At 44.1% G+C, this 475426-nt stretch overlaps 10 protein-coding genes across 14 annotated transcripts; 3 read left to right on the forward strand and 7 right to left on the reverse strand.

Annotated features, from left to right (window-relative positions):
- Positions 1-9190: 9190 nt before the first annotated feature.
- zgc:153981 (dual specificity protein phosphatase family protein) lies at positions 9191-11480 on the reverse strand. Its single transcript, XM_041866512.2, has 3 exons — positions 11286-11480; positions 10587-10804; positions 9191-9798 (listed from the first exon to the last, which is right to left on the reverse strand). Exons 1-3 carry the CDS (start codon positions 11405-11407, stop codon positions 9587-9589), a joined length of 552 nt encoding a protein of 183 aa, XP_041722446.1. The 5' UTR covers positions 11408-11480; the 3' UTR covers positions 9191-9586.
- Positions 11481-22019: 10539 nt separating this feature from the next.
- LOC121553409 (DNA-directed RNA polymerases I and III subunit RPAC1-like) lies at positions 22020-25691 on the forward strand. 3 transcript variants are annotated; one of them, XM_041866487.2, is made up of 9 exons: positions 22020-22136; positions 22351-22422; positions 22520-22627; positions 22743-22875; positions 23012-23131; positions 24026-24178; positions 24526-24675; positions 25077-25193; positions 25414-25691. In XM_041866487.2, exons 1-9 carry the CDS (start codon positions 22065-22067, stop codon positions 25530-25532), a joined length of 1044 nt encoding a protein of 347 aa, XP_041722421.1. In that variant the 5' UTR covers positions 22020-22064; the 3' UTR covers positions 25533-25691. The 3 variants fall into 3 exon arrangements, with proteins under 3 accessions (XP_041722421.1, XP_041722423.1, XP_041722422.1); XM_041866489.1 differs by having other exon boundaries at positions 22076-22116; XM_041866488.1 differs by having other exon boundaries at positions 22124-22214.
- Positions 25692-28214: 2523 nt separating this feature from the next.
- Positions 28215-34327, forward strand: LOC121553343 (F-box only protein 28-like). Its single transcript, XM_041866382.2, has 5 exons — positions 28215-28408; positions 29321-29430; positions 30403-30541; positions 32972-33167; positions 33346-34327. The coding sequence occupies exons 1-5, from the start codon at positions 28220-28222 to the stop codon at positions 33813-33815; spliced, it is 1104 nt and encodes a 367-aa protein (XP_041722316.1). The 5' UTR covers positions 28215-28219; the 3' UTR covers positions 33816-34327.
- A 34329-nt stretch (positions 34328-68656) lies between these two features.
- On the forward strand, positions 68657-77314 carry LOC121553176 (sphingolipid delta(4)-desaturase DES1). The gene is made up of 3 exons (XM_041866115.2): positions 68657-68887; positions 73647-74389; positions 75369-77314. Exons 1-3 carry the CDS (start codon positions 68806-68808, stop codon positions 75513-75515), a joined length of 972 nt encoding a protein of 323 aa, XP_041722049.1. The 5' UTR covers positions 68657-68805; the 3' UTR covers positions 75516-77314.
- Positions 77315-81633: 4319 nt separating this feature from the next.
- nvl (nuclear VCP like) lies at positions 81634-91993 on the reverse strand. The gene is made up of 24 exons (XM_041866528.2): positions 91854-91993; positions 91462-91530; positions 91257-91327; positions 91099-91151; positions 90842-90932; positions 90685-90745; positions 90270-90515; positions 90025-90160; positions 89596-89672; positions 89200-89334; positions 88924-89025; positions 88672-88789; positions 88307-88451; positions 87847-88198; positions 87467-87685; positions 86654-86758; positions 86486-86548; positions 85661-85780; positions 85448-85547; positions 85151-85257; positions 84950-85026; positions 83404-83492; positions 83078-83175; positions 81634-82276 (listed from the first exon to the last, which is right to left on the reverse strand). Exons 2-24 carry the CDS (start codon positions 91516-91518, stop codon positions 82232-82234), a joined length of 2667 nt encoding a protein of 888 aa, XP_041722462.1. The 5' UTR covers positions 91519-91530; positions 91854-91993; the 3' UTR covers positions 81634-82231.
- Positions 91994-95995: 4002 nt separating this feature from the next.
- si:ch211-195b21.5 (serine/arginine repetitive matrix protein 2) lies at positions 95996-101161 on the reverse strand. The gene is made up of 8 exons (XM_041866536.2): positions 100799-101161; positions 100468-100610; positions 99697-100351; positions 98711-99506; positions 97743-97816; positions 97475-97577; positions 97219-97337; positions 95996-96952 (listed from the first exon to the last, which is right to left on the reverse strand). Exons 1-8 carry the CDS (start codon positions 101021-101023, stop codon positions 96401-96403), a joined length of 2667 nt encoding a protein of 888 aa, XP_041722470.2. The 5' UTR covers positions 101024-101161; the 3' UTR covers positions 95996-96400.
- Positions 101162-101463: 302 nt separating this feature from the next.
- On the reverse strand, positions 101464-109649 carry fam98a (family with sequence similarity 98 member A). Its single transcript, XM_041866246.2, is given in 9 exon segments — positions 101464-102556; positions 102558-102899; positions 103124-103291; positions 103423-103539; positions 103735-103815; positions 103951-104135; positions 104253-104387; positions 104498-104646; positions 109277-109649. Coding segments are annotated over 9 exon segments (1575 nt in total). The 5' UTR covers positions 109315-109649; the 3' UTR covers positions 101464-102196.
- A 3770-nt stretch (positions 109650-113419) lies between these two features.
- rasgrp3 (RAS guanyl releasing protein 3 (calcium and DAG-regulated)) lies at positions 113420-163268 on the reverse strand. Of its 2 annotated transcripts, XM_041866643.1 has the most exons (18): positions 163168-163268; positions 161892-162070; positions 130856-131036; positions 130636-130738; positions 128970-129032; positions 127917-128048; positions 127637-127784; positions 127059-127232; positions 124987-125103; positions 123407-123682; positions 123150-123230; positions 122899-123012; positions 122494-122609; positions 121347-121494; positions 120574-120610; positions 120287-120436; positions 119825-120189; positions 113420-116507 (listed from the first exon to the last, which is right to left on the reverse strand). In XM_041866643.1, the coding sequence occupies exons 3-18, from the start codon at positions 130923-130925 to the stop codon at positions 116499-116501; spliced, it is 2103 nt and encodes a 700-aa protein (XP_041722577.1). In that variant the 5' UTR covers positions 130926-131036; positions 161892-162070; positions 163168-163268; the 3' UTR covers positions 113420-116498. The 2 variants fall into 2 exon arrangements, with proteins under 2 accessions (XP_041722577.1, XP_041722579.1); XM_041866645.2 differs by lacking the exons at positions 161892-162070; positions 163168-163268 and adding an exon at positions 151099-151377.
- Positions 163269-168139: 4871 nt separating this feature from the next.
- On the reverse strand, positions 168140-331595 carry LOC121553785 (latent-transforming growth factor beta-binding protein 1). The gene is made up of 35 exons (XM_045211486.1): positions 330871-331595; positions 329993-330063; positions 323097-323403; positions 291920-292053; positions 280393-280560; positions 269661-269864; positions 269143-269447; positions 265149-265248; positions 259612-259695; positions 256204-256326; positions 246536-246703; positions 239043-239252; positions 237461-237483; positions 236422-236533; positions 235569-235655; positions 233022-233147; positions 232496-232621; positions 231240-231365; positions 230864-230983; positions 226303-226425; positions 222481-222603; positions 219519-219644; positions 218906-219034; positions 215114-215236; positions 214816-214947; positions 210660-210788; positions 198469-198609; positions 197223-197405; positions 197030-197119; positions 195785-195913; positions 189936-190076; positions 189575-189757; positions 186077-186217; positions 185253-185402; positions 168140-169321 (listed from the first exon to the last, which is right to left on the reverse strand). Exons 1-35 carry the CDS (start codon positions 331221-331223, stop codon positions 169143-169145), a joined length of 5169 nt encoding a protein of 1722 aa, XP_045067421.1. The 5' UTR covers positions 331224-331595; the 3' UTR covers positions 168140-169142.
- Positions 331596-335133: 3538 nt separating this feature from the next.
- On the reverse strand, positions 335134-447728 carry ttc27 (tetratricopeptide repeat domain 27). Of its 2 annotated transcripts, XM_041866363.2 has the most exons (21): positions 447661-447728; positions 446987-447077; positions 439356-439536; positions 437646-437775; positions 430599-430739; positions 428766-428868; positions 415852-416016; positions 415582-415724; positions 403444-403556; positions 394472-394538; positions 362527-362640; positions 356042-356137; positions 353321-353443; positions 348944-349171; positions 347532-347630; positions 347022-347074; positions 345361-345526; positions 339744-339941; positions 339047-339158; positions 336291-336391; positions 335134-336124 (listed from the first exon to the last, which is right to left on the reverse strand). In XM_041866363.2, the coding sequence occupies exons 2-21, from the start codon at positions 447075-447077 to the stop codon at positions 335999-336001; spliced, it is 2550 nt and encodes an 849-aa protein (XP_041722297.1). In that variant the 5' UTR covers positions 447661-447728; the 3' UTR covers positions 335134-335998. The 2 variants fall into 2 exon arrangements, with proteins under 2 accessions (XP_041722297.1, XP_041722296.1); XM_041866362.2 differs by lacking the exon at positions 447661-447728 and having other exon boundaries at positions 446987-447295.
- Between the last annotated feature and the right edge of the window lie 27698 nt (positions 447729-475426).

Raw genomic sequence — 475426 nt, forward strand, 5'->3', positions numbered from 1 at the left:
GTCCAATACGAGGTGAGTAATCGCTGTCCAGATATCCAGAAGCTCTTTTTGGTCATAAGAGACGGTGGCAGAAACATTATGTACAGAATAAATTACAAATAACGCAAAAAAACACACATAATAGCACAATTGGTTAGAGGGCCATAAAACGGCAACCATCTCCTCCGGCGCCATCATAAATCTAATCTAAATCTGCAATTGAGAGTTTGATAAATGCAACCATTGACCATGCATCAAAATTATAGTTTTAACCATGTTCTGAGGCTATACAGTGTTTGTTTAGTATCAAGGGAGTAAAACAAGCTTATATTTTAGGTTCTGATGGCGCGCAATAGTTGAACTAAGCTCATGAGGCATTTATTAGTTATTTTCCTTAAGAATCAATGGGTATACAGTTGAAGTCGGAAGTTTACATACACCTTAGCCAAATACATTTAAACTCAGTTTTTCACAATTCCTGACATTTAATCCTAGTAAAAATCTGTTAGGATCACCACTTTATTTTAAGAATGTGAAATGTCAGAATAATAGTAGAGAGAATGATTTATTTCAGCTTTTATTTCTTTCATCACATTCCCAGTGGTCAGAAGTTTACATTCACTCAATTAGTATTTGGTAGCATTGTCTTTAAATTCTTTAACTTGGGTCAAACGTTTCGGGTAGCCTTCCACAAGCTTCCCAAAATAAGTTGGGTGAATTTTGGCCCATTCCTCCTGACATAGCTGGTGTAACTGAGTCAGGTTTGTAGGCCTCCTTGCTCGCACACGCTTTTTCAGTTCTGCCCACACATTTTCTACAGGATTGAGGTCAGGGCTTTGTGATGGCCACTCCAATACCTTGACTTTGTTGTCCTTAAGCCATTTTGCCACAACTTTGGAAGTATGCTTGGAGTCATTGTCCATTTGGAAGACCCATTTGATTAAATGTCAGGAATTGTGAAAAACTGAGTTGAAATGTATTTGGCTAAGGTGTATGTAAACTTCCGACTTCAACTGTATCAGTAATTTTAAAAAAGAAAAAAATTACGTACCAATCGAAGATTGCCCCTTTAAATGAAACTGCATGGTGTGTGTGTGTTTGTGCGCGTGTGTGTGCGCGTGTGTGTCCTCTGCTCTCTGAGGAGGAGGTCCAGTTGAATGAGTTGGTCCAGGAAGCTTGGTCCGATGGATCTGTTCAGATGGACGGCCATTATGGCACCCACCAGAGAAAAGCTCTCGTATATCATCAGATACGCCAGAATGCCACGGCGGCTGATGCCCATAGCACAGTGGACAAACACCTTGACTGCAGGACATACAAAGTATTATACCTTAATAACCATCTTGTTTCAGAGCGGTTTGCCCACTGACAAAGAAATTATCAGTCTATAATTTTAATGGTAGGTTTATTTGAACAGTGAGAGACAGAATAACAACAACAAAATCCAGAAAAACGCATGGCAAAAATGTTACAAATTGATTTGCATTTTAATGAGGGAAATAAGTATTTGACCCCCTCTCAATCAGAAAGATTTCTGGCTCCCAGGTGTCTTTTATACAGGTAACGAGCTGAGATTAGGAGCATACTCTTAATGGGAGTGCTCCTAATCTCAGTTTGTTACCTGTATAAAAGACACCTGTCCACAGAAGCAATCAATCAATCAGATTCCAAACTCTCCACCATGGCCAAGATCAAAGAGCTCTCCAAGGATGTCAGGGACAAGATTGTAGACCTACACAAGGCTGGAATGGGCTACAAGACCATTGCCAAGCAGCTTGGTGAGAAGGTGACAACAGTTGGTGCGATTATTCGCAAATGGAAGAAACACAAAATAACTGTCAATCTCCCTCGGCCTGGGGCTCCATGCAAGATCTCACCTCGTGGAGTTGCAATGATCATGAGAACGGTGAGGAATCAGCCCAGAACTACATGGGAGGATCTTGTCAATGATCTCAAGGCAGCTGGGACCATAGTCACCAAGAAAACAATTGGTAACACACTACCACAGGACTGAAATCCTGCAGCGCCCGCAAGGTCCCCCTGCTCAAGAAAGCACATATACAGGGCCGTCTGAAGTTTGCCAATGAACATCTGAATGAGTCAGAGGAGAACTGGGTGAAAGTGTTGTGGTCAGATGAGACCAAAATCGAGCTCTTTGGCATCAACTCAACTCGCCGTGTTTGGAGGAGGAGGAATGCTGCCTATGACCCCAAGAACACCATCCCCACCGTCAAACATGGAGGTGGAAATATTATGCTTTGGGGGTGTTTTTCTGCTAAGGGGACAGGACAACTTCACCACATCAAAGGGACGATGGACGGGGCCATGTACCGTCAAATCTTGGGTAAGAACCTCCTTCCCTCAGCCAGGGCATTGAAAATGGGTCGTGGATGGGTATTCCAGCATGACAATGACCCAAAACACACAGCCAAGGCAACAAAGGAGTGGCTCAAGAAGAAGCACATTGAGGTCCTGGAGTGGCCTAGCCAGTCTCCAGACCTTAATCCCATAGAAAATCTGTGGAGGGAGCTGAAGGTTCGAGTTGCCAAACGTCAGCCTCGAAACCTTAATGACTTGGAGAAGATCTGCAAAGAGGAGTGGAACAAAATCCCTCCTGAGATGTGTGCAAACCTGGTGGCCAACTACAAGAAACGTCTGACCTCGGAGATTGCCAACAAGGGTTTTGCCACCAAGTACTAAGTCATGTTTTGCAGAGGGGTCAAATACTTATTTCCCTCATTAAAATGCAAATCAATTTATAAAATTTTTGACATGCGTCTTTCTGTATTTTTTGTTGTTATTCTGTCTCTCACTGTTCAAATAAACCTACCATTAAAATTATAGACTGATCATGTCTTTGTCAGTGGGCAAACGTACAAAATCAGCAGGGGATCAAATACTTTTTTCCCTCACTGTATTTGTGTGTTTGTGACTACACTCACCGTCTTGCTTCAGGGTGGTATAAATGAAATCTGCGGTGGGGTTGAAGTGAGGATAAAGGTTAAACTCTGTATCATCTGGAGCCTCCACCACACCATAGTACTCCACCGGCAGGTCGCTATAGTAACCTGAGCCAGTGCTGATCCGGTGACAGCCGTCCGTTGTATTTACGATGTGGGTGATACACAGAGATGACAGTAGGGCTTTATCACGAGCCACATCCCTGCATATTACATACTGTTCTATAAACTATCTGTCAGCTTCCTGCCTCCTGTTTGTCTCCGGGCCTCTAGAGGTCATCTGTGTTCCCCTCTGCCTTAGTTCTTCCTCATGTGTCCTAATTAGCTTGATCCAGGTCACCTGTGCCTTGTTTCCCCTTGTGTATTTTAGCTGTGTGTTTTCCCCTTGTTTCTCACTTGGTTATTGCGTCCTGACTATGTGTCTCCTGCTTTGTCCCACCGTGTCTGTCCTAGTAAGTTGTTCAAAGTTATCTTTAGTTTGTTTTTCTCCCCTCGTGGAGTTGTTTTGTTTTGCCTCCTGTTTTGGAACATTAAATCTACTTGCCTGGAGTATTGCCTTGGGTGTTTCATTTGGGTCCTACAACACCTCCTCTGTGGCTAAGGGGTAGTACCCCCAGCTCTCCACATCTGAGACCGGAGTTTCTAGCCCGGCTTGTGACAGAATAACCAAGACAATCATGGACCCAGAAACACTCAGTTCCCCGGACCTGTTGGCGGTGATCACTCGACATGAGGCTTCTTCCCAGCGCCATGAAGCCGTTCTCAGCCGACAAGAGGAGCTGATGGCTAGTCATTCTCAACTCCTGGCCGAAATGATGAGTTCCCTCCGCCAGCTCTTTGAACGCCTCCCTGGTCCTCTCCCTTCCCCCAGGTCACCCCCAGTGACGACAGGTCGTCTCGGTTGGCGGAGCCCCGACTACCACCTCCCAAGCCCTTTTCTGGGGATCCAAGCTCTTGCCAGGGTTTCCTCACCCAATGCTCCCTCACCTTCGAGCTCCAACCCTCAAGTTTTCCCACAGACCGTTCCAAGATTGCCTACATCATTACCCTTCTTTCAGACAAGGCGCTCGCCTGGGCTTCTGCGGTGTGGCAGTCCCAGGAGGCCTGTTGTGACTCCCACGCTGCATTTGTAGAAGAGTTCAAGCGGGTGTTCGATCATCCTGTCAGTGGGCGGGAGGCTTCCAAGCGCCTACTGTCTCTCCGTCAGGGGCCCCAAGCACGGCAGATTTTGCCATTGATTTCCGGACCATAGCAGCAAGGAGCGGATGGAATGATGAAGCGCTGAGGGTCTGCTTTCAGGGAGGGTTATCTGAGCCCCTTCAAGATGAGTTAGCCACCCGAGAACCAGCTGGTGATCTCGAGTCCCTCATAGCCTTGGCCATCCGCCTGGACAATCGTCTAAGAGAGCGGAGAACGGCTCGCCGTCAGGTGTCTCATTCCCAAGTTCCTCTGAGCAGCTCTGTTTCTCCTGTTTGGACTCCGTCATTCAGAGCTTCCCGGCTCCTGAACTGCTCCAGGATTCCCCGGAGAGCATGCAGTTAGGCCGTTCCAGGCTTTCTCCCAACGAAAGGGAACGTCGCATGAGGGAACGTCGGTGCCTCTACTGCGGGGTTGCCGGCCACTTCCGCTCCACTTGCCCCGAGCTTTCGGGGAAACGCCTGTCCCGCCCAGCTACAGGAGGGCTGTGATGGGGAGAGTTAGAGCGCCTCCTACTAACGCTGTCCTGGCTATTCCAGCCACTCTGTCCTGGGGGGCCACCAGCATCGGGTCCAGGCTATGATCGATTCCGGTGCCGCAGGTGATTTCCTGGATGTAACCTTGGCTAAGGAACTTAAGATCCCTACCCAACTACTTCCTCAACCCCAGGCAGTTACAGCCTTAGATGGCAGACCTCTGGAACCAGGAAAGGTTACCGAGGCGACTCAGTCCCTGCGACTTACCATCTCTCAACACCAGCAGGGAGGAGACCTTCTATCTCATTGACTCTCCCGAGTATCCTATTATCCTGGGTCACCCTTGGCTATGCAGACATAATCCCCAGATCGACTGGCCTACGGGCACCATTCTAAGCTGGGGTCCCGCCTGCCAACTCACCTGCATGCTTCAGAGTCCCTCAGCCCCTAGTACCCAGTTTCAAGAGTCTGTTGACGTCTCCCGAGTCCCCAGTGTTTACCATCGGTTCAAGGCAGTGTTCAGCAAGGCCCGGGCTACTTCCTTACCGCCTCATCGCACGTATGACTGTGCCATTGATCTACTCCCTGGGTGCTGCCCTCCTAGAGGTCGGATCTTTTCCTTGTCCTCCCCCGAGCACGCAGCTATGGACACCTACATTAAGGAGTCCTTGGCAGCCCGGCCTCATCTATGCCTCTACTTCCCGGCTGGGGCGGGCTTCTTTTTGTTGAAAAGAAAGACGGGGGTCTTAGGCCTTGTATTGATTACCGGGACTCAACAAGATCACGGTTCGGAATCGATACCCCCTTCCTCTCATGGCCACTGCTTTTGAGCTGCTTCAAGGGGCTTCCATTTTTACTAAGCTGGATCTCCGCAATGCTTACCATCTCGTGCGGATCCGGCAAGGAGACGAATGGAAGACGGCGTTCAACACGCCCACGGGGCACTATGAATATCGGGTGATGCCGTTCGGGCTCACCAATGCCCCCCGCAGTATTCCAAGCCCTGATTAATGATGTTCTCCGGGATATGCTTAATCTGTTCGTCTTCGTGTACCTGGACGATATCCTCATCTTCTCGAGGTCACTGAAGGAGCATGAGGGGCATGTTAGCAGGGTTCTCCAGAGGCTCCTTGACAATCACCTCTACGTTAAGCCTGAGAAGTGTGAATTTCATGTTTCTCAGACTCAGTTTCTCGGGTTTATTGTCACTCCCGGGCACCTAGAGATGGATCCCAAGAAGGTCAAGGCGGTCCACGATTGGCCCACACCTGCCACGGTCAAGGAGGTTCAACGGTTCATTGGCTTTTCTAACTTCTATCGGAAGTTCATTAAGAATTTCAGCTCGGTGGTAGCCCCCTTGACGACGCTTACCAAGGGAGGAGGGACCAAGATTCACTGGGGTCCCGAAGCAGCAGGGGCCTTCGAGGATCTCAAGCGCCGCTTCACGTCTGCTCCGATTCTGGTGACCCCTGACCCAGAGAGACCTTTCGTGGTGGAGGTGGACGCCTCAGAGGTGGGGGTGGGAGCCGTCCTGTCACAGAGGGGTGCGGATGGGAGATTACACCCTTGTGCCTTCATGTCTCGCCGCCTGTCTGAGGCCGAGCGCAACTACCACGTGGGGGATCTAGAGTTGCTTGCGGTAAAACTGGCATTGGAAGAGTGGCGCCATTGGCTTGAGGGGCTCAGCACCCTTTCCAGGTTCTCACAGACCACAAGAACCTGGAATATCTCCAACAGGCTAAGCGGATGAACCCTCGGCAAGCACGATGGTCCCTTTTCTTTAATCGATTCCAGTTCCTCCTGACTTACCGACCTGGCACCAAGAACGTCAAGCCGGATGCTCTGTCTCGAGTCTATTCTCCCGAGTTACAAGAGAAGCCCTTGGCATCGATTATTCCGAGGTCTAGGATCGTCGCACCTCTTCAGTGGGAACTAGAAAGAGGGGTACGAGAAGCTCTTGTCCAGGAGCCCGATCCAGGCGGTGGTCCTGCCGGTCGCCTGTACGTTCCTCTTTCTGTTCGGGGCCGCGTCTTGCAGTGGGGTCATGAGTCGCCCTTGACATGCCATCCAGGCAGTGCTCGCACACTGGAGTTCCCTCCGACGGCGGTTTTGGTGGCCGGTCCATCAAGAAGGACGTGCAGGTCTATGTTGAGGCCTGCCCTGTGTGCAACCAGGGAAAGTCGACACGCCAGCGACCCCAGGGACTGCTCCATCCCTTACCTGTTCCTCGAAGGCCATGGTCACACCTTTCTCTGGACTTTGTTACGGGACTTCCTCTATCCCAGGGCAACACCGTCATCCTAGTGGTGGTAGACCGGTTCTCTAAGGCTGCCCGGTTTATTCCCCTGCCCAAGCTGCCCTCGGCTAAGGAGACTGCTGAGCTCCTCATGAACCATGTCTTCCGGATATTTGGTATTCCCCCTGGACGTGGTCTCTGACCGAGGTCCCCAATTCTCGTCCCGGTTTTGGGGGCCTTCTGCAGGCTTGTTGGGGCCACAGCCAGCCTATCGTCGGGGGTTCCATCTAGAGTCTAATGGCCAAACGGAACGGATTAATCAGGATCTGGAGACCACCCTGCGGTGTATGGCGGCCAGTAATCCCACGTCTTGGGCCACCTATATCATTTGGGCTGAATATGCCCACAACACCCTCCAGTCCTCAGCCACCGGATTGTCCCCCTTCGAATGCCAGTTCGGTTACAACCCTCCATTGTTTCCAGAGGAGGAGGCGCAAGTTGGTGTTCCCTCGGCCCAGCGCTTTGTCCAACGCTGTAGGCGGACCTGGAAGAAGGCCAGGCGTGCCCTCCTTCGGACCTCCCAGAGATACCAAAGTCAGGCTAATCGCCACCGCCGGACGGTCCCTAGTTTCCGAGCTGGTCAGAGAGTTTGGTTGGCCACTAAGAACCTGCCCCTCCGGGTCGAATCCAGGAAGCTTTCCCAGAGATACATCGGGCCTTTCCGCATTGCTAGAAAGGTTAACCCTGTGTCGTATCGTTTGGTTCTCCCTCGCTCCCTTAGAGTTAACCCCACTTTCCATGTTTCACTCCTTAAACCTGTCTTGTCTTCTCCCTTTGCCCCCCACGCAGACCCCCGCCACCTCCCAGGATCATTGACGGCCAGCCAGCCTACACAGTCCGCCGGATACTGGACTCCCGGAGGGTCCAGAACTCTCTGCAGTATCTGGTGGACTGGGAGGGCTACGGGCCAGAGGAGCGCTCCTGGGTTCCAGCCAGGGACATCCTGGACCCAGGTTTGATCCGAGATTTTTCGCACCCTGGGGCCAGGGTGTTCTGGAAGGAACGTCAGGAGTCGTTCCTAGAGGAGGGGGTCCTGTCAGCTTCCTGCCTCCTGTTTGTCTCCGGGCCTCTAGAGGTCATCTGTGTTCCCCTCTGCCTTAGTTCTTCCTCATGTGTCCTAATTAGCTTGATCCAGGTCACCTGTGCCTTGTTTCCCCTTGTGTATTTTAGCTGTGTGTTTTCCCCTTGTTTCTCACTTGGTTATTGCGTCCTGACTATGTGTCTCCTGCTTTGTCCCACCGTGTCGGTCCTAGTAAGTTGTTCAAAGTTATCTTTAGTTTGTTTTTCTCCCCTCGTGGAGTTGTTTTGTTTTGCCTCCTGTTTTGGAACATTAAATCTACTTGCCTGGAGTATTGCCTTGGGTGTTTCATTTGGGTCCTACAACACCTCCTCTGTGGCTAAGGGGTAGTACCCCCAGCTCTCCACATCTGAGACCGGAGTTTCTAGCCCGGCTTGTGACACTATCATTCTACACACACACACACACACACACACACACACACACACACACACACACACAACATACTGACTCCGATGTAGAGGTTGGGCCAGACTAGGTCCTACAGGCTGCCTATTGGTCCACAAGATCTGACACAGCTCTGACAGATGGAGTGTGTCCTCTTGGTTGGCTGACAGACCGCTGCAGGGGCAGTGACCAGTGTGTGCGTGCGTGTGCTTGTGTGTATGTGTGTGTGTGTGTGTGTGTGTGTGTGTGTGTGTGTGTGTGTGTGTGTGTGTGTGTGTGTGTGTGTGTGTGTGTGTGTGTGTGTGTGTGTGTAACTACTGGATGTCGATGTAGAGGTTGGGCCCGACTTGGTTGAGGTGGCCGGTGGGCCGTTGGTCGGCTAGCAGGAACTCCAGCAGCTCAGACAGACAGAGGCTTACATCACCGCTCCCTCAGAGACATGCTGACAGTCTGAGGAGGAGGTGTGTTACAGTGACAGCTAAACCAAAGCAGAGCAGAAAACAGTCTGGTCAGGTCAACAATCTCAAATAAAACGTCTTTCCCCTCAAATCCAAGTCAACTTACTTTTAACAGGCAGCACAGTTCCTCCTCTCACTGTGTCTGCTCGTCTTCCCACACACACACACACACACACACACACCTGCAGTTATTTTCCATTTTTAACCCTCTGTAATTCTAAACCTCCTCACCAGTGACGAAAACATCCTCCAGAATTTACTGGACAGCTGACACTATTCATAATGTAGAGGAGTTATAGTTCATAATATAGTAGTAGTAGACTGAAAGTAATACAACAGACACCAAACTGGAACAAAAATACCTTTTTAATTTTGTAATCTCATTATTAGTGTTTCAATGTATAGATTCCCAGGAGACAATGCTCAGCTGCACAACTCACAGCAGGCTCAACTATCACCACTGGCTAGCACAGGAATGTTGAAAAGTTCAAATTCTTTTGATATTTTAGATTTTAAAAGACACTGAGCATTGACATTCTCTCCAGGGAATCCTGCTACCGCATGATATGGTAATTTACAGTATATACAACATGCTGTGATTTAATACCAGTTTGTACCTATTGTAAAAGTCCTACAACTACATATTTTCAACCAGTATAAAGGATTGTGTGTGAGATGGATAGATGGATAAGAGGAGAGACGGATGAGGTGAGAGGAGAGCGGGATGGGAGGAGATGGGGATGAGAGAAGGACTGTCAGAGAAGGGGACATAGTCTCCTCTTGCGTGTGAGCTGTGTGTCGAGGGTGAGCAGTAGTGACAGGAAGTGTCTGTTGGGGTAGATGGCGCGTCGCTGGGTCACATGTTTGAGCGCGGTGCGAAGTGGCAGACGACAGTGCATCATCAGGAACGCCAGCACCAGCGTGGCGGAACGACTTATACCCATGATGCAATGCACCAACACCTTCCCTGGAGAGGATAGAGAGAGTGTGGGAATAGAGGGAATGAAGGGAGAGGCAGAGTTTGATGAAGGAACTCAACTGTCCCTAGAGAGTCTTAAATAAACTGTAAAGAAGTAAGCACATTCAGTAATGTAAACACATACAGTACATAAACACAGTAAACACATTCAGTAATGTAAACACATACAGTACATAAACACAGTAAACACATTCAGTAATGTAAACACATACAGTACATAAACACATTAAACACATTCAGTAATGTAAACACATACAGTACATAAACACAGTAAACACATTCAGTAATGTAAACACATACAGTACACTGCTCCTGAGTGGCGCAGTGGTCTAAGGCACTGCATCGCAGTGCTAACTGTGCCACTAGAGATCCTGGTTCGAATCCAGGCTCTGTCGCAGCCGGCCGCGACCGGGAGACTCATGGGCGGCGCACAATTGGCCCAGCGTTGTCCAGGGTAGGGGAGGGAATGGCCGGCAGGGATGTAGCTCAGTTGATAGAGCATGGCGTTTGCAACGCCAGGGTTGTGGGTTCGCTTCCCACGGGGGGCCAGTATAAAAAAAATATGTATTCACTAACTGTAAGTCGCTCTGGATAAGAGCGTCTGCTAAATGACTAAAATGTAAAAAAAATAAACACATTCAGTAATGTAAACACATACAGTACATTAACACAGTAAACACATTCAGTAATGTAAACACATACAATACATAGACACAGTAAACACATACAGTAAACACAAACACATACAGTAAACACATGCATTAAAGTGCCCCTACCATCTTTAGTCTTCAGGGCGTTATGTATGAAGTCAGCTGCAGGTTTAAAGTACTGGCTGAGGTCAAAATGGGATGAGTCTTCTGTAGGGAAGCCACAGTACACACAGGCGTTTCCATAGTAATCCTGGTCACCAATGCTACCCTGCTTAAAGTGAGCTGCGTTCAGGATGTGTGTGATACCAAGCTTCTTCAATGCACCTCTGTTCTGAGCTATGGCCCTAAGGGAAAGGTATGGGGGGGGGGGGTGAATGTGAAACGTGAGATTGCATAACTGTTTGACCAGAAATAACCTGCAGAGAACGGATTAATCAGTGAACAGCCTGGAATAATATAGACAAGATTTAGGCGATAAATGAATGCAGTAGTTTAAAAATAAACAATGTTCAGTGATTCCATGTTCAGTATGTGTTTAACAGTGTTCAGTAAGGTTTAGTAGTGTTCAGCAGTGTTCAATAGGGAAATAGAGTCCACTATAGGAACCTGAGATGCTGAATTCTAGCCCCTGACCCCCAGCCTCTACCTTTTAGCTCTTACTCATACTTCTATAGAACCGAAAGGATTGTATAGGGGGTTCCAACATATTTCATCTAGTATTATCACTATTACCGTATTTCTAAAACCCATCTAAAACCCATCCAACCCAAGGGCAGGGGTAAGGGAATTTAAAAAAAGAACTAAAAAGAAGAAACACAAACTTACACGTTTCCGATGTAGAGATTAGGCCAGACCTCATCTAGTGGTGTCAGTTCAAGCTTGCAGGACTCCAGGATCGACTCTAGTTCTTTAATAGCCACCAGGTCTTGCTGCTCTCCCTTTGACATTCTCCCTACACAGTGGCACCACTTTGACTGACTCAACTACTGTAGCCCTCTGGCCCTGTGTGACCATCTCCAGCAGGCGAGGGTGTGTGTGTGTGGGGGGCGTGAGGGACATAAGCAGGTGGCTACTGGTTGTCCCCCGATTTAGCTCTGGGTTCAGCCTGTTCTTTCTTTCGCTCTGTTTCTTTCTCTCTCTCTCTGTCTGTCTGCCTCACTCTCTCTCTCTCTCTCTATATATATATATATTCATCAGAGAGAGAGGATACAATACGGGGTAGAAAAATTAAGGATGGAAATGGAGATAGGAGAAAGATGGATTAACAAAGAAAGGGAAAGAAAGAGTCATGTAACAGGCATTATGTCACAGGTCATCAGATGAATGGAGGGAGGGAGGAATGGAGGGGAAAGGAGGTGTGTGTGTGTGTACTGTGTATGCGTGTTTATAATTTGTGTGTGTGTGTATTCCATCCCTTCTCTCTTTCTGAAGAGTGTAGTCCAGGTTAATGAGCTGCTTTAGGAATCCTCTGTTGGGGATGACCCATCGTTTCTGCTGCACCAGACGGACGGCTGCCATGAGAGAATGATGATGATGGGTCATGAGGAAGGCTAGGACCAACGCAGCCGACCTTGCCTAGGGAACACAATAACATATACACAGTCACACATCAGTCACACACACGCATACACACACACATACACACATATACACAGTCCATTCCTATCATGTAGCTAGGCAATACCCAAAGATATTTTTTGGGTCTAAAAGGGCCTAGAATTGCCATTTCATAATGGTTTTCTCAAAAATAGGTTTGTGATACAAATTAGAAAATCCTGTCAAACATCCTTCCTTCCAATGAAGTTTCTATGTGAGAATTGCCAGAACAATCTGAGATACCAGAAATCTGTTCTACTCCGTCTGGCGAGGAATCGCCCAGCTGAGACAAACAACACACCATCACACACACCACATCCAAACATACGTGGTCAAATTAAATCAAAGTTTATTGGTCGAGTACACAGATTTGCAGGTGTTATAGCAGGTGCAGCAAAATGCTTGGGTTACTAGCTCCAACAGTGCAGTAGAATGTTTCGCAAATACAATACAATTACTCAAATAATGAAAAATCGAAACAAGAAATCAAGAAATTAGTGAACGAGTCCAATTATCAATCCAGAGTAGATATATTAGAGTGAGCATGGGACATAATCATGGTGTGTGTATAGACAGTATATAGTTTGGAAGAAAATGGTATGTACAGTAGTAGGTATATTAGAATGAGCTATGTTGAGAATACAGAGTCATACCAAAGAATGTAAAAATGGGACCTGATTAAGAATTAAGGAGATAGATTGTGGGTAAGGCCCTGTGATAGACTAGCGTCCTGTCCAGGGGGTGTACTTGTACATCAAGCTGCCTCACTCTACAGAAACATTAGATAGGCTCCTGCCCTATGAGCTGTTCCGGCTCGCTCAAGCCAAAGCTCATGCAAGGCTACTTATGTCGAGAATACAGTATATACATACACAGTGAGTAAACAACAGTATATAAACAGAATGTGAGGTGACCAGTGTTCTATGAGTATATACACTACCGGTCAAAAGTTTTAGAAAACCTACTCATTCAATGGTTTTTCTTCATTATTACTATTTTCTACATTGTAGAATAATAGTGAAGACATCAAAACTATGAAATAGCACATATGGAATCATGTAGTAACCAAAAAAGTGTTAAACAAATAACCACCCTTTGCCTTGATAATATCTTTGCACACTCTTGGCATTCTCTCAACCAGCTTCATGAGGTAGTCAACTGGAATGCATTTCAATTAACAGCTGTGCCTTCTTAAAAACTAATTTGTGGAATTTGTTTCCTTCTTAATGCGTTTGAGCCAAACAGTTGTGTTGTGACAAGGTAGGGGGGGTAAACAGAAGATAGCGCTACTTGGTAAAAGACCAAGTCCATATTATGGCAAGAACAGCTCAAATAAGCAAAGAGAAACGACAGTCCATCATTACTTTAAGACATGAAGGTCAGTCAATATGGAAAATTTCAAGAACTTTTAATGTTTCTTCAAGTGCTATGATGAAACTGGCTCTCATGAGGACCGCCACAGGAATGGAAGACCCAGAGTTACCTCTGCTGCACAGGATACGTTCATTAGAGTTACCAGCCTCAGAAATTGCAGCCCAAATAAATGCTTCACAGAGTTCAAGTAACAGACACATCTCAACATCAACTGTTCAGAGGAGACTGTATGAATCAGGCTTTCATGGTCGAATTGCTGCAAAGAAACCACTACTAAAGGACACCAATAAGAAGAAGAGACTTGCTTGGGCCAAGAAACACGAGCAATGGACATTAGACCGGTGGAAATGTGTCCTTTGGTCTGGAGTCCAAATTTGAGATTTTTGGTTCTGACCGCCGTGGCTTTGTGAGACGGGGTGTGGGTGAACGGATGATCTCCGCTTGTGTATTTCCCACCGTAAAGCATGGAGGAGGAGGTGTTATGGTGTGGGGGTGATTTTCTGGTGACACTGTCTGGGATATATTTAGAATTCAAGGCACACTTAACCAGCATGGCTACCACAGCATTCTGCAGCGATACGCCATCCCATCTGGTTTGGACTTAGTGGGATTATCATTTGGAACAGGAGACAAAGGGCTGTGAGACATGGGTTTGATCCGAGACACAAGAAAAGTGGGACGTTTATGGAGGGTACGGGGCAACAGAAGACGAACAGCAGAGGGGCTAATGATCTTGGAGATGGGGAAAGGGCCGACAAACTGGGGTGAAAGTTTGCGGGACTCCACCCGGAGGGGCAGATCTCGGGTGGACAGTCATACCTTTTGCCCGAGACGATACCGGGGTGCCGAGGTCCGGTGGCGCTTGTCGACCACCTGGAGGTGGTCTTGAGAAGAGCCGACCGGGCTCTCCTTCAGGTACGACGACAGCGGCGTACAAACATCTGGGCCGAGGGTATGCCGACTTCTTCCTCTTGCTCCGGGAAGAGTGGAGACTGATAACCCAGGGAACACTCAAAGGGCGAAAGACACGTGGCAGAGCAGGGAATGGTGTTGTGGGCGTATTCGACCCACACTAGTTGCTGGCTCCAGGTGGTGGGGTTGGCGGAGACCAGGCAGCTCAGAGTTGTCTCCCGATCTTGGTTGGCTCGCTCCAACTGGCCGTTGGACTGAGGGTGGAAACCAGAGGACAGGCTGGCCGACGACCCAATGAGTGTGCAGAACGCCTTCCAGAACCGAGACGAGAACTGAGGACCCCGGTCGGAGACCATGTCCACTAGGAGTCCATGGATCCGGAAGACGTGCTGCACCATGAGCTGGGCCGTCTCTTTGGTGGAGGGTAGCTTGGGGAGAGGAGTCTTGTTCTGCGCATAGATCGTGCACTCGGCGACGAACGCGGAGACGTCAGGAACCATGGTAGGCCACCAAAAGCGTTGTCGCACAAAGTCCAGGGTCCGACGGGAGCAGGGCGGCAGGCAAGCCTGGAGGAGTGGGCCCACTCCAGATCAAGAGTGGACAGCGTCAGGAACAAACCTCCCGGACCTTCTTTCCTATTCCCCAACTGAGTGCCGTCGCCAAGTACGAGGTGGGAAGGATGGTCTCGGATTCCGGGGGTGTAGCCGTAGGGCTATAGCGTTGTGACAGCACATCTGGCTTGACATTCTTGGATCCCGGTCGGTATGAGAGGGAGAAGTTGAATGGGGTGAAAAGCAGGGCCCACTTAGCTTGCCTGGAATTGAGACGCTTGGCGGTGCGGAGATATTGCAAGTTCTTGTGGTCTGTCCACACAATGAATGGATGTTCCTCCCCCTCCAGCCACTGCCTCCACTCCTCCAATGCCATCTTCACCACGAGAAGCTCACGATTCCCCACATCGTAATTCCTCTCCGTGGTGTTGAGGTGATGGGAGAAGAAGGCGCAGGGATGTAACTTGAGGTCCAGGGCCGAACACTGGGACAGGACCGCCCCCACTCCGACATCCGAAGCATTGGCCTCCACCATATACTGGCGGGACGGGTCAGGATGAACCAAGATGGGAGCAGTGGTGAAACGGTGTTTGAAGTCCTGGAACGCTTGGTCAGCAGCTGGGGACCAAGTGAACAGAACCTTAGGAGAGGTGAGTGCAGACAGGGGGGAAGCCATGGTGCTGTAACCCCGGATAAAGGGGTGATAAAAGTTGGCGAATCCCAGGAAACGTTGCAGCTGCACTCTGGACGTAGGCTGGGGCCAATCCACCACCGCTCTCACCTTCCCGGGATTCATCTGTACACTCCCTGCAGTGATGATGTAGCCCAGGAAGGGGATGGTGGAGCGATGTAATTTGCATTTCTACGCTTTCACAAAAAGCTGGTTCTCCAGGAGGCGTTGGAGAACCTGTTGGACGTGGAGCAAGTGTTCTTGGGCAGAGCGGGAGAAGACGAGGATGTCGTCGAGGTAGACGAAGATGAACCGGTTCAACATGTCGCAGAGAACATAATTAACCAGGTCCAGGAACATAGCTGGAGCATTGGTAAGGCCAAATGGCATAACCAGATACTCGTAGTGACCGCTGGCCGTGTTGAAGGCAGTCTGCCACTCGTCCCCCTCCCGAATCCGGTGGTAGCCGTTCCGTAGGTCCAGATTGGAGAATACATTGGCCCCCTGGAGCGGCTCGAAGGCCGAGGAGATGAGTGGTAGCGGGTAGCGGTTCTTCAGCGTGATGTCGTTGAGGCCCCGGTAGTCGATGCACGGGCGCAGGGTTTTGTCCTTCTTCTCCACAAAGAAGAACCCTGCACCGGTGGGGGATGCAGAAGGACGGATGAACCCAGCAGCTAGGGAGTCCTCAATGTAGGTCTCCATAGCCTTGGTCTCCGGCCCCGACAGCGAGTACGGTCGTCCCCAGGGTGGAGTGGTGCCTGGGAGAAGGTTGATTCTGCAATCGTAGAGTCAATGCGGCGGAAGCGAAGAGGCCTGGGCCTTACTGAACACCTCCTGGAGGTCCTGGTACTCCGCGGGAATGGCAGAGAGGTCCGAGGCAACTTCCGAGCCCCCAGGAAGACGTCCCGGGGCAGGCTGTGCTGACTTCAGGCAATGAGCGTGGCAGAACGGGCTCCAGCCCATGATGGCACCAGTAGACCAGTCAATAAAGGGGTTTTGTCGCTGGAGCCAAGAGAAATCCAATACCACGGGAACCTGAGGAGACTTAATTAGCAGGAATTGGATCGTCTCGCTGTGGTTCCCTGATACTCGTAGGTTGATGGGGGTGGTATTGTGTGTGACCTGGCGCCCGTCCAGCGCTCTAACGTCCATGGGAATGGAGAGGGGCTGAGTGGGGATGCCTAGCTCGGATGCCAGGGTGGTGTCCATAAAGCTCTCATCGGTCCCAGAGCCGATGAGTACCCGGAGAGATTTTGAACGGTTCCACCACAGCAAGATGGCATGAAAAGGGGTGCGAGTAAGGGGAGAGGAAAAGTTATCCATATGGTCTTTTAGTGGACAGGTGGACACAAAATGACCAGTATTCCTGTAATACAGGCAACTCTTTGTGTGAAGCCTGTATTGCCATTCGGCTGGAGACAGCTTAGCTCTGCCTAATTGCATCGGCTCGGGAAGAGGTGAATCTGCAGACTTCGGAGACTATCGAGGGAACTCGGGTAGCCTCGGGTTCTCTCTGCAACAGAGCCGTCGGGGACTTCCAGGATGCCTCGGAGGTGAGGTGGAATCCTTGGGCGGGCGATTGGAATCGGACTTCCTCTCCTTCCTTCGTTCCCGTAGTCGCCCATCGATCCGAATGGTCAAGACGATGAGCTAGCCGATATCCGTCAGTAGTTCCTGGGCTGCAAGCTTGTCCTTTACTTCCTCCGATACTCCGTGCAGTAACGTGTCGAACAGCGCTTCCGGGTTCCAGGCACACTCAGCTGCCAACGTGCGGAAATCCACTGCATAGTCTGCCACACTGCGGGATTCTTGCCGAAGTCTGAGTAACTTCCGGGCAGCCTCTCTCCCGAACAATGGAGCATCGAAAACCTTCTTTACCTCCTGCATGAACTCCTCCAGACTGAAGCATACGGCCAACTGTTGTTCCCACAATGCCTTAGCCCAGGCGATAGCCCTCCCGGACATCAGCGTGATGTGGTACGCTATCTTAGAGCGGTCCGAGGTGAAGGAGGAGGGCTACAGCTCGATGATGAGCGAACACTGAGCGAGAAATGGCCTACAGGTTCCCGACTCTCCAGCGAAGCGTTCCGGGGGAGGTAAGCAGGGTTCTCAGGAAATCAGGGTGGCTGGGGAGACCGCGCTGCTAACAGCCAGGTTACTGAGGGACTGGGAGGTTACCGTCATGGTAGGCTGCCTAACAGACAGCCTGCAGAATTGCTCCAGCAATGTGTTAAACGCTCGGTCATGGCGTTCGGCCAAGGTCTGGAACCCTTCCATGAGACTACAAAGCAACTCCTCGTGCCTTCCAATGGTTGCTCCTTGGGAGGAGATGGCGTTGCGGAGCTGGTCCGAGTCTGCTGGGTCAGTCATGGCCAGTTCATACTGTCATGTTTCAGGAGAAGAACCAGATGCAGACAGTGTCGAAGTAACAAAAGTTGTTCATGTGTCAAAAGTTTATTACAAAAACAGGGGGGCAGGCAAACGACAGGTCAAGGGAAGGCAGAGGTCAGTAATCCAGATCGGAGTCCAAAAGGTACAGAACGGCAGGCAGCCTCAGGGTCAGGGCAGGCAGAGGTCAATAATCCAGGATGGTGTGACAAGGAACAGAACGGCAGGCAGGCTCAGGATCAGGGCAGGCAGAATGGTCAAAACCGGGAAAACTAGAAAACAAGAACTTGAGAAAGAAGAGCAAGGGGAAAAACGCTAGTAGGCTTGACGAAACAAAACGTACTGGCAATAGACAAACAGAGAACACAGGTATAAATACACTGGGGATAATGGGGAAGATGGGCGACACCTGGAGGGGGGTGGAGATAATCACAAAGACAGGTGAAACAGATCAGGGTGTGACATGACCTCAACCAAATTGAGATGGTTTGGGAAGAGTCGGAGCGCAGAGTGAAGGAAAAGCAGCCAACAAGTGCTCATTATATGTGGGATCTCCTTCAAGACTGTTGGAAAAGCATTCCAGGTGAAGCTGGTTGAGAGAATGCCAAGAGTGTGCAAAGCTGTCATCAAGGCAAAGAGTGGCTATTTGAAATATCTGAAATATAAAATATATATTTTTTGGTTACTACATGATTCCATATGTGTTATTTCATAGCTTTGATGTCTTCACTATTATTCTACAATGTAGAAAATATTAAAAATAAAGAAAAACCCTTGAGTGAGTAGGTGTTCTAAAACTTTTGACAGGTAGTGTACATGGTGCATTAGTCTCAAGGTGTGTATGTATAAATGTGTGCACGTGCATGCACATGTTTGTGCGCCTGTGTAGTCTGTGTAATTACGACTGGAAAAGCAGGTGTACTCGCTTGTCCCCCAGGTATAGGTTGGGCCACACCTCATTTCCGTGCCTACATGAGCTCTGGGCTGAATGTAACACCTCCTCCAGGTCCTCCAGAGATGAAGGCTCACTCACATTTGGCTCACATACACACCTCTGCCTAGAGTCACATGACCCTGACACACCTGACACACAACCCACTAGCTCACCTGTCTTGCAGGACACAGCACCTGAAACGGCCTCATTATAAAGCCTAAACATAAACAGTGATAACGTTAGTCCTCACCTCATACATGCCTCGAAGATAAACAGACATAGACCGTTACCTCCTCAATGCAAACTCTCACCAGGCACACTTGTTTTTGCTTGCCTGGTGTGCAGAGATTTCAAACATGCCTTTGACAGCAAGTGACTGACATCAACTGTTGGAACAGATGGAACAGTTGGAAGTTGGAACAGTTGGTACAGATGCTACTAAAGGCTACTAGAACCCTACTAAATCCCTGGCTGTATAGAGCAGGATTCACAATTCACAAATCCACAAATTTCGGGGTACTTGAATGAAGAGAGACAGTCTAAAACAAATTTAGGCTTGGGATAGGGAGGTCCCAAGGATCCCGGATAGCCCGGACACTGACATTTGAGAGCACCAGAAAAGGTAGAGAGGCGTAGCTGGAGAGGGGAGGATCTTGGCGGAAGTGGATGTCGAGAGTGAAACGAGAAGCGAGTCGAGTTGGAGAAGAGGAATAGAGAACAGTAGTATCAAAGAATGGAATGGAAAAAAATTAAGTGTTGAAAAATGAAGGGGATGATAAATCTATGTCGGACAAGGATTTGCTTTTAGTTGGGATGCAAACATTTTTATAAGGATGATAGTGTATACCTCCATTACTGTAAAGCTAGGATATATGAGATACTGAGTAAGAACTTTTGTCCCAAAACCACTGCAATGCAAAGACAGTAAAGGATTTGGTAATGTTTCAAATGTGTGCAGATGGAAGGAGTATACGGATGATCGGAGTGAAGAATGGCCATGTTGCAATTGTGGTGGGGATCATGACCCAGAGTTTGTGGAGCGGAGGAGGCTGGTGGGAGGAGCTATAGGAGGATGGGCTCATTGTAATGCATGGAATATTATGCATGGAATGGAGTCAAACATTTGGTTTCCATATGTTTGATACGTGCCGTTACATTTATTCCATTCCAATGAGCCTGTTCTCCTATAACTCCTCCCACCAACCTCCACTGTTGTGGAGTGCACTGTGAGGGTGAAGGAGGTTGAGGTGGCTAAAGTTAGGGTGGTCCATCGGATCTCCTATGCAGAGGCAATCAAAAGAATTGAGAGAGAAAGTGACACTAGTGTTGAAGAGATGGTTGTGGATACATGCTGCATGTAAAGAAAGTGGATTTTGTGGCGTTCATTGCAATTGTGATAAACTGCACGGCTCAAGTAGCCATCAAAGAAATTGGACATCATTGTAGCTGTGGCAGGAAAGTATCTGGGGCTTCAGGAATTCACAGCAGAAGAGTTGTAAGGGTTATTGACAACTGAAGATATGCTGCCCTCCCAGGCTCCTGAGCCTGTGTAGGGATCTGACACGGATTATTTATGTTAACAGTAGAGGCAAGGAGCATCTTTATCCACATTATACTACTACTTCCCAAGTTCTCTCACGTCACCCCGCTCCTCCGCACACTCCACTGGCTTCCAGTTGAAGCTCGCATCTGTTACAAGACCATGGTGCTTGCCTATGGAGCTGTGAGGGGAACGGCACCTCCGTACCTTCAGGCTCTGATCAGTCCCTACACCCAAACGAGGGCATTGCGTTCATCCACCTCTGGCCTGCTGGCTCCCTTCCTCTGCGGGAAGCATAGTTCCCGCTCAGCCCAGTCAAAACTGTTCGCTGCTCTGGCACCCCAATGGTGGAACAAGCTCCCTCACGACGCCAGGACAGCGGAGTCACTCACCACCTTCCGGAGACATTTGAAACCCCACCTCTTTAAGGAATACCTGGGATAGGATAAAGTAATCCTTCTACCCCCCCCAAAAAAAAAAATTCTGGCACCCCAATGGTGGAACAAGCTCCCCTCACGACGCCAGGACAGCGGAGTCACTCACCACCTTCCGGAGACATTTGAAACCCCACCTCTTTAAGGAATACCTGGGATAGGATAAAGTAATCCTTCTACCCCCCCAAAAAAAAATTCTGGCACCCCAATGGTGGAACAAGCTCCCTCACGACGCCAGGACAGCGGAGTCACTCACCACCTTCCGGAGACATTTGAAACCCCACCTCTTTAAGGAATACCTGGGATAGGATAAAGTAATCCTTCTACCCCCCCCCAAAAAAAAATTCTGGCACCCCAATGGTGGAACAAGCTCCCTCACGACGCCAGGACAGCGGAGTCACTCACCACCTTCCGGAGACATTTGAAACCCCACCTCTTTAAGGAATACCTGGGATAGGATAAAGTAATCCTTCTACCCCCCCCCAAAAAAAAATTCTGGCACCCCAATGGTGGAACAAGCTCCCTCACGACGCCAGGACAGCGGAGTCACTCACCACCTTCCGGAGACATTTGAAACCCCACCTCTTTAAGGAATACCTGGGATAGGATAAAGTAATCCTTCTACCCCCCAAAAAAAAAAATTCTGGCACCCCAATGGTGGAACAAGCTCCCTCACGACGCCAGGACAGCGGAGTCACTCACCACCTTCCGGAGACATTTGAAACCCCACCTCTTTAAGGAATACCTGGGATAGGATAAAGTAATCCTTCTACCCCCCCCAAAAAAAAAATTCTGGCACCCCAATGGTGGAACAAGCTCCCTCACGACGCCAGGACAGCGGAGTCACTCACCACCTTCCGGAGACATTTGAAACCCCACCTCTTTAAGGAATACCTGGGATAGGATAAAGTAATCCTTCTACCCCCCCCCCAAATTACAATAAAATAAAAAATAAAAAATGTATAAAGTGGTTATCCCACTGGCTATAGGGTGAATGCACCAATTTGTAAGTCGCTCTGGATAAGAGCGTCTGCTAAATGACGTAAATGTAAATGTAAATGTAATCATTTTTGTCTTTTAGGATATTTTATTTTCATCCCGCACAATAGGTGGCGGCAATACAACTTTTGGATGTAATCCGCCGTAAAACCCCAACAAAGAAGAAGAAAGCCGGAGCTTGTGACGTCTATGAAAACATTGGCAAAATGGCAGCGACCATGAGCAACGTGGATGAAATTCGGGATAGAGTGATATTAGGTGAATTTGATGTAAAAAATGTAAGTGATTGAAGAACAAATAAGTGGAGGTGCTGTCTATGCCCAGAATTTGTGGGCAGGTATTCTTGGAATAAACGGGTGGGCATGTTTGCTAGCTAATAACATCATTATGTGCAGCTAACGCGTTAGTTAGTTAACGTTAGCTAGTACAGTAGAAAATACAACGCTGTTCTCACACAACATTGTCATGAAAAATATTTACTGTATTTGATAGGTTCATACAACCGATTACCCTGGCAATTATCCAGGCTACGATGACACATGGAGCTTGCAGAAATTCCAAAAGGTAAACTAACTATTATCATGTTGGCCTGATTTTACATTCAAATCTGTTGCGTGGAATGCCCATATATACACATTACAATATAATATATATATTGCAGAATTTCAGAATCGACGTGGTGCAAATGGATGAGACTTCTCTGGAGTTCGACATGGTGGGCATAGATGCAGCTATCGCCAATGCCTTTCGACGGATATTACTCGCAGAGGTAGCTACTACTCAGATAGCATCCAGCCAATGAAAACAGCATACGAGGTGTTCTCCGTGTTTGATGTTTTTAGATGGCAGAGAACAAAATAACATCTATTAATCCGCCCTTCTAGGTCCCCACTATGGCTGTCGAGAAGGTGTTTATTTACAACAACACATCCATAATTCAGGATGAGATCCTTGCCCACAGGCTGGGCTTGATCCCTATCAAGGCTGACCCACGATTGTTTGAGTACAGAAACGCAGGTACGTTTATGCTGCTTACCTTGCCTGTCCCCACTGACAATGGCCATACAAAGTTCCAAGACTTGTCATGTAGAGGGTCACCACCAGCTACATCAGTTTTGTTTGTACAAGTTTAAGGAATTTGTGCTTTTCTCAGGGGACGAGGAAGGCACAGAAATCGACACAATTCAACTTCAACTGAAGATCAAATGCACCAGGAACCCCAGAGCCACCAAAGACTCTGCTGACCCCCGGGAACTTTACCTGAACCACATGGGTAGGTAAGGCCGTGGACATTCTTGTGTCCAAGAATTTTGGAATGGGAGTCATCCGTTGCCGGATTAATGACAATGGAGATGTATGTCCGACAAAAAAAACACAAATGGTATATATTTTCACATATGCAACTAGCATGAAAAAGTATAGTAGAGATGAGTTGTACTTTTGACAGGAAAAAATTGTCAATCATGTACGTCATATACGATTTGATATGTGTTCATGTGTCTAAGTGTGGCCACGGCCTTAAGAGAAGCTGAGCATAATTTCCTCATAACTTCAGATTCAGTGTTTAATAGTCACATGTGCAGGGTTGCAGGTGTGTTTGCAGGGTACAGTGAAAATCTTAGGCTCCGAGCTCCAGTATGCAGGACTAAGTGAAATAAATTATTGAAAATGGTAATAAACGTTACATGAACTTGTACATTAAACAGTCCCTCCAGGATTCCGCAATCCTGCAACTGCAACATATTTCCGCATTAAACAGTCAAATCAATGCAATATTATAGCATAAAACTGACCATTCAATGCAGAACAAAAAGAGGGCTCGCAATTTCAAACAATCACCTCACATTTACCGCATAATATGTTCAATCAAGCCAAACGTCAACAAACTTTTTCCCTCGTCACTGCATTTTCGTGACAAATTGGACAATATCATTGCATATTGCCATGCAAAATGTCAGAATTGCCTCAGCAAAGTCAATAATTTTTGCCTGCAAATATCACAAAAAATCCCTGCCAAATCCTGGAGGAACTGATTAAAAATGTCTGCCATCCTAACAAAGTCTGCAGTTTTATACATATTCTCATTTAAAGTAAGTGAATAATTGAACTTTTTCTAGTCTGTGCAGAGGTGCCCCTTTAACCTGTAATGTCTTTGATTTTTCCTCAGTGTACTCCAAGGACATGAAGTGGGTCCCTATTGGGAACCAAGCTGATGTGTTTGCAGATATCAACATCGGTCCAGTACATGGGGACATCCTTCTGGCACAGCTCCGGCCTGGACAGGAGCTGGATATAGTCATGCACTGTGTGAAAGGCATTGGTGAGAGGACTTTCTCTGCAAAATGTGATAATGTCTGCACAATGGCAATCTCAGACTACAGTTTAACCTAAAGCTTTCTCAAGCCCTGTAACCAGTGAAGTAGTGGTAAAAATAAATAACAGGTGGGTGATTGCTGTCCGTGGTGAATAAAGTTATGCTCCCTATATTTTAAATGCATTTCTTCGCAAGAGATGGGTAAATGCTCGTGCAAAATAAAAAAGCGTTTACGTTAATATACCCTCGCTACACCGTTGCCTGTAACTACAGCTCTCTGTCATATCTTGTTGAAATGAGTGATAGCTCTCTTTCCTGTTCTGATGGCGCAATCCTATGCTCTATCTTTCCAGGTCAAGACCACGCCAAGTTTTCACCTGTGGCTACAGCCAGTTACAGACTCCTTCCTGAGATCACACTAATGGAAACAGTGGAGGGGGAGAAAGCGGAGAGACTAAAACGCTGCTTCTCCCCTGGAGTTATTGAGGTGGAGAACAATGGGGGTAAAACAGTAGCTATAACATTTTGAAGCATTATGTCAGGATGGCGGAGGGGTTTATGGTACTGAGTTCAGGTCGCAGTCTTCAGACAACAACCTTTATGGGTGGCAGGTAGCCTAGCGGTTAGAGCGTTGGGCCAGGGACTGAAAGGTCGCTAGTTCGAATCCTAGAGCCAACAACGTGAAAAATCTGTCTATATGCCCTTGAGCAAACCCTGATTGCTCTAGGGTTGCCGGTTGCCGTGACCCAACACTGAGGTTGTCTCAGGGGGAGTTGGGATATGCTAAAAAAAAAATATATATATATTTCACACGAGTATAGTACACACTTGTACATGTGTGAAACAGTACTTCTACTGTAGCTATTTATGATCCATGTAGCTTATAATTTTCCTTCTGTCCCAGGAAAGGTTGTTGCCAAGTTGGTGAACAGTCGCTTAGATACCTGCAGTAGGGAGGTTCTCCGACATGACGACCTCAAGAACACTGTGAAGCTTGCAAGAGTGCGGGACCATTTCATCTGTATGTACCCAGTGAATTTAGAAATCACTGTTTGCAGCTTGGCAAATTTGTGAAATGTACAGTAAACATGTCTTGTATTACATAGCCCATAACTATTGTTGCACTGTAGAAGCGAATTGTTTGTTTTTCCTCAGGGATTCTTTTACTTTGTTTGTGTAGTATAGTTTGGCATTCTGTGCATGAGCACCCATCAATCCTGTGTTTCCTCTTTCCCATAAAGTTTCTGTAGAATCCACTGGCATCCTGGCACCTGATGTCCTGGTCACAGAGGCCATCAAAGTTCTCATGACCAAGTGTCGAAGATTCCTCACTGAGCTCGACTCCACGGAGATGGAATAAGAGCAATTAAGTTGGACCAAATGTAAATACTCAATACAGGGGTTAGACATGTCTTGAGCCTGTGTGCAACATGCTTTGGACCAGGAATGGGCAACTCCAGTCCTTTGGGCCTGATTGGTGTCACTTTTGTCCCAGCCCCAGCTAACACCTGACTCCAATAATCAACTAATTTACATTTACATCATTTAGCAGACGCTCTTATCCAGAGCGACTTACAAATTGGTGCATTCAATTTATGATAGCAAGTGGGACAACCACTTTTTTTCTTCTTCTTTTTTTTGTGGGGGGGGGGGGGTAGAAGGATTGCTTTATACTATTCCAGGTATTCCTTAAAGAGGTAGGGTTTCAAGTGTGTCCGGAAGGTGGTCAGTGACTCCGCTGTCCTGGTGTCGTGGGGGAGCTTGTTCCACCATTGGGGTGCCAGAGCAGCAAATAGCTTTGACTGGGCTGATCGGGAACTGTGCTTCTGTAGAGGTAAGGGAGCTAGCAGGCCAGAGGTGGATGAACATAGTGCCCTCGTTTGGGTGTAGGGTCTGATCAGAGCCTGAAGGTAAGGAGGTGCCGTTCCCCTCACAGCTCCGTAGGCAAGCACCATGGTCTTGTAGTAGATGCGAGCCTCAACTGGAAGCCAGTGGAGTGTGCGGAGGAGCGGGGTGACATGAGAGAACTTGGGAAGGTCGAACACCAGACGGGCTGCGGCATTCTGGATAAGTTGTAATGATATTCAGTTCAGAATGCAATTCGTTTAATCAGCTGTGTTTGCTAGGGATGGGGGGGAAAGTGTGACACCATTCCGCCCCCAGGACTGGAGTTGCCCGTCCCTGCTTTGGACAATAGAATACAACACCAGTTGGAATTAAAGCACACCGTGGTAATGCTGAGGATGCTTTATTTTTATTACCATCCTAGATTAACTTGAGTTTGGATTCCTTTGTCAAAATATGTACCCAGCATGAGATGGTTTGTCTTCCCCAAAAAGGGTTGTGCCACTTATGTAGTATATTTTGTATTCTAATTAATGCTTATGTCTCTTGCAAATCCTTATGGCTCATTCATGTCATTAGCCCATTTTGTAGAGTTGTGCCTGAATTCCATCCTTTTAGGTAAAACCATTACAATAAAACATGTTTTTAGTATTTACTGAATGAAGAGGGTTTTTATAACTCAATGGCAGTTCTCACTTGCAAGTGGCAACTGTCAAACATATAGTACACAGCAAGGTGCAGTTATGTTTTGTGTACTGTATAGACTTGTGAGACAAAAGTAAAGCATATTACATTTTACTCTAGATACTGATGATGTTGCAAAGTCTGTGTGTACTTTCTATCCCACCTCAGTCCTATTCCACAGTGCGTACATTATTTGAAGGTATCAAGAAATGGTATGCATGGGGCCCGGTTTCCCAAAACACCACCCAGAGAGAACGTTCGCTAAGTGCGTTGTTTCTGATAGAATCGAAAGAAATGAATCGCTGCTCTCGGATTAGCGTTCTCCCTTTCCAATCTTACCTTAACATTAGAATTATTCTAATACGGACGACGGATCAGCTCCTAGAGAGATGTCACCTGTGGCTACAAGTATTGAGGCGGCTTATTCTAATGCGTACCCTATAATAATGCACTAAAGATTTGGCACATTGCGCGCACATGAAATATATTGAGGCAAATTAGACAGCGTACAGATAGATAAAACAATTGAATTAACATGACATTTAGTTCACTATCATTCAAATATATAGCTATATGTAGTATATACTGTATTTATCTTTCAACAGTCATCTCGGTTTTCATTTGAAGCGTCTATCATTCGCTTGTTATGCAAAGAAATTGGCATCTTTGTATTTGGAAGGGCCAACGATGTTAGGCTACATATTAAATATGTGGTCCTCTGTAGCTCAATTGGTAGAGCATGGCGCTTGTAACGCCAGGGTAGTGGTTTCGATACCCGGGACCACCCATACGTAAAAATGTATGCACACATGACTGTAAGTCGCTTTGGATAAAAACGTCTGCTAAATGGCATATTATTATTATTATTATTATTATTATTATTATTATAAATATGTTGAGACAAATTAACCTACTGACAGTAGCCTACAAGTATAAACATAACTTAATTGATTGAACATGAAATGTATTTCAATATGATTAAAATAGGCATATAGACTACTGTATTTATATTTTAATGCAGTCATCTTGGTTTTAATTTGAAGCATTTTTTATACGTCGCCGGTTTGTATAAATTGAAAGACACTGGCATCTTTTTATTTAGTACTCAACTTTGTTCTGAAGTTATCAGCGTTCACAGAGAGGCGGATAAACCATGTGATTCTATGTTTAGCGGAGATCTGTATTAAGTGGTGCGGGAGGGCAAAAAAGCATCGAACGACGTGGTTCTATGATCGTGGTCTTGAGGCAGGCGTAATTACGAGCGTTTTCAAGTGCAACGTTAATAACAGCTCGGAGATTTAACGATGAATTTAGCCTTAAAATGCTTTTGGGAAACCAGGCCCAGGGCTGGATACAGCTCTTTGTACGGACGAATACAGCGACATAGTCTGCTCTTGCTTTCTTTGCTCAAGTTAATTGAAATGGTTGTGTACACTCTTGCAATACTTTCTTCGACCACAGTTCAGAGATAGAACGTTCCCTATAAAACGTCATTTCCCCTATCCGTAGCAAATGAAGATGGCGGCCGTTGTAGAAGGAGTAGAGCGAGGTTTTGAAGCCGTGGATTGCGACTCGGCGTTACCGAGATTGTCTACACCACCTCCCGATCAACCACACCAGAACAACCCGCTATTAGGACTTCCCATTGTGGCGATTGAGACGATTTTCAATTTCCTGGCTTACGACGAAATCAGCCTTATACGCTTGGTGAGAGTGAACAAAAACAAACCACGAAGCAAATGGCAATGCGGCGTCTGGCTAATCTAGTTGTTGCTAGCTAAATTATCTATGTCAGAGACGGTATTGGCTATGTAGCTAGTGTGAGTAGCAAGTGAGGTCATTAACTAGCTAATAAGTTCCTTCCCTAGTTAAGTCGTAACATGCATTGATTCACTGCTTATATGTTTTGAAAAAAGTTGAATCTTTCCACACTCTGAATGGTAATATGGTGCCGAACTATATCACGTGCTAAGATAAGTTTATTTGCATCAGCTTTGTCAACAACCCACCTGTTCCATTCCATTTCAAGGTTGCTATAGCGAGCTAGTAGGGGCCTGTCCTGGGTGGAACTCGTGGAAAACGAGTCAAATTTATACTGTTTTATGGGTATAATATTGTTTGTCTAATAAACGGTATTGGTATTTATTTTCTAGCTATCTAAATATGTTAACGTTACCTTGCTAGCACTAGTATGTTTTCTTTAGATTTAGCAAAAACTGGGAAAGTGTATTCTGTATGACCACAGTAACTTTAGTTAACTACACATTTAGAAATTGGCATATTCCCGCTATCCCGAATGAATCAAGTATGTCCTTTCATTTACTTGCATCATCTGAAAGTGGTGCAAGAGACCAATTGAACGTTTTGAATTCACGTTCAAGGAATTCAATGTGATATCGAAATAGTATATTTTCCAGGGATACCAGAGAACTCGAGGGAGGTTTTGTAGTTATATCTGTGTGGGGGAGTAGGCTCTTTTTCAGCTCCACACTTTTGATCTGGCCACTTTGTTTGCGCATCACAGGCTGTAAGTGTCATGCAGGGTTATGGAGGTGTTGTAAAATACATTAATCCCAATAGAAGCTCAACCATACCTTCCCACCCCTGTTCTTTTCCCAGGTATGCAAGCGCATGGACATGATCTGTCAGCGCATACTGAACCAAGGCTTCCTCAAGGTGGAGCGCTACCACAGCCTTTGCCAGAGGCAGGTCAAAGCCCAGCTGCCAAGGTCAGTATCAACACCCTTGGAGGGAGGCAATTCTATAGTATATGACATGTGACTGGTATGCTATTTGAATACAGGTGTTTTTTGCTAGGCCTAGGTCCTGACGCAAATCAATGAGTTAAAATAGGCCTACTGCATCCAGGCAATGAAGCCAGAAGTGCTGACTGGTTTGAGCTTTGTAGGAACCACAGATTGGTATAAAGCACATTTGTGAAATCTGTAATTTTTATCCAGGCCTGTGTTTTCCTCTCCTGGTAACAAGTGTGGATTCATTGTGGGTAATAAAATAAAATACACTGAACAAATATATAAACTCAACATGTTTCATGAGCTGAAATAAAACATTCCAGAAATGTTCCATATGCACAAAAAACATATTTCTCAAATTTTGTGCACAAATTTGTTTACATCCATGTTAGTAAACATTTCTCCTTAGCCAAAATAATCCATCCACCTGACAGGTGTGGGGGGGTGTACTGATGAGTATTTCTGTCTGTAATAAAGTCATGCTGTGTTTATATTTTTGTTCAGTATAGTTTGAGATGTCAACCTATGAATGATTAGCCTACTCACCCCATTGTCGTCAGCAGCACCAGTGTATTACAGAAGTGACTATCTCAGGCCTCGACGCTATGAAACACATTCACTATACTTTTTTTGTATTGCTTCACCTCGTTATTTTATTCCAAATCACTCCATCTTCACTGTTTTGATGATCCATGGAAAGTGATCATTGACTCATAAATGTTACTTGGAATATAAATGTGGTCCTCTGTAGCTCAGCTGGTAGAGCACGGCGCTTGTAACGCCAAGGTAGTGGGTTCGAACCCTGGGACCACCCATACACAAATGTATGCACGCATGACTGTAAGTCGCTTTGGATAAAAGCGTCTGCTAAATGGCATATTATTATTTATAAAGATATCAGTGTCTTGTCCAGTGTATATTTAGTGAGTTTTTGTTTTGTTTTGGCAGGCGGGAGTCCGAGCGGAGGAACCACTCACTGGCCCGTCATGCTGACATCCTGGCTGCTGTAGAAACGCGCCTCTCCTTACTCAACATGACCTTCATGAAATATGTGGACTCAAATCTCTGCTGCTTCATCCCTGGCAAGGTACCTAGCTACATCCTCTGTAACCTACTAGTCACTACCTACCTGGCACACATCTGTACAATATATGCCAACTAGTAGAAGGAAATGTCAGGTTCAATTTAAGTTATTTTGTGTTTTTTTTTATCGTCAACTAATTTTAGAGCTCCTATTTGGCAACAAGATGGCACTCTTGCTCTTAGATCAAATCAAACTTTATTTGCCACATGTGCCGAATACAACAGGTGTAGACATTACCGTGAAATGCTTACTTACAGCCCTTAATCAACAATGCATTTATTTTTTAATAAAAGTAAAATAAAACAACAACAAAAAAGAGCAGAAATAAAATAACAGTAGGGAGGCTATATACAGGGGGGTACCGGTGCAGAGTCAATGTGCGGGGGCACCAGGTAGTTGAGGTAATATGTACATGTGGGTAGAGTTAAAGTGACTATGCATAAATAATTAAGAGTAGCAGCAGCGTAAAAAGATGGGGTGGGGGGGGCAGTGCAAGTAGTCCGAGTAGCCATGATTAGCTGTTCAGGAGTCTTATGGCTTGGGGGTAGAAGCTGTTGAGAAGCGTTTTGGACCTAGACTTGGCGCTCCGGTACCGCTTGCCGTGCGGTAGCAGAAAGACCAGTCTATGACTAGGGTGGCTGGAGAAATTGACAATTTTGAGGGCCTTCCTCTGACATCGCCTGGTATAGAGGTCCTGGATGGCAGGAAGCTTGGCCCCAGTGATGTACTGGGCCGTACGCACTACCTTCTGTAGTGCCTTGCAGTCGGAGGCCGAGCAGTTGCCATACCAGGCGGTGATGCAACCAGTCAGGATGCTCTCGATGGTGCAGCTGTAGAATTTTTTTGAGAATCTGAGGACCCATGCCAAATCTTTTCAGTCTCCTGACGGGGAATAGGCTTTGTCGTGCCCTCTTCACGACTGTCTTTGTGTGTTTGGACCATGATAGTTCGTTGGTGATGTGGACACCAAGGAACTTGAAGCTCTCAACCTGTTCCACTACAGCCCTGTCGATGAGAATGGGGGCGTGCTCAGTCCTCTTTTTTTTTTCCTGTAGTCCACAATCATCTCCTTTGTCTTGGTCACGTTGAGGGAGAGGTTGTTATCCTGGCACCACACGGCCAGGTCTCTGACCTCCTCCCTATAGGCTGTCTCATCGTTGTCGGTGATCAGGCCTACCACTGTTGTGTCGTCGGCGAACTTAATGATGGTGTTGGAGTCGTGCCTGGCCATGCAGTCATGGGTGAACAGGGAGTACAGGAGGGGACTGAGCACGCACCCCTGAGGGGCCCTCGTGTTGAGGATCAGCGTGGCAGATGTGTTGTTACCTACCCTTACCACCTGGGGGCGGCCCGTCAGGAAGTCCAGGATCCAGTTGCAGAAAAAGGTGTTTAGTCCCATGATCCTTAGCTTAGTGATGAGCTTTGAGGGCACTATGGTGTTGAACGCTGAGCTGTAGTCAATGAATAGCATTCTCACGTAGGTGTTCCTCTTGTCCAGGTGGGAAAGGGCAGTGTGGAGTGCAATAGAGATTGCATCATCTGTGGATCTGTTGGAGCGGTATGCAAATTGGAGTGGGTCTAGGGTTTCTGGGATAATGGTGTTGATGTGAGCCATGACCAGCCTTTCAAAGCACTTCATGGCTATAGATGTCAGTGCTACAGCTTGGTAGTCATTTAGACAGGTTATCTTAGTGTCCTTGGGCACGGGGACTATGGTGGTCTGCGTGAAACATGTTGGTATTACAGACTCAGTCAGGGACATGTTGAAAATGTCAGTGAAGTTGGTCAGCACATGCTCGGAGTACACGTCCTGGTATTCCGTCTGGCCCTGCTGCCTTGTGAATGTTGACCTGCTTAAAAGTCTTACTCACATCGGCTACGGAGAGCGTGATCACACAGTCATCTGGAACAGCTGGTGCTCTCATGCATGCTTCAGTGTTGCTTGCCTCGAAGGGAGCATAGAAGTGGTTTAGCTCGTCTGGTAGGCTTGTGTCACTGGGCAGCTCGCGGCTGTGCTTCCCTTTGTAGTCTGTAATAGTTTTCAAGCCCTGCCACATCCGACGAGCGTCGGAGCCAGTGTAGTACGATTCAATCTTAGTCCTGTATTGACTCTTTGCCTGTTTGATGGTTCTTCGAACAGGCAAAGAGTCAATACAGGACTAAGATTGAATCAGACTACACCGGCTATGACGGATTGACGATAGTTTAGGAAAATAATCTAGTCTTGATAAATGATGAAAGCAGAATCACAATTTTAAGTATTCTAATTAAGTGGAAGACCAGTTCATCCCAATATGATGATACTAGCTACTTCTTCAAACTTGCAAAGTCTTGGCTTTAACAACATAACGCACACATTCTTAACATTCTCAGCCAAAGGATACAATTTATCCTAAGCCTAAGGTTCCCAGCATGTGACTGTCTTTCCCTAAGGTGATTGATGAGATCTACCGTGTGCTGCGATATGTGAACTCTACACGCGCTCCCCAGCGGGCTCACGAGGTGCTGCAGGAGCTGCGGGACATCTCTTCCATGGCCATGGAGTACTTTGATGAAAAGATTGTCCCCATCCTGAAGAAGAGGCTTCCCGGGGCCGACCTGTCAGGGCGCCTCATCGGATCTGCCCCAGGTAATGGACAACTACACTGACCTTTTATGGCCAATAAAGGTCCTGTAATGTACAAACGCCCATGTAACTTATTATGAATAAAATTAACATGACTATCTTCTTTATTGTTCAACTTGGCTACCCATTTAAAGATTGTACCTAAGATCATCACCCTCCCCATTCTCTCTGCCTACCCCAGTGGCCGGCCCCTCCACCTCCCTGACCACCATGTCCCTGCTGGCCAAGAACACGCCGTCGCGCTCTGAGATGACCAAGGTACAGCAGCAGATGAAGGTGAACGGGGTGTCCATGACTGCACTGCGGCGGGAGATGCAGGAGGTGCGCGTCAAGCAGCTGGAGCAGCAGAAGCAGCTGCAGGACCAGGAGCAGAAGCTGCTGGAGCAGACGCAGGTTATCGGGGAGCAGAATGCCCGGCTGGCTGAGCTGGAGCACAAGCTCAGGGAACTGATGGACAGTGCGGTGGGGGGAGGGGCCAGGCCAGCCGTAGCCTCCACCTCCTCGGCTTCTTCCTCAACAGGCTCAGCTGCTGTCGCCACGTCACCCAGCAACATGGCCACAGCGGTGGAGTCACAGGGCAGCCCGCCCCTGAAACGCACCAGGAAGAGCTCAGACCTGCGTCAGTCCAAACGCCTGCGCAGCAAGAAATAGGACACTCAATGTTTTTAGTTTTTGGGGGTTCAGTCTGATTGGACCTCCCATGTCCTGTGACATAATTTCAATTCTTATTGTTTGGAATGTATTTAAGAGAGGGGGGGGGGGGGTCATGGTAAGGAGTCACTGTTTCCCTGGCATTGTATCCCCCTTGTCATTGCCCTCTCAAATTCACACAAACTACACCATGGACATGTTTATGCTGATTAGACCAGCATATTTGGGCAAGAGTGCTGGTAGTCTCCACAGTTTAACCACTGACTCTAAAGCCACTAAGAATTTGCACATTAGTTGAAGAGGCGAGGGTTATGTTAAAGTCTAAAACACTCTATTTGTGTTCACTCTTGCTTGTCTATCAACAAAAGTCAATCCACATTAGGGTTTCGGCTCCTAGTCGGGAGAGAGTCCTTGCGGTGAAGACGAGAAGTACGGAGTATACACATACACACAGACTTTTATCTATGTAAAGTCCTGTGTAGCTCAGTTGGTAGAGCATGGCGTTTGCAACGCCAGGGTTTTGGGTTCGATTCCCACGGGGGGCCAGTATGAAAATGTATGCACTCACTAACTGTAAGTCGCTCTGGAAAAGAGCGTCTGCTAAATGACTAAAATGTAATGTAAAATGTAAGTAATGAGAGCTTTCTAATGTGCGTTGCATAACCACTGAAGAGGTGGACTTTGGGTGGGGAAAAATGCATTGGAAATATTGGCTAGATGAGATCACTCAGGAAAAAGGATGTTTAAATTCTGCCTCTGAACCAATTTTGCCCTTATTGACTCAAATAACCTTTTTTAGTTTAAGAGAAGATTCTAATTGTTTAGTTCTGTCTGTTTCCAGATTGGATTGCTTGAAAATATCCTTGCTCAATGTAGGCCCTTTATTATCCCCTGATAGGAATACAGTCTTATTTCTTTATTTTCTGACACCGGCTAAATTAGTAGATGGTGTGAGATTTTGGCAATTACCATTTTGTATGTCTCTGTGTGCAGTTTAAGGTAGTTTGCATGCTAGCTGTTCTGGTAGACTTCCAGTCATTACGCTAACGCTACTTTGCAATGGCTCGCAAAACTATCTTTAACTTCAAACTTCACGCAGAGACATAGAAATGGTTAATTGCCAAAATCGTACACTATCCCTTTGATTCCTGCATTGGGGGGATGTTATCTTACTTGCCCTTCCCATCGAACATTTGGTGCAATAAAATGAAGTTATTCTCTCTTTTTATTGCTTAAGTTAACCCTCCCCTCTCCAAAAAATACTATCTTGCACAGAACTAATTGTTTATTTTAGTCAGGTCTTGTAAGATTTCACATAATGCAAAGGAGAGGTTTTTGAGGGGTTCCTGTTGTAATAGTGTTCAGTTAGCATTAGTGAAAGGACACTCCGTTGATTTGAAATGCATTACTGTGTTCCACATGAACATGCTGTCTTTGGCACTCCCTGTTGAAGACAGGCAAGCTAATGTGTAGATTGATCATGTAGCCGAGGGAGCGTCTCTAAAGCCATGGTGCCTGGGAAATAGAGGAAAGGGACTCTTTACATTAGGCAATGGATGGACTGCTATAGGAGCCCACAAGACTTATCGTTTTCAGAGATCAATCATTTCCAATAAGTTCTGACCCCATTCATTTTTCCTTCAGGGCTACAGTAATTTTGCTCCACCGTTGTCTATACGTTTTGGAAGTGACTTTCATCAATCAAATCTCAAATGGCTGAAATTATGCTAGCTGAAATGCGAACCCCATTTTTATACTAGTCTGTGTAAAAGGGGTTTTGTATGCAGTCAAGTATCTGCTGTCTTTGGGGAAGATTAATCAAAGCTTTATGTAAGAGGTAGAAATTGCCACCTCTGAATCGATTGACAAGACTGGTGATTCTGTCTTAGCGGTCAAAGGTACATTTGCTGCTTTATTTGCTACAAAATGTCTCCACTCCAGTGTGTCATTGCAGTTGTCATCTAGGCCAGCTTCTGTCTATTAAACGTATTGTTATGCTTTCTTTGTACACCAAAAAAGTTTAGTCCTATGTATTCAGATTTGCCAAAAAACTAGGTTTACTGATGTTAGCCCTAATAAAGATACTGTGAAAGGAGTTCAACTAAAAGTGACAAGGTTTTGAAGTCTTAGGTTTCTCCATAATTGCCATAAAAAACAAATGTATCTTGCACAACAGCACCCTTCCCATTTTAAGATCTCGTGGCACTCACGGTTCTCTTTTACCTTGTGAGGTTGGGGGACACTCTTTTCACGCCACTTTGATACTGCTACAACCTGAAGTGTTCTTCGTAGCCGGTTAGGAGAGCATTTTTGCTAACTTTAATTATCCTAACCTGCTATGAAAAAGTCACTTCTGGTCGTAGCTGTATCGAAGTGGTGTAAAAGGGGTTTTTCCTTACTATGGTTCTGTGAGGTTAGCTTGTGAGCCCATATTGCGGCTGGAAATTAGTTAAGAATGACCAACTACTTGTGGCATGAAACCTTTGAGGCATTCTGGGTAACACAGTTCACAACACAGTGGACTCAAGCGTGTATTATAAATGCACTGGGCAGGAAACACTTATCTAGTGGCTTAATTTGAGACTGCGTCTCAGTTTAGAAATGAGTGTACTGTAAACTTCATGTACTTAAAGTGTAGATTGGATTATTTCATGTATGTATTAAGAAAACAAATCTTGTAAATTGGCCTATTTGGGGTTAACTGTATAGGTTGTTACACACCATTACCGTTACAAATGTACAAATGAAGCATTAAAAGAAGTTAACATATCCAGATAGTGTGATTTAGATTAGTTCTGCATTACTTTTTATTTATTTACTGTAATTAAATGTGCTAATTCCTGACCGCATTATGTGACAAAGCGTGATCCTTATGAGAAACATATGACCTGTTCCTCAGGTATGGTTCTTCCTATCCATAACATTTTCATAAAAGGTAGCTGTAGTATGAGAACTAGTATCAGGCTTTTTATCTGATGCAGATGTGCCTTGTTTTCATTCCCCTTTCTCTTAACTACAGGTACCAACCTCTTGCCTGGGTAGTCCTGTCCTGCACCAGGTAGCCCATGCTCTATATGTGTAGTACACCTTGATCAATCCAGATCCCTTGGTTGGAAAAATTCTCTATTTTTACTGTGACGGATCTAATGGATTGGCTCAAAACGACATTGTCTTCAGCACTTCAGCTATTTCCAACTCTGCAACTACTACATAGAGGGCAAAGTAAAGCCTGTTGTAGAAGTCACAGGATGACTGCCTTATGTAACGGTGACTTATTTAATTTACATGCCTGAGCAGGTTACATTGAGATAAGAAATAATGCTGTATGTTGGTTTAGCAACCCTGTAGCCATTTGGTTACCTTAATTCTATTTGGTCACATATCCTGAGTTTCCTTTTGGACAAACAGGAATTATTGCTTCCACACTGCAAAGTGAGTCCTTCAATGGCAGACTGGATTACCTCTGAAAGAAAAAAGACTTTAGATGTTTACTAATGTGATGCATCCTGTGAGAATTGAGTGAATTCAGCATTCTGTATTTACTTGCGCTTGGTTTAAACATTAGGATAGACCACTATTCATTCAATTGTTGTAATTTAAAAAAATATGCTTTTGGCATACTTTGAAATATTGTATCTAAAATTCCAGTTGAATCACCTGCAAAGCTTTGCCTTAGTCAAATTATTAGTAGCCTATGGCAGAGCACAGTATTTTGATGTCACTGAATAATTGTTACAGTTACCATTTATATTATTATGCTGTGTTCATAACCAAGTGGGAAGGTGGTAATTACCAGTTGTGAAGTTGTAAATACCAGTTGGATGCATTCACATGCTTTGAACTTGTTGACAAATGCTAATGGACAACAACCTGCATAAACCATAAACTAAAAGTACAGCTATCATGCTTGTAAACAAATTAGTGTTAAAAAAACATTAATAGATCATGTTTTTATAAATAATGTTTTGGTACATTTACAGTGCATTTGGAAAGTATTCAGACCCCTTCACTTTTTCCACATTTTATTACATTACAGCCTTATTCTAAAATTGATTAAATCATTTTTTCCTCTCATCAATCTACACACAATACCCCATAATGTCAAAGCGAAAACAGGTTTTTAGACATTTTTGCGAATGTATTAAAAATAAAAAACATACCTTATTTACATAAGTATTCAGACCCTTTGTTATGAACTCTGGTGCATCCTGTTTCCATTCATCATCCTTGAGATGTTTCTACAACTTGATTGGAGTCCACCTGTAGTAAATTCAATTGATTGGACATGATTTGGAAAGGCACACACCTGTCTAGATAATGTCCCACAGTTGACATTGCATGTCAGAGCAATAACCAAGCCATGAGGTCGAAGGAATTGTCTGTAGAGCTCCGAGACAGGATTGTGTTGAGGCACAGATCTGGGGAAGGGTACCAAAAAATGTCTTCAGCATTGAAGGTCCCCAAGAACACAGTGGCCTCCATCATTCTTAAATGGAAGAAGTTTGGAACCACCGAGACTCTTACAAGAGCTGGCCGCCTGGCCAAACTGAGCAATCGGGGGAGAAGGGCCTTTGTCAGGGAGGTGACCAAGAACCCGATGGTCACTCTGTCAGAGCTCCAATGTTCCTCTGTGGAGATGGGAGAACCTTCCAGAAGGACAACCATCTCAGCAGCACTCCACCAATCAGGCCTTTATGGTAGAGTGGCCAGACGGAAGCCACTCCTCAGTAAAAGGCACATGTCAGCCCGCTTGGAGTTTCAGACCATGAGAAACAAGATTCTTTGGTATGATAAAACCAAGATTGGCTGACAACTCTTTGGCCTGATGAAATCCTGCTCCAGAACGCTCAGCACCTCAGCCTGGGGCGAAGGTCCACCTTCCAACAGGACAATGACCCTAAGCACACAGCCAAGACAATGCAGGAGTGGCTTCGGGACAAGTCTCTGAATGTCCTTGAGAAGCCCAGCCAGAGCCCGGACTTGAGCCCGATCTAACATCTCTGGAGAGACCTGAAAATAGCTGTGTAGCGACGCTCCCCATCCAACTTGACAGAGCTTGAGAGGATCTGCAGAAAATAATGGGAGATACTCCCCAAATATAGGTGTGCCAAGCTTGTAGCGTCATACCCAAGAAGACTCGAGGCTGTCATCGCTGCCAAAGGTGCTTCAGCAAAGTACTGAGAAAGGGTCTGAATACTTACGTAAACGTATTTATAATTTTCTGAACCTGTTTTTGCTTTGTCATTATGGGCTATTGTGTGTAGATAGATGAGGGGGGGGACTATTGAATCCATGTGGAAAAAGTCAACGGGTCTGAAAACTTTCTGAATGCACTGTAACTGCCCTTAGTAGGTGGTGTCAGGATTTGGGAGCATTCGGAGCTCAGGATGATAGACCAGTTTCCCACTAGTAGCAGCATTATTTCTCAAGGCTATGGTTGTGTTCCTTTGCTTAGATGTTTCTGACACATCCCAGATCTTACATATTTGCTAACCACATCACGTTATAGCAATCTGGTGCCTGGCGGCATAGTCAATGATTTGGCACACAAACATTGCTTGATGCATGCAACGTCTGAGCAGAGGAACACTACCTAATATGTCACAGGTGTGACAAGCCTTAATTGCTTGTGCGTGCTACCTTTTCTTTAAAAATTTTAAATTTTTTAGTCATTTAGCAGACGCTCTTATCCAGAGCAACTTACAGTTAGTGAGTGCATACATTATTTTATTTTTTCATACTGGCCCCCCGTGGGAATCAAACCCACAACCCTGGCGTTGCAAACGCCATGCTCTACCAACTGAGCTACATCCCTGAGCGACAAACCTTGGTTTGAGAGAGACCTTGTTATTTGAATGGTTCTGTAATTTTATAGTCTGACTGTTTTCCTTTAAATTCAATCTCTTTTTGTTTGAGGTGTGGCTGCCTGGGGGGAAGGTGCTGACTAAGTTGAGATCATTGTTTGATGTTTTGTTGATTTAAATGAAGGCGTAATTTTTTTATTTAACTAGGCAAGTCAGTTAAGACAATAAGAACAAGAGCAAGTCAGTTAAGACAATAAAAACTAATTCTTATTTACAATGACGGCCTACACCGGCCAAACCCAAACGACGCTGGGCCAATTGTGCGCTGCCCTATGGGACTCCCAATCACGGCCGGTTGTGATACAGCCTGGAATCGAACCAGGGGGTCTGTAGTGATGCCTCAAGCACTGAGATGCAGTGCCTTAGACCGCTGCGCCACTCGGGAGCCCAATTAGTGCTCCCCATGCGCTTATTTCAATCTGGAGTGGTGTAGTATTTGGCAGTTTGACATAGTCAAAACTTCTGCAGAGGTATTTAGCACCTCTCATAATCAGTTGACAATAACGCCTTCATTTCTTGGAGTGTCCATGTGTAATTGAGAGGACCACTATCCCAATGGTGCCAATTACAGAGACATAATGAAATCATTTGAGGGGACAATGAATCATTAATGGACAGTCTTTTTGTGTTATGAGGAACAAACATTACTCATAAGAAATTGCATCACCATACTCTCGAGGCTAGCAACTGTACATCAAGGCATTGGCTAGTTGTTCAGCACTTATGGCTCATCCTGCAAATTTGAAGCTGAACTGGTATTAATTTGTGTTCAAGTTCAGTATGTATCATACTGTATGAATGACATGTTTTGGGGGGTAACTGTAGCCAGTAGCACCTAGATGAGTTGAGCAATTTACATAGCCCATACGTCAGCGGAAAGCTTAGGTGAAAGTGTTGGTTGGCCCCGGAGGACAGGGAACGGTGTACAGCCGCTGTGTTTGAGGTTTAGATCTCATTGGGATCCCCGTTAGCCGACGCCAATATTGGCAGCTAGTCTTCCTAGGGTCCGACACATAACGAAAAAGACAGACAAACTTTAAAAGTTGCATACATTTAAAAACATTAACCTAGACATTAAACTACACGCATACATACATTACTACATATACATTAACTAGGTTGACTAGGTCAGATTGGGGAGAGGCGTGAGGTGTTTTACTTGTTTTTTAAAGCTAATTTTGCTGTTTGCTTGAGTAATTTGAGATGGGAGTTCCATGTGATTATGGCTCTATATAATACTGGCATGGGCCCTCAGATCCTCAGTTCTACAGCTAACTGGACCATTGAGAGTATCTTGACTGGCTGTATTTCTGCTTGGTACGGCAACTGCTTGGCATCCGACCGCAAGGCGCTACAGAGGGTTGTGTGTATGGCCCAGAACATCACTGGGGCCGAGCTCCCTGCCATCCAGGACCTCTATACCAGGTGGTGTCAGAGGAAGGACCTAAAAATTGTCCGACTACATCCACCCAAGTCATACACTATTCTCTCTGTTACCACACAGCAAGCGGTACCGATGCACCAAGTCTGGAACCAACAGGACCTGGAACAGCTTCTACCCCCAAGCCATAAGACTGCTAAATAGTTAACCAAATAACTAACCAGTCTATCTGCATTGACCCTTTAGCACTAACATTTTTGACTCCTCACATACGCTGCTGCTACTGTTAATCTATCCTGTTGCCTAGTCACTTTATTCCTAGTTATAGGTACATATCAACCTCTAACTACATCTACATATCAACCTCTAATCTACACAAAAATGTATGCACGCATGACTGTAAGTCGCATTGGATAAAAGCGTCTGCTAAATGGCATATTATATATTATTATATTATATTAACTTCGTACCCCTGCACATCGACTCGGTACTGGTACCCCGTGTATGTAGTCAAGTTATTGTTACTCATTATTTATTACTTTTATTATTAAATTATCACTTTTCTATTTCTCTTTTCTTTCTCTCTGCATTGTTGAGAAGGGCCTGTAAGTAAGCATTTCGATGTTAGTCCACCTGTTTACGAAGCATGTGCCGAATAAAATTTGGGGACTGTGAAGAGATGTCTGGTGGGGTAAGTCTAATATAGAGGCAAAAGAAACGCAAACCTATTTAGGCGAGGTGCTGGCTAACGGAGTAGAACACTTGAAAAAGAAAAGGAGAGCCGCAATAATTTAATAACCTAATAACCAACGTTTCGACAGACAAGCTGTCTTCATCAGGGTATAATGAAAGGGACTGCTGGTCACTAGTTTATATACAGTGGGGAGAACAAGTATTTGATACACTGCCGATTTTGCAGGTTTTCCTACTTACAAAGCATGTAGAGGTCTGTAATTTTTATCATAGGTACACTTCAACTGTGAGAGACGGAACGGAATCTAAAACAAAAATCCAGAAAATCACATTGTATGATTTTTAAGTAATTAATTTGCATTTTATTGCATGACATAAGTATTTGATCACCTACCAACCAGTAAGAATTCCGGCTCTCACAGACCTGTTAGTTTTTCTTTAAGAAGCCCTCCTGTTCTCCACTCATTACCTGTATTAACTGCACCTGTTTGAACTCGTTACCTGTATAAAAAGACACCTGTCCACACACTCAATCAAACAGACTCCAACCTCTCCACAATGGCCAATACCAGAGAGCTGTGTAAGGACATCAGGGATAAAATTGTAGACCTGCACAAGGCTGGGATGGGCTACAGGACAATAGGCAAGCAGCTTGGTGAGAAGGCAACAACTGTTGGCGCAATTATTAGAAAATGGAAGAAGTTCAAGATGACGCTCAATCACCCTCGGTCTGGGGCTCCATGCAAGATCTCACCTCGTGGGGCATCAATGATCATGAGGAAGGTGAGGGATCAGCCCAGAACTACACGGTAGAACCTGGTCAATGACCTAAAGAGAGCTGGGACCACAGTCTCAAAGAAAACCATTAGTAACACACCACGCCGTCATGGATTAAAATCCTGCAGCGCACGCAAGGTCCCCCTGCTCAAGCCAGCGCATGTCCAGGCCCATCTGAAGTTTACCAATGACCATCTGGATGATCCAGAGGAGGAATGGAAGAAGGTCATGTGGTCTGATGAGACAAAAATATAGCTTTTTGGTCTAAACTCCACTTGCCGTGTTTGGAGGAAGAAGAAGGATGAGTACAACCCCAAGAACACCATCCCAACCGTGAAGCATGGAGGTGGAAACATCACTCTTTGGAGATGCTTTTCTACAAAGGGGACAGGACGACTACACCGTATTGAGGGGAGGATGGATGGGGCCATGTATCGCGAGATCTTGGCCAGCAACCTCCTTCCCTCAGTAAGAGCATTGAAGATGGGTCGTGGCTGGGTCTTCCAGCAAACACACAGCCAGGGCACCTAAGGAGTGGCTCCGTAAGAAGCATCTCAAGGTCCTGGAGTGGCCTAGCCAGTCTCCAAACCTGAACCCAATAGAAAATCTTTGGAGGGAGCTGAAAGTCCGTATTGCCCAGCGACAGCCCCGAAACCTGAAGGATCTGGAAAAGGTCTGTATGGAGGAGTGGGCCAAAATCCCTGCTGCAGTGTGTGCAAACCTGGTCAAGATCTACAGGAAACGTATGATCTCTGTAATTGCAAATAAAAGGTTTCTGTACCAAATATTAAAGTTCTGCTTTTCTGATGTATCAAATACTTATGTCATGCAATAAAATGCAAATTAATTACTTAAAAATCATACAATGTGATTTTCTGGATTTTTGTCTCTAACAGTTGAAGTGTACCTATGATAAAAATGACAGACCTCTACATGCTTTGTAAGTAGGAAAACCTGCAAAATCGGCAGTGTATCAAATATTTGTTCTCCCCACTGTATGTCAAAGGACACACGCAGGTGTCTGTAATCATGGCCGGGTGTGTCCTGATAGCATTAGTTAATTTACAGATAAACAGAACATACAAAAAACATGGATAGCATACGATCATAGATACAACTTGGCTACATAGGCCCACAAACATTTACAATGAATAGCAAAATCACAATAATCACAAGAATGGCTTCAAATCAAAGTCTACGTTGAGACGGAAGGGAGCAAGGGTCTTTAAATTAAAGATCCAGGCAGCCTCTCGTTTTAACAATAAGTTGTCGAGGTCACCCCGTCTCCTAGGGAGGGTGACATGTTCGATGCCGATATAAAGGACGAAATCGAGAGGTTTGCTTCCAAAAAGTGGGCAGCGACTGGGTATGTCGAGTTTATGCACCTAATGCACCTAACGATGCTCGGAGATTCGTACTTTTAATTCGCACTTTGTTTTACCCACATCATTTTTACCACAAGGACAAGTTATAAGATAAATAACTGCCTTAGTGGAGCACGTGATAACACCTTTGATTGGGATCTGTTTCCCTGTTTGGGGGTGTTTGAAGGATCTACATTTGTAAGTGCCATTGCATTGAGCACACCCATTACACTTGTAGTTTCCATCAGGTAGAGGCGCAAATAGACGTTGTGCAGGGATATTTAGAGGTGGTAAATCCGAGTTTACCAATTGATCTCTGAGATTTATGCCCGGGCAGAATACAACCTAGGGAGGGTCCGAAAACACATTACCAATGCTGTCATCGGATCTTAGAATGTGCCAATGTTTGTGAACGATTCCCTTAATTTGTTCAGAGCAATTTGAATAGCGTGTAGTTAGAACGCAAGAATGCTTCTTTTTGCGAGACTGTCCCTGAAAGAGATCAGGTCTTGATTTGTTTTGAATTTTCTCAATGGCAGTATTAATCTGACAATTTTTGTACCTCCTCTCCTTGAATTGTCTTTGCGTCTGAGCCATATTTCGGTCAAAATCGGATTGTTTTTTACAAATTCTTTTGATTCGACCGAATGGGGTAAGTCTGTCAGAGTGTTGATAAAACAAGTTTACTGGAGAACGGAGACCAAGTAGAGACTTTCGGACAAGGTGGATAATTGTATAATATGAGGCAGTTTATTCAGAGGTAAAGATATCTGTAAATAGCGTGCACGGACCCGTTCGTCAACCTCGTAGGGAGATATCTGAGAGAGCGAGCCCCTAAACATTGTGTGCTGACATTTTATACAATAAAATAAAGTAGGTTGATTCTAGTAGTTCTGATCTTCTGATTGGTCCTGATGAGTTGGTCGAGGTCACTTCCATTGCATTGGCTCTGAGTCGGGTTCTCTGTCTTCAGATGTTCAGCCTAAGAGAAGGGGGTTTTTGTGTGTGTGTGCTTAACAATGATGATGTGTGTGTGTGTGTGTGTGCGTGTGTGTATGTGTGTGTGTGTGTGTGTGTGTGTGTGTGTGTATGTGTGTGTGTGTGTATGTGTGTGTATGTGTGTGTGTGTGTATGTGTGTATGTTTAACAATGATGATGTGTGTGTGTGTGTGTGTGTGTGTGTGTGTGTGGGGGTGTGTGTGTGTATGTCCTCAGAGCAATAACTTGTGAGTTGGGAGAACTGAGAGACCTATGGCGTGGGTGTTGTCCATAGCCACCTGCTGATAAGGCCGACAAGATAGAAGTCTTTGTGCATTGTATTAAATCCAAAGGCCCAACACAAGATGGGTCATGCACAAGATTTTAGTCAGACCAAGCTATAACATTATATATATTTACTACGACACAGAGCTATATGTTGATTATACAGACAATTTGGAATTTTCAACACTATTTCGCACAAAAACAAGAATTGATGCAGTCAATCTCTCCTCTACCTTGAGCCAAGAGGGACTGATGGCACCGTACTGGATGGCTACTGTTTTGCATGCTCCAACCAACTTTGCTATTTTGCGATTATTTTGTTTAATTTTCTCGACATGTATCCACTATCATTTCTTACAACCAAGAAGAACTTTTGAAATTCAGATCAGCAGTTACTTACCTCAATTCTGGCTTCAATTTTGACTAATCTGCCCTGGGCTCTTTCTGTAATTTCGGGCTACCCAAGAGGAAACGCCGATGTTAGAGGCAAGAGAGGGGGATCTCTCCTTGTATGTCTGTAATCCCCACGTTTTAAGATGACCACCATTATTCCTGTTCCCAAGAACTCTATGGCTTCATGCCACAATGACTACCGCCCTGTAGCACTCACATCTGTAATCATGCCTAAATGACTACCGACCTGTAGCACTGACGTCTGTAGCCATGAAGTGCTTTGAAAGGCTGGTCATGGCTCACATCAACACCATTATTCCAGAAACCCTAGACCCACTCCAATTTGCATACCGCCCCAACAGATCCACAGATGATGCAATCTCTATTGCACTCCACACTGCCCTTTCCCACCTGGACAAGAGGAACACCTACGTGAGAATGCTATTCATTGACTACAGCTCAGCGTTCAACACCATGGTGCCCTCAAAGCTCATCACTAAGCTAAGGATCCTGGGACTAAACACCTCCCTCTGCAACTGGATCCTAGACTTCCTGACGGGCCGCCCCCAGATGGTAAGGGTAGGTAACAACATATCTGCCACACTGATCCTCAACACGGGGGCCCCTCAGGGGTGCATGCTCAGTCCCCTCCTGTACTCCTTGTTCACCCATGACTGCATGGCCAGGCACGACTCAAACACCATCATTAAGTTTGCCGACGACACAACAGTGGTAGGCCTGATCACCGACAACGATGAGACAGCCTATAGGGAGGAGGTCAGAGACCTGGCCGTGTGGTGCCAGGATAACAACCTCTCCCTCAACGTGACCAAGACAAAGGAGATGATTGTGGACTACAGGAAAAAAAAGAGGACTGAGCACGCCCCCATTCTCATCGACAGGGCTGTAGTGGAACAGGTTGAGAGCTTCAAGTTCCTTGGTGTCCACATCACCAACGAACTATCATGGTCCAAACACACCAAGACAGTCGTGAAGAGGGCACGACAAAGCCTATTCCCCCTCAGGAGACTGAAAAGATTTGGCATGGGTCCTCAGATCCTCAAAAAGTTCTACAGCTGCACCATCGAGAGTATCCTGACTGGTTGCATCACCGCCTAGTATGGCAACTGCTCGGCCTCCGACCGCAAGGCACTACAGAGGGTAGTGCATACGGCCCAGTACATCACTGGGGCCAAGCTTCCTGCCATCCAGGACCTCTATACCAGGCGATGTCAGAGGAAGGCCCTCAAAATTGTCAAAGACTCCAGCCACCCTAGTCATAGACTATTCTCTCTGCTACCGCACGGCAAGCGGTACTGGAGTGCCAAGTCTAGGTCCAAAAGGCTTCTCAACAGCTTCTACCCCCAAGCCATAAGACTCCTGAACAGCTAATCATGGCTACCCAGACTATTTGCACACTCCCCCACCCCCACCCCCACCCCATCTTTTTACGCTGCTGCTACTCTGTTAATTATTTATGCATAGTCACTTTAACTCTACCCACATGTACATATTACCTCAACTACCTCAACTAGCCGGTGCCCCCGCACATTGACTCTGCACCGGTACCCCCCTATATAGCCTCCCTACTGTTATTTTTATTTATTTTTTACACTTTTTTGTTGTTGTTGTTTTATTTTACTTATTTATTAAAAAATAAATGCATTGTTCGTTAAGGGCTGTAAGTAAGCATTTCACAGTAATGTTTACACCTGTTGTATTCGGCGCATGTGGCAAATACAATTTGATTTGAAGTGCTTTGAGAGGCTGGTTATGGCAAACAACTCCATCATCCCAGACACCTTAGACCCACTCCATTTTGAATACCGCCCCAACAGATCCATAGACGACTCAATCTCAACTGCACTCCACACTGCCCTCACCCACCTAGATAAGAGGAATACCTATGTGAGAATGCTGTTCATTGACTACAGCCTAGCATTCAACACCATTTTCCCCTCCAAGCTCGTCGCCAAGCTTAGGACCCTGGGACTGAACACCTCCCTGGATCCTGGACTTACTGACAGCCTGACCCCAGGTGGTGAGGGTAGGCAACACGCTGATCCTCAACACTAGGGCCCCACAGGGGTGTGTGCTTAGTCCCCTTCTGTACTCCCTGTTCACTCACGACTGCATGGCCATGCATGACTCCAACACCAAGTTTGCTGACGACACAACGGTGGTAGGCCTGATCACTGGCGACCGATGAAACGGCCTTCAGGGAGGAGGTCAGTGACCTGGCAGTGTGGGGCCGGAACAACAACAACCTCTCCATCAGTAAGACCAAGGAGCTGATCGTGGACTACAGGAAACGGGGGCGAGCATGCCCCCCACATTGATGGGGCTGCAGTGGAGCAGGTTGAGAGCTTCAAGTTCCTCGGTATCCAAATCACTAAGAACTTAAAATGGTCCACATGAAGTCACGACAGCGCCTCTTCCCCCTCAGGAGATTGAAAAGGTTTGGCATTGGCCCTCAAATCCTCAAAGTTCTACAGCTGTACCATTTGAGAGCATCTAGCTTGGCTCCATCACTGCTAATATGGCAATAGCACCGCCATCAATCGCATGGCGCTACAGACAGTGGTGCGGACAGCCCAGTCCATCACTGGACCTCTATATCCAGGACCTCTATATCAGGCGGTGTGAAAGGAAGGCCCGGAAAGTTGTTAAAGACTCCAACCACCCAAGCCATAGACTGTTCTCTCTGCTTCCGCATGGCAAGTGGTACCGGTGTATCAAGTCTGGCACCAACAGGCTCCTGAACAACTTCTATGCCCATGCCATAAGACCGCGAAATAACTACCTATACTGAACAAAAATATAAACTCAACATGTAAAGTGTTGGTCCCATGTTTCCTGAGCTGAAATAAAAGATCCCAGAAATGTTCCATACGCACAAAAAGCGTATTTCTCTCATTTTGTGCACAAATTTGTTTAAATCCTTGTTAGTGAGCATTTCTCCTTTGCCAAGATAATCCATCCACCTGACAGGTGTGGCATATCAAGAAGCTGCTTAAACAGCATGATCATTACACAGGTGCACCTTGTGCTAGGGACAAAAGGCCACTCTAAAATGTGCAGTTTTGTCACCCAACACAATGCCACAGATGTCTCAAGTTTTGAGGGAGCGTGCAGTTGGCATGCTGACTCCAGGAATGTCCACCAGAGCTGTTACCAGAAAATGTAATGTTCATTTCTCTACCATAAGCCGCCTCCAACTTTGTTTTAGAGAATTTGGCAGTACGTCCAACCGGCCTCCCAACCGCAGGCCACGTGTGGACGAGCGGTTTGCTGATGTCAACTTTGTGAACAGAGTGCCCCATGGTGGCGGTGTGGTTATGGTATGGGCAGGCATAAGCTACGGACAATGAACACAATTTCATTTGATCGATTGCAATTTGAATGCACAGAAATACCGTGACGAGATCCTGAGGCCCATTGTCGTGCCATTCATCCACCGCCATCACCTCATGTTTCAACACGATAATGCACGGCCCCATGTCGCAAGGATCTGTACACAATTCCTGGAAGCTGAAAATGTCCATTCTTCCATGGCCTGCATACTCACCAGACGTCACCCATTGAGCATGTTTTATGGATGCTCTGAATCGACGTGTACAACAGTGTGTTCCAGTTCCTGCAAATATCCAGCTACTTCGCACAGCCATTGAAGAAGAGTGGGACAACATTCCACAGGCCACAATCAACAGCCTGATCAACTCAGGCCACAGTCAACAGCCTGATCAACTCTATGTGAAGGAGATGTGTCGCGCTGCATAAGGCAGATGGTGGTCACATCTCTTATAAACAGATGCATATCTGTATTCCCAGTCATGTGAAATCCATAGATTAGGGCCTAATGAATGTATTTAAATTGACTGATTTCCTTATAGGAACTGTAACTCAGTAAAATCTTTTAAATTGTTGCATGTTGCGTTTATATTTTTGTTCAGTATACTTAATAGCTAACAAAATGGCTACACGGACTATCTGAGTTGACCATTTGTAATGTATTCTTATTTTTGCACTGTCTCTATGCACACTCACAGGGCCCTACACACTACACACACTGATACTCCAACACACATACTAACACTCCATCATTGGCTCACATGCACATACATTAATACTGACTCTACACACACCCACTCACACAATCATATGCACTTCTGCTACTCTGTTTATTATATATCCTGATGCCTAGTCACCTTACCCCTATACTTACAGTATCTACTTCTATCGATACAGTATCCCTGCACATTGTAAATATGGTACATGAACTGACCCTGTATATAGTATGCTTACTTTCTCATGTTCTTATTTTTATATCTCGTGTGTTTTTGTTCTACCTTGTTATTTTTAGTATTACATTGTTATTGATTCCTGCGTTGTTGGGGTTAGTGCTTGCAAGAAAGGCTGTACTGTACTAGTGCATGTGACATAAAACTTCAAACATGCATATTGAAAGGCAAGACGTGCTGCCCTATTCTGGGACAGCTACAGGTTTTCTAGGTCCTTCTTTGCAGCACTTGACCATATCACCGGGCAATAGTCAAGATTAGATCAAACTAAAGCCTGCAGGAAGTGTTTGGTCGACTGTGGTGTTTTAAAAATGCTGAGCATCACTTTATCACAGACAAACCTCTCCCCATCTTTACAACAACTGAATAACTATGCCTTGACCATGACTATTTACAGTCTAAGGTGACACACCAAGAAGTTTAGTCTCCTCGACTTGCTCAACAGCAATCAATCATTCATTCCCAGTTTGCTAAGCGTCGGCAGCCAGCTGATTGGCGGCCATTAGAACCAATAAAGGGCGCTTTACCGTTCTTGGGTAGTGGAATGAGCTTCCCTCCAGGTCTGAGGACAAACACTTTTCTCCAGGCTCAGATTAAAGAAATGACAAACAGGATGGCAATATAGTCCACTACATTGCTCCGTAGCTTTCCATCAAGTCGTCAATACCTGGTGGTTTCTCATTATTGATGGACAACAATACTTTTCCCACACTAACTTTACAGAATTCTAAATGACAATGCTTTTCTTTCATTATTAGGTATTTGAGGAATTTTTTTTGTTGTCATTTAGCAGACACTCTTATCCAGAGCGACTTACAGTTAGTGAGTGCATACATTTTCATACTGGCCCCCCGTGGGAAACGAACCCACAACCCTGGCGTTGCAAGCGCCATGCTCTACCAACTGAGCTACAGGAGGCTAATATGAATATGATGACTCATAGTTTGTTGGCATTTCATGTCTGAGATTGCCCACTTTGCCAATGAAATAGACAAAATAACTGGCCGTATCAAAAGATGTTGTGATGAATGAGCCTTCTGATTCAATGAAAGATGGAGTTTAATTAGTCTTCCTGCCCATAAATTCATTTAAAGTACTTCAAAGCTTTTTCCCAACATACTTTATATAATTTATCTTAGTTTCATAATACAGTTTCTTCTTTTTGTTCAGTTTTAGCCCTTTGTCCCACATCCCGCAACCAAACAATTATGTCCCACATTTTATCAACAAATTAAAAGACTACTAATTTAGATTTTTTTTTTTTTGTTCTGTATTTGTTAGATTTCCTATTCATTTGATGAGATTTGACATTCCAACCTCTCTTTTGCAATCACGTTGCGCTTATGACAATATATATCATAAGGATGTGGTGCTGGTGATGTTAAACACTTCTCCAATCGTTGTTGAAAGCTGATTAAATGCGCAGAGCAAGAAGACACATAGGCCAATGTAAATCGTCAAACAATCACATTTGTCAAATACTTTTAGGCTAAACTTGGAGAGGACAGTTACAGCTGATATAGATTTCTATGCTTCCCGCGCTTACAGTGAGGGAAAAAAGTATTTGATCCCCTGCTGATTTTGTACGTTTGCCCACTGACAAAGAAATTATTAGTCTATAATTTTAATTGTAGGTTTATTTGAACAGTGAGAGACAGAATAAGAACAAAAAAATCCAGAAAAACACATCTTAAATGTTATAAATTGATTTGCATTTTAATGAGGGAAATAAGTATTTGACCCCCTCTCAATCAGAAAGATTTCTGGCTCCCAGGTGTCTTTTATACAGGTAACGAGCTGAGATTAGGAGCATACTCTTAAAGGGAGTGCTCCTAATCTCAGTTTGTTACCTGTATAAAAGACACCTGTCCACAGAAGCAATCAATCAATCAGATTCCAAACTCTCCACCATGGCCAAGACCAACGAGCTCTCCAAGGATGTCAGGGACAAGATTGTAGACCTACACAAGGCTGGAGTGGGCTACAAGACCATCGCCAAGCAGCTTGGTGAGAAGTTGACAACAGTTGGTGCGATTATTCGCAAACGGAAGAAACTCAAAAGAACTGTCAATCTCCCTCGGCCTGGGGCTCCATGCAAGATCTCACCTCGTGGAGTTGCAATGATCATGAGAACGTTGAGGAATCAGCCCAGAACTACACGGGAGGATCTTGTCAATGATCTCAAGGCAGCTGGGACCATAGTCACCAAGAAAACAATTGGTAACACACTACGCCGTGAAGGACTGTAATCCTGCAGCGCCCGCAAGGTCCCCCTGCTCAAGAAAGCACATATACAGGGCCGTCTGAAGTTTGCCAATGAACATCTAAATGATTCAGAGGAGAACTGGGTGAAAGTGTTGTGGTCAGATGAGACCAAAATCGAGCTCTTTGGCATCAACTCAACTCGCCGTGTTTGGAGGAGGAGGAATGCTGCCTATGACCCCAAGAACACCATCCCCACCTTCAAACATGGAGGTGGAAACATTATGCTTTGGGGGTGTTTTTCTGCTAAGGGGACAGGACAACTTCACCGCATCAAAGGGACGATGGACGGGGCCATGTACCGTCAAATCTTGGGTGAGAACCTCCTTCCCTCAGCCAGGGCATTGAAAATGGGTCGTGAATGGGTATTCTAGCATGACAATGACCCAAAACACACGGTCAAGGCAACAAAGGAGTGGCTCAAGAAGAAGCACATTAAGGTCCTGGAGTGGCCTAGCCAGTCTCCAGACCTTAATCCCATAGAAAATCTGTGGAGGGAGCTGAAGGTTCGAGTTGCCAAACGTCAGCCTCAAAATCTTAATGACTTGGAGAAGATCTGCAAAGAGGAGTGGAACAAAATCCCTCCTGAGATGTGTGCAAACCTGGTGGCCAACTACAAGAAACGTCTGACCTCTGTGATTGCCAACAAGGGTTTTGCCACCAAGTACTAAATCATGTTTTGCAGAGGGGTCAAATACTTATTTCCCTCATTAAAATGCAAATCAATTTATAACATTTTTGACATGCGTTTTTCTGGATTTTGTTGTTGTTATTCTGTCTCTCACTGTTCAAATAAACCTACCATTAAAATTATAGACTGATCATGTCTTTGTCAGTGGGGAAACGTACAAAATCAGCAGGGGATCAAATACTTTTTTCCCTCACTAGTTTTGTTTTTGCGTCTTATTCTTTCAGTTTTGTACACCAGCTTCAAACAGTTGAAAATACAATATTTCTGGTTATGTAATATATATTTCACAGCGGTTTAGATGGTACAATGATTCTCTACAGTATACTTTTTTCACATAAACTGAAATTAGGTGAACCATTAGAATATTAGCAACCAGTAGATGGCTGAGCGATTTCTGAATAGTACATGTCTAACAGTTAGACTCTAACTACCGGTACTTACAAAAAGTGTGCGTCCTAATGAAGAGCTACAAAAGTAAGTAAATAGTTGTATTAGACTGAAAGATAAGGTAATTTCGATTATCTCGCTCAGTGCAGCGGGAGGAAGACTTTGGTGTGTGTGAAAATAAATATTAATGTGTAGGTAATGTGTAAGTTGAATGCACCAATTTGTAAGTCGCTCTGGATAAGAGCGTCTGCTAAATGACTTAAATGTAAAATGTAAATGTAGGCTACACAATCCCGCGAATGATCCCGTTGTCCCGCATTTGGGTATTTTAAATGTGGCCACCCTAGACTTTTTAGCCACTCCTTTTGCTTCATCTCTCTCAACCATAGTTTTTCGATCCTCACCATCCACGGAACCTTAAAGGGACATTTCACAGTTGCTCTTTCACTGTATATGCATAACCGTGGGAAGTAGGGGTGCTGAGCGTGCTGCAGCGCCCCCTGAAAAATCGGAATACAAAAATATATTAATAAACAGAAAATATATATAATAAGTAGTCCACTGGGCCTTTACTAGTCTTGTATTAGCGGACCGATATACAGTTGAGGTCGGAAGTTGACATACACTTAGGTTGGAGTCATTAAAACTGGTTTTTCAACCACTCCACAAATGTCTTGTTAACAAACTATAATTTTGGCAAGTCGGTTAGGACATTTTTCCAACAACTGTTTACAGACAGATTATTTCACTTATAATTCACTGTATCACAATACAGTGGGTCAGAAGTTTACATACACTAAGTTGACTGTGCCATTAAACAGCTTGGAAAATTCCAGAAAATTATGTCATGGATGATAGGCTAATTGACATCATTTGAGTCAATTGGAGGTGTACCTGTGGATGTATTTCAAGGCCTAACTTCAAACTCAGTGCCTCTTTGCTTGACATCATGGGAAAATCAAAAGAAATCAGCCAAGACCTAAGAAAAAAATGGTAGACCTCCACAAGTCTGGTTCATCCTTGGGAGCAATTTCCAAACGCCTGAAGGTACCACGTTCATCTATACAAACAATAGTACGCAAGTATAAACACCATGGGACCACGCAGCCGTCATACGGCTCAGGAAGGAGACGCATTCTGTTTCCTAGAGATGAACGTACTTTGGTGCGAAAAGTGCAAATCAATCCCAGAACAACAGCAAAGGACCTTGTGAAGATGCTGGAGGAAACAGGTACAAAATTATCTATATCCACAGTAAAACGAGTCCTATATCGACATAACCTGAAAGGCCGCTCAGCAAGGAAGAAGCCACTGCTCCAAAATGCCATAAAAAAGCCAGACTACGGTTTGCAACTGCACATGGGGACAAAGATCGTACTTTTTGGAGAAATGTCCTCTGATCTGATGAAACAAAAATAGAACAGTTTGGCCATAATGACCATTGTTATGTTTGGAGGAAAAAGGGGGTTGCTTGCAAGCCGAAGAACACCATCCCAACCGTGAAGCATGGGGGTGGCAGCATCATGCTGTGGGGGTGCTTTGCTGCAGGAGGGACTGGTGCACTTCACAAAATAGATGGCATCATGAGGAAGGAAAATTATGTGGATATATTGAAGCAACATCTCAAGACATCAGTCAGGAAGTTAAAGCTTGGTTGCAAATGGGTCTTCCAAATGGACAATGACCCCAAGCATACTTCCAAAGTTGTGGCAAAATGGCTTAAGGACAACAAAATCAAGGTATTGGAGTGGCCATCACAAAGCCCTGACCTCAATCCTGTAGAAAATGTGTGGGCAGAACTGAAAAAGCGTGTGTGAGCAAGGAGGCCTACAAACCTGACTCAGTTACACCAGCTCTGTCAGGAGGAATGGGCCAAAATTCACCCAACTTTTGTGGGAAGCTTGTGGAAGGCTACCCGAAACGTTTGACCCAAGTTAAAGAATTTGAAGGCAATGCTACCAAATACTAATTGAGTGTATGTAAACTTCTGACCTACTGGGAATGTGATGAAAGAAATAAAAGCTGAAATAAATCATTCGCTCTACTATTATTCTGACATTAAAATAAAGTGGTGATCCTAACTGACCTAAAACAGGGAATCTTTACTAGGATTAAATGTCAGGTGTATGTAAACTTCCGACTTCAACTGTAGCTGTCTGTAGCGTCAGCGAAGAAATCGCAGCACCCCCACCCACAAACATCTTCCCGCGGGCATGTGTATATGTCCATTAATATGTCATTAACATATGCACTGAGTGTACAAAACACCTTCCTAATATTGAGTTGCACCCCTTTTTGCCCTCAGAACAGCATCAATTTGAAGACGCAGTGACGCCACAAGGTGTCAAGCATTCCACAGGGATGCTGGCCCACAGTTGTGTCAAGTTGGCTGGATGTCCTTTTGGTTGTGGACTAATTTTGATACATACGGGAAACTGTTGCGCATGAAAAACCGAGCCATGTACTTCCTTTCCTCATGAGAGCCAGTTTCATCATAGCGCTTGATGGTTTTTGCGACTGCATTTGAAGAAACTTTCAAAGTTCTTGACATTTTCCGGATTGACTGACCTTCATGTCTTAAAGTAATAATGGACTGTCATTTCTCTTAGTTTATTTGAGCTGTTCTTGCCATAATATGGACTTGGTCTTTTACCAAATAGGGCTATTTTCTGTATACCACCCCTACCTTTTCACAACACAACTGATTGGCTCAAACGCATTAAGAAGGAAAGAAATTCCACAAATTAACTTTTAACAAGGCACACCTGTTAATTGAAATGCATTCCAGGTGACTACCTCATGAAGCTGGTTGAGAGAATGCCAAGAGTATGCAAAGCTGTCATCAAGGCAAAGCGTGGCTACTTTGAAGAATCTCAAATATAAAATATATTTTGATTTGTTGACTTTTTTGGTTACTACTTGATTACATATGTGTTATTTCATAGTTTTGATGTCTTCACTATTATTCTACAATGTAAAAATTAAGAAAAACCCTGGAATGAGTAGGTCCACTGCAGGCCCCCCATCCGACGCCTCGAATCCAAGACGGAACGGACTGAGTACGCCGGAGCCCCCTCGATGTCCAGCGGGGGCGGAGGAGCCTCTCGTACCTCACTCTCCTGGAGTGGACCAGCTACTACCGGCCTGAGGGGAGACACATGGAACGAGGGGTTAATGCGGTAATTAATGGGCAGTTGTAACCTATAACATACCTTGTTTAATCTCCTCAGGACTTTAAATGGCCCCACAAACCGCCGACCCAGCTTCCGGCAGGGCAGGCGAAGGGGCAGGTTTCGGGTCGAGAGCCAGACCCGATCTCCCGGTGCGTACACCGGAGCCTCACTGCGGTGGTGATCGGCGCTCGCTTTTTGCCACCTGATCGCTCGCTGTAGACGGCCATGCGCAGCGTTCCAGGTTTCCTCCGAGCGCCGAAACCACTCGTCCACCGCAGGGGCCTCGATCTGGCTCTGATGCCAAGGTGCCAGGACCGGCTGATAGGCCTTTTCAGTGTGTGCTAGGTTAAGGTTAGTTGAGGAGTGGCGAAGTGAGTTTTGGGCTATTTCTGCCCAGGGGACATATTCTGACCACCCCCTGCCGGTCCTGGCAATAGGACCTCAGAAACCTACCCACATCCTGGTTCACTCTCTCCACCTGCCCGTTACTCTCGGGGTGAAACCCTGAGGTAAAGCTAATCGAGACCCCCAGACGTTCCATAAACGCCCTCCAGACTCTAGAGGTGAACTGGGGACCCCGATCAGACACTATATCCTCAGGTACCCCGTAGTGCCGGAAGACGTGAGTAAACAGGGCGTCAGCAGTTTGTAGGGCTGTAGGGAGACCTGGCATTGGAATGAGACGGCAGGCCTTTGAAAACCGATCCACAACGACTAAGATCGTCGTATTCCCCTGGGAGGGGGGAAGGTCCGTGACGAAATCCACCAAGAGGTGAGACCACGGTCGTTGTGGAACGGGTAGGGGTTGTAATTTCCCTCTGGGTAGGTGTCTAGGCGCCTTACACTGAGCGCACACCGAGCAGGAGGAAACATAAACCCTCACGTCCTTAGCCAAAGTGGGCCACCAGTACTTTCCACTAAGGCAGTGCACTGTCCGTCCAATACCAGGATGGCCAGAAGGTGACATGTGAGCCCAATATATTAATCGATCACGAACCTCGAGCGGCACGTACTTCCGACCCTCTGGACACTGTGGGGGAGTAGGATCGGTACGTAACGCCCGCTCGATGTCCGCATCAACCTCCCATACCACCGGTGCCACCAGACAAGACTCCGGAAGTATGGGAGTAGGCTCAATGGACCTCTCCTCTGTGTCATATAGTCGGGACAGGGCGTCTGCCTTAGCGTTCTGTGACCCTGGTCTATAGGTGAGCGTAAACACAAATCAGGTGAAAAACATAGCCCACCTAGCCTGGCGAGGGTTCAGCCTCCTCGCCGCCTGTATGTACTCCAGGTTACGATGGTCAGTCAAAATGAGAAAAGGGTGTTTAGCCCTCTCAAGCCAATGCCTCCACACCTTCAGGGCTTGCACCACAGCCAACTGCTCCCTGTCCCCCACATCATAATTGCGCTCCGCCGGACTGAGCTTCTTAGAAAAGCAAGCACAGGGGCGGAGTTTAGGTGGCGTACCCGAGCGCTGAGACAGTACAGCACCGATCCCAGCCTCGGACGCATCCACCTCAACTTGGAACGCCAAAGAGGGATCCGGATGCGCCAGCACTGGAGCCGAGGTAAACAGGTCCTTCAGATGCCCAAAAGCCCTGTCCGCCTCAGCCGACCACTGCAGACGCACCGGACCCCCCTTTAGCAGAGAGGTAATGGGAGCTGCTACCTGCCCAAAGCCCAGGATAAACCTCCGGTAGTATTTGGCAAAACCCAAGAACCGCTGCACCTCCTTCACCGTGGAGGGAGTCGGCCAATTGCGCACGGCTGAAACACGGTCAATCTCCATCTCCACCCCTGATGCGGACAACCGGTGTCCCAGGAAGGAGATGGACTCCTGAAAGAACAGACATTTCTCCGCCTTTGCATACAGGTCATGCTCCAACAGTCTACCAAGCACCCGACGAACCAGGAACACATGCTCTGCGCGGGTAGCGGAGTATATTAGAATGTCATCAATATACACCACTACACCCTGTCCATGTAAGTCCCGGAAAATCTCATCCACAAACGATTGGAAGACTGAAGGAGCATTCATTAACCTGTATGGCATGACGAGGTACTCATAGTGACCCGAGGTGGTACTGAATGCTGTCTTCCACTCATCTCCCTCCCTAATGCGCACCAGGTTGTACGCGCTCCTGAGATCCAATTTTGTGAAGAATCGCGCCCCGTGTAATGACTCCGTCATACTAGCAATCAGAGGGCGAGGATAGCTATATTTGATGGTGATCTGATTGAGACCACGGTAGTCAATACACGGGCGTAAACCCCCATCTTTCTTCTTCACAAAAAAGAAACTTGAGGACGCAGGGGAAGTGGACGGCCGTATGTATCCCTGTCTCAGCGATTCGGCGACATATGTTTCCATAGCCGCTGTCTCCTCCTGAGACAGAGGATACACATGGCTACGTGGAAGCGCAGCGCCTACTTGGAGGTTTATCGCACAATCCCCCTGTCGATGGGGTGGTAATTGAGTCGCCTTCTTTTTACAGAAGGCGAGAGCCAAATCGGCATATTCAGGTGGAATGTGCATGGTGGGAACCTGGTTCGGACTTTCCACCGTCGTGGCCCCTACGGAAACACCCACACACCTCCAGACACACTGATCAGACCATCCCTTGAGAGCCCTCTGTTGCCATGAAATGTTGGGGTCATGAGATGTCAACCAGGGAAGCCCCAACACCACGGGAAACGCAGGAGAGTCAATCAAATACAACCGAATTATCTCCTCATGGCCCTCCTGCGTTTTCATCCTGAGCGGCGCCGTGACCTCCCTAATCAACCCAGACCCCAAAGGGCGACTATCTAGGGCATGGATAGGGAAGGGCACATCCACTGGAACTATAGGAATCCCTAACTTATGAGTGAAATGGCGGTCGATAAAATTCTCAGCTGCGCCTGAATCGGCTAGCGCCTTATGCTGGGAATGAGGAGAAACCTCGGGAAACACAACTTTAATACACATATGCGCAACAGGGAGCTCTGGGTGAGTTGGGCGCCTACTCACCTAGAATGACTCATCAGTGCGCGGCCTACTGCCTCGATTCCGAGGAGACCCTCCCCAGCACCGACCAGCAGTGTGTCCTCTGCGGCCACAGTTGGTGCAGGGGACGGCCTATCTCCTGGTCTCTCTCCTAGTACCAGCACCTCCGAGCTCCATCGGGGTCGGCTCGGAAGTGCTGGGGGATGGAATGGACGGCCCCGAGTCCGGACGTCCGCGGATATCCAACAGGGTGTCCAGGCGAATCGACATGTCCACCAGTTGATCGAAGGTTAGGTTGGTGTCCCTGCAGGCCAATTCCCGACGCACGTCCTCCGTCAGGCTACATCTGTAGTGGTCGATGAGGGCCCTCTCATTCCATCCCGCGTTGGCAGCCAGTGTCCGGAAGTCCAGTGCAAACTCCTGCGCGCTCCTCCTCCCCTGTCGAAGGTGGAATAGACGTTCACCCGCCGCCTTACCCTCTGGTGGATGATCAAATACTGCCCTGAAGCGGCGGGTGAACTCTGCATAGTTGACTGTGTCTGCGTCTATTCCCCCCCACTCGGCGTTGGCCCACTCCAGCGCCTTGCCGGACAGACAGGAGATGAGGGCGGACACGCTCTCGTATCCCGAGGGCGCCGGGTGGATGGTTGCAAGGTAGAGTTCCACCTGGAGCAGGAAACCCTGACACCCGGCAGCTGTGCCATCATAAGCCCTCGGGAGCGAGAGCCGAATCCCACTGGACCCCGGAGATGAAGCGATGGGCATAGCTGATGGTGGTGGTATCGTCGGAGGAGGTGTAGACCAGGGGTGTCAAACGTACGGCCCGCGGGCCGGATCAGGCCCGCAAACGGGTTTAATCCGGCCCGCGAGATGATTTTGAGAAAAAGAAAAAAAGAAAAAAAAAATGTTTCTTTTTTTTTGTATAGTATAAAAATGCGCTGCAATTTTTCTATAAAATAAACTGCTGTTCCAATTGCGTCCACTGGATGGCGCAATAGCAATTGTGTTAAGCAAGCAAACTGTTTATACCGGGGCAGAGCAAGTAGGTCAAGCACGTGCAGCCAATGAGCTACTTTGTTTTGCCCGCGATTTATTACGGCTTCTACTTTTAACATGATGTGCTTTGGCACCCTCATTGCCCCAACATGTCTCTGTCAAAAAAGAGAAAAGTGGACGCAGAGTGCAGAGTGTTCCAAGAAAAATGGTCATCCTATTTATTCACGGAATTGAATGGGAAAGCTGTATGTTTGGTGTGTTCAGAGCATGTTGCAGTGCTGAAAGAATATAACCTTCGTCGCCACTATGTGAGTCTTCATGCCGACAAATATGACAACTTTCAAGGACAGCGGAGATGAGAGAAGGTGAATGAACTGTTGGCGGGTCTGAAGAAACAGCAGTCTGTGTTTACTCACAGCCGAGACATCAGTGACGCTGCAGTGAAAGCTAGCTACCTCATTGCTAATGAAATCGCAGTGGCTTCAAAACCATTTAGTGAGGGTGAATTTGTAAAAACATGCATGATGAAGGCAGCGGAGATTGTGTGCCCTGAAAAGCGGCAGGCTTTTGCAAATATCAGCCTGACAAGAAACACAGTTGCAGACAGGATTTCCGATCTTTCAGTGGATTTGGACAGCCAGTTGAAGCAAAGTCATTTATTGCGTTTTCGGTTGCAATTGATGAAAGCACGGACATTACAGATGTTGCACAACTGGCCATTTTCATCCGCGGAGTTGATGACACATTGACCGTCACCGAGGAGTTCGTGGAGTTGGTGCCGATGACAGATACAACGACAGCAGCTGATATTTTTACCGCACTCGCCGGCGCGCTGGACAGGGTCTGAGTGGACTGGTCCCGCGCTGTCAGCCTGGCTACAGATGGTGCGCCCTCAATGATCGGGAAAAAAGCAGGCGTTGTGACAAAGTTCAGAGAGAAAGTGCAATCTGCAAATGGAGGACGTGATTTTTGACTTTTCACTGTATTTTGCACCAGGAGGCTTTGTGTTGCAAGTCATTAAAGATGGATAACGTCATGAAGGTGGTCATCCAAACTGTTAATTTCATCCGATCCAGAAGCCCGAATCACCGTCAGTTTGACAGCCTTCTCAGAGAGAAAGACCACATCTATGGCCTGCCATACCACACTGAGGTAAGATGGTTAAGCCGAGGTGCTGTGCTGAGGCGTTTCTTTGATTTACGAGAAGAAATTGAACAGTTCATGGAAGAAAAGGGCAAACCAGTGTTAGAATTTCATTCCGCAGAATGGATGCAGGACCTTGCATTTATGGTGGATGTTACAGAGCACCTGAATAACTTGAACAAACAGCTGCAAGGGCGCAACAAAGTTGTCACGCAGTATTATGACAGCATACGTTCTTTCAAGTTGAAGCTGTCATTGTGGGAGACGCAACTTGCCGGTGGTGATGCAGCTCACTTCCCCTGTCTGAAAAATGTGTGCGCGACCCAACATGTGGCAGACATGAAGCGGTTCAAAGATAAAATAACGGGACTGTTACGGGAGTTTGAGCAACGCTTTCAGATTTATGTTGATGTTTTTATGTTGATGTGCTATTGTTTTTAATTGATTTTATTTGTATATTTAACCTATTCTTGACTCTGTGGTTCTTGCACTTGTTTGGGGAACAGGATTTCATTATTTGTATCTACATTTCTGCCTGAGAAATGACACCCTGATATAGTTCTGTGATCTGTGAAACAGTTCTGTTAATCACTGAGGCATTGTGTGTTTGTGTGTTCTTTTTCTTTAGAATTTTCAAATAAACTTGATGTGTTTTATGATTAATAGTGATGTTGTGCTTGTACTATTTTGGACACACTGTCCTCAGGCTCCAGCTTTATGTTGTATGTTGATCGTATTAAAACAAAGAAAACAATCTGAAGTTGTTGTTTTTAAGTTATATATACCATGATTTTTCCGGTCCGGCCCACTTGGGAATAGATTTTCCTCCATGTGGCCCCTGAGCTAAAATGAGTTTGACACCCCTGGTGTAGACCAACTTCTTCTTTCCCATCGCTCCACGGTTTTCACCACCTGTTCCATGGCGGTGCCGAGAGCCTGGATCATAGCCGCTTGTTGTTCTACGCGCTCTTCTATTGATCCAGCTGGCACCGCCGCTCCTGCTGACTCCATGTCTAATTGGTGCGTTATTCTGTCAAGGCGACGTGTATGCGGTAGGCGAAGTCAAGAGCAGGACACCGAGCTACTGGCAGACACTTTAATAGATTCAGCAACAAAACAAAGTACACTGGCAACCTCGAACAGCGAGGGAAATAGCAAGACCCGCACACATGGGCAACTGCCGCAAAGACCAAAAACAATAACGCACAATACACAATGAGAAACAGAGGGTATTAAAGGGAACACAATCAAACATAATGGGAAACAGATGTAAACAATAAAGACCAAACAAGACAAACACCGAAACATCGATCGGCAGCAGCTATTACTCCGGGGACAACGAACGCCGAAGCCTGCCCGAGCAAGGAGGAGGAGCAGCCTCGGCTGAATCCGTGACACAGCAGTCTGTTTTTTTCCACTCCTAACCTAATGTAGCAGGTGTAAAATAAACGGTTGTGCTTACTGAACGTACAGTTTTAAATTACATGTATTGGATTTGTTGGCATGAACTCATTTACAGAAAGATTAAACATATAAAGTTAAAACAAGATTTAGAGTAGAGTGTATTACCGGCAACCCAGGCTAGGAGAGGGCTTACCAACCTTGGGTTGCCTTACATTTATATGTTTTATGTTTGTATGTTTGTCTTGCTCTTAATCCGTCACCACTTTCCCAAAGACCTCCAGGGCTGCCTGTCCTATTTTGGTTAGAGAGCTGAGTGTAAATCACGTTTGCTTTTGCATGCTAATTATCACGTGTGCTAGCTGTCATCTTACAAATAGTATTTCACCACGAGTGTGCTATCTTACAAAGTGTGTATATGCCTTATCTAAAGTCTGCATGATATTATCCTAGAAGTGTTTTACATGCAAAGATTGAGTCTTGGATACTTGCTATATCGTGCCCTGCTGCTAATTCATTGTGTGTGCTTTCTAAACCATAGTCCCAGCCAGTGTGTGTTAATCTGTGGGATACCAGTGACTCCTAATTGTGTGAATTGTATTTGTTACTCTTGAATGTTAATTAACCTTGGCACTTTGGTTAACTCTGTCATTTATTTTACAGACCTGTTTAACTTGTCCCAAAGACCTCCCCTCGTGTATAAAAAAAGGTGGTGTAGGACAGTTTACATAATGATGCCAGAGATTTTATATAATGTTGTCCCATCCCTCAATCAAATACTTGACCAGAAATCACGAGAAGGGTGTAATTGCAGCCCGCAATTTGGGGTGTTCCTGCGTGTGGGTATTCCTGCACCTGTTGGAACCCCTCTTTATACTTCCATTGGTCCATTTTAAAGCTAGGTAGCTTTACACAGGCAGGCACGCTCCAGTACAGTAGGTGGGGGTAATGCACCATAACGTTGGATGCCAACCACCGATAAACCCCACAGAAGAAGAGGCGAAGGCTAGCTAGCTAGGACACCGTAGACAGTGTCCTTCGCCCCCCCGAAAAAGTCAGATAATACTTTTATTTCCCTTTTGACCCACATTTTAATCGCATAGACAATCAGAGGAAATCTAGAATATCAAGTGTCTCACACGCATGAAGATGGCGTGCTCGAGGGGGGAACGCCCTGAATTGCGGGCTGCAATCACACGCTATTGGAAACCACCAGAAACGGCACAGTTCCACAGGGCCGGTGTCAAACAACACAGGTCCTGCAGGATTCTGTCCCAACTAGGCACCACACTGTGCTACAGTTCAGCGATTGCCTAAATTCAACACACCTGATCTTCCAGGTTGGTTAAATCAAAAACATTAAGTGCCTGCAGCACTCCAGGACCAGGGTTGCCTACCCCTGCACTGAGGTATAGCTATATCAGAGAGGAATAGAAGCGATAGGATTTACTTTGCCCAAAATCTGTCCGTGTGAGAATGTCACAAATGATGCCCGCATCGATGAGGCAGAAGGCCGTGTGGTGTTATGATTCTGACAGGTCAGATAGCTAGCAACAATGACAAGAAGCTGCCATGGGAGAATCGTAGGTGGCTCGTTTCAGCTCATTTTATCTTGTTATTGATACCATGTCTTGACTCATGTCATGTCTATGCTATTATTGTTCAAATTCGCTAGCTAGCTAACCAACAACTGTAACAAGTGCTCATTATGCTACTGTATTTGTTTTCAATAAACATTGAGACAAAACATATACTGAACAAAAGTATAAACGCAACATGAAAGAAATTTGAAAGAAAATGTCTGGGATCTTTTATTTCAGCTCATGAAACATGGGACCAACACTTTACAGGTTGCGTTTCTATTTTTGTTCAGTATAGTTTGTTGAAAACATGTAATCTAAGCCCGTCGTTTTTGTTGCTAAACGTTTAGCAACAAAACCCACCCATCTGAGAGTTTCGAATTATGTGAGGCTTATTTGTCATGTTTAGGCTTTTAAAGCGACAATATGGGCGACCTGACCAAATTCACATAGAATGTGAGTAATAGATATTTCATTCCCGTTGAAAGCAAGTCTAAGAAGCGGTAGATCTGTTATATGTGTACTATTTCTATGCTTCCCGTTCTGAAGTTTAGTTTTTGCATCTTTTACTTTCGATTTTGTACACCAGCTTCAAACAGCTGAATACGCTATATTTTTGGTTATGTACTGATATAAGTGGATGCATGTGTCATTCCGGGACCTTTGAGAAAAATGACTTAGTAGTTATTCTTATTCTTCTATGGTATATTGGCGATTGCTAAATGTAATGTGCATCCCGCCAGCTACTGTGCAGGATGGAAACAGGATCCCCCCCCCCCCAAAACGGAACAAACTACCAAAACAACTACCAAAAATAAAATAAACCAAATCAAACAACTTTACTGTAAAAAATAAAATAAATAAATAAAATAAATAAACAGATCTTATCCCTACACAGGCTCAAGGGGAGCCTGGGAGGGCGGGACGTCGTCCAGTGCCAGTACCCCTTGCAAGTCTTCAGATGTAAAATCCTTAAGTCCCAAAAACCTTTGTGCCGCAGCCACAATAATGTCCAGTCTTCTTTGAGACTTCAGCCGTACAGTTTATAACTGTGGCAATGAACGCCACAAAATCCACCTTTTTAACACAAAGGGTATATTTTGACTGGCAGCAAACATTTACTACAGGCTGTGGTGCATCCACTACCATATCTTCACTAGCATCACTTGTTTTCTCAATTATTTTAATTGCCTCCGTATAGGAGATTCGATTGGTCACTAACTTGTTCCACCTCAATCTCCTTCACCCTTACAGGGCACTCCAGGAACTCGGGATCATGATCCCCACCACAATTGCAACACTGTTGTCCTTTTACACACCGTTCTTCATTATACTCTGTCCATCTGCACATACTTGAAACATGGCCAAATCCTTAACAGTTCTTACACTGCAGTGGTTTGGGAAAGAAAGCACTTACAGCTTATCTTACATAACCAAGCTTCACATGCATAGCTAGATGCTCTTTATCAAAAAACAACAGGACCGACAGACTTTCTTATTTTTCTCCATTCACCCAGCGGGTCAGACGCCTGGCACCAACCACACCAGGAATTATCTTCAGGTATTCAAACTGAACATCTGAGATGACCCCTTTGAAGGGTGCTCTACTCGAAAGTTCAAAGCACGAAACATCTGTTGTTCGGATTCTTTTGAGGCCCACTGCAATCTTCCTCTGTTCTTCAGAAATACAATGAATCAAAATAACACCACTCCTGGTCACTCTGACAGACTATACTTTTCCTAGCTCATACTTCACCATTTTCAGCACCTCAAACAGGTTTCTCACATATGCATCCCAAAAAGAAGCAAATCATTATCATTTATAGATGTATTCTCCACTTTCCTTATTGTTCCAGTTTTTGACACTACTGATGTCCATTCAGGACCTTCAGCTTCACCAACTTTACGCGACACGCCGCTTGATTCAAACTCTTCTTCTTCTATGATATAATGGCGGTCCGCAAACCAACGTTAAAGGTGCATGCCGCCATCTACTGTGCTGGAGTGTGTGGTCAATCACAGTTTACAACATTTCTAAATCTAAATCCCTTCCAAACCAGCCCAACCCCCTCCTACCTAAATGACCCTACACTTCAATCTTTCCCTCTCTTCAACATACTTACAACAATTTAACAACACATGTTCCACCGTTTCATCGACCATACGCTCCAGACACAAACCATTCACATGCTTGCCAACCAGACGTAATGACGAGTTCAATGTCCTAAGCGCAATCGAGCAAACACCACCTCTTCCTTCCTAATCTGACCTTTGATTGATTCAAACTCTTCTGTGGCTTTTATGGGAGACTACAACCCAAAAAGGTGTATTACTGCCATCAACTGGACCAGGTTGAAAAAATAAAATCCATACGTGATAGGAAAACCTAACTTCATCCACCCAAAATTAAACAATAAAAATCACATTGACAAAACCAAAACTCCCACTTCTTCCTTAACATCTCCATGTCTCCCTTCTCAGGCTCTATGACCTGAGAGGGTGGTAGGGCTTGTGACAATACTCCATGCAACTCCTCCACAGAGAAGTCTTTCAGTCCCAGGAACCGTTCCGCTGCATCCCCAATGATATCTACTTTCCTGGAATTCTAACTCGCATCCACTTCCGCCATTTTCCTCCCACTTTCTGCCCTCTAATTGACTAGAATGGTCCCACCTGATCTCGCCTACCTTCAATTCAATTTGAGGAAGTGTATTTCCATTGTTAGAGCGGTCTGACCAAATATATTTATAACTAACCCAAGATAGTTCATCTGTGTCGTTTTCAATGGGAGCAAATTGAAAATCTGGCACACTCCTTGTAAACAAGGCAATTTTGTAAAACTTTGGCAATGGCTACAAATCTTAGTGCACTCTGTTCGTAACAGATTGTAGTTTTGGGAACAGAACTGTTGAGATCGGGAAATTCCAACCGGATGCTTCAGATTTATACATCCGGTGAAACATCTGGCTCCTTGTTCGATCTGTGGTGGGGCAGTCACTCGGCTATCTTGGGCAGTGTTGCCAATTTAGCGACTTTGTCGCTATATTTAGCGAGTATTCAGACCCCTCTAGCGACACATTTTCAAAAAAGCGACTAGTGACAAATCTAGCAATTTTTTTCTGGTGTTATTGGAGACTTTTGGAGACTCTGACGTGAAAGCACGTATCGTTCTTACTCTTCTCAACGAGCAGCGGGTGCTGCCCCGGGCCCCACCATCGTCCCAAAGCACTCACAGACAGCCCAGTCCTCACGCAGCAGTCAGCGCAGGAGATGTTCACCCCTCCGCGTCCAGACTGCAAATGAATCGTGCATGCGGGAAGCCGCCGCTGGCTGATCCCGCCCTGGCTTACATTCAGGGTGGGATGTAAATATAGGGTGTTTTTTACTCACTTTTTGTCTCTCCCACACATTATTCCTCTCTCTTACAGAGTCCCTCACAATTACATGCACATGGCCAATTATGCAAATCTAGCGACTTTTAGGACAGCCAATAGCTACTTTCCTTACTGAGGAGTTGGCAACAGTCTTGGGTAGGTTCGTAAATTCACTCTGGCTCTCTACTCAGATTTCAGAGCACTCTCGTCTGTGTGCCAGAGCGCAGAATGATGAATTAATGAACACGCAACACTGGTTGAATATGACTGGTGTCAGTAAACTTCGGCAAAAAAAACTTTATTAAATTGTTGCCAGCAGCAGAATTACAGTCACCAACGCCCTAGACAACATGAAAACAGCCTAACCACCTCTACTAGGGCGAGTAAAATGGTCAGAGTGAGGTGTTCTTTGTGTCTGGAAGTAGCTAGCCAACTTTAGCCAGTTAGCTTGGGTGCTTGACTGACGTTGTTGTGAGGTCAGAACGCTCGGATCAACCCTACTCATGTTTTTTTTTTGTGTGACATTTTAGTCATTTAGCAGACGCTCTTATCCAGAGCGACCTACAGTTAGTGAGTGCATACATTTTCATACTGGCCCCCCGTGGGAAACGAACCCACAACCCTGCCATGCTCTACCAACTGAGCTACAGGGGACTACTCCTCCGCCACAGCGTCCAGTGCGCTCTGAAAACTCCCAGAGCCAAAACGCTGTGAATTTACGAACGCCCTGAGCACAGTCTGTGAGAGAATCAGCGAATCAGCGAATCAGCATCCAAAACGTTTGTTTGTGACGCTGGTCAGGTGGTGGGCGAACTCTATTTCAGTCAGATCAGGCTTTGACACCGGACAGGGTGGCTTGAAACAGTTAGGTAACCGAGAAGTTGGAGTCAATTTGTTACATTTAGCTAGTAACATAAATGTTTTGAGACTCATTACCTGTCACTTACACCAAAGAAAGATGGGGAACCGTGTCGCTCGTGAGGATTACGAATGGGTTTATACAGATCAGCCACATGCAGACAGGAGGAAATACATTTTGGGTGAGGATTTTCCTTTCTCCTCCCAGACCGCAATAGAAGCTAACATTAGCTTGTCAGTTCGTATTTTTCTAACAACTTCACCTACTATCAAACTTGCCACCAACCAAAGGTTGTTAGCTTGCTAGTTAAGCAAACTGGTCATTCATTATTTAGCTTGTTAGCTATAAATGTTATTCTTGTCTTTCATCAGAGCTGGCTGCTAGTTAGTTAAAGTTGGCTAGTTAACTAACTGGAATCCCCCTTCAGGGATGCTATGTAGCTAGCAGTTGCTCACTGCAGCCACAGATGAATAGATAATTAGCTAGCTAATGATAATAGATAACTAACTAAATAATATATAAATATAATAATATATGCCATTTAACAGACACCTTTATCCAAAGCCACTTAGTCATGCGTGCATACATTTTATGTATGGTGGCTGGCTAGTTACCTTGTGTTGTGAGCCAGGCAGGGAGAGGGGTGTTGGCTAGTAACTGATCTAATTTCAACCATTGCTGTTGCTACCTACAATATTCGTCATCTAGCTAGCTAGACAGGCCAATTATTATGTAAAACGATTATGCAGGAACCCCTCTTTATACTTCTATTGGTCAATTTTTAAGGTAGGACTCCAGTACATACAGTACCAGTCAAAAGTTTGGACACCTACTCATTCCAGGGTTTTTCTTTATTTTTACTATTTTCTACATTGTAGAATAATAGTGAAGACATCAAAACTATGAAATAACACAAATGGAATCATGTAGTAACCCAAAAAGTGTTAAACATATCAAAATAATTTTTTTATTTGAGATTCTTCAAAGTAGCCACCCTTTACCTTGATGACAGCTTTGCACACTCTTGGCATTCTCTCAACCAGCTTCACCTGGAATGTTAATGGAACAATTTCAAAGATTTGACTGAGTTGCAGTTCATATGAGGAAATCAGTCAATTGAAATAAATTCAATAGGCCCTAATCCATGGATTTCACATGACTGGGAATACAGATTTGCATCTGTCGGTCACAGATACCTTTAAAAAAAATGGGCCTCACAATGGGCCTCAGGATCATTTTATGGTATTTCTTTTCATTCAAATTGCCATCGATAAAATGCAATTGTGTTCGTTGTCTGTAGCTTATGCCTGCCCATACAATAACCCCACCGCCACCATGGGGCACTCTGTTCACAACATTGACATCAGCAAACCATAGACGTGGTCTGCGGTTGAGAGGCCGGTTGGACGTACTGCCAAATTCTCTAAACCGAAGTTGGAGGCTTATGGTAGAGAAATTAACATTAAATTCTCTGGCAACAGCTCTGGTGGACATTCCAGCAGTCAGCATGCCAATTGCACTATCCCTCAACTTGAGACATCTGTGGCATTGTGTTGTGTGACAAAACTGCACATTTTAGAGTGGCCTTTATTGTCCCCAGCACAAGGTGCACCTGCACAATGATCAGCTTCCTGATATGGCACACCTGTCAGGTGGATGGATTATCTTGGCAAAGGAGAAATGCTCACTAACAGGGATAACAAATCTGTGCACAATTTGAGAGAAATAAGCTTTTTGTGTGTAAGACACATTTCTGGGATCTTTTATTTTAGCTCATGAAAGATGGGACCAACACTTTACATGTTGCGTTTCTATTTTTGTTCAGTGTAATAATAAATTGTGAACATATTTCAGTTTATTGTTAACACAAATGTTGCTATACAGGTAACGAAACAAATGTGTGTGTCAGGTTGACATTGAAGTTGATATCCAAGTAAAGGGGGATGTATATTGATGTGACGTACTGATATGACGTCACCATGACAGAATGCTGGGTTCTTGTTATACCGACAGTCATGGAGTAAAGCCATTAAAATTGACCTCTGAGTCCGTTTGATTCAATTCAGTATAATATCCTAATTTAGCACAAGTTGTAAGTCTAGGATGGAACACCATGCAATTTCCCCACCCTGTGAACTTATTTCAGCTGCAGCCTAATAAACTGGCTTAGTGGAAGGACCACACAACATATCGCGTGACTCCCACGTTTACATCAGTATAATGGTTATTGTATATATATATATATATTTGCGCATAAGTATTTCCACCACCATTTCTCGCATAATTAATTTTACAGACACAAAAAGATCCCATCTTGGATCTTTTGTGATGTCGACATTTGGAAAGTTTACCGACAAATTTGCTGTTTCCATCAGGCCTGTCGTGACATTTTTCTGTCCGACGTATTGACTCGCATAAAAAGGTTGGAAGGAAACCTGGCTAGTGACAAAGGACTCTCATCCTGTCTGGCTAGTGACAAAGGAATCTCATCCTGTCTGAATAATGTGTAAGCTATGGGAGTACAGCAGCAACAGGAGGCACAGAGGGACACTGCTAGTTACTACTGTAGAGACTGCTGGCTAGTATTGCAGTCTGGTGGTGGCTTTTAGGGTTTATCAGTGTTGTTGTCCCCTATACTAACTGCAATCATCATGGCCTCTCCTTCTCAGTAGGCAATCCAACAATACAAACCTAAGCTCTCTTGAAATATGAATAAAAGCACAGTTTGATTTCCTAGAAGTGAAAATGAAACTCTGTTTCCCGGCACTGGCAGAAATAGCCTTAAGGTAAATATTTTGCAAAGGTGGCTCTGTTTTGTCTTGGAGACTTATCAGATTTCTCACATCTCTCTCCGCAGAGAAATTGTAAAATCCCAGATATGGTCAGGTGAACAGGTTAAGCCGACTTTATAATAATTACTCCAGATATCACTCCAAAATCTAACTTGATTTAATCACTCCACAAAGTGATAAGTAGTGCAATTAGATAGGAGTGCTGGACTATTGTCAGCTAGCCAGCCCACCTCCTTTTGCTAGCCAGCCCACCTCCTTCAGCTAGCCAGCCCACCTCCTTCAGCTAGCCAGCCCACCTCCTTCAGCTAGCCAGCCCACCTCCTTCAGCTAGCCAGCCCACCTCCTTCAGCTAGCCAGCCCACCTCCTTCAGCTAGCCAGCCCACCTCCTTCAGCTAGCCAGCCCACCTCCTTCAGCTAGCCAGCCCACCTCCTTCCACCTGATTTCTTTCCTGTCTCTGTTAGCCTTTATCGTCCTTATATTTCAGTAGCACTGATGAAACTAACCAAAGTGTGTTACGCTGTGATAGGACAGAAAGCAAACAATGTAACTTCAATTGTTGAGTATGATTTGGTTATAACATTGCCTTGATAAACACCATCCACCCCAATGGTTAGAAAGGTGAAAGGTCATTGGTCAAGAAGCAGTCAGTGAGTAGTAGGCTAAACAGTCCGTCTATCCACACATCCATTATAAGTAACACAGTAAACTCAAGGTCAGCATGGCCTGGCTTTCACTTTCTAGCTCATAGCCTAGTTTTAATAAATCCCTGTGATTTAATATAGGCTTACACACACACACACACAAAATAATCAAAACTTCTGTCCACTGCAGCTGCTACCAACACTTAAACAAACATTTAAAATAGGCTACTACATTTTACATTTTTACATTTACGTCATTTAGCAGACGCTCTTATCCAGAGCGACTTACTACAAGCTGGTAATGTTGTATAGGACCCAGCAATTGTGGGTGTTTCAGGCTATATCACTATGTGCATTGTTACAATGACTGTTCTACCTACCTGATAAAGGTTTTCCTATTCCTTTGTACACAAAACCCACGTTTGTGTGTCCCCAAAACATTTCTAACTGGTTTGGAGGAGCGGGTGGATGGTAAATTGTACATTTCACCCATTCTCCATCAGCTGAGACATCAAGGTGATAATAAGGATGTCAGTTTCTTTTTGGTGTTGCTTAACTTAACCCACATGGGTGAAATTCCAGTTGTTATGTGGTATAAGCTGATAGGCCTGCATCTAAAACCCTCCACCCTCTGTAACCACCCAGGTCCCAGTCTTGACCTTCTGTATGGTTTGTTCTCATTAGTATGACATGTTTTTCGGTCCTATGTCATTTGAAGGCCAGTTAGCCCGCTTAATGTAGTTGGCAATGATTACGCTAGGCCTACAGTGACTTACAAGACTTTGATACTAGCAGAGAGACATTTTATAATTTTGATACTGTGTGATAACTTTAATAATGCTGTAGGCCAAACCCTCTGTGCTTTGATTTTGTCACTCATTGGCTGGGCCCTAGTGGACCTAGGCCTAATCTGAATCCACCCTTTGTGCACATTAGGTTACTTTTTAGTCAGGAGCGATTTAAGATAAGTTCTCAAGGTGACACACATCGTCACAAAATGTAAGTTGTGACTCGCAGACTGCTTTATTTGCAAATGGAGGGTGGATTTGGTAAGCTTATTTGCATTGCCCATATTCTTTGAAAGTACATTAATCATTGTGGTCTCACATCCTGCTGTGGCTGCCAGTCAAATAAGATACCAGTATAATTAGTGCTGTTTTGAATGGCAATTGCCAGACTGTTCCTGCAGGCACCTTTCTATCAATGGTGTTTGTGGTTGACAGTTTGGGACCTCTGGGCCTGTCCTGACTGAGCTTTTTAAGGGGCCATTTGACAGAAGTAGCAACGATGCGAAACTTGAGGGCTTGCAAATGGTTACAAAGGTTACAAATTGTAGGAAATGTCTGATAGTCTTTATATTATGATTGTAACAATTAAAGTTCTGAATTGGAATGACATGACGAAAGGAGTTGTATCAATGTTATTTTTTTTATTAGTACTTTGTCAAATAAGTAGGCTAAATTTTGAAAATGAACCAAAATCGTATTCTTTCTCTTCTCTAACAGCAAAGTACCCAGAAATAAAGACCCTAATGGGGCCTGATCCCAGGCTGAAGTGGATTGTTTGCATGATGGTACTCATCCAGTTTTTAGCATTCTACCTGGTCAAAGACCTAGACTGGAAATGGGTGCTGTTCTGGACGTATGCCTTTGGCAGCTGTATCAACCACTCCATGACCCTGGCCATCCACGAGATCTCCCACAACACAGCGTTTGGCAACAGCAGGGCCATGTGGAACCGCTGGTTCGCCATGTTTGCCAACCTGCCCATCGGGCTGCCGTATTCTGCCTCCTTTAAGCGCTACCACCTGGACCACCACCGCTACCTGGGAGGAGATGGCGTGGACGTGGACATCCCCACTGAATTTGAGGGCTGGTTCTTCTGCACACGCTTCCGTAAGTTTGTCTGGATCATCCTTCAGCCTCTGTTCTACGCCATCCGCCCTCTCTGCATCAACCCCAAGCCCATCACCAGGCTGGAGGTGGCCAACGTGGCTGTGCAGCTGTCCTTCAATGTGGCCCTCTACTGGCTGTGTGGAGCCAAGCCTGTGGTCTACATGATGGCAGGCTCCTTGCTGGGAATGGGCCTGCACCCCATCTCTGGACACTTCATCGCTGAGCACTACATGTTCCTCAAGGGCCATGAGACCTACTCCTACTACGGCTCCCTCAACCTGCTCACCTTCAACGTGGGCTACCACAACGAGCACCACGACTTCCCCAGCATCCCAGGACGTAGGCTACCTCTGGTACAGTATGGGTGTTGAAAAAATTGTTATCATGTACATGTTATCATCAGACCAGTTTTAGCATTCTAACTGTTGTCATCAAATAAAAAATAGGCAATTGGAATTTGGGGGCAGGGGCAGCTGTTTTAATTGTCTGAGTGACGGTTCCATAGCTCTTTTACTGTAATGAAGTGCTGGTAATGAACTTTTATTTGCATACAACTTACATTTGCAGCCAGAAGTGCTTGTCGTGATGAAACAGGATAAGTCATATAAAAAACAAGGGTAATAAAAATATAAGAACATCCTGTAAAACAACCATATTCCTCCAAATATGTTTAGGCAGACTGTTCCAATGTCTAGGCTCAGCAGAAAAGCATTTGACTTCACCAGACCCAGGGAGACTTTAACCTCTAGCTCTATTTCGTTGCACATTCTGTGTTTGGAGATGTAAATGATTTAAAGGATTACCATTGTGAAAGAATGTTTGTAGGGAAAAGTGTTGCATTGAGTATTCTTATCTGATTCAGGATCGCTGCAATTTTGCTTTGTTTGAGCGCCCCTGGAACTTAAGAGAAACACTTGAAGATGCAATATGTATAAATCAATCCACCATTTCCTTGTTGCAAAAATTCTAATAGTTTGCCTAATTTTAGGTTGTGACAAAACAAGCAGTCATTGTGTAGAGCATCACTGTACCATGTAAACCACTGTGAAATATATTTTCCATAACCTAAAATATTGTATTTTCAGCTGTTTGAAGCTGGTGTACAAAACTGAAAGTAAAAGATGCAAAAACTAAACTTCAGAACGGGAAGCATAGAAATAGCCCACATAGAACAGATCTACCGCTTCTTAGACTTGCTTTCATTGAGTGACAGATTTATAACTCAATTTATATGCGGATTTGATCGAGTCGCCCCAAAAAGTTACATATTGCAGCTTTATGCTGAAGACACTTGTAGCAAACAGTGTTTATTTGATTTCTCCCTTCACCTAGGTGAAGAAAATCGCATCGGAGTACTACGATGACCTGCCCCACTACACATCGTGGGTGAAGGTCCTGTATGACTTCATTATGGACGACCAGCTCAGCCCCTACTCTCGTGTGAAGAGGAGGCTAAAGGGAGATGTCAAGCAGGAGTAAATCCTTCCCCTCCCTCTCTCGTACTTTAACAAAACAACTCTGAAGTAAATCGACACTAGCCCCAATTAACCACCGCAAGACTTTTAACAGCTTTTGCATATTAATACACATTTTGAATAGAATGTGTAGAGAATTTCTGTGAACAGTACGTGTGACATGTATGTGTTAATGTTGTGCTTACCCCTCAGGAACAACTGAAATGGGTGTATATTCCTCTACCATTACTGCTTGCATTCCAATTAGTCCTTATTACATAAGATTGTCATTTCTCCTATTTGTTTTTCCTGAAAAGCCCATTTATTGCAGTTGTGGTCATTTTAGAAACCTGTAATAGGGACGATGGCAAGTCAAAGTATTTTTCCAGTCACAAATTGTAATTATTATTATAGATTAATCAGGAGTGTTGCACCGGTTGCTGAATGTGTTGAATATTTGAGATCCTGTTTTTATAGTTTTATTTTATGATCAGTTTTATTTCATCTCTTGAAAGAGGTTGTATAGCAATATACAACCATATCTTATTGTGAAAAAGTTTTATTGGAAAGGGTGGAGGATACTCTTGTACCAGTTAGGAGATCAGGCCACCTGAACACACCGTTTTTTGCTTCTGAATTGCTGCTTTGTGAGGGAGGAAAAAGCCTAGCTCATCACTTCTCTTACATGTCTACTGTGTCTGAGGTGAGTTGTAAATTCCATGCTAGAAACCTAATTTGTTTTCACTTCACTCGTAAAATATTGAGTGTTCTGTCCTTTCTTGTAGACTACTAAACTTGACCATGACTGTGTGTATATGGACATATTGTCTTAAGTTTTGAGCTTATTTTAGCTCATTTAGATTTGAGTGCTATTTTGTATTGCGCTTGCCAACACCTCAGTTCAATAACTAATTCACAGTCTGAAGCACTGAGCATTGCCCGAGTCGATTTGCTTCGATTTAAAATTTTGTTTGGCACAATCGGGAGAAAGAATGGCATTAGATCAAACATTGTCTCGTGTTTTGTCTCGCTATGCTGACAGTCTCTTATGGAAACCCAATCGAAGGCCAAATTAATTGAAACCAAATATAGATAAGAGTAACTGTTTGTTCCATGTACTGTATGCTTAACTTTGTTACAATTCCACTAGACTCTGAAAGTCTGATTATTTCCAATTGTGTCCTTAACATTTGCAATGGTGTAAGTAACCTAATTTATGTGAGAAAGAGAAAATAGCTTATTTTAAGATGGTGATTGACCTCAAGAACAGGGCCACATCCCCTTAGTCATTGAGTTTGAAAGCCTCTCAAATATTTGTCACTTTAAAGTAGCTACCACAGGGAGAGAAACCCAATTGGTGTACCACATATCCAAACCATGATGTGGATAGATGTTGTTCAAAGTGGAATGGAAGTTCGCTGACATTGGTGTTGAATAACCTTAGACTCCATGTAGATCTGGAATGGGAATAGTTCCATCTTGCCCTCTAATAGGCTTGGAGGGAGATTTGCCATATCGAATAGACCTACACTTATCCAATCTACTACAGATGTACCTAGGGTTGATTTGGGATTCGGGGGCCTCTGAAACAGGGTAGAGGGGCTGTTGGTTACATCTACGTCAGTATTAAACACAAGCTGAACTCATGCTAAGGGTGAAAGAATTCTAGAAAGAGTAGTCTGTTTATATTCTCAAATCAAACCTATTATTTTAATGTAGAATATTCCTCTGCAAGAGGGAAGAGTCATGATTCCATCCTCATTGTGTAACACCTGCTTTTTGCATTACTGCATCAGTATGATTTTATTAAACTAATTCACTGAGTTTTGTCTGTCATCCTTTTCGCTGGTTAACCATAAGGTCCTGTCATAAAATGGAATAGCAGGTCAGATCTATTGGTTATAGGCTAAAGCTGTACTGGTAATTGCATTAAGGCTGGGGTTCAATGCAAGGCACGCAGGGTTGGGTAGGTTACTTTAAATGTAATCCGTTAGTTACTAGTTACCTGTCATGTGTATTCATTAACGTAATTTAGATTACCCAAACTAACGTAATCTGATTTATGTTCAGTTACTTTTAGACTACTTTCCCTTTTACAAGGCATTAGAAGAAGACAAAAAGTCCTCACCAGGGTCTTGACCTGACTGCAGTTCGGTGTCGTAAACGACTTCAGTGGGCAACTGCTCACCTTCGATGGCCACTGGAGAAGTGTGCTCTTTACGATGAATCCCGGTTTCAACTTTATCGGGCAGACCGCATGTATGGTGTGGTGAACAGTGCCCCGTGGTGGCGTTGGGGTTATGGTATGGGCAGGCGTAAACTACGGACAATGAACACAATTGCATTTTATCGATGGTAATTTCAATGCACAGAGATCCCTTGACGAGATCCTGAGGCCCATTGCCGTACCATTAATTTGCCGCCATCACCTCATGTTTCAGCATGATAATGCACGGCCCCATGTCACAAGGTATGAAAAATGTATGCGCTCACTAACTAAGTCACTCTGGATAAGAGCGTCTGCTAAATGACTAAAATGTAAAAAAAACAAGGATCTGTACACAATTCCTGGAAGCTGGAAATGTCCCAGTTCTTTCATGGCCTGACATTCTAGACTATTCTGTGCTTCCAACTTTGTGGCAACAGTTTGGACAATGCCCCCATGCACAAAGCAAGGTCCATACAGAAATGGTTTGTCGAGATCGGTGTGGAAGAACTTGACTGGCCTGCACAGAGCCCTGACCTCAACCCCATTGAATTGTCACTCTAGACCCACTTCAATTTGCTTACCGCCCCAATAGAGCCACAGACGATGCAATTGCCATCACTCTGCACACTGCCCTATCCCATCTGGACAAGAGGAATACCTATGTAAGAATGCTGCTCATTGACTATAGTTCAGCATTCAACAACATAGTCCCCTCCAAGCTCATCATTAAGCTCAAGGCCCTGGGTCTGAACCCCGCCCTGTGCAACTGGATCCTGGACTTCCTGACAGGCCGCCCCCAGGTGTTGAAGGTAGGAAACAACACCTCCACTTCGCTGATCCTCAACAATGTAGCCCCACAAGGGTGCGTGCTCAGCCCACTCCTGTGCTCCCTGTTCACCCATGACTGCGTGGCCAAGCACGCCTCAAACTCAATCATCAAGACGACACAACAGTAGTAGGCTTGATTACCAACAATGACGAGACAGCCTATAGGGAGGAGGTGAGGGCTCTGGGAGTGTGGTGCTAGGAAAATAACCTCTCACTCAACGTCAACAAAACAAAGGAGATGATTGTGGACTTCAGGAAACAGCAGAGGGTGCACCCCCCAATCCACATCGACGGGACCGCAGCGGAGAAGGTGGAAAGCTTCAAGTTCATTGGCGTACACATCACTGACAATCTGAAATGGACCACCCACACAGACAGTGTGGTGAAGAAGGTGCAACAGCGCCTCTTCAACCTCAGGAGGCTAAATAAATTTGGCTTGGCACCTAAAACCCTCACACATTTTTACAGATGCACAATTGAGAGCATCCTGTCGGCCTGTATCACCCCCTGGTACGGCAACTGCACTGCCCGCAACCGCAAGGCTCTCCAGAGGGTGGTGCGGTCTGCCCAACGCATTACCGGGGGCAAACTACCCGCCCTCCAGGACACCTAAAGCACCCGATATCACAGGAAGGCCAAAAAGATCATCAAACACCCGAGCCACTGCCTGGTCAGCCAGGCGAAGTCAGTACAGGTGCATCAAAGCTGGGACCGAGAGACTGAAAAACAGCTTCTATCTCAAGGCCATCAGTCTGTTAAACAGCCATCACTAGCACGTTAGAGGCTGCTGCCTATAGACATAGACTAGAAATCACTGGCCACTTTAAGAAATGGAACACTAGCCACTTTAATAATGTTTACATATCTTGTATTACTCATCTCATATGTATATACAGTATTCTATACTATTCTACAGTATCATAGTCACTTTAATGTTTACATATCTTGCATTACTCATCTCATATGTATATACTGTATTCTATACTACTGTATCTTAGTCCATGCTGCTCTGACATCGGTCGTCCTTATATGTACACTACCGGTCAAAAGTTTTAGAACACCTACTCATTCAAGGGTTTTTCTTTATTTTTACTATTTTCTACATTGTAGAATAATAGTGAAGACATCAAAACTATGAAATAACACATATGGAATCATGTAGTAACCAAAAAAGTGTTAAACCAATCAAAATATATTTTATATTTGAGAAATTACCACCCTTTGCCTTGATGACAGCTTTGCACACTCTTGGCATTCTCTCAACCAGCTTCACCTGGAATGCTTTTCCAACAGTATTGAAGGAGTTCCCATGTATGCTGAGCACTTGTTGGCTGCTTTTCCTTCACTCTGCAGTCCGACTCATCCCAAACCATCTCAATTTGGTTGAGGTCGGGGGATTGTGGAGGCCAGGTCATCTGATGCAGCACTCCATCACTCTCCTTCTTGGTAAAATAGCCCTTACACAGCCTGGAGGTGTGTTGGGTCATTGTCCTGTTGAAAAACAAATGATATCCCATCTGGTTTGGGCTTAGTGGGACTGGCGTATCGCTGCAGAATGCTGTGGTAGCCATGCTGGTTAAATGTGCCTTGGAATTCTAAATAAATCCCAGACAGTGTCACCAGCAAAGCACAATAACACCTCCTCCTCCATGCTTTACGGTGGGAAATACACATGTAGAGATAATCCGTTCACCCACACAGCGTCTCACAAAGACACGGCAGTTGGAACCAAAAATCTCCAATTTGGACCCCAGACCAAAGGACAAATTTCCACCGGTCTAATGTCCATTGTTCGTGTTTCTTGGCCCAAGCAAGTCTCTTCTTATTATTGGTGTCCTTTAGTAGTGGTTTCTTTGCAGCAATTAGACCATGAAGACCTGATTCACACAGTCTCCTCTGAACAGTTGATGTTGAGATGTGTCTGCTACCTGAACTCTGTGAAGCATTTATTTGGGCTGCAATTTCTGAGGCTGGTAACTCTAATGAACTTATCCTCTGCAGCAGAGGTAACTCTGGGTCTTCCATTCCTGTGGCGGTCCTCATGAGAGCCAGTTTCATCATAGCGCTTGATGGTTTTTGCGACTGCATTTGAACGGTTCTTGCCATAATATGGACTTGGTCTTTTACCAAATAGCACTCTCTTTTGTATACCTTGTCACAACACAACTGATGGGCTCAAACGCATTAAGGAAAGAAATTCCACAAATTAACTTTTAAGAAGTTAATTGAAATGCTTCCAGGTGACTACCTCATGAAGCTGGTTGAGAGAATGCCAAGCTTGTGCAAATCTGTCATAATAAATAAATAAAAGAATATGCCATTTAGCAGATGCTTTTATCCAAAGCGACTTACAATCATGTGTGCATACATTTTTACGTATGGGTGGTCCCGGGGATCGAACCCACTACCCTGGCGTTACAAGTGCCATGCTCTACCAATTGAGCTACAGCGGACCACATCAAGGCAAAGAGTGGCTATTTGAAGAATCTCATATATAAAATATATTTGGATTTGTTTAACACTTTTTTGGTTACTACATGATTCCATATGTGTTATTTCATGACTGCGAGCCAGACCTAATCGCCCAACATCAGTGCCCGACCTCACTAATGCTCTTGTGGCTGAATGGACGCAAGTCCCTGCAGCAATGTTCCAAATATCTAGTAGAAAGTCTTCCCAGAAGAGCAGAGGCTGATAGCAGCAAAGGGGGGACCAACCCCATATTAATGCACATGATTTTGGAATGAGATGTTCGACAAGCATGATCTCTCTAGCTACAAACGTAAAACTTTCTACAAGTTCACAAATTTCTTGGTACCGTGACAGAACTCCGAGCATGCGCAGATTCAATATTTACAAGTATTTTTGATTCACAGCAGAATATTCACTCGTAAGTGGACTTGTAATTATTCTGAAAATAAATTATGCTTGCAAATCTCATTGAATGTATTAAGATGTCAAGTTACAAGTTTGCGAACGTTAAATCTTTCACACGATACAAACGTGCGAAATTAAATTACAACCACGAAATTCAAAATACATACTCAAGTAGTTCTGTCATCACACTATCCTACATCTCAATGTTTTCAATAAAACAGTCAATACATACAGTAATCAATTTCTATTTTAATTTTTTTGACATTCATAAAGGTTTACATTTTCTTTCATAAGAATATAAACATGTCTTAAAATGTGGTTTGGATTATAAAACAGCAATCCAAAAACGTAAATATGTCTTGGTGGTCAAACAGATAGTCCTCAGCCCTGGTAGATTGTAAATTACTGTTTTATATCATGATATCCTCTAAGTGTGAATAGATTGTTTTTATATATCCTTAGAGATGGAACGTAGCATTAGGTTCAAGCTCTGTATGAGAAGTGTCATTATTTAGTGGACTGTAGGAATGTGTACTTCCAATACCTCAAGGCCTCTCCTGATATGAAGTCCTGTGATACGCACAGAGAAATCATTGGTACTGAAGTACATCTTTGTGGAAGGGAGGGGGTGAGAGCTAAGGGTGTAAATGGACACTGCACTGTATTGAACGTATGTATTCAGCTGGTAAATCTTCGCTGAGTAAACCTTTCAAACATCACTCGGATTTTGGACTCTTGTCTGATAAATATGTTTATTGTGTATTGAGATACTGGTCTTCTTATCAGCACTGATATCCTTCATTCTGAAGGACTCTGGTCAAATCCTCTCACCTTGTAAGAGATTCCTTTAGCTGCTCGTACATACGCTGGTCCTATAGAGGGTGGAAATAAAGAGCATTTGTGTGAGTCATTAAAAATCCTTACATGCTGTTTGTCGTTTTAGACTTGTTCAGTCTCTTCCTCTTTGTAGTGAAGCCTAAAAGGCACCCAGCTCCTACCTACATCCAATCACACAAACGGACGCCATACAACTGAGCAAGTAAAAGCACACAACTTCCTTGTCGGACTATGACCAACAGGCCAGACCCTGTTAACTTTGGGCTTAATTTATTACATTTGCATTCAAATAGGGATGGAAATGGTAATGGCGGAACAGTTAGTTCCCCAGTGACCACAAACCCACTGAGGCTGTGTGGGAATAGCTGAGGAAACCTACAGTACCTACATGTTTAACATAAGCATTTCACTGCACCTGCTATAACACCTGCAAATCAGTGTACACGACCAATAAAACTTTGATTTTATTTTTGCCACTGCAGTGTTTACTGATGGGGACAGGAAAGACTGGTTCACCTAGGAGAGATTAAAGACAGCCGGGGGGGAGATCATGTGCTAACCTACTTCATTATTAATTACCACATTTAGGAATGCTGCTCCCAAGGACGTCTGAGGCAAATCAAAACAAGCCATTACCAGACACTCTGGATTCTGGGGACATCCCTAAATACTTAGACTTGTCTAATCCCTAACTATTTGGACTTGAAGCGAGTCACTCACTAAGTAAATTATACGTGTCAGACTGTCTACAGGGATTCGGGGTTTGGTTACATGCATTTCTGTCAGTCTGTGCTTCTGTGCAGTCATTCATTTGTTCACATCCCAATGCATCTCACCTTTTTAGACACAGACGGCCGTACTTTCTTGAAGGCATCCTCAAAGTTCTGCTTGCTGACCCTGATGTCGGCCACAGGGCCGTTGGAGTAGCTGTGACCTGAGGGGTTAATAAGTACAGACTCAGATGGAGGAAGTGGACTGGCAACCCTGGTGGAGGATACTGTACAATTACTATGACCTTGGGTATGGTACTTCTCTTGCCTTAGAAAGCAGTGATAAATGGCAGACATGAAATGTATGTGAGCAATAAACCAGGGTTGCACAGTGTTCCATTAAAAAGAGTCAAGAGGCAGAGAAGACCTAGTTGTCTTTAGGCCAGCATTACCTGTGTAAGATGGGTTGGGTTGGGTCAGGAGGTAGGCTCTCAGAGCATTGACAGAGGCTTCCCTCACCAACGCAGACAGGTCTGCCCCACTGCATGGAACAACAAACACACAATATCCACTGTGTTGAAGGCTCTAAGAGAACATCTGTAAGGTTGTGATTTGGTCAAACAGTACATTTCTGCAACCAAAGGGTCTGCCCTGCCCATGTTGTTTCGCTGCCCCTGTGCTTGTTTCGTGCTGTGATGAGCGAGTGTACTCCCTCTCCCCAGTACCCACTGGGCACTCCGAGTGGATGGAAGATTTAAATAATGGTGTTCTGATTGCCAACATTTTAAAATGCAATAGTGGGTAAAAACTGTTTTAAAAGCAACAACAGTTGAAGAGAAGAGGGCCTCCGCTTTCTGAAGGTATGATATTTATTTCTCAACTCCCAATATTGAGCACTCTAGCACTGTTTTACAACCAAAGTAATTGGTATGGCTTTGAGATAAGGCACGCGGGAAGCACGCGAAGGCCATTGGTGGTGATTGCATAGTTTTATATTGACTTCATTGGGTAGTATGATGCAAAGTCTTTTAGGTAATTCAATTTACTGTTAGATTAATCAATTATACAGCTAACTAGCAGTATATTCTATTTAGCTATCTAGATAATACGTTTTGCGTTTCCAATTCCTTAGATGGTGGAAGGCCATAAGACTGTTGAATAGCATAAAACTGTTGAATAGCCAACTACCCCTGCCCTCCCTCTCTCCCACAGACTATCTGCATGGACTCTATTCCCATCCTCACCACTCAGCCACACACACCTACATGGACACTCTTCACATTCACGCATACTGACATCTCACATATACTCTCATTACCATGGACGCACCACATATGATGCTGTCATAATTGATTGATTATAGTGATAAATATTACAATTCGTTGCTGCTATATTGTTTATTAAGATTATTATTACCATTAGTATTTATCCTGCTACTTTTACATGTACATTCCTTCCTCAAAAAACAAATTCACTCCAGTACCCCTGCACATTGTAATAACGGTACTGGCACTGCACTGACCTGTCGATAACTGAATTCTCGTGTTTCTTTTATTTTTTCTCTCTCATTTCACGTTTTATTTCTTACTTATATTACCACCTCTATTGTGCATAGTTGGGAAAGAGCTCGCAAGTTAAGCATTTCACTGTGCTGTTTTACACCTGCTGTATCCTCTGCATGTGACAATAAAACTTGTAACTTAAATTAGCCCCAAATGAATTAGCCTATGTGATATTAGTACACAAATTAATCTCTATAGAACAAAAGACTCAAATGCTGGAGCCCTATTTTGATTTAGCAACAATCGCCTAATTGTCATCTCAGTAGCACTGTGAATGATTTTATAAGATGATTACTATTTTTTTCTATTGCATGACCCTGCAGCAAAATGTTGGTGCGACCAAATCATGGGCCGGTGCCACCAACTGAAAATGTAGGGGAAAGGGTTAGTCTGGAAACCTGCAGGTTAAGATGTATTCCTTCTCTGGGACACTCACGTGAAACAGTCACTGCGCATGTCATGGGCTATCTCCTCCAGACTCACATCCTGCTCCAGATGAGGCTTACTGCCCCCCTATGACAGACACAATAACCATGAAACAACCCTTCTCACAGCAACACCAGCCACTAACTAAGGCATTATATGAGGCTGATGGATTGTCGCATTGTGAGCTTCCATCCATGGCATTCCACGTTACCTTGGTGATGGTGAGTAAGATGGCGTGTCGGTCTGATGGAGGTGGGAGGCCCACATACAGGGTCTTGTCCAGACGGCCTGGTCTCAGCACAGCAGGGTCAATGATATCTACAGGGACGTCAACAATGGTGAATAACTTCACAGATTTGAATAGTAGCGTCATATAAGTATACAAAACTGTACATGCGTCAATAGAACCATACACCAAAACACTGAAAAAGAATCTACCTCAAATTTTGGTTTTGTGATAGGTGAATATCTATGTCAATGAGGGAGTGAAATGATGCGAGAAGCCCACCTGGTCTATTGGTAGCAGCCATGATGAAGACCTGCCGCCGGGTCTCCAGTCCATCCATCTCAGTAAGCAGCTGGTTGACCACACGGACACTGGCTCCAGACTGAGGACACACCGCCACCATCACCCTCATGTCAACAATACTATATTAATCATCATTCACCTCCATTCACTCAGATGGTGACCCTCAGATAGCGGATTATTAGCCCTTCTCACCTCATGCCCGGAGCGGCGGGGGCACAGTGCATCGATCTCGTCGAAAAATATGACACAAGGGGCAGAGTTCCTTCCTCTCTGGAACACCTGTCGCACGGCCCGCTCGCTCTCTCCCACATACTGAGGAACAAGAGACACAAAGCTGTCTAACTCATGTCGAAATCCACAGCTCGAATAACAGACACACACACAGTACCAGTCAAAAGTTTGCACACAGCTACTCATTCCAGGGTTTTTCTTTATTTTTACTATTTTCTACATTGTAGAATAATAGTGAAGATATCAAAACTATGAAATAACACATATTGAATCATGTAGTAACCAAAAAAGTGTTAAAAAAATCAAAATATATTTTATATTTGAGATTATTCAAAGTAACCACCCTTGATGACAGCTTTGCACACTTGGCATTCCATCTAACCTACATAATGCTAAGTTAATCATTCAGGCCCCCAGAATCAAAGTATGTTTCCTTTGTGTTTTACATTATATAAAGTCAGTGGACATGAATTAGGCCATTAAAATGCATCCAGGTGATTTAGGAGTATTACCTCACAGTGTGAAGGGTATCTGATATAATGACTATTAACGGTATAGATAGCTTTGACTACAGGTAACTGAGCCCTCTCCAAGTAAATAATGCACAAGACTGTCAGATCACTTCTGCTTACTGTCTGTGAGAACGCAATGATTTCAGTCGGGCACTTCAGTTACAAATATAATTTCAGCAGATTTACCGACACAGAGTTAACATGACTTGGCTAAGTGTCACAGGCCAAAGTCATGTTGAGGCACTCCAGGAATCTGTATAGCTGAATGACTCACCATGTTCAGCAGCTCTGGCCCCTTGACAGAGATGAAGTTAAGTCCTGACTCATTGGCCACAGCCTGAAATCGGAGACACACAACACGGTATACTGTTGTAACTGATTATTTACTAAACCACCACAAGCCTTCAACATTCCACTTATTTTAGCAGCTGGCAAACGGTACCTTGGCCAGCAGGGTCTTTCCACAACCTGGAGGCCCAGCTAGCAACACCCCTGCAGGAGCACTGAGACCCAGGGCTTTGAACTGCTCAGGAGAACGCACAGGGGCCTGAGGACACACACAAACACAAAGTTAATACACACACTGCCCTTATTCATCTAAGACGCACAATGCCAGTATTCATTCTGAAGTCAACAAAGTACGACCTATAATCCAGTCTGAATCTGGATGAGTTTAGAGCTAGATAGAGCCGACAGCCATACAATGTTAATCTATAACATTTGCAATGTGCCATTAACTCTGTGACCACTGCCATTGACCGTGTAAATGGACTGACGTCATGCTGTTGTTAAATTAACCTGAAGAGAACCTATGGTTCCTTGTGTTGATACTTATTCAACCATAGCAGTTGAGTCAGAATACCAAACCTATTATATATGGTTAAGTTCCCACAATCAACCACTGTTGTTCTGAATGACATGCTCCAATCACAGAACAGGTACAGTATATTCCCTATGTTCTGATGACAAAATACTTCTAGGGTGGGGACAATTGTTTTATGGTGTTATGCTTTTGGAATAAATAGTTTAATGTCTTAGAGAGATAACCGTGATAGAGGTGGATATTTTATTTGACAATCTTAAATGCTACGAGAGCAAAGGAACTGGTCAATTTTCCTGACAACGTGACCTGAACAGAAAAACTCCTGGCCCAAATTATAATACACCAAGTCCAAATCCTTATGTTGTTTAGCAGTGGCTAACACTGAGCCCAACATATCAGATATAGCATCAGCTGTTTTGAGGAGATACCCACCAGGATGGCCATGGTGAGCTCTTCGCGGATGTCATGCAGGGCCCCCACGTCCTCCCAGGTGACGTCTGGCACCGTGGCGAAGCCTTCACGCTTGGCAGAGGGTTGCACACTGGCCAGGGAGCCCAGGAAGTCTGACATGAGGATGCACAGGCCAGCAAGCTGCTCCTCAGACAGCGACTCACTGCTCTTCAGCAGAGACAGCAGGCGACACAGCTCCCCCTGGTGGTGAAGACAGAGAAGTGGAACATTTTCACACCACTGACCATCAAGGTGGGATGTTCACCAGATTCAGAGGGAACAGTGAATTCAATACTATTTACAGCATACTGTCCTAGTGAAAAACACAGCCAGTGTTTATTTGATGGAGTCAAATATATCACCCTGAAGGTTGTCTCAATGGCCAGAGGATGCTGCTGGTCTCCCTGTGGTACGTGGCTAAGGTCTGTCATCTCCTGGCGCTCTGTGTCTGCTGAGGCCTGGCATCTCTCTGGGCCCTGTGGGAGAGGACCTGCGCCCTGAGGCACCTCTGACTCTGCGCTCTCCTCCGCCATGGGGACCAGCCCCTGGTTCTTGTCCTGCCTCTCCAGCAGGACCCTGTTGACGGCACTCATGGCGGCCTCGCGGCACAGCGCCATGAGGTCAGCTCCCACGTACCCCGGGGTAAGACGCGCCAGCTGCCGGTAGTCAAAGTCCTCAGGGAGCTTCAGCTTCCGACAAAGGGTCTTCAGAATTCTGAGAGCAGGAATCAACACACGGCGGGTAACTTACAGTCTCAACACCAGAGCTAGCAACCACATTATCGTCAACGCCACTATTATTATAGGAGACAAACCCACTCACCTGAGACGAGCTGCTTCATCAGGTATCCCCAGACAGATTTCTTTGTCAAAGCGTCCAGCACGGCGCAGCGCTGGGTCCAGAGAGTCTGGCCGGTTGGTGGCACCAATGACCATCACCTGGGCTGTGACAGCTAAAGAGTTCAGGTCTGGAGAAACACATAGATGAAAGAGTGAAGGGAAGATTAACGTCAACCAAAAGTACCAGAGAAGGTGAATTGATAATCTCCCAACCCTGCCAACAAAATATATCAAATTGATTTCTTTATCATAAAAGGAGATATTCCTATCAAAGAAATATAGGTGTATTGTAATCATCAACTCAAAAGTCATGAAATCAACAAGATGTATTGCACTAGCATCTCTCACCATCCATGCAGGTGAGCAGCTGAGCAACAATCCGTCTCTCCATGTCCTTGGAGGCCACCTCTCTCTTAGGAGTGATGGCATCAATCTCATCAATGAACAGGATGCAAGGGGAGCTGGTCTGCAAGGGTAACAGGACCAGAATGGTTAGTTTGAGCGAGCTGTCCTTGAAGGGACATTCTTATAAAATATTCATTTAATTTCACAGCAAACTGTGTAGCAGCCCGTCTGTCTAGACTCAGGAGTGACACTTACCACAGCCTGCTCAAACAGCTCTCTCAGCTTCTGCTCAGATTCCCCTGACACCCCAGACACCAGCTCTGGCGCCGACACCTTCAGCATGGGCAGCTCCATCTCCTTTTAACACACACAGAGGGAAATGAATGAGTCATTTTCACATAGAAAAAAACATGTCTATATTAGAAGATTTTTCCAGGAAATGTGGAAAAAGGTTAGTGAGGAAAAATGTGGAATAAGATTAGTGAGGAAAAATCATCTCTATATATAAAGGGGGACACCATCCAGACTCACCCCAGCCACAGCCTGGGCCAGCAGGGTTTTCCCACAGCCAGGGGGGCCATGAAGCAGGAACCCCCGTGGAGGGACCACCCCCAACTGCTGGTACACCTCTGGATGACGCATATGGATCAGCAGCTTACACACCTCCTTCAGTGACAAAGAGCCAGACAGGAATTCAATCTACAAGCCATTATGGTTCAGTGCATGGGTCATGTTCAGCAGGATACAATGTAAAAAAAACATTTTCAAACAGGAAATGAATAGGAGTATTCTTATTGGACAAGTTCAGGTATGAGCTCGTCTGCTTTCTCCCATTTTGTGCATACAGAATACAACCCAGAATACATCTAAATGAGATTCCACAGCTAAGAAAACTGACAACACTAAAACTGACAAAACAAAGCATACCGTTAACGTGTCCTCATTGCCTCCAACATCTTCAAACTTTAATGTAGAATACTGTAGTTCAATGGATTTTGTCCTCGCTAGAACGATCAGAGGAAAACGTATAGTTTACAAAACACACACCATTCTGACTTCAAGTGATACTGTAGAACAGGGGTATTCAAATCTTACCCTACGAGGTCTGGACTACTGCTGGTTTTCTGTTCAACCTGATAATTAATTGCACCCACCTGGTGTCTTATGCGTAAATCAGTCCCTGATTAGAGAGGATGAATGAAAAAAAGCAGTGGAACTGGCTTCGTGGTCCAGATTTGAATTTGAGGGATGTATAATGTCTTAATATGTTCAACTGTTTAGTTTATATTGTTTGTATCCTTGACTGGCTACAATGTTTGAGTTCTTAAACATCATTAAAGTAAGGTGGGAAGCAACCTTTCTTGTTCATGATACTGGCCTCGATGTCACCATCGTTGCCCTTTGACGCTCCCTCTTTCCGCCGTTTAGATTTTTTCAATTTGCCTTTTTTTGGTGTCTTCTCAGGCTCAAGCATTGAGACATCTGTCTGCTTCTGGTGAAGTCAACATAAGCATTCAAATTGTTATAGCAAATTGTGAGACAAAGAGAGATGTAGTCATCCACTACTGACGAAAGACAACATAGGAAGCTGTGACACATACATTTCCTGCAGGACTGGCTGCCTCCTCTTCACACAGGTCAATGAGGATGCTGTCATGCTCCAGGCCTCTGCCCTTGTCTATGAACCAGCCCCCTGCAGACACCTTTGTGCCAACACTGTGAGGGGTGGACTGAGCCTCGGGGGCAGGGCTGTCTGATGCAGACTGGTCCCTCCTGGGAGATGCCCCACTCTCTGGGTTCCCCTTCTTGTACAGGGACATCAGGGAGTTATTCATGAGGTTGATGGGCTGTTAAGGCAAGGGATAATCAGAAGGAAAAACAAGTTTAGTCTATTAGCGTATTGTCCTGAAGCTCTGTGGCATTTTTTATATTACAATGACTCACATGGTAATAAGCAACACATAAGGATGGTAAACTTGACAAATGAATGAAAAGAGGTAGTAGAGAATTATGTACCGGTTGTTCGGGAAGGTCCTCATCACTATCAGTAGTGTCATCCAAGTTACTGCTGCCATCCCTGTAAAAGACCAGAATATGCGCTGTATAATCACTCAACTCAGGGGCATTGACAAATCAAAACAAAAAGATTATGAGCAGATGGTGTGGCCCTTACCCAGCATCCTTCTCACTGTGTCTGGCTCTCTTGGCCAAGTGCTTGTTCTCCAGATCGTTCAGTCCAGATTCATCGCATATCACGCCATGGACTGAAGGTGTAAAAATGCACAGAGAATTGTAAGTTCTGGTTTGCTCTTGGAGAAATTGGCTAACATGCTTTAATGAAAAGATCGGCAGATGCATTGTAGCTGAACTACCAAAAATGCCATGTGCAGTCAAATGATAAATTAGGTACTTGTATAAGTTTTCACTCACCTTTTTCCACCTGAATCCTGAATGCAGTCTTGTTTCGCCTGCCATAGTCCATTCTGAGGAGGATACAATATTAAGCTGTGTGTATAAACCCTGAAGGTTTTCAGAAAGGCAAGGTTGTAGAAAGAGTACATGGGGAAATTATGATAAATCAAACTCACCTGTAGAGTCTCTGAAGATCATGTGCCATTGAAGTAATGTCAACATACTGACCGCTCTGGTTACTCAAATACTAGCAGACAAAATTGAACAGATCCAATACAGTAACAACACATTACTGTAAATTATGTTAGCTAGCTAGCGTGTTACAAAATAGGAATCAGGCGACAGTTGGTGTATACTGCGAATAACTAGTCTAAAATGTACCTGCTCAACTCTCTGTTTGAGTCGGTTGTCCACCCCGCCACCTCTGTTCTTCATCATGTCTCCTGTCACCTGCAACATTAGTTGCGTTACAACTAACGTGAGTTAGCGTACTAATTCACTTAACTAGCTATAAATAATGAGTAACATGAGGGTCGTTCCTAGCTAACAGTGTCTAACTACAGTTTATCTCGGGAAAAAAATATTTAGAGTAGTATAGCTAGATGAAACCGGTATATTTAACACATTGGATGAAAGTGGAAGTATGTGTAGACGTTACAGTCCCTAGCAATGTGATGCTATCGAGCAAGCTAGCTAATAGGGTCGCTATACCACCATAGGAGTGTCTATGCGTATGTACTCTAAACAGATAACCTTTAATTATAGGCACGTACCTTTTGTAATAATCGTACATAGCAGTTGATGAATAAGCAAAGACGATTGTAAATAACAGTAATTACAGTTAGCACAAGTTTGTACCCCACGTGAAACTACAGGCTTTTTACACGGAGCTGTCCATGATGTTGCCTGTTTGAAATTGTGGACAAAATGCCAGAACCAGAAGCAGAGGTTTCTTCTTCTTCTTCTTCTTCTTCTTCTTCTTCGGTGGGGGTTAGCAGAGGATTCGATTAGGAGGTGATTAATCGAGCTGTAATTCAACTTTATACAATTGATATCTCATACTGGTAGAAATCACGCTTGTTTTATAATCAGAAGAAATACGGGTGGACTATTTGCGGGTTATCATCAGGACAGCAATTTTATTTAATTTTATTCCAAGTACAAATTACAAATATCAGACACAAATATTAATTATACAAATTATCAGCAATCAACAATTTACATCACTACGTCAAACATGTCTAACACAAAACAAAACACAGGTAAAAACAAGAAATATTTTAAATACATACAAAAAATTTAAATTAAAAGTGCAATTGCATTCACTCAGAAAAAATCTCATTATAATGATTTCATCAGGACCGGTATTAATTTCTGACTGGGACCTTCGTGACGTTGAAATTGGATCAGAGATATTAGAGAAAGGAGGAGATAGGAATCCCACAGGGCATTAAATGGACGAACGTATAACGCCTCACTCCTTGAAGGAGAGTGCTCCTTGTCCCAGAACCACCCACAATGCACCGTGCGGCCCATGGGCAACGTTAATACGATTCCATTGGAGTTTCCTATCTTCTCAGAAGTATCTCTGACAGACATTATAGAAAGGGACCGCGCTATCTAGAGTCACCTTCCAACAGGACAACGACCTTAAGCACACAGCCATGAAAACACAGGAGTGGCTTTGGGACAAGTCTCTGAATGTCCTTGAGTGGCCCAGCCAGAGGCCGGACTTGAACCCGATCAAACGTCTCTGGAGAGACCTGAAAATAGCTGTGCAGCGATGGTCCCCATCCAAACTGACAGAGCTTGAGAGGATCTGCAGAGAAGAATGGGAGAAACTCCCCAAATACAGGTGTGCCAAGCTTGTAGCTTCATACCCAAGAAGACTTGAGGCTGTATTCACTGCTAAAGATGCTTCAACAAAGTACTGAGTAAAGGGTCTGAATACTTATGTAAATTTTATTTTTCCATTTTTTTCTTTGTAAAAACTATTTTTGCCCACAACCCCATTTTTATATCTGAAAATTCTCTTGACCCCAACCATGTGAATTTTATTAATGTAATTAACAGCCAATGTTTACTTTTTTAATTGGGGCTATAACAGTATAACAGTATTTCTGATTGTATTCTCAACTTACCATCATATACTTTTAATGTGGGGCGTTGACAGTCAATTGCAAATTAGTCTGACATTTATCTTAACTCTCCACCACTAATGACATGGGTGTGCTTGATTCATGTCGTGTCAGAGCTTCTCAAAGTCAGGGGCGTGGTCGACAGTGTGCGCTTCATCTCTCCTGTCACATCCAACCTGGATCGATATTTGTTGTTAATGCAGAGGAGAGCACTGAATCCGAGTTTTAGTGCTCTGAGGTAGACGGCACAGTATTCCCTTTCTCAGGAACAACATCTCCTCCATAGTGACCCGTAAATGCGTTGTCTGCAGCATTCGGTCACATGACAGCTCCATCAGCTGTTCGGTTTCACTTACCGTCATGTCAACTAAGCCAGGATCACAGTCAAACTAATTTAGCTGATTCAGTCACTCATCCATATATATTTTTTGTATTCCCCCTGTATGCTTGCGTTCAGTTCATTCAGTTTCCCAAATATGTCTGTTACATAGGCAATGAGACATTTTATTTTCATTACACAGAAAGTCAACAAAGTCTGTTTTTTTTACATCCATTGCAATTGACAACAGTTCCTCTCTCCATTCAAAAAATCTTTCCAACACTCCCCCTCGATGACCACCAAGCCTCCGTGTGAAATATAACATTGTCATGCTCTGATCCCATATCGCCACATAGTTTTGCGAACAGGCGTGCGCAATGTAGTTTACAATCGAAGTTACCTGCTGCATATCTCTGAGTTCTGCGCTCAGCTCTTTTGCCGCCAGTTGCTCTCGGTGTAACCATTATAGCTCAGTGGGTGTATCATACAATGCTTCCATATGGCAGAGGGAGACACATTCATAACTAAATTGCAGAGGCCTGCCCGCCATCCCACCATAGATAGGAGCCCCATCTGTGCAAAAGCCCACCATTCAATCTGTTTTTCATCAATATAGCCACGCAGCACACTGAACATCCCGTGAGACAAAACAATAAATATGTCCTCGTGAATAGCATCCCCTGACATGTAGCAAACAAAAGTCAATGTATGGGCATCTTGGCCCTCACAGCTAACGTCCATTTGGAGAGCATAAGGTGGGGAGTTTTTCAGTCATTCAGTCAGTTTCCTCTTGATTGCTAGCTATAACATAAATTCTTAGTTTCACAGTGTTATCTGACAAAGGTATTGATGTGAGTTTCTGTGCCTCTGCCTCGCTCCGAGATACAAATAATATTACTACAGATAATACACGTAACGTTAGCTAGCTAGCTAACAGTACACTTGAACTTGAAATGAAAACGAGTTTCTGACAAAATGAGAAATGTGTTATATCTGAAAATGTAGCTAGCTAGACTCTCTTACCCGTATACATGGATGGACGCTTCTCTCTCTCTGTCACGGATGCCACGGTTGCCATTCGTTTGAAGATGTAATCCGGAGACAGGTGTTTTATACAATAGCCTTCTGTGTGTTCTCTTTTTGACTCCGTCTGCATATTTGCAATCAAACGCCAGAATTTCCTCCATCTCCTTAGCTATCATACTCTAATTCCACTGATTTCAAAACTCGGTCCTCCAGAAAGCGGAGAGTAACACTTATGCAGTTCTACTACGTGATATCTTTCAAAAAAGCTGTGTTAGAAAGGATTACCTACACATACTGACCAGCTCATATTATAGACAGAAGCATGCTACATGGCAGACCAATCTGAACTCATCTCTCGGCATGTCCAGCCCACTCATTATCTCAGCCAATCATGGCTAGCGGAAAGGTGACTGTCTTTGTCCGTGGCTAAACCAACTAGGCTCGTAATTTAACAATTTAATTAGTATTTACAGATGGCATACAAGTTTGTTATTAAGGCACATTAACATTCACATGTTCTAGAAGGCATTTCTGCCAAAAATCTTATTTTGATAAAAGTTCACATTCAAATGGCGCTCCTGAAACGAGTCACAAATCTTAGCTAGCAAGCTAGACAAGCGGTCATCATCAATAATCAAGTCGACAATCTACTGGCAAATCCTTTTTTGCCATTTATGAATGTGTTATTCAATGCGTTTCTATGGACTATAGTAGTAGAGGACAAATTCAATATTTTATCAAATAATTGTTGTATATTTTTTGGATACCTAAAGGGGTCCTAAAGTTCAAAATCAAATAGCTAAATTATCCATGATATGACAATCTTAAAACAATTTAATATGTTAGCTTAATAGAACAATTATTTTGCAAGCAGTAGGCATTTAGAAGGAGTGGAGCGTATTGTTTTGTGATGACGTCACATGCCCCGCGTACCTTCAAAAGTATTCGGCAATCATCATTTATTCGAAAAACAGTTTCCATCATTTGTCGCAGTAAAGAAAATTCAACAAAAGAAAAATGGACCCCTATTGAACGGATAAAAATGTTGATCTTTAAAATGTCTGCTATATCTGCCGTTTCTATTACACGTCACAACTATTTTTTTCGACATTGCTTTGTTGAATAAACCTGGGTCAATGGAAATGCCTAAAGTGTGAGAAAGAGGACAAGCGAGTGAGCAACAGCAGTCAAAAACATGACGTATATAATCAGATACAAAACAGTGATCACCTTACAAAAATATGGAAACTGTTTCTATCCTGATAGGATCCAATGACTGGCAAGATAATTTGCGCTTGCAAATAGACTTGCTCCATCAATTGCTGAGACCTAGATTATAAGAGGACAATGTATGTTGTAAGAGAATTTCTCCATTATAGAATAATTCCATCTCAACAGTTTAACATTAGGAAGAAAAACAGACAGCACATGCTTCAAATGGCAGTTGACCTTTAAATTGCGAAAATAAATTTGATCATATTTGCAGCACTAAATCAAGGTTGAACCAAGTGAAATATACACAAAAGTGGCCATGGCCCAATATAAGAGGGTTGTTTAATAAATATTTACAGTAACTAAAGGTCTGAACAATGGGATCAGTAGCTGGCAGCAAAACGATTCTGGACATGATAAATGCTGCAACACAGAGGAACACAGTTTGTTGAAAAAAGGACAACCCCAAAAGGAGAGAAAAAAATCAGAGGAATATTGTTTATTTCTAACTTTAAAAGCTCCAACTTCTGAAAACAGCTGCAATGATGCCAAACAATGACCCAAGGCCAGGTCCTCCAGAGATACAATCAATCCAGGACATGCAGTACAGCAGCTATTACTTATTCTAATCCTTTTCCTTCTTCTTCTTCTTCTTCTTCTTCTTTTTCTTCTTCTTCTTATTTTTGTTGCCTTTAGGAGATTTGCCTTTCTCGTCATCACTGCTGGAACTGCTTTCTCCTTTATCTTTGTCCTTTTTGTCACATACTTCCACTGTGGGATTTCCTTTGGTCTCCATCTCCTCCAGTTTGACTCTACCATGTTTCCCACTGGCAGGGTCAGAGGAAGCAGCACAAGAGCCCTTATCCACTCTCCCCTCCTCTCTCCCCCTGGCCTTCTGCAAACCTGGTGGGGTGTGCCCGCAGACCATCGTCATCTTTATCCTGGGGCTTCCAGGTCGTTCCTCTTTCACGTAGATCTTCTCCCTGTCGTTCCTGTAACCCTTTGGGCCCTCATCTAGTTTGCGTTTAAGGTCAGGGTGCCTCTGATCCCTCTGGTGCTCAGGATACCTCTGATCTCTTGGGTCTCTCTGGTCCCTCTGCTCTGGGGCCAGGAGGTATCTGCTGTGATGGCTAGGGTGTCCTCTGTCCTCTCCAGGTCGTCTGTCTCCATGCTGATGCTATAGACAAGGTGAAACAAGTAGCTAAGAATTATATTGATACAGTTTGGGATTATAATACTGAAAATAACACCACAATTGTTTTTGGGAATTAGACTTTTTTTATGGATGCTGAAGCCAACTGGACTGGAAAGGAACCTCAAGTTAATACTGAGGTGTGATCTAGGTTGAACAATACAATGGTTTAACTACGTTATTTATTTGGTCAATGCAGTGTATACAGTTGAGTTACTGTGTGGGGCGAGAGAATGTAGCTAGGTACTTGCCATGCTAGGCTCATTCCGCCTGTGGGTTGCTGCATGGCCCTCAGCAGTGGTCAGGTCTCCAAAGAACTCCTCACACTTCTGGCAGTAGAACCCGATGACAGGAATTAGAAAGGTAGACCCTGAAAAATATAGGAATGAAAAGGAATTTAGGAGTAATTCTATCAGCAAGTAATGATGGAAACAAAAATAATGCTTATATTATGTAGATAGAGAAAGACTGGTTAGAAAGACAGGTCTATAATGAACAATACTATACCATCCTGCATTAGCAATTCCTCCAGTTCCTTCACAAGAATTTCTTTCCTTTTCATTTGGTCATGTCTTGATCTCCTCTGATGACTCTCATCGTCATCTTTGCTCTAGAAAGTCCCATTTCATCACAATGTTAAAATGCAGTGTTTTCTAGTTTAGACATCACAACATGCTGTACACAACAAACATCAGGAGTAATTATCATCAGCAATACTGAGGTTTATCGCAGAGAATAGTGTGTGATTGGAATAACACTGCCAAGTAAATGTTACCTTCTGTTTGTCTGAACTCCTCTGGGAATGGTTGCCATCATGTGGATCACTATTGGCCCTTTTCTCCCTTGTTGCTAAAGACAGTTATAGAAATGCGATCATTAATATATACTGAACAAAAATTTAAACGCAACATGTAAAGTGTTGGCCCCATGTTTCATGAGTTGAGATAAAAGATCCCAGAAATGTTTCATATGCACAAAAAGCTTATTTCTCAAAAATGTTGTGCACAAATTTGTTTACATCCCTGTTAATGAGCATTTATCCTTTGCCAACATAATCCATCCACCTGACAAGTGTGGAATATCAAGAAGCTGATTAAACACCATGATCATTACACAGATGCACCTTGTGCTGGGGACAATAAAAGGCCACTAAAATGTGCAGTTTTGTCACATAACACAATGCCAAAGATGTCTCAAGTTTTGAGGGAGCTTGCAATTGGCATGCTGACTGCAGGAATGTCCACCAGAGCTGTTGCCAGATAATTTAATGTTAATTTCTCTACCATAAGCTGCCTCCAACGTCGTTTTAGAGAATTTGGCAGTACGTCCAACTGGCCTCACAACCGCAGACCACGTGTAACCACGCCAGCCCAAGACCTCCACATCCGGCTTCTTCACCTGCGGGGTCGTCTGAGACCAGCCACCCGGACAGCTGATGAAACTGAGGAGTATTTCTGTCTGTAATAAAGCCCTTTTGTGGGCAAAAACACATTCTGATTGGCTGGGACTGGCTCCCAAGTGGGTGGGCCTATGCCAGGCCCACCCATGACTGCGCCCCTACCCAGTCGAGTGAAATCCATAGATTAGGGCCTAATGAATTCATTATAATTCACTTATTTCCTTATATGAACTGTAACTTAGTAAAATCATTGAAATTGTTGCATGTTGCGTTTATATTTTTGTTCAGTATAGATTAAAATGTTTCCTGCAAGAGTGAATTTGTTGTATATAGACTGCTCTAACCTTTAATAATGGACTGTAAAGACTCCAGTGCTTGTCGTATTGGTGCTGCCCCGAATGCTGGCGAGGCCAGTCTGGGCTCCTGTGATGCCCCAACTACAATAGGAATCGCTGGTGCTGGTGACAGCAGTTTCTCCTCCCTCTTCTGCTCTGGCATCTTCCCCTCCTTCTGTTGCTGCAGCTTGCTCATCATCTTACTGATCTCTGCCGTGCCCAAATTCAGACCAATGTTCTTCAAAATAGTCTTGTACTTCTCACATTCCTTCACAGTGGGGGCGGGCTTCACATCAGGAGCAGAAACAGGCTGTACCCTCTTCTCAGGCCTCACACTGGACTGGACTGGTTGAGAAGGCATCTTGAGCACCTGGATTTCACCATGGTTCCCGAACAAAGGCTGGCTTTGATAGTAGGGTGGGCCTGCCGGGGAGATCTCTGCATCGCTCTGCTGGGTAATGGATGTGGACTGTGCGAAAGGCAGGGTGGCAGGGTGTTGTTTTGGCTGGATATCCTCATTCCCATAGAGGAAGTCCTCCTCATCCTCGACCTCCTCCGGCTTCTGAACAGGCGAGACCTCCCTGGTGCCCTGCAGCCAGGAGAAGTCACAGCCCACCCTCTCGTGGGGGAGAAGATTGCTGTCGGTCTCCTCCCGTCTCATCTGTGGAACACCCTGTCTACTGACTGGCATAGGCCCATCTGATACTTGAAGAAATTCCTGTCTGCTGGCCAAGACTGGTCCACCTGGAAGGCTGCTGCTCTGGATTGCTCTGCTGCTCTGGATATCTTTACTAAAGTTATTGGCCTATGGAACAAACAGAAAAGACATCAATGGGTTTTATTTTGAGGATTGATTTTACATTTGTTATATTGTCTAGCCTTCTTCACTGCAGATATAAATTAGAATATTACTTCAAAATGGGTCTCGCCATGATTGTAGAACATTAATTAACTAAACATACCCCATAACAACCCATGTCTTTCTCATACTATACCTGTATTGTGAGAATGGCATTCTTGATGGAAGGCATACTGTCCTCCAGTTGCTTGCTGTTCATAACCCGTTTGAGGCCCTCAAGCAGGTCATTGTGTGCGGAGGAGTGATTACTGATACTGCCGCTACAGCTCCGACTGGGGCTCCTTTTGTCCCTGTGGTCTGAGTGATGGTTTATTCTACCCCGGCTCTTTCCATGGCTGCGACTCCTACTCCTTGATCTGCTTTTGCTCCTTGCCCGACTTTTCCCTCGGCTACGGCTCCTACTACGAGCCTTGCTCTTGCTTCTGGCCTGGCTCTTGCTTCTGGCCTGGCTCTTGCTTCTGGCCTGGCTCTTTCCACAACTGCGACTCCTGCTCCTCGGTCGGCTTTTGCTTCTTGCCCGGCTTTTCCCTCGGGTACGACTTCTGCTGCGCAGACGGCTCTTGCTTCTTACCTGGCACTTAGCTCGGCTCTTGCTCCTGCCCCTGCTTTCCTTCGCTGGACTGCGAGATTTGCTCCGGAGTCTCTGCCTCTCATAACCCCGGTCTTCTGGTACACCTGGTGCTTTGACCTCCTTCCCTGCGTCCAACAGGTTGACTCCTTTGAGGAAGTCAGGGACTGGCTTATTAGCTGCAAGGCATCTGAGGAATTCTTCACCAGCCGTCAAGTTCTCACTGAAATACAAGTGAAAACGGTTCAGATTCCTGTTAATTGCAATCAGCCATAGTTGAATGAGGCTGTGAACTAGGCTATGCATCACAAAATCCTTGAACCTTGACATTTCCCCAACCTCATGTCTCTTTGGCGTGGTTCCAAAGGGTCGGTGGGCCACTGTGGCATCTGAAGATGCCGTGTGTCTGGTGGGAGAATCTGTTGACTACCCAGACTGATCACTGTGCTGCGGTCAATGGAGTAACTGCTGCAGTGTGGAGTCTGATTGAGGTACAAACAACATACTAATCATTAACATTATGGTGTTTTGGCTGTGTGCACCATGTCTACCAGTATCCTAGTTTAAGCATTAATACATTTTATCAAGAAACAAACTACTAAAGAATAAATCGACTAGCTATGGACTTGTTGTGAAGCACATTAGCTGACACATAACGTTAGCTACGTACATTGATATAATGCTCCCTCATGGGCCTGTGGAGGTATTCACTTCCCGTTCCAAGAGGTAAGAAGGGATGACAAGGTCCAGGAGGTAAGTGTCTATGCGGTGGAACTTCGGGTGGCGGGCCAAAGGGCCCTCCGTAGCTGGGACCGGGTGGCTGTACATGGGGTGGGTGGCCTAACGGCGCAGGGCCCCGGGGAAATTCTCCGGGATTAAGAAAACCACGAAACATTATAGCCGACAAACGATCACGGCAATTAAATTAATACTAGATATCAATACTTATCAGGGAAACGACCAAATGTCAACACAAACATTAACTCATTCGTTCGCTTGCTTGCTTGCTTGCTTTGAAGTAGCTGGCGGGTGAATGAAAGCGGAAGAACTTCAAATTGTAAAGTCCACAACATCCGGTATTCTGCATTTCAAAATAAAAGCCCACTCTGGCCCTAAAATACAACCACCTGATCAGAAAATAAAAGCCCACCCTGCACCAAGAATTAGCAATAGCATTACAGCACGTTTTTAAACTCTTTCATTACATTATGATCAATAATTAATTGATATGTGGAGCTAATTTGGGTACACTGGTTTTCAAATTGTGTACAAAATACCGGTGGTCACAATTAAGATGAAAGTATGACCAAATAAACAAATAAGATGACAGGCATGTTAAATCAATTAGATTTTATTGCTCACCTCTCATTCATTCACACTTCCAAGTAGTCTTTCTTACATCCAAGTATGTACACTTCTGTTTATAAGCATCATTAGGTGACGTCTTTTAAATAAGTAATAGAGGAGATACCAGTCAAAACTATTTGCAACAGCAAAAAACTTTTGAGGCTCAAGCTTATTTTTAACCCATTCCTAGTTACAATGAGCTAATGTAAACCAAAGCTTACAAAAAAAAAAGCACTGGAGAAATAAAGCTTGTTTCTTTTCAAGTATTAATTAAATTAATTAAGGATGGACTACAATACTTCCACAATTGTCAGCTTATCATATGTAGTTACATGACATTCAACTCCTCTTTCAAATAATCTTCAAGATAAGGCTTTATAATTTAGTGTTACAATGGCCACCATTGGCTTTAGCTTTCATGTGGCAAGATAGTGGAACACAGCATAAACACAAAAGCACTCACATATGCAAAAGAACACATGGGAACAGTCATTTGTAATAGCCATGGGATTGTGGAAAAGTCTGGTTTGTTTGAGCTCTCATGTCATGCATGACCTGGACTTTCTCTTCAGTTGGAGACACGGTCACTCTCCACATTCTTATTCGGTTTAGGGAAGAAATTATAATAACCATGCTTTATATTCATATTCACATTTAGAAAATAAGGCGTTTTCACTTCATGACTTGCATGATCTCTGCTTCAGTGGCCTGCACTTTCTTTTCAACTAGTGTAGTTTTTGCTCCCCTGGCTAAAGCCTGCTTGATTGTACTGCTGGCCACCCTGCTGGAAGAACTGTTCAAACTGTCCTCCTTGGTTCAAATTCTGACCCCCTCGCCAACCTCCTCCCTGACCTCTTCCCCTACCATCACCTCTTCCTCTACCCCCGCGACCCCCTCGGCCACCCCTGTCCTGGTGGCGACCGCCTTCTTGATTTTGGTTGTCGTGTTGGTAACCACCTCCTCCTCCGCCCCCTCCTCCTCCCCCTTGATGCCCTGCTGCAGGGTAACCAGGGCCCTGAAAGCCCCCTTGAAATTTTCCACCCCCGTGACCTCCTCTCCCCCCACCCCCTTGGTGGCCACCTCCTTCCTGGTAATGACCCTGGTAACCACCACCCCCCACCACCACCACCACCACCTCCTCCTCCTCCTCCGTCCGACCAGCCTCCCTGCACCTTGCCCCCTCTGCCGCCCCCTCCTCCACCCCTCCCGCCCCTTTCATAACCCCCTCCTCCTCGCTCGTAACCCCCTCGGCCCCCCTGAGAGTGCTGGTCGTAGCCCCCCCTGACGCCTCCTCGTCCACCCCCGCCGTAGTGTCCACCTCCCTGAGGACCGTCTTGCCTCTTCTGCCAGGAAGGCATCTCTGGTGGGGGCGCCTCAATCTCAGTGGGTCGCCCACCTCTGTCTGGCACGCGTCCCATCAGAACCTGCTCAACAAGACACAACAAAAAAGAAAGCCAATAGTTAATCAACAGAATGTGTACAAGCCAAGGGGTGTTGTCTGACAGCACAGCCGAAGTAGCCTAAATAGTTTTAAAATATTTTCTTGATTTGAAGTATAAAAAAACAGAATGTGACAGCAGCACTTAAGGTAGCATTGAGATTAAACGTTAAAAGTTAGCAAGTGCGGAATTACAAATCTGCTCCCTACCTTGTTAATGGCACAAGCAGTCCTCTCCCTTATCCTGCCGCTACTTGTGCGCATAATCTTGGAGAGGTCCTCTCGTGCAGCAAAGAGGTGAGCCACCGAGACTTTGCTCTTTGTGGCGAGGGTTGAACGCAGAGGCGGGTATACATTGGCCAGCTTTTCAGCATGTTTCTGTGTAACAATAGAAATACATCAGTCTCTACATACAGTACTCAATTGTTTACAGTACAAATGCATTGTGATTGCAAATATGCTGTAAATGAATAACAGACTACAACCACAACCAGTTACAGAGGTCTCACCTTAGCTTTGTCAGACCAACCAAAGGACTGAACTGTCACGTCAAGACGTTTCAACAACATTTTCCTTCGGACTTCATACTCGTTCACAAGTGCTTGATTGATGGCTTCGATTTTTTCCTGTAAAATAGATCATATGTAGATTAGATTAGAGAGTTTAATAGTCACATGTACAGGGTTGCAGATATAATTACAGGGTACAGTGAAATATAGTATAGTACAGTATAGTACGCTGCTTAAGAATGTTTGTTGTTGTAACATATTTTGGTTTGAAGTGGGAAATGTATTTTGCTTTATTGTTTTTAAGGGTATTACAAAGTGAACTGGTCCAAGTGCCTTCTTCATCAGAGGACCCCCAACATGAGTTGATGGCACTTTGGCTAGAGCTTCTTTCAGCTGAGGAAAAAAGGAGAGAATATTAATGTTGAGAAAACCAGACCTTAGCTAAAGTATAGCTGCATTCAACAAAAAGACACACCTATCATAACATAAAAAAGCATTCTGCCATAGCCTGGTGTGACATGGACTGACCTTCTTCTCGATCCCACTGAAGAACTGGAACATGGTGATGTTGGCTGGGGGTTTGGACATGCCCAGGGACACACAGATTCCCTTCAGCTCCATAAAGACAACACTGCCCCCGGCCTCCTGGGCTGCCTTCTGAGGCTTGTTGACCAGGATCATCCTGGAGGCCTCCAGCTCCGAGATCAGAAAGGCTGAGAGAGAGAGCATATCATTCAAACGGCAATCATCATACTGTATTAATATGAATTCTATAAATTATGGGGAAACTGACAACACAGAGAGAAGGTTGACTTATGCTGTTCACATACTGATGAGCAGTAGGCAGTTTGTCTTGTTGAGGAGCCTCTGGGTGACATCTCCTGTGGTGAGGACATTGTAAGGACAGGCCAGCTCAGACAGAAGACCACTCATCTCCAGCTGGAACCCCTCTGCCTCACTGGGACCTGGGTGGGGTAGATGGAGAGTTGGTGCAAGAACAACTCAGGGAACTATCTTTTTCTTTTATTATTCAATTTACAAACACTGAGATGAGTTAAGATGAAAAGTGACTCACAGTTGGTGGCATGGACGTTCTCCTCCAGCTGACAGTAGAGCTTGAGCTCTGAGACGATCCAGGCACACACCTTGGTGAACTCTGGTGCTGCTGCTCCCCCGCTCACCGCAGCCTCCAGTGCTCCATCCTCCAACAGTGGGCCTTGGTACCTGAGAAAACAAAGACAGTAATAACCTCATAAGACTTTCACTAAAAACCCATACTTACCAGTTTATCTAGCTAGTCATTAAAGCCGCAATCAACAGTTGAAATTTTTTTGTAAAAAGCTGAGGGATAGAGCTCGAGAAATGTAACCACTCAAATTCATAGAAAGAGCTATGGATGCAAGGACTTACCATCCATGATAACAAAATTGATATCAAAATTATAGTTTTAACCATGCTTTGAGGCTATATAGTGTTTGTTTACATTTACTTTGTTTAGAAACATTGGAGTAAAACAAGCTTATATTCTGGGTTCTGATGGGGTACATAATATGTACCCATTGATTCTTGAAGAAGATAACTTATAAACGCCTCATGAGCTTAGTTCAACTGTGGTACCCCATCAGATATTATTATTAACTTATACAGTGAGGGAAAAAAGTATTTGATCCCCTGCTGATTTTGTATGTTTGCCCACTGACAAAGACATGATCAGTCTATAATTTTAATGGTAGGTTTATTTGAACAGTGAGAGACAGAATAACAACAAAAGAATCCAGAAAAACGCATGTCAAAAATGTTGTAAATTGATTTGCATTTTAATTAGGGAAATAAGTATTTGACCCCTCTGCAAAACATGATTTAGTACTTGGTGGCAAAACCCTTGTTGGCAATCACAGAGGTCAGACGTTTCTTGTAGTTGGCCACCAGGTTTGCACACATCTCAGGAGGGATTTTGTCCCACTCCTCTTTGCAGATCTTCTCCAAGTTATTAAGGTTTCGAGCCTGACGTGGCAGCTCGAACCTTCAGCTCCCTCCACAGATTTTCTATGGGATTAAGGTCTGGAGACTGGCTAGGCCACTCCAGGACCTTAATGTCCTTCTTCTTGAGCCACTCCTTTGTTGCCTTGGCCGTGTGTTTTGGGTCATTGTCATGCTGGAATACCCATCCACGACCCATTTTCAATGCCCTGGCTGAGGGAAGGAGGTTCTCACCCAGGATTTGACGGTACATGGCGCCGTCCATCGTCCCTTTGATGCAGTGAAGTTGTCCTGTCCCCTTAGCAGAAAAACACCCCCAAAGCATAATGTTTCCACCTCCATGTTTGACGATGGGGATGGTGTTCTTGGGGTCATAGGCACCATACCTCCTCCTCCAAACACGGCGAGTTGAGTTGATGCCAAAGAGCTCGATTTTGGTCTCGATTTTGGTCTCATCTGACCACAACACTTTCACCGAGTTCTCCTCTGAATCATTCAGATGTTCATAGGCAAACTTCAGAAGGGCCTGTATATGTGCTTTCTTGAGCAGGGGGACCTTGCGGGCGCTGCAGGACTTCAGTCCTTCACGGCGTAGTGTGTTACCAATTGTTTTCTTGGTGACTATGGTCCCAGCTGCCTTGAGATCATTGACAAGATCCTCCCGTGTAGTTCTGGGTTGATTCCTCACCGTTCTCATGATTATTTCAACTCCACGAGGTGAGATCTTGCTTGGAGCCCCAGGCCGAGAGAGATTGACAGTTCTTTTGTGTTTCTTCCATTTGCGAATAATCGCACCAACTGTTGTCACCTTCTCACCAAGCTGCTTGGCGATGGTCTTGTAGTCCATTCCAGCCTTGTGTAGGTCTACAATCTTGTCCCTGACATCCTTGGAGAGCTCTTTGGTCTTGGCCATGGTGGAGAGTTTGGAATCTGATTGATTGATTGCTTCTGTGGACAGGTGTCTTTTATACAGGTAACAAACTGAGATTAGGAGCACTCCCTTTAAGAGTGTGCTCCTAATCTCAGCTCGTTACCTGTATAAAAGACACCTGGGAGCCAGAAATCTTTCTGATTGAGAGGGGGTCAAATACTTATTTCCCTCATTAAAATGCAAATCAATTTATAACATTTTTGACATGCGTTTTTCTGGATGTTATTCTGTCTCTCACTGTTCAAATAAACCTACCACTAAAATTATAGACTGATCATTTCAGTGGGCAAACGTACAAAATCAGCAGGGGATCAAATACTTTTTTCCCTCACTGTAAGTCCAAAAATGTCCTTAACAAAAGGAGCTGTGCGTGCTGGACAATTCCACGGTTACAGAATTACTCTTTGACTCCATTTTTTCACTTAAAAAATGTATGCCAAACAAAAAACTGTTGATTTCAAAGTTTAACAAACCACACAACTCTATGCACAAAGACTACTTTTAACAATTTCCCCTGAAAATAGTCCAAAACTAATTTAGTGGAAGAATTGTGTAAATAAATGCAAACTTTGGTAACAGGGTAATAGTAAAATCTACCTCAGGTTTTTATGCTACCACGTTTCCCCAAAACTCTTAAATATCTGCTCCGAATTAAGATTCAAAGATGTCTGCAGAAAGAATGGGGTGTCGGCTATGACATGGCACCTTGAGTTTGAAGAAATCCATTTTTGTTATTGAACTACAGTATGTGAAGTGGATTTACACCCGGTAACGGAATTACATCATGGTTCCCTGATCTGTACTACACATAAATGTATAATTATGGATATGAATGTCATTCTCCTCATGTTTCACAAGTTTGGACATCACAGCGTTGCAGAGCAGAACACAGTACAAGAGTACAGTTCAGTAGAGTATAGTTCAGTACAGTACAATATACTGTACTCTACTTTTCTTTACTGTACTACTGTACTGTATTGGACTGTACTGTATTGTACTATACTCTACTGTGCTTTACTCACTGTACTGTACTGGGCTATCCAAACTTGTGAAACATACGTCTATGATAGGTTCAGATTTGGTCTAGTGCGGATGTTAAAATCAAGGCCAGGGTGGACTGACCCAATTTAAACTACTTGTCAACGTCCATGTATGTCCGGTGTCGGTCGGTCAGTGGGTGAGGATGTTGGTTACAGTAAATCGAACGAGAGGGGGCTTATGGGTAGCTGTCAGTAAGAGCTGGGAGAGGTGACATTAACTGGTGAGAGAGAGAGGCAGAGAGAGAGAGAGAGAAAGTGATAGAGAGAGGGAGAGGTTGATCAGACATACTGTTTTAACACTCTTGGTTTGAGCACCTGACAACAGAAAGACAAAGAAAACTTATGAGCTGAACATAACAGTATGTCAGTGGAAGGGAGGACAGTAGCAGTTGACCCAACTGTGGTTTGTAACTATTATGATTTCCAATTGTAGCCAATTCAGTTGCAGTAATTCAGTTACAGATTTTTTGTAATTCTGTTACCAATTTGGTAATGGAATTAGGAGTTTGAATCACTTAAAATAGATATCAGTAAAATCACTATAACTAATTGTTAGGTCTACCATTACTTGTTACTTCTGTGAACTTTCATTATCCTCCCTCCTCATGAGGGAGAGAAATTAGAAAATATCTTAAAGATATGTGGGTTTTTGGTAACGGAATTATAAGGCACAAGACAATATTTCTTAAACTTACAGATGGTAAAACATTTTTCCAAAACTAAATATAAGTGTTGATATTAGTTGGCAGGGGTCTTTACGTCAACAATTTTGTGTTTATATGTATTTCTGATACCTTTTAAGACTTTTTCTGGTAGATGTTTTCTAAGACCCCCTTTCCATCTGTTTAGAAAAGAAATCAAAGTATTTTACTTATGCCTAATTTTTCTGATTAAAAATGGTTGACAAATGTATCTATGCCTTCATTTCCCAAAAATATAGACTCTTAGCTTTCATTTGACCCCCCATTTGATATGCTTATATGAGCTTCACATGTTGGTGCTCATGGGTCCTTTTCTATGGAAATGCACTGCTTCAATTGACAAGTAATGGCGTCTTTTTGTAGGCACTATCTCTGTCATAGTTCGTTGGACAAAGCCTATGGGGAAATTAATATTTTTTTGATAAATACCAAAAATAAGATCTGTGGTAAACACAGGCTTATGAAATCTTATACATTTTGTTCTATGAGATCATCATCAGCTAACCTCACATTGTTAATTTTGAAGCACATAAGTAATTGTAAAAAAGCACATAAATGCTTTATAATTCATAAAGGTCATGTTAACAGACTGATATTATCTCATAGAACAAAACGTATAAGATCTACTAAACCTATGTTAATCTCATACCTTACTTTCGGCGTTTATCCCAAAACCCCATTATTTCCCCATTGATTTTCCCGATAGGAATGGCTGAACGAAACAGCGGTAACTAATTCATTTCCGGTTTTTACGACTACAAGCCGGCGAGCTCTACTGAACTGATTTTACTGTGAATAGCAACCAGTCATGAGATAAGTGGGACCTTCTGGCATATCTTGTTTCCAGCTTCAGTGTATTCATAACACTGAGGCGGTGCCTGCTCTCTGAATGAACATCAACCGGTTGGCATGATAGGTAGATTCAGCCAAAATGGATAGGTCACTTTTACATTCACAATATAATGAAAAGGAAGTCATAAGGCCGTATAGCCAGCTAGATGCCACAAAAATGTATGAAAGACCCTGCAGAGCTTAGTTTACTACTCAGCTGTCTCTGGCTGTGACAGTTGACCGATGACAGGCAGTCAACGTATCAGCTACCGTTAACGTTAGCTAAATTAACCAGCTGAGCAAGCTAGTTAAAACATAAATCAGATAGGCTAAATAAAGACTATTCTCATCGAAAAATTGTTTAAACCTACCCCAGATCTTCCAGTGAGTCAATAATATCTGTCTCCATTTCTGTGATGAACCTTCAATTGATTAAACCGCAAGAATAATCTAATATCACTGAAGAACAACACTTCTGCTGGGTTGGCATGCTGGGTCCTAACTCAACCTCTTACTGGTGATAGGGCTGACCGATACAATGCCTGTGCAGAATGCCTCGCCGAGTAGGATTTCAATTTGAAAGTATTAGACGTGTGCTCGAGAATAAAGTCGAAATAAAATGGAGGTAATAGTGTCAACAGGTCGAGAGTAAACGCCAAATGTAACGTCGAGAATAAATGCGAAATATTAGCAAGGCTATTTTTTGAAGATTAACATAGGGGATTTGGTGAAATGCATGTATCCCTAGCTCCCTATTGATGTGCGCGCCACCGTTGAAATGCCTGAGTAAAATGACCTGGTGAAACAATACTTGAGAATTGGATTTAGTAAGAAGGAAATCCTTGCTCTTTTAGCACATAATAACCATATTATTATAAGTATTAGGCCCTGGAAAAGGTTGTGCCACAGATTATTTTCAGAAGGAGGAACCGTGGTTACATATATAGGTAGCGACGGGCGTGTTGTGTGTGTAAGCAGCAGTGGAGGCTGCTGAGAGGAGTACGGCTCATAACAATGGCCGGAACAGAGCAGATGGAATGGTATCAAACACATGGAAACCATGTGTTACCATTCCATTATTCCACTCCAGCCATTACCACGAGCCAGTCCTCCCCAATGAAGGTGCCACCAACCTCCTGTGGTATGAAAATGTATGCACTCACTAACTGTAAGTCGCTCTGGATAAGAGCGTCTGCTAAATGACTAAAATGTCAAATGTATGCAGGTGAGTGTGTGGGCGATAAAAAAAATAAGGGCGAAACAAACTGGCCATCAATCTAATACACTCATTCAAACAGGCGTCACTGGGCACTCACGCTTATCAATCTAATGATCGAATAACTCGCAAACACACACCCCAAGTTTCTCCCTGGCAATTTCAGACTATAGGCATACACACTTCTGACCGCCATGGTGCGTTATGAGTAAAAACAAAAAACGCTATTGGCAATGTCACTGAATGCGAAGAGAACTGGAGTTAAGTCCCTGTCAGTCTGCCCTCCGAATTCGTTACAACGTTCTGCTGCTTAGCAGAACACCTTGCAAAAAATCTATGCATAATGTAAACTATTAACGACCTTGTCCATGGTGCTTTATTAACAGAGGTTTTCCCCCTTATGGCGACTATAGGCTAGTAGGCTACGTGAGCACACCCAATAAAAACGAATTATCTTGGGATCCTGGAGACCGGGGGCTATGCGTGTGTATGTTCCATGTCACGCTGCTCTCCAAATTAACAACACCTCCATTTTGCAGCCATTATAAAACTATAGCTGCCCACTATATTGAGTAGCCTAACCTGTAGGCAAATCGTACACTACAGTGGGCAAGTGAAAGTAAATTATACGCTTATCCAACGGCTGCGGGAGGAATGAACAATGAAGCACCAAGGGTTTTAAGCAAGGACCAACTCTCCACTCCTGCATGCGCAAACCAGCATACCTCATCCAAATCCGTGTGGTTCCTCCTTCTGAAAATAATCTGTGGCACAACCTCTTCCAGGTCCTTAATAGGCCTATTTATAATCATATGGTTATTATGTGCTAAAGGAGAAAGGATTTCCTAAGTATAGTTTCACCAGGTCATCTAACTGCAGGCATTTAAATGGTGGCGCGCACAGCAACAGGAAGCCGGGAGCCATGCAGTTAACCAAATCCCATACTTTCATCTTGAAATATAACGGCGACATTATTCTCAACATTTTGACTTTATTCTCAAAATAAAATGTCGAGTTTATTCTCGAAATATTGCCACTTTATTCACGAAATTTAATTTCGACTTTATTCTCGAAATATTGCTACTTTTTTTGAAGTACCATCGTCCAACATCCTCACCCGGCAATAAATTGTAGATGGTCTGTGCCATTTGACCACCACTAGGGGGTGGTGTTTGACAACATATTTCCCATGTTTACATTTCCTAGTTTAGAGAAAGGTTTCACCTTTCACTTTAGATGTCAGTAATTTCAGATATCTAAATAGAACATGAAAGGCTTTTTTTTCTTCCAGATGTTGCCTACTCTTTATTCTCTGCAGACTAAAGAGACATATCTTCAAGATAAATTAGATATAAATGCACCTGTACCTGCTCTCTGTGGAAAACATCCTGCTGTGGACTCCATCTTCCTTCTCTACTTCCCACTGGATCAATAAGTCACAAATACTGGTATTACATTCTCCTTAAAAAGATAAAAACATATTTATGTTTTTATGAGATAGAAATGTGGGCAATGCCACAATGGGCTTGTGTACAAAGAGTCTGATAAACAGGATTATCTTTTTTATTTGGCGGTTTACAGTGTAAACAGTTAACAGCTGTTTATCTTTATGATATGGTGCCCCCCAGTCAAGATACAACACATATAGGCCTACTAAGCAGAGAGAGCGAAGACAGAATTGGAAAATCAACCCATTGCACATGGTCGACAAGATGGAGCAGGACAACAGTATTGCAACACAGTATCGAGCAGATTTATACATAATAGTAAAATAGGAAAGATATGGGAAATGGGTACTAACAGCGTATGGTTCATAAGATTAATGTAAAACTTATATAAATATGTTATCGCTTATATTTTTCTTTTGTAGAAAAATGCACAATATATATTTTTTTGAAATACCATAACCCCAAAATCCTCCATCAAGGTGTAAATGTAAAATGTAAATGTAAGGTAATAACTTTAACACATAAAGATAGGCATTTTGATCAAGGTAATAAGTACACTGAACAAAAATATAAATGCAACAATTTCAAAGATTTTACTGAGTTACAGTTCATATAAGGAAATCAGTCAATTGAAATAAATTCACTAGGCCCTAATCTATGGATTTCACATGACTGGGAATACAGATATGCATCTGTTGGTCACAAATACCTTTTAAAAAAGGTAGGGGCGTGGATCAGAAAACCAGTCAGTATCTGGTGTGACCACCATTTGCCTCATGCAGCGCGACACATCTCCTTCGCATAGAGTTGATCAGGTTGTTGATTGTGGCCAGTGGAATGTTGTCCCACTCCTCTTTAATGGCTGTGCGAAGTTGCTGGATATTGGAACTGAAATACGCTGTTGTACAGGTCGATCCAGAGAATCCCAAACATGCTCAATGGGTGACATGTCTGGTGAGAATGCAGGCCATGGAAGAACTGGGAGATTTTCAGCTTCCAGGAATTGTGTGCAGATCCTTGCGACATGGGGCCGTGTATTGTCATGCTGAAACATGAGCTGATGGCGGTATCTCTGTGTATTCAAATTGCTATCGATAAAATGCAATTGTGTTCGTTGTCCGTAGTTTATGCCTGCCGATACCATAACCCCACCTCCCCCATGGGGCGTTGACATCAACAATCCGCTCATCCACACGATGTCTGCCATCTGCCCGGTACAGTTTAAACCGGGATTTAGCCGTGAAGAGCACACTTCTCCAGCGTGCCAGTGGCCATCAAAGGTGAGCATTTGCGACGCCATACTGCACTCAGGTCAAGACCCTGGTGAGGACGACGAGCACGCAGATGAGCTTTCCTGAGACGGTTTTTGGCAGTTTGTGCAGAAATTATTTGGTTGTGCAAACCCACAGTTTAATCAGCTGTCTAGGTGGCTGGTCTCAGTTGATCCCGCAGGTGAAGAAGCTGGATGTGGAGGTCCTGGGCTGGCGTAGTTACACGTGGTCTGCAGTTGTGAGGCGGGTTGGACATACTGCCAAATTCTCTAAAATGATGTTGGAGGCGGCTTATGGTAGAGAAATGAATTCCTGCAGCCAGCAGACGCCTCAACTTGAGACGTCTGTGGCATTGTGTTGTGACAAACTGCACATTTTACAGTGGCCTTTTATTGTCCCCAGCACAAGGTGCACCTGTGTAATAATAATGCAGTTTAATCAGCTTCTTCATATGCCATACCTGTCAGGTGGATGTATTATCTTGGCAAAGGAGAAATGCTCAATAACAGCAATATAAACTAATTTGTGCAAAACATTTGAGAGAAATAAGCTTTTTGTGCATATGGAAAATGTCTGGGATCTTTTATTTCAGCTCATGAAACATGGGACCAACACTTTACATGTTGCATTTATATTTTTGTTCAGTATATATTTTTGGATGTAGCCTATCAAGTTGAAGAGATTTGTCCCTTAATAAAATAATTGTGATTCTATGGGTAAATATACATTCATATTATATACAAAAATCCAGTATTCGGGTTATGATTAGCTGGTGCATTTTGCCCCTCTAATAATACATCTGATATTAGACCGGAGTGAGTTTTTTGGCCTCAGAATATGTATTGGCTTTACTTTTCCCTCATAAACATAAATATACTATATGTCTACTGGGTCAGCACGTAACAGGCTAGAGATGGTACATTTCACTGTTTCACAAATACACAAGGAGTAAAAAACATTGCCATATGATTGGTTACAGGATGCACTTATAAAGATTTGAACGAGATAGTAGTTTACAGTGGTAGCCTTCAATAACAATTTGACAAATCTGAACTGATTAAACTAGGCGCTGAAAAATCTGTTTAATACTGTACATTATCAAAATGTGTATCAAATAGCCACACATCAACAAATAATAAAATAACATTGGCACACAATGACAAAATAAACAATGCTACAGAATTCTCTCCATAAACAATACAAATAGACAGAATTAAAATAAAATAGATGACAAACATACAATCAAGTGAGATAACAACACACTTTTCTCAAGTAGACCAGTTAATGATAATAATGTTGATAATAGTATCATCAATATTGTTGACAATAATTTGACTGAAAAAATATAAAGTCTTGTTGGAATGTGTCCCAAATACAAAAAAAGTATGTCGTTGCAGAAGTGAAGTTGCCACTGCCTTAATATCCCTTATCAACATGATAACTCAGAACCATTTTCAGAAGAAACAATAAAGTCATTTGATATCAAGTGTGGTAACTACTGTATGTGAGTGTGAGACAAGCAGGGACTTCAGATCCTTCAAAGATCAGATTATTGGTCTTCATTAGTGTACTATTATACATGCTCTTGTATGTTCTCAATACCTGACACGTAACAACCCCAATAGAGCTACTGTATAAAGGATCTGGCACCAAGATCAATGAGAACTCAAGCAGACCAGTATACTCTAAAAGCAGCTCAGCCATTTAGAAATAACCTCTGTGGCATCACAACACTTTGCTGTCCTTGATTTCAGCCAGGTATGAGGATATTGTGGGTTTGAGACCTTGCAGGAACAACACATTATCCATGAGTAGTCCAGTAGCAAAGAGAGTGATATTGCTCTGACGCACTAAGCATTGAATAATTTCTATCCCTTACCTCTTGTATATGAAGCTTTGGATATCTCTTGCTACTATACACTATCTTTTCCCCATGCCCCTCCTCCAACATGGAGTGCTCTGACCCTACGGTCCTGTTCTTGTCTCTGTCCTACTGTGTCGAACAAAAGGTCAGACCCTATTGTCTCTGCAGAGATCCATGTCAAACTCACCTGCCCATACCTACTTCTCCCTACCCTGAAGGGGGTGGAGTCCCTGCAAGCAGTCTCTCTACAGATAAATAAACTCCCTCCTCTTACGTAACCTGCTGTATCCTTGGTGATGGAGGAACTGACCTGCTCACTCAACTGATGCCTGGCAACCACAGAACAATGAGCACCTGGGCTCACATCTGGTGCCACTGTAAGCAAGTTAGTAATCAGTGCTCCACTGACTGAGGGCTTAGTGGAGATTCCATTACCCCTGCCTGAAGGCAACAAGCTTGATCCTTCAGCAGATTAAAAAAGGTCAAAGGTCACTTATTGGCTTCTCTATTGATGTGCAGTGAGACAACAACATTGACCCATATTGACATATTCAGCCTGCATTGCTTTGAAATATCTAGAATAGCTTGAACGTTGAACAGCCTCACTAGTGTCGCATGACTGTATGAAAAATCACATGCCTAAACCCATAAATATATGTACAGTATACATAGTTCACCTTATTGTCCTGAGTATTACAAAGACTAGATTCCTTCTGAGTTCAAATCCCTTTGAAATAATAAGGCTGAAAACAATAAAGCTTTCTTGACTAACCAAAAGACACAACTATTCCTTGATTTATAAAACAAGTCTCAGTGGTTATATTGTTCTTTATCTCATGCTCACACAGCAAGTACCATTTATTGGTTTCCAGAGTAAGATACAGAACTGGCACATAAACGATCATCAGTAGTCATGTTACAATAAACTTACCCTTAGAAAAAATGTACCTGCCTCTGTTTCCCCTCATCACTTTCACTTCATCTTTAACTTTCTATTGCTTTACATCTCGATCTCTGTATGCATTCTCCCATCTCCAAATGCATTCTCACTTTGCATCCCTCTCCCAGTCCATTATAAAACGTTCACTATGTTCTCAAAACGTTCATCAAACGTTATTGCAACTTAACCACGTGACCCAAATAACTTCATTTCATGGTATTATACATGCCCTTAATGGTTTTTTCAGCAATTCAACAGTAGATATCACAAATACTGTATGTGCACCACAGACCACACACACAGTAAATAGTAAGCATGTACATGCTCCGACATTCATACAGGCACAGGTGGACACCCGATCAGTCTGTCAAACACTGGTGAGCCCCATTTGAGCCCCAACAAACCTAAATCACTTATAGGTAGTCCAGGATCCTTTTCCCATGACACTGATGGGGTGGGAAGGCGGGGTATGTAGAGCTGGGGAGCATTCAGGAGTGTCTGTACCCTACCAAACAAGGGCTTTTTCAGTTCCACCACCCACATCCGCTCACTCCCCTTCGCTATCTTATGGCATGTGAACTCTCACGAGGAATCCCAAACCAGCCCTTCACCCCTACCAACTCGCTTGGTGTGAGGGAAGGTGAAAGGACCTGGGAAGAGACTGGTTTGGGATTCAGCATCAGTATTCACATGTGGTTCACCGAAGACATGTCCGTATAGGTCAGAGGAGGTCCGTCCTACTCCAGGTCACCAAATGGGGGCCTCAAGCAGCCAAGTACTTCCCCCAGTAAGGACAGCTTCATGATGCGGGCTGCCGAGGACCTCCTGGGGCCCTGGGTCCGGCCCTCGCCAAGTCAGCTGTCCTGTGGGCAAGAGGAGAGACACGTACTGTAGTCACATATTTAGAGCTCACGATAGAGGAGAGAAGACAGGAACACCCTTGCCAGTCATTCACAAGAAGTAACTACTGTAAAGAGATGTTCAGAATGTTGTATACTTGTTTTTCTTTACAATTAGATTGCCTACAGTGGCAGCAGATTGGCCAATAGTTTGGATTACGTCCATCTCATAATGGAAAAAAACTATATTTGTTTGTGAGTTTTGTTGAGGCTCTGAGGATGGAAACCAGTTGCAAATACGTTTGATTGAACGTCTAAAAATAGAAGAGCCAGCATGTTTCCAAGTACCCTCCAGCCTTTCATGTTGATCCAAATATTCCCAAGGTAGACGACCCAATAATACCATTAGTGCCTCAGGTTTTGTCTCAATAAAATCTTCAACGCTCTGCTTTTGAGCCAAACTATATGGTCCTTATTTAGCCTTCTTAAGCTGATGAAAATCAACTTCTTGACACAAGCCACCATCAATCTGAGTGCCTCTGTGGCCTCTGTGCTCCCTTGATCTAGATCATCTCCCAGTGAATAGAAGAGAAAAACCCCTCTTTGCCCTGTTACTGAATCCCTTGTTTCCATGGGTATGAAAATAAGTGAGGCTTTAATAACAAAATGTTCCATGGTGGTGAGGCCGTAGGTAAAAGGTGAAGGGCACAGACTCTGACAACAAAGACAAAGAAAATAGCTTTCACTGTATTGTTCTGCGTCCCTGAATCTGACCTGGCCAGGTTATCTATTTTGGGCTTGATAAGAAAACATATAACACAATGATAACTGTAAGGCTGTTATTGGGCTATTGTTAGAAGTAAAAAAGACTATGTTTTCAAACATGCATGAGAGAGGATCACCATTAACAAACAGAATGTGGATAACAACCACTTGAGGGAGAAGGAGTGATAATTGGAGATTCAATGTGACACATGTAACTGCCAAAATAATTTATTTTGGCAGTTACCTGTATGTTGTGTCACAGAGCATTAAAACATAACCATCCCCTAAAGACACAGAACAATACACACATGCACACTCACACTCACACAGGTACTCACCCATACGCACACATTCCAACACACATAGACAAATAAAATAAAATATTATTTGTCACATGCTTCGAAACAACAGGTGTGGAATAACAGTAAAATGCTTACTTACTGGCCCTTCCCAACAATGCAGAGAGAAAGAAAATAGAGAAATAATAGAAAAGTAAAACACGTAATAATACAAGTAATAATAGATACACAATGAGTAACGATAACTTGGCTATATACAAGGGGTACCCGTACCGAGTCGATGTGCAGGGGAACGAGGTAATTGAGGTAGATATGTACATATACTGTAACTAGGAATAAAGTGACAGATAATAAACAGTTACAGCAGCGTATGTGATGAGACAAAAAAGTTAGTGCAAAAAGGGTTGATGCAGATAGTCCAGGTAGTTATTTGGTTAACTATTTAACTAACTATTTGGCAGTCTTATGGCTTGGGGGTAGAAGCTGTTCAGGGTCCTGTTGGTTCCAGACTTGGTGCATCGGTAATGCTTGCCGTGCGATAGCAGAGAGAACAGTTTATGACTTGAGCGGCTGGAGTCTTTGACAATTTTTAGCGCCTTCCACTGACACCGCCTGGTATAGAGGTCCTGGATGGCATGGAGCTCTGCCCCAGTGATGTACTGGGCTGAACGCACTACAGTGGCCTTGTGGTCGGATGCCAAGCAGTTGCCATACCAAGCGGTGACACAGCCAGTCAAATTGCTCTCAATGGTGCACTTTTTGAGGATCTGATCATACCAAATCTTTTCAGCTTCCTGAGTGGGAAGAGGTGTTGTCGTGTCTTCTTTATGACTTTGTTGGTGTGTGTGGACCATGATAAATCCTTAGTGATGTGGACACCGAGAAACTTGTAAGCCCTCGACCCACTCCACTACAGCCCCGTCGATGTGAATGGGGGCATGCTGGGCCCTCCGTTTCCTATAGTCCACGATCAGCTCCTTTGTCTTGCTGATGTTGAGGGAGAAGTTGTTGTTCTGGCAACACACTGCCAGGTCTCTGACCTCCCGATAGGCTGTCTCATTGTCATCGGTGATCAGGCCTACCACTGTTGTGTCGTCAGCAAACTTAATGATAGTGTTGGAGTCGTGCGCGGCCACGCAGTCATAGGTGAACAGGGAGTACAGGAGGGGAATAAGCACGCACCCTTGAGGGGCCCCCGTGTTGAGGGTCAGCATGGCGGATGTGTTGTTGGCTACCCTCACCACCTGGGGGCGGCCCGTCAGGAAGTCCAGGATCCAGTTGCAGAGGGAGGTGTTTAGTCCCAGGGTCCTTAGCTTAGTGATGAGCTTGGAGGGCACTATGGTGTTGAACGCTGAGCTGTAGTCAATTAACAGCATTCTCACAAAGGTGTTCCTTTTGTCCAGGTGGGAAAGAGCAGTGTGGAGTGCAATAGAGATTGCGTCATCTGTGGATCTGTTGAGGCAGTATGCGAATTGGAGTGGGTCCAGGGATGATGGTGTTGATGTGAGCCATGACCAGCCTTTCAAAGCATTTCATGGCTACAGATGTAAGTGCTACGGGGTGATAGTCATTTAGACAGGTTACCTCAGCGTTCTTGGGTACAGGGACTATTGGTGGTCTGCTTGAAACAAGTAGGTATTACAGACTGGGTCAGGGAGAGGTTGAAAAGGTCAGTGAAGACATTTGCCAGCTGGTCAGCGCATGCCCTGAGTATGCTTCCTAGTAATCCGAATGTTAACCTGTTTAAAGGTCTTACTCACATCGGCTACGGAGAGCGTGATCACACAGTCGTCCAGAACAGCTGGTGCTCTCATGCATGGTTCAGTATTGCTTGCCTTGAAGCGAGCATAGAAGGCATTTAGCTCCTCTGGTAGGCTCGTGTCACTGGGCAGCTTGCGGCTGGGTTTCAGTTTGTAGTTCATGATAGTTTGCAAGCCCTGCCACATCCAACGAGCATCAGATCCGGTGTACTAGGATTAGATCTTAGTTCTGTATTGATGCTTTGCCTGTTTGATGGTTTGTTGGAGGGTGTAGTGGGATTTATTTTAAGCATCCAGATTAGTGTGCCGCTCCTTGAAAGTGGCAGCTCTAGCCTTTAGCTGAGTGCGGATGTTGCCTGTAATCCATGACTTCTGGATGGGATATGTACGTACGGTCACTGTGGGGACAACGTTGTCATACATTTTAATGAAGCCAGTGACTGATGTGGTAAACTCCTCAATGCCATCGGATGAATCCCGGAACACACACACACACACAAATCTCAGCTGCAGTTACCTTCTCTCTGTGTGGTGTTATCCCATTCTGCACCACCTCTGCAGGTCCGTCCGTCTGCTCCTGGGAATCCCGCCGACCCCTGGGTTGCCCCTGGGCCTCGTTCTCCCAGCGGGCAAAGCCTTTGCTTTTGGAGGCCTTCCTGTGTGGTCGGTACCTCATCTTGGGGAAGGTGTGGGAGCCCCCGTCCCCAGCCCCCCAGGTGTGCTCTGGCCACAAAGGCTCTGTCTGCGTGGCCTGGCTGGTGGTGGCCCGCTGCAGACGCACAGAGATCCGCTGGGCCGAGCCCGTCATCAGGGTGATTGACTTATGCTCCAGGTCAGAACCGCCAGGTGTCACAGAGGGGAACTCAAACACTTCGTCCTCATCTGCAGGGAGGACAGTATGACAGGAATGAAATACACTGACCAATCATCATAGTTGAAACGCTGTTGGTTACAGTATATCACTAAAGTGTTGCTGTACCTTTACAGGTGGGCATGGCGGGGCTGCTGGGTAGAGAGCTGTGGGTCAGGCCTCCAGGGGAGACACTTCGCAGAGAGGTGGAGCGCGGAAGCTTCCTACAGGCCAGCACCAACAGCTCCCTGCACTGCTTATGGCAGTTCACCCCGCAATCTGAAACAGAACATATAACAGTGCTGTCAGGCCTTAGCCCTCACAGTGCATGTATAATGAAAAATCCCAAACGTCTTAAATGTGCAGTTCTCCGAATAATAGAAAATAGGTCGATACATACAGTCCATAGAGCCTACCTTTGCACTTGTATCCCTGTTTGATTATTCCCCAGAGCTAAGAGCAACAAGTCCAGAGGGACAGGAATCGGAGGGAGGTGGAAAAAGACAAAGGAATGTTAGAATTTGTAATGATGGAAGCATATTCAGTGGAAACCATTGTGTAATAAACAGGATACAATCTCTCACAACACCCTTCCTGTAAACTCTCTCTGTGTGTGTGTGTGTGTGTGTGTGTGTGTATGCTCATTTGAGAATAGTAGGACTTCTCTGTATAAATTCTCATTTATTTTCACTAAGTGATGCCTAAAACAATACAAAAATAGAAAGATAGCGAGAACATAATTTACATATTTTGACACGCAACAACAACTCTTCTCTCATGTAAGACGTGCATCCTTTCATTGTTGACTATGTGAGTGTTGGCATTACCATGTAAATCGCATTATTGTTCCGTCGACACGATTCAGTGTTGTTTTTATCAACTTTAATAAACCAATGTATCCTGAAGTCATGGCAACATATTGCATCTCTGTATTTTGAATCCCTCTATGCACTGTGAATCATCTCTGTCTCAGAAGGTCATTAAAAGAGTAAAGATAGGCATCTTCTCTCAGCACTGTATGATTCGGTAGCTGTTTTGCACTAATTTGATGGCAGTATATAGCACAGAGTTGCTGACCTAAACAACCAGAAAGCACTATACTTTTCTTCCAACCAAAACTGCACTGTCTCTCTGAGCATAAACAGTTTGTTTATATTCATGTGTATTACAAAGTGCACAGTATACATACAAATCCAGCACAGTGCTCGCAGAAGGTGGGCTTCAGATACGTCATCTCCGTAAAGTTGTGGATAAAGCCAGGGCCCATTTTGTACTGGAGCAAGGGGTTGGCCCTCAGGAAGTAAGCCATCATCTCATCCTTACTAATCAGACCATCCCTGTAGTAGAGGAGAGAGAAAGAGAGACGTAGACGTAGACAGAGAGAGAAAGACAAAGAAATAATACAGATAAGAGAATGATAATACGATGGAGAGAATGACAGCTCCTGTTATGCAAACATTACAGTAAATCCCATCCCTTATTTCTGTTTTATCCAGACAGGAAGAGATCTACAACAGTGCTCTAGATTAGACACCCAGGTGGTTTGTGGCAGCTCCAGTCCCTACATGTCTCCAGTCTCCCTCCTAAGGAGCTCAGCCTCCCAGACCTATTTCCTGAGTCATGGAGCTGCTCAGGCGAGCTGAAATGTGATTTGAAGCGTTCCAGTGAACAGATGAACGGCCCAGGACACGACGGCAGAGCACTGTGTGTGGCACTGTCTGTCCTTCACGGGCTGCCATAACCTTCACCTCCCCCCTCCTCAAACCATGGCGACAAAGCACCACTCCCAGTCAAGGCAGGGCAAGGCTAAAAGCAGATATGACTCTGTTGTGACTTCACAGGGTTTTCCTGCAGATTTATGAGAGGATGTTTAACATTACCAATGACCTCATTTATACTGTAGCTTTGTGTGGTGAATAATGGTTGTTGATGGCCAGTTACTGTATCTCGCTGTGAAATTTTCAGAATACCTCCAGATGTAGTCTTATAGCATCTTGGATGCTCATAGCTGCTTTAAAGGCAAATATTAAACAGGCACAAGAATCAGACGACTGTGAGAGAGGGAGAGAGAGAGAAATGGGGTTTATGTGTGAAAGGCAAATAAGGTGAGATGTATTAGATGTGTTAGGTGTGGAAACGTTAAAATGTGTTTGCATGTGTGTATGTGTGGAACGTGCGTGCGTATGTGCACATGCACGTATGTCTGAGTGAGAAAAAGGCAATGTGAGAGGGTGTTTGTTGGTGACAGAAAGCGGGAAATGGAAGAGGAGGATGAGGTGGCTTAGTTGTGACACCTCTGAAGCTGTCATATTTCAATGGTAGACAGGGTCACTCACTGGTCCTTGTCCAACACACAGAAGGAGTCCAAGAAAGGAAAGTTGGCTGCAATACTCTCAAAGTCCTCCTGAGAGATGTAGCCATCATGGTCATGGTCGTAGTTCCTGAATACAGACTTCCCAGAAAAAGACATGAACAAAATACTTGAAATGATTTACAAGTGCCAGTAATTTTGTGAGTCATATTTTAGTAGTTGTTGGTTTATATACCTACTCAAATATTTGGTATTGTGACAGAAATAGCCACAGACTGATTCTTGAAATAATGAATGAGATATTTTTGGATGGGTTACCCATCCTGTAGATAGTACAATTTTCAAGAGTTCAGACCACAGCTAAGCTATGTCCTCCTGGACTTTATTCAAGAGAAGACACATATCAGTTACTGTAATGGAAGCAACTTACATCCACCACCTTCCTGATGTGCTTGTTCACCACATTGGGGTCAGGTTTGGTTGTCACACCTGAAGCCCAGTCCAGAGGGGCCATTGGCTTGTTGGGGGTTGTCGGAGAGGTAGGCTGTGGAGAGGGAAAAGATGGAGAGTTAAGATAGGAACCCTCAGGTATACAGTAGTATTTATATTTTTATACATTTCAGTTTTCTAATAACTATAGCGCCAACAATGCAGCCTATAAACCACAACAAGGAGACTTACCAAAGACTTTGGGTTCCGTGGTTCCCTTAGCAAGGATAGCTCATATATCTCATCTTCAGTGTAGTAAAGGTCTAGAGAGAGCTGGAGGAAATTGTTTACGATTAAACATTAAAACAGATTCAGCCTTTCTGCAATAACAAACATTTATAATCATGTTACTCTTTTCTATGATCCCACTGAAATGACAAATTCAGTGATAGAACGATAAACAAGTCCATTTCCTGTTGACGGGGGACCTTTTAGGGCGGGACACTCACGGTGAGCAGGTAGATGAGGTCCATGTTGGGTTCCACCTGGGCTGCAGCACTCTGAAGGGACACAAGCTCGTTGAAGGTGAGGTAGAGCTGCTGCATCTTAACGATGTTCACCTTGTTGTCGTCCACCCAGTCAGAGAAGACCACGTGCACGGCGATCAGGTCCTTCAGGTGGACTCCCAGGATGGGGACCTTGAAGCCTTCGGAATCTGTGAACGCCTTGCGGTAAGCACAGTAGTTCCCATTGGAGGAGACCAGCTCCGTCATCTCATTCCAGATCTGATGGGAGCGGTAAGATGTCAGGAAGTGGTGGACAGCATAGATATTAGGGTAACACTTTACTTGACACCCAGTGTCATAACACGTTATGATTATTTTATGGCTGGTTATGACACCTACATAAGAGTGTGAAACTCGTTTTTTCCCTGCCAAGAAGTTTCCTTTCATTTGAAAGTTTGTTTCTTAAATCCTTTGTTGTTGTTGTAATGAATTCATTAAAGTCATGTTTTTTTCCTCATATCTTAAATAACTTGTAGGAAATACACTTTATGACACTCATGAAGCATTATGACCATCCTGTATCACTTTACTTGGACTAAGAAAATACACTTTATGACACTGTCCAGAAGCATTATGACCATCATAATCATAAGCCAGATAGGGCTATCACGTACATGCCCTTATGTCAGTCATCAGTCAAAAAGAGGGTGTCTTGTCCTGCTCCTGAAATCTGCTCCTGCATTCATCCCAGTTATCAGCAACAGAGCATTGGGGTAGGTGCATGTCTGATATCAATGTGTGCGCAATTACAATGATAATTTCATATGGTCAATAAAAAAAAATATATACAACATAAGTATAATGTTGACATTAGGCTATGGTGTTATGGAATGTTTTACCTTGTGTGGTAGGTTTTGTGGGTTTTGACACTTATATGTAGGCGTCATAACCAGCCATAAAATAACGCAATATATATCACAACAGGTGTAAATATATGTGTCATAAAAGTGTTATGACCATATTATAACAGGTTATGACAAGTTATGTCAGCTGTTATGACATTTTATAAATGTAAAATATTTTAGTCATTTAGCAGATGCTAAATGCATACATATTTTTTTGCATACATGTTTTTTTGTTTTTTTCATACTGGCCCCCCCGTGGGAAACGAACCCACAACCCTGGCGTTGTAAACGCCATGCTCTACCAACTGAGCTACACGGGACTTTTTTGACATGGTTATGACCGTGTCATAGCATGTTATGATGCTGTGTGTCAAGTAAAGTGTTACCGATATTAGATACAGCACCAGAAAGATACAGAGAGAGTGACATAACAGCAATCGATATGATACAGATCGGTATCAAATGTAACATCAAATGCCAGGAAATTAGAACTATATCAATTCTGCGTGGTGTGCTTTCTGAAACCATCACTACATGGCAGTTGATGAATTGATCTAAATTGATCCTTAGAAGATTCTAAATGAATATGACCATGATCTAAAGTAAATGAAAATGTAGAATCACATCAGATGATGTTAGTGAGGCTGTGACAGAGCAGAGGCAGGCGTGCGTGCTGACCTTGGTGACCTCAGGAGCCAGATGAGAGTGGGTCTCCTTCAGACGAGAGATGGAGCTGTGACTCAGACCTCCCACCACAGCCATCAGCGTATTAAAGTTCTGCAGTTGGAGGAGTTTCTGAAGGACAGAGTGGCATGGAACAAAGTGGAAGAGAGAGAGAGAGAGGGGAGGTAGAGTGAGATGGAGGGAGGGAAGAGATAGAGAGAGAGAGAATGAGGAAGAGAAATACAAATTACAATAAAAACAAATGAACATATCTAAAACAACTTTATTCCAATACAGTATCTAAAGCAACATAAACCAACATCAATTAAGCTCTCTTTACATTGAGCTTATGCAGTCAATAACGTCAGGGGAACGTGTTTTAACATCTTATTTCAAAAATGCGAGAAGCTTTGCCTGTAAAAAACTAAAAACAATGAGCCCTCTTGAGTTGAACAGCTTCTGCATTAGCTGAGAGATTGCCTGCACAAACAGCGGAAGCAGACATGAGCATGAGTGCTAGTCATTAGTCTTCTGAATAATTCCTTTATCTAATTCCTGGTAGATGATAATGGAGGGAGAAACCCCTGGTATCTGATGAGATTGAGGCCCAATAGCATGCATGATGCTTAATGTCACCCCCCCAGCAATTAGACATGGAGAATCGCATTAATCGAAATGAGACAGTGTTATTGCTAGAGGGATGCCCTGTTCTTACATTGTCTTACGTCAGATAGTGCAACGATTCCTCCTGCACTGATCTCTCTCGTTTCTCACAAAGAGTAAGGGGATAGATCAAAAGTAGTTCGACTACAATGTGCCATCATATCATAACTTTCAAAAATACTGGGTGCATTTGAGTTCTAAGGTTACTTACGTAATGAATCTTGTGAAAGCTCTTGTGGATTAATGTTGAAAAACGTTATGATACACAGCCTGTTAAACAGCATTAAGAAATACAATTTCTCACCATAAGCTGTAAGACTAGACTTAAATTGCTGATAAGGATACATGAGGAAAGCATATAGAGAAATCCTTTCTATAATAGAAAAGAAAGGCATGTGTGGGCAGCAGTAGCTTTTAATGAGCAGAGGGTGTTTGTGATCTAATTGACAATGTTCCAGCTCCATTGATACAGATGATTTAATGCAAGTCAGGCTCAGCTAACTGTCTGATTAATATACGGTACATGTTTCATATTGAACCATGAGTCCCTCTAGCTTCCTCTGTTGTTCCTTCTCCTTCAGGGTGTTCATGTACTTATAATGAGAGAGGTTCTGCACATGGAGGCAAAAGAAACCCCCTATTTATGTCAAGAGTTACAGTATCGTACTTTTAATGAAAATGTATGCCTCAAAAAATTGCCCCAACCTCCTTTACAGTTGCTTGTGTCAGAGTGGGCAGGTTGTAGCTCATCAGACAAATGAAATTGTGAGAAGTTATGGAATATAGAATGTAAGTGGAGAGGTGGGGTGAGTGAATAAGCGTGAACCAGCAACGCCCCAGCTGTCAGAGAGAGCGAGAGAGAGGGAGACAGGGATAGAAAAAGAGCGAGAGAGAGATCGAGAGGGAAGAACCCCACCCACTCACGGATAAACGCTGTGGTAATATGAAGGAGCAGACTTTAACAAATGTCCAATTTGAACCCTTTAGGGCCCTCTTATGGCACTGTCCTATACGACTCCACAGATAGTTTTATTTATTTAAATGATTGTTATCATTTAGTTGGTCGTTTCATTTTGAGGAGGCTGTAGTAAATCACACTGCGTCATGACAGGCCTCTTGGGCAGTTCAACAGGGAAATGCATGAGCACGAATCTCGGTTGAGGGACGAGTGTCGCGTAAGAGTGACACCACCTGACGTAAGACAATGCTGTGCTTATACATAATGGACACGTCTTCCACATACACTCTTTATGCTCCCTGCATCTTTATTCCCAATTCAACCGTTGCCCTAACCCTAACCCTAAATACGGGGTAAGTAACAATACTTGGTACACAGAAATAATTACAAAGTAATAAGGGCACTGTAATGTAAAGTGTTACCATCAAACCTACAACTAGGAAGTGCTCTCTTCCTCTCTTCCTACCTGGGCCACGTTAATGTATTTGGTGATGACCTCAGCGCGGTGTTGTGGTGTCAGCTTACTGAGCACCATGAGCTGAACCCACTGGGACACTCCGTTAAACAGGGCGATGGAGCGCTCCAGCGTTGGGTTGTCCACCAGACATCCGTGCATTACATAGCTTTGGTAGTCTGTGAACTGGGTTTGGGGGTTGGAGAAAGGGAGAGTTAGTGTACATGGCATGTACAGTCGGCTGAGTAGATTACAAAGACGTCATTGGCATATACTGTGCCTTACATTGCTGGTGAATTTACAAGTAAACTACCCAGCAAATCAAACTAACTGAAATGTAGAGCAAACGTATCTAAGAACATACACTGTGGTGGTGCGCAATAAGCCTGGGGACGAGGTTAGTTGACAGCCAAAGCTTTGTTCTTGTACTTAGTAACAGTACTAGAGGGGCTAAAAAGAGTTCTGTGGAAAAAGTACTCTTGGAAAGAGTCTTGAGGAATGTCACACACAGGGGTTAGATAGGGATGAAAGGACCCCAGCAGGTGGATCGGTTCTCAGGGCAAGTGTCTTTTTCCACCAGGGACACTCACTGATATCCTCCTGATGGACTTGTACTCCAGGAACGTGAGGTGTTCAGCCAGCTCCATGGGCTCTAGGTGGTCAAAGAGGAGTGAGGCTTTGCCCTTCTTGGCTTGCTTCTTCCTCTGGGTCAGCTTTCTCATCCAGTCATATGATGGACTAGAAAGAAATACATACAATCTGTTGAAACTGTGTCTGTGTCTGTGTGTGTGTGTGTGTGTGTGTGTGTGTGTGTGTGTGTGTGTGTGTGTGTGTGTGTGTGTGTCCGCCCGTCCTTGGGTAGTCCCTCACATGGTGGAGATGTCAATGAGTTTGAAGTGTTCCTCACAGCCCAGCTGAGCCGCCACATCTCTGAACTCCTCAGTGAGGTGGATAAGGCCCAGGTCCAGATTAAACTCTGCAGGGAACACCGTAATCCAGTACCTGAGAACACACAGCACAGCAGAATGGCTGATTTAACATATATAAAATGTTGACTGTTTGTTTGCATGTGTACATTATGGCTGAACATCATAGTGTGTAGCCCCAAGCAGTAGTGCCTGTTATAAATGAATGATTCACAATGATATCATAGTCTCAGAGGGCAAAGGCACACACTGACTCTGCACAAGGACTGCTGGGGGCTCCTTGCGCAGTGATTTGTAGTGTGATATGGCGAGATCGGCAAGTCCAGCAAACATAGTCATAAACATGGCCTAGATTTTTACCAACCCAACAAATCATGTTTTCTTAATCTGGAAACAACAAATGAATACAGAGAACCAATAGCATTATGCTCCTTTAACAAGTGAATGGCCATTGTGTTATTACCACTTCAGATTAAAATTAACTGCAAAATAGCATGAACTTTAGACTGGCCCCTCGTTACAGTAGTTAACATTAAATTCAGATTATTTACTTAGTCTTTTAATTTCATATCAAGGTTGCACACAGAATAGTAGGACAGATGTAATGGATTGGCAGACATTGGTGGAGAATTGCTTTAAAGGGGTTTACCAGTGAAATGAGGGTCTGAGTATGCTGTTACAGATTGCCTGAGGACTTTTCTGGGTAAGTAATGGATCACAAGACTCCTTAGTCATAGAATGCTTTTCCCCCAAACAATATCTCCACTTCAGATGGCTGGCAGTGGCCCACATCTCATGAGGACAGCCACTGGCTGTCACTTCCAATGACATCATCGCATCCCTCATTGTACCAGCCAGTCAGTCACAGAGCCCCGAGAGAGGAGCACACAACCCGCACAACATTTTCAGCCGAGGGGGCGGGTTGCCTAGCAATAAAAAACATCTTCAATACTAAAGAGCTCAGAAACTTCTGGGTATGTAGTAGTGTTTTTTTTACCTCATTAAATAGCAGATCTTCAGTCTCGTTCTTTGGCACTCATCTCCCTGGCAGTCACGGTACGTGGGGTTGTGTCAAGGACAGTTTAGCACTTTTTGGAGACATTGCCCGAAGCCCCATTACAAATGGACACCATTCCCCATTTCCAACAACCCCCCACCCCTCCCAAAAAACACAACAATAAAACATATTTCACGAGAAACAGCTGTACATTTATTAGTTGGACAAAAGGTCTCCTCTCATGAAGAATAACTAAAGTGTTCAGAGAGGAATGCCCAGTATCTGGAAGTAAAAACAATGGAAGGTGAGGCCATGTGATGAACCTCTCCACCACTGCATGTGTGCATTCTCTAAATAACTGTTACTGGGCCAAAGTTTTCCTACCTCGAACCATTGAAATATAGATCTTAGAAGTAGCTTTGGAGAGGCCATGGGCAGGGAGCCATGTCTGCAACGTAGCCTGTCTGCTATCACCTTCAAAGGAACACAGCTGTTTCTCTGCCCAGGATCCAGTCACAAGCATGCAGTAGAGCAGACAAACCCCTGCCTTCACTGTGGTACTTTGGAACTCTCCCAGCATGGAGGGTCACGATGGATGCTTATTGGATGTATACATGACTGTGAAAAACACACATAATCAATTGGTCTCTCCTTCTCTCAAGAAGACTGAAGAAATATTCTCATGGGCTAACTCACAAACAATAGGGTGAGTCCATAATATACATAATTACTGTATATTAAGTACTGAAGGACAAAGATAAGTACTGTATATTTTGTTGGGTTAAAGCAAAAGCAAAAAGTGAGAGTAAGGGCAGAATAGTGCCTTTGTATTCTGTCACATGGAAGAGGCTGTCTGCTCTGGCTCTCATCTGAAGCAGCTTCATACTGCATGGAAAATGTAGAATTTGCCACAAACTGGTCCTGGGTCACATATTTTTAGGATCAGGACTGGAGGTTGGGTTATCTAGTCTGATTCTAGACCTGCGGTTAGGGGCAACTTCCATCTGGAGCACCACAGCCATTACTCCAACCAACAGCAGGGAAAAGATTGGTTAATCGGTCATCAGTGGAGAGGCCTGACGCCAGGCAGAGTAATATCTCAGGGTCATGATGTATGATGGAAGCAAAGAGTTCTGAGAATATGCCGTCCCCTGTTGAGTGCTCGTCTGAAGAAGATGCACGCGACATCAAACCACTTAGTGGTATGGAGTCTCCAGGAAAACACCGTCCAGAACGCTGCTAACTGATAGAAATCATATAGAGAAATGGAACGCTATTAGGTATAGATTCAATCCAAGTTGCATTTCTTTTGAAGCGGTTCTTTATCTCTAACATTGCTCTCAAATGCATTTGCACTTAAGGAACATGTCTAATTCTTCCTGATGTTTTGATAGGACAATCTGCATTAACCCAGAGCTGTGCGATCAACCAATAATAATTTGTTGCTAGAAATGACACAAAGAGAGTTTGTATACTCAGGAAAAGTCGGTCAGGGTTAGTCAGTGTCTCACCACCCAGAAAATACATTTGGCACAGACAGGGAACACAGCATTCCATAGCGTCCATATTGTATACTCTGCCATATCTAAACACTACCAGAAAGGCTCTAAATGGCACATGACCATTGTTCTTTGTTGTTCTGGTGTGAATCCACATGGAAGGATATATCATGAGCAGCTTCCCAGCCAGCTCTTTGGACGTGACATACCAGCGGTGCATCAGCAGCAGGGTGCGCGGGAGCTGGTTGGACTGCAACTCCCCATTGTCATCTGTGGAGAGTGATCACACCATAGAAGAGGAACACCTACAGTATCTATATCTCTATGGATCACATCACACACCACTGAGATAGCTTCCCCACTGTGTTTCTGTGATTGGTCACTCACCAAAAGCCTGGATGCAGGCATCCAGTAACGTGTTGAGGGGGGCTGCCTTCCCCAGCGTTGATGATCCCATGGTTCCGCGGGATGACTCCTCACAGATACGGGTTCACTCCCCCGGAGCGGGAGAACACATGGTACACCTCCACACCTGAAGGTCAGGGGTCAAAGCCTGCTTAGGAGCTCTCTATGAGGAGAGAAGACACAGGGATGCATCTAGATGTCAGCTTACACTAAACAAACATTGCTTATATCTCTTTTTAAGATTCTTGTAAACACATGCAGATACGGATGTGGATGTTGTTTATTCCTAAAGCACACAATTGTAATAGGTGTTCTAACTGTGTGGACACATACTAAATTCACCAGGCGTATTTCCTTTTACAATACATACTATCACTAAATGGATGCTATACTAGGTTTTGCAATAAACTACAGTGGCTAGTGAAAAGAGGTGATAGCCAGTTCAGTGCATTCCTCCAGCATCATGCTCCTTTTCTCCCTCCCCCACCATCTCCCACAGCACGTTTCTGATCCCCACATCTGCAGGAGTGGGGCCATCTTCTGAGAACTCCCATGGCAGCCATCAATTTTTAATGACTTTTCGATGTGCTCAGTGTGTGGTACCACTGAAACAGCTCATGATTCCATACAAATTGCATAATTTCTGGCCCAGTGAGCTGGACAAGACTACATCTGTCTACAATGGGACTGGATACAGTGGTCTCTCTCGCTCTGTCTGGTGAATATCAGTGATTGTCAGTTCATACAATATCACCACTGATGCCAACACAAAGTAAGTTAAGTACAGACAAGGTCATTTCAGGATGTTATTCTAGGGTTTTAGATTTTACGACACAACAATAAAGGTTGAAATAGCAGAGCGAGTTGTCTGTAGTGATGACATCAGAGAAGGCGTCATCGGGAGGTTTGGTCGGTTGTTTTGGAAACCGTGGCTGTTTGAGATTGGTTGAGATTGGCCTAAGCCTCGAAGCCAAACAAATCATCAACCACTGAATAAGGATTAGAGGTGCATTGTGGGAGCAGGGGACCAAGTCCCTGTTGATTTGGAACTTGTTAATGGCTTTGTGTGTAATCTGTTGCCGTCACCTTCGTGAGGCGCATACAAGACGTCATCCACAAACCTTGTAATTGATTGTGCGACACTTATGTCAATATCAGAACTAGGGCAATTGGTGGGGGTTAGGGTCAGGAGAGTGTGTGTGTATGTGTGCATGCATGTGCGTGTGTGTGTGTGTGCGTTTCTGCATGTGTGTGTGTGTGCGTGCATGCGTGTGCACATGCTTTTTCTGGAAATTAATCAAGGCCTTGTCCCTTGACTGTAAGGAGATTAGTGAGCTCTCTCTATCTGCAGACGGATTTGATAATATCTTAGATGATGGACATAGAATGGATGTGTTACCATACTGACTAGTATGTGTCCTTCAGGTCTGATTCATATTTGTTAGTGTTAAAATGAATGACGTCCATGACCTTGACTGAAGGCAACCTTTCTTAGGGCTCTATTCAATCAGATCCGCTTTAGCCGATATCTGCATAGTGGTTGTTTTGGTGGTGTCGGAGGTGGGACTGCATTAGAGCTGTCAAATCCACAAGCGGCTCCTGGCATTATACCTAAAGCGGACATTGCCATTGGCTGCAATGAGTCGCAATAAGAGAAATCCCATGCAACCTTGTTTACAAGTTGGAACACTGGAATGTGAGATGTAATCTGGACCTCGATTAGGATGATAGAAATCCTCATTATTTAGTTGAATGATTTTCAATTTGAGCGTCATTATTTCTATATAGCCTGAGAGTGGGACGGGTGTGGCAATGATCAAGAGTAGCTGCTCACAGATTTCACAGCTCAAACACAGTTACACCTCCAAAACATCAGCTTTGTGGGTGTCGATTATCGCCAGTTCACGCTTGATCGATTTGAATCTAGGCCTTAATTAATGCTCGGGACAAACATAAATCAAGGCATAGTACCCAAAAATGTATTAACTCTGCCATGCAGATTCATGTCCAGCTATCTACTTCAATCCTATCTCAAGCCTCCCACCTATCACATTTTGAGATGCATTTGAAATATAACAAACTGATGTACACATACTGTATGTGTATTGATAAATTGATAAATACACAAATACACTGAGAATACCTGCTCTTTCCATGACATAGACTGACCAGGTGAATCCAGGTGAAAGCTATGATCCCTTATTGATGTCACTTGTTAAATCCACTTCAACAGTGTAGATGAAGGGGAGGAGACAGGTTAGATAAGGATTTTTAAGCCTTGAGACAATTGAGACATGGATTGTGTATGTGTGCCATTCAGAGGGTGAATGGGCAAGACAAAATATTTAAGTGCCTTTGTACGGGGTATGGTAGTAGGTGCCAGGTGCACCGGTTTGAGTGTGTCAAGAACTGCAACGCTGCTGGGTTTTTTACGCTCAACAGTTTCCTGTGTGTATCAAGAACGGTCCACCACTAAAAGGATATCCAGCCAACTTGACACAACTGTGGGAAGCATTGGAGTCAACATGGGCCAGCATCCCTGAGAAATGCTTTCGATATCTTGTCCATGCCCTCACGAATTGAGGCTGTTCTGAGGGCAAAAGGGGGTGCAATTTAATATTTGGAAGGTGTTCCTAATGTTTAACACACTCGATGTATGTCAATAGTCTATGCAGAGGGAAGAGCAAATGCATGAGGAAGATTTGATCAACATTCAACTCAGTGGAAATGATGTGTGTATCTGTTACGTTATTCCCTAGCCAATAGTCTATCATTGCACTGAAACGAAACAGCTGATGCCTAGTGCCATAATGGACACCATGGCAGATATGCCCAAGCTTGTTTAGCTCAAGCAATCACAGTCTATTAATAAGGGTTGAAGGCCCTAACAGCAGCACTCCTAACAGATAAGATCTTTCTAATGCACAACTGTTTTCCATCATGATTTGCAACATGATCTCCACTACATGGACTTGTATGTATTGAAGCAACTACGAAAGCCATAACAATCAGTCTAAAATCCTCTGTTTTTGTGCAGAGAAGATTTCTACCTCTTATTCTGGGTATTAAACCTCAAATTCCCTGTGCAGTCAGTCACACAGTTTGCCCCTCTACAGCTGGGCACAGAGCCAGCGTCCAGATAAATGCCAAAAGCCATGCAGCCTTGGAGGGTCACACTTCAATAAGTTGAGAGGGGCACTGATAAATGAACAACCAAAGGTCTACAACTCAGCTACAGCTCTGACTTCAGATTGACCATAAATTTTGTGCTCATCTGTGACTCTGAGTTGAAGTTCACAATGTCAACTTCAGAAAACCTTCCAAAGCATGCGATGAGCTTATTGGTCAAAACGGTTGTAAACACAGAGTTGTACGGTAGTGTCCTGACATAAACCAAACCTCAGCTTTTAGAAGGAAGCGTCAGTCAGCAGAATTACTCTCTGCTGTACATTCTGTTCTGACCACACAGTGCCGAGACAGACAGAACCAACATAATCACCTGTCAAGTGGAAAATACATGTTTTTCCAGAAACATAACATTATATGATTATATTATATGCCATTTAGCAGACGCTTTTATCCAAAGCGACTTACAGTCATGCTTGCATACATTTTACGGACAGGTGGCCCCGGGAATCAAACCCACAATACTGCCGTTGCAAGCACCATGCTCTACCAACTGAGCTAGAGGACCACATGACCTCCCACTGGACACAGATGTCAAGTCAACATCTATTCCACGTTGGGTCAATGTACATTATATATACACAAAAGTATGTGGACACCTCTTCAAATTAGTGGATTCGGCAATTTCAGCCACATCCGTTGCTGACAGGTGTATAAAATTGAGCACACAGCCATGCAATCCCCATAGACAAACATTGTCAGTAGAATGGCCTTACTGAAAAGCTCAGTGACTTTCAACGTGGCACCGTCATAGGATGCCACCTTTCCAACAAGTCCGTTCGTCATATTTCTGCCGCGCTAGAGCTGCCCTGGTCAACAATAAATGCTGTTATAGTGAAGTGGAAACGTCTAGGATCAACAACGGCTCAGCCGCAAAGTGGTAGGCCACACAAGCTCACAGAACAGGACCGCCGAGTGCTGAAGCGCGTCCCGCGTCTGTCCTCAGTTGCAACACTTACTACCAAGTTCCAAACTGCCTCTGGAAGCAACATCAGCACAAGATCTGTTCGTCGGGAGCTTCATGAAATGGATTTCCATGGCCGAGCAGCCGCACAAAAGCCTAAGATCACCATGGGCAATGCCAAGCGTCGGCTGGAGTGGTGTAAAGCTCGCCGCCATTGGACTGTAGCAGTGGAAAAGCATTCTCTGGAGTGATGAATCACGCTTCACCATCTGGCAATCTGACGGATGAATCTGGGTTTGGCGGATGCCAGGAGATCGCTACCTACCCCAATGCATAGTGCCAACTGTAAAGTTTGGTGGAGGAGGAATAATGGTATGTGGCTGTTTTTCATGGTTCGGGCTAGGCCCCTTAGTTTGAGTGAAGGGAAATATTAACTCTACAGCAGACAATGACATTCTAGATGATTCTGTGCTTCCAACTTTGTGGCAACAGTTTGCCCCTGTACACAAAGCGAGGTCCATACAGAAATGGTTTTTGTCGAAATCGGTGTGGAAGAACTTGACTGGCCTGCACAGAGACCTGACCTCAACCCCATCAGCAACCACAGCTAATGAAGTGACTGAAACCCTTAACAAAGAGTTGCAGTCTGTTTTGGAATGGGTGGCCAGTAATAAACTGGTCCTGAACATCTCTAAAACTAAGAGAATTGTATTTAGTACAAATCATTCTCTAAGTTCTAGACCTCAGCTGAATCTGGTAATGAATGGTGTGGCTGTTGAACAAGTTGAGGAGACTAAATTACTTGGCATTACCTTAGATTGTAAACTGTCATAGTCCAAACATATCAAATCAAATCAAATCGAATTTTATTTGCCACATGCGCCAAATACAACAGGTGTAGACATTACCGTGAATGCTTACTTACAGCCCTTAACCAACAATGCATTTATTTTTTGATAGAAAAGTAAAATAAAACAACAACAAAAAAGTTTTGAGAAAAAAAGAGCAGAATGAAAATAAAATAACAGTAGGGAGGCTATAAAAAGAGGGGTACCGGTGCAGAGTCAATGTGCGGGGGCACCGGCTAGTTGAGGTAGTTCAGGTAATATGTACATGTGGGTAGAGTTAAAGTGACTATGCATAAATAATTAACAGAGTAGCAGCAGCGTAAAAGGATGGGGTGGGGGGTGGGGGGGCAGTGCAATAGTCCGGGTAGCCATGATTAGCTGTTCAGGAGTCTTATGGCTTGGGGGTAGAAGCTGTTGAGAAGCCTTTTGGACCTAGACTTGGCATTCCGGTACCGCTTGCCGTGCTGTAGCAGAGAGAACAGTCTATGACTAGGGTGGCTGGAGTCTTTGACAATTTTGAGGGCCTTCCTCTGACACCGCCTGGTATAGAGGTCCTGGATGGCAGGAAGCTTGGCCACAGTGATGTACTGGGCCGTACGCACTACCCTCTGTAGTGCCTTGCGGTCGGAGGTCGAGCAGTTGCCATACCAGGCGGTGATGCAACCAGTCAGAATGCTCTCGATGGTGTAGCTGTAGAACTTTTTGAGGAGCTGAGGACCCATGCCAAATCTTTTCAGTCTCCTGAGGGGGAATAGGCTTTGTCGTGCCCTCTTCACGACTGTCTTGGTGTGTTTGGACCATGATAGCTCGTTGGTGATGTGGAAACCTGTTCCACTACAGCCCCGTCGATGAGAATGGGGGCGTGCTCAGTCCTCTTTTTTTTCCTGTAGTCCACAATCGTCTCCTTTGTCTTTGTCACGTTGAGGGAGAGGTTGTTATCTTGGCACCACACGGCCAGGTCTCTGACCTCCTCCCTATAGGCTGTCTCATCGTTGTCGGTGATCAGGCCTGCCACTGTTGTGTCGTCGGCAAACTTAATGATGGTGTTGGAGTCGTGCCTGGCCATGCAGTCATGGGTGAACAGGGAGTATAGGAGGGGACTGAGCACGCACACCTGAGGTGCCCCCGTGATGAGGATCAGCGTGGCAGATGTGTTGTTACCTACCCTTACCACCTGGGGCGGCCCGTCAGGAAGTCCAGGATCCAGTTGCAGAGGGATGTGTTTAGTCCCAGGATCCTTAGCTTAGTGATGAGCTTTGAGGGCACTATGGTGTTGAACGCTGAGCTGTAGTCAATTAATAGCATTCTCACGTAGGTATTCCTCTTGTCCTGGTGGGAAAGGGCAGTGTGGAGTGCAATAGAGATTGCATCATCTGTGGATCTGTTGGGGCGGTATGCAAATTGGAGCGGGTCTAGGGTTTCTGGGATAATGGTGTTGATGTGAGCCATGACCAGCCTTTCAAAGCACTTCATGGCTACAGACGTCAGTGCTATGGGTCGGTAGTCATTTAGGCAGGTTATCTTAGTGTTCTTGGGCACGGGGACTATGGTGGTCTGCTTGAAACATGTTGGTATTACAGACTCAGTCAGGGACATGATGAAAATGTCGGTGAAGACACTTGCCAGTTGGTCAGCACATGCTCGGAGTACACGTCCTGATAATCCGTCTGGCCCTGCGGCCTTGTGAATGTTGACCTGCTTAAAAGTCTTACTCACATCGGCTACATAGTCATCCGGAACAGCTGGTGCTCTCATGCATGCTTCAGTGTTGTTTGCCTCTCGAAGCGAGCATAGAAGTGGTTTAGCTCGTCTGGTAGGCTTGTGTCACTGGGCAGCTCGCAGCTGTGTATAGATTCAATGGTTGGAAAGATGGGGAGAGGTCTGTCCATAATAAAGAGATGCTCTACTTTTTTTGACACCACACTCCAAAAAGCAAGTTCTGCACGCACTAGTTTTGTCTTCTCTTGATTATTGTCCTGTCGTGTGGTCGAGTGCTGCAAGGAAAGACCTAGTTAAGCTGCAGCTGGCCCAGAACAGAGCGGCACATCTTGCTCTTCATTGTAATCAGATGGCTGATATAAATACTATGCATGCCAGTCTTTCTTGGCTAAGAGTTGAGGAAAGACTGACTGCGTCACTTCTTCTTTTTATAAGAAACATTAATGTGTTGAAAATCCCAAATTGTTTGCATAGTTAATTTACACACAGCTCTGACACACACACTTACCCCACCAGACATGCCACCAGGGGTCTTTTCACAGTCCCCAAATCCAGAACAAATTCAAGAAAGCGTTCAATATTATATAGAGCCATTATTTTGCATGGAACTCCATTCCATCTCATATTGCTCAAATAAACAGATAAAGCAACACCTCACGGCACAATGCCTCTCCCCTATTTGACCTAGATAGTTTGTGTGTATGTATTGATATGTAGGCTACGTGTGCCTTTAATTTTTTTTTTAGTTCTGTCCTTGAGCTGTACTTGTCTATTAATGTTCTGTATTATGTTTCATGTTTTGTGTGGACCCCAGGAAGAGTAGCTGCTGCTTTTGCAACAGCTAATGGGTATCCTAATAAAATACCAAATACCAAAATACCATCGAACACCTTTAGGATGAATTGGAACACCGACTGCGAGCCAGGCCTAATCGCCCAACATCAGTGCCCAACCTCACTAATGCTCTTGTGGCTGAATGGAAGCAAGTCCCCGCAGCAATGTTCCAACATCTAGTGGAAAGCCTTCCCAGAAGAGTGGAGGCTGTTATAGCAGCAAAAGGGGGACTAACTCCATATTAATGCCCATGATTTTGGAATGAGATGTTTGACGAGCAGGTGTCCACATACTTTTTGTCATGTAGTGTAATTTCAGAGCCTAGCATCCTGCCAAGGCTCATGCAAGGCTACTCACGTACTTTATGACAACACTGATGTTTGCAACACCTTGATTTTATATATCCAATAGGACCTCAGATTTATACTTCCACAAATACAGAAGGTAGCCTGGCGTTTGCAACGCCAGGGTTGTAGGTTCGATTCCCACGGGGGGCCAGTAATAATGTATGCACTCACTAACTGTAAGTCGCTCTGGATAAGAGCGTCTGCTAAATGACTAAAATGTAAATGTAAGAGTCTGCTGCCCTGAGCCTCCACAACTCTAAGGGGATATGAATCAATGAATGGATTAGTTGTCCGTTAAGTGGTAATCATGCATTCCTACTCTCCACAGGGACACCCAATGATTCCTCCACAGCTTGACCCCACACAGCCAAGGAGATGCCAGATGACAGGAGGTCAGGAGGGTACGAGGCTCAGGCTGCATCTCATTCCACAGAGAATTCCTCCCTTCTATACCCCCTAAGTTAGTCCCCCTGTCCAGATCTGATAGGAACGGATAGGTGGAAGCAATATGGACACGTACTATGGTACAGTGAGGGAAAAAAGTATTTGATCCCCTGCTGATTTTGTACGTTTGCCCACTGACAAAGAAATGATCAGTCTATCATTTTAATGGTAGGTTTATTTGAACAGTGAGAGACAGAATAACAACAACAAAATCCAGAAAAATGCATGTAAAAAATGTTATAAATTGATTTGCATTTTAATGAGGGAAATAAGTATTTGACCCCCTCTTAATCAGAAAGATTTCTGGCTCCCAGGTGTCTTTTATACAGGTAACAAGATTCCAAACTCTCCACCATGGCCAAGACCAAAGAGCTCTCCAAGGATGTCAGGGACAAGATTGTAGACCTACACAAGGCTGGAATGGGCTACAAGACCATCGCCAAGCAGCTTGGTGAGAAGGTGACAACAGTTGGTGCGATTATTCGCAAACGGAAGAAACACAAAAGAACTGTCAATCTCCCTCGGCCTGGGGCTCCATGCAAGATCTCACCTCGTGGAGTTGTAATGATCATGAGAACGGTGAGGAATCAGCCCAAAACTACACGGGAGGATCTTGTCAATGATCTCAAGGCAGCTGGGACCATAGTCACTAAGAAAACAATTGGTAACACACTACGCCGTGAAGGACTGAAATCCTGCAGCGCCCACAAGGTCCCTCTGCTCAAGAAAGCACATATACAGGCCCGTCTGAAGTTTGCCAATGAACATCTGAATGATTCAGAGGAGAACTGGGTGAAAGTGTTGTGGTCAGATGAGACCAAAATCGAGCTCTTTGGCATCAACTCAACTTGCCGTGTTTGGAGGAGGAGGAATGCTGCCTATGACCCCAAGAACACCATCCCCACCTGCAAACATGGAGGTGGAAACATTATGCTTTGGGGGTGTTTTTCTGCTAAGGGGACAGGACAACTTCACCGCATCAAAGGGACGATGGACGGGGCCATGTACCGTCAAATCTTGGGTGAGAACCTCCTTCCCTCAGCCAGGGCATTGAAAATGGGTCGTGGATAGGTATTCCAGCATGACAATCACCCAAAACACACGGCCAATGCAACAAAGGAGTGGCTCAAGAAGCAGCACATTAAGGTCCTGGAGTGGCCTAGCCAGTCTCCAGTCCTTAATCCCATAGAAAATCTGTGGAGGGAGCTGAAGGTTCGAGTTGCCAAACGTCAGCCTCGAAACCTTAATGACTTGGAGAAGATCTGCAAAGAGGAGTGGGACAAAATCCCTCCTGAGATGTGTGCCAACCTGGTGGCCAACTACAAGAAACGTCTGACCTCTATGATTGCCAAGAAGGGTTTTGCCAACAAGTACTAAGTCATGTTTTGCAGAGGGGTCAAATACTTATTTCCCTCATTAAAATGCAAATCAATATATAACATTTTTGACATGCGTTTTTCTGGATTTTTTTTTGTTATTCTGTCTCTCACTGTTCAAATTAACCTACTATTAAAATTATAGACCGATAATTTCTTTGTCAGTGGGCAAACGTACAAAATCAGCAGGGGATCAAATACTTTTTTCCCTCACTGTATATGTGAATGTGAGTGAAGAATTCCTTCCTGTAAGAAGCAAAAAAGCCCAAACGGAGCAGGAAAGGGTAATATATTATTCATGATATAATGCTTTAATCTTGTATTTTCATGTTTGACTTGTTTGCTATACTTGATTGTTTGGATATGGACCCCAAAGTCACTTGCATCACAACCCAAGCTATTTCAAGACAAAGAGTTTCTTCATATAGCAGGTTTAAGACCACTATAGAAATATGGAACAGTTTGCTATAGTTTATTATTATCAGGAGGATAGGATGAATCCTCTAAAGTAACCTCAATACACACACACATCTCTACAATCACTCCTTGACAACAACCACCATCACCATCGCCTGACCACCACTGTATTGATCCAAATAGCTCAACCCAACCCAACCAGGTCTCTGAAGTGGCTGAGGTTACTGGCTGAAGTCATAATAACAACACAATAACAAACCCATATGTACACATTGAAATACACTAGGGTGGGGAATCAATGCAAGGCACATTATACAGCCGACAATGCAGCTTTTAAAGGCATTTTCCGGACGAAACAGCTGATGCCTGGAGCCAAAATGGACACAATGGCAGAGCTCTTTTTTATTGTGGCACGGCATCAGTGAGATTCAAACCTATAATTTTATGTTCTCTATTTTATTAATGAAATATTTTATTAATGAAATACCAAAACAATTATGTTTTTTTAATCAAGTTTCTTAAATGTGATGAGAATGTTCCAAAGCGAAGCAACAATCCTGCACCATTCCCAGAAAGTTGCTGGGAATTTAGTGTTACCTAACTGGCAACCAGCAAGTTATTGTTAACTTTACAGTAACTTCCAGTGATTTACTGTACCGTCACTGGAATTTTCAGATGACAACAATAGGCAAATTGATCAACAACCCACTTGCAACTAGCTGACAGTAAGTTATTGAAAATTAAACAGTAACTTCCTGGTGACCAGCTGCCATTAAGTTACTGTGAAATGCACATTAATCTCTTAACAGCGCAGCTCTTCATTGTCACAAGCTCTCACAAAGATTGTAGAACTGGAAATTAACAAATTAGATGCTCAACCTTCATCAACATATCAATAAACCACTTCAACTGGTACAACACTTCCACTAACGGTTGGTACAAAAACAACATATTTTAGACCATGCCCCAAATACGCTAATGAGCCCCGCCAGCATATTGCCCCCACTGACATTTCAAAGTGCAGTAATAATTGTATCTTATATTCAATACTTTGGGTAGAAAATGTGCTATTATAATAGACTATCCACACAAATACTTAAAAAGATACCGAATAACCAGTGCCATGTGAGTTCTTATGTGTAACTTTGACCTTTTCGTACCCCAGGGAACAACGCTGTTGCGTAACCATACCATTATTTTTGAGAGTGTGTGAAAATAGGTTCTTGGTAATAAATATGTACCTGGTGGCACTGCAGAAATACTGATGCACTCCCCACCTAGACGTTGCAAGTTCAAATCCACAGAGTATTTTTGCACACTTTATGTCAAGTGTCTTTGAGCACTACTATTTTTACGTTGGTGTTGTCAGATAGTCACAAAATTATTGACTTGATATTGGGAAACTTTTAGCAAAGTGCAGAAATGTATTCTTCCCAATAAGTCTATGGCCAATCTCCATCACACCAACAGATATGGTGGCGTAGCATGAAATGTCAGGTTGCTGGCAACCAAGTCCCAGTAGAGGTTGAGTCCCAAGTGTGCTCACAGTACACCATTTAACAAGATTGTACTGCATCACTTAGCATGTAAAATTACAATATCTTACCGGCTACTGAGTGGCAGTAAAAATACAGTCAATATAATTTACAAGAGTGTACTGTTATGAGAAAACAGCAGCATACTGTCATTTTACAGCAATAACATCTTCACGTTCTCGTATATATACTTTATTTGTCTCTTGTATTGTCACTGACCTGGTGGCGCAGCAGGAAATTCAAGTAGTTACCAACCAATAGGTTCTGAGTTCAAATCCTAAGTCAGGTAACAGTGCAGTTAACTGTAAGTTAGCATAAAACAATGATACCAAAGATTACACTAAGTATTTGTTACCGTAAAATGACTACAGTAGCATTTTTGGTACTGTAAATCAATTATAGTAACATTATTGGATACCGTAAAATACAGTACGGTAGCATACTCTACCTTTTTTTCTTACAGGTAACTGGCTGCCAGTAAGTTACTGTAAAAACAACAGGACATTTTTACAGTGTAGCATCCTGATCTAAACCCAAACCTCAGCTTTTAGAAGGAAGCGTCAGTCAGCAGAATGACTCTCTGCTGTACATTCTGTTCTGGCCACACAGTTCAGAGACAGACAGAAACAACATAATAATCACCCGTCAACTGGAAAAGACAAAGGACCTGAATAAGGAAAAGTTCTATATACTTCTTTGGAGGACGTGTAATTAACGGTTACAGTCCACAAATAATGAGCCCAAGCCAAGATACGATGATCCCTTCCTCTTCCTAGATAATCCCCAAGCCAAATCTCTGCTTTAACCCTTTGTCTCTCAGTATTAGAATTATGCTGTCTTTATTACATGGTTCCATCTACTGTATAAAGCATAGGATAATACTGAGAATTATGAGCTACTTATACATGTTTTTCAACAAACATGACAAGACATTGCAGTCACCACCAGTCTCATTCTGCATCAGCTTTACCGGCAGTAGGGTCCACTACTCCTCAATATCCATATGAGAAGAACGGATACCCTGATGCATTTTAAGTTTCCTCCCTCATGCTGATTTGAATACAGCCGTGCATTGTTGGGGTCAGTTCTGTCATGTTGGGGTCAGTTCTGCCATGTTGGGGTCAGATTTGCTTGACTTGTACTGTCTGCTCAACAATAAGCCTGGGGTTTGCACACACACATACACATTGTAGCCAGACCACTAGTGTCACTAGCTCACCATCAAATAACCACTCTATTCCTCTGCTCTGACAGACACAACTCTAACGCAGAGATGCGAGAGCACATTGCCCTGTTGACCTCTAACAAAAACAAAACAGCACACAGAAACCCCATGTCAGACAACAATACAAGCAGCCTCTTAGCCACCAACAATGAATAGATATTACATACAGAGACAAACAAGAGCAAAGAGTAACAGTAAGATGTACAAGAACGATAAGGTTCTACATAAGCCTTTTCTGTCTGTGTTTCATAATGCTCTGGTGTACAAGAACGATAAGGTTCTACATAAGCCTTTTCTGTCTGTGTTTCAAAATGCTCTGGTAACAGTCACAAGCATCTCACCCATTGTCTTGAACATATTATAAACACTGAAAACGTCCTAATACGTAAATGTACAGTCTTACCCCCAAAAGGCAGGGCAACAATGTCAGCCTTTAGTAAGTCCAGGGCAAAGATCATTCTTCCCAAAGGCTACACTATCTTAGATGAAGTCGACCAGACCAGTACTCCAGGCTTTCTGGCTGCAGTGGAGTCCCATGGTAGAGTGCAGAACGGTACCCTGGTCATCCTTCTGTTTGTAAACACAGCCTGCAGCAGTGTAACACAGCCCCCATGTGACCCCACACTCCAGCAAATCAAAGGAGCTCTGCTCAGAAAACCAACACACACCCCCACTACCGCACGGACACATACATCCACACACTCAAACACTGATCGCACAGGCGCACACACACGCACATCAAAACAGGAGCAGACATGGATAAGGTATAGCATCCAGACCTGGAGTATTTGAACAGAGCCCATGCAGCAGACACAGACAGGGCACACATAGAGGATGAGGCAAGGGCAGATGTTGTTGTAGACACACATGGCTGTAGCCTTGCTCAGTGATTTGGCATAAAGAGAGCAGCAGCTGCCCACCACAGCCGTTTGTTATTAGGCGTGAGAGAGAGAGAGAGAGTGTGTGTGTGTGTGTGTGTGTGTGTATGCATGCCCCAGCCAGTCACATGTTTCTTTTGATCACTGAGCAGATAATGGCCTGAATAGTGGCCTGCAGCCTTACTAATCCTACCTACAGCAGCCCTAATGAGTGCCACTAAATGGCTGCTGACATTACCTATAGAGTACAGGGTTTTTAACTGACATCACCTATACAGGATGGGTTTTTTAATTGACACCACCTACAGTGCATTCGGAAAGTATTCAGTCCCCTTGACTTTTTCCATATTCTGTTTCGTTACGTTAATATTTTTCCACATCAATCTCCACACAATACCCCATAATGACAAAGTAAAAACAGGTTATTAGAAACTGTTGCATATTTATAAAAAAACTAAAACAGAAATACCTTATTTACATAAATATTCAGACCCTTTGCTATGAGACTTGAAATTGAGCTCAGGTGCATCCTGTTTCCATTGATCATCCTTTAGATGTTTCTTCAACTTGATTGGAGTCTTCCTGTGGTAAATTCAATTGATTGGACATGATTTGTGAAGGCACACACCTGTCTATATAAGGTCCCACAGTTGACAGTGCAGGTCAGAGCAAAACCCAACCCATGAGGTGGAAGGAATTGTCTGTAGAGCTCCAAGACAGGATTGCGTCAAGGAACAGATCTTGGGAAGTGAAACAAAACATTTCTGCAGCATTGAAGGTCCCCAAGAACACAGTGGGCTCCATCATTCTTAAATGGAAGAAGTTTGGAACCACCAAGACTCTTCCTAGAGCTGGCCGCCTGGCCAAACTCAGCAATCGGGGGAGAAGGGCCTTGGTCAGGGAGGTGACCAAGAACCCGATGTTCACTCTGACATAGCTCCAGAGTTCCTCTGTGGAGATGGGAGAACCTTCCAGAAGGACAACCATCTCTGCAGCACTCCACCAATCAGGCCTTTATGGTAGAGTGGCCAGACGGAAGCCACTCTTCAGTAAAAGGCACGACAGCCCGCTTGGAGTTTGCCAAAAGGCACCTAAAGGACCCTCGGACCATGAGAAACAAGATTCTCTGGTCTGATAAAACCAAGATTGAACTCTTTGGCCTGAATGCCAAGCATCAAGTCTGGAGGAAACCTGGCACCATCCCTACGGTGAAGCATGGTGGTGGCAGCATCATGCTCTGTGGATGTTTTTCAGCAGCAGGGACTGGACAACTAGTCAGGATCAAGGGAAAGATGAACGGAGCAAAGTATAGAGAGATCCTTGATGAAAACCTGATACACAGCACTCAGGACCTCAGACTGGGGCAAAGGTTCCCCATCCAACAGGACAACGACCCTAAGCACACAGCCAAGACAATGCAGGAGTGGCTTCGGGTAAGTCTCTGAATGTCCTTGAATGGCCCAGCCAGAGCCCGGACTTGAACCCGATCTAACATTTCTGGAGAGACCTGAAAATAGCTGTGCAGCGATGGTCCCCATCCAACCTGACTTGAGCTTGAGAGGAACTGCAGAGAAGAATGGGAGAAACTTCCCAAATACAGATGTGCCAAGCTTGTAGCGTCATACCTAAAAAGAACCGAGGCTGTAATTGCTGCCCAAGGTGTTTCAACAAAGCACTGAGTAACGGGTCTGAATACTTACGGTGAGGGAAAAAAGTGTTTGATCCCCTGCTGATTTTGTACGTTTGCCCACTGACAAAGACATGATCAGTCTATAATTTTAATGATAGGTTTATTTGAACAGTGAGAGACAGAATAACAACAAAAAAATCCAGAAAAACGCATGTCAAAATTTGGGATTTGAGATCAAATGAGCAATACGACTCAATAGTACAGAATATCACCTTCTATTTGAGGGTATTTTCATACATATGTTTATTTCTTAGACATGAAAGTACTTTTCTTTCCAAGTGAGCAGAGAATAAGTTTCCAAACCCTTCTAAATTCATCTTGATCCTGCCATGGTTAAGAAAATTCATGAATGGATCATTAATAATGACGAGTATGAAAGTTAAGCTACAACAACAGATGCTAACCTCTCATCATTACCAATAACAGGAAAGATTAGCATTTTTGTGGGGGTATCATCTTTGTCTCTCTGTAACTTCGTCACTCAACTTTCTCACACAAATAATTGATCAGAATCCTTGATGGATTCAAGGCCTTAGCAGTTTACAAAACAAAACAGTACTTTTTTTCACATACAGTTGAAGTCGGAAGTTTACATACAGCTTAGCCAAATACATGTAAACTCAGTTTTTCACAATTCCTGACATTTAATCCTAGTAAAAATTCCCTGTCTTAGGTCAGTTAGGATCACCACTTTATTTTAAGAATGTGAAATGTCAGAATAATAGTAGAGAGAATGATTTATTTCAGCTTTTATTTCTTTCATCACATTCCCAGTGGGTCAGAAGTTTACATACACTCAATTAGTATTTGGTAGCTTTGCCTTTAAATTGTTTAACTTGGGTCAAACGTTTCGGGTAGCCTTCCACAAGCTTCCCACAATAAGTTGGGTGAATTTTGGCCTATTCCTCCTGACAGAGCTGGGGTGACTGAGTCAGGTTTGTAGGCCTCCTTGCTCGCACACGCTTTTTCAGTTCTGCCCAAAAATGTTCTGTAGCATTGAGGTCAGGGCTTTGTGATGGCCACTCCAATACCTTGACTTTGTGGTTCTTAAGTCATTTTGCCACAACTTTGGAAGTATGCTTGGGGTCATTGTCCATTTGGAAGACCCATTTGCGACCAAGATTTAACATTCTGACTGATGTCTTCAGATGTTGCTTCAATATATCCACATAATTTTCATTCCTCATGATGCCATCTAAGTGCACCAGTCCCTCCTGCAGCAAAGCACACCCACAGCATGATGCTGCCACCACCGTGCTTCACAGTGGGATGGTGTTCTTCGCCTTGCAAGCGACCCCCTTTTTCCTCCAAACAGAACGATGGTCATTATGGCCAAACAGTTCTATTTTTGTTTCATCAGACTAGAGGACATTTCTCCAAAAAGTACGATCTTTGTCCCCATGTGCAGTTGCAAACCGTAGTCTGGCTTTTTTATGCGGTTTTGGAGCAGTGGCTTCTTCCTTGCTGAGCAGCCTTTCAGGTTATGTTGATATAGGACTTGTTTTACTGTAGATATACAGTGGGGAGAACAAGTATTTGATACACTGCCGATTTTCCTGATATTTTTGTACCCGTTTCCTCCAGCATCTTCACAAGGTCATTTGCTGTTGCTCTAGGAGACAGAACGCGTCTCCTTCCTGAGCGGTATGACAGCTGCGTAGTCCCATGGTGTTTATACCTGCGTACTATTGTTTGTACAGATGAACGTGGTATCTTCAGGCATTTGGAAATTGCTCCAAAGGATTAACCAGACTTGAGAAAAAATTTCTGAGGCACTGAGTTTGAAGGTAGGCCTTGAAATACATCCACAGGTACACCTCCAATTGACTCAAATGATGCAATTAGCCTATCAGAAGCTTCTAAAGCCATGACATCATTTTCTGGAATTTTCCAAGATGTTTAAAGGCACAGTCAACTTAGTGTATGTAAACTTCTGACCCACTGGAATTGTGATACAGTGAATTATAAGTGAAATAATCTGTCTGTAAACAATTGTTGGAAAAATTACTTGTGTCATGCACAAAGTAGATGTCCTAACCGACTTGCCAAAACTATAGTTTGTTAACAAGAAATTTGTGGAGTGGTTGAAAAACGAGTTTTAATGACTCCAACCTAAGTGTATGTAAACTTCTGACTTCAACTGTATCTGCATGGCTTTTCCTAATCCTACTGACATGGATCCCATACTATTGGCTTTGGGTGCAGAATGGCTATAATTGTTTTGCCTAAGATAAATGTTCATATTCCAAGAAAGTGTGTACCCTCTTGGCAAAAACTGGTTGAATCAATGTTGTTTCCACGTCATTTCAATCAAAAATATATATGCGATGACGTTGAATTAACGTGGAAAACTGATTGGATTTGCAAAAAGACCGCAACGTAAGAGCATTTCATATTTTTTTACCCAAGTTTTGACCTGAATTTTTTTGTCGATTTCACGTTGAATTCACATTAGGTGACAACTCAATCAAATGTGAATCAAATCAAAACGTTGAACTGACGTCTGTGCCCAGTGGGTAATGTCTCATTCTTTGAGTCACTGATTGACAGGAGGTCATCTCTGTGTGTTTTCCAGGAAGCTTACCATTGATACCAGTCTCTAAACAGCTATAAAACACTTAGATGGTCATTATTGGCAATCCCTCTGCTAGACACACTGCTACAGCATATGAATGTGATGTGGGCGCATTTGGGCTGAGGATAAGCACTGTAGTACAAAAAAAAGATTTCAACTAAAAAGGGTGTGTTCATATAGCAGGTTTAAGACCACTATAGAAATATGGAACAGTTTGCTATAGTTTATTATTATCAGGAGGATAGGATGAATCCTCTAAAGTAACCTCAATACACACACACATCTCTACAATCACTCCTTGACAACAACCACCATCACCATCGCCTGACCACCACTGTATTGATCCAAATACCTCAACCCAACCATGTCTCTGAAGTGGCTGAGGTTACTGGCTGAAGTCATAATAACAACACAATAACAAACCCATATGTACACATTGAAATACACTAGGGGGAGGATTCAATGCAAGGTGTGTTATAACGCCGCACGTTATGGTAAATGATGTCGGCCCAACTTAAAATATCTTTACAAATCTGTTATATAGTGCGCTGTACTATAACACGCTTTGCATTGACTCTGGACTATGGGCGATTCCACGCCAGGATAGCCCAAATATATATTGGGAATCTAAGATTGTTCTTGTAATTTTCACATAAAGTTCATTGGGAGAAAGGATGTTTGACATGCTTTTTTTCCCAGAAAAATTGTTTGTGATACAAATGTAAAAAGCTTGTTAAACATCCTTCCTCCCAATGAATTTTCTATGTGAGAATTGCCAGATCAATCTGAAATACCTAAATTATTTCAGGCTATCCTGTCGTGGAATCACCCCTAAGAGATCTGAGAAGTTCAAGGGGTTCATTACGCAAATGTTCCAACAGAACTCAGAGAGAAAGGACACTAAAGCCCTGTTTATACCTTGTTCTAACATGTGTCCTTAGTCCTGATCTTGTCCACATTCTGATTGTGCCCTAATTTATAGACAGGTCTATACGAGTAAAATAAACATTGTGATCTGATTGTGATCCAGAGGCAGTCAGGGACCAATGGTGTTTGGATATCTTACAAGTATAGATGTGGCTGCACAGTGAACCATTTAAAATCATCAATATATTGCCCTCTAAAATCATTGACAGCTGGCACCATTGACTTATGGCATCAATATGTTTCTTAAAATAAATAATAATATTATTTTGAAGGAATATCTGTCAAATAATTTGCATACAGGGAGGGACCAGGAAATCTGGTCACAATGCAGATACGGGACGGATAAGAGGCACGTAACACACGTGCAGGTGCAAAAATGTGCGCACAATCAGAATGTGGACAAGGTCAGGACACAGGACGCATGTTAGAACTAGGTATAAACGGGGCTTAAGTGATATGCTAACTTCACATTAGTTAACAAGCTTGAGAGTGTGTCGTGTGTTTGTGTGTGTGTGTGTGGGAGCCAGCATGCTGGGCTATTTGCTAAGTATCCTCTCGCTCTGTGAATTAATCAGGCAGGGTCTGTTGAAGAGGGCTCTCTTGTTGCTGGTATGCATTGTGGGAGCGAGGAAGCGTCAGATGGATGGAATTTCAATGAAGTGAGCCCCCTTCTTATCTCAGGCAATGTCATTCCCCTGGTATCGGGGTCCGCATTCTGAGCATAGCGCTCGCTCAGCTTGTACTTCTCGGCTTGAGCTGATTCTAACAGGGCTCAAACATTAACTAATGCTCAATCCACATACATGCTCAAATGGAGTTATATTATAGCAGCCAATTAACGTAATCCATAAAGAAAACCCCACCATATTGAAAGCATAAACCTTAGCAGATTCCTCCAACGTCTCTGCACCTTGCTAACCACCATCACAATGTTTCCCCAGATTACGCTGACATAATGTCACTTTGACAGTGCAAGAACGTTCAGACTTTGTCAGAAAAGCAGAGCGACAAATAGGTACTGAAAACAGTCACAAAGCAAAAAAGTTAGTTTACTGTAGAAACTGAACACAGTTGGGCTACAATCAGACCCCAAAACCAGTAGAGGCTGCTGAGAGGAGGACGGCTCATGGTAATGGCTGGAATGGAGTAAATGGAATGGTATCAACCGCATGGAAACCACGTTTGATACCATTCCACTGAATCTATTCCAGACATTATTATGAACCGTCCTCCCCTCAGCAGCCTCCACTGCCCAAAACAAAGCAAAGAGCCTGTGTTGGAGCTGAAGTTGTAACTTTCCTTTAGCATGGCCCAACCTACCTCAGGAAGAACAGTCAGGTCCTACCAGTAGACCACTTGGATCCACCACCTTCCACACATGGCCTCTGATTGGGAGACTCAAATCCACCTAAAGAGCCTGGCCCGCTCCTACTCAGACCCATTCACTGGAAACACCAGCATACTGCTCCAGTACTGTGCATCTTCTCTGGTCTTTTCTGTGGCTGACCCACTTCTATTGTACCTCTCGCTGTCCCCTCTCTCTCTCTCCTCGTAAAGCGCAGCAGCTTACTCCTGCTAGACCGCTGATTGTTTGTCTAAATGGCAGTAGACTTCCTCCTATTCTTTCCCAACTTAGTTTAGTTTTCCTGCCTCTACCTGACTGTTTCCCTGGGCTGGACTAAAAATAGGGCCCACACAAGGTAAAGTGGAAAAGAGCAGGGCAGGAAATGTGTGACAATAAGCTCTCTCTCTCTCTCTCTCTCTCTCTCTCTCTCTCTCTCTCTCTCTCTCTCTCTCTCTCTCTCTCTCTCTCTCTCTCTCTCTCTCTCTCTCTCTCTCTCTCTCTCTCTCTCTCTCTCTCTCTCTCTCTCTCTCTCTCTCTCCCTCCCTCCCTCCCTCCCTCCTCCCTCTCTCCTCTCCCTCTCCCTCTCCCTCTCCGTAAATTAAAGTAAAAACATTCAGAAATAAATCAGAGATAAATCACTCAAAGCGATGGGGCTGAAACTATTTGGCCCTCAGCAATAGGAGCCCAATCAATTCCCTATCTCTGGAACAGCAAAGACAGAGGCAGCATGTACCAGACACTTAGGGAGCCCATCCGTGTTCAGTCAACTTCAGTGTGTGTGTGTGTGTGTGCGCATGTGCGTGAGAATGCTGCCAACCCAGCCCCCTCTGACGCTGCACACATCGTTTTGTCTCCTTCAGAGTCTAAAGAAATCCCCTAAACAAAAACAATGACTGCATATCCTGCCGCTTGGGCGTGCAAGTAACAAGCAACAATGGACCATGGGCTTTTGCAGAACATCCCCACCCATTGACACTGCATTACCACAAGTCTTACTTTCAATGTCTGCTCTCATTTGAAGATGTGCCTTTACTTCAATGATACTGGTGACATATGGGTATGCAGCCTTTTGACATAAAGATACAATATTGAGGCAATGTGTGACTTTTCCACACTAGCATCCATTCACATATGGAGAAAAAAATATGTTGGTAGCAGTTTCAACTACTCCAAGAAGAGTGTGTTGATGGCTATGGTTTTCTTGGGACTAGAAATCTTGATAAAAGGATTACTAATGATTAATGTCTTTGCCCTCCAATGCAGTTAGTCTGGTCCAACAGAATATCATTCCTTAAATCAAAAAGTCACAACATTGTCTATATGACAAATAGATTTGTCCCAGTTTTGGATTTGCGCAACACTTATTGTGAACGGTATGTGGACATTTTCAAAATGTTGTCATCTGTCCTCCCTTTCCCATCTCATTCTGTATTATGTATCATTATAAGTTCTTCTTGTTTTGAAAAGCATTGTTGTACAGTAGGTCCCACTGTTTTGTCATGCAGTTCACTTCATCTATTATGTAAGATCATTGACTTACAAGGGTATGATTAATGCATGCAAGTCTTCATTCTGTATTTGGTCCTCTTGTCAAGATACGTCAATGTTTCAAGCTCGCTCTGAAATTTCGCAACAAACAGAAAACAAAAAATCATGTGTTTCCAGCAACGGGGAGTTTTCTTACTGATCCAGAACAATTATCTCAGATAGAGAAGGTGGACGACATACAGTAGAATGTGTTGCATTGTGGGAAATCTTGTTATTCCACATGAGTTGTGGTGAGTAGTTACCTGTAAACAGAGGCTCTTGCACATGGGCCGCTGGGGTCTGGGGTGGGGCATCAGGACAGTGGGGGGACATAGCACATGGGCCCTCTGATGGTTGCTAAGTGCTTTCTGCTGTTACACCGACGTCATACGTCTGTTATTAAGGGAAGTGGTGGTGGTAGGGGGTAGTGGATGGGATATTTATCTCTTTCTCCTCCTATCAAATGGTGGCAGAACTGGCACGTGCACAAGCATACTCCTAGAAAAGGGATTCTCAACCAGGGGGGCCCTGGACTCTAAAGGGCCTCAATTAATTTCCAAGTGGTATTCATGGACAAGCAGGGAAGAAAAATGAAATCAAAAACATTTGTGGAAGAGCACTGTCTGACTGGACAACTACACATAAAACAATAAATATAAAGTAAATACAGTATATAGGTCAGAGGCCAGCCAAACTGGACATCAGCAAATACAAAAAGAGACAGTGTGCAAAGCCACAACTTCAAACTACCTGTTTACTAAGTATTAACATTCTTTCTTTCTAGCATGTTCCTACTTTTGTCCAGGAAGTATAGCACTACTCACACATCCTACCCTTAAACCCTTTAACCCCAGCCTTCCAGAGTAACAGACCACTCCCCTAACCGCCCCACATGTGCTACCTACACTGCCCCCCAACTGGCCTCTTCTGCCCAAAACAGAGCCCTCACCATCACAAACCTGTCTTTCACATGGCCGTTTTCTCCCTCTGTCATACTCTCCTTCGCCACAGTCAGTGAAACACAGACACCCCTGTAAGTGTGGAGCGAGTGAGCACTGCCAATCCACACACGCTCGCACCCGCAGACACTTACTCGCAGACACACACACCAGTGACGTGCAGGCAGGGCTTACTCTGTGATAATGTAATAAAAAAAAGCTGTTCTAAAAAAATATTTTGTTGTTATCTAATGTTTTCTCTCAACGATTCTGGTGTTTTTTATGCTCCTCGTGAACATGGGATAGAGTCAATAGACAACATCCCTCTGATGCATTTGATTTATCAAGCTAGAATTTTGTTTTGATGAGACTTTTAAAAAATGTTTTGAACTGCATTTTTCAGTCATTTCGATTGTTGATATGAACATATCAACATATGCCACCTTTGGTTGTAACTGTGGATGCTACACTGGTCTATAGCTGAGCTGAGTTGAGCAGTGTGTCATTTTGTCGGGTGCTATAAAATATTCTGCCATCGGAGGCTATCGCTTGTGTATCTTGGCTACATTGGTATTTGCATTTGGGGGAAATGATTTGTAAATGTAGGTTAATGTCACTCTGGTTGTTGGAGCTATCTGTTGTATGGTGAACTTGGGCTTCATCAAGGTTTATTTGTAAATCTGGCTTTGATAATAGCCAGTGCCTACCCAGCCACCGACCTCACTGCAAGTCACTAACACACACACACACACACACACACACATGAGGAGGCTGGTGGGAGGAGCTATAGGAGGACTAGCTCATTGTAATGGCTGGAATGGAATTAATGGAACGGTATCAAGCACATCAAACATATGGAAACCACATTCCAACTCTATTCCATTCCAGACATTACAATGAGCCCATCCTCCTATAGCTCCTCCCACCAGCCTCCTCTGTGTTAGTGTGTGTTAGTGACTTGCTGTGAGGTAGGTGGCACACACACACACACACACACACACACACACACACACACACACACACTATAAATAGCCCCAGAGTTGAATGGAAACAAGAGCCCCGGCCCATGGCCGCTCTGCAAATAACAATCTGTGTAGCCTTGCTGGAGAGAGATTCAGATTCAGAGTGTTTAATAGTCACAGTTGCAGTTGAGATTGCAGGGTACAGTGAATGTCCATAGTTGGTGTAGCAGGGGGGAGGGGGGAGCAGGTAGCTGACTAGTGGTGGCTATTCAGCAGCCTGATGGTCTGAGGGTAGAAGCTATTGGCCAGTGTTTCAGTTTTTGCCATGATGCTCCTGTACTGCCCGCGTCTGAATGATTGAAGCAGGGAGAACAGGCCATGGCTTGGTTGCTGGGGTCCCTGATGATCTTCTTGGCCTTCCTGCGACACCTGGTGTTGTAGGGGTCCTGTAGGACAGGCAGTGTGCACCCAATGGTGTGTTCGGCTGCACATATCACCTTCTGAAGAGCCTTGTGGTCAGTGGCGGTGGAGTTGCCTTACCAGGCTGTGATGCAGCCCGACAGTATGGTCTTGATGGTGCTCCTTTAGAACACTGTGAGTGCCCTTGGGTAATGGCCAAATTTCTTCAGCATCCTGAGGTTGAAGAGTCGCTGTCGTGCCTTCTTCACTATGGTGTCCGTGTGGTTAGACCATTTCAGCTTCTCTGACATGTGTACGGCGAGGAATTTGAAGTTATTGACCGTCTCCACGGCAGCCCCGTTGAAGTGTCCAGCCTGGTTTCTCCTGAAGTCCACAATCAACGTTGAGGGAGAGGTTGTTTACCTGGCATCACGCCTTCAGAGTGCCTACCTCCTCCCTGTAGGCTGTCTCGTCGTTGTTGGTAATTTGTATTTATTATGGATTCCCATTAACTGCTCCCAAGGCAGCAGGTACTCTTCCTGGGGTCCAGCAAAATTAAGGCAGATATACCATTTAAAAAACATTACAATACATTCACAACAGATTTCACAACACATTATGTGTGTACCCTCAGGCCCCTATACTACCACATATCTACAACACAAATTCCATGTGTACGTGTGTGTATAGTAGGCATGTTATCGTGTGTGTTTATGCATGTGTCTGTGCCTATGTTTGTGTTGCTTCACAGTCCCCGCTGTTCCATAAGGTGTATTTTTATCTGTTTTTTAAATCTAATTTTACTGCTTGCATGAGTTACTTGATGTGGAATAGAGTTCCATGTAGTCATGGCGCTATGTAGTGCTGTGCGTCTCCCATTGTCTTTTCTGGACTTGGGGACTGTGAAGAGACCTCTGGTGGCATGTCTTGTGGGGTATGCATGGAGGTCCGAGCTGTGTGCCAGTAGTTCAAACAGACAGCTTGGTGCATTCAACATGTCAATACCTCTCACAAATACAAGTAGTGATGAAGTCAATCTCTCCTCCACTTTGAGCCAGAAGAGATTGACATGCATATTATTAATGTTAGCTCTCTGTGTACATCCAAGGGCCAGCCGTGCTGCCCTGTTCTGAGCCAATTGCAATTTTCCTAAGTCCCTCTTTGTGGCACCTGACCACACGACTCAACAGTAGTCCAAGTGTGACAAAACTAGGGCCTGTAGGACCTGCCTTGTTGATAGTGCTGTTAAGAAGGCAGAGCAGCGCTTTATTATGGACAGACTTCTCCCCATCTTAGCTACTGTTGTATCAATATGTTTTGACCATGACAGTTTACAATCCACGGTTACTCCAAGCAGTTTAGTCATCTCAACATGCTAAATTTCCACATTATTCATTACAAGATTTAGTTGAGGTTTAGGGTTTAGTGAATGATTTGTCCCAAATACAATGCTTTTTAGTTTTTTAAATATTTAGGACTAACTTCCTTTCCACCCATTCTGAAAATAACTGCAGATCTTTGTTAAGTGTTGCAGTCATTTCAGTCGCTGTAGTAGCTGACGTGTATAGTGTTGAGTCATCCGCATACATAGACACACTGCCTTTACTCAAAGCTAGTGACATGTCGTTGGTAAAGATAGAAAAAGGTAAGGGGCCTACTACTGTCGCGTTATCAGTGAACTTGATGATGGAGTTGGAACTGTGTGAGGCCACGCAGTCGTGGATATACAGGGAATACAGGAGGGGACTGAGGACGCACCCTTGTGGGGCCCCGTGTTGAGGATCAGTGTGGAGGAGGTCATGTTGCCTACCTTCACCACCTGGGGGCGGCCCGTCAGGAAGTCCAGGACCCAGTTGCATAGGGAGGAGTTCAGGAGCTTTGTAATGAGCTTATAGGGCGCTATGGTATTGAAGGCCGAGCTGTAGTCGATGAACAGCATCCTCACATATGCATTCCTTTTGTCCAGGTGGGTAAGGGCAATGGCGATTGTGTCGTCCGTGGATCTGTCAGGGTGGTAGGCGAATTGGAGAGGGTTGAGTGTGTCGGGGAGGAAGGAAGTGATATGGTCTTTGACTAGCCTCTCGAAGCACTTCATGATGACGGAAGTGAGTGCTACTAGTCGGTAGTCATTCAGTTCAGTTACTTTCCCTTTCTTGAAGCAGGTAGGTATAGAGGCCTGAGCTAGGGAGAGATGAAAATGTCAGAGAACACAACAGCCAGCTGGTCTGCAAAGCTCTGAGGGCACAGATAGAGATGCTGTCTGGGCCGGCAGCCTTGCGAGGGTTAACACCTTTGAATGACTTACATACATCCTCAGTGGAGACTGTGAGTGTGTAGCCCACGTTGTCATCGGGGGCTCTCCCCGGCAGCTCAGGGTCATTGTGCTCGAATCTTCCGAAAAAGGGGTTTAGCTCGTCCGGTATGGTGACGTTGGTGACCGTGATGTGGATGGCTTTCTTTTTGTAATCCATGATCGTTAAGAGCCCCTGCCACATACGCATTGTGTCCAATCCGCCAAATTGCACCTCCACTTTGTCCCTATACTTGTGTTCCGCCATCTTGATCGATCTGCATAAGTCATATTTGTACTGTTTAACCAAACAGTACACTAGCCAATCACCTTGCCCTGTTGATAAACAGCATCTCTCTCTTTCAGAGGGAGGGAAAGGGAAAGAGTGAGATAATAATGAGAGAGAGAGAAATAGAGAGTGTGTTTGTGTAAGAGAGAGAGGGAGGGAGAAAAAAAGAAAGGTGTGGAAAGGAGGAGAGTTAGGAGGAGGATAGTGAAACATAAATCACTAGAACATGGTAGTGATTTATCTCTCCCTCTCAGTCACCTGCAGTGCTGGCCATAATTAACATCAGCTGGGAGGTGCAGGTGGAGCAGATAGTGGCGGTGGTGATATGAGAGAGAGAGAGAGAGAGAGAGAGAGAGAGAGAGAGAGAGAGAGAGAGAGAGAGAGAGAGAGGAGAGGAGGAAAGAAAGATAAGGAAGAGAGGAGGACCTGTAAAGGTTAATTATTGAAAAGTTGTATTAACAGGCTGTCTATCCCAGGCTGGTATCTGACTGGGACCTGACAGGCAATATAGGTTATAGAGGGGGGAGGACTGTCAAGTGCCTGAGGCACTCTGTGCATAGTCACTACCTATATATATTAAAAGGGGGTGATCTTTTATATTGCCTATCTAACAGTCTAGAAAGAGAAACATAAAAATAAAGTAAAGAAAGGAGTAATAAAACAAGCATGTGACTGAATGTGTCCTCCATTCTCTCAGGATCTATAGCTACTGCTGCTACTGACATCACTGACACATAGAAAGTCGGCAGTGGTAACGCTATTACTATCCATTATGATCATAGCATTACTGTCTATATTATTACCACCAATATAGCTATTCCATTATCAACTATTACACTCATATCACTAACATAATTAAACTACTGTACTGTGTTATAGGGATGTAACGATTCACCGATACGCATTGGTCCCATGTTAAAATGTTTAAGATACAACCCACTGAGCACACACTGGTTGAATCAATGCTGTTTTCACGTTATTTTTATGTGCCCAGTGGGAAGTGCACAGGTCCGTGGGAGCCCAAACGGTCCAAATGAAGCATGCATCGGTCAGAAAACCGATTCAAACGTTACGAATAGCCGGATCACTAATGTTTTTACTCAAATTGTTTTATTCAGAAAATACCTCTTATTTGTTGTGACTGAATTCATGTATATTATGTAAATGACTGTCAGATAACTGTGTGCACGCCGCACAGTGCGGGAGACAGTCTCTCACGCAAAAGAAAGGGAGGCCTATCGCTGTTCTAGGCTATTCGTACATTGTGCGGCACCTTCAGCATTCAGATGCTTGTAAAATGACTGTCACAATGTAAAATCATAGGCTTTAATAGTTGAGCGACAACCAATGTTATTTGCTGGGTTACTGTTACTAGTGGCGTGTATTCATGGATGTCAAGGGAAGCCTGGCTTCCCCTAATATTTGAAAAATAAATACATGAACATTTCAGAATTTTCCATTAATTCGCAAGTGGCTGAATCTCACTGAAGAAATCATCCAAGCGAGGGAAACAGCACGCCTCTGTCTCAGTATATGTAGCGCATGTATCTGATGCTGTCTGAACCAAAAGAGTATAACATGTTGCCACCATAGCATTTGATTGATTGATGCCAGCAAGCATTTGGTCTGCCTTGATAAAAAAAAAGTATAAAATAATTAGCCAATCAGCATTGAGCTGAGCTCAACTGTGGGTTGTCCCAGTTCAGCAAAACGCCCCCCCAAGGGAGGCCAGTTTGGATTTGGCTTCAGACCAATCAAATCACTTCCTTTGTAAAACGTAATTTGCAGAAAAACTTGTCTGTTTCTGGTCTGCTTGTGTTGATGTCCTGCACTAGCTAGCTTGCTAAATTGGCCCTTTCCTAAGCCATGGATGGAGATCGGGATTTGGACTTGTGGTTTTAACTTACTTCTCTGTACAGGCCAATGACTATAATGCCATAAACCATAAATGAATATGTTGTGCCGCTGGCCTGAGATGATTGAAGTTCAATATTTAGCCTGGATGTAGTCTAGTAGGCTCACATTAACTAGCTAGCTAGCTAACTTAGCTGGTTCATTGTTGCCCATGCGAGGAACTCAGGCTAGCAAGCATTTTAGCTAGGTAGCCTATGACAACAAAAACTAAAAGTGCCATAGACCGTTTTGCCAACATGAAAGAGAGGAGGACGGCATTTGCGTTCAACTAGTCTACAAGTAGGGTGTTTTATTTGCGCACGCACACATGCACACGCATACACACACACACACACACACACACACACACACACACACACACACATCAGTACCATGGACAGCCACATTATATTTAGCAACATAGATTGGAATAAATGTTTTGGGTATCTTTAAGTTTGTTTTCAGTGCATTAAACTAAGCATGTATAGCGCTGTTGATTTGATTTTTAAATGTTTACGTTTAAATGGTGCTAGAATAGCGGCCTTATTGTATATCACGGTGGCGTATGAACGAATGGGTTATAGAGCAAACAACGCAATTCTCACAACGTAAGTTGTAATATGGGTTTTTTACTGGCTTGGCTTGGCTTCCTCAGTGATTTTACCCACGCACCGCTACTGATTGTTACCATAACCAAATGCGCTGTAGAAAATAGTGTTTTACCGGAGTTCTGTAGGCCTAGCCTACCGGAGTGGAGTTGGACGCAACTCACATCCAACTGCTGATTGGGGTATTCAATCATTCAGATTTTATTTTAATGGTTCAGGTTCAACATAATACATACTTTTACTTTAAACAGTCAGTGTATTTGGTCATTTTTACTTGAACAGGGTAATTTCATAAAGGACATCAATAATGTTTTCGAGCTGTGCAATCATAGAGAGAAATAGTAATGGCGTCTCTTTGTAGGCACTAACTCCGCCATGGTTCATTGGACAATGCCTATTAGGAAAATGTATGGTGTTTTTGGAGGGTTTTTGGATAAATGCCGAAAATAAGGTCCGTGGTAAACACAGGCTTATGAGATTTAATACGTTTTGTTCTATGAGATAATCAGCTAACGTCACTTTTTGTGAATTTTGAAGAATTTATGTAATAATAAAAAACATATATCACATAAAGGCTTCATAATTCATAAAGGTCATGTTAACTGACTGCTATTATCTCATAGAACAACATGTATAGGATCTTTTAAGCCTATGTTAACCTCAGACCATCATTTCACAGTTTATTCCCTATTCCAAAACCTTATTCCCTATTCCAAAACCTTATTCTTTCCCCATTCATTCTTTCCCCATTCATTTTTCCCGTAACTAATTTCCTAAAATTCCAAACATCTAAACCATTTGCTTTTGAGATGGGGGTAAAATCAAAAGTTGCATTATATTAATTGGCTAAATGTCATGCTAATTTCTAAAGATAAATATTGACATAGTACTATGACAAATCATTTTTCTTTGCAAAAATTACAAGTTAATCAGTGGGTGATGGTGATTTCAGATAAAAAGTGGGGGAACAAAAAGCATAAATTGCCCCCCACCCTAATCTGATAGTGGGGTGGTAGATGCTCAGCCTTCCCTATGGCTCTGCTCAGGTGCCTACACACACCATTAACGTTGACACACACACACACTCTCTAATAGAGTGCCACTCAGCTTAGAGAAGTCATCTCAGAGAGACACAACTCCTGAGCTCCCATCAGCAGCAGTATGTGTTCATACAAAATAAAGTGCATTGAATCGTATCGAATAGCATGAAATCGATCCCCTAATCAAACCGAATCGCTCAGAATCATTTCAAACTAAAACGTATCATTCCTGTATCGTATCGGAGCCCATGTATCTAGATGCGCTTCGAATCGTTCATAAAAAGGAGAGATGCACATCCCTACTGTTTAAGCATCCTCTATGATGATTACACAAGGACAGCTTGTGTGCAAGATGTGTGATCATCATTACTGCAAGTAAGTTGCCTCATCCCCCCACAACTCCCACGTTTACTGCCTTTTATTAAATTAATGTCCTTTCATAAATCTCAATGAGTGATGACAGGCTGTCAGGGAGCCACTCCTCTGTGATGTCATCCGTCACGCTCCGAACACACGCCACGGGAATGCTGGCACAGTGCCCAGCTAGATTTACTGTCTTCAGGACAGATGGACACACACACACATACACATATACATCAACAACACTCTACTCTCACTCAAATCATTACCCTCCAACAACAGCACAGCACACTCCTGTCTCACCCATCTCTTTCAAGTCTCTACTCAACATCAACATTCATGTGAAAAGAGATTTGTCGATGATGTGCATATAGCCCAGTTGCACAGTATGACAGACACAGTAGTGATAGTCTCCAATCTCAGTTGAACAGCTGAATTTGCTTAGTAGCATATTGCTCTTACCTCTGTCTCTTCTTCAGTATGGTTTCCTCTCAGTGTTAGTCTCAGCGGAACAGGAGTAGTTGCGTACCGACTCTGGTCATGCTGTGGGGAACTGTCCACTCATGCTTAGACAGCACTGTGTGCTGTGTGGGGCGCTCTGACCGAACGAACTGCTCTCACTCCCAGCTGCTCTGGAAAGACTAAACAAAAACAGCACGCCTGAAGAGAGCTGGGAGAGGAGCATGTGATCACAGCCGTCTGTGTGCCTGCCATCTCTCTCTCTCGCTTTCTCTACCCTCGGAGCCCTCTCTTCTTCTCATTCACTCTCTCTCACTATTTTTGCTCTCTCACACACACACAATCTCTCCTCTCGTTCTCTTTCTTACTATCAGTGCTCTCTCCTACTTTCCCTCAGATCTCTCCTCTCTCGCTCTCTGGGGCTGGTGTAAATCTTTCTCCTCTCATGTCATTTGAAGCAGTTCTGGCTGCAAGAGTATAGTTATATCAGCCATCAAAGCACTCGTCCCTTCATCGCAAATCTGTCTGAAAATCCCATGTGGTTTGGATTTAAGAGACAAATCCTGAAGTGGAAAAAGAGGGTCTGTTCTGTTCAAATAGGAGCTGTATAAATCAAATGAGATACTGTACTTCAGTCTTCCTTGCCATGCCCTGGTACAGAACCGGAGAGACAGGTGGATAACAGGTGTACAGTCCAGACAAGGGGCGCGTTCCTCTGCCCAGGCGTTGCCGACACCTGCCACATCTTACAATGCCTGGATAGGTATTTTACTTATCAGCAAACCACATCATATGTTATAGCAATCTGTGACACAGTTGATGACGTGGCACGCAACCATGGGTTGATGCATGCAACATCTGAGCAGGGGAAGGCAACCAAGACCTGTCTACTGCAGGTGGCTATCAGAGCTAACGAACCTAACCCTGATACAGACGAGAACTGTTTGTGATAGCCACTGACCTGTAGGGCAAGACTAACACTGTGCAATTCGACCAATGAGAAGGGGTCCACTGCAGCATATCAAAACTAATAATAACCATACAAACAGGGCGGAGGTAGCCTATTGGTTAATAGTTTTGAGCCAGTATCCAAAAGATCTCTGTTTCGAATCCCTCCGCCGACTAGATGAAAAAAATCTGTCTATGTGCCCTTGGGCAAGGCACTTAACCTTAATTACTCCTGTAAGTCGCTCTGGATATGAGCATCTGCTAAATGACTAAAAATGTAAACATGAGAAAACGATTAAACATATTTACTATGCAAATAGCTGTCTCTTACCTTCTCCTTATGTTGGACTCAGTGCAAGGTTGCTTTAACCAAGACTACAATGCTACTACTTAAATGTAGTACTACTTGGTATAACTTATCCCTCTGACATACAGTAGCTCTTCTCTCCACTCGTTCTTTAACAGACTGCCCAGTGAGACATGATTTAGGGGACTAGAAAGCTGGACTTTTGACCTTGGAATGACTAGTTAAAGTCAGCCCTGACCATTGGCTGAGCCGATCTAGGACCTGACACCAGAAAAGATCCCAAACCCACAACAGCAACCAATCCCTCCAAAACAACATGGGCTTCGCAACGTAGGAAGTGATGCCAAATAGATAAAGGGCTTGGTGACTGAAAAAACATATCATTAACATGCTATTGGGGAGTACATCTAAATAAGCATTAAACATACAATATTCTGAAAGTGGCAGTCTACAGTGGTCAGGGTAGAAGTCAGAACACTCTTACTGTTGCAGTTATACATATTCTACAGGGTGGGCTTCCGATGTGATCGAGAAGCAACTTGGGAAATGGCTCATCTCTTCCAAATGACTTAAAAGGGGGAATTCTCGGTTGCCACCCAGGTCGTTCTCTTTTGTTCGGCAGAAAGTATGGTCAAGCCTGGCACTGGAGGTGCTATACTGAGTTTAATGCCATTTGAGTCCCCCGTCGAAGGTTTCCGCTGGCCCCTTGTCACTGTGGGAAAGACCCATCTGGGTGGCACTGGGTAGCTAGCCAGCCAGGAGGAGGGCAACAGTAACACTAAACATTTATTACCTAACTGGCTGTGGTGTCCTTTTACTCTGCCATTCATATGCTATTGGTTAGATCAGATACATAATCACAAACACACAGATTCACAATGACCAGAACCAACCACTGAGCTTTTGTCATGTCATTGTTGGCCTATATTAAGAACAGCAGCAGGAAAATAAAATGATTAATCAGGTCTTCTACGATGTGTTGACATCAGAGGTGTTGTTGCGCTATCACTGTCTATGTCAACGGAAAAAATGACAGAGGGGACACTGGAAAATGGGGCAATAGGGAGGGTGGGGGTTGAGAGGCATGTGCTGAGATCAAGATCTGTGAGCAACAAGAATGCAACAGCAACAGCAACGACAGCAGCGAGGTCATTGGTAGTTGAAGCCACTCATGAGTCTCCCTTCTATTTTGCTCTGATTAGAGAAGGGCCTTGACACCATAATGTCATGCCAATTCATATTCTATATGATGCAGAAAACAGGGAGGAGCAAACATCACCTCTGACCTAGGTATTGCTCCACTGATCAACCAGTTAATGTTAAGTGAAGTGTGGTCTCACCCTAACCCTGAGTCTACACAGGCTAATAATAGCACTAGTCTGAGGGTTATATGCAGTGACTAAAATAATGAACATTAACAATATGAATATGATATGAATTGACCATATGCAAACATTCGTGTTGGAAAGGTATGATAGAAAATGTCTTGTTGAATAAAGTAAGTTGAGTCTATTCCTTGAAACATTGAACCGCTGTAGTTTACAACAATTCTAATTTCTAAAGTGGAAGTTGGGAGAGTTTTATTCGGGTGGTTCAGTGAAACAATTATAGTTTCTGAGGTGGAAGTTGGGAGAGTTATATTTTTTTGGTGAGGGAGGCCCTGCTCTCTCCTTTCCCAGATGTTTAGTTCATTTCATTCCGATCTCCTCTGCATTATTGTAGCCATCTGCTACAGCCTGTCAACTATGCCTCTGCCTATCCCTGTTCTCTCCTCTCCGCACAGGCTACACAAACGCCTCACACCGCGTGGCTGCTGCCTCTCTAACCTGGTGGTCCCTGCACGCACCACACACCTGGAGTTCCAGGTCTCAGGCAGCCTCTGGAACTGCCGTTCTGCTGCCAACAAGGCTGACTTCATCCCAGCCTATGCTACCCTCCAGTCCCTCGACTTCCTGGCGCTGACGGAAACATGGATTACCACTGAAAACACTGCTACTCCTACTGCTCTCTCCTCGTCTGACCATGTGTTCTCGCATACCCGAGAGCATCTGGTCAGAGGGGTGGTGGCACAGGAATCCTCATCTCTCCCAAGTGGTCATTCTCAATTTTTCCCCTAACCCATCTGTCTATCTCCTCATTTGAATTCCACGCTGTCACAGTCACTAGCCCATTTAAGCTTAATATCCTTGTCATCTATCGCCCTCCAGGTTCCCTTGGAGAGTTCATCAATGAGCTTGACGCCTTGATAAGTTCCTTTCCTGAGGATGGCTCACCCCTCACAGTTTTGGGGGATTTCAACCTCCCTACGTCTACATTTGACTCATTTCTCTCTGCCTCCTTCTTTCCACTCCTCTCCTCTTTTGACCTCACCCTCTCACCGTCCCCCCTACTCACAAGGCAGGCAATACGCTTGACTTCATCTTTACTAGATGTTGCTCTTCTACTAATCTCACTGCAACTCCCCTCCATGTCTCCGACCACTACTTTGTATCCTTTTCTCTCTCGCTCTCCTCCAACACTACTCACTCTGCCCCTACACAGATGGTAACGCGCCGCCGCAACCTTCGCTCTCTCTCTCCCACTACTCTCTCCTCTTCCATCTTATCATCTCTTCCCTCTGCTCAATCCTTCTCCCTCCAATCTCCTGATTCTTCCTCCTCAACCCTCCTCTCCTCCCTTTCTGCATCCTTTGACTCCCTGTGTCCCCTATCCTCCCGGCTGGCTCGGTCCTCCCCTCCAGCTCCGTGGCTTGATGACTCATTGCGAGCTCACAGAACAGAGCTCCGGGCAGCTGAGCGGAAATGGAAGAAAACTAAACTCCCCTGCCGACCTGGCATCTTTTCACTCCCCTCCTCTCTACATTTTCTTCATCTGTTTCTGCTGCTAAGGCCACTTTCTACCACTCTAAATTCCAAGCATCTGCCTCTAACCCTAGGAAGCTCTTTGCCACATTCTCCTCACTGCTGAATCCTCCCCCCACCCCCCTCCCTCTCTGTGGATGACTTCGTCAACCACTTTGAAAAAGAAGGTTGACGACATCCGATCCTCGTTTGTTAAGTCTAATGACACTGCTGGTCCTGCTCACACTGCCCTACCCTATGCTTTGACTTCTTTCTCCCCTCTCTCTCCAGATAAAATCTTGCGACTTGTGACTGCAGGCCGCCCAACAACCTGCCCGCTTGACCCCATCCCCTCCTCTCTTCTCCAGACCATCTCCGGTGACCTTCTCCCCTACCTCACCTCGCTGATCAACTCATCCTTGACCGCTGGCTATGTCCCTTCCGTCTTCAAGAGAGCGAGAGTTGCACCCCTTCTCAAAAAAACCAACACTCGATCCCACTGATGTCAACAACTACAGACCAGTATCCCTTCTTTCTTTTCTTTCCAAAACTATTGAGCGTGCCGTCTTTAGCCAACTCTCTTGCTATCTCTCTCAGAATGACCTTCTTGATCCAAACCAGTCAGGTTTCAGGACTGGTCATTCAACTGAGACTGCTCTTCTCTGTGTCACGGAGGCTCTCCGCACTGCTAAAGCTAACTCTCTCTCCTCTGCTCTTGTCCTTCTAGACCTGTCTGCTGCCTTTGATACTGTGAACCATCAGATCCTCCTCTCCACCCTCTCCGAGCTGGGCATCTCCGGCGCGGCTCACTCCTGGATTGCGTCCTACCTGACCGGTCGCTCCTACCAAGTGGCGTGGCGAGAAGCTGTCTCCGCACCACGTGCTCTCACCACTGGTGTCCCCCAGGGCTCAGTTCTAGGCCCTCTCCTTTTCTCCCTATACACCAAGTCACTTGGCTCTGTCATATCCTCACATGGCCTCTCCTATCATTGCTACGCTGACGATACACAACTAATCTTCTCCTTTCCCCCTTCTGATAACCAGGTGGCGAATCGCATCTCTGCATGTCTGGCAGACATATCAGTATGGATGACGGATCACCACCTCAAGCTGAACCCTGGCAAGACGGAGCTGCTCTTCCTCCTGGGGAAGGACTGCCCGTTCCATGATCTCGCCATCACGGTTGACAACTCCGTTGTGTCCTCCTCCCAGAGTGCGAAGAGCCTTGGCGTGACCCTGGACAACACCCTGTCGTTCTCCGCTAACATCAAGGCGGTGACCCGATCCTGCAGGTTCATGCTCTACAACATTCGGAGAGTACGACCCTGCCTTACACAGGAAGCGGCACAGGTCCTAATCCAGGCACTTGTCATCTCCCGTCTGGATTACTGCAACTCGCTGTTGGCTGGGCTCCCTGCCTGTGCCATTAAACCCCTACAACTCATCTAGAATGCCGCAGCCCGTCTGGTGTTCAACCTTCCCAAGTTCTCTCACATCACCCCCCTCCTCCGCACACTCCACTGGCTTCCAGTTGAAGCTCGCATCCGTTACAAGACCATGGTGCTTGCCTATGGAGCTGTGAGGGGAACGGCACCTCCGTACCTTCAGGCTCTGATCAGTCCCTACACCCAAACAAGGGCATTGCGTTCATCCACCTCTGGCCTGCTGGCTCCCCTTCCTCTGCGGAAGCATAGTTCCCGCTCAGCCCAGTCAAAACTGTTCGCTGCTCTGGCACCCCAATGGTGGAACAAGCTCCCTCACGACGCCAGGACAGCGGAGTCACTCACCACCTTCCGGAGACATTTGAAACCCCACCTCTTTAAGGAATACCTGGGATAGGATAAAGTAATCCTTCTACCCCCCCCCCCCCAAAAAATAAATAAATAAATAAATAAATAATAATAATACAATTGTAAGGTGGTTATCCCACTGGCTATAGGGTGAATGCACCAATTTGTAAGTCGCTCTGGATAAGAGCGTCTGCTAAATGACGTAAATGTAAATGTAAAATGTTGTTAGTATCCACAGTTGTAAAGGCTTATCTAATCGGGTATGTGTCATATGTCATGACTATATGGTTCTTCTAGGTACAGCTATTGTACACAATGTGAATAGGTCTTTGTCACTTCTAATAATAAAGGCCATCACATACCAGCCAGTTTAAATATCACCATTTGTGATTTATTACCAGGGGTTTAATATACATAGTAAAATTAATATTCATACAAGAGCTATTTTTCATGTACAAATTACAAATACATAAACTGGTTTCTCAACTCTTCTGTTTAAATGTACAAAATTTCTCCCATGGCTGTCCCGTAGCAGCTTTGCAACCTGGCAAGACCTTTAGACATTGCAGTAAAATGCAGAAAAATATTTCATTAAAGTATGAAAAAATAAAGCAAAACAATATCTCAAGAAAATAAATGAAAGGGTAGGGAATATGACTGCTCCACAGGGCAGGCATGAGTATAAAACCAAACAAATCAAAAAATTAAAACCTGCTATTGTCCAATGTCCCAGACAGAGAAGTAGTTTTGTGTTTGCATTTATAATTAATACAAAAATTGACTAGAAAAAAGCTTATTCCAAAGAATTTACATGAAAAACATTCTATTACAGTAATGTGCATACTGCATGTTCGTGTGAAGCCACCGAGCAAAGATCAGATGGCTGTCCATCCAGGGCCAGGCAAGCAGTCCTCCACAGCCACGGTACAGGGAGGAGGAAGAGAAGTGCTGGGAAGAAGTGGGAGAACGGGGAAAGCGAATGGATGGCTGGCCTCTTCACTGAATTAAATATCCACACACAAGGCGTTTTGGACTGGGTAGAAAATAAAAAGTTATCCCCCAGTAAGAGTTCATAGGGTTTGTCGTTACGTTAGGAGAGCGAATGCTCCTCTAGCGCGCATAAACTCCTTTTAATATAAAAAAATAAAACCTACAAAAACCGGACAAAACAAACATACATTTTATACAATGCTGTGTTTCTCCACCGCACACAGGCACCACATAGTAGGTTACATTGGATCTTTATCTCAAGGAAATTATTTTTGTTGTTTTATTTAGTGTGTTTTTATACAGTGCAGAGTATATGGGCTTGGATTAAATAAGTGTATTTTTTTAGTGTTATGTGTTTCCCTCTAGTGGCCGTGGGGGCTCACTCTCTCTCTGTGTGCGCTGCTGCTGCCCACTGTTTCCTGGCCACACAGTAGTTAGACCGCTCAGAAGGGGTGTATCCCGGCAGGCACACACACTTGTAGGATCCTTGCGTGTTGATACATTTGGAGTTCTTGCAGAGGGACATCCGGTTGTTGAGCTCAGAACATTCATTCACATCTGTGTAAAAGAGAGGAGGGGTATCATGTTAGCAGTCTACATACAGTGAGGGAAAAAAGTATTTGATCACCTGCTGATTTTGTACGTTTGCCCACTGACAAAGAAATGATCAGTCTATAATTGTAATGGTAGGTTTATTTGAACAGTGAGAGACAGAATAACAACAACAAAATCCAGAAAAACGCTTGTCAAAAATGTTATAAATTGATTTGCATTTTAATGAGGGAAATAAGTATTTGACCCCCTCTCAATCAGAAAGATTTCTGGCTCCCAGGTGTCTTTTATACAGGTAACGAGCTGAGATTAGGAGCACACTCTTAAAGGGAGTGCTCCTAATCTCAGTTTGTTACCTGTATAAAAGACACCTGTCCACAGAAGTAATCAATCAATCAGATTCCAAACTCTCCACCATGGCCAAGACCAAAGAGCTCTCCAAGGATGTCAGGGACAAGATTGTAGACCTACACAAGGCTGGAATGGGCTACAAGACCATCGCCAAGCAGCTTGGTGAGAAGGTGACAACAGTTGGTGCGATTATTCGCAAATGGAAGAAACACAAAAGAACGGTCAATCTCCCTCGGCCTGGGGCTCCATGCAAGATCTCACCTCGTGGAGTTGCAATGATCATGAAAATGGTGAGGAATCAGCCCAGAACTACACAGGAGGATCTTGTCAATGATCTCAAGGCAGCTGGGACCATAGTCACCAAGAAAACAATTGGTAACACACTACGCCGTGAAGGACTGAAATCCTGCAGCGCACGCAAGGTCCCCCTGCTCAAGAAAGCACATATACAGGCCCGTCTGAAGTTTGCCAATGAACATCTGAATGATTCAGAGGAGAACTGGGTGAAAGTGTTGTGGTCAGATGAGACCAAAATCGAGCTCTTTGGCATCAACTCAACTCACCGTGTTTGGAGGAGGAGGAATGCTGCCTATGACCCCAAGAACACCATCCCCACCTTCAAACATGGAGGTGGAAACATTATGCTTTGGGGGTGTTTTTCTGCTAAGGGGACAGGACAACTTCACCGCATCAAAGGGATGATGGACGGGGCCATGTCCCGTCAAATCTTGGGTGAGAACCTCCTTCCCTCAGCCAGGGCATTGAAAATGGGTCGTTGATGGGTATTCCAGCATGACAATGACCCAAAACACACGGCCAAGGCAACAAAGGAGTGGCTCAAGAAGCAGCACATTAAGGTCCTGGAGTGGCCTAGCCAGTCTCTAGACCTTAATCCCATAGAAAATCTGTGGAGGGAGCTGAAGGTTTGAGTTGCCAAACGTCAGCCTCAAAACCTTAATGACTTGGAGAAGATCTGCAAAGAGGAGTGGGACAAAATCCCTCCTGAGATGTGTTTAAAACTGGTGACCAACTACAAGAAACGTCTGACCTCTGTGATTGCCAACAAGGGTTTTGCCACCAAGTACTAAGTCATGTTTTGCAGAGGGGTCAAATACTTATTTCCCTCATTAAAATGAAAATCAATTTATAACATTTTTGACATGCTTTTTTCTGGATTTTGTTGTTGTTATTCTGTCTCTCACTGTTCAAATAAACCTACCATTAAAATTATAGACTGATCATGTCTTCGTCAGTGGGCAAACGTACAAAATCAGCAGGGGATCAAATACTTTTTTCCCTCACTGTACATACAGTGGGGAAAAAAAGTATTTAGTCAGCCACCAATTGTGCAAGTTCTCCCACTTAAAAAGATGAGAGAGGCCTGTAATTTTCATCATAGGTACACGTCAACTATGACAGACAAAATGAGAAAAAAAATCCAGAAAATCACATTGTAGGATTTTTAATGAATTTATTTGCAAATTATAGTGGAAAATAAGTATTTGGTCAATAACAAAAGTTTCTCAATACTTTGTTATATACCCTTTGTTGGCAATGACACAGGTCAAACGTTTTCTGTAAGTCTTCACAAGGTTTTCACACACTGTTACTGGTATTTTGGCCCATTCCTCCATGCAGATCTCCTCTAGAGCAGTGATGTTTTGGGGCTGTCGCTGGGCAACACGGACTTTCAACTCCCTCCAAAGATTTTCTATGGGGTTGAGATCTGGAGACTGGCTAGGCCACTCCAGGACCTTGAAATGCTTCTTACGAAGCCACTCCTTCGTTGCCCGGGCGGTGTGTTTGGGATCATTGTCATGCTGAAAGACCCAGCCACGTTTCATCTTCAATGCCCTTGCTGATGGAAGGAGGTTTTCACTCAAAATCTCACGATACATGGCCCCATTCATTCTTTCCTTTACACGGATCAGTCGTCCTGGTCCCTTTGCAGAAAAACAGCCCCAAAGCATGATGTTTCCACCCCATGCTTCACAGTAGGTATGGTGTTCTTTGGATGCAACTCAGCATTCTTTGTCCTCCAAACACGACGAGTTGAGTTTTTACCAAAAAGTTATATTTTGGTTTTATCTGACCATATGACATTCTTCCAATCCTCTTCTGGATCATCCAAATGCACTCTAGCAAACTTCAGACAGGCCATATGGTCCTTCAGAAAGTGTTAAACTGTCAAGAGGAGTGAAACAAGGTTGTCCACTATCGGCATATCTATTTATTGTGGCCATCGAGATGTTAGCTATTAAAATCAGATCCAATAATAATATCAGAGGATTAGAAATACAGGGCTTAAAAACAAAGGTGTCATTGTACGCTGATGATTCATGTTTTCTTTTAAATCCACAACTAGAATCCCTCCACAGCCTCATAGAGGATCTAGATACATTTTCTAACCTCTCTGGATTACAACCAAATTATGACAAATGGACTATATTACGTATTGGATCACTAAAAAATAAAAATTTTACATTACCATGTAGTTTACCAATAAAATGGTCTGATGGTGATGTGGATATACTCGGAATACATATCCCAAAGGAAATAAATGATCTCACTTCAATACATTTTAATAGAAAGTTAGCAAAAATAGATAAGATCTTACTACCATGGAAAGGAAAATACCTGTCAATTTGTGGAAAAATCACCCTGATTAACTCTTTAGTATTATCCCAGTTTACCTATTTGCTTATGGTCTTGCCTACGCCTAGCGAACAGTTTTTTAAATTATATGAGAAAAAATATTCAATTTTATTTGGAACGGCAAGCCAGACAAAATTAAAAGAGCATATTTATATAATGAATATGAATTCGGAGGACAGAAATTATTAAATATTAAAGCATTAGACCTATCACTAAAAGCTTCAGTCATACAAAAGTTATACTTAAATCCGTACTGGTTCTCAAGCAAATTAGTAAGATTGTCTCACCCAATGTTCAAGAAAGGCCTTTTTCCCTTTATTCAGATTACAACCTCTCACTTTCAGTTATTTGAAAAGGAAATAATCTCCCAAATGTCACTATTTCTAAAACAAGCCATAGAAAGTTGGTTGCAATTTCAATTTAATCCTCCAGAAACGACAGAACAAATAATGCAACAAATATTGTGGTTAAATTCAAATATACTAATTGACAAAAAACCTTTCTTTTTTGACAGAATGTTTAAAAAAGGTATAATCTTCGTAAATGATATCATCGGTAGGACTGGTGGAGTTATGTCGCACATGCAGCTGACAAAAACATATGGAAATGTCTGCTCTACCCAAAATTACAACCAAATAATTGCAGCCTTACCGCAAAAGTGGAAGAGGAAAGTGGAAGGGGGAGAAAGTAAGGAACTTGTCTGTCGGCCTTGCATTAAAGAACATAATTGGTTAAGGAAAACTGTGATAAATAAAAAGTATATCAGTTTCACTTAAGGACCAAAGGATTGACAGCCGTCCCATATAGATTGCAAAATAGTTGGGAAGAGATCTTTGACGTACCGATCCCATGGCATAGTGTTTATGAACTGACACGCAAAAGCGACACCGGATTCAAAAATTAGAATCTTTCAATTTAAATTATTATATAAAATTCTTGCTACCAATAGAATGTTATTTATATGGGGGATACAATCTTCCCAGCTCTGCAGATTTTGCTGTGAAGAGACAGAATCATTAGATCATTTGTTTTGGTTCTGTCCATTTGTAGCTTGTTTTTGGACACAGGACCAGGAATGGCTAAAGGATTGCAATATTTACCTGGAACTAACCTTGCAGATAGCATTACTGGGTGATCTGAAAAGTCATAGTCAATCAATCAATAATATAATAATACTTTTAGCAAAAATGTTTATTTTTACTTCACAATCTGTAGAAGCAATGAGAATAGAAAGGTTCAGAACTTTTGTAAAACATCACAGTACGGTTGAAATATATATGGCAAATAGAAATCCTATATGGATGGTGTTAAGAGATAGATGGGAGGTATTGAATAGAGTTGAAGGATGGGACTAATAACAAATAACAACAAATAATAACAAAGATAGCTAATAATGTAAGCATACTGTGTCCATAATAAGTATACAGGTTGTATGTTGGGAGCGTTTGGGATAGAGCACAGTTAGAAAGATATGGCATATAGAAGCAAACCGGATGGACATCATGAAAATGATCGGAGAGGTTGAGAGTAGAAGAAGTTCAGGAGCAATAAAAAATAAAATAATAATAATAATATATAATAGAATTATTGTAAAATTAACTCTGTCCATAAGGTGTAGATAGTAAGTATAGACCGGAAATAGAGGCCTGGGCATTGTTGTTCACTAATTTACTCCAAGTAGGGAAAGGATGGTGGGGTTGAAAAGTAATAAAGGGGAGTATATATATAAAAATAAAAAAATAAAAAATAAAAATAAAAAACATGGGGGATTGGAAGTGATGCAGACAATTACATTGATAGAAGATACAACCTATCTGCAATATTAAGCTGATCCATTCCCCACCCCCAAAAAAATAAAAAATAAAAATAAAAATAAAAATAAATATATATATATAAAATTAAAATTAAAATAAACTTCAGACGGGCCTGGACATGTACTGGCTTAAGCAGGGGGACACGTCTGGCACTGCAGGATTTGAGTCCCTGGCGGCGTAGTGTGTTACTGATGGTAGGCTTTGTTACTTTGGTCCCAGCTCTTACGAAGCCACTCCTTCGTTGCCCGGGCGGTGTGTTTGGGATCATTGTCATGCTGAAAGACCCAGCCACATTTCATCTTCAATGCCCTTGCTGATGGAAGGAGGTTTTCACTCAAAATCTCACGATACATGGCCCCATTCATTCTTTCCTTTACATGGATCAGGCGTCCTGGTCCCTTTGCAGAAAAACAGCCCCAAAGCATGATGTTTCCACCCCCATGCTTCACAGTAGGTATGGTGTTCTTTGGATGCAACTCAGCATTCTTTGTCCTCCAAACACGACCGAGTTGAGTTTTTACCAAAAAGTTATATTTTGGTTTCATCTGACCATATGACATTCTCCCAATCCTCTTCTGGATCATCCAAATGCACTCTAGCAAACTTCAGACGGGCCTGGACATGTACTGGCTTAAGCAGGGGGACACGTCTTGCACTGCAGGATTTGAGTCCCTGGCGGCGTAGTGTGTTACTGATGGTAGGCTTTGTTACTTTGGTCCCAGCTCTCTGCAGGTCATTCACTAGGTCCCCCGTGTGGTTCTGGGATTTTTGCTCACCGTTCTTGTGATCATTTTGACCCCACGGGGTGAGATCTTGCGTGGAGACCCAGATCGAGGGAGATTATCAGTGGTCTTGTATGTCTTCCATTTTCTAATAATTGCTCCCACAGTTGATTTCTTCAAACCAAGCTGCTTACCTATTGCAGATTCAGTCTTCCCAGCCTGGTGCAGGTCTACAATTTTGTTTCTGGTGTCCTTTGACAGCTCTTTGGTCTTGGCCATAGTGGAGTTTGGAGTGTGACTGTTTGAGGTTGTGGACAGGTGTCTTTTATACTGATAACAAGTTCAAACAGGTGCCATTAATACAGGTAACGAGTGGAGGACAGAGGAGCCTCTTAAAGAAGAAGTTACAGGTCTGTGAGAGCCAGAAATCTTGCTTGTTTGTAGGTGACCAAATACTTTTTTTTTCTCAATTTGTCTGTCATAGTTGACGTGTACCTATGATGAAAATTACAGGCCTCTCTCATCTTTTTAAGTGGGAGAACTTGCACAATTGGTGGCTGATTAAATACTTTTTTCCCCCACTGTACATTGCCTTCATTACTTTTTCCACATGTTGTTGTGTTACAGCCTGATTTTAAAATGGATTAAATTGAGATTCTGTGTCACTGACACTGACTACACACAATACCCTATTATGTCAAAGTGGAATTTTGTTTGTAGAACATTTTAGAAATTAACAAGAAATGTAAAGCTGAAATGTCTTGAGTCAATAAGTATTCAACCCCTTTGTTATGGCAAGCCTAAATAAGTTCAGAAGTAAAAATGTGCTTAACAAATCGCATGGACTCATTCCGTGTTCAATAATAATAATAATAATAATAACATGATTTTTAAATCTCTGTACCCCACACATACAGTGGGGGAAAAAAGTATTTAGTCAGCCACCAATTGTGCAAGTTCTCCCACTTAAAAAGATGAGAGAGGCCTGTAATTTTCATCATAGGTACACGTCAACTATGACAGACAAATTGAGAAAAAAAAAGTATTTGGTCACCTACAAACAAGCAAGATTTCTGGCTCTCACAGACCTGTAACTTCTTCTTTAAGAGGCTCCTCTGTCCTCCACTCGTTACCTGTATTAATGGCACCTGTTTGAACTTGTTATCAGTATAAAAGACACCTGTCCACAACCTCAAACAGTCACACTCCAAACTCCACTATGGCCAAGACCAAAGAGCTTTCAAAGGACACCAGAAACAAAATTGTAGACCTGCACCAGGCTGGGAAGACTGAATCTGCAATAGGTAAGCAGCTTGGTTTGAAGAAATCAACTCTGGGAGCAATTATTAGGAAATGGAAGACATACAAGACCACTGATAATCTCCCTCGATCTGGGGCTCCACGCAAGATTTCACCCCGTGGGGTCAAAATGATCACAAGAACGGTGAGCAAAAATCCCAGAACCACACGGGGGGACCTAGTGAATGACCTGCAGAGAGATGGGACCAAAGTAACAAAGCCTACCATCAGTAACACACTACGCCGCCAGGGACTCAAATCCTGCAGTGCAAGACGTGTCCCCCTGCTTAAGCCAGTACATGTCCGGGCCAGTCTGAAGTTTGCTAAAGTGCATTTGGATGATCCAGAAGAGGATTGGGAGAATGTCATATGGTCAGATGAAACCAAAATAGAACTTTTTGGTAAAAACTCAACTCGTCGTGTTTGGAGGACAAAGAATGCTGAGTTGCATCCAAAGAACACCATACCTACTGTGAAGCATGGGGGTGGAAACATCATGCTTTGGGGCTGTTTTTCTGCAAAGGGACCAGGACGACTGATCCATGTAAAGGAAAGAATGAATGGGGCCATGTATCGTGAGATTTTGAGTGAAAACCTCCTTCCATCAGCAAGGGCATTGAAGATGAAATGTGGCTGGGTCTTTCAGCATGACAATGATCCCAAACACACCGCCCGGGCAACGAAGGAGTGGCTTCGTAAGAAGCATTTCAAGGTCCTGGAGTGGCCTAGCCAGTCTCCAGATCTCAACCCCATAGAAAATCTTTGGAGGGAGTTGAAAGTCCGTGTTGCCCAGCGACAGCCCCAAAACATCATTGCTCTAGAGGAGATCTGCATGGAGGAATGGGCCAAAATACCAGCAACAGTGTGTGAAAACCTTGTGAAGACTTACAGAAAACGTTTGACCTGTGTCATTGCCAACAAAGGGTATATAACAAAGTATGGAAAAACTTTTGTTATTGACCAAATACTTATTTTCCACCATAATTTTAAATAAATTCATAAAAAATCCTACAATGTGATTTTCTGGATTTGTTTTTCTCATTTTGTCTGTCATAGTTGACGTGTACCTATGATGAAAGTTACAGGCCTCTCTCATCTTTTTAAGTGGGAGAACTTGCACAATTGGTGGCTGACTAAATACTTTTTTCCCCCACTGTACACTATATGTACAAAAGTATGTGGACACCACTTCAAATTAGTGGATTCGGCTATTTCAACCACACCTGTTGCTGACAGGTGTATATAATCAAGCACACAGCCATGCAATCACCATAGACCAATTTGTAAGTCGCTCTGGATAAGAGCGTCTGCTAAATGACTTAAATGTAAATGTAAATAGACAAACATTGGCAGTAGAATGGCCTTACTGAAGAGCTCAGTGACTTTCAACGTGGCACCGTCATAGGATGCCACCTTTCCAACAAGTCAGGTCGTCAAATGTTTGCCCTGCTAAAGCTGCCCCGGTCAACTGTAAGTGCTGTTATTGTGAAGTGGAAATGTCTAGGAGCAACAATGGCTCAGCCACAAAGTAGGCCACACAAGCTCATAGAACGGGACCTCCGAGTGCTGAAACGCGTAAAAATCGTCTGTCCTCGGTTGCAACACTCACTACTGAGTTCCAAACTGCCTCTGGAAGCAAGGCCAGCAGAAGAACTGTTCGTTCGGAGCTTCATGCAATGGGTTTCCATGGCCGAGCAGCCGCACACAAGCCTAAGATCACCATGCACAACGCCAAGCGTCGGCCGGAGCGGTGTAAAGCTTGCCGCCATTGGACTCCGGAGCAGTGAAAATGTGTTCCCCCGAGTAATGAATCACGCTTCACCATCTGGCAGTCTGACGGTTTGGCGGATGCCAGGAAAACGCTACCTGTCTGAATGCATAGTGCCAACTGTAAAGTTTGGTGGAGGAGAAATAATGGTCTGGGGCTGTTTTTCATGGTTCGGTTTAGGCCCCTTAGTTCCAGTAAAGGTAAATCTTAACGCTACAGCATACAATAACATTCTAGACGATTCTGTGCTTCCAACTTTGTTGCAAAAGTTTGGGGAAGGCTCTTTCCTGTTTCAGCATGACAATGCCCCCGTGCACAAAGCGAGGTCCATACAGAAATGGTTTGTCGAGATCAGTGTGGAAGAACTTGACTGGCTTGCACAGGGCCCTGACCTCAACCCCATCGAACACCTTTGGGATGAACTGGAACGCTGACTGCGAACCAGGCCTAATTGCTCAACATCAGTGCTCGACCTCACTAATGCTCGTACCTGAATGGAAGCAAGTCCCTGCAGCAATGTTCCAACATCTATCGGAAAACCTTCCCAGAAGAGTGGAGGCTGTTATAGCAGCAAAGGGGGGACCAACTCCATATTAATGCCCATGATTTTGAAATGAGATGTTCGGCAAGCAGGTGTCCACATACCTTTGGTCATGTAGTGTACATTTATCTGTAAAGTCCATCAATCGAGTAGTGAATTTCAAGCACAGATTCAACCACAAAGACCAGGGAGGTTTTTTGCAAATAACGGCATCCATTGGTTAAAAAAGATGTTGAATATCCCTTTGTGCATGGTGAAGTTATTAATTAGGCTTTGGATGGTGTATCAATACACCCAGTCACTACAAAGACACAGGCGTCCTTCCTAACTCAGTTGCCGGAGAGGAAGGAAACTGCTCAGGGATTTCACCATGAGGCCAATGGTTATTTTAAAACAGTTACAGAGTTTAATGGTTGTGATATGTGAAAACTGAGGATGGATCAACAACATTGTTAACCTAAATGACAGAGTGAAAAGAAGGAAGCCTGTACAGAATACAAATATTCCAAAACATGCATCCTGTTTGCAACAAGGCATTTAAGTAATATTGCAAAAAAATAAAGAGTACCACTCTTCATATTTTCAAGCATGGTGGTGGTTGCATCATATTATGGGTATGCTTGTCATCGGCAAGGACTAGGGAGATTTTTAAGATAAAATAAATGGAATACAGCTATAAGCACAGGCAAAATCCTAGAGGAAAACCTGGTTCAGTCTGCTTTCCAACAAACACTGGGAGACCAATTCACCTTTCAGCAGGACAATAACCTAAAACACATGGCCAAATCTACACTGGAGTTGCTGACCAAGACAACATTAAATATTCCTGAGTGGTCTAGTTACAGTTTTGAATTAAATCAGCTTGAAAATCTATGGAAAGACTTGAATATGGATGTCTAGCAACGATAAACAATCCAGGTGTGCAAAGCTCTTAGAGACTTATCCCAAAAGACTCACAGCTGTAATCACCACCAAAGGTGCTTCTATAAAGTATTGACTCAGGGGTGTGAATACTTTTGTAAATGAGATATTGCTGTATTGAATTTTCAATACATTTGCTAAAATTTCTAAAAACATGTTTTCACTTTGTAATTATTGGTTATTGTTTGTAGATGGGTGAGATGTTTTATTTATTTAATTGAATTCAGGCTGTAACACAACAAAGTATGGAATAAGTCAATGGGTATGAATACTTTCTGAAGGCACTGTACACACTAATAAGCAGATACTGTAAATGCAATAAGGTCAATTATTCCATCATCTATACATAAAGACAACATAAATGACCACAGCATCTGATTTAATCAAATTGTTTCCCTCTTGAATTTACTACAACTAGGAACTGTAGCAATATAATGATATCTTCATGGTCTATGGGAGGGATTGGCAACTCTGGTTCAAGGGGACCGCAGTGTTCTCTCCTTTCTCTGTGTGCATAAAAAACTAGATGTCCAGAATGATACATTTCAGAAGAAAGAAAATCAAACAATCACTCAAGTTAAAGGGTTGGTAGAATTCCTAGAAACGCTGTGGGGCCTGGTAATTTAGTTTGGTCTCATAGAGCAACTGTGCCGTGTTGTTATGGTACATTTGAGTGCAATGTGTGTAAAGAGCCCTTGGGGCTTGTGAGCTAAGTGGCTGGGCTCACCTCGGGGCAGTACTCAGGGCTTAAGGAGAGAGTGGACCACTGGGTGTGTAGTCTGAAGTGGCTACAGAGTGCTGTGTGTGCATGTGTCCAACCGTCATGGTTAACAAGAAAATACAGTGCCACCGCAGGATCTCATGTCAAATTAAGTTCAAGTGCTGTGGTTGCAGGTTCACCTGCCTCAACTGAAGCCTCTTCTTTTAGGGTGCTGCTATAGGCCACCAAGTGCAAACTGTCAGTATCTAGAGAATAAATGTGTGATATTAAATAAGGTCTCTGATGCTAACAGACCTTGGTCTTGGTGACCTGAACATTGACTGGTTATCATCTAGTTTTCCTCTCAAAAGGAAACCTCTAACTATGATTATCACTCAACCAACTAGAGTGTATACCAATAGTATTGGATCTCTGACATCCACTTGAATTGATCATATCTATATTATGATACGCTTCTAAGCTGCGGGAGGATCACCTCCTACAATTTTGGGATGTTTTCTTCATTTTAGATTGAAAAGAAGTGCATCGTCATCCCACATTATACTATCTACTTTATATTCCGCTGTGTTTTGTATTTTTGTTTATTTTCCAATTTTTGTGTGTTTGGAATGGGACGGTTACTATTGCATTATCCTAGGCTACTATGACGTCACTGAAGACAGGAGTTTTCAAAATTCAAACTGTCATAATTATTGATGACATCATTGGTTGATTTAGTCTGCTGTCTGATCTAAAAATTAATGGAGTCATGTTTTGTAGTAATTTTTGTGGCCTTTGTGTTTCGACGATTGCACGATCACTCTAGCAGCGAGTAGATATGGTTGTCCTTGTTTAATTGAGCCATTGGACTTGTCTCAATGTTCCTGTCTGCCATGACATTGCAGGATATGTAGGTTGACTAATTTTCCCTGGCTTTGTAAAGACTACAGCCTTCTTCTGACCCTCGAAGGCAGGATTTTCATAACAGGGCAGTACTAGGTTCACAGGGAGCTATGTTACCATGCACTGTCTATCAGAGATGGCTAGCGAAAAAAATGTAATGGCTGCTTGTGATGATTCCTCTTTCCAGGGCTGGACGACAAAACACGTTTGATGTTCTTTTACATACAAACATGACAAACGAGTACGTTGTTTTGCTGTCGGTAGCTAGTTAGCAATATAGCTAAGCTCTCTTTTCACGAGGCAGTGTTCAGTACAGTATAACTTTGTGATTGATTTGGCCATAACGGGGCTTGCTAGTACAACTACAAGTTGAGCTAGCTAGCTTTGGGTATAAATGTACTGTAGCCGAATGTTATAGCTAACTAGCAAGTGAACGTTAGCTAGCTAGCCTCAGTGCATCTCATTAGGACTAGGAGCAAAACTGGAGAAAAACGTTTTGATGATGACAAAGAATAAAGGAATGTCTGGCTTTATGACTCGTCTTTGAGTAACTATACCCGTGTGTTGTAGCTAGCTAAAGTGTGTCTGTGAGATGTATATGATAATGTGATATTCTGCATTGTGCTGCTACTGTAGGAATACAGACAGTAACGTTACACAACGATTGCCCATGAAAGTCTAGCTGTGGATTGTTTTTGTCTCTTACAGACAATACCGCTTGATGGCATACAGATTGCTTTGCGAGTTTGTTCAGTTTGTATCAAAGTGACTCCGGACACCTCACTGCACCCCCCAAACACACCATATGCAAGTATTTCCTTTGTAGAACTGTAGTATTTACTATAGGTGTTAGTGGTATATTTTTATTCTACTGTATATGTCATGCTTTGCCATAACTGTTCCTGCATACTGCTGTGTAAACTCACCTTGGTCTCCAGAGCAAATAAACTTTGTCTTGAATACAAGCAAGCCATGTCTATTTATTTGCTACATTGGTAGACTAATATACTGTTATATTGAAGCATGTTTACTTGCCAACAAATTAAAGTTGAAATGAAACACCAACTCCCTGCATGATCTGTTTTAGCAGTAAGATTGTAGCTAGTTACTTCCAAATACATTTAATGAATATCACAATGAATTGACCCAGAAGTTTAAGTCAACACTTTATTGGTTCCTGATGCAGCTGGAATTATTTAGCCACTTGTAAAAAATATTATATAACACATTTCATATGAAACTCCATTATAAACATATGTACAAGAGCTAGCAATATCTATGCCACAATGCAGTTGTGTGCATACTAGGCATCCTATATTATACTACAACATCAGTCTAACTGAATATGGATGTTGTGTTGGCTGAATGTTCCAGGCAGGGTCGTGAATGTTCTTCAGCTGGTGAACCTTGTCTTGTGTTGGGCAATGGCAGCTGGTCTGGCAGAACTTCATGAGCTCCATGGCCTTGGACTCAGACTAGACGCTTTGGCTCTTGCCAGAGCCGTGCAGTCTTTTCCTCTTCCTAGTCAGATGATGTTGAGCTTGTTCCGGGCTGAAAGCTTTCATTCACTGGGTCTACAGGATCTGTACTACTAAAGCTGGTGTCAAGGTCATCATCATCAGCAGCAGGATTAGTCTGTAGGACAGACACTAGTCAGTGATTAGCCAACATTTTACTACTTTTCCCCCATCAATACACACTCAAACAAGGTACTATATACACCCATCCCCCTCGTGTCAATAGATCATGCTGACTAACCTTCACACACACACACACACACACACACACACACACACACACACACAATACCCACCCCCAACAGACACCAGTCAGTTACCCACGCCATCCCCTCCTTACTTATAACTCAGCTATAATGATATATCAAAAACAAAAGCAGTGGATTTTTGTCCATCCTCCCGTGATTCACAATATAGCATTTTCATAGTCATGGCATACTTTGTGTAATAGCTATTGAAGATTGAAATCCCCCCCAAAAAAGAAAACCAAAATTGGTTTTAAAAAATTTGTAGATTTTTGTCCATCCTCCCCCGATTCAGAATATATCATTTTCATAGTCGTAGCACGCTTTGTGTAAGAGCTATTGAATACATTTTTTCCTCTTCAATCTACACACAATACTCCATAATGATAAAACAAAAACAGGTTTTTAGAAATTTTAGCAAAGTTATTAACAAAAAACTGAAATATTACATTTACGTAAGTATTCAGACCCTTTACTCAGTACTTTGTTTGAAGCACCTTTGGAAGCGATTACAGCCTCAAGTCTTCTTGGGGATGACGCTACATGCTTGGCACACCTGTATTTGGGGAGTTTCTCCCATTCTTCTCTGCAGATCCTCTCAAGCTCTGTTAGGTTGGATCGGGAGCGTTGCTGCACAGCTATTTTCAGGTCTCTCCAGAGATGTTAGATTGGTTTTAAGTCCGGGCTCTGGCTGGGCCACTCAAGGACATTCAGAGACTTGTCCCGAAGCCACTCCTCCGTTGTCTTGACTGTGTGCTTAGGGTCGTTGTCCTGTTGGAAGGTGAACCTTCGAGGTCCTAAGCGCTCTGGAGCAGGTTTTCATCAAAGATCTCTCTGTACTTTGCTCTGTTCATCTTTCCCTCGATCCTGACTAGTCTCCCAGTCCTTGCCGCTGAAAAACATCCCCACAGCATGATGCTGCCACCACCATGCTTCACCGTAGGGATGGTGCCAGGTTTCCTCCAGACGTGATGCTTGGCATTCAGGCCAAAGAGTTCAATCTTGGTTTCATCAGACCAGATAATCGTGTTTCTCATGGTCTGAGCTTGATGATGAGTTGGTTATTTGAATCAGCTGAGTAGTGCTCCAAAACGTGCACCCGGGGGGCAGGACCGAGTTTGGGAAACCCTGGTATAGACAACCTAGATGGGAGACTATTGAGAATGGTAGCAGACTGTATTGCCAGCCCTATTTGCCATGTCTTCAATCAAAGCCCGAAGGAGAGTGTGTGTCCACATGTGTAGAAGGAAGCATAAGTAATCCCATAAAGCACCCTTTGTTGGCTCTAACAGCCACCCAATCAGTTTGCTTCCTGTTCTTAGTAAACTGACAGAGAAAATTGTGTTTGACCAAACACAATGCTATTTTTTAAAGAACAAGTTAACTACTGACTTCCAGCCATAGTAGGGGAAGTAGGGGTGCTGCAGCACCCCCTGATCAATTGAAAATCACAAATTATATTACTCCTGTGTGAACTAGGCCTTTATTACTCCTCTGTGAGAGGACAAAAAAATACTCCTCAGCACCCCCAACCCAAAACATCTTCCCTCTGCTATGCTTCCACCATGTATATAGGGAAGGGCACTGATGTTGTACTGCACTAACTCAGATGACTAATGATTGGTTAAAAGACATGGATAAGAAGATGATATTTGGAGCTGTATTGTTGGATTTCAGTGCAGCCTTCAATGTTATTGATCATAAATTGTTATTGAAAAAACTCACTTGTTATGGGCTTTACAACACCTGCCATCATATGGTTGGAGAGTTATTTGTCCTATTGAACCCAAAGAGTTTTCTTCAATGGAATCTTCTTTAACAGATATGTACAGTGCAGTGTCCTTCAGGGCAGTTGCCTCGGGCCATTACTCTTCTCTATTTTTATAAATGACTTGCCACTTGTCTTACAAGAAGCTAGAATGATTATGTACGCTGATGATCATTGATTCCACAATCTACATGGCAGCACCCACAGCCATTGAGCTCATTGAGACTCTTTACAAGGAGTTAATCACCCATGCTGATACTGACTAACAATAAACTGGTCTTAAATACATATAAAACCAAAAGCATTGTATTTTGTTCAAAACATTCTCTAAGACCTAACACTGAACTGTAGTTGAGCATAAAGGGTGAGCCCATTGAGCAAGTTGAGGAAGCTGAACTCGTAGGATCAACATTGGATGGTCAGTTATTATGGTGAAGTTGTTGTGAAGATGGGGAGAGGTATGTTTGTCTGTTATATTATGCAATGCTCGACAGTAGTTGTTCAGGCTCTGGTCTTGTCCCATGGTGACTACTGTCCGTTAATATGGTCAGGTGTAGCAAAGAAAGACTTAGCAAAGCTGCAGCTATCTCAAAACAGAACAGCACGCCCTGCACTTCACTGCACACACGGACCTAACATCAACAACATGCATGATAGCCTTTCCTGGTTGAGGAGAGATTGACTACTTCTCTTCTAGTCCATTCAGTGTGTGTGACCTCCACCTGTCACTTACCCACACACGCCATGCGGGACATGTCCAGGGTGTATCCGTCGAAGCAGTCGCAGGTGTAGCCCTCCTGTACCCGCACACAGCGCCCGTTCTCACAGCCGTTCAGAATGCCACACTCTTCCGCTCTCAGGCCCTCAAACGCAGCGGAAGGGTCTGCAGCATGGAGGAAGGAGGACAGGGGTTAAGAAAGAGTCAGATGAGGATATAATTAAGCAATAAGGCCCGAGGGGGTGTGGTATATGGCCAATATACCACGGCTAAGGGCAGCTCTTAGGCCATATACCACAAACCCCTGAGGTGCCTTATTGCTATTATAAACAGGTTACCAACGTAAATAGAACAGCAAATAAGTAGTTTTGCATCATAACCGTGGTGTATTATATACCACGGCTTTCAGGGAATCACCATCCAGGAGCCAAACTACCTGGTTTATAATGAATGATAATGACTTACGTAATATGTGAATGCAGTGAAATGATGACTTAAAAATGTATCCTCACATTAGTATGATGACTCAAGTCTTAATTGTTATAATTTTAAATAAAATATTGACATTTAACTAGCATGATTAGATACATTAATTGATCATTACGAACAATGTCTTTATGATCTTGGAAGACCTTGGTTACACTGAAAATGACTACTATTTGTGCCTACCTACAGAAAAATGATTGTGGTCATGGCATATAGTAATTAATATGGACACAAGGTGGCAGCAACGAGCTATCATTGAGAGAATAGGCAGCTTGTCCCAACCTCCCCATTCTCTCTGCCTGTTTGAGCTTCATCAGTGTGTTTTACAGTGTGGTGGGGACTGCTTCACTTACTCTCCTTGTCCTCGTACAGGGCACCAGGATGGTCAGGGTGAGGCTCGTAGTCCTGGACAGGGCGGGGCACGAGGGCATCGTGACCATACGGACGCCCCTGTCCTCCACTCATTGCCACGTTACACATGGAGGCATAGTCCTCTGTGAGATAATGGAGAGAGAGACTGAGGCATGACCTTCTGACAGAAACGAGAGAGACATACATTTCCTCTAAGAGAGAGAAAGAAAATGAGAAACAGAGATTGAAAGAGATTTAGACGTAGCTACAGTTGAAGTCGGAAGTTTACATACACTTAGGTTGGAGTCAATAAAATTCGTTTTTCAACCACTCCACAAATTTCTTGTTAACAAACTATAGTTTTGGCAAGTCGGTTAGGGCATCTACTTTGTAAATGACACAAGTAATTTTCCAACAATTCTTTACAGACAGATTATTTAACTTAAAATTCACTGTATCACAATTCCAGTGGGTCAGAAGTTTACATACACTAAGTTGACTGTGCCTTTAAACAGTTTGGAAAATTCCAGAAAATGATGTCATTGCTTTAGAAGCTTCTGATGGGCTAATTGACATAATTTGAGTCAATTGGAGGTGTACCTGTGGATGTATTTCAAGGCCTACCTTCAAACTTAGTGCCTCTTTGCTTGACATCATGGGAAAATCTAAAGAAATCAGCCAAGACCTCAGAAAAAAAATTGTAGACCTCCACAAGTCTGGTTCATCCTTGGGAGAAATTTCCAAACGCCTGAAGGTACCACGTTCATCTGTACAAACAATAGTACGCAAGTATAAACACCATGGGACCACACAGCCGTCATACCGCTCAGGAAGGAGATGCATTCTGTCTCCTAGAGATGAACGTACTTTGGTGCGAAAAGTGCAAATCAATCCCAGAACAACAGCAAAGGACCTTGTGAAGATGCTGGAGGAAACAGGTACAAAAGTATCTATATCCACAGTAAAACGAGTCCTGTATTGACATAACCTGAAAGGCCGCTCAGCAAGGAAGAAGCCACTGCTCCAAAACCGCCATAAAAAAGCCAGACTACTACGGTTTGCAACTGCACATGGGGACAAAGATCTTACTTTTTGGAGAAATGTCCTCTGGTCTGATGAAACAAAAATAGAACTGTTTGGCCATAATGACCATCGTTATGTTTGGAGGAAAAAGGGGGTTGCTTGCAAGCCGAAGAACACCATCCCAACCATGAAGCACGGGGGTGGCATCATCATGCTGTGGGGGTGCTTTGCTGCAGGAGGGACTGGTGCACTTCACAAAGTAAATGGCATCATGAGGAAGGGAAATTATGTGGATATATTGAAGCAACATCTCAAGACATCAGTCAGGAAGTTAAAGCTTGGTCGCATATGGGTCTTCCAAATGGACAATGACCCCAAGCATACTTCCAAAGTTGTGTCAAAATGGCTTAAGGACAACAAAGTCAAGGTATTGGAGTGGCCATCACAAAGCCCTGACCTCAATCCTATAGAAAATGTGTGGGCAGAACTGAAAAAGCGTGTGCGAGCAAGGAGGCCTACAAACCTGACTCAGTTACACAAGCTCTGTTAGGAGGAATGGGCCAAAATTCACCCAACTTATTGTGGGAAGCTTGTGGAAGGCTACCCAAAACATTTGACCCAAGTTAAAGAATTTAAAGGCAATGCTACCAAATACTAATTGAGTGTATGTAAACTTCTGACCCACTGGGAATGTGATGAAAGATATAAAAGCTGAAATAAATCATTCTCTCTACTATTATTCTGACATTTCACATTCTTAAAATAAAGTGGTGATCCTAACTGACCTAAGACAGGGAATTTTTACTAGGATTAAATGTCAGGAATTGTGAAAAACTGAGTTTAAATGTATTTGGCTAAGGTGTATGTAAACTTCCGACTTCAACTGTATCTGAAACAAAGAGCGATAGGAGAAGAGAGAGACTGAGTTGCCTTCTGACCACAGTAGATATCAGGAGCCAGTGAATTACATCTGCTGCTGGCATTTCTATTTAAACGCAAAGAGAGAATACATGACAAATAGCTAATACGTTTGATAAATACAACACATTTCTGTCATTCTAAGAACTGCAGCATATCCAAATGTCAACATTTCCATGGTTCTTCAAAGTAATTACATTGCCATCATCACTTGGCTTAGAAGACAGAGGATATTTGACTAAACTGAATACTCTGGTTGTGACTAGCGGCCCACTTCCCTCCTGAATGTGTCTTTCAACACACAGCACAGCACAGCACAGCACCCGCTCTGAGCTCCCTCCTCATTGGTTACTGTACTGTGGGAACCTAACCCAGAGTCTTTCATCTGCACGCCATGACCAGCCATCCCCTACAGTCCCCTGCTAATCCCACGCACCTGCCTGCCTCCGCTCATTCCCACAAGAACGTCTACACAGGAAACACATCAGAGAGGGACCGCAGAGAGATCTGGATGGGCCTGATGAGAACAAACAAGTGTGTGTTCTGTTCTGGTCTCTCTATGGAGAGCAGCGGTGAGCTCACACACCTGCATCTGAGTTATTCAGTAAAGATCCGAGTGGGATTGGATCTTGGACAAGAATTCTTACATACCAAAGGGTGTTTCGCAAATCTTTGAAAACCTAAAAGTGACCCGGACTTCGAAATGGCTAATTCTGGTTTCTGTCAATGTTTCTGAATGAGATAAAAATGACATGACCAAAATAGCTTTTGTAAAGCAACCGGCAGAAAGAGAAGCTGTAGACCTATGTCGCACAGCTACAATGTTCCTGCAGAGTTCAAACCTAGCTTTCGTGACTTATCAACTGCACTTACTAAACTGTCGGTTCAACACTATTCTCACATAAAGCTACGAATTCAAACTGCTAGGAAATCACTCAAAAATCACATTTAAAAATCCCCAACTCTACCAGTTCCATCTTCCAGTGGGCTGGAATAGCAGTCTTATTTTATCGGAGGGAGGAAAAATATCCAGTGCAGAGCCCTGAGGATGGTCCTCACATGTTCCAGTCAACAAGTCCCCATAATGCACATAGCAGCCCTCCACCCTGGCAGCGTAGTGGGGACATGCATTAGCAACCAGACCTCCCTGCCTAGACACACTCCAGGTATTGGATAAGGGAAGTGGGTTAAACAGGAAAGGGGGAGTGGTAGAGGATAGAAGATCGGCACCAGGGCAGGCTAGATCTCAGAGGCTCCAGGGGACAGGAGCATTAGCAGGCAGCTGGCAGAGGCCAAACCTAATGAGGTATCACTAGTCATGGGTCTGAGGTCTGAAAGGTCCTGGTCCGCCACAGGAAGGACCACCGTCTGGTTCAAGCACTGACCAACATTATCACTCTGAAACCAGCTGTATGGGGTTCTATAATATACCTCACATGAGACTGGAAGTATTTACCTAGTTAGCTCTATTCACAATGGATAATAGGTCATGGATAAAGTCATTATAACAGAAGCGTTGATAGATGGACATGTATGCTGGTGTGGAAGGTTTGTAGTACCTGTGTTCTTGAGGGGGCAGAGGGTACAGTCCATGCCCCAGGCCTCTCCAAACAGACAGCAGCACTCTGTGTACGTGGTCTTTCTGTTGGCCAGGGGCTTGGTGCAGGTCAGAATGTCTGTCAGATTATCTGTTACCGTCTGCCAGCAAATACCCTGGTAGACAGTCTGCTCACCATGTTGCTCTGCAACAGACACAGTACATCTCAATCACAATCACTATGAAACACACAATATGATGTGACAAGTTATACAATCTCCATGAGAAAGACATTGAAAAAAACAGAGACAACATAAGAGCATGCTTAGGGTTTGGGTTAACCCTTGCTTATTTTTGCATCCAGTCTCCATGAGGGTTCTTACCTGCCACTTCAGGGGCAATCACACAGCTCTTGTTGTCAGAGTCCATCACCATGGGGTGTGTACAGAAACACATGTAGGAGCCATGTGTGTTCAAACACTCTCCCGCAACACAGCTAGACTCATCCTGACACTCATCAATATCTGCAGGGGGAGGAAAGAGAAAGAGAGAGAGGGGGGAGAGAGGGAGCAAGTTAGAGAGCGAGAGAGACGGAGACAAATATTTTAAAAGGTCCTGTTGGAGTTCTGTTGTCTCAGCCCGATTCTCTTAATGAAACGCAGTCCGCACGCTGCACACACACACACACAGTCATTTACACTCATTAACCTATCCAATTAAGCATCCACTCATATAGAACGGGGACAAAAATGCTTGCTCACACAAAAACACTCAGGTAAGGCTGACTTCAATTGAGGAATCAGGCTAATAAACTGCATTTTCTATTTTCCATTGATGAGAGTGCTGCTGTCGGGAGAGGTTGTGTTTTTCTCTAGCTGGAGGTAAGCAGGAGGTAAGCTTCTCATATGGTGTTGAGTAAAGCTTAACCATGTATTAGATCGTAGGTAGGTAGTTAGTTGTAGTTAGGTATTGTATTTATCATAGGTTAGTATTGTTGTTATTGTAGGTTTCCGTAGGTAATTGTAGGTTAGTATCGAAGCACGAGGCTAGCTAGCTAGCGGGTAGCTACTGGTAACGATTAGCAACGGTGGAGAGCTGTTTCCAATGTTAATGTGCTGCTACCCAACGTTTAATTTTTGCTGCGTTATGCGTTATGAAAGGAACTAGACACGGACATGAATTATCTGTTTAGTGTGCTAACACACTCTTGGCAGTTTGTTGTAACCAAGTATTGGTGCTAAATTGTGTGTTAATGGATGCTAGCTTGCTAGTTAGCTACGGCGTCATAGCTAGGTATCGTGGGTTGTTGTGGGTAGTTACTGCAGGTTGGCAGTGTCTTCGGCCGTGCCGGCTGTAGCACGAAGCGAGCTAACTAGCCGTTTTTCGAACAGAGTCAGAGTCAACACAGTAGCCATTGTGTGCCGGGTGTAGCACGAAGCTAGCTAGCTAGCCGTTCTTCAAACAAAGTCAACACAGTGGCCAATGCTAGCTACCCAACACGACCAGCTAACTGTACTGTAGTAGCTAAATACAATATACTTGTCCTAGCTAGCCAACGTTGAATCATTGCTGCGTCATGAAAGGAACTTGACACAGACACGAATGATCTGTTTAGTGTGTTATCACACTATTGGTGGTTTGTTGTGACCAAGTGTTTGTGCTAAACTGTGTGTTACTGGATGCTAGCATGCTAGTTAGCTAGTTAACACACTATTGGTGGTTTGTTGTGACCAAGTGTTGGTGCTAAACTGTGTGTTAAACTGTGTGTTATTGGATGCTAGCATGCTAGTTAGCTATGGTGTCATAGTTAGCTAGCTGAATAAAGTGGGTTGAGTCTATTCCTTTAAACATTGAACCGCTGTGGTTCACAACAATTCTGATTTCTAAAGGTGGAAGTTGGGAGAGTTTTTGTTCCGGGTGGTTCAGTGAAACAATTTTAGTTTCTGAGGTAGAAGTTTTTGGTGAGGGAGGCCCTGCTCTCTCCTCTCCCAGATGCTTAGCTCATTTCATTCCGATCTCCTCTGCATTTTTGTAGCCATTTGCTACAGCCTGTCAACTATGCCTCTGCCTATCCCTGTTCTCTCCTCTCTGCACAGGCTACACAAACGCACCACACCGCGCGGCTGCTGCCTCTCTAACCTGGTGGTCCCTGCACGCACCCCTCACCTGGAGTTCCAGGTCGCAGGCAGCCTCTGGAACTGCCGTTCTGCTGCCAACAAAGCTGACTTCATCCCAGCCTATGCCAACCTCCAGTCCCTCGACTTCCTGGCGCTGACGGAAACATGGATCACCACTGAAAACACTGCTACTCCTACTGCTCTCTCCTCGTCTGACCATGTGTTCTCGCATACCCCGAGAGCATCTGGTCAGAGGGGTGGTGGTACAGGAATCCTCATCTCTCCCAAGTGGACATTCTCAATTTTTCCCCTAACCCATCTGTCTATCTCCTCATTTGAATTCCATGCTGTCACAGTCACTAGCCCATTTAAGCTTAATATCCTTGTCATCTATCGCCCTCCAGGTTCCCTTGGAGAGTTCATCAATGAGCTTGACGCCTTGATAAGTTCCTTTCCTGAGGATGGCTCACCCCTCACAGTTTTGGGGGATTTCAACCTCCCTATGTCCACATTTGACTCATTTCTCTCTGCCTCCTTCTTTCCACCTCTCCTCTTTTGACCTCACCCTCTCACCGTCCCCCCCTACTCACAAGGCAGGCAATACGCTTGATCTCATCTTCACTAGATGCTGCTCCTCTACTAATCTCACTGCAACTCCCCTCCATGTCTCCGACCACTACTTTGTTTCCTTTTCTCTCTCGCTCTCCTCCCACACTACTCATTCTGCCCCTACACAGATGGTAATGCGCCGCCGCAACCTTCGCTCTCTCTCTCCCACTACTCTCTCCTCTTCCATCCTATCATCTCTTCCCTCTGCTCAATCCTTCTCCCTCCAATCTCCTGATTCTGCCTCCTCAACCCTCCTCTCCTCCCTTTCTGCATCCTTTGACTCTCTGTGTCCCCTATCCTCCCGGCCGGCTCGGTCCTCCCCTCCAGCTCCGTGGCTTGATGACTCACTGCGAGCTCACAGAACAGAGCTCCGGGCAGCGGAGCGGAAATGGAAGAAAACTAAACTCCCTGCCGACCTGGCATCTTTTCACTCCCTCCTCTCTACATTTTCTTCATCTGTTTCTGCTGCTAAGGCCACCTTCTACCACTCTAAATTCCAAGCATCTGCCTCTAACCCTAGGAAGCTCTTTGCCACATTTTCCTCCCTCCTGAATCCTCCCCCCCTCCTCTCTCTCTGTGGATGACTTCGTCAACCACTTTGAAAAGAAGGTTGACGACATCCGATCCTCGTTTGTTAAGTCTAATGACACTGCTGGTCCTGCTCACACTGCCCTACCATATGCTTTGACTTCTTTCTCCCCTCTCTCTCCAGATAAAATCCTGCGACTTGTGACTGCAGGCCGCCCAACAACCTGCCCGCTTGACCCCATCCCCTCCTCCCTTCTCCAGACCATCTCCGGTGACCTTCTCCCCTACCTCACCTCGCTGATCAACTCATCCTTGACCGCTGGCCATGTCCCTTCCGTCTTCAAGAGAGCGAGAGTTGCTCCCCTTCTCAAAAACCAACACTCGACCCCACTGATGTCAACAACTACAGACCAGTATCCCTTCTTTCTTTTCTTTCCAAAACTATTGAGCGTGCCGTCTTTAGCCAACTCTATTGCTATCTCTCTCAGAATGACCTTCTTGATCCAAACCAATCAGGTTTCAGGACTGGTCATTCAACTGAGACTGCTCTTCTCTGTGTCACGGAGACTCTCCGCACTGCTAAAGCTAACTCTCTCTCCTCTGCTCTTGTCCTTCTAGACCTGTCTGCTGCCTTTGACACTGTGAACCATCAGATCCTCCTCTCCACCCTCTCCGAGCTGGGCATCTCCGGCGCGGCTCACTCCTGGATTGCGTCCTACCTGACCGGTCGCTCCTACCAAGTGGCGTGGCGAGAAGCTGTCTCCGCACCACGTGCTCTCACCACTGGTGTCCCCCAAGGCTCAGTTCTAGGCCCTCTCCTTTTCTCCCTATACACCAAGTCACTTGGCTCTGTCATATCCTCACATGGTCTCTCCTATCATTGCTACGCTGACGATACACAACTAATCTTCTCCTTTCCCCCTTCTGATAACCAGGTGGCGAATCGCATCTCTGCATGTCTGGCAGACATATCAGTATGGATGACGGATCACCACCTCAAGCTGAACCCTGGCAAGACGGAGCTGCTCTTCCTCCCGGGAAGGACTGCCCGTTCCATGATCTCGCCATCACGGTTGACAACTCCGCTGTGTCCTCCTCCCAAAGTGCGAAGAGCCTAGGCGTGACCCTGGACAACACCCTGTCGTTTCTCCGCCAACATCAAGGCGGTGACCCGCTCCTGCAGGTTCATGCTCTACAACATTCGGAGAGTACGACCCTGCCTTACACAGGAAGCGGCACAGGTCCTAATCCAGGCACTTGTCATCTCCCGTCTGGACTACTGCAACTCGCTGTTGGCTGGCCTCCCTGCCTGTGCCATTAAACCCCTACAACTCATCCAGAATGCCGCAGCCCGTCTGGTGTTCAACCTTCCCAAGTTCTCTCACGTCACCCCCCTCCTCCGCACACTCCACTGGCTTCCAGTTGAAGCTCGCATCCGCTACAAGACCATGGTGCTTGCCTATGGAGCAGTGAGGGGAACGGCACCTCTGTACCTTCAGGCTCTGATCAGTCCCTACACCCAAACGAGGGCATTGCGCTCATCCACCTCTGGCCTGCTGGCTCCCTTCCTCTGCGGAAGCATAGTTCCCGCTCAGCCCAGTCAAAACTGTTCGCTGCCCTGGCACCCCAATGGTGGAACAAGCTCCCTCACGACGCCAGGACAGCGGAGTCACTCACCACCTTCCGGAGACATTTGAAACCCCACCTCTTTAAGGAATACCTGGGATAGGATAAAGGAATCCTTCTACCCCCCCCCAATTGTAAAGTGGTTATCCCACTGGCTATAGGGTGAACGCACCAATTTGTGAGTCGCTCTGGCTAAGAGCGTCTGCTAAATGACGTTAATGTGCCCTTGAGCAAGGCACTTAACCCTAATTGCTCCTGTAAGTCGCTCTGGATAAGAGCGTCTGCTAAATGACTAAAATGTAAATGTAAATGTAATGTAAATGAGAGGGCAAATCTGTTTTCCCTGTGTCAGTAAAAAAGTATGTTGCAGAGACATATAGTATGCTAGACAGTAAACATGTTTTTGTGGATGATAGCTCAACTAATACAGCTTCAAGGGGATTATTTGCAGGTGTTTTGAAAAATAAACCTAGTATTTGGATTGTAACTCAGCCCCAAAAAGAAAGACATGTATTTCTGAAATATGCAGCCACAGCAAACACATTAGATACACATCAGGCCTGTGGTTTCATAATTGCTGAGGAAATTAATGGGGGAAAAAACGCCCAACGGTTTCATCCATCCAGACATATAACTGAAATACACATCTACTCGATATTCTACACTTTCAAAAATACCCCTCCATCCCAAATAGAACACCGCCATAGGACTGGCAGTGGTGGTGGTTGGTTTCTAAATTGTATTATGACTCTCTAGTCCACGCGTAACGGGGTAAAACCAGGACCGTCTGGGGTAAAGGCCAAACCTCTGCTGGACCCTCCGCCCAGTCCCAGCCTGTCCAAATAATCCAGCACAAATGTGGCGGAACACCGCAGGCGGACCACAGGCATCTCGCGCTTGCGTCCCGGGGATAGGGGTGCAGTGTGGGGCCGGCAGAGGGCCAAGGTCCCTCCAGTGTGGGCCGGTTGGTAGTTTGGGACGTGCTGCCTGGGCCTGCTGGGTTTGGCCCATAGGTAACCGCAGTCTAGCCCTGTGTCACCCCCAGAGTGTCCCGTGTCCCCGCCCTGCCGCTCAGCCGGCCCTGACCCCACCTAACCCAGGGAGGGGCCCCAACCTACACACCCCGGCCCAGCCAGCCAACACACACACAGGCTGTGGTACAGTAGGACTAACTACTTTTAATGTGTGTGGACAGTTTAATGACACAGGGCTGTGGAAATGTTATATTAGTAGACTGAGGGCTATTGATTCCAATCTTTTGATTGTCGCAAAAAATGGCTTTATGTTGTGAGTAAATCAAGTAGGTTTGGGCTGAATTAACACTAACTAATGTGAATGACCTTCCCACTTACCTCTGCACTGCAAATTGACCTCGTCGTAGTGCAGGCCATTCTTACAGTAACACTCGTAGCTTCCTGGGCTGTTGAAGCAGAAGCCATCCTTACAGATCTCCTGGCCAAATAACGCACATTCATCTGCATCTGGGAGGGAGAGGACAAAAGGGTCTTAATAACAGCCTACACAGACACAGACACAGACACAGACACAGACACAGACACAGACACAGACACAGACACAGACACAGTCACATCCACAGACACAGACACAGTCACAGTCACAGACACAGACATGCAGACATTTTCAGTTCATCTCTTGCTATTGAGATAACAATGTATAAATGCAGTTACTTCCCCACTAAAGCTGAAGGAACAGCAATACTACTCAATTTCCAGTATTAAAACAGTCTCTACTCTTCATGTTTATAGAAAGGTGAGACCAACTCAACGCTTTAATGAGGTGAAACCCTGGAGAGGCTTAGAGAAAACCTCCATCAACAAACAGTTCTGTGTTACAGTACTCTACTCTTCCTTGTGTGTGCCGTTGGTTGGGCGTTGGTGTTTGCAACTGAGACCACAATCAGCTGTGCTAACAGATCCACTAATTGAAGACATATCCACACTGGTGCTCAGGAAGTGTACCTGGCAACTTGCCTTCCCAGCCCCCCTCCCCCACCCCCCCACCCCCCAACCCCCCACTCTCTCTCTCAGAATATACCACATGCACTTGCTGCCAGCCCCTTTCTACCAGACTGCCTTTGCTGTAATAAATTATACAATTGAATTAAGGCCGTTGGTTCGATGAATTAGCTTTCGTGCGAGGGGAACAAGCTAGGCTTGTGGCTTGTGGGGCTGGAAAAGGAGAGGGAGAGAAGAGGAGAGAGGAAGAGAAGAGGAGAGGAGAACAGGAGAGCAAGAGGAGAGGAGAAGATATGTAAGTCATAGGTCTCCAGACATCTGAGGCTGGCATTTCTGCTCTGTGACTCCAAGGCTGAGAGAGAGAGGCAAACCACAGCGAGAGACACACATGCATGCACACAACAAGAGCACAGACAGAGGCCTGCCTGGGTGAGAGCCAGCTGCGATGAAATTAATAGCAGCATCTCAACAGCAGAAAACAGAGTTCAGTAAGGCCATTCAAATCATGGGTTTGTTGTTACCTCGTTGTCTGATGTATAATGTTCTCACTGTATTCTCTGAACACTGCTGTTGTGAGCTAAGGCTCTGTTTAGCCTATACTGGGTCTCTGAGTTCACATACCTTTATAACTCTCGGCTGCAGTCACTCCAAACACAGGGTCACCAGTGGGGACACTGCCTCTCCCAGCTGGACACATCTGGGAAAACTGATCTGTTGAAGAGGTAGACAAGAAAATGTGTAATATGTAATGTGTGTGTGTGTGTGTGTGTGTGTGTGTGTGTGTGTGTGTTTGTTTATGTGTGTGCTTCCTCACCAGTGCCCTGGATGGGGCAGGGGTGCACCTCACAGTTGTCCCCCCAGCCTGCCCCCAGCGTACAGCAGCACTCCTCTATGGTGACACTGCTGGTCAGCACGTTCTCACACAGGTTCTCATCATTGAGGTTGTAGTAGCACTCCTTCTCTCCACTGACGAGGCTGTATGGGGAACAACACTTTACTACACAGAAATAGATCAAGGATAGTGTTCAGGAATATCGACCTGTCGTGCGAGTGAACGAGTAACGTTTTAGTGACAACAATGGGTTAACCCAGGACGGATGAGTCTCTCTCTCTCTGTGACATTTCCCACGCAGGAGTGTAAACTGAGACATTTAGAGCCTGCTGGAGAGATAAGGCACATGATGAATGTGATCAGCCTGGTTTCCCCTAAACCCTCCACACGCACGCAAACACACACACTGTGGTTTCTGTCTCATTGTTTTGTGCTCTGTGAATGCCTCCGATAATTACAGATCACCAGAGATTCATATCCAATTGCCCTCTCAGAAAACCCCAGCTTTTATTGCTACAACATGGAAATGGCCTTTTACATTCTTCTAAAGCAATCATACTATTACGTAACGTCTGCTGTTGTGAGCACAGAGCATGCTCTAATTCCTAACATTACGCAATTATAAACTATCCTCCTTAAATATTTGGGACTGTTTTCAGATGTAACAGAGAACATACTCTACTTGAGGTGATATGGTTAAGTCTGACAAGAAGCCTAGGTTCATGTAGCGCTTTGGGACCCTACCTAAAGCCCTGTCCTACAGTATACATCCACCAGACAGACACACATCTCTGTTTCTCATTAGAGTTTTACACTCAAGCAGAGATAAGGGAGTCCCCGAACGTGGGTCCTCCAGGCATGCAGAGGAAGCCCTAACCCGGGGCCCCGGTGTTAACCACAGAACTAGGCCCCCTCATTCATCAGAACACCACTCCACTCAAATTGAACAACACGGTGTTAAAGGTTAATATGGTCCTCTGAGACAATGCACTCAACATTCACTATACAGTCTTATTAATTTAGGGGGATTGACACACTGGAATTTCACGATCACCACTAATGTGTGGATTTGAATGAACCATGTAACTTGGGAGACTTCTAAACCCTCCATCACCCCCTTTATCTGAGGTCAACTTTATTCAATTCTAAATTTAAAATATTTTTAAAATGTAAAAACTTTCTATCAACTAGAGGGTCTTCATTTATGTTCAGGCAATGTGTGGGTCACCTGTGGGAGCGGGACTGCACTTGGCGGTCATCTGGTTGTACTCCTGGTCCTCGTCGGGGCACATACACAGGAAGGAGCCCTCCACGTTCTCACACAGGGCCTCGCCACACACACCGCTCAGCAGATCACACTCATTCACATCTGCAGGGAGAACACAACACCTTGGTTAGCGGTTAGCACTAATGAGCATGGTTAGCAACCTTCCATCTCATTCAGGTAATGCCTCAGATATGTGGCTTGTGTAGCCTCATTCACTGGGACAAGTAGCTGATAAAGACAAATGAAGATACTAAGTGACGTACTGTATGGGGAGTGCAGTGAAAAACCTTTGGAAATTGATTTATCTTAAGCAAAACACTCAAATATCTATTTCACACTCTAATAACATGTCTGTTTTCCTTTGACCTGGCTGTGGTTATACATGTGCATCCATCCATGTAAGTCTCCCAGTTATGAACGAACGTGCAGAGAAAACATCAACAGTTATGAACGAACGTGCAGAGAAAACATCAACCCGGAAGTGGAGCTTAATGTAAAAAGACAACAAAGCCGTCTGGTTCCTACATGCTCTGATCTGCTCCGTATCCCCAACACCCTGTCCAATACTTCACACCGGGGTGTGGGCCAGTTTGTCAATGAGCTAGAAAGTGTTAAGGAGAGAGCAGGGAGGAAGAGAGTGGGTGCGTCGCAATAGGGGAGTACTAAAAGGGGGTGGGCCAGTCCAGAATTACAATGGAAAAGGCAGATTTTGCCTCATAAGAGATTACATTTAAACATATTTCACGGCCTTTCCTGCTCAGCAGAATGGGACGACCGCAAAGTACATTTGGAGCAGGGACGGCTTGTTCAATAGGGCGATATGGGCGACGCACTGCCAAACGGGAAAAGGAAGGGATTTTTTTTCTAATCAATTATAAAAAATAAAAAAAATAAAAAAATAATATTTTTTTTTTATAAATTTATAAAAAATTATATCACGGCAACAGCAGTTATCAGTGTTCACGTCTGATCTGCCAGCCACTAAATGTCAAATCAGGCTAAAGTCGTGCTTCAAATGGCCCCGCCCGTTTTTTGGGCGATTTCAGTCAGGTTGAAAATCGCCCAGAAGTCTCTCATAGCCTGTCATGTAAAATCTATTTTTTTCACATTTCAAAGCTTTCAATACATTCTCATGGGTGTCTGTGTGCATGCACTTACGCGCTTTCGTCATACGTGACGTAACGTTGAACGTAACTAAGACAATGGCGGCTATCAGCGTCTATGTTGCGACCTGCAGTGTGGCGTTATTTTATGTTTTTAATTTGTAGACTTAGTTTACAAACATTCTGCAAACATTCTGCTTTGGACTGATCTTCGGTTTTGGACTGATCTTGTTGATCGTGTACATACCCGCTACGAAACGGACTAAATAATGAAAACGCTGCTGGCAGAGAGGTGGAGCCGGCCACCTTCACCCTGGTCAGAGCGGACCGCGATCCTGGTAAGAGAGCGACCGTACCCCGACATTGAACTGCTTTCTGTGTCATTGAACCTTACTATTGTTGATAAAACAAGTTTACTGGAGAACGGAGAAAAAGTAGAGACTTTTGGACAAGGTGGATAATTGTATAATATAAGGCAGTTTATTCAGAGGTAAAGATATCTGCAATCGCGTTCACGGACCCGTTCGTCAAACTCTTAGGGAGCTATAAATCAAGCCCCATTACTTACCATATCAGATAAGAGAAATTGCTGCAGCTACATATATTTTACATCCTGGCCCCTACATAGTTCACTATTTGCATCACTTACCAAAATATTACATGTGGTCATATATGCTTGGAAAGTGGAGATGCCATAGAACGTCAAAAAAGTCAACATTGCTGGAGACACATTGCGTTTGCTAGCGAAGAGATTTGTTGTGGCAAATGAACTTGGGCTGGGAATTGCCAGGAACCTCACGATAAGATATATGCATCAGCATTGCGAGTCTCATGATTCTATACGTATTGCGTTCGATACTGTGATTTTATTCGCACCATATGTCTGTTGCAGAGGGATCAGAAAGCCATGAGAACGAGTTTTGATCAGTCATGGAAATAAAAGTGCTGAAAACAAATTGGCTCCCAATGTGAAAAGATTGAGAACAAGCTATGAAGGAACAATAATGGTGTTTTGGTGCAGGTACAGCCAACTAGCGCTAAAATATTGCGATATTGTCAATACAGTATATCGTAAAGTATCACTATGTAACTCGATTTCTTTCACCCCAATCCCTCAAATTAACGGTAAATAACTGAATTGTTTGCCCCACATTTAGCTAAGATGATTAGCTAGCCAGCTAAAATGTTTTATTTAGTTAGCAGTCGCATCTACAATAGTTTACTGTCAATAACATGTCTCCAAAAATGACGTGGTGTCTCCAATTGTGTTGACATTTTACAATTGCAATGCGCATCCATGAGTATCCACTTTCTGTAGCTCAGCTGGTAGAGCATGGTGCTTGTAACGCCAAGGTAGTGGGTTCGATCCCGGGACCACCCATACACAAAAATGTATGCACGCATGACTGTAAGTCGCTTTGGATAAAAGCGTCTGCTAAATGGCATATTATTATTATTATTATTATCTGAAGAGAGCCCGAAACATTGTGTGCAGACATTTTTATGCAATAAATGAAGTAGGTTCAATCTAGTAGTTCTGATCTTCTGATTGGTCCTGATGAGTTGGCGAGGTCCCCTCCAGGCTACTGTCACTGTTGCATTGGCTCTGAGTCGGGTTCTCTGTCTTCAAATGTTCAGCCTAAGAGAGGGATTTTTGTGTGTGTGTGTGTGTGTGTGTTTAACAGTGATGATGTGTGTGTGTGTGTGTGTGTTTAACAGTGATGATGTGTGTGTGTGTGTGTTTGTGTGTGTGTGTGTCCTCAGAGCAAGAACTCGTGAGTTGGAAGAACTGAGAGGCCTATGGCGTGGGTGTTGTCCTTGGCCACCTGCTGACAAGGCTGACAAGATAGGACCCTTTTGTCCATTGTTATTGGATAGGAACATAACTTATAACCAGCTCCTGACCTAAATAGATCTTAGCACAACATTTTACTCAACATATCATATTCCATATTCACTATAACAAATATATTTACTACGACATTAGCAAGAACCGCCACATCCTCAGCCGGCTAATCCAGTGTGTGAAGTTTTGCGGAGTGTTTGAGTTAGCTTTGCGAGGCAAAGATGAAACTGAGGGCTCCACCAACCCTGGTAAGCCAACACTTTTGAGATCAGTCAATAAATGCTTCTGGTATTGACTTATATGCTGCCCCTGTCTTCATGTTGTTGCTGGACATATCTTTTTTTAAATGTGTGTAGGTCACCTAAATCATCAGAAAAATTGCCCCTCCTGAGAATTTTTTCAGGAGCCGCCACTGATTTGGAGGATAATTTTTTCTCCATTTCAGTGGATTCTGTCCCATTAAATATTTTATATACCAGCTTATATACCACAATTTGGCTATACATTACAACTCCACTGCCCAGCCAATGGAAATGATTTCATATGTAAACAGAGAGAAATGCTGAGCTACAGTATAGTATAGCTAGATAGGTTAGTGGGAAGAAGGATTGGCTACATATACTGAGTGTACAAAACATTATGAACTTTCCATGACACAGACTGACCAGGTGAATCCAGGTGAAAGCTATGATCCCTTATTGATGTCACTTGTTAAATCTAACTTCAATCAGTGTAGATGAAGGGGAGGAGACAGGTAAAATAATGATTGTTAAGCCTTGAGACAATTGAGACATGGATTGTGTATGTGTGCCATTCAGAGGGTGAATGGGCAAGACAAAAGATTTAAGTGCCTTTGAACGGGGTATGGTAGTAGGTGTCAGGCGCACCGGTTTGAGTGTGTCAAGAACTGCAACGCTGCTGGGTTTTTCACGCTCAACAGTTTCCCATGTGCATCAAGAATGGTCCACCACCCAAAGGACATCCAGCCAACTTGACACAACTGTGGGAAGCCTTGGAGTCAACATGGGCCAGCATCTCTGTCGAACGCTTTCGACACCTTGTAGAGTCCATGCCCCAACAAACTGAGGCTGTTCTGAGGGCAAAAGGGGGGGTGCAAGTCAATATTAGGAAGGTGATCTTAATGTTTTGTACACTCAGTGTACAACTTATTTTTATGTACGCAGAGGCAACTTCCCAGCCTCTCTCTCGCTCTCTTTCCTCCTCTCTTCTCCTCCCCCTCCCCCCGTGGTATGTGACTGGGCAGAAATAGCCAGTCACATGAGCCAGAGAGACTATCATTGTGTGATTCAGAGCACAGATGGCTTGGCATATTCGCCCACAATGGCCGCCATCGCATATATCTGCCACAAACGGATCGAAAAGCTCATTAACAGCCCAGGTACATAATGCAGGAAGCAGACAAAAATAGTCCCCCCCTCCTCTCCCCCCTCTAGTTATAAGCCTTCCTTGTCGCTCGGCTCAAAGCATCCCGGTACTGAGGAGAATCTATAATTAATTTGTGACATTAAAACCTGCTGCTGCTTTTCTGGTTTCAGCACGCACCACGGTGCCCTCATTAAAACCTGGTCTGTCTGGCTTGACCCTGAAGCACCTTGTTCGCTATGCACAGTCATCGTCTGGGTTCAGCCACAACCGCTACCCCAGCCTCAGTCCAGCAGAATCAGAAAAAGCACAGCTGTTTCCTTTTTGATCTTGTTTAAAGTTGTAGCTAGCTGGACTAGAGGGAGAGAGAGGGAGTACCAACAATGAAACGTGTCACATAAATCACTTGACAAATGAAAGGACACAGACAGATAGGCTACGTTGTTTGATTCCCAGTCTTGAGAATATGTAACAAACAGGTAAATAAACTCCAAAACGGCTTCTTTATCTGGGAAGCAGAAATCAATCCGAGAGGCTCAGTGGTGCGTCTGTCTGGGTGTAACCAGAGATTGGGAGAGGAGAGGAGGGGTTGGCGGTTGACCACTTCCGGTAGCATGGTGGGTGGGGGGCAGGGGGCGAGACCATCTGTGCAAGCCACAGCAGAGTGATGGGCTGGCAGGAGAACAGAGGTAGCTGGCTGTACAAGGCTGGGGTGGGACCCACCAACACTTGCCAATGTACAGATGGAGAGTGTGTGTATGAGAGAAAGAACGCAAGAGAGACCGTAAGTTTACGTGACTGTGTGTGTGTGTGTGTGTGTGTGTGTGTGCACGTACGTGCGTGTGTGTGTTGCAGGGAGTGCATGTGTGTGTAAAAGTGTTTGTGTAAGTGTATGAATGTGTACGTGTGTGCGTGCGTGTGTGTGTGTATGTGTTGCAGGGAGTGTGTGTGTGTATGTTGCAGGGAGTGCATGTGTGTGTAAAAGTGTTTGTGTAAGTGTATGAATGTGTACGTGTGTGCGTGTGTATATGCGCACAGGTCAGAGAGGTCTGGCTGAAGAAAGTATTTTATCAGCTTCAATATGAGAGTGCCTGCGACCCACTTTCAGGGCCCTGACAGGCCTTTCTGCAGGAGGAAATTGGAATAGATGGGAACTGCATGGGCCCAGTTAAGGAAACCACTAAGACAAACGAGCTCCAATTCTTCAGCTTGTCCAAAAACATGAACTCACTGGCTCTCTATCTGATTATGATCCCCCACTCCCTCAAACCCCCTCAAACTGTGAGAATGAAATTGAGACTAACAAAACAAATGGCATTCTGAGCTCTTTTGATAGAGTGAGCACTGGTTTTCTGTGGGTCTGTGGAAGAATGCCCTTGATGTCCCCTGGCTTGGCTGAGGAAGACATCAGTCCAAGGCGATGGGGTTGTCTGGGGTTTGATTTGGTATCAGGGATGGATTTTCTGACAGAACACTCTCACCTTTGAATCCACTGCAGCCCGGGGCTGAAATGAAAGCCATGCATCACTGATAGCGAACCACCACAGCCCAGCCCTGACCAGAAAAAGCTATTGACTGAGAAATAACCTGGTCGACCACACATACAGTACACTACATCTATAGTTGTGTAAACTATAGATCCGATTCTGACAACTCCAGTATTGAAACAAGTCAAATCAAAAGGCAAAATATGAAATCAAAATCTCTGTCTTATAGTCAATCTTTCTCTTCAGCGGGGATAAGCAGACAGGAACCAGAGGCCTGGACTCATACTGACAGACAGCAGCCATACAGCTTTACAGCTCTCCATTACTTTCACTGCAACGGTGTGTGTGCCTGTGAGTGTGTGTATGCGTGAGACATCAGAGTCTAAGCTCCAGTGCATTTTCCAAACTTAGGGTCTGAGGAGCACTGCAGACACAGTGGGATATATTTAATACATAACAGAGCTACAACTTCAAATTGAATGAAAATAAATGGTCACATCAATCAAATGTCTTGCGACACGTCTGCCATCTTATTTTCATGCAAAGAGGGAAACTACACATTTTTAAACTACAAATTTGAGAGAAGACAGGAGTATTTTAAGTTATATCAACCTGCATCAATATGACCCACACCATATCATCACATGCAAGTCTTTCATGACATATGATTTCATATCTACAATGCTTACACTATCTTTAAGAGAAGCATAAAGCATACATTTCTAGCACGGCCACCGCCAACAAACTTCAGAGGAAAATAGCTGTCAGGAAAATACACTCAATCATACTTCCTATTGCTTTGCATGGACGAATTCATGTTTATACTTGGCTAAAGGCTACAGTAGTTGCCACTGAATGAGAAAATAAATCTCATTTTAAGATTAAAAGGTTACTCTTGGTATTCTAGGTTGACAGATATAGCCATGGCAGACTACCCAGAATATCCATAATAGAAGTGAGCTGTCATTCAGTCGTCATGACAACACTGCTGGAGTTGTCTCAAGAAGGGAGCAGAAGTTTTAGCCATCAACGCTAGCAGTTTGGTTTTAAGAGTGTTCCGATGCTTTCAGCAGGACACTTACACTGAAAATAATGAAGGTTCTTAAATGGTTAGAACTCTTGCCCAATAAAGAACCTTTGAGTTAAGTTGGGGATTCTCAACGTGGCATCTACGGTTCTTCAGAATTCTAAAAGGTTCTTGAAATGTATGGAAGCCCTTTCATAGCACACAGCAAATTGGCCAGTGTTAAAGGGGCAGTGCAGTCAAAAACGTGATTTCAAAAAAAAATTAATTATATATTTCCACACTATGAGGTCGAAATTACACTCTGAAATTGTGAAAATGATGATAATGGCCTTTTAGTGTAGAAAAAAAACGCCTGGAATTTTAGCCTGTTTGGGTGGAATGGCGTTTTTGGACACAGCATGATATTAGAGTTCTCATCGGGCCTGAAAAGTTGAGCCCGGTCAACCCAAGCCCGGTGTGCTGAAGCCCGGGCTTCCGACGTCACAGAAATTAAATTAGCCCGAACGCCAAAAAAAGCCTGATATATAGAAAACAGTATATTGAGTTAAACTGGTGTTGAGAAGAATGCAGCCATTGGGCCTAGAAAAAGCACAGAGAGAGGAAAACTCACATTAGTTAAGAATGGCGAAAATATTGGAACAAAGTAGGCTAATACAATTGAAGGCATTAATCAAATTCTTGCTTATAGGCCTACTGAAACTCCCAAAGTCATTTCCAACCGTTATACTAATTTAAAGCAATAGTTGTGTATGGCCACCTAGATGATCATTTCAGCACTGTTTTGATTGGGACAGCGCCATCGTGCTGCTTTGAGACAAGCATGGGGGACTTTTGGTTTTCACTGAATCCCAGTTTTGATATTTGGTAACAATTAGGCTGGGTAAATGTTAACTAAGTTGAGTTGAGTGAGTGCTCATGATCATTTTTATTCTAGTTTGCTCATATGAACATTTTGCTAGCATGTTATGTAGCTTAACAAGTGGATTTTGTGCTTCACTTGCGTAGTAGCCTGTCCTACTGCCGAGTCTCGACCAAAAGCCTGTGACTTGTCTGATAATCAATCAATGTAATTTTGTTTCACTGAATCTCTGTCTGTATATTTGGTTAATTGAACTCTGGTTGGATAAGTGGAAGTGGTAGCTCATTTATTCGTTTGTTCATCTATCCCTGATCAGAAACATTTAGCATGCAATAATGTAGCCTAAATCAAGTGTAGCCCATTATTTTGCTCTTGACTCACATACAGTGAATTCTGAAAGTATACAGACCCATTTTTCCACATTTTGTTACGTTACAGTCTTATTCTAAAATTGATTTAATTGTTTTTTTCCCCCTCAATCTACTCACAATACCCCATAATGACAAAGCAAAAACAGGTTTTTATAAAATATTCCAAAAAATATAAAAGAAACTGAAATATCACATTTATATTAGTATTCAGACCCTTTACTCAATAATTTGTTGAAGTACCTTTGGCAGCGATTACAGCCTTGAGTCTTCTTGGGTATGACGCTACAAGCTTGGCCACCTGTATTTGGGGAGTTTCTCCCATTCTTCTCTGCAGGTTCTCTCAAGCTCTGTCAGGTTGGATTGGGAGCGTTGCCACACAGCTATTTTCTCTCCAGAGATGTTAGATCGGGCTCAAGTCTGGGCTCTGGCTGGGCCTCTCAAGGACATTCAGAGACTTGTCCCAAAGCCACTCCTGCGTTGTTTTGGCTGTTTGCTTAGGGTTGTTGTCCTGTTGGAAGGTGAACCTTTGCCCCAGTCTGAGGTCCTGAGCGCTCTGGAGCATGTTTTCATCAAGGATCTCTCTGTACTTTCCTCCGTTCATCTTTGCCTCGATCCTGACTAGTCTTCCAGTCCCTGCCGCTGAAAAACATCCCCACAGCATGATGCTGGTACCACCATGCTTCATCGTAGGGATGGTGCCAGGTTTCCTCAGATGTGACGCTTGGCATTCAGGCCAAAGAGTTCAATCTTAGTTTCATCAGATCAGAGAATCTTGTTTCTCATGGTCTGAGAGTCCTTTAGGTGCCTTTTGGCAAACTCCAAGCGGGCTGTCATGTGCCTTTTACTGAGGAATGGCCACTTTACCATAAAGGCCTGATTGGTGGAGTGCTGCAGAGATGGTTATCCTTCTGGATGGTTCTCCCATCTCCACAGAGGAACTCTGGAGCTCTGTCAGAGTGACAATCGGGTTCTTGATCACCTCCCTGACCAAGGCCCTTCTCCCCGATTTGCTCAGTTTGGCCGGGCGGCCAGCTCTAGGAAGAGTCTTGGTGGTTCCAAACTTCTTACATTTAAGAATGATGGAGGCCACAGTGTTCTTGGGGACCTTCAATGCTGCAGAAATGTTTTAGTACCCTTCCCCAGATCTGTGCCTCGACACAATCCTGTCTTGGAGCTCTACGGACAATTCCTTTGACCTCATGGCTTGGTTTCTGACATGCACTGTCAACTGTGGGACCTTATATAGACACGTGTGCCTTTCCAAATCATGTCCAATCAATTTAATTTACCACAGGTGGTCTCCAATCAAGTTGTAGAAACATCTCAAGGATGATCAATGGAAACAGGATGCACCTGAGCTCAATTTCAAGTCTCATAGCTAAGGGTCTGAATACTTATGTAAATAAGGTATTTCTGTTTTTTATTTGTAATACATTTGCCCAAATGTCTAAAAACCTATTTTCGCTTAGTCATTATGGGGTATTGTGTGTAGATTGATGAGGGAAATTTTTTAATTTAATCCATTTTAGAATAAGGCTGTAACGTAACAAAATGTGGAAAAAGTGAAGGCGTCTGAATACTTTCCAAATGCACTGTAGTAGCCTTATATAATCTATCCACCAACGAGCTGTAAGAGCACATCCTGTTTTATCTGTCTTAATGTTACATCAATGTAATTAATTAATCAATCAATCATTCATTCATTCATGTCATTACATAGAATACGAGTCATTCATGACTTTAAATATTTAAAAAACGTTTATTTTGAAATGAAATAACAAAGAGAGGCTTGAATAATAAAACAATAAGTAAATAACTAGATTTTCTGCCAAACCTCCATTTGAATAATCGCTCAAAAGCCCCGTGTTTTGAATGCATGTTTGATTAGGAAAACATTTGGATCATTTATGGGTCTACTTTTGATAGTTGCAAGGTCCAGCAAGGCGCATTAGCAGGGCAGTCATAGGGTGTATTTTGTTAGGATGTATCGGCATTACCAGATGCCATTGGAATATGGCTGTCGTGGTCTTGTGCATCATCATTCTTCTGAGTGCACTCCAGCCCATTCGTATCACAATTTGAAACATTTCAATCATTCGAAAATAAGTTTCATCATGGCCACAAATTTCTCCGGCCCAGCCAATATTGGAATCCTGGCGCCACTAGTTTCTGCAGCTGCTGCGGCTGAGAGCCATAGTAGGCTAAAAGGTGCGCAGACAAACCGTTTTTTTTCTTAACACAGCACGGCAAGCCTGAAACCCGCCCAGGCCCCGTCGGATTCGGTCTAAGAACTCGACATGACATCACAATCTGATCTGGTTATTCTGACCAATAACCCAGTCATCTTTTATTTGCATATTTATCCTCCTACTTTGAAGGGGTAAGCGGGATAGGCTGTAGTCTAGAGTCTAGACGATTCTATCCGCCAATCAGGGCTGTGTATGTAAAGATATTTACATTTGTATCAACACACCCACACAATCAGACTGAGATTTCAATGGCAAAAGGAAGCTCAGGGAATTTAATGATTAATTAAATTAATTAAATAAACACACTCAGTGATTTATTAGAGTGATGATTTCAAAATAAAATTAAAGAGACTGTATGGGGGCTTTAACTAGTGTTGATTTTTCAGTGTAACATTTGTAGTGTTGATTCAGGTAAAGATTTAAATTAACACTCAGTGGTATAAAATAACCTCAGTGTTGGTCTTAATAACCAGAGTTGAACCAAAACCACAGCCATCATTATCATATTACCCAGTATGCTCTATTGCAGGTTGATTTTTGAATTGTTTGTTTCAATTCCTATGTTTTTGCATGTACATTGATTGATTTATTAATCTTATGCTACTCAAATATAAATAACATATATTTTTCTAAACTAATCCAATCTGTTACTTGGACCCGTTACTGAAATTTTAGTTCCAGTTTAGATACTTTAGGTAATCTCATATCTTAGTCTTCTCAACCTTGGCAGTCATTCTGAATGCAGGTTGCAGGGGAATAGAAATTCCAAATGTTGGATATCCCCACTCTGGCTGGATTCCAACAGGAATTACACATCACTTTGCAAGCCAGCATAATGTTACTTGCAGGCCTGATGTGGCCTTTAAACCATGAGTTTCAGGCCACTGTATTAAGGTAAAACTAGGCCCTCAAAATAAGGCCTTATGAAATATGTATTGTATTGTCTTAAATAATTTGATGATAACATATTCACTTTGGATCTCACTTGGTGAAGGCCCAGGACTGAAAATTAATGAATGCAACAACCATGTGTCTGTCACTAGCAAACACAGTCATAAGTGGAACTGGTAACTCTAAAATTCACTCGAAAGGCACAATGGAAATATGCAAATAAGACTCAACACGCTACAGCTTGGCTATTCATTTCCTGTTCTTGAGGGCCCCAACATTTCTGGTTTTTGTTTCTACATGGATTTTCGTATGATTTTTCAAAGAACCATCTCATTTAAGGTTATTCAGAGAACCTAAAATGGTTCCCCTATGGCCCTCAAACTCAACTCTGGACCTCAATGTTTTTTCATTGTTCTCTTCTAATCAGGGACTGATTTATACCTGGGACACCAGGTGGGTGCAGTTCATTGTCAGGTAGAACAGAAAACCAGCAGGCTCTGGACCTCGTAGGGTAATAGTCGAATAACGTGCCCTATCGCATCGCATTGAATAACCTTATTTGGTTCCAACTTGAACCTTTATTTGAGTGTAGAGGAAAACCTTGTAACTTCCTTGCAAATAATTAGCACCTACTGTATATCATCAACCCACACACATGGACAGACATAAAAGAGATGCTTCTGAATATTTGACAAAAAATATATCAAATGATATGCCACTGAGAATTAGTCAGTGACTTTGTATTAAGTCAAAACAGGTGCCAACTGTTCAGTATATATTAGCACATAGATGTACTAAAGACTATACCAGATGTTCTATTAAGAAACAGACCTAGACTTGCCCTTGTCATACACTACTGTCTTCATTCCTTCCATTGCCTTCCTGGTACATTTCTGTAACCCCCTCCCCACACTGACAAACCCCACTCCTACTCACCCACACAGCCAAGGCCCTCCTGGGACTCCTGGTAGCCCCGGTCACACAGGCAGCGGAAGGATCCGACCGTGTTCTCACAGAAGCCGTGGCTGCCACACACCGTGGCGTTGACGTTGCACTCATCAATATCTGCAGAACGAGGAGGAGAAGGGTCAAGGTTTAGGTAGCTGTTGTTCTATACCGTCTCAGTGGCAGAGGTGGTTCCTCAATTAGGACCAGTTGACCCACAGAACAGCAGAAGCCTACACCCACTGAGCTGCAGTGGAACTAGTCTCAAGTTTGAAGCACATCTCTCATTGGTGTCATTTTTTATGAGTATGATCATCCAGACAGTTATATTAAATAAATTAAATATTAAATATTTGCTGTGTCCAGAGTTGAGGCAAAGCAGTAAAGTACAGTATACCATGAGCACACAGAGGCAAGGCCAAAAGAAATGAAAGGCAGATCCACACTGAAAAAAGTGTGTGTATGTTTGCATGCACATGTACACTACCGGTCAAAAGTTTTAGAACACCTACTCATTCAAAGGTTTTTCTTTATTTTTTTACTATTTTCTACATGGTAGAATAATAGTGAAGACATCAAAACTATGAAATAACACATATGGAATCATGTAGTAACCAAAAACGTGTTAAACAAATAATATATTTTTTAATATATTTTATATTTGCGATTCTTCAAATAGCCACCCTTTGCCTTGATGACAGCTTTGCACACTCTTGGCGTTCTCTCAACCAACTTTATGAGGTAGTCACCTGGAATGCATTTCAATTAACAGGTGTGCCTCCTTAAAAGTTAATTTGTGGAATTTCTTTCCTCCTTAATGTGTTTGAGCCAATCAGTTGTGTTGTGACAAGGTAGGGGTGGTATACAGAACATAGCCCTATTTGGTAAAATGTCAAGAACAGCTCAAATAAGCAAAGAGAAACGACAGTCCATCATTACTTTAAGACATGAAGGTCAGTCAATACGGAACATTTCAAGAACTTTGAAAGTTTCTTCAAGTACAGTCGCAAAAACCATCAAGCGCTATGATGAAACTGGCTCTCATGAGGACCGCCACAGGAATGGAAGACACAGATTTACCTCTGTTGCAGAGGATAAGTTCATTACATTTACATTGACATTTTAGTCATTTAGCAGACGCTCTTATCTACATTATTATTTTTTATTTTTTCATACTGGCCCCCGTGGGAATCGAACCCACAACCCTGGCGTTGCAAACGCCATGCTCTACCAACTGAGCTACATCCCTGCCGGCCATTCCCTCACCTACCCTGGACGACGCTGGGCCAATTGTGCGCCGCCCCGTGGGTCTCCCGGTCGCGGCCGGCTACAACAGAGCCTGGATTCGAACCAGGATCTCTAGTGGCACAGCTAGCACTGCGATGCAGAGCCTTAGACCACTGCGCCACTCGCACTCAGGAGTTACCAGCCTCAGAAATTGCAGCCCAAATAAATGCTTCACAGAGTTCAGGTAACAGACACATCTCAACATCAACTGTTCAGAAGAGACTGTGTGAATCAGGCCTTGATTGTCGAATTGGTCCTCTGTAGCTCAATTGGTAGAGCATGGTGCTTGTAACGCCAGGGTAGTGGGTTCGATCCCAGGGACCACCCATACAAAAAAAATGTATGCACACATGACTGTAAGTCGCTTTGTATAAAAGCGTCTGCTAAATGGCATATTATATTATATTATAAACCACTACTAAAGGACACCAATAAGAAGAAGAGACTTGCTTGGGCCAAGAAACACGAGCAATGGACATTCGGCCGGTGGAAATTTGTCCTTTGGTCTAGAGTCCAAATTGGAGATTTCTGTACCAACCGCTGTGTCTTTGTGAGATGCGGTGTGGGTGAACAGATGATCTCCGCATGTGTATTTCCCACCGTAAAGCACGGAGGAGGTGTTGTTATGGTGTGGGGGTGCTTTGCTGGTGACACTGTCTGTGATTTATTTAGAATTCTAGGCACACTTAACCAGCATGGCTACCACAGCATTCTGCAGCGATACGCCATCCCATCTGGTTTGGGCTTAGTGGGACTATTATTCGTTTTTCAACAGGACAATGACCCAACACACCTCCAGGCTGTGTAAGGGCTATTTTACCAAGAAGGAGAGTGACGGAGTGCTGCATCAGATGACCTGGCCTCCACAATCCCCCGACCTCAACACAATTGAGATGGTTTGGGATGAGGCGGACCGCAGAGTGAAGGAAAAGCAGCCAACAAGTGCTCAGCATATGTGGGAACTCCTTCAAGACTGTTGGAAAAGCATTCCAGGTGTAGTCCCCTGTAGCTCAGTTGGTAGAGCATGGCGCTTGCAACGCCAGGGTTGTGGGTTCGTTTCCCACGGGGGGCCAGTATGAAAATGTATGCACTCACTAACTGTAAGTCGCTCTGGATAAGAGCGTCTGCTAAAATGACAAAAAAAAAAGAACAAAAAAAAGCTGGTTGAGAGAATGCCAAGAGTGTGCAAAGCTGTCATCAAGGCAAAGGGTGGCTATTTGAAGAATCGCAAATATAAAATGTATGTATATATTTGTTTAACACTTTTTTGGTTACTACATGATTCCATATGTGTTATTTCATAGTTTTGATGTCTTCACTATTATTCTACAATGTAGAATAATAGTAAAAATTAAGAAAAACCCTTGAATGAGTAGGTGTTCTAAAACATTTGACCGGTAGTGTACTGTGTGTGTGTGTGTGTGTGTGTGTGTGTGTGTTTGTACATTAGACTCCACACCCTGCGAAAACTGTAATAAATATGCTCAAATATTAACACAGAAGAACACTAGGAAAATCATGGAGAGCGGTAGACAAAACATGTCTCACATAAACGTCCTCTTGTCTTGGCTGAGCTGGGCAAAGGTGTTCTATGGGGTTGAAGTCAGGGCTCTGTGCAGGCTAGTCAAGTTCTTCCACACCGATTTCGACAAACCATTTCTGTATGGACCTCACTTTGTGCACGGGGGCATTGTCATACTGAAACAGGAAAGGGCCTTCCCCAAACTGTTGCCACAAAGTTGGAAGCACAGAATCGTCTAGAATGTAATTGTATGCTGTAGCGTTAAGATTTACCTTTACTGGAACTAAGGGGCCTAGCCCGAACCATGAAAAACAGCCCCAGACCATTATTCCTCCTCCACAAAACTTTACAGTTGGCACTATGCATTTGGGCAGGTAGCGTTCTCCTGGCATCTGCCAAACCCAGATTTGTCCATTGGACTACCAGATGGTGAAGCGTGATTTATCACTCCAGAGAACGCGTTTCCACTGCTCCAGAGTCCAATGGCGGCGAGCTTTACACCACTCCAGCCAACGCTTGGCATTGCACATGGTGATCTTAGGCTTGGTGCGGCTGCTCGGCCATGGAAACCCATTTCATGAAGCTCCCGAGAAACAGTTGTGCTGAAGTTGCTTCCAGAGGCAGTTTGGAACTCGGTAGTGAGTGTTGCAACTGAGGACAGATGATTTTTACGCGCTTCTGCGGTCCCGTTATGTGAGCTTGTGTGGCCTACCCCTTCGCGGCTGAGCCGTTGTTGCTCCTAAACATTTCCACTTCACAATAACAGCACTTACAGTTGACCGGTGCACCTCTGGCAGGGCAGAAATGTTATGAACTGACTTGTTTGAAAGGTGGCATCCTATGACGGTACCACATTGAATGTCACTGAGCTCTTCAGTAAGGCCATTCTACTGCCAATGTTTGTCTATGAAGATTGCATGGCTGTGTGCTCGATTTTATACACCTGTCAGCAACGGGTGTGGCTGAAATAGCTGAATCCACTAATTTGGAGGGATGTCCACATACATTTGATTATATAGTGTACATGTACAGGAGTGAAGCCAAGTTGATTCTTTGTAGTGCTCACTGTCTACCAAAAGCAGTTGATAGGACAGAACAAAAATGCATGTAGATGGATGGGGAATGGTATGGAAAGGTGTGTTGATGGGTGAGGGGGTAAGGTGAGTTTTGATGGATGGATGGAGGAGGGTAAGATGAGATACATGGGTGGAAGAGGAGTGCATGACAAGACACTTGATTGGCACTTTAGTATTTTAAAGCGAAGGATTGGATGGGGCGACATCTGAAAGTTTGCAGGGCTATGGCTGCCCTCAAGATGCCCCCATGATGCTGACTCACCCACACAGATGCCCTCTGGGCCATGGTTGTGTCCGGGGGGGCAGTCCACCACACACCTATAGGAGCCCTCCGTGTTCTCACACTGCCACGCCCCACAGATACTCTGCCCCAACTCTGAACACTCATCGATATCTGGGAGAGCACAGAACCACAGTACCCCAGTCAAAACCCAGATAAACACCTATACACCCCACTGAACTGAACACAGTAGCGATGTTTGAATTGTAGTCTTCAGGATATCACCATCGGCATATAGAATGATGGGATATGTAGTTGTGTGACAGAGAGTGTTACCAACCCAGGCAAGTGTCAGTGTCTGCCTGCAGGCGGTAGCCACTGTCACACTGGCATCTGTAGGAACCCTGGCTGTTCTCACAGGAGCTGCCAACACACCTGGTGCCATCCGAGCACTCATCCACGTCTGCAAAGAAACACACATGTACACACATGTACACACACGCACACTCAGCATACCGGTATGCCCCATATGCCAACAAAAAAACATTCTCAAGGGGTGTTTGAAACAAACATCCAACAGTTGAAGACTTGGATGCCCTTGGATATCCTGAATGTCCGTTGACCGAGACTCATAGAAAAAGCTTAACGTTATCAGAGCCAGAGATGAAAGAGACAGAGAGAGAGAGACAACCACAGAAGCAGATGTGACAGGCCACAGCAGGTTTCATCTTCCTCTTGATCTATGCTGGACACAATTCAATCTAGATGTCAAACAGGCCCTCCCTGGAGCCCAACCATCCTTCTTCTTGGGTCAGACCATCCTTTGGCTGTTACAGGGGTGGACAGTCTATGGCCCCTTGGGGGTATTACAGTACTAAAGCTAAGCTGGGGTCTGGGTAGAAGAGCTGTGGGCCTGGACCCCTGTGCTTTGATTGTGGTCCAGGCCTCAGTCCCAGTCTGCTCCTCAGCTGTGGTTCTGCTGGTCCAAGATAAACAGGGGTAGTGGTGGGCTGAGCTGGAGGGACTGAGCTGGGGGGCGCTGAGGTGTTTTATGGCCTATTGCTGGTTCACTGGGCCCATGTTCCCAGGATTAAACAAGGTCGTGGCCCCACCTCAGGGGGGCCTATTGTGGAGACATGTTCAGGCTGAAAACATGTTTATACCACAGGGAGAAGGGGAGAGGAGAACTCCCCTAACAGTAAATGCTATTTCCTCTGCTTGCCTCCTTTTGCCTTGGGAGGATCATATGTCTGTCTATAGCTAATTGGAATCCCAACCCTCAGCCTCAGTGATGGCACCTGCAAAAGTAATCTGCTGTTAACTCTGCTGAAGGATGACCTGTTGGACAGCTTTACAGACTTGTACAACATGCAAGATGCTCACGTACTATGGAGCATCCGCCTAATTCATTTTCTTAGTGAATACTATCGTAGTTGTAATTGCTTATGTTGTCCAGAACTCCATACGTACACTACCGTTCAAATGTTTGGGGTCACTTAGAAATGTCCTTATTTTAGAAAGAAAAGCAATTTGTTTGTCCATTAAAATAACATCAAAATGATCAGAAATACAGTGTAGACATTGTTAATGTTGTAAATGGCTATTGTAGCTGGAAACGGCTGATTTTTAATGGAATATCTACATAGGCGTACAGAGGCCCATTATCAGCAACCATCAGTCCTGTGTTCCAATGGCACGTTGTGTTTGCTAATCCAAGTTTATCATTTTAAAAAGGCTAATTGATCATTAGAAAACCCTTTTGCAATTATGTTAGCACAGCTGAAAACTGTTGTGCTGATTAAAAAAGCAATAAAACTTGAGACTAGTTGAGTATCTGGAGCATCAGCAATTGTGGGTTCGATTACAGGCTCAAAATGGCCAGAAAAAAAGAACTTTCTTCTGAAACTCGTCAGTCTATTCTTGTTCTGAGAAATGAAGGCTATTCCATGCGAGAAATTGCAAAGAAACTGAAGATCTCGTACAACACTGTGTACTACTCCCTTCACAGAACAGCGCAAACTGGCTCTAACCAGAATAGAAAGAGGAGTGGGATGCCCCGGTGCACAACTGAGCAAGAGGACAAATACATTAGAGTGTCTGGTTTGAGAAACAGACGCCTCACAGGTCCTCAACAGGCATCTTCATTAAATAGTACCCGCAAAACACCAGTCTCAACGTCAACAGTGAAGAGGCGACTCCGGTATGCTGACCTTCTAGGCAAAGCTGCAAAGAAAAAGCCATATCTCAGACTGGCCAATAAAAATAAAAGATTAAGATGGGCAAAAGAACACAGACACTGGATAGAGGAAGATTGGAAAAAAGTGTTATGGACAGACGAATCGAAGTTTGAGGTGTTCGGATCACAAAGAATAACATTTGTGAGACGCAGACCAAATTATGGAGGCAATGCGATGGTCTGGGGGTGCTTTGGTGGTGGTAAAGTGGGAGATTTGTACAGGGTAAAAGGGATCTTGAAGAAGGAAGGCTATCACGCCATTTTGCAACGCCATGCCATACCCTGTGGACGGCGCTTGATTGGAGTCAATTTCCTCCTACAACAGGACAATGACCCAAAGCACAGCTCCAAACTATGTAAGAACTATTTCGGGAAGAAGCAGTCAGCTGGTATTTTGTCTATAATGGAGAGGCCAGTACAGTCACCGGATCTCAACCCTATTGAGCTGTTGTGGGAGCAGCTTGACCGTATGGTACGTAAGAAGTGCCCATCAAGCCAATCCAACTTGTGGGAGGTGCTTCAGGAAGCATGGGGTGAAATCTCTTCAGATTACCTCAACAAATTGACAACTAGAATGCCAAAGGTCTGCAAGGCTGTAATTGCTGCAAATGGAGGATTCTTTGACGAAAGCAAAGTTTGAAGGACACAATTATTATTTCAATTAAAAATCATTATTTCTAACCTTGTCAATGACTACATGTACTATTCATTTTGCTATATTTCCTATTCAAACTCATTTCATGTATGTTTTCATGGAAAACAAGGACATTTCTAAGTGACCCCAAACTTTTGAACGGTAGTGTATGTATGTATGCCTGCCCGCCCACACGCGCACACACACACGCACACGGAAGACCTCACTGACTAAGCCTGAGCTCCTGCATAAATCAGGAGTGACAGAGTACAGGAGAAAATATTCCTCCTTGTCTAGACAGCGAGCTCAAAGGCTTCCTTCTCTGTTTTTTCTCTTTTTTTACTGCAGGAAAGGGCATTTAAAACAACTCTGGCATGGGGCAAGACTCCTGGCATGAAGGTCTTTGGTGGAAAAATAGCAGAAGCCATATGTGAAAGAAATTAAAGCCACTCTCTTCCAGGAGCAACAAGGCATCGGCAGGGAGAGAGACAGTGCCAGCAGAGCGGAGGGAACATGCGGCATGAGACGGAGGCGTTAGACAAGCATCCGACTAACATCGTATAAATGTCAGATAAACATCAGTTGAACCAGAGAAAACCACAACCAAACATGGGACTGCTATCAATCAAACCACCGCTTAAGAACTGATGTTGTGGAAAGATTGTGTGTGTGTGTGTGTGTGTGTGTGTGTGTGTGTGTGTGTGTGTGTAAACGCTAATCGCCATTCACGGCCATTCGCAGTGAAAAAGTAACAGTCCCTATATCAGGGTTCTTCAATTCCGGTCCTGGAGGGCCGAAACACCTCTGTTTTTCATCCTCTCCTTCTAATCAGGGGCTAATTCAGACCTGGGAAACCATGTGAGTGCAATTAACTACCAGGTAGAAATAAAAAACAGAAGTGTTTCGGCCCTCCAGGACCGGAATTGAAGAACCCTGCCCTATATTATCAATGCACTTTTCTGCGATAGGTGGGTAAATGAGTCGACAAAATAAAAAAGATGCTTACGTGCATTTTTCCTCTACTACACCTCTGCATGTGGATGCAAGAAAGAGTGACGTGAGAGAGTGGGTGAGAGAGTGAGTGAATGAATGACTGGGTGAAGAAAATGAGTCACTGAATCAGTGAGCAGCCTCCTAACACTTATAACCACTCTACCTCTGCTTATATTACATTTCACCAGGCCTCTTGGTCCATAAAAACACTGCTACAACAACTACAGATCACTGGAAGAGGCAGTGTGTCATATTATTGTGTGGCCTACCTTCACAGGTGTGTGTGTCCTGGCTGGCAGCGAAGCCACTCTCACAGACACAGTAGAAGGAGCCCTCAGCGTTGAGACACTCCCCGTGTGGGGAACACAGCTCCGGGTCGTCCAGACATTCATCAACATCTGAAGGGGACAGCCAGACCAAGGCACAGGTGTGAGGTCATTCAACATGACACACCAGGGAAAGGAGGAGGGAGGGAGGGTGATACAGGACAGAGGCTTGTTAACTGTTGCAGGTGCCTAAGTCTCTGATTCCTCCATACACACGCATACACATGTATAATGAAGAACGACATCAGCATTACCACAAGCCGGGGAGATATGTGACATCACCTGGCCTCTCGGCTTCTCTGGCACGCTCACATGATGTGGGTGTGTGTATGTCAGAATAGGTTAACGTATTGGTGAGTGTGTGTGTGTTCAGGTGCATGTCTGTGTGTTTGTGTGTGTATAGGCATATACAATGATTGCATCAAAGAGAGTGTGAAGGTGTCTGTGTCTGTTTGCATCTATGTCAGTGTGTGTGTGTGTGTGTGTGTGTGTGTGTGTGTGTGTGTGTGTCTTTGCATGTATGTTTTGAGTACGTGAGGGAGTGAGTGGCCTATACCTAGACAGCTGGTGCCGTTGATCTGCTGGTAGCCCTGGGGGCAGATGCAGTGGTAGGAGCCCATGTTGTTGACACACTGGCCCACACTGTCACAGGGCATGGTCAGCTCCTGGCACTCATCCACATCTGCAAACAAAGGGACAGCTCTCAATGCAGGCAACACACACACGCATATACACATAATGCGCGCACAGATACACACACAAGCATGGACGCACACAGACACTATGCTTTATGGGAATATTGAGGATCTGTTCGACTGGTGGGTGAGTCTGTTTAAGGATTTGAATTAGGGTAGCTAGATATGTTCTATGATGTGTTTGTGGGATTCATAAAACAGAAATACACTGGATTTTATTCCCCTGAATCATCAACAAGCCTGAATATCTGACAACAATACAAGTTCAACAATCACACAAAAGAGAGTGTTATAAATACACTACCGGTCAAAAGTTTTAGAACACCTACTCATTCAAGGGTTTTTCTTTATTTTTACTATTATTCTACATTGTAGAATAATAGTGAAGACATCAAAACTATGAAATAACACATATGGAATCATGTAGTAACCAAAAAAGGGTTAAACAAATATATATATATATTTTATATTTGCGATTCTTCAAATAGCCACCCTTTGCCTTGATGACAGCTTTGCACACTCTTGGCATTCTCTCAACCAGCTTCACCTGGAATGCTTTTCCAACAGTCTTGAAGGAGTTCCCACATATGCTGAGCACTTGTTGGCTGCTTTTCCTTCACTCTGCGGTCCGACTCATCCCAAACCATCTCAATTGGGTTGAGGTCGGGGGATTGTGGAGGCCAGGTCATCTGATGCAGCACTCCATCACTCTCCTTCTTGGTAAAATAGCCCTTACACAGCCTGGAGGTGTGTTGTGTCATTGCCCTGTTGAAAAACTAATGATAGTCCCACTAAGCCCAAACCAGATGGGATGGTGTATCGCTGCAGAATGCTGTGGTAGCCATGCTGGTTAAGTGTGCCTAGAATTCTAAATAAATCACAGACAGTGTCACCAGCAAAGCACCCCCACACCACCTCCTCCATGCTTTACGGTGGGAAATACACATGCAGAGATCATCCGTTCACCCACACCGCGTCTCACAAAGACACGGCGGTTGGATCCAAAAATCTCCAATTTGGACTCTAGACCAAAGGACAAATTTCCACCGGTCTAATGTCCATTGCTAGTGTTTCTTGGCCCAAGCAAGTCTCTTCTTCTTATTGGTGTCCTTTAGTAGTGGTTTCTTTGCAGCAATTCGACAATCAAGGCCTGATTCACACAGTCTCTTCTGAACAGTTGATGTTGAGATGTGTCTGTTACCTGAACTCTGTGAAGCATTTATTTGGGCTGCAATTTCTGAGGCTGGTAACTCTAATGAACTTATCCTCTGCAGCAGAGGTAACTCTGGGTCTTCCTTTCCTGTGGCGGTCCTCATGAGAGCCAGTTTCATCATAGCGCTTGATGGTTTTTGCGACTGTACTTGAAGAAACTTTCAAAGTTCTTGTAATGTTCCGTATTGACTGACCTTCATGTCTTAAAGTAATGATGGACTGTCGTTTCTCTTTGCTTATTTGAGCTGTTCTTGCCATTTTACCAAATAGGGCTATCTTCTGTATACCACCCCTACCTTGTCACAACATAACTGATTGGCTCAAACACATTAAGGAGGAAAGAAATTCCACAAATTAACTTTTAAGGAGGCACACCTGTTAATTGAAATGCATTCCAGGTGACTACCTCATAAAGTTGGTTGAGAGAACGCCAAGAGTGTGCAAAGCTGTCATCAAGGCAAAGGGTGGCTATTTGAAGAATCGCAAATATAAAATATATTGTGATTTGTTTAACACGTTTTTGGTTACTACATGATTCCATATGTGTTATTTCATAGTTTTGATGTCTTCACTATTATTCTACCATGTAGAAAATAGTAAAAAATAAAGAAAAACCCTTGAATGAGTAGGTGTTCTAAAACTTTTGACCGGTAGTGTAAATCGGTGTATTGATACATTAAATGATAAAAAATACATTCAATTAGATTAACAATATTGATACCATGTTCAGAAATCCAATCTTCTGAATCATTATCACATTATAATACACACTGAGTGTACAAACCATTAAGAACACCTTCCTAATATTGAGGGATGCTGGCCCATGTTGACTCCAATGCTTCCAATGTGGTCCTCTGTAGCTCAGCTGGTAGAGCACGGCGCTTGTAATGCCAAAGTAGTGGGTTCGATCCCCGGGACCACCCATACACAAAAATGTATGCACGCATGACTGTAAGTCGCTTTGGATAAAAGCGTCTGCTAAATGGCATATTATTATTTATTTATTATTCCCACAGTTGTGTCAAGTTGGCTGGATGTCCTTTAGGTGGTGGACCATTCTTAATACACATGGGAAACTGTTGAGCATGAAAAACCCAGCAGCGTTGCAGCTCTTCACACAAACCTGTGCACCTGGCACCTACCATACCCCATTCAAAGGCACTTGAATATTTTGTCTTGCCCATTCACCCTTTGAATGGCACACATACACAATATATGTCTCAATTGTCTCAAGGCTTAAAAATCCTTCTTTAACCTGTCTCCTCCCCTTCATCTACAGTGATTGAAGTGGAATTAACAAGTGGCATAAATATGAGATAATAGCTTTCACCTGGATTCACCTGGTCAGTCTATGTCATGGAAAGAGCAGGTGTTCATAATGTTTTGTACACTCAGTGTATGTTTTAAGAACTTTCTTCAGATCTATCTAAACACAGTTAACTCCAATGTGTCTCAAATATCCACAGCACAGTAGGACATTGTACTGAATGAGTGTGTAATTGTGTATGTGAGGGTGTAATTGTATGAGCAAGTGTACAATGGTATGAGTCAATGTATAATGGTGTAAGTCAGTCTGTAATGGTAAGAGTCAGATGGTAGTGAGAGTCTTACCGTCACACTGGTCCCTTGCTGCAGAAGCCCTGAAGCCGGGCCCACAGTTACAGAGGAAAGAGCCCTCAGTGTTTTGGCAGTGCCCCCTGGTACACACCTGCTCATCCTGGCACTCATCCACATCTGGGGCACAACACACAACACCGTCAGGCAAAACCATCACACAAACCATCACACAAAAACAGTAAGGTTCAGGTGCTGCACTGAGGATTCTAAGATGTTTCACTAAAGTTAATAACATCCAACATGGCCCATTCCTATTTGAGGCTGAGAATAGGCATAAGAAGAGGAGTAATATGTCTAGCACATCAAACATATTATTAAGTCTATTATTAAGAAATAATAAAACTTTAAATAATGTCAATTTAATGCAACAGGTGTGTTCACAAAGTATTGTCAATGCTGTAGGACTTTCTACCGCATCTTGAATGCCCGTTGTGTCCTCACATTGAATAAGTAATATTTTGATACACAGACTTCCTGAGCAAGGTAGCAGAGAGAGAATTCTTCTCATTTCAGGTGTGAGGGCAAAGTGGGCCAGGTGAACAGCGAGGGATATTGATGTGGTGTATTGGGAGAAATACAGTTGAAGTCGGAAGTTTACATACACCTTAGCCAAATACATTTAAACTCAGTTTTTCACAATTCCTGACATTTAATCCTAGTAAAAATTCCCTGTTTTAGGTCAGTTAGGAACACCACTTTATTTTAAGAATGTGAAATGTCAGAATAATAGTAGAGAGAATGATTTATTTAAGCTTTTATTTATTTCATCACATTCAGAAGTTTACATACACTCAATTAGTATTTGGTAGCATTGCCTTTAAATTGTTTAACTTGGGTCAAACGTTTTGGGTAGCCCTCCACAAGCTTCCCACAATAAGTTGGGTGAATTTTGGCCCATTCCTCCTGACAGAGCTGGTATAACTGAGTCAGGTTTGTAGGCCTCCTTGCTCGCACACGCTTTTTCAGTTCTGCCTACACATTTTCTATAGGATTGAGGGCAGGGCTTACTGATGTCTTGAGATGTTGCTTCAATATAGCCACATAATTTTCCTTCCTCATGATGCCATCTATTTTGTGAAGTGCACCAGTCCCTCCTGCAGCAAAGCACCCCCACAGCATGATGCTGCCACCCCCGTGCTTCACGGTTGGGATGGTGTTCTTCGGCTTGTAAGCTTCCCCCTTTTTCCTCCAAACATAACAATGGTCATTATGGCCAAACAGTTCAATTTTTGTTTCATCAGACCAGAGGACATTTCTCCAAAAAGTACGATCTTTGTCCCCATGTGCAGTTGCAAACCGTAGTCTGGCTTTTTTATGGCGGTTTTGGAGCAGTGGCTTCTTCTTTGCTGAGCGGCCTTTCAGGTTATGTCTATATATATCACTTGTTTTACTGTGGATATAGATACTTTTGTACCTGTTTCCTCCAGCATCTTCACAAGGTCCTTTGCTGTTGTTCTGGGATTTATTTGCACTTTTCGCACCAAAGTACGCTCATCTCTAGGAGACAGAATGCGTCTCCTTCCTGAGCGGTATGACGGCTGCGTGGTCCCATGGGGTTTATACTTGTGTACTATTGCTTGTACAGATGAACGTGGTACGTTCAGGCGTTTGGAAATTGCTCCCAAGGATGAACCAGACTTGTGGAGGTCTACCAATTTTTTTCTGAGGTCTTGGCTGATTTCTTTTTTTTTCTCCCATGAGGTCAAGCAAAGAGTCACTGAGTTTGAAGGTAGGCCTTGAATTACATTCACAGGTACACCTCCAATTTACTCAAATTATGTCAATTAGCCTATCAGAAGCTTCTAAAGCCATGACATCATTTTCTAGAATTTTCCAAGCTGTTTAAAAGCACAGTCAACTTAGTGTATGTAAACTTCTGACCCACTGGAATTGTGATACAGTGAATTAAAAGTGAAATAATCTGTCTGTAAACAATTGTTGGAAAAAGTACCTGTGTCATGCACAAAGTAGATGTCCTAACCGACTTGCCAAAACTATAGTTTGTTAACAAGACATTTGTGGAGTGGTTGAAAAACAAGTTTTAATGACTCCAACCTAAGTGTATGTAAACTTCCGACTTCAACTGTATGACGAGACATTCATATGTGGTAGCAACTTGAGTGGCAACTCTTAGTGTTTCATTTACTTTGTGTCATATACTTTCATTGCCCCAAACAGCCCAAGTTGGTTATTGAAATTCCATAATTTATTCAGCAGGATCCATTAGCTTCACTCTGGGCACTATGGTCCGCTGAATAGGTTGAGAGCTGCCGGGCAAATCCTGAATGATTTATAAACATGCGCTACAAGGCCTCCATCTTAAAGGGGAATTTTAGCCAAAATCAATTTTCACGTGTATTTCTAGTCAATCCACCATACATACGGTCTGGAAATATCATAATTTAGCCTACAGTTGCATCATAGCTATCGAAACATGCCGTCTGTATAAAAAGTTCATAGCCGAGTCAAAGTATGTCACCATGCGAGACTTTGCACTTCCAACCTGCTCTTCTATGCCAGTGATTCCCAGAAAGCAGCATGTGCTAGCTGACTCCACCTCTCGCGCTGTTCATATGTGTTCAACCGATGGTGGGCGTGTAATTCAAATGATCTTCTGTGATCAATGTTTACTAGAGCTCTGCCCGATCCCATGCCTGCAACAATCAGGCCCTACTCTACCCAGGCCCGATTACTTCTGCCCTAAACCAGAAATTAGAAATAATTTCCTCTGTTAGTAAATTAGCTGCTCCTCTCTGTGTGTCACCCGCTTTCTGCACGCTGCTGGCTCTGCATGCACTCTGCTCATGCCGGCTCTGCGTGTATGTGAGTATAGCAACGGCTCTGCTTGGGCTGCTCTGCTCAATGACGAGACATGAGAGAGCACAGAGCATGGCTGTTAGCTACTTTCCGTCACTCAAAACTCCGGCAATCTCAAGGAACATTATTATTATTTCTGTGAAATAATCTCTCCTGTCTTATAAAAAGCACTTTTGAGACACCACATGAGGTTGGTGGCACCTTAATTGGGGTGGACGGGCTCATAATAATGTCTGGAGCGGAATTAGTGGAATGGTATCAAATGGTATCTATGTGTTTGATGCCATTCCATTCACTCCATTCCAGCCATTATTATGAGCCATCCTCCCCTCAGCAGCCTCCACTGTTTGACAACTACGTGTTGAACCAAGTTCAACCCAAACACCGACCACGCCACCCAGTTAGAGATAGGGGAATCTTGGGAGTTGTAGGAATTGACCCAAACGGACAATTGGGAACATCAGGACATTCAAAGCTAGATATCTAGACTCAAACATTGTTTTGAAACGTGATTTTATGTGAATGTGTCTACCTTGGACTACTGAAAACAACAAAACCACTGGATTACATGGGTAAAATAGTCCTTTAAGCAAGGTACCTTGTGACTGGCACAAAATACTGTGGAAAAAGTCAGGAAAAAGTGCTTTGCTGGGCTAAACTGACAGTCTTAGGCAGGCAGAGTCATTAACTATGTCACATATACAAACAGTGCCCGAACAAATGAGTAATTATGAGGTAGTACTTACTTTTACAGGATTCACTCTCTGCAGCAATTATGCCGTTTATATTTATGGACATTCTGGAAGTTTCTAACCAGTGGCTCATTCAGCTTGGGCTATAAGGGTAATTCTCTGAACTATGACATCATCCAGTTATAATGTCATCCAGTCTTCTAGATCACTTAGAGACTTGGTAGAGCTAGTTTTGGGCTGTCATTTGAAAGTCACATAGAACCGTGAAACACTAGATAGACACTAGGACATAGAATTAGGATGTTACCTTCGCATGATTGTCCATCTAAGCTGAGCGTGAATCCATCGTTACACGAGCAGACAAAGTATCCTTCAAAGTTGGAGCACTTCCCGTTGGCACAAGTTGACGGGTCCCGGCATTCGTCTACGTCTGGACAGAGTCAAGAAAATGGGAGGCAAAGAAATATATTCAAAGACTTTTACAATGTGTTTAATATCTTAACTGTTTAAACATGCTGGCATGTTAGGTGGATATTTGAAAAAGAAACTCCAGCACACTGGTATTCTTGCATGTGTGATTCATGGATTGGGCCAACCTTCACCTGGGTTGAGGTAATACACCTGGAACTGCATAATTTGTGTAAACAACCCTCATTATCTTGGATAGGATACAACCATACAGACACAGACCCATTGAAAGTTGGCATGATCTAGCTAAGGAGCTAAACCAGCACCACTACCTCCAGTGAGACTTTGGAGGTCTCCCTATGGGATTGGCTGTGTGACCCAGACATCTGCAGGCTGGGTTACTGCTGCTATAAAGGCCTATCTGGACTGTGTCACATGGTCTAACGATTTCCTGTCCCGACTCGCATCATGTCTACCAACAGTGGCTGGGTGAGGATACTGTGTGAATACTACTCACAACCATCCACCACATGCAACACATACTCTCTGGAAACGCTGAGTGATGCACCTTTCCTAAGGTGTTCTTTGTTCTTGTACAGTTGCGACCAAATATATTAGCACCCTTGTAGTTTTCTTAAATCATTTCCTATTTCTTCTAAAGTAAGATTTAAAAAATATTGGTCACCATAACTTGTGATTAGATTTTCAACATTACAGAACCAATTTTATTTTTGTAAACTTATGTTTACAATTTCAATTGAGAAAATAAAGACAAATGGCATGGACAATATTATTGGCACCCGGAGCTAGTACTCGGTTGCACAGCCTTTCGCCAAGATAACTGCAGAAGGGTGCCAATATATTTTGGCCGTAATTGTATGTGTCCATGGTTGGCATTAAACAGAAATGGATTAGGTTCCTAGAAACTCATGGTTAAATATGGCTGGGCAATACTGTCAATACAGGGTAGGGATTTCACTACTAGAATGTGTTTGTTGATTCTGCTGCAGGTCTCCCAGGCAGCTCACATGATGTCCTGGAACTAGGATTAAACCTGATGTGAGGCCTAATGCACCTCATTGACAAGACAGACATAGTACCACCAGACTGCCCTCAATCAGCTATACTGTACCCAGCAACCTACTCTGCATTCCACATGTAGCTAGTACGTTTTAGAAGGCGGGATGTATATGACCAACAGCAGGGTAAACACTTATTAGGTGTAAGCGCAGGGTGGTATGAAATGCTAAAGATTAAACGAGGATTGTCTTAGAAATGCTAAATATTGATATTGTCTCACTAAATACCTCACCAAAAATACAGTCTGTCCTAAATTCCCTTGCTTGCAGTCTGTGTGAGGGCTTTGAGAAGACCGAGAAGCAGTGAACCAACGCTGTGGCTCAGGGATTCTGGGGAAACTCTTGGACTTCGTAGTAAAGGCGGAGTGAAAGAGAGATGGAGTGGGGGATGAGCCAATGTCAATAACAGCCGCAGGACAAAGCACACGCCTAACAGCAGAGCAGTGGGTGTTCTCCCCACACGCGTACACACACAAATACACACACAGTCGTACAGACACACACACACCTACACTATATACAGTTGAAGTCGGAAGTCTACATTCACTTAGGTTGGAGTCATTGAAACTCGTTTTTCAACCACTCCACAAATGTCTTGTTAACAAACTATAGTTTTGGCAAGTCGGTTAGGACATCTACTTTGTGCATGACACAAGTAATTTTTCCAACAATTGTTTACAGACAGATTATTTCACTTTTAATTCACTGTATCACAATTCCAGTGGGTAAGAAGTTTACATAAACTTAGTTGACTGTGCCTTTAAACAGCTTGGAAAATTCCAGAAAAATGTAATGGCTTTAGAAGCTTCTGATAGGCTAATTGACATCATTTGAGTCAATTGGAGGTGTACCTGTGGATGTATTTCAAGGCCTACCTTCAAACTTAGTGCCTCTTTGCTTGACATCATGGGAAAATCAAAAGAAATCAGCCAAGACCTCAGAAAAAGAATTGTAAACCTCCACAAGTCTGGTTCATCCTTGGGAGTAATTTCCATACGCCTGAAGGTACCACGTTCATCTGTACAAACAATAGTACGCAAGTATAAACACCATGGGACCACGCAGCCATCATACTGCTCAGGAAGGAGACGCGTTCTGTCTCCTAGAGATGAACGTAGTTTGGTGCGAAAAGTGCAAATCAATCCCAGAACAACAGCAAAGGACCTTGTGAAGATGCTGGAGGAAACAGGTACAAAAGTATCTATATCCACAGTAAAACGAGTGCTATATCAACATAACCTGAAAGGCCGCTCAGCAAGGAAAAAGCCACTGCTCCAAAGCCGCCATAAAAAAGCCAGACTACGGTTTGCAACTGCACAAGGGGACAAAGATTGTACTTTTTAGAGAAATGTCCTCTGGTCTGATGAAACAAAATTAGAACTGTTTGGCCATAATGACCATCGTTATTTTTGGAGGAAAAAGGGGGTGGCAGAATCATGTTGTGGGGGTGCTTTGCTGCAGAAGATCTGGTGCACTTCACAAAATAGATGGCATCATGAGGAAGGAAAATTATGTGGATATATTGAAGCAACATCTCAAGGTATCAGTCAGGAAGTTACAGCTTGGTTGCAAATGGGTCTTCCAAATGGACAATGACCCCAAGCATACTTCCAAAGTTGTGGGAAAATGGCTTAAGGACAACAAAGTCAAGGTATTGGAGTGGCCATCACAAAGCCCTGCCCTCAATCCTATAGAAAATGTGTAGGCAGAACTGAAAAAGCGTGTGCGAGCAAGGAGGCCTACAAACCTGACTCAGTTACACAAGCTCTGTCAGGAGGAATGGACGAAACGTTTGACCTAAGTTAAACAGTTTAAAGGCAATGCTACCAAATACTAATTGAGTGTATGTAAACTTCTGACCCACTGGGAATGTGATGAAAGAAATAAAAGCTTAAATAAATCATTCTCTCTACTATTATTCTGACATTTCACATTCTTAAAATAAAGTGGTGATCCTAACTGACCTAAGACAGGGAATTTTTATTAGGAATAAATGTCAGGAATTGTGAAAAACTGAGTTTAAATGTATTTGGCTAAGGTGTATGTAAACATCCGACTTCAACTGTATACAAAAGTATGTGGACACCTCTTCAAATTAGTGGATTCGGCTATTTCAGCCACACCCGTTTCTGACAGGTGTATAAAATCGAGCACACAGCCATGCAATGTCCATAGACAAACATTGTCAGTAGAATGGCCTTACTGAAGAGCTGACATTCAACGTTTCACCGTCATAGGATGCCACCTTTCCAACAAGTCAGTTCGTCAAATTTCTGCGCTGCTAGAGCTTCCCCGGTCAACTGTAAGTGCTGTTATTGTGAAGTGGAAACGTCTAGGTGCAACAATGGCATGGCTGTGAAGTGGTAGGCCACACAAGCTCACAGAACAGGACTGCCGAATGCGGAAGCGCGTAGCGCATAAAAATTGTCTGTCCTCGGTTGCAACACTCACTACCGAGTTCCAAACTGCCTCTGGAAGCAACGTCAGCACAGGAACTGTTCGGCGGGAGCTTCATGAAATGGGTTTCCAAGGCAGAGCAGCCGCACACAAGCCTAAGATCACCATGCGCAATGCCAAGCATCGGTTGGAGTGGTGTAAAGCTCGCCGCCATCTGACTCTGGAGCAATGAATCACGCTTCACCATCTGGCAGTCCGACGGACTAATCTGGGTTTGGTGGATGCCAGGAGAGCATTACCTGCCCCAATGCATAGTGCCAACTGTAAAGTTTGGTGGAGGAGGAATAATGGTCTGGGGCTGTTTTTCATGGTTTGTGCTTGGCCCCTTAGTTCCAGTGAAGGAAATCTTAACGCCACAGCATACAATGATATTCTAGACGATTCTGTGCTTCCAACTTTGTGGTAACAGTTTGGGGAAGGCCCTTTCCTGTTTCAGCATAACAATGCCCCCATGCACAAAGCGCGATCGGTGTGGAAGAACTTGACTGGCCTGCATAGAGCCCTGTCCTCAATCCCATCGAACACCTTTGGGATGAATTGGAACGCCGACTTTGAGCCAGGCCTAATCTCCCAACATCAGTGCCCGACCTCACTAATGCTCTTGTGGCTGAATGGAAGCAAGTCCCCGCAGCAATGTTCCAACATCTAGTGAAAAGCCTTCCCAGAAGAGTGGAGGCTCCATATTAATGCCTGTAATTTTGGAATGAGATGTTCGACGAGCAGGTGTCCACATTCTTTTGGTCATGTAGTGTATGTTTAAACTGTACATGCGTGCGCACACATACCCGCAAACAAGACAGAACGATGGATTGCCAAACTAATCTACCAAATTGGTGGAAGGAATTTGAATGCAGAGCCAAGCCACTCCAGTAATTTCGATGCTCCTGATTATTTGTGAGGGTAGGAGAATGTTCAGTCACATACCGACACACTGTCCTCCCTGGCCCTGGAAGCCCTTTGGACACAGATCACACTCATACGAGCCTGGGAAGTTGATGCACAGGCCGGACAGACACACACCCAAGTCCAGACACTCATTTATATCTATGAGAGAGAGTGAGAGAGAAAGAAAGAGAGAGAGTTAGGAACATAAAAGAGAGGCAAGGAGAGAATCAACACCAGAAAAGGCCATTGGTTTGAGTGGGATGAGTGGGTGATGTGTGAGTAAGCCATATGCATACCATGTTGTTGATAGGGCAAAAACAGCCCTGCCCTTGTCTTACCATGAAACCCCCTCTAATTCTCCTGCCCCTAAAGCTCTCAAACTAGAACCCAAATGTGTGAAGGGTGCGTCAAGTACCTTCACACTGGCCTGTTGGGCTCATCCTGTAGCCACTGTCACAGTGCTGACAGCTGTAGGAACCCACGTTGTTGACACAAAAACCATCCTCATGACAAGCGTTGGGGTTCAGACACTCGTTTAAATCTGAGAAAGGGATGCAGAGAAGGAGAGAGGGAGGGAGAGAGGGATAGAGAGAGATGGAGATGGGAGAGAGGGAGAGATTTGAGGATAGCAGAGCGGTCACTTGGCTCCAACAAAGACAGTAAATTCAAGAATCTTTCAAGAATAATCATTCCTTTTTTGGTACTCACCCGAATCCATTAAGCATAATTCCCAAAACCCTGGCGAAATGTACCAATAATTCTAGTGCTATGTCACTAATGTTTTACAAACATGTCAGACACTTCTCCGTCCAATATCAGCAAGGGTAGCTTAAGTTCAGGCTAAAGTGATAGAATCTCTTGATCTGTCCATTGATCTGTGCCAGACCTCCATTTACCAGGGTATCCAGGGTACCACTCCCTTCCTTAGAAAACAAACATCCCCCACCCTGACGTAGAGTGTAAATCCATGAGTCAACAAAACAAGTTACAGATTGCACATAGAGTGCACACTTTCTTTCTGTTTTAACGTGGCATGTAGTGTTGCTTCTGGGTAAGTTAGTGTACTCAATGTCTTTTTAGTCTAGTTTTCATCCAGTCACTGAACGTTCCATCTGCCTACAAAATATTTAGGGTTGTCGTCCTCAAGTTGCCTGTTTTGGTGCTCTTCTTAATAATAGATCAATTACTCATATCCACATATAAATCCCTTGCAAACAGTAATAAATTATACCCTCATATTTCATTTTCAGATGTTCGACTGTTACACTGCAGTTATGGGGAAATAATCACCGGCTTTTTGCCTCTGCAAACCTCATTTTGTGTCATTTTGTGGAAGAGAAAACGTGTGTAGAAACACCAGAAACCACCTAATGACAGTGTACACAGTATTTATATCCCAGGATGGGGAGAATGATGGGGAGGACATTGCTAATGGGCCACACTGTGGTCACCTCCTAAAACACAGCCCCTATCTCCAGGGAGGGTGGCTAAGCCAACGGGGAACTATACTGAAGACAACTGGGGAAATGAAATGAAAACACCCAAACGGCAATCCAAATGCGTGTTGCTGCGGTGCACAACATGTATTGAATCTCCTAGGCTTCTACTACTGTTTTTGGTGTGTCTCTGTATTTCAGGGAGTGTGGTGGTATGTGTGTGAAATGGCTTTACCAATGCAACTGGTTCCCTCCTCATCTGTCATGAAGCCTGGTTGGCACACACACAGGAAGCTGCCGGGAGTGTTCTTGCAGCGGCCGTTGGAGCACAATGATGCAGACTCCAGGCATTCATCAACATCTGTCCACAGATACAGCATGGCAGGAGACATGGGATGGAACATGGGTCAACTTGCTTAGAGACATACTGACATGCTAAAGTCATTCGATTAAAGTAGCATGAGATGCAATGAATATAGATACATTGAATATAGTGTTAATTTCAAACCATCACTATAGCAAAGAGGTTGCTAAAGGATTCTCCTACTCTACATTTCTACATAACTATTCATTCATCAACAGAGGCCTCCAAAATGCTGAAAGGCTAGTAAAATCATTCCCATTTAATGATGTAATTAAATTAATCTACCTTCAGGGGGCAATGTGAAGAGTGAAAGCCTAATAAAATCAGACCAAATGAGAAGAACACTATTCCCATTGGTCTGATAAATGGATGTGACCTTTGACTTCTTGTTTCTCACCTACACAGGTGGTGTGTGTCTCGTCCATCTGGTAGCCCTCGTTACAGATGCAGTTATAACCCTCCACAGTGTTGTAGCAGATCCCCTGGCCACAGATGTGAGGGTTGACCTTGCACTCATCCACCTCTGGCCAAGAGAAGAGAGATAGAGAGAGATATAGAGAGAGATAGAGAGAGATAGAGAGAGATAGAGATAGAGAGAGAGAGAGAGAGAGAGAGATAGAGAGATAGAGAGATAGAGAGAGAGAGATAGAGAGATAGAGAGATAGAGAGAGAGAAGAGAGAGAGAGAGAAAGAAACCTCATGCTACTCTTCAAATACTAAATACATAAATACAGTTTCAATATTTGCGGCATAAATACATCTATTCCATTCCTGCAAATGGCCTTTCCTCTCCCTAGCCGATAGTCTCATCAGCATCCCACTCATGGCTGCAAATGTGTTGCTGTATGACAAATCTGGTCAGTATGTGCATCAATCTGTCTACTCAGTCTTGACTGTGGGTAATTGCCTTACATACCACATAGGAAAAGTAGGGAATAGAGTAAATCATAGTGTCTAATACCCATCAAAAGGCACCGATATGCAGACATATTACAGAAGTGGACCACTGGGTCTACAGTTCCTAGAGACGTCAGGACTCCATATAAGCCGAAACTGTCAAATCACAGTGACTGTCAAATCACAGTGACTGAAAGGTTGGGCCATTTTCGAACTTGATGAGAAGTAGAGAAAATGAAAGGGGGATTTAATTAGTGGTGATAGATTGTCACATGGCATTCTATCAAAAGACATTATCAATATATTACCTAAGAATTACAGTGTTTTACTGAGGTAGTCAAAATGTCAGCAGGCTCGATAGCACATTAACAATACATTACTCCTCTCTGATGTATGCTATTAATAACGACTGGGCTTCTTCATAGCTCAGCAGGCCAGTATGGTGGAATTAAATTAATTGAAGTATTACTGTACACATTTCAATAGGTGAGGTTTCTTTGCTCAAATATGCTACAGTGGCATCGCCTCAGAAATACAGTTAAATGACTGTTGTGTTTTATATAGGATTTAGGGAGGACATCAGTCAAACAGAGGAGGATGGGCTCCTGCTCTAATGTCTGCTTACTCTTGGTCGAGTGTTATTGTTGAGCACTTTGTGACAAACATATTTGTAAAAAGCACTATAATTTCATTGATTGACTAATTGATTGCTTGGTTGAGGTGCAGAATGCTTAGCGAGTGTAATTATTAGTACATCTTAAAGAGCATCTTCGACGTGGTACAATCAAACTATTGTTGTGTTTTATAGAGGATTTACTTCAAAAAGAAACATCACGTCCAGAATGATTAGCAAGCATTGAGGCACAGAGACCAGAGTCTAATCACAGTAAGGATGATTAAGAAAAGAGGGAGGCAATTATGCTGCCCAGTTTACTGAGTGTCTGTCATCAGGAAGCCTCATAACATTTCTGTGGTCTCTTAATATAGTGTCACCTTTCTGGGACACCAGGACGTAAAACGCTGAGATGAGAGAGGTCTGGGGGTTTGGATATCCGCCTAGCAAAAATAAACCAAAATACCCCTGCGGTCCCCTGATTAGTCCAATAGGTTTATGTGGGCCTGGCACCAGATAGTTCCACTCCCTTCCCTCCACACTCATCTCCGTGCCGACACTCTCTCTCCTCTACTGCTCTGAAAATTCCCGTCTTCCTCGTCCAGGGTATCAAAATAAAAACAGGTGGGTTTCGCACAAGTGGTTGCCTAGCAATGGCACCAATCACTGTCCTTCCCCTTCTCATTTGAAGAACCACGGCAACAAAATCTAAAATTGGAATCTCTTAAATAAAACAATACAGGACCCAAATACATTTCTGTGAGGGTCAGCTGAGAAAGAAAACGTTTCTCAGCATTTTCATTGGAGTGATTTGAAGCCATAATGATGTTGTTAGACTATTCACATCTAGTGGAGAGAGAGACTTCATGTTGCTGTGGCCCCTTAACAACAACACATGCTTCCTAAATATAGAAGAGAGCGAAATATTCTCACAACGGGGGAGAACCCCAAGGACAAAGAAAGGAGGTCATGGAGAATTAGAAAGTGCCATGTTCCCAGTCTGCGCAAATTCCTCTTATCGGCCTATTTTTTGCCCATGACCTGTGAGGAATTCAGATACAGGGTTAAACACAAATAAAGGGTCAGTTAATGGGCGAGTGTGGGAGATAACACTGGGCGAGTGTGGGAGATAACACTGGGCGAGTGTGGGAGATAACACTGGGCGAGTGTGGGAGATAACACTGGGCGAGTGTGGGAGATAACACTGGGCGAGTGTGGGAGATAACACTGGGTGTATTTATGAACTAATCATGTGTCCCCTTCATGCCTCTATTCATTCATGATTTCTACACAATCAGCTTGGGATAGCTTAGATAGAGAATGTAGCAGGGATAGTAGGTATCAACCCGTCAGCTGCACATTGACCTAACACTAAACTACGTCCAAATGTCACGGTGTTACTGTGTGTTACTGTATGTCAGTGTGAGCTCTTACCTGCGGACTGAGTAGGGGCGATGTCCTGGCCAGCATTGGTGGGGAGGATCAGGGCTGGAGCAGGGGGGGACGTTTTCTCCACAACTTCTGAGAGACCAGGACAGATAGAGCCAGGGGAGAGAACAGTGCAGTCAAACTTTCTGTGATCTTTAAAATGAGTGCTTCAATGTGTAAAACTGTAATACAGAGCGCTGTAGAAATCAACAATCCCAGTGGACAGAGACAAATCACTCTTCACCATCAAGTGCTGAGCTGACAGTTGTTTAAAGATTTTTCCAGCTTGGATATGTATTGAATGGAACAATAAAACAACCCTTTTTAATTGAAACCTTGCGTTTCAATTAAGATAACCCTAGACTTGAGTCTGGAGAAGACCCATCACAGGCGGCAGGTGGCTTAGTGGTTAAGAGCGTTGTGCCAGTAACCGAAAGGTCGCTGGTTCTAATCCCCGAGCCGACTAGGTGAAAAATCTGTCGAAGTGCCCTTGAGCAAGGCACTTAACCCTAATTGCTCCTGTAAGTCGCTCTGGATAAGAGCGTCTGCTAAATGACTAAAATGTAAAATGTAAGACCCATCACAAATGGCAGGTGCTCTTTTCCGTATGACAATTAGTCCTGTTACAGGGGAAAGACCACAAGATATTTTTCAAACCAACACATTTTCATTTTTATTCTGTCAGGTAAAATTGACTGAAAAGCACCAGCGGATACCCACTTACATAGAATACAGTACAGTGCCAAAACAACCATCATAATTAAATAACTTGCGGACTTTCCCCTGTGAGAGTGAGCCCAGCCCAGTGAGACTGAAATAGCAGCAGAGAGAGTAGAGGAGAAGGAAATGGATGAGACACCTTTGTAGGCCGGCTCCATCCTCATGGTAGAGACACCGGGAGAGAGCTGTGGCTGCCCAGCCTCGGCCTCAACTATTGGACTACTACTAGTAGCCTCCAGAATAACCAGCTCCTTAAAGGACAGAACACAAGACAAACACAATATGGACCTCAGGGTCAATGGACTGATCCATATAGACATGAGGTTTCAGTGAGCAAGCGCCGTTCATGCACCGCTGTCATGCGTGCGCTCGTCATATAAGCAGTAAACTAATTGGAGATCCGCTTGCATGACAGCTGAAGGAAGGAAAAAGCTTGAAGGGCTTGTAGCGCAAGATGGTGGGAAGCGAAACATGGGTTTTCATTGAGTAGACAGGGTCTATAGTTGTCAGTTGTGTGGACTCCAACTTGACTTCAGCTTTTTTTTTTACCTTTGGAGTTTCTCTAGGATGTCAAAATGGATTGTGCAATAGTGTTTACTTACTCTGCCCTTATCAAAGCGCTTTAAAGAGTTTCAAGCAGCTGAGTCCACTGTTCCTCTGAAAGAACCAAGACCGGATATTGTAAAAGAGAGCTTCTATATTTACGTAATAATACAATACTAAATCCATTACAGAAAGGTTTCAGGACTGTTCCGTTTTGGAGACTCTTAGGCTGCGTTTACACAGGCAGCCCGATTCTGATCATTTGCCCAATTATTGGCAAAAGAGCTGATCTGATTGGTCAAAAGACCAATTAGTGGAAAAATATCAGAATTGGGCTGCCTGTGTAAACGCATCCATACAGTATGAGGCTGGACAAAGTGCAAAGAGCAAAGTCTTAGCAGCTGTGATTGGCATTGACATAGATGTTCCACTGTGAAGTGTTCTTAGGCTGAAAGCATGGAGCAGTGATTGGCTCAAAGTCATGCAGTGGCGATGCTGACTTCATGCAGAGGTGATGCTGCAGGCTGCTTCTGCAGGTCGTTGCCATAGAGTCTAAAGGGATGAATACTTCTTGTCGCATGCAAGAAAGCTTTTTTCTTTTCCGTTTTTTTTGTTGCAGAAGAAACCCAACCTACCTGCTCAGGTGCATCTGTGGCTACTGGCCATAAAAACAAACAAAAAACAAAAAAAACAAGAGTGAGATCAAAAAAGAGTGGGACCATTTGGAAGCACAAGGCTGGATATACCTGCCCTTGACTACCAAGGTTTGTCAGAGGCAAGTACATCATATACTTAGATTTTTAGGACACAATTTACATTATATTTCTCCATTAAATATATTCAGGCTTTTGAATAAATCAATAAACCTTTCCGGCTGGTGCCAGAGGACCAATCATTTGCAATTCATAAGACTGTCAACTTTACAGGCTCTGGAGTACTTTTAGCTGTTCATGACCGCGTCGAAACATGATCTTTTTCATAGCAACGGACAAATGTTAATCAGTTACAAGGTCGTTCCACTAACACCTTATTTTAAACACTGGACAAATGCCATGTCATAACTCAACCCTCTGGCGTTTTTCTGGTATTCAGATCTTGAGGTCATAAAAACAAACCGGATTGCAATGAATGTAGCATAACATTGGGCGTAAATAAATCCCCTCCACCAGGATCTTTAGCTCAGTGGTGCCAGCTTTAGCCCCTTGTGGCATGCAAACACTCATCTACACAGGTTTGGGCAGTGGCTCTCTCTCTTATTGTTTGTCTGAGTCTGTCCTCGGCATTGGAATCCTCTGTACTCGGAGCTCAAGAGAAGCTTAGCAGTAATTTGGACAAGTCTGTGCGCTCTAATGCTGCCAAGTTTCTCTTTCCCTCGCCGGCTCCCAAGCATGTCCTGAATAATAAGAAAGAGGAGCTCCATCTCTCCTCTCTCAAAGGATCCAGGAGTTTGAGAGGCGAGGGCAAGCCAAAGCATGTGAATCCTCATCATCCTGTCCAGGGTGGAACTGAATTGATGTCTGGTTGAGAGATCTTTTTAAAGACCCCCCACACACTCACACACGCATACAAATACAAATCTGTTTTGTGTTTAGTTTCACTTACAGTAACAGTCAAAAGTTTGGACACACCTATTCATTCAAGGGTTTTTCTTTATTTTTACTATTTTCTACATTGTGGAATAATAGTGAAGACATCAAAACTATGAAAGAACACATATGGAATCATGTAGTAACCAATAAAGTCTTACACAAATCAAAATATATTTTATATTTGAGATTCTTCAAATAGCCACCCTTTGCCTTGATGACAGCTTTGCACACTCTTAAGAAAAACCCTTCAATGAGTAGGTGTGTCAAAACTTTTGACTGGTAGTGTATGTGCTGCCTTTTGTTGAACGGGTGGATTACTCCTTATTTGGATCAAAAAGTTGTACACGGAATTCCACATATCAAAACAGCCCCACGTAGTGAAAAGACAAGAGCATGGCCCCAGGGCCCATGTGTTTTAGTGTATGACGCCAAATTCCATAGAGCACTGCACTTGGATTCTAAAAGACCATGCAACTCCTATCTATGAGTCACACTAAGTCCCAGCTCAGCCCAATGTTCTGTCTTTCCATAGTACATTAGTAAAGATGGCTTCTCCTCTACTGTTGCTTGCTGTGTGGTGTAGTGTTGACTCGCCTGGTACAGAGGGAATTGCATGTTGACGACTTACCTGGTACAGAGGGAAGCTGTCTCTCAGCTACGCTCAAGGCCTCCACTGGTTTCTCAGGTGTCGGGAGGGGCAGAGGCGGGGCCACAGGCTCTTGGTGGGTGATCATTGGCATGTTGATGGGTAGTTTGGGTAGTTGATTGGGTGCTTTGGGCTTGTAAGATCCCGTGACAGTGTAGCCCATCCCACCAGGGCATATCTCCTTGAATTTAGCTACATTAAAAAAAAGAAAAATACAGTAAGCACATACATTCTTTATGTAAGGCAAAAAATATATACATCCATTTCGGTCCCAAAGAACTGGCCACATGAAATATGATATTTATACATTTAACTCCAATGTAACGTACAATAGGTTACATGCTGTTTGTATTTTGTTGTTGTAACAAATTTGTGTATATCAGTCTCTGGGTCATTCCACAAATTGGGTGCCTTTTGAGTAGTATACATTGGTGAAAAAAAACATAGAATTTCACCCTATTTTAACATTCTGTCATAAACAGCACATGTTCAACTTAATAAAAAACGTGTTTCCATCTCGAGGTTAAATAAAAAAAGAACTATAGTAAGTGTCTATAATGTGCCAAATAAAGTAAAATGGTTGACGATCTTAAATCAGCCATGAATCCCCTTGTGACAGGAGGAATGGAAGCTTGTTGTGTGCAACAGGGAGGGGCAATTGAATGCATGCTTTACAAAAAAATTGAAATTGTAAAGAATTGTCTAGCTTTTCTATCTATGGGTAACAGGGTTGATGTGTGGTGGGGTTGGAAAGTAATAAAGGGAAATATATTTTTTTAAAGGATGATTTGCATTTTAATGAGGGAAATAAGTATTTGACCCCTCTGCAAAACATGACTTAGTACTTGGTGGCAAAACCCTTGTTGGCAATCACAGAGGTCAGACATTTCTTGTAGTTGGCCACCAGGTTTGCACACATCTCAGGAGGGATTTTGTCCCACTCCTCTTTGCAGATCTTCTCCAAGTCATTAAGGTTTCGAGGCTGACGTTTGGCAACTCTAACCTTCAGCTCCCTCCACAGATTTTCTATAGGATTAAGGTCTGGAGACTGGCTAGGCCACTCCAGGATCTTAATGTGCTTCTCTTGAGCCACTCCTTTGTTGCCTTGGCCGTGTGTTTTGGGTCATTGTCATGCTGGAATACCCATCTACGACCCATTTTCAATGCCCTGGCTGAGGGAAGGAGGTTCTCACCCAAGATTTGACGGTACATGGCCCCGTCCATCGTCCCTTTGATGCGGTGAAGTTGTCCTGTCCCCTTAGCAGAAAAACACCCCCAAAGCATAATGTTTCCACCTCCATGTTTGACGGTGGGGATGGTGTTCTTGGGGTCATAGGCAGCATTCCTCCTCCTCCAAACACGGCGAGTTGAGTTGATGCCAAAGAGCTCGATTTTGGTCTCATCTGAACACAACACTTTCATCCAGTTCTCCTCTGAATCATTCAGATGTTCATTGGCAAACTTCAGACGGGCCTGTATATGTGCTTTCTTGAGCAGGGGGACCTTGCACTCCTTCACAGCGTAGTATGTTACCAATTGTTTTCTTGGTGACTATGGTCCCAGCTGCCTTGAGATCATTGACAAGATCCTCCCGTGTAGTTCTGGGCTGATTCCTCACCATTCTCATGATCATTGCAACTCCACAAGGTGAGATCTTGCATGGAGCCCCAGGCCGAGGGAGATTGACAGTTCTTTTGTGTTTCTTCCATTTGCGAATAATCGCACCAACTGTTGTCGCCTTCTCACCAAGCTGCTTGGCGATGGTCTTGTAGCCCATTCCAGCCTTGTGTAAGTCTACAATCTTGTCCCTGACATCCTTGGAGAGCTCTTTGGTCTTGGCCATGGTGGAGAGTTTGGAATCTGATTGATTGATTACTTTTGTGGACAGGTGTCTTTTATACAGGTAACAAGCTGAGATTAGGAGTGTGCTCCTAATCTCAGCTCGTTACCTGTATAAAAGACACCTGGGAGCCAGAAATCTTTCTGATTGAGAGGGGGTCAAATACATATTTCCCTCATTAAAATGCAAATCAATTTATAACATTTTTGACATACGTTTTTCTGGATTTTTTTGTTTTTATTCTGTCTCTCACTGTTCAAATAAACCTACCATTAAAATTATAGACTGATATTTCTTTGTCAGTGGGCAAACGTACAAAATCAGCAGGGGATCAAATACTTTTTTCCCTCACTGTACTGTATATGTATGTACAGTGGGGAGAACAAGTATTTGATACACTGCCATTTTGCAGGTTTTCCTACTTACAAAGCATGTAGAGGTCTGTAATTTTTATCATAGGTACACTTCAACTGTGAGAGACGGAATCTAAAACAAAATCCAGAAAATCACATTGTATGATTTTTAAGTAATTAATTTGCATTTTATTGCATGACATAGGTATTTGATCACCTACCAACCAGTAAGAATTCTGGCTCTCACAGACCTGTTAGTTTTTCTTTAAGAAGCCCTCCTGTTCTCCACTCATTACCTGTATTAACTGCACCTGTTTGAACTCGTTACCTGTATAAAAGACACCTGTCCACACACTCAATCAAACAGACTCCAACCTCTCCACAATGGCCAAGACCAGAGAGCTGTGTAAGGACATCAGGGATAAAATTGTAGACCTGCACAAGGCTGGGATGGGCTACAGGACAATAGGCAAGCAGCTTGGTGAGAAGGCAACAACTGTTGGTGCAATTATTAGAAAATGGAAGAAGTTCAAGATGACGGTCAATCAACCTCGGTCTGGGGCTCCATGCAAGATCTCACCTCGTGGGGCATCAATGTCCATGAGGAAGGTGAGGGATCAGCCCAGAACTACACGGCAGGACCTGGTCAATGACCTGAAGAGAGCTGGGACCACAGTCTCAAAGAAAACCATTAGTAACACACTACGCCGTCATGGATTAAAATCCTGCAGCGCACGCAAGGTCCCCCTGCTCAAGCCAGCGCATGTCCAGGCCCGTATGAAGTTTGCCAATGACCATCTGGATGATCCAGAGGAGGAATGGGAGAAGGTCATGTGGTCTGATGAGACAAAATATAGCTTTTGGTCTAAACTCCACTCGCTGTGTTTGGAGGAAGAAGAAGGATGAGTACAACCCCAAGAACACCATCCCAACCGTGAAGCATGGAGGTGGAAACATCATTCTTTGGGGATGCTTTTCTGCAAAGGGGACAGGACGACTGCACCGTATTGAGGGGAGGATGGATGGGGCCATGTATCGTGAGATCTTGGCCAACAACCTCCTTCCCTCAGTAAGAGCATTGAAGATGGGTCGTGGCTGGGTCTTCCAGCATGACAACGACCCGAAACAACTAAGGAGTGGCTCCGTAAGAAGCATCTCAAGGTCCTGGAGTGGCCTAGCCAGTCTCCAGACCTGAACCCAATATAAAATCTTTGGAGGGAGCTGAAAGTCCGTATTGCCCAGCGACAGCCCCGAAACCTGAAGGATCTGGAGAAGGTCTGTATGGAGGAGTGGGCCGAAATCCCTGCTGCAGTGTGTGCAAACCTGGTCAAGACCTACAGGAAACGTATGATCTCTGTAATTGTACCAAATATTAAGTTCTGCTTTTCTGATGTATCAAATACTTATGTCATGCAATAAAATGCAAATTAATTACTTAAAATTCATACAATGTGATTTTCTGGATTTTTGTTTTAGTTTCCGTCTCTCACAGTTGAAGTGTACCTATGATAAAGATTGCAGACCTCTACATGCTTTGTAAGTAGGAAAACCTGCAAAATCGGCAGTGTTTCAAATACTTGTTCTCCCCACTGTATATGTATTTATATATGTATGTGTATATGTATGTATATATATAGTGGGGGAAAAAAAGTATTTAGTCAGCCACCAATTGTGCACGTTCTCCCACTTAAAAAGATGAGAGAGGCCTGTAATTTTCATCATAGGTACACGTCAACTATGACAGACAAAATGAGAAAGAAAATATCCAGAAAATCACATTGTAGGATTTTTAATGAATTTATTTGCAAATGATGGTGCAAAATAAGTATTTGGTCAATAACAAAAGTTTCTCAATACTTTGTTATATACCCTTTGTTGGCAATGACACAGGTCAAACGTTTTCTGTAAGTCTTCACAAGGTTTTCACACACTGTTGCTGGTATTTTGGCCCATTCCTCCATGCAGATCTCCTCTAGAGCAGTGATGTTTTGGGGCTGTCGCTGGGCAACACACACTTTCAACTCCCTCCAAAGATTTTCTATGGGGTTGAGATCTGGAGACTGGCTAGGCCACTCCAGGACCTTGAAATGCTTCTTACGAAGCCACTCCTTCGTTGCCCGGGCGGTGTGTTTGGGATCATTGACATGCTGAAAGCACCAGCCACGTTTCATCTTCAATGCCCTTGCTGATGGAAGGATGTTTTCACTCAAAATCTCACGATGCATGGCCCCATTCATTCTTTCCTTTACACGGATCAGTCGTCCTGGTCCCTTTGCAGAAAAACAGCCCCAAAGCATGATGTTTCCACCCCCATGCTTCACAGTAGGTATGGTGTTCTTTGGATGCAACTCAGCATTCTTTGTCCTCCAAACACGACGAGTTGCGTTTTTACCAAAAAGTTCTATTTTGGTTTCATCTGACCATATGACATTCTCCCAATCCTCTTCTGGATCATCCAAATGCACTCTAGCAAACTTCAGACGGGCCTGGACATGTACTGGCTTAAGCAGGGGGACACGTCTGGCACTGCAGGATTTGAGTCCCTGGCGGCGTAGTGTGTTACTGATGGTAGGCTTTGTTACTTTGGTCCCAGCTCTCTGCAGGACATTCACTAGGTCCCCCCGTGTGGTTCTGGGATTTTTGCTCACCGTTCTTGTGATCATTTTGACCCCACGGGGTGAGATCTTGCGTGGAGCCCCAGATCGAGGGAGATTATCAGTGTTCTTGTATGTCTTCCATTTCCTAATAATTGCTCCCACAGTTGATTTCTTCAAACCAAGCTGCTTACCTATTGCAGATTCAGTCTTCTCAGCCTGGTGCAGGTCTACAATTTTGTTTCTGGTGTCCTTTGACAGCTCTTTGGTCTTGGCCATAGTGGGGTTTGGAGTGTGACTGTTTGAGGTTGTGGACCGGTGTCTTTTATACTGATAACAAGTTCAAACAGGTGCCATTAATACAGGTAACGAGTGGAGGACAGAGGAGCCTCTTAAAGAAGAAGTTACAGGTCTGTGAGAGCCAGAAATATTGCTTGTTTGTAGGTGACCAAATACTTATTTTCCACCATAATTTGCTAATAAATTCATTAAAAATCCTACAATGTGATTTTCAGGAATTTTTTTTCTCAATTTGTCTGTCATAGTTGACATGTACCTATGATGAAAATTACAGGCCTCTCTCATCTTTTTAAGTGGGAGAACTTGCACAATTGGTGGTTGACTAAATACTATTTTCCCCCACTGTGTTATAGATATATATATATATATATATATATATATATATATATATATATATATATATATATATATATATATATATATATATATATGTATATATATATATATATATTTGCGAGAGAAATAAAACATATGGGGGATTGGAAGTGATGCAGACAATTACATTGATGGAAGTTACAATCTATCTGCAATATTAAAGCTGATCTACCCCCCAAAAATAAAAATGACGTGTTATGCTCAACCCACTCAGTTTACCATCACAAAACACCAGAAAATGGCCCAAAATAGTAGAACCTGCTCACCTGCTTTTACACTATGATTGTTAAATGTTTTTTTTTTTTTTTTTCTAAGGAATAGTTTCACCATATTAAAATGAGAGTTCAGTTCATGTAACAGGGTTGACCTTAAAATGAGGGAGAGTTTTTGGTTTTACATAAAAATGTATCCCTAATCACATGAAATAAATAATAATCTTCAGAAATGACTGTCATGATGGTTAAAACTTGGAGAAATGTTGGGTTTAAGTTGGTTAAAATCTTCCTATAAGTCACAGAGGGTACACAGAGGGACATGTCAAAATGTTCAATATTATTTTCCAGTTGGTCTATATTAAAAAGGGCACTTCATTTAATATAACAGGCTTTTAAAATTAAATATTGGTGCACAATTTCTACTTAATATATCAAAGGGACGCAAAGGCACTCATTTCATGGAACGATCCTTCTGAGTTCTTTCTGAGCTCCACATAGCCTTCATAATGTGTCCTCTCTGCAGGACTTATGTGCTCCCATTGGAAACCAAGGAGTCACAGTGGATCATGTCACTGGTGATAAAGACACTAAGCTGAGAGTCACACACTTGTCTCATTCTTGAATGTCTTTGTGCAACTAGCATTTTGAAAGGACTTGACTAGATGTGTTGGGGAAGATTCAAATGTCAAGGCTTTCATTTATGTCCCAATGAATGAAAAACAAAGTACCAACCATTGTTACACAGTGTAGTATCCACCAATCCAGTTTCATATAAGAATAGCACATGCTATCTCTGCAGTTTCCCATTTTAAGCAACAAGCATTTGCAAGAAGTTAGAATGTACCAAAATAAACTGTCTCCATCTCTATCTCAATTGAAAGAACCATGTCAGTAAAAAAATATATCAGAATAATCAGCTACTAATCCAGCTACAAGCGCCTCTGCAAACATTAGAGACCTTAAAACGCTGCCCTTCATACCAAGGTAAGTCCTGCAATTATTACACTAATCCTATCTGTCTGCTCAAGTTTATTTCCAGATAAAGGAGCACGTATCTTATTTACTCTTATAACAGCTCTTAACCTTCCCCACAGAGACGTTCTCACATTGGGAAAAATGGGCCCTGTTCCAAGCAATCATCCCCTAACTCTATTACACTCTGCATAATAACCTACTGTACTACACTGGGAATTTTGAAGACCTGGCAACCGAAATAATCTGGCAACCCGGATGATTTTAACAGGTGTTGTTAATTAGGCCAAACGAGGCCATCCAGTAATGTCTCTCGGAGCCTAGACAGACAATACAGGCACAGACAGAGAAAAGGCTTACACATGTTCCCAGACTAACCTCCCAGGTCTAATGGAATGTTTGACTCAATGTCATCAATTAATTAAGACCGACCTTTTCGAGTGGAAGTGTGAGGACTCAGCAAACAGCTTCTATCTATTTAGTGTGCCTGTGCTGCACATGATCTGCAGGTGTCAGCTATTGTGTCACCCCAGCCAACACTGACCATGATACCCGTACAGACGGCACTGACGGATGGGCAACCATGGTGGAATAAGGGGAGACAGCAGGAGAGTGCTGGTGGTGGTGGAGTGGAGATATAACTGCATCTAAAACCATCTACTTGGCAAAGCAATGAAACACATGCACAGAGAGGGAGACACATTGAGTGTGGGTGGGGGATGGATGCCACTGGTCCCACATTTCAATCTCTCAATGTGAGAGTAGTGGAATGGGTGGATGGGTAGAAGTGTCTGGGACTCAGAGTTGCTGGCGTTGGGGACCTTACCTGTTCCTGGCAGGGGGCACTTGTCGCAGCTCGGGCCCCAGGCCTTGCCCACACTGCAGCAGCACAGCTGTTTGCTCAGCTGAGCAGACACTGGGTGCAAACACTGCTTCCCCGAACTGACCAATCGGAAACAAGCCCCTTTCTCCTCGTGGACGGCAGGGGTGTCGGCTGAAGAGGTGCGGAGGGAGAAGGGCGAGGGGAGGTGTGCCACAGTGGGAGGAGACACAGACATGGGGGAGAGAAAAGAGAAAAAGAGAAAATAAAGAAGTCCCCCTTCACCGGAATCCCCCCGCCCAACACAGAGTACAGTACTCACACATTTATAACAACGACATCAAAAATACCAAGAAAAATGTGAAACATCTCAGGGGTAGTTAGCTTTGTTGCCTGCTACCACTGAGAAATGTCATATCTTCATCACAGGATTTTTGAGCTATGAAGAAAGTGTCAACTAGACTAAACTAAAAGCTCAAACGCAAAACACCCACAAGCACAGCACATACAACATCAAAAGCTCTCTGGGTGTACAAACATTGAGCACTTCATGCCAATGTGTCATGCACTACTGAACAAAGTCAAATGCTGACCCAAATAAAAGCATGCAGTAGGGTTGGTTGAGTGTTTCTGAATGATGCACATCATGAGGGGTTTAGGCAGCTCAAATCCTGAAGTGTAGGAGTGGAAACTGTGGTATGGCAAGGCACCAACGGAACAAAGACTCTCTAAGGATTTGACTTCCAAGTAGAGCTAGAACCATATCATGTTCTTCCAGTATTTCTTCATTTTTCAATGGGTAAGCTATCCTATCAACATTAAAATCAGTGCTTTTTTCCCCCGTCTCACAACAGTCTCCAAAACCCAAAATGTGACAATGCTGAACTGCTGAGGCCAAAAGGAGGGCTAAATGGTGTCATGACTATCCACGAGAATCCAAATAGGTCAGATCAGGATTGCAATGAATAACTTAAATCAGACCCCCTCTCACCCGTAGAGGGGGAAGGAAAGAACTAGTGGGTATTAACAACTTACGTCCTGTCGTAAATCAAGGGAGACGATCCAGGCTCTCCCTCTCAAGATTCACCAAAGGAATGTTCTTTGTCTCAACATACTTTTTTTCTGCTGAAACAAAAGCGAATACTGGAACAATATTTCTAACGTAGAACGTGGGGAATGGTCAGAGGCGATCTATAGGACACTAAGGTCATTTTGTTTGTTATTTTGTGATGGCATTAAAAATTGTATAAAGGAAACAGTGTAACTTGGAAAGTATACCCACTACATACACTACCAGTCAAAAGTTTGGACACACCTACACATTTATTTTTCTATTTTCTACATTGTAGAATAATAGTGAAGACATCAAAACTATGAAATAACACATATGGAATCATGGAGTAAACAAAAAAGTGTTAAACAAATCAAAATATATTTGATATTTTCTTAAAAGTTAATTTGTGGAATTTCTTTCCTTCTTTATGCGTTTCAGCCAATCAGTTGTGTTGTGACAAGGTAGGGGGGGGGGGGGTATACAGAAGACAGCCCTATTTGGTAAAAGACCAAGTCCATACTATGGCAAGAACAGCTCAAATAAGCAAAGAGAAATGACAGTCCATCATTACTTTAAGATATGAAGGTCAGTGAATACGGAACATTTCAAGAACTTTGAAAGTTTCTTCAAGTGCAGTCGCAAAAACCATCAAGCGCTATGATGAAACTGGCTCTCATGAGGACCGCCACAGGAATGGAATACCCAGATTTACCTCTGCTGCAGAGGATAAGTTCATTAGAGTTACCAGCCTCAGAAATTTAAGCCCAAATAAATGCTTCACAGAGTTCAAGTCACAGACACATCAACATCAACTGTTCAGAGGAGACTGCGTGAATCAGGCCTTCATGGTCGAACTGCTGCAAAGAAACCACTACTAAAGGACACCAATAAGAAGAAGAGACCTGCTTGGGCCAAGAAACACGAGCAATGGACATTAGACCGGTGGATATTTGTCCTCTGGTCTGGAGTCCGAATTTGAGATTTTTGGTTCCAAACGCCGTGGCCTTGTGAGACGCGGTGTGGGTGAACGGATGATCTCCGCATGTGTAGTTCCCACCGTAAAGCATGGAGGAGGAGGTGTTATGGTGTGGGGGTGCTTTGCTGGTGACACTGTCTGTGATTTATTTAGAATTTAAGGCACACTTAACTAGCATGGCTACCACAGCATTCTGCAGCGATACGCCATACCATCTGGTTTGGGTTTAGTTGGACTATCATTTGTTTTTCAACAGGACAATGACCCAACACACCTCCAGGCTGGGCAAAGGCTATTTTACCAAGAAGGAGAGTGATGGAGTGCTGCATCAGATGACCTGGCCTCCACAATCCCCCGACCTCAACCCAATTGAGATGGTTTGGGATGAGTCGGACGGCAGAGTGTGGAAAAGCAGACAACAAGTGCTCCTTCAAGACTGTTGGAAAAACATTCCAGGTGAAGCTGGTTGAGAGAATGCCAAGAGTGTGCAAAGCTGTCATCAAGGCAAAGGGTGGCTATTTGAAGAATCTCAAATATAAAATATATTTTGATTTGTTTTACACTTTTTTGGTTACTACATGATTCCAGATGTGCTATTTCATAGTTTTTATGTCTTCACTATTATTCTACAATGTAGAAAATAGTACAAAATAAATAAAAACCCTTGAATGAGTAGGTGTGTCCAAACCTTTGACTGGTACTGTATATGACGTTGCCATACTATACGTTGTGCATGTAATATGAAAAATGATGAAAGTGTTTTTGTTAAGAGAGGGATGTGATTTGAGAAGTTATAAGAGATAATTGTTTTACATAACTTGCACAGTGAATAGTCACCGCCCCGAAGTGAGGTCAGAAAGCGTGCCAGCCTGCTGGAACCGCCCCTTTCGACCAAAGTGTATAAATTATGAGTTCAGAAAAAACACATTAGACCAGAAAAGCGTGAAGCGGTAGCTACACGTTTAAAATGGTTGGAACTTTGAATCTCAACACGAGGTGAAGAAAATAAACTAATCTCCCGGACAATCACTGGTACGGCTGATTTGCTGTCCTAAGTAAGGTATCTTCGAAAGTGAATTTAAGTAGGGCCATCTGCTACTATGCTCAAACCATCGTATTACGCTACTCTCATCACCCCACTTGGGAACCATCGATACGGCTGGCTATCCTATCTTCAAAGAAGCAACTTCAAGAGCGAATGGAAGGAAAATCAATTCTGTGGTTCTGTTCAGGACTACATGACAAGTTATCGGAGAACGGACAACTACGAAGAAAGACAACATTATTCACGTAAATACATTCATGATTTCTTACTCAAAGCGGGCGGCGGTTCGTGTGCAACGTATATGGGTACTGTAGGTGAGCGTAGTTTCTGAATGTATCAAGGTTAAGTGTCTCTGTCCCTCTCTCTCCCTCGCCATCTCTTCTTTTTAACAAGCAGCCATGTTGTTGTCATTCCGCTAGGGACCTGTTTTCTCCAGTCAATAACCGGTGCAGAGTGTGTATGTTTATCCTGTGTTCCCATTTAATTAGCTAGTAAATAAATAATTAAACCAATTTGTGTAGTACTGAATCATACGTAATGCTGGGTTTTTTGCAGATGCAAGGAGGTTACGACTGTTCAGAATGATGATATGATACGAGGTTATGATTAATAAGTTGACTGTTTATAGATGCGATAGATAAAGACCTTTTAGAGTTTAATCCGCTCTAGTGGTGCCCCAGATCCTAATGAGTTAATTGTTACATGATTAATTTAATCGGGTAACAATTAAACATAGTGAGTTAATTAGAGAAATAACAGTCTTCAGATGAATTTTAAAGTCACGTCACGACAATGGGTTAATGCACATGAACTTCAAATTAGAAGTACTGGAATTTACAAGACATAATTCAAAGAACAGTGAAAGGTAATAGCTTTTTCTTTACCAATCCTGTACAAAAGGTCACAAAGAGTTTTTATTCTTCGAACATTTTCCCCTTTAGGCAGTTTGTGTGGTGCATTGATATTCGTCAACACAGACTGAAAAAGTTCTCAGGTTTCCAGTTATTATTGACAGAGAGGGTATGTGGGCGAGCGTGTGTTTATGTGTGTGTGTAACTGTTGGAAAGAGGGGCTCAAACGGCTGAACCACTGTCCCTCCAAACCCTCTACAAAAATTGTGAATCCGCCTCAGAGTCTCACACTTCACAGCTCGGACACATGGGGGAAATCGTGTATGGGGGAAATCGTGGCCAAATTCCATCCACCCCCCTCCTCCCTACCACCCACATTCAAGTTGCTCTAAGGCCTGGCCAAAGCCACCAATTAATACCAGTGACCAGGGGTGCAACTTTCACTGGGGACATGTGAAATTGCATTTTTGTTCCCCCCAGTTTTATCATTGGAATGTGATACAAAACGAGGCAACGGTGTGCTTTAGAACCATGCGGACGCCTCTGAGCGGTCGGGTAGGCTGTTTGGAGTGTTTATCCGACTAAAAAATATATATATATATTTTATTATATGTCCCCCCCACTTCTAAAACCAAAGTTGCGCCCCTGCCAGTGACTCCTACTCACTGACGTGGCAGCACCACTGTGTTAAACACGCTTGAGTCTTTTCTTGAGTCTCAGAAACTGTCTAGCTAATAGGGCTATGGGGTGACTGTGGGGTTCTGTTGCTAAACACGTCTCAAAGTACACTAGAGCAGCATGACCCATGAATAGGTCAGTGAATGCCCCAATGATGGGATCTCTCCCTTTGTCGGACGTTGAGAGGCAGCACATTAGAGGGGAGTGGGGGAGGGAAGGGGAGATGGAGGGATAGAGAGAGATGAGGGTGCTGGGGTTCTGTTAGATTGCCCTTGGTGGCCCTCCCTTAATTTCTAGACATTACATTTTTTTACATTTACGTCATTTAGCAGATGCTCTTATCCAGAGCGACTTACAAATTGGTGCATTCACCCTATAGCCAGTGGGATAACCACTTGACAAAAAAAAATAAAAAATTAATGCTATGCTTCCGCAGAGGAAGGGGAGCCAGCAGGCCAGAGGTGGATGAACGCAGTGCCCTCGTTTGGGTGTAGGGACTGATCAGAGCCTGAAGGTACGGAGGTGCCGTTCCCCTCACAGCTCCATAGGCAAGCACCATGGTCTTGTAACAGATGCGAGCTTCAACTGGAAGCCAGTGGAGTGTGCGGAGGAGCGGGGTGACGTGAGAGAACTTGGGAAGGTTGAACACCAGACGGGCTGCGGCATTCTGGATGAGTTGTAGGGGTTTAATGGCACAGGCAGGGAGCCCAGCCAACAGCGAGTTGCAGTAATCCAGACGGGAGATGACAAGTGCCTGGATTAGGACCTGTGCCGCTTCCTGTGTAAGGCAGGGTCGTACTCTCCGAATGTTGTAGAGCATGAACCTGCAGGATCGGGTCACCGCCTTGATGTTAGCGGATAAGTTAGTTAGCTAGACAGTTTCTGCATTTGTCTCCCATGTAACCCTATTTGGAGCATAGCCCTTTACACTAGTACCCGTATACGGGTTGAAAATTGCAGATTTGGGCACTGATAAGCACCTACATTGTAATGCAGTGGCTGTAAATGCTATAAATTATGTCAGAGCTCAGGCTCTGCGCTTCACAGCGCTGTATAGGTTTTGACTGACAGCCGTTCTGAACTTGAACACGGCACGCGACAAGAAGTAGCCCCCATCCCTCCCGGTAATTGGGTACTTTTGCAAATGTTTTGTTGTTGCAAATGTTTTGTAAATTAAGATGACTCAATGTGTTTTGAAAGATGAGACGTTGAGGATTATAATAAATACTGCTTTGATGTCATACAAGCAAGCCAAACACTGTGAGTCCAAATGTGCACTTCACATTTCCATATCATAAAACTCATGTCATATACAGTTGAAGTCGGAGGTTTACATACACTTAGGTTGGAGTCATTAAAACTTGTTTTTCAACCACTCCACAAATTTCTTGTTAACAAACTATAGTTTTGGCAAGTCGATTAGGACATCTACTTTGTGCATGACACAAGTAATCTTTCCAACAATTGTTTACTGACAGATTATTTCACTTATAATAATTCACTGTATCACAATTCCAGTGGGTCAGAAGTTTACATACACTAAATTGACGGTGCCTTTAACAGCTTGGAAAATTCCAGAAAATTGTGTCATGGCTTTAGAAGCTTCTGATAGGCTAATTGACATAATTTGAGTCAATTGGAGGTGTAGCTGTGGATGTATTTCAAGGCCTACCTTCAAACTCAGTGCCTCTTTGCTTGACATCACGGGAAAATCAAAAGAAATCAGCCAAGACCTCAGAAAAATTATTGTAGACCTCCACAAGTCTGGTTCATCCTTGGGAGCAATTTCCAAACGCCTGAAGGTAACACGTTCATCTGTACAAACAATAGTACGCAAGTATAAACACCATGGGACCACGCAGCCGTCATACCGCTCAGGAAGGAGACCCATTCTGTCTCCTAGAGATGAACGTACTTTGGTGCGAAAAGTGCAAATCAATCCCAGAACAACAGCAAAGGACCTTGTTAAGATGCTGGAGGAAACAGGTACAAAAGTATTTCCACAGTAAAACGAGTCCTATATTGACATAACCTGAAAGGCCGCTCAGCAAGGAAGAAGCCACTGCTCCAAAACCACCATAAAAAAGACAGACTACGGTTTGCAACTGCACATGGGGACAAAGACAGTACTTTTTGGAGAAATTTCCTCTGGTCTGATGGAACAAAAATATAACTGTTTGGCCATAATGACCATTGTTATGTTTGGAGGAAAAAGGGGAAGGCTTGCAAGCCGAAGAACACCATCCAACTGTGCAGCACGGGGGTGGCAGCATCATGCTGTGCGGGTGCTTTGCTGCAGGAGGGACTGGTGCACTTCACAATATAGATGGCATCCTGAGGAAGGAAAATTATGTGGCTATATTGAAGCAACATCTCAAGACATCAGTAAGGAAGTTAAAGCTTGGTCGCAAATGGGTCTTCCAAATGGACAATGACCCCAAGCATACTTCCAAAGTTGTGGAAAAATGGCTTAAGGAAAACAAAGTCAAGGTATTGGAGTGGCCATCACAAAGCCCTGATCTCAATCCTATAGAACATTTGTGGGCAGAACTGAAAAAGCGTGTGCGAGCAAGGAGGCCTACAAACCTTACTCAGTTACACCAGCTCTGTCAGGAGGAATGGGCCAAAATTCACCCAACTTATTGTGGGAAGCTTGTGGAAGGCTACCCGAAACGTTTGACCCAAGTTAAACAATTTAAAGGCAATGCTACCAAATACTAATTGAGTGTATGTAAACTTCTGACCCACTGGGAATGTGATGAAAGAAATAAAAACTGAAATAAATCATTCTCTCTACTATTATTCTGACATTTCACATTCTTAAAATAAAGTGGTGATCCTAACTGACCTAAGACAGGATTAAATGTCAGGAATTGTGAAAAACTGAGTTTAAATGTATTTGGCTAAGGTGTATGTAAACTTCCGACTTCAACTGTACAGTGTCAACGTTTATGATCACTAAGTTTGATGTACAGTGACAACACGACATGGTGTCATATCCTGGGTTGTTCTGTAAAGAACATTTAACCACGGAACACGCACCTAAATGCACGCATGACTCCTTTCTATGCACACCAAAATGATGATATTTTCTCTGAATTGCCCTATGAAAGCCTTTGTATTTTATAACTTAGCTAGTCATGTTGGCAATAAAACAAGCTTTCAAATGATGCCCACCTGACTCAGATAGCGAAAGAAAAAAAATTGCCTGTTTTTGGATTGTGTAAACAACAACAGTAACGGTGTTATGGCAGGGATGCAGGGCTGTGTTCCAAACAAAGCAACTACAAGTGTGCTTGATCTAGTTCCTCAAAGGCACAGCTAGGAGAGCTTATAGTTGAAGACTCTTCTTTGAGCCATAAAAGTGCATTGAAATGACTTAGGAACTGTGCACACTCTGGAGAGGTGTGTAGCCACTTGGAGACACCAGTTAGTCCTCTCACTCAAACCCTTGTAATTCTTTTGTCTTATGTTGCATCTACCCCACATTTTCCAGGAATATTCTTATCATGTTACTGAATGTATCCCGAGTATTTTCAGATTTCATTATCAACAAATGTGGCAAAAAGTACAGTAAATGTAAAATGCACATAAAATCAACAGTGTAATGTTTGGATTCAGTCTTGTGTCAGGTGAACTGTTGTGTTCTCAACTTTGGTATAATAATTTTCCCATAATCTCCAAACTGTTCCCTTTAAATTGCTACCATGCTTATGCATTTCATATCTCTTCTGTAAGAAACATTTATTTTTAGCCCTATCCATACAGGCCAATTCCCATGAGTGTAAAGGGTTAATCACGCGTGGTATGTGCATTTCAAGCAGTCATTACTGATGTATTTTTAACCTTTTGGTCAAGAATATTGTCTCGCACCAGTGGAATGTTTGATGACGTGTCAGAATCCCAAAAGAAAATTGAGTCACAGTTATTGTAAGTGCTACGCATGGAATGCATTGGTTTATTTTTGTTAAATCTAGGTGGACACAGGATGTACGTGTATGTGTAAAGTCTCATTCCATGGTACAATAGGGCATTATTAGTGGCTCTCACAATGGGAAGGTCCGTTTTGGTTGGTTACTGTTGCTGTCATGCCTATTATAAGCCAATCAACACACAAAGGCAGTACATAGGAGGGTCAGGCTGTATTTGGTCCTTCATCAACACCAATATGTTTCTCTCCAAACTCCACTGTGCTTTAATGCCAGCAGAGAGCTCAGTAACTCAACACACACAATGAGGGGAGAAGTCTGGATGCGACGTTGGCGGTTCAATGACAGGCAACACATGCAGGGGAGGGGGGAAACACAATGGATGATGTCACTGATGAATTTCCAATGCTTCCTTTTTCCATTTAAGGACAAAACTGTAGCAAGGCTCCTTGCCATAGCCAGTGATGTTGATGAATGGCCACTCAGGTTTCAATAGCAATGAGATATATAGAAGGGAACCAGCAGAAGACACAAACCAAGAGTCAAAACACACACATATACACACACACACTGGTCGGACTGGGAGAGACAACAACTGGCAGGGAAACGCATGCTGAACAAGACCACATCATTAAAGGCCATCACTGATCAATCGCTCTCCAACCAACAACCCAGAGAACTGAGAATCAAGTCAATTGGATTTTAATCCCTCAACCCAACACTCCTTCCTTCCCACTTTCAGTGGAGAGAAATAAGATCTGTTGTGTTTGGCAATATGCTGTTCCTTTTGCTCCATGCTCTGAGGGGAATATGATTAATATGATAAACATCATGCTTTTCATCCATGCATTCCCATCTGTTCCCACATTCATATGCATATCATCAAAACACAGCCTTTGCAGTACGCTTTGCGGCATTCGCAACATTCTTCTACACACTGCAATCCTGACTGTACAGGCACTGAGAAAGAAAGAGAGCGAGAGAGAGAGAGAGAGGGAGGGAGATACAGCGAGAGAGCGAGGAAGAGAGGGCGAGACAGAGAGAGAGGGCGAGAGAGAGAGAGAGAGAGGGAGATACAGCGAGAGAGAGGGCGAGAGAGAGGGGAGAGACCGACAGAGAGAGAGAGGTATGGAGGACTTACGGATACAGGTGGAGAGGGTGGGGTCAGGGATATAGCCGACCTTACAGCTGCACCTGTAGCTGCCCATGGTGTTCAGACAGTCTCCGTTGGGACACACACCCTGCAGCTGGCACTCATTAAGATCTGCAACAGAAAACCAAGGAGAGGAACAAAGTAATACACTGTTGATATACATATTAGTGTGTATTACACAGTACAGAAAGGAACATGAACTGAACGTGCATAGAATAGAGATGTGTATGCTGGTAACTCCACCAATTACCATCATTTTGTTTGTTTCTATACATGAGTTCGTATAATAGCTCACAACAACCGCATTCATATCATAACCTTGGTGTAGCCCCGACATAACTGTTATGGTCCAAGGCAGCTCCCGTAGTTTGAGGTTATTCATATGAAGTGGAGGAGACAGTTTCAGGTCTCCCGGTTATGGAGTAACCTGATAAAAGAGCAGGTTGATTTCCTTAGTTCAAAGTCTGGCTTATGAGGCTGAACGTGGGACTAACAGCTTTGGGGGTTCACTGGTTCACTGCAGAGTGGACATGTCAGCCAGTCACTAGAGACTAACTTATTGGAAACAACAGCTGGGTAGACATAACATGTCCAGCTGGAAGAAGGTCAATAGAATGATTTCCCCGTATACTCCTTATAACAAGAGACAAGCAGACTTTGTATCCCCTTTCCAACTCGGCTGCCTCTTAGCTGTTTACATATATCTTGTTCATTTGTTTTGGTATCCAGTTTACAAGTGTAGTTTGTTATTGAGAGGGCTAAATATGAAGCATGTTTTTGAGTTATGTATCCAAAAGGGAGCTTTGTTCCATCCATATTTCCATGTGATTTGTTCCCCTTTAATTCTGTTCAAATTGATTAATATTATCACTTTACATGTTGTTCTTTCTGTTTCAAAAGTGAAAAGATATACCAGTACAGGATCATCACTCATGCACAGAGTTTGCAGAGCACACAGTACTTGACAAGAGCAGCATCACATCATCCTGTGGTACTCTAACACCAGGTGACAGCATGTGGATATCCTTCCATGTAATGTAAGTCATGAATATTTCAGAGGATACATCTTGACCAGGTTCATATCACAGGAGGCTCTACTGTGTTCTGTTAAACTGTAATAGAATCAACAAATAGGGGAAGAGACGTCATTCCCAGTGACATGTTTCCCCTGGGGTGGGTGAATGAGGGTGTTCCTTCTTGTCTCACAGGACAGATGATCCAAATCACTTTTCTTTCTCAGGCAGATCTCAGGAGGATAAAGATGTTTGCGTTAACATTCTTTACTACAACACCCTCTGCAAGGAATATCAATGAATGGCAATTATCATCTATGGGACGCGTCTCCACTGGCACTTTCACGGTTTTAACACCTGCACCGCTCCTTCAAGCCCCGCCCACATGCGCTGTCAATCACTGCACTGACAGAATAATTACCCACAAGGCCATAAAACGGCTCAGCGGTGAACCGAGTGGAGGAGAGGTGAATTCAATATACACTCACTATTTCTGTCCCCCCGGGGCCCCACAGAGCGCGGCCCACTGCCTGTGATGACACACTGAGAGGAGTGTGCTGCTGGGGTGAGAAGATCACTGCTCACTCATCACCTTAATCACTTTGGACTCAGATCCGCTGCCTGGGCTGGGACACACCTGCGCATTAGTCACCACAACATTCAGCAGTGCCTGAGAAGTGCTAAACGAGAGTATGTGGGAGGGAGATTGGCTTGTCCAAGAGAAGTCATACTGAACATGACCCAGCCTAACACCTCCTACCCTCACCGCTTCAGAACTCAAATGGCTCACTGGGGAATTTAATCAGAACTGGATCAGAACCAGACCCGCCGACTCCACACGACTTGAAACCAGCCGAGCAAGCCTCTATCGTGTCTTTTTCCCCTCCATTTTTTATATTGGACACAGTCACACCATATTCAGCAATTAGTAAACACACATACCTAGCTCCAAGAAAAACTAAATGGAGATTAAATCCAAATCAGCCCTGTAAAAAAGGGGTAATATTAAGGGGAACAGGAAGTGGTGGATTACAGGGTAAAGAGTCACAGCACCTCCACAGGAATAACCAAGTCTGGGCCACCACTCTGCTCTCCTCAGCCTGGCAGCACTCCGAATAGGCAGCAGTCAGGCCTCGGCTCCCCTTTCAGAGCCCTTCTCTGCCTAACCACAGTTCTGGCAAGCGCCTTGGCGCGGTGGCACTCTGCCTCATGTAGAACCAGTGGAACCCAGGCATATGCCCTCTGTTGGTTGTGCCATGCACTACACTACCAGTGCTGTCAATTAATGGGATCCCTTTGAAGTGAGTAGGGGTGTCCCCTGATGTTTTCAATGTACCGTCCACTGTTCCAATAGAATTCTCAATGATGTAGAATAATGTAGTGTGTTTAGTGTTGGGCAGTTGTTATTGTAGTAGAGACGCCACAAGCTCAATTTAAAGGATAAGCCTTCACTATTTCATAACCCCTCTCTGTAAGATCTGACAGTTCAAACAGCCAGCTACCATAGAGAGAAGGAGAGGTTTGGGTTTCCTGCTGATTAGAGGAGAGCAGTAGGGGTTATATTTTTTTGTTTAAAAAATGAGCAGTCAGTAAAGTCCCTGAGCAGGCCTGTGGCGTATACACAGACACTGGTCCCTCTACCTCCCTTCCTCCCTCCCCTTGAGTGGAGTGCTGAGTGAATGGGCCACAGTAGGTTCAAAAGTCGCTGGGGCAGAGCAGGCTTGATTTAGTGTGACTCCTCTGAATACGGTCAGGCCTGCCAGCCCTGATGTATTGTAGTCATCGTTCGCTATCATATCCCAATTCAATTCAGATTAGATTAGGGAAATCTATCAAATATGGCACCTGCCTCTTTTCACTCTCTCCCCCGCATGGCTGTTATGGTGTTTGAGGTCCTGTTAAAGCAGGATTGATCACTGACGACCAAGTGGAGCAAGTCAAGAGTAGAAAGAGAAGAAAAAACTTTCATCTTTGATAGATTTCAGGCAGCTCTGGGGAGACAACAAATGGCAGCTGGCAAACCAGTGTCATAAATGACTCAGAGTGGGCTGAGTCAGTGTATCTGTGGAGGATTGGAGCACGAGGGACCAGCAGAGGGTGCTGTGTACAGGTAGACAGGCCCATACCACCCAAGGAAGGGTGAGAATGATCTCCTTGTCAAAATGAAGCATATTCATTCCTCGTCTCTGGATGGTAGCCCTGCTCTCTCGCAGGGTTTTATGTGGCTGGTGACAAATCATTTCTTTAAGGCTAATTTCTCCTGGCGAAGCCCTCCGCCACGCTGAGAAAACAATAGAATTCTCTCCGTGTGAGAAAGCACAAGCCAAACAATGGCAGTGGTAGTCGCAGAGACGTTGAACAAGAGGTGGGCCACAGCGCTTACCTTGGCAGTGGGAGTTGTTGATGCGCTTGTATCCCTGGGGGCAGTCCATCGCATGTCTGGATCCTCCTGCTGTCAGAGGAATAGCTGGAAAAGAGAGAGATATTTTTTTTTTTTTACTTCCATCAATCCATCTCTGAGACTTTTACATGACTCAGAACAATATAGAGTATGTACGCTTCATTATCTCATAAGAACGCATTTAATTGGCTATGTTTAATTGGCTACAGGTTTTTAAAAAGCATTTCTACTGATACTTTGGGGATTCCCCCTGACTTTATGGGAGTAGACAGCATTTGATGACTGATCCAGAATTGTTTAAGAAGGAGGAAGCCCACTCTGACAGTATCTCTACTCTGCCCTGTTCATCAAGAACATGATCCATCAACACCTAGTAAGAACCAGTGTTTCACCAACACACACACGCGCATGCATGCACACAACACACAATTGAGTTGAACACATTCAGGATAAGTGCCATCTATTACAGTCGCAGAGTTTATCCTAACTTCAGGTGACGTCAGGAAACCTGCCACGGATAAAACCATCACGCTTTTTGGGGATTGATGACAGGGTGCTTGAATCCTTCTTTGATCTCCATCACTAATTCACGGTACTGTCCTCCTGACGCAAGCCTCTCAACTTACTGGCATTGTCTGATAGCTGTTTGAGGACTAGAATAGCGATCTCAAGCTTACCTTGAAGGAAAATGAGATTCATGGCAAAATAAAACATTGAATAAAATAGGAAACATTATTTGTTCCCATTTGGATTTTAGTTGCATTCCAGCACAAGCAACCATTATTATGAAGAACAAAATAAAAGAGGAAAATAATGGTAAAAAAAACCCATCTCTCACATGAACCCATGAACAAACACCTCCTCTCATGCATTCAACTTTCTTATCCCTGGCCACACAAACCTCAAGGACAAAACACTGTGCAAAAACACCCGCTTACCTCCGCTTCCAAATGCCAAACATCATGTAACCATTCAACACTACATAGCCAAAAGTATGTGGAAACCTGCTCGTCGACTATCTCATTCCAAAATTATGGGCATTAATATGGAGTTGGTCCCCCCTTTGCTGCTATAACAGCCTCCACTCTTCTGGGAAGGCTTTCCACTAGATGTTGGAACATTGCTGCAGGGACTTGCTTCCATTCAGCCACAACAGTATTAGTGAGTTTGGGCACTGATGTTGGGCGATTAGGCCTGGCTCGCAGTCGGCGTTCCAATTTATCCCAAAGGTGTTTGATGGGGTTGAGGTCATGGCTCTGTGCAGGCCAGTGAAGTTCTTCCACAACGATCTCGACAAACCATTTCTGTATGGACCTCTGTTTGTGCACGGGGGCATTGTCATGCTGAAACAGAAAAGGGCCTAGCCTGAACCATGAAAAACAGCCCCAGACCATTATTCCTCCTCCACCAAACTATACAGTTGGCACTATACATTCTGGCAGGTAGCGTTCTCCTGGTATCCGCCATACCCAGGTCCTGTTCTATGAGCTTGTGTGGCCTACCACTTCGCGGTTGAGCCGTTGTTGCTCCTAGACGTTTCCACTTCACAATAACAGCACTTACAGTTGACCGGGGCAGCTCTAGCACGGCAGATATTTGACAAACTGACTTGTTGGAAAGGTGGCATCCTATGACGGTAAAACTTTGAAAGTCACTGAGCTCTTCAGTATGGCCCATTCTACTGCCAATGTTTGTCTATGGAGATTGCATGGCTGTGTGCTCAATTTTATAGACCTGTCAGCAACGGGTGTGGCTGAAATAGCCAAATCCACTAATTTGAAGGGGTGTCCACATACTTTTGTGTATTTCGTTTCCAAAGGTTGACATTAATTGCTTTCATTGTAAAAACTCAATGAATGGAGCCAACATCTGACTGAGGGCTGGCAGAGGACTAATGATTGGACTAATGATTCCACCCTGCTTAAGGTAAGAAGGGGGGATCTAGATCTACTGTGGCAGACGGAAGTACTGTTGGAGGGCTTTTCAGGCCCCGTACCAGGGTGGCACCCAAATACCTGAAAGCAGATTGCTAGCTTGCTTAAAAGGGAACAAGGCTATGTTTGTTTGCCTGTAAGCCAACTTATTTACCAGCTACAACTGTCTCCGGGGCACAATGGGGCAGTTCACACGGCGCCCGCACATAAATGCTAACCTCACTCCCCTGCCATTCCTGACTCCCAACACAGCCAGACATTACACTGTGCCGTTGTACCTTCCAATAACAGGAGACTCAGCCTTTGGGAACAAACTGGTGAAGAACTATAGGTTTTGTTCCATGTGGAAACCAGGGAACCATTGGGAAAAGAAAATGTGACTGGATGTGTGGTGATTTCTGAACTTCAAATAGCCTGTTAGGTAAGACAGGAGTACAAACTAACCAAGTTAATCTCGATTCTCAGGCCCAACAGGGAAAAGGCTCCCTGACAGAAAATGAGTTGATGAAAAAGAGGGATAACACAACTGATTAACTACATAAGCTGTCATAAGATTATTTGATAATGATCAAAGCATAATGATTTAATCTCCAAAGTGCTGTGAGGGTGCGGAGTACTTTGATGCCTGTCTGATTGAGGCAGACTAATCTAATAGTCTTTTTCTGGGCTACAAATTAGGTTATTATGAACTCTTATTGAGTACAATAGGGTTCCCCAACTGCCGGCCTGCAGGGGATTTGATTTGGCCTCTCAAGTTTTCTGAGTACAAGGAGAGGGGGGGGTATTTTAATTTTGGAAATATTTTCCAAAGTATTCCCAACGCATAATAGACAGTTAGTTATCCAGTGCCTTCGGAAAGTATTCAGACCCCTTGACTTTTTCCACATTTTGTTACGTTACAGCCTTATTCTAAAATGTATTAAATATAAAAAAAATCTCAGCAATCTACACACAATACTCCATTATGACAAAAAGAAAACAGATTTTTAGGAATTTTGCCAAATGTATTAAAAACACAAAACAGAAATACCTTATTTACATAAGTATTCAGACCCTTGCCTATCTGACTCGAAATTGAGGTCAGGTGCATTCTGTTTCCATTGATCATCCTTGAGATGTTTCTACAACTTGATTGGAGTCCACCTGAGGTAAATTCAAATGATTGGACATGATTTGAAAAGGCACACACCTGTCTATATAAGGTCCCACAGTTGACAGTGCATGTCACAGCAAAAACCTTGCCATGATGTCGAAGGAATTGTCTGTAGAGCTCCGAGACAGGATTGTGTCGAGGCACAGATCTGGGGAAGGGTACCAAAAAATGTCTGCAGCATTGAAGGTCCCCAAGAACACAGTGGCCTCCATCATTCTTAAATGGAAGAAGTTTGGAACCACCAAGACTTTTCCTAGAGCTGGCCGCCAGGCCAAACTGAGCAACCGGGGGAGAAGGGCCTTGGTCAGGGAGGTGACCAAGAACCCGATGGTCACTCTGACAGAGCTCTAGATTTCCTCTGTGGAGATGGGAGAACCTTTCAGAATGACAACCCTCTCTGCAGCACTCCACAAATCAGGCCTTTATGGTAGAGTGGCCAGACGGAAGCCACTCCTCAGTAAAAGGCGCATAACCGCCCGCTTGGAGTTAGCCAAAAGGCACCTAAAGACTCTCAGACCATGTGAAACAAGATTCTCTGGTCTGATGAAACCAAGATTGAAGAACTCTTTGGCCTGAATGCCAAGCGTCACATCTGGAGGAAACCTGGCACCATCCCTACGGTGAAGCATGGTGGTGGCATCATCATGCTGTGGGGATGTTTTTCAGCGGCAGGGACTGGGAGACTAGTCAGTATCGAGGCAAAGATGAACAGAGCAAAGTACAGAGAGATCCTTGACGAAAACCTGCTCTAGAGTGCTCAGGACCTCAGACTGGGGCGAAGGTTCACCTTCCAACAGGACAACGAACCTAAGCACACAGCCAAGACAACGCAGGAGTGGCTTCGGGACAAGTCTCTAAATGTCCTTGAGTGGCCCAGCCAGAGCCCGGACTTGAACCCGATCGAAAATCTCTGGAGAGAACTGAAAATAGCTGTGCAGCAACACTCCCCATCCAACCTGACAGAGCTTGAGAGGATCTGCATAGAAGAATGGGAGAAACTCCCCAAATACAGGTGATCCCTGGAGTACAAGCTATTCACGTGAAGATTCCGATCTCCCTCCAGTTAAATGATGAAAACACATATTTCCAACCACATCCCACCCCCGTCTCCTCCCACCATCCCCTCTCTCTCATAGATCCCATTGCTTTGGCATGAAGGCAATAAAGATCATTCTAGAGAGTTCTTTAAGCAGCATTCTGGGGAGGTTGTTGGAATGTTCTAATGCTCACAAGGGCCTAAACCTTCCCTAGCCGTCTCCACTGGGTAACAACCAGCTAAAATAGCCCAGGAAGAGAAAGACAGGACAGCCACGTGGGAACACAGACTACTGGCATGGAGACATCCAGGCTTGTTTCTTTAACAGATCTCTTCTCAAAATAAATCCACAGGGCCAAAAGCCGCCCACCTTTTTTTATCTGGATAAACACAAGGGTCATATAATGTTCCCAACTTAATACAGTGTTCCTGAAATACAAATGTAGGATTCGTACTGAAGATAGGCTAGCAGTGCCTAAAGAGCAGCTGCTCTGAAATTACTGGGCTGGACATTCTGTTACTTGCAGTAGCTTGGCTACATTATGTAACGTGCCTATGGTGTTGAGAGAAAGCCTGTGTCATGTTTTTGAAACCAGACCTCCACATTTCTGTCCTAGCATTTTTGTTAGCATTCTAGCATAGTTCTAATGTTCCCGAACTATAAACACAAAAAAGGGAAAGATCAAGATAATGTGTCTAGGTTTCAGTCTGGGTCTGTACAAATGACGTTATTTCCAAATATGGATGAAGCACGGCAATGTTGTAATGCTTGTCTGGGGGTAAGAGAGTGAACAGTTTTCACCACTCTTAAAATAAAGTTATTAGAGGATTACCATGAGGTGAGTCAGTGGACTAGACCCAGGGGTCCGGTTATTGGAACATTACTGTGGGTCTGGGTCTGTTCAGCACATTCACACTCGCATGTCTTCACAAAATTCATCTGTTTCTCCAACTCCCCCCCCACCCATCCCTTCCTTCATCCCCCTCCTTTGTCATTCTCAAGCTGTGAAAAACAATTTTTGCCCTTTTTTGGCAGAAGCTGGGTTCCAATGTGTTGATTGTCTCGACACAAAAACTCCCTTTCTTGGATGCAGTTAAGAATTGAGTAACTGCACATGCCAGTAAACTGCTTCTACAGTGCCAGTAAAGTGTATTACCTGATTTATCTTCAACTACTGTGTCTCGGCAGCAAATAGCCACACAGTATTCACATAGCTGAGACAAATTTCAAATGGGCTGAGATGTCCTTATTTGGGTGTACAGTTCATCTATCTCTGTCTCGCTCCCTGTCTATCCCATGACAGTCTCTCTCACTCCCCATTTCTCATATGACAAAGTTCAACCACTATAATCTACACCAGTCAAAGAGTGTTACTTGTATTACGCTGGTACTTACATGGTTTTGGGCACTTCTGGCATTTGTGGAACCCCCAGGATGTTCCGATGCTCTGACAGCATTCTTCCTGCTTGCTGAGACCAGGGAGGGCCTTGCCACACTGGCATTTAGAAGAGAGTGTGTAGGAGAATGAGAATGAGGAAGAGAGTAGAGAGAAACACAGAGAGAAAGGAACAGCAGTAGGAGAGATTCAGAGAGTGAGTTCAGTATTTTCAGAAGGGAAGTGTCCTTTCTTATTTAAAAAATAAAAATAGATTTGTATTTAGTCACATGCAGAGGGTCGCAGATGGGAGGGGGGGGGGAGCAGGTAGCTGACTGGTGGTGGCTAGTCAACAGCCTGATGGTCTGGGGGTAGAAGCTATTGGCCAGTCTGATAGTTTTAGCCTTGATGCTCCTGTACTGCCCACATCTGAGTGATAGAAGTGGGGAGAACAGGCCATTGCTCGGGTGGCTGAGATCCCTGATGATCTTCTTTGCCTTCCTGCAACACCTGGTGTTGTAAGTGTCCTGGAGGGCAGGCAGTGTGCACCCAATGTTGCGTTCGGCTGAGCGTACCACCTTCTGTAGTGCCTTGCGGTCAGCGGCGGTGGAGTTGCCGTACCAGGCTGTGATCCAGCCCGACAGTATGCTCTCGATGGTGCTCCTGTAGAACACTGTGAATGCCCTCGGGGACAGGACTAATTTCTTCAGCCTCCTGAGGTTAAAGAGTCGCTGTCGTGCCTTCTTCACCACGGGGTCCGTGTGGTTTGACCATTTCAGCTCCTCGGAGATGTGTACGTACAGGAAGTTAAGTTTACGCTTTTGACCGTCTCCACAGCGGCCCCATTGATGAGTCCACAATCAGCTCCTTTGTTTTGCTGACGTTAAGGGAGAGGTTGTTTACCTGGCACCACACCGTCAGAGTGCCTACCTCCTCCCTGTAGGCCGTCTCGTCGTTGTTGGTAATCAGGCCTACTACTGTCGTGTCGTCAGCGGCCTGTCAGGAAGTCCAGGACCCAGTTGCATAGGGAGGAGTTAGGCTCTCTGACGGTGTGGTTCAGTCCCAGGGCTGTGAGCTGTAGTCGAACAGCATCCTCACATATGCATTCCTCTTGTCCAGATGGGTGAGTGCAGTGTGCAGTGCAATGGCGATTGAGTCGTCCGTGGATCTGTTGGGCGGTAAGTGAATTGGAGAGGGTCGGGTGTGTCGGGGAGGGAGGAGGTGATGTAGTCTTTGACAAGCCTCTCGAAGCACTTCATAATGACCCGTAGTGAGTGCTACGGGTCAGTAGTCATTCAGTTCAGTTACTTTCCCTTTCTTGGGCATGGTGATGATAGTTGACATCTTGAAGCAGGTGGGGATAACGGCCTGAGTTAGAGAGAGATTGAAAATGTCCAAAAACACTACAGCTAGTTGCTCTGCACATGCTCGGAGGGCGCGGCTAGGGATGCCGTCTGGGCCGGCAGCCTTGCGAGGGTTAACACGTTTGAATGACTTGAAGTTGAAGTCGGAAGTTTACATACACCTTAGCCAAATACATTTAAACTCAGTTTTTCACAATTCCTGACATTTAATCCTAGTACAGATTCCCTGTTTTAGGTCAGTTAGGATCACCACTTTATTTTAAGAATGTGAAATGTCAGAATAATAGTAGAGAGAATGATTTATTTCAGCTTTTATTTCTTTCATCACATTCCCAGTGGGTCAGAAGATTACATACACTCAATTAGTATTCAGAAGCATTGCCTTTAAATTGTTTAACTTGGGTCAAACGTTTCGGGTAGCCTTCCACAAGCTTCCCACAATAAGTTGGGTAAATTTTGGCCCATTCCTCCTGACGGAGCTGGTGTAACTGAGTCAGGTTTGTAGGCCTCCTTGCTCGCACATGCTTTTTCAGTTCTGCCCACACATTTTCTGTAGGATTGAGGTCAGGGCTTTGTGATGGCCACTCCAATACCTTGACTTTGTTGTCCTTAAGCCATTTTGCCACAACTTTGGCAGTATGCTTGGGGTCATTGTCCATTTGGAAGACCCATTTGTGACCAATCTTTAACTTCCTGACTGATGTCTTGAGATGTTGCTTCAATATATTCACATCATTTTCCTTCCTCATGATGCCATCTATTTTGTGAAGTGCACCAGTCCCTCCTGCAGCAAAGCACCCTCACAGCATGATGCTGCCACCCATGTGCTTCACGGTTGGGATGGAGTTCTTCGGCTTGCAAGATACCCCCTTTTTCCTCCAAACATAACGATGGTCATTATGGCCAAACAGTTCTATTTTTGTTTCATCAGACCAGAGGACATTTCTCCAAAAAGTACGATCTTTGTCCCCATGTGCAGTTGCAAACCGTAGTCTGGCTTTTTTAAGGTGGTTTTGGAGCCGTGGCTTCTTCCTTGCTGAGTGGCCTTTCAGGTTATGTCGATATAGGACTCGGATATAGATACTTTTGTACCTGTTTCCTCCAGCATCTTAACAAGGTCCTTTGCTGTTGTTCTGGGATTGATTTGCACTTTTTGCACCAAAGTACGTTCATCTCTAGGAGACAGAACGCGTCTCCTTCCTGAGCGGTATGACGGCTGCGTGGTCCCATGGTGTTTATACTTGCGTACTATTGTTTTGTATAGATGAACGTGGTACCTTCAGGCATTTGGAAATTGCTCCCAAGGATGAACCAGACTTGTGGAGGTCTGCAATTTGTTTTCTGAGGTCTTGCCTGATTTCTTTTGATTTTCCCATGATGTCAAGCAAAGAGGCACTGAGTTTGAAGGTAGGCCTTGAAATACATCCACAGGTACACCTCCAATTGACTCAAATGCCATGACATCATTTTCTGGAATTTTCCAAGCTGTTTAAAGGCACAGTCAACTTAGTGTATGTAAACTTCTGACCCACTGGAATTGTGATACAGTGAATTATAAGTGAAATAATCTGTCTGTAAACAATTGTTGGAAAAATTACTTGTGTCATGCACAAGGTAGATGTCCAAACCGACTTGCCAAAATGATAGTTTGTTAACAAGAAATGTGTGGAGTGGTTGAAAAATGAGTTTTAATGACTCCAACCTAAGTGTATGTAAACTTCCGACTTCAACTGTACGTCTTCCGTGGAGACCGTAAGCACGTAGCCCTCGTTGTCCTCAGGGGCTCTCCTCGGCAGCTCAGAGTCTTTTGGCTCGAAGTGTGAGAAAAAGGTGTTTAGCTCGTCGGGTAGGGCAGCATTGGTGTCCGCAACATGACTGGCTTTCTTTTTGTAATCCGTGGTCGTTAGAAGCCTCTGCCACATACGCCCATCTGTCACTCCAACTCCAACTCTCAGACAGAACAGCTCTATTATAAAACACATCCTGTCGTCCAGCTTCCCTCAGATCGACACACACTGATAAGGGAACAGTCCTCAGCGCCTCGCCTGCTGATGGAGCCTTATCACCATAATGTCAATCTGACTGCAAAATGTAAACCAAATTGAAGTGGATAAGACGGGCGAGGTGCCAATACTGCTAATAACTTTGGATGCATTAAAGCACTGACATGAGTTATGGAGCTATTTCTAAATGGGAAAAGTTGTTTGGTGTTGATAGCATCTTTATTCTCGGAGTATAAAGGCCAGCAGACTGAAAAATGAGAGGCTCTACACACCTGGATTGATTTAACTTGAGTCACGGTTGTTTTTGTCCTCTAAACACACATCAATTTCGATTAGCATAGATTAGTTTGATGGACAAACAGCTCCTTTGATTGTGTTTTTTCAAATGCAAAGAGTTATCAATGGCTGGCATTGAAGCAGAACTCATTACCTTCTTTATCCACAAAGCCTACCAATAGCTCTTTCTCTCTCTCTCCCTCTTATTTCCACTCTCTTTCTCCAACCCCCACCTTTCCCTCTGTCCTTCTCTGATCTGTCTTCCAATATTCTCACTCTGCACTCTCAACACTTCCAGATTTCCTCTCTTCCTCTTCTCCTCTATCCCTCCTCTTTCTCCATCACTGCCCTCCCCCCTGTCCCTCTCTGACCTGTGTGCCGGTGGTCTCCTGGAAGCAGCGTCCCAACTGGCTCTTGGAGGAGATGGGCTGGTACTGGGGGACGTAGCTCTGCTGGTTGGGGTAGATTATATTGTGTCCCTGGATCGTCTGTCTGCTGTCTGAGTGGTGGTAGGTGTAGTGAGACTGGGTCTGGGTCTGGGTCTGCGATTGGCCATTCTGCCCATTGCCTTTCACCTTCTGCCCATTGGCATCCAGCTGGGAGACCTGATGGATCTGCACCGAGGCCTCTGGAGGATGCTTCACGTGGATGTTCACGATGCTGGGGGCATATTTCACTGGGGGAGACAAGGTAAAAGAGGATACATGGGGTCAAAGTTATTGAAAAGAGCAAGTTAATGTTCTACGACCGCACTTTAGATGTACACTTATTGGATACTCCTTCGTATTTCTACCTATATGCCTTCGGATAAAAAATTAACCCAATTTTCAAAAAATACAAATTCCTGGAAGAACTGTACATGTATTTGAACTCAGTCCCTCCATCTTACCAGGGTTCTGTCCATTGCTGAACGTGAGGGGCAGAGTGTGAGTGGAGTGAATCTGGGACGTCTGCTGCTTCCCATTCTGGCGCTGCTGCCCATTCCCATTTTGAACAGGCATCTGGCAGAACTTCCCCGTATAGGTAGCCGGGCACTGACACTTGTCCCTGGCACTGCACTTTCCTCCATTCATGCAGGGCAGATGGCATACCACTAAAAAAACACAAAGAACGTGAAGTTTAGCCAGCTGTGCCCACAGATGACAGCGAACCCAATGACATTCCCCACACACAGCCACACACAAACTCTTTACAGCAGTTTATTTTTGGAAAATGTTTAACTCGGAGACTGATCAACCTTTAAATAAACAGCAAGTAGACAAAACAACCACTGTTTACGAACTGTGTTTGACATTTCATGATGAGTTACCTTCCAATATTATTTTTTCTCTGATTGCGCTTTCTCGCTCTCTCCCACTCAAGCCTCCATATGCCAAGGACCTCATCGAGGAAGTTTGTGCTTTAGCACAACAAGATATGAAGCAGGAATCTCGAGCTGCAACATTAAGAGGCATGATGGATCCATCCATACCCAGGAGAACAAAGCCTGTGTTGTTCAGCCATCGTTTACATCTTTGTCGTTGTCTTCCAGAGTTCCACGACTTTACGCATTCAGCTCAGTGTCCAAACACTGCCCGACTCCCCCACCATCAATATTCATCACAAAGGCACAAGGAGATGGATGCCAAATGATCCATTACGCTTGGCGACTGCATAATTCCTCAGCAAATCTGGCATAATTGAGGAGCCTGTAATGTATTCAGCTATTCAGCCCTAGGGTTTGTTTTCCATCCTGACTCTGACAGTCATCAATTCCTCAGCCCGGTTCTGAGGGAGACCTCATGCCCAGATAAGGCTACTTGAGGCTAAGACCCAAACCACATGACAGAGGTATGCCCAGGAAAGTATTACACTGGGAATTCAAGGTCTTTACTGTAAATACCTTGCTGTTCATACTAGAAATTGAGTAAGTGTGCCATTCTCACTTTTCTCTCTCTCTCTCAGAGTTGTCAGTCACCCAATGCTTATTCATCCACAAAGGAATTTCCTTCATAGCTCCAGCTAGTCTCCACAAGCACCGCACACGCCACCACACCACTCACCTCCACTAACCATGCACCACAAGCCAGAAAAAAACGAATGAAAAATATAGAATTTAAATTAGAACATTAACTGCTCCATTCAGGCAGTAATTTTCAATAATTGCGAAGCTGAAGGACATTCTGTGGAGGGTTAGTTTGCCGAGGCGTCTTCTGGAAAAGAGCTGAAGGAACCGAATCCCCCCAGTGTATTTGAAATATGTGTCAATGGCGTGTGGGTCGGCGGCATGAATCAAGCTGTCAGCCCAGCCAGGAGCCGGCTAGCAGACAGAGACTGGGAGGGGACAGAGTGTGGAGCGCGTGCGTGTTTGTATTGGACTCTGCTGCCTAGTCCTCAGTTTTGTCTCCCCAGAGTCACCCAGACATATACGCAGTTGGTTGGGGGTGGGGTGGAGATACTACTGACACTCAACCACCCTGTCTGCCTCAGTTCCCCCCAATGGGAATACCTGCTGCCTATGAGGAATATCTTGGCTGCCTGGGTCTGTCGTCCTTTCTACCAGTGCAGGAATCTCCTCAGCAAACCATGAGTCAATTGCTCAATTGAGCGAGAGGGAACTAGTAATCACTCTCTTCTGGCACTCCATTACAAGTTGTAGGAAAGCATGTCAAGCACAGCTGAAATTCCTGGAAGGTGTAATGTGTTATAATGTTCCACACATACAGGTAATTTAATCACATGCTTTTCAGGCCTTAGGAGGCAATCTTAGCCTAGTGTTTCAAGTTGAAAGGGTGTTTCAAATTCATTGTAGAGAAAGTTAAACATGTTCCATCTATAATAACAACATTCCTACTGTAGCTACAAAGAAAGAGGCTGATTCTTTGTCCTGTGGCCTATAGGCCTTGTGTTCAGTGCATCCCAGTCACTACTGTACTGTAAACAAATAGCATTCATGTCTTTTGTTTAATTGAGTGTGTTTTCCCTAGAAAAGGACAAGCACAGTTTGGTAGGATATGCCTCTCCCCAACCCTCTCATTATGGTGACAACAACACCGCTCCCAAACCTCACATCCTTGCTGCCTCGGATTCTCTCTGGCCCATGCAGGCTCCTGCTACACACTGCTGTTTGAAGTCCTCTCTGACTCTGCCCAGCCCCAGCCAACCCCCTGCCAGGCCTGGCCCATGACATTACCATGCAGCCTGTGGCATTAGGAGCATCAGGTGATTTCCTGTTTGATATACAAAGACATCTCAGGGACTACGGGTTATTGTTTACATTTGGGATGTCTAGAAGAGACAGGATCCATGTAAAATGTGCTTTGAGAGGGTGTATTTGGCCAATCAAACTGGTTGACAAACGTAGCAAGACTGGTTATTTAAACAGAGAGAAGCTATACATGATAATCATTGGTTTGGTGGAACCCACATCAAACCATATTGGATGAGTATGTATGGCCATACATTTTTCCTGACCACGTGACCTGACCAGGAACAACTCCGGGCTCTATGGATGAGGTTTATCTTGTTCAAGTTAGTTTATTTGTCATATACACATGATATACACAGTTTATTAGGTACACCACCCCGTTCATGAAAATGGTTCGCTCCTACAGACAGTGAGTCACGTGGCCGTGGTTTGCTATATACTATAAAGCAGACAGACAGGCATCGAGGCATTCAGTTACTGTTCGATTGAACATTAGAATGGGTAAAACGAGTGACCTAAGTGACTTTGAGCGTGGTATGATTACGGCAGTGGCAGTCATAACATTTTGTCAGCTGGTGATCGTCAAGCAAATAACTGCTGGTCTCAAGGTAATTGACCGTTAATTAACATAAACATATTTAGCATCTCCTGGCTTCCACGCATAGCCTACAAGCCACTAATACAGACCTTTGGAACACCTACATTTTAAAAAGTCTAATAAATCCATAGCCTACACCATCACAATAAAACCATTATGTATTTTATACAGGTCTAAAGAAACATGATATGAAAGAAAATACTGTCTATTTCAGAACTGTCTATAACAGAATAGCATAGTCCTTGTCCTTATGTTAGGCTCTGATCTGGCTATGCCATATGGCTGTGGGCTACACTAGTTCATTTAGCAGACAAGATTTGCTTAGAAGTCCGTGGCTTATTTTATAGTATGAAGAATACAATTGAACATAGCTGAATAAAATAGAATGGATGTTTTCTCCTAAAGATTTCTGAGGGAGTGCGCACATGCGGCTAATCTGTGTTGAGCGATTAACAAAGAAACAGGTCTTCCTATATGCTTAATTTAGAGTTATTTATGCAACTTTAGTTGTGATCAAAACATATTGCCCAACATTTAAATTTTTTATACATTCTAAGGCTGCATGATGCATGAAAGGCATGAGCTTTGCTTTGTTATTTGCACAGGCTGCACACATTTCATCAGTCTCTCATTCACAATTTGACAAGCACTTGATAATGCCTCGAATTTCCCAGTGGCATCCCCTTGTGTGGCCGTAATGCCCCGTAAAAAAATCCACGCCTTTTGCGGCCAGTGGCCGTTGTGCCTTTGGGCTGATATATAATAATTATAATTCCCTTCTCCCGGCTGCGTGCGGTGAAGCACCTCTCACTCACACGGCTCTCTCAGATAGCTCAATTCTTATTGCCAATGCACGTCACGTGATAAGGTCTTTCTCACAGGCTACAAGTGAAGACAGACACATAGGACACAACTGCGCGCGTCCTTATACAATTCCGAGGCACACAAAGTTGACCTATTCTATTCTGTGTGCGAAATAAATATTCCAAACATAGTCTGGGACAGTTGTGGGATGCGATAGATCCCAAATTAAAATAAAATAATATGTGTGAAATTTGTTTTAGAATGGACCATTATCATGCACCTGTCTCAAAACAGGGGCAGGGGAAAAAAAATACATGTAATTTATGGACTTAAATAGCAAATGGAGGACACTTTTCCCGTGGTTCATTTTCATGCCAGCCAGGTAGGCTACACTCCCGTTATAAAGAGAAGCAATGTGCTTAATATTAGGAAAGTTGAGAAATAGATACAGTAGGCCTAGCCTATAGAAAGCTGATGGGATCCTCCTCTTTTTAATAGAGGCCATCACTCTGTTTTCTCACGCAATTGCATAGCCTATAGAAATGTTGCGGAACATGAGTTCATGGGCTCTCATGAAGTGCAGATCGGCATTTCGGAACGCACAACTCGTCCATCCTTGTCACGGATGGGCTATTGCAGCAGATTACTATACTGGGTTAAACTCCTATCAGCGAAAAACAAGAAGAAGCGGCTCCAGTTGGCACGTGATCACCAACATTGGACAATTGAGGAGTGGAAAAATATTGCCTGGTCTTACGAATCCCGGTTCCTGTTGGTGTCAACGGTACAGGCTGGTGGCGGTGGTGTGGGGAATGTTTTCCTGGCACACGTTAGGTCCCTTGATACCAACTGAGCAACGTTTCCATGCCCCAAAGAATTCTGGATGTTCTGGAGGCAATAATAAACTTACCACTTTATTGTGTACATGGAGTACACAGTGCAATGAAATGCTTACTTGCAGGTTCCCCTCTCGACAATGCATCAACAGAAAAACGAAGTAAGTGAATACAAAGAGCAATACAAAATAAAGCTCAATGAAAGCTCAATGAAATACACTGCTCAAAAAAATAAAGGGAACACTTAAACAACACAATGTAACTCCAAGTCAATCACACTTTTGTGAAATCAAACTGTCCACTTAGGAAGCAACACTGATTGACAATACATTTCACATGCTGTTGTGCAAATGGAATAGACAACAGGTGGAAATTATAGGCAATTAGCAAGACACCCCCAATAAAGGACTGGTTTTGCAGGTGGTGACCACAGACCACTTCTCAGTTCCTATGCTTCCTGGCTGATGTTTTGGTCACTTTTGAATGCTGGCGGTGCTTTCACTCTAGTGGTAGCATGAGACGGAGTCTACAACCCACACAAGTGGCTCAGGTAGTGCAGCTCATCCAGGATGGCACATCAATGCGAGCTGTGGCAAGAAGGTTTGCTGTGTCTGTCAGCGTAGTGTCCAGAGCATGGAGGCGCTACCAGGAGACAGGCCAGTACATCAGGAGACGTGGAGGAGGCCGTAGGAGGGCAACAACCCAGCAGCAGGACTGCTACCTCCACCTTTGTGCAAGGAGGAGCAGGAGGAGCACTGCCAGAGCCCTGCAAAATGACCTCCAGCAGGCCACAAATGTGCATGTGTCTGCTCAAACGGTCAGAAACAGACTCCATGAGGGTGGTATGAGGGCCCGACATCCACAGGTGGGGGTTGTGCTTAAAGCCCAACACCGTGCAGGACGTTTGGCATTTGCCAGAGAACACCAAGATTGGCAAATTCGCCACTGGCGCCCTGTGCTCTTCACAGATGAAAGCAGGTTCACACTGAGCACGTGACAGAGTCTGGAGACGCCGTGGAGAACGTTCTGCTGCCTGCAGCATCCTCCAGCATGACCGGTTTGGCGGTGGGTCAGTCATGGTGTGGGGTGGCATTTCTTTGGGGGGCCGCACAGCCCTCCATGTGCTCGCCAGAGGTAGCCTGACTGCCATTAGGTACCGAGATGAGATCCTCAGACCCCTTGTGAGACCATATGCTGGTGCGGTTGGCCCTGAGTTCCTCCTAATGCAAGACAATGCTAGACCTCATGTGGCTGGAGTGTGTCAGCAGTTCCTGCAAGAGGAAGGCATTGATGCTATGGACTGGCCCGCCCGTTCCCCAGACCTGAATCCAATTGAGCACATCTGGGACATCATGTCTCGCTCCATCCACCAACGCCACGTTGCACCACAGACTGTCCAGGAGTTGGCGGATGCTTTAGTCCAGGTCTGGGAGGAGATCCCTCAGGAAACCATCCACCACCTTATCAGGAGCATGCCCAGGCGTTGTAGGGAGGTCATACAGGCACGTGGAGGCCACACACACTACTGAGCCTCATTTTGACTTGTTTTAAGGACATTACATCAAAGTTGGATCAGCCTGTAGTGTGGTTTTCCACTTTAATTTTGAGGGTGACTCCAAATCCAGACCTCCATGGGTTGATAACTTTGATTTCCATTGATAATTTGTGTGATTTTGTTGTCAGCACATTCAACTATGTAAAGAAAAAAGTATTTAATAAGATTATTTCATTCATTCAGATCTAGGATGTGTTATTTTAGTGTTCCCTTTATTTTTTTGAGCAGTGTATAATAAATAGTAATTTACTAGTAATTTAGTAGTTTATCCGTGCATTAGAAATGTCCATCACAACGCCTAATGTGATGAGTAACTAATAAGTGTTTCTTGCTGACAGACATCAGGTTTGCCCTCCTCCTCTGTAGCCCTCACAGTGTGATGTCAGAGGTCTAACCAGAAGCCATAGCTGTGGTTCCCAGAGGCTAATGAAATCATCACACCATGGACTGATTACTGGGGCGAATGGCGCCCCAGAACAGCCCCCCGAACACCTCTAAAGGCACTCAGACACAATGGTTACATACTCATCTTGTTGTGGGCAGGAAACAAGCTACTGAAGCTGTGTGGCAAAACATGACAGGATGGGAAGGGAAATGCCACTGTTTCAAACGGCTATTAACTTTATCAGACCTAATCTGATTCACCTCTGATAGACAGACACTTAAGGGAAATCAAAGTAATAGAATTCAAGGGAAACTAAATCCACACACTCAAATCCACGACTCGTAAGATATTCAATATTTGCTGACAGTTACCTCATCCAACCTCAGGTAGCACTGGGAACACATGCATTTATTATGAGGACTGAGCAATTTCTCTTTAGATAGGCCAGCTGCAAAGTCAAAATTGGCTATTGTAAAAATTCATGAAAACAAAAATGTGCTTTTTGGTCCTAATTTAAGGTTAGGGTTAGGCATTAGGGTTACCAGTATGGTTCGGGTTAAGGTTAGGTTTAAAATAAGATTTTATGACTTTGTGGCTGTGACAGCTAGTGACCAGAACAAGATTCATGACAAAAAACGCTAACCTGCGTTTAATCAGCTGAGTCAGAAAGAGTGACTGACCGTACCTCAGTCCCCAGTCTTATGCGCTCCAGATGTTTCCTCTGACTACCACACAGAATAAAATAGTTTAATGAGACTACTTCACCTGGTGGACAGTGGACACACACACACACACACAGATACAGTGAACACCCATGCACAAACAGAAACAAGCACATACACAACCACACTGACTCATTTCCTCCTCATCCACTGAGGAGTGGAGCGTGAGAGAGTGAAAGAGAGTGAGGACCGAAGCCCTGGAGGTTGTTCATTAAGGCAGGCTGCCATGCTCCCTCCACGGGCCTAGGCAATGTGATTAGAGGAGGCTGGGTCAGCAGCAGCACAGTGCATGGCCCCTGGGTGTCTAATGAGATTTTAAGACGCGGCGTCTGGCACTTCACAGAAAAATCCCACTTAGTTGATAGAGCAGAAAGGCAGGTTGGCCCAGACAAGGCAACCCTAGACTCACGGTAGAGGCTAGCGCCTGGTGTTTACTGAGGGCACAGGCTCTGGCAGCAGGAGAAGCCCCCATCGCTTCCCCCCTCCACCACAGGCAGCCCGTCTACTGAGACTGTAAATACAGTGCCACGCTTTCCTGACTGCCAGGTAGGGATGACAAAAAAAGAAATCTACGAAGAAGAAAAAAACATGTAGGGAGGAAAAAATGACAGTGCAGCTAATGAAAATATAAGCTAATGAAATCTGACAAGGAGGAAATGACAGCTACAAGAGGATTAGTCGACTCCAGCCATCTCCAACTCCATCTAAGGCTGGCGCTGCACAGCTCATAAACTCCCCAGCATGGTCCCTCACTGGCAACCTCTGGACTCTCCCTTTCCTCTATAGCTACAGGTTTTATTCTCCACCAGATGATCCCCCAGCCACAACTTGCGTACGTGGGAGTGAAGGGAGCCTATAAAATCAGTGAAAGTGTTTCGGTGAAATACCTGGCACTCTCCTTTACAGGGCAGACAGAGAGAGAGAGACGGCTGCAGACTTTTTTCCTCCTCGGGAGCCACATGCTTCCAATTAGGCACTGACCAAACACCTGATTACACTCCTTTGGCCCAGTGAAAGCCTAAATGAACTATTAGTGTGTAATGCTCATTAATCAAGTCTCATACAGGACTCCAGACACATAGGCCTCCAGACAACTACCTCCACCCAAAGTCAACAGCCCTCATCACCTCTGTAAAAACTGAACAGGTTACCAGAGGAATTAGAAATTTAATGGAATTGGCCCGAGAGCCAAGAAAATCGGTCAGCTTCTTTCTTTACCTCTCTCCCAAAATGGGACATATTTGTATAGGTGCTATATGAAGAGAACGGGTAGAATAATGTTGAATATACTTCCCTCCATCTTGACTTCCCCAAAAATCAATTTAGTTTAATCTGACCCTAAATGTGGTGATATTGTCTACAGCTCAGCTGACACACAAAATGAACTGACAGCCATGGCCATCTTTAATAAGGAAGCCTGGGCTGATCCAGGAGGCTCACAATACTTAGACAGGCACTGCACACACCTAGGACCCAATACGCCCAAAAGTCTGGGCCTGAGACAGACCACTGAGGTATGGAAAAACAACACTCTAAAAGGGTTCCTTGTCCCCCATAGAATACTGTGACAGTAGAGAGACAGAGAAGAGGGGTCGAAAAGAGTGGGAGAGAGAGAGAGAGACAGAGAGAGAGAGAGAGAGAGAGAGAGCGAGCGAGAGCGAGAGCGAGAGCGAGAGCGAGAGCGAGAGCGAGAGCGAGAGCGAGAGCGAGAGAGAGAGCGAGAGAGAGAGAGAAAGGGAGGGATAAACTTTATTCCCTTATCAGTATGGAGCTGATATGGAAACCAAATGAGACCGTTATATAATCTGCCAGCCAGTAGACTGTACAGTAGTAAACTGTGCAGCTGTGTCCTTCTCTCTTTCCAGATGCATGTCTAGCGGAGTTGGACTGCAGGAGAGGAGAGGGGCTGTCTCCATCGGCAACGGAGGGTAATGTGGCAGCCCAAAACCACCAGGCCTCCAGCCCTAAGCGCTGACTAGGCAGGACAGAAGCCCAGAAGAAATGTTCACATTCATATTCTCAATGGATGTATTGTGTTTTAATTGCACAAAATGTGGTAATAACAGTGCAGCACAATCCACCACGATTAATAAACCTCTTTCCACAGGACTGTAAAGTAAAATGTTCCTTTGCAGAGCCTTCAACAGCAGAGTGGCATTTAGTACAGTGTTAAGTGGGTAAAAAGTACAGTTACACCTCGCCCTGGATAAATGAGTCACAAATCAACTAAAGCTTGTTATGGGCTTGGTAAGCGTGTTATTTGGCCAACACCATGTTGCAAGCAGGGACACATCCCCCCTTTTCTTATAATGAAGCAACACTCTCCCTTCATCACTCAGGTATGATAAACAAACATGGGATTTATTCAATTTCTGCTGCTGGAGATGTACATTTACATTTAGCAGACGCTCTTATCCAGAGCGACTTACAGTTAGTGAGTGCATACATTTTTGTAAAAAATGTTTTATACTGGTCCCCCGTGGGAAACGAACCCACAACCCTGGCGTTGCAAACGCCATGCTCTACCAACTGAGCTACACGGGACTACACGAGATGGCCTGCACACTGTAAATAAAACTCAGCTCTCCACTTTCTAGGCTCAGGACTTGTGCTACTTCATAGCTCTCTTGGCTCTCAGCAGGGAGGGAAGAGCAGGCCTGGAACAGATTGCGTGTCTCGACAGGTACATTAGGCTGACACTACACCAGGTGCTCTCATTTAAAGAGACAGTCACACAGACAGAGCAGCACCCTAGGCTGCAGATCTGCACAAAAGAGCAGGAAAAGACTGCTACATTTGCTACGCTATACTGCACATTTTGCATTCCAATATATAGGTATTTAGTGATGATTCAAATAAGTATCTTCAACCATAAAATTAGTAACACAATACATAGTGAAGAGTTATAATTAGGTTTTTACTATGGCCCAATCAATAACGTCAAACTGTACAATATGCATCATGAATGCTGACTCTATAGGGATAGCCACATTGACCGTGAGTCACAGAACCAGAGTCAGAGCTCTCATATCTGTGTCTGCTGCTGAGTCAGACAGGAATTCATCTTCTTTGGGTCTTCCCAGATGTCTGTGTCAAGAACAGGATACAGCAGACAGTGGTGAGCTCCTTATAAGGACTGAGGCAGACTTTTCCAGGGTCTGTGCAACACCCACCTATTGTGCTCCTGTATTGAACAGTCATTTTTATATTTTATATACTATGTGTGTCAGATACTATACTGTTATGCAGGAAAATGCAGTAATGTAAACATTAATCATCAAAATAGTTTAACACCTCATCCAGAATGCAGAGAGTGTGAGACATAGAACGTACATGACAGATCTCATTGTATTGCCCTAAACGCGTGCACACACACACACACACACACACACACACACAGCACAATAACCACCCTAAATTCAGATGCCTTATATCCCATCATGCACCAGGCACAAGGCAGCAACCACATCGGATGAGCACAAGACGGAAACAGATGGGGAGGGGTGATGATAAGGTGAACCGGAGATCACTCACCTACTCTGAAGTTGGGGGCGGTGAGGGTGTCTGCGGCACGGCCATTCTCACTGATAATGGTGGTGGTGTTGCCCAGCTCACAGTTGTTCTGGCACTGGCCCCCCGTGCAGGTCACCTTGCAGATGGTGGGTGTGAAGACCACCTTGATCCGGCCCGTGTGGTTCCCCACTGCCAGCCGGGAAGCACAGCACAGCAGCAGAAAGGAGAGGGAGAGAAGGGAGAGTCTCGTCAGTCTCGTATCCATTGGTTAGTTAGTATCACCCTGTGTACCTGTCACGAACGATCACGAACAAAGAGTTTCAGTCAAAACAATAACTGAAACGACTGTTGTCCTCTATTCACATATACTCCTGTTGTGTCTCTCTTTTCCCTCTATCTTTCTCTTTAATTCCCCCTCTCTCTCCAACTGCTCCTAAATCCGGTGGCGACTCTGAAACATGAGGAGGGAAAGAGAAAAAACAGAGGGAGAAAGCTCAGCAAACAAAACTCTGGGATGCACTCCAATTCTTCATCAAAAGTCAAGTTCCCTGAGAGGTGGGTATTGGCAGATCACAATGCAATGTTTTTTTCCAAGACGGACAAAGAGTGGGCATGGCAGCCTAGTCGGCCCAGGCTTCTCTGCTCATCCCCCTTTCTCTTCTATCTCCCATCTAGCACATTTTCAAGGACTTTGGCACCTCTGTTTGAAAGAAAGCCCTCCCAAAATGCTTTGCTGTGTGTCCTCCTGAGATCACCTCCTCTCTCTCGCTTTCTCGCTCTTCACTTTAGGATGAAGTCACGCCTGCCCACGTTACTGAGAAGAAAAAAAAGAGTCTACCCGCCTGTCCGCCCGCCCATTCCTCTCCCTCAACACCAAACCCAGCCCTCATATGAAACAGACAGACAGGCACAGATACAGATACAGACAGAGAAAGAGAGAGAGACTAGCAAGACAGAGAGAAGAGCATTGACCACAAACATCTGTCCTGGGTCTACCACATCCCTTCCCAGTCTATCCTCCTCCAACTTTACCCTTTTACCTTTTCTGTAACCAGTGACACAAGTCTCTATAGAAAGTACCTCAGCTCCCCTTCCTGTTTTCTCCCATTCACTTCTTCCTTTTCCCTGCACCAACGTCTCTCTCTACGTCTTCTCTTTATTTTTTGGCAGCCCCCCCCACCGGTCCAAACTTCCCCCAAACCCCAGACTCCTGAGCTCAACGTTTCGTCTGCGGCTGTCAGCTGTTCACACCAGACAGAGCAGAGATGCAGCGAGCATTGCCAAGGGGAGAGAGGGCTTTTTCTCTAAACCAGAGAGCAGGCTAAACCACTGAATTAGAGGCTTTGGGCTGTCTTAATAATTGCTATAAGGTGAAAAAAAATATGTAGATATAAAGGGGAACTAATATGATGTAGTCAAAAACCAAAGACTAATAGACAGTTGGTTTTAAACGTGAGCCAACTGTATCATATACAGTTGAAGTCAGAAGTTTACATACACTTAGGTTGGAGTCATTAAAACTTCTTTTTCAACCACTCCACAAATGTCTTGTTAACAAACTATAGTTTTGGCAAGTCGGTTAGGACATCTACTTTGTGCATGACACAAGTATTTTTTCCAACAATTGTTCACAGACAGATTACTTCACTTATAATTCACTGTATCACAATTCCAGTGGGTCAGAAGTTTACATACACTAAGTTGACTGTGCCTTTAAACAGCTTGGAAAATTCCAGAAAATGATGTCATGGCATTTGAGTCAATTGGAGGTGTACCTGTGGATGTATTTCAAGGCCTACCTTCAAACTCAGTGCCTCTTTGCTTGACATCATGGAAAAATCAAAAGAAATCAGCCAAGACATCAGAAAACAAATTGCAGACCTCCACAAGTCTGGTTCATCCTTGGGAGCAATTTCCAAACGCCCGAAGGTACCACGTTCATCTGTACAAACAATAGTACGCAAGTATAAACACCATGGGACCACACAGCCGTCATACCGCTCAGGAAGGAGACGCGTTCTGTCTCCTAAAGATGAACGTACCTTGGTGCGAAAAGTGCAAATCAATCCCAGAACAACAGCAAAGGACCTTGTGAAGATGCTGGAGGAAACAGGTACAAAAGTATCTATATCCACAGTAAAACGAGTCCTATATCGACATAACCTGAAAGGCCGCTCAGCAAGGAAGAAGCCACTGCTCCAAAACCGCCATAAAAAAGCCAGACTACGGTTTGCAACTGCACATGGGGACAAAGATCGTACTTTTTGGAGAAATGTCCTCTGGTCTGAAGAAACAAAAATAGAACTGTTTGGCCATAATGACCATCGTTATGTTTGGAGGAAAAAGGGGGTTACTTGCAAGCGAAGAACACCATCCCAGCCGTGAAGCACGGGGGTGGCAGCATCATGCTGTGGGGGTGCTTTGCTGCAGGAGGGACTGGTGCACTTCACAAAATAGATGGGATCATGAGGAAGGAAAATGATGTGGATATATTGAAGCAACATCTCAAGACATCAGTCAGGAAGTTAAAGCTTGGTCGCAAATGGGTCTTCCAAATGGACAATGACCCCAAGCATACTTCCAAAGTTGTGGCAAAATGACTTAAGGACAACAAAGTTAAGGTATTGGAGTGGCCATCACAAAGCCCTGACCTCAATCCTATAGAAATTTGTGGGCAGAACTGAAAAAGGGTGTGCGAGCAAGGAGGCCTACAAACCTGAGTCAGTTACACCAGCTCTGTCAGGAGGAATGGGCCAAAAATTCACCCAACTTATTGTGGGAAGCTTGTGGAAGGCTACCCGAAACATTTGACCCAAGTTAAACTATTTAAAGGCGATGCTACCAAATACTAATTGAGTGTATGTTAACTTCTGACCCACCGCGAATGTGATGAAAGAAATAAAAGCTAAAATAAATAATTCTCTCTATTATTATTCGGATATTTCACATTCTTAAAATAAAGTGGTGATCCTAACTGACCTAAAACAGGGAACTTATACTAGGATTAAATGTCAGGAATTGTGAAAAACTGAGTTTGAATGTATTTGGCTAAGGTGTATGTAAACTTCCGACTTCAACTGTACATAATAGACATAGTATTTAAAAGAGTTTAGAAAGTATATTTTGCCAGTCTCTCTGCACTCTGGCTCTGGCATTCGCCGTATTATGGCGGTTTCAATCCATCACCTCGTTTCACCGTGACCCAAAAACGTTCTGGCTTCTCTCTGGGGGCTGAGCATCATTCGGCCATTACCTTCCAGTAGTTTGTAGCTCTTTACGTTCTGGGGTTTCTGGGTGCTTATGCTACTACCACAAGCACTTTCATTCAGTGAAGGCCTGGGTATCACCACTGACAGGGGGTATGGAGATGTACGGACAGGAGAGGCCTTGGAAACACATCACATTCCCCAGCACATGGAGATCTATAGAGGGATCTGTAGAGGGGTCTTCCCCTGCCCCCTGTTCAACACAAGCCTTAACCACTCTGACACGGCTCGGAGCACAGAGTCCCTGGCCTCAGCAATGATGAAACATGTCCGCCTTCAAACCCCCAGCAGCCCTCCCTCCATCCCTACTCTGCAGACATCCCCAGCTCTGTGGAGCATATGGAGAGAGAAGCTGGATGGGCGCCTTAGAGAGAACACAGACATCATTCAGCAGGGAACACATGGGGACACAGGGGGGCTAGACTGGAGGGATGGGGAGGGGGGTATGGAGAGAGCGAGTCTGCAAGGGAAAAGAGGGTCTTCTATTGAGCCCCCTGGTGGACCTCTAGGAGTCCAATGGGTCCCCGTATGGGGGAAAGACAGCAGTCTCCGAGGCCAAGTGTAGCCTTCCAGCGCGACGATATACAGCTCAGAGCGGGAGCCTAGTTTGTCTGTCTGTGTGGTAGAGCTGAGGAACGGGCAGGAAGAATGGCTTTCCCAGACACGGCACCATAGCAAGCTGCTGACAGGCTGTCTGTCACGTGGGTGAGGGCTGACAGGAAGGCTGCGGGCGATTTATGAGTACAAACATTCTCCCCTGTCTGCTACTCAAGCAGGCAGGCAGCACACCGACACCACCGCATACTGGGCTAAAACCAACAGTGACGTCCCTACTAATTTGGAGCCGAAGGCCTGAGAGGCCATTCACTGTGACATGGGTATCTACTGTAAGTGTTTCGCAATATGGAGAAAAGCTTTGTGTGGCTTGACTATTTTTTTAATGGGCAGAAGGCAGAGGGGGGAGGGGGGCATGGTTCTATTGTGCCCTTGTACAGATGCATTCCTTTTCCTTTTTATGACCTCTACTGTATCTTCCCTTTCGTCCCTTCTCGCTTTCTGTCTCCCCTCCCTCCTCTGCGTCTCTATCTCTCTGATGTCTGGCCATATCCCTGGTGGTCCCACACTGGAGCTATATCAAAGTGGACTGGGTTTATTTGTAGTTGTGTGGCCAGGCTGGGGCTGCCTGAGGACTTCAGGCACAAGGGCCCCAGAGGGGAGTGGGAGGAAAATGCAGACAGACTCACAGAGACCTGCAGAGTCTGTTGTGTCTACATACTTCTCCATTAATAGCACAGAGACTGTCTGCTCAGACAGACATGAAGCCATTCACTTTCAGGTCAGCTAGTTCATCTACCCTTATTTACCTAAGCAGACGCCCACTGGAAAGTCTAACAGGAGGTTAAAAGATGTATATTCTCTGCCAACACAGTAGAGTATACCTTCAGGTGTACAGCATATCAGATGCATAACATTAAAGTAACTGCCCAGTGTTTAAATGAAATATGACCTATAATTACTTACAATATGAGTGAAATAGTTTTCCTTCCAAGAAATGTTAAGTATGTTAAAAAGCAGCTTTTTTGTGTTGGAATGGTGTGGGCGTACCCCAACAACAAAATGGTGTGGGCGTTTACAGGTCATTAAAGATATTAATGCAAGTAGACCACTGATTGGCCAGCTCATCCTCCTCTAGACCGCTGATTGGCCAGCTCATCCTCCTCAGGGAGATGGCATCATTTTCTATGAGGAAATAGCAAGCATGTTATTTTAAAAAATGTATACAGTGGGGGGGAAAAGTATTTAGTCAGCCACCAATTGTGCAAGTTCTACCACTTAAAAAGATGAGAGAGGCCTGTAATTTTCATCATAGGTACACGTCAACTATGACAGACAAATTGAGAAAAAAATTCCAGAAAATCACATTGTAGGATTTTTTATGAATGTATTTGCAAATTATGGTGGAAAATAAGTATTTGGTCATCTACAAACAAGCAAGATTTCTGGCTCTCACAGACCTGTAACTTCTTCTTTAAGAGGCTCCTCTGTCCTCCACTCGTTACCTGTATTAATGGCACCTGTTTGAACTTGTTATCAGTATAAAAGACACCTGTCCACAACCTCAAACAGTCACACTCCAAACTCCACTATGGCCAAGACCAAAGAGCTGTCAAAGGACACCAGAAACAAAATTGTAGACCTGCACCAGGCTGGGAAGACTGAATCTGCAATAGGTAAGCAGCTTGGTTTGAAGAAATCAACTGTGGGAGCAATTATTAGGAAATGGAAGACATACAAGACCACTGATAATCTCCCTCGATCTGGGGCTCCACGCAAGATCTCACCCCGTGGGGTCAAAATGATCACAAGAACGGTGAGCAAAAATGACCTGCAGAGAGCTTTGACCAAAGTAACAAAGCCTACCATCAGTAACACACTACGCCGCCAGGGACTCAAATCCTGCAGTGCCAGACGTGTCCCCCTGCTTAAGCCAGTACATGTCCAGGCCCGTCTGAAGTTTGCTAGAGTGCATTTGGATGATCCAGAAGAGGATTGGGAGAATGTCATATGGTCAGATGAAACCAAAATAGAACTTTTTGGTAAAAACTCAACTCGTCGTGTTTGGAGGACAAAGAATGCTGAGTTGCATCCAAAGAACACCATACCTACTGTGAAGCATGGGGGTGGAAACATCATGCTTTGGGGCTGTTTTTCTGCAAAGGGACCAGGACGACTGATCCGTGTAAAGGAAAGAATGAATGGGGCCATGTATCGTGAGATTTTGAGTGAAAACCTCCTTCCATCAGCAAGGGTATTGAAGATGAAACGTGGCTGGGTCTTTCAGCATGACAATGATCCCAAACACACCGCCCGGGCAACAAAGGAGTGGCTTCGTAAGAATCATTTCAAGGTCCTGGAGTGGCCTAGCCAGTCTCCAGATCTCAACCCCATAGAAAATGTTTGGAGGGAGTTGAAAGTCTGTGTTGCCCAGCGACAGCCCCAAAACATCACTGCTCTAGAAGAGATCTGCATGGAGGAATGGGCCAAAATACCAGCAACAGTGTGTGAAAACCTTGTGAAGACTTACAGAAAACGTTTGACCTGTGTCATTGCCAACAAAGGGTATATAACAAAGTATTGAGAAACTTTTGTAATTGACCAAATACTTATTTTCCTCCATAATTTGCAAATAAATTCATTAAAAATCCTACAATGTGATTTTCTGGAAGAATTTTTCTCATTTTCTCTGTCATAGTTGACGTGTACCTATGATGAAAATTACAGGCCTCTCTCATCTTTTTAAGTGGGAGAACTTGCACAATTGGTGGCTGACTAAATACTTTTTTCCCCCACTGTATATAACATTTTATGGTGGGGGTTTTGAAGGGTACGAGTATAGTCAACAACATTATTTGGGTATGAGTTAACAGAATATGAACTTTTAAAAGTGAGATTATCACTGGGCAGTTACTTTAAATACATACTATGAGAAGGGTAATCATCATGCCATGCACTATTCATAGGTCTCACTTTCCAAATTAATTAACTGTTCAGCCCCATTGTAAAGTGTAAATGGAAGATCATGTGTCTTCCATGGCGAGGGCTGCGAGGCTATTCAGTGGGGGAACATTAAGAGGACCAGATAACAGGTATTCAACAGCTCAGCACACTGTAGATGGCCTCTCCCGTCTGTGGCACTTGTTGTTTCAGCAATTGAAGGGTTCTCCGTTGTGTGACAGTCTATCGCCTTGCTCTGTCATTTCATTTTCTCTCCCACTCCCTGCCTTTATCTGAAATTGCCCTCTGAAAATGAGGCTAATAATTCATTTTAGACAGCGCCGAGCAGCAGGCAATGCTTAACTCTTTATGCCATTACTGCTGTGGCTGCAATTTGAACAATCCAATTGCTGCCCAACTCCAAGCTCCGCATTCCCCACACCCGTACAGCAGATGTGTATGTGTACTGTATATGCCCATAAGGAACAATTGCTGCCTTTTATCCATTGAGATAAAATAACTGAAGAGTAAGAACGTATTTAACATTCAGTGACTTATCTGACTTGAGGCAGCTGACAATGTGAAATATGGTTATTTAGAGAACCCATCTAAGGACTAACATACCATTTCATGTTCTCTTCCTCGCCATAAGCTAAATCTCCAATTACCATAACCAAATCTGGCTTCAACCATAGCGTATCCTTTGCTCAAAATGACAGATATTTTCTCAAACTAACAAGGCAATAGTAAACATGTGGTCCCCCACGAATGATGCATCACCCCACCCTTGGGCCAATTAGTGACAATAATTCAAGCTCAAATGGGACAGGAGATATGCTTGTTCAAAGTTTGGAATTTCAAGTGATTACTATAGCGCCCCCCTTTGGGCCAATCAGTGTAATTTTGTAAATGGCAGCTCTCTGGCAAGATGCGTCATTCACCCAAATTACGTCACAATTGGGCAATTGGTGTCTGAGATATCTGTAGTCCTCCCTTCCATTTTCATCGTGGGGGACAATAAAGAACATATAAACTTGAATGAATCTTCCACACGTGTGTTTTCATATGACTCTGTTGACACGGAGTACAGAAGGAGCCTATTCCACAGGGGGAGAGCAGGCCACTGCATAGTGCTGAAATCACATTGGCTCCCATAACGTGAGAAATGGGTGCAGCCCAAACCCCATGCAAAAATAATGACAGGCTGACCTAACTAAAGCGCCGCTACCGTGTCTGTTTGGCAGTGATTAATGGTCGACCCGATCAATCACCAGCCCTGAAATAACAAACAGACCAGTGTAATTGGCTCAGCTGGATCCGCTGACACTAGCTGATGTCGTGCGGTCCACTCAATGAGTAGAGAGAGAAAGTAGAGAGAGACTGTCACAGAACTTTCCAAACCCCGGGTTAAATCGTCCCCAGTCTGCCCCGTGCCAGCAAAGCCATGCCTGGGAGAGCTCAGAAATCTTAATAACGAGCCGACGACACTTTCATTAAAAAATAAAATTAATTTGTGAAATAACATCTTTAATGTGTTTGAGGACTTTGCTTCCCACCACAGAATCAATGGCTGGCAAAGTGCTGGAAAGGCCTCAGACTCACAAAATCATCACTTAGTAAATACTAGCTGATTTGAGAGCAGAGGTTTGGGACAATATAGTTCTGCCCTATGAGTTAAGATGACTGTTTTTCAGCTTCTCTTGACACATCATAAAGTCACCTGGTGTTTCAGGTACACATCCAAGCCTCCAAAGGCTTTAATTTAGTATGATGTGAATATCTGTGGGTAGAGTTTCAATAAAGTCATCTGTCAGTCCAGTAGCTAACCTTCCTAAAGGGAGGAATGTGTTCCTATGAAGCTTAGGATGAGTTAATACAGTAACAGGATGGGGTACCTTTCCAGAAATAAATCTCTCACTGTTGCCGCTTGCTACAGACCCCCCTCAGCCCCCAGCTGTGCCCTGGACACCATATGTGAATTGATTGCCCCCCATCTATCCTCAGAGTTCGTACTGCTTGGTGACCTAAATTGGGATATGCTTAACACCCCGGCCATCCTACAATCTAAACTAGATGCCCTCAATCTCACACAAATTATCAACGAACCTACCAGGTACAACCCTACATCCGTAAACATGGGTACCCTCATAGATATCATCCTGACTAACTTACCCTCTAAATACACCTCCGCTGTCTTCAACCAGGATCTCAGCGATCACGTGCTTTATTGCCTGCGTCCGTAACGGGTCCGCGGTCAAACGACCACCCCTCATCACTGTCAAACGCTCCCAAAAACACTTCAGCGAGCAGGCCTTCCTAATTGACCTGGCCCAGGTATCCTGGATGGATATAGATCTCATTCCGTCAGTAGAGGATGCCTGGTTGTTCTTTAAAAGTAATTTCCTCTCAATCTTAAATAGACATGCCCCATTCAAAAAATACAGAACTAAGAACAGATATAGCCCCTGGTTCTCCTCAGACTTGACTGCCCTTGACCAGCACAAAAACATCCTGTGGCGTACTGCATTAGCATCAAATAGCCCCGCGATATGCAACTTTTCAGGGAAGTTAGGAACCAATATACACAAGCAGTTAGGAAAGCAAAGGCTAACTTTTTCAAACAGAAATTTGCATCCTGTAGCACTAACTCCAAAAAGTTTTGGGACACTGTAAAGTCCATGGAAAATAAGAGCACTTCCTCCCAGCTGCCCACTGCACTGAGGCTGGGAAACACTATCACCACCGATAAATCTACAATAATCGAGAATTTCAACAAGCATTTTGCTACGGCTGGCCATGCTTTCCACCTGGCTACCACTACCCCGGCCACCAGCTCTGCACCCTCCGCTGCAACTTGCCCATGCCCCCCCCGCTTCTCCTTCACACAAATCCAGACAGCTGATGTTCTAAAAGAGCTGCAAAATCTGGACCCCTACAAATCATCTGGGCTAGACAATCTGGACCCTTTCTTTCTAAAACTAGCCGCAAATTGTCGCAACCCCTATTACTAGCCTGTTCAACCTCTCTTTCGTAACGCCTGAGATCCCCAGAGATTGAAAGCTGCCGCGGTCATCCCCCTCTTCAAAGGGGGTGACACTCTAGATCCAAACTGTTACAGACCCATATCCATCCTGCCCTGCCTTTCAAAAGTTTTTGAAAGCCAAGTCAACAAACAGATCACCGACCATTTCGAATCCCACCGTACCTTCTCCGCTATGCAATCCGGTTTCCGAGCTGGTCATGGGTGCACTTCAGCCACGCTCAAGGTCCTAAACGATATTATAACCGCGATCGATAATAGACAGTACTGTGCAGCCGTTTTCATTGACCTGGCCAAGGCTTTCGACTCTGTCAACCACCGCATTCTTATTGGCAGACTAAATAGCCTTGGTTTCTCAAATGACTGCCTCGCCTGGTTCACCAACTACTTCTCAGATAAAGTTCAATGTGTCAAATCGGAGGGTTCAATTCTTGGGCCGACTCTTTTCTCTGTGTATATCAATGACGTCGCTCTTGCTGCTGGTGACTCTCAGATCCACCTCTACGCAGACGACACCATTTTGTATACATCTGGCCCTTCATTGGACACTGTGTTAACAAACCTCCAAACGAGCTTCAATTCCATACAACACTCCTTCAGTAGCCTCCAACTGCTCTTAAACACTAGTAAAACTAAATGCATGCTCTTCAACCGAACGCTGCTGGCACCCGCCCACCCGACTAGAATCACTACTCTCGACGGGTCTGACCTAGAGTATGTGGACAACTACAAATATCTAGGTGTCTGGTTAGACTGTAAACTCTCCTTCCAGACTCACATTAAGAATCTCCAATCCAAAGTTAAATCTAGAATCGGCCTCCTATTTCGCAACAAAGCCTCCTTCACTCATGCTGCCAAACATGCCCTCGTAAAACTGACTATCCTACCGATCCTTGACTTCGGCGATGTCATTTACAAAATAGCCTCCAACACTCTACTCAGCAAATTGGATGTAGTCTATCACAGTGCCATCCGTTTTGTCTCCAAAGCCCCATATAATACCCACCACTGTGACCTGTACGCTCTTGTTGGCTGGTCCTCACTACATATTCGTCGCCAAACCCACTGGCTCCAGGCCATCTATAAATCACTGCTAGGCAAATCCCGCCTTATCTTAGCTCATTGGTCACCATAGCAACACCCACCCGAAGTCTGCGCTCCAGCGGGTATATCTCACTGGTCATCCCCAAAGCCAACACCTCCTTTGGCCGCAATTCCTTCCAGTTCTCTGCTGCCAATGACTGGAACAAATTGCAAAAATCTCTGAAGCTGGAGACTCTTATCTCACTCACTAACTTTAAGCATCAGTTGTCAGAGCACCTTACCGATCACTGCACCTGTACACAGCCCATCTGAAATTAGCCCGCCCAACTACCTCATCCCTATATTGTTATTTATTTTGCTCATTTGTACCCCAGTATCTCTATTTGCACATCATCTCTTGCACATCTATCATTCCAGTGTTAATACTAATTGTAATTATTTTGCACTATAGCCTATTTTATTGCCTTACCTCCATAACTTGCTAAATTTGCACACACTGTATATATATGTATTTCTGTTGTATTTTTGACTTTGTTTTGTTTTACCCCATATGTAACTCTGTGTTGTTGTTTTTATCGCACTGCTTTGCTTTATCTTGGCCAGGTCGCAGTTGTAAATGAGAACTTGTTCTCAACTGGTTTACCTGGTTAAAAAAGGTGAAATAATTTTTTTTTTTAAAGGGTAAAGGAGGAGTGCTACTCACCGTGGATGGGGTTGTGTCTCACCGTCAGCGGAATGGGTCTGTCAGGCTGGTGTTGGAAATGCGTCTGGGAGTGTGTGGTGTGTGTGTGGTAGTACTTGGGCTTCAAGACAAACTGCTGGCTACCAGGTCGGATTCTGGAAAGGGAGAAAAAAAACACTGTCAAACACTGTAAAGAACAATTTCATCTATGTAGTGAGTTCTGAAACTTGTAACATACAATCATAGGGTTAAATCTGCAAAATGAACAAAAGCAAAGGGTGAAATAAATATTTTGCAGGAACTATACTTGATGACTGTATCAACGCTTTGACCTTTATGAGCAATCCCAAGGCCCACACCTCCTATGTGAAGATGATGGGGGGCTACGGGGCTTAAATCATGTCGTCAGTCGTCTCATGTCCTTCCACTCAGAGAGAGGGACATGAGACAAGAGCACTGCCCTGGTGAGACGGGTGAGGAAACACAGACACATCCTCAACACTGTGGGAGGGAGGGGGGGCTGTTCCAAAACAACAAGACGGCCCTGTAGTCCCCCTGACAAGGCCCAATCAAACATGACACACAGAGTAAAAGAACAACAGGGGAGTATGGAGAGTAGAGTGGGGGGTGAGTGGGCTAGAAGAGGAGGGTGAGGATAATATAGGATTGAAGAAGGACAAAACCCTCCAAACACAGCCGTGCAAAGCCTCTACTCCTAACCACTCTGTAAATGTCCCTGTGACTGGTTTACACGAGAGGAAGAGAAATCTGGTAATCTGGTGCTGAGCAATATTGCCAGAGACAGCAGTAGTAGAGTTGTTTTTCCTTTACAGCATAACGTATCAAATTGTCAGCTGCCACACTAAAACCACTCAGACAGGTCTGGGTCATGGAAACAGAGGTCAAGGGACAAAAATACTATTATTTGTGTTAGGGGAGAACAGAGCACAACAACATGGGTGGTGTTGAGAGCCGTTTCTAATAGGTCATAAAGGGGGAGGATAATGAGACAAAACATTGGAGATGTACAGACTTATCAGAGGTCTGAACAATCTTCATATGCCTACAGGAGACAATGTACTGGCCAAGAAATAGCTTATCAGTAGCAGAGGCAAAGTCAAGTCCCTGTTTCCATTAAAAAACGATGTATTTCATTTAAATTGCCTCCTTCAAGCTACTGCAATAAGTAATGTATAGGTTTCACTTAAGGACCAAAGGATTGACAGCCGTCCCATATAGATTGCAAAATAGTTGGGAAGAGATTTTTGACGTACCGATCCCATGGTATAGTGTTTATGAACTGACACGCAAAACGACACCGGATTCAAAAATTAGAATCTTTCAATTTAAATTATTATATAAAATTCTTGCTACCAATAGAATGTTATTTATTTGGGGGATACAATCTTCCCAGCTCTGCAGATTTTGCTGTGAAGAGACAGAATCATTAGATCATTTGTTTTGGTTCTGTCCATTTGTAGCTTGTTTTTGGACACAGGTCCAGGAATGGCTAAAGGATTGCAATATTTACCTGGAGCTAACCTTGCAGATAGCATTACTGGGTGATCTGAAAAGTCATAGTCAATTGATCAATAATATAATAATAATTTTAGCAAAAATGTTTAATTTTAATTCACAATCTGTAGAAGCAATGAGAATAGAAAGGTTCAGAACCTTTGTAAAACATCACAGTACGGTTGAAATATATATGGCAAATAGAAATCCTATATGGATGGTGTTAAGAGATAGATGGGAGGTATTGAATGGAGTTGAAGGATGGGACTAATAACAAATAACAACTAATAATAACAAGATAACTAATAATGTAAGCATACTGTGTCCATAATAAGTATATAGGTTGTATGTTGGGAGCTTTTGGGAAAGAGCACAGTTAGAAAGATATGGCATTTAGAGGCAAACCGGATGGACATCATGAAGATGATCGGAGAGGTTGATAGTAGAAGAAGTTCAGGAGCAAAAACAACTAAAATAGAATTATTGTAAAATGTACTGTGTCCATAAGGTGTAGATAGTAAGTATAGGCTGGAAGTAGAGGCCTGGGCATTGTTGTTCACTAATTTACCCCAAGTAGGGAAAGGATGGCGGGGTTGAAAAATATTAAAGGGGAGTATATATATAAAAAACATGGGGGATTGGAAGTGATGCAGGCAATTACATTGATAGAAGTTACAATCTATCTGCAATATTAAGCTGATCTACCCCCAGAATTTAAAAAAAAAAATAATAATAATAATAATAATGTATACACATCTAACATGAAATAAACACACTTGTGACAGACTCGTACTATGCCCTCCAGTCCCACATTCAAGTCCTAGCAACAGACAGACAGACAGACAGTGAGGTTGTCTCTCCAGGCCACCCATGGCTGTGGGCTTGACCTTGACTGTTAACCCCTATGTGATCATCTCATCTCATGTGAGTTCATCTCCATAGTTGACTCCTCCCTTTCCTCTTCTTCATGTTCATTCCTCCCTCTCTCTCATGCACACTCACACACTATCAAACACTGGGACTTCAAGGAATCTGAATGGATCTCATCTTTTGTTTTATACTAAGGGGTGGAGTGTGGCAGGGGGGTTGGGGGGGTGGCATCAGGGGCTGAACACAGCAGCACTAACACTTGGCACGGCTTCTCATGTGCCTGCTTTCATCCCCCACCACCCATTCCCCCACCACCAATACAATCATGGTGGGGTAGACCGTCACAACAAACCAATATTTGGGTTTCTTTGTTACTAGACCGTGAGTTGTAAAACAAAGCATGGGCCATAGGCTACAGTATGCATAACTGGTAGCTATTTGCCTTGCCACGGCCTATTCACCCCGCTACCATCTAGAAGGCAGAGACAGTACAGGTGCATCAAAGTCGGGACCAAGAGACTGAGAAACAGCTTCTATCTCCAGGCCATCAGACAGTTAAACAGTCATCACTAGCCGGCCTCCGCCCAGTACCCTGTCCTGAACCTTAGTCACTGTTCTAGCTGGCTACCACCCAGTCCTCAACCCTCCACAATAGAGACTGCTGCCCTATGTACATAGAGTCATTGAGCACTAGTAACTTTAATAATGTTTACATACTGTTTCACCCACTTTATATGTATATACTGTATTCTAGTCATGGATCATCCTATATAACCTTTTATTAAACATTTTCTGGATTATGTGTGTATTGTTTATTTTTTATTGCTAGGTATTACTGCACTGTTGGAGCTAGAAACACAAGGATTTCACTGTGCCTGCAAGTCTGTGTATGCGACCAATAAACTTTGATTATATTTTGTTCTGTTATTCACTGATTATGGGTTTCTATGTGATGGCGTTTGATTGGCTGTAATTTCAGTTGCTGACAAAATCAAACACTTTTATGCTCATACAGTACATACCTCCCTTTATAACATAATTGTAGGCCTATATATACACAATATTTGGTATGCTTGCTACTGTATCTATGTGGATTAGATAGGATAAGGTTGGTTTTACGTAGGAGCAAAACTAAATTGAATTGAGAGAGAGAGTATTTCACAACAGTACTACTCAGTTGTCTTTCTCTTCTGTCTCTCTTTCCAAATGCCCTGTGGCGATCTAATCTGCAGCGTCTGCCATGCTCAAATGCCTGTCTGATGTAATGTGTTTGAACAAAGGAGAAACATATTCCAGCCCCCCGGTCACATCAAAGCCCTACTTGGAGAGCAGACTAAAAAGTGACAGTAATTCTCCCCTTTTTTTAGAGGGAACATTGCCACAACAACCCTCAGACAACGGCACCAGTGGTGTAGTGGAGGGTAAACACAAGTAAACACAATTTCCCCACTTTTTTTCATTGCACAACAGTTTACCCACCTTTTGCAGAAAAACACATTAAAAGTATAGGGAGCATTACTTTTCCCACCGCGACCGGCGATCAAAACTTACCCACCTATTTTTGTTAACCACTGACTGGCACAGAAACAGATTTTTCACTTTAAAATGTACAGTGCATTCGGAAAGTATTCAGACCCCTTGACTTTTTCCAAATTTTGTTACGTTACAGCCTTATTCTAAAATGGATTAAATTCTTTTTTTTCCCACATCAATCTACACACAATACCCCATAATGACAAAGCGAAATCAGGTTCTGAAATCTTTGCAAATTTATACAAAAATTAAAAACATAAATACCTTATTTACATAAGTATTCAGACCCTTTGCTATGAGACTCTAAATACATTGAGCTCAGGTGCAGCCTGTTTCCATTGATCATCCTTGAGATGTTTTTACAACTTGATTGGAGTCCACCTGTGGTAAATTAAATTGATTGGACATGATTTGGAAAGGCACACACCTGTCTATATAAGGTCCCACAGTTGACAGTGCATGTCAGAGCAAAAACCAAGAACACAGTGGCCTCCATCATTCTTAAATGGAAGAAGTTTGGAACCACAAAGACTCTTCCTTGAGCTGGCCACCCGGCCAAACTGAGCAATCGGGGGTGAAAGGCATTGGTCAGGGAGGTGACCAAGAACCTGATGGTCACTCTGACAGAGCTCCAGAGTTCCTCTGTGGAGATGGGAGAACATTCCAGAAGGACAACCATCTCTGCAGCACTTCACCAATCAGGCCTTTATAGTAGAGTGGCCAGACAGAAGCCAATCCTCAGTAAAAAAGGCACATGACCGCCCGCTTGGAGTTAGCCAAAAAGGCACCTAAAGGACTGACCATGAGAAACAAGATTCTCTGGTCTGATGAAACCAAGATTGAACTCTTTGGCCTGAATGCCAAGTGTCACGTTTGGAGGAAACCTGGCATCATCGCTACGGTGATGTATGGTGGTGGCAGCATCATGCTGTGGGGATGTTTTTCAGCGGCAGGGACTGGGAGACTAGTCAGGATCGAGGGAAAGATAAACAGAGCAAAGTACAGAGAGATCCTTGATGAAAACCTGCTCCAGAGCACTCAGGACCTCAGACTGGGACGAAGGTTCACCTTCCAACAGGACAATGACCCTAAGCACACAGCCAAGACAACGCAGGAGTGGCTTCAGAACAAGTCTCTGAATGTCCTTGAGTGGCCCAGCCAGAGCCCGGACTTGAACCCAATCTAACATCTCTGGAGAGACCTAGGGCTGTGGAGGTCACGAAATTTCGTCAGCCGGTGATTGTCAAGCAAATAACTGTCGGTCTCACGGTAATTGACCATTAATTAACAAACACATTTAGCATCTCCTGGCTTCCACACATAGCCTACAAGCTACTGATGCAGACCTTTGGAACATCTACATTTAAAAAAAGTCTAATAAATCCATGTAATATAGCCTACACCTTCACAATAAATCCATTATTTATTTTAGACAGGTCTAAAGAAACATGATATGAAGAAAATGTTTTCTATTTCAAAAGAACAGAATAGCATACTCTGAGTTGTCCTTATGTTAGGTCCTGATCTAGCTATGCCAAATGGCTGTGGGCTACACTAGTTCATTTAGCAGACAAGATTTGCTTAGAATTCCGTGGCATTATTTTATATTATTTTATAGCATGAAGAATACAATTGAACAAAGCTGAATAAAATAGAAAGGATATTTTCTCCAAACGATTTGTGGGAGTGCGCAAATGCGGCTATTCTGTGTTGAGCGGTTCACAAAGAAATACAGTGGGGGAAAAAAGTATTTAGTCAGCCACCAATTGTGCAAGTTCTCCCACTTAAAAAGATGAGAGAGGCCTGTAATTTTCATCATAGGTACACGTCAACTATGACAGACAAAATGAGAAAAAAAAATCTAGAAAATCACATTGTAGGATTTTTAATGAATTTATTTGCAAATTATTGTGGAAAATAAGTATTTGTTCAATAACAAAAGTTTCTCAATACTTTGTTATATACCCTTTGTTGGCAATGACACAGGTCAAACGTTTTCTGTAAGTCTTCACAAGGTTTTCACACACTGTTGCTGGTATTTTTGTAACGATCCCGGCTGTCTGAGTCGGGTCCTGTCTGGTGACTAGTGTTCCGGTTCGTAATCTCCAGTTTCCCGAGGGTTCGGGAACGCTCCGGGGAGCGCTCTTGTTTTCCGCACCTGCATCCCATCAGCAATCTGCACACCTGGTCCTGATCATCACCCTTCTTAGGCTCTGGCCTAACATCCAGTTCCTGCCGGATCGTTAGCTATGAACAGTATGTTTGTCAGCGTATCAGCCTCTGAGCCATTAGTGTTAGTTTTGTTGTTTTGCACCTTGTGACTTGCTGTGTACTGACCTCCGTTTTGTTCTGTCTGCAGTCTTTCACCCGGAACCTTCACCCAACCTCTGCCTGATGGTCGGCGGCTGCCGAGCCAGTACCGGACCAACCACTGCACCCTCAACAACCCATCCACGCCACCCGCTCTGTTCCCTGGATTATTCAGCCTCACTCGGAATCTATTAAATAAACACTCACCTTTCTCTCTACGTACCTTGTCCTGGTCTGCTTCTGGGTTCTGGCATAGTAAACCGTGACAGAACGATCCGGCCAGTATGAACCCAGCGGACCTGGACTCTGTTCGCCATGCTATTACCCATCAGGAGAAGATGTTGGGCCATCATAGCACGGTACTACAGGAGATCGCGTTGTCAGTTCGGAACCTTTCTACCGGTCTGACGGAGGTCCAGAACCAACGTAAGTGTCCGGTGGAGGATCCACTACCGGTTTCACCCATCTCGCCTGCCGCTTCTGAAGCTGTGTCCATCCGTGAGCCCAAGGTTCCGGCCGGATAAATATGAGGGGGAGCTGGGAAGATGCCGTTCCTTCCTTATGCAGTGTGGATTAGTGTTCGATCTACAGCCCTACTCTTATGCCACAGACAAGGCTAGGATAGCCTTTGTGATTGAGTTGCTGCGTGGTCGAGCGCTGGAGTGGGCTTCAGCCGTTTGGGGAACGACAGGATCCCTGCATGGCTTCATACCAGGGGTTCACGGCCGAGATGAGGAAGCTCTTCGACCATTCCGTCCGAGGGAGGGACGCAGCTAGGCGCCTGTTTTCGCTCGCCAAGGAACTCGCAGCGTGGCCGACTTCGTGATCGAGTTCAAGACGTTGGCTGTGGAGAGTGGGTGGAACGAGGAGTCTCTGCAAGCGGCCTTTACCAGGGTCTGTCGGAGCAGCTCAAGGATGAGTTGATCTCCTATCCGGAGCCTAGTGACCTGGACAGCTTGGTAGCCTTGTCTATTCGGGTGGATAATCGTGTCCGAGAGCGAAGGAGGGAGAAGCAATGGGGTCCGTCCAATCGATCAGCTTCTCAGTTCCCAGTCGGGTCGGGTGGTGGACCAGAACACGCCGATCATTCTCCACCACAATGGATTAGTGGAGAGGTCCTCTCTCCCGATTCTGAACCCATGCAAGTGGGGCGGCACGGGTTAACCAAGGAGGAGCGTCAACATAGACGTAAGACCAACTGCTGCCTCTACTGTGGTAGCTCGGGACATTACATCTCCACTTGTTCCCGGCGGTCGTCAAACTGCCCGGCTCGCTAAAGTTGGGAGGACTTTTAGCGAGCCAGTTTCAACCTCTCAGTACCTCTGTCAGACCCCGTTTCCCGGCTACCCTTGTGAACAGGAATCAGAGCTTAGCGCTTAACGCTTTTATCGATTCAGGTGCCGATGGAAGCTTTCTTGATGCCGAAGTTGGTGGAACAGCTGGGGCTTTCCAAGGAGCAATTGCCGGAAGCCATTGAAGCGACCACTCTGAACGGCAGTAGTCTGGCACGTATCACGATGAGGACTGAACCGGTTAAGATGCGGTTGTCGGGGAATCATTCTGAGATGATTTCATTCTTCATTCTGCCGTCTTCCCATGTTCCTCTGGTCCTTGGATACCCCTGGCTGAAGGAACACAATCCCACGTTCGATTGGGTGACGGGCAAGGTAACGAGTTGGAGCCTTGATTGTCATGCTAACTGTCTCAAGACTGCCTGCCCCCATTCGGTTCCCAGTCAGGTGATTGAGGCTAAACCCCCAGATTTGTCCCTTGTTCCCGAGACATATCACGATTTGGGGGAAGTTTTCAGTAAGCAGAAGGCTCTGTCACTCCCTCCCCACCGACCATATGATTGTGCCATCAACCTGGTCCCTGGAGCTGTCTACCCCAAGGGAAGGTTATACAGTATCTCCCGACCTGAACGTGAGGCGTTGGAGACCTACATCAAGGAGTCCCTAGCTGCTGGTCTCGTTCGTCCCTCGTCATCACCCCCTGGGGGCAGGATTCTTCTTTGTGGGTAAGAAGGATGGCTCTCTTCGACCGTGTATTGATTATCGGGGGTTGAATGACATCACGGTCAAGAACAAGTATCCCCTGCCCTTGATGAGTTCTGCCTTCGACTCCTTACAGGGTGCTACGGTGTTCACCAAGCTAGACCCTACGCAATGCGTATCACCTGGTCCGGATCAGAGAGGGGGACGAGTGGTTGACGGGGTTTCAATACACCGATGGGTCACTCGAGTATCAGGTGATGCCGTTTGGACTGACCAATGCTCCAGCGGTATTCCAGAGTATGGTGAACGACGTCCTGAGAGATATGATCGGTCTCTTTGTGTTTGTTTACCTGGATGACATTCTGATCTTCTCGAAGGAACCTTCCGACCACGTCCAGCATGTCCGGCAGGTTCTGCAGCGATTGTTGGAGAATCGCCTGTTCGTGAAGGCCGAGAAGTGCGAGTTTCACGCCCACACGACATCATTTCTGGGTACATCATCTCCAGGGGAGAGATTAGGATGGACCAGGAGAAGGTTAGAGCGGTTCTGGAATGGGCCCAGCCCGGTACGAGATTGCAGCTCCAGAGATTTTTGGGGTTTGCGAATTTCTACCGCAGATTCATCCGGGATTACAGCCGTGTGGCCGCTCCGTTAACTGCCTTGACTTCCAGTATCAGGACCTTCAAGTGGAATCCGGAGGCGGATCGAGCGTTTCTGGATTTGAAGAGGCGATTCACCAACGCACCGATTCTCTCTCAACCGGACACGGCCCGTCAGTTCGCCGTTGAAGTGGACGCGCCTGATGTGGGAGTTGGCGCCATCCTGTCGCAGCGATGCTCCACGGACAGTAAACTCCATCCCTGCGCCTACTACTCTCGTCGCCTTTCGCCTGCGGAGAGGAATTACGATGTGGGTAACCGGGGAGCTTCTCGCGGTGAAACTTGCCTTGGAGGAGTGGCGCCACTGGTTGGAGGGGGCGGAGCAACCGCTTATTGTCTGGACTGACCACAAGAATCTTGCTTACGTGCAATCGGCTAAACGTCTCAACTCCCGTCAGGCCAGGTGGGCGTTGTTTTTCGGACGATTCAAGTTTGCCTGACGTTCGACCTGGATCTAAGAACGGCAAGGCGGACGCCTTGTCCCGGATGTTCTCCAAGACGGAGGAGAGTGGGTCCAAGACCGAGACAATCCTCCCCGAACTGCGTCGTGGGAGCAGTTATGTGGAAGATTGAGGAGGAGGTGCTGGCGGCCCTTCGGACTCAGCCCGGTCCCGGTAACGGTCCACCCGGTCGGTTGTTTGTGCCTGAGTCGGTTCGTCCTGCTGTCCTCAAATGGTCCCACGCCAGCAAGATGGCTTGTCACCCTGGCGTGGCTCGGACAATGGCGTTTCTTCGCAGACGTTTTTGGTGGCCTGCCATGGCCGAGGATACTCGGGGTTTTGTTGCTGCCTGTCCAGTGTGTGCGCAGAATAAGAGTACCAATCGGCCCAGCTCTGGACTACTTCACCCCCTTCCTATTCCCCGCGACCATGGTCGCATCTGGCCCTGGACTTCGTCACTGGGTTGCCCGGCTTCTAAGGGGAACACGGTCGTTCTGACTATCGTGGACAGATTCAGCAAGTTCGCCCACTTTGTGCCTATTGCCAAGCTTTCCCTCTGCCTCGGAGACGTCCGAGATCCTGGTTAGGGAGGTTTTCAGGGTCCACGGTTTGCCCAGTGATATCGTTTCCGACCGTGGCCCTCAGTTTACCTCTGCTGTCTGGAAGTCCTTCTGTTTGGCCATTGGAGCTACAGTCAGTCTCACATCTGGTTTTCACCCCCAATCCAATGGTCAGGCGGAGAGAGCCAACCAGAAGATGGAATCCACGCTACGCTGTCTGGTCTCTTCCAACCCCACCTCCTGGGTCTCTCAGTTGCCTTGGGTTGAGTATGCCCACAATACTCTTCCTACATCTGCCACTGGGATGTCTCCCCTTCCAGTGCCTGTATGGCTACCAACCTCCCCTGTTTCCTTCTCAGGAGAAGGAGCTCTCAGTGCCTTCTGTTCAGGCCCATATTCGCGTTGCCACCGGACCTGGCATCGGGCCAGAAGGGCACTCCTTAGAGTTCGGACCGGTATCAGCTCCAGGCGATCGTCGCCGGATCCCCGCTCCCACCTATACCATCGGAGATAGGGTTTGGTTGGCCACACGGGATCTTCCGTTACGGACTGAGTCTAGGAAGTTGTTACCGAAGTTCATTGGTCCGTTTGTGGTGGAGAAGGTGATCAATCCAGTGGCAGTTCGACTCAAACTACCGAGGACGCTCAGAGTCCATCCCACCTTTCATGTCTCCTGCCTCAAGCCTGTCTTCCTCAGTCCTCTGTTGCCTCCTCCGCCTCCTCCTCCTCCTCCTCGGATGATCGGAGGTGGTCCTGCCTACACGGTGCGTCGCATCATGGATTCCAGACGGCGGGGCCGGGGTTTCCAGTATCTCGTGGACTGGGAGGTATGGCCCTGAAGAGAGGAGTTGGATTCCGCGGCGACAGGTCCTAGATGCGGACCTCATCAGTGACTTCTACCGCCTCCATCCTGGCGCTCCGGGAGTCCGCCCGGTGGCGTTGCCGGAGGGGGGTACTGTAACGATCCCGGCTGTCTGAGTCGGGTCCTGTCTGGTGACTAGTGTTCCGGTTCGTAATCTCCAGTTTCCCGAGGGTTCGGGAACGCTCCGGGGAGCGCTCTTGTTTTCCGCACCTGCATCCCATCAGCAATCTGCACACCTGGTCCTGATCATCACCCTTCTTAGGCTCTGGCCTAACATCCAGTTCCTGCCGGATCGTTAGCTATGAACAGTATGTTTGTCAGCGTATCAGCCTCTGAGCCATTAGTGTTAGTTTTGTTGTTTTGCACCTTGTGACTTGCTGTGTACTGACCTCCGTTTTGTTCTGTCTGCAGTCTTTCACCCGGAACCTTCACCCAACCTCTGCCTGATGGTCGGCGGCTGCCGAGCCAGTACCGACCAACCACTGCACCCTCAACAACCCATCCACGCCACCCGCTCTGTTCCTGGATTATTCAGCCTCACTCGGAATCTATTAAATAAACACTCACCTTTCTCTCTACGTACCTTGTCCTGGTCTGCTTCTGGGTTCTGGCATAGTAAACCGTGACAATTTTGGCCCATTCCTCCATGCAGATCTCCTCTAGAGCAGTGATGTTTTGGGGCTGTCGCTGGGCAACACAGACTTTCAACTCCCTCCAAAGATGTTCTATTGAGATCTGGAGACTGGCTAGGCCACTCCAGGACCTTGAAATGCTTCTTACGAAGCCACTCCTTCGTTGCCCGGGAGGTGTGTTTGGGATCATTGTCATGCTGAAAGACCCAGCCACGTTTCATCTTCAATGCCCTTGCTGATGGAAGGAGGTTTTCACTCAAAATCTCACGATACATGGCCCCATTCATTCTTTCCTTTACACGGATCAGTCGTCCTGGTCCCTTTGCAGAAAAACAGCCCCAAAGCATGATGCTTCCACCCCCATGCTTCACAGTAGGTATGGTGTTCTTTGGATGCAACTCAGCATTCTTTGTCCTCCAAACACGACGAGTTGAGTTTTTACCAAAAAGTTCTATTTTGGTTTCATCTCACCATATGACATTCTCCCAATCCTCTTCTGGATCATCCAAATGCACTCTAGCAAACTTCAGACGGGCCTGGACATGTACTGGCTTAAGCAGGGGGACACGTCTGGCACTGCAGGATTTGAGTCCCTGGCGGCGTAGTGTGTTACTGATGGTAGGCTTTGTTACTTTGGTCCCAGCTCTCTGCAGGTCATTCACTAGGTCCCCCCGTGTGGTTCTGGGATTTTTGCTCACCGTTCTTGTGATCATTTTGACCCCACGGGGTGAGATCTTGCGTAATAATCGAGGGAGATTATCAGTGGTCTTGTATGTCTTCCATTTCCTAATAATTGCTCCCACAGTTGCTTACCTATTGCAGATTCAGTCTTCCCAGCCTGGTGCAGGTCTACAATTTTGTTTCTGGTGTCCTTTGACAGCTCTTTGGTCTTGGCCATAGTGGAGTTTGGAGTGTGACTGTTTGAGGTTGTGGACAGGTGTCTTTTATACTGATAACAAGTTCAAACAGGTGCCATTAATACAGGTAACGAGTGGAGGACAGAGGAGCCTATTAAAGAAGAAGTTACAGGTCTGTGAGAGCCAGAAATCTTGCTTGTTTGTAGGTGACCAAATACTTATTTTCCACCATAATTTGCAAATAAATTCATTAAAAATCCTACAATGTGATTTTCTGGATTTTTTTCTCTCAATTTTTCTGTCATAGTTGACGTGTACCTATGATGAAAATTACAGGCCTCTCTCATCTTTTTAAGTGAGCGAACTTGCACAATTGGTGGCTGACTAAATACTTTTTTTCCCCACTGTAGGTACTCCTACATGCTTAATTTAGAGTTATTAATGTAACTTTAGTTGTTCTACAAACGTTGGGCTATATGTTTTGATTTTTAATACATTGTAAGGCTGCATGATGCGACTCAAATTATGATTTGAAAAAAGTTGCTTGAAAAGCATGAGCTCTGCTTTGTTTTTTGCGCAGGCAGTACACACTTTATCAGTCTCTCATTCACAATTTGACAAGCACTTGATAATGCCTCGAATTTCACGGTGGCATCCCCTTTGTGTGGCCGTAATGCACCCTAAAAAAATCCATAACTTTTGCAGCCAGTGGCCGTTGTGCCGTTGGCCCGGAGTGCTGCGTTGTGCCCTTCTCTCTGAGTGCTGCGCGCTCCGAAGCACCTCTCACTCACATAGCTCTCCATCACATGATAAGGTCTTTCTCACAGGTTACAAGTGAAGACCGACACATCGGGGACACAACTACGCACATCCTTATCCAATTCCGAGGTGCATATTGAAGATATTGGAAGAACTGTCCACATGTACTTTGTCAGCCAACAAGATGTGTAGGCTTAACGAACAGCAAAAGCACTAGCCTATGTCAATCTACTATCCCCCATAGTACAAAAGTTGACCTATTCTATTCTGTGCGAGAAATAAATATTCCAAACATAGTCTGGGACAATTGTGGGATGCGATAGATCCCAAATTAATACAACCACTAGCATGACATTTACATAAGTATTCAGACCCTTTACTCAGTACTTTCTTGTACTGAAGACTCGAGGCTGTAATTACTGCAAAAGGTGCTTCAGCAAAGTACAGAGTAAAGGGTCTGAATACTTATGTAAATGTAATATTTCAGTTGTTTTTTATTTATACATTTGCAAACATTTCTAAAAACCTGTTTTTGTTTTTTTTTGTTGACATTATGGGGAATTGTTTGTAGATTGATGAGGGAAAAAAAATAAAATAATACATTTTAGAATAAGGCTGTAACATAACAAAATGTGGAAAAGGTCAAGGGGTCTGAATATTTTCCGAATGCACTGTATGTCAAACAAAAACCAATGATTGCAAAGTTAAACAAATAAGTCTATGCACAATTTCCACCAACATTTTTATAAAAACAGATTTACTTAAAGAACAGTGCAAGAGCCAGCAATGCCACACATTGGAGAGTCTATCTCCATTCAGAATGGACAACCTGTATTGTATCCTCTAGTGTCTTGTTGATACTTATAGTTTTGTTTCACTGGAGTTCAGAAGGAGAGAGAGGACAGACTATGAGGTAAATGTGCACTTGCCTAATAATCAAAGTTGTCTGTGAGAGACATTTTACGGGTCACCCATCAACCAGATTCTGTGCCACCCAGGGCCCAGATGGGCCAAGAGAGACTTTTCCCAGGGTTACCCTCAACACAGACAAAAAAACCTTTACGTTTATTTCTTCATCAATAAAACTCAGTGTCTTTCTTTCCCCTGATTTAAATGAGACGGGAACACATGCAGTAAGTACTGGGAGCTATGTGTTAAGCTCTTCCACATGCTCCTATTTGGCCCATTGACTTTGGCAAAAGGTGCAGCTCTTACCCAAACCGTCTCCAACATGGCAATTACCTCCACAGAAAAACACAGAGGATTAGATTAATTCAATTGGAATTGTTTTAAGAATGCAATTTAAAAAGTTTGGGTGCAGTACAAGGTCACCTTAGTCGATCTCGACACAAGCTAAATATATTTTGATAAAGAAAACATTGAGCTTGATTAAACTGTTCTACTTTAAAGGAGTAGTTCACTATTTTACAACTTGATGTTAAATGGTTCCTCACCCTAAAAGTAGTCTATGGGCCAAGAGAAACTACAATCCATGTTTCAGTTTTTTTTTCTCCAATGGAAGTGATGGGGGCATGTGTCCAAAAAGAATGTCAAAATCACCTGAAAGCAATTCAAATCAACTCCATATTTGGTTTGATGTTACTTAAAGGTGATTTGGCCATTTAAAAAAAAATGACATGGTCATTTCCATTGATTCTTAGCTTGTGGTGGCTAAACTTAGCTGAAGTTTGTAGTGGCTCTTTAAGAAAACTGAACCATGGATCACAGTTTATCCTGGCCCATAGGCTACTTTCAGGGTGAGGAACCATCTAACATCAGGTTGTAAAATAGTGAACTACTCCTTTAACAGTAAACCTGATCAGCAGCTGTGAACTGATAGTCCCACCTATTCTCAAAAGATGTTCAATGGTTTCTGCATTGGTTGCTTAATGTACCTCTTTTTAAGGGACATGTCAACTATATGGACGATTTAGACCTATAGAATACCACCCACCATCCTTTCTGCTCTACCCCAGGTGTAAAGATTCTGTTTTATCATTCCTAATTTACAAGATCATAACTCACTTAGGCCAGCTGGCCAAGCTTCAGTTGGATTGAAATAGAAGAAAAACAACAGTGAAAACATACAGAACATATAAAAAAACAGGGGAACGTTTTTACAGTCAAGGTTGTCCGTTTACCAGACCCATGAATAAAATGCATACTTACTGTACAGAAAGTAATGATGGGCTACTGTTCTTGTAAAGTTCCCGCTCACTAACTTCACCAACCCCAAGGAGCATGGAGGGGACTCTTGGCCTTGAGACAATATCAAAACACTGGGGTGTTGAAAACCTGATACAAATCACAGTTTCAAACAATTTGCAGGACAAATGATTTCCATGTAGGGAGAGGGACTGATGGTTGCTTGCCATTTATTTTAATTTTTTTCTAGCAATGTGGTTTTCCTGCACATGAAGACTTGAGAAGTGAGGAATGCTGGTGTGGAACAAGTGCTGAGGCCAGTTGGCAGGACATGAGCGTCTCGCAGACGACATCCATCAAAGCAGAGATTTGTCATGTTATCCCGATTGAGGGGACTGCTGGTCTCAGCCTCTCTCTCTCGACTGTGATTGGTGAGGTGATACCTGTGACCTCTGACAGGAGTCTGGAGACAGACAGGCCAACCCACCCAAATGGAGGCTCACTTCTCACAAGTTTCTACAGCTCCAGCTTAAAAAATGGACACTGGGTTGTATTTCAAGACAAAACCAACAAGTTAGGGAACCTAAAGAGTTCAGCACGTGTGCAGGACTGCTTCAAGACATCGCCCCTCATAAAAATTATCAATGAAGACAACATATGCAGAAACATTGTGTCTGGGGCTGTAAGGATGCAAATACACAGGGGAAAACCATGCTTTTGCATACCTGAAGTTTGGAAATAATAAAATATATAAGAGTATATTTTTCCATGGATTACTGGCAATTTAGATACAGTATCCAGCAAGTCTGTAAAAACAACTTGAAAACAACCTACCAAATAATTAGTAATGTGACAATGCCATTTTACTGTTGGCATGGAACACAGGTAGACTAGCGGTTAGAGCGTTGGGCCAGTAACCGAAAAGTCGCTGGTTGAAATACACGAACCGACAAGGTGAAAAAAACTGTTGATGTGCCCTTGAGCAAGGCACTTAACCCTAATTTGCTCCAGGGACGCCATACTACTATGACCCTGTAAAACAACACATTTCACTGCACCTATCCGGGGTGTATGTCACAACAAAAACAAAAAACATTTCAGTATATGCTCAGCAATTCATAACAAGAACTAACTAATAACATTGACTAGAGAGCCATTAAAGATGGACTCCAGCGATATTTGAATTGGCTGTACCTCTGTTTACCACCACGAGTCACCGGTTGACATTGTGGTGTCCTCATCTTACTATCTGGGAAGCTGTCATTACAGAAACTGAAAGACGTCCTCCGGCGATTAAAAAAAATCTTCCCAATAAGTCCAGAACGCCAGCGAAGATGGGTGGAAAGGCTATGAAAGACGTCGGACCTAAAAAGGCCACGCGTAGACGAAGGATCTGATAGTACTTTTCATCTGGATGAAACCATCACAGACGCTGAGGACGGACAAGAAAGGTACGCTAGCTCAACCTTGCTGTTGTGATGAGGAATATGTTTGCCTTGGTGTAAATGTTTTGCCCTGGTCATCTAAAAACTTTTGGATATTTAGCTTGCTAGCAAGTTTTACAGCTAAAAGCTGTCTTTTAGTTGGTTATACCTAGGCTTGCTGTAGTTGCCTTTGCTCGCTAAACAAAGCATGATAATGGATACGCGTTTGCAAAATACCTGCATAATTGTGGTCCATTGCAAAACAATGCAAAACAACATTGCCTCGCAAATGGGCAAGCTAGGTAGCTAGCTATACACACACAACGACCTGCAAGGTGTTTGTCTGGCATGTACTAGATACAATACCTATTGTCCAAAGATTATGCTAACTAACCCCATTTACCTGTTGTGTCATGATGCCTGATCACATGATGTGTAGTAGACCTGAACCTACTAGTTAGGCTTTATCACAGAACAAGGGTTAGTTCTAAAAAATCTTTGGCTTTATGTCGTTTTTTGCTTTTATTTCAGGTCACCATTTTGCACTTGGCTACTAAGTACATAATCTATGAAGACTGGTCCTCTGCAGTTATTCCGTTCTTGACCTGTATGCTCCCCCACCTGTAGCCTAGATCAACCCACAGTAGGCACCCTAGTCATTGTGTGTGTCAGCAGCCACAGCATTCAGTGGTGGATCCTTTGTCAAAATCAATAAGGGACATATTTACTCACTTACCAGTATTCAACTTGGTGTTTATGTAATCTAGATTTCATTGGTTTCTGATGGCCTGCCTTGTCCCAGTTCCTCTCAGCGCTGCAGGTGAAGACTAGCTGCACACTACGACCATCTCAGCAAACTGCTAAATCTTACCATCTATTGGCAGTGGAAGACTGACTAAAGGGCCCTCATTCAGCTGGATACAAAGCAAACTTCTATTACACTTGGTGGGGACATGAGAGCTGACACACCAGGTAGACACCACATGCACCACACTACTATATACTGTGCATTCAGAAAGCATTCACGCCCCTTGACCTTTTCCACATTTTGTTGTGTTTCAGCCTGAATTTAATATGGATGAAATTGAGATTTTTTGTCACTTGCCTACACCCAATACCCCATAATATCAAAGTGGAATTAAGTTTTTCAAATTTTTTATAAATGAATAAAACAATGAAAAGCTGAAATGTCTTGAGTCAATAAGTATTCAACCCCTTTGTTATGGCAAGCCTAAATAAGTTCAGGAGTCAAAATGTGCTTAACAAGTCTCATAAGTTACATGGACTCAATAATAGTGTTTAACATGTTTTTTTTTATGACTACCCCATCTCTGTACCCCACAAATACAATTATCTGTAAGGTCCCTCAGTCGAGCAGTGAATTTCAAACACAGATTCAACCACAAAGACCAGGGATGTTTTCTAATGCCTCGCAAAGGTCGGCACATATTGGTAGATGGGTAAAATGTTTTAAAAGCAAACATTGAATATCCCTTTGAGCATGGTGAAGTTATTCATTGCACTTTGGGTGGTGTATCAATACACCCAGTCAATACAAAGATACAGAAGTCCTTCATAACTCAGTTGCCGGAGAGGAAAGAAACTGCTCAGGAATTTCACCATGAGGCCAATGATGACTTTAAAACAGTTAGAGTTTAATGGCTGTGATAGGAGAAAACTGAGGATGGATCAACAATATTGTAATTACAACACAATACTAACTTAACTGACACAGTGAAAAGAAGGAAACCGGTACAGAATAAAAATATTCCAAAACATGCATCCTGTTTGCAACAAAGCACTAAAGTAATACTGCAAAAAATTTGGCAAAGCAATTAACTTTGTGTCCTGAATACAAAGTGTTATGTTGGGTGCAAATCCAATACAACACATTACTGAGTACCACTCTCCATATTTTCAAGCATAGTGGTGGCTGCATCATGTTATGTGTATCCTTGTAATCGTTAAGGACTGGGGAGTTTTTCAGGATAAAAAATAAACGGAATGGAGCTAAGCACAGGCAAAATCCTAGAGGAAAACCTAGTTTAGTCTGCTTTCCACCAGTCACTGGGAGATTAATTCACCTTTCAGCAGGACAATAACCTAAAACACATGGCAAAATCTACACTGGAGTTGCTTACCAAGAAGACAGCGAATGTTCCTGAGTGGCCGAGTTACAGTTTTGACTTAAATCTACTTAAAAATCCATTGCAAGACCTGGAAATGGTTGTCTAGCAATGATCAACAACCAATTGGACAGAGCTTGAAGAATTCTGAAAATAATAATTGCCAAATGTTGCGAAATGTAGGTGTGCAAAGCTCTTTAGAGATTTACCTAGAAAGACTCACAGCTGTAATCACTGCCGAAGGTGCTTCTACAAAGTATTGACTCAGGGGTGTGAATACTTATGTAAATGAGATATTTCTGTATTTCATTTTCAATAAATTTGCTAAAATCTCAACAACAAAAAATGTACGTTGGCATTATGTGGTATTGTGTGTAGATGGGTTAGAAACAAATATTTAATCAATTTTGAATTCAGGCTGTGACACAACGTGGAATAAGTCAAGGGGTATCGAATACTTTCTGAAGGCACTGTATGACAAGGTCTTTATGATTTGCCTTTGTAAAGTAAACTCAGTGTACCATATCACCTCTATAGTGCAAAATATGGAAGCTATACATCAAGGGGCTTTACAACTGGCAAAGTACTGGGCCTCCGACTTGTTCAGGTGAAATAATCATATTTTATTATCTATATTCTAAAGCTGTAGATATACAGCTTTGTAGTAGTTTCATAACCTTTTCTCCTCTAGAGCAATGAAGTTGGCAACAGCATCCGCATCGAGAAGGAAGGACTGGTAAGAAATCTGCGTTTCCTGGAGGGGGAGAATGTGAAAATAGGCGCCATTGTCACCGAAAGACACCCTTCGATCCAGAAATACCTGCGAGAGTAACATTATTATGACTCTTGGCATACAGCAAAAGGTGTGTACATGAAAGGAATTGTAATTCGAATGTGAACATCAAGTAACAATAGCCTGCTAACAGGTGCCATTAGGTAGGCCATTGTTACTTTCATGTTCAGGGACGATTAGGTTAGGGCATCGAAAGAACAAAGGGCATTCATATTCTCTAAGATGAAGCTGCAGCACCTCCAGTGAGGAAGCCCTTCCGTCTATCCCTGTCTGTCCCCCGCTGTAGTGGCAACTCCAGCCTGTTGAGTTGCTATTGAGCTTTAAGTGGCACTCCAGTCTCCCCTTCACCTCATTTAAAACCTGATTTACTTAACATCTCAATAGGTGGTCCAAGTCATGACATAACACAAGTGGGGGGGGTGGGCCTTTCCTCTTTTGTTCTCTGTTGCTCCTCTTTGTCCCTCAAGCAAGAGGGGAGGCCGTTGACATCATAGATTTCCATCAGATTAACTCCTTGAATGGCCTACTCCTTGCAGTTTGCAGTTGTGTCTAAAAAAAACATTATTTTGCTCAAAGCATATTTTTTTACCCTTTAGTGTGTGTACTTTACTGTTTATACTTGGGATATCGCTTTTCAACAGTAAAAGTTCAAAAATCACTGGAGGACATCTTTCAGTTTGCATAATGACAGCTTCCCAGTGAGTAACATAAGGACACCACAATCTCAACAGGTGACTCGTGGTTGTAAACAGAGGTACAACCACTCACGGTCAGTTTACAAGGTGAACTGTAAACTCTCAAATTGATTAAATCAAATAAAATTGTATTGGTCACATACACTTATTTAGCAGATGTTATTGCGGGTGAAGCGAAATGCTTATGTTCCTAGCTTTAAGGATATTCACAGACATTCATACTGTAAACAAAGAGGGCAATTAGGCTCTACATGTACACTACCAGTCAAAAGTTTGGACACACCTACTCATTCAAGGGTTTTTCTTCATTTTTACTATTTTTTACATTGTAGAATAATAGTGAAGACATCAAAACTATGAAATAACACATATGGAATCATGAGGTAACCAAAAAAGTGATTCTTCAAAGTAGCCACCCTTTGCCTTGATGACAGCTTTGTACACTCTTGGCATTCTCTCAACCAGCTTCACCTGGAATGCTTTTCCAACAGTCTTGAAGGAGTTCCCACATATGCTGAGCACTTGTTGGCTGCTTTTCCTTCACTCTGCGGTCCAACTCATTACATTTACATTTTAGTCATTTAGCAGATGCTCTTATCCAGCGCGACTTACAGTTAGTGAGTGCATACATTTTTTTTTCATACTGGCCCCCCGTGGGAAACGAACCCACAACCCTGGCTTTGCAAATGCCATGCTCTACGAACTGAGCTACATCCCTGCCGGCCATTCCCTCCCCTACCCTGGACGACGCTGGGCCAATTGTGCGCCGCCCCATGGGTCTTCCGGTCACCGCCGGCTACGACAGAGCCTGGATTCGAACCAGGATCTCTAGTGGCACAGCCTTAGACCACTGCGCCACTCAGGAGGAGCTCATCCCATACCATCTCAATTGGGTTGATGTCGGGTGATTGTGGAGGCCAGGTAATCTGATGCATCACTCTCCTTCTTGGTCAAATAGCCTTTACACAGCCTGGAAGTGAGTTTTGGGACATTGTCCTGTTGAAAAACAAATGATAGTCCCACTAAGCGCAAACCATATGGGATGGCGTATCGCTTCAGAATGCTGTGGTAGCCATGCTGGTTAAGTGTGCCTTGAATTCTAAATAAATCACTGACAGTGTCACCAGCAAAGAACCCCCACACCATCACCTCCTCCTCCATGTTTCACGGTGGAAACCACACATGCGGAGATAATCCGTTCACCTACTCTGCGTCTCACAAAGACACGGTGGTTGGAACCAAAAATCTAAAATTTGGACTCATCAGACCAAAGGACAGATTTCCACCGGTCTAATGTCCATTGCTCGTGTTTCTTGGCCCAAGCAGGTCTCTTCTTCTTATTGGTGTCCTTTAGTAGTGGTTTCTTTACAGCAATTCGACCATGAAGGCCTGATTCACACAGTGTCCTCTGAACAGTTGATGTTGAGATGTATCTGTTACTTGAACTCTGTGAAGCATTTATTTGGGCTGCAATCAAGGCAAAGGGTGGCTACTTTGAAGAATCTCAAATATAAAATATAATTTGATTTGTTGAACACTTTTTTGGTTACTACATGATTCCATATGTGTTATTTCATAGTTTTGACGTCTTCACTATTATTCTACAATGTAGAAAATAGTCAAAATAAAGAAAAACCCTGGAATGAGTAGGTGTGTCCAGACTTTTGACTGGTACTGTATATGTGATGGGATGTATAGACATTATGGACAGTATGTGGATAGAATGTGGTATATCTGTAGAATACGTAGGATAGAATAGAATATGTACAGCAACAGTTGAATAGGATGGCCTTGACTAGAATACAGTATTATAAATATGAAATGAGTAAAACAGTATGTAAACATTATTAAAGTGACCAGTGTTCCATTATTAAAGTGACCAGATTAGGACGGTTCAACAATGATGGTCCGTCCACCTCTGGTGGAGTCATTTTAGACTGGATTATTTTAAAGTGATTTTGTTGCAGCCAAAGTGTGCGTCAGAGGGCTGCTGCCGTTTAAAAATAAATACATTACTGAGAGTCCCCGTCCCTCTGGGCTCAGTGCCAGCAGGTAAAAAGTGGGCTACAGTGAAATGGCTCACTGTGAGGTCTGAATTTAACGCCTCATTAAATACCACAATAAAGGGACTGCAGCATTGCTCAGCAGCCCCAGACACACTGGGGGAATTATTCATTGTAGCAGTCAAATTCAAAAATGGGGTTTGGAGCATAGACGCAATAGACGGCATAGGCGGCTATCCAAATAGCTTTTCTACTGACTCAAGTTTTTTTCTTTGGTGAGACTGAGGTTGCATGCATTGTGACCTCTAGCCAGCATGGGCCTCATGTCGCTTTGCGTTGAAGTGTGGTGAAAATAGGCAGTAAATCTATTTGAGCCGGCTCTTCTGGCAAGTGTGGAGGTAAAAATAAAAGTCAATCTGAATAGATTTCCTCTGTTTGGCCAGCTGCTAGCTTAGGAAACGACTGGCAATTCCATCGTCTAATATTTAAACTCCAAACGGGATATGATTGCCCAAGGGCTGGTTAGAGGCATATTTCACATCATTTATCTTTCCAAATAGGTCAGTTATATACAGTGCGCCCATCTACTGAGTGTGTAAATGCCAGAGCTTGCTTGCAGTCACATGGGGCATGTGCTCTGAATTCTGATCACGCAGTATGACTTTATTAAAGATAAGCAGCTTATCGCTGCTTAGTCCCAGGGATGGAAACATACTCAGAGATAGCAGGGAGATTGTTCAAATGAATCTAGAGGATTCTCCGGTGTTAACAATGCACAACATAATGACTAATGATCATTTATCTCTTTACAAACACATCAATTCAATGCTAAATGAAAGGTAGCTGCCACTGCGTAAGTCATCTGAAATAGCTTTTACATTGTCAATGGCTCCACACAAACTCGGAAAATACCCTGAAAGCACTTCATATCAGGAAAAAAGGATATCTGAGGGCGGAATGACTCTTTGAAAATTATTTGAAATGGGGGAACGCCAAAAAAAATTAAGGCATTTCGGTCTAGATTCAAATCGACTATAAAATCCCCTAATAATTTCTTACGTCAATCTCGACTACAGAAACATGGCAGGGCACAAGCAGCTAATCTGCATTTTAAATTGAGGGGAAATTAAATGAGAGAGGCTATTTTCATCTTTACAAGGCATGACTGATACATTTCAAAGGCCAGAGAGAAGGCCTGGCCTCTCCAAGAATAATTATTGTTTAAGGAACACCAGGAGAGATTACCAGGCTTCCAACAATCATGCGCTGGGAAATCTAAGAGGGAACAATCTGTCACATGGGCAGTCTCTTTCCTCTTACAGTAGGAAGCCATGGCTAGGGAGAAGGAGAAAGCACTCCACTACCGCAACCCAATGGCTGCCTATAAGAGGGCGATTTCACATGGAACTGTGAATGCATACCACTGGGACTGGAGGGGGAATCCCAAAGTTGTGACTAGATGGAGTACAGCTATGGCCGGAAATGACTTTTCGTAGCCTAACCTGCTACGAACAAGACACTTCCGGTCGTAGCTGTATACCACCTAGTCAAAACCGAGTCCCACCCATGAAAAAAAAAAATGAAATCAGGCCAAAGTTCACCCTGCCTAAGAGACCAAATATTTATACTGGTAGTCTAATGAGAGCCAGGACATGTATGAGGAAGCCCAGAGTCCTCTAGGAGGGCCAGGTCACAGGAAGAGCAGGTTTCTGTTGATGTTCCGTCCGGGAGCTCAGTGGAGGATTCATGTGGGGTTGAAGGTTGAAAGTAAAGGGCAATGCTCTTCCTGTCTGATTGACAGTCCATGTGCTGGGATCCCAGTCATCACCGGGCCCCAGCCAGGTCACAGTGCGTGGGAACAGAGAGAGGGCTGCAGGGTGAGGTGAGAGACAGGAGGAACAGTCACTCTGCACACAGCTCATATCATACCCCATCCACAGGCCCTCTGGCACAGTAGAAATAAACAGAATGTGATAGCCTTGTAAATAGCCCCCTCTTTCCAGCATTGCTTCTTAAATAGCCATTCTGTTTTCGTATGTGAATACGTGTGCATGTCTGTGTATGAGGGTGACAGAGAAAGTATGTTTGATGTGTATGTGTTAGTGCTTTATGAAGGTGAATGTGTGTGTGTATGTGAGTGAATATTATGTACCGTACAGTAAATGTGTATGTGCGTGTGTGTGTGTGTGCATCAGTGATGAAAATGCTTCAACCCCTACCACTCATCACTCCCCATTCCTAGAATAGAAGGGGGTATCTCTTTACCTCCTCCCCGACGACGAGAGGTCAGGGCTGGACTGGTCTCTCCCTTGCCCAGCTCTGCTGACTCTAAATACTCGCCGACACACGGCAAAGCTACCTACTTAAAAGGCTCCTTCTCAGGAGACTTTGACCAGCCACAGAGGGAAGCCCTCTTTTGTAGTAAGAGTGCCCCACTGTAGACTATTCTTCCCAGCCACTGCAATTCCATCATCAGCAGCAGAGGTAGAGAGAGAGAGGGAGGTAGAGAGAAAGAGATTGGACAGATCTGTTCTCGGACACTATAGCCTGCTGCTTGGGAGATAGAAACCAGCTGGTCCCGTGCTTACATTAGAAGCTCAGCGGTGGAGATGGGTCTGAGAAGAATGGGTGCAGATTGCCATTTACACAGTATATCTATTTAAGCTGGTCTTCTCTCATGGGCATAGCTAAGGTTTCAGTGACACAGGGGCCTCATCCACTCTTTCTTTGTTGCTCTTCTCATCTCTTTGACTTAATCTACGAGGCTGGCTCTAATCTGAACAGGTGTCTATTAAAGCCATTTGATGTCTACAGTCAGACCAAACAAACACAAGTAGTACAAGGATGGTTTACAAAACAGGGACAAAAGGAAGAGGATTATCACATGGACTGTGTGAGGTCAATGGGAGGTCAATGCCTTGTTGTGACTGGAGCAGACACAACATAAACACTAATAATATGTTTGGGGTTATTTGGGGGTGGGGGCTTTAAAATTTGTAGAAAGGCACAGTCCAATCAGAATCTGGCTTCAGGCAGGGATTTAAAGGATTTCTACCATGATGGCATGCATGAAATGTTGTTACTCCGTCAAATAAATACAATGGTGTCTACTGCAGCTAAACTTTAAATATGCCAGCAAGAGAGAGCTGAAAAGTCAGGGTAGACAGAGAGGGAAAGGGAGAAGTTATAAACATAAGATCTTATTCCAGTCTCAACAAAATATTTGGCAAGACTGGGTGTGCTGGGAAAGGCTGTGTAATTAAATAGAAAAAAATACTATTTCTTTTCACAGTATCCAAGGAATAGTTACAAGAGCATGGTAGTCTGAAATATCAGAGTGAAGATCTTGCTTATTTCTATATAAACAGATCATTGACAGGGGGTGAACCTGTGCAGTCTCGGCCTTCAGCACTCAAATTCTCTGGCCACGCTCACACACGCCACCACCGGCCCCTGCTACCATTCCAAGTCCTCCCCACGAGAACCGGTACACTCCGCTCTACCGTAATGAACCCAGTGAACTTCAACAGAGCGCGCTCATAGTCTATCTGCACGACTGTGTCAGATGAGAGAGCGTGAAGGAGAGAGAGCGAGACAGAGGAGGATATCCACATATGTCAGTGCTCTGTTGCGGTTAGTTGATTCTCTGATTCCTTGATTGACTCAATAACAAGACCCAGCACCTTGCACACTTGGAATTTGGAGCTCATCCCATTTGATTCATTTGGTTCCAGTGGGATTCTACTCAACTGCTGCTTGGATACAGTTCCCATTTTTCCTTTCATACAATGAAAAACCAGAGAGAGGAGAAATAGCCAACTTCCTGGGTGTAACTAGGAACATATTGGCACCACAAATAAATTCCTGCGTTACACACACATCGTAAAAAGGACCTGGAAACATCAGCACACTCACAACAAGTCTGTGGCTCACATTGCAAGAGAGAGAGAGAGGAGGAGGGGGAGGAGAAAGGAGTGTGCCATCTGTCCAAACTTCTCCCTCTGTGTCAGCCACTCTCCCCACAGGTGCCGAGGTCATTCATTCCTCATCCACCCAGCCCTCACCCTAACTCCCCCAACAGGTCAATACAAGCTTTGCCTTTGAGGAACAGGGAGGGGAATTCGTGTTAAGGGTTAGTGTATGACCGGTAGGAAATGATTAATAATGGCAGATATGACTACAGGACTTGACTCATGTTTGAAATGGGGAATGTTACTTAAAACTGATGTGGGCGTGGATGACACATGGCTCTGCAGGGGTTTCCTCGGAGGGGGAGGGGGGGGTGAGTCATCACTTGACCCACTCCAATACCGAGCATGTCATTCTCACACACTCAGAGTATCCAGCACTTTACATGTTTTTCAAGGCCTGTCAAAGGGTCAGGGCAGGAGTTCAAATAGAGCACAGCCTGGCCTACTCCTGGGACACATTGTACAGTACCACTGAATAACAGTATTGACCATTGAGGTCCCATTAGAGTAGCAGAGATATACAGTACCAGTCAAAGGTTTGGACACACCTACTCATTCAAGGGTTTTTCTTTATTTGTACTATTTTCTACATTGTAGAATAATAGTGAAGACATCAAAACTATGAAATAACACATATGGAATCATGTAGTAACCAAAAAAGTGTTAAACAAATTCAGATTCTTCAAATAGCCACCCTTTGCCTTGATGACAGCTTTGCACACTCTTGGCATTCTCACAACCAGCTTCACCTGGAATGCTTTTCCAACTGTCTTAAGGAGTTCCCACATATGCTGAGCACTTGTTGGCTGCTTTTCCTTCACTCTGCCGTCCGACTCATCCCAAACCATCTCAATTGGGTTGTGAAGGCCAGGTCATCTGATGCAGCACTCCATCACTCTCCTTGGTAAAATAACCCTTACACAGCCTGGAGGTGTGTTAGGTCATTGTCCTGTTGAAAAACAAATGATAGTCCCACTAAGCCCAAACCAGCTGCAGAATGCTGTGGTAGCCATGCTGGTTAAGTGTGCCTTGAATTCTAAATAAATCACAGACAGTGTCACCAGCGTAACACCTCCTCCTTCATGCTTTACGGTGGGAACTACACATGCGGAGATCATCCGTTCACCCACACCGCGTCTCACAAAGACACGGCGGTTGGAACCAAAAATGTCCAATTTGGACTCATCAGACCAAAAAACAAATTTCCACCGGTCTAATGTCCATTGCTTGTGTTTCTTGGCCCAAGCAGGTCTCTTCTTCTTATTGGTGTCCTTTAGCTCAGCTGGTAGAGCACGGCGCTTGTAACGCCAAGGTAGTGGGTTCGATCCCCGGGACCACCCATACAAAAAAAAAATATGTATGCACACATGACTGTAAGTCGCTTTGGATAAAAGCGTCTGCTAAATGGCATATTATATTATATATTATTAATTCGACCATGAAGGACTGATTCACACAGTCCCCTCTGAACAGTTGATGTTGAGATGTGTCTGTGACTTGAACTCTGAAGCATTTATTTGGGCTGCAATTTCTGAGGCTGGTAACCCTAATGAACTTATCCTCTGCAGCAGAGGTAACTCTGGGTCTTCCATTCCTGTGGCGGTCCTCATGAGAACCAGTTTCATCATAGCGCTTGATGGTTTTTGCGACTGCACTTGAAGAAACTTTCAAAGTTCTTGAACTGTTCCGTATTGACTGACCTTCATGTCTTAAAGTAATGATGGACTGTCGTTTCTCTTTGCTTATTTGAGCTGTTCTTGCCATAATATGGACTTGGTCTTTTACCAAACAGGGCTATCTTCTGTATACTCCCCCTACCTTGTCACAACAAAACTGATTGGCTCAAACGCATACCACAAATTAACTTTTAAGAAGGCATGCTTGTTAATTGAAATGCATTCCAGGTGACTACCTCATGAAGTTGGTTGAGAGAATGCCAAGAGTGTGCAAAGCTGTCATCAAGGCAAAGGGTGGCTATTTCAAGAATCTCAAATATAACATATATTTTGATTTGTTTAACACTTTTTTGGTTACTAGATAATTCCATATGTGTTATTTCATAGTTTTGATGTCTTCACTATTATTCTACAATGTAAAAAATAGTAAAAATAAAGAAAAACCCTTGAATGAGTAGGTGTGTCCAAACTTTTGACTGGTAGTGTACATGTAGAGCCTAATTGCCCTCACAGTTTACAGTATGAATGTCTGTGAATATCCTTAAACCTTCCTGCTCTACTGTAATGTGGGCATGAATAGGATACAGGCGGACGGGTGTCACATTGACTTGTTAAAGCCAGCAGCTTCAGGAAGAAAGGAGGCTATAGAGCCACCTGTGCTGCCCACCTCGGCTTCACTCCTCTCATTTAGGTCTTTTTACTTCCCCTGAGTGAATGAAGTAAAAAGGGCACGTAATTTCCCTCTGACTGCACAGCAGGTCTTGGCCCCTCAGGCATGACCAGTATTGTTCCTCAAAGTTCTCCTGTCTGGAATGGACCAGGTTCTCTACTCCTGCAGCCGCTGGCAACACACACGCATGCACGCCACGCATATACACACAATTTTCTTAGCTCTAAATCTCGTCTTCTCCCTGTAAACCAACAACTCCAGTAATGCCAGAGCCCAGTCCAGACCTCTTAAGCCGCACTTTGATATTTCCTGGGAAATCAGCACTCACTACCAACAAATCACAATCTGTTTGCAAGTGTCTCTGAAAGGCTAGTCTGGGGATTCTATGAGGTCAACCATTGAGGTCCTGCACTCATAATAGGCTTTCTCTAGAACAAATAGAAAATGGAACTGATGTGTATCTTTTTTCCTGTATGAAAATGCATCAGCACAATGGCACATTCACCCACTACTTTAGCTATTCAAAGATTAACGTTTAACCAAAGCTTTCTATCGCCAGGCTCTCGATACCAATTGACCCTTACAATTTAACCATACGATCAGCCATTATGTTAACATTAACCTGTCTCCCATGATTTATGTTTGACTAAAATGATGGGGCGAGACTCTTCACAGCACAGCATGGTCTTATACTTAGCCTAAATGACTGAACCTACAGCTGCATGATACTACACACCCTAAGTGCCATTGATATCTCTTGCAATCCGTCAACCAATGCGGACACACCAGACACAAACAAAACAGTGGTACAAAGATCCTATACTAGCCATTATACAGTGGGGGAAAAAAGTATTTAGTCAGCCACCAATTGTGCAAGTTCTCCCACTTAGAAAGATGAGAGAGGCCTGTAATTTTCATCATAGGTACATGTCAACTATGACAGACAAATTGAGAAAAAAAATCCAGAAAATCACATTGTAGGATTTTTAATGAATTTATTAGCAAATTATGGTGGAAAATAAGTATTTGGTCACCTACAAACAACAAAGATTTCTGGCTCTCACAGACCTGTAACTTCTTCTTTAAGTGGCTCCTCTGTCCTCCACTCGTTACCTGTATTAATGGCACCTGTTTGAACTTGTTATCAGTATAAAAGACACTTGTCCACAACCTCAAACAGTCACACTACAAACTCCACTATGGCCAAGACCAAAGAGCTGTCAAAGGACACCAGAAACAAAATTGTAGACCTACACCAGGCTGGGAAGACTGAATCTGCAATAGGTAAGCAGCTTGGTTTGAAGAAATCAACTGTGGGAGCAATTATTAGGAAATGGAAGACATACAAGACCACTGATAATCTCCCTCGATCTGGGGCTCCACGCAAGATCTCACCCCGTGGGGTCAAAATGATCACAAGAAGGGTGAGCAAAAATCCCAGAACCACACGGGGGGGACCTAGTGAACGACCTGCAGAGAGCTGGGACCAAAGTAACAAAGCCTACCATCAGTAACACACTACGCCGCCAGGGACTCAAATCCTGCAGTGCCAGACGTGTCCCCCTGCTTAAGCCAGTACATGTCCAGGCCCGTCTGAAGTTTGCTAGAGTGCATTTGGATGATCCAGAAGAGGATTGGGAGAATGTCATAATTAGTAAAAATACATGTTTTAATAGTATAAAAGTAAGCCTTTATTACTCTTGCCCTGCATATCTAACTGATCTGATTATGAATGATTGACCTTGAGATTATTATTTTCTTCGACATATCAGATGACATGTTCAATCTCTCTAATGAGTGATGGTGGAATAGCTCTCTGTGAGAAATAATCCCCAGTGGAAATTGAGAGCAGCTTTCGAGCACACAGATCTGGGAGCAATTCCACCGCCTGAGAAACGCATAAAACCTCAGACGTTTTACAGCGAACACACGTAAAACACTGCACATAAAATGGATTCATTAACATTTTAAATATCAGTCATCAATATCAGAACTAGACAACCCATGCCAACACTTCTTGGACCCGATGTGAGGCAATTCTGGACATTTCTATCAACACATTGCCCCACATTCGAGTGAAAACAGAGATTTACTCAAAGTCTGCATTCACTCCGATTACTCTTGACAAGGCGAGGGCCTTGCGCCACGTCTGATGTGATTGCACATTTTCCCGCAGTCTACTGTAGAGACAGGCAAAACAAACCAACAGCCAACTGCACCGTTTCAAATATATTATATTAAAATGCTCTAAGTGATTCAACCCATTACACTGATGGATGGTGATAATGAAACTATATTCAGTTGATAAACAACAATAACACAGTCAAACCAGTAGGAGGGAGTCCAGTCTTAAGAGCGCTGGGAAAACTCTCACAGAGAAACAGTTGTTTTCACATGACCCTAATTGCTATGAAGAATGGGCTGAGGCCTCGCTGTCCTCTCTGGCACAGTGTGGGCCACCAGCAGAGTGCCTGTATGATTATTTACAGATGAGCCCTCCGACCAACTCAGGCTTTGTTTGACAGTATGCACCACTTCGACTCCACTACTAATAAACTGTGAGGAGCGTGAAACAAAAACAGATTGGAAGAGAGGGATGGCTTAACCAAACCATTTCAAGCATTCTCATAACATCAATATACAATAAATTGACACCAGTGTGGGTTGTCAACCACATGCTGCAGCTGAAGAGAGAATACTCACTGCTGGGGCCGGACAAGGTGGGGGGACTGCTTGACGGTCAGGGTCATCTGAGCCATGTTGCTGACAGGGACTGGGGCAGGGGCATAACCCTGCTGGGGGATGGGCACCTGCTGGGGAATGGGCCTCTGGGGCACTATGCTACGGCCATTGGTGTGTCCATTGGTGTGGCCGTTCCCTGGCTGCGCTGGGTTGGAAGAGGTGGGCATGGTCTTCTGTTCACATGCCTTGCCATTGGAGCCCGGCTTGCAGACACAGAGCAGGGGCCTCAGACACATTCCTCCATTCTGGCACTGGGGCAGGCAGTTGGCTGCAGCACAAAACATAGGGGGAAAAGAGAGAGAAAGAGAGAGAGTAAGAGGGCAATGTGTACATATTCACACACACGCACACTCTAGAAGCAGACATATCCCATGTTAAATGCCACTTCTATGATGTCGTCTCAGGGAGCCCTTTGGTAGCTACACTGAGTGTAAAAAACATTAGGAACAACTTCCTAATATTGAGTTGCACCCCCTTTTGCCCTCAGAACAGTCTCAATTCGTCAGGGCATGGGGACTTTACACAGTGTCGAAAGTGTTCCACAGGGATGCTGGCCCATGTTGACTCCAATTCGTTCCACAGTTGTGTCAAGTTGGCTGGATGTCTTTTGGGTGGTGGACCATTCTTGATACACATGGGAAACTGTTAAATGTGAAAAACCTGCAGCGTTGCAGTTCTTGACACACTCAAACCGGGGCCTGGCACCTACTACCATACCCCATTCAAAGGCACAATCTTTTGTCTTGCCCATTCACCCTCTGAATGGCACACATACACAATCCATGTCTCAAGGCTCAGAAATCATTCTTTAACCGGTCTCCTCCCCTTCATCTACACTGATTGAAGTGGATTTAACAGGTGACACCATTAAGGGATCATAGCTTTCACCTGGTGAGTCTATGTCATGGAAAGAGCTAATGTTTTGTACACTCAGTGTATATTAAGACATTGATTGAGGAAACTCAGTTAGGGGGGTTCATTTAGGTGCCATAGAGTCATTACTCAAACCAGAAGTAATGCACAAATTTGGAAAAAAGTATCATGAATAATGCATTACCAAACATGGAGTTGTTTTTTTCCTGGTTAACAAATGAATTCTCTACAGTACTGAGCATTCATAATAAGCTTTCTGTCCTGCTTAAGGAAGAGGGACAGGAATAGAAAACAGTGACAGAATCTAAATGCCTCACAATCATAGTCGGAGAAAAGTGTTCCCATGCCTCTCTCTCTGTCGTTATTAGCAGCCAATGTAAATACCACCTCCATGGTTCCTCACACTGTGAATATACCCCCACCCATCCCAAAGCTGAGAGTTTCGTGGTGCTTTACTCCAGCAGAGGCCCTGCAATCAATGACTGGAGTCCCTGGCGCAATAACATCATGTGTTGTGGTTTGGGGCATCAGAGAGAGGGACTGTGTGTGTGTATGTATGTATTTGGGTTTTTCTTAGAGTTGTTACAGGAGACTTGCAGGTCGCCTGTAATTACACTGGGCTCTTTTCTCTAAAGGCACAGGACTGGGACTGTAATCTTTCAACTACAAAGCATTTTTCAACCACACACACACACACTTGCTTTCAGCTGAGCCAAAATTCCAGTGGGCTACACGTGTGAAGTGTGAAAGGAAAGTGAGGGGTCTCTCTCTCCCCGGCCCCACAGGGTCCCTGAGATGGGGTTCCTGCTCCACACTCCTCATTAGCTCCTTTTGATTTGTGAAAGTGATTAACGAGAGTGAGAGCAAACTGCATCAAAAAGCAAGTCATGCACCACCCAAGACCTTGAAAAAAAAAAATCCCTCTCTCTCGATGGGCATCTACAACTGGTTCACCACTGGCTCAACACTTTCTCCACCCCACTGAGCTATTCAGACACAGGAAACCTAATGAACACATGCTGTGCAACAAGCAACCCCCCTTAGAAGCATCAGGGGGCAATCACATCACAGATTACATCACTCCTGCTGAGTTACGTTTTGGTTTCTACATACCCCACACTATAATTTTCCACTCTGGGGCGGCTTTTTTGCTTTCTTTTCCGAGTAACGGAAATTGTTTTCTTTTTTCGCCGATGTACCTTTGCAGGACCTGAGTAAGGCTGCCATCTGTTTGTGAATAGTTCCTCTCAAGCAGAGGTAGGGCTACACAAGAACACTGTTCTGTGACAAGGGCACAGTATAAGTGATGCCGATTTAAGTGTTAGCTGGGGAGGGAAAATAAATCATTCAAAGTGACATTCCACTGATGAAACTACACCTTGGTGGACTCATTGGGAGCGCTGCTGGAATCTGCAAGGGTCTGTCATGGAATACTAAAATGTGTGTCTGTGTTTGGAGGGGAGGGGGTTCTCGATTGATGTGTACCCTTATAATAACTTTGTGTGTGCCTATATTTAAAAAAGGAGGGAGGGGGGCGGGAGTTAGGGAGGGAGGGAGGGAGGGCGGGAGTTAGGGAGGGAGGGAGGGACTACTCCCTCTCTCAGGAAATAATGTTCTAGTGCAGGTGTTACGGGATGTACCATTAGTTGAATAACCACCCATCCTACAGCCTGTCCACACCAATCCCTAAAGCCTCACTTATTCCCAAGGCAGCAGATGACCAAAAGTTTTTATTACGTGATCTATTTCTCACACACAAAGTTAAATTGGGTCTGAAATAGTGTTGCAGTTGTGTGAATACTGTGTTTGACAAGAAATAAAAGATTACTTTTTGATTGATGTCTTTTTCCTCACTCATGCTTTTACTCAATATAAACTGTGTCTGTCTACCCACCTCCTGTACAATATGTAGGACAGAGACAGAGCACCTGGCTACATTGCTGACTCAAGCAGTCTGGGCCTCAATGGCCATTTCTATCAATTACAGCTAATCATTGTGTTTATCGCTGGAGTTGACACAAGACCACACTGAATTCTGTTGCTGTCCATTGAATGAGCAGCAGCATTGTAAACTTCCAGCCAAGTGTCTGACATTGTGGTTCACTAAAGCATGTGGAGAGCCAAGTCGATTAAGACATTCCTGTTGCCATGGTATTGTGCCCATACTTGGTCCTCACCCCACTTAACTGCTGCTCCAGATCCAGGGCCTCTGAATAGGCACTGTATAATGACAGCAGCCACAGACGTTCCCCTCAATCAGCAGACTAATCATAAATCACCAGGTGCTGGGCTGAGATGAAAACTGCTCTATTTCCTCCATCTCTCTTGTCACACATTTCCATTGTCTAAGAATGGACTGATTTCCCTGATTTATTATGCAGCTTTTCCTTGTTCATTTTCAAAAGAGTTTCTCTGCCTCTTCCAATAGGCTATAGTTCTAATTCTCCTCTTGGACTAGCCTGTGAGTGCTACAGCATCTTTAAATTACCCTCAACTAAGGATGAGGAACAAGTGTACAAAAACACCTTTGTGAGTCCATCCCATCCACTGCAGTATCTGGCTGCCTCATTTGCTTTCAACATCCTGTGCTGTCTTTTAGGGACACGCAAGGCAAAGCATGAGACCGCTTAAAGGCACAGCGCAGTAAAAATTATTTTTTTACTGTTTTTTTTATATCATATTCTACAACAGCTGATGAAATTAACACTGTAAAAGTGTGAATTTTCTGTTTTATTTTCTGATAGTTCATGGTTAAAAATACAATCTGCACAGGACCTTCTACAGGTTTGCATGGGCGGGAGTTTCAGATTTCCATGGTGACATCACCATGTGGTAAATTGGTTAATAGACCAATAACAAAGAGTGTTCCAAACCTCTCTGCCAATAACAGCTAGTTTTGAGTTTTCCCCTCCCCACTCAGACCACTCCCAGACAGTCCTTGCAAAATTATTTCTTGAGGAAAAAATGTGTTGCTGAAAAGCTACATATGCCCATTTTTATGGAAATCTGTTAGTAAGGTACTTAATTTATATAAAAACGGCTGCATTGGGCCTTTAAATATATGAAATGGTTGAACCTGTCACATTCTCTTAACTTTGGGGGACTTTCAAGTAGCCTCTTCATGAGCAATCCTTCTTGAAAAATGAAGACTGCTCCTCCGCTGTGCCGTGCAGCTACGCAGAAGTGAAATATTTTCATGTTCTGTTTTGTCTGGCCCGGTCTGCTTACTTTTGGGTTGCACTCGGTTAAGGGAGAAATGGGCTGGGCAGCTTTTCAAAGCGTGAGATTACCATGCGGCTCCACATTGTACATAGCTCCGCCAGACTCCAGTGGAAGCGGAGGGAGAGAGCCTGATGGAGATGCTGCTGCCTGAACCCCAGAGGGATCTGGAAGACCATCCAACACGGTTCTCTCTCAGACAAACAAAAGTCTAACTAATCTTTATTAGTAGAGCTGGCAACGCCAAGGTCGTGTATTGAATACCCACAGGGATCACACACTGTAGGCCTACACATTCTAAAAATGAATGCACTCACTGTACTGTAAGTCATTTGTATAAAAGTGAATGCTAAGTGGCATTTGTTATTATATTAAAGGCCTATTAATACTACAAGCTATTTTCTGTTGCGGATAGTCTTGAATCTAGCAGAAAAAACAACAGAGTGCTATTCTGCTCTGCAATTCAATCATCACATGTCGTTAGACTACCTTCTTTGCGTCAGGAATAGACTGAATAAATCCTTGGGATGTTTGCTCATAATCTCTATTAGATTACAGTCCATTAAGAGGACAGAGAGGTGTTTGTAGCATCTGCATCACATGCTTGAAACTGTCTGGATGCCATTAAGACAAACAAATAAACAAACAAACAACTGAAATATTCTAAGGTGCAAAACATGTATAACATATTTTCAACATTAGTGTCATGGTTACAGCATGATGTCATGTAATAAGGAATGGCAATAACAGCTTCATGATTAAACATGCTTGGTCCATTTGCCATGTATTAAATAGGCCAGGTTTTCAGCTCTCTGTGTCACTGTTTAAGGAACGTTTTAAAATGAGCTACACTCACTCTTAAATGCACATCAATTCTTGAGTATGTATTGTGAGTGGCTTTGCATGGAAAATATCATGGATTAAATATCCTAGTGGTAATGTATGGTAAGATTTTCACAGCTTCTACTAGCTACCCGGAGAAAATTAAAATCTGGGCTTGCCTTGGTGGGAGGTTGGGAGGTTGTTGGCGTGACAACCTGAAAGAGCACTTTATGCAGCATGCTAGCAGGCCACGTGTAAGGCGTTGCCAGAACAAACAAAATTAATTTATATTAAGAAACCCTTTTGTTAGCATTTTCGGTAAGGGTAGTGGGTGGGGGGGCTGGGGTGTCCTGGAAATCAAACTCCATTAAACATTTAGCGGGTGGATTTACAACCTAGTCTATCTTCTGTGACAAGGTAGGTAGAAGAGAAAAAAAAGAGATGATCCTGAAAAACTAATTGAGCAAAAGATATAGAGAGCGATCCATAAAAGATATGACTGACTATAGCCCAGGAGTGAGTTATTATAATATTTTTCCATGTAGGAAAAAACAAGCAGAATGAAAAGGAAGAAAAGCCAAGCATACGCGTTGGTCGCTTACACTATATCATCAATCATAGTTGCATTATTCATCATATTTATTAGGGTTGTCTACAGCAATTCATTGCTATAGATGAATGGAACTTCTCCTCACAGTGCTTCCCTGGTGCTATACTACTGTACATATTAATATCACGGCCAGTGAAAAATCATAGAAATGAGCGGTGAACACCGGATGACCTGAGAATAAGCTTAGAAAATAAAAAGATTTCAAGAACATAAAGCCATTTTCCCAGAAAGAGCAACTGTACAGTAATATAAATCTAGTGACACAAAGATCTTTTGAGGTTTTTAAAAAGCAGTCATTGAAACTCCCTATAACATTTCATCTTTCCTCCATCCTGTCCACCCCGATTCCAGTATCTGGCTACAGTAGGGCGTACTGGACTCTGATCCTGACATCAAAAGGACCAATTAAAGCCATCGGTACTGTAGGAAGGTCCACTATTGGTTCTCCTCCAGAGACCTTGCACAGCATTTCCCATTCCCATCTAAACAGAAGCATTCCCCCATGGTACATTGCATGACTGCACCCACTCCCCCACCTAACCTCTGCTGCCTCAGACCATGCCAAGGAGACCATGCCATTCTACAAAGTGGAGCCCAGTCTTAAGTGTGAGCAGACCAGAGTAGAGTAGTGCAGGCACGCTGGGCCTATTAAACGTATGAATCAGGGGTCCTAGACTAAAACGTAACCCCTGGTTTCCCCAGGAGGTCCACCAGACTCGGCGAAGAGAGCTGTCTGTCTCTTATATAACCAGCCGGCAAAGCCTCACAGTCAAATACGAAAGATCCAGCTGGTGGGGCTGAGCCAAGAGGTATAAAACACTCCAAACCTGTTTCTCTTTCGGGCCGACCCTGCGTGCCTACTCCTATGCAATAACAGTGTTCTCATGACTCTGCAACACGGGCCCCAACACACTGACAGTCCTGTCATTGTTCCCAGGTGGGCAGAGTCACTGTCAGCAATGCCAGGTATTTATAAAGAACAGAATACAAAGGTGCTGTTCTCCAATCTGTCACTACTAATCATCTAAAGGCGCCTTCAAAACATATGTATGTATGCTTGGGTGAGTTTCCAAGTGGAGTAGGGGAGGTAGGTATACTGGATGGATTATATATACGGTGTGATGCTGGTATTCTGGCACAGATCTGCCTGATGAACAACGGGAGTAAAGATGATTGTGTACATTTTCCAAAGGAAGAAGTTATGAGGTGCCATGTACAACATACAGTCAATCCAAGACTGTCATCAAGAATTTGGAAGAACATTTTGAACCACTGCAACTTGTTGGCCTGCCTGCAGCAGAGGCTCGGCTGTGGTAGTGTAGTGTATACTCACGCTTGGTGCACCGCTGCGATCCAGTGGCCTTACTCCATCCGTGACAGCACTGCCCTCCACAGACATTCACCCTGCAACAACACCCAGAGACAGAGATAGAGAGCATTGTCACACACACACAAGACAAACTCATTTAGCCTAAAACTCACTTGCTGGTGGGCCTAGTGACCCACCTGTGTCGAGATTAACCAGTAAAACTGGGCCAGATCTGGTTTTAGGGGTTTCCTTTTATGGGAGGTGAAGCTGGGCGCCCTTAGCCTGGTGCTGAGACTGTGGGAATGTCCCCACTAATCATACATCTGAGAGTGCTGCGACTTGGGGCCATGCTCCTGAATACAACAGGATCTGGGCCATTTCGCTTCCTTTGAGCACACTATATTCTTTCAGAACATTACTTGAAATGAGCTGTTTTTCTTTCTGTCTCTACTGAGTGGATGTTAATACATATCTTTATTTCGTATCAACTTGAAAGTTGTAAAAAAAAAAGTTCAGAAGTGATACATTGAACGTGAAATTAATTTGGTTAAATGTCTCAAACAAGTAGTCTACAGTATTGTACGTGTTGATTTGTCAGAAATATCAAAAAGCTACATGAAACAAATGCACTGTATCATTTAAGTTGGTCTTGCAGAATATTTACTTAATCATGTATATTTAACAACCATGTTTATGTTAATTATTACAGTGAATAAGTTGGCCAGTCTAATAGCGAGTTCCTTTACCAGGTGCATGACTACTGTACAGTTAGGTGACCCAACATAGGCAATACATTTTTATACCAGACCACCTTGCTATCCAAGAGGATAAGTAGCCTATAGACAGACAGATGCACTCTTCTGTAACAGGAAGTATTTTCAGACACCCACAGGTATACTTACCCTGACATTTTCATTTGGTGACTCTGGTGAACGTTGTGACTGGTCTGCGGAATGACTTGCTGGTGCAGCGCAAACTGTGTATCCTGGCGATGCGAGATCGGGTTCGCTTGGTTACCCATCCTACGGGTTCGGCCCTGGCCACCGTAACTGGCCGTGAGCTCCACATTGTAGGCATGGGGCTGTCCTGTGGCACTGGAGCGCGAAGAAATGGAACTCACATGTACCCTGTCTGTCCCGCTCGGACCTGGCTGCAACACGTAGTATCTCCTAAAGCCACTCTGATCCGTGGACACAAATGCCGGTGAAATGAATAAACCTATAGAAAATAAGAGGTCCCATCTGATCCAAGCCATATCCACTCAGTATCCGCGTAAAGACAGAATACTTTCTGAAAACTTTATAACAAATTCCTTGAAGGTCGGATGTTTCTTTGCGCGGTCCGTGTCTGGAAAATAAAAACTCCTCTGACTTTAACGCAAGTAAAACAGTTCTATATCCCTGAACATATTCGTCTATGGTTCGCCTTCCAACCCGAATTTAAAAACAATAACTAAAAACGTAGGCTTCACTTTAAAAAGTTAAAAATAAAATTGTGAATAATAAATGTAAAAACGTGACTATGGGTCTAAAACAGAATAAAACACTGCTTTATCCCTGCGCAGGGTTGGGGGGAGCTGTACAGCAGATGTTACGGCTGCTATGGCTATGTCTGTGCAATACTTTACCCTGCAAATGAGATTGAAAACTCTTTAAAAAGTTTCACTGTGTAAAGGAGTTAGTGTCAGAACTGAACAGCCAATCTCCAGCAGACATGACGTCAGGAGTGGGACGCTTATTGGAACACACTTGTGGGGCTGAACCCTAAAAAAAAAGTTTGGAGTGCGTAGGGTTCCTAGCATAGACTGTAAAGGTTCCTAGTCCCCAAATATCAAAAGGAAATCCATTCCTCAAGACGCATGCACTTTCTACCTGCTGTCGGCAAGAGCGCGCGCTCACCAAAGTGACAGCAGGCATAAACCTTGTTGTACAGCAAGTTAATGAGTGATAAGAGTATAGCAACATGCTTATAAGAATGACCAGTTATAAAATTACACACCTAATAAGCTAAGTGTAATGTGTAAAACTAAATCATGTAACAGTTCTTAATTCATATGTATAAATAACATGGATATGTATGTAGGCTATATGCTGTCATAGTCCTTCATCTCATTGTTACTTCGGTCCCATAAACTCCTGCATAAATCATATAGGAACTACCATGCGTCATAAACTATAGGCAAGTATTTATAAAGCCATGTGTGCACCATTATTCATCCAACAACCCACATGAGTTACTTGCCAACAGTTGCGCTGGGGCCATTTCTGGTGCGCTTCTAATTTCCCATGGTTATCCCTAGTTGCTGTCCTCCTACACTGCAGGGTTACCAGCAACCCCTGTGTAAATTGTTCAACATTGACTCATTATTTCATTGAAGACTGCAGGGGATATTCCAGTACTGGAGTAAGTTCATTGAAGACATGCACTATTGAGCGCACACAGTGGTTTTAAGGGCCTACACCCAGATGAACATGAGCCCCATTGAGTCATCGTGTGCGCTTTGGAAAACATACAAAGTACCATTAAGTCTTATGAAGTTGGTTCTCTTGAGTGAGGGATATCTAATTGTTGTCTTAAAACCTCTATGTCCCCCACTGAGGTTTGAAGTGGGTGGACACCACAGGAGGCTGCTGTGGGGAGGACGGCTCATAATACTGGCCGTAACGGAGCAAATGGAATGGCATCAAACATGGAAACCATGTGTTTGATGTATTTGATACCATTCAACTTATTCCGCTCCAGCCATTACCACAAGCCCGTCCTCCTCAATTAAAGGTGCTATCAACCTCCTGTGGTGGATACTGGTTACAGTGGTGTCATACATAGATGAAAAAAAGAAAGCCACAAGACTCTTCCCTCCAGAATGTGAGGGAGAGGAAAGGAGGGGGTTTGGGAAATGTTGCTCTGAATTTGACACACAAGAGGTGATGGTAACCAGAACCCAGTGCCTGTGCAGCAGCATCCTCGGAGAAGGGGACAGATCTGTGGAGAAAGACCAGGTGAGGCACATGTCATCACCAATGATGCAACTTGAAATACACTATATATACACAAAAGTATGTTGACACCCCTTCAAATTAGTGGATTCGGCTATTTCAGCCACACTCGTTGCTTACAGGTGTATAACATCGAGCAATCAGCCATGGAAACTCCACAGACAAACATTGGCAGTAGAATGGCCTCCCTGAAGAGCTCAGTGACTTTCAACGTGTCACCATCATAGGATGCCACCTTTCCAACAAGTCAGTTTGTCAAATTTCTGCCATGCTAGAGCTGCCCCGGTCAACTGTAAGTGCTGTTATTGTGAAGTGGAAACGTCTAGGAGCAACAACGGCTCAGCCGCGAAGTGATCGACCACACAAGCTCACAGAACGGGACCATAGAGTGCTGAAGCGCATAACGCATAAAAATCGTCTGTCCTCAGTTGCAACACTCACTACCGAGTTCGAAACGTCAGCACAAGAATGGTTTGTCGGGAGCTTCATGAAAGGGGTTTCCATGGCCGAGCAGCCTAAGATCACCATGCGCAATGCCAAGCGTTGGCTGGAGTGGTGTAAAGCTCTCCGCCATTGGACTCTGGAGCAGTGGAAACTCGTTCTCTGGAGTGATGAATCACGCTTCACCATCTGGCAGTCCGACAGACTAATCTGGGTTTGGCGGATGCCTGGAAAACGCTACCTGCCCCAATGCATAGTGCCAGCTGTAAAGTTTGGTGGAGGAGGAATAATGGTCTGGGGCTGTTTTTCATGGTTCGGGCTAGGCCCCTTAGCACCAGTGAAGGGAAATCTTAACGCTACAGCATACAATGGCATTCTAGACGACTCTGTGCTTCCAACTTTGTGGCAACAGTTTGGAGAAGGCCCTTTCCTGTTTCAGCATGACAATGCCCCCGTGCACAAAGCGAGGTCCATACAGAAATGGTTTATTGAGATCGGTGAACACCTTTATGATGAATGGAACGCCGACTGCGAGCCAGGCCTAATCGCCCAACATCAGTGCCCGACCTCACTAATACTCTTGTGGCTGAATGGAAGCAAGTCCCCGCAGCAATGTTCCAACATCTACTGGAAAGCCTTCCCAGAAGAGTGGAGGCTGTTATAGCAACAAAGGGGGACCAACTCCATATTAATGACCATGATTTTGGAATGAGATGTGTCGACAAGCAGGTGTCCACATACTTTTGGTCATGTAGTGTAGCTGGGCAGAAATGCAATCCTCCAGTCACTGATTCAATCTAGGTCAGTCTCATGTGCCATAACTGTACATCTGCCCAGGAAACACAGCCATCCAAGATGATCAGAGTCTGAAATGAAGTCTCAAGATGCTTCTGGAAAACATTTAAGTCATAGCAAGTCTGTGGGAAGGTATCAACATAGATATGCACAAGTTGTATGTAAAATGTGAATGTTTGAGTCATTCAGTCAGTGAGCTTTCAGGTCACGTTTCTATAGAGAATGTTACACTCCTGATAAATCTTATTTTGTAATAGAGTCCTTGCTCTAGGACATCCTGACCAAAAACTGCCCATCCTGATGATTGATTCCTTATTCATTCATACCACTTAATGTATATCATGAAACGTGATGTCATTTTGGTGTTGCTCGTAGGCAATGACCTCGCCATTGTATTTCAGCTGCAGTTGGAACTTTATGAGGATGTTGTCAAGTTGTCACTGAGAAACACCAGGAATGTTGAGGAGAAGAAACAGGAGGCTGAACAAGCATCCTCTGTTTCCCTGCTTCAAAGGGAGGCCTCTCCAAACATATGACGTCATGGCAGCAAATCAGTGTAATGATGTTTGTCCGTGAATACCATTTGGAAGAGTTATATTACAATTAGCAGGCAGATATGACTATATTTTCCCTGTGTCTGCTGGATATATGATGTAATGGTGTATGATAGTAAATAATGACAACACTTGTAATGACCATTATTTCACATTGTATTAAATGACTGACATTTTGGGACAAAATCTGGTTATGATCGAGTGTTTTGGTATGCAAACAAATTGTGTAATCAAGACCTGTTGAATATATGGAATGTATACATACATTATACTTATGGGTGATGCACACTTCCTTCCCAATCCATAAATTGTCACCAGAAGGAAAAGATAATGTGCCATTTTTATTTATAACCTTTATTTTGACAGGGAGTCAATAACATCAAATCAAATCAAATTTAATGAAAGCGAACTGCAAGGCAGAGACACAGTCCATGACAAAGAGGCACAGGCAAAGAAAAACAACATTTCTACGATAGCAATAAAACAACAAGTATGATAAAACAAAGGCAATGTCAAGGTCATTTTCCTTTGGGAGAGAAAACCCATGAGGAGAAGATGGTAGGATCTCTGTCTGTAGCCCCCGGGGCCCCCAGGCATGACGATAATGAGATAGCTGTACTGTGCAGGGGCTGCCTCCATGCTGTCTGTCCTGTGTGAGTGAGGCGAGGTGGGATGATACTTTCATGGCCCACTACTTCCCTGGTGATGAACGTCCACACTTTCCTGTCCTGCCTCACATTCTTACACTTCTCATCTGCAGAGCTCTCACTGCGCCTGGGGGAGTCCAGCTTTGAGGGGGGGGTTATGACTAGTACATTCTAACAAGGCAAGCGTGGTTCTATGATCATAAGGCTTCATCTTTGTAAAATGTATGAATGTATACATTTCCTGATTTCTATAGATTCCACAGAGAAGGTGTCTTTTTGATGACCTATGGGGTTGAGCTAGCATTCCTTAACCATGCTTTATACAACATAAACAGCACACGCCTCAAGGGGGGAATTATACCAAATTACACTTTGTACATACGAGTGTATCAAGTTTGAAGTCATTCCTTTGGCAGTCCTTTACAGTTACAGTCACATCTCTTCTTGCCTGTAAAACTGTGTAAAGTCCTCTTGGTAAGGATCAGGGTGAGGGGTGCAGGGTCACCTGACAGTGTCCCTTGTAGCCATGTCTGCTCTGGGACAAGTTTACTGTAGGAGGTCCTTAGAGTCCTTAGAGGTGTGTCTATAGTGAGGCATTCATGCTGATTCGCTGCGCTGCTGGCCACTTTGGTCCTGCAGCTCCGTGATAAGCTGCTCTAGCTCTTTGACTTCATCACTCAGGTCGCCATGGATCTCCCCAGAAGCAACATCTGTGTGCAGTTGCTGAGGAGAAACGGTGTAAAGAAATTAAATTACTACATTTGGTTAAACGTTATCGCAAAAAACAACGTGAGGTCGGTGAAGTAGCTCAGTAATGACTTGATGTGAGCAGTCCGATACATCTGTATGATGTGGTGGGGTGGTGGCATGAAGGCCAACTGTACTGTACCTTGGCTTTGGTGGCCAGGCTTCTCAGGCTGAGACGAGTGGAGGACAACATCTGCAATGCCTCCTGGGGGTTACTCTTCTTTTTACTACAGCTGAGGGTCACTGTGAACCCATAAATGTGAGAAAGAGAGACAGAAAATACCTATTAGCACGTAAATATGTGTGATTAAGAGACAGAGCACCTTAGGTATGTGTATTAAAATGAGTGATTGTTGGAAGGAGAGACAACTACCCATCACGCATGGGGTACCATGGAAGGGTCAGGAGGAGAGAGATGAGGGGTTTCTGGGTCGGGGTCCAGGGGCCATGGCCCTACCTGCCCTGGTGAGACACTGTGGCACCATTGACCTATGCATGATTAACAGGTCTCATATAGACACAGGACTGTGGGTTATACTGCACGTGTGGAGAGGTGGAGGAGATGAGTCATTTCTCCTGGGACTGGTTAATGGGCGCTCCACCTCCCTCAGGGAGATTTCTCAGGCCTGCAGTCAGTGACACTTCAGTTGGCCTCATCTCGTTACGCCGAAGACACTTCACCGCTAAACCCCGCCGCGAGTGGCCTGGCAGCTCGCAAATTAATAATTAGACGAGACCTTTTTCCACAATGCCTGTTTAATCACTCCTGTGATCACTGTCCGAGATAACATAATCAAAATGTCCTCTGGAACGCTTCACAGTGAATCTGCATTCAGCAGGATGAAACACCATCCACACAAACACTATTCATGACTCCCAGAAAGTGATGACTAAAGCTCAGAAGAACCGGTGTTATTCTGTGCTGCTTTGAGAAACATACCTAAACAAAGCTCTGTTCCTGAGACAAGTGAGGATATTGATGGGCTATTTCCCCTGCGTCGCAGAGTCTTTTGTCTTGGTGTTTACCCGACACCTTTTATCTTTCTCTCGCGCATGAGGAAGAGAAACTAAGCGCCGGTCTCTTCTCTATCTGCGCGACACCTTTTCCCTGTCTGGTCCCCTTCAGCCGCGACAGCGCGAAAGGTCAAAACGTCGTGATTTATGGATGAGGACCTCTTCTGCTCTAACCTCCTCCCTAGTCGTTCTCATCACACTACTTTTTTCTCATCCCTCTCTTCCGAGCTCTGTGGATGCAGTGTCCAGGCCCAGGCCCATCATAGAGGTTACAAAGTGGTGTAAGGTGTGTGTGTGTGTGCATGTGCGTGCGTGTGAGGGACAAGGTGTGTGACCTGAGTGACGATGAGCCCTAGCGACAACATCAACCCCAGAGATGTGTTGGGGAAGGCAGGGCTGCGTCCTTCCACATTGCTATTCCTACCGTGTTGCCCCGGCGCCCTGACTCCCTCTAATGTTTAATTCAACACAGCATCCAGCTGTAATGAAAACCCTGGGGATTCTCGAGATTAACACCTTTAATGGAGTTCTCTCCTATAGGACACTCTCCTTCCTTTGCCTGCTGTCTCCATCTCCACTCCATCCCCCTCGCCACTAACACGCAGAGCAATTGTTTGGATCAGGATTGCGTCTCGCGGAGGGCAGTGGGGTAAGCAGCTTGTTTACTCTTCTCATACCATCCATCATGTCTTCTCCCCGCGCGGCCTGACGCAAAGGCCTGTAGGAGACGTGACATTAAGCATGATGGAGTGTTCCACGTGTCTCCGCCAACATGCGGCGGTCACGTGTGGCTCGTGTGTGTCGAAGAAACGTGTGTGTGTGTGGGACAGGGCCTAAAATGAACACCCGCCAAATGCGAGTAGATTTTGGCATTGTTGGGTAAGAATGTCTAATTCACCAGACACGTTGCTGCATGGTAACACTCAGGGCTCTACAGTGTGAGCATTTAATAAAAATAGTAAAGTATGGCCACAGCTGCGAGTCATGATTTATAGCAAAATAAATGCTGCAGTAGCTGTTTTCAAAGTATTTCTGCCATTTTGTTTCATATCTGGTAATGCGCAAAGCAATTGGAATCCTAATGTTATAGCTATCCCACCTCGCGCGGCAACACTGCCTGTCTAGGGGGCTGTGAGTGAAGTGCTGAAAGATTCGTTTTTAGAAGCAATGCACACAGGCATAAAAGTTGGTCTAATTCACTCGAAAGTCTACTAAAGTGAGATTTTGTCCTCGTGTTTCTTGGCTATTTACAATGTTTTGTTCACAAGCTAGGTTGCTTTTCAATGTTAGAGTTTTCTTCCACTGCTAGCAAAAAGAGATATCACAGAGTTTGTCTTTGGAAACATTGTCGGCCTCTACTAGTGAGATTCTCACAGGCATGTGAAGATTGGTGTGACCCTGTTACCAAGGTAACCTTAAAGGGGCAGTCTCTGAAAACTTTTTTTTTTTTTAATAAATGTTTTAGTCATTTAGCAGACGCTCTTATCCAGAGCGACTTACAGTAGTGAGTGCATACACTTTCATACTATTTTCATCCAATCCGCCGCGGGAACCGAACCCACAACCCTTGCGTTTTGCAAATGCCATGCTCAACCAACTGAGCTACACGGGTCACAGAATATCAAATTAAATCGAGCAATATACCACATTACTTCTTACTAGTATTACATTTATTGTTTTAGAAACATTACTAAGCATGCGCATCTGTTATTTTTGTGTGTTGTGTAATTATGGCGCAAATAATATTTGGCTGGTAAAGAATCTGAGTGTCTGGTAGATTTTTTTCATCTACCTGCCACAGTGGCTGGTATACAAAAAAGTTAGTTTTAGGCCCTGGTGTGGGATGAGGTGTGTGTGTGTAGGGGCAGGGAGTGCGACACTCACCGTTGGCCAGATCTATGGCTCTCCTTATCACCTCCTTGAAGGTCCCAGTGTCTTTCTCCCAGCCGCTGGCCTGCACCTCACAGCGATGGGCCTTGGACAGGAACTGCAAAGCCTGACACACACAAATAGACACGAGCACACACAAGAAAATCCATTAAAAACAATTACCCCCAACACACAGCATGTTGTGGGCTACCATTTTTATTAAATATTAACTTCCCATGAAGCCATAAACCCTTACCAAGCTGTTGGCCACACCATCAGGGTTATAATGAACACACTAGGTAAACACACTTAATGAATAGAAAATTAACAGAAATCATCGCTGTGGCGTGACTGGCCTATGGGAGGGGGGAAATGGCATTGGAAAGACAAATTACATACCAGGACTAAGGATCATAACTCAAAAGTCACGCTTAGGACATGATTAAGGAACAGTTTTATCAACGGCCCACTGCGTATGACATTAATACACAGAGCCATCTGTCACTGTGTGGCCACGTGCAATTTACTCACCATTAGTTACCATCGCCTACCAGTTATCAATGAGCCTATAAATAGCTTATTAACAGGCTCCAAGTCCATTACAATAATTACTTTTTCACCTCCCCTTCCGAGCACATACAGTATATTTAATGTGTGGTGTTTGCACAGTGAAATGTCACGGGGACGTTAGAGGAATGTTAGGGGGACTTACTTTCTCGTTGTCCTCAGGCCTGGTGCTGTGGCCGTCTCCATAGAGCAGGGCATAGTGACGCCAGATCTCAGCATCAGTGCTGTGACGGGACGTGACGCGCCCCATGAGCTCCTGGACCTTGGCCCGCAGAGACGAGGCCTGGTCGCCATGGTTATCTGTCATGTCCTCCACCACCGCTCGCACCAGGATCTCTAGAATCTGGAACACAGAGAACAGGGAAGAGTGAGAATGTGAACGCAGCGCTCCTCTGGTTTGAAGTGGGAGGGAGGAGTCGGAAAGAGTAGTGACTGCTTGTCTAAAGCGGGTGGGTGGTTTGGTGTGTGAACCTGACCACACTGGCTTGAATTACATATGTCCTCTCTCAACATAGACCAGTTGGGTTGCCTCAATATCGCGTAGCTGTGTCATCCTCCGTTTCTAGTTTGGTGACTGCCCCCCGCTCAAATGCAATATGCTTGGCATTGAGAGTGGAATATAGAATGGAATAAAACTGCCAAGAATTCATGGGACTTGTTTTCTATTGTAACAAAAAAAATGGAAATGTATGCACAGTCACACTCATCATGCAGTACAATTAGAAGCCTTTGAATAAATAGCCTAGAGGGCAGAGCAATGCTGGATTTCAAAACATGACCTCACCCTCTTTGTTTACATTAATTAAATACTTTCCCATATGAATAATAAAACGGTATCATCAGCACATTGAAAACAAATAATTAAGTTAGAACGCAATACACAACACTCACACACACGGGCATGTCATAGTCCTAGCTATATATACACAGACATGTTCCATAAGCAACAAGCAGGAGAGACAGTAGATTATGATATCAATGGGAAAAATCTCAAAAGGTCCGTCCATGTGCTCCACTAAAAGCCAGGAAGTGCAGCAGCGTTCCGGGCCTCATCCTGTCTGTCCAGGGGAATGTTATTTGTGAAGCCCTCATGCACCGCTCCGAATACCAACACTCCAGTCTGAGCAAGCTGAGTAAAGGCAGGGGAAAGGAGAGAGAGACCTCGAACGGATGAAAGGTGGGACCTAAGGGTTGGAGATGTCTCCCCTGGGTTTGTGTAGTCTGTGGGGAGTGTGTGTGTATCTCCCCATGGCAGTGTGTGTGTGGGAATGTGTGGTCTGGATTGGAGGGGTTTGTGTGTGGGTAGTCTGAGGGTGTAAACTGCAAGATGTGTGCATCTCCTCACGCGTCTGTGTGAGAGTGAGTGGGTCTCCCCATGCTAGTCTTTGAGTTTGTGTGTATGTCTACCATGCGCGTACCAAGGTGAGTGTGGGGGGCCTGGTTTCCCAGAAGTCAGCTAGGCCAGCTCCCTTTGAAGTCATGGCACTAGCAGAAAGCCTGTTAGTGAACAGCTTGAAACCCAGGTGTTCGCTGAGCCAAGGTTTTTACTTTATCCCACTTTTGATTGTTCACAGTAAAAATGTAGCCAAAGGTGAATGAGACCTCTAGCCTACTGCACATATCCATACAACCACTCACAGGGAGGGATTTCACATTCACAGTGACTGAATCACCAGAGGAGCCAATGCATTTCTTATAGTATGATTGTGTGTTTGAAAATCTGCATGTCTAAAGACGCTGTTTAAAGACCCCATCCCAAAGAGTCTTGACACAGAGTTACCAAATGACCCAGCTCTTAGTTAATGGGCTGCAAGTTCAGCTGCAGGCAGGCTGGCACACTGCCTCTAGCTCGACTAGATTATTGATTTGTCTCCAGTTGACTGTGGCGTGCCCCGCCGGTGGAGGAGGAAGAGAATCTGTGAGGAAGCAGATCTGAAAGCTTTAAGTGGTTTGAATTTCAACAGGCATGAGGGAGAGGAAAGGCCCCCTTCACAATAAATCTGGTCCAAACCAGACAATCAAACACCTTATATCCAGGCTACACAGACAACTGTTCTGTATCTATATCTGGGTCTAAACCTTCCAGCTGGCTTTTCCACTGAATACTGGCATTCCCTAGCCTCCCAGCAGCCATGCAATGTTCTTGAATGAGACTACAAAAGGCCATTAAAAGTGCAATGCAGTACTAAACAATCCAGTAAAGTTAATTCATTTTAAGAAAAAAAAATGTTATCGGTGTCTCTGTGTAAGAGAAGATCATAAATGAGACCTGTTGAAACAAGAGCACTTCTGTAAGGGCTGTTCCAGAATGTGTGCGTGTGGTCTACTGTAGGACAGTTGGTAAGGCGAGGATGAATCCTCACATCTGGCTGTCGTCTCAGCCTTTAAAACATCAGCCGTCTCTCTAGGGAATCCGGGAGCGTCTCTCCCTTCTCCCTCTTTCACTACATCACTCTTTCTACCGCACCCTTTTTTACAGTCCCCCAAGTGCATTTCCACGGGAGTTCTAATTTCAATTATTTATCCTTCTCACCACTCACATGTAACAAATTACTTGTCTTCAGATGCTCTTTAGCGAGCTCCTAGTTTTCACACTGTAAGTGTACCACTTCTCCATCTCTGTTTAAAATGTAAACGTTCTCAGTTGCTGGAACAAATGTAATTCTGCATACCATACCGGTGCTGCAAGTATCTCGCTACACACACACACACACCCCTCTCCTGACCTTCAGATAAGGTGCCGGTGTATGTGTGTGTGGTCCAGAGAGAGATCCTGTGTCTCCATACCGGATAAAACATGTAATAATAATATCAGTGTGTATTTGAGATGGGGGTTGAGTGGGTAACAGCAGAGGCCCTCTGCCTACTGGCTCTGAGAAGGGGTTGGTCTGACCGATCAGGTAGCTGTTATACTGGTGCAGTAGCTGGTAGAAGTCTGTGTGTTGGAGGGAAATCAGGGGAGGGGAGGTGCTGGGTAAATGGGTGTTAATGTTGATTGATAGCTCTCTTCTGCCACTGGGGCACCTCAGCATCTGAAGGTAATTTCAGCCTGGAAGGTCTCAGACAGAATTAATCTGATATGACTGTCGATGATGATGAAAATGTGTAACAAATTAAATCACTACATGGAACTTTTTGATTCAAGTTAAAGGGGAAATTTAATGGATCACTCTCCCAGATTCCTGCTGTATGCGCTTATAGTGTGAAATTAAGAGGAAAAGTAATATCCTCCCACGGAGAGAGAGCAAGATGGAAAACAGTAAAGGTTTGATGTATCCAGAGTAACGAGAGCACAGTAAAGTGAGATTTGATCCATTTTGAATGAGACCTTCTTTATTTTTAACAGGGGAAAGAAACAACTAAATTATTTTCTGTCTCAAAGGAATGTGTGTGTGTTCAACTTAACCCATAATTCATCACTAGGACCCATTGGATACAGAGAATATAGAGGGCATGTGACAGAGGTCCTCATAAGTCACTCAGGCCACTCTAGTTGCTTCCCCTCTACATTCCATAGAAGAGGAATGCATCATGGCCCATAAGGAGTACAGTTGTAAAGTACTCTCTCCCCCTCAGCCATGCAGTACTGTATAAACTAAAAACTGTCTCAGGAAGCAAACAAGACAGAAGAAAATAAGCACAAAATATAAGGTCAGAACGAGTGAAGGAGGGGAAAGGAAGGTGGTCCTCTGTAGCTCAGCTGGTAGAGCACGGCGCTTGTAACGCCAAGGTAGTGGGTTCGATCCCCGGGACCACCCATACACAAAAATGTATGCACGCATGACTGTAAGTCGCTTTGGATAAAAGCGTCTGCTAAATGGCATATTATTATTATTATTATAAGATATGTTGGTGACAAAACAAGCACTTCCAGGAAAAGATTTGATGAAGTAGGTTAAGAAGGTATGACGTTAAATGTCGCCTCGTCACACAATTCAAAATACAATTAAAAGACGTGAGTCAGGCATGCCAAATATAGCCTACTCTCTTCAAATATGAGCACTTTTAAATGAAACAGTACTACGTCAAGGATACGTTTGGTGGAGGAGGGAGGAGGGGCAGGTAGAAGAAACGGATGGGGACTTCACAATGTCGCAACCAAAATAGTGCCACCAAACTACGTGTGGGGAGAGGCTAGTGTATCAGACGACCACATTAAGCACTCATAAACCGGATGGGAACATATTTTAATTTGATGCTCAAAGGCCAAATAAGATGGGGCCTAAGGAACTGACCAATCCTTCTTACACAACACAGAGTAAAGTGCAGAAGGAGAAAAAGAGAGAAGGAAGACTGTTGGAAAACAGAGTTAAAGAATGTGAATCCACATCCCAATTACTGGGACATATCTTTTACAGCAGCGGGTGGCTGGTTGCGACCTTTTCAACTTGTGTGCTTTTACATCTCCAATCCTAATTGATGAGGCGCTAGCATCTTGCCAAGCAAAAATGAATCCATTGAGCGAGAGAAGAGCAAAAGAGAGAGGGAGGGCAGGGAGGAAAGGAAAATAACACATTTTGAGCAAACCCCCACTGACTTTGCCAAGCTAATTAGAAAAGGCAATGAAACAGATCCAAACAGGGCTGTGCATGTTAAGTGGCGCTACACTGGTGGCGCGGGACGAGGCGAGGGCTGGGGATTATGACTGTACCCCCAGGAGCACCCAGCCCCAACCTCCAGAGATCTAAAGTTCTGTTTGTAATTTAGAGCATTCACATCCGTGCTGAAACATCTTCTTTAAAGTTAATTGCTCTGAAGACAGAACGTATGTATTCCGAGGCAGAGGACTTATATTGCCGTTCTGCTCAGTAGCGATGTTTGGACTCGTTTATTCAAAGTCGACAGTTAATTTTCTATTTAGTAAGCGTTGGTGGGTTTTCAATTAGCAAGCGATGATTCACAGATTTTTCACGTAGATCTTTTCAAATGAAACCAAATGAAAGTGTTTGATAAGCCTAGCAGGCAGGGTATAACTATTGGCGTGGATCCCATTGCAATATCGACACATGACATTCCATTAGATATCGTGAACGCCTCAGCAAAATGATAGACTGGTGGTCAAGTGGTGTGTAGTCAAGGAGGTCCAGAAGGTTCAGGTCTCAGAGTGATCCTTTAAGCGAGCTCTCTGACCCAAGTGGTTTCAGTATTAAAGAGGTGGTAGCAGGTGGCGGTGGCAGAGGGCTCTTCTCAAACAGACTGCAACCTCTTGCATATTTCTTCATTCCCAAGGGTTCACCCTCTGGAAGGCCCTTGGTTCTGTGATGGGGGGGGGCTCAAACATATGGAGCCTGAATCCCAAATGACGCGGCTAAGAAAGCCCACCCCGGCTCCCCCCGCTCCTTAAGGGAGACGTGGCTGCTGTTAACGACTGGTTGTTAGCGGGGCAGCGCTGTGGAACGAGGAGATGAGAGGCGTATGGTGCCATTAAAGGCACGCTCCTGGTGGCATATGGGGCCTGGCGTGTTCAAATCCCAGGTTGCTTTACACGTACTGCTCCTAGATGTGAACAAGCTATGACATGGGACTTATCTGCGACAGGAACCAGCGTGGGTGGAAAGTTAGCTGGGTTACTGTAGCACAGCACATTTCCATTTTAGAAATAATCCTGTAAACAAGGGAATATATAGTTCTGTTCTAAACCAAGTAGGATGAAGTTGCCCCTTGACACTAACCTAAGGTCAGTTTCCCCTAAATGGCTATGGTTGTGATTTCAGGATATGGTAAACTGATCCTAGATCTGCGCCTGTGGGCACTATCATTACCTGCACATCCTTGAATTTGTCTCTCAGGTCCATAAGGCGGTGGTAGGCCTTGATGGCCTCTGCGAACTCTCCCACGTCGGTGCAGACAGCAATGAAGTTCTCCCAGATCTGCCAGTGTTCGTAGTTACACTTCAGAGCCTCCTGTAGGGTGCGGAAAGCCTTCGTCCTGACAAACAGTGGGACAGACAGGCGCTGGAATTAGTGGTGCCATGGAAAGTATTTTTACATGGCTGGTGCTCACAATCTTTTCAGGGGCAGCTTACAAAGTCTTATGGGATGAATACTAAGTTGAGATGCGCACAGACTTCGGAGTAAGTCATGCACTACCGTCAATGTGCAAATTTGAGTTACTTAAGTTAGGAGTCGGTCCTACCTGTAATTTCTATAGTTCAGTAATGAGTCACTATTTCAGGTGAGGTGCCTGCATCTCTGTAACCTCAGCAGCTGTCCAGAAGTGGAGCATAGCCAAGCCTGACTGACATGGCTGCCTGCCCCCTGTGTCTGACACCTCAGTGAGACGCAGGCTACATAAGTTAGCAGTTCACCGTGACAACCGCCCTGATACTCTCTCTCTGATCCACCTGCACTCACACACACCACAGGCTCCAGGCTCTTTAACAGAGCCACTTCAGCTGATTTAGCAGCGGCGCTAAACAGGTAGAAGTCTCCCCGCTTTTTAATTTCAGGCCTGAAAGCACAGGGCTTATTTGATCAGGGGCTGAGGGGGAAAGTTTCCTCAGAAAGAAACCGTGGAGCTTCCTGGTTCCCAGACAGAGTTCTGCCAGTAAGAGATTGTGGTTTTTAGGGGAAATAAGAGAACCTGCCCATCTTGCAGTGGTGGGAATGTACTAATTGACTTAAGCCTAACAAATCTGGCTGATGCCCGCATCAGGGTCAGCAGGGCTGTATCTAGGTCCTGTGGTAAAATCAGGAGGGTGCTGAGATGTTATCTTTCCCATCACGACTGCCCAGTGAGATTTTGATGTAATTGAAAAGCCTCGAGGTCAGTTACGAGACTAAACCAATGACCAGAGGAGTTGGAGTGGGGTGAAAAAAGCATTGTAACATCAATCTGTTTCATTGGCGTGTAAATCAGTGCTACTCTTTGATACCTCTCTCCAGCCAAAAATCAATACTGTCAGGCTGAATGGATGGCTCCTGGCTGGCAGTGTGAGTCCCTCTCTCTGTGAGAGTGACAGGTCCTGCATCATTAGGGGTAGTGGCTGGAGAACCTCAGGGATATCAGGGCTGAGAGAGAACATTAAAGTCTGATTCCTCGGTCTTTGTTGTGGCCCTATGTGTCAGCCGGCACAAGGGTGGTGGGTGGATGGAAGGGCGGGTGAGTGAGTGACCAATACATGGGTCTGAGATACATGGGTCTGAGATTCATAGGTCTGAGATACATGGGTCTGAGATACATGGGTCTTCTCAAGGCTCAGCTGAGCCACCAAAACCAGTTGGCTCAATAATAGAATTCCTCACCCTAAAGCTAATCTCAGTCCAGTCAATTGTGTGTGAGCTGGGGAGAGGAGGCTCTCGATAAAGACATTGAGCCTGTCAATTGGAATACGTATGACTGAATTGTACATCTTCCAGAGTCCTAACTCTGTTCAATCATTGACAGGTTAATGGTCCAGGTGGAGCGACTATACAGTACTCACTTCTGTCTCAGGCGGATGTAGGCTGTGGAGAGGTTGTTCCACGCTTCCGCGTTCTGAAGAAGGAAAAATAAAGATTTACAGTTTACACACAAGTAAGCACAGGGTTGTTTAGAAGCTGTGGCACAAGACTGACTCCCCCCGAGCCTAAATCTGTTTTGCTGAGTTTTACATGAGCACATTCCCTCTCAATGCAGTGGGCACACGGGTGCTGTATGGGTCATTAAGTTGAATTGGAAAGACTGCTGGAGGACAAGCGTGTTATAGCTCGGGTTATGGGCAGGGAGTGTTTTCCGTTTGTCTAAGTGTGTTTGTGTTTGTGTGTGTGTGTGGGGGGTTGTGTTGGAATGTTTGTGTATTTGTGAGAGTAATGGAAAAAGAGAAGGGGGAGTGACAAAATGAGAGATGAATGGTATTGTGATGGTCCCACTGTGCATTCATGTGATTGACTCTGCCCTCCTATATGCGATGACGCCTGACATTGGGAGGAAGGTAGAGTAGTAATGCACTTACATCTGGCTCCAGTCCCACACACCTCTGGAAGGCCTTGGCAGCTCCCTCATAGCCCTCCAGGGCAAAGTAGGCACAGCCTAGGGAGAACCACACCCCAAGCTGCAGAAACAAGACAAACCGAGTCAAACATGAGCAGTGAGTTCAGGAATCCTAAACTGTGAAATGTTGAGTGGAATATCATTTTATAGTCTTATCTATTCAAGGTGAGAATCCGATATTATCTTAGTGCAAACGCTAACTCACCCCATTGATCCACGGCATAAACGAACAATGTGCTGAGCCTGCCCCACTTTCTCAGCCCTGCTTTCAAACCATCCCGCCACGCTCACTGGCAGGTGCCACACAGGAGACGTGTGCAAAAAAAGGAAGCGGAAAAAAAGAAATGCAAACGCCATGTTGGCTCATGTTGCAGCCCTCCTGTGCCTGTGTTTGTTTTGGAGGAAAGCCCACCTGTCAGGCAGGCTGCGGGAGGCCCCACTCTGTGACTGACAGGCAGGCCCCGTCTACGCAAATCAGCTGTGGCGTCAGTCCCCCGGACTCTCTCCCTCTTCTCCCTCCATTTCCCTTTCTCTCTCCACTTTATTTTTCTCTCCCTCCCTCTCACTCTCTCTTTCCTCCCAGATCTGAGATCTGAGCCACACTCGAGTGTCTTTCCCCTCTCACCACAGCACACTACAACATCTCATTGCTCATATCAGAGGGAGGTGGGAAACAGAGGTATATTCCCCTCTATTCTGTTTATCTTCATTCTCCAAAGATGTAGGGGCCAGAGCGATCGTTTACAAGAGCCCTCATATCTCCTTGGCAATACTTCAACAACCCCTTGAAAAATGGAGGGTGAAGGTCATTATGGCAAAACAAGCTAAATTAAAACATCCTATTGGTTGCTGACCTGCTGAATTAAATAAGGACAAAGGGCAGAAGAGTGAAGGAAAACAGGAAATAATTTCCCTTTCCTCTGTTCCCATGGGGCCTGGGTGAAACAGACTCCTTATTTCTCCTCTTTACCCTCACATCTCCTCCACTCTTCCTCTCCTCTATCTAGAGGTGTGGTTATAGGGTGAGCTGGCTGCCCTCTGTGTGCTGGGAGCCAACAGGACAGGTCCCAGACACCACTGTCCCGACACTACTTCCTCAGGGAAATGGGAAAGTGTGGGTGGGTGGGGGAAAAGGCGCAGATTCATTCCAGCTCTATTGTGCACGATGCCAACCTACTCTTTAAAGTTGTTGAATTATTTAATTCATCTATTCATAAAAATAAATACAAAATCTGTCATATCACTTGTAGGGAGGTTACCTACAGGTCAGGTAGTTAAGTTTCACCCTGTGAGTTCTACCCTCTAGCCCTGAGATGACAAGAATACTTTTTTCAATATCCTACCTATAGCTAGCCATTTCAGAGGTTAGTTTACCTGCATGGTGTTGATGCGGAGTGACTTCTCGAAGCACTCCACACACTGCTGGAAGTCCTTGGCCCGGAGGTGCAGCAGAGCCTTGGAGCGCATGGCGCGGGCGCTGCGATGGTTGGACAGCTCCCAGGCCTGGTCGTAGTATTGGTGGTCCCGCAGCACGTCCCCCAGCAGGCAGTACAGACTGGAGGTCTCCTTCTTCTCCAGCTCCCTACGCAGGATCTCCTCCGCCTGAGGGAGGGAGAGAAGGAAGCGCAAGAATACAGGAAGAGAAAGTAAGAATTGGTCATGAGGGAAAGGGGAAGAAAGGTGAGATAAGAGGGGGACAGAGAAGGAGGTGGTTAGTCAAAATGTCTTTCAACAGGCATTTGTTCTTGACGACCCTCAGAGCCAAGACACTTACAATTCCCTGCTAACAATAATCAGGCTTTGATTTGGTCTGGGATTGCAACAATCCACTCACTGGGGAAGGAAGCTCAATCAAGATGTTGAAACTGGGGGTCCTTCTACTGTAGCCTCAACTACATTATGTTCTCCAGCCTGCCCAGAATAAAAGCCAACAGACACTGAACCTCTCAAAAGAGCTGATTTGAGTACTGTATTCCCTCATTATTCTACACAGTTGTGGGTAGAATAATGATCGGGTTGTGAAGAGCCCGTTGTCTAGCGGTAACGCTCATGGCCAGTCACATACTGCTCCCCAATGGAGACCAGGGTTCAATCCCCGTGTCCACCCTTCCTACTGTTGCCCCACTTGCCTGTCTCCCCCTCAGCTGCCAACTGACTAAATACAATGTAAAAACGTTTTAATTTGAAGAATAATGATCGGCTTTCCCTTCACTTTAAGATGTTGCTTGGTTCATGTTGAAGGGTGCAAATCTACCCACAGCCTGAGTGTTTTTGGGCGCAAGAGTCTCTGGGTTTTCATTGTGTTCCTTTACTGGATCCCATTCTGAAGGCTGAACCTGGGCCAAGTCCACTGGCACACACTCGGCCCCCATGGAGCACCTTGTAACCGTAACCCTCTCTACCACACCACAAGACCCTGAACTCACCTCCAACACATGGAATTACAATGTAAAAACAATACGGCTGGCAAAGTGAATTATTTTTTGACAAAAACGTGTTTTTCGTATCAGCTTGAACAGTAGATGAGCATGGACCTCTGCAATATTGCAAATAACAGATTGGGTTGAGAATAGGGGAATAGTACCACAGAAAAGTGAGGGGAGTTCAGTAACTCTATCAATGACAGGAAATTACAGGAGACTGACATATATTATCAGTAAGTCGTCCATTTCTCTCAGCTTTTCTTTTCCAATCATTTAACCACAGAGTACAAATATCATAATGACTGTTTTCTGATTACGTTGGTGATCTCTTTCACTCATATTTCACATATTTGTATTTACCCTGACCACACATACTATAGTAGAGTTTAACAACAGACAAACTCATCTTAGAGGACATGTGCATCCACATTAGAATTAAACCCCTTTTCCTCTACTGACGGAGCTGGCCAACAATTTACAGCCCATTATAAAACAATTTCCATTGGATTTTCCTTCAAATATCAATATCGTCCTTCAGGGTTACAAATTGCCATCACATCAGCACACTAGTGCTGCTGATCAAAACAAAGAACTGGGCTTCCATGGCCTTTTCCAGACCACACACCAACCGCTGCTGCTGGATCCTGATCCCTTCCAAGTCCTGGCCTTCAACAAGTATTTTGTTTCAACAAGTCCGTTTTACAGTTATACGTATTGCATTTAATCCTGTAGTTGCCGCCATTCAGTTATTTGGAAGGGTGCTGCACACCCAGGAAAGACTGTTTCCCAGAAAGAATGGAAATATTTATTACCATAAAAAATGCATGTTAGGGAGTTTATATTCACAAGATCAATAGGGCACCCCTACAGCCAACTGCTGGCAACTAATTAACTGATGAGAAATCTCTCTTATGATATTGCGCCTTGACATGCTCTCTCCAGGCAATAAGACAGACTGAGACTATGTGCTTCTCACTGGAGAATGACTTGAATCTAAAGTAGTACTTCAGTAGACCTTCTGGGGAAATGGTAAAGGGTGATTGTGAATAACCTCAGAGCATGGCCACCATTTCGAACCCCCAGTGTGCTCCTCCATAAAGAGAGAGAGTGAGAGCGGGAGGAGAGGTAGAGGGAGAGACACCCTTATTGTGTTGGGAAAATCACATACAGAGTTCTCTGAACTCACTGACCCTTGCTTAAGGGTAGAGTGGAATCACCCTTTGGCTAGATCTGTTGCTTGTGTAAATAGGCACTGTCTTACTATGGGAGCCATGACCCATTTTAGTGAGGGGAGAGTAATTTACCACGGTGCAGTTGCACATCGAAAGGAATCCAATCAGGCTTGGAATATTTTTAAAAACTGAACAACATTCATGTGTTGTGAATGCGAGAATATATACTCTCTGAATTGGTTCTCTGGCTGAATTACATGTACCGGGATATTCATATGCGATTTACTGCCCCATTTGTGCAACAGAGGTGCTTTAAACATTTGCCAATAACATACATTTATTTCAAAAGCTGATATTTTGGACTGGGTTATACCATAACAGTTTTGTTCAATATTTCGTCTTGTTTATTTGCTGAAAGGTTTACACGGATGGCTCATCCATAAGGCTGGTGTAATACGACAATTACCTTCAAAACTCTAGTGGATAAACCTATATTATGTACTCAAGACTGGCAGAAGCTATCAAAGCTCCCATCCCCTCTCCGCTTTCCTCTGTTTCTCTATTTGAGCTTCTTTCTTTTTCTCAGGGTGCGGCCAGGTATGGCTCATTCACATTAAGCATGCATTCAGACACTGAGAGCAGGAACAGCACGTTTAGTACAAAGAGACTACCGGCAGAAATCCACCCTTGTCTTCTCCAGACAAATGGATTGCCTAGCATTTTTTATCATGTTACATGGCGCGCTGGCTTGGGCCAAAGCGCATGGTTTTAGAATGAAGGACTTATTTTATTGACCAGAATGCACCCCTGTAATCAGATTGGAAGACAAAACAAGCTGTAAGTCAATAACAGAGCACAAAGGCCCGCAGGCCTTGCATTCAGGGTTGGGAGTGAATGCGGGTCAGCCCTGCCCACCTGGAGGGAGTATGGTGTGTGTGTGTGTGTGTGTGTGTGTGTGTGCATGCTTGTGGAATACTCATTTCTGCTCAATCTGTCCCAGCCAAGCTTTGTTGATCCAGAGAGATGGATGTGGTGATGCTACAGAGAATTTATGAGAACCCTGTGAATCATGCAGAGATGTCACTTAAAAAGGTTGATGACTGAAAGGACAAGGGGTGAGAAATGGACAGAAAAATCGGACCAAGAATGAACCAGATGTCCATTGCGTAACGGTTTGGGAGAACATCCTCAGAGCGGTTGTGACAAATCTGGCACCAGTTTCATCAATGACTTTCAGAACCACAGCAAGATGGCGGACGGTGTTACAGGGTTCTCTACTTGGCCTGGTGTGGCACTCCACAATTCTGTTAGGACTTGACAGAACATCGTCTGACAGGTGCAAGAGAGCGAGAGAGGAGGTTGCCTTACCACTGGCTCTTCCTTTTTTCGCTGCTTCATTACCTCAGTCAATTCTGACCGAGAGCACTTGTAGGTCGGGCGAGAAAAAAACACCTGTGTAAACATTTGAAACTTTTCCGCCCAAAAAAAGAGGAAAACGATCCGCTATCAAAAAGGAGGACCAACAAAAACAAACAGCTGCCATACGTCCAAATCTTTGATTCTTTATTCTCTGCCGCACTGTGGGAATCAGACTCTAAAACCAATGCCATTGGTTGCTGTTGGCTACCCCTGTGACCTGTACTTCCAACTCCTGTTGTTCCACCATTAAGAGACCAAAGTGAACATTCAATCAGCGCCACCAAGAGGACATTGACTGAGGGATGGGGGGATCTGTAAGAGCGTGATCCAACCCAAACATGCTATATTTCTGTCTATCTGGGAGTGTGTTTCCCAGGGGGGCCCTGGGGGCCAGACAGGTTAATAATAACGCCAGGGAAACAGTGCCAGATCTCCCTGGGAATGATGAGTCTGACAGCTGGAACGCCAGAGAACACAAACGAGTGCATAAACAGGTGCACACCACAGACAGACAGACGGATAGACAGACGGATGGAGAGATGGAGGGAGTAGGGAGCACAGCGAGATAGCTAGGTAACAGGATGAATGGACAGAGTGCCGATATTCACTGTTCTTCCAGTGTGGTGCCCATGTTTAGTATGAAGAATAACCTTGTCTGTTGTGTAAAGCAATGGGTATTGAATTGTCCCTGAGAAGGGCAGTCAGTTTTTCTGGTGGTTGTAATGGCTGTGTTGTACCTTGCCATGCTGGCCCATCCTCTCCAGGCAGATGACAGCATCCTCCCACAGCTCCAGTTTCTCATAGATTAGCAGGGCTGAGCTCGTGCAGCCCAGGTCTGTCAGCAGGCTGGCCAGCTGCTTCTGTAAATGTGAGAGAGTTTCAGACATGGGATAGCACAACTCGTTTTTTATTTAAACAGTTTAAAAAATATATAATGTTGATGTACAGATGTATGCCCCAGGAAGACCCCATCCACAGCCCCCCGCAAGAAGACCCCCTCCTAGCTCTGCCACCGCTGCTGAAAAAAATCCTAGGGGAAACACTGCATATGCATACACTCCATGAACCATCACAGCTCAGTCTCTGGTGGTAATGACCCTTATCACATTCATAGCAATAAAAGTCATTTTTCTGTCACAGGATGCTTGGGAGAGTTTTGTCTTCCCTGGCTGCTGTATTCAGGTGGTTGGCATGTTCAAGAATGCAAATATGTACTGCCGTTTAGCAGTATTTAGGCTGCAGCCATCACCAGTTGTATTCATTCCAAGCTGTGGTGCCATATGCAGGCTAGTGTCTTCACCCAGGCTAGTGTCTTCATCCAGGCTAGTGTCTTCACCCAGGCTAGTGTCTTCACCCAGGGTAGTATCTTCACCCAGGGTAGTGTCTTCACCCAGGCTAGTGTCTTCACCCAGGCTAGTGTCTTCACCCAGGCTAGTGTCTTCACCCAGGGTAGTGTCTTCACCCAGGCTAGTGTCTTCACCCAGGCTAGTGTCTTCACCCAGGCTAGTGTCTTCACCCAGGGTAGTATTTTCACCCAGGGTAGTATCTTCATCTTTTATCTTTCCATCTCCACCATTATGACCTCACATCTATTTTCATTATCTTGTCATCTTCACACTAGGCAACATAGGCCGTAACCTGTCTGTCGGTCCACTTAAAGAGTGGGAGCCGAACCTGGAGCCTAGGTTTCTGGTTTTTATCACCTCTTGTCCTCTCCTGTGATCGCCACCCATCCTGTCTCAGGGGCGACATATCACGTCCCACTGGGATGATGGACCCCATAAATCTGAATTTACACCCCCCCAGGGAGACATGGGGAGCCAGGACGTGACACCAATGGCAAAACGGCAGACATTTACACTAATAGGACATACGGCAGCGCACATGCCATTTGTGCCTCTTTCCCCATTTCCAGGAAAACTCCTGACATTGTGGTTTCAGAATCTCCCTGAAAACAGGAAGGGCTGAGACAGACAAGACATTGTTTAATTATATGGGGATTTATTCATTCTGTAAGCACATCTTACAACATATGCTATTTCAACCCATCTTCCTGTCCCTCCTCTCCCCACACAGCTTCTCTGAGCGCAGGCACGGCCATCGTTACATGCCGGTCACACCTCTCACTGATGAGAAAATGCATCACCACAACCCACACAATTCTCTGCCTTGCTTGCACTTTCAATTCCCCAGGCAGCAATATGGTGCCTTCAATTCCAGCTTTATTGCTGTTCGCCGTTATTACATGGAGCCCACTGATTTCTCTCTTTCCCTGTCTTTTACACCCCCTCCCTCTCAATCTCGCTACCTCTTCTTTGCCATATCTCCTCCTCCCTCCCTTTCTTAAAACCCCACAATCTCCCGCTCCCTTTCTCCCTACTTCTACCTTGCTATCTCACCATCTCCGCTCTTCTCCCTCATCTGTTGACCAGGCCTGTGCCTGTCTGTGTGTGGGCCTCACACTCTACCTACGTGAACATCAATTGTATTGACTGATTTTATTGAGAAGCAGTGGTTTTGGACAACAGCAAAGAGTTAATTCAAAGCCAAGGAAACATTTCCCACCAGCTGAAAATGTGAGCAAATTAGACCGCTCAAACGCCTTAGCTGATACAAGGAAGGAGAAACTGACAGTGCCAAGACAGGTGCTACAACACCACAAATAAACACATCCATGGTCGACAAACCATCTTTCTGCTTGCTACAAATACAGAATAACAAAAAGGCTAATCACTCACTCTTCATCTCCCAGGAATATATACACAGACAGAGAAAAAACAGACAAGCCTTACATGTAACACCATATAAAGACTACCAGGTTGATGCAGCTTCTAACCTGAGGGGCACTAACTGTCTGGTAGTTGATGGAGGACAAAGACGTACTGTTTTAGTGGCCATCCTGCAGTGGAAGAGGCCATTAGGTGGCCTTTGGCTTGAAAGCAGCTGGTGCTAACAGGGAGCTTCAGCCTGACAGATATATTGTCTGAATGCCAAGTCCAGATTAGATCAGGGCTCTGACGCACTTGATAATCACATATCACCAGACCTGTGGTGATAGATGAGAGTCCTCTGGGGACAATGCGTTAGTGGACCTCGGGCAGGAGGTCTAGAAGACACAGTCACAACGCTGGAGCAAGGAAAGCATCCTTGTTCAATTCTAGGACTACCGTCAAAGGTATGGGAGTTCAAAGAGAGTCGGCCAAGTGGATGGGTCCCATCCTTTTCTCCTGAATTAGTGTTCACTCATATAACCCTGATGTAAATAATTGTTTAATCATGACCATGACTTCCAATGGGTCAAGTCATAAGTCAAAGCTTTGATGGAAGACATTGCTCTGTGTGGTACTTCAGTTACAGTGAGTCTGCCCTTAAAATGAAGTTCACAATCACAATGGAGCGAAACCAATTCATTAATCAGAAACCCAATCAGCAGTGACGGGGTAATGAGAGGGTGTTACCTGGACGGCCCATCTGGGAGGAGCCTGGCAGCAGTAGAAGAGTTTCAGACGCTCCGTCACAGGACAGCTCTTCTCCTCAAAGTAATCCACTATAGTCTGGAAGAGAGGAGAGACATCCAGCATCAACTAGACAGTCATACCCAAAATTACAGATTTAAACTGCAAAGTTGGTAGAGCAAGTCAAGAGCAAATTGTAATGTACTGATTGAGATGTGAGTGCAGCAGGTCTAAAAGCCCATTGATTGACAGTGTCCAACCCCGATATCTGGTTTAGTTCTCTGTGTTTTGTCTCAATCGGCGTTGTACGGGTTGTTAGGTACTCAATGAACACTGGCTGAGGGCATCCAGGAAGACAAGGTATAAACAGTAAACAACTCTCACAGCCATGCCAAATGAGCCACTGCTGGATGCTATCCAATTGTTATTGTCTCATTCTCAGTCTCATTTTATCAGCGGGCCGTCATGCAGAGCAACAACTCACATTCTGCCTTCTATCTGAGAGGAGATATTTGTCTGTGCCTAAAATTGGGCTTGACTCACAGTTATGTCTTTAACAACGATGATCCAATACCATGGCTCATACACCTCAACCTAACAGCAAATCCCAGACTTGGACTCAGTCCTCTCGTTATGGCTGGGTTGGGTGGTGCTATCAGTGGGACCTGGACAGGGCCCAGTTTCCTGTAATGAGATTTGGATCCCGACAGCCCAGGATAAAGTTAATTATAAACAGTGGATGGAGTTGGGCAGCTTGGACGTGATTGGGTTCCTTGTATAGGAAATTAAGAGGAAAATGGGGAAAAGTGTAACAGGACATATTTTACAGCCTGGGATGGAGAAAATCCAGAGAGGTGAGTCACAGTGATTCAATTTTCTGGTGACGAGGCCAGACGAAAACACCGACACCTAGACACAGACACCTAGACACAGACACCTAGACACAGACACCTAGACACAGACACCTAGACACAGACACCTAGACACAGACACCTAGACACACATACTCAAACAAAATGCAGAATGACACAAGCAAAAACACTAACAAATAGACAGAAACAGACAGACACCAACACAATCAGGGAGGCGGGGGATAAAAAGCTTTCCTTACTTTTTTAATTCAAAGACAAATCCAATGTCCTGCCATAAAGTGTTGATGTCAAACAGACTGCTTCAGATGAATACTGATCTAGCTCCCTCAAAGACCATTACTACTCTGCCCACATGATTGTCATCAATGTTAATCTTTTGTCTCTGTCAGTTTAATGGGTGGTTGGCGAAGTTGTCTTTACCAATATCTAAATCCTGTCAACAAGCAACAGCAGATCCTCTCTGGCAACCGGTAACATCTAAACAAACCTCGTCTACAAATGAGAGTGCCCAGTAAAATATTAAGAATAAATCTTTCAATTTAAAACACAAGTCTGTGAGTGACGCTGTGTGTCAAAACAGGTAGCCTGCAGAGTGGGAGCGGGCACACAGCAAGTGCAAGACGAAAGCTGTAAGAATTCAACAGAATGAGGAATTTAATAGGGCTGTCTATTCATGCCAAAACAAACAGCCTTTGCACTTGTGTTTGAGTGCAAACTTTCGGTCTTCCAGGTCGATGTAAGTGTTCTCTTTGGTTAAAGCGAAACATTGCACAAAACCAACTAGACCTTGATAAAATTACATTTTTTCTTAATGGTGCTCTAATTTGATAATGCATGCAGTTGGGTTCTGTCCTTTATAAACCTGAAGTTAAATTCCTGAGGACTTTTGTACCCTCCCCACAAAGAGTTTCTAAGATGGAAAGGGTAGTACGTCAAAGTGACTTACATGGCTGTTGCAAAAAACGGCAAGGTTTCCATCCAATTGGCGACATACAAATATTCTAAAATCCGCATAAAAACAATATGCATATTTTCCCACCAGAGAAAAGGCTGTGCATGAGGAGGTAGTGAACGTAAAAATTACTTTTGCGGTTAAATTGTACAGAATAAAAAATAAAGGTGTGCGAACTACTGGTAACTAATCTCACAACACAACCAGCAATTGGAGGGCATTTCCAGTTGCAGTTTAAAAAGGAGGATGGAAGGAGAGTGATCGGGTCTTAGGGAATGACATTTCCAGTTGGCTTGGTGCAATCGGTTTCCCTTAATGGCAAGCAAGGTTTGTTCAAAAGCAGACTGCGGATGACTAATAAATGGTGTTTCTCCACGGCCAGTGTATATATTCAAAGCACAAACAGCAGTTGGCATGTGGTGAGCTCTGGTAGACCAGAGGCCCTGCAGAGAGCGAGCCACAGGCTACTGGGGTGTAGTTCAGAGAAGATGAGAGGTGGGAGATTGGTGAGTAAAAACATCCCCATTCACTGAACTGAGTTACAAGTTGCTCTGTGAACACAATTATAGCAGATGGTGATAGTAATGTAAAGTATATTAAATGAGTAAACCAGAAAGTATTGATTTTATACAACTGCACAAGGAAGGAAAACACCCCATCTGACAGGTTGCAGAAATATGAAGTTTGCATTCAGAATAAGACCCGTACACATTTGATACCCATGTTTAAATTGAACAAAATGTACCATATCTGGAGAGCCTTGAATGTGTCATGCATTTTCTGCTAAGTTCCAAAAATGTAAGCTGTTTAACTAAGGACAATTGACCCTTCGCTAAGCCCCGCCCCAAACTTTTGGGCAACCAATCACAGAGGATAGCAACTGTTGTCGAGTCTGACACCTCGGACAAGCTCACATTTCAATTGCATGAAACCCAGTGAGGGCTATGGCAATAAATTATTTTAATGGCTAAATTGAACAGTGTACCAGGAGTACTTGCTACTGTGATTCCTGAAATTCAGAGCCTAAACTTTTGTTACATTGTTTGCTAGCTCAGCTGGTTAGCTAGCTCTCAGTCTCATTGACCACCAAATGTTGCTAACGCTAGCTAGCTACTTAATAGAACTTGTTTTCTCGAAATGTATGTTAGCTAGCTAAGTTAGCAATTTCAAGAATACAACTCCCATCTGCTGTCAACATCAGGATATGATTTGAGAACACTAGTTAGCTCTAAAAGTGATTGAAAGGGGAATTGGGCTTCCCGGGAAAATGTTGTCCGAGGTTGCAACAGTAATCAAGGGGGGCGGGGCTTAGCGAAGGGTCAATTGCTAGAAATGTTCTCCAGCTACATACAGTGCCTTCGGAAAGTATTCAGATCCCTTGACTTTTCCCAAATGTTGTTACGTTACAGCCATATTCTAAAATTGATTAAATAGCTTTTTCCCCTCATCAATCTACACACAATACCCCATAATGACAAAGCAAAAACAGGTTTTTCCAAAAAAAGTCAAATGTATAAACAATCAAAAAAACTGAAATATCACATTTACATAACTATTCAGACCCTTTACTCAGTACTTTGTTGAAGCACCTTTGGCGGCGATTACAGCCTTGAGTCTTCTTGGGTATGACACTACAAGCTTGGCACACCTGTATTTGGGGAGTTTCTCCCATTCTTCTATGCAGATCCTCTCAATCTCTGTCAGGTTGGATGGGGAATGTCGCTGCACAGCTATTTTCAGGTCTTTCCAGAGATGTTCGATCGTGTTCAAGTCCGGTCTCTGGCTGGGCCACTCAAGGACATTCAGAGACTTGTCCCGAAGCCACTCCTGCATTGTCTTGGCTGTGTGCTTAGGGTCGTTGTCCTGTTGGAAGGTGAACCTTCTCCCCAGTCTGAGGTCCTGAGTGCTCTGGAGCAGGTTTTCATCAAGGATCTCTCTGTACTTTGCTCCATTCATCTTTCCCTCGATCCTGACTAGACTCCCAGTCCCTGCCGCTGAAAAAGATCCCCACAGCATGATTCTGCCACCACCATGCTTCACCGTAGGGATGGTGCAAGGTTTCCTCCAGACGTGACGCTTGGCATTCAGGCCAAAGAGTTCAATCTTGGTTTGATCAGACCAGAGAATCTTGTTTCTCATGGTCTGAGAGTCCTTTAGGTGCCTTTTGGCAAACTCCAAGCGGGCTGTCATGTGCATTTTACTGAGGATTGGCTTCCGTCTGGCCACTCTACCATAAAGTCCTGATTTGTGGAGTGCTGCAGCGATGGGGACCTTCAATGCTGCAGACATTTTCTGGGACCCGTCCCCAGATCTGTGCCTCGACACAATCCTGTCTCGGAGCTCTACGGACAATTCCTTCAACCTCATGGCTTGGTTTTTGCTCTGACATGCACTGTCAACTGTGGGACCTTATAGACAGGTGTGTGCCTTTCCAAATCATGGCCAATCAATTTAATTTGCCACAGGTGGACTCCAATGAAGTTCTAGAAACATCTCAAGGATGTTCAATGGAAACAGGATGCACCTGAGCTCAATTTCGAGTCTCATAGCAAAGGGTCTGAATACTTAGGTAAATAAGGTATCTGTTTTTCATTTTTAATACATTTGCAAAAATGTCTAAAAACCTGTTTTCGCTTTGTCATTATGGGGTATTGTGTGTAGAATTTTAGAATAAGGCTGAAACGTAACAAATGTGTAAAAGTCTGAATACTTTCCGAATGCGCTGTATGTCATAAACTACTCACTACTGGTGTTGGCTTGGCTATTGATTTCATTAATCAGAAACTCAGCCCTGTTTGTGTTATACCCAATGACGTTTCTGAAAACGAACACCTAATTATGGCATGCCAAGGAAATGACAGTAAATGATTGTATTTTATATCCCAGCATTTACACCACTATTGCCTTAATAATAACAATAAATAACTTGATTGGACTAATAACAGTAAAAGGTTGTCTGTTAAAGACACTGTACTTTTCAATGTCTACAAGTGTCTTTGATAATATTTATACATTCACGAGAACAATAACTAGCAGCCAAGTAAAAATGCAACAATTATGTCCCCCAAATCTGGCTGTAATAGAATTAGTAAACAAGGAACCTCTCATATTAAAATAGCCCCCCCCCCCACGACATATTTCCTCCACTTTTTCCCCCTTTGTTTCCTTCAGCAGCCAAGAAGATTAGAAGTCAAAACACATTGACGTGAGGGAGAAAGAATTTGAAACAAAGCAGAGGGCAAACTTTTTTCTTTTCTCAATTCCTCCAACTCTCAGTCATCAGTGCGTGTGAGCCGCCTGTCAATCCTCGCTCTGATGCAGTTCTCATTGGGTTTTGGCGTTCTGGGGGAAACGGTGATTGAGCATGTCTGTCTCACAGGGGAATGGGGCAGGGTGGCGAAGGGGTTGGTGTCAGACGGTGGGATCAGTGGGTGCTTGATGTCTTCCTCGCACTGTGATGGACAGACGGGTGGCTCCTGTCCCCCCATGAGCCTCCCCCACCCCTCTAGATTACTTGAACCAACCCTGCCTGTCACACGGCTCCCCCTGGAGGACCCCCTCATCCATTTCGGCCCCCCTCCAGGCGCTGTCTGTCAAATCAGGTTTGGGATAAGACTGCAGAGCTCCGTGTGCAAACATTTGAGGAGGGCAAGCTAGAGAGATTGAAACCAGACTTTTTCTCTTTGCTTTATGTCACAAAACCATGGAGCAGCTGTACAGTGTCTGGCTTCTTTAAGAGTCTCCTGTTCTATACCCGACGTCAGACCATCATATCCCAGGCCCCAACCTCCTGCTTTATGACTTTGACCTCGTCTGTCTACGACTGACAGCTCAATGGGGCTGGAGAGCAACAAGCACACACACACCATAATGTCATCCCAGCGCAGTTTGAAGCAACCCTGAGTATAAATTATTCCCAGATCATACCTCTATGCATGGGCAAGTATAAGTATGTGTGTGAGAGAGATTGTCTGCACTTTAGCTGGGAAAAGGTATGTGGAAACATTGGTAAAGGACTTGCGTTCTTGTGAATGGTACCGTAGTATGTCTAAACCTCACCCCATCCCCCTACACAGCCCATCACAAAAGAAGGAAGCTCTCGCTCAGTTTCCAATGTTATCACAGGGAGCAGAGACTGTATATTCCCAGGTTGCCAGTGCCCCTCTACTTTGACGGTGAGGGAGAAGGGGGGAGAGAGGAGGAGGAGGATGGGCTGGTTTCACAGAGACACCCATGACAAACATCCTGCAGGGGACAGGAACCCGGCACAGGGGGAGCATGTCTGTCCTCCGCTAGGTTATTCACATGTCCCTTCTGCTTTCACAGACCGCTCACAGTGGAAATACTGATTTAAAGAGTTTGGCTGTGTGGATTTCAGTAGGCATGCAGCTTATGTCTGCTTGCAGACTGTTGTGCTAATGATGTAACATATGGCAAGACATGTGTAGCAGATTATGTAAATCCAGGTTTGGAATTGATCTAATTTTGCACGTAAGCCCTTGAAATGGTATGACGCCAAGTGCAAGTGCCTTCACTTCAAGAAAGACCAGCATTACTGGCCTAAGAAATATTATAGGCTTACTCTGTGCATTTATGCACAGTATCAGAGACTTGAGATGTGAGCTCGTTGAACCCTACCTCGTGTGACCCCTCATCTCTCTTACCTGTGTCTGCATCATGGCCCTCTCCACCCGCCGAGAGCTGCCCTTCTCCAGCTTGGTCCTTAGACACAGTGCTGTCACTTCCACCGCCCAGAACTTGGGCTGAGACAATATGCACTGCAGGGAGAGGGAAGAAAGACCCGTAAGGACATGGAGATTCAAGACATTCACTTTCATTTCATCATGGACTTTTAGGGACTTCAATCTCAGATTAAAGGGATAGTCAGGTCTCTCAGATAGTGATGGCACACACACAGGCATACATGAAAAAGTTGGCATAATACAGTACAGAAATATGTAGCTATGTGTTTGACATCTTCAACATTCTTCATGGAAATTTAAAATTAACCTTTTACATAGTTTGTTTCTAGAAAACCGTAATCTACTATATAGATCTGACCAAAGCATAAGAACCAGTAACTTAGGAAGCTCTTATGACATAATCAGGAGTTCCCATGGGAATCAAGGTAGGTACAGGAAACCCAGTACAGTGGAGCAGGTAAACTTGATTAGGCCCGCTAACTCCAACCCGAGTGGTATACTACGAAGCAAGCTAGATACTACTCAGGGTTTTATAAAGCTAGCCAGCTTCATTTAGCGTCACATTCCAGGTCAGGCTTCATCCGTACTATGACGGTGGATATTGCTCGTCCGCCTGCCACTAACTCTAGCAGGCTTGTAACTGTGCCAAACTCTTTATTGAGACAATGCTGAAACAGCAATCCATGGGCGAGTCAGTGCCACATTTTCATTTGTGCCGAAATCAAAATGAATGAACGGTTATCTTACAAATTCTGCAGGCTATGGTGTGAAATAGGCTTTTAGAAATGCCGTCTTTATTTTATAACTTTTCGCTAATGCCGACTTTGGTGTGCTTATCAATGCATGAGCACTTCTTCCCCACTCCTATGCTCCTTTTTCTATCTGTGGAACAGCTTGTTGAATTGTGGCCATAAAAATATAATCCAAAGAAGGGTTTTGGAACCTCTAAACCTGGCAATTTGACTGTTAAACTCAAGGGTACACTAGCAATGGCTGCCAGTCTTGACTTGAACCTCTTTGTGAGAGGGTGATGTATTTGATTTCATTGGTCCTCAACTCATGGCTTAGACACTTCATTCAGGATAAATGGAGTCAGCCCAGAGTTATAAGTTCTGAAGGATTCGTTGCCATAGAAATTTACCTGGCTAAAAGATGAGCCACTTTTGTATGACCGGTTATTCCGAGTTGAATTCCAAGTTGACCAAAGTTACCCCACTAACTCGTCAAACCCGGTACATAGTATACCCCTCTGGTCCACGGGGGGGGGGTCTGTTCGGTGTGAGCAAGGACGGAGATGTAGGCGAGGTGGGTCCCACTTCCTGTCTGGGGCAGGAAGCACATTACTCACTGTGGAGTCAGTGTCGACCCCTTCCTGCCACAGCGACAGTACATCTTGTCTCACAGGACTGAGGTCATGTCTGAGACCGGGGAGGTGGTGGGAGAGGGTGTTTCAACATTACTTGACCTTTCACACTATAGATGGACTTGGTTCCATACTGCGCTGTGTAGGATACACATGCAGTAGGAATGTGTCACCGCCAGTGGCTAGCGGCTGCCTCAGTGGGAGGCGGAGTGTAAATTTAGAGAGCATGTCCCGGTGATGTTTGCCCAGCCGATGTTCCGCTCCACCCAGTAGAGGAGAGATGGGAGGGGAGCTGGCAGACAGTCTGGGTGTGTCCCATACTGTACATTGACGCCACTGGAACCTCAGAAGGTAGTGTTTGCACATGTCCCTCAGGGAAGGGGCCCTCTTCTTAGGGACAAGTGAGGCAGGAGGTGCTACTGAGACCTCTGGTCACTTTGTCCTCTATGATGACTGGTTTATAGACACCTGTATGGTTTGGGTCTGACTGGAGACATTGGAGTGGTCGAGACTGTTCCAATGACAAGCCATTTAGGAAAATTAAAACCCCAAGGAAAGCGCTATTCTGCTATAAAAACAAACACGACCCGATCCCATTTCTTTACAATGACTTCAGCTATAGTACAAGGCTGCCTTACCTTGCAGTTTATTCAAGCAAAGCCATCCTAACAAACGTTGACAAAGAAATAGCTGAGAACACTATAATATAGTTTGTTTTATAAGGAGGTCGTGTATGTGAAATATCAAATACTATCGCTGGTAACAATTCATCATATGGGGAACAAATTGACAACAATCGACCAATTCAATAAAAAAAATGAAAAAATGCATTTGTTGCCATTGATTTCTGCTTCCTGGGGAGTTTTGAAATGTCTATATTATATTATTAGAGCCCTGTCCCCCCTTCCCTAGCAGGGACCTTTGTGAGACTCAAGACAAAGAGTTTAGGGAGGACGCCAAGATGAGCACAAGTCAGAGCTCAAAAGATAATGAAAGAGAAAGCTGTTAAGGGTATGTTGCTTTTCCAATACATTCCTATGTCTTTGCTTGACAATTTTAAGGGTAACTATTTAGAGAACTTTCAAAATTCAGTGCTCAACTCTACAACAAAAATATAAAACGCAACAAGTATAGTGTTTGTCCCATGTTTCATGAGCTGAAATAAATTATCCCAGAAATGTTCCATATGCACAAAAAGCTTATTTCTCTCAAATTTGGAGCACAAATTTGTTTAAATCCCTGTTAGTGAGCATTTCTCCTTTGCCAAGACAGCTGATTAAATAGCATGATCATTACACAGGTGCACCTTGTGCGGGGGACAATAAAAGGCCACTCTAAAATGTGCAGTTGTGTCACACAACACAATGCCACAGATGTCTCAAGTTGAGGGAGCATGCAATTGGCATGCTGATTGCAGGAATTTCCACCAGAGCTCTTGCCAGAGAATTGGATGTTCATTTCTCTACCATAAGCCGCCTCCAACGTCGTTTTAGAAAATTTGGCAGTACGTCTAACCGGCCTCACAACCGCAGACCACGTGTTTGGCGTTGTGTGGGCGAGCGGTTTCTGATGTCAACATTTTTAACAGAGTGCCGCATGGTGGCGGTGCGGTTATGGTATGGGCAGGCATAAGCTACGAACAATGAACACAATTGCATTATATTGATGGCAATTTGAATGCACAGAGACACTGTGACGAGATCCTGATGCCCATTGTCGTGCCATTCATCCACCGCCATCACCTCATGTTTCAGCATGATAATGCATGGCCCCATGTCGCAAGGATCTGTACAAAATTCCTGGAAGCTGAAAATGTCCCAGTTCTTCCATGTCCTGCATACTCACCAGACATGTCACTCATTGAGCATGTTTGGGATGCTCTGGATCGACGTGTACGACAGCGTGTTCCAGTTCCCGCCAATATCCAGCAACAGCCATTGAAGAGGAGTGGGACAACATTCCACAGGCCACAATCAACAGCCTGATCAACTCTATGCGAAGGAGATATGTTGCGCTGCATGAGGCAAATGGTGGGCACACCAGATACTGACTGGTTTTCTGATCCACGCCCCTACCTTCTATTTAAGGTATCTGTGACCAACGGATGCATATCTGTATTCCCAGTCATGTGAAATCCATAGATTAGAGCCTAATTAATTTATTTCAATTTATTGATTTCCTTACATGAACTGTAACTCAGTCAAATATTTGAAATTGTTGCATGTTGCATTTATATTTTTGTTCAGTATAATAATAACCTGTTAGGGAAGGAGCAGATCAGTAAAGTTTCACACAGAAACATTGTGTGACATATTTAGCCACAAAGGCAATGGATATTTTGTCTCTCATGAGCTCACTTCCTCTGAGCAGAGTCAACACGTGTTTTCCCCTGGCTATCCTGTGTCTGGCCTCTGCGCCATGTCAGAACATGAGACCTGATAGAAATCAGCCAAATTAGTAGCAAACTAATGCTGAGGCCTGGGATAGAAAAACAAGGCAAGATATCCAACCTTCCACTAGACATATCACCAGAGCCCATGGGTTGAACAGAACAGCAGTATGATGTATGGAAAACAGAAGGTAAGAAATACAATAATAACACCATCAGTATGGTGGTGTACAGACAGGGGGATAGTGAATGCTTTAATGACGATAGTTAGAACAGAACCCCCATGGGATGCCTTTCCTCTATTTTTCCCCCCAACTTCCGTGCCAAGTTGCGAGATGATTATCACAAAGTGACTTCCTCCTACGGGGCCAGAGAAATAACAATATAAGATGTAGTCACCCTCCTCCCACATCGTTCCCGCCTCCACTCGCATCATATCCATGTAGCTATGGCAACACTTCCAGTTCAATCACTCAGCGCCCTTCCCGAAACCCTTCCCAGAAGCCCTCAATGGGAGGCAGAGGGTGGATTGGAGATCGGCATTTAGCAGAACACAGCAAACCCTATCCTACCCCAGGTCCCAGCACAGAGTTAAGTGATGTAATAAGTCAGGCTGCCACATCTGTGTAGATATAAGAAAACCACTTTACACATTACGTGCGCGAGCGTTGCAAAATAAATGAACACATACATGTTATTCAATCATTTAATCCAAACCGCTCGCGTGTGTAAACGAGCGTCTGCGTAGCCAGGCGCTAAAATAGAAATTGGTTCTAAAATAGAACTTGGTTCTATTTTTGACGCGTGACACGCTACAAGTCCCGCCTCTCCCATCTCCTCATTGGTTTTTAGGAGCATATACCCACGTGGGTGATTGAAAGATGAACTGAGGTCCACACTCCAGTCCAGTTGGCGGTGGTAATGCACCTTAAAGTTGGTTGCCAACCGCCATATAAAGTCCAAAGAAGAAGAAAAAGACAAGGAGGAGAGATTACTAGAAACCAACTTGGTTTACCCTTTTATCTGTGGATTAATTGTCAGAGTAGAGGACCTTGTGCATTTCAGGTAAAATAACAACCCAATGTTTATATCCCAGGACAAATTAGCTAGCAACAGCAAGCTAGCTAAATTTCCATGAATGTTTCATTTGTTTCGACATATCCCCAAATTAATATAGTTGGTTCAGAGTTCGTTTTGATATTTCAACCTGCGTGTCCTGATCGCGTCTGGTGTGGCTGGACAAAATCAACATGCACGCGCCCGGTCTAGTCAGCATGTAACAATGGGAGTCGTTGTCCCAAAGGCAGAAAGGCAGGTGACAAGCTTAGGTTCAAAATAAGCGCATAGAAACGCATTGGGCTTATTTTGGACAGATTCTGGCGAGAGTGAAACTTCTCACTTCGCCTCTTTCTCCCAAGCCCCTCCCCCTACCACTCACAACAACAAAGATGAGAGATCACTTATTCCTCTCTGACAACCAGTTTCAACTCGCTATTTGCATTTGAGGTTTGGTCCAACAGAATCGGACACCGAAACACATGGAGACATTATTTTACTGTAATAGAGAAGTTAACTTTTCTAACCATACCCTTGTTTATGTTTCAACTCCTCAAATTCCGAGCAGACACTACTAAAACAGATGTACCAATGTGTACCAACATTCATTCTGGAAAAAATAAATGCTCAGTTTGTTGCGTGCGCATTACGGTACCACGTTTCGCTAGCAGCATTTTAGTCAAATAAAGATTGTTAAACTAGCTGTTTAGTCTGTGTTTTATAAATGTGCAATAAGCATTAAAACATTATATAAGGAATTGGCAACTCGTTCTCATTCTGAGAAATAAGGTAGGCCACTTGATTTAAACATCTGAACAAAGTGGACAGGCTAGCAAGCTATTTAAACAGTTCGAGACGGAGAGAAGGTTGTGTTCATAACAATTCAACTGTTTTGCCTTTTGAGCTGAATTCAGAGCTTGTGAAATTATACCTAGATCCAAGTTGGCTAAACTTGAAATATAAATATTAGCTGGCTACTCACTGGCATGTGGGCTTGTGCTTGAGATATTGTTTATGAGACCGGTGTTCATTTTCTATAATGCCTGCTACATTATTAGTGAATGTGCATTATGCATGGTTCTGGTTAAATGTGTTACAAAAAATGGCATTTTTATAGACAGACCTGAAAGCCAGATCAGTGATTATTGCAACAACAACAAAAAAGCAGGTACAACTATTAGTGGGTTTTATGGTTGTTGAAGGCATATATTCAGCCTAGGTATAATTTCACAAGCTCTGAATTCATTAGATTATTGCTGACTGTTGCAGTGTATTTGACCAACTGTAATTGTACAACAATGGTTATTTAGAGAAAACGTAAAAAAAATAAAAATATTGATATATATCGTGAATTGCCCATAAGTTTAAAAAGAAATTGAGATATGAGTTTTAGGCCATATCGCCCAGGCCTAGTTTGCTGACATCAGGAAAACACTTGACACTGACCTGAGGGTGTGTGGCTCTAAAGAACAGTTGACAAAAATAAACATTTGGCAAAAGGAAGCACTACCATTGCAGAATCACTATTGTGGAATGGGATATTGACAACATCATAAATGTTATACATCATTTAACACCCTAAAACCAAGACAGGAAATGGATCAGATTGGCCCTTTTTAAAGCTTTCATAGAGATTTCAAATGATTTTAAATGATACAAAATATATTTGGACTTATTTTAATGAAATAAACAGTGATGTATTAGACACAGTGATGCTATAAAGCCTTATCTGAGATGAGACATATTGTCTGATCTTGGCTTGAACAACGAAAGGCGAAAAAAACATTATCTCCCGTCCAAGAGGAACTGTTGGCTTAATTAGCTAACTTGGTCCCTTTAATTATCTCAGCTTTTATCAACCGACATAGTCAATGTTAGGGCTTCCCGTGTCAAAGCTGCCTTAGAGATTTCAAGATCAAAGACATGTAGGGTTGTATTATTTGGTACAGCCTGAGCTGCAATATTACAATGTCCAAGTATATAAGTTTAATATATTGCCAAACAATAACCAAATAACTCTATAATATAATTTCAGTGACCCAGGAAGCCCTAACATTGACTATGTCGGTTGATAAAAGCTGAGATAATTAAAGGGACCAAGTTAGCTAATTAAGCCAACAGTTCCTCTTGGACGGGAGATAATGTTTTTTTCGCCTTTCGTTGTTCAAGCCAAGATCAGACAATATGTCTCATCTCAGATAAGGCTTTATAGCATCACTGTGTCTAATACATCACTGTTTATTTCATTAAAATAAGTCCAAATATATTTTGTATCATTTATTTCCCAGAGCCTGCTTTTGTTATTAAAATGCTCAGTCTGATCGTGTGGGCGTGTTGATACAAATTTAAATCTATTTACATACCCAGCCCTGATTGGCAGATAGGATAGCTCTTATAGGTTAGCTCTTACACTAAAAGAGCATTAGCTACAGTGGTCCTCTGTAGCTCAGCTGGTAGAGCACGGCGCTTCTAACGCCAGGGTAGTGGGTTCGATCCCCGGGACCACCCATACACAAAAATGTATGCACGCATGACTAAGTCGCTTTGGATAAAAGCGTCTGCTAAATGGCATATTATTATTATCATAATTTTCACAATTTCAGTGTTATTTCGACCGCAGTGTGGGAACCAAAATAAAAACCCTGGAAAATCACATTTTTGACTGCACTGCCCCTTTAAAACTAATATCAAGACCTAAGATCCTGAGGTCTCCAGTATGGAGGGGACTTGCATTGACACGACTGTAAGATTGGGATCTTAGTGCTAGCCTGGTGGAATGTGGCCGTTATGAAGAGGTCTTTTTCCACCTTCCCATATATTATGCGATCTGATCTCCATCATCTAAGCTCATCAGTCAGCAGTACAGTAATATGGAGAGGGGAGAGAGAGGTCAGCCAATATGCCACACCAACACTGCTTCACTAGTGTCATCAAGCCTCAATGACCTTATCACACAACCCCACATGATCAAACAACTCATTTTTTTTAACCAAGATGACATCTTGGTAACGGTATCTGAAACACCTGTGAAACTGCACAGTACTGTTTATAAAACTGATTAGCTGCCTGGAATGCTAATAAAAATGTTTTACCAGGGTCATTGGTAGAGAATAGACTTTTCTGAATAGTATGTTTGTTGGGCAATGGGCATGCATTTGATTTATATCATAAAGTTGCAGCAATAAACAAATATGCAGGAATAAAGCAGCATGAACTAAGAGGTTGTGTACGAAGTGAACAACAGTAATCACATGATCCCAAATGCGTTTATAAATGGTAAATGAGTCACGATGGCATTCAAATGGGACATTAGCACAACAGAAAATCGTCATCATTACGCAGTCATTCCGCTAGAAGGTAGTAACAACATTAATCATTGGACAATTAAACGATAAGGATGCAGAACATGATTTATTAAACCCATCACACAAACAAGCAATGGGCTTTGGAGCATCTTCTCAACATGGGCTATGAATCGCATGTCAGTATTGTCCAGGAATAGCCTTGAAAAAAACAAACATGAAAATCAATCTTCATGAACATTCTAGGAGATCTTCACAAACAACGAATGCGGAATAGTACATCAAATCAATTGACCAAAAGATACAAAAGGTGTGTAGGTGTGTGTGTATCGGTCCTGAGTTAAAGAGTAATGGCAAACTGATTTAGGGGGTGAGGCAGTGCAGTTTCAAATGAAGATCCATCCGTGTTTAATTGGCTGAGCTTGCTTGGCCAACTGCCTCACACTACATCACCCATCTGTGACCTCCAAATATGCAAATCATGGTGGAACAACTGGCCAGAGACCCAGGCCCATTTGGGACACTGCCAAGGAGCCCAGAGCGCTAAACGGAGTCGACTTGCTCAGCAGCCTGCGTCGTGTTGTTTATTACCTTAATTAAAGCCTTTTCAAAAGGTGTGCTAACGCCGCAGCAGGATGCATGGTACTGATGTGCCTCCCAGCAGCAGTAAGGTAGGTGACGCAAACAGACCCTAGTTTATAGGTGTGAGTGACAGTAATGCAGACATAGTCTAGGGGAAGAAGGCAGTCTGTTTGAGAAATGGTTGAAAAGATCATGGTCCATTTTAATATTGGTCCATCACATTTTTGCATCATTAAAGTCAAAAGGGTAATTTCAATGGCCTCCAATTGCAAACAGAGAGCAATGAAAGCATACTATAAAAAGAACTTGTAAGGATGGATGGTAGGCCCCCTACTTGCCCTGGATGGTTTGAGCTGTCTGGCTGGTGATGGTGAGCAAGGAGAGCCAGGAAGCAGAAGATCCAGTGCATGGTTTATATTTTAAGGCTCTTGGAGTAGGTGCAGGTATTTACTAAATGTAAAACTCATCCAACAAGATGCTGGACTAGGCTCAAAGTAAAGTAATGAAAATGATAAACTAGACAACTGAAATATAAAGACAGAAGATCAGCCTGACTAGCCCCTCCTGCAGAGACAGTTGTCAATTTTGAACACCCATGAAGCTCTACACCAGAGCATTTATATCCTCCAGTCACTGGCAAAGACCAGGTGACAGGAAACACTTAATAGAAAGTACTTTATAAACACTTAGCAAAGTAAACAATTCTACAATAACAGTTTAGCTCCGTTCACTCAATCTGTACGATACAGAAATGTATATATATAATACTTAAAAGATCTGGACTAGAGCAGAAACTCTTTACCCCAATTAGTAATGAGTGTCCCTTCTTAATGAGCAGACCATGGTCACCTGTGCGCTTGGTGGCAACGCCCCTCCACATGCTGCAAGACAGATCTCACAAACATTTTTAAGTACTGCTTTCGACTGGCAAAGAGCACTGCTTTAGACTAGCAACATAAAAACTTTATCTGATTTCCGTCTCATGTCTTCAGTAATTTGTATTCAATGTTTAGAAATGATTTAGAATAGATCAAACACAGGTGACACACTCAACCAAAATTATTATTTGGTGAGGTGACCAAGCAATTATATTACCGTGTATACTGTGAAAATGGACTAGTGAGGAAGCACAGAGTTAGCTTACTCACACAACCAATTTGTTTTTAGGGATTTAGTAAGATAAAAATTGCTACACAAAGTGGTCATCCAGATAGCTACATCTCCAAAAATACAGACAGCTCCAAGTCTCCAACTACAGCACATTCAAGCTTACACGCTGTGAGTATATACAAACATCAAAGGCAAAGCTCCGTTTTTGGCTATTGACTGGGAATTCCAAACGTTCCCCTAAATTCATCTACTTGTATTGGCCCTGAAGACTTATGAAATAATAGTCTAGCATTAATGCCAACTCTTTTGACACTCAGAAGACTAGAGAACGGCCAGACAATGAGCATGGGAAATTTCTCAATACTATCCCTGATGCTGTTCAGCAGTCTCAAACATACTGTAACCAAGATGCTTTCTAATCTGTAATGAAAATAACAATGATGGATGGCATATATACAGTGCCTTCGGAAAGTATTCAGACCCCTTCACTTTATCCACATTTTGTTACGTTAAAGCCTTACTCTAAAATTGATTAAATCGTTTTTTCCCCTCATCAATCTACACACAATACCCCATAATGACAAAGCAAAAACAGGTTTTTAGAAATGTTTGCTAATTTAATACAAATAAAAAACTGATAACATTTACATAAGTATTCAGACCCTTTACTCAGCACTTTCAAGCACCTTTGGAAGAGATTACAGCATTGAGTCTTCTTGGGTATGACGCTACAAGCTTGGCGCACCTGTATTAGGGAATTTTCTCCCATTCTTCTCTGCAGATCCTCTCAAGCTCTGTCAGGTTGGATGGGGAGCGTTGTGGCAGCTATTTTCAGGTCTCTCCAGAGATGTTCGATTGGGTTCAAGTCCGGGCTCTGGCTGGGCCACTCAAGGACATTCAGAGACTTGTCCCGTGGCCACTCCTGCCTTGTCTTGGCTGTGTGCTTAGGGTCGTTGTCCTGTTGGAAGGTGAACCTTCGCCCCGAGTCTGAGGTCCTGAGCACTCTGGAGCAGGTTTTCATCAAGGATCTCTCGGTACTTTGCTCCGTTCATCTTTGCCTCGATCCTGACTAGTCTCCCAGTCCCTGCCGCTGAAAAAGATCCCCACAGCATGATGCTGCCACCACCATGCTTCACCGTAGGGATGGTGCCAGGTTTCCTCCAGACGTGACGCTTGGCATTCAGGCCAAAGAGTTCAATCTTGGTTTCATCAGACCAGACAATCTTCTTTCTCATGGTCTGAGACTCTTTAGGTGCCTTTTGGCAAACTCCAAGCGGGCTGTCATGTGCCTTTTTACTGAGGAGTGGCATCCGTCTGGCCACTCTACCATAAAGGCCTGATTGGTGGAGTGCTGCAGAGATGGTTGTCCTTCTGGAAGGTTCTCCAATCTCCACAGAGAAACTCTAGAGCTCTGTCAGAGTGACCATCAGGTTCTTGGTCACCTCCCTGACCAAGGCCCTTCTCCCCCGATTGCTCAGTTTGGCCGGGCGGCCAGCTGTAGGAAGAGTCTTGGTGGTTCCAAACATCTTCCATTTAAGAATGATGGAGGCCACAGTGTTCTTGGGGACCTTCAATGCTGCAGCCATTTTTGGGTACCCTTCCCCAGATCTGTGCCTTGACACAATCCTGTCTCGGACCTCATGGCTCGGTTTTTGCTCTGACATGCACTGTCAACTGTGGGACCTCATATAGACAGGTGTGTGCCTTTCCAAATCAGCAGCAGCAAGAGCGACAACCCACACATTCCACAAAGCGTAGCAGTCTCTCTCCGCTATCTCATTTCTTACATCTTTAATAATCCTTTATATAAACGCCAAATAAAATAAAGCCACAATACATCAGTGACTTCATGAGAAAATTGGGAAATTACTGTTGTTGTTGCTCTGTATTTTTTTAAACAAGGAAAAATAATTGACCATACAGTAGGGTTGAATAGCAAGATTTACCGCCGAAAATCGACTCCCTTTTCCCGGGATAAATAACAGCGAGAAAGCGGTAAATTATAATACATTATTTCTATGAACAGCATGATGTGAAATGGAACTGTTAAATTATGAAATGTCTAAATCTGGTTTCTCTACGGCCTTCTCTCTGCATGATCAACCATCAATGCTCAGGGTGGGGACAGACAGCGCATCTCAGTAGGCTATGGAGAGAAGTCCACAATGCATGTATCATCTTATCATGGTAACTTTTTTTTCTTGTGACAGGTAGGCCTACATTTGCTGCAGCATAGACTATGCTACAGTAGGGTAATATAAGGACTGAATGAGCGTCTAATTTAAACATCTCCATCTGGCTTACGGGGTCACCTTACTTTTTCATTGTAAAGAAAAATATATATTTGCAGCTGCAGAGTTGGGGAAAAAACTGCCTATCACTCGAATATCATTGTTTTAAATCAGTGCATACTCTCTGTCGCTCTCCCTCCATCAATTCCATTCAAATTGCATGCTGTTCAAGATTTATATATTATTTATGTAGGTAGGTAGAGATAGATGTCCTAGCCTACAGTGAGGGGAAAAGGTATTTGATCCCCTGCTGATTTTGTACGTTTGCCCACTGACAAAGAGATGATCAGTCTATAATTTTAATGGTAGGTTTATTTGAACAGTGTGAGACAGAATAACAACAAAAGTTGAATCAGCCCAGAACTACACGGGAGGATCTTGTCAATCATCTCAAGGCAGCTGGGACCATAGTCACCAAGAAAACAATTGGTAACACACTACACCGTGAAGGACTGAAATCCTGCAGCGCCCGCAAGGTCCCCAAGCTCAAGAAAGCACATATACAGGCCCGTCTGAAGTTTGCCAATGAACATCTGAATGATTCAGAGGAGAACTGGGTGAAAGTGTTGTGGTCAGATGAGACCAAAATCGAGCTCTTTGGCATCAACTCAACTCGCCGTGTTTGGAGGAGGAGGAATGCTGCCTATGACCCCAAGAACACCATCCCCACCGTCAAACATGGAGGTGGAAACATTATGCTTTGGGGGTGTTTTTCTGCTAAGGGGACAGGACAACTTCACCACATCAAAGGGACAATGGCCATGTACCGTCAAATCTTGGGTGAGAACCTCCTTCCCTCAGCCAGGGCATTGAAAATGGGTCGTGGATGGGTATTCCAACATGACAATGTCCCAAAACACACGGCCAAGGCAACAAAGGAGTGGCTCAAGAAGAAGCACATTAAGGTCCTGGAGTGGCCTAGCCAGTCTCCAGACCTTAATCCCATAGAAAATCTGTGGAGGGAGCTGAAGGTTCGAGTGGCAAAACGTCAGCCTCGAAACCTTAATGACTTGGAGAAGATCTGCAAAGAGGAGTGGGACAAAATCCCTGCTGAGATGTGTGCAAACCTGGTGGCCAACTACAAGAAACGTCTGACCTCTGTGATTGCCAACAAGGGTTTTGCCACCAAGTACTAAGTCATGTTTTGCAGAGGGGTCAAATACTTATTTCCCTCATTAAAATGCAAATCCATTTTGACATGTGTTTTTCTGGAAAAATATAAAAAGAGGTGTAATAACAGATACTCTATTAAGTCTATGATTATACCCTGGCATGACAATCTAATCCGGACAGTCTTGATCCGAACTACATAAATAGCCTATTTTGTGAAGCTTGACCTTCTAAAACACATTTGGCTCAAATCTCAGCCTAAAGGCCTGCAATCTAGGAACCTCCACAATCAGAAGACAGCGGCTGACAACAATGCCAGACAAAAATTGCAGTTCTCTGATTCGTCTAAACATTTGGTGGTCCCATTAATGTGCTGGAAAACTGTGCCTAGAAGTGGCAGCAGCAATAAAAGCTTTTCATTTCTGATTTATGTTCAATGACTTTACAGAAAAGTGTGTGTTGAGTGGGGGAGGGGGGCACTTGTAGGGCAGGTTTAATGGAGGACAAATCAGAGAGGTGGAGATGGCCTCAGTGCCGTGCTGACTCGAGGACGTATCTGTCTAAGTCTGGAAGTTTGGGGTATGGCAGCAGCCGCCCGCCACACAACTGGAGTCTCTAATTTGAAGAGACAACGCAGCAGTCACACTCCAATTGCATCTCACGACCCTCACGACGCCCTGGCTCAGACCGAGGGGGACACGCTTTGTTCTGCTGAAGTTATTTCCCGGCGATGAGGGGGGAGGAATATTTTGATTTGAGGTGCTGGGCATGGTGATCAGAATCAAGGCGACATGAGAGAACAGAGGAAATGTAACCTCCCGGATGCATCCTGTGGCCATATCAAAGTGTTCAGATTAGACAAAAGTGACAGTGTCAGAGGAAAAACAGTCAACCACTGTGAGTTACATCTTAAACGTATCTACTGCATATCGAGAACGAGTAGCCCAATGCAAATTCTTGATGAAAACGGTACCAAAGTTTGAGAACTGAAATGTGCAAATATACTTGCTTCATAGACCAACAACTTAATCTGCTAATAAACTTTGAAAACCACTTAAAACTATATTAAAATACATTTCAGAATATACATGAAAAGCCAGCTCTGGTTAAGACATCAGCCTGGAGCGGACGGGGGAGATTTACGGTGGAACAGCCACATAAACTCCAGGGCAATAAATTAACCTCTGTGGCCGTTCTTGCTTTCTCTATGACCGACTTGGGCTTTCCAAATAGATTTCCGAGATTTTTCCCCAGAGTGAAGCCTAAGCCGGCCCTTGAAATTGCAGACCATTCTTCGGCTCATTCCTGGAACGTGAGCCAGAGCAAAGATATCAGTGGTCCGTGACAGAGGTGTGAGCATCTGACTGGCATGTCCAGACTAGTCACATTCAGCCTCAGGTAAACTATACTTCAATATACAGAGGTATATTAACTGAGCTGTCTGCAATATTACAATTTATACAGAAAAAATATATAAACGCAACGTGTAAAGTGTTGATCCCATGTTTCATGAGCTGAAATAAAAGCTCCCAGAAATGTTCCATATATACAAAAAGCTTATTTCTCTCAATTTTGTGGACAAATGTGTTTACATCCCTGTTAGTGAGCATATCTCCTTTGCCAAGATAATCCATCCACCTGACAGGTGTGGCTAGGGCTGTTGCGGTGACCGTATTACCGCCACACCGGCGGTCACGAGTCATTAAGGTAGTCAAATTCCATGTGACCGTTTAGTCACAGTAATTAGGCTTCTCCAAGCGCTGATACTGCTGATGGTCATTAGTAGCCTACCAAACTTGCTAACTAACTTTTTACTAACTAACTAACTAATTGTCCCTCTAATCACTCTGACATCAATCTGTAATCGAAAATCTAATCAAACACTTCATGAGAGCCCATGAGCTCATGTTGCGCAACATTTCTATAGGCTATGCAATTGCGCGAGAAAACCGTGTTATGGCCTCTATTAAAAAGAGGAGGATCCTATCAGCTTTCTATAGGCTAGGCCTACTATATTTATTTCTCAACTTTCCTAGGAATATTAGGAAAGTTGAGAAATAAATATAGTAGGCCTAGCCTATAGAAAGCTGATGGGATCGTACCTGGCTGGCATGAAAATGAACCACATGAAAAGCGTCCTCCATTCGCTATTTAAGTGCAGAGATGACATGTATTTTTCCCCCTGCCAATGTTCGAGACAGGTGCGTGATAATGGTCCATTCTAAATCGAAACGAATTTCACACATATTATTTAGCATACACTACCAGTCAAAATTTTACACACCTACTTATTCAAGTGTTTATCTTTATTTTTAGCATTTTTTACATTGTAGAATAAGTGTGAAGACATAAAAACGATGAAATAACACATATGGAATCATGTAGTAATCAAAAAATAGTTAAACAAATCAAAATATATTTTTGATTTGAGATTCTTCAAATAGCTACCCTTTGCCTCGATGACAGCTTTGCACACTCTTGGCATTCTCTCAACCAGCTTCATGAGGTAGTCACCTGGAATGCATTTTAATTAACAGGTGTTCCTTCTTAAAAGTTAATTTGTGGAATTTATTTCCTTCTTAATGCATTTGAGACAATCAGTTGTGTTGTGACAAGGTAGACAGATGGCCATATTTGGTAAAAGACCAAGTCCATATTATGGCAAGAACAGCTCAAATAAGCAAAGAGATACGACAGTCCATCATTACGTTAAGACATGGTCAGTCAATATGGAAAATGTCAAGAACTTTGAAAGTTTCTTCAAGCGCTAGGATGAAACTGGCTCTCATGAGGACCGCCACAGGAATGGAAGACCCAGAGTTACCTCTGCTGTGGATAAGTTCATTAGAGTTACCAGCCTCAGAAATTGCAGCCCAAATAAATGCTTCAGAGTTCAAGTAACAGACACATCTCAACATCAACTGTTCAGAGGGGACTGTGTGAATCTGACCCTTATGGTCGAATTGCTGCAAAGAAACCACTACTAAAAGGACACTAATAATAAGAAGAGACCTACTTGGGCCAAGAAACACGAGCAATGGACATTCGACCGGTGGAAATGTGTCCTTTGGTCTGGAGTCCAAATTTGAGATTGTTGGTCTTTGTGAGACGCGGTGTGGGTGAACAGATGATCTCCGCATGTGTAGTTCCCACCGTAAAGCATGGAGGAGGTGGTGTTATTGTGCTTTGCTGGTGACACGGTCTGTGATTTATTTAGAATTCAAGGCACACTTAACCAGCATGGCTACCACAGCATTCTGCAGCGACACGCCATCCCATCTGGTTTGGGCTTAGTGGGACCATCATTTGTTTTTCAACAGGACAATGACCCAACACACCTCCAGGCTGTGTAATGATGAGTGCTGCATCAGATGACCTGGCCTCCACAATCCCCTGACCTCAACCCAATTGAGATGGTTTGGGATGAGTCGGATGGCAGAGTGAAGGAAAAGCAGCCAACAAGTGCTTAGCATATGTGGGAACTCCTTCAAGACTGTTGGAAAAGCATTCCTCATGAAGCTGGTTGAGAGAATGCCAAGAGTGTGCAAAGCTGTCATCAAGGCAAAGGGTGGCTATTTGAAGAATCTTTAACACTTTTCTGGTTACCATATGATTCCATAAGTGTTATTTCATAGTTTTGATGTCTTCACTATTATTGTACAATGTAAAAAATAGTAAAAATAAAGAAAATCCCATCAATTAGCATGTGTCCAAACTTTTGACTGGTACTGTATGTAAAGACAAAATTAAATCAAGAATAGTCTGATGGGTGACAATATTAGCCTATCACTTGTGAATTATATATTATCACTTGATAATGATGCCCAGTTTAAGGCAAGAAACAATGCCTTTTTTTGGTGACTTTTTCAAATCATAGTCGCACACCTCATGTAGCCTAGCCCATAGGCCTATATGTTTTGATAAGGTTTGTATCACAACTAAAGTGGCCAAATAACTTCTTAAAATGAAGCACATGAATCTGCTTTACAACGGGTATAGAGCCTAACTGGTAAGTTTCAAGTTTGGGGAAGATAATTTTCACCATAAAAATGCACCTTTATAATAAAATCATTACATACATAATCACATTTGTGGTCAGTTTTGAGAATGGTGTTTTCCCGCTAATGGAACATTCGCGCTTATAGCCTACTGCTGTGTGCGCATTGTTGCGCTTATAATGTGAAGAAATAGCTAATAGTTCATCAACATTTTAAGCTAAACTTTCTGATCTGTTGCATCAACCTCATTGCTTAGAAATGTTTTTTTGATGCTAGTGGTTGTATTAATTTGAGATCTATCGCATCCCACAACTGTCCCAGACTATATTTGGAATATTTATTTCTCGCACAGAATAGGATAACTTTTGTACTATGGGGGATAGTAGATTGACATAGCCTAGTGCTTTTGCTGTTCGTTAGTACTACTCATCTTGTTGGCTGACGAAAAGTAAATGTGGACAGTTCTTCCAATATCTTCAATATGCACCTCGGAATGCGCGCAGTTGCGTCCCCGATGTGTCTGTCTTCACTTGTAGCCTGTGAGAAAGACCCGTACACGTGATGGAGAGCAGTGTGAGTGAGTAGAAGTGCTTCAGAGCAGGCAGCACTGAGGGAGAAGGGCTGCAAAAGGTATGGATTTTTTTAGGGTGCATTACGGCCACACCAAGGAGATGCCGCCGTGAAATTCTAGGCATTATCAAGTGCTTCTCAAATAGTGAATGAGAGACTGACGAAGTGTGTACAGCCTGCGCAAAAAAGCGAAGCGCTCATGCCTTTCAAGATACTTTTTTCAAATCATCATTAGTCGCATCATGCAGCCTTACAATGTCTTAAAAATCAAAACATATAGCCCAACGTTTGTAGAACAACTAAAGTTACATTAATAACTCTAAATTAAGCATATAGGAGTACCTATTTCTTTGTTAAGCGCTCAACACAGAATAGCTGCATGTGCACACTCCTCAAATCGTTTGGAGAAAATATCCTTTCCATTTTATTCAGCTTTGTTCAATTGTATTCTTCATACTATAAAATAATGCGTAGCCCACAGCCATATAACATAGCCAGATCAGGACCTAACATAACTCAGAGTATGCTATTCTGTTCTTCTGAAATAGACTACATTTTCTTCTTATCATGTTTCTTTAGACCTGTCTAAAAAAAATAATGGATTTATTGTGAAGGTGTAGGCTATATTACATGGATTTATTATACTTTTTAAAATGTAGATGTTCCAAAGGTCTGCATCAGTGGCTTGTAGGCTGTGTGAGGAAGCCAGGAGATGCTAAATTAGTTTATGTTAATTAACGGTAAATTACCGTGAGACCGACAGTTATTTGCTTGACAATCACCGGCTGACGAAATGTCGTGACCACCACAGCCCTTGGTGTGGCATATCAAGAAACTATTAAAACGGCATGATCATTACACAGGTGCACCTTTGTGCTGGGGACAATAAAAGGCCACTCTAAAACATGCAGTTTTGTCAAAAAACAATGCCACAGTTATCTAAAGTTTTGAGGGAGCATGCAATTGGCATGCTGACTGCAGGGATGTCCACCAGAGCTGTTGCTAGATAATCTAAATGTTCACTTCCCTACCATAAGCCGCCTCCAATGTAATTTTAGAGAATTTGGCAGCATGTCCAATCGGCCTCACAACCGCAGACCACGTGCAACCACGCCAGCCCAGGACCTCCGCATCCAGCTTCTGCACCTGCAGGATCGTCTGAGTCCAGCCATCCGGACAGCTGATTAAACTGTGGGTTTGCACAGAAACTGTCTCAGGGAAGCACATTTCCATGCTCGTCGTCCTCACCAGGGTCTTGACCTGACTGCAGTTCGGCATCGTAACCGACTTCAGTGGGCAAATGCTCACCTTCAATAGCCAATGGCACGTGTGCTCTTTACGGATGAATCTCGTTTTCAACTGTACCGGGCAGATACAGTGGCTTGCGAAAGTATTCACCCCCCTTGGCATTTTTCCTATTTTGTTGCCTTACAACCTGGAATTAAAATGGATTTTTGGGGGGTTTGTATCATTTGATTTACACAACATGCCTACCACTTTGAAGATGCAAAATATTTTTTATTGTGAAACAAACAACAAATAAGACAAAAAAACTTCAGCGTGCATAACTTTTCACCCCCTTAAAGTCAATACTTTGTATAGCCAACTTTTGCAGCAATTACAGCTGCAAGTCTCTTGGGGTATGTCTCTATAAGCATGGCACATCTAGCCACTGGGATTTTTGCCCATTCTTCAAGACAAAACTGCTCCAGCTCCTGAAAAGTTGGATGGGGTTCCGCTGGTGTACAGCAATCTTTAAGTCATACCACAGATTCTCAATTGGATTGAGGTCTGGGCTTTGACTAGGCCATTCCAAGACATATAAATGTTTTCCCTTAAACCACTCAAGTGTTGCTTTAGCAGTATACTTAGGGTCATTGTCCTAATGGAAGGTGAACCTCCGTCCCAGTCTCAAATCTCTGGAAGACTGAAACAGGTTTCCCTCAAGAATTTCCCTTTATTTAGCGCCATCCATCATTCCTTCAATTCTGACCAGTTTCCCAGTCCCCGCCGATGAAAAACATCCCCACAGCATGATGCTGCCACCACCATGCTTCACTGTGGAGATTGTGTTCTCGGGTGATGAGAGGTGTTGGGTTTGCGCCAGACATAGCGTTTTCCTTGATGGCCAAAAAGCTCGATTTTAGTCTCATCTGAACAGAGTCTCCCACATGCCTTTTGGCGAACACCAAACGTTTTTGCTTGTTTTTTTCTTTAAGCAATGGCTTTTTTCCGGCCACTCTTCTGTAAAGCCCAGCTCTGTGGAGTGTACAGCTTAAAGTGGTCCTATGGACAGATACTCCAATCTCCGCTGTGGAGCTTTGCAGCTCCTTCAGGGTTATCTTTGGTCTCTTTGCCTCTCTGATTAATGCCCTCCTTGCTTGGTCCGTGCATTTTGGTAAGTGGCCCTCTCTTGGCAGGTTTGTTGTGGTGCCATATTCTTTCAATTTTTGAATAATGTATTTAATGGTGCTCCGTGGGATGTTCAAAGTTACAGATATTTTTTTATAACCCAACCCTGATCTGTACTTCTCCACAACTTTGTCTCTGACCTGTTTGGAGAGCTCCTTGGTCTTCATGGTGCCGCTTGCTTGGTGATGCCCCTTGCTTAGTGGTGTTGCAGACTCTGGGGCCTTTCAGAACAGGTGTATATATACTGACAGATCATGTGACACTTAGATTGCACACAGGTGGACTTTATTTAACTCATTATGTGACTTCTGAAGGTAATTGGTTGCACCAGATCTTATTTAGGGGCTTCATAGCAAAGGGGGTGAATACATATGCACTCACCACTATTCCGTTATTTATTTTTAACAATTTTTTTGAAACAAGTTATTTTTTTCATTTCACTTCACCAATTTGGACTATTTTGCGTATGTCCATTAAATGAAATCCAAATAAAAATCCATTTAAATTACAGGTTGTAATGCAACAAAATAGAAAAAACGCCAAGGGGGATGAATACTTTTGCAAGGCACTGTAGCAGACTGGCTTCGTGTGGGAGAGCGGTTTGCTGATGTCAACGTTATGAACAGAGTCCCGCATGGTGGCAGTGGGGTTCTGGTATGAGCAGGCATAAGCTACAGACAACGAACACAATTGCATTTTATCGATGGCACTTTGAATGCACAGAGATACTGTGACGAGATCCTGAGGCCCATTGTCATGCCATCCATCCACCGCCATCACCTCATGTTTCAGCTTGATAATGCATGGCCCCATGTCACAAGGATCTGTACACAATTCCTGGAAGCTGAAAAGGTCCCAGTTCTTCCATGGCCTGCATACTAACCAGACATGTCACCCATTGAGCATGTTTGGGATGCTCTGGATCGATGTGTACGACAGCGTGTTCCAGTTCCCGCCAATATCCAGCAACATCGCACAGCCATTAAAGAGGAGTGGGACAACATTCCACAGGCCACAATCAGCAGCCTGATCAACTCTATGTGAAGGAGATGTGTCGCGCTGCATGAAGCAAATGATGGTCACACCAGATACTGACTGGTTTTCTGATCCACGCCCCTACCTTCTGTTTTTAAGGTATCTGTGACCAACAGATGCATATCTGTAATCCCAGTCATGTGAAATCCATAGATTAGGGCCTAATGAATTTATTTCAATTGACTGATTTCCTTATATGAACTGTAACTCAGTCAAATCTTTGAGATTGTTGCATGTTGTTTAAATGTATATATTTATGTATATTATATTCAGTATATATGATGTCATAAATGTTTATTTTTGTGGACAAACAATTAAGAATTTGATCACTACAAACTGGGTTAAACGTAAATATGGTAATCTTGGTTACTGTACCCTGTTAAACTTTGAAGGATTAGTTTCCGGTCACAAACACATATGGACCTTAGCTTGGTGTTAATAGACAACCATCAGGAAGCTAACATAAGTAGAGTCCCGATGGTGAGGGCCAGACATGTGACAACCATCTAACCAGCCTGCAGATTCCTGGATCCACATGTAGGCTGGGAAGATGCCTGCTCACACAGCCAGCAGACGCTCTGAGGATTCCAGCAACAATGAGATTACTGGTGCCAGCCCATTGTTTCAGCTGGACATCAACTCCAGGCTGACGGAGAGAACTTCACAAAAATAAAATACAATTTGACCAATGAATCATGTAACAACGGCCAAAAAAATCGACACAGCTCTTTGTTCATTTCACTGCATAGCCAGAATAAAGGGACATTTATTTTAGACAGCCACATTCTCCAAAATATGATTTCAAGAGGAGAGTTGGACAGTATTTAAAATCAAAGTATGGCAGTTGTCCTGGTTTAACTCCATGTAAACAAATGTTAAAAGCATTTTAACAGAGGTTATCATAAACAGTCTACAGAAAAAAAGTGCAGGGCGTTTGAGGTGCAACAACTGTTTTGGTTCTGTTGTTAATTTGTCTCGGATGTTTGGAGGACAAGCTTTGGTTTCTTTCTAGAGCATAATTTCCCAACAGCATGTGTAGTTTCTAACAAGCTTGTATTGTTCCCTCGTAATTGAACAAGCCTTTGATTTGTAAATGCTCAAGTGTATAAAATAGATCCGCTCCCATCGTCTGGACAGTGGGGTGGCCCATCAATCAGTCACACAGTCAGGAAAGGGATGCTCCAATGGGAGGAAAAATACTAATTAAATAATCTATGGTCCCGCAACACTTCCATAAAGTCAACCCATAACCCTACAAACAAAGATGACGGTACATCCACTGATCTCCGGACACCCATTATCGACCACTTTCATCACTGACCAGAACTGTGGTCCTGCAGTTACAGTACATATATTATAAACCCCTACCACCTGCACCCCCACCCACTTACCCCAAGGCATCCTCAAGATAATTAAGACAACCAAGAACAAACATGCTCTTTCAAGTCCCATAGGCATTATGCGTGCCAAAGAAAAGGTGTGAGCAATCATTTAGCACTTACTGAGCGTTACATCCATTTACAACTGAACTTGAAGACAGTTCCAAAAAACAGTTCACCATTTCAAATGCCATGGCATGCTGAAATGCTGCCTTTGGCTCTCATTAAACTTTTGAAAAAATGTGAACAATCCAATAGCAATTAAAAGTTAATTATCACCATAGCCTCGACATTTCATTTACTAAAAACAAAAATCAATGGCTGTGGCCTATTGAGGTGGTTTACAAATGCAGCTTTGGGCTTTTAGCACAAGTAATTACTTCTCCATTGACACACGGTCTTCACGCTTTTCAATGTTTCAAAAGAAGTCACTGTAGGGCTGTGCGTCAAATACAGATGTCTTCAGCCTGAGAGGGCGGATGCTACCGCCTGACTCACTTTCTCACCTATCAATTAGTGCTTCCACCTCACTCTCCCACCTTGCTCTACCCTCCTCAATCGACTCACATCTGGCCAAGGGTGGGAGCGGTGGAGTGAGAGGCAGACCAAATATTTCCTTCAGCAGAAAAAAATTACTTCCACCGAAAAGACAATGTTACTACTGACAACAGTTTATTTAGGAGAAAATTGCTATTTCTCAGAGGCTAGGTCAGGGATGATCAACGCTTGATGGATTTTGCTACAAACCCATTTTGCTCCGATGATATCATTTGAAAAGGATATCACTGTGTTCCAACAGGACCTCGGAGGCTGGGCTGAAATGTATATCTCTAGAACCAGAATCACCAGTCACTGATCAACACCTATGGCGGCCATAATGTCCTATGTTTATGTAGACCTAAGAGTATACTCAAATTGGCCCATATGTTCATTGTATTCTATAAAACAGTGTTTTATATTTCATGCAAGCATCACCAAACTGAGCTCGTTGGGAACACACTGCCCTTGGCCTGCCTTTGTTAGTGAGATCAGCCCTAGTGGGGGCGTAAGGAGATCTGGAACAGGGAAACAACCCAATTCAAGACCGCATGACGTGGCCAGCCATCATTGTTCAAACGGTGTTGGAAAATAAAACATGGGTCCATAGAGCCAGTCCCAAAACTCAACAATAATAGGAAATTAATCGCTGACACAAGCAGCTCAGCTTGACGACACACTCATGGGTGGCAGTTCAAACCCTCGTCGCCAAATAGAGACAAGAAGTGCTGACAAGAGAGGAAAAACATGAAAGCTGTCCAGGTGCACCGAGCCAACGTTGGGATCAGTTGACGCCAGCCGGGCTATGGACTAGAACATCGAACACATCACGAGCACAGTGTTGCATACCAGGACACCCTCATGGTTTTCTATCCTCAGATAGGAGGGGATGTGGAGAGTGAGATAAGTTTGGTGCAGAGCAGACACCATAGTGGTGGGAGTGGTGCTCTGGCTGAGGTCTGTTGGATCATTACCTTTTGGGTAATATAGCAATGGGAGGTATCAAAAAGGGTGTAACTACAGACCTAATAATGACAAAAACTATTTTACACACTGAAAAACATTTTTCAAGTACCAATAACCAGTGGTGTAAAGTACTCAAGTAAAAATACTTTAAAGTACTACTTAAGTAGTTTTTTGGGGCATCGGTACTTTACTATTTCAATTTTTTGACAACATTTACATCACTTCATTCCTAAAGAAAATAATGTTCTTTTTAGTCAATACATTTTACCTGACACCCAAAAGTACTCGTTAGATTTTGAATGCTGAGCAGGACAGGAAAATGGTACAATTCACACTTATCAAGAGAACATCCCTGGTCATCTCTACTGCCTCTGATCTGGCGGACTCACTAAACACATGCTTTGTTTGTAAATAATGTCTGAGTGTTGGAGTGTGTCCCTGGCTATCCGTCTGGTTTGCTTAATATAAGGAATTTGAAATTATTATACCTAAGTACATTTGAGCAATTACATGTACCTTTGATACTCAAGTATATTTAAAACCATACTTTAAGACGTTCAAGTAATATTTTACTGGGTGACTTTCACTTCAGTCATTTTCTATTATGGTATCTTTACTTAAGTATGACAATTGGGTACTTCACCACTGCCAATAACTCAAGGCAACTGACAGTGCTACTCTTATTTTCTTAATAGGATAATGCAGTTTATTGCTCACTTGCAGCTTGTTAGGTTTAAAATTACTGGGATTCAATATCAACACACAGGCAGTTCCCTAAGCACTTACCTTTAAATGCAAATGTATGTTAGACATTGTAATCATATGGATGAGTACACATAGCAGAGTTCATGATAGACAGACATTTCTGCAGAACCTACAGAGCTATGTCGACACCTGCAATGGAAAACTACAGCCTCTTCTGCCATAATGCATCCCAACTCAACCAGCTATACACATAGTTTAAGAATACTTTTTCATCATATAGCATGAGGAATTATGAGCAGTTCCATTTACCGGCAGAAATTTTAACTCTGACCCTTACAAATTGACCATTTTAAAAACGGTATTTAGACCACTTAACGACCAGCGCTGTGAAAATGTCTCTGGGGTTTAATTTCAGCAGAAGTGCTAGATCAGCTGTGCTATCGTTTACAGTTTCCTCCAGCGCTCCCCCAAAAGGTAATCTGACAAAAGAGAAAAAAGCAGTGTCCCTGGTGAATTATGAATCTCACCTCCCGTCATGCACCAATGGGTAGGTTATTCTTGGACTCCCTCCTCCACCATAAAATAGGATGTACATTCCATGAATTTAAATATCAGACAGTAACATGGCAGTCATCTCTGTTATCTGTCTTGAGTGACAAAAAGCAATTGATTTTTTCCAGAATGGCCGTTTAGTGAGGGTCTATTTGTTGGGCACTTGTTGATCATCACCAAACATACTTTCCAGGATTGTGGATCTCCTCCAAACCTACTTTGCTGGATTGATTGATGGTATATAGGAGTTGTCATCCAATGCTTCGAAATTTCATCCCCTTGACTTGACATTTATCACTTTGCTCTTGCTGGTAATTTATGATGAAGCATCGACTTTGTGATGGCAAAGTTGAACATTTGGATTGAAATGTCAAATGCCCTTGAAAAACTTTAGAGCAGCGAGCGTTTCCCAAACCATTTCTGTTCCGGGAACTACCAAATCACCAACAAAAGTTATTGATGACCACCATTTGCGGAGTTGAAGAATTTAACATAAAATATCTTAGCGGTCAAATTAAGACTACATTTTATCAGTGAATGTAACATAGGGCTGATCCCATTTAATCGACTGGTGAATTGTTTGGTCGATAGGCTGTTAGTCGACCGATAATATTTTAGTCGAGCAGTTAAAAACAAAAATGTTTTTATGGCACGTCTTGATTGATGCCTGTCTCAGTGGACTAATCCATTGCGGAGGCAGCATTGATGGCACACCAGTAGTACATTTACCGTTAACTCCCATAATTTCGAATCTACAATGTTTGTCTGGTTACTGTAATTTCTGTTGATGCATCCAATATATTACTATTATTATAACTGTCACGCAGATCAGTAGAAATGGTACGATAACTTGGCAATCCAAATGGAAAAGGTTGCCGACCCCTGGTGTAGCCTATTACCGGCAACTTCAGAAGCATAATGCAGAATCTGCAAAGGCCAGCAGCAGCGTGAGGAGGGTCAGGAACAGGGTTTTTTCTTCTTGTTAGGCTATCTTGATCGCTGGCTCCCTCAAGTCATTTTGTGTCTTAATTATTTAATCACAGTTTACTTAAAGCATCAGGCAAGTTCAGTAGCCTACATATAGTTGACTTTATTAAAACACATAGCGTGTGTCTATACATGGAAAAATACGTTTAAAAAAATTGACCAGTCGATTGGTCGAAAGAACAGACGACTCTTGGTCGACTAAGATTTTTTTATTTTGTCGGGGACAGCCCTAATGTAACAGATTAAAGGCCTGTTGTAGTGTAAAATTGCTTATAATGCCATATATACACACGGAATTTACAAAACATTATGAACACCTGCTCTTTCCATGACAGACTGACCAGGTGAAAGCTATGATCCCTTATCGATGTCACTTGTTAAATCCACTTCAATCAGTGTAGATAAAGGGGAGGAGACAGGTAAAAAAAAAAAAAAAAAAAAAAGATTTCTAAGCCTTGAGACAATTGAGACATGGATTGTGTTTGTGTGCCATTCAGAGGGTGAATGGGCAAGACAAAATATTTAAGTGCCTTTGAACGGGGTATGGTAGTAGGTGCCAGGCGCATTAGGGAGGGGGTACAACTCAATATTAGGAAGGTGTTCTTAATGTTTTATAAACTCAGTGTATATTCAACTTATTTCTGGAGGGGGGAGAAAAAAAAACATTTATACCCCCGCGGACCACAGGTTGAAAACCACTGGTCTAGAGAGGGAGTCGGGGACTTTTTACCTGGTTTATACATGGGAAGAAAATTGACAGGAAAGTGAGAAGGCTCTTTAATATTTGCCAGGCCAATGTAAACATGCTAGTGATGGTAGCACCAGAGCTATGGGACACACAATCCCCCGACTTGACTTGCCTTTCTACCCTGCCTGGCTAGAAGAGTCGCTCAGTGTACACATGCTGAGATATGCCAGTGCACATTCACAGGAAGCAAATGTTTAAATTCACAGATCATCTCAGAAAGTGGTGATTATCTTTCCAGAGAGACTGAGCTTTAACGTAAAAAAGGAGATTTGGGCCTCGGGTCGATGCCAGCGTCTCGGTCAGCCTCAATAGAATTGTTTTATTTTATTTATTTTGCTTTTAATTTCCTGTCCGTCACGTTTCTTCCGCCCAGCGCAGTCTTTGCCCTGAATGGACCCTACCCTCACAGAGCTCTTCCAAAGGCTACTCGCTTCGCCGGCCAACTAGGCTATCTGATTACTGAACATGACGTCTCTGAAGTGGGGGAACATCTCAGAACAAGCTTATGGGTGTTGAAAAAAGGAGCTTGACTTGACTTTGAAACATTTGCCAAAACTGCAAAACATCCAGAGTTACAGCAATGGAAAACCACAGCTGTGAGAAACCGCACCCATCCCTGTTCTCTGCAGAGCTTGGGATAATTTCAGGATTAGTATTGCTTCCCATCACAATGGGACAACCATGCATCCACCTGAGCCTGCAGAGTGGAGTGGTGGTAGAGGGAGGTTACGGGTTCAGGCGGTGGGTGGGATGCTGCATCCTCTTAGTCTGGATAAGGTATTTTCTGGCAGCCGCTCCAGTAATAATAGCATTCACTTCCAAGACGTAAAGCTGAGAGATGGCATCGACCCCTGTTTGTTTAAGACATTCTCCACAGTGCAGAGGCTCAGTGCCAAACTCCAGAGGCTGGGGCCCCTTCTCCCCATTCCAACGATATAGAGATATCATGCTTCAATCAGGGTCCGAGTTAGCAGTGCTTTTTTTTCCAGATAATAGGCAACGGAGGACTCCTAATGAGTGCAAATGCATTCTGTTGCCGTGGTGAAGGGAAAGGGAATAATTCAGCAATAAATTAAGGAAAGAGGAGGAAATGAAACCAAAGACAAGCCAAAACAATAGCAGAGTAAATTATCCCTTAATATAGCGGTAACTTATATCAGTCTTACTTCCACTGGACAGTCAGAGCGTTAAGAAGAGGGATAGAGGATGACATTCCTGCATGTAGACTTAAAGCATGTAATATATAATGCATGTAAACTGACTGATGGAAAGGGAGAGAGAAAGAGAGATGGAGATTTTGAAACAGATACATAGGCATAAATAACATCCACATACATTTGAGAAGGTAATTCATTATGAGATGAAGTGTCGTGAATTATGAATGGCATCAAATATAGACAGAAGGTACTACATTTCAAAAGCCCTTAGTCTGCTAAACAAAATAATGAAATGGATAATACTTTATTACTTACAGTGAATACAACAACACTACACTACGGACATTGCTTTTGCATTTATTTGGTCGAAAAAAGCAATTCAGTGGAGTGTAGTAGACAACATTGCAGCAAGGTGGGTGTTAAGACATCGCAATGAAGGAACTGTTGACCAGCCATTTACCGTAACTACATTTTGGTCCAGATCTGCTTTTTTGGTACGGTGCACTATGTTTACGCCGAAAGAGTGACGGCATAACAAGACTAATCACAAATGTTTACTTCAGAACACAGTGCAGGTCGACAAGCAAATCTAACCCTACTTGCCTCAAGGTCATTTTCGCAACTTGTTTAATGCTATGATTTCTTCCTTTTTTTGATGGCATCATCAAATTATTCTAACGAGGGCTTGAGGAAAATATATATCTTTATTTTGCTGTACAAGTGCAGGAAGAACAGATGGACAGAGAAAGACGGAGAAAGCAGTTCTGATGAGTTCCATGTGGAAACAATCTGATTGAAGCAGCAACTTGAGGCCTTGAGGCCTGCCACATCCTTTGATTCCAAACAGAAAAACACTCAGACACACACACACACACACACACACACACACACACACCTCTGTGATTTGCCTTGCCAGCGGACAAAAAGGGGGAAACATTAACTTGCCATGACAACAAAAGCAGCCAAGGCACGGCCCTTGTGTTCCTCTCCTTTACAACTCCCTGCGGTGAAACACAGATGAGAGCAGAGAGACAAAGCAGTACACACCTGCAGCTATGTACCTCTCAGACACTGGGCTGGGGGAAGCTAGTGTAGACGTAATGGCATAGGTAGCGTACAAGGAGCTGGTACAATGCATTGAAGGTTTAAATGTTGGGGGAAGTATCAGGGTTGTTTGGGATTGGTTTGTAATAACACAAACAGCATATAGAGAATGCTGGAGATTGCCAGGGAGTGTGCAGAGCCCTGAGGAGGGGTGGGGGGGGGACGCTACTGCCCGCTGTGGGGGAGGGATGAATGGAGAGGAAATGGTGAGATGAGAGGGGACATGACTCCTATATTTGGGAGGGGGGGAAGGAGAGAGTGAAGAAGAGAGGGAGGGTGACAGAGACAGACAAGCCTGCATGCTACTCCTTCTCTCATCAGCCTCCAACATATTTTAGATTCCGATAATTCTGTGACTCCCGCATCCCCCCTTACTCGGAACCAAATCCCCAAGGGACTTAAAATGAAATGGTTGCTGTGGTTTAAGTGATGGACCGCTCAAAGCTAAATGTCCCCTTTCGAAGAGAAGTGCTAAAACTAAACATGGTGAGACAAACCAAAATCTTGTTTGTCGATGTTAATGGGGGCCTGTTCGGCCCTCTTTTTCCTGTAGTCCACGATCAGCTCCTTTGTCTTGCTCACATTGAGGGAGAGGTTGTTGTCCTGGCACCACACTGCCAGGTCCCTGACCTCCTCCCTATAGGCTGTCTCATCGTTGTCGGTGATCAGGCCTACCACTGTTGTGTCGTCAGCAAACTTAATGATGGTGTTGGTGTCGTGCGCGGCCACGCAGTTGTGGGTGAACAGGGAGTACAGCAGGGGACTAAGCATGCACCCCTGAGGAGCCCCAGTGTTGAGGATCAGCGTGGCTGATGTGCTGTTACCTACCCTCCCCACCAGGGGGGGGCGGCCCGTCAGGAAGTCTAGGATCCAGTGGCAGAGGGAGGTGTTTAGTCCCAGGGTCCTTTGCTAAGTGATGAGCTTTGTGGGCACTATGGTGTTGAACGCTGAGCTGTAGTCAATGAACAGCATTCTCACATAGGTGTTCCTTTTGTACAGGTGGGAAAGGGCAGTGTGGAGTGCGATTGAGATTGCGTCATCTGTGGATCTATTGGAGCGGTATGTGATGTGAGTCATGACCAGCCTTTCAAAGCACTTCATGGCTACCGACGTGAGTGCTACGGGGCGGTAGTCATTTAGGCAGGTTACCTTCACTTTCTTGGGCACAGGCTCGCGTCACTGGGCAGCTCGCGGCTGGGTTTTCCCTTCGTAGTCCGTAATAGTTTGTAAGCCCTGCAACATCTGATGAGCATCAGAGCCAGTGTAGTAGGATTCAATCTTAGTCCTGTATTGATGCTTTGTCTGAGGGCATAGCGGGATTTCTTATAAGCGTCAGGATTAGTGTACCGCTCCTTGAAAGCGGGAGCTCTAGCCTTTAGCTCAGTGCGGATGTTGCCTGTAATCCATGGCTTCTGGTTGGGGTATGTACGCACGGTCACTGTGGGGACAACGTCGTCGATGCATGTATTGATGAAGCCGGTGACTGAGGTGGTATACTCCTCAATGCCATTGGATGAATCCCGGAACATATTCCAGTCTGTGCTAGCAAAACATTCCTGTAGTGTAGCATCCGCGTCATCTGACCACTTCCGTATTGAGCGAGTCACTGGTACTTCCTGCATTAGTTTTTGCTTGTAAGCAGGAATCAGGAGGATATAATTATGGTCATATTGGCCAAATGGAGGGAGAGCGTTGTATGCATCTTTGTGTGTGGAGTAAAGGTGGACTAGAGTTTTTGCTGGTAGAAATGAGGTCAAATGGATTTAAGTTTGCCTGCATTAAAGTCCCCGGCCACTAGGAGCACCGCTTCTGGATGAGCATTTTCTTGTTTGCTTATGGTCTTATACAGCTCGTTGAGTGTGGTCTTAGTGCCAGCATCGGTTTGTGGTGGTAAATAGACTGCTACGAATAATATAGATGAAAACTCTCTTGGTAGATTGTGTGGTCTACAGCTTATCATGAGGTACTCTACCTCAGGCGAGCAATACCTTGAGACTTCTTTAATATTAGACATCGCACACCAGCTGTTATTGACAAATAGACACACACCCCCACCCCTCGTCTTACCAGACACGTAGCTGTTCTGTCCTGCCGATGCACGGAAAACCCAGCCAGCTCTATATTATCTGTGTCATCGTTCAGCCACGACTCGGTGAAACATAAGATATTACCATTTTTAATGTCCCATTGGAGATCATCCAGTTTATTTTCCAGTGATTGCACATTGGCCAATAGAACAGATGGTAGAGGCGGGTTACCCACTCGCCGATGAATTCTCACAAGGCACCCCAATCTCCACCCCCTGTATTTCCATCTTTTCTTCATGCGAATAATGGGGATTTGGGCCTTCTCTCGGAGAAGCAGTATATCCTTCGCGTCGGACTCATTAAACAAAAAATCTCTGTCCAGTTCGAGGTGAGTAATCGCTGTTTTGATTTCCAGAAGCTCTTTTCGGGCATAAGAGACGGTGGCAACAACATTATGAACAAAATAAGTTATAAACCATGCGAAAAAACAAACAAAATAGCACAGTTGGACAGACACAGGACTTACTGAGGTGAAGGCCAGGAGCTCTTCTTCAGTCAGCTTATGGACGGGGTTGTTTTTCTGGAAATCAGTGCTGCAAGACAGAGACATGACACACTAATGAACATTAAGTTATACATCGGATACTTTTCCCCCTCTGTTTTGATTTATTAACAGTCAAGTGCTATTGTTCATTTCATTGACGACTCATCATTGGCCATTAGACAGAATTGCCTGTGCTATGATAGAAAGGGCTTTCATTGTCCCCGAGTCTATGAGACCATTCATCTACAGGTAACTACCAAAATAAAGAAATACAAAAGTATATTGAAAGCAGGCGCATCCACACCGGTGTGGTCCCTGAGTTAATTAAGCAATTAACATCCCATCATGCTTAGGGTCATGTATAAAAATGCCCAGTTGCCCATTATGTTGGCTACCCTGGCTAGAGGATGAGATCTCAGTGTCTTTGAAAGAGGGGTCTCAAAGGAGCAAAGGGGGTTTAAAGGGTGTGTGTATGTGTCTCAGTCACCAGATCTCAACCCAATTGAACACTTATGGGAGATTCTGGAGCGGCACCTGAGACAGCGTTTACCACCACCATCAACAAAACACCAAATGATGGAGTTACTCGTGGAAGAATGGTGTCGCATCCCTCCAATAAAGGTCCAGAATCTATGCCAAGGTACATTGAAGCTGGCTCAACGTCCTATTATGACACTTTATGTTGGTATTTCCTTTATTTTGGCAGTTACATATACATCACTGCACCATCTGAGGGGCGATTGATTTCAGAATGAATTGTGAATTTGTTTTTGATTAACAGTTCAGAGTGGTTTTGCGATCCCTCAGCCATGTGCCTGCCTGGCCAATTGGCAGGTGTGCAATACTCCCATGGGCACAACACACTGTGACCTGGACAAGGCAGATGGCTAGAGAGTGGTTTACTCTCCATTTTACTGATCTGAAAACACAAGCTAAATGAAAGCAATGTGGAGAATGGCTACCAAGAATTAGCTCTCACTTGTCAAGCAGCCATTTTAGACTATTGAGATGCACCCGTAAAGGTAGAAAACCAAACCCTGAATGGAAACTTCTGTGGCCAGCTACAAAACCGGAGCAGGTTTTGGCAGGAGGGGAGCAGTCAAGTTGGGGGTGTTAGGGGAGTCTGTTTTCCAGACCAACAAGGATTTTGATTTCAGGAAAATTAGATTCAGTAATAACCAGCACTCCTTTACAAATTGTGTTTATTATTTCCCCACTTAAACATAGTTGAGCATAGTCTGCCAGGTGCATACAATACAAGCCATGTTCTCCTGCCTTGGACATAGGTGTCCTGATGGGGGATGGGGATGGGGGGGCAGTGTGAGCTGTCCATCTCTCTATGGGTGTGTGTGAAGGGAGGGAGTGACCTGTGGAAAAGCCACAGAGTTCGCAGGGTTCTCCTGGACCCCTTCAGTAGTACTAAATGAATACGGTCACTTAGAGGAATGTTTTATATGATAAATCACGTACCACTCCATTTACTATTAATGGTTGATTGTGAACTTTTTTGATTACACTTACAATTTCTGAATGTCCTTATTTAATGGCGCTGGCCAAGTTCTATGCGAACAGTTTATTGTTTCTTAAAAAGGTAAATTTACTCCCCAGTTATGAAGGACAGATCTTTAACGGCCATTATTCTTAAAACCTTTTAGAACGGTCACTGAATAATTGCAAATAGTAAAGATCTGGCACTGGTTTTCTGACTAACGGGGATCTACGAACACGGATTTGATGACAGAATTGCAGTCTGTAATTGTTTTCTGGCACCAGTCCTGTAGTCCACAGGTCCATAATTGGTAGGCGGTGGACGGAGTATGGCAACAGCGGGTTTAGGCCAGGCTGGTGCAGTCATTCCGTTTAATGTAATATGAAGGGAAACCAATACCAGCCAGCGCCATTGACATCTAGTTCCTTTTTTTTTTTTGCTGGCAGGTGGTTGTACGGGGTGTTACTGGGAGTTGCCAGGTCCCCAGGAACGGCAGGAACCAAAGTCCAGGGAAGAGAAGGGATAATCCAGATTGGGTCACATTCCCAAAGCTCAGTGGAGCGGCGTGAACTCGTTGATACACTACGCCTGGGAATGGTAGGGGAGAGGGGGAGCACAGGGCTGGAAGTGGTAGACTCCCAATCCTCTACACATGTGCAGTGTCAAGTACGTGCGAGTGCGAGCTTGTGTATACACTGGTGTGTGTGTGTGTAACTGTGTGTGTGATGAATGCACACGTTAATACTATTGAATCTGTGCCGTTTTAATTGGTACATAGATTTTACCTTTTTTCCTTTACAACCTATCAAGTATCGGGGAGGAAAGTATTTGATACAAACACGGCACCGGTGCACTATATTAAGCTTATATATTTGAGTCGGGTGTTTTACAATGATTTCACCAACTTTATCTCTTGCTTTTTGACCCCATGAAAAAGATGGCCTGTTGGCCAAAACATTGATATTCCCTATTGAACCCAGTCAAGGATTACAACCCAGACATTCAATCTGGCTATAATGGTTCCTCTACCAAAACTACAGTGAGGGAAAAAAGTATTTGATCCCCTGCTGATTTTGTACGTTTGCCCACTGACAAAGAAATGATCAGTCAAAAATTTTAATGGTAGGTTTATTTGAACAGTGAGAGACAGAATAACAACAAAAAAATCCAGAAAAACGCATGTAAAAAATGCTATAAATTGATTGTATTAATGAGGGAAATAAGAATTTGACCCCCTCTCAATCAGAAAGATTTCTGGCTCCCAGCTGTCTTTTATACAGGTAACAAGATGAGATTAGGATCAAACTCTTAAAGGGAGTGCTCCTAATCTCAGCTTGTTACCTGTATAAAATACACCTGTCCACAGAAGCAATCAATCAATCAGATTCCAAACTCTCCACCATGGCCAAGACCAAAGAGTTCTCCAAGGATGTCAGGGTCAAGATTGTAGACCTACACAAGACTGGAATGGGCTACAAGACCATTGCCAAGCAGCTTGGTGAGAAGGTGACAACAGTTGGTGCGATTATTCGCAAATGGAAGAAACACAAAATAACTGTAAATCTCCCTCGGCCTGGGGCTCCATGCAAGATCTCACCTCGTGGAGTTGCAATGATCATGAGAACGGTGAGGAATCAGCCCAGAACTACACGGGAGGATCTTGTCAATGATCTCAAGGCAGCTGGGACCATAGTCACCAAGAAAACAATTGGTAACACACTATGCCGTGAAGGACTGAAATCCTGCAGCGCCCGCAAGGTCCCCCTGCTCAAGAAAGCACATATACATGCCCGTCTGAAGTTTGCCAATGAACATCTGAATGATTCAGAGGAGAACTGGGTGAGTGTTGTGGTCAGATGAGACCAAAATCGAACTCTTTGGCATCAACTCAACTCGCCGTGTTTGGAGGAGGAGGAATTCTGCCTATGACCCCAAGAACACCATCCCCTCAAACATGGAGGTGGAAACATTATGCTTTGGGGGTGTTTTTCTGCTAAGGGGACAGGGCAACTTCACCACATCAAAGGGACGATGGACGGGGCCATGTACCGTCAAATCTTGGGTGAGAACCTCCCTTCAGCCAGGGCATTGAAAATGGGTTGTGGATGGGTATTCCAGCATGACAATGACCCAAAACACATGGCCAAGGCAACAAAGGAGTGCCTCAAGAAGAAGCACATTAAGGTCTTGGAGTGGCCTAGCCAGTCTCCAGACCTTAATCCCATAGAAAATCTGTGGAGGGAGCTAAAGTGGGACAAAATCCCTCCTGAGATGTGTGCAAACCTGGTGGCCAACTACAAGAAACGTCTGACCTCTGTGATTGCCAACAAGGGTTTTGCCACCAAGTACTAAGTCATGTTTTGCAGAGGGGTCAAATACTTATTTCCCTCATTAAAATGCAAATCAATTTATAAAATTTTTGACATGCGTTTTTCTGGATTGTTTTGTTGTTATTCTGTCTCTCACTGTTCAAATAAACCTACCATTAAAATTATAGACTGATAATTTCTTTGTCAGTGGGCAAACGTACAAAATCAGCAGGGGATCAAATACTTTTTTCCCCTCACTGTATCACCTTTACATTCTGTCTGCTATTCAATCACAAAGGATACTTATCTTACCCCAAAACTGCATGGCACAGAATTCCAGGGAGTTTAAGTAAAGCAATTATTAACCATGGCGACAGGGGTTTTCGGGTGTACTATATTCCTTTACAGATAAGCGGGGAAGCAGGTTTGCTACAACCTCACACACACGACCCACACCAATCCCCCTTCCGAGACCAGTGGTTAATCCATTTTGAACGATCAGTCATTCCATTTATATCGCAGCCCAGCGTAATTATGTTTGCTAATTATTCCACGCCTATAGTTTGGTCACTTACCGAGGCGAGATGACAACTTTTTAACAACAAGCCTTCTCACACATGCCCAATTAAAGAGCGACATCAAAGTGTGGCCCACAGCATGTAGACTGACTCTGCACCATAGGGTCAATGAGCTCCTATGTGCCAGTAGTCTCCTCTAAGGCTCAGCCCTTTGGGGGGAGGGAGATGAAGGGACAAACTGCAGAAGGAAGCGATGCTCTTTGATAAGACTGTCTCTAGAAAGAAGTACAGGGAATTTACAGAGAGATGGAATTTGTAAGGAGAAACAATCGTAACATTGATGAGGGCCAAGTGGTGAAGAGGAGTAATGAGTAACACCTGATACTCCCCCCTAGGTCCAACCCAAGGCAGGGGTGTGGTTAATACAGCACACAGCCCTGAGGTTCACCCCTGGAGCAGATAGGAGGAGAGGCAAAGCACCAGAGTACAGAAAGAGGACACAAAGCAGAAGTGGTTTATGAGGGGGGACCAGCCACAAGGCAGGATGGTAAGGAGAGAAGAGGAAGTGTACCAGCCACCATGCTCAGCGCGGAGGGGCCACCCCTATCGCTCAACAGATACACAATGACAGCTAATGAAGTTGGACCACAGTGTTCTCTCTCCCACTACAATAATCTCGTCCCCTCTCTACATTCTACATCACTCTCTCACCCTTTCTCCCAGCCTCTCTCCCTTTACTTTACCTACCCCCCCTTCCCCTCCTTGTCCCTTCCTTTCTGTCTCTGGTTTACCCTTCTCTCACTCTACCTCCCCCCACCCCTACCCTTCCTTGTCCCTTCTTGTGCCACTCATGCTCTTGGCATCTGTCACAGTGAGCTTGGAGGAGAGGTGGAGAGCGAGAGCACTCCCTGAACTCTGAAATCCCTCTGACTCACTCCTAAGCAAAGAGAGAGACAGACAGAGGAGGAGAGGGAAAGAGAGAGTCTGCTGGCCTCACCATCGCCTCATTTTGACACCTCTCAGGAGGGGGAGAAAAGCAAGAGAAAACGCCAGGAGCAAGGAGCAAAGACATCACTCTGAAGCAACCATATCAGATGGAGGCTTCGGAAAACAGATACTAAATGGAACAAAAAAAGCAACCTAAAAAGCATGAAAACAATAAAAACCTGCAATGAAATGAAGCAATAATAACAGTGATATATTGTTAAGAGCTGTCATAATCTGGTAAAATAATAAAACGGCATCTTTAAAAAGATTTTTACGTTGCTGGTAAAGTTTTTAATTTATTTCTCATTTTTCCTGTATAGGGAGAGGCCTATTCCAAAAGTACTGAAAACCCATACTCGTAAAAAAAAAGAAGGCCCTTTGGCTGGGGCCCTGACAACCAGACTTTAAATAAAGGAATCTAACACGCGCAAGAAGGCAGACTCTAAAAACGGTTTATAATAAAGTGGCAGAACTAGCAGACTCCAGACACGCACACACCATCTTTCCAGTCGGAGGAGCAGTGAATACGAGGACAGAAGTTCGTCCCACTGTCGTCAATCATCGGGCCTCCCAGCGCTTCCCTGGGAACCCAACTACCTCCTCCAATAGACCTTCACATGACCTCTCCATCCCTTCATCCCATCTCTATCCCTCGCCTGCCACTTGGGTGGCACATCTTTCTCCTTTTTTACTGATCATGTTAGAATTAAAACCTCTACTGGATCGGTGTCCCTATACTGGGACGGTTGCTGCTCAATATGCGATATGTGACTAGAATGGCGTTGTAAACAACAGCCAACTTTCTGGGACATAGACATGTCTTATATGGGCAGAAAGCTTAAATGATTGTTAATCTAACTGCAGTGTCCAATTTACAGTAGCTATTACAGCAAAAAAATACCATGCTATTGTTTGACGATAGTGCACAACAACAAAACACTTATCACGGCAACTGGTTTGATACATTCACCTCTGAAGGCAAATAATGTACTTACATTCAGTATTCTGAATGTAGTGTAGTTTTGTTTGAAGAATCCATTTTTATATTCAAATGTAGGAACTAGGTTCTACAGTTTGAACCCACTGCTGTCTCTGGCTCCACACCCACCCCCGCCGGGCCATCTAGAAGTGTGAAGTTTAGTGTCTTTTCTGTAGGGAAGCTAATGATCCATCATGAATGACATTCCTGGGAGCGTGTAAACTTTAATTTTGTATTACCATAGCATTTTTGTATGTTCTCTATAGTTATGTACTTGAAAATGTATAAATGTACCAATTCAGCACATTTGGGAAAACTCCTGGCAGACTTGATACAAAATATTGTGTAGTGATGTAATTCTTCACTGGATCAGTCTGAAACGTTGCACACACACTGCTGCAATCTTGTGAACAACATCTAAATTACACCTACGTCACTGTCAGGCCTTTCTCTTGCATTTCAAAGATGATGCAAAAATAGTAATTTTAAAAAACGCATATTTTTTTTACCAGATCTAATGTGTTATATTCTCCTACATTCATTTCACATTTCCACAAACTTCAAAATTTTTCCTTTCAAATGATATCAAGAATATGCATATCCTTGCTTCAGGTCCTGAGCTACAGGCAGTTAGATTTGGGTATGTCATTTTAAGCAAAAATTGAAAAATAGGGTCCGATCCATAAGAGGTTTTAATGAAGTGTCTGGTTTAATAAATGGAAAATATGGGCTAACCATTCTCCTTGACTAAGCTTAAATATATTCCACTATATCAAATGGGCCACAGGAGGATGACGGGGTTGCCACAGGGGGATGACGGGGTTGCTTATGTATCTCCGGCGCGGCTCACTCTTGGATTGCGTCCTACCTGACCGGTCGCTCCTACCAAGTGGCGTGGCGAGAAGCTGTCTCCACACCACGTGCTCTCACCACTGGTGTCCCCCAGGGCTCAGTTCTAGGCCCTCTCCTATTCTCGCTATACACCAAGTCACTTGGCTCTGTCATATCCTCACATGGCCTCTCCTATCATTGCTACGCTGACGACACACAACTAATCTTCTCCTTTCCCCCTTCTGATAACCAGGTGGCGAATCGCATCTCTGCATGTCTGGCAGACATATCAGTATGGATGACGGATCACCACCTCAAGCTGAACCTCGGCAAGACGGAGCTGCTCTTCCTCCCGGGGAAGGACTGCCCGTTCCATGATCTCGCCATCACGGTTGACCCTGTCGTTCTCCGCTAACATCAAGGCGGTGACCCGATCCTGTAGGTTCATGCTCTACAACATTCGGAGAGTACGACCCTGCCTTACACAGGAAGCGGCACAGGTCCTAATCCAGGCACTTGTCATCTCCCGTCTGGATTACAACTCGCTGTTGGCTGGGCTCCCTGCCTGTGCCATTAAACCCCTACAACTCATCCAGAATGCCGCAGCCCGTCTGGTGTTCAACCTTCCCAAGTTCTCTCACGTCACCCCGCTCCTCCGCACACTCCACTGGCTTCCAGTTGAAGCTCGCATCTGCTACAAGACCATGGTGCTTGCCTACGGAGCTGTGAGGGGAACGGCACCTCCGTACCTTCAGGCTCTGATCAGTCCCTACACCCAAACGAGGGCACTGCGTTTATCCACCTCTGGCCTGCTGGCTCCCCTATCTCTGCGGAAGCATAGTTCCCGCTCAGCCCAGTCAAAACTGTTCGCTGCTCTGGCACCCCAATGGTAGAACAAGCTCCCTCACGACGCCAGGACAGCGGAGTCACTCACCACCTTCCGGAGACATTTGAAACCCCACCTCTTTAAGGAATACCTGGGATAGGATAAAGTAATCCTTCTATAAGGTTAAGTGTATTCCACACAAAATGGCCTCCTAGCCCTTGACATCTCACAATGGAACAGTCTTGATATTGACTGTTAGTGACCTTTACCATTGGGGTTATATTCATTGAGCTGGCCGGAGTGTGATGTGTTCACATGGTGATGTCGTGTCTGTTCCTTGATTAATGCCAAACCACTTTTTATAACCAGATACTTCAGCTAGCAATACAACGGTGTGTAGCCATGCAAGGCATACTAGCAAAACCAACTACGTGGGTGGCGCATTGCATTATGGGTAGCGTATGAACCCGGGTCTTCCACAGGAGCAACCAACGTCTTAGACCAAGAGGAAATTCCCTTTCGGTCCGAGGGCAGACACTGGTTTTGAAGTTCGCAGGCAGGGCTACTTCATCACGTGACCATGAGCAACCACGCCGACTCATGTCCGTTACAGTGGCATAGTCTTTGTTATTAACTCATAACACACTATAGACCACTTGACTTTGAAATATTCAAAAACATACTATACTCTAGATCAGGGCTGTCAAACTAATTCTGCCCCGGGGGCCGCATTCAGTCTTCAACAAGGTCCGGAGGGCCGCACTGAAAATGTGTTTCCTTGCTGTAAATATTAGCAAAACATATATATTTTTTAAAAACTCAAAACCCCATCCGGCCCGGATAGAAGAGTCATGCCCAAAGACACAAAACATAGTTATGATTTTTACGATGATTTTGTGTTACTTATTTCTTGAGTACTACTTTGAGTACTTCTACTCTAACCCTGCAAGTGTAGATCGGTTAGGTGACTGACTTAACTAGTTCATATTGAAGCAATGGCAGTGCTGTGTCTTACCAGACTCCCAGGATGACGGCCTGCTCCTCAGCGCTGAGATCCGGCATCTGGTACTGTCCAGGCTCAGCAAGGTTGATCTGGTTCAACACAGTGTCATCACTGAGGTCATGGTCCTGTGGGGCCAAACACATACCAGACACACTGTTTCAGCTCAGCAAGGGGTTACTAGCACATCCTTCAAACCATAGCATATTATGACCGCAGGCAGGCAACCATAGGAAGGTAAGGCAGTCCTTTTAAGTGGTTCTCCACCTTCAGTGACTAAAACTGATGGATTCATGTGAGTTGGGAGTGAAAGTTGAGGCAGGGCTTTTTTTTTGAGAGATTACTTTTCCAAGGGAGTGATGCTTGCTTCCTCCGGTCAAAAAACACTCCTCTCACACTCTTCCTTTCTCTGACTCCCCTTTAGTATCCTTCACTCTCTGCATCTCTAGGTTACGCTCCTCTTTTTTTGTCTTATGTAATTGGAATGTGGTTGGCCCATTTAGAGTTGGTTCCAGGAGAAAAATTGAAACGTCTTGCTTCAAAAAAAGTCTGCTTCCATGGACAGCTTGTGAGCACATGTATACACCCACGCAACCATTCAAACACACACACACACAACTATACTTTTTTTCATAGCTCATGATGACTGTGAACTGAAATCACAGTAAACAACGTGGATCTGTGTTTTGGCCAATTTCTTGACTTGTAAACAAGTCTAAGGCACACACACACACAAGCAGAAAACCCTGAAATATTTCCAACAGCTCGCCACCCAAATGATTTGGCCAACGTAAACACAGCATAGGGTTTGACTGCCAGGAACACCCAGGAAAAATGGCACCATCTTGAAGGGTTTGGAAGTCCAGAGTTCCTGGTGCCCTGTGGCCCTTTAAAGGAGGAAGCAAACGGTGCCCTGCGTCACGGGCTGCACATGTGCGTCAGGTGGCCGGGGTCAGAATACACACCCATGGTTCCACACACGGACCCACACTTAGGAGAACAAAGGTCAACCCACCCACCAAGGTAAGCCTTCTACAGGATGGTTGCCTGGCTCAGTGGTGGTTTTATCATGCATTCACCTGCTTCCACTCCAGATACCACCGAGACAGTAAAATGATAAAAGCCAAAGAGTTGCTCCATTTGCTTTCCCTATTGTAATTCCCCCTTTCCTCATTCTCTGTGATGTTCTCCTAATAGCTTTACCTCCGTCTGCTTTCTCTCACCAGCTGATAAAAGAACCAGCCATCTGTGACAAATCGCAAATCTGGAGCTTAATCCCATATTGTCTTTTTGCATCAAGTGTCTCTACTTCATCTGCATTCCTCTGACAGAACCCTTCCTCAATGGTGCATGACACGCAATGATGTCAGATGACGCAGATGCTAAGCTACAGGACTGTTTTGCTTGCACAGACTGGAATATGTTCCGGGATTCTTCCGAGAGCATTGAGGAGTACACCACATCAGTCACTGGCTTCATCAATAAGTGCATCGATGACGTCGTCCCCACAGTGACCATACATACATACCCCAACCAGAAGCCATGGATTACAGGCAACATCCGCACTAAGCTAAAGGGTAGAGCTGCCGCTTTCAAGGAGTGGGACTCTAACCCGGACGCTTATTCGAAATCCCGCTATGCCCTCCGACGAACCATCAAACAGGCAAAGAGTCAACACAGGACTAAGATTGAATCGTACTACACCGGCTCTGACGCTCGTCGGATGTGGCAGGGCTTGAAAACTATTACAGACTACAAAGGGAAGCACAGACCAGTGACAAGCCTACCAGACGAGCTAAGTCACTTATATGCTCGCATCGAGGCAAGCAACACTGAAGCATGCATGAGAGCATCAGCTGTTCCGGATGACTATGTGATCATGCTCTCTTTAGCCGATGTGAGTAAGACTTTTAAGCAGGTCAACAATCACAAGGCCGCAGGGCCAGACATTTGTCCCTGACTGAGTCTGTAATACCAACATGTTTCAAGCAGACCACCATAGTCCCTGTGCCCAAGAACACTAAGATAACCTGCCCAAATGACTACCGACCCGTAGCACTCACGTCTGTAGCCATGAAGTGCTTTGAAATGCTGGTCATGGATCACAACACCATTATCCCAGAAACCCTAGACCCACTCCAATTTGCATACCGCCCCAACAGATGATGCCCTTTCCCACCTGGACAAGAGGAACACCTACGTGAGAATGCTATTCATTGACTACAGCTCAGCGATCAACACCATAGTGCCCTCAAAGCTCATCACTAAGCTAAGGACACTGGGACTAAACACCTCCCTCTGCAACTGGATCCTGGACTTCCTGACGGGCCGCCCCCAGGTGGTAAGGGTAGGTAACAACACATCTGCCACGCTAATCCTCAACACGGGGGCCCCTCTGGGGTGTGTGCTCAGTCCCCTCCTGTACTCCCTGTTCACCCATGACTGTATGGCCCGGCACGACTCCAACACCATCATTAAGTTTGCAGACGACACAACAGTGGTAGACCTGATCACCGACAACGATGAGACAGCCTATAGGGAGGAGGTCAGAGACCTGGCCGTGTGGTGCAAGGATAACAAACTCTCCCTTAACCTGATCAAGACAAAGGAGATGATTGTGGATTACAGGAAAAAAAGAGGACTGAGCACGCCCCCATTCTCATCGACTGGGCTGTAGTGGAACAGCTTCAAGACTACCATGGTCCAAACACAACAAAACAGTTGTGTAGAGGGCACGACAAAGCCTATTCCCCCTCAGGAGACTGAAAAGATTTGGCATGGGTCCTCAGATCCTCAAATATTTATACAGTTGCACCATCGAGAGCATCCTGACTGGTTGCATCACCGCCTGGTATGGCAACTGCTCGGCCTCCGACCGCAAGGCACTCCAGAGGGTAGTGCGTACGGCCCAGTACATCACTGGGGCCAAGCTTCATGCCATCCAGGACCTCTATACCGGGCGTTGTCAGAGGAAGGCCCTAAAAATGGTCAAATACTCCAGCCACCCTAGTCAGACTGTTCTCTCTGCTACCGCAGGTACATATTACCTCGACTTACCGGTGCCCCAGCACATTGACTCTGTACCGGTACCCCCTGTATATAGCCTCCCTACTGTTATTTTATTTTACTGCTGCTCTTTAATTCTTTGCTATTTTTTCTTTTTTGCGTATCTGTTTTTTACTTAACACTTTTTATTTTCTTAAAAACTTCATTGTTGGTTAAGGGCTTGTAAGTAAGCATTTCACTGTAAGGTCTACACCTGTTGTATTCGGCGCATGTGGCACATTTGATTTGATTTGATCCATAGAACAGAAAGAAAATATGGAACAACTCAGGAACCTGCTTTTGTTGAAGAATTAATCCTAATTCCCTTTTTGACTGACATAGTGCCTTGTCTGCATATTACAACGTAGACTTGGCAATTGATCAAAGTACACAGAAAGGTTGTGTCTACGCTTAGCGCAAGCTATTGCAGTAATACTGGGTACACTTGGTATTTCTTAAATACAGTATCCAGAGTATTTGTACCATGCACATCCCTCTCTCGCAGTCATTGGTTCTTACATTTCACATATCGCCACAGGGTTGGCATTCCTCAGCTCAGATTCCAAATTAAGTATTTCATGGCATAAGAGTGTTGGATGTTCATGCCACAATTTTCTGCCATTGAGAAGGTCTTATTTCAGAGGCAGACAGGGTCCATTGCCACTGGGGTCTCACCCTGCTGCCTGTGTTGTGTGGTGCTATTTTTCTCTCAGTCTCTCCATTCCAGCCAGCGAGCTCTGGCTAATGATGGGCTTGACTGAGCCCATTTACTCCCCCTCAGCCTGTAATGAGGGCATTAGTGGTCTGAGAAGCAGAGTCCGGGAGCAAGCAGGATCCCCACCACAGACAGGAGGAAAAATTGCTTTTCTTTCGAAAACAAGGACATTTCAAAGTGACCCCAAACTTTTGACCACTACTTATAACACTTTAAATTACAATATACAGTGCATGACCAAAAGTATTTAAACACCTGCTCATCAAAAATCTCGTTCCAAAATCATGGGCATTAATATGGAGTTGGTCCCCCATTTGCTGCTATAACAGCCTCAACTCTTCTGGGAAGGCTTTCCACTAGATGTTGGAACGTTGCTGCGTGTCCACATACTTTTGTATATATAGTGTAGTTACAGTATGTCAAGGGGCAGGGATCTAGACTGCAACCATTTAGTGGCATTTTGCGACCCTCTGACTTGGCTGTGCGAGTTCAATTTGTAATTGGTTGTGTGCGAGCGGAATATTAATTACATGGTCACCTCACTTCAGCGAGTCACTTGATGTGCGCTCCGGGAGAGAGAAAAAAGGCTTCTGAGTGTGTAACATTTCAATCCAATTGCGGGAAATACAAAGCTTTGGAAGCAACTACTGTTCTCAGCTTTCTGTGGGTATGCTTTTTATTTATCTTCTCTTAATATTGAGCTCAAAAGCAACTATTTTACATCCAAGATATTTGATATGGCTTTAAGATACGAAGCATGCGAAATGCGCAATTACGCATCGGCCATTGCGAGTGCATAGGGTAGTAGGCTACAAATGCAATGTTTTTTTAGGACATAACATTTACAGTTAGATTAATACATGACTACTAGCAGTGGGTATTATATTTAGTGTTCGCAATCTAGCTAATGTGTTTTGAGTTTTCACTTCCTCGTGGTGAATAAGCCCCAAAATAAATGTGCCTATGATATTAGTGCACATAATGATGTAGGAAAATTCTGGAGCCCTATTTTAACAGTAAAACATAACAAAACCCTATTGTCAACTCACAATTCATGACAATCACTGGATTACATTGCAGATCTAAATATTTTGAATTATGCATTCATGCTTGGACACGTTAGATCAAACAACATATTTATTGAATAGCCTACCATATCAGTAGTCTATTACACTTTATAAAATGAATGATCAATTCTATTGCCTGACGCTGTGAAAATTTAAAAAATTGGGACCAAATCATGGGCTGGTGACACCAACTCAACAAGTTGGTGGCACTGTGGCAAATGTTAGTCTGGAGCCCTGTCAATGGGTCTGATGTTTTATCTGCTGCTGAGTAATGTGTTCTTCTGCCAATTTGGCTGTTAGGAAGAGAATCATGCGATAGGATGTTATGCAGAATAATATGTTGATAGGACAAGGCTATGTATGTTTGTGCACATGGAAGTCAGTGATTTATGTTTACATGGTTAATGAGGCAATACAAATGTGACGTGACTAAAATGACTAAAAATAAAGACTAAATGGCCCACTGTTTGTCATTTTGACAATAACTACAATAAATCCCTATTGAAATAACAAATGTGACTAAAACAATGATATTTTAGTCAAAATGACTCAAAATAGATATATTTTCATTTTGTATTTGAAAGAGTTGAAGCTGGTGCAGTTCTTGAGGTGGTCCGGGAGAACTGACCTCTGTTAGTCAAGGAAAATGGACCTAATCTGGAACGGAAAAAAGGGGTGTTCAGATCAGTGGCAGTTCTAGGAGAAAATGATTGACCTGAATTTGAAAAGGGATTGAAAAGGAACAGGGAAAAGGTTAATTTTGAATTGGACAGACAGACTTCAGTTGATTGATTTCATAAATATTGAGAATTTAAAGATGAAAGAGTGAAGAGGAACTGGCACGACTGTCGGAGTGAGTTGCCATCCTCACATAGTGTATCTAGACAGACAGGTTGCCTCCCACAATGTTGCCAATGTACCCTAGGTCTGGTGTTCCAAGACTAATCCTCACAAACCACCTTTTAAGAATTAAAATATTGTTGATGTTGCTTTTATAAGTACTAGCCCAGAATATATTTAATAGGAGATGAATGGATAGATTAAGGTGATTCAAAACATATATTTTTTTAGATGAGATGTTGAACTCGTGGGATGACACCAATACCTTTCGCAATTGTATTGGAGACAAATTACATTTTGTTTTTGTTTTTATTGTCAATGAGGATATACTGATTTCCCTGTGGAAGATTGTATCTTTTTTTATATTTGGGAATAAAAAGCATACAAGATATTTTTTTTTTTACATAGGGGACAACTTATTTGCTTTGAACCAGTTATCTACATTATTTATGATTAGTCTTTCACTGTTAAACTTAAATTATGCCCCATATGAATCAATTTGGCCTTACTGAAAAGCATGGCTCAGGGTCCAAGTACAATGAGTGAAACCTCCCCTTGAGAGTGGAGGTCAGCCTTCTTGACAAACACACTTCACACACACGCAAACTCACACACACATCACTGGCAACAGGACCAGAGGGGCCAGTGGAGTCTGATTTAGTATAGGTACAAGCATAACCCCAGCAGGATAGAGAAATGCAGATGGAATTGCAGATGGAGGGAAAACCAGACGGATCACAGGGTGAAGACAGACCGGTCAGAGGGACTAAACAAAATAACAGCCCCCTCTGCGTTCTCTCCCCCCATCCCATTACACGTCACTCCCCCTCATTCCATATGGAAAGTCTGCATGTGTGTGTGTGTGTGTCTGTCTGACACTCAGCAAACACCCTCCTTCACCTTTGTCCCTTGACATTGTTGGGTAGGGTTCAGCCCAAACCGGGGTCTCAAACACCCACCACGGGGCCCCTTGTGCTGGTGGAGGCCCTTTCCACTGGCCATGCTTTTGAGTGTGTGAACCCACTGCGCCATGGGATTCTAATAGGCACTTCATCATGAGGGGAGTGACACGGTTTGGGCCCAGGGTGAGAGTTAAACAGCTGGGCGCTGTCTGCCTCACCTCACCTCTGCTCTCCACTGCTGTGTGGCTCTACTGACTGGATATTTGATTGTTCTAGCAGGGAGAGACGGGGCTGAGATGATGACAGAGTCAGATGGATTAGATAGACAGACAGCAGAAGAGAGCTTAGCCCCTGAAGTGTCGGCAGGTGACTGGCCCACATGCTTGGCTTGGAGAATGTCCCTGGACAGGAGTGTCAGATCATCGCGTGATGCTGCTGGATCATAAAACCACCATGTCCATGATAGAGCTGCCTGCTTTCTCTAATCTTCAATTAAATCTACTAGGTTCAGATGCTTCATCCTTGTGCACAGGTTAAAGGGTTCATGGTAAAAAAAATAGCTCAGGTCAGGGTAATGCAGGGTAATAGTTATTCAATGAGCATTACATTCTGAGTAATAACCTCCATGCTGTACATCTCTCTGTTAATCTCTGCTCAGCAAAAATCTATTGAAAACAAAAATCAATATTGTTCATCAAAAAAATCTTCACACACTGCAGTTCGGGGCCCATTCAAAATTAGGGTGGATTCAAGGATGAAGCCGAGCCTGAACAGCACACTCCAATGGCTTCCAGTCGAAGCTCGCATCATCTTCAAGACCCTGGTGCTTGCCTACGGAGCAGCAAGGGGACCTGCCCCTCCTTACCTTCAGGCTAAAAGCACTTGTCTTTTTCTACTAGCACTGACTTTGCTGATAAATTCTTTGCTGAGGGAAAATGTACTTGATTTGATTGTTGATTGGATTGTGATGTGTTGTTGTCTCACCTAGCTACACTATATACACAAAAGGTATGTGGACACCCCTTCAAATGAGTGGATTCGGCTATTTCAGCCACACCTGTTGCTGACAGGTGTATAAAATCACGCACCCAGCCATGCAATCGCCAGAGACAAACATTGGCAGTAGAATGGCCTTACTGAAGAGCTTAGTGACTTTCAAAGTGGCACCGTCACAGGATGCCACCTTTCCAACAAGTCAATTTCTGCCCTGATAGAGCTGCCCCTGTCAACTGTAAGTGCTGTTATTGTGAAGTGGAAACGTCTAGGTGCAACAACGGCTCAGCCGCAAAGTGGTAGGCCACACAAGCTCACAGAACGGGACCACAGAGTGCTGAAGCGCGTAGCGCGCTAAACATCATCTGTCCTTGGTTGCAACGCTCACTACCAAGTTCCAAACTGCCTCTGGAAGCAACGTCAGCACAATAACTGTTCGTCAGGAGCGTCATGAAATTGGTTTCCCTGGCCAAGCAGCCGCACACAAGCCTGAGATCACCATGCGCAATGCCAAGTGTCGGCTGGAGTGGTGTAAAGTTCATGATTTTGGAATGAGATGTTCCCGAGTGGTGCAGTGGTCTAAGGCACTGCATCGCAGTGCTAGCTGTGCCACTAGAGATCCTGGTTCGAATCCAGGCTCTGTCGTAGCCGGCCGTGACCGGGAGACCCATGGGGCGGGTGCACAATTGGCCCAGCGTCGTCCAGGGTAGGTGAGGGAATGGCCGGCAGGGATATAGCTCAGTTGGTAGAGCATGGCGTTTGCAACGCCAGGGTTGTGGGTTCGATTCCCACGGGGGGCCAGTATGAAAAATAAAATAAAATAATGTATGCACTCACTAACTGTAAGTCACTCTGGATAAGAGCGTCTGCTAAATGACTATAATGTTTAAAATGTTTAAATGTTCGACGAGCAGGTGTCCACACACTTTTGCAGTGCATCTTAAGATGAATGCACTAATTGTAAATTGCTTTGGATAAGAGTGTCTGCTAAATGACTAATACATACGATAGAAATGCCTACCCGGATCACATATCTGTGTAACCATACTATGTAGCTTCACATTTCATCTAATTTAGAACAGAGAACTTGAGAGAAAATCTGTGGCGAGAGGAGTCTCCACAGATCATGAAGCCTGGGGTTGAAGTGCCTTGCAGTGGCGAGCAGAGTGGATATGGAGGAGCAGGTAGGGGTAAGTGTGTGTGTGTGTGTGTGTGTGTGTGTGTGTGTGTGTGTGAGAGAGAGAGAGTGAGTGAGTGTGAGCGAGCGAGAGCATGAGTGTGATACATGCAGAGCTGACAGGCACACACAGTGCAGCTTGTTTCCACTCTCTCGGGGTCCTTTGGGTACGTGGCTGTTTCCTGCACCAACAGCCGCTCCGCGGGCGGGCTGGCCAATCACCTAGCAACCTGTCGTCACTAGAGCCCGACCGATAAATCGGTTGACTGATATTATATGCAGTACATAGAATTGAACTTCATTCAGCCCGCGTAAGTCACGACGTGAGAGTGGGCATGGTGGTTTGACTGAGTAGCTTGCCACAGACAGCGACAGCGTATTTGAATCATTTAATAATCAAAAGTACACTTCACCAAGCAAGCAGCATCGTCCTCATCACATGCTCACTTAGTTCACGTTAGCTGGCTAGCTAGCCAGCAATATAGTTAGGCTTTATCTAGTCAGTAAGGTAGTTAGCCTAGCTAGCTAGCAAACTGTGCTAATTAGGTGCGAACACTGGACTGGCGCCAAAGTGAACTCAATCTTCATACAAAAATAACAGTTACTGTATGGGCCTATTATGTTAGTGGGCTTATTTAGTTTGTTTTCCAAAATCTGCAATCTGCAAAAAGCAAGACAGTTGCCATAGATCTATTATTCAGACCATGTGCTTGCATTCATGATGAGATACGTTTGCTAGTTATTAGCTAGCTAAATTAGAATGTGTGTGACAAGCATTTTCCTGCATGAACGTTCAGTCATCAGCACACGCCATTTGCAGTTAAAATATATATAGCTAGCCAATACATTTTATATTGATTAACAGTAATTTACATTATGGTTTTAGCGTGTGCTTGCCATAACAGGCATTCATTGCAGGGTTGCCATAAAGTGTTTATTTACATGACCTTTGACTGTTGTAAAGCACTGTAGTGAATCTACTCAATACAAATGCTGATGCTAACATCTAGTAGTGACATTACGAACCGCATGTTACTGCATTGTTTGAACTTGACAGTGCCGTTTCAGATTTACTTTGAGACCAAGTTTAATTCATTCAGCCCTTGTTTATTAGTGTGCTTGTAGTGCTTCAGCACAAACACTTCTGCATTCTTATAGAAAATCTAAGTTGTACCTAAGAAGGTAAACTGAACAAGTGTTTTGTATTTAGAGGATATAATTGCTTTTTGGTGGTTATCATGTAAAGGACAAATAAAATGTTGTTAAATAATGTAATTGTTTTTTTTTAGTTAATAAATCATAATTTAGTGCATCTGTTAATCTTTGGAGCACAATTTGTATAAAAAAAAAAAAAAAACTGTTTTTCATTCCACCTCTAAAAAAAAACAAGATATCGGCAGCAGAGATGGAAATTTCGGTCAATTTTGCTGCCGACATCAGACCGTCATTAACCGGTCAACAAATGGTTAAAAAAAAAAATCAAACAGTTAAATGACATCAAACAGTTAAATGACATGACCAACAGAAAATACTATCAGCGATCTGGGTATAATGACGAGATGCTTATGTTTCCGCCCTAACAATGGGAGTCGTCCCAAAGCGGGAAGGCAGGTGACGAGCTTAGGCCCAAAATAAGCCCATTGGACTTATTTTGGACAGATTTTGGCGAGTGAAACCTCTCGCTTCTTCCTCTCTGATACTATGCATGCCATACAAGGACCGGACATTTTTCATTAAGAGCTTAATGGAAACATGCAACAATAGCAAGCCTATCGTCTTACAGTCAAAAGGCTATAGCCTATTATTGAACATGCAACTCCTGTAATTTTCAAACGTTTACCAAAATGCAATTTGCGGAAAACACAGTTCTAAACAGCGCACCTAATGCGAGCAGTTCCATATGTGAAAATATGAAAATCTCCATTAGAAACTTAGAAAGAGGGGGAATCTAATAGCAACTACTATGACGGTTGCTAAAATGACTAGCATTGTGCCTTTGGTTTCTGGACAACGAAAGATAGTTGATATGAAAACCAATAAAACAGGAGAGAAATGCTGGTTTATGGCATGAAGTCTTCATAAAATAATTGCCTCCACGTTTCCATGGATGGATTTTCGCAAAGCTACTTTGAAGCAAGGTAAGAAATGCCTCATTATTTGAAGTAAAATAAAACGTTCAGATTTCAAACAATTATACTGCCTCAAGCTCACATTGCAAAGTGGTGGTTGACGCACTGATAGTCAACGGTAGGCAGGCTATAACCTATGCATCCGAATGGCGAATGGGAGGCGCGCTTTACGAGTTAAGAATGAGAACAAAAAAATTGCTCATTTTTAAATCATGGCAACCAAAGTTTTTAACACGCGATTGCATTTAGAATTGTCATTTGCTGCAGGTTTCACTACCGTAGCCTACAGGCTTTTTGAGGAGCTACTCTCGCGCTGTCTGACAGATGATAGGCTATTCCGCTCCTCAAACTAGGCTCTGTATGCTGTGCACGTGTTAAATAAAATGCATGATGACTAACGAAAATACACACGGGCCAATTAAATTCCATAAAATTATGCAAATTAACCTATAGACCGATAAGCATGAACGTCAAATGTATTTTCGGCAGCTAACCGATTAACATCCCTAATCGGCAGATATATCTTAATCAGTTCCTTTTGCCTAGTTAAAATCGGTTTTGGACCCAAAAATCCCATATCGGTTGGCCTCTAGTTTCACCCTGGATTCAGTGACATCATAGCACTGCAGCAATGTTCAGTGACCCACATAATGGATGAGGGGTTCACAACATATCCCTTTTCTGTACTGCACACCCTATCCATGGGATATGCATAGATAAGTTTCTACCATTTTACCCAAAGGTAGAACTAATGGTATCTGGACTATTCTCAGTACTGTGAGTCTCAGAGGGTAAGGTCATTATCCATTGAAGGGAAAGTCATGTGGTTGCCAGTAACATGTCATAAAATAACATAAAAAAGTTTCAAAACAAAACAGACGTATCTCATGAAAAGCACAGCATCTCGGGATCTGACTTGAGTGTTTTGAGGAACGGGTCCCCTGAAAATAGCCCCCAAAAAACCTCACTATCCTCCCTCTCCGCCAAGCCAAAGGCAAGCTCGGCATGGACACTGGCTACGCCTGACCTGACAAATGAGGCTGAACAGCCGTTCAAGAATGCACAATAAACCTACCCCCCAAGACTTCTCACTGAGGAAAGACGGAGAATGGGAAGTCTCCCTGCAGTCACTTGTCGCCCTGATTTTCCAAGGCCTCCATCACTACAGAATGGCACATCAGTTATTGAGGAGTGGAGATCCCCCTCTGCTGGTGACACTGAGTATCACACTGGATTTGCCCCCCAATGTGAGTGAGGGTGAAGGTAGGAGGGGTAGAGTGCTTACCTTGGGCAGGCTGGCCAGCGGGGTGGGGGAGAGGGTCAGCTCACTGTCTGGTTCAGGGGCTTGGATGTCTTCCTTACGCTTGACATCCAGGATCAGCTGGGCAAGGAAGTTCTGCTGGAAGCGAGTCCGTTTGCCCAGAGCACCTGCGTGAAGCGAAGACCTCATCCAATTACCATGTTATACATACACTTCCCTGACCAAAACTGTAGGCCTTCTAAACGGTCAAGCTGTTACTGTATGTTTAGACTGGTCCAAGCCTACTGTACCTACCTATCATGTTCATCTCTAGGCCAGAGAGTTCCTTGGCCCGTTGAAAGTGCTCCTTGGCTGGGTTGTACTCATAGTAGGTCAGAGACGTGTAGCCACACTCCAGGTGGAACTGGATGGACAGGTTCCGGAGGGTTCCCTCAGAGAACAGAGACTCACACTTCATTACTGCAGAGAAGATGAGGTAAAAGGATGAGAAGATGACATTCTATTTCAGTTAAACATCGAATAATTTGCAATGATTTAATAAGCTATTATCAGTTAAGGGCAAAAAATAAACAAATAAAAAGTGTTTCACAACAAGTTTTCGAAACAACTTTCCCCAAATCGCATTTTAGCACCAAAAGACGGCGCATCTCATCTACTCCTAAAACAGAAGAAGTATGTTAATCACTGACGTCCCTTGAAGACCATCCAGTGATCAATAAGAGCTCAGTGCACCTGCATACCATTCCCATGAGGCCATTGGTCGGCAACACTGTGAGCGAGAGAGACCTTGAGGAGACACATTAAAGAGACAAACGGACAGCGGAGAAGAGAAAAGGTGTTTTGGCTTCGTCCTTCGCTCTCCCGTTCCCCGTCTGATATGATTATCAGTTTAGTCTCGTTCAAGGCCGTGCGCGGTGTGGAGATTATCCCTGGCTCCTAATGTGTATAATTCATGATGCAACGTACCCTCGCGTTCCCCCATTCAACATTTATGAGGCAGCCCGGGCCCATGCCTGAGAGATTTACTCTGTGCCTTGTGTGTCACCTTCACCGCAGCGATTTCACACCAGGAAATGAGCTTCCTGGGCTGTTGTGACATGTGCAACGGGAGGGGGCACTTTTGTAAGGATAAAATAACACCACAACAGCCGTGCTGGGTTAGAGCTGCTACACCTTGACGGACGGTAGTTAAGACGATGACTCAAAGGAACAGAGGGGCTGGGGATGAAAGAAAAGGTGTAAGTCCTTATCCAATTTCAAATTTGGATAGGAAACAAACTATTTGAAAAGGTGTCGTGACCAATCCCTTTGCCTTGCTAGGTTGCCAGGGAGCATGGGATCTACTCTGAAACAAACATCCCTGACAGAGTACGATATTCACCTGGGTCGGATCAGGTAATACTGTACCTCCCCACCCATTTCACTTAGCTTCAAAACGTTTTCTCCTATTTCATGCCTACTGATCACGACCCTGGCAGCCATGGTGCTGCATGACATCGCAAGCAACCATATAACATTAGCATGGGCCAACACAGGACAAATGAGCATTTACCTTTACGGCTTTACAGCTAATCATTTTATTAGGTCTGTTATCTGGACATTGTTAGAATGAACATTGACTGATTTATCAATTCTCAGGAAATATTATGGTAGAGTGAAAAAGAGAGCAAATAAAGTCACAATAACAGTCAGTGTTGAAAGACTGTACATTACTGTATCCGATCCTCACTGTGTCAACTCAAAACCAACAGCAATGAGATAAAGAGGAGAGAAAAATGGATTGTAAAAATCCCCCTTTCCATCTGCATGCCTTTCACACCCCAGAGCAGTAAAGGGGATTGTGTGATCTTTCACTGGCTGCACCTCTGGAATATGGATTGGCTGTTTGTTTCATAGCCTGTAGAGCCCCATCACCCTTCATACTCACCCGACAAACACACACAACCCCCCACAACAAAAATAAGTGAACCCACATTTAAAGCAGAGGTAAACTATGATTAAGCAGAACCATCTCAAACCGTGGTCTGCTACTACTGACCTAGTGGCAGGTCTATACAATAGGATAAACTAATGCTGGGCAAACAAGTGGACTTAATGAGCTCAAACCACCCTGAAAGGACGGGGAAGGTGAAAGAAAATGGGGTTTCAAGAGGGATCCCTTCAGTCTCATTCCCACTAGTTCTTCAATTTATATGCTGCCCTTCAGTTTTTGGCCCTGATGGAGACATGGATCACCCCAGAGAACACTGCTACTCCAGCTGCTCTTTCCTCATCTGACTACGTTTTCTCTCATAAGCCAAGAGCATCTGGTCGTCGCAGTGGTGGCACAGGGCTACTCATTTCTCCTAACTGGAGATTATCTTTTCTCTCGCTCTCACCTGTCCATCTGCTCATTGAATTCCATGCCGTCAATGTCACTTGTCCACTCAAGCTTAACATTGTTGTCATCTATCGCCCAACAGGTGCCCTTGGAGAGTTACTCAATGAGCTTGACACCTTGATACACTCGACTCATATCTCAGCTTGGATGTTGGCCCACTACCTCAAGCTCAACATCGACAAGACGGAGCTGCTCTTCCTCACATGGAAGGCCTGCCCGCTCAAAGACCTCTCCATCACAGTTGACAACTCCACAATGTCGCCCTCCCAGTATGCAAAGAACTTTGGCGTGACTCTGGACAACACCCTATCATTCTCTGCAAACGTCAAAGCAGTGACTCGATCCTAAAGGTTCATGCTCTACAACATCCGTAGAGTATGACCCTACCTCACACAGGAAGCGGCGCAGGTCCTAATCCAGGCACTTGTTATCTCCCATCTGGACTACTGCCATCAAACACCTGCAACTTACCCAGAATGCTGCAGCCCGCCTGGTTTTCAACCTTCCCATGTTCTCCCATGTCACCCGCTCCTCCGCACACTCCACTGGCTTCCAGTCTAAGCTCGCCTCCACTACAAGACCATGGTGCTTGCCTACGGAGCAGCAAGAGGAACTGCCCCTTCCTTCCTTCAGGCTATGCTCAAACCCTACACCCCAACCTGAGGACTCTGTTCTGCCACCTCTGGTCTCTTGGCTCTCCTACCCCTAAGGGAGTGCAGCTCCCGCTCAGCCCAGTCTAAGCTCTTCTTGGTCCTGGCACCCCAATGGTGGAACCAGCTTTTCCCTGAAGCTAGGACAGCAGAGTCCCTGCCCAAAAGCACCTGAAACATTACCTCTTCAAGGAGTATCTTAAATAATCCCCCTTCTCACCTCAACCCCCCAAATAAATAACTATCCCGAACCAACACTTGCAATTGATCCCACCCCACTCCCCACCCTTTCTAGCTCTGACTTTGCTGAGAACTACTTTGAGGAAAAGTGTACTTACTATGCCTGTGATATGTGGTTGTCCCACCTACACTACATTACCAAAAGTGTGTGGACACCTGCTCATCGAACATCTCATTCCAAAATCATGGGCATTAATATGGAGTTGGTCCCCCCTTTGCTCCTATAACAGCCTCCACTCTTCTGGGAAGGCATTCCACTAGATGTTGGAACATTGCTGCGGGGACTTGCTTCCATTCAGCCACAAGAGCATTAGTGAGGTCGGGAACTGATTTTGGGCGATTAGGCCTGGCTCGCAGTCGGCGTTCCAATTCATCCCAAAGGTGTTCGATGGGGTTGAGGTCAGGGAAAAATGAAGGCTATTCCATGCGAGAAATTGCCAAGAAACTGAAGATCTCGTACAACGGTGTGTACTACTCCTTGACAGAACAGCGCAAACTGGCGCTAACCAGAATAGAAAGAGGAGTGGGAGGCCCCGGTGCACAACTGAGCACTGTATCTTAGTCCATGTCGCTCTGTCATTGCTTGTCCATATATGTATATATTCTTAAATTCCATTCCTTACTAGATTTGTGTGTATTGGGTATATGCTGTGAAATTGTTAGATATTACTGCACTGTCGGAGCTAGAAGCAAAAGAATTTCGCTACACCCGCAATAACATCTGCTAAACACGTATGTGACAAATAACATTTGATTTGAACTATTTAGGGAAGAAGCAGTCAGCTGGTATTCTGTCTATAATGGAGTGGCCAGCAGTCACAGGATCTCAACCCTATTGAGCTGTTGTGGGAGCAGCTTGACCGTATGGTACGTTAGAAGAGCCCATCAAGCCAATCCAACTTGTGGGAGGTGCATCAGGAAGCATGGGGTGAAATCTCTTCAGATTACCTCAACAAATTGACAACTAGAATGCCAAAGGTCTGCAAGGCTGTAATTGCTGCAAATGGAAGATTCTTTGACGAAAGCAAAGTTTGAAGGACACAATTATTATTTATATTAAAAATCATTATTTCTAACCTTGTCAATGACTACATGTACTATTCATTTTGCTATATTTCCTATTCAAACTCATTTCATGTATGTTTTCATGGAAAATAAGGAAATTTCTAAGCGACCCCAAACTTTTGAACAGTAGGGTATATAGTGTAGCTATCTTAAGATGAATGCACTAACTGTAAGTCGCTCTGGATAAGAGCGTCTGCTAAATGACTAAAATGTCAAATGTAGGAAGAGGGGAAAACTCTGTTGTGCACACTGGCTAAACCAATTCATCAAAGACATACTCCACCATACATAAACAATAGGTAATATGTCATTTGTTTCACCAGTGAGTTGTTGCCCACCACTGCAGTGAAAGTAAGTGTGAACGACAGAGCAGTCAATAGACCCACCACAGAGGGCAAAAGGTAATAGCACAACAACCATTTCTTCACAGTTCACACAACCACAACATTGGGGGCTTTTGGCACTCAATCTGTCAACAGTGAGAGGTGCAAAGCGCAGGAGAACCAACACACACCTGTTTTTGAGTGTCAATGGCGTTAGGTGTCAGGTGTTTTAGTCATGCTCAATCAACCATCACCTGGGAGAACACAAGAGGACATGGACTTTTCGAAGATGCACTATGACCATTAGCGAACGTCTCAGTGAACAATCATTTATTTAAAGCAAAAATTCCTCCAAGTTACTATAATTCACAATATGGCAGTACATAATTCCATTTGTGAGAAGAAAACATACCAACACATAAGAGTGAAGGGAGCAAACATTGTGATAGATTGCTTTCAGAATCTGATAACCCCTTCTATATGTGAAAACCTCAGCAGAGCTGCTCACGGGCAAACATAACATTTCCCTAACATTAATGCAATATTTTTGGCAGCGGGGCTGGCGTTAGCAGCTCCCTCCTGGGTGCAGTGGCCCAGCAGCAGTGACAGGCTGGCCGCGGCGGCTGGCGACCTCTCAAACTGGAGCAGATTTCAACCCTAGCTGTGTGATGCATAGATCTGGCTGGGCACTGGGGGTGTCAGCGCAGCTGCTTGGGTATTTCACACAACCTCGGCCACTGTGTTCATCCGCTGTTTTCCTTCTTTCCTTGTTTCTGCCAGAACATTGAGCGCATATAGACAAGACAGTAGGACGGTGTGTTGTGTCAAACACGGAAAACAGACTTCTATGACGGTCAAACTGACAGGATGTATCCCAAAGTCAGAGTATCCCAATACTGTGCTACTCACTACAGGAGCCAGTGCTATATTCAGTACCAGTGACTCTTCACCTACACTAAGAGCAACTCTAGCTAGCCCACGCATACCCTTAGCACACCACTAATGATTATCGTATTAACTCCATGCGGGAGAGGTGGGGGCTTGCTGCAGTGTGCCAAACTAAAAAGACTTAGGTACCATTCTCCTCAATCCCCCTGCCCTAGGCTCTCTAGGGCTGCCTCCCATTGTTGAGGAAATTAAGGCTTTCACTGCATTGCTCAAAATAGCCATTGAGGCGGCGGGCTGCCTGGCACCAGTACCAATGTTTAGATCCCCCACTCCCACCAGCATGCCCTGGTTCCTCAGCCCACACAGAGCCCTCGGAGCAGACTGAGGCAGGGCTGATCCATCTTGCTGGCATCTCTCCTAGGATCTGATTAGATCAGAGGCAGACTAGAGTTCTACTGGCAAGCTGACTGACTTCATCCTCCAGGTGGGGGAGAGAGCGACTCCAACGCTACTGATGTTTCCCTCCTCCGCCTACCCAATTACCTCACTCCCTCCCTTCCATGCCCCCGTCAGTATGAGTCATACAGCGGGGGTCAGGCTCCTCAGTAGTCAAACAGGAGTGGTGAGAAATGCCAAGGTGGCAGCGTCAGCGTCATGTTTTCATGCAAATGCAGGTCGTAATACAGAGGGAAACACGGGGGTCATAGACGGATAGACACAGGTATAATCCGTCTGGCTTGGATTTACAGCGATGTAGCTACCGAGGTTGAATGGTAATAATGGATCATGCTGATATAACCATGCAGTGGATATCTGCATGTGCCTCTGCCTGTGATTCAGAGGGGAGACATCTCAGAGTTCCATCTGTAGCAGGGAGTGAAAATGTTCCATGTCTCTAGCTTCCCGTTTCTATGCATTCCTCAATTTCTATATCTACCCCTCTCTTCATTTCTACTCTTCCCTCCATCTTTCCCTATCCCTCTCTCCGCCCAGTTAAAGTGTTGAGCGAGAGGACAGATGCCATGGCTACTCTTCCAGGACTAAGGATGGGGCTTGTCGCCGCCCCTCCCAAGAGCGGGCCAACTAGGTGAACCACTTTCCCAGATGCCCCCTTAAAGCTAGACTAATGTCTCTCCCCGGTGCCCCGGGTGGAAAACCCAGCGCCTCCAACCACATTTGACAAATCGCACAGATTACACTCCACACCAAGGCCCTGGCTCCCTGCAGCTAGGTAAAATAACCTTCCCAGTTTAAAGAAATTGTCAGTCTAAGTTCTCAAAATAGGCTAGTTCCAAAACATGGGCTATAATGAAATAACTCTGTGCCCTCCCACATCACTTGTTATGAAGTTACATTTATGGAATAGTAACGTTTCAAAGAGGACAGGTAGGCTTATTACTTAATTGATGTGAATAGATCAATGTGTACTATATCAGGATAAATGAACAGGTGGGTTTTCTGCATTGAACATACATTTTTTTTTTTTAAATAAAAAAATCGTTAGACATATGCATTTTGGAATGAGAGACCATTACTAAAGCCCCTAGAACTTAAAGGAAAGATTCATCCATTTTGCATATGATGCAAAACTCATCATACCGGCTGTATTTCTGCCTGCTTGAACGGCAAAAGCTCAGACACATGAAAACATTAAATGAGCCTGGGAATAGAACATCGCTCAGAGATGCACAAAAACGATGTAACATTCAAAATAGGTGAATCTTTCTTTTAAGTGAACTCATGAATATTTATTGATAAGTGGAGCACATTAATTTCATACTTTCCCCTCACTTTCATGGGTGTAATCATTACTCATTCTGTTTTGCAACGAAAAATAGAGTTTCTATTGGACAGATTCAGGTAGGTCCCCCCGTTTGCTGAACCTGTCCAATAGAAACGCTCGTTTTTATTGCAAAACTGGAACGTTTTGCAACTGTTTGGAGTACTGATTACACCCATGGTATCAAGTCAAATGCTGTTGGTGCCCTTCCTGAGGTAACATTAATCAATAGATGATTAGCTCTCACAAAAGACAGGGACAATTGATTGGTTAGCTTGTGCAGTGCTCTATGAAGTCTAGATTCCAAAGGGTCTAGAGAGTTTCTTTTAATCCTTTCTCAAGTAAAGAGCTCTCAATTCCTTCCCAAATCAGATGACTAATTCTGGGTTTAATACTTTTGTGTTTGTACAGTGGCCTGCCTCTTAAAAGATTAATAGACTACCTGTTCCTACACTGCAATTCCATGTGCAATTACAAAAACAATGTGCCAGACTCAGCAGAGAGGGAGCCAGGGTTAATCTAGGGGTAATTTCACCACCTCCAACAGTCTGAAAACTCAGACACACTAAACAATCTTTGTTCAAGAGCCAATGAAGGCGTCACATTACAGAACCGTCTAAAAAGGAAACACACCAGCAGCCTTCCTGTTAGGGCCTTGGCTGGCAGATTTCCCAGTCATCAAACGGTTTCCTTCTGATTCCCAACTGAACTGGCTTCCAGTGGGGGAGAACAAAAAGGTTAACGCTTCGTCAGCTGTCAGTTTGAAGAAGGGATGTCATCTTTAAGGGGGATATGAAGTGCGGAGGATGCGTCAATGCTGACATGAGCCCTGCTGCTTTGAAATGCTATTCTATTTCTGTGGCTCGGCAAGCCACACTCCAAATCTCCCTAAATTGATTAAGCGCAGCGAGAGATGGGGAGAGAATTAATAAATTGCTCATATTAGGGGACTGGATCAAAAATTTAGCTTACGTGCTCTTTTTCTGTTGAAACAGCGCATATTTTCCCCCCATGCTGATGGGGGAAAATAACAGAATGGCAGAGTCAGTAGAAAAAACATATGTCTCAGCTCGGCGTCAACGGTGGGTGCTCCCACAGTCTCAACCAATGAAAAACTCCAACATTATGGATCGAATTGACGGATCTTCCTACCGACTGTCTCCATGGACTTGCTGGCTGTTGAATGTCAACATGGTCTTCTATAGCACGCATGCTTCGCAAACTTGTCACATTCTCAAGGATGTCTCAAGGTAAAGTAAGCCATCAATATCATGATAATGATGCAGGTAATCAGTCAAATTATAACTACATAATCATCTTTAAATAAAAATTGCTACTCGAGCAAAGAATTGCTACAGAGCTTGAGAGTATATTCTCAGTATATATATACACACAGTACATTCGGAAAGTATTCATACCCCTTGACTTTTTCCACATTGTTACGTTACAACCCCATAATGACAAAGCAAAAACTGTTTTTTTTCCAAAAACGGAAATATTACATTTACATAAGTATTCAGAACCTTTACTCAGTACTTTGTTGAAGCACCTTTGGTAGCGATTAGAGCCTTGAGTCTTCTTGGGAATGACGCTACAAGCTTTGCACACCTGTATTTGGGGAGTTTCTCCCATTCTTCTCTGCAGATCCTCTCTGTCAGGTTAGATGGGGAGCGTCGCTGCACAGCTATTTTCAGGTCTCTCAAGAGCTGTTCAATCAGGTTCAAGTCCGGGCTCTGGCTGGGCCACTCAAGGACATTCAGACACTTGTCCCGAAGCCACTCCTGAGTTGTCTTGGCTGTGTGCTTAGGGTCGTTGTCCTGTTGGAAGGTGAACCTTCGCCTCAGTCTGAGGTCCTGAGCACTCTGGAGCAGGTTTTCATCAAGGATCTCTGTACTTTGCGCCGTTCATCTTTCCCTCGATCCTGACTAGTCTTCCAGTCCCTGCTGCTGAAAAACATCCCCACAGCATGATACTGCCACCACTATGCTTCACCGTAGGGATGGTGTCAGGTTTCCTCCGGACTTGACGCTTCACATTCAGGCCAAAGAGTTCAATCTTGGTTTCATCAGACTAGAGAATGTTGTTTCTCATGGTCTGATTCCTTTAGGTGCCTTTTGGCAAACTCCAAGCGGGCTGTCATGTGCCTTTTACTGAGGAGTGCCTTCCGTCTGGCCACTTTACCATAAAGGCCTGACTGGTGGAGTGCTGCAGAGATGGTTGTCCTTCTGGAAGGTTCTCCCATCTCCACAGGGGAACTCTGGAGCTCTATCAGAGTGACCATCGGGTTCTTGGTCATCTCCCTGACGAAGGCCCTTCTCCCCCGATTGCTCAGTTTGGCCGGGCGGCCAGCTCTAGGAAGACTCTTGATGGTTCCAAAACTTCTTCCATTTAAGAATGGAGGCCTCTGTGTTCATGGGCGCCTTCAATGCTGCAGACATTTTTTGATACCCTTCCCCAGATATTTGTCTCGACACAATCCTGTCTCAGAGCTCTACGGACAATTCCTTCGACCTCATGGCTTGGTTTTTGCTCTGACATGCACTGTTAACTGTGGGACCTTATATAGACAGGTGTTTGCCTTTCCAAATCATGTCCAATCAATTGAATTTACCACAGGTGGACTCCAATCAAGTTGTAGAAACATTTCAAGGATGATCAATGGAAACAGGATGCACATGGGCTACATTTAGAGTCTCATAGCAAAGGGTCTGAATACTTACAGTACCAGTCAAAAGTTTGGACACCTACTTATTCCAGGGTTTTTCATTATTTTTACTATTTTCTACATTGTAGAATAATAGTGAGGACATCAAAACTATGAAATAACACATATGGAATCATGTAGTAACCAAAAAATTGTTAAACAAATCTAAATATATTTTTATATTTGAGATTCTTCAAAGTAGCCACCCTTTGCCTTGATGACAGCTTTGCACACTCTTGCCATTCTCTCAACCAGCTTCATGAGGTAGTCACCTGGAATGTATTTCAATTAACAGGTGTGCCTTGTTAAAAGTGAATTTGTGGAATTTCTTTCCTTCTTAATGCGTTTGAGCCAATCAGTTGTGTTGTGACAAGGTGTGTGTGTGTGGGGGGGGTATACAGAAGATGGCCCTATTTGGTAAAATACTAATTCCATATTATGGCAAGAACAGCTCAAATAAGTAAAGAGAAACGACAGTCCATCATTACTTTAAGACATGAAGGTCTGTCAATACGGAACATTTCAAGAACTTTGAAAGTTTCTTCAAGTGCAGTTGAAAAAACCATCAAGCGCTATGATGAAACTGGCTCTCATGAGGACCGCCACAGGAAAGGAAGACCCAGAGTTACCTCTGCTGCAGAGGATAAGTTCATTAGAGTTAACTGCACCTCAGATTGCAGCCCAAATAAATGCTTCAGAGTTCAAGTAACAGACATCTCAACGTCAACTGTTCAGAGGAGACTGCGTGAATCAGGCCTTCAAGGTCGAATTGCTGCAAAGAAACCACTACTAAAGGACATCAATAAGAAGAAGAGACTTGCTTGGGCCAAGAAATACGAGCAATGGACATTAGACCGGTGGGAAATCTGTCCTTTGGTCTGATGAGATCAAATTTGAGATTTTTGGTTCCAACTGCTGTGTCTTTGTGAGACGCGGAGTAGGTGAACGGATGATCTCTGCATGTGTGGTTCCCACCATGAAGCACGGAGGAGGTGTGATGGTGCTTTGCTGGTGACACTGTCTGTGATTTATTTAGAATTCAAGGCACACAACCAGCATGGCTACCACAGCATTCTGCAGCGATACGCCATCCCATCTGGTTTGGGCTTAGTGGGACTACCATTTGTTTTTCAACAGGACAATGACCCAAAACACACCTCCAGGCTGTGTAAGGGCTATTTGACCAAGGCACACCTGTTAATGGAAATGCATTCCAGGTGACTACCTCATGAAGCTAGTTCAGAGAATACAAAGACAGTGCAAAGCTGTCATCAAGGCAACGGGTGGCTACTTTGAAGAATCTCAAATGTAAAAATATATTTTGATTTGTTTAACAATTTTTTGGTTACTACATGATTCCATATGTGTTATTTCATCGTTTTGATGTCCTCACCATTATTCTACAATGTAGAAAATAGTAAAAAGAAAGAAAAACCCTTGAATGAGTAGGTGTCCAAACTTTTGACTGGTACTGTATGTAAATAAGGTATTTCTGTTTTTGTTTGTATCAATTTACAAAACATTCTACAAACCTGTTTTCTCTTTGTCATTATGGGGTATTGTGTGTAGATTGATGAGGACATTTATTTATTTAATCCAATTTAGAATAAGGCTGTAACATAAGATGTGGAAAAGGTCAAGGGGTCTGAATACTTATACTTAATACTGATTTTATTTAAACACATAGGGTGTGTCTATATAGGGACAAATACACCTTTTAAAATGTCATTGATTGGTCGAAAGAACAGATGACTCTCGGTCGACCAAGATTTGTTTATTTCTTTTATGGGGACTGCCCTAATTATAGCACTGCGTAAATGGACAAAAGGCTTAGGCCTACAGATTGGTAAAGGTAACAGCTTGCTATACATAATCTGAGTTTTATCTGAGGGGGATATTTTTAGGAGATTCTTTGATCCAGCATACTATTAATCAAGTTCTTAATGTACTTGTCTCCTGTCCTGCACAATGTGTAGGCTATCTAATATATTAAGGCCTAATCAGGAGTCCTGTGTAGTGGTGGTCCAGAGATAAAGGGAATAGAATGTGCTTACAGCTGCGTTTTCCTTAAGTGGACACCTATAAGTCCTTTTAGATGAAAATTTACCCTGCCATCCTCACCCACCCAGCACACAATCGCTGCAAATGAAAGGAAACTCCTATTTAGAGGAACGATGTCCACTTTAGCCTGAGCCTGCCGACACAGCAACCGAGACATTATGAGCCCATCAATCCCCTGCCACACTTTGCCTACACACACACACACACAAACATGAAGGAGATGGCCAAAGTGAGATACATATACCTTTCACCTAGCAGTTTAGATTAGCCTAGTTAGAAGAGGTTAAGGCCATATGACACTGGATTGCAAATATGCATGAGTATATACACAGAGTATACCAAACAATAGGAACACCTTCCTAATATTGAGTTGCGCACCACCACCCCCCCTCACCCACCCCAGATGTCCTTTGGGTGGTGGATCATTCTTAATACACACAGGAAACAGGTGACACAAACCGGTGCCCCTGGCAAAGGCACTTAAATATTTTATCTTACCCATTCACCCTCTGAATGGCACACATACACAATCCATGTCTCAATTGTCTCCAGGCTTAAAAATCCTTCTTTAACCTGTCTGCTCCCCTTCATCTACACTGACTGAAGTAGATGAACATATGGGATTATAGCTTTCACCTAGATTCACCTGGTCAGTCGGTCATGGAAAGAGCAATGTGTTTTGTATACTCAGTGTATATATTCAATACATCCGTTTTCAAGCAGTCAAGTGCAACCCAAACATTCTTGTGGAAATAATGTTGGCTCTTTTGGATACTATTAGTTGCCATGCACAAAAATTAAAGTAGTTGGCTTATTCTTATCATTTTCTTTGGTCTCCAGAAAAGTATTACATTCGCTCAATACTTCAATTGTAATGAAGCACATTTCAACATGTGATTAATCCCCATTTCTTTCTAACCCACGAAAACATTTACTTCATGCCTTCTATGATCAAAGTACTGAGTAGCATAGCACCCTATAGTGGTACAGTGATCCACACAAGTTCTTATATCATCTTATATCATCTCCATTGAATTATGACTATCAAGGCAAACATCAAGAAGGTGCATGAGTAAGTCTTGCTCGGTGAGTGAGTGGGAGAGTTTTGACCTCTGACCTTTCTCTATGCTGCTTTGGGCCAAGCTGAGGAGCTGAGGGGAGCGCTCCTCCAAGACCTGCTGGTGTAGGCTCACGTAGCGCAGGGTCCACCAAGGCAGCAGCTGCACACATGTGGAACATAGAAAACAGAAACAAGTTAGCGAGAGAAGTGTGTGAAATAAGGGAGTTAGTGGGAGCAGGTAAGCCGAACAACAAACAGGTAAGTGAAAGAGAGCATGGGAGAGTAAGTGAGTGCTTTTGTACAAACGGCCCAATACATAGATGAGGTCGCAACTAAATAATAATAGTAACTAAATAAATAACTACTGTACTAGTGCCTGAACCAACTGAACACATATGACAACCAACTTAGACCCTACATACTATATGACAACCAACTTAGACCCTACATACTATATGACAACCAACTTAGACCCTACATACTATATGACAACCAACTTAGACCCTACATACTATATGACAACCAACTTAGACCCTACATACTATATGACAACCAACTTAGACCCTACATACTAACACACACATAAAATGAATGCTATAGTTAAGTGCTGCTGACCCAGCCCAAAGAATAGTCAACTCCCTCTCTTTTTCAGCTCTCTGACAAAAACGCAAAGTGGCAGGGAAAATAACAGCTCCAAGCCATGTATGGGTTACTCTCCCCTCTCCCTTACCCCCTTCTCTCTTGCATGGCCAAAGGTAGTGAACCATGTAAAAAGGCCATTTGTGTTTCAGTGAGGACATCTCCTTTCTCATTTGCGATGCACGAGGCCGGCTATCCCGACCGTGTCGCCGTATGGTGCGTTAATCGTCTGCCTCCCTGAATCAATATTCCCACGATGCACACACACTCTGCCGTCTCATCAGAGGAGGGTGATATGCAGATGAACATTGCAGCCCCCTCCCCTCCTCTCTTTATGACTGGGATGGGAGAGGTGGAGAAGCTGGGTGATAATAAGAATGTACAGGGGGGTGGAGGGGGCAGCGGACAGTTTGCCCTTGATTTAGACAACTGCTGAACTCTGAGGGTACGTGTGTGTGTGTGTGTGTGTGTGTGTGTGTGTGTGTGTGTGTGTGTGGTGTGTGTGTACGCGTCACATATCAAACTTTAATAGTATGATCACTAGAATGGATCTTGTAGTTAGTATAGATCTTACCATCAAACCACACATTCATTCAGCATGTTATAATTTGTAGGCAACAGTAACTCTCTAAAACAGCCTTCTGTTGTGATGGTGAGCTTCTGAAACTCAAAAGGCAGCCAATATGTAGTTAAACAACTACTATTTAGCCATTACAGCTGTAAAATATTTACAGGTGACTGAGCTGCTGAAGGGAAGTGTGTACATGCCTTAGGAGTATGATTCACTACCTGACCCATTGTTTTATTCCTCCAAGAATAATAACTACGGTGAACTAATCTCCCTGTAATACCAGGATGCCAAAGTTTCAGCACGAAGGGAAGGGGTAAATAAATACATCTGGAGATGTATTAGTGTGCTGGCAATGGAGTGACAATGCACAGCATTCCTGTGTGTGTGTCTGTGTGTGGACAGGGAATGGAAATGCAGGAATAGGTTTCTGCACCCACATCCAATGATTCTCCCTGTTCCAGTGGCTTAGAGGGAGAAACGCAAATCAAGCACAGCACATCTGAAGGAATCATGTATGCATCAGTCTCCCTGACCAGAATCTTTGCTGTATTTCCTTTGTCTCTCAACTCATTTTTCTGTGTTGGGGAGAGACAATGGGGACGTGACGAGTGTCATTTCACAATCACAGCTTCAGCTAATGCCCAGATACAAAGTGATATCTCTGCTATGTTATCTCTTACCTGGAGGCTATCCAGATTTGCAGAGCAGTTGACCAGCAGGACCCTGGCCAGCAGCAGGAGGAAGGGATTCCCCACCAGGCAGTACACCGACTCTCCATCCAGGAGAAGAATGCTGAGCAGGGCTGAGGTCAGGGTCCCAGGCTGGGAGGGAGAGAGAGGACACAGAGGCAAGTTAGACTGGTATAGAAAATATCAATGATCTGTTGTGGCTCTGCTGCCCTGTCCCCTGAAGTAATGCCCGAGATGACAGCTCTACCCCTCTTGCCGTGCCCTTCAAGAGCCTTTCCGGCTCCTCCCGGCACCTTCCCACTTGGGAGGCTGATGGAGCCCAGCTGAGGGTCATTAGTCAATCGAGTGCGTGATTGGCTGGACAATCAGCCCCAACAGTTGACAGGTTGGGGCTCAAAGACTGAGTTTAAGAAAATGTATAACTTCAGTAACAAAGGTTAAGTTCCATATTTGTAAGCATTTCTGTTGGTAAATTATGTAATAAAGCCTAAGTTTGAACCGTTTACTCTGCCTCACTGAGCCTCTGTACCCTGAGACCGTGGCAGTGGCCTGTCCCCAGGCTCTGCCATAGTGGCTCTGCCATTTTCCTTTATGTGCTCATCAATGCACATATTCTATGTGACACAAAATGCAGTGGCACATTAGTGAAGGCATGCACTTATTGAGTTGATCTCCCTAGTTCCCAGGCCACAATGCATACATGGAGGAGCTCCATTTACAAGGGTCCTCTACACAACAAGGCAGATTAATCACAGCCTGGAAAATTCTTCAACAGCAGAATTACTGTCTCCTCTGGTGTAATGTGACACTACACTCTCACAAAACCTACACACATTCACTACATATGCACAAACACACATGCACACACTTTTACACTCATCATATGCTGCTGCTTGAGCAAGGCAGTTAACCCCCAACAACAACTGCTCCCCGGGTGCCGATGAAGTGGATGTCGATTAAGGCAGCCCCGCGCACCTCTCTGATTCAGAGGGGTTGGGTTAAATGCGGAAGACAAATTCCAGTCAAATGCATTCAGTTGTGGAACTGACTATGTATCCCCTTCGCTTCCTACTCTGTTCTGTAGTTTACTCTTATTATTATTAATCCTGATGCATAGTCACTTTACCATGCCTTCATGTACTTGAGGTAGATATGTACATCATACCCCTGCACATTGATCTGGTACTCCCTGTATATAGCTGCATTCTTGTGTATTTTATTCCTCGTGTTACCATTTCTGACCTGTTTCAAGAAGCTAGGCGTATGTCGCACCTTACTACTTCACAGGAGAGGCATTATATATTATATTATTATCCAAATACGTTTTTTTGGCAGAAATGCCTTCTGGAACATGTGAACTTTCATGTGCCTTAATAACAAACTTGTATGCCATCTGTAAATACAGAGCTGCTCATTATGTGTAGATAATCCTTTCTTCCGCAGCTTTTTTTTAAAGATATCATGAACTGAGGTGTTGCTACCGCTCTCAACATTGCTGTCCTGAAATTAACAGGCGCTATGGACAAAGATCAGTGGGAAAAAGTTGTTTTTGACTACTTTCTGGAGGACGACCGTGCCATGCTGACTCTCTGATACTGAAAATGAATCAGACGATGAATTATGTAAAAACATTTTAAATGAACCAGACATTATAGAGTCCTCTGATGACAGCGATGGGGAAGAAACGGCGACCAACAGTGTTGTCACAGAAGAAGTTGACCGACTTTTGAAATCGGTGGAATGCCCGGTGGAAGCTGAGAGATGATTGCCAAATGCGGAGAAAGTCGAAAAGAATACACTGAAGGCAGTTGAATAAAACACCTGTCTCCGGATTACATCTTGAAACTAAGAGCAACCATGGCATCCATGACAGAGGGAGAAGCAGTCATCCATGTAAGGCACTGCATCGCAGTGCTAGCTGTGCCACTAGAGATCCTGGTTCGAATCCAGGCTCTGTCGCAGCCGGCCGCGACCGGGAGACTCATGGGCAGCGCACAATTGGCCTAGCGTTGTCCAGGGTAGGGGAGGGAATGGCCGGCAGGGATGTAGCTCAGTTGATAGAGCATGGCGTTTGCAACGCCAGGGTTGTGGGTTCGATTCCCACGGGGGACCAGTATGAAAAAATATATATATATATGTATTCACTAACTGTAAGTCGCTCTGGATAAGAGCGTCTGCTAAATGACTAAAATGTAAATGTAAATGTAAATGTATTCGGGTAAGAGTCTAGCTACATTTTCAGATATTATACGTTTCTAATTTTGTCAGAAAGTCCTTTTCATTGCAAGTTAAAGCGTACTGTTAAATGTATGATCTGTGCAGTAATATTTTTCCTATCTCAGAAATCCATTTACATTGCTAGTTCTAGCCTAATGTTAGCTAGCTATCCAACATTGAACCTAGTTGGTTAGCTTTAGCTACCTGCAGATTCACGCATGGTGCATAGTAGTATTGCCACGTTCAAAACAACTGGGAACTCTGAAAAATATGAGGTCAAATCATGACGTCAGTGATCTTCAGGTCGGAAAGTCGGAGCTCTAGAAATAGGCCCGGGTTGCCGAGTTGGAACTCCGAGTTGGATGACCGTTCAAATCGATTTTTCCCCAGTCTGAGATTTCAGAGTTCCCAGTTGTTTTGAACACGGCATTAGAGTTGGGATTATGGTTCAATGTTTAGCTAGCTAGCTACTTGTCTAAACAAAAGACTCCACTATGCAAGTAACCATTTCACTGTACCGTTTACACATTCTGCATCCTGTGCATGTGACAAATAAACGTTGATTTTTATTTGATATAGTGTGTGTTTACCAGAGATGGTAATGTGAAGAACAACATGACCTGCACCAAAGTCAGATTAGGATATAGGCCAAGGACTAGATAGTGTATTTTTACTGCTACCTTTTGCTACTACTTTCACCACTTTTAGTCTTGAAATCTTTGGTTGTTTACTACACTACCTTACTTACTCTGTTAAGCACATGGCCTCACATGTGATCCTTAAAGAGATGGGTGGGGCTAAGGCTTAAGAGGGTGTGAACGATGCTGAATGGGTGTAGACAAAGAGCTCTCCAGTAGGTGTACCAAAACATTCAAGGGCCATTTTCTCAAAAGTGGGGTTACAAGTTTATCAACTTTCAAAGCAGAATTATTTTCCCATTGTTCCTCAACTGCAGTGTATGATATACAATTTTCTAGCTCTGAATCTCTACTTTCATCCCATGTATAAAAAAAACACAATTTCAAATGTTGCTACATAGGCCAGAATCAAAGTAGTGGGTCATATGTATTTTTTTGTATACTTATTTTTTTTACTCTGCATCGCTGGGAAGGGCTGGTAAGCAAGCATTTCACAGTAAAGTTCTACACCCGTTGTATTCGGCGCATGTGACAAAACCAAATATTTTGGGCGCCCGTCCCCCGGACGCTTGTTCCCGTTTTCTAAAAGTTTTGCGCATGTGCTTAGCAAAAAACCTGTCACTGATATACACACTTCTACTCAATGCAACACATATTGAATTAACTTCAAACTGTTCACTATAATAAAATATTGCATAAAATGTCTTATTTGCTTATATTTGCAAAGGCCTACCTGTGATTTGGCTAGAGGAAAGGGAGGAATATAAATGCATAATGATCTGCATGTCATTGTGGCATTAAGGGGAAAAGGCCTACTCTTCAGTTAACACAGACACTCTCCCTCCCTCAGTCACACACTCTCTCTATCTCCCGGTCATAAAAACACACACCACTATCTCTCTCCCACATACACACACACACTGCTCCCAAACAGAATGTAAGAAGAACCAGAAAGAGATAGATTGTTGATATAGTTTAGGCTTACATTAGGCCTACGTAAATCCTACATTTGAAGCACATCTCATGAGTAGCAGACCCTTTTCCTTCCTTCCTGGGTCAATCAAATTTGACTAGACCTCCTATCAAGTTAACATGTTGTTAGCTAGGTAGGTAACACGACTGAACAACGTTGTTTGTTATCAAACTAATACATTTAAAAACGGCCCGTGACATGGTTTGTGAAATTATATAGAATGTGCATGTTCTCTTTGCTGTAAAGCTGCAAGCATGCCTGTCACGAAGGTGTGCTCCATTCTCCCTCTCTATCACTCAGAGGCTGCATGACACCGAACTTGCAATTGCAAAGCCTACTCAGACTGGCCTGTGCTCTTGGTTATACCAAGCAATGAAATTATACAATGTATTAACATTGCTCACTCTGCGCGCTGCTTCAATGCATCAAATGTACAAATGTAACAAAAGACTCATCAGGGTCTACATCCCCACTCGCCTTCACGGTTAATTATATTTTTAAAAACGGATTGATGAATAGAGACGCAGGAAGAACGGACGGAGAGAAGCAGGTGAGTGATGGCTGCAAGGGGATGCGGCTGGCTCATCACAGCTGCCACACGTGAGATGTGCATGAAAGTGACATTATTGGACTGGTGCATACAAGAGACTATTAATTGCTGTCGCTTAAAATGTTTAAACTGAATTTATAAACAAAACTGACTTTAGAAACATTTTATAACAGGCGCCAACTGGTTCTTTAAATTGGTAGGGCCGAAAAAGGTGGTAGTATCATATGAAACGGTACTATGGTATTCTAAAATGTCATGACATTTTGGTACCGTGCTATTAACGTGGTCCAGTTATACCGTGCAACACTACTTCATCCCTCCCTCCACAGACTCACTCTATACATCCTCATTTTCCAGAGCAAATGGTATAAAGGGGTCATCTGTCCTCACCATTCATCAAACCATGTCAGAGTCACAACCCAGCGCTGCCACACACACAATCCTTGCGTCCAAAATCAAATCGGCTTCCAAAACAGCTGATGGCTGGAAATGTCTTCTCAGGGAAATAAAATGGTCTAAAAGGTCGAGCTCCTGTAGGTCAGGCCTGGGGAGGGAGGGTGGCTGTGGATACATTTTAAAAAGCAGTGTGTGCGTGTAGTTTAAGGAGAGAAAAGGATATGTTACTCAGGGTGTCTGTTAGTCGGCAAGTGCCGATAAAAATAAATAAAAGCCGATATAAAAAACTGATGCCGGCAAAAATGACCGGGAGGAAAAAAATCCCATTGCAAAATAATGCTTTTTATTCATTGATGGAAATACCAGTCGATATAAATAAGGTTGACTGTCATGCTCATCAGTCTATAGGTTAATTTGCATAATTTAGTGGAATTAAATTGGCCTGTGTGTATTTTCTTTAGTCATCATGCATCTTATTTTCCCAACACAGCTATCACATGTGCACAGCATACAGAGCCTATTTTGAACGGGATTTCTCCTGCTGATCCTCAGCTGGTTGCTGCTGGAGGAAAACATGCTTTCATAAGCCCATTCATTGCGCAACAATTCTAAATGCAATCGCGTGCTAAAAACCGTTTTGGTGCAGGATTAAAAAGGTTACTTTTTTATTACTCAACTGGTAATTGAAACGCACCTCCTATTCACTCATTCATTCATTCAAGTGCAGGCAACAGGCTATCAGCGCGTCACCCATTGCTTTACAATGTGAGCTGGAGGCAGTATGCATTTTGAAAACATAATTGTTTGAAACCTGAATGTATGATTTCACATTATGAGGCATGTCTCAAAGTAGCCTATAGGCAAAATTCGATCATGGAAACGTGGAAGCAATTATTTTATAAAGACATTGGCGGAACGTTTTCAAGTTTGGGGAAGCTTACAATTTATGCTACAATTTCTACCGTTCTGCACATTTTGGTGGAACAGTATAACTTCAATAATAATGTTTTATTTTCTCAAAATCATTGTCAAAAAAATCGGAATAATAATAATAAAAATCTAAAAGTTAAGTCAACTAATGCGAGCTCACCAACCTCTGCCATAAAGACATATTGATACACCAGTGATCCATTGGCGGCTAAAGAAATGAGCGAATGGAAGTTTTAGCCTACAGGCCAATGCAGCAGTAGGCCTAAAACTTCCATTGCTCTTTCACACCGTGGATTTCTGATTATCGAGGGGGAGATTGTTGGATTTTTTTCTTCAAATAGCTTACTGTGAAGAACTATAGTTTTAATATATTATCATTCGCAATGGATGTTAAAAAAACACTTTCCCACATTTCTGAGGAGCAGCCCAGGGACTCAACATCAGGACAGAGAAAACAGACACATGCTCATTGTTCACATGGAGCACTCCAAACAAAAGACAATGAAAAAATTGACAATCTCGTAAATGATGGTTATGAAATAAACCAAAACTTGCTTCTTGCAAGTGTAGCAGGTTGTGAACTCAGCAAACATTGTTTCCACTCCGAGAATGGCAAATGAGTGTAATTAACACACGCATTAACATAAATTAATGTTAACAAATGACGGGGATTAACGGTACATGTACTACTGGTGACATATGTAATGGGGAATTGATGAAAGGGGCAAACTATTCACACAATGAAAGCGCAAGAATTAGCGGGAGACAGCTGAGCCATTCTGGAGAGAGACTCGCCTATATCGTCGCCACACCCCTCCCCTTCTTCTCGTCTAAACATTTAAAATTATACTCAAGACACATTATCTTCACATTTTTGGAGCTCTCGCTCAGCTCAGTCCAAGCTCTTCTCTGTCCTGGCACCCCAATGGTAGAACCAGCTTCCCCCTGAAGCTAGGACAGCAGAGTCCCTGCCCATCTTCCGAAAACATCTGAAACCCTACCTCTTCAAACAGTATCTTAAATAATCCTCCTCCTCACCTCGACCCCCCCACTCCACCCCCCCTTTTAGCTCTGACTCTACTGAAACCTATGTTACTGAGGACAAATGTACTTTCTATGCCTGTGGTTGTCCCACCTAGGCATCTTAAGATGAATGCACTAACCGTAAGTCGCTCTGGATAAGAACGTCTGCTAAATAACAAAAATGTAACATTTGAGATGCTTTTCACTGAAGCTGCAACTCAATAATAGCTCAAATGGCTGGTAAATTAAAATCTTCCATGTCATGTTGTCCGGCGCCACATTTCCGTAAAAAAACCCTGCTGTTAGTGTACCTCAGTGAGGGAGGTGAGCAGGGCCGGGGGAAGCAGGTCAGGGACATGGATGGCGACAGGGGGACCCGTCCAGTTACTCTGGGCAAAGAGGTGCAGGCAGGCCGCCGCCAGGGCCAACAGAGCATTCTCCCTGAGAAAAAGAAGAAAGGAAAAAGAAAGCAATGTCACAATGAATAGGAGAGAGAGCAGTGAGGGAAAATAAATGAGAGAACAGAGTCTGGAGGACAGAGAGAAAGAACAATGATGGAGACCAGAGGGAAGGTATAGAACCCAGAACTATTAGACACTAGAGAAACACGAAAACAGGGAACAAAACAGAGGAGGAGGAGCAACAGAAAGGCTAGAGAACTAAATGAAAGGGAGTTCAGAGAAAGAAACATTAAAAGGAGGCTTCCCAAAAGAGCAAGCACAAGCTCAGTACAGAGATGGAGAGAGAATGAAACAGTAAAGACACGGTCATTTAATCTCCACACTGCGAATCAGGCCGGCAGCCTTCCGAAGCGGATACAGCGGGCTGCTCCAGTCCTCGCAGCAGGACTCATTCAATAGGGCGTCTGGGCTGTCCAGGCACAGATTCAGGGCAAAGAGGAACTGCTTCCCATCTCCCTTAGAGCAATTAAAGCTATGCATACATACAGGCCTCTCCAACACACCTAGCTGACTAACGCTGTAGCAGAAAATGGAAAGAGATTGAGAGAAATGATCCGATACAGAGGGGGATAGAGTAGCGACACCAGCTGAAATACCCATTCTCCCACAGATCTCCACGGGAGAGAAGGAGATGTTAAGCTGTTCTTATTAAAAATTAATAATTCAAGGGCAGCAGGAAGCTCCGTTCAGCGAGGGAACAGCCTGTGCCTGGTAATTCTCCCTCCAATCAATAAAGGTCACTGTGTACTAGGCCTGGGCATTATGTCCTACAAATCACCACAAAAAAATCTGACTTATGGGCGATTCATGATCCAATATATATCTAGATTTTTTCAAATGTTCTCTAAATAAGCTTTGTTGTGCAATTAAAAATCAAATACACTGCATTTCAAACAGTCAGCAATAATCTAATGAATTCAGGGGTTGTGAAATGATATTGTTATGAACACACCCTTCTGTCCATCTCCAACTGTTTAAACAGCTTGCTAGCCTGTCCACTTTGTTCAAATATTGAAATCAAGTGGCCTACCTTATTTCTCAGAATGAGAACGAGTTGCAATTCCTATAATTGTGTTTTATGCTTAATGCACATTTATAAAACAGACTAGACAGCTAATATAAAAGTAATTGGCTAAAATGCTGCAAGTGGAACGTGGTACCCCAATGCCGCGCGCAACAAACTGAGCATTCATTTACCAGAATCAATATTAATTGATACTCCTGTTTCAGTAGTGTCTGCTCTGTGTGCAATTTGAGGAGTTGAGACATAATAAGGTTATCATTAGAAAGGTTAACTTCTCTATTATAGTAAGATAATTGTATTCATTCATAGTGCTGTACACTTAAAAAGGCAATCTGTCGGCTTATATGAATGAATATTACATCTTGTTTAGCCTTGTTTATAATAGACTAACGCAGTGGTCACCAACTTTGGCCCTGGAGAGCTACAGAGTATGCATGCTTTTGTTCCAGCCCAACACTAAAACACTTGATTCAATGAATTGATTAACATTGAATAAGGTGTCAGCATGAGATCCCTACTCAGTTATTGTTTCTTACCGGTCAGCCTTGTCCTCCTGTGTGCTGTCGTTGAGGTAGGCCAGGACCCGTCTCTCCAGGTAGGCATCGATGGCCTCTCCATCGCCGCTGTCTCCACCACCGAGCAGGTCCAGGACCTGAGGACTTAGCAGCACCGCCTCAAAGTCCCCATCGAACAGGGACTGCAGCAGGGGACCCGCCTCTGGCAGGCAAAAAAGTAGAAGCAGTGAGATAAAGGGGCAACACAAGAAGCTGCCAATGACATCGTCAGAGATGTGTCTTGTGTATCTGTAATAATGGGTGGCTCAATACATATGACAGGCTATGTATAAGAAAGTATTTAGTTCTTCTGACGCCACCACAATTTTGCTATTGTCTGTCCATGGTTTTTCCTTTGTCTGCCTGGCGTAGTCTCATATTTCTCTGTGGAACGCCCATTAGCTTTGAAAGGTATATTTGGGTGCAGCCTCATTGTTTGAAATAGATGGATCATTATCCCTCAGATACCTCTATATCCAATTCAAATTACCTTAAAAAGGCTACTTGTTTAGAGTCAAAGTATTACAGCCGAACCATCTCGTTATTGTTGTCCCAGAACCATTACCATCCAGGAATGGAGAAAATCAAGCATCCCGCTGGACCATACGCTCTACCTCACTCCAAGGCCCTATTACCTCCACAACATACCCACTCTCATTTGTCTTATATTGTTTCTCACAGATTATTAATCTAACTCCTTATTCTCATTAGGAAGATGAGCATATTGAACAATGCCCTGCAGAAGATCATTTGGTGTGTGTGCGCAGGCTTTTGGCTGTTGGAGGGGCATTGCTGAAGGGGGAGGAATTATAAAGAGAACAGTCTAGCTATGAGGCCAAGGTGTCTCGGCCTGGTGTAATTGTATTTTATGCATTGGTTGTGTGCTCGGCTTCAGCGTCTCTCCAGCTTTCATTAGTTCTTTATTTGAGCAGGGAGGCTGGCTGGGCTCATTAGCATTGATTGCATTGTGCTCCCCTGATGGGAGTGAGTGAGGACAGAGAGAGAGAGCAATGGGAAAGATGAGAGGCTGGGTATACAGCAGCAGAAAACCTGAGCAAACTAAAACGGCCCCGTAAACTGGCAAACAGACACAGGGTGCGTCCCAATAATCTCTAGTCCCCACAAATGTAAAAGCATTGGAATGGTGTAGGCATGGGCTAGAGGGAGTTTCCATAAACCAGTAATTTCCTTTCAAATCCATGAAAGGAAGTGAACAATTGCACACTTCGGGAGAAAATAGATTGGGACACACCCACAGTACACCAAAGCCAATGCTTTCACTGATAAAGCTGCAGGGTCGTTCCACATGATTTCAATCACTTTCTGACTGCACCACTTTTGAATTGAATGAATCCTTCCATATATGTTTGCCCATGGAAGAAGTGGTCAGAAAGTGACGTTTTGGAACTGAATGCCAAAACATTCAGGAGATGGAGGTGCTCAAAGTTGGCCCATTTTGCATATCCCCACCCTACCATGAGACATCCATGTCTTCATCCCGGAAAAAGATAAACGGTTGAGTTTGATATCATTTCAAAGCTTACAAGAGGGTTGTAAAACGTATAATGTATTGGGAAAAAATGTCATTTTCTAAGCTTTAACGTCAATTATCTAAAAACACCTAAAATGATTTTTTCATGTTCACATATACTGAGTATACAAAACATTAGGAACACCTGCTCTTTCCATGACAGACTGACCAGGTGAATCCAGGTGAAAGTTATGATCCCTTATTGATGTCACTTGTTAAATCAACTTCAAATCAATGTAGATGAAAGGGAGGAGACAGGTTAAAGAAGGATTTTTAAGCCTTGAGACATGGATTGTGTGTGTGCCATTCAGAGCGTGAATGGGCAAGACAAAATATTTAGTTGGGTTTTTCAAGCTCAACTGTTTCCCATGTGTATCAAGAATGGTCCAACACCCAAAAGATATCCAGCCAACTTGACAACTGTGGGAAGCATTGGAGTCAACATTTTTTTTTTTTTATCACAAAAAATGATAGATGGTATGTGACAGAATACTATTGAATACAGGGTGGATCTCATGTTTTGGCTGATAAATGTACTAAAATGTGAATAAAGTTGACATTTCAACTTTCAAATGGTACGACAAAGATGGTTGAAGGTCCACACAGAGAATGTTGACTCGAGTCGGAATATCCATTGTTATAAATTAAACTTTCAATCTTTCATTGAAAACCTATTGCATTCATAGAAATATAGATCATAGAATAGATATTCCCATTGAAGTTACAATCAACGGTGGGTGGACCAGCCATCTTTCTGGTAGTAATTGGAAGTTAAAGTTTAATTTCCATTTAATGTCAATGGTGTACCAGCTGAATTGCAGGGGTCTGAAAGGATAGGTCCATTCTATGAATTATATTTCTATGATTGAAATGACACCCACCTTGTATTCAAGAGCATGCTGTGTCTCAACCAATGATGGGCACAACACAAACACTTCTGATTATGTAAAATAGGGTCTAAGCTACAATGTGAAAAATTAGAATAATCGGAGTTGATGCGTTTTTGACAATTGACATTGAAGGTAGACTCCGCTAAATGCCGTTGCCACGAGCAGCACCACAGATATTATTAGAAGCGAGATGCAAGACTTCGCTCTCAGTCACACATAGCATCTGCACGTGCCTAGGTTCACTTCGCAACGTGTTAGCCAGGGCACCAAAACAGCGGAGAAGTTGAGCCTCGTGCTTCAACCATCTTAGTTGATGCGGAAATTGACCCACTATGCTGTTCACTTTCTGCATCTATGTCAAATTGCTGAGTCTACCTTTAAAGCTTTAATAGGCAATTGCTGCTTGACTGGCCTGTGAGGTATGGAGATATTTCACCTCACTACAGATCTAATGAAACCCAGAGGCAGCAGAGCCGAGAGAGGGAGGGAGGGAGGGTGAGAGAAGGAGAAAGGGAGATGAGATCAAATTAAACCCCAGGGTATGACCTCTCAACCACTTAATAACATTTCAGCAATTCAAATCTATTTCAGATTTGTCAAGAAACTGAAATTATGGAAAACAATTGGACCTCAAATCAGTCAGTAATTCATAAAGGTCCTCACATTGAGCAGTCGATGTAAGGCAATTCAATATGGGAGAAATATGATTCTGAATTGCCCAGGGCCTCAATATTCAAGCAATATTTAATACATTAGTGTAGATTTCAGAATAGTCAGTGCAACAGCCTCATATCTCCTACAAGGGCACGTATAGGAACAGGGAGGGAACTAACTACACTGAACAAAAATATAAACGCAACATGTAAAGTGTTGGTCTCATGTCTCATGAGCTGAAATAAAAGATCCCAGAAATGTTATATAAACACAAAAAGCTTATCTCTCTCAAATGTTGGGCACAAATTTGTTTACATCCATGTTAGTGAGCATTTCTACTTTGCCAAGATGATCCATCCACCTGACAGGTGTAGCATATCAAGGTGTGGCATTCCAGCCACCCCAGACAGCTGATGAAACTGTGGGTTTGCACAACTGAAGAATTTCTGCACAAACTGTCTCAGGGAAGCTCATCTGCGTGCTCGTCGTCATCTTCACCAGGGTCTTGTGACCTGCGTGTAGTTCGGCGTTGTAAAATACTTCAGTGGGCAAATGCTCACCTTCGATGGCCACTGGCACGCTAGAGAAGTGTGCTCGTCACAGATGAATCCCGGTTCCAACTGTACCAGGCAGATGGCAGACAGCATGTCTGGCGTCATGTGGGCGAGTGGTTTGCTGATGTCAACGTTGTGAACAGAGTGCCCCATGGAGGCAGTGGGGTTAAGGTACATTATATATACAAAAGTATGTGGACACCCCAAAATTAGTGGCTTTGGCTATTTCAGCCACACCCGTTGCTGACAGGTGTATAAAATCGAGCACACAGCCATGCAATCTCCATAGACAAACATCGGCAGTAGAATGGCCTTACTGAAGTGCTCAGTGACTTTCAAAGTGGCACTGTCATAGGATGCCACCTTTCCAAAAGTCAGTTCGTCAAATTTCTGCCCTGCTAGAGCTGAACCGGTCAACTGTAAGTGCTGTTACTGTGAGTGGAACGTCTAGGAGCAACAACGGCTCAGCCGCGAAGTGGTAGGCCACACAAGCTCACAGAACGGGACCGCCGAGTGCTGAAGCGCATACAAATCGTCTGTCCTCGATTGTAACACTCACTACAGAGTTCCAAACTGCCTCTAGAAGCAACGTCAGCACAATAACTGTTCGTCGGGAGGTTCATGAAGTGGGTTTCCATGGCCGAGCAGCCGCACACAAGCCTAAGATCACCATGTGCAATGTCAAGCGTCGGCTGGAGTGGTGTAAATCTCACCGCCATTGGACTATGGAGCAGTGGAAACGCGTTCTCTGGAGGGATAAATCATGCTTCACCATCTGGAATCCGACTGATAAATCTGGGTTTGGCGGATGCCAGAAGAACACTATCTGCCCCAATGCATAGTGCCAACTGTAAAGTTTGGTGAAGGAGGAATAATGGTCTGGGGCTGTTTTTCATGGTTCAGGCTCCTTAGTTCCAGTGAACGGAAATCTTAACGCTACAGCATACAATGGCATTCTAGACGACTCTGTGCTTCCATCTTTGTGGCAACAGTTTGGAGAAGGCCCTTTCCTGTTTCTGTATGACAATACCCCAGTGCACAAAGCAAGGTCCATACAGAAAATGGTTTGTCGAGATCGTGTGGAAGAACTTGATTTCATTGTATGTGGTGAAGGTAGGAAACAACACCTCCACTTCGCTGATCCTCAACACAGGGGCCCCACAAGGGTGCATGCTCAGCCCCCTCCTGTACTCCCTGTTCACCCATGACTGCGTGGCCACGCATGCCTCCAACTCAATCATCAAGTTTGCAGACGACACAACAGTAGTAGGCCTGATTACCAACAATGATGAGACAGCCTACAGGGAGGAGGTGAGGGCCCTGGCGGAGTGGTGCAGGAAAATAACCTCTCCCTCAACATCAACAAAATGAAGGAGCTGATCGTGGACTTCAGGGAACAGCAGAGGGATCACGCCCCTATCCACATCGACGGGACCACAGCGGAGAAGCTCTCCAGAGGGTGGTGCTGTGCTGTCTGCCCAACGCATCAACGGGGGCACACTGCCTGCCCTCCAGGACACCTATAGCACCCAATGTCACAGGAAGGCCAAAAGGATAATCAAGGACATCAACCACCCGAGCTACGGCTTGTTCACCCCGCTACCATCCAGAAGGCGAGGTCAGTACAGGTGCATCAAAGCTGGGACCGAGAGACTGAAAAACAGCTTCTATCTCAAGGCCATCAGACTGTTAAATAGCCATCACTAGCCGGGTACCACCCGGTTATTCAACCCTGAACCTTAGAGGCTGCTGCCCTATATACATAGACATGGAATCACTGGTTACTTTAATAAATGGAACACAAGTCACTTGAATAATCTTTACATACTGCTTTACTCATTTCATATGTATATACTGTATTCTATTCTGTATTTTAGTCAATGCCACTCCAACATTGCTCGTCCTAATATTTATATATTTCTTAATTCCATTCTTATACTTTTAGATTTATGTGTATTGTTGTGAATTGTTAGATACTACTGCACTGTTGGAGCTAGGAAAACAAGCATTTCGCTACACCCACAATAACATCTGCTAAATATGTGTATGTGACCAAAAAAATGTGATTTGATTTGACTGGCCTGCACAGAGCCCTGACCTCAACCCCATCGAACACCTTTGGGATTAATTGGAACGCAGACTGCGAGCCAGCCCTAATCGCCCAACATCTGTGTCTGACCTCACTAATGCTCGTGGCTGAATGGAAGCAAGTCCCCACAGCAATGTTCCAACATCTAGTGGAAAGCCTACCCAGAAGAGTGGAGGCTGTTATAGCAGCAAAGGGGGGACCAACTCCATATTAATGCCCATGATTTTGGAATGAGATGTTCGACAAGCAGGTATCCACATACACTACATGACCAAAAGTATCTGTGACCAACAGATGCATATCTGTATTCCCAGTCATGTGAAATCCATAGATTAGGGCCTAATTAATGTATTTAAATTGACTGATTTCCTAATATGACTGTAACTCATTAAAATCTTTGAAATAGTTGTGTTTATATTTTTGTTCAGTGTACATTTATTTGTATGTCATCTGTGTAGACTTGCTGGATAAAAAATATATACTTGCAGTGTAGTGGAAAGCAGACCAACATCACATTTACAATACATTATTTCAATCCAATCTGATGTCAGAAATTGCAGAGATTATATGTGTTTTGTTGATGGGTGATGTCTCAAAAGCATAGCCTAGTTTGCTAAATCCAAATGGAGACCAACATAGAGCATGTCATGTCTATTCTGACAACAGCACATAAAACCAGCCCAGACAACCATTACATAGCTACATCACTTGGTAAAGCTAACCTTACTGCGCCATCAGTGCCTGGATGATGGGCGAGATTTATATGATGACATGGCTGATTATTGTGCAAAGCCAGTGACCTCGGATTTAGCACAGATGAGCATAAATGTCAAGAAAATAGGCGAGCATATAGAAAATAGCGCCCGTGCATGGTGATTGTCCATAGGGTCTTACGTTCTTTCATGGGGGATGGGATGCTTCGCCCCACTGTGCTGTCATAAACGTGCGTGGCCACAGCCTCAATGCAGTAAATTGACAGTGTTCAGCGAAAGAACCTGACAGCAATTAACTCACTATTGCTGCCTCTAGTGTAGCGAGAACGAACACATTACGGAGATCAAAGCTACCGGTTAGTTGAACTAGCTAAACAAAACTATCTACCGTATATATTTTGGACATTTGCATCCTCACGGGGGGATGCGTCACCATGGGTTGGAATGTAATCAGTCCAAACAGTCGCAAAATTGAATGTTTTCAGGTAGGTCCCTCCCCGTTTCGTTTGTTTACGAAACGTTTTGCAAAAGAATTGGCGTAATGGAATACGCTCCTGGTGGGAGTCGGTACATAGCTAGCTCGCTAAGTAGATACCTGTATATTATTGGTGACATAGTTAGCTGGTACCTAACTATCTGTGACGTTATATTCCAAATTTAAAAGTTAGAGTATGAGATGAATACCCAGTCAATTAGATGAACATGTGCCTAAATTCACTGCCCGGTCTAGCCTTTGTAGCTAGTAGTGCGCTACTCCGTTCTCTCGGCTACAGTGTTTTAGCTAGGCTGTCTCTCCCACAAGTTCAGCTAATTTGCTTGGTACAGTAGCTAACTAGCAAGCATTCAAACCTGTATTTTAACGAACTGGCTAGTTCAATTAATCATATCACGTAGCCTTAATATTGAACCTTGGTGAAACATTCCACATTCATCAAATGACATCAAACCATTGACAAACCGACGGACAGTGGCGATAACTGTGTGCCATATGTCTCCACATTATATTAGCTGTAGTTACCGAACGTTAGCTGAAGGTAACGTTATTAGCCACCACCAAGCTAGCCATCGTTTAATTGTACCTACAATTCTCACAAAACACAAACTTTGCTAAATCTACACCAAAATAAATGTAAAGTATGATAACAATACTGCTTTTCGAAAAAATGATTAATAATCTCTCACCTGCAGAGCTGAAAACATTCTGCTTCCATTCCGTTGCCTCGCTTGGTTTCAGAAAACCTCGGAGCACAGGAATCTCAGTCTCCCGCACCATCTCAAAATGTGATTTGCAACAGTCGTACAATGAAGTCAATACTGTTTCCAACCAGGATCGGCGTAATTGTAAATTGACAATATATAACCTTACTGCTGTAATGTAGCCTATTTCAATTGAATGGTATACATTTGTTTATTTCAACACATGTGCAGTGAGTGGCAACAGTGAGCAGCCATGACAGATACGCATTGCATCATGGGAAAACTAATCAGGAGGCTATGGAAGCCCATTTCCGAACACCCCCAAAATGTAAAATGTCGATACAAAAATGTAAAATGTCGGTACTATCACAATGTCGAGATATGTAAGTACAATGTTCACTAAGTAGACATTTCGAGAAACTTCGGTCAAATTTTAGAGATACTAACTCAAAATGTTGAGATAGTAGAACATATGTTTCTTCATTTGTAGCATTATGTGGCGATTTCCATTATACACGTTGCAGAGATCAGCACAGCAGGTTCCTCATTTATAACCACCGTGTACATTTTACAGTAAATATCTGCATGCGCTATTTCTGCAAAGACTGCGCAGTCACAAAAATATTGAGATATATAAACTTGGCGCACGCCATACATACCCATGTTTCCCGTTATAAATCATACATTTTGAACCTGTGCACATGTGAACTAGCCAGTGGCGACCCATCATTCAGGGCAGATGGGGCTCGTTTTGAGCCACACCTGTTTTGCATGTTATTTTGGCATTAATACATGTCACATATCAGTTTGCAAACAATGTAAAAAAAAAAAAAACATATATGAGTTAATAAAGCCACATACAAACTTGGTCTCTTTGTTGCTTTCTTGAGTAAGGCAGCTCCAAAATGCAGGCGTTTCAGCCTAGCTCAGTGCTTTCTGTGGTGGTGGGGCAGCCAGCGGAAAATACGGACCATAGGGGTTTTAGGCTAAATGTGCACCACCAAGTCAGAACAGTAGCCTAAATTAAGAGGTGAAAATAGACCAAATTATTAGGGTGAGGCACATGGGCTACTAACAGCTTACTACACAACATACACTTAGTATTACTTTTTTAGCTGCAGTATACATATCTCCCTGGCATATTACATCATTAATGCAGCAGCATGCAAGACATTTTTCGACTCACCTTGTTGTGCTGTGCTCACTTGAACAGGAAGGTGGCACGGTGATCCTACGTGGGCAAGTTTTGTCATCAAACTTTGTCATCAAAGTCTGGCATTCTCTGGATGTATGGTGCTTTCAAGACAACTGGGAACTTGGGGGGGGGGGGGTTGAATCATGATGACGTCAGTGATCTTCAGGTCGTAGCTCTAGAAAGAGACCCGAGTTCCGAATTTACAATTCCGAGTTGGATGAAAGTTAAAAACGTATTTTCCCAGTCGTAGCTCGTTTTTCCCGAGTTCCCAGTTGTCTTGAACTCACTAAAGTCAGAGAGTTAACAGTTGTTTTGAGCTTGGCACAAATCATGCTTCATTGACAGCATGGCCAATGTTAAATGTTTATCATTTTAAACTAGGAAAGGAGACCCTTAATCTTAGACTTGGGACCACACAGCCACTCAACTGAATAGCAGGCTAATGATTGCTTTGCAATGCTTGCAGTTAGCCACTGATCCTTCCAAATCACTCATTGTTGAATTTGCGATTTCCAACATGTTGTGTAATGTTTATGTCCAATAGCTGATGAGCACCGATACGTTTTATCTATCATTTATCTTCATTATTTATCTTCATGTGACAAGGATTAAAAAGGATTTGCCAGTAGATTGTCGACTTGATTCATGGTGATGACTGCTAGCTAAGATTTTGAAAGTATGATGTTGACATGATCAGTCCAATCAAAGCTACTGTAGATATCATGTGATTTGACGTCATTTTATTTGTGGCCAATGACCTTGAGCCTTCTTGGATGGGCACTTCTAATGTAACTCTATGGCAGCACCCAAGGGGCTTGAATTTTCTAGCTCTACCCTTAGACCCCTGGTGATGTAGTGTCCCCATGAGTGACAGAACACTGAGCCAATCACGGCGCAACACTCCATATTTTCTGCTGGCTTGCCCCACCACCACAGAAAGCACTGAGCTAGGCTGAAACACCTGCATTTTGGAGCTGCCTTACTCAAGAGAACAAAAAAGAGACCATGTTTGTATGCAGCTTTATTAACTCAATGATATACAGTACCAGTCAAAAGTTTGGACACACCTACTCATTCAAGGGTTTTTCTTTATTTTTTACTATTTTCTACATTGTAGAATAATAGTGAAGACATCAAAACTATGAAATAACACATATGGAATCATGTAGTAACCAAACAAGTGTTAAACAAATCAAAATATATTTTATATTTGAGATTCTTCAAAGTAGCCATGATGACAGCTTTGCACACTCTTGGCATTCTCTCAACCAGCTTCATGAGGAATGCTTTTCCAACAGTCTTGAAGGAGTTCCCACATATGCTGAGCACTTGTTGACTGCTTTTCCTTCACTCTGCGGTCCAACTCATCCCAAACCATCTCATCTCAATTGGGTTGAGGTCGGGTGATTGTGGAGGCCAGGTCATCTGATGTAGCCCTCCATCACTCTCCTTCTTGGTCAAATAGCCCTTACACAGCCTGGAGGTGAGTTTTGGGTCATTGTCCTGTTGAAAAACAAATGATAGTCCCACTAAGCGCAAACCAGATGGGATGGCGTATCGCTGCAGAATGCTGTGGTTGCCATGCTGGTTAAGTGTGCCTTGAATTCTATATAAATCACTGACAGTGTCACCAGCAAAGCACCCCCACACCATCACACCTCCTCCTCCATGCTTCATGGTGGAAACCACACATGTAGAGATCATCCGTTCACCTACTCCGCGTCTCACAAAGACACAGCAGTTGGAACCAAAAATCTCAAATTTGATCTCATCAGACCAAAGGACAGATTTCCCACCGGTCTAATGTCCATTGCTCATGTTTCTTGGCCCAAGAAAGTATCTTCTTCTTATTGGTGTCCTTTAGTAGTGGTTTCTTTGCAGCAATTCGACCATGAAGGCCTGATTCATGCAGTCTCTTCTGAACAGTTGATGCTGAGATGTGTCTGTTACTTGAACTCTGTGAAGCATTTATTTGGGCTGCAATCTGAGGTGCAGTTAACTCTAATGAACTTATCCTCTGCAGCAGAGGTAACTCTGGGTCTTGCTTTCCTGTGGCGGTCCTCATGAGAGCCAGTTTCATCATAGCGCTTGATGGTTTTTGCGACTGCACTTGAAGAAACTTTCAAAGTTCTTGAAATGTTCCGGATTGACTGACCTTCATGTCTTAAAGTAATGATGGACTGTCGTTTCTCTTTACTTATTTGAGCTGTTCTTGCCATAATATGGACTTGGTCTTTTACCAAATAGGGCTATCTTCTGTATACCACCCCTACCTTGTCACAACACAACTGATTGGCTCAAACGCATTAAGAAGGAAAGAAATTCCACAAATTAACTTTTAACAAGGCACACATTTTTACATTTTAGTAATTTAGCAGACGCTCTTATCCAGAGTGACTACCTCATGAAGCTGGTTGAGAGAATGCCAAGAGGGTGCAAAGCTGTCATCAAGGCAAAGTGTGGCTACTTTGAAGAATCTCAAATATAAAATATATTTTGATTTTTTTAACACTTTTTTGGTTACTACATGATCCCATATGTGTTATGTCATAGTTTTGATGTCTTCACTATTATTCTACAATGTAGAAAATAGTAAAAATAAGGAAAAACCCTGGAATGAGTAGGTTAGTCCAAACTTTTGACTGGTACTGTATTTTCTTTAAACATTGTTTGCAAACTGATATGTGACACATATTAATGCCAATATAACATGCAAAACAGGCAAGACCCAAAAAAACAACAACCAGTTTTTTATTGATTTTATTTTGCCCCACCTGCCCTGAATGATGGGTCGCCACTGGACATAAACATTACACAACAACATCATACATTCAAAATCTTAACTAGCAGTCATCATCATGAATCAGGTTGACAATCTACTGGCAAATCCTTTTTAATCTTTGTCATATGAAGATAAATAATGAAGAGAAATTATAGATAAAACGTGTCGGTGCTCATCGGCCAGTGGACATAAACATTACATAACACGTTGGAAATCGCAAATTCAACAATGAGTGGTTTGGAAGGAATCAGTGGCTAACTGCAAGCATTGCAAATCAATCACTAGCCTGCTATTCAGTGGAGTGGGTGTGTGGTCTAAGTCTGGGTTTAAGGGTCTCTTTTCCAAGCTTAAAAGGGTAAACATTCGACTTTGGCCATGCTGTCAATCCAGCAGGACTTCTGCCGCACTCAAAACAACTGGAAACTCACTGGAACTGGGAAATCTCAGACTTCAGTGAGTTCAAGACAACTGGGAACTCTTAAAAAAACGAGCTCCGACTGAAGAAGAAAATAAGTTTTGAACGGTCATCCAACTCGGAATTGCAAGTCGGGAACTCGGGCCTCATTCTAGAGCTCCGACCTGAAGATCACTGACGTCATCATGATTCAACCTTGTTTTTTTCCGAGTTCCCAGTTGTCTTAAAGGACCATAAATCCAGAGAATGCCAGACTTTGATGACAAAGTTTGATAACAAAATTTGCCCACAAAGGACCGCCGCGCCACCTTCCTGTTCAAGTGAGCACAGCACAACAAGGTGAGTCGAAAAATTTATTGCTGCATAAATTATATGTAATATGCCAGGGAGATATGTATACTGTAGCTAAGAAAGTAATACTAAGTGTATGTTGTGTAGTAATTTGGTCAATTTTCCCCTCATAATTTAGCCTACTGTTCTGACTTGGTGGTGCACATGTAGCCTATAGCCTGTTTTAGAGAAATGTAATCATCGAATATTGTAAGAGCTTTCATTGTCTGCTTATATGCCCCCTTTATTTATCCTACGGTTCTGACTTAGTGTACTGGGAGAATACTGTAAGAACGGACCATGTTCTGAACTCTGTCGCTGTACATTTCAAAAGTGCTGAACAAATAGTTAAATTGACTACGTCCGTTCTAGCTCGCTCATTAATGTCTTAATCGAAATTACGGATTGCCTCTTATCTGCTCATCGTCCCCTTATGCCAGGGTTCTTCAATTCCGGTCCTGGAGGGCCGAAACACTTCTGTTTTGTATTTCTACCTGGTAGTTAATTGCACTCACCTGGTGTCCCAGGTCTGAATTAGCCCCTGATTAGAAGGAGAGGATGAAAAACAGAGGTGTTTCGGCCCTCCAAAGGACCGGAATTGAAGAACCGTGCCCTATGCCATAGTTTGTACATCTCAATTGTCAGTAGAAACCACATTTGTTTAAGCAAGTCAGCCATATCAGTTATGTTTTTAAAAAAGGCAGTAAATGAGGCTGAATTAACTGTTTCGCTGCCGGACAAGGCTCCGCTGATAGCCAGGTGTAGCAGTGGTAAGGTGTCGGTAAGCAGCTCTGTCGTAGCTGGCCGTGACCGGGAGACCCATGGGGCGGCGCACAATTGGCCCAGCGTCGTCCAGGGTAGGGGATGTAGCAGGGATCAGCAGGGATGTAGCTCAGTTGGTAGAGCATGGCGTTTGCAACGCCAGGGTTGTGGGTTCGATTCCCACGGGGGGCCAGTATGATTTTATTTTATTTTTTTAATGTGTATGCACTAACTAACTGTAAGTCGCTCTGGATAAGAGCGTCTGCTAAATGACTAAAATGTAAAAATGTGTTGGGACTGCTGTTGGGACTTTGCTGTTGGGACAGCTTTATTTAGGCCCTAACAGTTTGTGGGCACCATTTGTCACTGTTGTAGTGCAATTAATGTATTGTTTAGTGTTGTGTTGTGTAGTGTAGTGGCTTTGCTGGCATGCATCACCAATTATTTTGTTGTTTAACTTTTCCCACCAAAATGTACATGCTAAAATCGCCACTGGAACTAGCATTATAACTCTGCCTGAAAAACGCCCATCCTTCACCTTTCATGGTGACAATAACGCCCTTATTTGCTGTATAGCCTACTTTGGAAGTATTGGAATTAGGTCCAATACAGTATATCTAAAGGAAATAGCAATTGCAGACTTGATCAAATATCTTTGGAGGTGTTGGCAGAATGTTTTATTTTGCAGTGACATTTGACCATTTCTGAAACACAAAAACAATTGCAAATTGTTGTGGACCTGTAAACAGATCGTTTGCATTCATCCTGTTTTGCATTTACTTTCTCCCGAACCTAAATATGCTGCACTGCCCAAGAATTCTGAACATTGTCTACTCTGAAGAAAATGAAAACTACAGTAGGCCTACTTTCAGTTGTAACCTACACACTTCAATGCAAAATATCAACTGTCTGTTTAACTGTTAAATTCTACTGAATGTTATAAACTGTGCTCCCTTTCAGATGCATAAAGCAAAAACGTAAAATTATAAAAGCCTATCTAATAGGCCCAATTAAATGAGAGATGCTCATGGTGATTTGTTGTATGGCTACTTTGGGAATATGAACTCATCATGACCAGAGAAGGTGCAATGGTTATGATATATGTATTATATTTATAAATAAAATATTGACTAGGCTACTTGAGAAATTTGACATTACAGTATTCAGATGTAGCCTACAAACGTAAATGTAAAAGGTGAACCGTCTGTTCTGCTGTTAAACTGCGCTTCGGATCGGATCGCATAGAGGAAAATACTTTAAATACCGCAGTAGCTTATCTATTTACTACTGTGAAGTGGGTCCAATTAAATGAGAGATGGGACGAATGGTAGCCTATCCTAACTTGTTGGAGGCCTATAGGCTATTCCGCGAGTATGAAACCATCACAGTCAGAAAAGGTGAGGAATTTCTATTGCCCTTGGCGGCTTAACTCACTACTGAGCTGTTTCTTGAGCTTAATCAAACCCCTGAAATGTCTCCTACAACAGTATGGGAATCAATTAAGGCTTATCTAAAGGGCCAAATTATTTAGTACAGCGCAAAATTAAGGAACAATACTCAACGCCTTGGGGAACTTACAAATAAAATCTTGGATTTGAATATGGCATATTCACACTATTCATCCACAGACGTACTAAAACAATGTTTGACACTTCAGACAGAGTTTGATCTTCTTTCAACTGGACAAGCTGAAAATCTTATTAGTAAATCTCGATACCAAAATTATGAACATGGAGAGAAATCAAGGGAAATGTTAGCACACCAGCTGCTTCAGAGAACCGCAAATCAAACCATACCTGAGATAAATGTATTGATCATTTAGAGATCAATTCATGCTTTCATAACTTTTACTCACAATTATACACTTCGGAATCCGCTGGTAATGCTACCTTATTCGACACCTTCTTTGAGAACTTAGATATTCCTACAGTTAAACCTGATATAGCTGCTGAATTGGAAGAACAGTTCTCTGTAGAAGAGATTGTGTTGGCAATTAAATCTATGCAGTGTGGGCCCGACGGATTTCTGAGCGAATTCTTCGAATAATTCTCAGATCAACTTTCTCCTCTCTTGTTTTCCTTATTTGAGGAATCATTCTCGTCAAACTCTTTACCCTCAACAATGAGACAGTCATGTATTTAACTTATTTTGAAAAAGGAAAAAATATATATTGAGTGTGGTTCATATAGGCCAATGTCTTTATAAAATTGCGATGTAAAGATACTTTCTAAGATTCTTGCCCACCGTTTTGAGTCAGTGCTTCCCTCCATTATCTCTACAGATCAAACTGGTTTCATTAAAAATCATAATAATTTTTTCAACATCAGACAACTTTATAATATACTTTATAATCCCTCTTCATCTGACACTCCAGAGATATTGTTATCACTTGATGCTGAGAAGGCGTTTGATCAGGTGGAGTGGGATTATCTTTTTTATACTCTCAAACAATTTGGATTTGGTCCCAATTTTATATCCTGGATCAAAGTCCTTTACTCCTCCCCTATGGCTGCAGTGCACACAAATGATAACTTTTCATCCTATCTCCAACTTCAACGTGGGACAAGACAGGGTTGTCCTCTGTCCCCTCAGCTGTTTACCATCACAATCGAGCCTTTAGACATAGCAATACATAATAACACCACTATCAAAGGTATTCGAAGAGGGGGCTTAGAGCATAAAGTCTCACTCTATGCGGATTACATGCTATTATATATGTCTGACCCTTTAACTGGTCTTCCAGAGATCCAGGTTCTACTAAAGATATTTGGTCAAATATCCGGGTATAAGGTTAATATACAAAAAAGTGAATTGATGCCTATTAATCCTTCTGCCGTGCAAACTTATTTTAGTAATGTGCCCTTCAGACTGAGTACACAGAAATTGAAATACTTGGGAATTTGGGTTACACACGATTTCAAAGATCTCTATAAAGCCAAGTGGAAGGATCAGTTTCATCCTACTTTTAGCCATTGGATAAAGGAAGTCATGCAACATCTCAAGCTAGAGAAAATATGCTACTCCATTAGGGGATCTACAATGACATTTTATAATATCTGGCAACCTTTCCTTTTATGTTTTTTTTAATTATTTGGGTATTTTACCCACTTTTTCGTGGTATCCAATTGGTAGTTACAGTCTTGTCCCATCGCTGCAACTCCCGTACGGACACGGGAGAGGCGAAGGTCGAGAGTCGTGCGTCCTCCGAAACACAACCCAGCCAAGCCGCACTGCCAGGCCCAGCCAATCAGAATGAGTTCTTCCCCACAAAAGGGCTTTATTACAGACAGAAAAACTCCTCAATTTCATCAGCTGTCCAGGTGGCTGGTCTCAGACGATCCCGCAAGTGAAGAAGCTGGATGTGGAAGTCCTGGGCTGGACAAAAAAACAACATAGAAACGCTCAATTTTCACGTATGTTGATATTGGGGTGGTGCTGGAGATGATGAATATGAAGTTGAAAAATTGTGAAGTTTCCCTTTAATCAATCAACACAATAGTGATGACATACTGTAGTAGAGGTCTTCACGGGTCGACCTGAAAACACGAGACCCGACCCAGGACCCAAGCAGGTCCGTGTCCAAAATTCAAACTTTCCCCCTCGGGTCGGCCCTGTTTCATTGTAATCTGGTACCCCCCACCACCACCATTCTGGGACCTGTGGTGCCACCTCTGAAATCATCACACAATGTTACAAATGAAACAACATACAGTATATTATAAGTATGGTCCACTATCTCAACATTTCGAGTAAGTATCTCGAAATGCTGACTTATGGTCCTCTGTAGCTCAATTGGTAGAGCATGGCGCTTGTAACGCCAGGGTAGTGGGTTCGATCCCCGGGACCACCCATACATAAAAATGTATGCAGACATGACTGTAAGTCGCTTTGGATAAAAGCGTCTGCTAAATGGCATATTATTATTATTATTATAATTATGTAAAATTTTAGATAGTACCTTGACATGTTGAGTATCGACATAAAAAAAATGTTTTGGCTTCCATAGTATGATGCTTTGCTTTGGTCAGGGACCATGTCTGAAATGATGGAAGAACATAAGCAATTTTACATTGAGCAATCAATTTGTACATCAAGGACTCTGTGATCTGACTGTGTTTGTGAAATGTAATCTTAAACATTTTTTTTTATTTAGTAGAGCAGAGACCAGATAATCACTGGACAAACCAAGAATGATAAAATGTATGGAAGGAACTGTCCCTAATAAAGATTGAATGAGGTTGGTTGGAGAGGGCCAGGAAAGGGATTTTTGAAATCGTTGAAAAACAAACAAACTTTACTCGGTGTGGCGGAGGTTCGGCACGGCCGTGCTGTGAATGGGCAGAGATGGTAGGAGATAGTGATGGAGAGGAAAGGGAAGCAAGTATGGAACATAGTGGTACAAATAAAGGAGGGAGTAAGAAAGAGAAAAAGAAAGCGGGAGAGAAAGGGAGTAGGGGAATGAAGGGGAGCGAGAGGTCTACGGAGGTAGAGGAGGCAGAAAAGGACGTTTGAGGAGAGCAACCAAGTTTCCAACGCTAGCGGAAGTTCTGAGGTAGAAAGTGCAGAGGAAGGGCAAGATAAGACATGAGAGGAACATGGAGGTGAGGAGGAGCATATAGTGATTATGAAGTTTAGGGAGGAAGGGGGAGTTGGGGCGATGAGTCCGATAAGGTTGACGGCTGTGATAAAAGAGTTGATTGGGGAAGTTGTTAATGCTAAAGTGTTAAGAGATGGGAGATTGTTGGTGTGCTGTAAGGACATGGCGCAGAGGGAAAAAGCTATCGGAGTGAAGCAAATAGGGAAGTGTAAGGTGGATTCGAGCAGCTGGACTGATCAAGCAGGGAAGCAGTGGAGTAAAGGGGTGATAACAGGAGTGCCTATGAGTGTTAGCACTAAAGAGGTAAGGGAAAATTTGAGAGGAGGCGTTCTAGTGAATGTACACAGATTCAAGGGGTGGAGATAAGGTAGATAGCATGTATATTCTGTTACATTTTAAGGACCGGGTACTGCCAAATAAGGTAACAATAGGATATATGAGTTATTATGTGAGGGCTTATGTACCGAAGCCTTTAAGATGTTATAAATGCCAGAGGTTTGGGCATGTGGCAACAGTCTGTAAAGAGAAAAAGAGGTGTGCCAGGTGTGGAGGAGAGCATGAGTATGGGAAGTGTGGAGATGGTGTACAACCAAAGTGCTGCAACTGAGGGGGTGCTCATAGTGTGGCATATAGTGGGTGTGAGGCTATGAAGAAGGCAGTGGAGGTGCAACAAGTGAGAGCGGAGAGAAGGGTGTCATATGCTGAGGCAGTGAGGGTGGTCCAGGAGAGAAGGGTGTCATATGCTGAGGCAGCGAGAGTGGTCCAGGTCCAGGGAGATACAGGTTCAAGGGAGAGATGGGTAGGAGCATCTAGACCGGGGATTACGGGGCAGGTGGGCAGCGATATGGTGTACATAGAAAAGAGAAAGCTGGTGACGTTCATAGCAGGAGCTATCAATAGCACTGATAAAGTAGAGTCTAAAAACGGAGAGGATTAAACTAATAGTGAAAGCTGCTGGGAGACATTTGAGTATGACAGGGTTGACATGGGAAGAGGTTCGAGATGACCTCAATCAGCCGATGGTGGAGTCATGTATTACTGGATCTTAGTTATGGTGTTAGTACTACAATGGAATGCTCGAAGCCTGTTGGCTAATGGGCAGGAATTCAAGCAGTTCATTGTTGATATGATAGCTAAACCTGTTGTGTGCAGGAAACATGGCTCAAACCGAATGTGGAGTTTATCGTACAGGGATATGTAGTGGTTCGTATGGACCGAGATATAGGGGGAGGGGGGGTGTGCCACCTTCATAAAGCAAGGAATTCCCTACAAGATGATAGGCAAAGGTATTGAACATGAGTATGTGGTGGTGGAGGTGTGGATGAGAGGAGAGGTGCTAGTGGTAGTGAATTACTATAATCTGTGTCAGATATTGGACGTGGAAGTGCTGGAGAGGGTGGAGGGCCAGGAAAGAAGTAAAGTAATGTGGTGTGGGGATTTTAGGAAGGGCAAAGTGGGACCAGTTTCAGGAGCTGGGTGAGCAGGTGATGGCTCGGGTGGATATGAGAGGGGATGTAGATAGTATGAATAACTGTGAGAACAGCGTTAGTGGGGGCAGCTACTGAGGCTATACCTAAGAGTTCAGGGAGGAGGAGGAGGAAAGCAGTCCCGTGGTGGATGGAGGAATGTGGGGCAATGGTGAGGATTAGGAACAGGGCATTTAGAGTACTGAAAAGGACGCATAACTTCCAACATCTGATTCAGTATAAGCAGGCCCAGGCCCTGGTGAGGAGAACTATCCGTCAGGCAAAAAGGTCATGTTGTCATTGGTGCTGTGACACCATTGGAAGGGCGACACCTGTGGGAGAAGTGTGGGGGATGATTAAGAGGATGAGTGGGATCAGAAGGGAGTGGGACTATCCAGTGTTGACGAGTGGGGAGGATGTGGCAGTAACAGATGAGGAGAAGGCAGAGATGATGGCCAAAGCATTGGTCCAAGTGCATAGCTCCGCAAATCTGTCAGAGGAGGGGCAGAGGTGGAGAGAGAGAACGAGAGAGGAGCATCCTGGAGTGCTGGAAAGGAGGGAGGATATAAATGATGCGTTGAGTGCACCATTTACCAGGGCAGAGATGAAAAGAGCAATAGGTAAGGGTGGGTTAACTTCACCTGGGAAAGATGAGGTGTGCCATGTTATGTTGGCCCATCTTAGTGATGAGGCGCTGGATAAGGTATTGGTGTTGTACAACAGAGTGTGGGAGGAGAGGAAACTACCAGGCAGTTGGAAGGAGGCAGTAGTGGTACCAATCCGGAAGCCCGGGAAGGATCCAACGAAGCCAACAAGCTATCGGCCAATAGCTTTAACATCACATGTATGTAAGGTAATGGAACGTATGATTACTGAGAGGCTAACTTACTTCCTGGAGAGCAGAGGGCTAGTATCGCCACATCAGAGTGGATTCAGAAAGGGAAGGGGAACTATGGACCCAGTGCTCTGCTTAGAAGCAGAGATCAGGAAGGCTCAGGTGAACAAGGAAACTGTTGTAGCTGTCTTTTTTGATGTGGAGAAGGCGTATGATATGATGTGGAAGGAGGGGTTGTTAATCAAGCTTGATATTATGGGGGTAGGAGGAAGAATGTACAACTGGATGAAGGACTTCCTGTTTGGAAGGTCTATCCAGGTGAGGGTGGGGAAGTCTTTATCAGGCAGCTACTTGGTGGATAATGGTACACCGCAAGGGAGCGTGATTAGTCCTCTGTTGTTCTCAATCATGATCAATTATGTTTACTCTCAGGTACAGCCGGATATAGGGAGGTCGTTATTTGCAGATGATGGTGCCTTATGGAAGAGGGGAAGAAATGTGCCATACGTAGTCAGGAAGGTACAGGAAGCAATTGATGAGGTAGAGCGGTGGGCATTAATGTGGGGATTCAGGTTCTCTGTAGAGAAAACTCAAACAGTGTTCTTTACCAGGAGGAAGGTGGGAGATGAGGTATGCTTGAGGTTATATGGGAGAAACTTGGAGAGGGTGAGGGCCTTCAGGTTCCTTCAGGTTCCTTGGGGTATACTTTGATACTAGACTGACCTGGGCAGAACACATTGAGAGAGTGGTGAGAAAGTGTAAGAAGGTGCTAAATGTGATGCGCTGTCTGACGGGGAAGGAGTGGGGGGCTGGGCGTTCCTCATTGAAGACCATGTATGTTGCATTGATCCGATCTGTAATAGACTATGGAAGTATAGCATATGGTTCGGCAGCCCGGACCTCACAGGAAAGGCTAGATGTCATAGAGGGGCAAGGACTCAGAATATGTAGTGGGACGTTTCTGACGTCCCCAGTGGCTGCATTACAGGTGGAGATGGGGGATAGGCCGTTGCAGATTAGGAGACAGCAGCTGGCAATTAATTATTGGGTCAACCTACAAGGACATGGGGTGTCTCATCCTGCGAAAGGGATTTTACAGGCATGCTGGGAACACGAGCTTTGGGTGGGTGGGTAATACCCAGGCGAAGGAGATGGGACTGTATGGAAGGGAGTTTAGTCCAACGGTAGTTATTCCTGTAAATCCACCATGGCTACTCCCGCCTCCAGTAGTTGATCTATAAGTGTTGGAGAGACTACAGAAAGATAGGGAGGGGGTTGATCCAGCTGATTTCTATAAGAGATGTCTGGAAACTGTGTATGAGGATTTTGTGGCCATTTACACAGATGGTTCAAAAGATCCAAGGACAGGATGTACTGGGTCAGCATTTGTAGTGCTGGAGTGTGGGGTGTCAGAAAAAAAAGAACAGTAGGGAGGCTATATACAGGGGGGTACCGGTGCAGAGTCAATGTGCGGGGGCACCGGCTAATTTAGGTAGTTGAGGTAATATGTACATGTGGGTAGAGTTAAAGTGACTATGCATAAATAATTAACAGAGTAGCAGCAGCGTAAAAAGATGGGGTGGGGGTGGGGGGGCAGTGCAAATAGTCCGGGTAGCCATGATTAGCTGTTCAGGAATGTTATGGCTTGGGGGTAGAAGCTGTTGAGAAGACTTGGCACTCCGGTACCGCTTGCCGTTCGGTAGCAGAGAGAACAGTCTATGACTAGGGTGGCTGGAGTCTTTGACAATTTTGAGGGCCTTCCTCTGACACCGCCTGGTATAGAGGTCCTGGATGGCAGGAAGCTTGGCCCCAGTGATGTACTGGGCCGTACGCACTACCCTCTGTAGTGCCTTGCAGTCGGAGGCCGAGCAGTTGCCATACCAGGCGGTGATGCAACCAGTCAGGATGCTCTCGATGGTGCAGCTGTATAACTTTTTGAGGATCTGAGGACCCATGCCAAATCTTTTCAGTCTCCTGAGGGGGAATAGGCTTTGTCGTGCCCTCTTCACGACTGTCTTGGTGTGTTTGGACCATGATAGTTCGTTGGTGATGTGGACACCAAGGAATTTGAAGCTCTTAACCTGTTCCACTACAGCCCTGTCGATGAGAATGGGGGCGTGCTCAGTCCTCTTTTTTTTCCTGTAGTCCACAATCATCTCCTTTGTCTTGGTCACGTTGAGGGAGAGGTTGTTATCCTGGCACCACACGGCCAGGTCTCTGACCTCCTCCCTATAGGCTGTCTCATCGTTGTCGGTGATCAGGCCTACCACTGTTGTGTCGTTGGCAAACTTAATGATGGTGTTGGAGTCGTGCCTGGTCATGCAGTCATGGGTGAACAGGGAGTACAGGAGGGGACAGAGCACGCACCCCTGAGGGGCCCCCGTGTTGAGGATCAGCGTGGAGGATGTGTTGTTACCTACCCTTACCACCTGGGGGCGGCCCGTCAGGAAGTCCAGGATCCAGTTGCAGAGGGAGGTGTTTAGTCCCAGGATCCTTAGCTTAGTGATGAGCTTTGAGGGCACCATGGTGTTGAACGCTGAGCTGTAGTCAATGAATAGCATTCTCACGTAGGTGTTCCTCTTGTCCAGGTGGGAAAGGGCAGTGTGGAGTGCAATAGAGATTGCATCATCTGTGGATCTGTTGGGGTGGAATGCAAATTGGAGTGGGTCTAGGGTTTCTGGGATAATGGTGTTGATGTGAGCCATGACCAGCCTTTCAAAGCACTTCATGGCTACAGACGTCAGTGCTACGGGTCGGTAGTCATTTAGGCAGGTTATCTTAGTGTCCTTGGGCACGAGGACTATGGTGGTCTGCTTGAAACATGTTGGAATTACAGATCATCTGGCTGTATATACGGCGGAGCTGATGGCCATACTGTTGGCCTTGCAGTGGGTGGAGGAAGTTAAGCCAGACAGAATAGTTATTTGCTCTGACTCATGTGCAGTGTTAATGGTCCTCTGTAGCTCAGCTGGTAGAGCACGGCGCTTGTAACGCCAAGGTAGTGGGTTCGATCCCCGGGACCACCCATACACAAAAAAAATGTATGCACACATGACTGTAAGTCGCTTTGGATAAAAGCGTCTGCTAAATGGCATATTATTATTATTATTATTATTAATGAGTCTCCAGTCCTTTAGCTCACGTAGCAGACAATACCTGCTTTTTGAGGTGCTACAAACCCATGGCAGGATTAAACAGATGGGTATTCAGATAAGACACTTGGGTTCCAGCCCATGTGGGGGTGGAGGGGAACGAGGCAGTAGATTAACAGGCTAAACAAGCACTTAGTAGTGGGGATGTTGATGTCAATGAGCAAGGCAGAGGCAAAAAGACTGATATATACAGTGATGCAGAGATGGCAGGAGCAGTGGAATAGAAATAATAAGGGAAGGCATTTATTTCAGGTACAGAGGAAAGTCGGGGAGGGGAGGACGGCAGGAAGGGACAGAAGAGAGGAGGCTATTTTTACAAGATTAAGGGTGGGACACAGCCAGTTGAATAAGACATTAAACGTGGTAGGAAAGGACCCATCAGGAAAGTGTGATTATTGTCAGGAAATAGAGACTGTGGAGCATGTATTGCTACAGTGTGGGCAGTATCAGAGAGAAAGAGAGAGGATAAGATTTAGTATGAGGGAGAAGGGGATACAGGACATTAGTTTAAAGAGTATATTGAGCAGAACGTCATTAGATATAGTCTCAAATATTTTGTTATCTTTTTTAAGAGAAACGGGGTTGGCAGGTAGGATTTCGTTTTTAGTCTCTGGCCCACTTTCCAGTACGGTAGGTGGCGGTAATGCACCATAATGTTGGATGCCAACCGCCGATAAACCCCACTGAAGAAGAAGAAGTCCCTAATGAAATGAGAAGGAGGTAGCTGCAGCCCAATATGGCGACCAGAGTATGTGCGAGTGGGTGTGTCGAAAGGAAAGTAGTGGGCATGTGGAAAGGAGTGTGTGTGTTGAAAACTCTCTGCTATAGAGTGGTGAGGAGTCTACCGTGTCTGGAAGTGACTTCACCGTTCATTTTCTGGATTCAGGTTCACGCAAACATCATTTTAAGCTTTGTTTTATTAATGACAGTTACAGTCGATTACAGGATTGTATATCGATTAGCTCTCCTTAAATATTTTTCATCTGATGTATTTGTTTGTCTCTGAATTGTTTAATCAAACTTTTCACCGCCAGCTCCTGATATCAGGGCATAAAAACTACAATCTGTGGCCTGAATTAGCCTAGTGTGCATGTTCGCCCAACTATATCCTGTCCCGAGTTTGTTTTCCCCAGTTTTCCCTAGCTAAACTAGCTGGCTAGCTGAATTATGCTAGATTTTGTCCTCATTGCCAAACTTCATAAATACTGCACCCTCAACTTCAAAACTCTTTTGCTAGTTACAATCCTGTAACTAAGAAATCTGCTGGAAAGAAACTTGAAAATGATTTATTGTTTTGTTGAATAGCCATGACTGGTTCAACGGTGGCGAAGGATATCATTGCTATTTGCTACTTAACGTGGATCCAAGTTCAGTTTTGAGATCCACCCGCGTCATTGGCGTAGGGTTAGCTGGACGTTTCTGACTGGTCTTGGAACTGTGATAACGGGCAGCCTCTCCCCGCTTGGCTCGATGGGATATGTAGTGATTCTGCCAACACAGCCAGATATGTACACAGTCTTGTACCCTAAACCTTTTTTAAACTGACTATCATATTTGTTGAATAAATCAGACTTTATTAGTATAATGAGTAATCCAGGAATGTCACGAAAAAGAAAATAGCAACTCTACAGAGCGCCAATGGCTACAATGAATGGCTAAATTACTTCCGGACACAGAGCTCCTCCTCCTATAGGTTAGATGGTTTTGATTGAATGTTGTTGTTTTTTTTACCACGTAACTACCGTACATTGAGCTACTGTACCGTGAGAGTTTTGACTTTTGTTTTGACGCCAGAGGATGAGTCTGACTGAGTCATATTTCACTGTTAGTTTTACATAAATAATTATACATTTTCAGTTATAAAACTGACGATTGTTTATTTGTTATTAAAATAAAGGATTATGGGTGTACTGTTGATTCATGCGTTGTATGCGTGTGCTTACTATGACTGTCACCCTGATATTGGCTATTAGGTAGCTACTTCCCATGCCTTTGCCGGACAGTGCTTGGCATGCGGAAACGGGACTTAAGGGCACAGTGTCCCGGTGTTGTTGCCATTCATGCCCTCCCCATTGAGTAGTAGACTGTATGTATGTATCAAGATGACATCTAGATGGTTATCAATATTAGTAATTTCTTGTATAGGCTGCTATCGTACTTGAAATAAAATCATGGGTGGTAAAAATATGGCGACAATATCTACCACCGGTGACTCGACCCTGATAGGAAGCACCTCAGCTCAGCATGCCCAATCAGCCAAGCAAAACTGTCTTGAGTGGCAACAAATCTGCTCAATTAGATGATTGGCTTTCCATACACCCACTCCTTTCAACACACACACACTCGGCCATACTCCAGTCACCATATTTGGCTGCAGCTACCCATACTTGGCTGAAACTGGCATCTCTGTATCTGTTTTGTTTCAACGTTGAATGGTTGGATGACAAATGGTAATACAATACACATTTAATCTTTTTTTATAACATGATAACTACTCAGGTGACCATATGGGTTGTGTCGTGTGATCCAGAATGCCGCAGCCCGTCTGGTGTTCAACCTTCCCAAGTTCTCTCACGTCACCCCGCTCCTCCGCACACTCCACTGGCTTCCAGTTGAAGCTCGCATCTGTTACAAGACCATGGTGCTTGCCTATGGAGCTGTGAGGGGAACGGCACCTCCGTACCTTCAGGCTCTGATCAGTCCCTACACCCAAACGAGGGCATTGCGTTCATCCACCTCTGGCCTGCTGGCTCCCCTTCCTCTGCGGAAGCATAGTTCCCGCTCAGCCCAGTCAAAACTGTTCGCTGCTCTGGCACCCCAATGGTGGAACAAGCTCCCTCACGACGCCAGGACAGCGGAGTCACTCACCACCTTCCGGAGACATTTGAAACCCCACCTCTTTAAGGAATACCTGGGATAGGATAAAGTAATCCTTCTACTCCCCCCCCCTAAAAAAAAAAAAGGTGGAATTGTGAGGTGGTTATCCCACTGGCTATAGGGTGAATGCACCAATTTGTAAGTCGCTCTGGATAAGAGCGTCTGCTAAATGACGTAAATGTAAATGTAAATGTGTGATGACGCGTTGAGCCTTTGACTTAATACCTTTCAGGCAATCTGTCATCTTTCTGTAGGGTCCTAGGGGGAATTGGAAGGGTCTCCTCTTTATTAAAATCAGATGGGTGATTTATCTTGGTCATGCTAAGTGACTCCCAGAGGGAGTTAGTGTCTGTGTGTGCATGCAGTAGGAAGGGTTCAGGTCAGGGGCATATGAGTTACAGGAATTGACTGGAAGCATGTAGGTGAGGCACTGCCTATCCCCACAAAAACCTGGGAGTACTGTGCCTCAAATGGGAGCAAGAGCAGGGATTGTACTTGACATAGGTTACCCTACATTATTGTTTGATCTTTCATGGGATGAGAACAGTAGTGATGTAGTGAAGAACATGACCCCACAACACAACATCACCACTAATGATCAGTTATCATGAAATGACTATTACAGTCATAGCCTTTATGTGTGCAGAACTCCTGGCACAACATATTTCCTTGAGTGGGACAGTAATAGCTGATTTATGCTTGATCCGGAAATGCTGTCCGGAGGCTCCGTATGGAGGGTGTGACACAATTGCGGAGCCTCCGGAGTGTTGCAGAGGCAAAATCGAGCTCCGTATGGCGATGTTGTGTGCCTACCAATTTTTCAAACAATGTGGAGGGCTCCGTATAGCTCCGCGTTGACATGATTGGTTTACGGTAGGTGGGGGCAGGAGGTCTTGTGTAAACACAAACTCACTTCCTTGACAACTTCCTTCACAACAGCTCTGCTCTGCTCCTGGAAGCGCAAGAAGTATGAATGCCCTGACTTCCACAGAGGCCGTATCATAGTAAATACTGTATAAAATTTGATTTGATTTGATTTGGTCGATGCAGATATACGGATTGACTATGCAGAGCCTTTAAGTCATGTTGAGCACATTGAATCTTAATGAAAATTATCCTGGCTGACCTTTTCTTCTCCACTGTTAGTGGTTTACTCCAGTGAGCATCTAGTACCGTACACTGCTCCTGGAGATAGAGCCAGTGAGTAAGCCCACTGTTTGACATGAGCCAAAAACAACATCTAAATGATTCAGAGCCCCAGCAGAAGCATGGCGCATTGATAGAGCTCTCGGCTGTTTTTCTCAATGCACGGGAGGATCTAGTCTGTTTAAGGTTTGTTTTCTCCAGCACTTGTTCTCCTCTCCCTCCCTCCCTCCCCCCCACTCCAACCTCCCCTTCCTCCTCTTCGTGCATGACATTTAAGAGACGAGTGCTTGGGCACATTATGGAATTGTTCACAGGCAAAGTGAAGGCCCTTCAGAGGGCTCGTTGGAGTGGGTTTGAGGTACGGAAGAGAGACCACGGTGAATAGATGCTTTTACAGTCTGATTTACCTTTCCAGAGGCCTGCTTCCAATTTACAGACCTGTCAAGGACACGCTACTATTCAAATGATGAGAGTCATTTTTCAAGACTATATTTCAAGGGAAAGACAAGCAGTGACACCTGAAGTGCGCAGATGCTGTTTGAAGCTCGGGCTACCAAACCAATGCTCCAACACACACACACACCGTTCTCACATTGATTACCAGAGCAGTGTGTGAGGATAAATAATGTAAAAAATCCCCAGACACCACTATGTTTGTTTTTTACTGCTCTATAAAAGTATACAAAGGAAGGAGTGTTCCTGCTTGGGGAGATGATTATAGGGAGATGTTGACTTTCATTGTTGCAGTCTGAATTATGTCTGTTTGGAAGCCTATTGCAGCTTGGCCTTCTGCTCTTGGAGAGTCCATGAAACATTACCTCAGTCAGTCCTGCAGGAAAGGGCTGAGCGGGGCTCTTTCAGAACAGAATACCTTTTGTTGAAAGCAAGTCTGTGCACACTGGCAGATAACCTTGGCCATCAAGCTTGCTAGCTAACTGATACCAACCCACACCACCCCCACCTAAAAAAGCTGTGAAGCTGCTATCTCCTTACTTGCGTAACCCCGATTCTATGATAATATGATTGAGATGTCTCACATCGGGATTCGATCAGCGGATCACTGATGGCTCGAAGAACCAATCACACAACGTCTGTTGGAGACAGACAGGTCGAGTGGCGAATGAGGCGAGCCCCTCTCCTCTTTATAAGGCGCCACTCGCCTTGCAAGGAGGCGCCCAAGAAAGAAGAGGTGTTGTAGCTCTTATGCAACACTCTCGCTTTATCCAAGCACATGTGCAATGTGCATACTGGCCACAAACGTTGGAAGTGCTCTTCTCCCGTAAACTGGAAGAGCACTGGGTTGAAACCACAAGCTCTAAGGTGAGACAACCACAGGTGCAGCTGACCTTAGGCATAAAGGCGGGTTTTGGGTAACAAGGCCACTTATGAGAACCCCGGTGCAAATTGTAGGCACGAATGGTGGACTGACAGGGTGTGCAGCCCACTCGGTAAAGCATTTAAAAGGAGATGTTTATTACATCTTCATGCTTTCCAGCGGCTCAAGAGGCTGCCATGAGGAAGCCTCAAGCCCAATAGACAGGTCCCAAGACGGGGCTAAAGGCTTGGAGACTGGACTTAAGCGACGCGCACCCTTCATCACCGACATAACATAGGGTGTTCCCCTATTGTGTAACTGTCGAGGCCTGTATGACAGGCTGAGATAGCGGCTAAACAGACCTTTGGCGATCTTCCCCCTGTCCAAAAAGTTCCTGCAATGAAACATAGAAACCTTGGATACAGAGCATTGGCCTGATTTTCCAAATAGTGAGCATGTAGAAAGGCCACTGGCACGCCAGATCATCAATGATTTTGAGTGGCAGGCCTGTCACATTCAGATTCATCCTCCCACGGGCCGTGCCCAGAGGGCTATGGCTACTGGGTGAAGGTGGCAAATCTCACCGTACGCTTGGGTCAGAAGATCCCTGCGTTATAGTGGCTACCAGGACTGGTTGTAAAGCAGGAAAGTGATCGCTACTTACCAGGGTGTCCCTGGTCATTGAGGGGCTCGAAGTTGATGGATAAGCCTGTTACCTCACTCTGCTTATCAGAGTGGCGGGTGCCAGGCAGAGGGAGAGAAAAAAGCGTAGGGCATCAGCCTTGACATGGTGTGCCAGTGCTTCCACCCCTAGTGGTGTGTTTATCACCATGTAGGGATGGAGTCTCCAAAACCCTCATAGGGTTGTCGCTTCTAATGGAGTCTGTCTCTTGAGTCAGTCTGGTTGATGCAGACTGAGAGGCTGGGAATGTGCCAGCGCGCATGTCATGCTCACCCCAGGGCGTGATAATGCCGCGCGGGGGGTAGGGTTATCAATAGTGAAAGTATTCCCAGCCGCTCGCTCCCGAAAAGGGGAGGTAGAGCGGACAAATGCCTGACTGTGTGAACCAAGCGCAGGGTATAAACGGTGTTGCTTGCGTGCGATAGACAGAGGCGATCAATGCCGTAAGGCAAGGGAAGGGGGCCATGAAAGATGGCAAATAGCAATCTGTCATCCTGCTTCATATGTCAGAAGAGACCGGAGGGAGAGCGGACATGCTGACTTTCATCCCTCCTGGAACCTGAGCAGGTGCCAAGGGGAGAGTCCAAGGGAGGATGGCACTTGGGGGTAAGAGTGCATCGCCTCCAATTGGTGTTTGGTATTTTATTAGGACCCCCATTAGCTGTTGCGAAAGCAGCAGCTACTCTTCCTGGGGTCCACAAAAAACATGAAACATGACATAATACACAACATTAATAGACAAGGACAGAACTAAATCAATTTTAAAACAGCACACATAGCCTTCATATCAATACATACACACAAAATATCTAGGTCAAATAGGGGAAAGGCGTTGTGCTGTGAGGTGTTGCTTTAGCTGTTTTTTTAAACCAGGTTTGCTGTTCATTTGAGCAATATGAGATGGAAGAGAGTTCCATGCAACAAAGGCTCTATACAATACTGTACGCTTTCTTGAATTTGTTCTGGATTTGGGGACTGTGAAAAGACCCCTGGTGACATGTCTGGTGGGGTAAGTACATGTGTCAAAGCTGTATGTAAGTTGACTATGCAAACGTTTTGGAATTTCCAACACATTAATGTTTCTTATAAAAAGAAGAAGTGATGCAGTCAGTCTCTCCTCAACTCTTAGCCAAGAGAGACTGGCATGCATAATAATAAAATGTTTTATTGAATATTAAAACATACAATCTACCTGCAGTGATATATCAACTCTCTAACTCATACACCATTTACATTACATTCAGTCATCTAGCAGACTCCCATCCAGAGTGACCCACAGGAGTAACCAGGGTCAAGCGCCCCGCCAAAGGGCACGTCGACAGATCTCCCACCAAGTCAAATCGGGGACCCGAACCAGCGACCTATCGGCCAACCACCAGGCCACCAACCATCCAAGATCCCCCCCACAGTTCCCAGAGAGCTGCCCCTCAACCAAAATGAACAAAATATTTAAAAAACAAAGGAAAACAACAGAAAACAACAATGCAAAAACAAAAAACATGAGCGATTGAGTGGTGTATGTGTATGTGTCCGTGTGTGTGCACGTGTGTTTGAATGCGATTGTGTGTGTGTGTGTGTGTGTGTGTGTGTGTGTATGTGTACGCGTGTACAAGCACCTGCGCAGCATCAGCCTCAGGCAAAACAGGCATTGGATGTAACAGCGTTGCCCCTGTGTCATTCAAACTTACTTTTATTTTGTTTATTTTGACTTTTATCTTTGACCGTCATTCTATCCATCGCCCAGCAACTCCACTCCCACTTGTCTCCAGTTCCATATCCCAACCCTCTGTTTCCCTCAGCCCATCCCACCTATCAATGCTGGCCACCCTCTTTGGATTTCTACGCACCATACTGTATATCTTTCAACTATGCTGTGATGTTTAATATACGATTTCAATCTATCTTAATCGAATAGAATCCACATCTCCCAACAATGCTATTTCTAAGGGTATATTTTAGATTAATGTTATGCTTTTTCAGCCATTCCTGAACCTGAGACCAGAAACAGGCTACCTGAGGGCAATACCAGAACAAATGGTCTATTGTTTCTGTATCCATACAACAAAATCTGCAGAGCTGCGATGATTGTATGCCCCAAATATTCAACATTTCGTTGGTGGCACGAATTCATACACCCTGTGCCATGGAATGGGTACATCAAAAATCTCATCCCAGCTATTTTGCAATCTGTATGGCACAGCAATCAACATCTTGGTCCTCAAATGAAACTGGTATACTTTCCTATTTATGCTATATTTTGTTCCTTTTTACCAGTTTTGCCAAGAGTGTGCAAAATTGTCATCAAGGTAAAGGGTGGCTGCTTAGAAGAATCTGAAATATATTTTTGGTTACTACATGATTCCATATGTGTTATTTCATAGTTTTGATGTCTTTACTATTATTCTACAATGTAGAACATAGTAAAAATGAAGAAAAACCCTTGAATGAGTATGTGTCCAAACTTTTTGACTGGTACTTTTCTATTTTTACCAATGACCTGTCACTGGCATTAAAGCCTGTGTGTCCTTATATGCTGATGATTCAACCATATATGTGTCAGCAACCACAGCAAATTAAGTCACTGAAACCCTTAACGAGGAGTTGCAGTCAGTTTTGGAAAGGGTGGCCAGTAATAAACTGGTTCTGAACATCTTTAAAACTAAGAGCATTGTATTTGGTGCAAATCATTCCCTAAGCTCTAGACCTCAGCTGAATCTGGTAATGAATGGTGTGGCTGTTGAACAAGTTGAGGAGACTAAATTACTTGGATGGGTTAAGAAAAAAAGAAGAAAAAAAAGAAATAAAAGAGAAGAGGGCCTAGAGAGCTGCCCTGTGGTATACCACACCCTACATGTTTGACATTGGAGAGGCTTCTATGAACGAAAACCTTACTGAAGAGCTCAGTGACTTTCAATATGGCACCGTCATAGGATGCCAACTTTCCAACGAGTCAGTTCGTCAAATTTCTGCCCTGCTAGAGCTGCCCCGGTCAACAGTAAGTGCTGTTATTGTGAAGTGGAAACATCTAGGAGCAACAACAAATCAGCCCCAAAGTGGTAGGCCACACAAGCTCACAGAATGGGACCGCAGAGTGCTGAAGCTCAGCTGGTAGAGCACGGCGCTTGTAACGCCAAGGTAGTGGGTTCGATCCCCGGGACCACCCATACACAAAAAATTTATGCACGCATGACTGTAAGTCGCTTTGGATAAAAGCGTCTGCTAAATGGCATATTATTATTATTATTACTGAAGCACGTGGCACGTAAAAATCGTCTGTCCTCGGTTGCAACACTCGCTACTGAGTTCCAAACTGCCTCTGGAAGCAACGTCGTCAGGAGCTTCATGAAAGGGGTTTTCATGGCCGAGCAGCCATGTGCAATGCCAAGCGCCGGCTGGAGTGGTGTAAAGCTCGCAGCCATTGGTTTCTGGAGCAGTGGAAACGCGTTCTCTGGAGTGATGAATCACGCTTAACCATCTGGCAGTCCGACGGACAAATCTGGGTTTGGCGGATGCCAGGAGAACATTACCTACCCGAATGCAACTGTAAAGTTTGGTGGAGGAGGAATAATGGTCTGGGGCTATTTTTCATGGTTAGGGCTAGGCCCCTTAGTTCTAGTGAAGGGAAATCTTAACGCTACAGCATACAATGACATTCTAGACGATTCTTTGCTTCCAACTTTGTGGCAACAGTTTGGGGAAGGCCCTTTCCTTTATCAGCATGACAATGCCCCAGTGCACAAAGCGAGGTCCATACAGAAATGGTTTGTATAGATCGGTGTGGAAGAACTTGACTGGCCTGCACAGGGCCCTGACCTCAACCCCATCGAACACCTTTGGGATGAATTGGAACGCTGACTGCGAGCCAGGCCTAATCACCCAACATCAGTGCTCGACTTCACTAATGCTCTTGTGGCTGAATGGAAGCAAGTGCTCGCAGCAATGTTCCAACATCTAGTGGAAAGCCTTCCCAGAAGAGTGGAGGCTGTTATAGCAGCAAAGGGGGGGCCAACTCCATATCAATGCCAATGATTTTGGAATGAGATATTTGACGAGCAGGTGTCCACATACTTTTGGTGATGTAGTGTATTATCAATCTCTTTAAACCAATCATCAGTCATTTGTGTCAGTGCAGTACATGTCTCTATAAGCTAGCTGAAAGTATGTCGTCAATTTGTTTACAGATAAATAGCATTGTATTTGCTCAAACACTATTTTTAAAAACAGTTTGCTAAGAGTTGGCAACAAGCTGATACCACTCTTGGATAGTGGAATGACTTTGGCTTCCCTCCAGGCCTGAGGACAAACACCTTCCTCTAGACTCAGATTAAAGATATGACCGATAGGAGAGGCCATTGAGTCAGCTACCATCTTCAGTAGCTTTCCATCTAAGTTGCAATGCCAGGAGATTTGTCACTATTGATCGATAACAAGTTTTCTACCTCTCCCACACTAACGTTTCAAAATTCAAACTTACAAATGCTTTTCTTTAATGATTAGTTGTTTAATGCATGAATATGATGGCTCACTGTCCGTTGTTAGCATTTCCTGCCTAAGTTTGCCCATTTTGCCAATGAAGTAATCATTAAAATAATTGGCAACATCAAATGATTTTGTCATGAATAAGTCATCTGATTCAATGAAAGATGGAGTTGAATTTGTATTTCTGCCCATAATTTAATTTAAAGTACTCCAAAGTTTTTTTTCCATAATTCTTTATATCGTTGATCTTGGCTTCATAATACAGTTTCTTCTTCTTTTTGTTGTGTTTAGTCACATAATTTCTCAATTTGCAGTATGTCAGCAAGTCAGATGTGCAGCCAGACTTATTAGCCACTCCTTTTGCCCCATCTCTTTCAACCAGGCAGTTTTTCAATTCCTCATCAATCCATGGAGCCTAAACAGTTTCTTAACAGGTGCATGTTTGTCAATAATTGGAAGAAGCAATTTCATAAATTCATAATGTGCAGCGTCTGGATGCTCCTTATTAATCACATCAGACCAACAAATATCCACATAAGAGTCACAGCAAAATCTTTTGTATAATGTCTTATACACTATTTTAGGGCCAGCTCTTGTAACTTTGGCTTTCCTGGATATAGCCACTATATTGTGATCACTCCATCCAATGGGTACGAATACAGCTTTAGAACAAAGTTCTACAGTATTACTAAAAATGTGATCAATACATGTGGATGATCTTGTTCCTGAAGTGTATGTACAGGCACTGGTTAAAGTGAGAAGCCTCCTCTTGAGCGGACAGCTTGATTAAAACCAGTCAATATTTAGGTCCCCAAGAAAGTAGACGTCTGTTTACATCACATACACTATCAAGCATTTCACACACATTATTTAGATACTGACTGTAAGCACTTGGTGGCCTACAGCAACACCCCAAAATAATAGGCTTTAGATTATGGCAGGTGAACCTGCAACCACATCACTCCAATGACACTTGACATGAGATCTTCTCTAAGTATTACAGGGATATGGCTCTGAATACAGTGCATTCGGAAAGTATTCAGACCCCTTGACTTTTTCCACATTTTGTTACGTTACACCCTTATTCTAAAATTGATTAAATAACAAATGTTCCTCATCAATCTACATACAATACACCATAATGACAAAGCGAAAACAGGTTGACATTTTTGCAAATGGATTCGAAATAAAAAACAGAAATACCTTATTTACTTAAGTATTCAGACCCTTTGCTATGAGACTTGAAATTGAGCTTAGGTGCATCCTGTTTCCATTGATCATCATTGAGATGTTTATACAACTTGATTGGAGTCCACCTGTGGTAAATTCAATTGATTGGACATGAGTTGGAAAGGCACACACCTGTCTATATAAATGTCCCACAGTTGACAGTGCATGTCAGAGCAAAAACCAAGCCATGAGGTCGAAGGAATTGTCCGTAGAGCTCGGAGACAGGATTGTGTCGAGGCACAATCTGGGGAAGATCTGAGGAAGGGTACCAAAATATGTCTGCAGCATTGAAAGTGCCCAAGAACACAGTGGCCTCCATCATTCTTAAATGGAAGAAGTTTGGAACCACCCGGCCAAACTAAGCAATCGGAGGCGAAGGGCCTTGGTCAGGGAGGTGACCAAGAACCCGATGGTCACTCTTGACAGAGCTCCAGATTTCCTCTGTGGAGATGGGAGAACCTTCCAGAAGGACAACCATCTCTGCAGCACTCCACCAATCAGGCCTTTATGGTAGAGTGGCCAGACGGAAGCCACTCCTCAGTAAAAGGCACATGACAGACCACTTGGAGTTTGCCAAGATTCTCTGGACTGATGAAACCAAGATTGAACTCTTTGGGTTGAATGCCAAGCACCACGTCTGGAGGAAACCTGGTACCATCCCTACAGTGAAATATGGTAGTGGCAGCATCATAATAATATGCCATTTAGCAGACGCTTTTATCCAAAGCGACTTACAGTCATGCGTGCATACATTTGTTACGTATCATGCTGTGGGGATGTTTTTCAGCGGAAGGGACTGCGAGACTAGTCAGGGAAAGATGAACAGAGTGAAGTACAGAGAGATCCTTGACGAAAACCTGCTCTAGAGTGCTCAGGACCTGACTGGGGCGAAGGTTCACCTTCCAACAGGACAACGACCCTAAGCACACAGCCAAGACAACGCAGGAGTGGCTTCGGGACAAGTCTCTGAATGTCTTCGAGTGGCCCAGCCAAAGCCCAGACTTGAAACCGATCGAACATCTCTGGAGACACCTGAAAATAGCTGTACAGCGACACTCCCCATCCAACCTGACAGAGCTTGAGAGGATCTGCAGAGAAGAATGGGAGAAACTCCCCAAATACAGGTGTGCCAAGATTTTGGCGTCATACCAAAGAAGACTCG

Source organism: Coregonus clupeaformis, chromosome 37, assembly GCF_020615455.1.
Source record: "Coregonus clupeaformis isolate EN_2021a chromosome 37, ASM2061545v1, whole genome shotgun sequence".
Taxonomy (NCBI): Eukaryota; Metazoa; Chordata; class Actinopteri; order Salmoniformes; family Salmonidae; genus Coregonus; species Coregonus clupeaformis.

Coding starts and splice junctions, on each gene's coding strand:
- zgc:153981 (XM_041866512.2), bottom strand. CDS start 11,407: ATGTCAAAGGGAGAGCAGCAAGACCTGGTGGCTATTAAAGAACTAGAG. Junction 10,805..11,285: donor AATCTCTACATCGGAAACGT/GTAAGTTTGTGT, acceptor CCTTTCCCTTAG/GGCCATAGCTCAGAACAGAG. Junction 9,799..10,586: donor CGCCCTGAAGACTAAAGATG/GTAGGGGCACTT, acceptor TATCCTCTCCAG/GGAAGGTGTTGGTGCATTGC.
- LOC121553409 (XM_041866487.2), top strand. CDS start 22,065: ATGGCAGCGACCATGAGCAACGTGGATGAAATTCGGGATAGAGTGATA. Junction 22,876..23,011: donor GTTTGAGTACAGAAACGCAG/GTACGTTTATGC, acceptor TGCTTTTCTCAG/GGGACGAGGAAGGCACAGAA. Junction 25,194..25,413: donor AGTGCGGGACCATTTCATCT/GTATGTACCCAG, acceptor TTTCCCATAAAG/TTTCTGTAGAATCCACTGGC.
- LOC121553343 (XM_041866382.2), top strand. CDS start 28,220: ATGGCGGCCGTTGTAGAAGGAGTAGAGCGAGGTTTTGAAGCCGTGGAT. Junction 29,431..30,402: donor GTCAAAGCCCAGCTGCCAAG/GTCAGTATCAAC, acceptor TTGTTTTGGCAG/GCGGGAGTCCGAGCGGAGGA. Junction 33,168..33,345: donor CCTCATCGGATCTGCCCCAG/GTAATGGACAAC, acceptor TGCCTACCCCAG/TGGCCGGCCCCTCCACCTCC.
- LOC121553176 (XM_041866115.2), top strand. CDS start 68,806: ATGGGGAACCGTGTCGCTCGTGAGGATTACGAATGGGTTTATACAGAT. Junction 68,888..73,646: donor CAGGAGGAAATACATTTTGG/GTGAGGATTTTC, acceptor CTTCTCTAACAG/CAAAGTACCCAGAAATAAAG. Junction 74,390..75,368: donor CAGGACGTAGGCTACCTCTG/GTACAGTATGGG, acceptor CCCTTCACCTAG/GTGAAGAAAATCGCATCGGA.
- nvl (XM_041866528.2), bottom strand. CDS start 91,518: ATGATGAAGAACAGAGGTGGCGGGGTGGACAACCGACTCAAACAGAGA. Junction 89,026..89,199: donor TGGCCCAGGCTGTGGCTGGG/GTGAGTCTGGAT, acceptor GTGTGTTAAAAG/GAGATGGAGCTGCCCATGCT. Junction 85,781..86,485: donor GGCCAGAGCTGCTGAACATG/GTGAGTCATTCA, acceptor CTTGTTCCTCAG/TATGTGGGAGAGAGCGAGCG.
- si:ch211-195b21.5 (XM_041866536.2), bottom strand. CDS start 101,023: ATGTTTCGTGGTTTTCTTAATCCCGGAGAATTTCCCCGGGGCCCTGCG. Junction 100,352..100,467: donor CCACGCCAAAGAGACATGAG/GTTGGGGAAATG, acceptor CTTGTATTTCAG/TGAGAACTTGACGGCTGGTG. Junction 96,953..97,218: donor GGCGGAATGAGCCTAGCATG/GCAAGTACCTAG, acceptor CCTTGTCTATAG/CATCAGCATGGAGACAGACG.
- rasgrp3 (XM_041866643.1), bottom strand. CDS start 130,925: ATGGGATCATCAACGCTGGGGAAGGCAGCCCCCCTCAACACGTTACTG. Junction 129,033..130,635: donor GCTGGGAAGCTGCTCATGAT/ATATCCTTCCAT, acceptor ACACAACCCCAC/GTACCGTGACTGCCAGGGAG. Junction 121,495..122,493: donor TGTGTGTTGGACAAGGACCA/GTGAGTGACCCT, acceptor CCTCTACTACAG/GGATGGTCTGATTAGTAAGG.
- LOC121553785 (XM_045211486.1), bottom strand. CDS start 331,223: ATGGCTTGGATCAGATGGGACCTCTTATTTTCTATAGGTTTATTCATT. Junction 215,237..218,905: donor GGACACACACACCTGTGAAG/GTAGGCCACACA, acceptor GTTTCTTTGCAG/ACGTGGATGAGTGCTCGGAT. Junction 185,403..186,076: donor CCTGTACGAGGACAAGGAGA/GTAAGTGAAGCA, acceptor TCCATGCTGCAG/ACCCTTCCGCTGCGTTTGAG.
- ttc27 (XM_041866363.2), bottom strand. CDS start 447,077: ATGGTGCGGGAGACTGAGATTCCTGTGCTCCGAGGTTTTCTGAAACCA. Junction 416,017..428,765: donor CCAAAGCAGCATAGAGAAAG/GTCAGAGGTCAA, acceptor TCTTCTCTGCAG/TAATGAAGTGTGAGTCTCTG. Junction 356,138..362,526: donor GGGCCATGATGCAGACACAG/GTAAGAGAGATG, acceptor CCTCTCTTCCAG/ACTATAGTGGATTACTTTGA.